The sequence below is a fragment of the Cydia pomonella genome, chromosome 24 (genome assembly GCF_033807575.1).
Source record: "Cydia pomonella isolate Wapato2018A chromosome 24, ilCydPomo1, whole genome shotgun sequence".
NCBI lineage: Eukaryota > Metazoa > Arthropoda > Insecta > Lepidoptera > Tortricidae > Cydia > Cydia pomonella.
This window is the reverse complement of record NC_084726.1, coordinates 1,479,401-2,051,564: the sequence shown is the minus strand read 5'-3', so window position 1 is coordinate 2,051,564 and position 572,164 is coordinate 1,479,401. Positions and strand designations below refer to the sequence as shown.

General features: G+C 38.0%; 8 protein-coding genes across 16 annotated transcripts; 4 read left to right on the top strand and 4 right to left on the bottom strand.

Annotated features, from left to right (window-relative positions):
- Window positions 1-91,175: 91,175 nt before the first annotated feature.
- On the top strand, window positions 91,176-94,785 carry LOC133531134 (uncharacterized). The gene is made up of 2 exons (XM_061869257.1): window positions 91,176-91,402; window positions 94,079-94,785. The coding sequence occupies exons 1-2, from the start codon at window positions 91,385-91,387 to the stop codon at window positions 94,400-94,402; spliced, it is 342 nt and encodes a 113-aa protein (XP_061725241.1). The 5' UTR covers window positions 91,176-91,384; the 3' UTR covers window positions 94,403-94,785.
- A 6,618-nt stretch (window positions 94,786-101,403) lies between these two features.
- Window positions 101,404-115,707, top strand: LOC133530864 (proton-coupled amino acid transporter-like protein pathetic). Its single transcript, XM_061868920.1, has 13 exons — window positions 101,404-101,707; window positions 102,857-102,910; window positions 103,566-103,732; window positions 106,260-106,404; window positions 106,866-106,996; window positions 108,547-108,631; window positions 109,685-109,835; window positions 110,539-110,751; window positions 110,932-111,060; window positions 112,007-112,112; window positions 113,284-113,397; window positions 114,121-114,220; window positions 115,417-115,707. Exons 1-13 carry the CDS (start codon window positions 101,693-101,695, stop codon window positions 115,648-115,650), a joined length of 1,644 nt encoding a protein of 547 aa, XP_061724904.1. The 5' UTR covers window positions 101,404-101,692; the 3' UTR covers window positions 115,651-115,707.
- Window positions 115,708-117,767: 2,060 nt separating this feature from the next.
- Window positions 117,768-570,514, top strand: LOC133531045 (uncharacterized). 2 transcript variants are annotated; one of them, XR_009801437.1, is made up of 3 exons: window positions 117,768-119,565; window positions 120,623-120,840; window positions 570,500-570,514. XR_009801437.1 is itself a non-coding variant. In XM_061869138.1 (2 exons), the coding sequence occupies exons 1-2, from the start codon at window positions 118,441-118,443 to the stop codon at window positions 120,725-120,727; spliced, it is 1,230 nt and encodes a 409-aa protein (XP_061725122.1). In that variant the 5' UTR covers window positions 117,768-118,440; the 3' UTR covers window positions 120,728-123,010. The 2 variants fall into 2 exon arrangements, 1 of the variants encoding a protein (XP_061725122.1); XM_061869138.1 differs by lacking the exon at window positions 570,500-570,514 and having other exon boundaries at window positions 120,623-123,010.
- On the bottom strand, window positions 123,993-336,473 carry LOC133531030 (ryanodine receptor). Of its 5 annotated transcripts, XM_061869105.1 has the most exons (116): window positions 336,268-336,473; window positions 290,035-290,147; window positions 284,885-285,034; window positions 281,346-281,399; window positions 280,330-280,344; window positions 278,489-278,566; window positions 277,290-277,408; window positions 276,227-276,296; window positions 275,905-276,104; window positions 275,279-275,461; window positions 274,728-274,899; window positions 273,889-274,058; window positions 272,967-273,091; window positions 271,947-272,150; window positions 270,586-270,755; window positions 270,027-270,217; window positions 269,138-269,278; window positions 266,712-266,866; window positions 265,430-265,571; window positions 264,292-264,502; window positions 263,725-263,802; window positions 262,852-262,982; window positions 259,619-259,709; window positions 258,371-258,520; window positions 257,126-257,279; window positions 256,105-256,232; window positions 254,874-254,954; window positions 254,084-254,183; window positions 248,665-248,782; window positions 247,783-247,863; window positions 246,589-246,701; window positions 244,871-244,982; window positions 243,928-244,064; window positions 242,363-242,482; window positions 241,173-241,287; window positions 239,829-239,970; window positions 239,081-239,146; window positions 236,697-236,851; window positions 234,458-234,601; window positions 233,363-233,540; window positions 231,620-231,817; window positions 230,837-230,942; window positions 230,425-230,536; window positions 228,965-229,105; window positions 227,709-227,846; window positions 226,506-226,658; window positions 225,459-225,574; window positions 224,872-225,046; window positions 223,851-223,954; window positions 223,215-223,357; window positions 222,373-222,462; window positions 222,153-222,277; window positions 221,437-221,619; window positions 220,732-220,779; window positions 219,494-219,611; window positions 218,057-218,271; window positions 216,859-217,006; window positions 215,988-216,182; window positions 214,586-214,717; window positions 212,721-212,850; window positions 210,516-210,664; window positions 209,124-209,272; window positions 207,817-207,979; window positions 207,013-207,193; window positions 204,753-204,830; window positions 204,178-204,301; window positions 203,687-203,780; window positions 202,630-202,767; window positions 197,636-197,656; window positions 196,156-196,312; window positions 195,103-195,428; window positions 193,305-193,459; window positions 192,387-192,564; window positions 190,861-190,996; window positions 190,003-190,127; window positions 188,891-189,011; window positions 187,892-188,081; window positions 187,092-187,235; window positions 186,140-186,245; window positions 183,706-183,850; window positions 181,226-181,338; window positions 179,116-179,187; window positions 178,822-178,980; window positions 177,697-177,800; window positions 177,070-177,093; window positions 174,712-174,835; window positions 173,632-173,744; window positions 171,693-171,786; window positions 170,857-170,985; window positions 169,872-170,012; window positions 169,087-169,266; window positions 168,580-168,700; window positions 167,445-167,555; window positions 166,425-166,552; window positions 165,275-165,405; window positions 164,315-164,475; window positions 163,695-163,896; window positions 163,327-163,488; window positions 159,168-159,324; window positions 158,343-158,545; window positions 157,297-157,500; window positions 155,470-155,591; window positions 152,991-153,090; window positions 151,635-151,766; window positions 150,277-150,370; window positions 147,140-147,295; window positions 145,092-145,182; window positions 143,418-143,566; window positions 139,538-139,668; window positions 133,136-133,294; window positions 131,544-131,751; window positions 130,245-130,376; window positions 128,906-129,062; window positions 127,270-127,379; window positions 126,199-126,301; window positions 123,993-125,117 (listed from the first exon to the last, which is right to left on the bottom strand). In XM_061869105.1, exons 2-116 carry the CDS (start codon window positions 290,089-290,091, stop codon window positions 125,014-125,016), a joined length of 15,432 nt encoding a protein of 5,143 aa, XP_061725089.1. In that variant the 5' UTR covers window positions 290,092-290,147; window positions 336,268-336,473; the 3' UTR covers window positions 123,993-125,013. The 5 variants fall into 5 exon arrangements, with proteins under 5 accessions (XP_061725089.1, XP_061725090.1, XP_061725091.1 ...); XM_061869106.1 differs by lacking the exons at window positions 239,081-239,146; window positions 254,084-254,183 and adding an exon at window positions 252,313-252,412; XM_061869107.1 differs by lacking the exons at window positions 177,070-177,093; window positions 239,081-239,146; window positions 254,084-254,183 and adding an exon at window positions 252,313-252,412.
- LOC133531200 (sodium-dependent noradrenaline transporter-like) lies at window positions 328,336-331,248 on the top strand. Its single transcript, XM_061869338.1, has one exon. The coding sequence runs from the start codon at window positions 329,306-329,308 to the stop codon at window positions 331,202-331,204; it is 1,899 nt and encodes a 632-aa protein (XP_061725322.1). The 5' UTR covers window positions 328,336-329,305; the 3' UTR covers window positions 331,205-331,248.
- On the bottom strand, window positions 340,956-382,030 carry LOC133531202 (uncharacterized). The gene is made up of 10 exons (XM_061869340.1): window positions 381,111-382,030; window positions 379,964-380,111; window positions 375,362-376,416; window positions 374,674-374,842; window positions 372,316-372,488; window positions 369,495-369,712; window positions 350,008-350,172; window positions 347,604-347,730; window positions 346,209-346,298; window positions 340,956-342,523 (listed from the first exon to the last, which is right to left on the bottom strand). The coding sequence occupies exons 1-10, from the start codon at window positions 381,183-381,185 to the stop codon at window positions 342,011-342,013; spliced, it is 2,733 nt and encodes a 910-aa protein (XP_061725324.1). The 5' UTR covers window positions 381,186-382,030; the 3' UTR covers window positions 340,956-342,010.
- On the bottom strand, window positions 383,475-399,011 carry LOC133530863 (pro-resilin-like). The gene is made up of 7 exons (XM_061868918.1): window positions 398,912-399,011; window positions 397,538-397,599; window positions 396,622-396,723; window positions 388,467-389,095; window positions 387,701-387,807; window positions 385,506-385,640; window positions 383,475-384,277 (listed from the first exon to the last, which is right to left on the bottom strand). The coding sequence occupies exons 1-7, from the start codon at window positions 398,915-398,917 to the stop codon at window positions 384,140-384,142; spliced, it is 1,179 nt and encodes a 392-aa protein (XP_061724902.1). The 5' UTR covers window positions 398,918-399,011; the 3' UTR covers window positions 383,475-384,139.
- LOC133531047 (neural/ectodermal development factor IMP-L2-like) lies at window positions 433,679-528,752 on the bottom strand. 4 transcript variants are annotated; one of them, XM_061869142.1, is made up of 7 exons: window positions 528,481-528,752; window positions 440,600-440,721; window positions 439,453-439,613; window positions 438,482-438,644; window positions 437,829-438,025; window positions 436,331-436,457; window positions 433,679-435,595 (listed from the first exon to the last, which is right to left on the bottom strand). In XM_061869142.1, the coding sequence occupies exons 2-7, from the start codon at window positions 440,703-440,705 to the stop codon at window positions 435,570-435,572; spliced, it is 780 nt and encodes a 259-aa protein (XP_061725126.1). In that variant the 5' UTR covers window positions 440,706-440,721; window positions 528,481-528,752; the 3' UTR covers window positions 433,679-435,569. The 4 variants fall into 4 exon arrangements, with proteins under 4 accessions (XP_061725126.1, XP_061725128.1, XP_061725127.1 ...); XM_061869144.1 differs by lacking the exon at window positions 528,481-528,752 and adding an exon at window positions 479,922-480,005; XM_061869143.1 differs by lacking the exon at window positions 528,481-528,752 and adding an exon at window positions 450,389-450,513.
- Window positions 570,515-572,164: the final 1,650 nt, after the last annotated feature.

Sequence of the window (572,164 nt, the reverse complement as noted above, 5' to 3'; positions counted from 1 at the left end):
GAAAATTTTCACCTGTAAAGGATCGTCAAATAATATCAATAATAAGCAAAGACAATGTCAAATCAGTATGCAATTATAAATTAAACAGTAGACGCTTGAATGTTGTATCGGATGTTTCCGTCCTTATTTCTGCAGGTAACCGCTCATAATAAGACGGACCGATGACACGCGGGTTCTTTGCTGCAAGTGCCATGCGACGTGGAACTGTTCGCAATCGACCTGTAGTTCTAATGTTTATACCAGCTACCTCAACGCGTTTAAACAAAGATAGGTTATTTCTAACATACATAAGGATTTCGAACAAATATAACGAGTAGTGCGTCATTATTTTGTGCGTTACAAAAAGGCCCCTGCATGAATGTCTAGGCTTCGCACCTGCTAGCGTTCTTATTGACTGTTTTTGCATGATAAACACTCGGTTGGCATGCGTAGAGTTTCCCCAAATGAGTACACCATACGTCATTAGTGAGTGGAAGTGAGCGTAGTAAATCGATTTTAATGTAAGATACGAAACAAGGGGTTTCAACTTACGTAACGCAAAGACTGCACTACTCAATCTATTGCATAGCTGGTCAACATTGCACATGGCATGGTCAATAGGGTTGTTTCCATCTACAAATCTTAGGGCAGAATTGTATCCCAATAAATTCTTTTGGATTATAAGAACATGTTAAACTACTTTTAGGGGACCTGTAATTACCATATTTTTGTAAATATTGAATTTAAAATATCTTTTGGCACACGTCGCGTGACCAAACTCGAACGTCTTTGAAGATTCTGATGACATCACAACTCTCGGATTGACACTGTTGACAGTTAGGTGATAAACAACAAATGACAAATATCAGTTGACAGTTCGTATCTTCTACGTGTGTATGAAGTTATGTGTCAAACCGTAAACTGTGACGTCACACAATTTTCAAAGAGCGTTTTGGGCGCGAAAGCATCTGTCAAAATATATTTTGTTAATTTAACATATTTAAAGCCGTTTTTAGTATAAAAGTTGAATTTTAGGGCAACTTTTAGTTAATATAGAACGTAGGTAATACAAGCGTTTCAAAAAATTGGAAACAACCCTATTTGCGTTATAGTAGAACAACATATATTAGGTGACCGTTTTGGCTTGGGCTGGTGAAAAACCTGATATATGAGCACATGTTTATGTTACCGGAAATGTATGTAATCCGTCATTGTATACAATTCCTAGGAAATGTATGTAATTCCTAAAATCGCACGGAAATGTGTAAAACAAATTATATTAGACACATTTCCTAGGAAATTTATACATTTCCTAAATAGCAATCGGAAATGTAAAATAGTTGAGATATCAATGGGTACGCGGGGATAGCGGGGTGAGGGGGGGTTCCAACCGAATTATTGAGAATTTAAAAACATATAATAATAATAATAAGCCCCCAGGGCAGCTTGTGGCGAGCTGAATGGGAAGTGACGTCCCTTGGGTCCCATGCCCCCGAGATTCGGACAGGCCCCTCTCTCCGGCTTGCCTTGATTGGCTGGCTGGAGTGAACACTGAGCAGGGGCCGCAGGCTTGCCTTTGCCGGCCGTCCAGAGTGGGGTGTCAGAGCTATATGCTCGCAGGGTGGAAGTGAAATATGCATAAGACGCGAGTTGGCACAGTGGCTGCTGACAGGCAGCATAAGCTGGCTGCTTTTCATTGTTATGTGCATCGAATGTTGACTGTGCCTCTTTCTGATGAACACTATCGAGCTGAACTGAATAATATTTATCATTTAGCAGTTTCAAATGGTTACGATAAGTCTGTTGTGGATGGAATCATCAGAAAAAAGCGAAATAGTATGGTTAACAATATGTTGTATGCTGCACGATCCTCTGAGCCGATTAAGAAATACAAAGCGAGCATAACTTATGTTGGAAAATACAATATTCGAAATTTTAAAATCTAACGACATTCCTGTGGCTTTTAGGACAAACAACACTTTGCACTCTAAACTTTGCAATGGGAAAGATAAGATCGAGAAAGGAAAAATATCTGGAGTTTATAAGCTTACTTGTGATAATTGCAATATAGTGTATGTGTGGCAAACATGCCGTAATTTCACTACCAGGTTATTATTCTTTTGATGTTTTACATGTTTGCGAGAAAGGATATCGTTTGAGTGTTCTGGAACAGTTGGAAATAATTAGGTACAACAATAGGGGGCTCATTCTTAACGAACAGTTGAATGTTGCGTCATCGCCGTTATTACGATTTTTTCATCTCACTCACACTTGCACAGTAGGTCCTTGCTTCTTTCGCACCAAAAGGGTTTTGGTGAGAAATGCCTTTCCATCCTTCTTCGGGATTTTGGCGGTATCTGGTCGCCGCCCGTGACGATGGGCGGGTCTTTCTTGTGCCCGATTCAAGGGGCGAGGGCTTCTAGGCCATGGTCATGGCTTTGTTGTTTTTATCTCTTCTGTGTCCTCTTTTGGATGGATAGGGGGGTTTGCCGGGGCCATCACGGTTGATGGCGCCGACTCTTCCACCGTGGGCTTCTAGATCGCGGCGTTGGTTTGAGGTCCCGGGCGGAACGGGGCCGAGAAATAAGTTTTCCCGGCTTTCCACGATTTGTAGGCCTTCTTGAACTCCGGGCAGTTTCTGTGGTTTCCAGGGTGGGGCCCCCTGCAGTTTTTGCAGGTGGCCTTCACTGTGCGGGGTCTGGTGCACTGGTCTGCGCGGTGAGGCTCGGCGCAGTGGACACAGGCAACTTCCCGGTGACAGCCATGGGAGGAGTGGCCAAAGCCCTGGCAGCGGTGGCATTGTGCGAGCCCCCTCTTCCCGCGCCATGCCTCCACTTTCACTCCACGGATATAGAGCAACTCTGACACCCCGTAGATGCTCGCGTGGTCCCGGGCGGTCCCCACGAGCTGCACGAAGTAAATTGAGCCCGGGCGTCCCGCTCTCGCGGAGATCTCCTTGGCGTATTCCACGGGGTCTCCCTGCTTCTCCAAGGCGTCCATTAAGTCTGATATTGGGGTCTTCGAGGGGAGGCCGACGGCAATTTTAAGCCGCTTTTACGTCTCCAGCCCGTAGATGTTGAAGAGCGGCTTGATGACGTCTGTGGCCTCCCCTTTCTTCTTAGCTTCTTCGATGGAGGCGATCGCTGCGTCCTCCATCTTCTTCAGGTGGCGTATGATGAGGCGGTATTCCGCCTCAGAGCGGGGTTCAAAGCGGATGCCCTACCTTTCGGCTTAGTGGAGGGCGGCTCCCCGAGCTCCTGCGTTAGGTCCTCCAAGACCTTCGGCCAGCTCGGCAATATGTCGGCAACGATGGCGGGGTATCTGAGTTTTTTCTTGTTTTGTGTACCCACACCATCGTTGCTGCAAGGCTGCGCGCTACTATCGCTCTTTTTAGTAGCTGTATTATTTTTTTGGTTGCTGTTATTATTATTATTTTTTGTTTTTGGCAGCCTTGCTGCCGGAGGCTGCGGAGCTCGGGACTGTTGAGCCCGAGGGGAGGGCTGCGGCGTCCGCGTAGCTGTTGCTAGTGCTGGGTCTAGGTCCTGTGGCCTGCGGGTTTTGCACCGGAGCTTCGGTGTCGGTCGGTCGGTTCGGAGCTGTGGAGTTGTGTCGCTGTCGGTGGCTTTTTTAGGGCCGGGTGCAGGCTGCGGGGCGGCTCCTGGGCGGGCGCGGAGTCGCGGGTCTGTGGGCGGCGAAGCTTTCTGGCAGACCTTCTTCGGGTCTTGCTTGTCGGGTGGGCTGCTCTCCGGCTTCCTCTTCACTACCGAGGGTGATAGGGCAGTCGGGTTCTCCTCCAGGAAGCGGAGGAATGTGGCGTCATCTGGAAGCAGCTCTACGCGTTCTTCCAGGGCGTGCCCTTGCAGCCTGATGTAGGCCGCCATCCACGCCTTCATGCCTGGAGACATGTTACCGACCTGCCCCAGTCGGGCCACTAGGATGCGATCCCGATCCAGTAGCTCGAGAGGGGTAAGTCGGAGCTGAGCTTCCCGTGGGACCGGTGAGAAGGTGCGTCCGGGGGCTGCTTCGGCCGAGTGCCACGGCTTTGGGGAAGCCGTCGGCGGGAGCGGTTGTTGCGGCGTCCGTGATTTCGGCGATGTTGTCGTCGAAATCGGCGTCTGGCTGCGACGTCGTTGGCGTAGGTGGGTGCGAAAACCCGCTTTCCGTACTACCTACCGACCCCGCGCGAGCGGGGGGGTTGGTTTCCGTAGGCGGGTTTCGTGCGGGTGTGTGGAGAAACTCGCGTTTCGAACTACCCACCCTATCCGAGGGGTCGGGGGGGGTCGCGAGTTTCCTGGTTGCGGCTGCGGGTGGGATTGAAAATCCACTTCGTCGAGTACCCGCCCGACCCGGAGGGGGGGGGGGGGGTACCTCGACCCTTCGTGCATCTTCGGTGTCAATCGGGTGTGGAGATCCGCTTGCGACGCATCACCGGCCGTGATCCAAGCTGCAGTTCCTCTCCCGGGGATTCCGTGTTAGCGGGGCCGGGGTCTGGTTCCGCAGTTTGGGCGACCGGTTACAGGCTTCAGTGGGTAGCAGGCTGTCTTCTCCGGCGAGCCGGGCGCATTCCGGCGAACTTTTCACTCAGGAAAAGTGCGTACGAGTTGCAAGAGGGCTGGTGCAGGTGCGTCCGAACAAGGTGGCTCCAGTGGCGCTCCTTGCATAGTAGGGGGACTGGTTAAGGTATAAATATGGCCGACCATTCTAGACAGCTCATTCAGTTGTCGGGTGTCAGACCGTCAACATCTCCAGCATCTCCTGAGGATGCCTCGTAGAGAGGCGATACACGTGTCGAGTTTTGTACTTTTGGTGGTGTGGGTTGTTAGATTTATTTGCGTATTTATTTTTGCGGTGGAAGGGTGGGAACATTAATTGCATGTAAAAATACGCAAGTAAGTATAACGGGCTAGCACTGATTAACTAACACGTTATTTTCTCGCGGATTAGCAAAGTAATATTTCTTGCTTTATTAGCATGGATTTCCGCAAAGTAACGCCCATTCTATTAATTATAAAGACTAATATTGTGACATTTATAATTACTTAAATAACAGACTGATTACTTACCAAACGAAAGTTTCACTTTATAAGAATAATATAAGTCGATTTTGTGATAAATACATTTTAAAAGTTACTAGATAGTTGATTTTCGAAGCTTTCATTAGTAAGATAATATGAAGATTATTATATTATATGATATGATTGTTACCTGAACGTTGTTGTCTCAACGAGTGCTTTAATAAAAATGATTATTCTCATTTTAACAACGTGTTTTATTACAGAAAGCATTATTTTTATACATTTCCTAATCCGATATTGGAATTATATACAATTCCTAGGAATTTTACATATTTCCTAGGACAAGTATGTATTAAATAGTTTTTGAAACCATATTTTATACATTTCCTGAATAGCTTCGGAATTGTATAAATTTCCTAGGATTTGTATACAATTCCTAGATTTCATACATTTCCGGTAACATTTACATCAGTATTTAGTTGTAATTGTTGAAATCTCAACCAAATACACAGAATAATGGCTTTAACTTTAGATTAGATTAGATTAGATTAGATGATTTATTTCATGAAAGACAATTACATAATAAATTTGCATTGATGTCAAAAATATAAGAATTTCTATCATGATCGTCAAAATAAAATAAAAATGAAAATAATAACAGTACTAATGAAATAAAATTATACCTTCAATAAGGATTGTCAATACAATTAGAATAACAGTAAGTAGGTAAATACTTACAAAATCCAAAATATAAATTTACAATGTCAGTAAAAAATATTATTCAACGTTTCTGTGTAACTAACTAAGGAACTTGCCTAGAAATAAACTATGAAAGTTTGGAATACAATTGTAACATGAATTTATTACCTGCGTTCACAATAAACTTTAAAAAAACTTAGTTCACCTACAGTTGGTCACAAGTACATTAAATGAACTAATAATTAACCTAATGCACCTTGGGTGAACAGAGCAAACGAAAAATCTGTTTCAAATTTGACAATGACGTAAAGGTGAATAAAGTGTATTTTAGTTTACTTAACTGACCCAGGTGATTTTAGCTGGGTGAACAAAGTCAACTACAGGGTGGTGTCCAGATATTTTTAAACACGCCAATAGCATAGATATTATTGCAATGAACAGCAAGTTTCTTGCAATATTACGTTTTAGGATGAAGCATCATCACTTACCATCAGGTGAAGTCGTGGCCAAACGCCTGCCTATCCTATATAAAAAAAAAGCTTTTGCTCTGAAAATAGAGTTACAAGCCAATTCGAACGTAACATTAATCATATCAGTTAGCTGTCATTCGCGCGTCCATTTCGCTCTAACTTGTCCGTATTAGTGCGAGCGAGACATAACTGATATGATTCCAATATGATTCAAATATCGGTTTGAACTTTGAAGTCGGGTTTAAGTTCGAATTGGCCTGTTAGATATTTTTGCGCTCAGTCGCGTGAGATATTATTGAAGCCTGTACATAGAACTAATTACTTTGAACAAATTTTAATCTACGCCGTTAATCTACTCCTTTGATCTTGGCGAATTAATTTATATTCCGTGCAAGAGCTTTCTAATAACAACTTAGCTTGTACCCGGCCATGAACTTAAGCACGGTATATTCGGGTAATTAGCTGGGCCTACTAGAACAAAGATTTTTTTTTTAATTAAATAATTTTTTATTGGCATTAAGGTAAGTACATTTTAGTGTTGAAGTCCCTGACTTCTGAGCTAGGTAAAAACCTGTGTTACAGAAGTCAAAATTATTAATTATTCGTATATCGGATAGTTCTGAGAATCGGATAAAAATCACTCAAAATTTTAATAATAAATCAGAATAAAAGTCCCGGGTCCATATTGGGTTGCATACAAGTTTAAGTCATATCTTTGATACGCATAACAACTTGTGTCATAATCATTATTAGGTATACACACGAAAAGTCAAAAGTCAAAATTCAAAATTCAAAAATTTATTCTGCAAGTAGGCCTCAAGGGCTCTTTTACAAGTCAATACAACATTTATAGTAACATCATGTAGTGACATGAAAAATACATAACAACATCTAAAATACAACAGCCAATACCGGGGTAAACATTACATTATAATAATCTTAAAATAAATAATTACTACAATACAATAGAGATGTATAGTCTCTATGGTTAAAATAAAAACACATTAAATCTGGAGTCATATTGTATTGTGTCATACATTTTTAGCCGTAATATTTGATGACATACATACATCAGCTACATACATACACTAACACTGAAAGAAGAGAGTCAGCTCCTGGTAGCGGAAAGAAAGGTGTTACGGAAGATCCTGGGACCTATCAAAAGAGATGACGGCACCTGGAGGATCCGTAAGAATGCCGAAATCGAGGAGTTAGTGGCCGAACCCAATATCATCGGCGAAACGAAATGCCACAGACTTCGCTGGTTCGGCCATTTACTGAGGATGGGTGAGGATCGAGGTGTTAAGAGAGCTTATTTGGGACAACCGACTGGTCGCCGTCCAGTGGGTCGGCCCAGATACCGCTGGAGCGACAGTGTACAGGCGGATCTGTGCCAACTCAAAGCCGATAACTGGCAGGAAGTGGCACAGGATCGGGACAGGTGGCGTTCTCTCGTTTTGGAGGCCAAGACCCTCTTTGGATCACTGCGCCACAATAGTAGTAGTAGTACATACATCAGCAGTTTTCATATATTTTTTGCATACGCACGCTAGTATTCTAATGCATTTCATTACGTAGTATGTAGTTACATGAACCAGGTATTAAGAGGAAACATTAGTGGTAATTTTTCCATACAAACGTCCTCGACATTTTCCTCTCTGGTTTTTGGCCTTAGCTGAATGAGTTCAATATTACCAGTACTTGTGTCTGTATATCTTGCTTTTCTGGTATTCTTGTTATTATAAAAAATATAATTAGTTTACTTTAAAAAGCGCTAAAAACGGCCTCATAAATGCGCCGTAAGCATACAAAAACGGCACATAATTTATTTTTCCTTCCGTTTCCAAAATCTCGTTGAGAAGTTTCGGAGGAGGAAAATGTCGAAAACCTTAATTTCTTAGATTTTTCGCATATACTGCACTGTGTCCTTATCACACTAAATTTAGGAGCCACCCCAGCACGACTGAAATATTCACCTAAAATTCTCAAATCCGAGAAGAAGCTTAGCTGGTTATTCCTCTTAATGTCATTCTCCACAAGTAAACAGGGTGAGGTAACGCACTTTTGCATACCTAGCAACAGGAGCTGTAAAACCAGTGTACATTTGTAATGGAGGCGTTAAAAAGAAGTTTTACGCGTTTTTTACTTTTACTGCGTGGTTTACGTACGTCAGTGCGTTTTTCTGAGTTTAATTATGTCATGTAATGTATTACTGCAATTCATGGAAACACTTCAAAATAAGAATGATAAGATATAGTTAGGCAAACCCAAGGGAAGAATATCTATACACTTAGCGACAGTCAGGCTGCACTCAGAATGCTCACGACGCCCAGAGTGAACTCTAGACTGGTATACAATGATGTCCAAGCTCTGAACAAGCTTGGAAGACAAAACAAAGTGCAACTGGTATGGATCCCAGGGCACGAAGGATTCATAGGCAATGATAATGCAGATGAACTTACCATAGCCAGATCTGTAAGTAACCATATAGGTTCGGAACCATTCGTGGGGCTCTCACATGGAACCATTATAACGGCTATCAAAGACCACACTTAGACCAGACACCAAAAGGAATGGGACAGTCTGACGGGTCGGGATGGGAATACACCAATGTTAGGGATGAATGTTGGTGGACGCAGAGCGGATGGTAGACCCAAAAAACGATGGATGGATTGTGTGAAAGAGGATATGAGAAAGGAAGGAGTGAGTGCTGAGGTGACGAAAGATAGAGGAGAATGGAAGAGAAGAACATGTTGTGCCGAGCCCACATAACGTGGGATAGGGCAGAAAGAAGAGGAAAATTTTATGGAAAAGCTTTGTTACTATAGCAGTTTATGTCACTGCTATTATTCGATTGTATGGGCGCGGGTGTTTCGCAGAGGTTTCGTGTAATTTCAATTAGTACTATAATTTAATTTTAACACTTTTGTACACTCACATATGTCAACCCTTCATTAAAAATTAGTTAAAAATCGTTTTTAGTGCATCAATGTCGTCCTATATAATAAATAAATATTTGGGGACCTTCTTACAGAAATTGAACTAGCCTCAAACTTAGCAAAGCTTGTAAGTACTATGGTTACTAGGCGACGGTATACATACGTATATAGATATTTTTTTATCTTTTGTTCTAATTAAAAAAATATTAACGTCAGAGCATTCCTGAGAAGTAACCCTACGTGGGATTTCAGGGTTTGTCCAATGGCTAAAGTACCCCGTATAATTCTGATATCAGTTATCGAATTGGCCTAAGAGATTGATAAAAGTAATTAGCATATAACACCGAGCTCCATTATCTAAAGATTTCAATCTCAACAAAATGGCGGCACTGAACAATTTGGAAATAGGCTTTTGATAAGACCTGAATAACTGGCGGGAGCTTCGCTTTAATAAATCATTTCTAATGAGATTTAATACTCTTTTTGGTTGAAAACTTTTGAAGCTTTATTATGAAGCTTAAGTATATTCATTTGTTATAAAGAATTGTTATTTTGCTGCTTAAATCTTGGTAATTTCACAACCGGAGTCGCCTTTAAGAGGTTACCCCTCTGTCGAAAACCTCGGCCAATGGTCATATGAAAAGATAAAGTAAGAGAAAAATAGTTTATTATTCAAGTAAGCATATTACAATGCGCTTATGAACGATCCGAGAAGATTTAAATCCCCTCTCAATTGGAGGAGGGTAACCCAATATGGCCGGCAAGAAACTCGGCGGGATACATCTTTTCAAATCATTACATCTTATAATTAACATGCATTAAATAAGAAAAAATACAATTTAGATTACTATAGAAATCATGCAATTACATACAGTAGTAGTTGATAAAAAATATCGAATTCTTATAAAAGGAAAAGAAAATAATATTAATAAAGAATTGAGAATATACATTGCTATGAAATACCTACATAAAATATTTGATGTGCTTTCTGACCTTCCCGCGTAGCCAACGTGCCTATCATTCACGCTCCGTGGTGAACGAAACGCAACTGTCACAGTCGCACTAATATGGAAGAGTGATAGAGAGAGATGACTAAGCTACGGAGCGGTAACGATTGTAACGTTGGCTCAGGGACCGAAACCGGTTACCTTAACCGGGGTTTTTCATAGGGTTATTTAAGAAGTGGTTATAAAAACCCCAACCGTATCGGTAACCTTCTGATACGGTTAATTGTTGATTCGGTTAACCGTATCAGATCGAGTTAACCTGTGTTACCGGTAACCGAAATAAAAACCCAGTTTATTCAGTTAACTCATGACAGGGTTTTGGACCAGTTCAAACGATTGTAATCTTTACGCATGCTTATATTCAACTTATTATTGAATAACCGTAGTTGGTATGGGCTGTCTCTGATGCCTCGACTTCAAACAAGTTTTTTTGCCGGTAACGTCGTTCTTGTCAATTCAAACAATATTGCACTTTAAGTCCTTAGGCTAAAATTGAAAATATTATTGAGCGATTATTGTATTGTTTGGAGCGCAGCCGCAACATGGCCGAACCTTTGTGTATCTTTATACCTGTGTGTTCCTATTGTTTTTGTTAGTTTCGGAGCAATTCTATGTAGTTTAGACTTTTTAGAAAAAGGTTTTGCAAGTAAACAACATTCTATCCTAATCCCGATTTTTTACTTTTTTAGCAATCTTGCTCTTATTTAGGTCATTATTTTTGGCTAGATAGATTATTATTTTACTATTTTCGAGCTCATACTTGGTACCTACAAATTAAAGACTGATGATTTGAACCTACCTGTATTAATTTATCTTCAGGTCTCAGAGATTAGAATGTAATTTAAAAAATCGCTTTCTGATAGAGATACATGCGTTAGCGGATTGTGGACATTGAAGTAGATATTTTACCATTGTAGAAACGAAACATACTAGTTATTATAAGCTTATTTTATAATAAGCAATAAGTTACCGAATGATAAGGTTACCGAATTGATAGGGTTAAGCATAAAGAGCGGTTTTCTTTGCGTTGGCTACGAGGCCTGAGCTGTGTCACCTATCTACACATAATACAATGATTTAATTACTACTTGTTGTATTATATGGACTGATGACGTGCCCCTCCCCTGCCAAAATGGCAGACTAAACGGTGCAGAAAATAACATAAAAAGCGTCTCCAGTTGTTAAATACTCCAAGATCTAAATACAATGGTCGGATGGGCATGGAAATTATAAAATATGGACATTTTTTTAATGTTTTTTTTTTTAATCCTTGAAATAAATTAAATATTTTTGCGTAGGTGGCTTACTATAGCTATAAGAAGTGAAATATAGAATTTCAAGGGATCCAAGAGGCTTTGGTGTTTGATATTTTTTTAGTTTTATATATTTTAATTTTTATTTTATTAATTTGATTGTCTGTTTTTTCCTTATTTTTACAATAGTCTAACATAGTTATTAAGTATAACTAACCATAATATGGAACCTAATGTATTCTTAATTATTTTTATTTCTAGTACCATTATTTTCACAATATATTACGTATAACTGCTTATATACAATTATCGGTATCCTGCCTTTTCGCCGAAATTGTAATGCCGAATTTCACTTGCCAACCAAATTTTTCGCAGACGTTTTAGTTGGCATAATAACTTTTACCAAATATTTTTTTTTATTATGATTTCGCAACCATTTCATTTAAATTAAGTAAAGTTGGGAAATAAAATTCGCCCAAATGAAATTTCGGCGAAAAGTTGGTTGGCAAGTGAAATTCGTCAATATAATTTTCGTCGAAAAGGCAGAGAACCACAATTATCACCTTTGCCACAAAATCTGCTACATAATGTAAAACTTTCTATACCTAGTACTTGTTAAATTGTATTTTTAACATTTTCTAATCAAAGTCAACAAAACAAAAAATAAACAAAACAATACAAAAGGTAATCACGGTCCATATCCCGATCTATTTAAATCACTCAAGTAAAAAATCACTTTAAACTCGCTTATTAATTCAAATAAATTACAAACCACAAGCTGCAGACAGGCCATTTCGTATAAAAAACGCCTCCATTACTTTTACCTATTATTAGAAACCTCTGCATTGAGAGAGCGAGACGGCGATAGTTTCTATACAAGTTAGAAAGAGATGGGAGGCACACATGCCACAGAGTAAATAAATGAGTGCAATGAATTTGTGCGACGGTTTGTCGCGCTTGCAATTATTTTGCAGCGTTGCCATAGATTACATAGCTAGAACAGATACGCCACTCGTGTATGATACACACAGTCATTGAGTTAAAAGCCGTTATCATGTACTTGGCATAAGCATGCATTGTATAATGTTTTTATCTGCAAATAAATACTGATTTATGGGTATTTCCGGACCGATACGACCTTCAAACCTTCAAGAAAAGAGCGTACTCCCATCTTAAAGGCCGGCAACGCACTTACAACACTTGCAGGTGTCCATGGGCGGCGGTAATCGCTTACCATCAGCTGCTCCGTCTGCTCGTTTGCCTCCTCTATCATAAAAAAAAATTGATTGATCGACGAAAAATCTTTTAATTTCGATTTGATTCGTAAAACCGTTTTTTTAACCGATTTTAGACGAACATTTCCGTAATGTTCCATAATCTTAGAACAATAATAGTTTCTTCTTTTATGGGTGTCTTTGTTTACGCAGCACACCACCAGGGTGGATGGCCGTCTCGTCGCTCGTGAAATAAACCGATTTATTTAGGTGATGTTAGGTCTTAAGACTTTCGCATTCTTATGGGGGTTTTGGAGTAAAAGCAAAATAAACCGGTATTTACGGCTATTTTTAAAACCAGTTCCAAACCTTGAACAGAGGCTACGAAAAGTTACGTAACTATTTCCATACTTCAAGGCTCGGTTTATTTCGGTTTTCCTCCGAACTTTTATAAGAACGGGAACGGGTTTATTCGACGAGCGACGAAACGTGCGGCCGGCCTGATGGTGTGCCACGTTAACATAGACCCCGACACAAGAAGAAACCGGTTTTTATTGCTCTAAACCGGTTAATCTAAAAAAACTGTTCGCATAAAAACCGGTTTAAAAATAACGGTTTTTCGAGGCAAATTGAAATTAAAAGGTTTTGCGCCAAGTACATGATAACGGTTTGGAAATTTAACCGAGCCTTGCCATACTTATATTATAAAATAAAATAAATATTATTATGGGACATTAGTACACTAACTGACTACTTAAGTCCCACAGTACGCTCGATAAGGCTTGTGTTGTAGGTACCTAGCTCGTACATAGAAAACACCCATGACTCAGAAACAAATATCCGTGTTCATCACACAAATAGGATATATATATATCACTTACCAGGATTTGAACCCGGGACCATCAGCTTCATAGGCAGGGTCACTACCCATTACGCCAGACCGGTCGTCAGAATTATTCAAGTTTTGTATGGCGTTTTCTATCAACAAGGCCTCCAGCTTAACGATTGTCTACTGATTTCGCGACATAACAAAATTAATAATTGTCAATTTCTTACTTCAATGTATAATCTATGGCATAGCGGATATTTTTAAATAATCACTGACTGCAAATTGCTTTATTTTCGAGGTATATCCTAAAATGTTACTGTATTTTTAAACCTATTTTTGTAACTATTACAAGATTTTGTGTGATTTAAATTCCAAATGCATTTATTTGTATTAATTGAGGGTCCATTTATTTTATTTTTTTGTGAATGTGTATTTTCAGGCCACCCTATTTGTAGTCAGAAGTAAACTGCTATTTTTCATCACTACGTAATTTTAACCGACTTCAAAAAAAGGAGGTTGTAAATTCGTCAGAATCTTTTTGTCTGTTCCCCGATTACTGGAAGACGCCAGAACCGATTTGGATTTTTTGTTCTACTGCTGGGCACAGGCCTCCTCTCATGCGCGAGAGGGCTCGGGCTATAGTCCCCCCGCTAGCCCAATGCGGATTGGGGACTTCACATACACCTTTGAATTTCTTCGCAGATGTATGCAGGTTTCCTCACGATGTTTTCCTTCACCAAAAAGCTAGTGGTAAATATCAAATGACATTTCGTACAAAAGTTCCGAAAAACTCATTGGTACGAGCCAGGATTTGAACCCGCGACCTCCGGATTGAAAGTCGGACGTCATATCCACTCGGCTACCAGCGCTCCAGTATAGTGTTTCAGTTTATAATCTAAAAATAGTATACATCGATTTAATATGAATAAACATACTCCCAATAAATTATTTTTATTTAAATAAAATAAACGCTTTTAAATACAATCAGGAACTAAAGCTACTAACAATTTTAAACTATGTATTTATAATTTACATTACAAATTTATATTTAAATATTTTATATTTTTCGTTAAAGTAGTCTTTCACACTATAGCACTTATTAATAAGGAAGATTTAACTTATTTTGAAATAATTTGAGATTTTCTAAGTTTTTCAGATGATTCCGAAGGTGATTATCTGATTATAAATTTTGATACAACAAGCTTTAATGAGAAATAAACCAATTCTAGTTTGTTTAAATGTCGATTGTGTCTTGTATTGTCTATAGAGGAAACATTAATCCCAGTCAAGCCTAGAATGAACCCTAGAATGTCTAGAATGCCGTGTATCGAGCTAAAAGTAATTAATCTACCCCACATCAATACGTGGCCTTGTCGCGATCTAGTTTTTGTGAGCTGTGCTATTCCCAAGTTCGCAAAGGAACGTTATTATTACTATACGGCCCGATTCGACGAATGAGATACAATAACGATAAGTTCAGCGGCGGTATCATGGTTCCATTTTTATCACTTGTCACTATGCCCGTCACTTTCGCGCTTACATACTTGTTAGAACGTGACAGGCATGGTGACAAATGATAAAGAGCCGACCATCTTAGCCCTACTGGTTTAGATAAGTTCTCATTGAGATATCGTTTGTATGTCGTATAATTGACAAAAGCAGCACAATTCAGGCAACCAATGTCAATTCGACGTTAGAAATATCGTAGATAGATCTTATTGGGCTCTCAGCGGAATCGAAATAAACATAAATTTTGACATGTCGTTCAGTTATCGATCTTTTAAAGATCTTAAACGTGTCTTAATCATTCTTCTAATCGGGCCGATAGATAGCGTGCGCAAGAAATAGGTTCCTAGTCAGAGCTTGTAAAAAATATAATGAAAAATGCATAGATCATGATATAAACCACATGACTCTCCAACAGTTTGTTTCTGCGATAAAAAAAAGTTACAAAAAAAAACAATGTATTTTTTTTAAATGTTGATGGTAAAAATGCGTGTCTTCCAATAGATTTTTTTCTGTAATATAATATAGAATATATTGGTGTTGTAGTAAGCTAATAAATTAAGTATTGTCTAAGCAATCATAAATAATATTAGTCACTGGAAACTGTTTTGGCTGTGTATTATCTAAATTAATTATTTTATTGTAAATACTTAAATACATAGAAAACACCCATGACTCCGGAACAAATATTTGTGCTCACCACACAAATAAATGCCCTTACCGGGATTCAAATCAAACCCGGGACCATCGGCTTCACAGGCAGGGTCACTCCTAGGCCAGATCGGTCTTCAAAAACTAGTTAATTTTTAACTTAATAGAGGTCTGACTTAACTGGTTAGCTCGTGTAGCCTAGGCGTTGTGAATGACCTAGATGACAGGTTATTCTAGTACTTAATGATGTAGGGCTAACGATAGGCTAGAACATGTTTAGTCATGGGCGAATGCCGCCATTTTGTGTAATTTATACTAAATTATTTATAAACTTATTCCCAGGATTTGTAGAAGTTAAAAAAAGTAGTACAGTCACGTCTAATATTATCGATACGAACAAAGTGCCAAAAACGTGTATACACGACCTTATGATCCATATATTAAGGTAGTGTATACATATTTTTGGTACTTCGTTCGTATCGATATTTTGAGACGTGACCGTACATACAGTAACGGATACAACGGACAATAGGGTGTTAGTCCAATAGGGTTGTTGACTGTATACACTGGGTGGCTGTTGACACAATATATACTCGTATATATATATGTTACATCGTGCATGGTTAGCACAAAACTGATTGATAAAAAAAAGTCGTAGTCGCTAATCGTAGTTGTAAAACTATCAGTTTCTACTATTGCCGTACCTACTTCATTTAACTACCATTCCAAATCATTAAAATAATTCTTCTTCTCAGCATATATGCGTCCACTGCTGAACATATGCTTGTTTCGTGGATTTCCATGTTGTTCTGTATGCGGCGGTTCTATGCCAGGTCGGCCCTGCCGTCTTTCTGATATCGTCCGACCATCTGGCTCGTGGTTTTCCATCACCCTTCCTAGTCGAGGTCTCCAGAACAGTGTTACTCGCTGGCCCCATGAGTCATCATCCCTGCAAAATCATTTTCCATAATGTCAATATCCAGGAAGGAAAATGGGGCCTACGTTTGTATGGACAAACGAGCGTCCCCTTACGTATTGAACTTGTAGAACATAATTGTGCCATTGGACTATAGTTTTACGGTATAATATATTATATAAACTGGTACTGCATTGGAAGTACCTGATTACTAGGAGGCCAATTCCGTGTTAACAATTTGATTAGGTTTTCATGTCATGTTGACAAGACTTGTCGTCAGGCATCTCACTCCCACTAATAAGTGCGAGCAGAATATATTATGAGACAACATCAGAGAGCCTATCTAATATGACAATCCTTGATAGAAAATGTCAATTGGAACATAAATACGTGACTTTTTGTACTATCTGTCAACCCGATACATTATCTGGGGGCACGGCCGTACCATCCGTTTCTCGAAGCAGTTCAGGACATTTTTGGCTCCCTATAACTTTGTTGTGGATAAAACTAGATGCCTGAATTTTCAGTAACCAAACAGGCATTGTATAAACACAGTCTATTTCAAATTTCATTCAATTTGAAGCAGTAGTTTAAGAATAACACAAAACACTAGCAAAGTCAAAGTTTTTTTAATTTTGTCACTCACTGACTGACCGATCATCAAAACTGTAAGGCACTTCTATCAGACATAGAAGCTTCATATTTAGAATACAATTAGTGTTTAGTGTATTGATCAAGGAAATACTCAAATATTTTGCAATTTTGGTCCAGTTTTCTAGATACACCAACTGCATAAATAACTTTCAGTTATTCTGTTTATTTAAAATATAAAAGAAATTTTAATATTGATATGGCCACTATGAGATATTGTTAGGTTAGCTAATTACGTTATAACTTTAGACAAGAGGCCCTTACACGGCTACCAAGAGTTGGCATTTAACATTTCGATTTATTCGTCTGGTTTAGTTAGTTAGGTTAATAGTTAGTTATTTAATAATTTTAAGTTTTTTGGTTGGGGACTGAAAATCAGCGGTCTCGCTGAGTCTCATCCATTTTACTGCAAAAATATTTGTAAATTATACCTATGTAGCTCTTTGTATTATACTTGCAATTCATTGTTTTTGTGTTGGTAAATTCGCATTCCCTTTCTATCGCACCAATATGATGTATGTACGAGCGAGATGGACTGCGATCGAGTTTACGTAAACGACAAGTGTCAACGCGTGGTACGGCTACTAATTTCATATCGCAGCGTTAGTTCACGCTTATTGGTGCTCACGGTCAACGTCATATCAAAATGTGATCAAAACCATATCAAACTCTTCCAACAGAATCGATCTCTAGATGATTTTAGTGCTGGAAGGTTTTAAATCAAAATGGCGTAATTACGTAAAAACTTAAATCACTTATAAGGGATAACTGCCGTGAGAATCTGGCTTATTAAATATTCTTTATTAAGCATCATCCGTGTTTCATAATACAGTGTGTCCCTAGCCATTGGACAAAGCCGAATGTACATATGCATTAGGGTATTTAGAACCAGTGTACAAAGTATCATCACAGCCGGTGTAGCGGTTTCGAAGAAATTAACAAATTACCAATTTTTACTTTGGAGCAGCCTGTATGTGTTAGTAGCTCCTAAGGTAATATCCTCAAAGAATAGTATGGGACCTTCTTCAACCTTTTTGATTATCTTTTTTATTTATGACACTAATAAGCTTCTGACTTTTGAAAAATGTCATCATTATCAAATATTTCTAACAAATTGACAAAAACACTGCCAAAGATTAACACAGTGTGTTTCTTTTTGTTGTCGATTATTGCATATAACTTTTATTCGAAAAAAAATTTTTTTTTATCTTTTGTTCTAATTAAAAGAATATTAACGTCAGAGCATTCCTGAGAAGTAACCCTACGTGGGATTTCAGGGTTTGTCCAATGGCTAAGGTCACCCTGTATATTATCTGTAAAGGATAATGAAAGATTTCTTTAGGAATCATGTACTAATATGGATACTAGAAACGGTCATAAACACGGTGTTTTATTGAATTTTGTTACTTCGGCATAGTTATTAAGAAGAAAACTAGATAAATAGGATGGTTATTTTCGTCAGTTTTTTCGTACAAAGTAATTAAGTGCTACATATAGTGTTGTTGTAACGAGGGCATCATATTCATTGAAAACTATGACATATCCATGTTATTTCGAACGTCGTACATATAGGTAGACCGAGATACTCGTAGTACCTACTTGTGTTTTGTACCAAATGTATAAACTTGTACTAAATACTAATCAATTTATAAATAGGCCCTAAGACAAGTGTACACGCTCGTAATACCCGTATCAAATAAAAATAAATTATTGATTATCTTCAAAATAAGTTTGATTAGATACCGGTGTCCTTCAGAAATAAGCTTAATTACAGCTCAAAAACACGGTGTGCATTTATTATACACATATAATTATTAATTAATTACAAAACAGTTTTCTGCTTTATGAAAAGAACCTGAAATCGTTACCAACTTTTAGTTTACATTTTGATTATGTACTAATTTTAGGGGTTGCGCTGGTGGCCTAGCGGTAAGACCGTGCGACTTGCAATACGGAGGGCGCGGGTTCAAACCCCGGCTCGTACCAATGAGTTTTTCGGAACTTATGTACGAAATATCATTTGATATTTACCAGTCGCTTTTCGGTGAAGGAAAGCATCGTGAGGAAACCGAACTAATCCCAACAAGGCCTAGTTTAGAGGGTAAATGGGTTGGAAGGTCAGATGGCCGTCGCTTTCGTAAAATCTAGTGCCTACGCCAAATCTGGGATTAGTTGTCAAGCGGACCCCAGGCTCCCATGAGCCGTGGCAAAATGCCGGGACAATGCGAGGAAGAAGACTAATTTTAGGGGTTATCTTTAATCTTTTTATAAGTGAAATCTCATTAGTTGAAATCATGGCGTTCGGCGCGCCGAAGACATCTGACGCTAAGTGACGCCATGATTTCAACTAATGAGATTTCACTTATAAAAAGATTCGGCGGATCGACGATCTTACTTTCTCGGCAGATGAAGAAGATTTTTTATTTGATTATGTCAGAAGTTTAGGTTTTTACGCCTGTATTACGCTACGCTTGTCGTAATGGCGCCAGAAATCTCATACGCTACGCTACGACGACGCTTCGTGTGCGGACTTGTTTGAAGTTGTTCGTGCTCATAGCGCTCGTGTTCTACGCGCGTATCTTTCGCTTACGCGCGGTGTGCAGAGGGCCTTACGCTCCGTGTGCTGTGGGCCTAAGATTGACCTCAATTTTTTTATGCTTATTTTTCCTAGTGTTGTCTCGGATTTACCAAGAGCCGTGGGTTCCCCTCGATAACCTAAACACTTACATTGGTGCAGTCACTAGTTTTTGTCACGAATTCCATGTGACCTTTCAACTAAGAAGGAAAAGTAGGCCTTGATGGGAGGTATTTTAACCTAATAACTTTAACGAGCAACTGCTAAAAAAACTACTTCTTATAACCCTTACTACTACTTCTTATTTGCAACTAAGTATTTCTAGTGTCTGTAAATTATACTAAGGAAGGGTTCGACCCCAGGCTTTAAAATTATATGCGGTTGTTCAAGTACTAGTATAATATATTTAAGATCGATTTTTGCTTGTTGTGGGTACATGAATAAAGAGAATAGGTACTGTGGCGGGTGAAGTTTAAAACCAGGAATTGTTTAAAGAAACTATGAACTTAAGAACTGGTAACAGTTTTATTGTGCAGGTAGATGAAACTGGTAGAGATCATATCCAGTGAGGTAGTCAACTATTATTTTGTAGGTAGGTACTACTAAATACTATGAAATACTAAGTAAAAAGTCTGGATCCGGGTAGGTACGTCCTTAAATTACGCCCAAAAGAGAGGTATGGACATTGTGAATGTCATCTCGCTTTGTGTGGTAGGGTACAGTACAGCACAGCGGATATCATTCCAGATCTAGAGCAGAGCCCAACTGGGGAAGTGCCTCCTACAGAAAACTGCAGCCAAATAACACTAGAACCTATTCATAGTGTTGTGTTCCTGCCGGTGAGTAAAGTTGCCCCAGAGCTCAACGAGGGTGAGGGAAACAGTCGAGAGCGTTTGTATGGAAAAATCGCAACTAGAAATTCCTCTTAAGTTACTTTGTTTTTTTTTAATAGTTTTTTTTTTAAGTTACTTGAATATTCATGTCAAATTTCATGTTGATTCAGAATATTATTTTAAAATGAGAACGTAACTTAAATTGTATGGCGGCGGCTAAGTTTGTGTTAGTCTTAAAACACATTTGACCTGCAACATGAACCCTTCACCCCTCTGAAATGTCACTTGATACCTTACACGTCACACTCCAGACGTCTGCCCCGTTAGTTATTACTAGATATTTACACATGTTTAATTAATTGGTAAAAAAGTAAGAAAGAAGCGAGTTGTGTCGAAGGTCGGTTGGTTATAGACTGCGAGCCAGGAACAGATTCCCATGACCTCGCCTCCCGGTCGAAAACTCGTGTAGTGGTTAACGGCTAGGTATGATAAACCCTCGTGAACGTCAGCTGCCGCTCCGTTGGTGGGTTGAGGAATGGCAGCCACCGAAACACGTAAAAAAAAATCTGCCTGTTATATCGCGGTTAACATCAGCATAAAATTTTATATTAAGTAACAGATAAGACAGGTCACTTATTTTTCCAGCTGACCTTATAATACAAAATAAGGGTTAAACATTCAAGTGACCCACTTAAAGTAAAACAGGCTAATAATTTAACATTTCGGCTAACAGTCCCGGAATATCTTTTCCCGGCCTGTCCCGCAACGATGAATTATCGTCGACTTGCTAAACTCAACAGCTGTGAGGAATTTAAATTATTTCGTTCGTTGTTCCGATGGTTTCGTGAAACGGATTTGTAACGGAAAGGTTTTTAAATATGGATTACAGTTGAATCAATCTAGTTTTAGAATTAAAATTAAAAAAAAAAACTATATGTAAACTCGAACATAATAAAAATATTTTAAGTAAACGTATTATTAAGTCAAATAAATGCTCGACATGTTACGATCCGCTCTCGATAAAATTTAGTGGATGTATAGATGTTTGTATCATAATATATGTTGCTCGTTGAAGCTCAGTGGCGCCCTCAAAAAATTTCTAGAATTTCTTGTCGGCAGAGATGTGACTTATTTGAAATACTTGTATTTAAAATGCAAATACAAAATGCAAAATACCTATTTTGTATTTTGTATTTAAATACCTTTTAAAGAAAACTATTTTGTATTTTATTTCAAATAGTTTTTGGGACCTATTTTCTATTTTCAAAATACAAAATACTTTTTATTAGGTGAAGTAAGTTGGAGTTACAATCTCTTCTGACGTTACAATCCTTGCAACTCTCTCATTCTTTTATGGCGACCGGTCTGGCCTAGTGGGTAGTGACCCTGCCTATGAAGCCGATGGTCCCGGGTTCAAATCCTGGTAAGGGCATTTATTTGTGTGATGAACACAGATATTTATTCCTAAGTCATGGGTGATTTCTGTTTTTTTTTTGTGTATTTATTCACTATGATTTTTTTGAAACAGGGTTTAACACAATAAGCGACTATTGAAAACCTCTAGGGTTTATGTAATAGTTGGCAAGATCGCGCGGACCGATCCGCGTTTGCTTAATACTATTATTACATACTTAGTTATGTTTTCCTGTCGAAGCTGTTATTTTATCTATCGTTTAAATATCGACCTTATGTATATGTACTTAAGTATTTATAAATATTTATCATTGTCTAGTACCCACAACACAAGCCTTAATGAGCTTATTACTGTGGGACTTAGTCAATTTGTGTAATACTGTCTTATAATATTTATTTATTATTTTAACATGGAACTGGTGAATCTGTTTAGTAACGCCGCAAATGACCACAAGCGTAGCGAGAGATTAAAAATGTTGAATCTTAAGCGTTTCAAGGCACGAGAGGTAAACAAACTTTTCTGCCCTAGTGAAACACAAACGAGACGTTTTCACCAACCAACGAGAGGTATATACTAGCTGTAAAACATTACAAATCTAAATTAATGCTTTTAATAATTGACCGTTAAAAACCATCACTTAAAAGTCCATTCAACCGGTAAACATGAGGAGACACAAAATTTGTACTCTAGGGGATTGATATACACAGTATTTTTAAAGAATAAAGAAAGCCTTTCCTTCCAACTTGCTAATTCCGAGCAATACTAACTTTTTAATTCAGACTAGGTATTCACTATTTAAGAGTATCTTTTATCGCAAAGTATTTGTATTTTAAAAAAGCATTTTGAAAATACCTATTTTGTATTTAGTATTTTAAATACAAAGAAAACTATTTTGTATTTTGCATTTGAAATAGTATATCTCTTCAAGGCTAGAGTAAATAGGTATCTCATAGGCAAGCGTGCTCCACCGTAGACCGCATCATCACTTACCATCAGGTGTGATCGTGGTCAAACGCCTGCCTATCCTCCATAAAAAAAAAAAAAATCAAGGAAGTATTTGTATTTTGTATTTAAATACTTTTTATAAAGTATTTTTCACATCCCTGCTTGTCGGTCTGTATGTTTATGTTTAAATACCGGGTGGGGCCTGTAACACGAATAAATATGTAACTAAAACATAAACTGTACTCCTCCAACGTGAACACTTTTGTTACAAAACATTTAAAAATTATGAAGGTTCTTATTTTTCATTCAAATTTAAAAACCTATTAAAATCTTCAGTGTAGCCATCGTCATTGTAACATAACAAAATTCGCAATACATTGCGTCTTAAAGTGTACTAAAAATAAAACTTTATAACGAAATTAGTTACCTAAAGAGGTTGACAAATGATTAATTATTACGAAAATACTAATTGGAATCATACTCTATGTAGCGTGACGTAATTTTTCTGTTAACGACATGAAATGTACGGGCTCTGCTCATAATGTTTCCATGCAATTATGCATCACTATTTTCTTTATTAATTATATTTCACGGAATAACAGTATTCCAAAGCACTGAAACCAATAGACAATTTCATACACGTAGTACGCATAATTAATATATCACAGAAGAAGGTCGTTCATTCATCGTCTCGCAGAACCTCAAGCATTCATCACATCCAACCATCCACTCGCAAACACATCACAGTTTGGTACTGGGCTATAACCGAAGTTCGTCAATTGCGGGCATTTTTCTCTGTCACTCTCATTACGTCTTAGTGAGAGTATAAGAGAAAGATCCCCGCAATTTACGAGTTTCGGTATCGCGGTAGGCCCCCTAATTCGAGGAGCGAGTTTATCAGACGCAAGGGTTGAACAAGCGGTGATTTTCGGCGGGACACAGTTCGTACTTCGTACTGGTAGCAGCGGTAACAAATGGAGGCAACGCGGTCGAAAAAAAATCTGGATGGTGAGATAACATACCTGTTATCTGTTATACCTTTGTACTTAAATTTAACCCAGATTAGGTACTATACTTAAGTTGAACTTTCCTACGAATTATATACAGTTAACAAATGTGAAGGCTTAAGCCCATTTAACTACCAACCTTATCAAGACACTTAAACTAAAACGATATAACCAACTGCACTAAACGGAGCTCATCTTACACTAGTCTATAAGTAATTTCTTCAGAAACTAGTATATATGGATCTCTATAGTTCAGTTTTATTAGGCCTTAGGACTACCCTGTATTATTCGCCTTCAAGTGCGAACGCCTCATAACAAACCATTACGAGCAAGACCCAGAGATGAATAACCAATACGAATATACGAATAACCCAATTTTAGAGGGAATACCAGCTAGCCCTTTCTCAGATTTGAGAATGTTAGGTAAATCTCCATGGTGCTGACGGCCTAATGGCTCCTCTACACGATAGCCCAGCGCAGGCCAGTCCAAGGGTCGCATTTACGCGTTAGAGGGAGTAAGTGATATTGCTATCTCATTCCACCTCACAGCTACATCCCTTAGACTGGCGTACGCTGGGCCATCGTGTAGAGGAGCCCTAAAACTAGTGCGAGGGGAACTGCAGCTAAGGCGAAAAACCCTGCGTAAAAATCGAGGTTTCGTTCTCAACACTTTCCTCCTCGAAAACTTCAAACTCAATGTAACTAAATTTTGGAAACGGAATGAGAAACAAATTATGTTTCTGAAGAAAAGAAAAAAAGGAAAAGGAAGAAGAAAGGAGGAAAGAGGAAGAAAGTCGAAATTCGAGCAACTTATAAACTACTGATTTGACCACCATGTATGTTTCAGTAAAAATTAATGATTTCAGAGAAACCAGAATGAATAATATGTAAGTACATAATATAGTATTTCTACTACCTGAAGGTTGTCTGGAAGGGATCGCTTTTTGCGATAAGACCGCCTGTTGTTGCTTAGTTTTTTAAGTTAAATTGCTGTATTTAATCATGTTTTCATTGTACACAATAAATAATATTATTATTATTGTAATTACGTTGATAACCATCAAAACAGTTTCTGTCAAGCAAGACTAAATAAAAAATAAAATAACTAGTTTATGTAAGTAGTATAGCCATTATTTTGTTAGGGCATATTCGACTAACATTCATACTTTTTGAAATAATCAAATTATCGGCAAATAATTTCTCCGCAAAACATTTCACTGGCCACACACACACACACTTCGAACACAACGCAACGCAGAGATCTATATATATTGGTTTGTAAACCGTACAAAGGTAACAACTGTAAAAGGTTGCGGTCATTGCACTTTCGCGATAAAACGGACTTTACGGCTGCGTGTTAAGGTATAAAATTGATTGAGATAAGCATAATGGGTGCATACGGAAGTGATAAGGTGCGCCGGGCGATAGAAATGCATATTGGACATTGTATCAAACCTTTTAGTATTAAGCATTTGCACGACACAGGTGGATAGTTATTTATTTAAACATTATGTATTGAACAACACATGAAAGTATCCTCTGCCCCTTCGTTTGACTTTTTTGATTATTATAAGAGTGAGGAGTGAAAAACAAATTCCACCAAAATATCGTGAGTCGAAAAACAGCTTTAAATGTAGGTACAGGTATTGGCTGTTGTATTTATAAATGTTGTTATATATTTTTCATGTCACTAATGATGTTACTATAAATGTTTTATTGACTTGTAAAAGAGCCCTTGAGGCCTACTTTCAGAATAAATTTTTGAATTCTGAATTTGAATACAAACAAGAAGGTACCTATATCCCTAAAAAACATTCCTTTCATAAGTATACTTGCAATTTCATTCGGCACTTGCTACTCCTAATTACGCTCTACAGAACCCCTGTACGGAACCTTTTGTGTTCCGCACGATGCAGACCACTCAATTCAAAAATTCAGCCTATAAGATGCTTCGAGGGTGTCGGTGCGTTGGGGTTAGAGTTCCGTGTTGGTATCCCTTGGCAGTCTCAGAAATATTTATAATTTTAATGTGTGTAGTTGAAATTGAGTCTAAATCCCTGAGCCAATCGGTCTGGCCTAGTGGGTAGTGACCCTGCCTATGAAGCCAATGGTCCTGGGTTCAAATCCCGGTAAGGGCATTTATTTGTGTTACGAATACAGATATTTGTCCCCGATTCATGGGTGTTTTCTATGTACATAAGTATATAATTATCTATATAATTGGACGTAGTTAAAGGAAAAGGATCCAATCCACAAAAATACCAAAACATGAGTTAAGTATACCAGGCAGGCCTTTAATGTGTATATTTTCATTCAGCAAAAAAGCACTGAGCTCACATAGCGTTTTCATATTTTAATCGACATCGGATACCATCCCCCATGTATGAAAGATTAAAAATGATATTCACCAATAAGTATTCAATACTCTTGGTACCTTGTTGTAAAATTAGGTTAGTGACAGGACTGGTTTATATAAATTTCAACAAGAAAAATCCAAACTGCTTGGAATGTTTTTGAGAAAATGCAATGAATACTTTTCGTCCTAAATATATATCAACAAAACTGATCCAACCCATTTGGATCGTTTTTGAGAAACTAATTTGACGATGTGTAAATACTTTAGCTAAACAACAAAAACGATTCAGCAAACTTGGATCACATTTGTGGAATTCTTGTTATTCCAGCATTGGTGTGTCAGTAAACAACAAAAACGATTCATGTTAAATATATTAACTTTACTGTAACCGCCAGAGGACACCCTGGAGTCAGCTCTCAGCGATAACTCAGTTTAATATTTATTTACGGAGCCTGCTGGTTCGGAAATTCAATTCCTCCCACGGTGGGACGTAGTTGGAGCGTCAAACAAACACCACTTAATTAGATTCCTATTTATTTAGCACTAGCACACACTTAGTCTAGACCTTAGGCACCAAACTTAAGCACTAAACACTAACACTATAGGCACTTTCACTATAACGTTATTCTAGTACTTACTAAGGTAAAATAACTAAGCGGTCCACGTAACTAGCACTAAAACCACTATTACCACTAATACTGATCACAACTTTAGGGCACTTTCACTTTTTCCTCAGTTTTCCTTTTTGTTTTCCGATCGCTTGAACTGAACTGAACTGACTGTACTAACTCACTGTCCGCAGGCCGTATCTCGCCTGCTTATATACGGCGAATACGAGGTCTCGAAAGTAACTCCAGATAATTCGAGAACGGCCTCGTTACGTGGACTTCTCTTTCTTGTGCTATCTCTTTCTCGCATTGGGCGTAGAACTTTCCCCGTATTTAACCACCTTTTCGGGTTTATCTCGGGAACCCTGAGGTTTTCAGTGATGAACCGTACCTTTTTAGAAAGCATTTACGAAGATCTACCCTATTATACCAGTTTCAGCTGAAAATATTCATGAATATAAGAATTATCTTCATCGATAGTTCAACTCCATACAAAAATAACTTTAAGTCTTAATATCTCGATAATTCTAGGCCCAATGCTTACAATGCTTGTGTCTACGGATAGCTAACCCTATTTTCTATCTATACAGGTCACTACGATCCCTGGGGAAAGCCTAACTTGGGAGAAATCAGGTGAAATTGGGTCGCCTCGGCCCGAACATATAAATACCGCGCACCGAAGTCCGCGCCGCTCAGTACGCTTCCGGCTTCCGCAGTGATCGCACCGGCCGCTCACCCGCGGTGATGACGTCACGTAACAAGCTGACACAAAACGCTATTTTCATAGCGACCACAATTTTATCCTGTTTCTAGTCAATCGACCGACAAGTCAATCATACAAAGTGTGTTTGTGTCAACTTATTCCTATCCTATAGCTAGGCACCCTATAGCTATTTTATTTAGTTTTACGCGTTAGGCAATTCTTTCCGGCCCGGGTCTGTACCGTCCGAGCATTCGTCTCGGCAGGGGTCCATGCTGTCCGTAACATTTACTTTAGGCTGACTTTATAAATTTAAACAGTTTTATACTTAACCTAAAAGGCAGTTTTACTGCTATGATAGGCTAATTTTGAATTTTTTGCTTTATATGTCGACTTCGATCGTAATTCATAAACAAATGAAATAAATGAGGAAAAATAACAGAAATAATTCAAACTGTTTGAATCATTTTTGCAGGTTTAAATTAACTTGTACTTATATTCAGCGTCAAACATCAAAGTCGATTTAAGTTACTTGGATCTTTTTTGATAATTTACTCCAGGTATAGTTTCAAAGTGGCAAATTAATCAACGGAAAAGATCCAGTTTACATGAATACGTTATAGGGATTTTTTTTATTTCAAATGGCAATACAATGCAAAATTTTAATAACGATCCATGTTAATTATATTGTTCATAAAAAAGTTACTTTTACTATTAATTTTGTTTATACGTTGCTGGTATTAATAATGTTATAGTAATTATAATTTTGAAACTTTAGAACTAAGTACATTGAGAAAAAGGTAAAAGGTAGGCCTCTAGCCATCTCTGAAACTGATTTTTTACTATTGTGGCCTCATCGTCATCACAGGCCTTTGCGTCTATTGCAGACGATTTAAGCATTGCTGTTTAGACAACGGGTTTGGTGACTGTGGAGGCCGATGCGTGAGCGGCACGACCTCCCACATTTTTGGCAGAGAAAGCTCATGCCACCTGAGGTTCCAGTCCCGATTTGCTTTCTGCGACACCTTCTGCTATCTAACGTAGTAAACCAGGTTTGGTCGCATAAAATTCAAAATTCAAAATTCAAAAATTTATTCTGCAAGTAGGCCTCAAGGGCTCTTTTACAAGTCAATACAACATATTTTATAGTAACATCATATAGTGACATGAAAAATACATAACAACATTTATAAATACAACAGCCAATACCTGGGTAAACATTACATAATAATAATCTTAAAATAATCATAGCTTTCTCCCCTCCACAACACGCTTGCGCCATCCATCACGGTCTTCAGCTAAAGTTTCCCAAGCATGGTGGTCGATTTCAAATGCTGACATGTCTCGCTTTACACAGTCTTTAAAGCGCAGCATCGGTCTTCCAACGTTCCTTTTAGCATACGCAACTGCACCAAGCAAGACACGTCGAGGTATTCTAGAGGATTCCATCCGGTGCACATGCCCCAGCCACCGCAAGCGTCTCTGTTTGAGAAGAGCGGCAAGACTGGGCAGCTGCGCTTTTTCAAGAACCCTCTGATTTGTCACTTTGTCCTGCCAAGTTATGCCTAAAATATTGCGTAGACAGCGCATGTGAAATGTGTTGAGCCGTCGCTCCTGTTTTGCATACGTCGTCCAGGTTTCTCCTCCGTACAAGAGTATACTTAGAACGCAAGTCTGGTATACTATCATCTTGGTTCTAGTGGTGGTGTGGTGGTATTGTGGCCTAATGGAAAGGAAATACCTCAAGCAAAGTTGGATGATTTAAGATCGATGTTCGATCTTATCCCAAGGGACTGCCTACCGTTTTACTATTCCCTTCGAGGGAATTCCATGTTTGAAGAAGACATAGAAGGCTATGCAGGGCCTGTTGATTTTGAAACTGAAGATCCTGAAGTAGAATGCATAGTACCTAATATAGATACAGATTAAAATACATATCTCGTGTATAACATTCAGACTGATTTTTTATGTAAACGATTAGTGATTATACGAGGCTTTTATTATCGCTAAAAAGAAGTGATCTCAATTTCGTTAATACTCAATACTTTGATAAGCTATTACATTGTTTTTTAATAAAGTTTTTTATCTTTTCTTGGTGATTTTCTCGTTTTTTTCCAATTTATTACGATGAATCCTTATTGCCTATTTAAAATGAAAAAGGTTACATGGAAAAAGTATTTTCTCAAAATGGATCCAACCCCACATTTAGTTAAATATCTCAAGAAATACGACATTCAACTAAATCGTTTATGTACAGAATCTTAAAACACGTCAAAACTCATGTTTCATCCAAATAAGTATTATGGGAAAAGTGAATCAGTAATGAGGAATACCATTTCTAACTTTAAACCTCCATAACTTTTGCTCATCTCGCTGTGGATTGAATCCTTTTCCTTTAACTACGTCCAATTATGTATATATCGTCGTCTAGTTTGGGCCTAGGTCAATCTGTGTAAGATGTCCCCTAATATTTCTTTATTTATTAGGTGTAAGAAAATGTAATATTTTGTCAGGAATCCTTTAAATTACCTGTAAAAAGAGATACGGTTAGATCGAATAAGAGAAACATTTCTCTAACCCCATATTAACTTATTTGAAAAGGGTTACCCATTTTCCTAAAAAAAATCTGATCTATTAAGATAACAGTGTTTTATGAAAACCTAAAATTAAATCAAAAATGTACGAAGTACCTATTTTACCTTATAAAATTTAGTAAAAGTGTTGCTAACATCAAATGAAAAATACATTATACTTATATTTGACTTTCATCTAAAACTTCAATTAGGGATGTGCATCGTAAAATCTAATTTTAATTAATCTTAATGGCTGAATATAAAGCAAAGGCTCTTATGACACACATGTAATATGTACGTGAAATAATTACTTCGTCCCCAAGACCTCCAAAGAAGGATCAGTATAAAGAAGTACATTATAATATCGTAATACTCGCGCCCGACTGGGACTAATGTAATTAGGTGCCTACAATGAACTAATAGGGATGGGAAAATAAAGAAAATATCGATAAAAAATAAAACATAATATATCATTTACAGTACCTAGTGTAAATTTATTCGATATCGTAACCTGACGTACACGTTTGCGTTAAGTCTCATTTTGTATGGGATTTTGAGTATCTAAAACGTCCCGCTTGGCTCGCTGTTTCTAAATCCCATACGAAATGAGTCTTAACGCAAACGCGTACGTCACGTCACGCTACCGAATAAATTTACACTAGGGGTTCTGAACTACACTGACTATGTTTGTGTATAATGTTGCCAATCGAATAAATAAAACTGGATAGGGTATTACCATATCCAAGTCACAGATGCATATTTTACCCTCTACATACTAAACTAAGTACGTAGGTACCTGCTTTATTTTTTTAATAGCCTACATTGTGTCCCACTGCTGGGCTAAGGCCTCCCCTGTCTTCCGCCACTCGTCACGGCTTTGGGCATGCTCCAACCAGGCTTGTGACTTATATTATTAAAGATAAATTTTGGTGGATATTGGTGTATGGATGGAAGTATTTTTGTTTTTTTCTTTCGCAACAAAGGCAGACTTACAAGAGACTTACTTTTTACACCAGAATTCATTCCCTTTAGTGAAAGAATGAACGATTATACTTAGATGACAATGTATAATTAAATAAACATAAATGCTCCTATCCTAATATTGTTTTTTTTTTTATCTGAATCGGAAACATTAACATGTACATTGACACTTTAAGCCAAAGCAAGTGCTGTCATCTACCGTTCTCGTACGTTTTCTTGTGCATAGTAGGTTTGCCATCTTTTAGGCTACATTGGAAGCATAAGCTTCACATTTACCCTTCGCGCCTAAAATCTGATGTCTCCTGTGCTGCCCCCTACAGTATATGCACGCTCCCTATATCGATATATATTCCTATTTTATTATTTTCCCATCCTTACTTTCGACGCCTCTCACACCCAACACATGAAGTTGGTTAATTTTTTAACACAGAGGTACGCAACCTACCTACGCAAGGTTTATTATATCTTTAGAGGGAAACCGTGTCGCTTTAATGAAAAAAGGTTTATCACGTACGACTGAAGCTAGACTTAATTTTGTTTAAAGACCTTAACGTTGAGGGAGAAATATTATTTTAATGAAAAGAGGTTTTGTAACGTATAAAAGGTACTTATCCTTTCTATATAATTATGAACCATATTTATTACTGACTTGCCACATATTTTGACTAACGTGAAGTTCGAGCTTGTAGAGTTAGAAGCTTGGCTCTACATGAGATCTGTACCCCTAGTGTAAATATTTTCGACAGCGAAACGTGACGTACGCGTTTGCGTTAAGTGTCATTTTGTATGAGATTTTTGACTTTCCAAAACGTCCCGCTTGGCGCGCTGTTTAAAAACCCATACAAAATGAGACTTAACGCAAACGCGTACGTCACGTTTCGCTATCGACTAAATTTACACTAGGGGTACTGATAACTTTCTGACAGTGGTTCGAGCCTTATAGTTTCGTTTTTGATTTTGGTGGGATTTCACTTCTTTTGTAAGTTGCTTATGACATTGTCTTCAATTTCCATACATTTAGGACCGACTTATGTAATGTGACGTCTCATTACAATATCATTTTGATAGAGGCGTTTCAATTGTCGAGTGTACGGAAGGTGGAAGTAAGAAAATAAATCTCCATGTACCAAAAAGTGTCATCAAAAAACCTTAAATAGGTGGCGCTACAATACCTAGAATACTTGAACAAAATAATCAAATCATAGACAGCGCACTTCGCTCCGTCAATAGCGCCTAGGTTCTTAGCTACTCTAGCGCTACTCTGGAGAGATTTGGAACTATTATTTATAGCTGACAGCTGGACACTTTTTCAACAGTTCTACCATAATAGATGTCACTCCTCTTAATTCCACACTCCATAGTCGAGTGCGAGCGTCAGACTTCAACTCTCATTTCTGACCTTTGTGTTGCTTAAATACCATGAGTCCTATTTAAACATTATTGACAAAAAACTGTCAAGTAGCCAATTCAGTATCGATACTGCTTGTCCTTTTCTGAGATCGATACAGTCGCGATGTACAACTTTTTTGTGTTTTGCGTTTTTTGAACGCAGTGACGTAGTATGCCTGTATAAGCCTGTGTTAATAAAACTTTGGAGCTCCCATCGTGAGGAATTGACCCAGTTTTGAGACTAGTCATTATGTCAAAACACGAGTTCCTTTAAACTTGTTAGCGGCAGTTTTGTGGAAACTTTGCTTTCTAGAGAAGACTCGAAAGTTTTGCAACCAATTTCAAGACATTCACACGTGTAGACTGATTTTTATTTTGTTGTCAGTTATTTTCATCATATTTTGATGAAATTTGCTGGATATATTCCCCATTCTATACAATAAAATAGCAACACGATACGATAGCGGATGTCTTTCCTGATCTAGAGCAGAGCCCAACTGGGGAAGTACCTCCACCTTACAGAAAACCGCAGCCAAATAACACTAGACCCTAGTGTTGTGTTCCTGCCGGTGAGTAAAGGTTGCCTGAGCTCAACGAGGGTGCGGAGTGTTAGGGTCGGCAACGCGAATGTAACTCCTCTGGAGTTGCAGGCGTACATAGGCTCCGGACACTGCTTACCATCAGGCGGGCTACGGTTTGTTTGCCACTAACGTTGAGACTCGATTCACTACTCAAAGTTATTTTTTGTTAAATTACATTAATATACTTTCCAGTGTGCCAACTGGGAAATTTCATTCTCATAAAATTATTCATCGAGCGTTTCTGGGGCGGGTATTATCGACATAAAAACAGGTTGCATTAAACATGTACGAACTTAGTACGTGTATTAAGTTAGCGAAAGTTCTACAGGCGGTAAGTTAGGTGGTAAAGGAGAAAACAGCAGTAGGTCCACTTTGGTTTTAAGTTCAAAATTGAATATAAATGTGACGTCCTACGGGTAAAGGTATCTTAAGGCGGTCCGAGCTTACGCTGTTATTAATGACGATCTAATACTAATGCGCTTAATATATTATATATTATAATAACGCTCCGTAAGCGCCAACCGCCATAAGGCCCCTTTTTCCGTGGAACGTCACAAATAGTCTCATCGGAAGATCAGCGCTGGATGATGATCAGCAACACGATGAGATGAGGCCATTTTGTGTCACTTTAAGGCACGTGACACTTTCTTTCTACATTTTCCTTATATGTTAATCGTCTTTTTTGTGTTTTTACTAATATAATTCTAAAAATGTCTGAATAAAATGACCTTTTTGACGTTTCCTGCAGCAATGCCGTGGTGTATTATAGCGCAATATTACTGCCGACTGCCTACTGCCACAAATGCAAGTTGCTTAAGTTAATGCAACTATGGTGATGTAGGTACCATGTAGGCAGGTATCAGAAGGTTCTTGGAGTGAAAGACGTTTTTAGCTATGTACAAGATTGAATGAATTTATTTACAAAAATGCGCGTAATTTATACAAAATTAGAGAAATGTAAGAAAGAGATCTATATACAGGAAAGAGCGTGATAAATAATAGTAGCCGCGCGGGACGCGCGGGGTGAGGTGCGCGGGCGCGAGGTTGCGGCGCGTGGCCGCGGCATTCGCGCGCGCCTATAAAATAAAGCGAGCCAACGTTCCCGTCCTTTTCTCGGCCGGCCTCCGTAGGGTGCACATCGTGTCGTCGGTGCGCCGTGTCCCGCTCCGCTGCTTGATACTCGCTGGTAGAAGACACGAAGAGGATGCTGCAGGCTCCGCATATGCATAAACTGCCCTTGTCAGGGCAACATAAAACTGCTCTTGTTAGAGCAAACGTCACCGTTTCTCTGCTTAACCGCAGAGTGTCAATCGATCGATCTATAAACTGTTCTTATCAGAACAATTTCACTGTTTCTATAACGGACACGACGTCGGTCGATGTATATGTTTAAGTATGTATATATGTCCCCACAGGCTCCCTCTCAAGCGAAGCGTACCGGCAGGCGAATAGTGCGGCCTCGGCGTGTTGTGCTTGTGCTTACTTGAGTGGTCGTGGTTGTGTCGGGTCCGTTTCTTCTTTTCAGGATGCCTTTTTTCTGTTGTTGGTTGTTGTTGTTGTCGTTTTTGGTGTCTTGTGATGTCGGTAAACTCGGTGATAGCGTAGGTTGCGTAGTACTCGATGTTGTCGTAGGTATGTTCGTTGCGCTCGTAGATGTAGGTATATCTTGCTCGGTGTCGGCGATGATAAATGCGGGTTTTAGGCGGTCGATCGAAATGTTCATCTGGCGGTTAGGTAGCTGCAGGGTGAATACTTTATCGTTGCGTTTTAGTACTCGGTAGGGTCCGTCGTAAGGTGCTTGTAACGGCTTCTTTACAGCGTCGACTCGTACGAATACTTGTTCGCAGGTTTGAAGGTCACGGTGGACGAATATAGGCCTCTTGGTGCTATGTGGGATCGTTGATATCGGCGTTAGGCTTTGTAGTGTCGCTCGAAGTTTCTCGACGAATTCGGAGTCCATGGTGACGTCATCGCGCGTAGGTAATAATAGTTCGCCGGGTAATCGTACACTGCAGCCGTAAGTGAGTAGGGCTGGGCTTACACCGGTGTCTGTTCGTAGTGCGGCTCGTAGTCCAAGTAGAACACTAGGTATTGTGTCGATCCATGACTTCTCGCTTTGTAGTCTAGCTTTGAGTGCGGCCTTGAGACTTCTATGGAAACGTTCTATCATAGCGTTCGATTCAGGGTGGTACGGCGTTGAACGGGTTCTTTCGATGCCGAGTAGGCGTGTGAGTGACGCAAATACTCGACTTTCGAATTGCCGTCCTTGATCGGTCGTGATCGTAGCGGGGCAGCCGAAGCGGGAAATCCAGCCTTCGTATAGTGCTTTGGCGACGTCTTCGGCGGTGATCTCGCATAAAGGTATCGCTTCGGGCCATCTAGTTGCGCGATCGATCATTGTGAGTAAGTAGCGATGTCCACTGGCGGCCGTAGGTAGAGGTCCTACAAGGTCGATGTGTATATGTTCGAACCTTGTAGTTGGCGGGAAACTTGAAAGAGGGCTTGAAGTGTGTCGTTGAATCTTGGCGCGTTGGCAGTGTACGCATACTTTTGCCCATTTGCCTACATCGGCATTTAGGCCGGGCCAAAAGTAGCGTTGTGCGACGAGTTTTCGTGACGTTTTGATTCCGGGATGACTGATGTTATGTACTGCGTTGAAAGCGGCACGGCGATACTCTTCTGGTACGTAAGGTCGTAAGTGCGGCGTTGATGTTTCGCAGAATAGTTTGTAGGTAGTTCCGGGAATTTCAACTTGTTTTATTATTAAGTTATCTTGCTGTGCGAGTGTTTTGATTGTGTTGCTATCTCGCTCTTGCGCTTCTGCCAGTAGTTTGTAGTCGATCGGAGATGGACAGGAGATGGCTTCGATGCGAGATAGGGCGTCGGCAGCGGCATTTTGGGTTCCAGGAATGTGTCGTATATCGGTTGTAAATTCACTAATATACAACAGCTGACGAGTGCGGCGCGGTGACTCGTTGTTTGTACTTGTTTTCGTAAATGCGTATGTAAGCGGTTTGTGGTCGGTGAATATGATCAATTCTCTTCCTTCGAACATTTTTCTGAAGTGCTTCGTACTTAGGTAGATAGCGAGTAGCTCACGGTCGCAAGTGCTGTATCCAGTCTGGGCGTCGGAGAATTTCTTGGAAAAATAGCCAAGTGGTTGCCAAGCGTCGTTGACGAATTGGTTTACGGTCGAGTCGAGTAATCTGTCGATACCCCCCGTCAGGGGGGTATGAGGGGCCGCTACCGCACAATGGCTGCGGCGGCTGTCGCGGGTCGCTTCCCCACCGACTGGTGGGGTGGTCGAGTGGCCGTCATTTTGGGGACGGTGTGGGTTGCTGGTGTGGGCCAGCTCTTCGCTACCGATCGTTTATCCAACCCCACGGCCCCTAACCTGGTGATACCGTTTGAGCGGGGCCAGGTTATGGAGCCGCGGAGAAGGCGACCGGCAGCTTAGCTGGCGTGTGTGGCGTGTTGCATCCGAATGTAGTGTGGTGAGCAGTGCTTGTCAGCTACTGCTGGTGTAGAAGGGCTCGGGGCAAGTCCCGAGCCCACCTCTCCGGAGGTCTGGTGTTGTGGTGTGGCGCGATGTCCCGAAGATGGTCCAGGCCGGCGTTGTCCGCGCGGTCAAACATGACCCGCGCGAGACGCTCGACGAACTCCTCCAGGCCGCGCCACTTCAGTGTCTCGGTGAGGGCTGCGTTGCTGACGTACCGCGGGCACTTGAGGATGGTCCTCAGTGTGAGGGTCTCCTGGCGCCTCATCTTCTCCTTGTTTGACCTGGAACAGAAAGAGTACCAGGCAGGTGAAGCATAAGTCAGTCTTGATCGTACGTAAGCTTTGTACAGACCAAGCTTGGTCCGTACAGGGAGCTTACTGCAGAAGACCGGACGCAGACACATGCGAGCGACTTTCGCTCTTCGAACTGTGTCTGCGGCGTGCCGGTCCATGTTGAGCCTCCTGTCTATGGTCACCCCCAGGTATTTCACTGCGGGCGACCATGTGAGCGGCTGACCTAAAAGAGAAGGAGGATTGGGTAGGGCGGTGGCTTGCCCTGTGATGAGAGCTTGCGTTTTGCCCACATTGACTGATAGCCTCCATTTGGAGAGCCAGTCAGGAAGGGCGTCAAGCGTCGGCTGTATCTTGGATACAGCGTGCGGCATCTTAAAAGATGTCGCAAAGTAGGCGGCGTCGTCTGCGAAGAGGGCTAGCTGCGCTTGCCCAACGACAGGAATGTCGTCGGTATAGCACGCATAGCATGCGGGCGACAGGCAGCTCCCCTGCGGGACGCCAGCCTGGATGCGGCGTTCCTGCGACACCGCGCTTTCCACTTGTACGTGGAAGCGGCGGTCTGTCAGGAAGGATGCGATGACTCTCACGATGCGGCGGGGTGCTGTGGACAGAGAAAGTTTGTATATTAGACCATCGTGCCAGACTCGGTCAAAAGCTTTCTCCATGTCTAGGAGAACCGCGACTGTGAACTCCTTCTTGTTGAGCGCCGCGCCCATGTGGTGTAGGACGCGGGTGAGCTGCAGCGTCGTGGAGTGTTGAGACCTGAAACCAAATTGCTCCGGCCTGGGAGTGATGTGTGGTGAGAGGTGCCGGAGCAGCATCCTCTCAAACACCTTAGAGAGGTTGCATAGCAACGTGATTGGCCGGTAGTTCTTCGGGTCTTTTCTGTCCTTCCCTGGTTTGGGAAGGACGATGACCCGCCCGGTCTTCCAGATGTCGGGGAAGTGCCCCGACCGCAGGATCCCGTTGAACAGGCGCGCCACCGCCGCTAAGGTGTTTAGCGGCAGGTGGCGGAGCGCCATGTTTGGGATCTCGTCGGGGCCCGGCGCCTTCCTCGGGTTGCAGTGGCGTTTGATGGACGCCTGGACCTGTGAAGGAGAGAAGTACAGTGGATCATCGTGTGTCTGTACAGGCACGCTGAGATAATCTCGAACGTGCTGAACGATGTCCGCTGTGTGCTGCGGGTCGGTGTCGGGATTGGGCCTGAATTGTTGCTCAAGGCTGCGAGCGAGTATTTCCGCTCTGTCCTTGGCAGTGTACTTCAGGTACCCGTCCGTGTCGTCCAGTAGGGGCCGAATTGGTTCGGGCGCCGTGCTGAGTTGTCTGCATAACCTGTGGATGGACGGAACGTGATCAGTTATGCTGTCAATGTGTGCTTCCCAGCTTGCAGCTCTGTGCTCGCTGAGTTTGTCCCTTAACAGTCGCTCTAGACGATTGAGCTCAGCCTTGACCGACTGAGCCCTAGTCCTTTGCCACTGTTTCCTGTACCAGCGCTTTTTCTCCAAAAGCGCTTGGAGCGGCCTTGGGAGAGGGGTGCGCCGGTCCGTCTGCGGGATCGTGCGGCCTGCCACTGTGAGGGCCGCCTTGATGTCCTCCGTGATTGTTGCTGCTGCTGCGTTGACCTCTTCTGCGGTCGAGATGGGACCTGTACGGGGAGTGTTTACCATGGCTTCTGAGAAAGCCGTCCAGTCGTAGCGGCGTCCAGGTCCTTTGGTGAGTCTCGTCGTCGGCTGGTCTGCGATGGTCAAGAGCACCGGCCTGTGGTCGGATGAGAGATCGTGAAATACCTCGTGCCGCATAAGGGCATTGACTCCGCGTGAAATCGCGAAGTCGATGGTGGTACCTCTGCGGTACACATCGGAGTCGTGGTAGTGGGTGGGCTCGTACGGCCCGGCCGCTACGAGATCCAGGTCCTCCACGATCCGGTAGATGATGTCCCCCGGAGGGGAGTGCGCGGAGGAGTTCCAAGCGGGATGCTCGGCGTTGAAGTCCCCGGCCAGGATGGTCGGCACGGGGGAGTCCACCAGGAGCTGCTGTAGGTCGGCTTGCATCTCTGCTATCCGGCAGTATCCGCAAGGCCTGTAGATAGCAAACAAGCGCAGATTATGCCTTTGCAGTTTGATATCTACCCCTAGAGCAGAGAATGATGTTGGCTGCGGCATGTCCACCAGTTGGTGGATGATAGTCCTCTTTACGAGGACTGCGAGGCCTCTGTAAGGGGCTCCGTCGTCGGGCCTCCTTTGGTCGAAGCGGTACACGATGTAGCCGCTGGCTGTGAGCGTCATTGATGGTTTCAGCTTTGTCTCGCTGATCAGCATGACGTCGATGTCTTGGCTGTGGAGGAAAGTGCGGAGATCATTAATTTTACCATTTAATGTCTGCGCGTTCCAATATACAACTCTTAAATCTTTCTCTTTAAGGCCGTATAGAAGTGCAGCTGGTGAATAACTTGCGTTATTGCTGAGAGAGGAGGGCTAAGTCTGGGTTTTAGCCAGTCTTAGTCAGAGACTTAATAACTACTACCAACTCGTCTAGCGTTGCCTTCAAGGACTCAGTCACCGCGGCTTGCACCGTGGCGACTATGCTCTTGTGCAACGCTTCGGTGTCGAGCGCGGGGGGCGCTGCGGGTGGCGTCGCTCTGGGCTCTGCTTGTGGCTTCCTCTGCTGATGTTGTCGTCGCTGCTGACCCGTCGTCCGGTCCTTCGGCTGGTTGGCTGGCGCCATCAGAGAACCTGTGGAAGATTCTACTACCATGACTGGAGTGTCCGAGGCCCTCGTGTCTGGGCCTCTTTGCGGCTGGCGGCGGGTGGGCGGGCGGCGGGTGTGAGAGCGAGTACCCGCACGCCAATTCCTCAGCTCTGCGAGGTAAGCTGGGCACTGCCTGTGGTTGGCAGGGTGGTCCCCGAAGCAGTTGCAGCACGTGGCTGGCTCCTCCTTCGGTCTCGTGCACTCGTTTGAGTGGTGGTCCAGTGAGCACTTGACGCACCGGACCGCCCTGTGGCACCCGTGGGACGAATGCCTAAACCCCTGGCACCGGTGACATTGCGGTGGCCCGGGCTTACCTCTCCAAGGTTCGACACGAACCTTGGTGGTGATGCCGGCTAGGTCCGTGAGGTCCAGGAAGCCTGGATTCTCGCGTTCCGTTCCGACGAGCTCGACGAAGAACACGCTGCTTCCTCGTCCTCTGCCTGGGGATATAAGTTTAGAATGCGATACGTTATACCCCTTTTCGGCGCAAGCGTCCTTGACGTCTTGCACCGTCGTTGTCGGTGGAAGGCCGCGGATTGCGGCCTTCATTGGCATGGCGGACCTCTCCGCGTGCTCGACGAACTCGAGCTTGTGGTGAAGGTCCCGCTGCTCCACGAGGTACTTCTTGACCCCTATGTATTCTACCCCGGACCTAGGGTAGAAACGGAGGCCTTTTGGGCCTGCGGTCTCGGTTGTGGCCGAGAACCCAAGCCGCTTGTTGATTGCCTGTACGTGACGGCGCCAGTCCGGGAAGTCCTCGACCAGGATCTGGGGTGGCTTGTACTTGGCCGGCTGGCCAGGCCTCTTCTTGTTGCTGGCTGTGGTACCTGCGGATGAAGAGGGGGCGGTATTAGCCTTTTTAGTCTTTGGCGGCGGCGATTTGGCCGCGGCGGCGTATGTGTCAGTGCTAGCTGCCGGCGTAGGCAGCAGCACTTTACGCTTTGGTGGCTGGTGTGATGTTCCGGCGGCTGGTGTCGATGGCTCCGCTGTGTCCATCGGCTGTTGGGAGACCTGTGGGCAGACCGCGGGTTGAGTAGGACCGCGCGACACAGGAGTGATACGGTTGCATTCCCGTTTCTCCTCCTGTGTCGGCGGGCTGTCCTCTTCCCGCTGTCTCTTCTGTTGACGCACCCCAGAGTGCGTCAATAGGGTTGACAGTAGCGCCGCCTCGAGCGGACCGAGGACGCAACTATCTAGCGATCCCCGAGCTACTCTGTCGAGTTTCTCGAAAATCGCCATCCAGGCGTCCCCGGTCATCTCGAGGCCGGGCTGAGGGCGGCAGGGCGACTTGCGGCGGCGTTGCGGCGAGTTGGCCGGCGTGATGAGGTTGCCGGCCGGTTGGGACGGACTTTCGGCACGTGGTGATTTACTACCACGTGGCGATTGGTCAGACCGAGACAAGTCTAGTGGCGACAAGTCGAGGCACGAGAAATCGCCACGTGCCAGACTCCCGACGACTGCTGTCTGCTCCGGCTCCCCGTCCTCGGGCGTCCCCGAATCGCATTGGCCCTCCGCGTTTGAGCCTTCGCTAGTAGCTTCCACGGAGTCAACGACGTCAATGTGCTCTTCCGAGTCACTATTTGACATGGTTGACCCCGTGTAGCTTCCTCGCGCCGGCAAACGCTTTGGTCCTTTACTCTCGGGTTCGTCCTCGGTCTCGGCGAGCAGGAGCAGGCCAGTGTCCGGGAGCTTTATCACCCGTGCCGCCGAAGTCGTCGCTGTGGCTGCGCTTTCCTCCGTTGTGGCCTTTGCCGCCTTGGGAGGCGTCCTCTGAATGAACATTGTGTTGCGTCGCGGGTTGACCTGTAAATTAACACAGGGTAAGCACAAGATAATACAGTAAGCACTATGTTGGGACTGGGCTATGGTGCCCCGTTCGTGGTTTGGGTTGTCACCGTTAGGTATCCACCAACAAACGGCCACTACGAAAGTGGTCTTTCAACACTGGGGGCCACTGCACTTTGCACAAACACTGAAGCTAACACAAGACAACTAGTGAGTTGGATAGGGTGCGTAAGTCTCGAGAGCTAGCTCAAGCGCGTGCGGTCCCTTCAACGTCACAGTCGCGACTTGTCATGTCTGTGGAATTGGTTTAACGAAGCTCCCGCGGCTTTGTCGCTTGCGTCACAGAAGATTGCTAGCGGTGCGTGGTGGGAGGGGTGCGCGAGCAAGGCGGCGTTTTGTATGCTCACTTTGCACGCGTTGAATGCTTCGTCGGCTTCGTTGTCCCAGCTGATTTCTGTCTTGTCGCGCTTCTTCGCATTGTGTAGGTATTTGCAGAGCGGTGCTTGAATCTGTGCGGCGTTTTTGATGTTTTCGCGGTAAAAATTCAACATGCCGAGAAATCTTCGAAGTTCGTCGATGTTTTTCGGCTTAGGGTAGTCGATGATTGTTTGCACTTTTTCGGTAGGCGGTCGTATGCCATCTTTGCTGACTTCGTAGCCCAAGAATTTGACCGATGGCTGACCGAATACGCATTTCGACGGGTTGATTGTTATGCCGTAGTCTTCGAGTCGGCGTAGTACGGCGCGTAGGTGTTGCTCGTGTGTTTTTTCGTCGGCCGATGCAACAAGTAGGTCGTCGACGAATGGGAACACGAAGTCAAGGTCGCGTAGTACTTCGTGAATAAAGCGTTGAAACGTCTGTCCGCAGTTTTTGAGTCCGGGGCACATTCTCGGAAATTCGAATAGGCCGAATGGTGTTATGATGGCGCTCTTCTCGACATCTTGCTCTGCTATTGGTAGTTGCTGGTATGCGCGGTTGAGGTCCAATGTTGAGAATATTTGTTTGCCGGCGAGTTGGTAGGTAAAATCACGTATGCGTGGGATTGGGTAGCGGTCAGGCTTAGTGATTGCGTTAAGCCGTCGGTAATCTCCACACACACGTAATTCGCCGTTCTTCTTAGGTACCACGTGAAGAGGTGATGCCCAAGGGCTTTTGCTTGGTCTGCATAGGCCCTGCTCCATCATGTTGGCAAATTCCTTCTTCACGAGTTCGTAGCGGTGCGGTGCGATTGGACGTGGTCTGCAGTGAAGTGGTGGTCCAGTTGTTTCAATGAAGTGTTCGACGTTGTGTTTCGGGCTGAGTTTCATGGATGTTAGGCGAGTGGTACCAGGGTAGTCGGCAAGAATGTTGTGGTACGACTGTTGCACGTCTATACTGCGCACGGTAGGTATGTTAGCGTCAGTACAGAGCTGTGCGTTAGTGTACAGTAGGGTCTTGCCGTCGATCAATCTTCTCTTGGTGATGTCCACGACGATGTGGTGGTAGTCCAGGAGATCTGCGCCGATGATGGGTTTCGAAACTGCAGCGATGATGAATTTCCACCGGAATGGTCGGCGTAGGTTGAGATCGAGTTCTAGCGTCTTCTCGCCATAGGTAGGAATGACGGTGTTATTAGCGGCGTAGAGTTGAAATGGAAGTGGTTGCGCCTTCGTGCCGGGTGTTCTTGGTAGAACGGAGATGTTCGCGCCGGTGTCTACCAAGAAGACGAGTTTGCTGGTTCGGTCTCGTACGAAGAGGCGGTGGGATTTGGTGGTAACGCCGGTTTCCGCCGCAGCCAGCGTTACATTTAGTTTTCCGACGCTGGTGATGATGGCGGGATCGGCTTGAAGCTGCACGGTTGTGCGCATTTCTGTGCGTCCATGCCGAAACGTCGATGGTAATGGCAGTACGGCAGTGGTGAGTTTCTTGGGCTACGCGGTCTTCGATCTTGCGATTGAGAGTTGTTACGGGTACGTGATGGAAATCGTCTGCTTGAGCGGCTGTAGCGTTGATTGTAGTTTTCACGCGGTCTCGAGCGAAGCTCGGCGACTTCGAGTGAGAGTCTTCTTATTTCGCCGATGAGGTATTGCGTGTCGAGAGCTGACGCAGTTGGTTGAGTTAGTGGCGGTGGTAACGAAGGTGGTATGACGGCGGGAGGAGCGACTGCGGCGATTTGGTTTGATGATGATGGCGTGTGCTCCATCATTTTGTCGGCGAGCAGCGCGAGGTCCTCGAGCGTAGTTTTGATCTGGAACGCTTCGCTGACGGTTAGCACGGAGCGTACGTGTGGCGGAAGATGATCGAGCCACATCATCTGTATCGTTGTCTCGGGAAACTTGTCCTTATTCAACGTCTGCATCCGTCGTAACAGCTGACTGGGCTTCTGCTCCCCGAGCTCGACCTGAGATAGCAGTTTCTTCGTCTGCGCGCTGTTACTCTCCTCGTATACAGAGATGAGTCTGTTTTTTATCGCTGTATAATAATTCTCTTCAGGCGGTGAGTAGATGAGGTCGCTAATGTTCTGTATGTCTTGCTTTTCTAGCTGCGCGATAACCATCTGAGCGAGCTGCACCTGGCTTCTCTTCAGCTCTGCCGTTGCCGCCTCGAAACTGCAAAACCAGAGTACTGGTTGGTCTCGCCAGAACGGTGGGACGCGAAGAGAGAGCGATATCGCCGCCACGTCGTGGGATAAAGTTGCTGCTGCTGAAGATGGGCTGCTCTCTTCTTGCGGAGTAACGTCGTCCTTCGGGTTGGGAGACATCTTCTTGCTTGATTATCATCTGCTCAGTCGGTGGTCACCACTATGGTGATGTAGGTACCATGGAGGCAGGTATCAGAAGGTTCTTGGAGTGAAAGACGTTTTTAGCTATGTACAAGATTGAATGAATTTATTTACAAAAATGCGCGTAATTTATACAAAATTAGAGAAATGTAAGAAAGAGATCTATATACAGGAAAGAGCGTGATAAATAATAGTAGCCGCGCGGGACGCGCGGGGTGAGGTGCGCGGGCGCGAGGTTGCGGCGCGTGGCCGCGGCATTCGCGCGCGCCTATAAAATAAAGCGAGCCAACGTTCCCGTCCTTTTCTCGGCCGGCCTCCGTAGGGTGCACATCGTGTCGTCGGTGCGCCGTGTCCCGCTCCGCTGCTTGATACTCGCTGGTAGAAGACACGAAGAGGATGCTGCAGGCTCCGCATATGCATAAACTGCCCTTGTCAGGGCAACATAAAACTGCTCTTGTTAGAGCAAACGTCACCGTTTCTCTGCTTAACCGCAGAGTGTCAATCGATCGATCTATAAACTGTTCTTATCAGAACAATTTCACTGTTTCTATAACGGACACGACGTCGGTCGATGTATATGTTTAAGTATGTATATATGTCCCCACACAACTTTAGTTTCCAAACCGTTATCATGTACTTGGCACAAAACCTTTTAATTTCGGTTTCGTTCGAAAAACCGGTTTTTAGAAGACCACTTCCATACAGTTCGTGTCAGATTAACTGGTTTAGAACACTAAAAACTATCTTTACAGTACATATGGTGTTACTTTACCGCACTAGTGCGAAAATTAGCATATTACGTTACTGTGTCGAACATTTAAAGGGCCATATGTACTGTAAAACGTTGTACGATACATGTGCGAATAGGTAATTCGCAACTCGTGTCGATTTAAAACACTCCCTTCGGTCGTGTTTTAATTTATCGCCACTCATTTCCAATTTCCTATTTTTCGCACTTGTATCGTAATGTACTATTATCTTATCTTTATCTTTAAAACTGTTCCCGAGGCATGCCATTAAAGCAGAGCCTAGCCTACTCCATCCATCTCCAGTATGCGGTCAGGACGTGTTAAGTTAAATTTATGTTACTTGGAGAATGTATCGGACGGTACGGACCGGAATGAATGATGGTGCGAAACAAAGCAACAGAGATCCAAAATTACTGCTAATGGTACTTTAGACTTGTAGAATGGCTGTGTTTATTTAGGTAAATGAATTTGGAAACTGCGTTAAAACTCTTGTAGGGCGATTTAGAGCGCAACTGGCGCCATCTATTGGCAGTGGTCTTTTACTTATTTGCTCGGGCGCTCGGCTCACGACTGCTCCAAGCAAATATAACATTAAGAGGAAAGGTCATGTCCGCTTCTTCATACAAACGTAGATCCTCATTTCCCTCTCTGGATATAAACATTTTTTTTCCTCTCGTTGTCCCGGCATTTTGCCACGGCTCGTAGGAGCCTGGGGTCCGCTTGACAACTAATCCCAAGATTTGGCGTAGGCACTAGTTTTTACGAAAGTTACTGCCATCTGACCTTCCAACCCAGAGGGTAAACGAGGCCTTGTTGGGATTAGTCCGGACACATTATTTATGAAAAATATTTTCACACAATTCGATGTATATTAACCGTGGTTATGATCCTGCATTTGTCCTTTTTCGTTTTTTTTTTTATTAATATACAACAGTTAGGAGTGAAATGAAAATTCCATACAAATTTTTAAAAGCTTCAACTCATATAAAAATTAAACAGTCGAATGAGGAGTCCTTTTACGTAAGTATTTTTAAGAAAATTTTATTTGTGCGTTAGTTTTATTTTTAGTATTATCATTTAATTTAGTTTTTAATATCTTTAAGTGATGACGACCGGTTTGGCCTAGTGGGTAGTGACCATGCCTACGAAGCTGGTGGTCCCGGGTTCAAATCCTGGTAAGGGCATTTATTCATGCGATGAGCATGGATATTTGTTCCAGAGTCATGGGTGTTTTCTATGTATTTAAGTATTTATAAATATTTATATATTATATATATCGTTGTCTAAGTACCCCCAACACAAGCCTAATTGAGCTTACTATGGGACTTAGTCAGTTTGTGTAATAATGTCCTATAATATTTATTATTATTATTTATTTATTTATTTAAGTATCTCTAACTGTTTATTTTTTTTACAAGTGATTCTCTAGTTTTTTACTCCATCTAACCTTCCTTGTTTATTTACTTAAACTTTATTGCACAACAATACATAATTATATACAAATGGCAGCCTTAAGATGTGCCAAAAGATGTTCTCTATCATTCAACCATTAGGGTCAAACAGAAACACAAAAAGTTAGTGCAAGAAAAATATGCAATTGAGTTGACCCTTCCTCGTTATCTAGTTTTTAATTAGTGACCCTGCCTATGAAGCCGATGGTCCTGGGTTCGAATCCCGGTAAGGGCATTTATTTGTGTGATGACCACAGATATTTGTTCCTGAGTCATGGATGTTTTGTGTTTAAGTATTTGTATATTATACATACCATTGTCTGAGTACCCACAACACAAGCCTTCTTGAGCTTACCGTGGGGCTTAGTCAATTTGTGTAAGAATGTCCCTATAATATTTATTTATTTATATTTAATGCATTCCACGCGAAGCTAAAGTAAAAGTAATCTGCACTGAAAATACCTACGACTAAACTAACAATTTCAATTTCAATTGCAACGTGAACTATGACTGAAATAACAGGCTTCTGAATGGCGCTAGAGCCTCTGAAATTGAATTTCATTCGTGTAAGCGTGTGTAAGCGTGAAAGCCTTAAGATAGAGGACTGGGTGGTATGTTATTAGTTTCAAATAATTCATACCTTTATTATAAATCTGGCAAATTCTTTTTATTTGTTAGTAGAAAAAGGTGCGATATATAAATTTGGCCTATATTTTTTTAAATTTACCGCGTTTTTCTACTGACGGAAATTAGCCAAACTATTGAAGTTTTTTTTTATACTACGTCGGTGGCGAACAAGCATACGGCTCGCCTGATGGTAAGTAGTCTCCGTAGCCTATGTACGCCTGCAACTCCAGATGCGCGTTGCCGACCCTAAACCCTCTCGTTTAGCTCTGGCAATCTTACTCACCGGCAGGAACACAACACTATGAGTAGTATATGGTCTAGTGTTATTAGAGTTATTTGGCTGTGGTTTTCTGTAAGGTGGAGGTACTTCCCCAGTTGGGCTCTGCTCTAGATCTGGAATGACATCCGCTGTGCTGTGCCCAACCACACAAAGCGAGATGACATTCACAATGCCCATACCTCTCTTTTGGACGTAGTTTAAGGACGTACCCGGGTCCGGGGTTTTTTAATTTTGGAGACAACCTTACGCAGAACGACTTAGCCTCAAGCAAAGCTTGTAATATGGTTACTAGGCATCGATATACAAACGTATATAGATAAATACATACTTATATATATAAAATACTCATGATTCAGGAACAAATATCTGTGTTCATTACACAAATGCAGATGATTGCTTCATATGCAGGGTCTCTACCCACAAGGCCAGACCGGTAGTCAATTTAATTTACAATATTCGTGAAGCAGCATGAAGGGCTATTTAAAAATCTGGGCTAGGTTTTGAACGCTACCCCTACCTCTGCCTGAGTATGCAAGATACGCTTGCATGTTGCAGCCGCTTAATTTTTTTTTTCTTTTTTGCTAGCCTACTTTTACTTTTTTACTTTTTTTTTACTGTTTTTGACGACCGGTTTGGCCTAGTGACCCTGCTTACGAAGCTGATGGTCCCGGCTTCAAATCCTGGTAAGGGCATTTATTCGTGTGATGAGCATTGATATTTGTTCCTAAGTCATGGGTGTTTTCTATGTATTTAAGTATTTATAAATATTTATATATTATATATATCGTTGTCTAAGTACCCTCAACACAAGCCTTATTGAGCTTACTGTGGGACTAAGTCAATTTGTGTAATAATGTCCTATAACATTTATTTATTTATTTACTTTGGTGTCCCACTGCTGGGCAAAGGCCTCTCCTCGTTTTCTCCACTCGACCCTGTCATTGGCATTTTCCCACCATTTTGGATAGAATGCATCCAAGTCATCCCACCATCTCCTTTTCTGCTTAATTAGTATTACATATACCTAGTTATTTTCTGTATATATTTTCTGTGCACCTATGAAAGTAGCATCGTTGTCGCTATAATTTTTATCGCTCCGCTTATGACCCACCGCTCCGCTGCATCAGAGCGGGTGACGTATATGCAAGACGCGCTTGCTTGTTGCAACGCCTTGACTAATAATATATTTAGTTATTTTCTTTGCGCCTACGAACATAGCGCCATCGCTGCTATAAAAGTTTCCGCTCCGCTTATGACTTACCGCTCCGCTGCCTCAGAGCGGGTGACGTGTATGCAAAATACGCTGCTTATTGCAGCGGTTTAATTAACATTACATATACCTAGTTATTATCTTTATAAATTTTTTGTGCGTCTAAAAAAGTAGCGCCGTTGTCGCTTTAAAGTTTCCGCTCCGATTACGACCTACCGCTCCGCTGCCTCAGAGCGGTTGACGTGTATGCAAAATACGCTGCTTATTGCAGCGGTTTAATTAATATTACATATACCTAGTTATTATCTGTAAATTTTCTGTACGTCTAAAAAGTAGCGCCGTTGTAAAGTTGTCCGCTATAAAGTTTCCGCTCCGCTTGTGACTTACCGCTCCGCTGCCTCAGAGCGGTTGACGTGTATCCAAGATACGCTTGCATGTTGCAGCGGCTTAATGAATATTACATATACCTAGTTATTATCTGTATAAATTTTCTGTGCGTCTAAAAAAGTAGCGCCGTTGTCGCTATAAAAGCTTCCGCTCCGCTCATGACCTACCGCTCCGCTGCCTCCGAGCGGGTGACGTGTATGCAAGATACGCTTGCTTGTTGCAGCTTATGCAGCAGTGAGATGGATGCGATAACGAATCAAAATGCTAGTGCAGCACTTCGTATATGATTTAGGTTGTACAATCGAAATCAAAGATATGTTTACACTTTTGCACCTTACTCCTTTGTTATACGGCGAAAAATGTAAACATACCTTTAACGTTAACCGAAAAATCTATATATAACATGGCTACACCAATATTTTTTTTTTAAATCTAGAACAACTAGATACACGATGTCGATGACGATAGTTTTTCGCGAAAACGTAAATTGCGTTATCTGCTTATTGCTCTGACATAAGGTATCTAAGCGAACTTCAATATTCTTCTTTAACTTTGATACACAAACGCATATGTTTGAATAGGGAATATTACTGCAATGTTCTGCCGCCAGAGGCACTGGTACAAAGGTAGTGCTGCGTGGGGGACACGCAGTGTCTTGCTTAATATTCCCTATTGAAATGGGAAGATTATTTTAAATTATCCACAATATGCTGCAGTAAAATGTTTGCATCGTACATCGAACGATGTTCTATTACAAAATAAACTTTTTAGGGTTCCGTAGTCAACTAGGAACCCTTATAGTTTCGCCATGTCCGTCTGTCTGTCTGTCTGTCTGTCCGAGGCTTTGCTCCGTGGTCGTTAGTGCTAGAATGCTGAAATTTGGCATGGATATATAAATCAATAAAGCCGACAAAGTCGTACAATAAAATCTAATTTTTTTTTTTAGGGTACCCCCCTACACGTAAAGAGGGGGTTAATAAATTTTTTGCTTCAACCCTACAGTGTGGGATATCGTTGGAAAGGTCTTTCAAAACTAATAGGGGTCTTCAACAAACATTTCTTGATAAAGTGAATATATTCGGAGATAATTGCTCTGAAAGAAAAAAAAATGTGTCCCCCCCCTCTAACTTTTGAACCATAGGTCCAAAAAATATGAAAAAATCTTGGAAGTAGAGCTTAAGAGAGACATTAAATGAAAACTATAGCGGATATGATCAGTTTAGCTGTTTTTGAGTTATCGCAAAAAGTTTCCCCTTCATAGTAAAAAGACGTACACCCACAGTTCATCTCTTGGTTAACAATCTACCATACTTTAAGCTCCAGTTTAGCTTATTGTGACGGAAGAGTAACTACGGAACCCTACTCTAAGCATGGCCCGACATGCTCTTGGCCGGTTTTTTATTATTATTCTGTTTCGTATTAGACTAGTCATTCTGCTACCAAAATCATTGCGTTTTCAAAACTGTCTTTTTAAGTTATGGTCCAACATACAGTTGTTAACTGTGAGCTTAAGAAATAATACGAATTATCATGTTGAGTCGCTACTTGATCATTCGGCGATGATTTAGAGAAACGTTTTATCATAATCCTAAACTCTACTTTCTACTTACAAATGCATTCCTGAATGGTAAATATGAGAGCCTTTCATAATTAGCCACTGAGGGTGAGGGCAAGGGTGCGTGTTGAATTCTTTACGATGATACCTGCTCGTAAATCTCTCAGTCCGACCACGGGCGAGGAATGATATAAGTACACCCTTTACCATGCTTTGTTATAAAGCTTGTTATGACGACCGGTTTGGCCTAGTGGGTAGTGACCCTGCCTACGAAGCTGATGGTCCCGGGTTCAAATCCTGGTAAGGGCATTTATTCGTGTGATGAGCATGGATATTTGTTCCTGAGTCATGGGTGTTTTCTATGTATTTAAGTATTTATAAATATTTATATATTATATATATCGTTGTCTAAGTACCTTCAACAGAAGCCTTATTGAGCTTACTATGGGACTTAGTCAATTTGAGTAATAATGTCCTATAATATTTATTTATTTATGTTTAAGAGAAATCGCGACTTCAAAGTCCACTTGTACCAAAATAGTACATTACGATACAAGTGCGAAAAATAGGAAATTCGAAACGAGTGGCGATAAATTAAAACACGACCGAAGGGAGTGTTTTAAATCGACACGAGTTGCGAATTACCTATTCGCACATGTATCGTACAACGTTTTACAGTACATATGGCCCTTTAAATGTTCGACACAGTAACATAATATGCTACTTCTCGCACTAGTGCTATAAAGTAGCCCCATATGTACTGTAAGTATTATTTTATATTGATCACTTTTTAGTGGAGAAACCACTCCCAATGAGGCCTGGTTTCCCCTTTGGATTGGGAGGTAACATAGCGATTTCTTTCGTAAAAACTAGTACTCGTGCCAATTCTTGGGATTAGATTACTAGTCTGCCCCAACAGCCGTCGGTTATGTCAGTATTGGGGCATAATAATAATAATAACTCCACGGCCGATTCGGCCACGGCGACTGCTATCAACTCCGTTGCTGTCTCTGGTGTGCTCGCAAGTGACTGATGTAGCCGATCTGCAGAGCTAGTGCTCGCAAGTGACTGATGTAGCCGATCTGCAGAGCTAGTGCTCGCAAGTGACTGATGTAGCCGATCTGCAGATGCAGAGTCCGTAGCAAGCTCGGCCGAATTTCACCTTCCCATACAAACGGAGTTTCATTCTCATTTTAATACTTCGTGTTAGACTGTCATACAACTTTGCACATACATTGACATGAGGTATATTTATGCTTGTATAAAGTTTATATAGCTCCAGCTTATAAAACAGACAAGTCATCTTAAGAAACTCTTATCTTTTTCGGTAATATCAACTTTAAATTAAAAATATCCAATAATTGTATTTTTTTTTGAGCAATGGAATTTTGTATTAGCTATAAGAGGAAACTGATTTGGCTTATGTTCTAACTTTATCTTGTGTCTCTCAAATAAATAAAATTAAAATTAAATAACGAACTTACGAAGGATAGCCCAAAAATATGTTGATATTATTTTTACTGCAGCATATTGTTGATTAGTTAAACAAACGTTTGAGTTTGTGTATCAAAGCAAAATGAGAATATTTTTAACCCTTAATCAAACGGACCACTTATTATGAGATTTTTGAAAACTAAGAATGGTTTTTAGGTAATTTGGGTGCGTAGATTACGAAAAAATATATTTTAAAAAATTAAGTGGGGGGAAATGGGGGTTTTGCGGTGGGAAATAATTTCCCGTTATCCGTTACGGAATAGCAAAATTTTGAATGAAGTGGGAAATAATTTCCCATTGTCCGATACGGTTACAAACTTTTTACAAGTTAGTAGCTCCCCCCGGCTTTGCTTGGAATTCAAGTATGATTTTTAGTAACAGTAAAAAAAATTAACATGCAGGCCTAAAATGAAGGATTTATTATCTTATTACAAGAAGTTGGGAATACAAATGAAAGATTATTATTATTATTTATTTATTATCTTATTACAAGAATTTTGGAAGAAAATCTTTGGAATAGTATTAATTAAACAATGCGAAATGATCAATGCAATCAGCTTATCATCTAAAAATATTACAGTGCTTCTTCAGATGAAATAGTATGAAAAGTAGGTGGAGAACAAACATTGGGAAATAATTTCCCACTTGATAAAACCAACATTTTTTTTTAAATCGTTAGTTCAGGAACAGACAATGGGAAATAATTTCCCACTTACTAAAACCTTAAAATCTTGGCTAAATCATATCGTTATCACAATTGTTTTAAAGCAAAACACAGGAAAAATAAGTTTAGTTTATGATAGTAGTCAGTGTATGCACTTACCAGATTTTTTTTTGCACTTAACCTCAAAACACTAAAAAAAACTGTTGTTATTGCAAAAAAATCACGACAACTGACATTGACTTTGACGTATGGTCACAAATGGCGGCCATTACAAAAGTGTTGCCATTTTTCAAATTCAAATTGTTACTAAGATTTTAAATCTGTATGGTTGGTATCGCTGAGTGCTGCCATTAAAAAGATAAAAAATATTTCGTAAATTAGAATGAAGTGGGAAATAATTTCCCGGTATTTGATTAAGGGTTAAGGTATATTTATAAACATACTTATATACATAGAAACAACCCATGATTTAGGAGCAAACATCCGCGCTCACTGCACAAATAAATGCCATTACCTGGATTCGAACCTGGGACCATCGGCTTCATAAACAGGGTTACAACTTACAACCCACTAGTCCAAACAGGTCGTCTATTTGTAATGCATTTAGTTAGTTAAATTATTGAAAGTTTATTTTATAGTTATTTTGTAAAAGACGTGTTTATAAAAAATATATAAGAACGTATTTTGCGCCACCTACACACTCATAAACAGATTCTAAAAATGTCTGCGAAATTGTCTTTCAAAAAAAAAAACATCAGATTTATCTAGCTTTATTTTATCACTAAGAGATTATCAGTAATTCTAGCAAAACTTCATTTTAAATCCTTTTACCCCATAATTGGTATTTAACTACTGTAAAACAAACACATTAAAATTCATTGAAAACCTCCAATTACTTTACAGCCAATAGAAAGTATGATAACAATTGTTTCTACTTGTTTTAGAATTGTTAAAATATTCAATAATGTAGCTGGAAATACATGATGTTTTTTTTTAAATGCCGTTAACTTCGAAGTATGGGTAAGTACATATATGGAAACTGAATGGCATAAGTATTTAATAAAAAAAATAGTTTTTTTTTCCTATATACTCTTTTAGTGCTTCATATAGCGTTGTTAAAACATGAAGATGCTTTTTAACTTAACCAGTAAGATGGTCGGCTCTGTATCATTTGTCACCATGTCTGTCACGTTCTAACAAGTATGTAAGCGTGAAAGTGATGGGCATAGTGACAAGCGATAAAAATGGAACCATGCTCCCACTGCGGGTCAAAATCCATTTCGTTGTCTTGTTTTTGTGTGCCCTAAACGGCGTAGAGCTTTTTGTATGCGATGAAATTTGGTTTTTATTTTTTCTAATCTACAGCTAGAAAGACATGCAATAGTACTAGAATTTATATATTTATTTGATAAATGACAAAAATACAATACAAGCGGACAGAGTACAGAAATATGACAACGAGAATATTTTTGACCCAACCACACAATTGAAAACATCATATCGATATCACTTCGAATTCGAACATCGATCCTCCGAGATTGTACTTGCGTTTAGTAGCAAATGCATAAACTCATACTAAACAGCTTTAAAGCAAGTGTACACGTTCATAGTAGCCTTATTACTCATTTACTCCTCTGGCGCAGCGACCCAAAGTGTGTCTTGGCCTCCAACACGACTGCTCGCCACTGATCCCGTTCCTGTGCAGTTTCTCACCAGTCTTCAACCTGGAGCACATGCAGATCCGTGTCCACCAAATCCGCCCATCGATACCTAGGTCGACCGGCCGGGCGGCATGCTGTCGGTTTTCCCTCAAACGCTCTTTTCACCGCCGGATCGGCTCCCATTCGCTCTAGATGACCGAGCCACAGAAACCCTTGCGCCTTTGTGACACCCATGGTATTTGGCTCAGCTACTATCTGCTCGCAACGTTTTTGCGGATTCTCCAGCTGCCATCGGGTTGCTGCGTTGAGCCGAGGATTTTGCGAAGAATCTTCCTCTCACCCTTATTATATAACCCCCTCCATATTTATTACAATACCGAGACTCTGAGAAAGCAACTTAATTTAAACTCATCTTAAAATTAAAGGAGTTTAAAAAACACCATGTATTGAAATCTAGGCTACGAAATTATTAGAACAAAATTAGGTGCTTATTTCATATTAATGAACATGTTTTCTAGCATTATTTATTAGGCACTATCAAGTGGGATCACTAGGGACAGATGAGGTAACCATAGAGCATTTTTTACTATAATTATTAGTTAAAAAATAATGCTAAAACTGATAAATTCTGATTCAAAGATTGTAAGTACACTGTTGTCAAACACGTTCATATTATTGGGGAATATTTGTCTAATCTAATGTTACCCCACCCGCAATTATGCCACTAGACGGTATTCTAGGTTTTTAAAAGAGTTTAAAAAAATATTTTGAGTAATATTATCCCTCTTGTCTCCAGTTACCCAACGTTTTGTTTACCTCTGTATAGGATATATTTAGCCTAAAGAAAGGCAAATATGAAATTCCAATCCTGTACCTCTGATTGGTCAAAGCTAAAGCGAGCCAGGTATAGTCGCCATCAATTCAGATGTATCGGAGCGGCCAAGACTCTCACAAGTAGCTGAACACGTCTCTTTTGTCAAGGCGCTAGAGTGCGTGTTCAGATATTTTTGAGCACCTTGGCAGCTCCGATATATCTGATGGCGACTGTACCGCTTTCCAACGTAGATTAACTTTAACGCCTGGACATTCTGTTGTAGCAATGTTGTTTTGATCAATTTGCTCTGCGTTTACTGTCAGGCGCACAAATTATAAAGGGTATTAGTTTATTAGTTTGATAAGGTTTATTGCATACAAAATTAAAAATCTGTTTCATTTTGAGAAAGTTTTTACAACCTTTCGACAGAGGGTTAAGCCTTTTAAAACCAACTCCAGTTGTTAAATCGTCCAAGAAGCGCCCAGAATGAAGTAAAATGAAACTTTAAATCAAACGAAATGATAACAAAATTGTCATTTGAAACCGATTCATTCGGATATTATTTTAGTAGCGTTAGTGTTGCTTAGGACTCGAGTCCTTCACGTCCTCTGCTTTGAAGCTCGACTCACACATTAAGTCTACACTCGAGTTCTTTTCAACTTGTTAGAGACTCGAGTCTCTTTTAGGGACTTGAGTTCTTTTCAGAGAACTCTTAATGTTTTGATTGCAAAATTTCGAAATGCTTTGTCTTTAAGTAATAAGTTAGTTGTAGCACACAGACAATCCAATAACGAATAATTTATTTACTTTTAGGTTAAACCTATGAAATTTTTGACGGAGTCTAATAAACTAAAGTCTAATAAATACTCCGTCAATAATTTCATAGGTTTAACCTAAATAAAAGTAAACAAATTGTTCGTTATTGTATTGTTTGTGTGCTATAACTAAGTTATTACTTAAAGATTTTATATATTTATTTATCATATTTATGTATATATTTATATGTTATACATATATTTGTGCTGTTTTATTTTTTTCCTCTGTTCTGGTTCTCCATTTAAATTTGCTACCCTTATAAATATTTCTTCCTTACGGTAATTTCTACTACCTGAAGGTTGTCTGGAAGAGATCGCTTTTTAGCGATAAGACCGCCTGTTGTTGCTTAGTTATTTTATGTTAATTGCTGTATTTATTTAATCATGTTTTCGTTGTGCACAATAAAGAATATTATTATTACTCGTATTATTATTAAAGAGAAAGCATTTCGAAAATTTAACGAATACCGAATAACGGAGGCTCGAGTCTTTTTGAGCTCTCTTAAAAAAGACTCAAGAAATGACTCGCCTCGGGACTAAAAAGACGCAAGAAATGACTCGCCTCGGGACTTAAAAGACTCAAGAAATGACTCGCCTCGAGACTTAAAAGACTCGGAAGTTCTTTAAGCGCCGAGTTTCGTAAAACAAGTCGAGTTCTTCAAATTCAGACTACAATAAATAAGAACACTAAGTAGCGTTCTTATTTAATATAACTATAAGACGACCGGTTTGGCCTAGTGGGTAGTGACCCTGCCTACGACGCTGATGGTCCCGGGTTCAAATCCTGGTAAGGGCATGTATTTGTGTGATGAGCATGGATATTTGTTCCTGAGTCATGGGTGTTTTTCTATGTATCTAAGTATTTATAGATATTTATATATTATATATATCGTTGTCTAAGTACCCTCAACACAAGCCTTATTGAGCTTACTGTGGGACTTAGTCAATTTGTGTAATAATGTCCTATAATATTTATTTTATTTATTTTTTATTAATTTTTATAAGACGTAATAACAGAGTAGGAATGATATTTGATGGAATGACTTGTAGAAACCTAATAACATTACCGCATTCGGCTAAATTAAATGCTCTACCAATTACGTCAAATCACATCTATGTTAAGGGCACCAATCATGGAACATTTAAGAAATATTCCATTTTTATTTACAATAACAATATACATAATGGATATATACAGATGATTACTATAACTAGCTTATATCTTAAATAGGCCCTTGAGGCATTGTTGAGGCGGTATTTCTTCGTTGTATCGCAATACTGATACGTTGTGCGAGGAAGCCGCCAGCTCTTCGGTCACCAGTTACGTCAACTAGACGTTTCGCAATTTCTCCAAAAAACTTGTGCGCACTGGGACCCCATGGACCTAGAGTTTCAACGCCATGACAAACACACACATTACATTCAAGACATTCAAGATTTTTTTTTTTTTCATTGACATTTAAGAGAAAATTTGGATTATTTTTGATATTTCACCGACCTGTATTTCTGCCGCTTTATGCGTATTTAATGATGTAATTGGTTTCAATGATAGTAACAAATTGAAACTATGTTTTTTGCTCCAGCCATACACAATTATTATATTTTACAGGTGTCGGTGATATATCAAAAATACTCCAAATGTTCACTTAAATGTTTTATAATTAATGCCGTTAACAGAAAAATGACGTCACGCTACATAGAGTATGATTCCAATAGGGTTATTTCCATCTACAAATATTAGGGCAGAATTGTATCCCAATAAATTCTTTTGAATTATAAGAACATGTTAAACTACTTTTAGGGGACCTGTAATGGCCATATTTTTGGAAATATTGAATTTAAAATATCTTTTGGCACACGTCACGTGACCAAACTCGAAACGTCTTTGAAGATTCTGATGACGTCACAACTCTCGGATTGACACTGTTGACAGTTAGGCGATAAACAACAAATGACAAATGTCAGTTGACAGCTCGTATCTTCTACGTGTGTATGTAGTTATGTGTCAAACCGTAAACTGTGACGTCACACAACTTTCAAAGAGCGTTTTGGGCGCGAAAGCATCCGCCAAAAAATATTTTGTTAATTTAACATATTTAAAGCCGTTTTTGGTATAAAAATTGAATTTTAGGGCAACTTTTAGTTAATATAGAAAGTAATACAAGCATTTCAAAAAATTGGAAACAACCCTATTAGTATTTTCGTAATAATTAATCATTTGTCAACCTCTTTAGTTAACTCATACATTATAAGTATAAGTGAGACGTTTCTGTACTGTACCCCTAGTGTAAATTTAGTCGATAGCGAAACGTGACGTACGCGTTTGCGTTAAGTCTCATTTTGTATGGGTTTTTGAACAGCGCGCCAAGCGGGACGTTTTGTAAAGTCAAAAAATCTCATACAAAATGACACTTAACGCAAACGCGTACGTCACGTTTCGCTGTCGAAAATATTTACACTAGGGGTACTGATTGTCAAGTGACAATCAGTACAGAAACGTCTCACTGACGGCCCTGCCATTGATGGCCCTGTAGGCATACAAACTTTGCTTTGTTGTTTGCTCCAAATCAACACAGGGGCAAAATAGTTTTGCTTGTTAAACAAATACAGTCAGTAGTAGTAGTAGACAGCAGTAAACACTTTATTGCACAAAACAAGTACATAACACAGAAATAATACATTAAATGTATACAAAGGCGAAGGAGGTTTCACTTACTATTAAAAATTGAGTAAGCGAGTAAATTCCAAAATTTAAGTAATGACTAGCGAATGTCTGTGGATTAATACATTTTGGCATAATTTTGAAGTGGTTGGCCTTTTTTTATACTACGTCGGTGGCAAACAAGCATACGGCCCGCCTGATGGTAAGCAGTCTCCATAGCCTATGTACGCCTGCAACTCCAAAGGAGATACATGCGCATTGCCGACCCTTACCCCTCCCCCTCCCTAATAGACTATGAGTAGGGTCTAGTGTTATTTGGCTGCGGTTTTCTGTAAGGTACTTCCCCAGTTGGGCTCTGCTCTAGATTTGGAATGACATCCGCTGCGCTTTGCCCTACCACACAAAGCGAGATGACATTCACAATGCCCATACCTCTCTTTTGGACGTAGTTTAAGGACGTACCCGGGTCCAAGACCGGTCCGGGCCTACGTTCAGCTCGTAAATAACTTAACATAAAACCATGTATTTGAAGTGGACTGTACCTACACATATTTGACGTGAACTGTACCTACACATGTACAGTGGGTGTGCAAACAACTCAGCAAAACAAGGCGCGTGAATAAACTATCAGTGGCGGCTCTGGAGCGACGAGTGGACAGTTAGACAGAGTGGAATTCTAGATGTTGCTAACAGTAGGAACTGTGGGGATCTTATAAATTATTCAAAAACTTTGCATTGTTGATTTTTTTGTACTACTTGAATTGAATTCATATGTTTTTTTTTAATCTAACTAGAAGAGAGGTTTTTATAATGTTAAACAACAGGTGATCCGTCTGCTCGTTTGCCTCCTCTACCATAAAAAAAAAAGAAAAAAAAAATCCTACCTAATAGTCCCACAATAAACTCTTCCTATTTTTCATACAAATTAAATATTATCTTCAATGTACGCTGTCAGCAGTGAAATTGACATTGCTTTGAATATAATAAAATTCGCAATACATTGTGTCTTAGAAAAACTTTAAAGTGTGCTAAAAATCAAAACACACGTTATTTTTAAAAGTCGTTGAACAAATTGGTTTGAGTAGTTCAGACTACAGTTTAATTTTTTTGCTCCTGTTACAGGCCCACCCGGTATACATATAACAGATATAGATATATATAAATAAGGTATATATCGAATCCTATACCCGATTTTGCCCCTTAGTAAAAATAGCAATGGTTCTCGCCAAGTCATTCAGAATCAGAATCAGAATCAGAATCATTTATTTTGCTAGAACATTACACAGATATTACAATTTGTCATGTCAGTAGATAGGTTACATGAATGCATGTTCTGCCACACTTGACATGCAAAACTTACACTAGGTAATACATTTAGCCTAAGTTTACGATGACATTAAATTTCTATAGCTAATAGTTCGGTAATTCTGAAGCTAAGAAAATTATTACGAGTATTATACAAAGGAGAATGGGCAATTTGTCCCATGGATGTATACTGTTGAGACATATCTCGTTTGAAAGGGTTTACTCTTAGCATTATTTTATTGTATGACACCAACTTTGGATAACGTGCAGGGACTGAGCAATTTAAAAAAAAGAGTGGCGAATATAAACTGTTGTTTTACAAAGTACTTGTTACGTAACCGGTTGTTAGGTGTTTTGTATGAAAGAATATGAGAAATTCTAGATTTCTGTTTACCACTACTTACGTTTAAGTACGTACAGGGCTGGAATTAGTTGATATAACATATGCTTGAATTAAAAATACTGCTATTAAACACTGAAACTTGCTTGTATACTCAAGCCATATATATCATTTAAAAGACATTTTTATAAGGTATTTTAATATATATATACTTGCACTCAAATGCTTGCAGGGGCGGTAATAAAACGAGTTTTTTCGTTAATTAATTGTGGTAAATGCCGCTTTGTTTGTTCTACCTGGCACTAGATGGAGCCTTGGTAGCAGTTTGGGTAATTTTTACTATTGGTATATACAATTGAGTCATATCCTATTTGGAAGGTCTTCAATTAAGCATTAATTACTTATATGACACCAAAGACCGAAAGTGTCCAGGGAAGATGATATTAATAATTTTGATCATGCGCTGCGGCGTAAACTGGAACTAAAAAATGTCATTCATATAGAGTTACTTTTGTAACCATTTACATCACTTTGCATGCCTGAAATATAATGAAAAAGTAATTTATATATTTTTTTAAATTATTATTGCTCAATAAATGGCACTAAACTACTTAATTATGATTTTTCAAATCCTCTCTAGTACTGACATCTTGCGTGCAATAGGAGAACCGAATGAGCGGCAAATGCTGGATCCGTATAGTCGCTTATAAACGCTAAAAATGTCACCGAAGAATAAGTTTGTTTAATTCGGAACTTTGACAATAAAACGAGTGGTTACCTTGAACTAGTAAGTTTCGTCTATTTATCTCTCTTGCTCTTACATATTCGAGTGATAAAGGTAGAAAAAGCATTACATTTTTTAAAGTTCGCGTTATGTCCCGCTAGAAACGTTATATAAACTTATTATTAAACATGAAATAAGATTCCTAAGCAATAAGTAGGTAAGTAAATGTATTTATGGAGTAGTTGGAGTACCATAATTAGCAGCAAGAAAATAAATCTAAGTTTATATGTTACGATAAAATAAATCGTAAAAAGGTACTATGTACATACTTGTTTTGTCTCTCTGCAGGAAAATTGTGTAAAAGTGAAACATTTGAGATTGCGTCGCGGTTCAAAGCAACGTTTCCTTCGTTTGCCATATGAAGCAGGATTAAATTGTGTAGTTTTAAGTTCTCATGTAAGTGAATTGTCAAATTCTTAGTGAGAATAAAGAATCTTAAACCTAAAATTAACGCAGTGAATACAATAAAAGCATCAGCGACTCTTAACTGCTTGCCAAGCTAAGATAGTAGCTGTATTTCGTTCCATTATATATACATATGAAATAAAACTTTTGAATACATTTAACACCTTTATTTCATATAAATTGAAAAATAACTGACGGCATACATTTTCTTCACGGTCGCACAAATATTAGCAGGATGAGTCGACAAGTTAATTTAAAGCAAGCATTGGTGAATAGGTGCATCCAGATCCAGATAAGAGAATGCATGGTTATTGCGCCAATCTCGGACCATTTGCGATTGGTTTGCTAAGGGCACCGCTAGCTGGTGCGGATGCACAGAGCACTTATACATACCTTATTAAATAAAAACTTTTGAATACATTTAACATCTTTATTTCATATAAATTGAAAAATAAGTGACAGCATAGATTTTCTTCACGGTCGCACAAATATTATCAGGACGAGTCGACAAGTTACTTTAAAGCAAGCATTGGTGATTCAGGTGCATCCAGATCCAGATAAGGGAATGCATGGTTATTGCGCCAATCTCGGACCATTTGCGATTAGTTTGCTAGCTGAAGCGGGTTAACGAAAAACAGTAACTGGCGACGCTAGCTGGCGCGGACGCGTGCGACGAATTTTACCTACAAAGGCACCCGCGCACGTGCACCCGCTCCGTGCACTCGCGCCAGCTAGCAAACGCCCTTAACCTTTTGAACGCCAAGAATACCTTAAGGCGTCGTAACTAGCTATGCTCAAAGCGTCATAAATACATTATAGCTGATATAGCCGCTGTCAGAGTAACCTTCACACTTTCAAGTAAGGTTTAGGGCATAGGGCGTCCGCAACGTCGCGCGTGTGCATGGAGCGGGCGTGCGGCTTAGAGCTCGTTCCCACTATGTCGGATGTCGTGGCGATTTTTAATCGTGTGTCGTTGCCGCTGTTCTCACTATGTCGGATGTCGGATCCGGATTTCAATCGGGTGTCGGCGGTACTGTTCCCACTAGTCGTCTGTCGTGCACGATCGCAGCTGGCGTGTATTTTTCGAGTGGGTAGCGAGGCTTAGTACAAGATGAACGTCGACGAAATGTTTGTGGTTTTGTATTATTTGCGAAAGAAACGATTAGAGGCAGTTAAAAAAAGGAGATATTGGGTACACCCAATTCTCAGGGAAAGATTTACCTTATGAATATTTCAGAATTTGATAGCTGAATTAAGAAGCGATCGCAACGACGCGGCAGCGACGCGGCAGCGACGCGCGGGTGTGTGAGGGGATGCCGCGCGGGCGGCGCGGGCGAAATCGTTCCGACATCCGACAAAATGTGAACAGCGCTATATTCACTCGTACGCGAGCGAGACACGACACGATTTTTTTCCGGGCTGGGAGGGCTGGCAAAACGCACGACATTTTATGTCGTATCCGACACAAAATCGTTGTCGGACGAGTGTGAACAGCTTCATATAAAATGTTCTGCCAGTGGAACGTACGATTAAAAATCGCCACGACATCCGACATAGTGGGAACGAGCTCTTACAGTATGAGCAACGCTAACTGGCGCGGACGCGTGCGACTGATTTTACTTACAAAGGCACCTGCGCGTGTTTGCCCGCTCCGTGCACTAGCGCCAGCTAGCAAACGCCCTTAACCTTTTGAACGTCAAGAACACCTAAAGGCGCCGTCACTAGACATGATTTAAGGGCCATGAACACATTAATGATTATAGCTGTTATAATCGCTGTCAAAGTCCCTAATGTAATATTCATGCACTTTCAAGCTCACTTGCGCCCGTGACCTTGGCATGTGAGTAACGTTTTTGTTATGGCGTTCAAAGGGTTCAAAATATCAATGTCGTAATGCGTCGCTAGCGCGTTATTTTCGAATCGCACCCGTGCTCCCGTGTTGGACTGCACACGCGGTGTACACTTCTTGTTATTGTAACCGTTTGTGCGCCTAGATAACACAAGTACACATACACAACTCGCAAAATGCTCGCGTGCTCTTGTTTATATGTAAAGTACGTCTTCTAGGGCCGTGGATTGGACCCACGCGACCGGCGGGGCGGTGAGCGGCATACATTGGTCGCAATGCAAGCTGTAAAGCTAGTGCAGTGCATGAGGGACGCGCGGCTTTCTCTCACCACATCTTTAGGTGTTCTTGCCGTTCAAAAGGCTAAAAGCACCTAATGAGGTGGCTTTACATTAGCTAGATGCCGGCCCACACGCCGATCTGGTGTGCAGGCTAAGGAAATCGCTATGTAGGCCAATTCGAAAGTGCAACTGACATTAAACCAATTTTAGAATAATATTGGAATGATACCAGTTAGCTGTCATTCGTGTGTTCATTTCGCACTTATACGCATGTATTTGTGCGAGCGAGACGCCCGCAACTAACTGATATGATTCCAATATTACTCTAATATCGGTGTGCACGCCCCTTATTATTCATAAGCAAGGTAAGATTGAACCACTATAGAAGGCAGCGAAGAGGCCGGCAATGGAACTGGTAGCGTTTGCTGGAGTCAGTTTTCTGTCAAATGCAAGTTCAAATTGGCCTGACTGTCTCACTCGCACACCGGAGTAGCGTTTCATATAAGCGTACTTTGTTATATCCAATCGACCCGCTCTATTCAGTAGGTTTCATTATCTCGATCCATCAGTTAAGTAACAATCTCTTCAATCTGGTGGATCGAGATGGTGGATCCTACTGGACAGATGGAACCTATGGATAGGAAAACGTTATGCTCAACAATTTGGTAGCAGAAGCGATGTGATTTTTTAAAATCGCGACTGTGTCGTTGACATAATATATCTGAGGACGGGCCTTACGGGCAATAAGAATGGGGCCAGTACAGCGGTGTTACGCACACGAGTTTGAGCCAATCGTGCAGTCTAACGCCACAAGTACCACGACGTGATTGGTTGATGAGTTCGCATTATGCACGCGATTGATCGCATCTAGTTGCGTTAGACAGCACGATTGGCTCGAATTTGTGAATGACACAACTGAACTAGCACTATCGTTATTGCCCCTAAGGTCGGTCCTTAGATATATGGTAAGCGTCAGGATGGCGGTGGACCTCAGCGAATTTCAAAGAAATATTTATAAACATATTGTACCTTCTGTGTACCTCAGTGTACCTTTAATATAAACCAGTGTACCTTTCCCCAAAACGAGATATTTTACAAAACGGTCCACCCGCCAACCTGACGTCAGGATGGCGGGTGGACCTATGAAATCTTGCATTATACCGCACTAAAAGTATGCAGTTATATTGTGCATGAGCTTAGCCTAGCTTGTTTTGGGGAGAGGTACACCGGTTTCTATTTCTATTTACAGAGGTACACTGAAGGTACAGTCACCATCATATATATCGGAGCGGCCAAGGTACCCACGAATATCTGAACATGCCTCTACTGTCAAGAGGTTAGAGTGCGTGTTTAGAGATCTTTGAGCACCTCGGCCACTCCGATATATCTGATGGCGACTGTACCATATAACTGCATACTTTTAGTGCGGTATAATGCAAGATTTCATAGGTCCAACCGCAATCCTGACGTCAGAATGGCGGGTGGACTTTTTCTTAAATATCTCGTTTTGGGTTAGGTACACAGAAGGTACAGTATGTTTATAAATACTTATTTACTGCTATGGCGCAGCGACCCGAAGTGGATCTTGGCCTCCGACACCAAAGACCGCCATGCTTCTCTGTCCAAAACCGTTTCCATCTAGTCGACGGCGCCGAGTTCGCTAAGGTCTTTTTGCATTTCATCTCTCCAGCGGGACCTACCTAGGACGTCTAGACGGTCTTCGGCCATTTGGAACTTCAGAGTACGCCCTCCAGGCTGCACGATCCTCACCCATCTGGACTACGTGCCTGAGTCATCGGAGTCTGGCAGCGCGAAAAATCCTAGGACTCACACGTGGAGAGGATGGAACCTGGAGACTCCACAGGAATCAGGAGATTGAAGATCTGGTGTCCGAGCCGGACGTCATTGGATGTTTATAAATATTTCTTTGAAATTCGCTGAGGTCCACCCGCCATCTAGACGCCAGATGTCAATGCCGAGTGCGACCGCCCTTAAAGCGGTGTATTATCTCTAGTCTCTCCAATATGTTCTCCTGGTGGGTCCACGGGGTTTATTTAGCGGGTCTACGTGTACCTAATTATTTTTACCATGGGGCGACCATGAACACGATTCTATTTTGAAAACGTTGCCCGCGTAGCTACTTCAGTCTTAGGCGGTATATACTCTACACCACGTTCACAAAAGATTGATATTTTAGGTAAAAACTCACATTTCGCTATATTTGTCCATAGTAAATACTAATTCAAAAACTACTGTAGGGCCTAAAATCTTCTGTGATAGTAATGTAGAAATAAATACTGTTGACAGGCGGTCAACGGTATTTAGTACAATAATTACACTGAAACAATTCGTATAGAATACAGAACCTATGAATAATATATATCTAGAGAATCTAACTTTAATGCAATAATATAATTGAACAAAAGAAATACATTAGTACGAGTAGTACGATCAACCTATATGTCTATTTTTAATAGTCTTAATGTTCGTGTATCGGTTCTGTATTCTATGGCCATTAATTATGCTTTATTTTTCAACTTTCTTTGACTACACACAAGTACACATTATATTTGCTTTTTTCTTGAACTTTATCTTGCCCATGTTCGATTCTTCGTATGTCGATGCATCCTCATTATTTCCGTATGGTTTCTGAAAATACAATAACAGTTTTTGTATTGTTTTCTAATACCTATGTTTGAAGTCGGTTTCCTATTTTTAAGAGAAGTTTTTTTTTCATGTAAGTACCGTCAAGTGGGGTAAATTAGAGCAGATGGGATACCTATCGACAATTATGTCAATAAACAGTTTTACGTTCCATCAAGAATTGAGAGGTTGCCTCAATTCCTCATGGAACCCATGATGTAAGCTAGACCTTTACACAAATATTCCTTAAACCTCGTTAAGCAAGTAGCTTCTTTACAAACATAACAAAGAAGACAAATCGTCTAGCGTGAAATACGCATCGTTAAAGAGTTATTTTCTGGTCCTGATCAGAAGTTCCACTTCTTCAAATAGCACTTTTTTGAATGGCAATGCCTGGTCTGTTGATGAAACTAAAAAACGCCTATAAGATTTGGGGAGTTCCCTTAATTCCTCGTGGTTTTGTCAAAAATAGGACCATCTTGGAACTATATACCCACTTTCAAACGATAACTAATTTTCAACATTGGTTCAGAAAGTTTTTGAAGTCGGTTAAAAAGTAGTATCTTTACAATACTTTCCTTTTACTAAGAAGGGATGACTACTACAATTTGCTTACTAAGTAAGTACTTACTTACTATTAGTATCAGATTGGAGTCGACTCGAGAGTCGATAAAATGGGCGTCGCTACCCTTTCCGGGTGGGGGGGATTTCACCGCATGAAAAAGAGACACATATAGTGAGTTCTTACTGTTCTACCAAACTACATATATAAAGTAGTCGTACTTTTTGAGTCAAATTAGTTTAATTCTAAAGGTGCGACGTAATGGCCTGAAGCCCGCTCTTAGCATACCTAGTTATACTATTTGATGGATATTGGTGTCAATTTATAATACGTTTAATTATTCATTGTCTTTACCTTTTGCCGACCGGTTTGGCCTAGTGGGTAGTGACCCTGCCTATGAAGTATGAAGCCGATGGTCCCGAGTTTGAATCGCGTAAGGGCATTTCTTTGTGTGATGAATACAGATATTTGTTCCTAAGGCATGCGTGTTTTCTATGTATATACGTAAATATATATTTATCTAAATAAGTATGTTTAACGTCGCCTAGTACCCATAGTACAAGCTTTGATTAGTTTGGGGCCAATCTGTGTAAGATTGTCCCTACCTATTTATTTATTTATTACCTAACGTAACCTACATTTTATTTTTGTAAGGGTAACAGTTTTGTTGGGATATAAAATGGTTAATGATAAAAACTAATACTTTTACCAGCATTTTAACTTTATATTCATGTATTCGAAACCTATACATTTATGACAATAACTTTTGCAAGACGATAAGATTTTTTATTCACAATAACTTGTCCGTATTCGAACTGTCTGGCTACCCGGCTGGCCGTGGCTGTGTACCCGGATTTTATACTCTGAAACTGGAACTAGTGACAGATAAGAGTTGATTGATGTTTTTTTTAAAGACACTTATACTTAAATAGAATTACTTACCTATGTTTAATTAAAAGAAAGACTACTTATACATAATAATCCTTACAGTTTTAACCTATTTAACCTACCTACCTACCTACTTTTAATAGTAGCAGTTCGGTTCACTTAGTAGAAATACCTGTTCTAAGAATAATGAAAAAGAAAGAAGAGTAATAAAAATAAAGAATCTGGAAGTCGTTGAGGTGTTCCGTTCTTCATCAGCAATTCTACTTCAACAAATGTCACTTTATTGAGTAAAAATGCTTGTAATATTGATGAAAATCCTAAAATGACTATATGTATGCCTATCCTATACAATATGAGAAGCTCCTTCGGTTTCTCGTAGAACCTATCATCAGAACTGGACCTTGACACAAATGTTCCTTAAAAGCCTTACATGCTATAAACGAAATAAAATAAAAAACACGCCTAAGGTAAAATACTTGTCGTTGAAGAGTTCCATTTTGCTCAATATCAGCAGTTTCACTTCATCAAATGTCACTTGTTCAAATAAAAAAAACTTGATATGTTGACGAAAATCGAATCGACGAATTCAAATCGATTTAAAATCCTCAATTCCTCATTGAATCCATCATCATAACTTGTTTAAATAAAAATGCTTGATATGTTGACGAGAATCCAAACATTACTGTATGTATTGTATGCCTATAAGATTTGAGGAATTTCTTCGATTTCTCATGGAACCCTCGATTATTTATGAAACCCATCATCAGAACTGAACATTGATATAAATACACCTTAAAAACGTTACTCGCTACAAGCTTAATAAAGAATACAAAACGCGTGCGTTAAAAAGTTCCGTTCTGGACAACATCAGCAGTTCCACTTGATCAAATATAACTTTTTTTAAATAAAACACCTAGAGATATTGATGAAAAAAAAACTATATGTATTTCTATAAGATTTGAGGTGTCCATCATCAGACCTAGACACTAGACACTGGTGTCTAGCACAGATATTTCTTAAGAACCTTACTTTCTACAAACTTAAAAGTTCCGAGGAATTGTTCGGATTAATCTCTGCCGCCTCTTTCCGTCACCGCTTTACGCTACATCATTTATATCTTCACCACTTAGATGGTTGGCAATCCTCAACTGTGCATTTCTCTAGAAACTTCCTGCCTCATACAGCTAAACTATGAAATGATCTGTCGCATGCGGTATTTCCGGCCCAATACGATCTTTCAAACTTTAAGGAAAGAGCGTGTTCCTATCTTAAATGCCGGCACCGCACTTACAATCCCTATGGTGTAACAGATGTCCATGGCCAGCGGTAATTGCTTACCATCAGTTGATTCGTCTGCTAGTTTGCCTCTTATATCACAACAAACAAAAAAAGAAAAAATCTCACGCGTTGAAGAGTTCCGTTTTAGTCAACATCACTAGTTCCACTTCATCAAATGCCACTAATGTGAATAAAAAAAGCTAAAGATATTGATGAAAATCCAAAATGACTATATGCCTATAAGAATTGAGGAGAATGAGGAGTTCCCTCGCTTTCTCATGAAACACATCATCAGAACTGTACTTCGACAAAAATGTTTCTTGAGAACCTTACTCGCTACAAACTTAACAACGAAGAAAAATTGCGCGCGTTGGAGTTCCGTTTTGGTCAACATCAGTAGTTCCACATCATCAAATGTCACTTTTGTGAATAAGACTTGATAATATGTTGATGAAAATCCAATAAGTACATATATATACCTATAACATTTAAGAAATTCCCTCGATTCTTCATGGGACCCATCATCAGACCTTTACCTTGACACGAATGTTCCTAAAAACCTTAGTACTTAAAACTTACTTGCTACAAACTTAACTAATAAAACAAATCGCGCGCGAGTTGGCGAGTTCCATTCTGGTCAACATCAGCTGTTACACTTAGTCAAATGACAATTTTTAAATTAAAATGCTTGATATGTAAATAAAATCCCAGAAATTATTACATGTATGCCTATAAGATTTTAGGAATTCCCTCGATTCTTCATGAAACCCATCATCAGAACTGTACTTTGACAAAAATGTTTCTTAAGAACCTTACTTGCTACAAACTTAACGAAGAAAAATTGCACGCGTTGGAGTTCCGTTCTGGTCATCATCAGTAGTTCCACATCATCATATGTCACTTTTGTGAATAAAAGTTGATAATATGTTGATGAAAATCCAATAAGTACTACATATATGCCTATAGCATTTAAGAAATTCCCTCGATTCTTCATGGGACCCATCATCAGACCTTTACCTTGACACAAATGTTCCTAGAAACCTTAATACTTAAAACTTACTTGCTACAAACTTAACTAATAAAACAAATCGCGCGCGAGTTGGTGAGTTCCATTCTGGTCAACATCAGCTGTTACTTTTAGTCAAATGACACTTTTTTAATAATAATGCTTGATATGTAAATAAAATCCCAGAAATTATTACATGTATGCCTAAAAGATTTTAGGAATTCCCTCGATTCTTCATGAAACCCATCATCAGAACTGGACATTGATGTATTAAGTACACCTTAAGAACCTTACTCACTACAAGCTTAATAAAGAATACAAAACGTGTGCGTTGAAAAGTTCCGTTCTGGAACATATCAGCAGTTCCACTTGATTAAATGTAGCTTTTTTTTTTAATAAAACGCCCAAAAATATTGATGTAAATCCAAAAAAAACTATATGTATTTCTATAAGGTTTGAGGTATCTATCAGACCTGGATCTAGACACAGATGTTTTTAACAACCTTACTTTCTACAAACTTATCAGGACAAATCTATTACGGCGAGTGTTCCATCGAATTGCTCGGATTAATCCTTGCCGCCTCTTTTCGTCATCGCTCTACGCTACAACATTTTTATTTTCACCACTTAGATGGTTGGCAGTCCTCAACTGTGCATTTCTCTAGAAACTTCCTGCCTCATACAGCTAAACTATGAAATGATCTGTTGCCTGCGGTATTTCCGGACCAATACGACATTTAAAACTTTAAGAAAACAGCGTATTCCAATCTTAAAGGCCAGCACCGAACTTACAACCCCTATGGTTTAGCAGGTGTCCATGGGCGGCGGTAATCGCTTACCATCAGGTGTGACGTCTGCTCGTTTGCCTCTTATATCATAAAAAAAAACAAAGAAGAAAAATCTCGCGCGTTCAAGAGTTCCGTTTTGGTCAACATCAGTAGTTCCACTTCATTAAATGCCACTAGTGGGAATGAAAAAGCTTAAGGTATTGATGAAAATCCAAAATGACTATATGCCTATAAGATTTGAGGTGTTCCCTCGCTTCCTCATGGAACCCATCGTCAGACCTTTACCTTGACACAAAGGTTCCTAAAAACCTTGGTACTTGAAACTTACTCGCTACAAACTTAACAAAGAAGACAAATCACGCGCGTGGAAGAGTTCCGTTTCTGATCAACATCAGCAGTTCCACTTCACCAAATGTACTTACTTACCACCCATTTATTTGAAACAGTACCTAGGTACTCCATTTTGATGCCGCCAGCTTGAAACTTCAATGGCCTCAGTGTCCGATGAACAACTTAAAAATGCTGAAAGTAATAACAATTATAATAAGTTGGGGAGTAGCGACCTTACACACCCGAGTGCTCCTGGGGAGTTCTGTTACCGGACATACAATAATAATAACAATAAATAAATATTATAGGGACATTCTTACACAAATTAACTGAGTCCCACGGCAAGCCGAGAAGGCTTGTTTTGTGGGTACTCATACAACGACATAATAATATATAATATACAAATACTTAAATACATAGAAAACATCCATGACTCAGGAACAAATATCTGTGCTCATCACACAAATAAATGCCCTTACCGGGATTCAAACCCAGGATCATCGACTTACTAGGCCAAACCGGTCGTGAAAAAAAGAGCAAAAAAAAAGAAAAATATGTCAAAAGAAAATGCGATTTGGAAACGTTATTGTCCACTTAATATATATCTGGTTCACAGCATTTATTTGGTGCTGATATAATGCCTGCAATATTACCTACCCGAGTACATTAAAATATGAATAAATTATCATAAATTCAAAAGATGGTCCCTATAACAGTTCATTTTTACATGGAAAAATGGCTTTCATATAAAATGTTTGTCAGACATATTTTTGGAAGTATAGTACAATCATTAACTTAGAAATATAGGTAACATTTCACGAATAAAAATACGGTAACACATATTTTTAATTATTTTTTTAACTTATCCTACGCAAAATAGAATTGGAGAAACTGACATAGGGACTATCATTCGACACGACACGTATAGTAAAGTATGAATCCGCTCTAAGTCCCCTTACATAGACAGTGGGAAGTAAAATAATTCTTGTTCTGAAAACAATAAAATGTAAAATGATTAGGTAGGACAATCCAAACTTCTAAGGTCGCGTAGATCAGAAGTAGATATGAATTTGTTCGACAATACGATAGGAAACTTTTCAGCATTTACATAGGCGCATTTTTTTCTGGAATACTATCTAAATTGCACTTTGTATATATGCTACATTTTTTATATAATTTGGAGCCTTTATTTTCCATGGAGTCGAACGCTATATAGCAGCTATACGAGAAAAAATAATACTTTGATCTTACCTACCCCATGAATAGTGAAGATCATCAAGGAGCATACTCTCTGAGATCAATGGAATGGAGTGCCTTTCGATTGGAGAAAATTATAGCGTATTAGAAATATACTATTTTGTAATTACAATGTTGAATATTTTAAATTGCGTGTTTTGACAATTATTGTTGACAATATTACATTCAGAGTCATCTTGACATAACTTTAGAAATCCATAAACTAGTCTATACTTTTTAAAATGATGGAGTAAGACTGACGAGATTACCGCGATGTATAAATGTTTTACGTCAAGTAGAATTTTGCTTTAGAGCGACATCTGGCGTTGAGTAGAAAAGTTAAGGCGTAATTAACTACAATTAATTAACTCATTAAACGGTTTTATTTTGGTCCCTGCAACGATTTGACCCCAGTTATATTATACGAAAAATAGCTTATAAAAATACTTTTCACATGATATACATGGCATTTGTATACACTCTTATTTCGCTGTGTATCAAGTAATTTTTAGAATAACGATTTTTTAAAACTGTTCATTGTGTCCCTTTAAATACTTTATCATTGGTGTTGATACAAAAAACATAAAGCATTTTTTATATTCTTTCGAATAAAATACGCTAAAACTTTTTATATCCCGCGTATAAGGAAATATAACTGCTTATATGCGCAACTTCTTTTTTTATATAGCTCGGTCCCTGCAAGTGGTCCAAGGTTGGTGCCATACAATAAAATAATACTACGATTAAGAGCTTTAAAACGACATATGTCTCAACAGTATACATCCATGGGACACTCCCCATACAAAAGTGCCCATTGTCATTGTAATAAAATATTATTACTATTCATACAGTTTCTGGAAATATTCCTGCAAGGAGTAATAAGGTCTGTTTATTAAATAACATTTTAGCCTTTTTGTGAATTCATTTAAATTAGTGCACTCTTTTATGTCATTACTTAAAAAATTAAAAATTTTGATTCCATTGTACTCAATACTTCTTTTAAAATGAATATAATTATTTGATTTTGGTAAAATAATATCATTGTTATTTCTTAAGGCATGCAATCTGTTATTGGATTTACACTGGTAATTAGATTTGTTTTTGTAAATAAATATGCTAATTGAGAAGATGTATAATGAAATGACGGTCATTATCTTATGTTTAACAAACAATTCAGATTCCCAACCAGTACGAAAAGACACTTGTACAACACCGGGTACAGTCAGCATCAATAGTAGCGGATGAAACAACGCGCCAAAAGTATCTGATATTCCGGATAACTTTTCGAAATAAAGATAATTCCCTAAAATTTACTTCCAAAAGTATATCTTTTACAGTCTAAATTGTTCTACATATAGAACCACCAACTTAAAAATATCGCTTTTCTGTGTCTATCAGTAAATTTCTAACTGCTGCCATTACTATTATTTCGGTATCAGATGGGTTACATCAGCCCCCCTTTTTCGCACGGGAAGTGCCCTTCTTTTATGTACTTTCGGCAAGTTCCGCCGTGGTAGGTGGCAGACTATTAAATTCAGACTTAGCATCGCTTTTATGGTAACATTGTGCATTTTATCGCGGTATCAAGTCGGTACGAAATTTTGCAGTCGGCTCTTCTACTACAAGTGCCAGTAGGCCATAACCATAACTCGCATACAGTTGTTAACTATAGTTCTATTGCTATTATGCGGCGCTCGTTATGTGGCAGCGTGCGAGCGGGAGGGATGCTGTGCGAGCGAGATGTAAGAAAATGAAAATTATTAAATATAAACCATTCAGTGCTAATCACGTCACGTTGTCGTTTTGCCTCTACGAAGCTTTTCCTCTACATACCGGGAAACCTATGTTATTCGCTACGGCCGTAGCTCAGCGGTGAATGTGTTAATGTTTGTATGGGTCAAATCTTGTAAGTTAAATTTGAACCACTCCCCGATATCCGATGAAGCTGAAAATTTGCATATAAAATAAGTCGGGTGACAATGCAATATTATGGTACCATCGAGCTGATCTGATGATGGAGACAGGAGGTGGCCATAGGAACTTTATGAAGCCCGCGCGTTACATGGTCAACAATTTAAACCAACTTAAAAAAAAATGTTCTTTAAACGTTAATGCTGCTTACTCGCTGCAAGTGGGCCGCTCCCTAAGTATTTGTCGCGGCGAAGAGTATGTAACTTATGTGGTAACTTCGTTTCCGAATGAATCTCGGCTACCGCAGCTCGCTAATAACTCCCACATTGCCTTTGACTAGTTTAAAATATGGTTTAGACTTGCTCGCGTGGATATTTTGTAATTACTATGCAAGGAATATGCAAAGTAGATGTGTTTGAGTTTGGAAATTGCAATAAATACAATATTGGATTATTAACTTAGATATTAACCATTTTCCTCATTTTCGTCCTTGGACTCGGGTACGTCCTTAAACTACGTCCAAAAGAGAGGTATGGGCATTGCGAATGTCATCTCGCTTTGTGTGGTAGGGCACAGCCAGTGGATGTCATTCCAGATCTAGAGCAGAGCCCAACTGGGGAAGTACCTCCACCTTACAGAAAACAGCAGCCAAATAACACTAGACCCTACTCATAGTGTTGTGTTTCTGCCGGTGAGTAAGGTTGCCAGAGCTCAAGGAGGGGGGGGGCGGGTTTAGGGTCGGCAACGCGCATGTAACGCCTCTGGAGTTGCAGGCGTACATAGGCTACGAACACTGCTTACCATCAGGTGGGCCGTATGCTTGATTGCCACCGACGTAGTATAAAAAAAAATTAAAATGCGCGCCTTTCTACAGAGAACCTTACTTACTTGGCTGGCACGATGACCCAAAATTAGTCTTGGCCTCCAACAAAAGAGCACGCTACTTTGCTCGGTCCACAGCGGACTCACACCAGCTTTCGCTGACGCCGAGCTCACGGAGATCTGCCTCCACTCTACCCGCCCAGTGATATTTAGGATGACCAACAGGACGGCGTCCAGTTGGTCGACCCAAATAAGCCCTTTTGACTGCCCGGTCGTCCTTTCGGGGTGACCAAGCCAGCGGAGACGATGTGCTTTAGTATCACCTATTATATTCTCCAGAGAACCTGCTCAAGTTTAAAGTAAGTTAGGTGTTCTGCGCTATTTTAAAGTAGGTAAAAGGTAGGTAGGTAGGTGTTAAAGTAGGTAAGTATATACCGGGTGTTTCCTGTAACAGGAGCAATATATATATATATATATATATATATATATATATATATATATATATATATATATATATATATATATATATATAGTATACTTTAACACAGCTCAGAGGGCATCCTGGATTACTTCATTATTACATAAGAATTAGACGGGCCGCATGTTTGTATGCCACCAACGTAGTATAAAAAAAGATTGACAGCTGTTTGGCAGAGTGAAGAATCACTGTTTAGATATAGCTTAAGATAAATTCGTGCCTTGTATTTGAGAGACAAAAGATATGACGCCACACAGCACCATCTATTTCACCTGTTTACTTACTTCATGGCCTCCGACACCAAAGACCGCCATGCTTCTCTGTCCAAAGCCGTTTCTGACCAGTCGTCGGCGCCGAGTTTGCTGCGGTTTTTCAGACGGTCTTCAGCCATTTGTAACTCCAAAGTACACCCTCCAGACTGCAGGATCTTCACCCGTCCTGCTTGAGCCATTGGAGTCTGGTGGCTTTTGTTTCTCTACACAGAAAAAATAGTTCTCCAGCCATACTTACTAATACTCTTGTGTCAAGACATTTTGTGTTTCCTATATAAGGAAACAGTATAATTCTTGCGTCAAGATATAAAATATTTCAAAGTTTATTATTTAAGCTAAAAAATTCAATTCTCTATCCGAGCTATAAAAAGTTTTTTTTTTAAACTCAATATTCTCACCAAGAGCGTTTTGTTTTAAGTATTGTATTTTTTTAATTGAACCTAAGTGTCTTATTTAGTGCAATACTTAAAGAATTTTTTCGGCTCGGACACCAGAACCCCTAGTGTACAGTCTCATTTTGTATGGGATCAAGGACCGGAAACCCCTCTTTACCCTTAAGCCTATCAATTCGGTAACCCAATCAATTCGGTAACCTTATCATTCGGTAACCGTATCATACTGTTACCTGGTTGTAAATGGGATTTAGAAGCAGCGCGCCACGTGGGACGTTTTGGAAACTCAATATCCCATACGACTTAACGCAACGCGTATGTCACGACACGCTATCGAATAAATTTACACTAGGGGTACAGAACAGAATTCAGCGGTTTAGAGGGGTTTTTTCTTAGAAACAATCAATGAATATTTTCTTTGTAATAAATACATAGATATACCCATTATTTTTCGGTAAGAACCCAACAGGATGCTCTGCAATGGGTTTTCAGAACTATCACTGTCAAGAGCCAGGATTTAAACCCACGGGCATATTTTCTTGAAGACTGCCTCTTAAATATGCTAACATGTATAAATAATAATTCAAGGAAGACACATGGCTTACTGCATAGCTTTATAACACCCGGGGGGATAGAAATAGTGCGTCAGGGTGCATTTTCAGAGTTGCAAGCGCAATAAATGAGATTAACGCTTCAGTTATGAGTTTAGCTGCTTATCTGGTAACGGCAATAGTACATTACGATACAAGTGCGAAAAAAAGGAAATTCGAAATGAGTGGTGATAAATTAAAACACAACCGAAGGGAGTGTTTTAAATTGACACGAGTCGTGAATTACCTATTCGCACATGTATCGTACAACGTTTTACAGTACATATGTCCCTTTAAATGTTCGACACACTCGACACAGTAACGTAATATGCTAATTTTCGCACTAGTGCGGTAAAGTAGCACCATATGTACTGTAATAGTACATTACGATACAAGTGCGAAAAATAGGAAATTCGAAACGAGTGGCGATAAATTAAAACACGACCGAAGGGAGTGTTTTAAATTGACACGAGTTTTGAATTACCTATTCGCACATGTATTGTACAACGTTTTACAGTACATATGGCCCTTTAAATGTTCGACACAGTAACGTAATATGCTAATTTTCGCACTAGTGCGTTAAAGTAGCACCATATGTACTGTAATAGTATATTACATACCCTAAGGCAGTAACAGTAAAGTAAATGTCACTGTCTCGGCTTCGCCTCGGCCTACAATTACATTACATGTATTTATTTATAACACACACATTCATATATGATACATATGTCAAGTGGGCATAATACGCACATAAATCTTACCACTAAAATTAAATTACATTAATGAGAAGACTCTTTATTTACAATAACAATATACATAATGGATATATACAGATGATTACTATAACTAGGTTATATCTAAAATAGGCCCTTGAGGCATTGTACCAAGGATGCTGGCGGCAGTTCCTCGTTGTATCGCAATATTGATACGTGGTGCGTGGAAACCGCCAGGTCACCAGTTACGTCAACCAGACGTTTCGCCATTTCTCCAAAAAAACTTGTGTGCGCTGGGACCCCATGGACCTATAGTTTCAACGCCAAATGGTACATTAATTAAATTACCTTCTTGTACATTTTGCTGCATTTATCACCTTCTTTTCACTCTCTCCTCTCATCTACTCAAAGGTTAACCAGAAGAGAACCCTCAAAGGGATAAGTTCGCCTTTGTACTTCTTACTAATTGTATGTTACTTTTAATATGTATTTTTGTACAATACTGCTACTACTAAATTACCGATTGAGAATGAGATATTTATTAATAAAATTATACCTGGGGCTGTCGGGAATTACCACCCTCGTTTCCAAAATTTCACTTACCCCCCTCGTTACACAACACAATAGAGAGAAATTAGAGGTATAATATTTTTTATTAAAAGGTTTTTACGAGTATTTAGTGAGTTGTGAAAGGGATCAATCCTTAGATTTATTACAATATTTAGATTAGATTTTTGTTACAATCGGCCCGATTCGAAGAATGAAATACAATAACGATAAGTTCTGGGTTAGATAAGTTTTTATTTAGTTATCGTTTGTATATCGTATAACTGACAGAAGCAGCTCGATTCGGGCAACCAATGTCACTTTGACGTTAGAAATATCGTAGATAGATCTTATTGGGATCACAGCGGTATCGAAATAAACGTCAATTTTGACATGTCGTTTAGTTATCGATCTTTTAAAGATCTTTCCAAGATCTTAAACGTGTCCTAATCATTCTTCGGATCGGGCCCAATATTTGGGCAATCGTCTGAAAAACGTAATAAAAACGTAACCGCGTGATATGTGGCTTTTATGATTACTGGCCGAGGTGTCTTCTATTTTTATGCTCGGTGGAGCTGGAAAGCTGCAACTTCATAAAGCGCAGCAGCGGGCCGAAATTTTACGCTTTTTGATTTTTTTTATTTAATAGTTATTCTAATTCTGATAATCGTTAGTGCAATTTAATAAGGCCCACTTGTACCATTCCACTAGGCCGGGGTTAACCGGTTAGACCTGTAGTTACCACGGGTTAACGGGTTAACCGGTTAACCCCGGGTTAGTGGGATGGTGCAAATGGGCCTAACAAAACTTCCATGAAACTATGGAGCGAAACAAGCAATCTTCATCTTAAAAACGTGTGTTTTAATAATATTTAATCACTAAACTCAGTTATCTTTTTTATGAGTGTAATATCCCGTTATAACTTTTTAAACAACTTACGTTAACCATATTAAACATCCAGTATGGCTCCCTGGGGTGTCTATAATACGCTACAAAGCCTTTATAACTACGTACGAACAGATTAGCTACTTTAATAATACTGTAGCAGATACGCCACTAATGAATATTGCTTAGTACTACGCTATAGGGAGTATTACACTGCCATGTTCTGCCGCCAGATTACAGCACTAGCAGCTATCGTAAACCAAGAGTAACTTATACATACTGTGCCTTAAACTGTTTTTTGACAAGTTTTTTACTGATATTAAAATATGACATTGATGCATCAAGGCGGTTTGTTTGAAAAGGGCTTACCGGGAAACGCAAAAATCTAAATGTAGTTATCTGCGTCTTTATCGCTCGAATATGCAAGAGTGATAGAGAGCTTAGATAACGAAATTTCGATTTTCTTGTTTCGCGTGGCGCTCCCTATGCAGAGTTTCGCGTAATATTCCCTATTGGTGCCATCCGTTTTCATCCGCTTTGTTCGCTTTTCGCTTGAGTACAATATTTAGCATCCTTACCACGAGTTTGACACAAAAAACTGACATATTTGCTAGCGACTACATAAACTTATGGCCCGATTCGAACTTAGAGATACGTCAAATATTACGTCTAGATACGATATGGATCGAATATGTCAATGTCAAAAGTGACGCTCCTTCAAACAAAAACGTCACTTTTTACACTGACATATCCGATCCATATCTTATCTAGACCTAATATTTGACGTATCATGTACGAATCGGGCCGTAACTCACAACCCACAATGCATCTCCTCCGTCCTGAGATCAAACATTGGTGCAAGCGAGATGCACCGCGTTTGAGTTGACGCAGTCGCTAGCGTTTGAGGCCACGTACGTTTACCATAAGTTTTGGTGAGGTGTACATACAGATGTGTATTAAACAGGGGTCACCAGTTTCTAGTATTTCTGAAATACGAAGGGTACGGTGACAGGTGTCAATTCCATACAACGTATAACTTTAAAAAGTCTTATGAACCGTTTTTCGACTCTTTTCGAATCGATTTATCAAATCGATGACGATTTACACTTTAAAATTTTACACATTCACTGCCAGCCATACGTTAGACGGGTTCTTTGTTCGTAGGCTCTTTTTGCTATAATAATACATCTACGGCTTTTCCAGTGTTATCAGCTACGAGCTTATTGCGTAGCTAGAATGTTGGCAGTGAATCTGTTAAATACTTGCAAGAGAAAAAATGATAAAACCTTATTATTGAGAGAGTGGCGTGTCTGCCTTAGTATTATGACGTCTGTACCGAGAAAATGTTTGCATAAATGCATGTTGCGGTAAAACAACGGTATCTAAAACAACATGAGACTATACAGGGTGTTTAATCCAAATGGAAAGGACAATTTCAAACTTTGAGACATGAAAGTTTGTCTTTTGAATCAAGTACGCTTTCACAGGATCAACATCAGTCCCGCAGAATATTATCATAGTAGAATAGTACTAGGTACAGAATTGTTAAAGTTTTTGACAGAAAATCCCGTTATTCCTCTCGTACGAGATACATGAATGTTTCTCTTTGCCGTCACCGGTCTGACAGCTGCTTTTGTAGCCTGTATTTTTAATTTTATAAAATTTTGATGTTTGACGATCCTTTTGTGAAATTCTTATTATTAAGTTTACCATATCTATAATAGTTCAATGTTTTTTTTAGAACAATAATAACTGCATCAATAAATTGCTCTGATATTTAGATTAAGATGATAATTGTAAAATTTGACGATTTAAAAGTGCTTGTTGCTAGGCCTATTTGAATAAAGAATATTTTGACTTTGACTTTGACTTTGAGTGTCCCATTACTGGGCAAAGGACTTTCCCCCTGATTTCCACGACTCCCGATCTAGCGCCTCTTCCGGCAAGTTGTAGAGGAAGGTGTCTCTTTAATCTTCCCGTATACAAACGCAGTCGTGACATCCCATTGGTCAATAAACCAATCGTGTTTAGCAGCTAACGAGAACAAAAATCGTAACGTAGAGCTTCTAACTACTGGAGAGTAGATCTCTATATAATCTACACCACACACCAGTCGTCCCGCCATCTCTGTCTGGGCCTGCTGCGTCCGCGCCGTTCTGGCATCCAAATCGTGGCTATCCCACCAAGTTAGTCGTGACAGGTCCCATTCGCCTTTTTTTATGCTACGTCGGTGGCAAACAAGCATACGGCCCGCCTGATGGTAAGCAGTCTCCTCAGCCTATGTACGCCTGCAACTCCAGAGGAGTAACATGCCCGTTGCCGACCCTAACATTCCGCACCCTCGTTGAACTCTGGTAACCTTACTCATCGGCAGGAACACTGTGAGTAGGGTCTAGTGTTATTTGGCTGCGGTTTTCTGTAAGGTGGAGGTACTTGTTGGGTTCTGCTGTAGATCTGGAATGACATCCGCTGGCTGTGCCCTACCACACAGAGCGAGATACATTCACAATGCCCGTACCTCTTTTTTGGACGTAGTTTAAGGACGTACCTGGGTCCAGCAGTCTTCTCGACAACATCAGCAATGCGGATATGATCGCTCCTCTTCACACCTAAAATGCTACGCCCAATAACTTTCAATATTGACAGCCGCCTTATTCTATATTTAAGATTTCGAAACAACTACCTACACGTAAATAATATCCCTAGCCAATCTACCTACACATACGTATCCATTTCATATACATATAAAACAAAAATACAGTTAAGTAAATTATCCTGTACCCCTAGTGTAAATAAATTCGATTTCGAAACGTGACGTAGGTACGCGTTTGCGTTTAGTCTCATTTTGTATTTGATTTAGAAAGAGCGCGCCAAGCGGGACGTTTTGGAAACTCAAAATCCTATACAAAATGAGACTTAACGCAAACGCGTACGTCACGTTTCGCTGTCGAAAATATTTACACTAGGGGTACAGAATAGTAAAATAAATGCCCCACGAATACTATAAATTCCAAAGTTATTTCAACTAACAGGCTCAGGGACTCAAGGACCCGATCTTATCGGGATCCCAGATATTCAGATAAAACATGGCTCGTTCGAAAAACTTCCTCAGCCTTTCTGCTTAAGAGGAAATATTAGTGGACTTTTTCCTCTCTGGAATTCTGCCCTAGATTTTTATATGAGTTCAATTCTTCTTCCTCGCGTTGTCCCGGCATTTTGCCTCGGCTCATGGGAGCCTAGGGTCCGCTTGACAACTAATCCCAAGATTTGGCGTAGGCACTAGTTTTTACGAAAGCGACTGCCATCTGACCTTCCAACCCAGAGGGTAAACTAGGCCTTGTTGGGATTAGTCCGGTTTCCTCACGATGTTTTCCTTCACCGAAAAGCGACTGGCAAATATCAAATGATATTTCGTACATAAGTTCCGAAAAACTCATTGGTACGAGCCGGGGTTTGAACCCGCGACCTCCGGATTGCAAGTGGCACGCTCTTACCGCTAGGCCACCAGCGCTTCATATGAGTTCAATACTATTAGTATTTGTGTCTGTTCAGTATGTTTTGTTTTTTTTTTGTTTTTATAAAACCTAGGTTACTTTAAAAAATAAATCCGCCGTAAACCGACGCATAGCATACAAAATCGGCAAGAATAAACGCAAAAATAAAAACGGTCAGACGCAGATAATTTCTTCCTCATTTTGTTCTCAAAATTTCGTTATGATTGGTTAAGTTTTGGAGACAAATGTCGAAAAAGAAACCTTGATTTCTAGTATTTTCACGCAGGATTTTTCGCCTAAGCTGCAGTTTTCCTTGTCGCACTAATATTAGGAGCCGCCCCCGTCAGTGCGACGGAGATATTATCTCAAATTCAAAAAATCTGAGAAGGGCCTTAGGTGGTATTTCCTATTAACAATAAACCTGTTAAAAGTGAACTATTTGTTTGTATTTTGCCTTCGTGATAGATTTTGTTAACCTTTTGCACGCTTATAAACAGAAACGTCACTGACACGCCAAGGTCCCGGGCGCAAGCGAGCTAATGTAAACCTTACTTGAAAGTGTGAAGGTTACTTTGACCGCGTCCGCCATAACACCTCTATAATAGTTGTCCTTGGCGCTGTGGGCACGATTAGTAACGACGACTTTAGGTGTTCTGGCGTTCAAGAGGTTAATGATATAGGCAATCGAGTAGACGAATGCCTGATAGTAAGTATACCGTTGCCCATGGACACCTGCAACTTCAGTGGAGATGCAAGTGCGTTGCCGACTTTTAGGAGTAGATACGCTCCTACCTCGAAGGTTTGAAGTTGATATCTCTGGCTGGTACAGATGTACATAGATGTGATGACATTACCTCAATTTGTCATTGCAAAAGCCATGCAGCTTTAGCTTGGTGCGACTCTAGTACAGTCACGTCTGAAAATATCGATACGAAAAAAGTGTCAAAAATATGTATACACTACCCTAAATATGGGCAATAAAGTCGTGCTACTACGACTTACTTATGTACGAAATAACATTTGATATTTACCACTAGCTTTTCGGCGATGGAAACATCGTGAGGAAACCTGCATACATCTGCGAAGAAATTCAAAGGTGTATGTGAAGTCCCCAATCCGCATTGGGCTAGCGTGGGGACTATAGCCCGAGCCCTCTCGCCCATGAGAGGAGGCCTGTGCCCAACAGTGAGACGTATTTAGGCTGAATTATTATTATTATTTATACATATTTTTGGCACTTTTTTCGTATCGATATTTTCAGACGTGACCGTACTTATGTTAGAAAGAGCATATTTTATTTTTGGTAATGATTTTATGATCTGAAGGCAGCATTACTTTGGTTCACGGCTCAACCGGGATGAAACGAATAGGAACACAAGGTCACTTCTTAATCTAATCATAGATCTTGCCCTTTCGAGGGACGCGAGAAATCTATGGCGGTTCGTAATCTGTGCTTTTTGAGCGGGAGCATTATCTGGCCAGATCTGAAAGAATGGCGAAAAGATTAAGTAATGTTTTTATTTGCATAAAGTTCTTTTTAATTCCGAAAGTATACAATACGCTACAATAACTTAAAATTAATAATATAAACTGATACGGGTCTTATAATAGGATATATTATGCAAAGCTCTACGTAGGGGGCGTCACTAACGGGCGGGTTAATTTAGTACCTACGAGAACTACAAACAAATGCTTGTATCAAAATACTTTTAAGATATTAAAAGGAATAAGTTTAATTGTTGAATAGGAAAATCTCCATTTTAAATCATTAAATAACTGTCCTAATTAATTATACATATTAGGGAAGTACACCTCGTCCATACAAAAAGAAAACTTTTTGCCACTTCTAATTTTTGTCCATTCTCCATGATTTTCTAGTATATTATTGACACAATGAAAAACTCCGTTTATAGGTTTCCCTTTTTTTCAAAATTTGCAAAACAAAAAGACTGTTATTTTTTTCAAAAACAGCGAAAAATAAACCTATAATATAGTTATGTTAGCAATCGACATCAAAATCAAAGTGATTTGTTAACATTTAGTTAGTGGAACCGTTTTCTCCCGAAAAAAAACGTTATATGTTTTATCAATGTAACACCAAAATAACGTTTTTTTGCGTGATTTTTGTATGAAACAAAGTTTATCTCTCAATTTGGCGCAAACTAATATTCCAAAGTAGATAGTTGTGCACATATTTATGAAGTTATAGTGTGTAATGACTTAATAAAAGGCAATAGCTTTTTGTATGGAAAGCGAACCACCTGATGTTTTATCAATGTAACACCAAAATAACGTTATTTGTGTGATTTTTGTATGAAACAAAGTTTTTCTCTCAATTTAGCGCAAACTAATATTCAAAAGTAGATAGATGCGCACATATTAATGTAGTAATAGTCCGTAATGAACTCATAAAACGCATTTTTTTTGTACGGACGCTCACACGGGTCAATGTACGGTTTTTTTTTGTGCTTAGCGGCCTTACTTCACTTATTATTACTTGTCTCGATAAACTAAAATGTATACTGTAAAAAAGATAAATAACAATAAGGGCCTGTTTCACAATGTCCAAGTAAAGTCCTGAATAAGCTACTTGCCACTTATCTGACGAATAAAGTCATCCGGCCCTATTCGAAGAATGATTAAGACACGTTTAAGATCTTGAAAAGATCGAGAACCAAACGACATTTCAAAATTGACGTTTATTTCGATTCCGCTGTGATCCCAATAAGATCTATCTACGATATTTCTAACGTCTAAGTGACATTGGTTGCCCGAATTGAGCTGTTTCTGTCAATTATACGACATACAAACGATATCTAAATGAGAACTTATCTAAACCAGAACTTATCATTATCGTATCTCATTCTTCGAATCGGGCCGTATTTCAATGTTAATAACTTTACTGTTGATGCCTGTTTCATTTAACATTTACGTCACTCATTGGCATGTCTATTTCATGTCATAGAAATCGACTTCTGTCAATTATAGGTACGATATACAAACGATATCTAAATGAGAACTTACCGTTGTCGCATTTCATTCTTCGAATTGGACCGATCGTTGGCGTTCCATAATCTTCAAATAAACTTAACTGGTAGATAAAGTGCTATGTTTTGTAGGAAGTTTTATCTAACAGTTAGGAGGCGGTCAACACCCAATGTCCTCGAAATTGATGTTACTTAAACAGTTTTTTAAGAAAGACTATTTGTTTTAGTCAAGTAAGAAAAATATATGTTCATATTAATTATATTTCAAAGACCGTGGTTGTACTCGATACACGATTGAACGAAATCGGCTCGATAGAAAATAATTGCAAAGATTGGTCTTAAAATCACAATTAAACGGTTTTATGTCTTTATTGGTTTGACTTATGGGTCTGCAATTAAAATCACAATTTCAAAACATTTATATCTAAACCGTGGTTGAGTAAAATATTACACTAATAATCCACTTTTTTTTATTTAAATATTTTTCTTATTATTCCCTTGCCCAGGCCCAGTAACATGCAACAGTGCTATCTCATTTACTCCGATACAAATAGACAGTGTGCGCGCTTTAGGTATTGACAGCCTCTTAATTTATTTGTTAATTAGCTATCCAATTCTTTACGTGGACATTGTGAAACAGGCCCTAAGAATCGCTGTAATTTTACTTAATAAATAGCTTAAAACAGCTCTCGCGGGAAACCGCCGTGTGACATGATTTGCCTCGCACCGGCGGGTCACAATGCAAAAATGAGGATAATCGGTTTAATGTAAATGCCATTGTTTGTTCTGAATCCCAAATCGGCGAGCATTTTCCGTTCCGATTATTTATTATTTTGAGGATTAACCAGTTATAAATATGTTATACTTATTTATACAAATACCAATTATGTTTATACACCGTGTTTTTTTTGATTTGCTTTAATTTCAAGGGTGCATTCCTGAGCTTAAATGAAGTAACTTTCTCAAAGACACCGGTATTCTAATTAACTCCATTTCGGAGATAATCAATATTTTATTTTTATCTTATAAAGCCCTTACGAGTGTGTACCTACCTACCTTAGGGCCCGTTCACATATTGATTAGTGTTTAGTACGGGTTAATACATTTGCTACTAAACGTAAGTACTATCTCGGACGATCGATGTTCGAAATAATAATAAAATAATAAATAATAAAAATTTTATTGGCATTAAGGTAAGTACATTTTAGTGTTGAAGTCCCTGACTTCTGAGCTAGGTAAAAAATGACATTGACATGTCACAGTTTTCAATTGTTTGATTGAGATAAATGTAATGCCCGTGCAACAACAACGCTATATGCGACATTTAATTACTTTTTATAACAAAAAAATTTAAAAAAAAAACATTAAAAAAATTATTATTTTTTGGAAAATTAACTATGTCATGTAGTTTCCTTAAACGTACTTACCAATACCCCGAAGTTAACGGAATTCAATAAAAACACGGTGTATATGAATTCTCGTTTTTATAAACTTTTTCCTAGGAATATGGATCAAACTATACTATGGATCTAGAGCAGAGCCCAACTGGGGAAGAACCTTCACCTTACAGAAAACCGCAGCCAAATAACACTTGACCCTACTCATAGTGTTGTGTTCCTGCCGGTGAGTAAGGTTGCCAGAGCTCAACGAGGGGGGTGGGGTTAGGGTCGGCAACGCCCATGTAACTCCTCTGGAGTTGCAGGTGTACATAGGCTACGGAGACTGCTTACCATCAGGCAGGCCGTATGCTTGTTTGCCACCCACGTAGTATCAAAAAAAAAACTTTTAATTTAACAGGCCAATTCCAGTTTTAGTTATTTGATCTGTTTCCGATATGATACTGATTTGTCCCTGTCATATCGGACACAGATCGGATGGCTAAAACTCGAAATGGCATGTAATTACTAATACTAACAAATTCATCGCTGAACTACAGGTCGTAGCGCTCCGTCGTATCCGATTACATGGATTTCCCGATATGTAGCGGAAATGCTTTTGAGGCAAAACGACCACATGAATAGGTTGAGTGGTTTTATAATCGACAGACGACCAGTCTGGCCAAGTGGGTAGTGACAGTGACCCTGCCTATGAAGCCGATGGCCCCGGGTTTGAATTCCGGGAAGGGCATATATTTGTGTGATGAACACAGATATTTGTGTATGTATTTTATACGTTTGTATATCGTTGCGTAGTACCCATAGTACAAGATTTGCTTAGTTTGGGGCTAGGTCGACCTGCGTAAGATCGTCCCCAAATATTTATTTAAATAAATAAATAAATATTATAGGACATTACACAAATTGACTAAGTTCCACAGTAAGCTCAATAAGGCTTGTGTTGAGGGTACTTAGACAACGATATATAATTATATAATATATAAATATTCATAAATACTTAAATACATATAAAACACCCATGACTCAGGAACAAATATCCATGCTCATCACACGAATAAATGCCCTTACCAGGATTTGAACCCGGGACCATCGGCTTCGTAGGCAGGGCCACTACCCACTAGGCCAAACTGGTCGTCAATCGTCGATCGTCGTTATTTATTTATATATATAATGTAGGCACTCAATCCTTATTATAAATTTATACCAAAATCAAATTAATACATACCTACACTAAAACGGAAATTACAAAAACCAATAAAATCTAAAATTACACTCGCACGCCAAAACAAAACAAAGTTTAATAATTAAAATTCATTCTACATAATCAGATTTAGTGCAAATTTAATTATTTCCATTCGATCGGTGGTTTCGACTATAGGTAGTCAAACGATTACAGACAGTTGATACCAAAATGTTGAAAGCTGTGTGTTTACTTTTATTTATCGTAAGTTACTTTACTATATTTCATAAAATATAAAACCATAAATCATTTATTTCTTGGTAAAACTTTAATTACATACAGAAGTATCTAAACTCTAGTTATAGTAATCATCTGTATATATCCATTATGTATATTGTTATTATCAATAAATATTTTACTTTAACTCTACTCTAAAAAATCGCAAAGACTAGCAAATTGAAGAGCAAGGGCACTACCTACCTTTGCTCGAAGCACTTCGGCGTTTTTTTGAACCCTCATAACTTGCGTTTGGATATATTATATATATTACAAAGAAAAGATTAAAACATACTGATATTGTTTACCACAAAGTGGGTTCGCTGTTTCACTCATTTCATTTCTTAATTTCTTCGTATGGTTTATTTTGTCTCCAATTTCTCGTAAATTCCAATTTGCCACAACAAAAAACAAGCATGTAAAACATAATAAAAACACTCACCTAAACTAAAAGCTAATATTTAAATAAAATATTTATTATATTATTACGTTTTATATTTTATTTTTGCTGGTTATAGCAACTCTCAGAGCAGACTATTTGACTAATGTATAAATTATGTTAAATCCTTATAAAACTTATTTCATTATTAATATTTATCGGAGGTTTATTGAAAGAAAACATTATTTATCTTTGGTAAATAAAAACATACTAAAAGCTATAATTTAAACCGAAATCATCGGGTAAATACGTTTGTGCTATATACCACTTAAATACATTGGTTTGCCGAATAGCGAAAAGAAGCATATAATTTGGAAATATTGAACTTATTTATTTAGGCACAAATATTTTAGATATAAGCTAGTTATAGTAATCATCTGTATATATCCATTATGTATATTGTTATTGTCAATAAATTTTATTTAATAATATCATACAAATATATTGAATATAGTGGTAATCATGAAATATATGCATTTTTATTATTGCCATATCCGTTTATGAGTAAATGTTAAACGTACAACAAAGTTTTGGATATGTCAAAATTTTTGTGATAATTTTCTGTTAACAGAGTGTAAATTATCCTATAGTAAAATGCGGATATGGCACACAATTTATCAAAAATAAAGTTTACCGATTAGTGTCAATTCTAGCATATTTTTTGTTATTTTAGGAATCATTAAAAAACGATTTTGCTCAATAATGGATATGGCACAAAAAAGTATTTCCAGTCAACAAAATGAGCAACATAAAATCCTGCGTTTTCTCCCTTTTTCGAACTGTCTCAAAATACAAATGAAACTTTTTCTACCGTAAAAATTGGCTACGGACTGTAACTCAAACCAATCTATTCATTCCCCAAGCGTATCAGCCAACCTGAACCCCTGAAAATTCCCACGAAGCTTAGATTTTTCAGTATTTTATAATTTAACACTGTAACATACTGAAACTGTACCCTCACACAGCGCCCGAGGGGCCCATACATTGCCGTCTTGAACTAAACCTGTCTGGCTAAGGAAAACAAGTGACGGCTTTAGATTGTAAAATCTGGTGGAATATATAATGGTAGTATTATGAGAGATTGTATAAAATACTATTCTTTATAATAGCATTTTATACACTCATGATATAATAGAGAGCTTTTCAGTCGAGTACCGTGTTTAGACAACGAAGCTTGCTGAGTTGCCTAAGTAAGGTAGGAAATTGAAAAGCTTGATTATATCACTATTGTATACCTACAATACTTTGTCTACGGGTCATCTAAAAATAATACTTTTTCACTTTAAAACCTATTTCAGTAGACAAAAATATAGTACTAAAGACATCAATTATACCTTTAGAACTAACACTTAGTTAACTTACTAAGATTGATGGCCTTCGTAACCTAGTCGGTAGTGTAGTGACCCTGCCTACAAAGCAGGAGGTCCTGGGTTCAATTCCTGGTAAGGAATTATTTGTATGTTCATCATAGATGTTCCTGAGTTATGAATATTTTCTATGTATTTAATTATTTATCTCTTACTTATTTATCTCAATGTAAAATTAATAGTACAAAGTATTTATCTATATCTATATATTAAATATATCGTCGTATCTCTTTCTTGTGAGGCTAGGTCACACACACAAGGGTCTACAGTATGAGGTTCTTCAAAAAAGGAGTGTACAGATTTTTAAATGGTCGGCAACGCGCATGTAACAACTCTGGAGTTGCAGGCGTCCATAGGCTACGGTGACTGCTTACCATCAGGCGGGCCGTATGCTTGCTTGCCACCGTCGTGGTATAAAAAAAAACACACACACACCCGCACACACACGCTACAAGCACATACGTACATATGGGTTTATATAAAATTTATTCGTTTTTATTTTTAACTTTTTCTGTCACTTTTTCCATTGATCGATCCTTACGTTTACATTATTGGACTAATGCCGTGATTTACTATGTTTTTATATTTTCTTGGATATTTGTGTCACCTAATTCTAGTTTTAATTTTAGTTTTACCAGGCTTCAATTAAAATCAGCGTCGCGTATATAGTTTGTCCTAGCTAGGACTCACTTCGTGGCACTCGTATAGCTGAGTGAAGACCTTTTAGCACAATTTTCTGTTCCTTTATATATTAATCTGTGCATAATGATTTATGTTCTTTTTGTGCTAATACATTCTTCTTATCTTATCTTATTTGTGTAACATTGTCCCATAATATTTATTTATTCAAAAAGGAATACTGTCATAAATAGTTTGTGTTCCAGGGCCTTGCCGCCTCTGAATCATCAATATCCTCCGTCATCTCTCGTCTCCTTGACCAAGCCAAGCGTTCTAAGAGCAACAGCCCTGTCATCCTCGTTATCAACATAGTTTGTCCTAGCTAGGACTCACTTCGTGGCACTCGTATAGCTGAGTGAAGACCTTTTAGCACAATTTTCTGTTCCTTTATATATTAATCTGTGCATAATGATTTATGTTCTTTTTGTGCTAATACATTCTTCTTATCTTATCTTATTTGTGTAACATTGTCCCATAATATTTATTTATTCAAAAAGGAATACTGTCATAAATAGTTTGTGTTCCAGGGCCTTGCCGCCTCTGAATCATCAATATCCTCCGTCATCTCTCGTCTCCTTGACCAAGCCAAGCGTTCTAAGAGCAACAGCCCTGTCATCCTCGTTATCAACAGCAGGGCACTGCAAGAGACTTCGTCAAGTGTGGAGGCCCCCGCCGAACCCGTGTTTAGACAAAGTGGGGAAAGCAATGGGATCTCTTTGATGACGGTCTTGACACAGGTAATGTAACAACTGGCTTTAGATCTTTTAGATGATCGTTAATCTTCTCAACCAAGTCCTAAGAGCCGAAGACCCGTGATCTTGGTCATCAACAGCAGAACACTGCAGGAGTCTTCATCAAGTATGGAGACCCCCGCCGAACCCGTGTTTAGACAAAGTGGGGAAAGCAATGGGATATTGTTGATTGCAGTCTTGACTCAGGTAATGTAATTGGGTTTAGACCTTTAAAATGATCGTCCATGTTCTCAATCAAGTTCGGAGTCCTAAGAGTTGACGACCCGTGATCTTGGTCATCAACAGCAGGGCACTGCAGGATTCTTCTTCAAATGTCGAAGCACCGGTGGAACCCGTGTTCAGACAAAGTGGGGAAAGCAATGGGATCTCTTTGATGACAGTATTGACACAGGTAATGGATTTAGGTATATTCATTCACTGTTCATTTTAATTCACTCATACTTTGATTCGCTTTGTATGGTAGGGCACAGCACAGCGTATTTCATTCCAGAGCAGATCATGTAGAGCAGAGCCCAACTGGGGAAGTACCTCCACCTTACAAAAAACCGCAGCCAAATAACACTAGACCCTACTCATAGTGTTGTGTTCCTGCCGGTGAGTATTGCCAGAGCTCAACGACGGTGCGGAGTGTTACGGTACAGCACTCTGCAGTTGCAAACGTACATAGGCTACAGAGACTGCTTACCATCAGGCGGGCCGTATACTTGTTTAACGACGTAGCACAAAAAAATATGACTTGAAACTTTGACGACCGGTTTGGCCTAGTGGGTAGTGACTGCCTTCGAAGCTAATGGTCCCGGGTTCAAATCCTGGTAAGGGCATGTATTTGTGTGATAAACATGGATATTTGTTCCTGAGTCATGGGTGTTTTCTTTGTATTTAAGTATTTATAAATATTTATATATTATATATATCGTTGTCTAAGTACCCTCAACACAAGCCTTATTGAGCTTACTGTGGGACTCAGTCAATTTGTGTAATAATGTCCTATAATATTTATATTTATATATTATTTATATTAAACTCCGGCAGCTGTTTAAGAAGTGTGTAATACTCTTATGGTAAATGTCGCTAGGCGCCCCCCCCCCCCCCCCCCTTCGCTTGCTGAAAGGTCTCTTGCGTGTATATAAACATCTTCGAGATATTAACATACCATTAATTATATTCCGGCACTGAAATTCTCAATTTCCTTGACGTTCAAAAGGCACATGTAATTTCCATTATAATCAAACCCGGGATATATTATTATGAATGTACATATGTACGTAGACTAGGTACGTTCTAAGCGATATCAATAGCAGACACTTTGGGAATCCATTTCCTTCCAATTATGGATCTTCCATCAGTACAATTCAACTGTTACAGCACTTTGATCCTAGTAGTCGCGCAGTATACATTAAAATAATAGTAAGTTCACAAGGGTGGTCAATTCACTAGTGAAACTCGTAAAGTAACTGCAATTTTATCCTTCTAAGGGCTCATTTACACGGTGCGAGAACTCGCATGCGAGTTTCATTACATTGCGGTATTTGATCGGTCGCCGAATTAGTTGTAACCTCAATAGTCCGCAATGTAACTAAAATCGCATGCGAGTTCGCGTGCCGTTTAAGTCGGCCTTAAAATAGCTAGCTTTATTATGTCTCTCGTGAAGTAAAGTTTTAGGTTATACAAGTAAAGATTATGATTTATGATAATCATAATAATAAATATTATAGGGACATTCTTACACAAATATATGATGTTAAAAAGCTATATATATATATATATATATATATATATATATATATCGCTTAATGCAGAACTTTTCTTTTTCTTCAGGTTATATCATGAGAAACATTATCATGGGCGTATTTAAACTGAAAACTTGAGACATAATTTTTTTGCTCAATGTACACTCAGCATCAAAAGTAGCGGATCAAATAACGCTTCAAAAGTATCTACCATTCTATAACAGTTTAACAAAAAGTGATGGTTCTATATCTAGAACAATTAAGACTGTAAAAGATTTACTTCTAACCGTCAATTTTAGAGATTTTTCCATATTTGGAAAAGTTGTTCGGAATACCAGATACTTTTGGCGCGTTGTTTCATCTGCTGCTATTGATGCTGACTGTACAACAATGTCATGCAAAAGTGATGTCGTACGGAGTCGAATACCGCTAATGGCTAATGTGTTTATTAAAATTGAGTGTACATTGTTGGATTATCCGGATATATTCTGTGTTGTGTAGGCCCCGATTAAACTTCAGCTGCAGGGTCAGCTTTAGGTACCCACGTGATATCCGACATGTTCGTGCCTGCATGTAAACTAATCATACAATCTTGTTGGAGGGTTAAATTCCTCACCTAGTGTTATTAGACACAGGACATAGGCCAGTACGATATTCTCTAGACACTCCTTGGAGAATTAACAAGCCGGAGTCGCCTTTATAAGCTTACCTCTCCGTCGAAAACCTCGCCCAATGGTCATATGTATTGTATGGACTGACTTTTATCTGACATAGCTATTTGTACGTTACGTACAAATAGCTATACATTTGACGTGCCCCTCCCCCTGCAAAAATCGGTTGTACTGTTTTGTACAGAAAATTACAGACAAGGCGTCTCCAGTTGTTAAATCCTACCAAAACGTTTCTTTAACCATAATTATTATCTCCACAGCTCCAAAAAGCTCGCCAAAAGCCCACCGTCTACCGCTCCCGCCCTCGCTACCAGCACGCCCGAAAACCTCAAAAACGACTACCAGTCTACAAGTCCCTCCTAAGCCTCCGGAACAGCCTTCGCTGCGGCGCCCAAGACGAATGCAAGGACGAGTGCTCCGATATTCCTAGACCGCAGGAACAGAAGAAGTGTGACAGAAAATGTGAGCAGAAATACGAATGTGACGAAGAACCTGGATGCAATGAAGACAATTGTGATGATGATACTAGCACCAAAGGACCGCCATCGGATGAAGAGGAACCTAAAAAATGTGCCAGATGTTAATTTCGTTGTTTCTGAATTTTAAACTTTAACACGATATGATATTCTATAAGGACAGAACTGCAATCCGAACGCAAATTCTGAGCGTATTTTTTTAAAGGTTGAAGAGCCATCTATTTTCGAGTTCTTGGACTAAAATGATATCACTGCTTTACCGATCGAGTCAGCAACCTACCGTTGTTTGGGAGAACTTTCAAGAAAAGAAAACCCATCCCATTCCCGCATCCCTAATACCATACGGAAATACGGATTTGTTGGCACTGATACTAAAAACTAGAAATAAAATCATGCATTATTAAATTGGCCAAGACTGAGAAATTATTTCATAGTTTAATCAAAGCATTTAATTATTTAATAAATCCTACAATTCCAGACAGCCTTTAGAATGTTGTTTTATTTTAACTAGCCTCAGTCCGCGACATTGTCTGCGTAGAACTTTTAGGCTGTATTAGGTGTAGTAAGTTATCCTAAAAACATCAACAACATCGCGTACTTTTGTGTAGACCCATGAAAGAGAGAACCCCACCATACACCACGGATTAAGCAGCGTTTTCGGTTAAAGCTCCTAGCCAGCGTGATTTTTTCCGACAACATCGTCATATTTGAACCAGTTCATACAACACCTTAACAAGTTATATATATTCATATTCATATTCTTTATTCACAATATTTATAATATTACATGTCATTTTTACATTAATAGGTTGTATAAGTTATTCGAAATAAGTAATAATAATAAATAAGTAATAATAAAAAAAAAAAAAAAAAACCGCTCTGACAATGACAGACGTCTCGTAAACATTTTATTGCTAAAAATATATTGTTATACGTTTTTTTGTTAACCAATTGTGTATTTTACCAACAAGCGGATAATTCACCTACGCATTATGTGGAACCATGAAAAAAATGTGTCTGAAACATGTAGGACGCAAATTAATACGCACGCCACTGACGTGTCATTTGCATGACATAACGCAACACAATATATATACGGTAAATAACGTATAAAACAATGATAACGAGGAGTCGAGCACGTGCAGCAGATTCGAAAAACGCACGACCACCACCCCCGCCCGCCTCTTCCAGTTCCTCGTCCACATCGTCGTCAGGCGACGAGTTTGCAACGGCGCCTGACACAGACGGGTCCAGTGACGAGAGCGGGCCGCCGCCGCCGCCGCCACGACCACCTGCGCGACGAGGGCGGCCACCGCTGCCGGCACGCTTGGGGCATGCGGGACATCCTGCCCCGCCCACGGCTCCCGCTGCCGGTGGTATAGTGCGTCGCATGAGATGGTCTCCGTCCATTAATGAGAATGTCATGCGCGCCTATTATGGGGCTACAGAGGGGGGAACACAATTATCCGCGTATCGTTCAAGAATACTGCCTCTGTTTCAGGCTCTTGAACCTACCATCACCGTGTCGGAGCAACGACTATCGGATCAGGTGCGCGTCATTCAACGGTTAAAGCGGTTGGACGACGCGACTCTTGACCGGCTTCGCCTGGAGGCTCTCTCTGCTCGCGCGGCCTCCACCTCTGTGCGGGATCTGCCCGCCACGACGCCGGATCCGGTGCCCGCACCCGACCTGGCACCGGGGGCGCCGCGGGTCGATTTCAGTACCGACGAGGGGGACTTTGCGAGTCAGAGCATGAGCACCCCTGCTAATGAGCAACTGAGGAGGACTTTGGATGAGGCAATTAAGCAGTATCGCTCCACAACTCACTCTAGGCCACGATTACCACGTCTGCCTATGAATAGACGCAACCTAGCGCTAGTGGGAGCCCTGAACGCTTTACTAGAGCCACACATACGGACTAGTAAAGATTTAGATGATACGCACTCGATCATGTACTGCGGAGCCATCGCGGCGTGCCGTGTTGCTCGAGTCAAGTTTCCGGACGCTGAACGTGCACCTAGGACCGTCGGAGGTGTGCCTGCATGGCAAGCGCGGATCGAGCGACGTATCACCTCGTTTAGGACTCTCATTGCAAAGCTGACCTGCTTCAGGGGGGGCAACAACCGCCCCCGAGTAATGCGCTTTGTGACCCAGGCGTTCGCGGGGACGGATATCAGGCCCCGCGACTACATGGCCAATGTCACAGAGCGCATCGACTTTCTAAAGCAGAAAGTCTATGCATGGGCAAACCGTATTCGCCGCTACAGAGAGCGTGTGGACCGATTCCAGCAGAATCGTCTTTTTCAAAGTGACCAAAGGAAGGTATACAGAAGGTGGGAGGAAACCGACCCTCATGTGTCCGACGTGCGGCTGCCGGATGCTACTGCCATGACTGATTTCTGGCGTAGCATCTGGTCGGTGCCCGTTGAACACACGGAGGGCGAGTGGATAAACGTTGTCGAACGTGAGTGCGAGAATATCGAACCTATGGGGGCTATCACCATCAGCCCCGATGACGTAAGTTGTGCCATCCGTACGGTCCAGAACTGGAAAAGTCCTGGACCAGACGGATTGCACAACTTCTGGCTAAAATGGTTTCGGTGCTCGCACTCACGGTTGGCAACGCAGTTCCAACAAGCCCTCGAGCTTGGTTCCCTCCCTCCTTCCCTAACAACTGGAGTAACCTTCCTGCTCTACAAGTCCGGTAGTACCACGGAAGCGAAGAACTACAGACCCATCACGTGCTTGCCTACACTTTACAAGCTCCTTACATCCATTTTGAGAGCAAAAATTAACGCGCATATTGTCGCTAATAACATTTTGGCCACTGCTCAAAATGGATGTAGGGTTGGGTCCCGTGGTACTAAAGAGCTCCTCCTCATAGACATGACCATTTGCCAACAAATCCGGCGGAACAAGAGGGCCCTCTCAGCCACTTGGATTGACTACAAGAAGGCCTATGATTCGGTGCCTCACTCATGGCTGGGGAGGGTCTTAGAGCTGTATAAAGTTGATACAGCTTTAAGAACTGCTCAAGCAACTTGCTCTTCTATACGGCCTTGTGGACCGCGAAGTACCGTACTACAAGTACTCACTTGCGCCAGTCCTCGAAAATGGTCGTGCCACGCTCTATTGGGATCGATCTATTATCACTGACAGGACTATTGTAGCCAATAAGCCTGACATCGTGATAATAGATCGATCGCAACGCCGGACCGTGCTCGTCGACATCACCATCCCCCATGATGAGACCTAGACTTGGTTCACGAGATAACCGCCATGTGGGATGTTGATTCGACGATCATTGTCCCGATAGTCGTTTCAGCGAATGGTCTCATAGCGAAGAGTCTCGACCAACACCTTGAGAGACTCTCGCTAGGTGGCTGGATCAAGGGTCAGATGCAGAAGGCGGTGATCTTGGACACGGCGCGGATAGTCCGCCGGTTCCTCTCTCTGCGGCCCTGACCACCGGCAGCTTGGGCCCTGCCCCGCTGCTGGCGGCACCCTAGGTTAGGTTTTTTATAATGTGTTTATATATATTTTGTATTGTTTTGTAAGTGTTTTTATATTTTACTTTTATATTCATATTATAAATGACCTAACCTAAGACCAAAAATAAATAAAGGGAATAATAATTCGTATATAAGTGTACATTCGTAAAAGATCAACAACAAATAACTAACTAAAGCTCAACATTCAAAAATTCGTCATAACTGTAGAATGTGTGTTCGAGAAGCCAAGCCTTCAGTCTAGCCTTAAAACATTGCAGCGACGGTGACGAGGTGACTGTCTCCGGTAACCTGTTGTAAACAGTTGGACCCATTATGTGGGTCACCTTATTAGACCTTGCAAGTCTACGTTTTACGTTTTACCTTTCTCAAATATAACTCTATTGATTGATGAAAGTCGTATGAAAATCCGTTCAGTATTTTTTTAGTTTTTGAGTAGTTTTATAAGATGTAGTGAATATACATTTTCCCCTAGATTTGCGGATACTAGGTTGCGTGACAGTCGTGCACATAGCGATATTAACTCGTGGTAAAGGTCATAGATATAAGGGTATATGTAGTAGGCCGGTAACAATCAAAAGCTAACTATTCTTCTAAAATAACTGTCCAAAAATATAATATATGTATCTATATTTAGAATAGTTAGGAAACTACAAACTAACAAAATTGGCAGATATTATTGCCACATTATTCTCTGCCATCGGTACTCACACTGCAATAATGCCTTTCGAAACCCAAAACCTCCATTCCTCAGTTTTAATAGTAACAAACCGACGCAAAGGCATCCTCGTTGCTAAATGAAAATCTATTTTGACGTAAAACAGGACAAAACGTCCTATGTATATATGAGAGTTAATGTCACTTAAGACCTTTCAGGGAACTGATTTTGCTTATTACTAGTGTTGTACAATAACAAGTATTAATATTTTGTACAACAAAGGGCATAAAATATGTGATATGGCTGTAATGGCTCCTCTACACGATGGTCCATCATACTGGCCCACTAAGATGGACCAGTGTGTAGGGGGTACTGCTGTCGGATGGCTTATGGCCCGACGGGATGGCGATGGGATGGCCACGGTGTGGATTTTTCATCCGCACATCAAACGTAGTTAAAAAAAGCGCTGGTGGCCTAGCGGTAAGAGCGTGTGACTTGCTATCCGGAGGTCGCGGGTTCAAACCCCGGCTCGTACCAATGACTTTTTCGGAACTTATGTACGAAGCATTATTTGATATTCACCAATCGGTTTTCGGTGAAGGAAAACATCGCGAGGAAACCGGGCGGGTTGAAAGGTCAGAAGGCAGTCGCTTTCGTAAAAACTAGTGCCTACGCCAATTCTCGGGATTAGTTTCCAAGCGGACCCCAGGCTCCCATGAGCTGTGGCAAAATGCCGGGACAACGCGAAGAAGAAGAAAAGGACATCAAACGTAGTGGGCCAGCGATGGCAGTACGTATTTATTTACACGTGGCCCATTCCGAAGGTTGAGTGTGGACGTTCGTGCTTTATATCAATTTACAATTTTTTTGCTTAAAAATGACGAGTACGTGGCGTTGCCTCATCATGAAGTTTTTGGAACAATATCAACGAGAAAAATTGCTGCAGCAACTAATGCTTCCACGTCCATCTTGGAAAACTAATACAACACAACTGAATGTCGCCATCGTGTCGTTGCGTTTTAACCCGCGCATGGCCACCGCGCTTGTCCAGCGCTAGAGTACGCGAAGCGCATCGTGAACGCTACGCACACTGTTGGTGCTTAAGAAAGGATACCTAGGCTCTCTGAAACATGTCGTGCGAGTGACTAAAAACACGTAAGTTAAGCCGTAAAATTAGCTTAATATTAGTATATCTCACGACAGTTCAAATTCGAACAAAATACCTGTTTTAACACAGGACCGTGCGCGTTGGAGGGTCTGCCATCTTGTGGCCTGAATCGGAACCATAAACATGCACATGTACCCGTCACGTGTTTTCTTGTGCATAGTAGGTTCTGCCATCTTGTGGGCTACATCGGAACAAAAAACATCACATTTACGCCTCGCGCCAAAAATCTGACGGCTCCTGTGCTGCCTCCTACAGTTCATGCACGCTCCCTATACAACAAGATGATATCCTAACTTTGGTACCGGTAAAAAGCCGGTATTTCTCTCTACATCACTAGATTTCCCTCATTACGAACAGCCATTGATAGGTTATTAATACGAAATTTAATTAAAAGCGAGCTTGCATGCATTTAATTAATTAGAAGATGCACTTTCTGTGAATACTGGTTTCGGGGCAAGGAAAATTACAGCATGCAGAAATCTACAACTACATTTTTTTATACTACGTCGGTGGCAAACAAGCATACGGCCCGCCTGATGGTAAGCAGTATCCGTAGCCTATGTACGCCTGCAACTCCAGAGGAGTTACATGCGCGTTGCCGACCCTAACCCCCTCCCGCCCCTCGTTGATATTTATTTGTACCAGGAATTAGATATAAGATCAATTCGAACGTACTTAAACATAACTTAATTTTTCATATAGTTGCTCAAAAAGTGCTACTTTACGTAGCTGTTTAGCATGCAGAAAGTTGGTTTTCGCGAACTGGTGCTTTTTACTTTTCCTTTTTTTATACTTGTGCCAATTCATGACTACTTATTGATGAATGTTAATGTCTTCAAAAGTCGCAATTAACATACTAACCTGCTGTTAATGTAAGAATAAATATGAATATTTCATATTTTATTACTTACCTCTTCATCATTATACCACGTTTATTTTTTGATATTGAATATTGTTAAATCGAGGGCCTACCGCGAACCACGTTTGACGTGTTGCCTCTCTGTCGCACTTGTAACTTCGCACGTAAATGTATTGTAACAGGGAGGGAACACGTCGAACGTGGTTCGCGGTAGGCCCTCCGTTCTTAATAAGTTGTCTGAATGGAACGGAATAGCTGCCGAAACGCCTGTCAAAGCAGAGGCGTTTATTCTTACTGGAAGCCTGTGTTAAGTTTCCAAAGGCAACATTCGATATTGTTTTTATACAATAACGATACTTAGGTTATAATAGTATAATGTTTTATATTTACAATTGTTTCTGTCTTTTAGAACATGCATAAGAAATACTTGTTGTTTTTCTTATTTTTCGCAACTGTATTAAAAACGTCGTTCGATACACGCCTACGGCACGTGGCAACACATCTCGGTACTCGAGAAGTAATGACATACTTTCCGCACTAGCATCGAAATGTACTATTTTACATTGACATCAGAATAATATCCCTACTCATAGTGTTGTGTTCCTGCCGGTGAGTAAAGTTGCCAGAGCTCAACGAAGGTGCGGAGTTAGGGTCGGCAATGCGCATGTAGCTCCTCCGAAGTTGTAGGTGTCCTTAGGCTACAGAGACTACTTACCATCAGGCGGGACTTTTTAGAAGTAGGCAGAAAGGAAAAGTGGGACTATGACAATGACAAACAATAATAACGCTTTCTCTGCTACTCCTACTGAAAGTTCCATAAGACCATCCCGTTCGGTCAATTCCCCCCCCCCCCCCCTCGATCGTCTAATCGTTAAATACTATATTCTTAAATGTATGCAAGTTTTAATGAGGTTTCATAGTATTTAACTCACCTATTTCTAATCAAATCCAAAACTTATCTATATTACTAAGTTGTCTATGCCCCTTTACTGTCAATATTTCTGTCAAACTCCAGTAGGTTGAGACAAAATAAACAAATAAATAAATTAATAAACCCAAACCCTAAAGTAGGTAATGTATATTCTAACGTTATATGAACTTGAGGGTCCAAAGAAATAAGATCCTCAAACAAGATTATCGGACCTTTGATCGGGATGACCTCCGTTTTTCAAGTGACCCTAGATCGCTGATAATTTTAAGGGAATGAACGGAAAAGAGGTAACTTTACATATATTATTCCCAATCTTCTACATATATAAATCAGTCACGTTATATAACTATATACTCTGACAGACAACTCACAGTCTTTATCACAGGATTAGAATAGAAATACCTCCGCTTAAAATCGATAGATCGTGCGGGACGATGGTAAGCGCCCCGACGGGATGTCGTTGATCCCCTGGAGGATGGGCCGTGCGCTGGTGTGGGACGCTACTTGCGCCGATACGCTGGCAGCTTCCTACTTGCCAGCGACCAGCAGAAACGCCAGGGCGGCGGCTGACGCCCGAGAACGTTTTAAAACTAATAAATATAGCTGTCTCGGCACCAACTATGACTTCGTAGCTTTTGGTGTCGAGACACTTGGTCCGTGGGGCAAAGGTGCGCGTGGGCTCCACAGGGAGCTTGGAAAGCGATTGAGGGAGGCAACGGGAGACCCTCGCGCAGGCAGTTTTCTCGCGCAAAGGCTTGCTGTCGCGATACAGCGCGGGAATGCTGCCTGCGTGATGGGCACCCTGCCAAGAGGCCAGGGTCTGTTTTAGGTATCTTTATTTTTTCTAGGTAGGTTTAGTTTTAGTAGTTTTATTTTATAAGTAGTCATAATTTAATTTTATTCAAAATGTATCCTTTTTCCGCTTAAAGATAATTTGAAGTGTATAAATAGTAAGTCGGTATTTGGTCTAGGAGTGTTCTAGAAATCATTTTTCGCTCATGTCATCTCGGATATGGGTGAATAATTTGATGTCCTCAACATAAATATATGAGATGACACGCTCGAAAATGGTGGTGGCAGTTACTGTGACGTCATAAAGTCGGCAGGACGAAGTTTCATACTTTATTATTTTAAACGTACTATGTGGGGCACCAAATGAAAGGGCTTTATGAGTAGATTCGTATGGAACTTATGAGATAAAATTTTTTATTGATTATCTCCAAAATGGAGTTAATTGGAATACCGATTTGTTTGAGAAAATTACTTAATTTAAGCTCAGGAATGCACCCTTGAAATTACCGGACTTTAAAAAAACACCGTGTATTGAGATTATATCTCTCCTCTTTGCAGTCTGAATTATTATGCTTGAAAAGTGCTTCGACATTCAGGTGATTAGTCTAGTTACCTTGACTAAATCTAACTTATGAATATTTCAGTCATATCGTTCTGGCGAGGTCACCCCTAGTACGAGCCAAGCAACTTCAGATCAGGTAAACCCAAAAACACTAGGATCTGTGAGAATCAGATCTTCAATATATTTTTTAGAAAAAGCTCTTATTTGAAAGGCCATAGTCGGGTTTCCGTAGTAAGTCGGCCCTTAAATCAATTTGACTCACGGATTTTTTTGTGAGTAGGTACCTCTTATGGTGAAGGATATTTATGCTAAGTATCAAAATCCTACTAGTGACAGTTTTTGACTTATTATTTTTTGAAGTTTTTTCTTTAATGTATTATATTTCGAGATGTACTCAAGCGATTTGCTTAAAATTTTTAAATGATGGTTTTGGTTAGATATGCATCGATACTCGAAAAACTAATAGCAGTTGTCATATAAAAAAAAAGAAAAAAATTAGACAAAAAAAATTAAATAAAAAATTGATGTGGCTGTGAAGTAGTATTTTAAGATTTAGTTGGTGGAAAACGTTTTGCGTTTTATTTCGTTAGATTCGAAAAGATATTCTTCCCTCTTAAGAATCAGGCTTGCAATATTAATTTTAGAAAACGCCCAATTATGAAATTCTACCCAATAAAAATACAACTAACATCAAACTTCTCTAGCTACAATTTGGTGTGATGGGTAGCAGGAGGCTAAAGCTGCTGCTCACTACGTAGTAACTACTCGTACTTAATTTTTTTTTCACTCAGAGGTCAGTCAAGTCTTTCGACTTTGAAAACGAAATACGTCAGTACGTCGAACAGGAGGCGAGAGAAGATACGAGAAGAGACAGCCCACCCTCGATCTCCTTGTATCCTGGGACCAGACCTGTTGTGTACGATTATACCAGGGAGCGGCAGAACCCACATCCTGCTAAGTAAATCTTGTCTGTCTTCTTCTTCCTCTTCTTCCTCGCGTTATCCCAGCATTTTGCCACGGCTCATGGGAGCCTGGGGTCCGCTTGACAACTAATCCCAAGATTTGACGTAGGCACTAATTTTTACGAAAGCGACTGCCATCTGCCCTTCCAACCCAGAGGGTAAACTAGGCCTTGTTGGGATTAGACCGGTTTCCTCGCGATGTTTTCCTTCACCGAAAAGCGACTGGTAAATATCAAATGATATTTCGTACATAAGTTCCGAAAAAATCATTGGTACGAGCCAGGGTTTGAACCCGCAACCTCCGGATTGCAAGTCGCACGCTCTTACCGCTAGGCCACCAGCGGCGATCTAAGTAAATCTTGTCTGTAATAAAATAATATTATAGATTAGCTTTTGTATGCGTAGAATTACTTCGTCTGCGTAGAAATTCTACTCAGTAGGGGAGCCTAAGAGGGGATTTTTGTAGTTACCCAAGCGTGTCGATTAAGGCCCTCCGCACACGGCGTCGTAACGTAAGCGTATCGTAAAACGCGTGTAGGGCGAGAGCGGTACGAGCACGTACATGTCCAAACAAGTCCGCACACGAAGCGTTGCTGCAACGAATCGTATGAGATTTCTATCGTCACATGTGTCATAACAATAAATAAATAAATATTATAGGACATTATTACACAAATTGACTAAGTCCCACGGTAAGCTTAATAAGGCTTGTGTTGAGGGTACTTAGACAACGATATATATAATATATAAATATTTATAAATACTTAAATACATAGAAAACACCCATGACTCAGGAACAAATATCCATGCTCATCACACGAATAAATGCCCTTACCAGGATTTGAACCCGGGACCATCAGCTTCGTAGGCAGGGTCACTACCCACTAGGCCAAACCGGTTGTCAAACACAATAGGCGTAGCGTACTGGCGTAAAAAAGCAAGCGAAAAAAACTTTTGACGATAACATTTTCTTTGCAATTAATATAATAATTGATTTTTGTACTTCTAGACACGGGTCAAAAATTGATAGAATTTGTAAAATTTGTTTGAAGCTTTCCTTTGTCTGGGTACAGTCAGCAAAACTATCAGCTCAGCAATTTAGTCAGTTTTGCTGACTGTACATAATCATTCATTTAGTGAATACCTGTGCAAGGAAAGTTGTAACGGATAAAGCTTGGGCGGATACAAATATCATCGAATATGAACTGGACATGTAAGTAATGCGCAATGAGCGGAATTCTTCATAGCAAAAATCAAACTGTCAGAGGGATTGACCTAACTGTTTTATCGATTTATCGATGTTACGGAATAATATCGCATTAGGTATCCATAATCAACTTAAAAGATTATTCTGTAACATTTGACCTCTTTGATAAGCAATTTGCATCTCCGTATTAAAGTAAATCATGTCAGCGTCACATATGTCATTTATGTCACTTGAGTTTTCATGAGTGATTTCCGTGCCGTGTTACTAAAATGGTTAATCCTAAAAGAAAACAATAAAAAAATGGATACAGAAAGATTCTTATTTCAGTTTCAAAGAAGATTCTTCCACAATATATTGCTCTAAATGTTACGTTCATTTACATCATAAAATTTTCTGTTTTATTTTTTACTATTATACCAAAATAAAGTGGCGGTCAGCTAATTAGGGACACCTGTGTTTCGTTAAGTGACAAATATTTATCGATAAGTCGATAAAACAGTTAGGTCAATCCCTCTGACAGTTTGATTTTTGCTATGAAGAATTCCGCTCATTGGTAATGCGATATGATTTTAATATTTTTATAATTATAAAAAAATAATTATATACAATAATGTCACTGCCATGGAAGAGAATTATTAGGTGTCAAAAACCGCGACGATTCGTGTGTAGAACTCTGCGCGTCTCGTACTCGTTGCTTTTTTACGTTTCGGACCCGGGTACGTCCTTAAACTACGTCCATAAGAGAGGTATGGGCATTGTGAATGTCATCTCGCTTTGTGTGGTAGGGCACAGCCAGTGGATGTCATTCCAGATCTATAGAGCAGAGCCCAACTGGGGAAGTACCTCCACCTTACAGAAAACAGCAGCCAAATAACACTAGACCCTACTCATAGTGTTGTGTTCCTGCCGGTGAGTAAGGTTGCCAGAGCTCTATGAGGGGGAGCGGGTTTAGGGTCGGCAACGCGCATGTAACTCCTCTGGAGTTGCAGGCGTACATAGGCTACGGAGACTGCTTACAATCAGGCGGGCCGTATGCTTGTTTGCCACCGACGTAGTATAAAAAAAAACGCTTACACGCCTACGCTTACGATCCATGTGTAGAGGCCCTTAGATATTAGTAATATCTTGCTACCCGTGGAGTCTGTCTAAAAATCAATTTTAGCCATCTATGTGGGCCCGTTGGTCAGTGGGCAATTAAAAAATCGTTTTAAGTAGATTGTGAATTTGGTTAGGTTGGTTTTCTGGGCCTCTGCTGAGAGACCAAGAAACGGTAGGGAGGAATTGGTGAGGTACTTACATGAAAACATTTCATACAGCCTTGTAGAATCCACTGCACACCTCGTGAAAGGCTGCATGGGTGCTGGCATGCTCAGCATGCACGAGGCGTTCATGCGTGGAGGAATATGGACCTCGTTCGCTTGCACGATTGTCATTGGCGTACTGGTGACTTATATCATGTTAGTAAGTAAATTTCTTATATTAAGAGGAAATACCAGCGGAGCCCGTTCCCAGATTTAAGAATTTTAGGTAAGTATCTCCGGCGCTGATGGCGGCGCCTCCTAAAATTTGTGATAAGGACAGCCAGCATAGATGAAAAACCCTGCGTAAAAATCTCAGAAATCGAGGTTTCGTTCTCGATGTTTTCCTTCTCCAACACTCTACCAATCGTAACAAAATATTGAAAACGGAATGAAAACATAATTAAACAAACATAAAAAAAAAACTATGTTGGATCGTTTTGATTTTTGCGTTTATTGTTACCGATTTTGTATGCGATATGATACGATATTTTTTTTCTGAAGAAATCCCGGGGTTTGAAATAAATTTAAAACCTTAAAAATTACAAAAATAAGACTGTCCAATCCGATATAAATAAATTGACAGTCATCATCCGATTTCTCAGCTTTTCCGTTTGTCAACAGATGTTGGTGCGCTCGGTTCACAAAATGTACGCCAGGATACGAGTGTCCCGCCTCTCTTACCCGGATTTGGCTGAGGCTGCGGTCGCCACTGGTCCTGCTAGAGGACTTAGGAAGTTTAGCAAGGCGTTCAGGTAAATGTTACATTACAAAATGAAGTGTGCTAGCTAGTAAAGTCCGCAAACAATATATTATGTAAGCCTAGATAATAGTCAGTCCTAGTCGCTATTTTCAACAGCAGAAAGGTTAAAATTTGAAAGCTAAGGATACAACAATCTGGACTCTCTTATCCTGATTTAGCTATGGTTGTGTCGCTACTGGATCTGCTAGAGGACTTAGGAAGATTAGAAGAGCTTTCAGGTAACGAGCAAGATAAATAAATGGTCATATAGCTAAGGTCTTAGAGAGTTCAGCAGAGCTATAAGTTACCATTTGTGAATTGGACTATAGAAGTATGATATTGAAATAACCCTTGGAGTGGTAGGCGGTCGACTCCCAACTGATCATGTCATTGAAATGTTTCAAATTGATTAATTGAAATAAAATCAAAATTCCAATAACTCAAAAACGACATATATGCCACTTGATTGAAGAGCTATGGAAGTACCAGTTTAGTTTCTCTTGTTTGTTTGAAAATGATCCTGTCTGACGTCGGATTGTTCAGAAAGCGAATGATAGTAACGTACAAAATATGTATGCCAGGATACGTCACGAGTGTCTTGTCTCTCTTATCTGGACTTAGCTGAGGCTGCGGTGGTTACTGGATCTGCTAGAGGGGAGTTTATTAGAGCTTTCAGGAAACGAATAGGATAAATAAGATAAATGCTTCTTCTTCAATGAGTGAACATATACACCGTGGGCCAATCAAACCCGACAGATTTCAAAGGTGTATTCTTGACCGCATTTAGAGACTAAAATGTCATACAATGTTTTCTGAAATCGGTCTTGTTTTAGAGATGATGACAATTTCTGTGAAAATTTGTTTCTTTTATAACTTAGTCAAAAACGCCTTTTTAGCTGTGACGCTGCCACTATGTGACTTGGTTTAGACATACCTACTGACAGATATTAAAGTTTTAAAGTAAACTCGCAAAAACTTTACTTATTCGTTGTAATGTTTTTTTTTTACCAAGGTGTAAAAATAAATAACGTGTCGTGTGCAGACAACGCAAAAGGAATTTTTTTTTCCAACAAAAAAAAAAATTTTTTTTGGCGAATTTGGCCAAAAGTCATATAACATTTTTTGCTCCTTATGACCTCAGGAATGCGTGGTTAAAATCTGTCGGGTTTAATTGGCCCACGGTGTATATATAACATAACAATAGATGGTGATGTAATAACATAACAATAGCTGGTGATGTAATAGACAATCTATCAAATCATGGTATCGCTATGAGCACCCCAATAGATGCCACAGTGTCACATAATTAATTCATTAGAGATATAAAACATCCCACAGACCTTACGGATCCAGCCGCCCGTACACTTCGCGGGGACTGGACCCAAAATTTTAAACGCATAATAAAATAAAAAAAATAGATGCCACAAGCATGGTCAATCATGTTTCATATTCTTTGACAAATTCAACTGTCAGATAACTAATGTGTCCCAGAGCTGCCAGGTCGGCACACCACCGTCATGCACACAGCCAATTTTGTATCGAATGTCATGGTTTTTTTTTCAGGTACACTGTGGACGTGTGTTTATTTACAGAGATGTGTGGAACGTGTTGTATTTTCGAGCTGATCATTGCTCGTACACTAAAACAGGTAAAGTCGAACACCTTTACGTTTAAAATAGGTACAGTCAACCAATTTGATTGCCAGGCCAGGCTGCAGGCTGGTTGTATGCTTTCACCAGGTCGACCTTGGAGAACACCCTGCTGCCGGCCAACTGTTGAGTGAAATCCTGGATGTGCCGTACCGGGTACTTATCTGGGATGGTGCGTGCATTCAAGGCACGGTAATCACCACATGGCCGCCAACCGTCAGTCTTTTTAGGAGCTAGATGAAGCGGAGACGACCACGGACTCTCAGACCTGACTGCAGTACCGTTCTGGAGCATGGCCTCAAACTCTTTCTGAGCGATCTTGAGACGGTCGGGAGGGAGGCGTCGCGGTCTGCTTGACACGGGTGGGCCAGATGTGGTACGTATATGATGCACAGTGTTATGCTTGGGCACTGTTAAGCCATCCAGGTGCCAGGGCTACCACCAGAATGGTGACACAAAGATTTGTTTGGCCAGGAATCAAAAGAGATTGCCGCCAGTGGGCGAAAGAATGCGCAGATTGCCAGAGAAACAAAATCTCGCGCCATAATAGGACCATGTCATAATGAATCAATTTGTTTATACACAACTTTGGGAACAAATTAAATATTGTTATTTGTGTTTTTAAGTAGTCACACTACTCTATATATTATACATTATAAACTGAAATAGATGTCATATATTAAAGAAAAAGTGACGAAGCCCTCCATCGGTGAAGGCCGGATTCGAACCAGCGTCTTTAGCAATCCAGGCAAACACTTCGAACCCCTAAGCCATTCCGCCACGCCCACGAATCTGGCCTTCACCACAGGAGGGCTTCGTCATTAATTCTTTAAGTTTACAATTTATCTTCTAAGACAATGCTTATTGAGTGACGTATGTCATGTATCTTGTAGTTAAAGCGACTAGGTTCTATAGTGGCCTAGGAATCAAATTGATTGACTGTACCTAAATGAAGGTCTTAATTAAATATTTTACAATCGCTTTTAATATTTACAAAATTTGTTTCTGTATAATTGACAAGCTTCTTATGTTTCTGTTACTTTCGTTTACAGGGTTTAGAAGGAGCTATCCCAGAAATGAAAAACCAGAACTTCAGCATCCGCATATACATCCTGATAATAACCATTCCCCTCATCATGCTTTGTATGATCAGGAGTTTGAAGTACTTGGCTCCTGTCGCGTTGGTTGCAAGCTTGTTTGTCAGTAGGTATAAGGACCTCTGTTTTCAATACTAATATGGGATATTGTTCCTATTTTAATCTATACCTCTTTTTCTACCTAGCGATATCCCGGTCTTTGCCAGGGTCCGCTTTCCTGCTTGCTTTCCTCCAATTTGCACGATCCTGGGCGTCCTCCCGTGTGAGCCCGTTTACGCTCATATCCGCTTTCACGACATCGAGCCCTCGCTTTTTTGATCTGCGGTGGGGTCGTGGGGTCTATTTTAACCCTTTACCATATATTTCCCACATACGGCACTTCAAACTTGTGTTCTATTTTCGATGAGTAAGACTGACATTCGATTTTCATTTTTGAACTGTCAGCCTGATAAAGGGTTAATTAAGGGTTAGGGTACCTGTTTGGAATAAATGAGATTATACATTTGGATCGGTTTTTAGATAAATTCAAGGAAAAGATGACTTATGATGGGAACAAACGGGCATACTGTGATTGTCATTATGTTATGTGACGAATAAATGAAATAAAAGGCACTATAAGGTTTTCAAATGCTTGCATGTGGGTAATTCTTCTATTGATAGACTCTGCTTATGCTGAGCTTGAATACCACGTGCTACGTCATGGTAAAGGACGACCATACATTACCAGTGCTTGGTGGGTGCAATCAGCGTCAGGTGGACTCCAGACATAATTTTATTATTTTCCATACAAGTATCCAACCTTTTTCCAGCGTTCATTGCCTGTGCAACAACAATCTACAGCATAACATCCATCGCGGAACTCAACAAGAGACCAGCCTGGAAGGACTATCACGGTTTCTTCAGGTTCCTCGGCACCTGCATCTATAGCGTGCAAGGCGTCACGATAACGTTACCGTTGGAGAACAACATGAGGAGTCCGCACCACTTCGCTACTGTCTCGCAGTTTGGTAAGGATAAGATAAGATAAGATAAAATAACAGCCTGGAAGAACTACGGTTTCTTCAAGTTCCTCGGTACCCGCATCTATACCGTGAAAGGCGTCTCGATAACGTTACCGTTGGAGAACAACATGAGGAGTCCGCACCACTTCGCTACTGTCTCGCAGTTTGGTAAGGATAAGATAAGATAAGATAAATGAACAGCCTGGAAGAGCTACGGTTTCTTCAAGTTCCTTGGTATCCGCATCTATAGCGTGAAAGGCGTCTCGATAACGTTACCGTTGGAGAACAACATGAGGAGTCCGCACCACTTCGCTACTGTCTCGCAGTTTGGTAAGGATAAGATAAGATAAGATAAAACAACGGCTTGGAAGAACTACAGCTTTTCAAGTTCCTCGGTAACCGCATCTATAGCGTGCAAGGCGTCTCGATAACGTTACCGTTGGAGAACAACATGAGGAGTCCGCACCACTTCGCTACTGTCTCGACCGTCTCGACAGTAGCGAAGTGGTGCGCATTCCTCATGTTGTTGTTGTTAACTGCGAGCAGTTTGGTAAGGATAAGATAAGATAAAAAAATGGCCTAGAAGAACTAGGTACGGTTTCTTCAAGCTCCTAGATACCTGCATCTTTAAAACGTGCAGGGCGTCACCATATCGCGATATGATAAGATAAGATAAGATGAAAGAACGGCCTGGAAGAACTACGCGTTCTTCAAGTTCCTCGGTACCTCCATCTATAGCGTGCAGGGGGTCACCATAATTTTACCCTTGGAGAATAACATGAGGAGTCCGCTTTGTTACGATGTCGCATTTTGGTGAGTAAAGATAAGATAAGATAAAAGACCGGCCTGAAAGGACTACCACGGCTTCTTTAGGTTCCTCGATACCTGTATCTACTTATAGCGTGCAGGGAGTCCACTATGCACGGGCATGTAAGTATAATGTCAAAATTTGGTTATGGCAAACTAAACATCAACCAGCTAATCAATATAACTCTTCTGGGATTTTTTTAATTCGTTTTATTCTAACTAATACAGTTACTCAAGATGTATTCCTATGAACGGAATATATTGACAAAGTTATTGGTCAGTTTTTAGAGCCACTATTTCCGGATTAAAAATCGTTAGCTGATACTGCAATATTATTTGAATTACAATGTTTGCCAAAATATTAAATTTTCGTTTTCTGATTGCAAACAAAATTAGCAAAAATTGCCATTTAAATGGTTCTGAAGTCACCAGTTGGATTCTAATAATTATGATTAAGTATGTCTTCCAGGTATGTCGCTAGTGGTGTTGATGGTCGCTGCCATCGGCTTGCTTGGCTACTGGGGGTACGGTGAACAGTGCGAAACCCCCATCACCATACATCTACCACTTTTCATGTAAGAGTCCAATTTTCTTAACCAAAATCTTAATTAAATGCACATAGACAGCACTTGGCTGAATATAATGCAGCATAGAAGCGCTGGTGGCCTAGCTGTAAGAGCGTGCGACTTGCAATCCGGAGGTCGCGGGTTCAAACCTCGGCTCGTACCAATGAGTTTTTCGGAACTTATGTACGAAATATCATTTGATATTTACCAGTCGCTTTTCGGTGAAGGAAAACATCGTGAGGAAACCGGACTAATCCCAACAAGGCTTAGTTTTACCCTTTGGGTTGGAAGGTCAGATGGCAGTCGCTTTCGTAAAAACTAGTGCCTACGCCAAATCTTGGGATTAGTTGTCAAAGCGGACCCCAGGCTCCCTTGAGCCGTGGCAATATGCCGGGACAATGCTAGGAAGAAAGAAAGACAGCACTTGGCTCCAAAACTTTGCGTGATATGACTCTATGATTATTTGTTTCCACAACACTAACTCGTACAGGGTTTATTTTTTATTCTTCATGATGAGAAAGTTGCATTTTATCCACAAGAGTGACAAAGTTATTTGATGAAAATTTTGAGTTATTAGCTGGTTAGTTGGCTACTAAAATTGAATTTTGAGTGATGATTCTAAATAATAAATATTTAATAGCGTCCATTTGAATTTGTTTTGTCGTCTGACTTTCAATCCGGAGGTCGCGGGTTCAAGTCCTGGCTCGTACCAATGAGTTTTTCGGAACTTATGTACGAAATATCATTTGATATTTACCACTAGCTTTTCGGTGAAGGAAAACATCGTGAGGAAACCTGCATACATCTGCGAAGAAATTCAAAGGTGTATGTGAAGTCCACAATCCGCATTGGGCTAGCGTGGGGACTATAGCCCGAGCCCTGAGAGAGGAGGCCTGTGCCCAGCAGTGGGACGTCGTATATAGGCTGAATTATTATTATAATATTATTATTTAATATTTTATAGTTAGAATTTTCCTCGCGCTTGTGTGGTGAAAAAAAATAGTTTTTCACTCGGTAGCAAAGTTTGTTTAACACTCGTGCCTTGAACGCGCAAAGCTCAAGATCCCACTTTTCAAACCACGAGCGTAGCAAGTTTTGAAATATATCGCTTGGGTATCAATATCATCACAAAGAGTTTAACAACCATTTTTCCCCCATGTAAAGCAAATAACTATTTCAGGTCAACAGTGGTTTTGCAGTTTATCCTGGTCATAATGATGTCGGCTATCTTTGCTTTGCATTGCTGGTTATCCTTTAGAATAATCTGGTATTACATTGGAAAAAGACACAGAAGGTGAATATCGACGTTTCACTTATTAAAACCTTTCTCTTATACTTGTACAATCTGCATCAAAAGTAACAGATGGAATGACGTACCAAAAGTATCTGCCACCACATACACAAAAATAGTATCAACAACATTTTCGTCATAAAAAAATAAACAATACAATAAAAAAACCTTCCATTCTGACAATTAAGGCCCGAACTGTTCCCTGTCTGGCCCAAACATCCCAAATATGCTAGCTGCATTGCTGGATATCCAAAGATATTGGACCAAATAAGAGCCAGCCCGGGGGTTGCAGATCCCGTCCCTTAGCCGACGCCCAATCTCCTTAACCAGCTTCTTGGCCCCGGTGCACCATGGCCCAGAGCCGTTTCAACAGCAACCGAAACAAAGTCATACACTGGTCCAAGGTTGGTGTATTTCCCGTGCTTAAACTTAGCAGCAGCCTCAGCCGCTGCACCTGCCTTCTTGCTTGTGTGACTAACATGTGTCACCGTGGAGTACTCCGTATGGGGACATATAGTATCTGTGATAATCTATAGTAGATTTTTAACCAAAGGACAACTACTTAAAAAAAAATCAAGCTAATTTTTTTTGGCGCAATTAACTTAAGCTCATATAAATTGTTTTTCTTTTGACCTCAGGAGTTCGTGGTTAAAATCTTTCGAGTTCCACGTGGTACACGGTATTCAGCAACATTAAGCAATTTTACCTGCCTGCCTTATTTTTCAGGAAACGTGAAGTCTGGGAACGCTTCTACAGAGCCTTAAATGTAGTTCTGATTTCATGTGTATCGCTGGCGTGTCCTGATATTAATCTCACGATGAGCTTTGTAAGTCTGCCTTACATATTTATTCACACCACCTATTCGGAAACGGCTTTTTCTTCGCTGCTAGGAGGGATCAAAGTGACACTTTCTTCCCTGCTAAGAGGGATCAAAGTGGCACTTTTCTTCCCTGCTACGAGGGATCAAATTGGCACTTTTCTTCCGTGCAAAGAATGATCAAAGTGTCACTTTTCTTCCCTGCTAGGATCCCTCCTGAGTACAAAGCTCAAAGTGGTACTTTTCTTTTTTTTGTGATCCCTTCTTTTTTGCATATGATTATTTTAGTTTAAACGTCAAACTTCTATGAAATTATGACGTTTTCTCAACACGTGCACCGTCTGGGCTATCAAAACGCTGCCAACTTAGCTTGGTCTGACTCTATGTGTCGCATGGGTCCCTTCGGTCGTGTTTTAATGTATTGTCACTCGTTGCAAATTTCCTACTTTTCGCACTTGTATCGTAATGTACTATTAATTATAACATAAATACTATATATAGGAATAGTACCTGCCGTTATATTAATAAGGAATAATAAATCTTTCATTTGTAAACCTATTTTTTTTTTCATTTATTTAGAACACAAACAGTCACATATACAAATGGATTTGAAGTACAATGTAGAGTACTTAACATACTTAAGAATCATAGACCTGGAGGTTCATTATTAAGTACATAATGTTAACATACATACTAACAGCATAAAGAAAATGAAATCATGAAATCATGAGCCATACTTAAATTCTATTTACTAGTCTTCAGAGGAGAAAAAAAATACAATAAGTAGTAATACAGTAAGCAGGTTTGACATTACTGTCTGTTTCATTAATTATCGGATATGTTGTTTTTTTTTTTTTTTTTTTACTAATATCTGGTAGGTATTAGGACAACCGGAAAGTTACATTTATACATTGTGTACATTGTATTATATTTAATTATATGAAATAGGTACTTGAACTAAAACAATTTACGTTTAAGTATCATTTTGAGACTAGACAATGAAGTGTGAAAAGGATCAATATCAAGTAGGTACTAATTATAATAACTAGGGACTCGTCTGAAAAAAGTGTGCCGAGAGTAATTCTTGCGGGCAAAGCTGATATAAAATAGAGAAAAATAGAATAGAATAGAATAGAATTTTAAATGTACAATTGCAATACCCAATTTTGTTGTGTTCCTTTATCATCATACCTATTTATTTTTAGCTTGGCGCTGTGATCTGCAGTTGGGTGTGTTTCATTTTCCCTGCACTCATCGACAGTCTGGTCACATGGAGAGATTATCGAAGCTTATCCTTCCTCAATCCACCAACGGATAGACAAATTACGTTGGTACCATTTACATACATACATATAACCACGCCTAATTCCCGAAGGGGTAGGCAGAGACCACAGATTTCCCTTGTTAACATACCTCTTTCGCTTCCTTCACTTTCATAACATTCCTGAGTGTTTAGTATGAGTTTATACATTTACTACTAGGTAACCGGAAGTGTCCATTTCTCGAACGGTTTTAGACTAATATTAGTCCACCGAACTGTCAAGTCGTATGGGTTACCATAGCAACACACTAATATGAAAATGAAAATGAAAAATGAAAAATATTTATTTCGTAAATTATAAGTAAACTTTTTACATCTGTGCCGATGCCTCTTTTTAAGTAATGAATATACTTGTATTAAGAAGCACCGCTCTCCCGTAGTGGTAGCTTACAATTTTGGTGTGTACATTACATATACAGGCCATAAAAATAATATTCTATTAAGTTATATAAGATAAGATTTAAATTAAATTAGTTAGGTACTCACTACAGAGAGTTATTGCTTCTTATAATTAACCTGTAAGTAGATACTCGTATAAATATGCATGAACGCATGTGAGTGAGCGACTGTGTATGTGTGTGTGTGTGTGTGTGTGTGTGTGTGTGTGTGTGTGTGTGTGTGTGTGTGTGTGTGTGTTTGTGTGTTTGTGTGTTTGTGTGTGCACGTATGTTACACGTGTAAGTGTTTGAAACCCGCATGGATTAGGTAGTTAAGTATTTAGCAACAAGTTTTCTATCTCAAAATAGCTTTTTGTTTTCAACCATTTAACAACCTTAATTTAACAGTCGTGGGTAGTGGCAGAGTAGATGTCAATATTTTGGTTTATAGCATTGTACAGATTAGCAGATTGAGCTGACTGCTGTCTCCTTGCAAATACTGTTTTGAAAAAAAAAAATATTACACTAATACCGTTCGAGAAATTGGTCCCAGCTATTCCCCTTGACGGTACGCATAACTTATGATTTACTATAATATTATTTTATTTTTAGGTGGAGCTCGGTTAGAAATATCTGCATCATGGTTTTCGGGGGAGTTATATGCTTAGGAGCTATCGTGTCGTATATATTGTAAAACTATATAATAAATATAATAATAATTCGTATTGTTTTTTTTTATGAAAATGAATGAAAGTAAAGGATTTACTATCCGGTCGTCGGGCACACTCTAAGGGCAACCCGGCTGCAATTTTATGGGAACTGCACGCTGACTGCAACGTCGGCGTGCAGTTCCCATACAAATTGCAGACGGTTTGCAGTCAGTCTGTACCGGCCCTAACATTCGCTATTCTGTGGCACATGTCTCTGTGTATGGAACAATCTCTATGGCCACTGTCTACCGAGAAAACTCAAAATTGAAATTTCATTATCTGCCTCGAATACGAATATAGAAGAGCGATAGATAGGCAGACAACGAAAATTCGATTCTCATTTTTCGCGGCAGGCCCTCTGAATTTCTTCCATGACTAGAGATTCAAACTCTGGATTTATGAAAAAAAACAGCTCGTAATGTGTTTTTCAGTAGAAAATGGCTCGAAATAAAATTTAAGCTCGCCTTTAGTACCGTAAGATTTTTTTTCTTTTGTGCAATATACTTACTCCGTTGGTTCAGCGACCCAAAATGAGACTTGGCCTCCGACACAAGACAGCGCCACTTTTCTCGGTCCTGTGCGACCTCTCGCCAATTGTCGACTCGAAGCTCGCGCAGATCCGCCTCCACCATGTCGCTCCAGCGATACCTGGGGCGTCAGATAGGACGTCCTCCTGCTAGGCGACCCAGGTACGCTCTTTTTACGTTCCGATCTTCGTCCATTCTTTCAAGGTGGCCCAACCAACGGAGTCTGTGGGCTTTACTTTCTCCCATGATGTTAGGTTCAGCCACTAGGTCTTCAATCTCACGGTTCTTAAGGACTGTCCAGCTCCAGCTATGCCCCAAAAGTTTCCAAAATTGCGAAATTTCCGTATGAAACATTTCGTAGTTTTGTATGGGAAACGAAATAAATATTAAATTCTCTATACCTTCCCTGGAGTCTGGGCTGTATGCAATCATAGATGGTAGGATCACATAGATGTGCTATACGCGTGCGCCCGTGACGTGAGGGACAGAACATACGCAATACGCAAAATTAAAAACGTTTTAATATTCCTGACAACATACGTACCAAAAACAATCAACGTAATTTGGTCGGGTTATTTGTTGCCCACCAGCCATACTAAAATTTTGTGGGAAATTAAAAAAAAATAAGACTGACAAACAATCATAGCGCTTTCTCAGCTACTCCTACTGAAAGTTCCATATGAGCATCTCACTCAGTCATCTGCCTGCTCTACCGTTTCATCTCTATACCTACTGTACTTCTAAGTGTGCACTGTACTTTGAAAAAGCGCCATCTATTAGTTATTGCCAGAACGAGTGCGGAGGCTGCCTACATCAAAGAGTAGTATAATATATGCCTACATGTTGTTGCTAAACAATGTACAGTTTTCATATTAGAAATATGACTTTTATTTATTCATTAATAGTTGTTGATAATAATAACCAAGGCTATATAATGGGCATTCATTTTAAAAACATTTATATAAAAAGATCTACAACACCTTAACAAATAAACAACGTATAAAACTTTGTCTTAAATGGCTGAGTACTGCCAACCTAACCAGCTGAATGTCAAAATCACGAGTCCGTGTCCGTGAACGTCAAGTGATTAGATAAAGAAGTAAACAATACAGTTTTTCTGCATTTTGGACTTGATATTGTCTAAATTCAGTTGCTGTACTTAAAATTATATCTTTTCTAAAGTTTTGTAAAGAGAAAGTAGTGAAATCTATCGGAAAATAAAGTGTTTCAGTGGTGAAAACATGCCATAGATTTGGTTAAACAATTTAGTAAAAAATATCCACAAAAATAAGAGATGATCCATATAAATGATCTACCGTTAGAATCTTTTCTTGAAATACTATCTAAAGCAGATGGCTGTACGATTGGAATATGCCGAAGAGTAAGTAAAAGTTGGAAAGAAATAATCGATGGCACAGATTTACTTTGGCAAGAATGTTGCAAGAAAGAATTCAAACACTCCTCTATTATCGCGAGAAGAAAGTCCGGAAAAGATACCAGCTGGTACCATATCTACAAGAACCTAAAAACATGGTCGAATATTTCGAAAATTGAGAGTAAAATGAGGGAGTTTTATAATTTTTCTCTGCACGATAAATGTCACGCATTGGAAATTGACAATGGAATTTTACCATTAAAAGACGCCCGTGGAGTTGTCCTTTACGATATGAATACTATGAAAAACATACCTGTCGTAGTACCTGAGAAAAACTGCCTGAAAGTTGCACATAATGATTGTGCATCCGCAATTTTGATAAAATCTGGACTCTTAATACAGAGATCTGTTTCTAATCCAAACTTCATGTCTGAGGCGTTTTTCAAAGCTGATAACTTTGTTTTAGCTGAGAATGCGATGTATTTCTTTAATAACCGAGACATTTTCAAATGTGATTTAGGTCATGAAAATTTGTCTTCAAAATTGATTCTACATTGCGACTATGATATAAAAGTCATGCAGTATAACAGCAATGTTTTATACATCTTTACCGATTGTGGAAATATAGTAACGATTGTAAATGAACAGCTAGATTCGGTCAAACCAATCGCAGTACCACCAGAATGGCTAAAGCAGGTTAAACATATAACAGCTATCAATGACAAAAACTATGTTTGTTATTCACGGATCTTATTCAAAATAGAAACAGATACATATAAGCATTTGTACATAGAGTTTCCTCCGATAACTGCACTATTCTTTTACGGAGATATAGTTTTGATTGGCACAAAAAACAGTGAGATCTTATTATACCGTCTGTCAAGCCAAAAGTATAAGGTAACACCAATTTTTGAGAGACTCGGAGCACTGCCGGATGGGAAGTATGCGGTACAACTAGATGTTTGCGAGAGGAAATCTGGACCAGTCATTGTTGCTGCTACATTTTTTGAGATATTCATATTTGAATATGACTTCTTTCCTAATGTAAGTATGTTGTGTAACATTTTTTAGGTTTGGTGTTCATTCCACATACTTTGTTTTATTCAAGTTGGTGCAAAATTAGATTAGATGGACTCTACCAACTTTCATTATAAATTTACTATCTTGTTCATAACATTATAATTCCCGGCAATAGGTCTGATTTAATTCAAGTTAAACCATTGTAAATAAATATAAACAGTTGTGGGGCAGTCAACTAAGCAAACCTTGTACTATGGGTAATGTACTAGGTGACAATATCTTTAAATGAGCAATTCTTTTATAAGTATATATTTCAGGGATCTCAGAAACGGCTCTAACGATTTCAATGAAGGTTTTCGGGGGCGAAAAATCGATCTAGCAAGGTCTTATCTCTGGGAAAACGCGTATTTTTGAGTTTCAATATGTTTTTCGAGCAAAACTCGGTCTCCCAGATATTACATGCTTATATAGAGAGATAACATCCATAACTCTGAAACCAATATTTGTAATAAACACCCAACAAAAAATGCCCTTACTGGAATTCGAACCGAGGAGCTCCTGCTTCGTGCAGGGTCACAATTATCACTTCACTTCTACAATGTGAATTCTTGACGATTCATCTTAAATGTTAAGAGTCCACAGCATGCCTGCCGAATTTCACCTTCTTATACAAACGGAGGTTTGTTCTCATTTTAAAACTATGTGTTGGATTGTAATGAAACGGCATATATAAGGACTATGCCTCTAATTAGTTTATATAGCTCCATCTTATAAAACAAATGAAATAGAAAGCAAAAACAAGTTTTGTGTGAAAATTTCTTTTAACTATGGTATCTCTACATTAACTAATTAGAGGAATAGATATACCTTATCCTATTGTAAGTATAAAGTTTCAGAGCAATCTAGCTAGTGGTTTTAAAATGAGAGAGCAATTATGTTTCTATGAAGAAACAAGCTTGCTGCAGACTCTTAATAAACAACAAGGTCTGTTATTATAATTGAATTCTTCTTGCTTAGACATTAAGGGTGATATCACAAATGCTAAACAACAACTACTACATCTAAAATTATAACATTTCAGGACAATGTGGACCGCACGAAGAAGACCTTCACCTCCAACAAGCTGTGCATTTACAAGAGACTTCTCCGACTGAAGGACAGGTTGCAGTGCCAATCATTCATTTAAACCAGCCAAAGATTACTGAGGTGTGGAAAGTAGTGCAAAATACTGTATAGCGCAACACATTGTCTTACATCTTGATATGGTTATCGCCAGGAGAGTTGAGGTGAATGATCACAGCTACACAGAGTGCTTATCGCATAAACAGTAGAAAAGGCCAAACGGGGGCTATTAGCCGGGTCCACACAGAGCGAGCATACGCGCGAGGCAATTTCCTCGGCCGAGGCACGTCTACACTGGCCGGTTTGTGCTTGAGGACGTACGTGCTCGCTCGCTCGCTCTGTGTGGACCCGCCTATTCATTAGTAATTATCATGTACATTACATGCATAAGGGAGTACCTTCCATAGCTTTGGCGTTTGATCTATTAGATCAACGCCACTTTTTTATATTTACCAATTTTAACTCATATCAGTAAAAGAATACGGATCAAAGTCAAATGGCGTTCTAAAAGTTTTAATTGTGTGCCAAAAGATGGCAGTAAATTTAAGTAGCTACAAAGTTTTCTTTGACAATACTTCTCTATTTAAAATTTTCTATAATTCGTTTTTATATTCGTCTATAATTGTGACGTTTTCAAGAAAAAGGTACTACTTTGACGCTTACCATAACGACGAAAGTTACTTGTATCTTTATACGATCAATCTATCAGAGCGTCCTTATGGCAAGCGACATTGACCTATTATATCTATCGCACGCGCATGTTGCTGTCCCGCCGATGTGCTCGCTGTCAATGTCACTACGAATTTTTTTGTGTAACTTTCGATAGGTGTTAGAACGTGTTTAAAGTCTACTCCAGACGGGACAAGCGTGGTCGGTGAAAATCAATTAACTATAGTTCAAATGAGTACCTTCGAGCTACACCGGCTTCCGACTCGTCCGACGGGAGGAGCCTAAACGATATCTTTCTGCCATTTTTTGCGGGGGGAAACGTGCACACAGTCGCACTTCTCACTCACTACATACAAAATCCAATCTGTAAAGATGACATAAATATATAGAAATGGACACATGTCAAAGATAAATCTTGCACACCTCGATCTCTTGTGTACGGGCGAGTCACAACACGCACCGCGCTATGCCCAGTTGGGCATGTGCTTCGGCAGAGGGGAAATAGTGTGAATGCCGACTCCCTTCCCGGTGTTGCTCGAAAGTTGTTAAATTATAGATACATATAGGAAAGTGCCGGAAATTAGTTCTGCAAATACTTATTTACTTATTTCACTGGCTCAGTGACTCAAACAGGATCTTGGCCTCTGACACAAGAGAGCGCCACTCTGCCCTATCCGCACCACTTGGGTATTCCGGGTTGAGTTTTGCAAATAAGACTTAAAAGTCACTGGCCTAGATTTTGACCTAACAGTATTACTGTTGTGTTATTTAATTGTTATAATTAAATTATTTGGTTATTAATTTATTTAGATTTTTAAATATGTATGTGTTCAAAGAAATGCATCTAACGGCCTATGCACACCGCGAATTTTTAAATTCCTTCTACGAATCAGTTTGTTTGCGTTTGTCGCGATACAGACGCGATGTTAACGCGCAGTAAACGCGCGTTTGTGTCGATACAGATGCAGAGGCAGACGATACATGCTGGCGCGTCTGCATTGGTGAAGGTGTGCGAAGGTCTATAAGCTGCGTCTGACTTGCGTGCGGATCGCGTGTTTAATACAAGCGCGCGTCGACGGCGCGTTAAAAATTCGCGGTCTGCATAGGCCCCAAAGGTTAGAGTTTAACCTTTTCGACGCCGTGTCAAACACAAAAGCTGTCACTCGGACGTCACGTCACCGAAGTGTCAAAATTGAAATTAAACTTTATGCATATGCACGCAGGTCTATGTCGCTCTGTGGTCTGTGACGGATTAATCGTCTTTTTTTTTTAAGATTACGCCAGTCCCATCGTACCTCGTTTCGTGCGGTTTATGGCGTTGGACCTACGATGCTGGTATATCCGTCATTGGCGTCCAAAAGGTTAATATACAGGTTGGTCCAAAAAATAGTATTTTTTTACTGCGGCATATTGCTGGTAATTTTAGCCAAGCCAAGGGAGTATATTTCAAGATAGTACTTTTTGTTCTAGTTTAATGATTTTAGTTGTAATTTTTACCTTTTGTAAAAGATGTGAAAAAAATATAGCAAAAAATATTTAGGACTTATTTTTGGGCCAAAATAATCATACCACATTATTATAACTCCACTCTCTATTCTTAGAAATGTGATAGTTTTGTTATTAAATTATGAGTTAGTTATAAGGACTAAGTTGGTATTAAATGTTACCTATTCACTAATCAAGCTTACTTTTCTTATTACAAGCTTTTATTTACTTTCACCTGACCGTTGTCTGCTTGTAATCAAATCTTGCAAGTTAAATTTGACCCACTTCCCGGTTTCCGATGAAGCTGAAAATTTGCATACATTTGTAAGTCGGGTGACAATGCAATATTATGGTACCATCGAGATGATCTGATGATGGAGACAAGAGGTGGACATAGGAACTCTGTGATAAAACAAAAATAATTAATTGTGTTTGGGGTTTTTAGAATTTGCTCGATGAGTATTAGTTGCCTGTGGAAAGAAAAGTACAGTCAGCGATAAAAGCTTGTGCCAAAAATGAAATTTTTGCAAAAAACTTATTTTTAAATAATTTCCTTCGACACTGTCAACAAAAACATCCTGTTATGGAATATAATTCAGGTGTAACAAAAATAATGGGGATCCGGCAGGGCAAGGGCAAGCAACAGGAGATACAATCTTTTTTCTTTTGTAGAATAAAACACACATGGCAATAAATTAATATTTATTTAATTAACAGTTACTTTATATTATCTTACATAAACTATATCGAAATATTTAAAAAATATTACTTGGAAAGGCCACCTTAATATTATTAAATATGGAAGTTAGATAAACTTGATATAAACATATTTCCCATTTATCTATTAGATGGAGGAAATTTTGAACTTTGTTTCAACACTATAAAGAGCAAAGCACTATCTAGATTTCTGGTTTAATTTGAACCAAATAATTATTGATAATAGAAAAAAAAAACATAGAAAGTGCCACTGAGTCTAAATGGCGCTATAACCTTTATGGTAGTAACTTTCAAGGCAAGGGCGTAGCCAGCCAGTGAACTACGGGAGGGGGGGGAGCGCAGAGGGGCATACATTCTATGTACAATTTGAGCTCGAAGGGGGGGGGGGGGGGCTGCCGGTACCTGCCTACGCCCATGTCTCAAGGTCGGTTTATATCTCGTCGGCTGTCAAATTAGTCGTAATTTGTCAAAATTAACGACTAGATTCATAAACGTTGTGCATTAAATTGATTAAATGATTCTCTATTTATATCTCTCGTTAAAAGATAATTTTCTACGTAATTTAATTTTTACACATCATTTTGATATATTGAAGGAGGTAAAGAAATGCACTGATAGACGAAATTTATTAAAGTTTTTGGCGTCAATTTTGAGCAAAAGCTTAAATTGATATTTTAGTAGACGCTTTCATACTGCGCTCTCCATTCTTATACATATTTATACTTAAAGTTTAAAAATATATGCCGCCTGCATGGCGTGACAAAATTGGCTACTGTTTGTAAACCGGTTTTAAGAGATTTTTAATTATTATTGTTTTTACTTCAGTTTTAAACCTAAGGTTACAAAAGTGGCAGAAATATTTAGTAATCCTAGAGACTAAAATTATATGACCAATGCTTTATTTTACTTCTTGACCATTTTATACCAACGTCTTAGGGTCATACCTTTCCCACAATTCATACAAATTAACCGGTAATATACCAAGGTTCTCTTACTAACATCCCGTAAAACCACCCAACTATAGTCCAAAGCTCCCAACTATGGTCCACAAATAAACTCAATTTTTCTCGTTCAGGTGTATTTTACTATATTTTTGTAGTTTTAAGGCAAAGTATGTTTATAAATAGAAGGTAAAACTAGGAGTAAAGCACAAGGAACATTGGTATAGATACTTAATTTCCTTTTGAACTTGTGCACCATAGTTGCAGTATTGGACTATAGATGGGTGGTTTTACGGTCCTGATAAATTTTACTTTTACGTTTTCTACTGTTATTTTATGATTTGTTCTTATAATGGGAACAAAATAAAGTGGTCCTTCGAGCCGGATTTCAGTCTCTAGAATTATAAAATAAATTTATCATTCATTCACTCGGTCATCGTTTCCTTCAGTTTTGTGATGTATTTTCATAATGGGAAAAAATGGTCATTCGAACCGGATATTTTAGTCTAGGATCGTAAAGAGTATTTGAATGAATCATTCACTCGGTCATCTCGGTCTCGTTCTGTTTCCTGAAGCAGTCTCCGACCGGGAAGAAGTCCCAGCAGCGCTGCGTGTACATGTTCCACACGTACGTCTCCTGACCTGTAAGGTAGATTGTATACAATTTGATTTAAGAACATTGAATATAAAAAAAAAATAGCCTTTATTCTACCATAACAAGTTTTTTTTTACATTTCCTTTGCATGCATGATAATAGTTTTTAATAATACATTCCTTTGTATTGTATTTAAAATATACGTATTGTTTAACATAGGTAAGATAGTAGTATTATTCATAAAATATTTGATTTAACATTTTGTTTCAATTGGTTCTTCAACTGAATATAAAATATCAAACATTTATTCAGCAAATAGGCCACAGGGGCACTTTTACGTGTCAAATCTATACAAACAATAAAATAACAAAATATAATTACAAATATGGAATGAATTAATATGTACTTTATTAGAGATGTGTGCAGTCTCTAAATGACGAATTACACAAGAAAAGATACTATGGTAAAAAATACAACAAACAAATACTAAAATTCTTTACAGATGAATAAGTCTCTAAGTGTCAGAGATAAAATATAATTTAAAAAAAAACGTTAAATTATCCGTAGAGATGCAAAGGGTCTCCAAGACTTGAATTCTTATATAAATAATTAAAAGATAAGAAATTAAATCGGACAAACAGACAACTAAAAAAACTGTAGTTTCATCTTATTCCTTTGAATTAAATTAAGTAATGACCACAGGAGAACGGGGAAGAAATAATACTAGTATATGAGTTAAAGCAAAAAAGATTTTGAGATAGGTAATTTAATATATATTTTTTACGAAAAAAAGAAGGAGTCTGACTCTGCGAGTGCGGCGAAGAAGAACAAACCATTGAGCACATATTTCGGCGCTGCCCACTTCACTTCTATCCTGGCCCAGCTGAGGATTTAGATGTCTTGACACCCGACGTAGTTACCTGGCTTAACAACCTCAAAGCTGTTCTCTGATTGCCTAACCACGCATGCCATACGATTAAATAAATAAATAAACGAAAAATAATTTTAACTTATCTTCCTTTTGACCCTTTGGGTACGGATCCCTAAAAACTGTCAAGTAGCCGATTTGATAGACAAGTCAGTGGCAATCAAATTCTATTGATCCCCTCCACTGGTTGTTATACTGACCTGTGTACTCGGTGTCCGGTTTGTTGATGAGATGCATGAGGAAGAACATGTAGTTCGCGAGGTTGTGCTCTCGTTGCACGTGCGTGTCGAACCCGTGCGGTACCTGTAATAAAATAAATACATTTAGATTCACGACCGGTTTGGCCTAGTGGGTAGTGACCCTGCCTACGAAGCTGATGGTCCCGGGTTCAAATCCTGGTAAGGGCATGTATTTGTGTGATGAGCATGGATATTTGTTCCTGTGTTTTCTATGTATTTAAGTATTTATATATTATATATATTGTTGTCTAAGTACCCTCAACACAAGCCTTATTGAGCTTACTGTGGGACTTAGTCAATTTGTGTAATAATGTCCTATAATATTGATTTATTATTTATTTATTCAGGTAGGTACAGGTAGGCTCACGAAGGCTTCTCTTTGGACCCTGAGCTCCGAAGGAATAGAGGGATTCACGAAAACTGGCGTGAGTTTAACATGTGAATTTTGACAGTTCAGAATAAATCTCCTGCTACTTAAGAATCTACATAATAAATAGTATATTAATTTACAATTCCACATAACAAGTTTCGACGTTTGAATTAGATTGTCGTAAAATGACATCAAAGTATAAGTCCGCCTATTGGACCCTTCTATTGGGACTTTTGGACCCAGGTACGTCCTAAAACTACGTCCAAAAGAGAGGTATGGGCATTGTGAATGTCATCTCGCTCTGTGTGGTAGGGCACAGCACAGCGGATGTCATTCCAGATCTAGAGCAGAGCCCAACTGGGGCAGTACCTCCACCTTACAGAAAACCGCAGCCAAATAACACTAGACCCTACTCATAGTGTTGTGTTCCTGCCGGTGAGTAAGGTTGCCAGAGCATGTTACTTCTGGAGTTGCAGGCATACATAGGTTACGGAGATTGTTTACCATCAGGCGGGCCGTATCCTTGTTTGCCACCGAGGTAATATTAAAAAAAAATACAAACATTTTTTACGTTGTTGCTCAGTTATATGTATAGGCCGGAGGCCGTGGCTCACGTCGCCCGCCGAGCGCCGCCGCTGCATATACTAACAAATCTAACTTACCAAATCCAAATAGTCTTTCCCCATGCCGCATATGAAGCAGTTGGACTCCATGTCTTCCTTCACTGACTCCAGCTGGTCACGGAGCTCACCGAAGGCGTCGATGATCAAACCTGAAACACGAAAGATGTTTATTGTTTAGGTATTGGCTACGTGCGAAGTGCATGGTGGGGGTAAGTAAAGCGATCCCAGCGCATAAGGTGGTAAAAATTAGAACTATCTGCGGATAGAGTCTTTAACATTTCGTACAAGTTATATGGCTCGAAATTAAATTTTGATTTACGATTACTCCTAAAATATTCATTTAAATTGTATGGTGTAAGAGACCATTGTAATCTGTATGAAATGCTTAATATAACTAACGTATTTAATTTGATAGTTATTAACATTGTATCCGTGTAAATAGCTTTGTAAATTCCACATATTATGTGATCTTTTTCTAGAAGTTAAGAAAGTTATAGTAAGTTATGCTTAAAAGATAGACATTCAACATCGCGGACTTTTTTGTAGACCCGTGAAAGAGAGACAACCCCACCATACATTGTGTTGTTATAGCTCAAACGGATTAGGCAGCGTTTTCGATGAAAGCTCCTAGCCAGCGTGAATTTTCCGACAACATCGTTATATTTCAACCAATTTACACAAAAAACCTTAACTAGTTATATACCTAAACCTTCCTCAAGAATCACTTTAGTAGTTTTTAATTTTATCAGATGTAGTGAATTGACGTTTTCCCAAACTTGCGGATGCTAGATTGCGTGACAGTTGTGCACATAGCGAATTCGAACCTTCGTGAGTCATATAATATAACTATTATCTGTCGGACGTTCCAATATGAGTCCTATTGGAACGTCCGACAGGTGCATAATTCGTATACTTCTTACTGTAACTTCCACAATAAAGTATTTGCAAAGGCCGAAGGGCGAGTACCGCGTATCGACGGCCGAAGCCCCGACTCTAGTATTCAAACGCGAGTCGGCCTTAACAACTGCGAGTCGGTCTTAACAACTGCGAATCGGTCTTAACAACCGCGAGTCGGACTTAACAACCGCGAGTCGGACTTAACAAACGCGAGTTAGACTTAACAAACGCGAGTCAGACTTAACAACCGCAAGTGGGACTTAACAACCACGAGTCGGACTTAACAAACGCGAGTTGAACTTAACAAAGGCGAGTCGGACTTAACGACCGCGAGTCGGGCTTAACAAACGCGAGTCGGACTTAACAAACGCGAGTTAGACTTAACAAAAATCGGTTAGGCTGTATCAGAGACACAGCCGCAACGGTATTTTCTACTGGAATTAAAATGTCATAAGGGCTTTACGGATTAAAAGCAAAACTCGGATCTACACTGACCACCGGTGAATCTTGTCTGTGATATTTGAATTAATAATATTCAATTAACAGGACACAACATTGTAGTGCGTCGTGTCCAAAGATAGCCATTTGCTTGAAAATAACAAAGTAGCATAATAAAATAGTATATTGCTGCTTGCCTATAACCAACAATGATAGAATAACATTCTTAGTTGAATTATCGTCCTATTAAGTAGGCTCACAAACAATTCGGTGGAGACGTTGGGATTGAAATACCTGATAGCAATTTAATTGTTGCCTGCTTGACTTCTCCGTTACTTACCCTGAATGATAGCGAGCAGGATAATGATGATGAAGAAGAAGAACGACACGTCGAAGATGATGCGCCACACCTCGGAGTCGTCGCCGTCGGGCGGCTCCAGCTCGTCGCCGATGCCGCCGCCCGCGCGCACGCCCTTGTAGATGTTGAACACGAAGCACTGAGAACATAAACATATATTCTATATTTTACCCTCACTAGTAGAATATATAAAGATAAAGGTGTTGTTCGATATACTCCCCAATTAAGCTCTTCTGATGAAGAATGAACAACAATATGTAATGTTAAATTATTTGAAATGTATTATTTCTTAGTTTTAAGTTAACATTAGTTTATATGTTGCTGTGTCCTTACAGGACGTCACTAAAACTAACCACATAACATATGTACCACCTTTATAACTGGTTTGTGATATGTACTGGTTCATTCATTCATTCATTCATTCATTCATTCATTCATGAAGAACTCCAGGATAGTACTGTCGTATTTTTTATTAACTTAATAACTATATACAGTATCGTTGATGTATTTTTGGTAATATATATATTATGTGTAGCCGCTTCAGCTGTACGGTGCAGTCTAATGTAGGTACACGGAGCGGGGAGCCGTGACGTATGTGTGTGACGTCATGTGTCGTCAACCGGTCTTCGTAGGAGTACCTACTTATGTTGCGCCAACAGGTGTCTTGTAGCCAAAATAAAAACAACCTACAACTTTCACTTAGGATATCAATATTTTTACAAGCTTTTTATTTAACTTGCCCTGTTAGTATGTATGGGACAAATCTTGCAAGTCAAATTTGACCCACTTCCCGGTGTCCGATGAAGCTGAAAATGTGCATACATATGTAAGTCGGGTGACAATGCAATATTATGGTACCATCAAGCTAATCTGATGATGGAGACAGGAGGTAGCCATAACAAACTCTGTGGTAAAACAACGCAACCTAATTGTGTTTGGGTTTTTTAGAATTGTCTCGATAAGTATTAATAGTTGCCTGTGGAAAAAAAGTACAGTCAGCGATAAAAGCTTGTACCAAAAATGTTTTTTTTGCCAAAAACTTATTAAATTGAAAGTCTTGTTGTTCAAGAAAAATAATTATATCAAGCAATATAAAATCGATTATCTAAGAGATTATAATACATTTTAACGTTATTTACTGATAAGTAAAATAGTGTTAAGACGTCGTCCCATGTAAGATTTATTTGCGTTCGTGCGTGCAAGCGTGTGTGTATGTGTGTGCGTCGCCATTTAGATTTTTTCGTCGATAATCCAATCGCGTTTGAAACCGATACCCTGTTAAGAGTAGATAAAACGGTAGACTTAGTTTGTGGTCACTTACCGACAACATGTCGTGACAATTCCTGTTGACCTCATCGTCCTCCTCCTGAACGTAAAACTTGCGGAAGAAGTTGAACGCTATCACCGTGTATATGTACACTATGATGGTTAGCAGGATTACAGTCAACACCAACTGAAAATAAAGGTAACATTGGTATTAGAAATAGTGGAATGTAGAATAAAAAACTAGTACGGTCACGTCTCAAAATATCGATACGAAAAAAATGCCAAAAATATGTATACACGACTTTATTACCCATATATTAAGGTAGTGTATACATATTTTTGGCACATTTTTCGCGTCGATATTTTCAGACGTGACTGTACCAGTAGTTTTGATATTCAAATATTAGCTGATATGATTGCGTAGTCAAAATTGGAAAAGATGGCCATTCAGAATCAGAATCAGAAGTGTTTATTTGCTTAGATAAAGTAATGGGATGTTAAATAATATTATTTATAGATGTACTGTGTATCTTGACTGCATGCAAGTGTGCAAATCAAATCAGTTTTAAATCTAATAATAAAAAATAAATAACATAACAATGAAGCTTTATATAAATTAAAAATTAAAATGTCAATTTTGTATAGCTCAAAATATAAGTATGATTAAGTAACAATACATTCAGTTTTAACCTAGAGGTACAAAAATCAGATTCTTAAATTAAAACTGAACTAACTGCGGTCGAGGTACTCCTTAACGCTGTTGGTTTAGAATCCAGTACCCCTAGTGTAATTTTAGTCGATAGCGGAACGTGTCGTACGCGTTTTTGAACAGCGCGCCAAGCGGGACGTTTTGGAAAGTCAAAAATCTCATACAAAATGACACTTAACGCAAACGCGTACGTCACGTTTCGCTGTCGAAAATATTTACACTAGGGGTACAGTTCGTCAGGCAACGCTTAAAAGAATTACCCTCTTTCTGAATGGATAGCGTATCGATTATAAAACTAGATACCGAATGGTCTCAGCTGTTTCTAAGTACGAAGCGTAGTGCCAATTTTAGATTTTTTACAACATTTATAAGCCATTACGTGTCACCGATGTTTAAATTTCTATATCCGAATGGTGTCTAATTTTTCCTTTAAAAGATTGACCAACATTTAGATATTTTTGATAATGTTTGTTTTCATAGAAGTGTTTATCTGAGTTCTATCTGTTTCCGGGTCACGGTCAGGGATATCTAAAGCGAATATTTCCTAATCGAGTCTCTAAAAGTGGTCGCCATTTAGATTTTTTTCGTTTATGGTCCAATCGTGTTCGAAATCGATACCGTAAAAGTAGAGCTATTTCTATTTACCTGTTTCCCGTTATGCGTGACGGACTGCAAGATGGTACGGAGGGTCTTGAAGCCCACAGCAACGTCGAGAAGATGAGCGGCGAAGAAGAAGTTGTTGAAGTTGCCCATGACAGAGAAGCAGAAGTACCACAAGGAGTACAGGAACGAGTTGTCAGTGAATGTTACGCCGGCTTTCCAGAGCTGGTAGCGCCAGTCGAGGTTGATGATGCTGGAATATTATTACAGATTTGTTGTTAAATGTGCACCGCAAATCTTAAGCAGGCAACTCAAAAGTTGAGGTTCAATGCATCATAAATTGCTTAAATAACACATTTTTCGGGATATTGTGTTTTGTATTTACTTAACAATGTTAAACGTTCTTATACAATGTGTTTGTACACGTATAGTGGAGCCGTTAACCACGTATAGTACGATGAATTTTATTCACAAATCATCCCCCATACCTATGGTTTTTTTCAACCATTTTAAAAATGCACCCCTTTAAAGTTTTATGCTGCCAAACATGACTGCCCTTGGTTAATGTACCATTATCTGTCCATTTACCTATGGCGCATTTAAAAAATAATAATCATTCAATAGCTTATGAATTAGGGCATATGTTTCAAACATAAGTCAAGGAGAATTTTCCACAATTATTCAAGAATGAATATCAAAGATAAAAATTGTCTTCAAAAATTTACCACCAGCGCTTCGCTTTTACGAGTAGGTGTGATGAAATAGTACATTACGATACAAGTGCGAAGTAGGAAATTCGAAACGAGTCGCGATAAATTAAAACACGAACGAAGGGAGTGTTTTAAATCGACACGAGTTGCGAATTACCTATTCGCACATGTATCGTACAACGTTTTACAGTACATATGGCCCTTTAAATGTTCGACACAGTAACGTAATATGCTAATTTTCGCACTAGTGCGGTAAAGTAGCACCATATGTAAAAATAAATAAAAATAATAAAATAAAATAAATATTATAGGACATTATTACACAAATTGCCTAAGTCCCACAGTAAGCTCAATAAGGCTTATGTTGAGGGTACTTAAACAACGATATATATAATATATAAATATTTATAAATACTTAAATACATAGAAAACACCCATGACTCAGGAACAGATATCCATGCTCATCACACGAATAAATGCCCTTTTTTTTATACTACGTCGGTGGCAAACAAGCATACGGCCTGCCTGATGGTAAGCAGTATCCGTAGCCTATGTACGCCTGCAACTCCAGAGGAGTTACATGCGCGTTGCCGACCCTAACCCCCTCCCACCCTCGTTGAGCTCTGGCAACCTTACTCACCGGCAGGAACACAATACTATGAGTAAGGTCTAGTGTTATTTGGCTGCGATTTTCTGTAAGGTGGAGGTACTTCCCCAGTTGGGCTCTGCTCTAGATCTGGAATGACATCCACTGTGCTGTGCCCTACCACACAAAGCGAGATGACATTCACAATGCCCATACCTCTCTTGTGGACGTAGTTTAAGGACATACCCGGGTCCAAAAAGACCTGGGCCCTTCCCAGGATGTACTGTAAATAAATATTTTTATGTCTATGTTTAAATCTATAAATCATACAAAGCACTCACTACTGGAAGAAGCCCTTATTGCCAGTCTCCTCGTGCGACGCAAATGATGTCTTCTCCATACCGAGCATGTTGGAGATGCTGTCAAAGTCATACGTCTCGGAGTACTTCGTGCGGACTTTCTTCTTCACGAACTTGTCCCAATAGTTTACGGGGAACGATCTGAAATTAATAGTAAATAGGTTATTACAATGTAACTGACCGAGCGTTAGCAAAGGTCAGGTAAAAATGCTCGGGTAAAAATGCTTTCGTATTTCCAAATGTTCTCCTATACAGGATGTTCTCCTACTAGTTTCTGCGGTTCACAGATGTGTTGCGGCATATGAAGAGAGCTCATATAGAGTCAACAACATGGGAGACTAGCTGGTGACCGTCCACAGTGGAGGCATTCGAGTATTGTGCAGACGCAGGACGAGAATCCGAAAGGAGCGCTGGTGGCCTAGCGGTAAGAGCGTGCGACTTGCAATCCGGAGGTCGCGGGTTCAAACCCCGGCTCGTACCAATGAGTTTTTCGGAACTTATGTACGAAATATCATTTGATATTTACCAGCCGCTTTTCGGTGAAGGAAACATCGTGAGGAAACTGTATTATTCTTGAATAAAACAACGTCTAGAGTCTTCAATGGTGGTGTATTTTATATAAATCCTTTACTTAAAAATATTAACATATTTTAGGAAAGGAGCGAGATGCAGTACGTGTAGCTGTCAATAGCGAAAAGTGTCGGGGTCAATGTCATAGCTGTCAGCGACTATTTTGTTAAGGCGGCGTCACACTCAATATATTAAGGTTGCTTTACACTCTGCTACATCTCCCCCTTTTTTAAAAAAAACAATTTGTAATATCGTAAAATTACACAGAAGTACTTATTTCTAACATAAAATTCTACAATATTCAGTTTAATAATACTACTAATACTTAATCTTTTAGCTATTACAAAATTGTAATAAATTTGTTTCTTCTAATCAAATGAGCACACTTACTAATACAAATTTTACATTTGTTTCTTTCTCCCCCTTTTACAAAAGAAAGAAACCATGGGAGTTGGACCTTCAACCAATAGTGGAGACTGGTGGAACACAAAGCTTCACGCCGGTCGAATATGAAATGATGTTCTTGTATATTCCACATTATTATTATCTACTACGTTGTAAGACCTAAAGCCATTACATTTACAAATTTTTCCTTGTAACCATATTTTTTTATTTGGTTCTTTTTTGAACCACACATGCTGTCCAACATAAAAATCATTTTTACATCTAGCTGTACTATTGTAACACTTCTTATTTCTATGTGATGTTCTTTGGAACTGCTTTTCTACATTATTATTAAGCTTTGGCTCTAGATATTTATAGTTAACAATGGCTTTTGTTTTGATATTTCTGTTCATCATTAACTGACTAGGAGAAAAACTAGTACCAGAGACGGGAGAAGCCCTATACTGTAGCAGTGCTAATCTGAAGTCAGTTTTATCTTCATAACATTTAAGTAAAATTTTTTTAGCTATCTGAACCCCTTTTTCTGCCATTCCGTTTGACTGAGCATATCTTGGGCTAGTATATGTGAATGTGAAACCCCATTCACGAGCAAATTTATGGCACTCTCTGGAGTCGAACGGCACATGGTCTGAAACTACTTCATTAGGGATGCCCCAGTTACAAAAAACATCTGTAAGGCTGTTAATTATACATTTGGCACTTTTACTTGTTAATAACTTAATATCTAACCATTTAGAATAGTAATCATATACTACTAGATAACTTTTTGTTTTAAATTCCATTATATCTGTAGCTATTTTATTAAAAGGCAATTTAGGTACTTCATGAGGCAATAAGGGCTCTTTTACATTATTATTTTGGTAGGTTTGACATACAAAACATCTCCTTACATATGTGTCTAAGTGTTCATCAATTTTTGGCCAATAGTACATATTCCTGGCAGTTTGTTTCATTTTAGTTGTGCCAAGATGCCCTTCATGTAACATTTTCATAATATTTAAGCGTAATGTGGTAGGTATTATGATTCTATGATTTAAAAATACTAGGCCTTCATCTACAGTTATTTCAGATCTAAATTTATAATAATATTGTAAACTATCTGACACATGTTTTTTATCGGGCCATCCATTCTTAGTATATTCAATTAATTTAGAAAGTTCCGTATCATTATTAGATTCTGTAATTAATTCTTGTTTTTGCTCAGGAGTGCACTGTAAGTGACTCGCAAGTCCCACGCAATGGACCATTTCGTTAATGTATGGATCATCTGTTGTATTATCACACTGAATATATGCACGAGATAGTAAATCCGCTATGTACATGTATTTACCTTTTAAATATTTATATTCTATGTCATATTTCAGGAGTCTTAATTTCATTCTTTGAAGCCTAGGGGATGGGACTTCATGAATATGTTTTTTAAGCAACGACTCCAGTGGCTTATGATCATTTATAATTGTACATTTTTGTCCATAAATGTAGTAATGATATTTTTGAGTTGACCAACACACGCTAAGTAATTCTTTTTCGATTTGTGAAAAATTTTGTTCGGACGGAGTTAAACTCCTTGATGCAAAAGCCACCGGCTTTCCTTCTTGCATAAGGCAACAACCCAAACCATCTTTAGATGCATCACATTGTATCACTACTGGCAGTTTATGATTAAAATTTTGTAAGGTTGGAGCTTCTGTTAATTTCTTTTTAATAGTTTCAAAAACATCTTCATGAATTTTCGTCCATAACCAAGTCACATCTTTTTTTAACAATAATTGAAGCGATGATGCAATATTAGCCAGATTAGGAATAAACTTTCTTAAATAGTTTACCATACCAAGGAATATTTGCAGCTCTTTTTTATTAGTAGGGCTTTTCATATTAGTAATGGCATTTACTCTTTCTGGATCAATCTTCATGCCTTCTTCAGAAAAAATATGCCCAAAATATTTTACTTCTTTTAATTTGTACTGAAATTTATTTTTATTAAAACGTACATTGTGCTCTTTGGCCCGTTCAAAAACTTTATTTAATATTGCATCATGCTCTTCTTCAGTATCACCACATATTAATAAATCGTCACAGTACACAATGACACCCGGGATGTCACCAAAGGCAGTTTCACTGTACCTTTGGAAGACCTCCGGGGCTACAGAGATGCCAAAAGGGCACCTTAAAAATTTATAACATCCAAATGGGCTGTTAAAAGTGCACAAATCACTAGAATTTTCGGATAATTTAATATTATAGAACCCATCTGATAAGTCTAAGACTGAAAAGTATGTTTTGTTACACAATTTTGAAACTATTTCATCTAAAGTTGGTATTAGGCAATGTTCTCTAATTAATACTTTGTTTAAGTCTTTGGGATCAAGGCAAATCCTAAGTGAGCCATCTTTTTTTTCAATAATAACAAGGTTGCTTACAAAACTCCTAGGGTGTGCGACTTCGGCTATAACTTTGTGTTCCACCAGGATCCTCAGTTTCTCGGCAAGCCGACCCATCAGTGCATGCGGCACGCGGCGGGGGGGCCGCACTACTGGTTGAACTCCTGGCTGAATTCGCAACTCCAATGGTTCCTTGAATTCCCCGACACCCTGAAAAAGTTCCAAATTTAATTTAATAATGTTATTTTTGTTTGAGCTTAGAGCTTCATTAGTTAATGTATTAATTTCTTCTAATTTTAATAATCCTAATGTTATTAGGGACCTGAAACCTAAAATAGGACGGAGATTTTCTTTAATAATTACAAACTCAACATCAAAACTTTTTTCATCATTTTTAGAATAAGTCTTTAGAGTGATGGTACCTAATGGGAAAATTTTGCCACCATTGTAGACCTCAATTACTGACCTTGTCTCAGACAATCTGCTTTTAATATCATCATTGACAATTAATTTGAGATCTCTTAATGAAAGGACATTAATGCCAGCGCCTGTATCACACTTTAAAGATACCCTTTTGTTTTCGACTCTTAGCTTTTCCGTCCACTCATTCTTAGTAAAGTCTATGGAATAAACTAGTCATAAGTTGTGCACATTATTATTAGTGAAATTTGTATTCATTTCATGAACCTGTCTATTAGGCATACTGCATCCTACACTAAAATGATTATATTTTTTACATTTTGAGCAAATTTTTCCAAAAGCTGGGCAGTTCCTAGGCCCATGTTCTGTTTTACATTTTCTACATAAATAAAAGTTTTTGCTGTATTGATTGTTGCTATTGAAAGTCCTATTGTTATTCTCAAAGTACTTATCTTTCATATCTGAAGGCCGGTGAGATGAGGGCCTTGCTTGTACTGCATGCACCTCCGGGTTCTTCAGCGTCTTCATGTGTTCTTTGCAGAGTTCAGCAGAGCGGCATATGTCCACTGCCTTGTCCAGGGTCAGTTCTTTTACTTCCAGTAACTTCTGCTGTGTCCGCTGGTCCTTAATTCCGATGAGTATTCGATCTCGTAGCATCCTATCCTTCTCCTTGTAGTTGCAGTTTTCAGCAATTTTCCTGATGGCTGTGTAGAATGCATCGAAGGTTTCTCCGTCCTCTTGGTCCCGTTTGTTAAAATTGTAACTGTTAATCACCTCGTTTTGCTTTGGTTTGAAGTGGTCGTCGAACAATTCAATGATTTCGTCCAACTTCGTTTTCTCGTTAGTTTGCAGCACATTAAAATATAGTTCCTGCGCTTGCTGTCCGATGCAATTGAGAAGTATGGCAGCTTTTCTTGTTTCAGCTAGCCTTTCGAAGCCAGCGGCAATTAAAAATATGCGAAATGACTGTTTAAACCTCTGCCATTGCGGCCAACAGTTTCCTATGTCGTCTAGGTTTAAGCCCTGCGGCATTTTGTACTCGACCGCGCATGCCATGCTATCTACTTCGTTAGTTTCGTCATCAGACATTGTCGATTTTTCTTTTATTTTAACACAATTACCTTAATACTGAGATGTACCGGCCGGGGTCCGCAATGTGCCTTCTTAAGTTCTTATTTTAATCTCGTTAAATCTTCGTAATCGTTCTTCTCCGACTGCGCCATGTATTATTCTTGAATAAAACAACGTCTAGAGTCTTCAATGGTGGTGTATTTTATATAAATCCTTTACTTAAAAATATTAACATATTTTAGGAAAGGAGCGAGATGCAGTACGTGTAGCTGTCAATAGCGAAAAGTGTCGGGGTCAATGTCATAGCTGTCAGCGACTATTTTGTTAAGGCGGCGTCACACTCAATATATTAAGGTTGCTTTACACTCTGCTACAGAAACCGGACTAATCCCAACAAGGCCTAGTTTACCCTCTGGGTTGGAAGGGCAGATGGCAGTCGCTTTCGTAAAAATTAGTGCCTACGCCAAATCTTGGGATTAGTTGTCAAGCGGACCCCAGGCTCCCATGAGCCGTGGCAAAATGCCGGGACAACGCGAGGAAGAAGAAGAAGAGCAGGACGAGAATCCGAAGCCAGGCGACGCACAGAACTCGACGCTAAGCGTGACGAGCTCCGGCCAGACCACCTGGACATGACATTTAATGACGTCGGAGGGGTGCTGACCTGCAGTGGCAGCATAAATAAATAAATATTATAGGACATTATTACACAAATTGACTAAGTCCCACAGTAAGCTCAATAAGGCTTGTATTGAGGGTACTTAGACAACGATATATATAATATATAAATATTTATAAATACTTAAATACATAGAAAACACCCATGACTCAGGAACAAATATCCATGCTCATCACACGAATAAATGCCCTTACCAGGATTTGAACCCGGGACCATCAGCTTCGTAGGCAGGGTCACTACCCACTAGGCCAAACCGGTCGTCAAAGTTCCAATTTTATCACCTGACATTATGCCCGTCACTTTCGCACTTACATACTTGTCAGAAAGTGACAGGCATGGTGACAAATGATAAAGAGCCGACCATCTTAGCCCTACTGCAGTGAGTATGGCCGCACATTCAAGAAAATTGCTATTTTAACCGTGAAATATTGCATTTATGTACATAGTTGTCGTAAAGGAATCGAATGGTACCTTTTCTTATTAGAAGTAAAAAATAAATGAGACTTGTATTTTTTTTAAATCTCTATATGTTGTTTTAGATTCCACTTTTTTATAATGGATGGCTCATTTTCTATCCATTTAGCTAAACTCTGTTATAATATTCAACACGTATGAAGTACCCAATTATAGATTATGTTATTATACTTCAAATTATTAAAATTAAATATGTAAGTAACAAACTACCTAAAAAAAATGTATTGTATATTGCTATTATAAGTTAAGAAGTAAATATACCTAAATGTAATCTGAGTGTTAGCATGTAAGGTTTATCTGTTAGTGCTAATATTAAATAAATAAAAAAATTCACAACAACTAAAATTAATTAAATTAAATATATTACGTAGAGTTAAAGAAACTTACTTGGCAGAAATAACAAGTTTGTCCCAATGGCTCTTAATATCATCGTCTTCGGGCTGCTCCGCGATGTATAGACCGTCGAATTCGAGTCGACGCGCTATCTCTTTCTCGCGCTTGAAGATGGCTAGTGGTACCTGACAATGAAAAAAAAATCCAAAATAACTGCCTTGCTCTTTTGTTGAAATGTAGTGTCGAAAACGTTGTACAACGTTATATGGTCGAAGAGAATTAAAAATAGAAGTGGATTGTCAAAGAAAACTTTGTAGCCACGGTCAATTTACTGCCATCTTTCGACACATTATTAACTTTCGAGACGATGCCACCATACCATTGGCCTATGATCTAGTACAGGCATGTCAAACTCAATGTCGTAGGTGGGCCAAATGCATACAGATCGTGGGACCAGTGGGCCGCAAAACTCAGACATTAAGAAATAAAACAAAATGCGATTGAAGTACGAAAAGAAATGAGTATTTTTAATAATAAAATTTAAAACAAGTTACATTACAACTTCTTCCCAGAAATTTGACATCTTTTTTGTTTAGTTAAATTGTCTATTTGAGGAGTAATTTTATCAGCGGAAATCAATTTTAAAACTGAACCCAAGTGTGCATCGGTCAATCGTGATCTTGCGGGAGATTTGTTTCCTTTCATGAGGGAAAATAATTGCTCACACTTGTAGGTGCTTCCAAACATTGATATAATTTTACAAGGAAATTTCCGTATTTCTTGGTACTCAGCAGGTAAGAACTTGTAAAAATCGAGTGCACCAACACTGTCAAATTTTTGTTTTAAATGGGTCTGACACTGAATTTCAACGACTTCCATCTGCAAGTGAACGGGTACTTTTTCGACATCTACAGAGAAAAGTCCTGAAAACAACGAAAATTGGTCTTCTTGCAGTTTAAAGTCTTGAAAGCGCCTTTCAAATTCTTCTTGAAGGCTTTTGATTTTCCCTGTATATTTTTTGTACGAAATAGGATCACTTGTGCTTTCCTTAAAAGCCTTACAAGTCGGAAAATGCGACAAATTATTAACTTCCAACTGTTTTTCCCACAGCATCAACTTGCATTTGAAAGCTTTCACTTGATTATACATATCTGTTATCATTTGAAGTGGTCCTTGTAATTTGTTCTAGTGTGTTGATCTAGTAGATGGCGCGACTTTTAGATATTTAACAAATTTAACACATATCAGTGGAAGAATAAGGATTAAAGTCAAATGGTGTTCTAAAAGTTTTGATCATGTGTCGAAAGATGGCAGTAAATTTACTGTGGCTACAAAATTATCTTTGATATGGTCGAACATACTAGTATATTTACGCTGATTTAAACTTTCACAATTTTCACATATTTTTATTTACTTTAACGGGACTTAATCGTGTTATACTTAAGAGGGAAGTATGTCTCGTTCATACAAAAAGATAAAATGATTTTCAGTTTTAAATATTTTTCCATTCTTCATGCTTTTTTACTGACGCAATGAAAAACTAGGTTTATAGATTAACCTTTTTTTTTATTTGCACATAAAAATTCAAAGCGAAACCTATAAATCTAGAATATATTATGTGCGAAGCGATTGACATCAAATATAATAGAAACAGTTTTCTCGACAAATGGAAATTTCATAGAAAAAGAACCATCATTTCGTTAAGATCTCAATTCCCTCTTAAGATTTTAACATTACCTCCGACGTTTCGAGGACGACTAAAGTAGAGTTTCTATACTCTGTATCTTTAGGTATTTAAATAAAAGTAAACATGGCTCCTTAAGCCAGTTGAGGGTAGATGAAAACATTACATGGTCAAATAATATAGGTTAAAGTCAGGTCGTTCAGTCACAGATTCAGGCGGTTTTGTATTTGGTTGGTTAACCAATAAATGCTAAACTTCCCGAAAATTTAGAATTTGTTTACTTTTATTTAAATACCTAAGGATACAGAGTATATCTACGCGAGTTTTTCGAACTAATTGCACGTGGTCTTGTTTATCAACTTACAGAACCTTTTTATTTATATTTCATCGCTTCATTCTCGATATAATGTTTTAACAGGAATAAACTGAACTGTTAAAACATTATATCTTCGAATGAAGCGACTCATACGCAATAGTGATCGAACTTCACTTTAGGAAAGTCCGTTTAATCATCTAATATATTAGGTATGTGGTGTCGGATCATCACCCATGCCTTTAAGGTCCTTAACCATATCATGTAAATGTTGGCTGCATTGATCCGGTCTTCAAGCAAAGATCGGATCAGTAATCGAGCTGGCGCAAGTGAGGCATCCCGTTCAGTCCTTCATGAGTGAATGATGGCAGTATAAAACGCATGCACGATTCACTCTTTCACAAGCACACACGTCCACAAAATGACGTGGAATGACCTCCCCACATCGCTGGGGGCGCCGGCACAGCCTGACGGCAGACACGCCTCTCATACCTCCCCGCCCCCCGCCGCCTCTCATACCTCCCCGCCCCCCGCCCGCCTCTCATACCTCCCCGCCCCCCGCCCGCCTCTCATACCTCCCCGCCCCCCGCCCGCCTCTCATACCTCCCCGCCCCCCGCCCGCCTCTCATACCTTCCCGCCCCCCGCCCGCCTCTCATACCTCCCTGCCCCGCGCCCGCCTCTCATACCTCCCCGCCTCCCGCCCGCCTCTCTGTTGCTACCTGGTTCTATTTTCCTTTAAAATTCATTTGTAGTTTTAAATGTATGTAAAATGTATAATTGTTGGTGCAATAAAGAATATTTACTTACTTACTTACTTACTCCCGTGAGGGAGGTATCGAACGACATCCACTCCAGTCACGTTCTTTTCCCTGTCATCGCGGTCGAGTACCTACGTATAACCTACGCTTTTATTCTGCCCTGAGAATCGAGTTTTATAACCACGTAAGTCCTGCACGTGTACCGTATCTCTTCATTTTGGTATATGGGATGGAAAAGTTTTTTTTACTACGTCGGTGGCAAACAAGCATACGGCCTGCCTGATGGTAAGCAGTCTCCGTAACCTATGTACACCTGCAACTCTAGAGGAGCAACATGCGCGTTGCCGACCCTAACCCCACCCCCCTCGTTGAGCTCTGGCAACCTTACTCACCGGCAGGAACACAACACTATGAGTAGGGTCTAGTGTTATTTGGCTGCGGTTTTCTGTAAGGTGGAGGTACTTCCCCAGTTGGGCTCTGCTCTAGATCTGGAATGACATCTGCTGTGCTGTGCTCTACCACACAAGGCGAGATGACATTCACATTGCCCATACCTCTCTTTTGGACGTAGTTTAAGAACATACCCGGGTCCCGGGTAAGGTTTAGTTAAGCATTTCTGTCATATGAAAGCGGAGCTTAAGGATCAATGGATGCAGTTTCATGGAGGTTAGGCTATTGGATACATGTGATACAGTTTTCAGATAGCAGCGTATTTATATAATTTCGTACGTGGACTATTATTTGGTAACGTGCGTGTACTGTGCATATATTACCAACTTGTGCTACTATTTTGGACCCGGGTACGTCCTTAAACTACGTCCACAAGTGAGGTATGGGCAATGTGAATGTCATCTCGCTCTGTGTGGTAGGGCACAGCACAGCGGATGTCATTCCAGATCTATAGCAGAGCCCAACTGGGGTAGTACCTCCACCTTACAGAACACCGCAGCCAAATAACACTAGACCCTACTCATAGTGTTGTGTTCCTGCCGGTGAGTAAGATTGCCAGAGCTCAACGAGGGGTGGGAGGGGGTTAGGGTCGGCAACGCGCATGTAACTCCACTGGAGTTGCAGGCGTACATAGGCTACGGATACTGCTTACCATCAGGCGGGCCGTATGCTTGTTTGCCACCGACATAGTATAAAAAAATATATAAAGTCAAGAAGTAATTTCTTACCTTGAGATGATAATAACCTATGAGAATAGCTAATGAGACGATAGAATGCAGAACCGCGGCCGCCTTGATGACGTGCTCCATGTAGAAGAAGTCCTCGTCGATATGAACTATTTCTAGAGGATCCTCATCTTCGCCTGATTCGCCACTGCCTGTAAACAATATTTTTTTTTTTAAATTTAATTTATTTAGAACACAAACAGTCACATATACAAATGAATTTGAAGTACAATGTAGAGTACTTAACATACTTAAGAATCATAGACCTGGAGGTTCATTATTAAGTACATAATGTTAACATACATACTAACAGCATAAAGAAAATGAAATCATGAGCCATACTTAAATTCTATTTACTAGTCTTCAGAGGAGAAAAAAAATACAATAAGTAGTAATACAGTAAGCAGGTTTGACATTACTGTCTGTTTCATTAATTATCGGATCGGATATGATGTATTTTTTAAAGTAATTAATATTTGCTTTTAACAAATTTACGTCTATACTGCAACCAAAAAAAATATTAATAAATTTTTGGCAAAAATTTCATTTTTGGTACAAGCTTTTATCGCTGACTGTACTTTTTTTCCACAAGCAGCTAATACTCATCGAGACAATTCTAAAAACCCCAAACACAATTAGGTTATCTTGTTTTATCACAGAGTTCCTATGTCCACCTCTTGTCTCCATCATCAGATCATCTCGATGGTACCATAATATTGCATGACAATATGTATGCAAATTTTCAGCTTCATCGGAAACCGGGAAGTGGGTCTTTATCTTGCAAGATTTGATTACAAACAGACAACGGTCAGGTGAAAGTAAATAAAAGCTTGTAAAAAGTGCCCTTTAGTATCGCAGCTGAAATACATTGATGGTGCTGTACTGTGCTATATTTTTATGTGGTCAATTTACAAATCAGTTACCGCAGACCGCTGACTTAGATGTTGCTGGAAAATTCTCCAGAGTATTGTGTGTGTTGTCTTGTAATAATTTGAACATAATAGTCAATTTCGACAAATTCTGACAGACAATTCGCCATAGTTTATCTCTAGAAATGCGGTGTCATTATCAGAAAATTCTAACGAGTGTCATTCTTAAGTGACACCCTGATAAATGCGCCTAATTTTGTATCGCAGTGTCAGCGATTCGTCGATCCTGCGGCGGCATCATGGTTCCATTTTTATCACTTGTCATTATGCCCGTCACTTTCGCACTACATCCTTGTTAGAACGGGACAGGTATGGTGACAAATGATAAAGAGCCGACCATCTTAGCCTTACTGAACCACAAAAACGACATATTTTCGTAAGTAAAGTACAGTCAAAGAGAATTGCGTATTGTCAAAGTAAATTTTGTAGTCAACCAAATTTACTGCCATCTTTCGACACAGGAATAAAACTCTTAGAATGACATATGGCTTGACCCATGTTATTTCACTGAAATGTGTTTAATATCAAACGGTGTCGCCATCTACTCGAGTATAAGCCAAAGGTATTTCGCCATTTATTTGAGGATACCTACAATTTTCTTGATTTTTCGAGGCACGTTTTTTTCTGAAACTTTATTTATCTTATAAGGAGTTTTATATATCTTTAGTACAGTCAATATCAAAAGTGCAAAGACTTTTAATAATAATCAAACGCCACAGTATAGAGTATTTGTTGGAATGCTACTTACCATCTCCACTGCCGGAGCCAGCCCCCGAGCCCGAGCCGCTGACGATGTCTCCGAGACCAGAACCCTCGTCGTCACCCTCCAGCGTCGATACCTTACGGACAAAAAAAAATAGTGTAAAAGTTTTTCTTAGTATTACAGCGCCTGAGAACGACGTCGGAGGGATCCCGAAAATCTGTTGTTGTTCTATGGTATCCCAGAGCTTCAGCAGGCGTATTATGGATAGTTTTATCCACGTGACAAAATCATCAGAAATCAGAAATCATAGCATTTATTCGTGATAAACTATGACATACAAAAGTATAACAACATAACAAAAGAAAGAAACATAGAATAAATAAATAGTTTACCACGAAATGGTCCCGCCTCAGCATAAATGTTAACTCAAAAGTCAGCGCTGATCTTCCGGCGCGACCATTTGTGGGTCACGAACGCAGCTGTACGACACGGCATAAAACTGAACGCGGCTTTGCGGCGGCGAAAGGGCGGCGATCAACGCCATCTAGTCTGCTGGTGAGACGTCATTATGAGAAAAGAGGCCATGTCGTACGCGTGCTGGTAGATACAGGGGGCCTACCGCGAAAACCGAAATTCGCAAATTGCGGGGATCTTTCTCTTTTACTCTCACTAACACGTAATTAGAGTGACAGAGAAAAATAACAGTCTCTTTTTAATTACGCGGGATTGAAAGTGATGGACACCGTTTTATCATGCTATCACGAAGACAAGAACGACCATTATATCCGCGCAGAAGGTCATTGTAAATTCGGGCTAAGTCACCCCTTTTTAGGGTTCCGTAGCCAAATGGCATAAAACGGAACCCTTATAGTTTCTTTTTTTTTTTTCTTTATTTAGAAACAAACAGTCTCTTATATTGATAAATTGTTACAATATAGGGTAATAGACTTATAGACCTACAGTTTCCTTAAATATAGTATGAAAACTTTTTTTTTTTTTTTATATAACCTAAATACATATAATTACTAAACTAAACCTGAAATTCTAAGTTGCCAAAACGAAGTTACAAATAATGCTCGTACATCCTAACAAAAATAAAAACAAAGATGAAATACATTGCAATAACAGTAATAACAAACAATAATTGCAATTAAATTAAAGTTAGCTATCTAATTTAAGTCCATTAATACATTTCAATGTAAGTTGTTTGAAACTACCGAACTTTTCACTGAAAATATCTACATTTTGAAACTTATCATCATACATCCTGCATGCTCTTCTAATGAAACCGTTTCTCGCATATGCGGTTCGACTACGAGGAATATAAAAGAGGTTCTTCTTTCTACATGCTCGCTCACAACGCCGGGGTACTCTAAATGAAACAGATTTTAATAACTCAGGGGCGTCGATGATGTTGTTAATGTTTCGCCATGTCCGTCTGTCTGTCTGTCTGTCCGAGGCTTTGCTCCGTGGTCGTTAGTGCTAGAAAGCTGAAATTTGGCATGGATATATAAATCAATAAAGCCGACAAAGACGTACAATAAAATCAAAATTTTTTTTAGGGTTCCTCCCCTACACTTAAAGTGAGGGTGAAATTTTTTTTTCGCTTCAACCCTAGAGTGTGGGGTATCGTTGGATAGGTCTTTCAAAACTAATAGGGGTTTTCAAGAAACATTTTTTGATAAAGTGAATATATTCGGAGATAATCGCCCCGAAAGAAAAAAAATGTGTCCCCCCCCCCTCTAACTTTTGAACCATAGGTCCAAAAATCATGAAAAAAAATCGTGGAAGTAGAGCTTAAGAAAGACATTAAATGAAAACTTTAGCAGACATGATCAGTTTAGCTGTTTTTGAGTTATCGCAAAAAGTTTTCCCTTCATAGTAAAAAGACTTACTTTAATTAGGTACTGATTATGCAAATTTGCCTATTTGTTTAACTCGGGTGAAAGGTACCGTTTCATCCCTTGGTTAACAATTTACTATACTTTAAGCTCCAGTTTAGCTTATTGTGACGGAAGAGTACCTAACTACGGAACCCTACACTGAGCGTGGCCCGACATGCTCTTGGCCGGTTATTTTTATAACTTACTAACCTTATAGAAGAGCAGTACGAAGTTGATACAGAAGGCCAGGATGAGCGCGCAATACTTCAAGTTGTAGAAATTCCTCGCAAGGAAAGAAACAGCTCGCTTGGTGTATTGGGAGATGTCCACTTGAGACACGGCCGACTGGGTCGGCGCTTGTACGGCCTGTAGGGAAAAAGTATTAGCTATTTCAGACACATTATCCATATCATAGGTTAGTAACAATATAACTACACAATAATGTTAGATACTTAAGGCTAAAATAAGGGCTAAAAATAATTTATTATCCGAACTGCGCACTTGCACAGTCTAGATTGCCCGCTGTCACTGGACATGTAAATTCATCTAGTAGTGCTGAAACAGGCAATCTAGCCTGCTGGCTATAAGTTATACCCACAGTATATAATTATATTAATGATTGTTACATTATTAATTTTTATTTAATATTTATTCGTAAATAATTGACATGTAATTTATAAAATTATACAATAAATGATTATGATTTGCACATACAATGACATGAGGTAGATCTAGGGCTGAACTTAGTTTATATTGGACCCGGGTAAGTCCTTAAGGGCGGGTTTAGGGTCGGCAACGCGCATGTAACTCCTCTGGAGTTGCAGGCGTACATAGGCTACGGAGACTGCTTACCATCAGGCGGGCCGTATGCTTGTTTTCCACCAACGTAGTATAAAAAAAATTCCTCCACCTTATAAAACAACCAAAATACAGCAAAAACTAATTTTGTATAAAAATCTTAAATTCGCTATATTTTTTTAACTATACACTATTTTTTTGTATATATAATAAACTAATTACAGTCCTAAATATACCTTATCCTATTGTAAGTACCTACACAGTTTTCGAGAAATCTAGCTAGTCGTTTTAAAATGAGAGCATAACTACGTTTACAGTACACATGGTACATGGTCAGCGTCATATACTTCGTAGCAGTCAAAGTGGCCAAATAGTTCGGTACACCATACTAAATATATGGTGTACCGAACTATTTGGCTACTTTGGTTGCTACAAAGTATTTGACGCTGACTGTACTACTTTACCGCACTAGTGCGAAAGTTAGCATATTACGTTACAGTGTCGAACATTTAAAGGGCCATATGTACTGTTAAACGTTGTACGATACATGTGCGAAAAGGTAATTATCAACTCGTGTCGATTTAAAACACTCCATTCGGCCGTGTTTTAATTTATCGCCACCCGTTTCGAATTTCTTATTTTTCGCACTTGTATCGTAATGTACTATTGTATGGAGAAACGAGCTTAACCCATAATCCACTAATAAAATCTTATATGCGCAAAAAAATCGTCTTGAGCCACTTTTATATCATGCTTTTCACTTTAATTTAACGTTACCTTTCCCGTCTCGCTTTTGCACGTTAAAGTACAAAAAAATATTGACATAATATGCAAAAAAGATTTTCGGAAGCATTACCTTCTTAATACGAAAACATCTTCTCTCAGATCCTGGCTGCATTGAAGCAAATAATAATGTTACTAAACTAAAATCTACTCTAAGACTAAGCTAAAGCGTCATAAACAAATAATAAGTCATACTCATTCAACTGTTTGAAGTTCAATACTTTTCATCACACTTGCCGGATGACATCACATCACACATCTTATTTCATGCAGGTGTGCTGAAGGACAAAGGCCTATTTGTTCCCACGGGAGTTATGGATTGTGAAAAAAAAAGCTATAACTTCCTGGAGTTCTAGCTTTTTTCTTTAATTAGGTCACTTATTTATACAAACCAATTAGCATAAATGAGTTTTACTTTTAAAATACTGACGTTTATTATTTATTTAGTTATTTAATCTTTATTGCACAATACATGAAGGTACAAATGGCGGACTTAATGCCTTAAGGCATTCTCTACCAGTCAACCAATGGGTCAATTTAATATTTTTGTTTATGTTTAAAATTACTTAATTTGATTAATTTAACAGCCGATTAAAATATTTGTACATAATTTTGAATCGTGGCTGAATGCCGAATAGGTCTGTGCCTCGCTGCCTAACCTGTCAAGAAATTACAAAATGGCGGACGAATGTTTGATATGTCACCGTATTTAAGAATTATTTCGCTTAAAATTTAGTTTTTTCGCAAGTGTGATGAAAAACATTGTGTGTAACTCCGGGGGTAAGAATATTGCAAACTCAGGTCTTTACCACCCTCGTATCCAAAATTTCACTTACCACCCTTGTTGCACAATGTACTATAGTTTGTATTTTGTATGAGCCGTTCCACCAACATGAAAAGTCAGAGGTCATAGCTTGATGATGTGTAAAGCGAATTATCATCGCCAATGATGGTGGTGAAATATGAGGCAGCTTTAAATAGATAAATAAAAAAAGAAATATATAGACCCAGAAGTCCATATATGGTTAGTAAAATTAACGTAAAAGCTATTTACAGAGATTATGTCAGTGAGACCTACATGACAGGTCAAAATATATCTGACCTGCTCCATCCAATGCCACATTATGGGGCGGCTAAATCTGTCCGCTATCACCTTCAGAATGATGTTTCGACTTTCCCTTACGCGACCCATTAGCGACGTGATTTTTTTACGCATTATCGCCTGAAAATCATCCATGAGCGCTCGGGCGAACAATGCAATCTTGGGCTTTGCAATGGCCACCTGATAATCATTTTAACTTGAAGAAAACTCATGGACATGTGCATTCTCCCCATCCTCACCTACGGAGCACAGACTTGGTCTTTGACAAAAGTTCAAAAAACCAAACTCAAGGTTTGTCAGCGAGCTATGGAGCGTAGTATTCTGAGCGTGAAGTTAACTGATCCCATTAAAAATACAATACCACGCTCCAAAACTGGAGTAACTGATGTAGCTGAAACTGCCGCTCAGCTCAAATGGGACTGGGCAGGGCACGTCTGCCGTACGCCGGATGACCTGTGGGCCAAAACAGCCACCTGTTGGGTCCCCAGGCTTTTTCTTTTTTTTAATACGGTGCTCCTCCAACATGGGTCCCCAGGTTGTAGGGCGGCACGGTAGACCTCGTCGGAGACGGCGGTACGAACTTGACGCCTTTGACAGAGACTGGTGGGAGACTTCCGAGGATAGGGACAAAAGAAAAAAAAATAAGCTTGTGCAGATGTTGTACCTTTTTGCTCTCAGCTTCGATGGCGGACATAGCGGCTTGTTGCGCGGCTTGAGCTTCCAATCGCTCCTGCGCTTGCTTCTTCGCTTGTTCTCCACTGAAACATCAATTTAAAAATTCTTACTATCGTACGAACAGAAAGTTAGGTAGTTATATTACAATTTGGTGTTAAAACCAGGATATCGATACCATATCATAGTACACACTCGTGCTATAAAAAGTCGGCCAAGAGCATGTCCGGCCATGATCAGTGTAGAGTTTCGTAGTTACCATTCTACCAGAACAGGCCAAACGGGGGCTATTATATTACCATTCTGTCAGAACAGGGCAAACGGGGGCTATTATATTACTATTCTGTCAGAACAGGCCAAACTGGGGCTATTATATTACCATTCTGTCAGAACAGGCCAAACGGGGGCTATTAATTAGTAAGTTTTGCAAGCATAAGGGAGTATCTTCGCAGTATGCTTTGTATATACGTCTTTTTACTAAGAAGAGAAGATTTTTTGCAATAACTCAAAAACGGCTGGACCGATCATGTCCGGTATAGTTTTCATTTAAAGTACCTATTTACTAAGCTTTTGTTTCATGATTTTTTTCATATTTTTGGATCCATGGTTCAGCAGTTAGAGGGAGCGGACACATTTTTTTTCTTTCGGAGTGATTATTTCCGTAAATCTTAACTTTATCAAAAAATATTTTGGAGACTCTTATTCGTAATATCTATGCAGCGATACTATATACTATTGGGTGAAAGCAAAAAAAAAAAAATATCAATTTGTATGAGAGGTACCCAAAAAAACTTTTTTGTATTTTTCATTTTACCGTTCTGTTTCCATGCATGATTTATGTATTCATGCCAAATTGCCGCTTTCTAGCACTAACGATCACGGAGCAAAGCCGCGGACGGACAGATGGCCATGGCGAAATTATAAGGGTTTCGAGGTGATTACGAAACCCTAATTATGGGCTTATAATTACGGGGCGTCACTGCTAAATGGCACCCTTAGCCAGTCGGTGTAAACTTAAAACGTGTTCGAGGGCCACGAAATGCACACTCAGACCGTCCGAGGCGTACGGCGGTACGGTACGGTACCACCCGTGGCTGGGGTATTAGGAACATTATATTTACAAAACAAACTTTTTAAATATATTATTTAGAATTCGATGACATTTAATTGATTTATTTTCCTTTAATTTTTATATCTTTTATTATTATTTTTGTTAATAATCTGACACTGTATGATTAATAATGTATTTTTAATGATTTATTTTACTAATAATGATCGAAAATGTATCACGTGTTAATCTTATCTTTATAATGTGTTGAAATAAATATGAATATGAATATGAATATTTACCCGAGCAGGTCAATCAAAGATGGCGGCTGTTGTTCCTCAGAGTGCTCCACGGCCTCGTCGGGTGAAGCTTCTGCTTCCTCGCCGGAAGATGGCGTCGATGTGGTCGGGGACTCGTGCGGTTTCACTTGGATTCTGGAAAAAAAGTTATTTTAGTACATTGAAGATATAAAAATTGAGAAATTAACAGAAATAAGTGATAAAATAGCTTTTACTAGCGCTAAGCGTCGGTACCGTGACTCAAGAATAGTTGAAATTGTCCAAAGCAAACGCAATATGATTTCAAAGGAATATATAAATCGGGCTAATTAATAGTTTACGAAATTAAAATCTTAACAGCTTCAATAAATAATAAAGTTCCTTACTTCAACCCTTTTCTTAGCATCTTACAAGACTATCCTCTTTTTTTCTTGTCCTATTAGCTGCAAGCGAGGCTAGTACTCACATTATATTTCAATTGAAAAGGGTTAGCTTAAGGCAAACTTACATAAATCAACTTATAAGAATAGTAATCCTATTACCAACAGTTGTATAATATAAAAAAAAACCGCCAATGGAGGGTTCCGTATAAATTTAACAATTTTTTTTTTACAAATTTATAGTTTTTTCAGATTTTACCCTATACTTATAGTGTAAGAGTTGTAAGACGATATTACTTGCCAAATATAATTCTAGGTCAACGGGAAGTACCTTAAGATTATGATGCCCTTGAGAGTGTCGAAATAAACGTTTTTTGCGGCATAAACGGCCGTATCTTTTTTTTACGTTAACGGAGATGTTTGATTTTTTCACAGCTTTAAGGGACTGTATGGTTATAACTTCAACTTGATACCTCTACGCGTTCCCAAGATAAAGGGTCTTGACAGACCGACAGACAGACATACGGACGGAAAACAAAGTGATCCAATAAGGCTTCCTTTTCTTTTGATGACCGGTTTTGGCCTAGTGGGTAGTGACCCTGCCTACGAAGCTGATGGTCCCGGGTTCAAATCCTGGTAAGGGCAGTTGTTCGTGTGATGAGCATGGATATTTGTTCCTGAGTCATGGGTGTTTTCTATGTATTTAAGTATTTATTAATATTTATATATTATATATATCGTTGTCTAAGTACCCTCAACACAAGCCTTATAGAGCTTACTGTGGGACTTAGTCAATTAGTGAAATAATGTCCTATAATATTTATTTATTTATTATTTATTCCTTTCTTTCTTCCTTTGACGACCGGTTTGGCCTAGTGGGTAGACTTTAGTCAATTTGTGTAATAATGTCCTATAATATTTATTTATAAAAAAAGGCTTCCGTTTTTCCTTTTGAGGTATGAAACCATAAAAAAGTATAGTAAAGTTCAAGTATACTCACTGGCCATTGTCTTCTTTAGAAATATCCAAACCGAATGCAGAGACCTGCATTTGGCCCGTGTCATCCGCCGCCGGCAGCGCTGGCAGCAACCTTGATGGACCTGATACGGCAGATGATGTTAACAATATGTACGTGATTGAGTGGAAGAGAGGATGTACTTAGAATCGGTAGAAACTCTTGTACTTATGAGCAGTGATCGGAACTATGGGAGGATCGGAACTATCGGAACTACGGAACTATGAGACTATGGGAGTAAAACTTTAACAAAACTTGTTAAGCGGACGTAAAATAGTGCATACAGCCCTAAAAATATTCATGTCCATAGGGATAGGAATAGTATAGTACTTACAGCCATAAAAATATTTACATTCATAGATATTCGAATATGTTTAAGGCTATAAGCACTTTTTTTACGTCCGCTTGATAAGTTTTGTTAAAGTTTTACTCCCATAGTTCCGATCACTGCTTATGAGTAGGAATGAGAAAAACTTGAGACTTAAGAGAATTTACGCGTAAAATACTTTCGTATCGAGATTTTTTTTTTTGTTTTTTGGAGCATAAATAACTAAAAACCCGAATCCAAAACTCAAAACGATTAAAGACAACTGGTTTTTAAAAGTGTTTCAAATAAAAGTTCCTCCAGAAAGGACTTCAATTTCTTTTGAATCAATTCTATTAAGTACCTATTAGTAGAGTAAGTATTAAAAATGGAGGCATTTTATATGAAGTAGCAAGTCCAAAAACATTCCTAAGTTGTAGGGAAAATTTAATATACTTTACAGTACATATGGTGCTACTTTACCGCATTAGTGCGCAAATTAGCATATTACGTTACTGTGCCAAACATTTAAAGGGCCATATCTACTGTAAAACGTACGATACATGTGCGAATAGATAATTCGCAACTCGTGTCGATTTTAAACACTCCCTTCGGTCGTGTTTTAATTTATCGCCACTCGTTTCGAATTTCCTATTTTTCGCACTTGTATCGTAAAGTACTTATTGGGTGTAATCTTATAAAACAAGTAGTAATTACTTGAACTGAAATTCTTTGTCTTAGGCTCGATAGTGTGACTCGTTTTTTTTTAAATATTACATATGTAATCAAAAATTTGCTTGTATGAATTGGATATTTAAGGGGGATTCTTAATTTTGAAAAAAATATAAGTAATTTTATATTTCATGCAAAAAATTAGAAAGAAGAGGAGAGATAAAATCTTAAGTATTTCCCAATATTTTTAGTTTTATTCGCCAATGAGTTTAGTAGAATCCAAGAAATAATGTAAGTAGTAATTAAAATTATTCCAATTAGCTTCATAACAACAAATAAATAAACAACAACATGTATGTGCAACATCAAAAATACATACGAAATTATTACCTGTTAACGCTCAAAAGCAGATTTATATTGTTACAAAAATATAAACATACTTATTATTTGTTATTAATATTAGACCGAATTATTCAGAATTTAGAAGAAATACCAATTTTGTTAAACTGTTATATCTGCGTTTGGCGATTTAGTACGGTTTTGGAAGACGTTCGATCACTATATAATTTATACATATCTTATATATTCCCATAGATTCTAAGAAATCTTATAATAAAAACTAAAAACATAACATTAACATTTTAGGTTATTGTATTTTAATGTGATATTGTAAACTTGTAATTTGTAATATGGGTACATTGCCTGAAATAAATATTATATTATTATTATTATTATATGTCTTTCCCATCACGGAACAATGGTGTTAAAACATGCTACTAAACTTGACAGTAAAATGCTAAGACATTTCAATATGAAATAATTTTTGTTTTATTTAAATTATTGGTTCAATTTAGAAAATGGCTGTTTCAAATTGTATTCTAAATTCTGTTCGACGATTCAAATGAGATTATTTGGAAAATTAAAATTCGATAATTGTCCACTAAAGTATTTTGTTTTTACCTTACATTATTTTTTTGTAACAAGAACCTAGATAGCGTAATGAAATGTGAATGTATATGTTCTTAATATTAATTTATGTTTCTTAAAAGACATCTGTACAATTTTTTATTCTAAATCTAAACCATTATAACGTCATGTCCAATGTTTTTTTTTTTTTAAGTTTGGCACTTCTAGCGCCTCATGTGCTACGAAAAACTATTGCCTACGCCAATTCCAGGGATTAGTTGCCAAGCGGACCCCAGACTCTAATGAGCCGTGGCAAAATGCCGGGACAACGCGAGGAAGAAGAAGAGGACTTCTAGCGCATCATGTCATATGTATTTTCTGTCATATATGTATGTCACGTCTATTTAAATGATTCATTTTCCATATTATGATTTTAACCAAAATATTTATTCCGATCAACCAAAACTTTAACCAAAGTGTATTTTTTTCAGATCCTGTTTTCCCAAAGTGCCCATCTTGCCCCAACCTCCCCAGTGACCGAACGCAAGCTAAAGCCACCCGTACGTACTGTGCTCCCCTTACTTTGACTCTGCGCGAGTAATCTGTGCCTCAACTGACCAATTTTCTCCTCCTCCGTCGGCTCTGGTGGTACTTCCTCCGTCTGCGGACCTCGCATCAGACCGAGGAGTACGCCAAATATGTACCTGTGGGTAAAAATGGATAAGACATTTGCGATAAAGTGCGGAAAGTTATATATCGTTTTTTTTATTTTGCATAAGGAAAGGGGTAATCACAACAAAAGGTAAGGGTTATCAAGGGTAGGGCGTGTTTTTTTTTTATTGAAAAACACTTTTGAGTAATAAGTTACAACAAATATGTAACAATTATATAGCAAGGATATATCGTCAGGTGACAAGCAAAAGACACTAAGTACCACCACAAGTTTATAGCCATTATGAACCGTATGACTGCTAAAATAAGGTTGATTTTTGTTTAATTTTTTTTTAATTTGTGGTTTTTGCTTGTAACCTGACGATATATTAACATTCTTTTAGGTTTGTAAGTAATAGTTACTATTTTTTAAAGCGTTTTCAATAAAAAGCCTTTGCTAATGCTAAAATAACGAAGTATAGGTATGCTGTATGTATATAAAATCGGGCGACACAGTATCTGGTTTATTATTTAATTACTGTAATTTCGATCCAGCTCTCTTAATAATCTAAATTACTAAAAATACAATAAAAAATCGCATCAGAATTTAAGGGATTCCATCATAAATAATATAATTGTGTAACATATTAATGTTTATAGCATTAATTATTAATTTGTTTGTCGCTGGTTTAATATTGTCAAATAAACAGTTAAATGTAATAAACAAATGTTTCGTACGAGAAAAAATGTGGGTAATCGTGCATTAAAGTAACCGAAGATGTAAGTGATATTAAGGGAAGGTGATGAAGTAAAAGATTAATAAATATAATATTTGTAAGAAACTGAATTCTAAATCGGTACCTACTGTTATCTGTTATCTTATCAATATAAATCAGTACAAAACAGAAAGAAAACCAGACAGCACATTTTGAATTATATTGAATGTTGGATGTGATTTTGCTATAACCAAATGAAAAAATATATATTTTCAATCTATGATTTACTTTTAAAAAAGCACTGAAGGTATTTTTAACATGCCTATAACTTCACCAAAAAAATAAACATCAACTAGTCGTTGATTCCCAAAAAAGTACAAGACAAAGCGCTAAACGAAGGTGCTTCAAGTAAAATCTATAAAATTTGAAAAAAATATGAACAATATGGACATTACAAATATATACAGTTATGAACTCTAAACACGTAACAATGCATTTACCAATGACTGTGCACCAAAACGTAGCGTGAAAACATGACGGTCCATAAATATTTTTGAAAATACATGTCAATCCTTGTTTCCATATACTAAAATGATATTTAGAAATATCAACCTCAAGTATAGTACTAGCTCGTAAGATGATGAATCTTACTTATTTCGCAGTGCAATGTTTTTCTTATCAAAAGAAAAACATTGGACTGTGAAATAAGCAACCGTATTATTTATCTTTAATCGTTTGAGAAATGGAAGTGAAACCCGTTTAATACAATAAATATCATTTTAATATATGGAAACCATAAAAGAGTTTAACATGTCAATGAAAATTTTTAAAAATGTAAAAAAAAAAAACCAAACTGGTTTTAATAGAATTAAAAAATTTTGGTTAATTTGACTCAAAATTATGTGTAGAATGTATTTTGATTACAATAGTTATCTAGAAAAATCTAAGTATCTAAATTAAAATCGACTCTGAAATACCTACCTATAAACCCAAAATTTTCAAATTCTGACAAAAAATAATAAATATATTTACAAAGTTTTACCTGACAACCACTAAGCACGCATAGCCCATGTAATAGAACAAATAGAAGAACATCTTGAAGAAACCAACGGCCAGTTCGGCCGGCGGCATCTGCTGCATGTCTGCGATTTTAGACTTTATGTTCGCTGGGGATAGGGACGAGAATGCGGTGGCAAAACCGTCCTTTATGGATTGAAGACCTCGGCGGAATGGGTCTTTGCCTTTGCTGAAAAAATGTGAGAAAACAAATTACATCAATTTTGTAATATCTACCTAGTTACATAAATGTATACAATGTATACATATATAATTCAACTATAATTTAATAAGAAATAGTACGCAAAACTCTGCGTAAGGGGCGCCACTAGAACATACTGAGGCCTTACCGGGAAACACAAAAATCATAAATAGGTGGCGCTACAATACCTAGAATACTTGAGAAAAAAAATGTAATCATAGATTTGCGTCAAGGTTTGCCTGTCAATACATGAACCATTGCCATATGATACATGTACTGACAGGCAAGCCAATATACTGTATGTAGAAATAGTATGCTATGTCATGTGTTTACTAACCTTAGTTGTAGGAAGACTAATTAATGTAAATGTGTAATTTAATATAGTATAATGTAATTACTAACAAACTATATGGGCCTATTTGACCTGAAATAAATGTATTGAATTGAATTGAATTGAATAGACAGCGCACTTCACTCCGTCAATAACGCCTAGGTTCTTAGCTACTCTAGCGCTACTCTGGAGAGATTTGGAACTATTATTTATAGCTGACAGCTGGACACTTTAGCAACAGTTCTGCTTCTGCCTAAGGAGATTCTGTTCCTTGCCTCTACCTTCCATATTCATTTAGCTTTTTTGACACTGTCGTCTTCATAGCAACCACCATAGCAAATACTGCTTTTTCTAGTCTTCCCAACTTTCTGTACCATTATTAAGTATCTCCGACTCGGCCATCCTGATGCGAGTCAGTCCCCATAAACACAAATTTGCGAAAATTGGATGTATGTCGAAATATGGTGCTTTTTCAACATTTCTTATAAATAGTACTCACTTCTCATCATCGTCATCTCCCAGATACATGTACGCAGCTTCCCTATTCTTCTGCCCTCCGCCCTGTTCCTCCGAGGCAGCCATCAAACCAGACGCGTGCGTCATTTCAAATATGGCGTCCTCGCAGAAGTTGACGAAAGCTTCCAGCTTTTCTTTGTCACCACCCTCTGTTACTATGCTGTAGAAGAAAGCACGTTTAGATTCCTGAAACAAAAAAACATTGTTAAGAAGCTATGAACAAAGAAACATTGTTAAGAAAAAAGTGTCCGCTAATGTTCCAAACATTAGCGGACACTTTTTTCGAATTATACGATTTAAGACGCATTCATCTTCATTCCCATCCCAATTATATTAACCCATTAAATTCAATCGAATTTATCAGCTCAAATGAGCTTGAGGTTTTAGAATTAAAAGTGAATTTTAATTATTGTTACCCACCCGATAGCGTGACCGACTTCCACCACCGGAGGGATTATTGGTTACTTTTTCTTTAGTAAACGACATCTATTGCAGTTTAAAATGGGTTAAACTTGAACTCTGTATCTTTAGGTATTAAAAAAAAAGGTAAACAAAATCTACCCTCATATGGCTCCTTAAGCTAGTTGAGGGTAGATGAAAACATTACATGATCAAATAATGTAGGTTTAAAGGCAGGTCGTTCAGTGGCAGATCCAGGCGGTTTTGTATTTGGTTGGTTAACAAATAAATATTATAATCGTAACTATCCGAAAATTTATAAATTGTTTTTTAACTTTTATTTAAATTATACCTAATGATACAGAGTATAATTAAATACCTAATATATTTTAATTCCCAGTAGAGTTACCTTAATCTGCGGTTTCTCCCACTGCTCGATATTCTCCTCCTTGATCTCGAAGTAAACTCGCTCGATACGTTTGGAGCCGCCCATGATCTCGATGCGGCCCAAGAATGGCTCGAAGTAGTTGAGCACGGAGCCGGCGGTTTCCAGGAATCGGGCCAGTCTGAGGAACGAGAACTTTTCATCACACTTGCTCGAAAAATATCTTATTTCATGCAGGTGTACTGAAGGACAAAGGCCTATATAGATCTCGTGTGTGTTTTAGCTTTTTTTTAATTATGTCACTAATTCATACGGACCAAAAAAAATAGGTATAAATGAGTTTTACTTTTAAAATAGTGACGTTTATATATATTTTTGGGTATGTTTATAAATTTTCAATTTGATAATTTTAATAGCTGTTTAAAATTTTATTACACAATGGCTTAGCCATTGTGAAGGCATAGGCCTTCGATGCCTAGCCTGTCAAAAAATGATAATATGGAGGACGAATGTTTGAAATACCACCGTATTAAGAATTGTTTCGCTTAAAATTTAGTTTTTGCTTCGCAATTGTGATGAAAAACATTGTGTATTACTCCGGGGGTAAGAATATTGCACATTGTAGGTACTATGTATTATTCGACAACAAAGTAAGATTGTTTTCAACACGAAATCACGTCTTCATTCAATCTCCTACACTGACTCGTGGACGCGGTCGCAGAATCCTATGTACCTAGTCCATCTTGCCATCGTGTTATTTCAGTGAGGCTTTATCTCTGCTTAAAGTGTCTTAATGACCCGAGAGATGGCGCTTTCAAGCAGCCGGTATTCTAATTCACCCTATTAAGATTTTGTTACAAATATACGAGATATTCATCGTTTATACGCGTTAAGTACTTTATGTAGATGAAATAGTATTTATTAATACAAACGGGTGGAAAAACAATTAAAAACTTATAAATAAAAAATTTGTCCCAGATCGAGACCGCTTGGCAGGGTGCCCAGAAGGCTGGCTGCATTGCCCCTCTGGATAGCAATGCTTATCCGCTGGGCGAAGTACAGGCCAGCCCTCTGGTCACCCGAAGCCTCTATGAGGCGTTTTGCTAACTCCTTATAGAGGTGGCGCGCGCTAGGCCCCCACGGCCCTAGGGTTTCAACCCCAAACGCCGCAAATATGTAACTACTGCCGAGGTTGACATACTTGCGACGCTTGAGGCTTTCGGCCGAGGATGCGGCCGCACCAGCGTCAACTTTGGTGCCTGGAATATGGGACGGTGCCAGGGTACCTACGCATGTAGCATCCCAGACAAGGGGCCGTCCCATACTCCAAGGCACCAACGTCATTCCATCAGGCCTCTTGCCATCATCCCTGACCAGGCCGTTGGGCTCGAGGACCGCCGGCACCTTGGCACTAACAAAGGCCCTACGGATGACGTCATTGATGCTGGCGTGCCGAGGTATCCTCCCAGCACTTCGGCTGCAAGAGAGGCCGTGGTGGCCTAGGTTGTCTACCATGAAGCCGCATTGGCATCGGTGAGGCATGTTTGTTGATGCTCCTTTTCTAAGGCAAGTGGCCAACCGGAAAGTTGAGTTGTCCAGCAAAGTTCCTATTGTTGGTGATGGAAGTGCCTACAACCACAGACCCGACTCCCACTCCGCTGTCGCAATGAGACGAGCTCGATCTGTTGGACTTAGTGCCGTCTCTAGGAGGCTGTTCCTTGTTAGACGACAGAGAGGCTCGTCCCACTGCCTTTGCGAGCATGGGTTGACAGGTGGGTCTGTGTTGGGGCATGTTAGTGACCATACGTTCTTGGCCTCGGAACAGTGCGCAGCCTCCAGGACCCCAAGAGAAGGGGCTAAAATTTTCCCGATAAGGTTTTGAGCACCGTGTACCGAAGCCAAGAAAGCAGGTAGCGCCACGCTGGAAATTTTGCGGATGCCCAGGCCACCGAACCTAACGGGCAGGCTAGCCTGGGTCCAAGTTCTTTCCCCAAAAGATATGTTGAAGACGGTGGTGAGAGTTTCTAAAATTAAATTGTCCAAATTTGAAATCAAAGTGGGGTGTTTCCAAAAGTGTGATCCGCGAAGTATGTATGTAAATTTTGGAACAAAAAGACAATGTTTCATTATACAATAAGCCGAATGTATGTTAATTTTAGTCAAACGATGTGAAGATGCCTTGAAATTTTGAATTTTTGTATTTATAAAATTTCCAAAAGATTGGTCCAAGATGGGACAGCCAAGAAGATGAAGCGTTTCTTTTGTAATAATTTTGATTCCGGGGGCAAGTTGGTTAAATTGTTCCAATGTGCGTTCTTTGTTTGGGCAGGACTCTGTTACAAAGAGTTCGCATTTCGAGAAGTTGGGGGATAGGCCGATAGCTATGAATTCAGTTCTTAATTTTTCTAAGTCATTTAAAACTGAAATCGCTTCACCGCCAAGGGTCCCATCGTCTAGATACCAAATATTTAATTTTGAATTTAGATTCTTGATTATGGGATGAATAGCGAGGCTGAAAATTGCTGGACCGAGGGGGTCGCCTTGTTGACAACCTACGGAAGATGCCAAAAGGTTAGATTGGTATAATAATTTTGAAGGAGAACTGTAACACTGCCAAAGAAAGTTAAAGGTAGCCGGATTTTTTTCTTTTATTTGAGTCAACAAGGCACCCCTGTCTACTGAATTAAAAGCATTGGAGACATCCACCTTCAGAAGAACCTCTCCCGCTTGGTGCTCGATGTACGTTCGCACGGCATGGACAGCGGCTTCGCAGCCGCTTTTGGAACCAAAACCGAGCTGCACAGGCTGTAGTTCCGAACTAACTTCTGTAAGGATGGAACGACAGGCAATTTTTGCAGCAAGACGGCGCAAGGTAGTGCCAACCGCAATTGGCCGAATACCACCGTCTTTTTTAGTTAAGGCAAGGCACAAAGATTGGCCCCGTACAGCGTGCCAGTAATCTCATGAGGGACTTGACCAGCCAACATGTAGTTTACAAGGGCAGTCAAGTCCCTCAAGAGAATTTCTTTGGTGTCACCACAGCCGCAGTACAGAAGGTCTTTAAGGTGCTGTGGTGACATGCCGTCAAGGCCTCCTGCAGAGCCATTTGGGAATGACATTATGGCACCAAAAACATCCTCGGTGAAGAGTGGGATCGTGAGGTTGTGGGGCGTCAGGAAGGCGGTGGTTCATATCCGAAGGTGGATGTTTAGCATGTAGGGCTGTGAGGGTTTCCGAATTGGCCGGGGCCACTGCATCGTCAGAAAACAATAGGCGGGCGGCACCTTTGACGTCACCATCGGAGATTTTAGATTCGACTTTTTTAAACACATTGTCGCTTAAGTGTCTAAAACCATCCGTGGCGGGGTAAGGCGAAACATCACAGCAGCAGTTATCTTTAATTATTTTTGTGAGTGACTTTGCGCTCTGATCTGGTTTTATGTGAAGTACTCTGAACGAAAAAGTAAGTAAATTCTCCCAGCTGCGAATGGAGTTGGTTGTAATTATAAATTTGATAGTATCACTGAGAAATCTAGCGACGGACACGCGCGCACCACGTGGTATGCGTTTCAGAACCGGGCGTGTATTTTTTAAGTCGCTCAGAATTTTCCAAAATGGTATATTCGGATTAGATACCTGGGAATTAGGGGTCGTTACGGCAATGGGTTGAGATGACGTAGGTGTAGGTTGGCTCTGTCGGTGTTTTTTTGAGATGTGAATGTTGAGGCCTCTAGGGCCTTTAAAAAATCGCGGTTCTGAGCACTCAGGGCAGCGAACATCGTTTTATATATGTGCAAGTAATTTTGTAATTAATTTACCTAGATTCTTTAACTAAACGATATCCGATATCTGTTATCGCGCTGTTAAGATTTACCTTGAAATGTTAACATCATAATATATTTTTAATATACAGTTATTTTATAAAGGACTTACCTAGCTTCTGGTTTGCTTATTGAAGCGATTTACCGAAGACAATATCGTACTTTATTGTCACAATTTCACCATAGATGGCGCTACTGTCTTACACAATACAACTCTACATGACACTATTAAAACTTGCATTTGATTTTTAGTTAATATCTGTTTTTTTTATATATGTTTTGTATTTGTATAGTCTAATTAATCGGTGTATTGGCATATGCTGTAATATCGTGTAAATATATGAAAAAAAAAAATTACTTACCTAGGCTCATTGGGCATGTGCTCCGACAGGTTAGTAAGTAAAATAGCCAAGTTGAAACCAATCTCCTTCGCTGGTTCGTGGAAGCGATCGCAGAATCCTATGTAGTCCATCTTGCCGTCGTGGTTCGTCTCGCAGCAGGCTAGAAGGAACTCTATCTCCTCGCTGTAAAGATGAAAATTGATTTAGGTGAGGTTTCTATAACGTGCATAGTAAGTCTCTGAGTTTTTCACCATTCATGCCAACACCATAACTTTAGAAAATAAAACTTAAAATATTAAGAACAAGGTATTTAACTAAAATTGGTATAAAAAGAATGGAATTATTTAGTAGCGCGCTAAAACGTCCTTAGTGTACAACACTAAACTTACGGAGTATAACTCTTCTGCTGTTCCATCTTCTCCTTGAAGTCCTTGGGCAGCACCCACCCATCATTATTAGCATCTATTTCCAGGAAACTCGCGCTGGAAGTCAAGTCCTTCAGTTTGAGGAACATGTCGAAGTATTTCAGGATCAGTTCGACATTGCCGGCGCTCTCGACCAGGGTGTCCACCATCTGCTTTCCAATTGTACCTGAAGAAAGAAAAATGTCTTTCTTCAATACGCTTTGTTACATACAAATTGATTAAAGGACAATGGCAACTTTAAATCAGAGTTTTCAGTAAGATCTAATTAGAAATGAGGAGAACCAAGGTCGTTGACATAGCTCAGAGAGTTGCTAGACTTAAGTGGCAGTGGTCTCATAGAACCAAAGGTTCCTGGAGCTGAAAGGCTCCAATAAGGCAGACCGACAATCTGGTCAAGATCGCAGGGAATCGTGGGTGAGCAAAAGATAATTAGGAAAATGTCTGAAAAGAATTTAAAGGATTTAGTCCTTGTTTGCAACATCTGCGCCTGATGATGTCAGCAGTTCACCCCGACTCTCTGCAAAGAGTACAACGACAAAGAAGATGTAGTCCTTTTTTATCTGAAATATAAACATAAAGTTTACCGTTAACAACGTTCCCCTCAAGCATAGACAACATCATGGTGATCATGTCTTTCTGCAGGTTGAGGAGTTCCTTCAGAAGGTCCACCTGCGATGAATGCTTCGACAGCTTATCTTGCATGTGCGAGAACAGGAACAGGAAACCGCCTACTGCGTCCCACAATCTGAAAAAGAAACAGAATAATATTTATCGTAGTTGTGGGAACTAAACGCTAGAGAGCTGTGTAAAAAAATGTAGTTTTTTTTTCATAAATTTATTGCAACTTATTCGACTTATGAGCCGAAGCGTCTCTTAAACCCTTAACTCCCATCGAGAAAAGTTACTTTTGCAATTTCATATAAAATATTTAAAAAACTCCTGTAAGATACAAGTTTTTGATATTTTATTTCATTAAATAGATTTTTAAAGGGTCGGCAACGCGCATGTGACACCTCTGGAGTTGCAGGCGTCCATAGGCTGCGGTGCCTGCTTACCATCAGGCGGGCCGTACCGTGCTTGTTTGCCACCGATATGGTATATAAAAAAAAATTAACTAATCCTGAGTCAAAATATTTATATTGAAAAGGACCCAATAAATTTATGTAACCGTGTATTCTATCTTAATTTACACCGCGGTGCGCCGGTTTCGTATGTAGCTTTGGTCAGAACACGTTGTGATGCTTCAGATGTATATTTAAGATTTTAGCAAACCATTATAATTTAAACACAAATTTATTGTTTTTTAAATATTAGATCGAATTAACCTTTTGAACGCTTTATGTCATAAACACAAACATCACTCAAACGCCAAGCTCCCGGGCGCAAGGTAGCTAATGTAAACCTTATTCGAAAGTGTGAAGGTTACTTTGACAGCGTCCGCCACGACACCTATAGGTGTCCTTGGCGCTGCGGGCACGACTAGTAACGACGCCTTTAAGGGTTCTTGGCGTTCAAAGGGTTAACAATATAGAAAATGTATGTACCTGGAATGCGCCAACGCCTGCTGATTCTGCGTGCAAGGTCCCTGAATGACTTCAGTGAGCGTGTTGAATACTTGTGACGCGACGCCGATGGCCTTGAAGAAGTTCGCCTTGCCCGCCGGGTCTATCAGCTCCTGTAAATTATTATAATAATCAGTACTAAAACCAAAATTTACAAATCTATCAATGTTTGTTTTAGACCGATATTAAAATGCTATGGAATATACACGGTATTTTTATTAAATTCCGTTAACTTCAGCGTATGGCAAAATAGATTTAAGGAAACTAAATAGCACAGTTAATTTTCTAAAATTTGTTTTTTTAGTATTATTATCTTTTATAGAAAGATGTTAAATGCTGTTGCTGTATAATGAATAAATAAATATTATAGGACATTATTACACAAATTGACCAAGTCTCACAGTAAGCTCAAGAAGGCTTGTGTTGAGGGTACTTAGACAACGATATATATAATTTATAAATACTTAAATACATAGAAAACACCCATGACTCAGGAACAAATATCCATGCTCATCACACGAATAAATGCCCTTACCAGGATTTGAACCCGGGACCATCGGCTTCGTAGGCAGGGTCACTACCCAATGGGCCAAACTGGTCGTCTGTATATAGCATTGTTATAAGCGCATTATGTTATGTATAACTCTACCAAGCAATTGAAAACCATGACATATCAATGTCATTTCGAACATCAATCGTCCGAGATAGTACTTGGTTTTAGTAGCAATTATGTATAAACTCGTACTAAGCATATCTATATATGTAAACAGGCCCTAAGGCAAGTTTACACGCTCGTAGGGGCCTTATCAGATATAAATAAATTATTAATTATCTCGAAAATTGAGTTAATTGGAATACCGGTGTTTTTGAGAAAGTAACTTTATTTAAGCTCAGGAATGTACTCTTGAAAATAAGGGAGTTAAAAAAAACACAGTGTATATGATAACCTACTAAGTTCAAAAATGACAAGATCATTAGGTATAAGTTAATCCACTATCCAAACATTTCTGGCTATGGAGTTACCCCAAATAAGGATACCTTATGACACAATAGAGTGAACATTAGCGAAGTAAACATGTTACAGAGCTCCACTTTCACATAAAGATTCAGCATTTTCTGTATAGAAACGTACCTTGCTGGAATAATGCCAGTAGAAGTCCATGATGGACTCCTGTAGCCGCAGCAGGTAGTCGACGGTGCAGATGACTACGTTGACCGTAGTCGTGTTACCGGCCTGGGTACGTAGGTAGTTCTGCCATTCTGCGTAATACACAATTATATGAACACTATGCAAATATGTATTATAGAGCTAAGACGAATTCAATGACAGGTCGTGCGTTCCATCCAAGCCGGACTAAAACAAAACCTCTTAAGGTACATTTTTATTAGAATCCATATAACAGGGGACACTAAATGGTTCCGGATGCGGACCGCCGACCTATTTTTTATTATTATTTAATAAACCAAGCAAGTAAACCAACCGTCCATAGGCTACCGTGACTGGTTACCACTAGGCGGGCTGTGTGCCTGTTTGCTACAGACGTAGTATAAAAAAACTCAAGTAGAAACGGACCGCTACTTTTTTTTTGTTGTGTGTGTGTGTGTGTGTGTGTGTGTGTGTGTGTGTGTGTGTGTATGTGTGTGCGTGCGTGCGTGCGTGCGTGTGTGTGTGTGTGTGTGTGTGTGTGTGTGTGTGTGTGTATTCTAGTACTCCGATCTTCTCCGTTTCCTCATAGGTTTCAGTTTTAAGCCATTTAGTGAGATGTAAATTACATTCGTGGTATGATTCTGAGTGAATGTCTAATTCTTTGTTGATTTTAGTATAAAGGTAGGAGGACGACTTTGAGTTAAAAATTATAACATTAAAATACAATGATATGGAAGGCAGTTTTGCTTCTTATTTGGTCTGTCAATCTTTTTAGTTGTAAATATGTAGTCCCAAAGTTTACGAATAGTCGAAAAGTCCTCTGTTATTTAGCAATCGGGTACAATTGAATGTCGATGTAATATTAATTCGACCATTATTTTGACTTTTTGTTTTCCTGTTTATCCATTTTGATACTTTATTTGGCGCCGTCAGTATTTGATTCTAACTATACTTACTTTGTTCGTTAGATGATGAGCCTACTCAAAAATAATTCAATGAGCTTACCCAAGTTGTGTCCTTCACAGGTCAGTTGTATGAATCGGAACAAGGCACATGTGAATTCGGCGTCGTGCATATTCTTTTCACCCGCCGCGCCTTCCAGACCCACGCCGAGACCTGCGAAAGCATGATGTTAATTAACATAATCTAAATTGCAATCTCTGATGCGAAAGCACCTTACTGTACCTTGCTGCATTTATTGTACTTTATTTAATGTGCAATAAAGTTTAAAATAATAATAGTAATAAAGCCAAAAACAGTGATTAAAATCAAGTTCATCATAATATAGTCAAATCGGTATCTTTTTTCCAAACTGTTGAAACGATTTGCCACTATGGAATTTATGTGAAACATGACACAATGACGTCACGGTCAAGTTGCCTACACTTTATAGTTCTGCACGATTAAAAAATAGAAATTGTGTCTAAAAATAACTTCAGTCTACGTTTCTCAATGAATGTTCGGGTGCTTTATTTCATACATGGTGTGAAATAATTCATTTTACAGTACATATGGTGCTACTTTGTGCACTAGTGCGAAAATTAGCACATTACGTTACTATGTCGAACATTTAAAGGGCCATATGTACCTACTGTAAAACGTTGTACAATACAATCATGTGCGAATAGGTAATTCGTAAATAGTGTCGATTTAAAACACTCCCTTCGGTCGTGTTTTAATTTATCGCCACTTGTTTCGAATTTCCTATTTTTCGCACTTGTATCGTAATGTACTATTACAGTACATATGATATTGCTTTACCACACTAGTACGATAATTAGCACATTACGTTACTATGTCGAAAATTTAAAGGACCATATTTACTGCAAAACGTTGTACAATACATGTGCGAATAGGTGATTGGAAACTCGTGTCGATTTAAAACACTCCCTGTTGCGAATTTCCTATTTTCTGCACTTGTACCGTAAATAACTATTAAATACAGTCAACATCCCTATTATCAAATCAGAGATGTTAGAACTCTCTGTCAAAAGAGCGAAACAAAATAACGTTAACATTGTCCATTCCAACTTAGTTTCGGTGTGTCAGTTATCATCTCTTAATTGTGCCAATCAAATAAATTGTCATCCTATATTTTTATTGTCTCTAGATAAAATATTCACTAATAATTATACAGTACCTTCAGCCTTAGTATTCCGCTCGAAAGCATCCAAATCCAGTACGGAGCAAGAGTTCATAAGACCAGCGATAGATGTGAAGAAACCGACGTCTTTCTTGTCTTTCAGGTGATTCAGCATGCCCTAAAACAAAGAAAGAAATCCTTTTAAAACTTATTACCCCATTAAAGATTGAAGCCATGTAGAAGGCGATCGTTAATATGATAGTTGTAACAGTAACACGGGAATGACTCTTACTTAATGATTCTTGCTCTCTTAACTAATATAAACTCGTACAAAGTAGGTGCCAAATTGTAACGTCTTTACAAGGAATACCTTTTGAATCTGGTACGCGTTTACTGTTTTCATTTACACACCTTTTATTTAAGACCACATAAATGACGACCATCATTTACATGCCATTTGTAGCCAGGTAAATGACGATCGTCATTTTTATACTCACTTTCGCCAGGAAGACGCCTACTACTTTGATATCATTTTTAAAGCTAATATTTTAGTCAAATAATTACCATTTGTATGTCAATATTGCCTCCTCGCAGTATAGAGATGCCCAGCTGAAGTGTCTTCATCACCATATCGCTGGGGATGCCCTTGGAGGCCGAGATATGCAGTAGCACCATTTCGGCTACGCCACGGTCTGCGAGACGGGATTGGTGGAAGAGGAGCTTCTGTTTTTCCATCTCTTGCTCCTGGAACATTCAATGTTAAAGCGTTCGTTTTATATATTATAGCATATTGGTTACATATATTTTCATTTTGCGTATGATTGAGCGAGAGTTTCATAGAGGAGCTACCTAACTTAGGTATGTCACAAGTGAATTTAGTTTCACGTCGATTTTTAAATAAAATAAAAAAGCAATATCATCAAGTTGGAAACTATCTCAGATATCTCCTGTATGAAAAGTTAAGACCATGTTATATTTACTATTTCTACAATACATACCATTAAAGCATCCATAGTAGTCAGCTTGAAATTTGATAATAATGTACAAGATTTTTCACAAACAAATCAGAGAAACATAAAATATATTCTTAATCTACCTAAGCCCACACCTTAGTTGGTATTCTTCTGACTAAGACAGATATATAGTAACTGTCATGACATAATTTATGACAGTTACTTCATTCATAGATAATATATATGCTTCGAAAGCTTAAACGAATTTCGAGAAACAGACATTGTAAATACACAAAACAATACTTCGGAGCCACTATTATTTGTAATTAATTAATTTTAACCTACTTGCCATCTCTCTTCTAATTTCTGTGGGAAAAGAAAGCCAAAAAAACTCACATGTATACTGGCTTTGCTCTCTTCCTCCCCGGCAGCTTCCGCCTCCCCACCCCCCTCCTCTTCTTCCCCACCCCCTTCCTCTTCCTCTTCGCCGCAGGACTTCGCTATGATGTGCGCGTAAGACATGTATAGAGGATCCTCCTGGAAATTTAAGATTTGGTGAACAAGGTCGTCTGTACGCTTTAAAATGAATTATTGTATTTTTCCAGGCACATAGTTGGCGGCATCTTTGTTTATAGTTTTAGCGTTAATTTGATTTCTGTACCACTTCCCACATTGACAATAGATAGATAGTAATATAGTATAGCTACAAAAGTAAAAACACCTTAAGCGTGAACTGAATGGTTTTGAGTTTTTTTTTCAAATAAGTCATCTGTGCTATGAGTAACCTAATTTTATTTTTGAAGGAAAAAGTTGCGCCAAATAAAGACCTTTTACCATCACCAATGACAGATGATGATAAAATGATCACCAATGACAGATGATGATAACAAAGAAACATTGTAGTAGTGGTGGTTCAGGTGCTACAGCTATTGCCTACTTTCCAGCTTGGTTTTAGACAAATTTTCCACATTTCCGAACAGTGGCGTGAAAAAACATTTGATTAATGATAGAGACAGACAACAGGCAGGGGGATACTATCAAATCCTTAGCGGCATTCCTAGACTGTAAAAAGTGGCACAGAAATTCAATTCCTTGACTGTACGTTCCACGATTTCTCGAAGACTAACAAGCGTTACCTTGAGCGAGTTGATAAAAAAATGTGTTAAGGGACCAATTATTATTGGGTCGGGATTTGGGTGGGATCTTAGATAAATCGAGGGATATTCATATATTACTTATGGTCACACGTTTATAGCTTTATTAAGAGCTAGCTCGCGCATTTTCTCTCAGCTGGACTGGACCTGCTGAGGAAGACGATAAAATGATAACATACTGTTTTGTCAAGTTACTGTAATACTGTAAACAGTCATTTAATCGTTACCTGTAAAGCGCCAGATCTCTCAGTCATAGCCCCTCTACAGAAAGTGGTGACCAACTGCGTGAGAGGGTCTGGTTTGCCTTCTTCTTCCACCACGTCGCTCTTTTTCAGTTCTGCATCTTCGAACGATTGCTGGAACGTACACTCTATGTCAGTCTATGTTTAGCACCGTTAGGTTCAAAGTATATGCTTAGCATCGTTAGGTTAAATGTCTATTTAAGCATCGTAAGGTTCAATGTCGATGTTTAGCACCGTTAGGTTTAATGTCTATGTTTAGCACCGTTAGGTTCAAAATGACACAAGAATAGAGAGGGAACGTTCCTGGTTCGTTGGTCTTAACATCGATTTGAGGACTGAAAAATCGAAATATCTCTTTTAACTTGGACACAATATGTGTAAATAAGTCTACTTGCTGATGTTATGTATAAAACGAGAAAAAAATTCCTATGATTAATGAACTATGAGTACCTACGTTTTAATATTTTGAATGGAAAACGAGGGCCTAGAACATTTTGTTGAGTTTTAAATTTTATGTAAGTATAAAAGAGAAAGTTATGGCTTTGGGACGAAACTTAATTTAAAGGATGTGTGCGGTATTTTAGTTGTTGAAATAAATACCTTTTCTATTTTTATTTTTTTTGCGCTAATTTTTACAGTACGGATGTCTACCGTCTCTAATTCTCCCTCAATTGTTCAAAGATTAACTGGAAGAGATCCCTTAAAGGCATAAGTTCGCCTTTGTACTAATGATGAGTGTTTTATTTCCTGTTTTGTTTTCATTTCTGTACAATAAAGAGTTTTACTACTTACTACTAAAAGACTACGACAATGAAACTTACAGTTAAATCTTCTATCATGACCTCTTGGCCAATATTTTCTTCTTCCAACCATAGTTCGTAGTAGGTTCTTGCGAATATATTGCACGCTCGATGCCTGTTAATGATAAAATATAAATTTTAGTATACATGTTATATTTTTGATATTTATCTGCATATCTCGTAATGCGGTGGAAAGGTGGTAACATTAATAGCATGTAAAAAGGCGGTAGTGAAAATACTAGCACAGGGGTTGGCAAACTTTTATCCCAGAAGAGTCGACTTCAGACGAAATAGGCAGTTTCAGGAATTTCAAAGAAACAAAACTTTATTTTTTATGTAAAAGTCAGCAAATGAGCACACAGACCGCCTGATGGGAAGCGGTCACCATCGTCCATAAATATAAACAATACAATAATAATTGACGACCGGTTTGGCCTAGTGGGTAGTGACCCTGCCTACGAAGCTGATGGTCCCGGGTTCAAATCCTGGTAAGGGCATTTATTCGTGTGATGAGCATGGATATTTGTTCCTGAGTCATGGTGTTTTCTATGTATTTAAGTATTTATAAATATTTATATATTATATGTATCGTTGTCTAAGTACCCTCAACACAAGCCTTATTGAGCTTACTGTGGGACTTAGTCAATTTGTGTAATAATGCCGTATAATATTTATTTATTATTATTTATTATACCAGGACTTCTTCACTAACCCCACGACGTAGTGCATAGTAAATACCTCAGGAGTTATTCCTGAGGTATTTCCGTTGCTAGATTGCATTCCACATTTTACACGTTCTGGGAAGAAACAAGCTGGATGCCCGTTTAATCTTGGTGTGCCATGTATCTAAGAAGTTTCTCTAAGTGTTCATAGTTTTCGTATATTTAAGAGCCGCAGTTTCAGGTCCAATGAGTGGAGGTTTACCGACCCCTGAACTACGTTATTATTAGATGAAACCCAACACACCGACTCATCTTATAAAGATGCTGTGACCGCAGACAAGCGACGGCGGCGCGCTTCCTTGCCGCACAAAGCAATCTCTTCCAGTTATCACATCGGGGGGCCGGCTTCGTAGCCTGTTAGTTAGTCCAGGCAGCGTGCAAAACCAAGCGCTGTTAGAAACGTTATTTGTTATAGTAATATACACCTGCAGGGAAATAAAAGTTGTTTCTTGTGTGACCGTAAATTTCAGAAATCTATTAGTCGCATGGGGTTGGGCGGTCGAAGTCATAGACAAAACTAAAGACAAGTAAAAGCTATCTATCAAAACAAATTGGTACAAAAGCTGGATGTATGGGTAATAAAATATCAATCTTTTATTACCATTAGATATATAGCCTGTTAAACTACTTTGTCAGTAGAAAAAGGCGCAAAGTTCAAATTTCCTATGGGAAGATAATCCTCGGCACCTACATTTTTTAAATTTGCCGCTTTTTCCATCAGTATGGAATGGCTTGATATTTCTGCTTGTGACTTATGTCTTCATAAACTGATCTCGCCATATTTTTAATTAGGTACAACAGAAAACTACAAATCACTAAAGGAAGAACTCTAAGCACAAAGAAGTTCAGTACATTGACACGCCATTTCCTGACTATCGCACCCGCATAATTATACTGCTATCCCGCTCCTCTAGAGTACGAGTACGAAATTATTTGTGTATAGCGTCCTGACTTATTTAGATTTAGTTTTTGCTTGTATGGAAATAGTACCTTCGTGACATATTTCACAAGATGGCGGAGGGATATTTATCATTATCTTATCTTATATTAGATAGATTAATGTAGGGTAAAACCACTAACAACAAAATACAACACATAGAATTTATAAGTTACTGCACACAATAATCATAGATAGTTAAAGGAACAATGTAGAAACTTTTTTTTTCAGGATCAGTTGGGTTTTAAAGTTAATTCACACGCCACACAAAAATCATCCTTAAAGCTATAGACATAAGGACCTTGTGAGAGAGTGTAAGGACAGACATCTGAAGCAGGCGATGACGGCACGCTTCCGTTGAATAGATACCACAGAGCGGTATACGTTCTTACTCATTTGCTGGGGGTGGTCGATCTAGGGAGGGTAATCGATGCAAAAAAATAAATATATATTAACAAATTCTTAATAAAAAACTAAAAAAAGCAGAATGTTATAATAAATAATTCCAAACTTATTGATGAATTTAGAAAAAGGTACTTTATGGTGTTACCACCGAACAAGATGAGAATTAAGATAGAATACTAAATATTAAACGAAAATAGAAACAGTTTCAGAAAAACAAAATTGACAAAAGACAAAGCCAGAAAACAGGTAGGTAATTCATGATTTCCAGTAATCAGCATCCGGACATAAAAAATAAATAGGTACAAAAACAGTTATTAAAAAATATATAAAAATAGTTTTCATCTTTGATTTCTTATGACACAAACAAACATACTTTTGACAACAATTTTATTCCAAAGTTGTATTTTTTACGCTCTCACTCTAGATGTCGCTTTTTTATTTATCCAAAACACTATAATACTACTTTTTATTGTATAAACGCCGAGCGAAAACCGCATACGGTTTATCTGCCGCCATTGTACATTACATTCGCGTTTCACAGCTATCTAAATACGAGTAACAAGGAAAGAAGGTATCATTTACACTTTAATTTAATGAGTAGGTTTATAAATAATAAATAATAACTAAAAGCGCTGATGGCTTAGCGGTAAGAGCGTGCGACTTGCAATCCGGAGGTCGCGGGTTCAAACCCGGGCTCGTACCAATGAGTTTTTCGGAACTTATGTACGAAATATCATTTGATATTTACCAGTCGCTTTTCGGTGAAGGAAAACATCGTGAGGAAACCGGACTAATCCCAACCAGGCCTAGTATACCCTCTGGGTTGGAAGGTCAGATGGCAATCGCTTTCGTAAAAACTAGTACCTACGCCAAATCTTGGGATTAGTTGTCAAGCGGACCCCAGGCTCCCATGAGCCGTGGCAATATGCCGGGACAACGCGAGGAAGAAGAAGAGTTTATAAATATAATAACTTACCATATGCAATCCGAAGAGTACTTTGCTCATAGCAACTATCCTCTCCACTGTATCATCGATGATCTTGGCTTTCGTCTCCGCTGTGTTATCAGCCACGGCCGCCTTACTCTTCGACCCTAGTTTGCTGAAGAAAAAAAATGAAGTCAATAATCATAGACAGATTTCAAGCTAACATTGGCATTAAAATTATAAATATACTAACACTATAAATGTACTAACACTATATGAGTTTTTAGCTCGAAATAAATGATTTTCATTTCATTTCATTTCATAAATGTCACAAATTGTAAATCTAAACATAAGCATGCATACGCTCACCATATCATAGTTAAATAAGTGTTAATTTCTCATGTAAGTGAATTGTAAATATTCTTATGAAAAAAATAAATTTCCTTAAACCGAAATGTTACAAACGGCCAATCGTAAGATCAGGCAGATCGTAATTTTCCTGCAATGTTTTGACTGTAGCACAGAATAAGTAATAGTACAGTCAAGTGTAAAAATATGGGTGTACACATCTTACTCAAAAATATGTCCCATAGCATCTTATTCCAGTGTAATAAAAGCGTAGTACCATATTTAGGAGACGATTCTCTCGATACATATTTTTGCAGCTGACTGTACTATTGTACAGAAAATAAACTTCCTACAAAACCGAAGTTTGACAGCGATTCAGGGACAAATCGTGTTGTCCCTTTTTAATGCGTGGCACTATCCCTTTCGGATATATAGGGTTGTCAAAGTTCAAGTCATTATCTTATCTGTGGCTGTGCATGCAAAGGGGCGTCAAGTTGTGCCAACCCTAATAATTGCTCGGAGCAATGCTGAGCCGAGAATACCCGAAAGGATCAGTTTCGTCCCCCCTGACAGTAGTAACATTAAAAGCAATAGACAGGTAGGACAGGTTCGTTAGTTTACCTCAGGTGCCCGAACAGCAAACTGTCCAGATATAGGAGCCCTGCTAGCGGACTTCCGTTGACTCAGGTAACGAGACAAAGATTTTCATGTTTCTCGATATGCCTAGTTATTTCACGATCTGCCTGATCTTACGATCGGCCGCCGACATTAATACCGTTAAAATTGGGTAATCATCATGCAAGTGCATTTTTTTATTTCGATAAATCGATGCTGTTGCAGTCAGTGCAGTGTTTTAGCACTTGCAATAGTGCTAAATCATCAGAAAAAACAAAATCGAAGCGAAATCTTTTCTTGGGGAACTGGGGCGGCGCTTGCAGGAAAGGGGTCTCGACCCCCGCTCCGGGTCGTTCCTAGCGCAAAGGTTGTCCATCGCGGTCAACGTGGAAACGCAGCAAGCGTGATGGGCACCTTTGCGTTGGGAGCGACGCGGGGTGGGTTGTTTGACTAGTTTTTTTTTTTTTTTTAGTGGTTAGTTTAGGTTTAGTTTTATTTATAGTTAAGTTTATTTGTTAGTCCTTAAGTATTTTAATGATTGTATCTTTTTATTTAATAAGTCATAAATTAAAATATGAATTTAGAAATCATCAGTAACTCACCAAACAACTAGATAGATGGTAAATACCCTTTTAGATACAATAATTTAATTTATTTTCCTTCTCAAAAATTCCAGCTGAATTAGATTCAAAAGCAAGGCTCGGTAACCGGTTAAATTTCTAAATCGTTTCGTTCGTAAAACCGTTTTTTAAACTGGTCTTTAGGGGAACATTTCCATAAAATTCTTGTCAAAAAAAATTATACTACGTCGGTGGCCGACAAATAACCGGTTTAGAGCAATAAAAAACGGTTATTTTCTATGTCGGTGTCTTGTTTACGCAGCACACCACCAGGCCGGTCGGCCGTCTCGTCGCTCGTCGAATAAGTTTATTTAAGTTACAATAAAGTTCATAAAACGTTTGCGTTCTTATAAAACATCAGAGTAATATCATAATATATCGGCATTTACCGCTATTTTTAAAACCGGTTCCGCGCCTTAGCCAAAAGTATTGTGGTAAAGATCTAGTTAAACGCTAGCGCACAATGTACGGGGTTGCCTTTAACTATCGAAGCGGCTACATTGTTTAACACTAATTTACGCCTAGTATTACAACACCTAAGAAGATAGAAGAAAATTAATAATGAAATTAATTATTTTATCAAAATTTAAAGCTATACATGCAGACCCAATTGTAGAGCAAAATAGCAACATTTACTACGGCATGACATCACTTTTATATCGCCGACGCAAAAATGACAGTTCGAATGCCCCGATTGGTCCAACCGATCTGTCATAAATGATGAGATGGCCATTTGGTAGGCATTTTTATGTATCGGGGATATAAAAACATGGTTATAAGGCGTCTATAACTACAATAACTACAACATCTTTAACTACAGTCTTACTTAGGACCGATTTTATCAAGCCGCCTGAAATGTTAACATACTTTTGTTAAAATCTAACTGTACGAAAATTCTATGGTTTACGGGTTTTTAAGTTTGGTAAATAAATTGACACAACCGAATCCATGGGTCGAAAACCGGTTAAATTTCCGGTACCGGCTTTGGCAATATAATTAATTGAAAAACCGGTACGTCAATTTAAACTGTTAATAAACATCACATATTCTACAAGAAAAATAAGCAGTTTTTATACATTTTTTTTTTTTTATACTACGTCGGTGGCAAACAAGCATACGGCCTGCCTGATGGTAAGCAGTCTCCGTAGCCTATGTACACCTGCAACTCCAGAGGAGTTACATGCGCGTTGCCGACCCTAACCCCACCCCCCTCGTTGAGCTCTGGTTTTATTTTTTTATACTTATAAAGTACTAACACATGACTGAACTGAACATAATTATAGGACCTTATATGTGAAGCACCAGTGGTGGATCAGCGTCAATGGTAATTTTCAAAATATGCTTTAAATCACATTGTCTTTATTTTCCAAAGAGTTCAACTTTTAATATATCTTTAATAACCGGTTCCTTAACCGGCTTTAAAACCGATTTAATGAAAAAAAACAATATTTACCTGTACAAATAGTGTTGCCACGACATCTCGTCCGCAGGATCGATCTTATCAGGCAGGGTGAGCTGGATCTTCGCGAATTCCGCCACGTCTTGTTCTGACATTTTCTGTAAAGGAAATGTAACGTTAGCAAATTTTGTAGACATTTGTATGAATATTGAATGGTACAAAGAGGTCGTGTACAAAAATTAACCGTAGAAGGTCCGATAGCAGTCGTTATAAAAAATAAAGTGCTTGTCAAAAGTTATTAGGTTTATCATTCGTTTCATTCACCCTTTTCGTTGCTCAATTAGGCGCCAGCGATGCTTTATATTGTTATTTATCTCTCAATTTTTATCTACATATACACCGTGTTTTTATTGAATTCCGTTAACTCCGGGGTATGGGTAAGTACGTTTAAAGAAACTAAATGGCATAGTCAATTAAAAAAAAAAGTTTTAAAATATTTTTTATTTTTATAATAAGTAATTAAATGTTGCATATAGCGGTGTTGTAACACGAGCATTACATTTAATTCAACCAAACAATTGAAAACTGTGACATATGAATGTCATTTCGAACATCAATCGTCCGAGATAGCACTTACGTTTAGTAGCAAATGTATACACTCGTACTAAACACTAATCAATATGTAAACAGGCCCTGAGACAAGTGCATACGCTCGTAAGGGCCTTATAAGATAAAAATAAATAATTGATTATCTCCGAAATGTAGTTAATTAGAATACCAGTGTCTCGTAAACTTACTTAATTTTAGCTCAGGAATGCACCCTTGAAATTAACGGAACTAAAAAAAAAACACGGTGTATACAGTGGAACCTCCTTAACTCGAACCTGGATAAGATGAAATCCTCGTTAACACGAAATAAAAAATTAAATTTAAAAAAAAATTAAAAAGAAAATTATAAATGAAAAATTAAAATGAAATTATTAAATGCTATTCCTTTCCCTTCAAAGCTCAAACCTCCATAACTCGAAATATTCCAAATACTGGCAACGATTCCCTTTGTTTGAGACAAGCTTGGACTTCCTTGTCCCTATCACATTACCCAGAGACTACACCATTAGACCAAGAAACCAAGATTCCCTTTGGGTCACTGATCTAGTATGTCTTGCCATTGCTCCTTACCTTGAGGAACCGGTCCTTGCAATGTTGTACCAGCTCCTGTTCTCTTCCCGCGAACAGATTGAGGCCAACCGGGAGGAGACGTTTTAGACAAGCTACCATGAGGGAAGCCTGGACTTCCTTGTCCTTGTCGCGCTTCTTGTCTCGATGCTTCTTCTTTTTCTGCATTTGATTAAAAAGTGGTAATTAAATATCATTATAAAATACCCATGATAAAATAATTAATTATTTTTAAAATTTATTCCAACAACGGAATAAGAAAGGTCCGATGTTTTCATAAAGATGTGAATGCTTTACCTTGCCACCGCCCTGCGGAGCTCCGTCGACAACCGTGGTCACCCTCCTGGTTGCTGTAGGCATGATCAGCACCTGTGTAATTATAATAATATAATAATAATAATAATATAGGACATTATTACACAAATTGACTAAGTCCCACAGTAAGCTCAATAAGGCTTGTGTTGAGGGTACTTAGACAACGATATATATAATATATAAATATTTATAAATACTTAAATACATAGAAAACACCCATGACTCAGGAACAAATATCCATGCTCATCACACGAATAAATGCCCGTACCAGGATTTGAACCCGGAACCATCGGCTTCATAGGCAGGGTCACTACCCACTAGGCCAGATCGGTCGTCATATTTATAATTACGAATAGGTTTTATATTTGATGTATTCTCTAGAACGGTTTGGCACATTTAAATGATCTCGTGTACACCCTTAAGTTTCTTTGCAGTACCAGTAAGATTATTCAAATAATCGACTTTACAAGGGGAAAGTTTAGAACCTTAACTCCACTTACACAATTGCTAGGTTTAAGAAATGCTTAGCTGACATCCTTTTCTCCTCCTTTGTCACTGACTGATGACAATTTGGATTTAAATACGGAAGGTGGACATAAGGAACGAAATCTCCATGTACCAAAAAGTGTCATCAATAAACTTTAAATAGGTGGCGCTACAATACCTAGAGTACTTGAACAAAAAATCAAATCATAGACAGCGCAATTCACTCCGTCAATAACGCCTAGGTTTTTAGCTACTCTAGCGCTACTCTGGAGAGATTTGGAACTATTATTAAAATTTATAGCTGCCAGCTGGACACTTTTGCAAACAGTTCTACCATAAGAGATGCCACTCCTCTTAATTCCACACTCCATAAATTTAAATTTGCAAGGGCCTCAAGCAGAAGATTTTTATTAACTTTTTAGGTACACTAAACAGATATCGTACAATATCATGGCTTAAAAACTTGTACGAGATCCAAAACAAGTGTACACAGCATGCTTTACAAGTAAGCGCAAATGTTATAATAGTACATTACGATACAAGTGCGAAAAATAGGAAATTCGAAACGAGTGGCGATAAATTAAAACACGACCGAAGGGAGTGTTTTAAATCGACACGAGTTGCGAATTATCTATTCGCACATGTATCGTACAACGTTTTACAGTACATATGGCCCTTTAAATGTTTGACACAGTAACGTAATATGCTTATTTGCGCACTAGTGCGCTAAAGTAGCACCATATGTACTGTAAATTAATTTAACACCATAACGTAGCTGTAGTCAATAACATTTGAGGATAAATAACTATCTAAACATTACAATATAAAAGTAATAAACTTTATATTATGAAGATTAAACCTCGCAATTGATCCGTCATTTTGAAGAAAGGGACATTCTGGGGATTTTACACAAAAATAGAACTTGGGTTATTTTACAGCTATACTCTGTATCTTTACGTATTTAAATAAAAATTAACAAAATCTACCCTCAAATGGCTCACAAAACATCACATGATCATATAATGTAGATTAAAGTCAAGTCGTTCAGTGACGGATCCAGGCGGTTTTGTATTTGGTTGGTTAACCAATAAATGTTATAACTACCCTACACTGTAGAAATTGTTTGTTTACTCTTATTTACAGTACATATGTTGCTACTTTACAGCACTAGTGCGAAAATTAGCATATTACGTTACTGTGTCGAACATTTAAAGGGCCATATGTACTGTAAAACGTTGTACGAAACATGTGCGAATAGGTAATTCGCAACTCGTGTCGATTTAAAAGACTCCCTTCGGTCGTGTTTTAATTTATCGCCACTTGTTTCGAATTTCCTATTTCTCGCACTTGTATCGTAATGTACTATTAAATATCTAAAGATACAGAGTACCTATAGGTTTGTGTCCTTAACAATGCATTGATAAAATAAGTAGTTAAACAATACAAATACTCTTTATTGCACACCTCAATACAGAAACAGTACAAATAATACAACACATAAATAAGAGGTAAACAACAAGCGGTCTTATCGCTAAATAGCGATCTCTTCCAGACAACCTTTAGGGAGCGGAATTATTAAAAAAAAAATTATTATTAGATATCTTACCATGTTATCAATTTCGTTGGCGGATATGAAGTTTTGCTCCTCCTTTAGGAAGTACTGGCTCTTGGACCAGATGTTGAATATCTCAGCCACGTGGTTGTACAGCTCTTCAGCCTCTGTTTGAAGACATGAAGATACAATGAGTAACCATCCTAGAACCCAATAGTGATTGACCGAGTGAACCGTTTCAATTTGCTTTTCGTGTGTCTGTCCGGGTTTACTCCTATCAGAGAGAATTTGAAATAGAGGTCGATTGTCAAAGAAAATTTTGTAGCAACAGTAAATTTACTGCCATCTTTCGACACATGATTAAAACTTTTAGAACGCCATTTGACTTAGATCCTTATTCTTTCACTGATATTTGTTAAATATCAAAAATAAACGCCATCTAATAGATCATAGGCCAAAGGTTACCATCGCTCGAAACGACTATCTTTTTACAATTTTCTATGACAAATCATCTCTATTTCAAACTCTCTTTGCTCCTATACAGGTTTTATTTCTCAACCGATTCTCGTAATATTTTGTGCGCAGGTTCGGTAATTACATAAAAAAAGCGCTGGTGGCCTAGCTGTAAGAGCGTGCGACTTGCAATCCGGAGGTCGCGGGTTCAAACCCCGGCTCGTACCAATGAGTTTTTCGGAACTTATGTACGAAATATCATTTGATAATTACCAGCGCTTTTCGGTGAAGGAAAACATCGTGAGGAAACTGGACTAATCCTAACAAGGCCTAGTTTACCCTCTGGGTTGGAAGGTCAGATGGCAGTCGCTTTCGTAAAAACTAGTGCCTACGCCAAATCTTGGGATTAGTTGTCAAGCGGACCCCAGGCTCTCTTGAGCCGTGGCAAAATGCCGGGACAACGCGAGGAAGAAGAAGAAGGTTCGGTAATTACATATTTTTTTTTTGTTGGTTACATTTTTAGAAACTTTTCAAAGGAGCATTGGGGTTTGCTAGGTCTACAGAACAGGTCAAAGAGCCACGTTCGTAATGCATTTAACAGATCACTTAGGTAACCTGGTAGCCCTTATCTCGTTGGAATAAGGCTTATTGATGGTCCATAAAATGTCAACAGTCCAACATTCGAACGTGTAAAAAAACTGAGTTAACTACTTCATTTGGGCTATATGAGTGCGCTAGAATGACTTCTGGGATGCAAAATGTTTCTCAGACGTGCATATGCATATGCCAGGTCTCAGATAACAATAAAATTCTCTCGATACATAATACGCATATCGGGTGACTGTGGCAATGACAGATCTTGTAAATAAATACATTTTTATCCATATCAATTATATATATATATATATATATATATATATATATATATATATATATATATATATATATATAATATAATTCAGCCTATATACGTCCCACTGCTGGGCACAGGCCTCCTCTCATATGCGAGAGGGCTCGGGCTATAGTCCCCACGCTAGCCCAATGCGGATTGGGGACTTCACATACACCTTTGAATTTCTTCGCAGATGTGTATGCAGGTTTCCTCACGATGTTTTCCTTCACCGAAAAGCTAGTGGTAAATATCAAATGATATTTCGTACATAAGTTCCGAAAAACTCATTGGTACGAGCCAGGATTTGAACCCGCGACCTCCGGATTGAAAGTCGGACGTTATATCCACTCGGCCACCACCGCTGTATCAATCACCATATCAATTATTTTAAATAACTACGAATCAGGTTTCCCTAGAAGACAAATAAATAAATTTGTATTCATTTGTCTTGCAGAAAGTCTTCTACTGTATAATAGCATTTTTGTGTTAGGAACGACTTTAACTGTTTCATCAATGTAGTTTCATTTTCTGCCGCTTTAATGATATTAAAAACTTTATTTTCAGGCAACTATGGGCTCATAGATAAATACCTTAAAATTAGCATACATATCAACATACATACATATTGATGTGTAGGTAAGCCTGCTGCAACACATGCTGAGGTTCGCTCCTTTTTAGCATCATAATTTTAAAAGTTTTTTACATCTACATGTAAACATAAATTTGTGCCTAATTAAGTTTCATTTTAAGGCTTGTAATGTTTTGTAGCATTGCCTGTAAACATTTTTTCAATGTTGTTGTTGTTGTTGTCCTAAAGCACCCCAGAGGTGCAAAGGGCCTTCACAAGCTCGCGCCACGCCTTCCTATCTTTAGCTCGTCTTCTGGCCTCGCTCCAGCTCAACCCGACCGCTCGAAACTCTCTTAGGACGGACCGTTGCCAAGAGTGTACAGGACACCCGGAGCCACGGCTTCCATCAGGCGGTTTCCAGGCGAAAGCTATGGTAGCATTATTCGTTATGTGGTGTTAAATAAAAAAATTCTATGTCTATGTCTATGAGTGGTAAATGAAAGAGTTAGCGTCGCTCAGACTTTTTTTCGTTGACCCGCTCACCCGCTCCGTGCAACCGCGCCAGCGAGCGGACGCCCACATATCTCGATTCGGTCGGTACATTTCTAATCTGTCACTTACCGTTAACATTATTCCTGAGCCAGTGGTTCCTCTGCAGGTCCACATACTTGATGAGGAGAGGATAGAACGAGTAGATGTCACGAACTAACAGCTGCCAGTCTTCTTGGATCTGGGACTCCACTTGTGAGGTGTCGTCCGTTGAAGACTGGAAGTAGGTAGATACATTTTAAAGTCTAAGAGAAATATGACGCTAACATAATATAGGATTTCAGTGTTAAAACTAACTATATAGTAAACACCCCTATAATGGAACAGGCACCAAATCGTGTAAAGCAAGAATTTACCATCAGTTTTTAATCGATGGCAACATTTTACCATAAACAAGAGCCAAAGAGCTGCTTTAATTTAATTTTTCATGACTGGAGCAAAAAAAAACATAGTTTTAATAGGTTAATATTAATTATATTGAAACCAATTGCAGTAGATTTCATTAAATACATAGAAAACATAAAGGATGAATTGGACATTCAACTTTTGAATCATAAAGCGGTAGAAATTATACAGATATCGGTGAAATATCAAAAATACTCCAAATTTTCTCTTAAATATCCCATGATTGGTGCCGATAAAATAGTTAGTTTTTTTAGCTAGATAGATCTTGACGTGTCTTTTTATTAAAAAACAGTTTTGAAAAATAAATCACAGCAAATATGTAACAATTATAAATCATATATGATTATTTACATTTTTTTGCTTTCATAAGTAAAATCAAATTTTAAAAAAAGTTTTTTCAATAATTTTCATTAAAAATATACGTCAAAATTGTTTAACTTTTTCTAATGCTAAAAAACGAACTATATGCTATGGAAATCATATTCGAGTTGGTAATGAAATTGCCAAGATAAAATTAAACTACGGTCAACATAGCGAGATAAAGAATAGCATTAAAAACATACAGTACGTGTCACTTCAATTGTCACTGAACTCGACTTTCAAACAGGTTCACAAAATAATAGCTCAAAAGTTTACATTACGGAAGGTGGAGATAAGAAACGAAATCTCCATGTACCAAAAAGTGTCATCAAAAAACTTTAAATAGGTGGCGCTAGAATACCTAGAGTACTTGAACAAAAAAATCAAATCATAGACAGCGCAATTCACTCCGTCAATAACGCCTAGGTTCTTAGCTACTCTAGCGCTACTCTGGAGAGATTTGGAACTATTATTTATAGCTGATAGCTGGACACTTTTGCAACAGTTCTACCATAAGAGATGCCACTCCTCTTAATTCCACACTCTATAGTTTACATTTTCTGTACTGTCATATTCCTTGTCTTTCGTCGCTTTCGTCTACCAACTCGACAGTTGGTCGCAGGTGGTGGTTAGTGGTGGAAAATGTCGACACATTATTGCATAACTCAGTAACAGATGGTTTACATTCTTCCTCGTTTCGTTGACCTTACTTTTCATAATAATTACATACTTAAATACATACATATAATCAAGCCTATTTCCCGAAGGGGTAGGCAGAGACCACGGATTTCCACTTGCTACGATCCTGACATACCTCTTTTGCTTCCTTCACTTTCATGACATTCCTCATACACGCTCGTCGGTTTATGGTGCTTAGTAGATTAGTAGTAATAATAGGGTTGTTTCCATCTACAAATCTCAGGGCAGAATTGTATCCCAATAAATTCTTTTGGATTATAAGAACATGTTAAACTACTTTTAGGGGACCTGTAATGACCATATTTTTGTAAATCTTTATTTCTTCCTAGCGTTGTCCCGGCATATTGCCACGGCTCAAGGGAGCCTGGGGTCCGCTTTGACAACTAATCCCAAGATTTGGCGTAGGCACTAGTTTTTACGAAAGCGACTGCCATCTGACCTTCCAACCCAGAGGGTACTAGGCCTTGTTGGGATTAGTCCGGTTTCCTCACGATGTTTTCCTTCACCGAAAAGCGACTGGTAAATATCAAATAACATTTCGTACATAAGTTCCGAAAAACTCATTGGTACGAGCCGGGGTTTGAACCCGCGACCTCCGGATTACAAGTCGCACGCTCTTACCGCTAGGCCACCAGCGCTTATACCATATTTTTGTAAAATTGAATTTAAAATATCTTTTGGCACACGTCACGTGACCAAACTCGAAACGTCATTGAAGATTCTGATGACGTCACAACTCTCGGATTGACACTGTTGACAGTTAGGCGATAAACAACAAATGACAAATGTCAGTTGACAGTTCGTATCTTCTACGTGTGTATGTAGTTATGTGTCAAACCGTAAACTGTGACGTCACACAATTTTCAAAGAGCGTTTTGGGCGCGAAAGCATCTGTCAAAATATATTTTGTTAATTTAACATATTTAAAGCCGTATTTAGTATAAAAGTTTTTTAGGGCAACTTTTAGTTAATATAGAACGTAATACAAGCGTTTCGAAAAATTGGAAACAACCCTATTAGTAGATTTAAATTAAAATCTAACCTTGATAAATCCTCGCAAACTCTCTTCCTTGTGGAACATGGTGTCAGTGCGTTTTCTGACACGCTCTGCTAGTGGGAGGAATACGTCTCGAAGTAACTCCTCGGAACTGTTGAAATTAAATTAGGTATTAATAAGTTTTTTGCTAAAATTTCATTTTTTGTACAAGTTTTTATCGCTGACTGTACTTTTCTTTCCACAGGCACCTAATACTCATTAAGGCAATTCTAAAAACCCCAAACATAATAAGTTGATATGCTTTAAAGCATTGTTTGGAACTGGTTACGTTACCATTAACATTAACCGGTTTTAATTTCAGGTTCATGGCGGTTTAAGATTTATGTGCATTACAAATAATTGATTTCAAAGATTAACACAACGAAAAATGTGGAGTATGTGAAAAATATTTATAAATATAACCGGTTTCAACCATATAAATAACTCTCAGTTCGCCACAGTAAGCCCGTAAGCGAATAAACAGATACCAAAAGAAATCCTGGAATAACACCGATACAAAAAATATGAAAACTTTTAATTATTTTCATCTTGAGAATTCGGCTCTTAAATAAATGAGACCACTTAGGACATTCAATCTTTAAATAAAAGTTCTGAAAAAAAAATTAAACAGAAGCTAATTTTCTTTTGTAAGGAAATCCAAACGCGCAAATGGCATTGTATTGGGCATATCCTCAGGAAGCCTGACACCCACCTATCCAAAGTGGCCCTGACCTGGAAAATGCCCGGAAAACGGAAACATGGTCGCCCTAAATCTACTTGGCGCCGTTCCGTGGAGCAAGAGTTGGGTGTATTGGGGATGGGGTGGGAGGAGGTTACCCGAGCTGCCCAGGACCGGAGTCAGTGGAGGAAAATGGTTCGAGCCCTACACCCCAGCAGGGGGTAACAGGATGAGAAGATTTTTTTTAAATCACCGATACACATCTAAGGGGAAGCTCACCTGTTGATGATAATCTGCTGGGTGTAAGTAGCTATACGAGTCATCCACGGTGCATTTTCGTTGCCAATGTTCTTCTTGATGAGTTTCAGCACGTTCTTGAGGAGTTGGTTCATATGCTCCGCCGTCACCATGGTTACGTGGTTGCTGAAAACATTTTTTTATTAATTTTGTTTTCTCAAATTTTGGGCACAGTCTTACATGTCATATGTCATATCAATCGGAAACCGAGAGGTAGGTCAAATTTAGCTTCCAAGATTTCATCCACACAAACATATATACTTACATACTAACAGGGCAAGTTAAATAAAAGCTTGTAAAAAAAGTCCTAGAACTGATCCTAATAAAGAGAACATTTCCCTGTGTGAAGGTTATAATGCAAATAGCTTTCGTAGAAGCGCTGGTGGCCTAGCGGTAAGAGCGTGCGACTTGCAATTCGGAGGTCGCGGGTTCAAACCCCTGCTCGTACCAATGAGTTTTTCAGAACTTATGTACGAAATATCATTTGATATTTACCAGTCGCTTTTCGGTGAAGGAAAACATCGTGAGGAAACCGGACTAATCCCAACAAGGCCTAGTTTACCCTCTGGGTTGGAAGGTCAAATGGCACTCGCTTTCGTAAAAACTAGTGCCTTCGCCAAATCTTGGGATTAGTTGTCAAGCGAACCCCAGGCTTCCATGAGCAAAATGCCGGGACAACCCGAGAATTTGTAGAAACCAGTGAATACCCATATTAATGCTAAATAAAAGTGAACCCCTGGCACCTATGCGGTGCAACCGGGAAATGAGTCGAGCAGACTAACCCTTGAGTCGGCGTGACGTTGTCGGGGCCCTGCGCCCACCAGAACGGCAAGTAGGAGCACAGCAGCGGCAACACCACGTCGATGATATGAGGGGCTTCCACGTAGGTCTTGTCAGACTCGACGAATTGGTCGACCTCGCCCAGGATCGTCTCTAATGTGGGCATGAATTGCTCCATCTTGGCCATTATGTCTGCGGGATGAAAAAGTTGTAAATGAAAATATCTTTGTACATACTTATTGTTATTTATTTTTGGTGGTATATATACACAATCTAACAAAATATATGCCACTAAGTTTGACAGCCAAACTTGACGTTGTTTTCGTCAAACTTAATTTTTTATAACCCATGTTATCGTCGTTAGTTTTCAAGCTGGCCCGTAACGGCTCACTCATAGTCTATTGTAAGTAAAGCCGCACGTGCTATAACTACCTGCAGAAAAAAGTTCGGTCGTTGGCGTATAATTCTAATTGGCATCTGAGCGCGGGCTAGTCCAACGAGCTAGTAAAAACTAGTGTAAGTGTACTCACCGATTACGCACCTTTGTTACGCATCTAGTTGACACATTTTAAAATGCTTCTGTAGCGTTCGAATCATCGGCACTCCGTAACCGTAGAGGGACCACACACAGACTCATAAGAGGTTTTTCCATTAGGTCATTTTGAATCTTATTGCAATTTCCACAGGAGCTATTCAATAACAGGTTAAAGTGACTGAACCTTTTTTTATGCAGGTAAGTAGCACGTGCGGTTTTACTTACAATAGACAATGAGTTAGCGGTAAGGGCCAGCTTAAAAACTAACTCCTCCTCAGGTCGCATCTCTCAACAGATTCTCGTAGAAATCTGTAAGCAACTTCTATAATGAAATAGATTTATTTTGTCGATTTACTAAATAGTTTTTTTTTTAATAGTCTTGGGGGGGGGGGAGTTCGTTAGATCTATAGCTTACAGAGCCACTAATATCTATTATTAAAGTAACTTATTAGTGCCTAGATCTTACCTTGCGCCTCGAGGGAATGGTCTGCGATGCGATTCAGCAGCGAGAACTGATTGTGCTTGTTGAGGTGAGGCTCCAAGAACGCCACCGGGAATGTTGAGCTGAAGGCACCGAGGCAGGAACCCTAAAGTCAAAGAACAACGCTATATTCATATTCATTCTTGAACTCAAGGAGGTTACACATAATATAAGTCATGAAAGATTTATTACTATAACTAGCTTAAATCTAAAATAGGAAAAGAAAAATACGTGCGCCTTAGTTTGACATCCAAAATAGATGGCGCTGTACTGCCCCATATGTTTTGCGGTCACTGAATTGTCAAACGTCAACTTTTGACAGTCAAAGTTACCGCAAAATTATGGAAGGTGGAAGTAAGGAAAGAAATCTCCATGTACCAAAAAGTGTCATCAAAAAACCTTAAATAGGTGGCGCTACAATACATAGAATACTTGAAAAAGAAAATCAAATGATAGACAGCGCACTTCACTCCGTCAATAACGCCGAGGTTCTTAGCTACTCTAGCGCTACTCTGGAGAGTTTTGGAACTATTATTTATAACTGACAGCCGGACACTTTTGCAACAGTTCTACCATAAGAGATTTCACTCCTTCTAATTCCACACTCCATACGCAAAACGTCTGAAGCTGTACAGAGCTATCTCGTTTACCAGTCAAATCCGAAGCACTAAATTGTCTTAGTTTTTACACATCTTTTAACCAACCAAGGATGCCAGCGGCATTTCCTCGTTGTATCGCAATGCGAGGAAGCTGCCAGCTGTTCGGTCACCAGTTACGTCAACCAGACGCTTCGCGATTTCTGCAAAAAACTTGTGCGCGCTTGGACCCCGTGGAGCTAGAGTTTCAACTACAGAGACTAAATACATGTCATAAGCCACCTACTTCCACCTACTTTCGAAAGTTTTTTGTACAATCCATGTCCAGTCTGTTTATAATTTTTTTGACCTGGGTAGAACATAATGGCTTGTCAAATCGAATATATTAGGCTACTAGAATGTAAAAAATCTCAGGAACGAATTTAATATTCATAAAGGATCTCGTATTATTGTTAAATATTTAATAGTTTCTTGCGAGCCAAAAAGTAATTAAAAACTTACCAAAGCAGGCTTGTGTCTTTCTATTTCAGTCTTGAGATATTTCCTGTCGTGTGTGAGAGTAGCGTCAGTGCCCAAGGTATATAGAGAGCCGAGGATCTTGTATGATGCCACTTGGATTTCGTCCACTGTGGAATAAAAATAGTACTTATTATATAATATTTTCTTTCTTTTTAGTGGTTAATGGTAGAGCACTGTATATTAATTATCTGTAGACGTCAAAGAAGATTTATTATACAGACCAAGAATTTTGTTTTCACCACGCCAACTGGTAAAGGCCCTATTGATTGTTCAAATACTAATGAGAAAGTTGCATTTTATCCACATGTGAGGCAAAGCCAGCTTTGTAACTGTGTTAACTGGTAGAATTGACTTTTAAATGATGATTTTATTTTTATTTTTCGTAGTTAGTATTTTCTCATTGGTGGTTTCGCATTGGTGTGGTGAAAAATTTTGTTTTTCACTCGGAGGCAAAGTTTTTTTAACCCTCGTGTCTTGAAACCCTGGCAACGCTCAAGATTCTACTTCTGGTGGTTCAATTTTGGTATCTTTCACTTGCTCGGTTATCAATATTAGCACGAGCGGTTAAACAACAACTTTGCCCCCTTGTAAAACAAATAACTATTCTGTCTCCTACTACTAGGTAAACCTTTCATACCCAGTCCTCACCGCATGTGAAGTCTTTGATCTGTGATCATAAACTGTTAAATAGTAAGTTTTACGTCTCGGTAATTATCTCTTTCCCGCTCTATCCCTGGCATGACCATCATCATTATGATTATTAATCTATAAAACTATCATACATTACATTTTGCGCACATCGATTTTTTTTGTATATGTAATACAAACAGTACAACTTACACAGCAGATCAGCGCCATACTCGCAGTTGGCAAGGTGGTCGAACATAGCAGTCAGAACGGGAAGGATCACACCATTGATGTAGCCCAGAGACGTGGACGTCTTCAAGTGCGTACCTCGTAGGTGAGCGTACTTTCCCTGTAGAAAATAAAATTAAAATTAAATTGAAATAAATATCATTTATTTATTTATTTAAAGAAATAAAAATAAATAGTACGATCATTAGAGTTCAGACAAGTATAGTCGTTCGATTTGTAGCTGGCCCCGATTCCGCGTTTGTCTATTGTTAAGTAAAACCGCACGGGCCACTACCTGCATAAAAAGCTGTCCGGTCACTTTAACCCGTTATTGCTTTACAACTCCTATGGAAATTACAATAAGATTCAAAATGAACAAATGGCAAAATAATTTGCAACTTCTTGTGTGGTCCCTCTACAGTTACTGAGTGCAGAGTCGAACGCTACAGAACTAGTCGAACATGTGTCCTCGAGATGTGTAACAAAGGCGCGTTATCGGAGAACGCACCTGCACTGGTTTATTGAGCGTCGGACTACGCCCGCGCTCAGATGCCAATTAGAATTATACGACTCTTTTTTTGCAGGTAGTGGCACGTTCGGTTTTACTTAACAATAGACAAAGGATTAGCCGTTTGGGGCCAACGACAAATACAAACAAAAACAGCTACAAAACGACTATACTCGTTCGTAGATTTCTCGAATAAAGGGGAACATAAACAAAAAGGAAGCAAGTTTTATCGCAATCGGGAACGGGTAATTCTTTTTGGTTATGTCAATAAAAATAAGGGAAGTTGATAACAATAGGGATCGAGTTACATCATTTATCCAATTCCAGTTAGACCGAAAACTTCCAGCCAAACTAGATCAGTACATAGAATACCAACTATGGACATATAGCCTCACTCCTTCTGCACAGAATCCTACTGGCAAGGCTTGGAAACCGGTTAAATTTCCAAAGCGTTATTATGTACTGGGCACCAAAACTTTTAATTTTGGTTTCGTTCGTAAAATCGTTATTTTTAAATCGGTTTTTAGGCGCATATTTCCATTAGCGGTCTTGTCAGATTAACCGGTTTAGAACAATAAAAACCGGTTTCTTCCCATGCGAGTGTCTTTGTTTTGTGCGGCACACCACCAAGCCGGACGGCCGTCTCGTCGCTTGTCAAATAAACCGGTTTATTTAGATTACAATAAGTTCTTAAAACGTTCTTGTTCTTATGAAAGTTTGGAGTAAAACCAAAATAAACCGGTATTTACAGCTATTTTTAAAACCGGCTCCGAGCCTTGCTTATTGAATCTTAAGACTTCTCAATGTGACCTTAGTGTGTCAATGATTTGTGCCCGTTGTGGAATTATATATTTGTGGCTTTCCATCGGAATTTCTGTTGGAATTTCATAATAAAAAGGACCTTATTGCACTTGAAGCATAAGGGTTCTTCTGAGATGGAAAGCCACATTTAGCGTATAGCCTTGTCGACGAAGAATATTAACAATAGTAAAAAGTTACTCACATCCTGCAAGTTAAGTATAGTATGCCCCAAATCATCAGCCACATTGTTGAAGAACGTTAGCATGGAAGTTCTGATGAATTCAGGACAATTTTTAACGAGCGACTTTGCGTCAATGCCCTTCACGAGGACCTGGAGACAGCGGACGGTGATCCTGACATCTGGGCCGAATGCTGCTAGTCTGAATAATGAAAAAAAATGTCATTATTTAGATTTGACCCACCGCCGTTCATTAAGGCCGCCATTTGTACATTTTCTTTATCTGTACAATAATGTTAAAAGTTCGTAACATTTACTAAATTTAACTATGATCTGATCTTTCGGAGTAAATATTAGGTTTACAATGTACTTTACTTATAAGGTACTGGTAAATATTATACTTAATGATATTATGTATTGCTACTTAAATCTGCTTTTGGTGCATTAACACAGCTCAAAAGGCATTTTCGATTACGAATTCGTTTTCGTAAGGGTTTTCAATTTAATTTATTCAACCATGTAGAAGAATATAGTCCAACTAATTAAAAGGATTAATTGTCTCAGGAATGGAAAGAAAAAGATAGATAAAAGTAATTAAAAACACTCAAACGACAAAATTCAGTCAAAAACACAAGCACATATTTTGACCGAGGCATTATTAATTATTAATTTTTAAATGTTTCTGTTTTTATTATTATATTGTGAAATAAGTAATGTATGGGTCTTATTATCCGAAATAAATGATTAAATGAAAATGAAATAAGCGAAAAAATGCTTTCGTTCCGGATGTTCTCCTCTACAGGTCGCCATTCTCAACAGATTCTCGTGAAATGTTGGGAGCAGGTTCGATGATTTAAATAGAATTTATTTGTCAATTCAATTTTTGGATTTATTTCAAAATGGCGAAGTCACTAGTCACAGAGCCACTATCTTAGTGCTTACCTGGAACGAAGCAAGCTGGCTAGCTTACAGAAGAGCGCTGCTACCATTTCCTTCTCCTTCAAACTGGCCGCACCGACATTGTTGGTCGCTGTTGCCACAGCTATGAAGTAGTTGCGATGCGTGGAGAAGTATTTCTCCATGAGGGGCAGGACCACCTGAACGGAGAAATGTTTGCTCTTATAGTTAAACAAATATTATTTGCAATGAATGTAATCTCTAATAGCTCTTAGATACGATAGAGTAATAAAATCATTAGCAACCAACTTTGCTTAAAGTTTACTCGAGATAATCAATCTTGATCCCACTTACTTTGTCTAAAGTTGAATTTCTCAGTTTTCCTGACTTACGAACTTTTCAATTCCAATTCTGTTTAATAAAATAAACTGTTTAATAATAAAAATCCTGAATAGTAAAGTAGAATGGGACCATATTTTTGATAACAGGGGACCAGAAGACCATATTTTTTAGGGCTGTGAGCCGTAACATTTTGGCATCATTGTTGATGTAAAAATGTGAATATTGGTATAAAAAATCATGTAGGGAGGAGTGTTTTGTAACAATGGTGAAACATGCTGTATAGTATACTTACAAGACTCGAAACCGGTTAAATTTCCAAACCGTTATCATGTACTTGACGCAAAGCCTTTTAATTTCGGTTTCATTCGTAAAACCGTTATTAGTAATTAAGAAAACATTTCTATAACATTTCTTTACAAACTTTGAACTGTATAATACAGGACACTGTGTGACATAGGCTCATCAGCTAAATAGCTGCTCGCCTATAATTATATAATAATAATAATAATAATAAAGTTCTTGTCAGATTAACCAGAAAAAAGAACAATAAAAACCGGTTTCTTCCTATGTAGGTGTCATTATTTACGCAGAGTGCCACCAGACCGGACGGCCGTCATCGTCGCTCGCCGAGTAAACCGGTTTATTTAGGTTACAATAAAGTTCTTATAACGTTCGCGTTATTATGAAAGTTCGAAGTAAAACCAAAATAAACCGGTATTTACCGCTATTATTAAAACCAGTTCCAAGCCTTGTATATAGGTGAGTATGTAAAATTAGTGTGTGAATCATGCCAAGTCTGTGTTTCCGCATGAGTACAATCTGGGTCTCTTCAAGGCTAGGGTAAATAGGTATCCCATAGGTAAGCGTGCTCCACCGTAGACAGCATCATCACTTACCATCAGGTGAGATCGTGGTCAAACGCTTGCTTATCGTTATTTAAAAAAAAACCATTAAAGGCACAACTGTACCTTTTTGAAATACTTGTGTTCCATTTTGTTATGCTTGGAAGAAATTTAAAACATATAAACATCACAATCTACAAGTGCATAATAAATAATACATACCAAATATTATTTAGATATATATTTTTAATCTTACTTTTTTACTTTAAGACTCAGTGGACACATGGACAGAAAGCTACAATAGAATAGTGTGCCATAACAAATCTAAAATTTCAGGTGTTAAATAGAATATCAATTGCATTCTAGTCAAAGCATACCAAATACTAAAACGATATTTTAAACCCGTTTTTAAAGGCACACTTAAGTTGTTTTACTGATTGAGTAAATATGATTTAACCCATAATTCGACTACTTCCAAAATAGTAGACAATATTTTAAGTTCTAATCCTCTTTTTTCATTTCTCTAATCACTGATCAAAATTATTACAACTATCAAGCGCCGATATTTAAAAAGTCAACGATCCGTTTTGTGTCGATTTAAGGGTTAACATAAAGAACATTGTGAAATTTCGGTTACTTTCCTACTTTTTTTAACTCACCTTAGAAAAGAACTTAATATCCCTCGTACTCGTCTTAAAACTCGTCCTCCTACTAAACGTAGTCGACGGTTTCAGAAGCTTCATATTAATCGTCGCCCTATCAATATACTGTATCAGTTTCTCCAACAGCGAGTAAGCGAATCTAAGCTCTATTGCTACTCCCGTCGTTGTCTGTTCTGTGTCGCTCTGTTGAGCCTTGCTGGGGCGGTGGAGCTTGTAGCCCTGGTATTGGAGGTATTTGAGGAACTCTTGGGAACGTTCTCGGTCCTTTTTCTTTTCTTTGTCGGTGAGAAGATCGTATGGGACGAGTTGAGGGTGAATGCCGCCTGTGGGAAATAAAAGAATTGTTAGATTGGCGATCTGTAAAGATATATCCTTAATTATATTTTTTTACGCCACAATAAATATTAATGTGGCATATTATTCTCTCTGCACTTTGACACAAGTCCAAAAAGAAACAAGATGTTAAACTATTTTACCTGCTGATCTATCGCATAGCGAAGAGCAGTGTTTCAAACCACACAGAGAAACCATTGAAATCGTTATAGGTCACACACAACTATACATCGTCTGCTTTGCGCTTATATTTAAAGATTATTTCACGTAATAAAAGAGTATTTACACACTGTTGTAAAACAGCTCCTAACATTCTGTCTAAAGCATCAGCGGTTGTATCAACTGGTCAAAATGTGTCATCTTCGTTAGTAGTAAGTTCTTCTTTGTTCTTCTTAGCACAGATGCCATGAGCGTAGTCAGCTAACCTATCAACCATGTTCTACTTTAATCTTGACAGTGTTAAGTTATGAGTGACAAAGTATGGTGATGCCACTATATATTAGATATTTTCTTGGAAATTTGACGTTTACAGTGACACGTTTACACTTTATCACTGCAAAGTGTATGCAGAAGTTTGCATGATACAAGTACAAACTCAGTATGTCTCAATTGATAGTTCTTCGTTTTTATACCAAACGCCCTGTGTGAAAACAGCTCCTAATGTTCTTTCTCCTGCATCAGTAGTCACATCAACCGGTAAAAATTAAAATGTTTTACCTCCGTTAGTAGTAAGTTCTTCCTTCTTCTTTTTAGCCCAAATGTCATGAGCGTTGTCCGCTAACCTCTCAGCCATGTTCTGCATTTCTCTTGACAGAGTCAAATTGGTCATGTCAACGGGGTGCGGGTTGTAGTTGAATGGGGTCGCGGAGTCCGTCTGAAATATATTGTCACGGTTAACTTAGTCCAATAATATATACGCCAACATTTCTACTGAGATTTAAAACCCAGTGGAAATGTAGTATCCAACGCCATATATTTAGTAGAGCTTTTATTATTAAACGATGATAATATTTACAATAGCACCACCACATATATATATATATGCGTGTCAATGTCAGTAAATATACATTTTAGCGGAACAAAATCTGCTTAAATTTAGCTTGATAAATTTAGCCGCATATTTTATCAATTACTGTAGAAAATTAGCGAAACTTTTGATCAAATATGTATAAAACCACCGCAAAAAATTCTCATGTCGGGGGTTAAAAAGATGCCTGAAATACCTATTTCAATTTCACAGATAAGTCTTGAACTTATCAACAAAAGGCAGTCAGAAGGAACTAAATTTATTCTATACGATTGTCTTGTGTTTGTTTTTCTCCATGTGCCGTTGTGTGATTCATTTTTAGTATTTGTTTTCTTTCTTGGATATTTTTTTTAAATAATGCTTTAACGAATCTTTATATGTTATCTGTCGTGGCATCTTTGAACGGGCCCTACGGAAGATCAGCGCTGGCTTCATAGCTTAGCATTATGCTGAGTTGGTAGTTTCGAGATGCACACTTAATGTTATATTTCTCTGCTTTTGATATATGTACATGTTCGTACATGTTTTGTAAATGTCACGAATAAATGCCTTTTTCATTACACTTGCTCAAAAAAGGTCTTATTTCATGCAGGTGTACTGAATGTCACCTGAATGTGGCCTATATTGTTCCCGCGGGAGCTATGGATTGTGAAAAAGAAAAGTTTTATTTTTATTATGTCAATAATTCAGACGAACTAAGTTGGTTTCAAGTAAAATGCTTGTTAAATGTCAAGGTATATATTATGCATTTACGTGAAAAATTGCGGACGTATGTGTGAAGTGCCACAGTATTTAAGAATTATTTCACTTAAAATTTATTTTTTTCTTCGCAAGTGTGATGAAAAATATTGTGTGTAACTCCGGGGGTAAGATTATTGCAAACTCGAGTCTTTAATTCCCTGCACCTTGTGAATTAACACCCTCTTCTTCTTTATATATATATATTCATTGTGTATATATATATTCGCTTCAACTTTTGTTTACTCTGAGAGTACGTCTGAATGTCTGTCAAATTAGACCAGTTTTGTCCTCGCCTTTATCCCGTTAGTGAATTAACACCCTCGTTTGCAAAATTCCTCTTACCTCCCTCGTTGCACAATGTACTATAATATTATCTTGATCTTTATCAAAGTTAGTATACATATACGTTAAGGGTTTAGGTCTACTCACCACAAGGTCTGCCGTGGGACGCTGCGGGCGGTATATGAAAACAACATTTAGGGTTAACACAGGGGCACACCAAGCTTAGGATATATCTTACAAGGATATAATACATTAACTAATAGCAACAGACTTAACTGACCATTGGTGGAACTAACTTACTTAGGTACTTAAAGGTTAGTTGGAAGAGATTTGTACACATTTACTGTGTTCTTTCTGTGTTATGTACTTGTTTTATGCAATTAAGTGTTTACTACTACTACTAGGTACTTATATCAAAGAGAATTTGAAACAGAGGTGGATTGTCAAAGAAAACTTTGTAGCCACAGTAAATTTACTGCAATCTTTCGACACATGATTAAAACTTTTAGAACGCCATTTCACTTTGATCCGTATTCTTTCAGTGATGTGTTAAATATCACAAAGTCTAAAATATCGAATAGATAGAGGGCCAAAAATATCTAAGCGTCGTCGATATTTTAGACCTTGACTGTACCAACGGTCAAATGATTAACAAACGTATATTGAAAATCGCAATGTAACCTTTCTGGTTTTTATTTGTCGGGACCTATTGTAATAATCCTATCGTCCTAGAGTCCATCATACAGAATAGGGAATGCAAATCGGTTATAATTGATTATTTTAACAAAAAATCATAACCGATTATTGAAAACTCGAATAACCGGTTACGGTTATTTTCAGTTATTTATTAACTTAAATTATATGAATTGATCTTCTAATGACAACAAAATCCTGCCTTTTTGGCTGTGACATTTTTTGTTATTAGGCGGGTCCACACAGACCGCGCAGACGCGGGAGGCAATTTCTTCACGCACATACCGGCCAGTGTAGACGTGCCTTGGCCGAGGCGAGGCGGCGCGCTCAGGCGAGGAAAACGCGCGCGCCGCCTCGGCTGAGGCACGTGTACACTAGCCGGTTTGTGCGTGAGGAAATTGCCTCGCGCGTCTGCTCGCTCTGTATGGACCCGCGTATTCGTGTAGTTTTATAACGAAAATATATCAAATTTACTTCCCTCATATTATGAAGTATCTTGATTGAATATTGTATCACGTCCAAGGTCATATTTTGACTTTTACTATATTTCGTGTATTTTATTAAAAAACGAAGACTTATAATCACGTTCTCTAATAATGTATCTTTATTTCGCATTTTTTCAAATTACTTTATTGAAAATTTACAATTTTTTGTCGAAAATAACTGGTACCGATTATAACCGATTATCGGTTATTTTTCGGGCATAACTATAATCGTAATCGATTATGAAGTTTGGCAGGTTATTGCATTCCCTAATACAGGACAAACTGACAAGTGGCAATTGGCAGGAAATATGGTAGAATTTCTTTTGTTTAGTTCGATTTTAAAACGAATGCATTTCTGTTCTATTTGTGAATCATTTAAATCACATTTAGAGGGAAGAATAGCTTTGCAATCCTAACGAAATAACTTTTTCTATTAAATTTCTATTTCGAAAGAAAAGGGTTTCCACTAAATAAATTTTAATAAATCACTTTGATTTTGAGGTCGATCGCTTCTGCATAATATATGCTAGGTTTATAGATTTCGCTTTGAAAAAATTGTAATGCAAAAAAAATAAAAGGAAAACCTATAAACCTAGTTTTTCATTGTGTCAATAACACACTAAAAATCACAGAGAATGGAAAATATTTAGAAAACGAAAAACATTTTCTCTTTTTTTTTATAGACGAGGTCGTGTATAGTACTTACAAAGGGACTGTGGGCTTTAGGAGGTTATTTACAACAAATAGGCACAATTATAAGCCTGATTAACATGCGTGCCGAACTTGCCAAGCATCAGGGACGCAGTTATGCGTTAGAGGGAGAAAGCGATATTGATGTCTCATTCCACAGCATAGCTGCGTCCCTAACTCTTGTCAAGTCTCGGCACGCATGTAAATCAGGTTTTATATAGATACAAATTACAATTTTACATGTCCAAACTATCAAAACTGGTCAAAAGGCTGCTTACCGTTAATATTAATATATATTAATATTATAATAGCGACATTATTTACATAAATTGACTAAGCCCCACCACGGTATGCTCAAGAAGGCTTGTGTTGTGGGTACTCAGACAACGATATAATATAATATACATATACTTAGATAGATAGAAAACATCCATGACTCAGGAACAAAATCTGTGCTAATCACACAAATTAATGCTTATCGGGATTCGACCCAGGACCATCGGCTTCATAAGCAAGGTCACCACCCACCAGGCCAGACCGGTCGTCAAATTGTCCATTGATTAAATTAGGTATTGACAATGATATCAATGTTGCCAGTTTACATCTGTAAAATTGTAATTTGTATTCGATTTGAATTCGTCCTTTTCAAAGGACATTGGGATTAAAGAGGATAAACAAAACGAATTTGAACGGTTATCAATACAAGTGGTAACGAACATGCAAGCTACATGTACTATATACATAATACTTAAAATAAACTAAAATTAAAAGTACCATTTGTTTCTCTTTCTTAGTTTCTTCCTAAGATTAGCAGCAATAATTAAATAAACATCATTATAAATATTTATGTATACACCGTGGGCCAATTAAACCCGACAAATTTTTATCACGCATTCCTTAGGTTATAAGGAGCAAAAAAAGTTAGATGATTTTAAGCCATATTTGGCAAAAAAAAAATTTTTTTTTTGGCGAAAAAATTTTTTTTTATATTCACTGCAGTTGAGACGTTATTTGTTTTTACACCTTTTTAGGGTTCCGTAGTCAAATGGCAAAAAACGGAACACTTATAGATTCGTCATGTCCGTCTGTCTGTCCGATTATGTCACAGCCACTTTTTTTTCATTTACACATAAAAATTGCGAGTTTACTTTAAAACTTTAATGTCTGTCAGTAGGTATGTCTAAACCAAGTCACATGGCAGCTTCACAGCTAAAAAGGCGTTTTTCACTAAGTTATAACAGATTTTTTTTGACAAAAATTATCATTATCTCTAAAACAAGATCGCTTTCAGGAAACTTTGTATTCTAAATGCAGTCAAGAATACACCTTTTAAGCCTGTTGGATTTAATTGACCCACGGTGTAGGTATATACAAGCAATATTTAACTATATTGTTAAGAGGCTGTCAACACCCAATGTCCTTGAAATTGATGTTACTTAAACAGTTTTTTAAGAAAGACTATTTGTTTTAGTCAAGTAAGAAAAATATATGTTTCAAATTATATTTCAAAGACCGTGGTTGTACTCGATACATGATTGAACGAAATCTGCTCGATAGAAAATAATTGCAAAGATTGGTCTTAAAATCACAATTAAACGGTTTTATGTGTTTATTGTTTTGACTTATGGGTCTGCAATTAAAATCACAATTTCAAAACATTTATATCTAAACCGCTGTTGAGTAAAATATTACACTAATAATCCACTATTTTTATTTAAATATTTTTCTTATTATTCCCTTGCCCAGGCCCAGTAACATGCGACAGTGCTATCTCATTTACTCCGATACAAATAGACAGTGTGCGCGCTTTAGGTATTGACAGCCTCTTAACAAATGAAACTAGGATAAGAAAAGATAAAAATAGCATTGGCAGCATCAATAAAATTCACAACTATATCGCTATCGAATACTGTTTTATAAACTAAAATTGTATATATGTACTCAGTTGTATTTCTAACGTAAAATTTACAGTCCTCCTGCCCTTATGTTCTTCAACCAGGAACAAAAACAACCAATAAATGAATTTTTTTTTTTTAAATGTCCTTATTTGAGAACATTGGGCAAAATCCTGATGTCTCTTACAACTTGTTTGCGCAGAACATAAAGAAAAAAAATAACGCGTAATTACCGTTTCTTTGCTTTTATCCATCTCATCCTGACAGCGTGAATAAAATAAACAATACGTAAAGCACAATTATATATTAAACCAGGCGTATACAATATGGATTTATTTTATCCACGTAATAATATAACTGTCACATTTTAACATCAAGCAATTGAAAGAGACGGATACTGTCCTTATCACGCTATAAAGTAGACAGCATACAACCATCATATTCGTACCCACAAACTTGAATGGAGCAATTACGCCGTTAATACAATTATATCATAATGCGTCCATACAATTCATCTCGCCATACAAAGATTTTAAATTTTTTAGTTTGCTTATGAAATTAGTTTTAAGAATTCTTTTGTACGAGTTTGTTTATGAATTAAAAAAAAAAACAAAAAAAAATTGTACCATTTCGCACCTTGTCACAGTTACAATTAATATTTATTTATTTATACTTTATTGCACATAAAATATTAAGTTCAAACGGTGGACTTAATGCCTTAAGACATTCTCTACCAGTCAAGCACTGGGTCAAAAAGAGACGTTTGTTAGGTGCAGGCTTTTTACTTGAGAATTATTAACCGATATCACTACCTACTATTTACAAATTAAATACTTATTAATATAATGTAATGAAATCATAAACTTAAACATATGTTTACTTTGTACGATAGTCAGTCCAGACGCAGTTTATTTATTTAGAATAAATTTTATTTTGACACTTGGAGATACTTTACACCTCCAAATCTTATTAGTATTAGTACTCTGACATTGGGGACCTTTTACATCTCCAGATTTAATGTATTTTTAACCATAGAGACTATATATCTCTATTGTATTGTAGTAATTATTTATTTTAAGATTATTATAATGTAAGGTATTGGCTGTTCTATTTATAAATGTTGTTCTGTATTTTTCATGTCACTATATGATGTTACTATAATGTTTTACTGACTTGTAAAAGAGCCCTTGAGGCCTACTTGCAGAATAAATTTTTGAATTTTGAATTTTGATATACTTAAATATCTAAAACACTACTTACATCCGTCAGATAGATGCTTAAGATGATAAGGTAGGAAATGCTACTGAAATTAAATTCCTTGACCGTACATCTTTATCTCTTGCGAGTCAGCGGTAACGCGACCTTGGTAAATACTTACGCCACCAGACTTGGACTGTCGCCGCATGGAGCTCCTGTTGGTGCTGGGGAGGTCGACTTCGGAATGCTCCACCGACCAGCCGAGCGCTAGTAGCGCTTTTAGGGACTCGCGGACTGGTTCCTTGTAGCGTTCTTTCTCCTATAAAAAAAGGCATAGGTAATGAGAGAGGTAGACTCAGACTTAGCTAATTGGTATGTGTAATGACACAGTGTGGCAATGTCATCATTCATGTTTCTATTAAAATAATACCCTTACCGCATACGAAGCCATATATGGCGGATATGATATTCAACTCTATTGGCAGAGTTTGGTTTAAACAGTACAAAGTGTGGGAGTGTAATTATCCCCTTACTGCATGTAATAACAAATATTTGTTGAAATTTAAACTTTAAGCAGTAAGGGGATAATGACACCTCCACACTTTGTAATGTTTAAAGCAAACTAAAGAACAAGTCTCAACGTCTGACACGGTGTCACGTTAGTTGTTTTAAACCTGCGTCTCCCATCAATTATCATCCTGAAGATGGCACAAGGACACCCGACCAATTAATTGTAACATGATGTGCGTCAAGGTTATAGGAACAAGGGGCAAAGGAATTATTTTAATCTCATAAAGCCCAATGACCTATTTCTAGGATGACTAAATTCAGTTACAGCCTGCTCACAACTTCGAGTTGTTTAAGCAAAACTTAATATTCTTTTGCCCTTATTAGGCACTCTTTATAATTTTCACGATTCAATAATGTTCTATTTCTAAGACATTGGGTCATTTGGCCCCTTACCGCATGTAATCAAAAATATTTGTTGTAATTTGAACTTTTATAGTTGTCAATAGAGTTGAATATCATATCCGCCATACAATATGGCTTCGTATGCGGTCGTAAGTTCATCAACATCAACTTCATCAACTTCATCATCGGTTAATATGTCACAACGTCATCAACTTGGTCATAAAATTACCCCCTGAACCTAATAAAATTGCCCTTCGAAATTCAAAGGTTGTTGTTCTTTAACGACTAAATTAAATAATGATAACTGTAGAGAAAACAAAACTTACATAGTCATTAAGCATGTTGTACGGCTTGAGGCGGGGATGAGACTTCTGGCTGTCCGACCAAGATTCGCCGTACACCCAACCATTTTCGATTTTTCTGATGAATAACACATTAGTAAAAAAATTACGTAAATATAAGTTATGCAAAACGCGCAAAAAAAACTCAATACTGATTTATTACTTGTTGGTTGTTGGTGGTTTTGAGTCTTATTATTATTACGAATAAGGTCGAGATTATCTAGTTTTGCTTTAATAGATTTTGGTGAAACTATCCACATGTATACTTTCAGAACAACCTTGAGTATACTTTCAGAGTTATTAAGGTACGAGTAAAATGTTAAAAGCCATGCAATCGTCAAATCTTCCGTCGCAAGTTTCGCACGGAGCACCATATATTTTGTTACTTTCTAATTTCCTGGCTGTATGCCCTTTCTTTCTTTCTTTCTTAAATAAATAATCTGAATTAAGCATGGTAAACATTATTAAAGCGTTACCTAGAAGCCCATGCATCGTGATAATGCTCAGAGAATTTCTGGACAATGGTGTTGAGATCGTTGTTGAGCGCGACGGATGACGTATTGATCGGCTGAGGGTCGTACTGTGGATTATCTGGACCGCCTGAATAAATAAATAAATGAATTTACCTATTCTACAATAAATTTAAATGTCAAAAAGACTACACATGTTTTTTTTCTGGACACGCTTTGAATACTACAAACTAGCTAGTTAACTAGCAGTTGGGGACCTTTTACATCTCCAGATTTAATGTGTTTTTAACCATAGAGACTATACATCTCTATTGTATTGTAGTAATTATTTATTTTAAGATTATTATAATGTAATATTTACCCAGGTATTGGCTGTTGTATTTATAAATGTTGTTATGTATTTTTCATGTCACTATATGATGTTACTATAAATGTTGTATTGACTTGTAATAGAGCCCTAGAGGCCTACGTGCAGAAAAAAAATCTGAATTTTGAATTTAGCATTTTAAAACTGTTACCTGAGAGGCCTTCGCTCAGCAGTGGGACACTATAACGAGCTAACAAAAATAAAGTGTACATACCCGTGGATTGTTGTTCCTTTCCATAGAACTCGTCGTCATAGTTCTTTACAAGAGAGTAGTCCGGCGGCAGAGCGCAACCTGCAACCAAATAAATTAACTAAGATGGACAACATAATAGTAGTTTTCCTACTCCTCTACTGTTATCTGTCATTTAATGCATTCATTAACACGAATATATAATAAGAACATACATAAAAGGTTTCAAGAAAAGTCTATATTGTCTATTCCTCATAACAGCACTTGTGCTTTTAATCGCTATAACGTTACTGCGATTAATGGCTACCAACCTAACAAAATCAAAACGAATACAGTTTTAACCTAAGTGCATTGCTGCCAACTTACAAAATATTCATTTGTTTGCATAGTAAAAACAATCACTTCATAAGTCAGAAACACGCATGTGACACCCGTAATATAGCAACACCCATACACTACGAAGACCGCTTAGCGTTGCTTGTTAGTCTCCGTAAGCTACAGTGGCCAAAATCGAGAAAAAACTGTCCAAAAATTTAATTTAGCAAGTAGGCCTCATGAGTTACGAGGTGTCGCTGACCGGCCGGCCGCGGCCCGGGGCGGGCCGGGCGCGTAACAAGGTATGCTCGCGCGTCTTGGCTATATACTTTTGCTTTGTTTACCTAAATTAAGATTTATTTTTGTTGACTCGTAGGAAAAGTATTGTATGCAACGTTGTATAAGTAGGTCAAAAAATGCTCGTGGCGTATTCCTTTACAATGTTCGCCTACGCCTTCGGCTCCGGCTCACATTGTAACTCACGCCACTCGCCTTTTTTTACCCTTCTTATACAACTGTTGCATAAAATACTATTATGTAACTGCTGAATAAAAGGCATTAAAATACACGAGTGTTGGAAAGCGAACAAAGTTTTTTTAAGCATGTTACGCATTTGTAGTTTTTTTTTTATTCAGAGACAAACTAGAGTCGGGGGCCTATTTCCGTATCGTTCGATACATACTAACATGCCAGATATGTCAAAATCGTATGCAATTGACATTTCATTTCGAACAAAAAGGCATCTCGACTGATATTAGAATAGAGGTCAAATCGAATTGCTTTTTTTTTTTCAGAGATGTTCCAAATTTGAATGTCATAACCAAATCGATTTTGATATAGTTATAAAGCAATTAAAACATTATCGAAGATAAGAAATTTGTTGTAACAAAACAGTTTATCGTAATGTTGGCCATTATTTACGGATTTTGAAGGCATCATAGAGGGTTTATGATAAGTGTGTAGATAAACACTTTAACCTCATCCTATCCTTCCCTTATCTTCACCCTAAACATAAGAAAACATTTCGTACAAGCTGTAGGCCTAAGATGATCGGCTCTTTATCATTTGTCACCAAGTCTGTCACGTTCTAACAAGTGTGTAAGTGAGAAAGTGATAGAACAGGTGATAAAAATGGAACGCTTAGCACGCGCTTCACACTTGTTTAGTCATAAAAATATGTAATTCAAGTGAAAAAAAATATACAAAAAGTAATATCGGCATACTCGTACGGGGATCGAGCCAGGCTCGTCGCTATTACCACCTGTTTCTAAGCGGCTGTTTGTCATCTGCGCACATATATGATATACGTAAGTCTTTGTAATTAGGCTACTTATTCTCGAGAAATAAACAAAAGAGAGCAGTGTTCTCAATAACGAACAATAATTTTAAGTGGCTCCGGCTCGGAAGTCTAAAACCAAAATGAATGAAATATTTAGGTAAGGTGACCTTGACCTTGAAAATCGTGTACGAAATATTCGTTTGTTCATATTATTCGTCTTTTTTTAAATGTTTGGCACATAAGATAAACATTTCTATTTTAGTAGCTTTTGATTTCTAAAATCCAAAATACTTATAGGAAGATGGTAGCACAATTCAAAATAAGCTAGTTATATGATGACGCCATCTGGCGGCAAATTTACCAATACCGATTAGAATTTTTTTGTCAGTGTGGGAACGCTGTTACACATCGTCCCCCTGGCCTGAGATGGGCCCATTTTGGGGGGTATGTGGGACTCGCACCTCCCGGATTTTTCCATTGAGAAAGAGGGGGAGGAGCCTACCCACTAAACCCACACCGGCCCCACAATACGTCGTTTGGGGAGACGTCCCGGGACCGCGAACTCACCACCTTTCCGAAAACCAATTTAGTTAATAAAATCTACGTCGAATCTTCGCTAGCGCGATGCAGGAATTGAGAACAAGCATACAGCGCCATCTAGCATCAAATTCAAAGAAAGTGAAAGCTTACCAATAGCAATGAGACAAGGCAACGCCTTTCCAAACAGTTCAGGGTCGTAGTCCATCTTGCTGAGGGAGTCGAAGATGTTGCTAAACAGCATCATGGTGAGGCGCTTCTCCTCATCTGAGGAACCGCCGGAGCCAGAGCTGCCGTAGTATTTAGCGCAGCGCTCATAGTGGAGAGTGAGTAACTGTAGATATAAAAAAAAAGAGGTCAATGCCACTACATAATTTTCACTTCAAGGTTAATATTCTGAAATTGATTTGACATCAAGTCACGACCAAGCCGTCCACGTCAGGGTTTTTTCATAATTCAAGTATGCGTCACGTATTTAACCGTCGACTAGTGATATGACTTCAATCCATCGTGGCTTTTAGTAAAGTCCGGCTATCTCTTTACTAAAATTTTACCGAATACCGAATAACGTCATGCTCTACGAGCACACTTAAAAGTAACTACGGAACAACGTCATGCTCTATGAGCACACTTAAAAGTAACTACCGAAGAACATCATGCTCTACGAGCACACTTAAAATTAACTACCGAACAACGTCATGTGCTACGAGCACACTTAAAAGTAACTACCGAACAACGTCATGCTCTACGAGCACACTTAAAATGAACTATCGAACAACGTCATGCTCTACGAGCACACTTAAAATTAACTACCGAACAACGTCATGCTCTACGAGCACACTCATCATAGATTTGATGGTCATATTTTAAAAGAAGAAGCTAAGATAGACTGAAGTGATGCGATACCCTTACGTACATGTACGTACGTAGTATGAGGTAATGAGTGATGATACGTACCCTGAGCGCAACAGTAGTATACTCCGACAGACGAGATACATCCACTGTAAGTTTCCTCAGTAGTTTGAGCAGCATGGACGGTTGCATGGCTGAAGTTAGAGCTACCAAGAAGTCGGACACCGCTTCACGCTGGCCTTTGGTCAGCATTCGGTTCTTGGATAGTCTGTGGAAGGTAAGATACAATATCTCACGTGAAATGCATTTTAACATATTTACGATTTTTTTTATCGCATAAGTTTAATACAAATTTATTTCTCATCCAATAAATACTAGTCACACCAGGTTTGCGCCGCCTTCGCACTCTGTAACAACGTATTTGGCCACGATATAGAGAGCGTGCATGAACCGTGTGAGGCAGCACAGCAGCCGTAAGATTTTTGGCGCGACGGGTAAATGTGATGTTTATTGTTCCGATGTAGCCCACAAGATGGCAGAACCTACTATGCACAAGAAAACACGTGACGTGTAAATGTATATGTTTATGGTTCCGATTTAGGCCTCAAGATGGCAGACCCTCCAACGCGCACGGTTAATCCTATACTCGTACTACACGTCGTGTCGCGTAAAACTTGAAATATTTGTAAGTAACTAAATATTTTTTATCGCACCACAAAGAGAACAAATTTTAAAACAGATTAAAAATATAAATAAAGGTAGCAACAGGCGGTCTAGGTGATATCTTCCAGACGTTAGGGTAGCAGGATATCAACAGTAAGTTTTTATAGCAGGTAGTGCACGAATTAATTAGAGGAATAGGAAATTTTCAATTTATTCCTGTGTTAGAAAGACTATAGCTTTTGATATATATCGGTTTTTGATATTTGAAGAAAACTTCAGATATAGTTTGAGAATTTGTTAAATAAATAAATAAATAAAAATAATTATTATGGGACATTATTACACAAATTGACTAAGGCCCACAGTAAGCTCAATAAGGCTTGTGTTTAGGGTACTTAGACAACGATATATATAATATATAAATATTTATAAATACTTAAATACATAGAAAACACCCATGACTCAGGAACAAATATCCATGCTCATCACACGAATAAATGCCCTTACCAGGATTAAACACGAATAAATCATCCCAGTAAAATGTTATCTCCCTTTTTTTATTCTTTCGCAAAATGAATGAACGCTACCGTTTTTCTGCTCACTTTATTTTACTTTTTTAATGTTTATCATGATTAATCAAAGGTGAAATAAAATTACTGGAATTAATGGATTGTGGTAGTGGCGCCCCCTACCCACTTATGCAGAGGTTCGAATATTATTCCCTATTGAATCTATTCGATAATTCTTACCTATAGACAGTGTGTAGGGTAGCGTCAAGCAAACTGGCATAGTTCTCCGCCTCGTTATAGAAGTTAGCGTGCTTGATGAGTAGGGGCAGGATCGAGTTTCCGATGTAACGGTTCATGGAGAGCGCCATGTCTGACTCGCAGCCGTCGTTCTGTAAAGTCATTTGACCCTATACATCTCTGAGAATAATGTGATTAACTATATAATCATTTTTTTTTTTATACTACGTCGGTGGCAAACAAGCATATGGTAAGCAGTCTCCGTAGCCTATGTACGCCTGCAACTCCAGAGGAGTTACATGCGCGTTGCCGACCCTAAACCCCCCCCCCCCCCCCTCGTTGAGCTCTGGCAACCTTACTCGCCGACAGGAACACAACACTATGAGTAGGGTCTAGTGTTATTTGGCTGCTGTTTTCTGTAAGGTGGAGGTGGTGTAGTTCTGACACTTAAGTGATATTTACATCTCTAAATAATTTTAGATAATTCTTTTTTTGTATCTGTTTGTGTTTTAGGGTTCCGTACCCAGAGGGTCAAACGGGACCCTATTACTGAGACTCCGTTGTCCGTCCGTCTGTCACCAGGCTGTATCTCATGAACCGTGGCAGTTAGCCAGTTGAAATTTCTACAGCTTTTCTGCCGCTATAACAACAATTACTAAAAACAGAATATAATAGATATTTCTTTATAATCACGAAGTTCTCATCCAATCACCGAAGTTAAGCAACGTCGGGCGGGGTCAGTACTTGGATGGGTGACAGTTTTTATAGATAATGGTACGGAACCCTTCCTGTGCGAGTCCGACTCGCACTTGACCGGTTTTATTATTATTATTATTGTATCTCCTTGGATTTCACGGGCCTATAAATCCCGGTCTTTTGATAGGCTTGCGTGGGGATATAGATCCAACACGTAGAGGCCTCTTGGAGAGCTTTAATGTCATGTAGAACGCCTGGTGGAACCCGTTCACGGGCGCAACAATAGACACCCATGAACCGGTCGCAGCAGGCATTGGGACTATTGTAGTAAAGTGAACAGTTGGGTTATTGCAAAGACGTCCGGGCACCTGCCATAACAATGTTTTCACTAGTTATCGAGGCAGGCGGTGACTTATTATTTTTTTTTTTTTTGTAATATGACATTAAGAGACTTTATACATCTCTAAGTAATAATAATACTTTAGTTTGCATTCATATTTTCCGGTAATAGTATTTTATAATTGATGATCTGCTTGTTTTTGCTTGTATGGAAATTCTATGATGACGTGTAAAAGTTGCAGGTGTGCATAGGCTACGGAGACTGCTTACCATCAGGCGGACCGTATGCTTGTTTCCCACCGATATATAATAAAAAGCTCAGGCCAAAACGAAAACAAAACGGTTTAATTTACAACTTACCCTATCCAGCATGGTTGCCGCGCGGAGATCAGGTAAGAAAGCCTCTTCAAGCAGCCGGTAGAACAGTTCTTGGGTCTCTATTCCATACACACGCTCCAAGAAAAGCACTACGCTCTGTTTGTGTCCAGGAATCAGTCCAGATGGCATATCTGTTTACAAACAATAATCCATCTCTCATTATATACTCATTATCGGGTTGGTTCCATAGTAACTGCATAAATTAAGTTCAGTTTCTAACTGAAAAAGTAAATAGATAAGCCCGTGTTAGCTCAAGGCCAGTGGCATAGTACTCTGTATCTTTACGTATTAGATGAAAAGTAAACAAAATCAAATGGCTCCTTAAGCCAATTGAGGGTAGATGAAAACTATGCATGATGAAATAATGTAGGTTATTGTCAGTAGGGCTAATATGGTCGGTGTTTTATCATCTGTCATCATGCCTGTCACGTTCTAACAAGTATGTAAGTGCGAAAGTGACGCATGACATGACAAGTGATAAAAATGCGACCATGATACCACCGCAGGTCGACAAAGCATACGCAATGCGACAAAATTAAAAACACGTTTTAGGATTCCTGACAACATACCAAAAACAACCTACGTAATTTGGTCGGATTATTTGTTGCCCACCATAGACCATACTAAAACGATAGGGAATAAAAAATGTTATACTGTGATAAAGACAAACAATAATAGAGCTTTCTCTGCTAGTCCTACTGAAAGATACCAACCATATGTACCATATATTTCTCTGTTTGACCCAATGGTTGACTGGTAGAGAATGCCTTTTGACATTAAGTCCGCCATTTGTACATTGTTCTTTGTTTGTGCAATAAAGTATAAATAAATAAAAGACACATAAGAGCTCATCCAAAAAATCCAAAATAAAAACAACAAGAAAACTGCTGACGCTATATGTAAAATATTTCGATCCACCATTCAGTCTAGAAGTAGCAAGTCTTATGGTCTTCTTCTTCTTCTCGTGTCGATGGTTACGTATTTATCGTCATATATATATGGTTTTATATTAAGCGGGACCAGAAGGTAGCGACGCTTAACGCCCTGTCTGTTGCGTCCCGTAGATCTTGTTCGGAACATGAGTGCGGGTTTGCTAGGCAGGACAGCATGTGTATCATCGTTTGGGGAGCCGTGCCACATGTGCATTGAGTATCTGAGCCGCGTAGGCTACCACACCTTACCAAATTGTCTTTGCTGCGGCCAACTTGGGAACGCAGTCTATTTAAAGCTTTCCAGATCGGCCATGCACTGAAAAAAATAGATAGCCGAACTGGTTTTGTAACTTTACTAAATAACTAAACTACGGTTATAAGAAAATAAACTTTGCATAAATTTACAAACTTATTTTGTAGTGTATACCCAGTACCTGAACACTGATAGCCAAACACGGTTTTGTAACATATAACACATAGTTCGCAAGTCCCAATTTTTGTGTAAACAGTAACCAAAATTTTGTTACAGTTATGCAAACCATTTCTTTCAGTGTGGTTGTTTATGCCCAGCCGGGAGCGTTTCGGCGGGACGAACGTAGTCATCAGGAGGGGCGCGAGTACTTTGCCATCGTGCCAGCCGGTTCTCGGGTGGTGAGACACTGATAGTCAATGAGCGGAATTCTTCATAGCAAAAATCAAACTGTCAGAGGGATTGACCTAACTGTTTTATCGACTTATCGATAAATATTTGTCACTTAACGAAACACAGGTGTCCCTAATTAGCTGACCGCCACTATATTTTGGTATAATAGTAAAGAATAAAACAGAAAACACTTTTATGATGTAAATGAACGTAACATTTAGAGCAATATATTGTGGAAGAATCTTCTTTGAAACTGAAATAAGAATCTTTCTGTATCCATTTTTTTATTGTTTTCTTTTAGGATTAACCATTTTAGTAACACGGCACGGAAATCACTCATGAAAACTCTAGTGACATAAATGACATATGTGACGCTGACATGATTTACTTTAATACAGAGATGCAAATTGCTTATCAAAGAGGTCAAATGTTACAGAATAATCTTTTAAGTTGATTATGGATACCTAATGCGATATTATTCCGTAACATCGATAAGTCGATAAAACAGTTAGGTCAATCCCTCTGACAGTTTGATTTTTGCTATGAAGAATTCCGCTCATTGGTTATTAGCCACAAAACATCCCATCTCTGAACATGACATTGCGGCCTCACCAGACTTGGGCCTCTCCTCGCCGGCGGCGGGGTTGTGCAGCGTGAAGCGCAGGCTCAGCACGCCCTGCAGGTCCTCGAGCGGCACCAGCGAGCGCAGGATGGCACGCGCTCGGAGCGACTCGTTCTTGCCCTGCCAATTAAATATACACGTCACGATATGTCAGTTATCTTTCTTATAAACATTATTACTTAACTATCTGTTGAACATTTCTGCATATTCATTTTCTCTTTTTGCATACACACACAAACACACACATACACACATACACACACATACACATGTTTAGATTTATAAGTTAAATTTCTCAGTATTAATGATACTAAAGTTTAAGTTATTATAAGTTATTTTAAGTTATTTTAAGTTTATTATGGTTCTGCCCATATGGTCGCAGTTCTACCTAACACTCCTCCTCGCTTCGCTCGTCGTCGCACCTAACGGCGACCAGCTTTGGAGTTGAAAAAGTAGATTGTTGTATAATTTTATAGTTTTATTGATACCAAGTATAGTTTGACGACCGGTTTGGCCTAGTGGGTAGTGACCCTGCCTACGAAGCTGATGGTCCCGGGTTCAAATCCTGGTAAGGGCATGTATTCGTGTGATGAGCATGGATATTTGTTCCTGAGTCATGGGTGTTTTCTATGTATTTATGTATTTATAAATATTTATATATTATATATATCGTTGTCTAAGTACCCTCAACACAAGCCTTATTGAGCTTACTGTGGGACTTAGTCAATTTGTGTAATAATGTCTTATAATATTTATTTATATCATAGAACACTATGTCACCATTCGTTAAAATTTAGTACTATATTTTAATTATTATACGAAATGTATGTTATAACAAGTAAAATTATTCCTAAGGATTGTTATGAAGAATGTTTTTATGATTATAGAGCATTCTGTCATTAAATTAGTATGACTAACAACTTTATATGTTTTGTTTTTATACATAATTTTTATTATGAGTTTCAATAGTAGTTAAATGAAATTATGCTAAAAGTTTGTATTAAAATTGAACGGCACCCCCGCAATAGTACATTACGATACAAGTGCGAAAAATAGGAAATTCGAAACGAGTGGCGATAAATTAAAACACGACCGAAGGGAGTGTTTTAAATCGACACGAGTTGCGAATTACCTATTCGCACATGTATCGTACAACGTTTTACAGTACATATGGCCCTTTAAATGTTCGACACAGTAACATAATATGCTACTTCTCGCACAAGTGCTATAAAGTAGCCCCATATGTACTGTAAAAATATATAACACACTTTTATCGTGCTACCAGCATGTGCCTTACTATTTTTGTAGCCAATATTAAGGGAAAGGGAGGGGTTTTCGACATTTTCGTCTCTGGATTTTGGCCGCTGGATGATTTTTAGGATTCCGTACTAAAAAACGGAACCCTATTACTAAGACTCCGCTGTCCGTCCGTTTGTCTGTCTGTCAGTTAGACAGTTGAAATTTTTACAGATGATGTATTTCTGTCGCCGCTATAACAACATATACTAAAAACATACAACATCCCATGGGGCTCCCATACAACAAGCATGTTTTTTTATAGATAACGGTACGGAACCCTTAGTGCGCCACTTTTTGATATTTAAAAAATTTTACACATTTAATTTAAAAGAATAAGGATCAAAGTCAAATGGCGTTCTAAAAGTTTTTAGTGTCGAAAGATGGCAGTAAATTTACTGTGGCTATAAAATTTTCTTTGACAATCCACCTCTATTCCAAATTGTCTTTGCTACTATTCACCAATAGATCAGTTAAACGCTTGAAAAAAAACCGTCCAACCGGTTGAAATGTCTGGTTGACGGGTTGTTAGCCGACCATCTTTAAGGCCAATAATTACCAAGGCAATGACTCCAGCATCCGGTGCACAGCGTCCCAGCAGGTCCACGAGGGTGCAGTAGAAATTCAAAATGGCGGCGCCGGTGTCTATGTAGTCCTCGTCTTCGTCTGACTCTGGGAGCGGGTGGCTGAACTACAAACAAATAGGATAAATAAGTGCCTTCTGGAACACCTAATGACTTGACATATATTTATTTAACCCTCTACCGCATATGCAACCATATATGGCAGTTATAATATTCAACTCTATTGATAACTGTGAAAGTTCGAATTTAAATGAAATAATTTTTATGACATGCGTACCTTTAGGCAGCGGAATTAACCCCTTAGGTTAATTCCGCTGCCTAAAGGTTGTCTGGAAGAGATCGCTTTTTGGCGATAAGACCGCCTGTTGTTAACCTCTTCTTAATGTGCTATATTATTTGTATTGTTTCTGCATTGAGGTGTGCAATAAAGAGTATTTTGTATTGTATTGTATTGTACCTTATTCTCAAACATTTAATTTTTAACGCAATTTTTTTTTATTTGGTACAAGCTTTTATCGCTGACTGTACTTTTCTTTCCACAAGTAACTAATACTCATCGAGACAATTCTAAAAACCCCAAACACAATTAGGTTGCGTTGTTTTATCACAGAGTAACCAGGGCCACCTCCTGTCTCCATCATCAGATCATCTCGATGGTACCATAATATTGCATTGTCACCCGACTTACATATGTAGAGCAGAGCCCAACTGGGGAAGTAAATGCTACGGGAACATAAAAAGACCTACCGGACCCGGGACCCGGACCCGGGTACGTCCTTAAACTACGTCCACAAGAGGGGTATGGGCATTGTGAATGTCATCTCGCTTTGTGTGGTAGGGCACAGCCAGCGGATGTCATTCCAGATCTAGAGCAGAGCCCAACTGGGGAAGTACCTCCACCTTACAGAAAACCGCAGCCAAATAACACTAGACCCTACTCATAGTGTTGTGTTCCTGCCGGTTAGTAAGGTTGCCAGAGCTCAACGAGGGCGAGGGGGGGTTTGGGTCGGCAACGCGCATGTAACTCCTCTGGAGTTGCAGGTGTACATAGGCTACGGAGACTGCTTACTATCAGGCAGGCCGTATGCTTTTTTGCCACCGACGTAGTATAAAAAAAAATGTATGCAAAATTTCAGCTCAATCGGACATCAGGCAGTGGGTCAAATTTAGCTTCCAAGATTTGACCCACACAAACATAATAATACATACATATATATACATACTAACAGGGCACGTTAAATAAAAGCTTGTAATAAGAATTAAAAAAAGACACAGATGCTGACATTTTCTGGGATCTGTTCTTCGATGGTTTTATTTATTCCCCTGCAACAGCTAAGTAGTAAGTCGATGTTGAGCTGTCTACGAGCTAAAACTTACCGAAGTATCTCCCTCCTGCTCCATCTCCCTCAGCTTCCGTCGATCTGCGATCCTCTCACTCATCTTGTTAGCGTCCACTATCGCCTTCAGTAAGCCTTCGCCTTCGCCTCGTAGCGCGGGGCCGAGGCATTCTGGACGACGGATCAGAAGGCGGATTACTAGGTTGGCGTTTTCTTCTACGCTTTCACCATTCACCTGAAAGGAAAAGAAGTTTATTAATAAGTTGCTGGTATAAATTTCCTTTTTGATACATTTTTTTATAGCAGACTTTAACAGCTATAGTAGTTTGATCTTTACGTGTGACTGGATTTTCACTCCAACACCTGGTACCTTGACATACTTTGACTTGTATGACAACTGTCTCTGTCAGTTTCCTTAAAATTTCGTATATGTTGTTGCCATATTATTATTTAGACAATGAATTTAGTTAATTTAAAATTCTGTAATAATCATAATTATATTTTGGTACTTATGTACGAAATGTCGTTTGATATTTACCACTAGCTTTTCGGTGAAGGAAAACATCGTGAGGAAACCTGCACACATCTGCGAAGAAATTGAACAAAGGTGTATGTGAAGTCCCCAATCCGCATTGGGCTAGCGTGGGGACTATAACCCGAGCCCTCTTGCACATGAGAGGAGGCCTGTGCCCAGCAGTGGGACGTATATAGGCTGAATTATTATTATTATATTAATCATATTTTATTTGTTTCTTTGTTTTTATTCTTTTATTTTTGACATGTTCGACGTATTTCTGTCAATGAACAAACAGCAGGAGCTTAGCTTGACCACATCCCAGCAATCACCCACGTCGGTATTTCTCATTTATAGAAAGGTTATAAACGAGAAATACTCACGCATAGATACTCACCCAAACACAGAACCTCAGGAAGTCCAAGTATCGTTCGCCTTCCACTGGATCCCAGCCCAAGTCTGGATAACCCTTCTCCACCAGCTCAGAGTTGCTCTGAAGACCGCAGCGGGAGAGGTAGATGGCTATCTTCTCGAGGTAGTGCTCTCTAAAGAAAAATAGATGCATTAGTACAAAGACCAGATAGCGATAACTGATATATTATTTCTAGTACTTAAATAAGTAAAATGCTTAAAGTTAAAAAAGGTGCCGTGGGTTCGGAGTTAAGAGTTTTTGAAAAATCGTACCGCAAATTTAGAATACTGTTGCTAAAAATTTAATTAGTAATCTTGAAGATTTTCTCTTTTTTTTATACCACGTCGGTGGCAAACAAGCATACGGCCCGCCTGATGGTCAGCAGTCACCGTAGCCTATAGACGCCTGCAACTCCAGAGGTGTTACATGCGCGTTGCCGCCCCTTTAAAAACCTTAAAATGACTTCATCGATTTGAATCCAGATTTTTTAACTTTCGCTCGATACAAAAAAATCACAAACGTCGTAGGTACATATGTAGGTCTAAAATCACTTTAAAATGTATAATAATTTACGCACGAAAGTTTTGGCGTAGGCACTAGTTTTTACGAAAGCGACTGCCATCAGACCTTCCAACCCAGAGGATAAACTAGGCCTTGTTGGGATTAGTCCGGTTTCCTCACGATGTTTTCCTTCACCGAAAAGCGACTGGTCGAAATATCAAATGATATTTCGTACATAAGTTCCGAAAAACTCATTGGTACGGGTACGAGCCGTAAGCATTGGCTCAAACTGTTTCGGATCCGTTCGGGCCGGTCTTAAGTACACGTTTAAACGGAGATACGTATCTGAGAAACGTTTCTTGGGAACGGTTCTTGGAGACGGATCCGGATCCCGGCGGTTCCGTTTAAACCGTGTTCTTAGCACCGCCGGGCTTAAGAACACGGGTATCCGTTTCGGCGTGTAACACGGATACCGGGAGCCCTAGTTTGAACCCGCGACCTCCGGATTGCAAGTCGCACGCTCTTACCGCTAGGCTACCAGCGCTTCACAATTGTGATGAATTGCAACTAATTACTTAAAATACAAGTCAAAAATTCCTTGGAAGACAATCAGTCCTTTGTCCAGTGATGGTACAAAGTACGAGAATATTAATTTAGATGTGTGTAAAGTGTCTTCCATTACCTTAAAGCTAAAGCAAGTTCAGTGTTTTCCATTAAACTTGAATAAGCCACGTCCAGTGGCGTAGATCCTCGTAGCGAAGGTCTAGAGAGCAGGATATTCGAATTCTCCAGAAGAAAGTCGAAGTGGTCGAACATGGCCTTCTGGTTCTGACGTCCAGTTCGACAGAAGTAGCAGAGGAAACGGCAGCAAGCTACCACCATCTCGTGGGATGTGTCCTGGGGAAGAAATTTTTGATTAATTTATTTCTAAACAAGTTTTGCTTTTGTTTTGCAAACGGATTTGCTATTGTTGACATAATACAATTATGTTAATACCATTTGATATGTTCACAATTGAAGCGACCAGATTTATACAGTATTAATATTATACATTTTAATATTTTCACTGAATTGAAGATCGTTAATCGCCGTCGTAGTCGCCATTTAAGTAAAAAGAAGCGGGCATGAAGGGTTCCGTACCATTTATGACGTATTAAAAAAAACTACTTACTAGATCTCGTTTAAACCAATTTTACATCATATATTCTTTTAAGTTTTATAATTCTCGTATTTTAGAAGTTACAGGGGGAGGGACCCACATTTTACCACTTTTGAAGTGTCTCTCGCGCAAACTATTCAGTTTAGAAAAAAATATATTAGAAAACTCAATATCATTTTTAAATACCTATCCTTTTAGATACCACACCCGTATGGGTTTGATGAAAAAAAAATTGAGTTTCAGTTCTAAGTATAGGGAACCCCCAAAATTTATTGTTTTTTTTTTCTATTTTTGTGTGAAAATCTTAATGCGGTTCACGAAATACATCTACTTACCAAGTTTCAACAGTATAGTTTTTATATTTTCGGAAAAAAGTGGCTGTGACATACGGACGGACAGACAGATATGACGAATCCATAAGGGTTTCGTTTCTTGCCATTTGGCTACGGAACCCTAAAAACGCATTTACACATCGAAGATAGTGTTCAAAAATTTAGGCATACCCTAGAAACGACCAGTGTTTCAGAAAACAGTTTCATGTCCATACACGACTGTTTATCTGGCCGCCCAGCAAAACCTTTATCAGATGAAAATAATGCGAAAAAATCCTTTTTATGGAAGGCACCCTAATTTTTTTTTTTTTTTTATGACCTTTTCGGATTGATTGATTTATATATTTGGCCCCACGTTGGGCGCCAGTATGGCGTTCTGGTAAAGTTCCAACCTCCTAAACGTCTCGTTAAGTATGAGGATTTATAAATGATTTGTTTAGAGTTGTAAATATATTTTTAATTATGTTACATACATTAGCTATTAAGGTCTATTTTATCCATGCCAAATTTCAGCTTTCTAGCACTATCGATCATAGAGCAAAGTCTCGGACAGTCAAGCAATAATTGACTACGGAACCATAAACAAAGAGTCGAATCTTAATGAGCTCCTATGACTCGCTATTCTTACCTTTTCCTTATCTTCAGCAGCAGGAGGGTTGGCGGGCGCGGCGTCGGACTGCGCCTGCGCGCGACGCCCGAGCGTGTTCATCATGACCGCCATCACGTTCTCGTGGACACGTAATACTCTAGACATAGCAGATTATGTATAATGATTTATGTTCTTAAAAAAGATGGTATGGGCACCTATAATTAATAAAAGGGAGGAATATACCTTCGATATTATTTTAATAAATATTTAAAATAAACAAAAACTCACATCAACGACACAACCAATCAAGATAAATATGTAACCTGAAGTAATCAGAATGACAATATATTTTTTTAAGTCAATTTTGAATTTGAATTTATAATAGACAAATAAGAAAAATATGCCTGATGCTGCAAAGAGTCTGCAACATCCTGCCCCTCGTGCAGCTATGCACCAACTAACCTAAGTACATTAATAAACTCTTAAGTAGTAAGTCTAATTATTTTTTTAAGGGATCGGCGTTGCGTACCCCTAGCCATCGCAACGTCCACCACCCTGTTCACGCCATCCTTTCCAGGAAACATATTTCCTTACTTTGGGCCATTCAAATAAGCCTGATGCTGCAAAGAGTGTGCAACAGTTCTTTTTGTGCTAAGTAAGTAAGTAAGTAAGTAAATATTCTTTATTGCACCAACAATTATACATTTTACATACATGTAAAACTACAAATGAATTTTAAAGGAAAATAGAACCAGGTAACAACAGGCGGTCTTATCGCTAAAAAGCGATCTCTTCCAGACAACCTTTAGGCTAATTAATTCTTCTTATCTTATCTTATTATAAAAAAACCTGAAGAAAAAATAATAAAGTATTCGAGATTGTTTTTTTAAAGATAATCAATATAATCATATCAAACGGGTTCCTATACATAGCAACAAGTTATGGAGACTATAAACTATTCTCAAACTCCATAAGATACCTTGTTTTACAATATATAATCATTCGTTGTTTCACGAATGTCTGTGACTTATAATTCTAGTAGAAGTATTTTTATCAGAAAGGCAGATTATTTTGGGCCAAATGGATGGCACGTGTACGCAAGGAAGAGCACCCACGAAATGATCTGATGCTGAGAAGAGGGTGGTTGGCGGCAACATGCAGTGCGTGTCCCATATGGCTAGAAAATACCATGAGGGATCCCAGAACGCAGTAAACCGGAGGAGGAACGTTTTTTCACCATTTTTTATTTAATGTATAGATAATATTTTTCCACTTACCGAATCAAATCTGGATGCTGGAAGAACGTGTGGTTGTTCACCAGTTTCCTGTTAACAAAAATACAGTAATAATTACATAAATATTTAAAATTATATTCAATCATCATTTATCTCGACCAATAAACACAACAAAATAATACATTCTGTTAAACAAATAAATAAATTTAAAAGTTGTGCTTCTTTTTTATGCCATTTCTCATCGCATCGTACAAATTTAAACAAGGAAATTTTGAGTTCGTTATGAGCTTAGTACTTGCCACAATCGCTTCCTAATAAGTTCCTCTTCCTCTTGACTCATTTGCACAGGAAACAAAGCTCGTATCTGGCCCAGTCCCACCCCTAATACCCAGATCTCAGCGATGTCTAGTTTAGTCTTTGCGTTGATGACATAGGTCTTTTAATTTGTTTTACTCTTGATCCACTTACCATACTTCTTTCCTCACGAGCTCACCTTTTTGACTCGTCTTTCTTAAGAAGGTATTTTTCTTGTCTCTTCTTCTTAGCGTTGTCCTGGATTTTGGCTGATGGGAGCCTGGGGTCGACTTGGCACATCAGTTATCCCAATAGGCGAACATTTTTACGAAAAAGTCTGCCATCTGACCACCCAACGGAAGTCTGAGTTGGAGGTCTAAGCTGGGTCTGGATTAGGCCGGTTTATTTTAGTATACCACAAAAATGGTATAGTAATTTTATCTTATTACTTACCATAACCGTTTCCTCATAAGCTCCTCTTCCTCCTGACTCATTTGTACAGGAAGTAAAGCTCGTATCTGGCTGAGTCCCACCCACATTTCAGCGACATCTAGTTTGGTCTTCGCGTTGATCACGTAGGTCTTTTCTAGGGCACGGATTAGCTCGCCGACTGAGTCGTATTGGCGGACTAGGAGGCTAAAAACCAACAATAATGCCCGTTTTACATAAACACTATAATAACTTAGTTAAACCAAATTAAAACGCAAATTTAATTCGAGTTTTGAGCTATTATAGGAATAAAAAACGTTTTAAATTAAAAAAGCGCAAAAGTTGTTCCGTGTTTTACGCAGTTAAAATACCTATACTCTGTTTCTTTAGGTATTTTAATAAAAGTAAAAAAATCTACCCTCAAATGGCTCCTTAAGCCAGTTGAGCGTAGATGAAAGCATTACATGATCAAATGATGTAGGTTAAAGTCAGGTCGTTCAGTGACAGATCCAGGCGGTTTTGTATTTGGTTGGTTAACCAATAAATGTTATAACTACCCGAAAATGCACAAATTATTTGTTTACTTTTATTTAAATACCTAAAGATACAGAGTAGAATGAGACTTTTCGTCCTCGTCACTACCAATTTTACCAAGTTGAGGCTCAATTAGCATTCAATTGTATTCATTGTACTTTATACTAAGGAAATTTAACCAGAAGGATATAATAAATAGGCCTTACCTAAACATCTCTCGAACCAGCTTAGGGGTTTCAATCTGCGCCTCTTCGGCCCATGACACGATAGTTTGAATCAAAACTTTGCGGAACTTCTCCTCTGGAGTCTTACGCGGGGGCTCTTCCACAGGCTACAATAAAAAGTAAAATAGATATTATTCTCATTAAAAAGATAAAACATGACCAAAATGCATTGTATCTATAATATCTTATTATTCTGTCTTACCTTTGGCTCTTCATCTAATTCTTTGACCGTGTTGATAATGTTGTATATCTTGCCAATGGTTCCAGGTTTCACCTCCGGTTCAGTTGATTCCTATAAACAAAGGAAGAAAGTGATTTAACAAAATAAGTCTTAAGTGTAAGTAAAATGTCTTCTCCCTGAGTTTTAACCTCGTAAGACCCATTATACAAAGTTTTCCCACTTTTAATTTGAACCTAGTTCTATAAGTAAATTGGAACGAGTTTCATTTGTTTGATAAACCAATTCAAAACAAATGACACGCTACTTTATTTGATTCAAGAAAGGTTGCAAAGGTTTGCAAATTAGATTGCAATGGATTAAACATCGGCACCATAAATCGCATCGCGACCCGGATCCCTTCCTTTCGCATAATTGTCGAAAGTCATAATGTAATGATAGTAATATTATCATTAACTCTGAAACCGATAACTTTTCAGGAATACCCTTAGGTTAAGTTAGGTTAGGTTTGTTTTATGGCAATCCCAAAAAGTTATGCGTTTCTGAGAAATACCAAATTATGGCTAACGAAAATGCGGACAAACAATACATTATGACTTAAAACTTTATGGGAAACAATAGAGACCCCGTCGCGACCATTTAAGGTAGTCGAGCCGACATGTGGCGTGCCGTGGGTGTCCATATTCTATTATTTGACTTGAAATTTATTGTTTATAGAGACAGAGCCGATTCGATGGACCTTCGAGATAGATCTAACGACTTTTTATTACCGCGTTTTGCGGGGGCTGTTCATGGTAATTGCTATGTTTTCTTAAGTATGCTGATAATTGGATGGGACAAAAGTTGAAACAAAACATTATACTCACTGGCACTTCAGGTTCTTGCAGGGCAGAAAGAGACACGTGTGACATTAGTCCCTCATGGAAGTCGGTCATACGAGCGATCAGGTCCTCGCCGCAAGGAATATTATCCTTTTCGGCTTCTTCTACTAGGTCCATGTGCTTGAAACCTGAAGAAACAATATGATTGACTTAAAAGAAATAAAAGCAACTACATATAAGATAAAGTGCGACAAAAGGACACACTAAAGACAGGATGGCCGAATGAATAATAACACTCGGCCATCCTGACCTCAATCATATCTTTATTGCGCTATCTAAAACAAATAACCAAACGCGTCGGCAGGTCTACCATCTTGTTGCCTAAACCGAAAGCCTAAACTTGACGTTAAATTCACCCCAATAAACAGAGCTGCCGCCAATAGGTAACGGATGCACGCTTTCTTGCGCGTTGGGGAAACTACAAAATATGAAACAAACTTTAAACTGAAGTTTCCAGCCAACAACTGCACAACATGTTTTCGTATACGTGTCCTATTCCTACTGTGCAATAAATATGTATACTCACCAAGAGCATACGTTAAAAACTTCATAGGTGAGCCGGAGCTAACATATTTTTTTTAAACTTAATTAAAATACCGCCACTCCGCCACTGATACTCACTGAGTATGGCATTCATTTGTTCTCGAGGTGGACAACGGAACTCCCTGGTTTTTTTGGCTGCCACCGCGCTCGGCAGATCAGATTGCTTGATCTCGATGTAACGTCTGAAATAAAGAGAAAAAAAACAGTAATAGAGGATCAATGTGTGATGGCTACTCTTACCGAAAGAAAAGGCATCATATACTAATACATAATTATGCTCAGAAATAAAGTAATCCTATAAAGAGTAGCAAACCCATAGACATCTCGATTAGTACCAGTAAAAATGAACTAGATGTCACTTAGAGCACAGCTGGGTTTGAATCGTTATTTATTTGAAATCTATCCAATTATTAACTAAACGTGTATAATCTTTATAACGTGTATTACAACTAAAACCTTTTATAAAATCCATTTCAACATAAGTCGATGTAAAAAAAAACAATGTAATATCGCGTGAATTATTTTAAATCCAGCCATCTATCGCATTGTAAGACAGTTTAACTTCTTACCGGTGTAACACACTAGATACCTCGATTGTTCGAGGATAAACATCACAAACCCTACGTGGCTCAGTATAAACATATTTACATTAATGCTAAGCTTAAGGCTCATGAAGAGACCTCCATAAACCTCGCCGTTTTCTTAATAAAAACGTCATTTTGATTTCCACGACTTAAATGCGTTACTTACATTTATTTATTTGTATTGACGTTTCGAACATAACATAACGTATAATCATAAGGAAAGACACGCTTTTTGTTAAAATAATGTGCATAATCATGAAACTTAATTAAGTTTTATTAGCTAAACCATTTTTAATTAATATGTTATTTATTTATACAAGGAATTCCAACAGCTATAAAAAATACAATAAACTTTTTAGATAGTAATACAGAGCCAATTACAGGAACTCGCAAATAGAAACTGTATATATAATTACAAAGTACACACTAGATACAAAAGCACATGTGACACAAGATATTACAATATGAAATATATCAAAGTTACAGTTAGTTAAGTTAGTTAGTTATTTATTTACCTGAGCTGATCAGTCTGCAAATCTCCAACGAAATCATGAGCGAACGCTATTATGGCTTCGACTCTGTGCCGCAGTTGCACATCGTTCAAATGTTGGAGCAGATAGCACATCTGCAACTTTGCACCCTCTGCCATTTTCATATGAAGGAGGCCCTTGCGATGCTCATCTTTGCCCTCTGCGGAAATTATGAACATTGATAGTTTGGCAAGTGTTTATTATCAGTGGAGCAAATACAGACATTAGTTAAACTGTCTTTCTTTTATGTTAATATAAGTATAGTTTTCTACTGTTGTTACTTACTGATTTTTGATTAAATAGATACGTCTGCTAGCAAATACTACAATGTAAAAAAAAAAAAATGAAAAATTATCCTGGCCTCCATCTTGCGCATAAATAAAGAATATATTAGAACCGTCGCTGTCAACAGGCAAATCTCGGTTGCTCAGTGGTCTCATTTTTGTTACTAATTCCATTACTAATGGTTTGATAAAAACTGATTTAATTCGTAAGTTAAGTTCAAAAGAAATTGCACTTTACACATTGTTGTCTTAAATTCTCATCTCGTACAACCCTGAAAACGAACCTACCTTTGTCAAACGTGGGATCCCAAGTCTCAGGGTTAATCATGATGAGAAGCTTCTCCACGTCTTCATCACGCATCATGCCGACCAGCAGGAGACGGTCCACCAGCTTGATGAGAGGCCTGTGAATATAAATTAACCCTTTACAATATCCACACTTAGACATATAAAACAGTACCCATGTTTCGTATCGCCTCTTTACATGGCGACCATGACGATAGGACTCCCGGATGCTTACGTCATTATTCCACTATTTAAAAAATCAGAAATATAATTCTATCTACTCTAAATCTAGCGTTTACCTACTTCTGTAAAAAGCACTAAAGCTTCCTCTAATGCGTCCTTGAAAAGAGAAGAGACAAAGTTACTCTATATAGCTACTTCTTTATTGAGAGATACACTACTTACTTTTGAATGCCAAAATTATTTACAATCCTGGATTGTACAGTCGCCATCAGATATATCAGAGCGGTTAAGGCACTCATAAACATTTGAACATGCCTCTATTGTCAATGCGTTAGAGTGCGTATTCAGATATTTGTGAAAACCACGGCCGCTCCGATATATCTGATGGCAACTGTACCAAGGGATGACTTAACAAACTCAATCCTAGTGTATGTCGCTTATATTATCTTGTCTGTTATGTATCTTGTCCTGTCGCTTATAGATAAATTCAGGTTATTTATTTGCATCTTTTTCGTAGTAAAATGTGAATTGTCTTAAAATAAGTATCTTTAGTGTAGAAAAGTGGATATTAGTTATATAGTTTACCAACCTATCTTTATATCTAGTTAAGAAAATTACTAACAATCTATGAATTTACATGGTTCGAAATAAAGATTCTATTATCATTATTGTATTATAACTGAAACCCCGAACTATTTGTCAGTGTTCTGTTTTTTTTTAACAAATTTTGCCCGGCAGATATATGTATACCCTATATTTTAAAAACTCGCTTAAAATTCACAAGTCAAGTTAAGTACATGTATTATGTGTTATATAGTTTTGTCTCAAATATAACATTTTTTTAAAAATATTAGTGTGTATACTTACAGGAAGAGATTCTCGTTGCTCCCGCCGACGGGATCCCGGTTGTGCACCTGGTTGGTCTCCACCGCCTCAGCCAGCGCCTGCATCACGAATTCCCGGACCACTTCAAGCGGGAAGTTCGGAGAGTAGAGGTTGCTGATATCTGAGATGTTTTCTCTGTAAATAAATCAATCTACTTGTTAATATGATCATTGTAGGAATTAAATAAATCATACAGATTTGTTTTTAGTTGCTGAGCTAAGGCTTCCGTCATTTTCTCCACATGAAACTACTGGATGATTTTGACCATTCTTTACAGAATATTTCCAAGTTATCCCATCATATAATTTTGGATCTGCTTTTGCCTCGCTGGGGATCGTCTTTTAATTACGTCACACGTTTACGGGGAGAGAGGAGGTCAAGAAAATGTGACATTTTGTGAAGTGACACGAAAATGAGTCCAATTTCATCTGTACCTAACCGGCTTTTATTCGCTAAACGGTTAAAAAACTACTTCTCACTGACACTTGCACGGGGAGTGGTCAAGGTATAAATATGGCCAACCATTCTAGACAGCTCATTCAGTTGTCGGACGTCAGACCGTCGACATCTGAGGATGCCTCGTAGAGGCGCAACATGTGTCGAATTTGTACTTTTGGTGGTGGTTTGTTGTATTTATTTGCATATTTATTTTTGCGATGGGAACAACATACACTGTATATAATACGAGATAAGTAGGTCAGAAAATGAATTAAACTATCAGGCTAACTCGACCATCTGACATCTAAACGATATTTGAATCATATTGAAATCGTATTCGTTAGCTGTCATTTGAATAGGTAGTATTACTGCAATGTTCTGCCGCCAGAGTGCAGCACTAGCACGTATCTTAAACCATAAAGTAACTTATACATTCCGTGCCTTAAACTGTTTTTTGAAAAGTTTTCATAGATAATAAAATATGACATTGATGCATCAAGGCGGTTTGTTTATAAAGGGCCTACCGGAAAACGCGAAAATCGAAATTTAGTTATCTACCTCATTATAGCTCGAATATGCAAGTGATAGAGAGGTGAGATAACGAAATTGGAGTTTCTTGTTCGCGGTAGACTCTCAGATTGTGATGGATTGTGTTAGTGGCGCCCCCTACGCAGAGTTTCGAGTAATATTCCCTATTGGCCTATGTTTCTACATAATATGCATAATATTCCACAAATCAGTACTTACGCAATATCGGTCATTTTCATCTGCGGACGCACGCTCTCACACTGTAGAGAACGGAGGCTGTGCTTCATGTCGGGGTCTTCATATAACGCCTTCAGCTCTGGACCGAGGGGGATCACGAATTCATTCTTCATTGTTTCCCTGCAAAACAAAAGATATTTTTGTAACTATACTAATTTTAATTTCAGAAAAAAATAGCCACAACCGAATACAGAATTTCCTTCTTCTAGAGTTTATAGCTTCGGTTGAGATTCGAATTCGAGGATCTGTAATTTAATTTAATTTATTTATTGAAAACACGTTTACATGACATTACAGTGTATAACTAATGCACACCGAAAGCTAAGTACATAAACAGTATTATGATACATTTATAAGTCTAAATTATAAAAATACAGTTGAATAACTATCATCCATCCTCTCAAAAAACCTGAGACATTCACTGCACACATCCATCCATCGCCACGCAAACATATCACAATCAGTAGCTGATGTGTAAAGAGCGCATTCAACAGTGTGAAAGCACGAAGAAGTGGCGAGTAATCCATTATTCTACCTGTTTCGTGTAATATTTTGTAAAGATGTGTCCCGCCGAGTTTCTTGCCGATCCCATATTAGGATACCCTCCTCTAGTTGAGTTGACTTAAATCTTCTCGGGTCAGAGGTGTAGGGTTAGAGCCGGTATAGCTTTATTTGACGTTCATAAGCGCATTGTAATATGCCTACTTGAAAAATAAAGTATATTTGTCCTTACCAACTGATCTACTAAATTTTACCCGATGTGACGAATATTATTACCCTCATATACCTCATTTTATGCACGTTCCATACACTACTTCTAGTATAATAACCTTTCAAATCAATATAAATTTTGTTTTCAATTAGATTGCTAATAAAATAAAAAAAAGTTTTTGGCAAATATTTAATTTTTGGTACAATCTTTTACCTTTCTTTATGTGTGTTTAACTAATACTCATCGAGGCAATTCAAAAGACCCTTAACACAATTATTTTGCGTCGTTTTATCACAGAGTTTCCATGGCCACCTCCTGTCTCCATCATCAGATCAGCTCCATGTCATCATAAATATCACAATTGAATTCAATTTACATATGCATGCACAATTTCAGCTCAATCGGAAATTTAGCTTCCCAGATTTGAAACACACTCAATACTCACAGGACAAGTTTGTCAAAACTGTTTGACTATGTCAATTTTTTGCAATGCTGCCTACGAAATTCTAAAATAGCTGATACTCACATGGTGGTGGCGTGAGATTCAAGATGCAAAGCTATGAGTAGATCGTAGAAACCTTGCCGAAGTGGACCAGACATATATTGTGACTGGATTGCGTACAGCAGTTGTTTTTGGTCGACGTGTTGGCAGAGAGCGTGGGCAGCCCTGCAATGAACAGAATAACATAACTGAATATTACATTGTCACGGTTACTGTCTAGTTTATTAACTAAAAGAGAAAAATGAATAAACTAGATTCGTGCAAAATAAACAACATTTAATTTAAAATAAAATAAAAAAACAACGATCCGGAATACGCGGGCCACTTAACAAAAAATGGGTCGCAGGTTTTTTTTATAAATTCACACAAAGATCCTATCCATTTTGCGGTTAGGTACTCTCGCCTGGGTTGTGCCGTCGGTGGTGTACGCGGGCGCCGCAATTGTGGACGACTGTACTTGGCTGCCCGAGGCTTGATGAAGTGCTGGCCCTTCTACTGGCGAGAGTAGCGTTGGTGGTAGGTGTGGCTGCGGTGGATCCTCCACCCAATATAGCAGCCCGAACGTTGGACCCCAATTTGGGGATTATTCACACACACGTTATAACATTTAACGTATTTACGACGCTAAACACTTTGAGGAAAGTTAAGAGATGACAACACGAATATTAATTATATCAAATCGGTTACATTTTCCAAAATAGGTACGTATCAGAGACCGATGATCCGTGTGACGTGATTTCTATCTCGAGTGCAGTTCGGGAATGGTGGGAGCGATCCGCTAATGCAACTCCCGATAAGTATATTCGACAAACAAAAGAACTCGTTACCGTGAGCGCTAAAATGTTGCTTACGAAATCTTTCGAAGAGCGCTAAAACGGCGCCGACGAATACTTGTTGCAATTTTATGTTTAAAATTGAAAACATTAGTTTGTAAAATTAGTGGTATTTTCATTTATTTATATAGTTTATTTAAATAATAGTACTTTCATGTAACGTATAACGTTACAACATGCATCAACAATACAATACATAGTGCGTTTTCTTTCGGAGAAGTACAAACCGATTTGCCTCGCAAGGAATTCGCCTTGAGGAGGCGGCTTGCTGTGCGTGAATCGATAGGGCCCGTATGCGGGGTGCGGGATGATTTCCAAAACGCATGCCATTATGAGTTTCACTGGTCGTTATACCAGCATACCGCCTGCGGGGAGTCACCCGCATGCTGTATATTGACCGAGCTATCGACTTATGAGTCGATAGCTCGGTCAATTCACTAGTCGTTATGCCGCCTGCGGGGAGTGCCCGCACGTTTTATATCGATCGAGTTGTCGACCAATAAAACTGAGCCATTATTATTATTTTTGAGTTGTTAGAGGTTGAGTTGGTTAGTAGGAGACGTTGGTATTTTAGAGGGGGAGGTATACCATTTCGAAGATTTATTTGCTAATGACGTCATCAGATGGAGTTGAAACATTGTATTAAATTACCTGTAATTGCTCTGATAGCACAAGGCAGCATACAACGTCAGGGTGTGCGAATGGAAACTAAGAAGCTTGTCCATTTCGATCAACTCCAGAATATCTATGCAGCGGTCCTCCTCTGAAAACAAAATAAGTAATTTTTAATTTTTTTTTAAAACGGATTACTCAGGTAAATTTAAGGCGATTATCATTTTACATGATTTTAACGATGAAGTCTAACGGGAGTTTTTGTATTTTCAATTCATTATCATAAATATTTAAGTAGGCGCGTCATAAATATATTTGTTGTACATAATAATACACAAAAGATGGAAATATGAGTACACAGATAAACAGATAAGTATGGAGGCAAATAAAGCAGACTGATTTCATGTTCTTAGTTAAATATCGAAAATCCAACTATATCAACTAGACATACCAGGTATATGTAAAGCCAGCATAGAGATAGCGTCTTCGCAGAGCATGGACCAACCACGAATATCTGACAATTTGAGTGCGTGTACTTGTAACGACTGATTGGGCACCTGAAAGAAGAAACATAATATATATTACACGCTATTATTTAAACTTTACTTTTTGTAATGTTGCCATATTCTCACAAAGGTCGTTGACACGAAATAAGTTTCTGGCAAAAATTTCATTTTTGGTACAAGCTTTTATTGCTGACTGTACTTTTCTTTTCACAGGCAACTAACTAGCAATTCTGAAAACCCTAAACACAATTAGGTTGCGTTGTTTTATGACAGAGTTCCTATGGCTACCTCCTGTCTCCATCATCAGATCAGCTTGATGGTACCATAATATTGCATTGTCACCCGATTTACATATGTATGCAAATTCTCATCTTCATCGGAAACCGGGAAGTGGGTCAAATTTAACTTGCTAGATTTGTCCCATACATACTAATAGGGTAAGTTAAACAAAAGCTTGTAAAAATACAAGGAATGAGAGAAACTGCAAGCACTCCCGCTTTTTTTAGTCGAAAGCATGTTTCGCTCCATAAAGACCCATTTAATATATTTAAAATGTTTAAATCTCACGAACATTTTGTTCTTAAAACGATGATACGTTGATATGTCCCAGTAATTAATTGATCTTGGCATGAAAAAAATATATATTCGGACAGAAAAGACCTTTTTAACATCGTTTTTTGACATTCTGGATTCATCTCTGGTAAACAGTGGTAAATAGTCTAACTTACCCTCGCCCACTGATGAGGCTTCAAACATTGTATCTTCAGCCTTGGAGGGAACTGGGGCGTCACATGCTTGTCGCTCGTCGGTAGGACGGCGGCGCTGAGTGGTAAACTAGTCAAAGACCGACCGAGCTCGATTTGGAGGATCTCCTTGGAAGTAGCCTCTACGAAGATGGCAGGGAAGAGCTTGATTTCTGGCTCCATCTGTTGACAATGGTGCAAAGTATGATTTAGAAACGGCATTTTTAATACGGCTTAATTATTTGTTTTTTTACACAAACTAGTAAAAATGCCAACGGTTTGGGATTAAGATTACGTACTGTACAAGACTTCGCCTTTTATGCATAAACTTAAATGTCACATAAGATCATGACGTGCCACATAAGTGCTCATAAGATTTTGGATTGGACAAAACACATGATTACTTATGGCGAGAGTAAGAGGTTTTTTAGTGCGCACAAATGTATGTCTCATTATTTCTCAAATTGACTACCTATCGATTTCGTTGCGGTTTTTAATAACAGCAATTTTTAAATTACCAAATGGCACTTTTATAGTCTATTGACATTTTAGTTTTAGTTTAGAGTTACAATCAAAATCATAATGTTTATTGTTTTTTATTACATCAAAATAGTTTGTTACCTATAATGCTATACATTTCCTTCGAAGATGCAAGACACGATGCCAATTGAAATATCTACTGAGCACCCGATAAACATGCCTTGCGAGGCACCTTTGGCATAATGCTGCCTCGGCCATAACTTTTTTTTTGTAAGACTAGATTAAAGTGACCACCAAAGAATATTAATACCTTATACTTGAAGCTAGTATCTTTCCCCTCATAGGTCCACGACACGATGCCAGTAGAAGTATCCACAGAGAATCCGATAAACATGCCATGCCATTCATTTTTATTTTATTATTGTTTTTCAATAAATTCTGACTTGACGATCCTTTTCAGGTGAACATTTCCATTTATTAATTGTTGCTATCTGGATTATGATGTTATTTTTTGTCATTATTAGAATTTATTTTTGACAATCACAATATAGATTCATATAAATTGACATGAATGTAATTTGTAATGCAATCGTATGTTGTGTAATAAATAAATCTAAATCTAAATCTAAAATCATGCGAGAAGCCTTTGGCTCCAGCTGCCTCGGCCATAACTTAGTCGTTATAGAGTTAGAATACATTGAAATAGCCGTTAAAGTGTATTAATACCTTATATTTAAAGCTGGTATCCTTTCCTTCGCAGATCCAGGACACAATGCCAGTAGAAATACCCACAGAGCACCCAATAAATATGCCTTACGAGGCGTCTTTAGCTCCGGCTGCCTCAGATATAACTTTATTATAGACTTAGATTAAAGTGGACATCAAAGAGTATACCCATAGCTTATAATTGAAGCTAGTGTCCTTCCCCTCACATGTTCAGGACATGATACCAGTGGAGGCATCCACGGACCATCGTATGAACATGCCTTGCGAGGCGCTTTTTGCGCCGGCTACCTCGGCCATAAATTTATTCAAGAATTAGATTAATGTGGCCATCAAAATATATAAATACCTTGTACTTGAAGCTAGTGTCCTTCCCCTCACAAGTCCACGACACGATGCCAGTAGAAATATCTACTGAGCACCTGATAAACATACCTTGCGAGGCAGCTTTGGCATGATATGCCACCTCGGCCATAACTATTATTTTTACTTTAGATTAAAGTAGCCATCAATGAGTATTTATACCTTATATTTAAAGCTGGTGTCTTTCCCCTCACAGGTCCATGACACGATGCCAGTGGAGGTATCTACGGAGCACCCAATGAACATGCCTTGCGAGGCGCCTTTGGCTCCAGCTGCTTCGGCCATCACCTCGTTATAGAGTTCATCTGCGCGTACCATGTAGCAGGACTGACGTTCGACACTGTAAATAAAATAGAATTGTTTTTGGTACCTGTAGTTACCAGCCTTTATTATCTAGGCAATTGAATTGAATTTTAAGACATGGAGTTAGTATAATATTTTATATTATAATAAAGGTAATAAGGGCTGGATGAAGTTAGTACTTAATAATAAGTATTATAAAGAAGGTTTCAATCCCGCAGTAGTCAAAATAGATCACAATTCATTTAATGCAAGACATTCTGTATCTAACTTTTACAAAGTTTCCGTCAAAGTTAAATAAACTGATCTACAAGCGATGCGTCTGGAAGCGTTGGTAGCCTAGCGGTAAGGAAAGCGTTGGTAGCCTAGCGGTAAGGAAAGCGTTGGTAGCCTAGCGGAAAGAAAAGCGTTGGTAGCCTAGCGGTAAGGAAAGCGTTGGTAGCCTAGTGGAAAGAAAAGCGTTGGTAGCCTAGCGGTAAGAAAAGCGTTGGTAGTCTAGCGGTAAATAAAGCGTTGGTAGCCGAGCGGTAAGGAAAGCGTTGGTAGCCTAGCGGAAAGAAAAGCGTTGGTAGCCTAGCGGTAAATAAAGCGTTGGTAGCCGAGCGGTAAGGAAAGCGTTCGTAGCCGCTTAAGAGCGTGCAACTTTCAATCCGCATATCGCGGGTTCAAACCCCGGCTCGTACCAATGAGTTTTCAGAACTTATGTACGATATCATTAATATTTACCAGTCGCTTTCGGTGAAGGAAAACATCGTGAGGGAACTGGACTCATCCCAATAAGTCCTAGTTTCCCCTCTACGTTGAAAGGTTAGCTGGCAGTCGCTTTCGTAAAATCTATATCGCACGCGAGGCGTTCGTGCTAAGGAGTAGGGTGTTCCATGAAAAATCTTGATATTATGGATGCGAGACAAGATTTATCTTTTCGAAGTTTAATTAACAATAAAAATAATGGTTTACCTCTCAATAACTCGGTCGTAGTCATCAGTTATGATGACGGATGATTTCATGACCTTGCTCTGGTTGAAGTCCCTGGAGTGGAGGTGGTATTGTGTGGTCACCCAGCCGACGTACAGATGTGTTGGGTCCTGACCTGGGTAAACCCTGAAAAAAAAACGACGGGTTGCACTCCGGGAGTGCCGGCAAAAGTGAAAACTTGAATATTAAGGTTGTGCGTTTTTGATATTTTGGTATGGTTAGGGAATAATTTTGCACGAATTGCTTTAATTATCAGTATAAAAGTACTATCATTTATGTGCTAAAATACAATATTCATTTATTGTGCTATCGTACACAAACATGACTTATATTACATTAAAAATTTAACACTTCAGAACTATTACAATTATTTAACATTAAAAATGCACAACGTTAATCTTCAAGTCGCGCCGGCGGTCTACTGGCTTCAATGACATTGTAACAGTTTTTCGATCAGGTCACGTGTCCGTCATACGAATTTTCAATCCGACGAATTTGTCGATGTGACGTGACCTGTCGCGAGTTTAACATTTTTTCCCCATCACAAAAAGTACACAGCGCCGCTAAAGAAGTCTTCACTTCAAAAAACAAATACTGTTTTTATTGAAACACGTACATTTTAAGGGGGTTCCAAAATATAGTCAGACCAAGATAAATCGGCAGCTATTTTGATAGCCCATACGGTGCAAGTGTTATTTTAAACGTCAAACTTCTATGAAATTATGACGTCTCCTTGATACTTGCTTGCACCGTCTGGACTATCAAAGTTGCTGCCGACTTATCTTGGTCTCAGTTTACAGTAGGCTATTAAGATTTCATGTCAAGAGTTACACTTCTCCGTCTATAGGTATGGGGTTCGTCTGACCAAGGCTAGGAACCGGTCTTTTCTTCATACAAAAATACCGGTATTATTACGTTCTTTTTCGTTCTTTTTTTACTATTTCTTTTTTAATGGGACAATCTAATAATACGAAGTTGTTACCTAAATACATGATTCAGTTCTACGTGAAAAGCATTAAATAATTAAAAATATTGGGTTAAAAAAAACCGGTTCCGACTCCAAGCATGACTTTACATCTTTTGATCCGCGTAAAAGTGTGCAAGCCAATCAGAAATCGCGAGGCTACAGTTTTTACACAGTTAACTGATATACGAAATAACTGTATCTTTGCACTGTATTTTTTTTTATTTTTATATATATACTTTTGTATGTAAATTAAGCTTTACCACGAATAAATGATTTATGATTTGATATGTATATTCGCGGTACATAAGACGTACATATTTCAGCGTCTCTTAAAAAAATGCCATGCCAATTCTTTAGTTTTTTTGTAACTGATATCGGTGCGGTGCTTCCGATAATTTCAGCTATGGCGGAGCTCCACCGTCAGCTGTTGGACCAATAATATTTGTTTGTGTGCGTATATGCAAGGAAAATTGATTGAAATAAAGAGGTGACACACAAAATAGATGGCGCTGTACTGCGCCATATATTATGTTTTGCGGTCACTGCATTGTCAAATGTCAAGTTTTGACAATGAGAGTTACCGCAAAATGTATCGAAGCGCTGGTGGCCTAGCGGTAAGAGCGTGCGACTTGCAATCCGGAGGTCGCGGGTTCAAACCCCGACTCGTACCAATGAGTTTTTCGGAACTTATGTACGAAATGTTATTTGATATTTACCAGTCGCTTTTCGGTGAAGGAAAACATCGTGAGGAAACCGGACTAATCCCAACAAGGCCTAGTACCCTCTGGGTTGGAAGGTCAGATGGCAGTCGCTTTCGTAAAAACTAGTGCCTACGCCAAATCTTGGGATTAGTTGTCAAAGCGGACCCCAGGCTCCCTTGAGCCGTGGCAATATGCCGGGACAACGATAGGAAGAAAAAAAAAAGTTACCGCAAAATGTATGGAGGTGTACAGCGCCATCTCGTTTACCTGTCAAATTCAAAGCACGAAATTGCCTTAGATTTTAGGTACAAATATTAATCAATGCGCTAAATACGGCGCGTCCACGGGCTGACTACGCGGATTTAGGATCTTAAATCAGATATCGGTGAGAACTATGTGAACACGCTCTTACGACGCACTAACACAAAATTCTCCAAACTTTTTGATCAGAAGCCCTGGAATTAGGCATTTCCGCGGATAAAATTGGTAGGTCACAGCTTGGAGATCCCTGCTAGCATACTAAAAAAAATCCTGTCTATATAATAATATTGACCTGACACCGTAGAAGTACTCGTTGATGAGCTTGAGACATTCGGCGTCGAAGATTTCATTTCCGACCATCTCCGTCTGAGCTGCGGCGAGGGTGCTCGTAGTCATTTCCTTTCGACCTTGCTGGGGACTTGGGACTTGAAGGGTGTTGAGGTTTGTCTGTGAATAAAGGATTTTTAGTCTAGACTTAATATTATGCGGTAACTCTCAAAAGTAATAGATCGCGAGCCAGGAACAATTTCCATGACCAATCGACTCCCGGCTGAAAACTCGTGTAGTGGTTAACGGCTAGATATGATGAACCCTCGTGGACGTCAGCTGCCGCTCCGTTGGTGGGTTGCGGAATGGCAGCCACCGAAACACGTAAAAAAAATTGCCATCGCCATACTTTGTCAAATGATAGCACAGACGCTGTTGTTTATTAAAAAAATCGCCAGCCGGTATATCGCGATGGTAAGAACATCAGCTGGTCGTATGAACATAAAATAAGCGCTATACCTTTTATGACAGCAATAACAAATCATGAAACTTTGCATGTAGCATTTCATCAGGCGTATTTATGCAATTTACACATTACGCATACTTTGCCGCACACAAAGTGGTAAGGCGCATATTTTTTACATGTTCATTTTACAGCTTTTTTTTAGTTTAAAACAGCATCTAAACTATTATCTGAGAAAGTATCAGCCGGGAGGCGATGACTGACGAAATATGCTCCTGGCCCGGGGTCTATAAAGTGTTTGACTGCCCTATAACTAAACTGGGTCGAAGTGGCCATCGGCAGGGCCAAATACTAACTTAGTTTTTAAGTCAAAATTGTTACTAACATTCTATGAATCATTGATCTGCAATAATTGCTTTTTTTTTTAAATTACGCAGTACAACACCATGCCGTCTCCATGGCATACATGGGCGCGATTGTTTCTTAATTTTTGGGTGTTTTCTATGTATTTAAGTGTTTATAAATATGTATACTTACCTATATGATATTTGTCGTTGTCTAAGTACCCACAACACAAGCCTTACTGAGCTCACTGTGGGACTTAATCAATTTGTGTAATAATATCCCATTAATATTCTATAATATACCCGCCGACCGGCGGTTGACGACCGGTTTGGCCTAGTGGGTAGTGACCCTGCCTACGAAGCTGATGGTCCCGGGTTCAAATCATGGTAAGGGCATTTATTCGTGTGATGAGCATGGATATTTGTTCCTGAGCCATGGGTGTTTTCTATGTATTTAAGTATTTATAAATATTTTTATATTATATATATCGTTGTCTAAGTACCCTCAACACAAGCCTTATTGAGCTTACTGTGGGACTCAGTCGATTTGTGTAATAATGTCCTATAATATTTATTTATTTATTTATTTAATATATATTTTTAGATGTCTTCTACGATCAATAACTTTTCGATTTCGATATAGGATGTAAAACTTAAACTGTTGTAATATTTCACAAAACAGTTTAAAAGGCCGCTATAATATAATGTACCGGCATAGTGCAACGTTTGAAGATGGCTTAGCCTAAACACGGCTATGCTATGAATGAGTTCTTCATTTCCTTTGATCATTGTAAAATCTTCGCTGGTCTCAGGTGTTGTCGAGGTGATAAATAAGAGTGGACTGTATAATATAGACGCTGGTTTACTTCCAAAATTACAAAATACAAAAGGCGACAAAGTGAATAGTCGTTGGGGGATTGGACAATAACCGTAAGTTTTTAAAAGCTCTGTAAACTGTCAACGTTTTTGAACACCAAATTGCCATATTTAAATTAAAACATAAAGACATTGAGCAACGATTGAATTAAACATTTCATTGAATATTTTAATTAAAAAATATGCAATCTGAATGAAATTAATTATTAGAATATTTGGATACATTAAATTAAATTATATTAAAAATTATTGATTTTTAATTACAAACATTAATGACTTAACCTAACGAATAAAGGATCAAAAATGAGTCCATTTTTGAACGATTCGTAACAATCATTTTATGATCCACACCCACGGGTTAATTTCATTAAATGATGTTCTCCAAAAGCATTTATATGCAATATACATGACATATTCTATAAAAAGCTAAATCACCATAAATAAGTCTATAAAACTTAAACAGTGCCCTTGCTTTTTACCTGGTGACCATAAATCGGAACATCAGTTTTCTAAAAATTCAATATCACACAGTAAAAATATCTCTAAGATCTGAAACTCTCCTTTTTGAAGTTTGATAAAGTAATAAAAGTAAAGAAAAGGCTTCACAGTTAAAAGAAACTAGTCTCTTTACATCTAAAAAAGTAAAATAAAATTCAAAAAAGAATGTTAATTAAAAGAGAAAACACTTATATTAGTCATCACAGTTTACACGCATAGGGAACTTACGTTGACTTGGTCAAACAAGTATGGCTTGCTAGACCGGCCGTGGCTGGCGTCATACCTTGTATTCGCCTTGGGGATAAAACAAAATTAAAAAAAAAAAACTCACACACAACTCAAGGCAAACTCTTGGTGGAAGTTAAACTCTCCGATTTGGTCATTGGTCATCATCAAATAAGAATATTCGTAACTAGTTTTTATTTCCAAAATGATAGGGAAGCTGTTACATTATTTTTAACTAATGTAAACCACTTTCTTGGCTGACTGTACGTATAATATTAGCGAAGAAATCCAAGAAGAATTTAACTACCACCAAATGAAAAAAAGGTTTAATTAAAAAAAACAGTTAATGTGATTTATGTCGTAGCTTTATAAACCCTGACCAGTATATAATCATGCGCCATATTGCGGAATTACATTGAACTAAATTTTTCATACTAAACTGAACTGAACTGAACTGTCACCATATACATGAGAATAACAGCGTTCTCCTGACAATTATCATATATTTCTGGCCGGGCTTTACACCTTGTATGTACTAACACAACGTAGGAAATGTGGAATTATTTTATATACTTGAGATTAAAATTTATTTGATGGATGTTTCGAAATATGACAGATAAGTTTACGTTCAGAGCAAAGTTATAAAATTGATAGGATTCCCACTGAAACTCCAAATTAATCGTTTACGGGATTCAAATTGTCAACATCCACTCAAAACTCAACCTTATCTCTCACAAGTTAAGGTCCATACCTGCGACACACGTATCTGCGGGTTAGGTCGCCTCATGGCGGACCGCTCTGGCGACAGTTCGCCATCGCTGAACGGGTCTGGCGTCTTGGACTTGCGGGACTTGGAGCGGTCACCGCTCTCGCCGCGCTTGCTTTTGAAGAACCTTAAGAAGGAAGAAATAGAGTTCACTATATCATATAAATAAATAAATAAATATTACAGTACATATGGGGCTACTTTATAGCACTAGTGCGAGAAGTAGCATATTACGTTACTGTGTCGAACATTTAAAGGGCCATATGTACTGTAAAACGTTGTACGATACATGTGCGAATAGGTAATTCGCAACACCTGTCGATTTAAAACACTCCCTTCGGTCGTGTTTTAATTTATCGCCACTCGTTTCGAATTTCCTATTTTTCGCACTTGTATCGTAATGTACTATTATAGGACATTATTATACAAATTGACTAAGTCCCACCACACAGTAAAATGTTGTATTTGACAAATACTTATTTACTCATATAATAAGTACATTGTGTATTAACACATTGAGTGCCGGGAACCCGCTCGGCGGGCGCTCTGTTCGTAGGTTTCCTTTACAAAGCGGGAAAACGCTAGGATCGGCTACGCGTGCAGCGCTACGAAAACGTTGGCAGTGAATGCGTTAAGGGCGGCAAACAAAAATTTACGAACAAGTGTTAATTAAGCCCGAAGTCGAAGGCCAGGGCTTAATTAACACGAGTTTGTAATTCTTGTACCGTCCGTGGCATATACAATGTTGCCATCACACTTGTTGGTAAAAGACTAATTTTTTTTAGGCATCGAAGGCACAGATCTATCCGGCATTCAGCCACGATTGAAAATTGTGTAAAAAATATTTTAAACGTCTATTAAATTAATCAAATTAAATATTTTTAAACATAAATAAAAATATTAAATTAAAAAACGTCAATATTTTAAAAGTAAAGCTCATTTATATCTACTTGGTTCGTATGAATTAGTGATACAATAAAAAATATGCCCATGGGTATAATGAAATTAAGTAAAAATTTATTACCGCCCATGGTAATAATATAGCTCATTCCATCTCAGTATGCTGGCATACAATAACACCGTTAACGAGTAAGTGTGATAAAAAAACCGGACAAGTGCGAGTCAGACTCGCCCACCGAGGGTTCCGTTCTTTTTAGGACTTGTTGTTATAGCGGCAACAGAAATACATCATCTGTGATAGCTAGTATCACGGTTCATGAGATACAGCCTGGTGCCAGCAGACGGACAGACAGACGGACGGACAGCGGAGTCTTAGTAATAGGGTCCCGTTTTACGCTTTGGGTACGGAACCCTAAAAACTATACTAACTTGAAAGGCGACCGCCCCCTCTTATCCTTCTTGTCATCCACCACACTTTGAACTCCCAACTCGTACTTGGACATTTCCGCCTCGCTTGTGGTACGGTGCATGCCGTTCACTTGACCTGCAATAATGAGACTTGAGTACTAAGCATAAGGTGCAGATTGCAATGGAGTTACGTGGATATATATGACGTTTTCAATTAAATACCACATTGTCGGTTGTCGGTAAAATTGATTTCAAACTTTATGGAATGTGGTGGGTCCTGGGTACGTCCTTAAACTACGCCCAAAAGAGAGGTATGGGCATTGTGAATGTCATCTCGTGGTAGGGCACAGCACAGCGGATGTCATTCCAGATCTAGAGCAGAGCCCAACTGGGGAAGTACCTCCACCTTACAGAAAACCGCAGCCAAATAACACTAGACCCTACTCATAGTGTTGTGTTCCTGCCGGTTAGTAAGGTTGGCAGAGCTCAACCAGGGTGCGTCGTGTTAGGGTCGGCAACGCGCATGTAACTCCTCTGGAGTGGCAGGCGTACATAGACTACGGAGACTGCTTACCATCAGGCGGGTCGTATGCTTGTTTGCCACCGACGTAGTATAAAAAAATCACAACAATGTATCCTTTTAGTTGAAAACGGCACATATGTGGAAAGTTAGGATAGAAGACAGTTTTTGAAAATGAAATCGCCACATGTCAGTTATAAATAGGTAAATAACAATTTAGTGGTAATTAACAAAAAAAAAAAGATTTTTAATTTAAGTTTGATATTTAAAACTGAATAAAAAAATTAAGATGATGATATGAATAAACAATAGCAGAAACCTCACAGGAGAAAATAGAAAAATGTTTCAAATTAAATCACATAATGTCTGAAAATCAATACCTAACCTGCTGCTACAGCAAATGAAATGTTTTACAACATTTTCTTTGCGATACAGAATAAGACGAGTTAGTTTATAGTGATATTTTGGCATTAAATTTTCCTCATCTGATGACGATGGATTGATAATTACAGGCAAACTCAGTAACCTCAATATTATAGTACAGTCGGCGATTGTATTATGAATATTATAGTTCTCTGTGGAGTTGCATAATGAATACAGTTATAATTATTAAAAAGTATGGCATTACAGTTTGATCTATGAAGGCTTTTAAAGATAATACGACAAAAATGATTTTATTTTCATTATAGACCTGGCTGCAAATTGTAATTCTGTATAGTGACGTTTCGCCCCACAGAGCCTTTGCGGGGAGGGCGGGAAGGCTGCCGCTTCAGGTTCAGTTTGGGCTCGTCGGCTTCGTCGTAGTGGAGACCTTGGGTAGGGTAAAATAGGGTAAATTATAGGGTAGGGAAATAAAAAAATTATATAGACAAATAACTTGGCAGGGCAGGGTAAAAAGGTAAAAACACACGCTCAGATATTAATAGTAAATAAAAATATCTATTTTTTGTGTAATAAAAAGCAAAGGAATATGGACAACTGAATATAAATATAGTACTAAATAAATTGAGTAATTTGTCGATTCAAACTTTGCACAGACTTTGCAGTGATATAGTGTAGCAGTGCCACCATATACGTAATATTCCTATGAAAATATGACGTTTATAGTAATACCTCAAGACTTAGTCTTCGTAAATTCTATAGTTGAAGGCTACCGTAAATAGTAGCAAGTAATGAAAAATGCATAAAAATAGCTACCATCTTCTTTAAGTCACAAGGTTCAAATTCCAATAGCTTCTCATTAAGAAAGGCATATTGCATTTGAAAGTGGTACAACGCCGACGTCTTACCTTATTGCTTAGTACCGCGAAAAACCGAAAATAGCAAAATAAATTCATCAGTAAATTACGGGGATCTTTCTCTTTTACTTTTTTAAAAATACCACGACGGTGGCAAATAAGCATACGGCCCGCCTGATGGTAAGCAGTCACCATAGCCTACAGACGCCTGCAACTCCAGTGGTGTTGATACAAAAATTATATGTTTATTATTTTATTTGGATATTACTTACAATTTACTTGTTTTCAGGTTGACATACGGTCAAGATGTTAACTCATTAAAGTACTTTACAATGTGCGGTCTTCAGGAGGGCTACGAACCTTTCTGCGTGTAAGTACCTACATATCTGATAATCATAGTATATAAGTCAGTGGTGGGCAAAGTACGGCCCTTATCGCCGGATTTTATCCGCCGCCGGTCCTATGAAATAATTAGTATATGGCATTTGCCCACAATAATCGAATATAAACATTCTGCCCCCCCCCCATGAAAAAAGTTTGCCCACCACTGGTATAGGTACATATTTTTTACTATATTTTGGTGACACGTTTTTTTTTAATACCACGACGGTGGCAAACAAGCATACGGCCCGCCTGATGGTAAGCAGTCACCGTAGCCTACGGACGCCTGCAACTCCAGCGGTGTTACATGCGCGTTGCCGACCCTTTACACTCCTTTTTTGAAGAACCTCATACTGTAGACCCTCGTGAAAACCACTAAGACGTAATTAGAGTGACAGAAAAATGCCCGCAATTGACGGACTCCGACTTTCGCGGTTTAAGCCCTGCTTTCAATGTCCAAGTGTCATTATCGAATGTGCTACGTTTGCAATTTCAACCTTGTGACTTAGAGAAGATGGTATCTATTTGTATGCATTTTTTTAGTTGCTATTATTTGTTATTGGCGGTAGCATTCAACTCAAAATATAATCTCTCAAGTGTTAATCAGTCAGTTTAAACAATTTCAACTATAACATACCTTTTATATCGTTCATAGTGAAGCCACTGCGCATGATCTGATCGATGTGCGCCGGCATCTGCGACTCGGCGGCTTCCTTCATCAGCATCTGCTGACGCTCCTTGATCTCCACCCAGCGGCGAGCTTTTTCTTGCTCACTGTATTAATTAAATTCATCAGTAAATTGAATAATTAAAGAGTTGGTGGCCTAGCGATAAGAGCGTGTGACTTGCAATCCGGAGGTCGCCGGTTGAAACCCCGGCTCGTACCAATGAGTTTTTCGGAACTTATGTACGAAATATCATTTGATATTTACCACTCGCTTTTCGGTGAAGGAAAACATCGTGAGGAAACCGGACTAATCCCAACAAGGCCTAGTTTACCCTCGGGGTTGGAAAGTCAGATGGCAGTCGCTTTCGTACTCTACGTCTCAAACTAAGAAAATTGTTCGCAAATGCAGATAGTTATTTGATTAGCATATGATACAATATCCTCGTAATACCCAAGGTCCTACCTTACTACTTATTCAGTTCGATGAAATTTAAAACATATTAAATTGTAACAGACTTGTATTTGTTTTGTTTCGTGAAATTTTCGAACAAAATAAAATCAACCGTATTCCTTGCACTATAAGTTTAAATGTCAGTGGCAACTTCTTATTTTTTTATTTGTATGGCTAAGCCTTAAGATCTACAGTACAATCTATTAGCTGTGAGAGAATCCTGGCTAGCAGTAATATCAAGAGTATCCAAATATTTAAAACGAGTTTTTAATAATTTAAATCTAATATCGGTCGTCATTCTCCATTACCTTAAATTCCCATCAACATCATCTTGTATTCTGTTTTTTTATTCATGTGGTACTAAGAAATGTCATGTCTTACATAATGAAACGTCATTTTAGTCTACGGAATAAAAAAACAGACCTTAGTGTCGTTTATAAATAACATCAAACCAGAACCTACTCGATAAATTGCGCATGACAGATGACAGGCAATGACATCCTCAAGAACTCCCAGTTGGCCTTCTCCATAGTTTCAAACGTGTTGTGCGATATTTTCAAACATGGCGGCGTATCTGAAAAAAAAAACAGTTTAGAATCTATGGCTATTATTTATGATGACCATCTGAATGGACAACAGCCTTAATAGGCGGGCCGACACAGAGCAAGCATGCGCACGAGGCAAACAGGCGTACAAAACGGCCGAGGCACGTCTACACTGGCTTTTGTGCGCGAAGAAATTGCCTCGCGCGTATGCTCGCTCTGTGTGAACCCGCCTCATAACATTTTTGTAAAAGTTATAGAACCCGTTTATACCCACAATAGTTTAGATATTTTTGAAGTGAAAACTTCTTTAGCGGCGCTGTGCACTTTTTGTGATGGGGAATAAATGTTAAACTCGCGACAGGACGTGACCGACAGATTCGACAGATTGAAAATTCGTAAGACGGACACGTGACCTGATCGAAAAACTGTTACAATGTCATTGAAGCCAGTAGACCGCCGGCGCGACTTGAATATTAACGCTGTGCATTTTTAATGTTAAATAATTGTAATAGTTCTGAAGTGTTACATTTTTAATGTAATATAAATTGTCATGTTTTTGTACGAAAGCGCAATAAATGAATATTGTATTTTAGCACATAAATGATAGTACTTTTATACTGATAATTAACGCAATTCGTGCAAAATCATTCCCTAACCATTCCAAAATATCAAAAGTGCACAACGTTAATATTCAAGTTTTCACTTCTGCCGGCACTCCCGGAGTGTAACCCGTTGTTTTTTTTGATCCTGCCTAATCTCCCGCCACCTATCGACATAAAGATCGCGCAAGTCTGATTGGATAACGCTCCAGCATTACTTGGGCCGAATGTGCTTTCGTTCTACTGAAAGATGTTCAAACATTCTTATATCACACCAATGCGGATATCATAGCTTTAGATTTGCTCCCTATCTGAAGACCGTCTTACTCATACTTAATTACGTCATAGCCGAAATTTATAGCGAAGGCGGTGATTATTCTTCTCCCAGATATGAATGTATACTCTGTATCTTTAGGTATTTAAATAAAAGTAAACATACAATTCGTGAATCTTCGGGTAGTTATAACATTTATTGGATAACCAACCAAATACAAAACCGCCTGGGTCGGTCACTGAACGACCTGCCTTTAACCTACATTATTTGATCATGTAATGTTTTCATCTACCCTCAGCTGGCTTAGGGAGCCATTTGAGGGTGGATTTTGTTTACTTTTATTTAAATACCTAAAGATACAGAATATAGGTATATACTTTGTTGTACATAGAAATAAAAACACGACAACACAGTTACAGAGTAAATCAAATCAGTGGGGTGACACTCCTCCTTTCGGCTCCGTTCGGCTCAGCATTGCGAGCAATTATTAGGGTTGGCACAACTTGACGCCCCTTTGCATGCACGACCACAGATAAGATAATCACTTGAATTTTGACAACCCTAAATATCCGAGTAGTCCTATACATTAGAAAGGGATAGCATGATTCGTCCCTGAATCGCTGTCAAACTTCGGTTTTGTAGTGTCATTTCTGTACGATAGTACAATTATTTAGGTATTCTGTGATTAAACACAACAAAGGCGAACTTATCACTGTATGGAATCTCTTATATTTCTTAGGATATTATTGGGTGATTATATACCTGAGCCAGCGGGTATTCTGGTGACGTCGATCCTGGTGTCGATCATCTCATCTGTGTTCTCGAAAATAGGCTGGTCCTTCGTGTACCAGTGGGTGACGTCTCGCTTCATGTTGCTGTAAAAAACAATATTAAAATAAATTGTATGACAACTATACACATAAACGCAATATTTCAGGGTCAAAATGGCAATTTGCTTGATCTTCCATACATTTAGGACCGACTAATGTCATGTGACGTCTTTATCGCACATTATCATTTTGTTAGAGGCGTTTCAATCGTCGAGTGCGAGCGTCAGACTTTAACTCTCATTTCTGACCTTTGTGTTGCTTAAATGCCATGAGTCCTATATAGACATTTGATCCTCGGGAAAAATCAAGATCGTTTGACAGTATTTACAAAAAAACTGTTAAGTAGGTAGCCAATTATCATGGTTAATACATTATTCATTTCATTAATTTAATCCACTGTTTTATCATGTTCATCAGTACATAAATATCTTATTTTTTAAACTTAGTAGGTACATGATACCCTGTTAGGGCATACAATATGGGACATGTTACATAATCCTAAACTTAATAACTAAATAAAGTAAAAATTACAATAATAAAATTATCATGCAACACTAGCACCATTACTAAGTCGTTAACATACCGGGTGCCCAGTAATTAATGGATAACCTTCTAACCACCGACAAGGCACCTTAGGCTGGTCTAGACTCCAGACCAGCCTAAGGTGCTGTCTAGAGAATGCACTTATAAGACTAGTCAAAGTTTCGAGATAGACGAACCTTTGTGTCTTTTTAGGGTTCCGTAGCCAAATGGCAAAAAACGGAACCCTTATAGATTCGTCATGTCCGTCTGTCTGTCCGTTTATGTTACAACCAGTTTTTTCCGAAACTATAAGAGCTATACTGTTCAAACTTGGTAAGTAGATGTATTCTATGAACCGCATTAAGATTTTCACACAAAAATAGAAAAAAAAAAAAAAAAATTTGGGGTTCAGAATGAAAAATCAAAAAAAAAAACATCATCATTGGCCACAGCATCTTGACAGATGATTGTTGCAGCGACAAGATTATTAAGAAGAAGAAGAAGAGGTCCGTGCGCCGTCGGAGATCGGAGGTGCGGCGATAAGGGCCGTACTTTGCCCACCACTGACTTATATACTATGATTATCAGATATGTAGGTACTTACACGCAGAAAGGTTCGTAGCCCTCCTGAAGACCGCACATTGTAAAGTACTTCAATGAGTTAACATCTTGACCGTATGTCAACCTGAAAACAAGTAAATAGTAAGTAATTTTTTTTTTTTGGAGATCCAACAGCTGTGACATTAACATAGTATATACAGGAAGCCAATTATAGGAACTCGCAGGTAGTGACATAATACTAAACTAAGATTACGCACTATTGCAACCACATATGTGAATAAAGCGAATACAAATAATACTTAATAATATACAAATAAAATAATAAACACAATGTCTAACCTGACTAAGTACCTACGGTTTCTTTTCTAAGTTGATACAAAAATTATTAATATAACAATATTTCTTTTAAAATTGTTTAATTTAAAATGAACATCGTTTTTTCTTGAAATCATTTAATCTTTTGAACGCCAAGAACACCGAAAGTCATCGTTTCTAGTCGTGCCCGCAGCGCCAAGGACACCTATAGGTGTTATGGCGGACGCTGTCAAAGTAACCTTGACAATTTCGAGTAAGGTTATTCAATTAGCTCCTTTGCGCCCGGGAGCTTGGCGTTTGATGTTCTTCATGACATAAAGCGTTCAAAGGGTTAATAACTGCCTAAATTTTGTATTGACTGATTGAAAAAAAAAAAAACTTGGCACCACATCTATACCGTTAGAAGACTTAATTAAAACTGTTATTCTAGTATTTTTGCCTAAAACATTAAATAATTGATACGTTGTGCGAGGCCGCCATCATCCTTGATACAATGCCTCAAGGACCTATTTTAGATATAAGCTAGTTATAGTAATCATCTGTACATATCCATTATGTATATTGTTAATGTAAATAAAGTATATTTAAGAATTGATATTTTGGAGTATACCTGGCTTTCTGTCCCACTCCAAGCGTGCAAGCAGGCACGAAGTTATCGCCTTGAACGTCAGCGAATGTAGTTTCCCCACCCAGGGCATCCATCAAAAGCTCACCATTGAGCGAAAAACCTGCGTTAGTATAAATTATTTTTACACACTTTTACACACTTTTATTACACACTTTTACACACTTTTATTTAGCTTCACCGCGTATCTTCTTTGTTTAAATCTACATATATATATATATATATATATATATATATATATATATATATATATATATATGTGCCTCAAATCTTGTAGCATAAATTTGAACCACTTCCTGGTGTCTGTTTGAGCTGGAATTTGGTATACTTCCGTATTTCCGATGACAATGCAATAGTATGCTAACATGGAGCTGATCTGATGATGCAATCGGAAGGTAGCCAAAGGAACTCTTCGATGGAAAAACGCAAACACATTGAATTTAGGCTCATTTGAAAGGTCTCACTTGATAGACGTACAAAAATGAGAAAGTGCAGTCGGCAATAAAAGTGTAGTGTCAAAAATATATTTGTTATATATTTACGTTTTTAGTTGATATAAAGCTTTATCTAATTCTTGAGATAGAATAATTCTATAATTTACATCGTATTTTATGTCATTGCATAATACCTCATAGGTACATGCAAATTAATTTTGTAATAATTAGGTTTTACTTAAATGATTGAACAATAAATACGATATATCTAATTGCAAAAGCAATATAGAATTTTGCTGCCCGTATTTTATTATACATACATGTGTTTAAAATGACTAATAAACTGTCAACATAACGAAAAATTTACAATTAGCAAAGAGAATTTGAAATAGAGGTGTATTGTCAAAGAAAACTTTGTAGCCACGTAAATTTACTGCCATCTTTCGACACATGATTAAAACTTTTAGAACGCCATTTGACTTTGATTCTTATTCTTTCGCTGGTATGTGTTAAATTTTTAAAAATATCAAAAAGTGACGTCATCTTACCGGGCACTACCTAAAGGTTATGGCGCCATCGCTCGAAACGATGTCGCCATACCTTTGGCCTTTCATCTATTCAATGGGGCCACTTTTTGATATTTAACAAATGTAACAGGGATCGGAAACCGGTATTTTTTGTATGGGAACGAAACCGGTATTTTTTCGTTCTTTGTTAATTATTTCATTTCTAATTGGGCAATCTAATAATACGAAGTTGTTATCTAAAAACACAACCGAGTCCTATATTTGGAGTATAAAATAAACCGAAATATATGTTTATTTCAAAGTTTTTCCAAAAAACCGGTTCCGATCCCTGAAATGTAATACATATCAGTGAAAGAATAAGGAAAATGGCGACAAAGTAAAATGGCGTTTTAAAAATTTAATCATTTGTCGAAAGATGGAAATAAAGTGTGTAATGTTTGCTATATTTTTTTTGTATATTTTCATTCGATATAACAACATTTGGTATAATTTTAAACGGTATAATCATTACATATAATTAACATTTAGTATAACAACAAAATATATACACTTATTTCGTATATTCATCATTACGTATAATGTTTATTTCGTATATACTACATTTGATATAACACTTATTTATTATAACAATCATATGGTATAATTAACGTTTAATATACAACTCATATTATATAACGGACTAGCAGTATAAAAAATTAGAGATGGTCAAAAGCCGCGTACAATTTTAACGCCTAAGATTATTTAATCAACAACAAAGAATTAATCAAATACTTGAGCGAAAACGAGAATACAAGGAAGATGATTCTTGGACAATACACCTCTTTAAATTCTCTTTGCAAATAGTCTCAAGTGACTTAATTAAGAAAGCAGTTTCAGTACTGTGTTGAGATAATAAAATTAATAAATTAGTGAGAATCTCAAGCAGGGCGATATAGAATTAAAAGTATTACTTGATTAGCACACGATGATATTAGGTGATTAGTTACAATGTTAAGGGCTGTTACGCTGTATAAGAATATAGAATGTATCAAACCAATAACGATTTTAACAGGTCATAAACGAACCCAAAATAAAATATATAACTACCGAAATTTGTTAATTCCAAAGGAGTACGTTACTAACTTCTACTGCTAGCTAATGACGCAATGAATATATACATTATGTTCATCTAATCTATTTCTACTGAGCACTGCTTTAAAAGAGCTTTTTTGATGACCTCTACTCGTGCTGTGATTTCTACATGACTATGCATAGCTAGCAGTGTTGACCGAATGTTAATTAGAATTGGGTACTTGACACATGTTGAATATTATAACAAAATTTAGTTAAATGGATAGAAAATGAGCCATCCATTAAAACTGGAATTTAAAAAATAAATTGGGATTATAAAAAAATACAAAGGTCTAAAATTTTTAAAGTAAAAAAAAATCTTTCAAAAAAAGAAAAGAAGATGGTACCATTCGATTCCTTACATTTTATTGAAAAATAAATTGACGTATACACGTAAACGCAATATTTCAGGGTCAAAATGGCAATTTCCATGATCTTCCATACATTTAGGACAGACTTATGTGATGTGACGTCACATCACATAATCATTTTGTTAGAGGCGTTTCAATCGTCGAGTGCGAGCGTCAGACTTTTAACTCTCATTTTTGACCTTTGTGTTGCTTGAATGCCATGAGTCCTATATAGACATTTGATCCTCAGGAAAATCAACATCGATAGCATTGACATTATTTACAAAAAAACTGTCAAGTAAGCCAATTGAAAATATTGAAAATGAACCATTACAAATTGAACCGTAAACCGTAACGGACGGTTACAGTTTGCGGTTCAACTTGTAATGGTTATTGGTCAATATTTTCAATTCTAATTAACGTCCGGCCAACACTGACAGCTAGCGTCAAACATATCAGAACATAAAATACACCATAACATTGGCGATTTGTCATTTAAAACGGACATATTTGGTCTAAAATGTAATTTTGTGAAAACTTCTGTTATTTTAAGCAAAGCAATGCGGTGGTTGCCAAAAGCCAATTTAGAAATTAAATTTGGAAGCGAGATTAAGCTGGTGCGTTTACGAAGGTGTTGTGAAAATTGTCTAGATAAAAATCAAAATCAAATAATTAATAAACGAAAATGTTTATGAGCACTTTCCTTGCTGACACTTATGGCAAGGCTAATAAAAGAGTTCCGTTTTGTAAACAATGTTACTATACTCTGTATCTTTAGGTATTTAAATAATAGTAAACAAAATCTACTCCTTAAGCCAGTTGAGGGTAGATGAAAACATTACATGATCAAATAATGTAGGTTAAAGTCAGGTCGTTCAGTGACAGATCCAGGCGGTTTTATATTTGGTTGGGTAACCAATAAATGTTGTAACTATCCTTAAATGTAAAATATTGTTTGTTTACTTTTATTTAAATACCTAAAGATACAGAGTATAATATTATAAATAAACTTATGAATATCGAAGAAGGAAATTACGAATTCTGAAATTTCTAACCATAAATGAAACAAATTTAATGCCATAAACATACAGACATGAGTACCACTGTAAGTATAAATAAAGTATTAAAAATGTTATTTATAAATTACATCTAGAAAATTTTCGCAGCAACTTCGCAAAAACGCAACTTGAAACTTGAATGGCTTTAACGTACTTATCGTCTTATCGATCAGATCAAGGAATACGCCGACTACGTCACCCACCGCCCATTGCTTGCCAAACGATTCCGTACTACCGCTGTACACTTTTTCCTCCTTGAAATAACAAATAATATCAGATATTAGATCAGAGAAATCAGACCTCATGGACTCCGGTATGTCCTTAAACTACGTCTAAAAGAAAGATATGGGCATTGTGATTGTCATCTCGCTTTGTGTGGTAGGGCACAGCACAGCAGATGTCATTCCAAATCTGTAGCAGAGCCCAACTGGGGAAGAACCTCCACTTTACAGAAAACCGCAGCCAAATAACACTAGACGCTACTCATAGTGTTGTGTTCCTACCGGTAAGGTTGCCAGAGATCAAGCGGTGTTAGGGTCGGCAACGCGCATGTAACTCCTCCGGAGTTGCAGGTGTCCATAGGCTACGGAGACTGCTTACCATCAGGCGGGCCGAATGCTTGTTTGCCAAAGACGAAGTATTAAAAAAATATAAGATCTCAATTCTGATACATGGGTAAAAAATTACATAAGCTGAATATGTAGGTACACACGTAAATATACCTCGTATTGAAGGTATAAATTGGAACGAGCTAAATAGTTTTTTGTCACACTAACCAAAAGAAGTAGGTTTAGAAAATAACGATATATTATAACAATATTTCAGCTACACTTCCAAACGGAATGGTATGACTAATCAACAGGTGGGTCTCTATTTTCCCATAAAGTTTTAAGTCATAATGTATTGTTTGTCCGCATTTTCGTTAGTCATAATTTGGTTTTTCTCAGAAACTAGTAGCTTTTCAGGATTGTCATAAAACAGACCTAATCTAATCTAACGTCAGCAAAAAAATTAACGGTTTCAGAATTATGACTAATAATAATCTCACAATAATTACATTATAACTTTCTATAATTATGTCAAACAATCCGTCAACAGTTACACCTATGTTTTTTTTTGTTTTTATCTATAATCAAAAATAATAATAATGAAATGGAAGAACTAACGATTTATAAACGTGTTAACACTTTTATGACAAAATTTTTGCTTTACTGATAATGACCTTGACTGTGCTTTTTTGCATAATTGTTGCAGATACATTGGAAAAGGTAATTATTAAGCCAGGGATATAAAATTTAATTCACATTCCACTGACAAACATCTACTCTATAAGGTTTTAAAAAATAATTACCAACATTGTCATTTTGTAGCTACTATATATAAATATAAATAATTTTCACATAGGATAGAAAACAACACAAAATACATATAAAACAAGAGGGATGTAACATTTTGATTTTATTAACAAGTATTGTTACCACAAGTTACACATTTATTCATAAAAGATGTTTCCCTGATGACAACCTACATGTAACTGTTTTGAATGATTCACTGTTAGTTTCACTAGACTTAAATCGACAGGGATATGTATCGTGATTACCTTTTTTTTTATAGTTTATGAACTCCCGATATATGCGTCGAAATATCGGGAGCTCATAAACAATAAAAAAGGTAATCACGATACATATCCCTGTCGATTTAAGTCTAGTGAAACTAACCGTGAATCATTCAAAACTGTACCTGACTACTGAACCTGCATGTAATTTTCATTATGATGTCAGTTATAAAATGACATCTGAATTCAATTCTTTCCAATAAAGTTTCGGCCTGCCGAAACCGATTTAGGTAAATAGATTCTACTAACAGGTTTTATATGGTTTTAAATTATATCAGAGAAACATCGCTGGCGTCCATAAGCCACTCACTAATGGTTTGGTCGAGAACATCGAGGAAGCAGCCAACGATGTCGCCAACTTTGAACTGTTGTCCAAAACTGTCGTTGGATCCACCGTGCACTTTAACGCACTGCGTTAGACAATCAATATTGTTAAATTTGACAAGTATATGTGATATGTTTCCCTCATTTTATTATTTATTTATTTAATCTTTATTGTACAATACATGAAGGTACAAATGGCGGACTTAATGCCTTAAGGCATTCTCTACCAGTCAACCAACCAACATCATTTATCATTTTGACCATCACAAATTAATAACATTTTCTAGGACTACCGATTTTAAAGTAAAATAGTGTTGATGACATTCTATGTATACCGGGAATTTCAACATCAGGTGTGACATATTTTTTTTAAACTGCGTTTTTAACTGACAATACCTATCCCTAATTCTAATTTTTGTTTATTTATTTATTTCTCGAGAAAAATAACGGAATAAAATTTACTTTTATTAAGGAAATTTCTGAAACCAAAGTGTAACAAATTAAAACCATAATGGAAATAAAGGATATGTAAAGTACATTGTACTTGTCGAAATACTCTGAATATTAATAATAATTTGCATATTTCAAATAACTTTTACCAAATTAAAGATCGTGTCATTCACGAAGACGCGTGACTTCACTCGTATCGTCATGTCATTAAAGGTTAGATTTGATAAATCTGCGCGCCATCGTGGATGACACGAACTATAACATTTGGAATACACGATGTTGTAAATTTATCAATATGTACCATATGAAGGACATCGGAAACTTACATTGTAACCGTCGAAGGCCCAGGAGTTCTCATCTTGACCCAACATCATTCCGGGCGCCATGTCGGCGTGTGCCCAACCAACCTGTTTGAAAATAGTTATGTGTAAGAGAATAGGGTTGTTTTCATCTACAAATCTTAGGGCAGAATTGTATCGCTTATAAACGCTTGTATTACGTTCTATATTAGCTAAAAGTTGCCCTAAAATTCAACTTTTATACTAAAAACGGTTTTGAATATGTTAAATTGACAAAATATATTTTGACAGATGCTTTCGCGCCCAAAACGCTCTTTGAAGATTGAGTGACGTCACAGTTTACGGTTTGACACATAAGTCCATACGCACGTAGAAGATACGAACTGTCAACTGACATTTATCATTTGTTGTTTATCGCCTAACTGTCAACAGTGTCAATCCGAGAGTTGTGACGTTATCAGAATCTTCAAAGACGTTTCGAGTTTGGTCACGTGACGTGTGCCAAAAGATATTTTAAATTCAATATTTACACAAAATATGGTCATTACAGGGCCCCTCAAAGTAGTTTAACATGTTCTTATAATCCAAAAGAATTTATTGGGATACAATTCTGCCCTAAGATTTGTAGATGGAAACAACCCTATTCTAAAAACCCTAAACACAATTAGGTTACGTTGTTTTATCACAGAGTTCCTATGGCCACCTCCTGTCTCCATCATCAGATCATCTCGATGGTACCATAATATTGCATTGTCACCCGACTTACATATGTATGCAAATTTTCAGCTTCATCAGAAACCGGGAAGTGGGTCAAATTTAACTTGCAACATTTGATTACAAACAGACAACGGTCAGGTGAAAGTAAATAAAGGCTTGTAAAAAGCGTGTTAAAAAGGTAAGCATTTGACCACAATCTCTAGTATAGTCTAAGTCTAGAATGAAACATGCTTATACAAATGATGTCTATTAACTCTGGATTTAAAAAAAAAACATCCAAGTTATAGTGGACTGGGAATAGATTTGCAGGAAGTGAATTCCACTCCTTAGTCGTTCGCATAACAAAGCTGGATGCACACCGTCTAGTACGAATCAGTTGGTAGGAACAACCCGCCATATTTTCCACTATGAATGAATTACGAATTATAGTACAGAAAAACACGTCTGAAATTGGCAATTCCATCAGGCAGGTAAACATTTTTTTTGCCACTAACTTGGTATAAAAAAAAAAAACATATTAAGCCTGATTAGAAGGACATACCCTCATGGGTCCAGCAGTAAGTATCTCGAACTCGAAATACCACTTCCCGGATCCGACTGCGTAGTTCTTCTCGGCTCTGTATGTACGGAAGTCAGCTTGCTTTTGTTTCGAAGCCTCCAGCAGTAGAGCTGTTAAATAATAGTATTTTATACAATCGTGGCATAATAGAGAGCTTTTCAGTCGAGTACCGCGTTTAGGCAACGGAGCTTGCTGAGTTGCCTAAGTGAGGTACGATATTGAAATGCTTGATTGATGAATGCGGCGGCACGTGTTTTTTTTATAGTTGACTACAGCGTATCGAAAGAAATTTTATAGTTTCATGAAACGAACGCAATTATAGTTTAGTATACGAAATCTTAATTCAACCATTACAGTCGACGAGTAGATCTAATAGTACATTACGATACAAGTGCGAAAAATACGAAATTAGAAACGAGTGGCGATAAATTAAAACACGACCGAGGGAGTGTTTTAAATCGACACGAGTTGCGAATTATCTATTCGCGCATGTATCGTACAACGTTTTACAGTACATATGGCCCTTTAAATGTTTGACACAGTAACGTAATATGCTAATTTGCGCACTAGTGCGGTAAAGTAGCATCATATGTACTGTAAAAATATTTGTACTGTTTGTTTTTTGTATGAGAAATCGCTTGAAAGTGACAGTAGCTGTTTAACAGTATTGTGGTATAAGTAATAAATATATTTATATATAGTATTAGTTCTGTTTAAAATATTAAAGTTGACGTTTTTATAAATTTATGTCAATCTTCTATCAATAAGTGAAGGAAGTAGGTACCAAATACATTGATGTATTTTCAATGGGTCTCTATTGTTTCCCATAAAGTTTTAAGTCATAATGTTTTGTTTGTCCGCAGTTTCGTTAGTCATAATTTGGTTTTTCTCAGAAACGCGTAACTTTTCAGGATTGCCATAAAACAAACCTAACCTAACCTATTGCCATGACTGTCTTTCTATTAATAGCAGATTAATATAAACTATTACTTTGACGTCGTACCTTCATGCTGTTCACCAGTAGGCGGGTCCAGCATATATCCATACACGAGCAGCGTACGGACGGTCTCCGACGCGGTGTCACGGTTGGCTTTCTTGATGGCGTCGTCGACTTTGGGGTACGGCACCAAGTGCGGAGATCGGTGCATGTCGGGATCCTGCGTGGCATGAAATTATGATGTATTAATTCAATTAAGATTTAAGATACACCTGTTTTTCTCGTTTGGAAACTCTGGTGTAGAATTACGAAAAAATAATAAAACAATATTATTTGCGTGACTGTTTGTTTCATAATAAATTTTAAATAAAAAATGATGTGCTTTAACACTTACACATATACATATACATAGTTTACAGCTTTGACCATCCGTCACTGGAGGGCTTAAGTAAGAAAATATTCTTGATTGCACAACAAAGAAAACAAATTTTAGTAGGTATATGATATCTTCATTTCAGATTTGTTGTTGCTCGGTAAAAAATGAAACAAAATGTTATTTCTAACACATCGGCGTAGTCATTATATTATTTACTAACAAGGTGGTAGTTTATAATGGCAATAACATTTTCAAGTTGCCACTTTCAAAACAAAATGGCATGAAGTACCTACATAACTATTAAGAGAATTTCCAGACTCTTCTTAAAATAAATATGGGTTCGAGTTAGAACACAATCAGCCCAAAAATGTATAAAATTATGATAGCGCCCACGTTAACCTAGAAAAATGTAAATAAACAAACATAAAAAAATGAATCTCCGACAAATCTTCTTTCTTCTATAGTTGATATCCACAAACCCAATGTGCTGTGACCCTCACACCTAGTAGTACTCAATCGATACTAAGTGTGACTGTCCCAGCCACCGAATTTAAGATCATTTTGGCATCTTCTGTCTTCTTGCAGGGGTAAAATGATAACTAAACGTATGACTAAATAAGTGATGTGAGTTAGGTCTTAGACATTTATATACTCGAAAAAAACTTACTAAACTTTTTTAAACTTACTACCAGTTCGTCCATCTTCATAAGGTGACTGATAGTAACCTCATTGAGACCATAAGTCCACCCCTGCTGAATGCGCTCCCTGGCCCAAAGATTGTGGGTGTTTTCGGCCAGTTCCTCCACCTTCATAAGGTGACTGATACTAACCTCATTAAGACCATAAGTCCACCCCTGCTGAATGCGCTCCCTGGCCCAAAGATTGTGGGTGTTTTCGGCCAGTTCCTCCACCTTCATAAGGTGACTGATACTAACCTCATTAAGACCATAAGTCCACCCCTGCTGAATGCGCTCCCTGGCCCAAAGATTGTGGGTGTTTTCGGCCAACTGGTCGACCAGTTCGTCCATCTTCGGTGTCAGGGTGACAGCGCTCAGGTCTAGAGGTGCTGGTTTGTAGCCGTTTGACTTTGGAAATAAAATATATTTAATACCCAATGCATTACAATGAAACTACTTTTTCAATGTTTACAAAAAAAATTAGAGTAAGATCCACAGATTTTTTTGAAAAAGTCAACACATTTTATGATATAATTTGTACTTTTTTTAATGTCACATTATACTAAAATCATAACTTTTTATAGCAAATTCACATTAAGCATGTGTCTCAAAGTAAGGAGTAAGTTAAGTAAAACTTGATGAAAAATGGTTAAGCCCGATAATATTGACGTAGGTACTTAAGAGGCTGTCAATACCTAAAGCGCGCACACTGTCTATTTGTATCGGAGTAAATGAGATAGGACTGTCGCATGTTACTGGGCCTGGGCAAGGGAATAATAAGAAAATTATTTAAATAAAAAAAAGTGGATTATTAGTGTAATAATTTACTCAACAGCGGTTTAGATATAAATATATTGAAATTGTGATTTTAATTGCAGACCCATAAGTCAAAACAATAAAGACATATAACCGTTTAATTGTGATTTTAAGATCTTTGCAATTATTTTCTATAGAGCCGATTTCGTTCAATCATGTATCGAGTACAACCACGGTCTTTAAAATATAATTAATATGAACATATATTTTTCTTACTTGACTAAAACAAATAGTCTTTCTTAAAAAACTGTTTAAGTACCATCAATTTCAAGGACATTGAGTGTTGACAGCCCCTTAAGCACATCTTACAGTAGCCTTATGAGGTCAATTTGTATTAGGTCTCGTTTTTATACTCTCCTAATTCCCAATGTCCTTTTTACTTTTTAACTCTTGAAGGATTAAGGAAAGGAGGAAGGAAAAAATGCCCTAAGACGGACCTGTTTCACAATGTCCAAGTATTGGATAGCTGATTACCAAATAAATTAACTGCCAGATAAATTTTCCTGCAAAACTTAGCACTTTATCTACCAGTTAAGCTTATTTGAAGATTGTGAGACGCCAACAATGACTTTACCAGATAAGTGGCAATTGTAAACAACGATTTTGCCAATAAATAAATAAATCAATTAGTTTATTCAGGACTTGACTTGGACAATGTTAAACAGGCCCTAAATCAAAAATGTTTATTACCTGCATGAAGGGCTCATTGGGCAGCCTGACGTTACGGATGCGCGCCGGCGGCTTGTCCAAGCTGATGTAGTAGCCCAGCGCCAAAATTGTCCTTTATAAATGACATCAGGTCAGTAAAACGAAAAAGGAGCTGTATCCGAAATAATTACCTAAAATTAATCTACACCTATCTTACAATCATACATCAATAAATTATAATGTTGACAATCTTTTTGGCCACATTTTATATTACTTCTAGTAAATGGAAATGTAATTATGTTTCTATAACAATAAACATTTAATTTTTTTAACGTGTCTGACACATCTACCTAAGGGCAATGTGGGGAAAAACGTTTTTACATATATTTCAATAACAACTTCAACTTCAATATTTATTCAACAAATCGGCCACAAGGGCACTTATTACACGTCAACATGGAATTTACAAGCATAAAAAAAACACATCAAAAATTATAAAATACAATTAACTGAAAATATCAATGCAAACTAAAGTATTATTATTACTTAGAGATGTATAAAATCTTTTAATGTCGAATTACAAAAAAAAACGTGAATAATAATATTTAAAAAAACACAAACAGATAAAAAAAGAGATGTAATTTTTTTTTTTTTTTTATTATATTTAATTATATTTAAATGTTTCTAAGTGTCAGGTCAGATGGTCGGTAGTGCAGCAGGAGCGAAAATCTTTCTTTCTGACTGTATCTGAGTTACATACGTAGTTAAATACGACAGTTATTGCCCTATGACGATCTACCTACTCAAAAAAATGCCCGTTTTCTTCACATTAATCTTATTACACAAATTTTAGGGTTCCGTACCCAAGTGGCAAAAAACGGAACCCTTATAGATTCGTCATGTCCGTCTGTCTGTCCGTTTATGTCATAGTGACTTTTTTCCGAAACTATAAGAGCGTATAGCTGTTCAAACTTGACAAAAACATTTTTTTTCATCAAACTCATACGTGTGGGGTATTTATGGATAGGTCTTCAAAAATGTTATTGAGGTTTCTAATATCATTTTTTTCTAAACTGAATAGTTTGCGCGAGAGACACTTCCAAAGTGGTAAAATGTGCCCCCCCCTACCCCCTGTAACTTCTAAAATAACAGAATGATAAACCTAAAAAAAATACATGATGTACATACATTACCATGTAAACTTCCACCGAAAATTGGTTTGAACGAGATCTAGTAAGTAGTTTTTTTTTAATACGTCATAAATGGTACGGAACCCTTCATGGGCGAGTCCGACTCGCACTTGGCCGCTTTGTATTTTAACTTGAAGTGATGTTGCATTACACCATCCCACAATACATGGCGACCCTAACCTAACTTAGAGGTGTACAGTAGGGTGGGTCACTCATGTATGGAGAAAAAAAGTATTAGTACTCCTTCGGGCATAGTTTAATGAGTTACGTAGTGCCAATAAACAGTATTTCAAATTATTTTGCAATCGGAATTCATTTTCTACCTACTCTTTCCTACCATTTCAAAGTTTTCACATAAATCGTACAACGTTTTACAGTACATATGGCCCTTTAAATGTTCGACATAGTAACGTAATATGCTAATTTTCGCACTAGTGCGGTAAAGTAGCACCATATGTACTGTAAAACATCTTACAGTACCCTTATGAGGTCAATTTGTATTGGGTCACGTTTTTATACTCTCCTAATTCCCAATGTCCTTTTTACTTTTTAAATCTTGAAGGATTAAGGAAAGGAGGAAGGAAAAAATGCCCTAAGACGTAGGACCTGTTTCCCAATGTCCAAGTATTGGAGAGCTGATTACCAAATAAATTAACTGCCAGATAAAACTTCCTGCAAAACTTAGCACTTTATCTACCAGTTAAGCTTATTTGAAGATTGTGAAAGGCCAACAATGATTTTACCAGATAAGTGGCAATTGCAAAAAAGTATTAGTACTCCTTCGGGCATAGTTTAATGAGTTACGTAGTGCCAATAAACAGTATTTCAAATTATTTTGCAATCGGAATTCATTTTCTACCTACTCTTTCCTACCATTTCAAAGTTTTCATATAAATATTGTTACATTTGTATGCTCTGTGGAGTATATGGAGTATATCTATGTATTGCCTCATTATTCAAACCTATTTAAAAATATACGCCAATAATACTGCCTCGAAATAGCATGGCAAAGGTTTAGAGCAAATAAATTGAAAAAAAAAAACACTTTTACAATGTCCATACATTTTACGAAAACTGCAACTAAAATCCAGAGGCAGTATAATTAAAGCTAAAGAAAGTAGAAATATAGGCAATAATTAATCACCATATGCCACCTTTTTTTTAACAGTGCCTAATGAAAAAAAAAAAAAAGACCCACCCTAGTGTACAGGTTGACCGCTCACATTTACCTATCTTGGTTTCGGTTTAAAGAGTATTAATTGTCTGAAGAAATTACAAAATTTCACTTATAAGACAACAATTAACTATACATATAATATATTAGCAGTAAGCAAGCATGCAGACTTATTTGATACATTAGTTAAATCTTTAATAATTAGTAAGTACATATGAAAGGTATTCTGTATCAATTTAGAAGTTAGTTGTTTACATACCTATTTAGTTTGCACATGAATAATTAGGTTAAAGGAAGTACTATAGAGTATGCGACGTGATTTTAAATAAGGTACAGATAACTAAAGTGTTATTATTGAATATTGTCTTTTATGTATGTTTTTAATTTCGATTTGAATTTGTTGAAACTTTTTATATCTGTTATGGTTGTCGGTAGACTATTATACAATTTGGCACCATCGTACATTAAGTTACAAGTCCCATATCGGGTTCTGGGAAAACGTAAGGCTAGGCTTTCAGCATTTCTGAGTTTCATCCTTTGGAATTTACTCTTTTTGCTAAATTTAATTTCTGATTGTATTTCGTTGTTTAATATTTTACGTATTAGGATACAGGTTTTATACGAGTATATTTGTTTGAGGTTCATTATTTTTGTTTTTTCGTATAATGTTTTAGTTGGCGTTCGATAGTCATAATGAAAAAGGACCTTAATAATTTTGTTCTGTGCAATTTGAAGATCTTTTATGTTGGACGCTGCTGCATTACCCCATAATTCGGTTTCTTCATTTAAACTCTATGCCAGTATAATTACGGTAAAAAGTAGCTTGAGTGACTGCAATGCAAGCTAACGGAGCCAAGATTGAAGTGTCCCAATATTAGACCCTGTTACATTGAAATAAGATTGAAATTTACTTGAGCGTCTGCACAGCGAGCTGTATGTCGTATCGCTTCTCCGCGGCCGGTAGCCTTTCGAAGGGAACCAGGCAGGGATGGATCTTGTGAAGGTCTTCGCGTTGGTCGCCGTACATCCAGCCGGCTTCGATCTGAAATGAGATTTTTTTCAGACTTAATGTGTGTGTGTGTGTGTGTGTGTTATTGTGTGTGTTGTTCTCATAGTGTTGTGTTCCTGCCGGTAAGTAAGGTTGCCAGAGCTCAACGAGGGGGGGGGGGGGGCGGGTTTAGGGTCGGCAACGCGCATGTGGCTCCTCTGGAGTTGCAGGCGTACATAGGCTGCGGAGACTGCTTACCATCAGGCGGGCCGTATGCTTGTTTGCCACCGACGTAGTATATAAAAAAAAGAATAATAACACAAATTGAAGTTTTTTTGCAGTAGCCTTTTTAATACTAAAATATTTAATATATGCTTAACTATTCAAGAGTGTCGCTTTCAAGAATACGTAGTATATAGTTGTAAGGTGCTCGAATATTTAATAACATTATTGTAATATTGACATGTAATTGAATACTAATAAAATGAATATGAATATATAACTAAATAAAAATAAATATTATAAGGACATTCTTACACAAATTGACTAAGTCCCACGGTAAGCCAAAAAGGCTTGTGTTGTGGGTACTCTGCAGACAACGATATATATAATATACAAATATTTAAATACATAGAAAACATCCATGACTCAGAAACACGTATCCGTACTCATCACACAGATAAATGCCCTTACCGGGATACGAACCCAGGTCCATCGGCTTAGACAAGGTCACTATATATTTCTAAAGACAGAATAAAGCAAAACACAATATTCTAGTTGTGTATAAGAATCTCACCTTGTTCATGGCCCACATCTCGTGGATATTTTCAGCTAATTTATCCCTGATTTGCTCCACGTACGATGGCAATGTGATCTGGAAAACAAATAAGAGAATTTCGAAAAACATCTTAAACTAAGTACACCAATGACCGTGAATTTTTTGAGAACTCTTTAAACATAAATGGTGTACGATGTACTCCCAATTAAGCTCTTCTGATGAAGAATGAATATTAAAATACTCTTGTAAATGTGAACTTAAATTGTTGCTTTCTTTCCGCGAATTCATCAGCTGTTATATGAACTCTTTGCCAAGGTTTCCTCAAGAGACTGATAAGACAGGCTGTACAGGTATTTGATACAATAATTTACTTACCAAGGCTCCAAGCTCAACACTTGTTGAGGATATGTGATTCTACTAGAGGAGAATAATAGCCTTGTGGTGTCCCGTAGAGTAAACAACCTGTGGACCTAGATTGTTGCTTTCCTTCCGCGAATTCATCTGTTATATGAACTCTTTGCCAAGCTTTCCTCGAGCGACAAATAAGAGGGGCTGTACAGGTATATGATACAATAATTTACTTACTAATGTCGTATCTACGGGCGTAGGCACGAAAGCCGTATCATCTTGCAACAAGGGTGGTCCTGCCAAAGCTCGTTTACTCAGATTCCCGAAGTAGAAGCAAGGCTCCAAGCTCAGCACTTGTTGAGGGTTGAGGGATTCTACTAGAGGTGAGTAGCCCTCGGGGGCGGCGTAGCGGAGACGGCCGTGTTCGCCTCCTAGGAGGAAGCGGCAACTGGAAAGATACACGCCATTTTACTCATTGATGTAACGTACATCAATGATTTTACTATTTTTAGTAGGTTGGGTTATATTTGTGAAGCTACTGAAATTTCAATAATTTCCTCGAGGAATTCCTAGTTGCAATTATTCCATACAAACGCTCTAGACTGTTTCCTCCCTGGATTTTAACCTAGAGCAATGATTTTTTCAAATAAGAACAATATCATCAATATTTGTGCCGCTATGTTTTGCTTTTTTGGATCGCCGCGAAAATTGCTGCCAAAAAAGGCGCAGTATACAAATATGACAACAAATATCCAAAAACTCAAAATATAGCGGCATAGATTATTTCTTCCTCTTGCAGTTGCAAAAATTTCATACGGATTGGTTGCGTTTTGGAGGAGCAAACAGTCGATAGCGAACCCTCGATTTTTGAGTTTTTTGCGTGGGAACTTTAGTCCGAGCTGCAGTTGTCTTTATCGCACGCACGCACTCCCGCCTATCGCAGCGCGACAAACACATAGCTTCAAAATTTCGAGATATGAAAAATTGCTTAGCTAGGAATTGCTAAAATGAAAGTTCGGCAAATTTTCCACTGAAAAAAAATATCTTTGGAAGTACAATATGGTAACACAAAAAATAAGATAGATTATGTTTACAAATAGCAAAATAGATAATCATAGATCACAGTGCAGTAAAGACACACAATAACAATTTCATATTGTGTACGAATTGAATAGCTTAGTATTTTTTTTGGACAGTTTAAACTTTCACGATTTTTACACATATTAACTTATAAAAACGTCGAAACGTCGGAGGTAAATTTAAATCTTAATCGCCTAGAAAACCTCAAGTCCCGTTTTCATAAGTTAATATGAGTATTTTATTATCTGTGATTCTCCAAAAAGATAAGATAACATAAAAGAAACGGTTTACTCACCTCAGCTTACTAGAGCAACTGATAACTGGGAAGAACATGCCCTCCAGGTTGAAGTTCGTGAAGGACCCGGTGACCCTTACGCCGTTGAACATAAAGTTGATAATCGGTACGGTCAGATCCAGCGCGCAGCCGATTACGTCACCTGAAACGGACATGTGGTGACAAATATTTTTTGTTAAGAGGAAAGAGGACGGCCGCATCTCCATTCAAATGTAGTCCTCATTTTCCTCTCTGGATATTACATACATACATACATACATAAAATCACGCCTATTTCCCGGAGGGGTAGGCAGAGACCACGGATTTCCACTTGCTACGATCCTGACATACCTCTTTCGCTTCCTTCATTTTCATGACATTCCTCATACACGCTCGTCGGTTTAGGGTGCTCTTAACCTGGCCTTTCTTCAGGATTTCCCCGATTTGATCAGAGAAAGTCCGCTACTTCTCCCTTATACACTCTCTTTGTTAACCTTCTTTCACTCATTCTTTCCACGTGTCCAAACCATCTCAACATACCTTTCTCAATTTTTGTCACTACATCTTCGTTCAGTCCACACTTTTCCCTTATCACACTGTTCCTAATTCTATCTTGTAATTTTACACCACACACACTTCTCAACGCTCTCATTTCCACTGCATTCACTTGACTCTGATGTTCTGGATATTAACATTATAGAATAGTACATTATTGCAGAGGCCGGGAAAAGGCAATTCGTGGATGAGAGTAAGAAGGCGAATCCACGAATTGCTGTTCCTGCCGAGGCATATATAGTGCTTTTCTCCAAACATGCGAGAAAATCAGGAATACTGCTTAATAAAATCAAAGACTATATAACTGTTATATTTTTTTAAGAATCTCATGTGTGCACATACAGCTTATATTGCACAATTATATGGAATGAACGAATATTGAATAGTACTGAATGGCAGAATAAGTTGTGTCTTTAACTTTTTTATAATAATTGAAGAGGGAAATTGTTTTTGACGTTTATGATCTTAAGTTTCGATTTGAGTGCTGGTTGATAATTAAATTATGATTACATATTTTACCTTATTTCCTGGCATGTTTGGATAAAAGCACTATATATGCCTCGGCAGAAACAACAATTCGCGGATTCGTCTTCTTTGATCGAAACTCATCCAGGTGATGCCATTTCCCGGCCTCTGCAATAATGTACTATCTCTAATGAAGGACCTTGAAAGTCCGTCGAATGAACTCAAAAGTACAAGTCACCGCCAATGATGGAACCTGAACCTTGTAAGAAGGACAATAAGGTACCTTTTCGAATGAACGGCTCGGCGGTATAGTTCCTGTTGACAGGAGTCTTCCTGCCGCCAGACCAGAGGTTGGCGCCGTCGAAGCCGAAGGAGTACAGGTCGTCTCCGACTCCATTGCCGCCCCATTTCTCGCCACCACCGGGGTAGGGGACGTAGCTGGAATAATACATTAAATAAATAAATATTATAGGACATTATTACACAAATTGACTAAGTCCCACAGTAAGCGCAATAAGGCTTGTGTTGTAGGTACCTAGACAACGATATATATATCATTATAAATAATTAAATACATAGAAAACACCCATGACTCAGAAACAAATATCCGTCGTGTTCATCACACAAATATATGCTCTTACCAGGATTTGAACCTGGTACCATCGGCTTCATAGGCAGGGTCACTACCCACTAGGCCAGACCGGTCGTCAAAATAATCATGGCATAATAATCAGGCTATGTCTCATAAAGGTTTGCAATAATCTAATTTAAACTGTCTCTAACTGGTTCTATTTTCCTTTAAAATTCATTTGTAGTTTTACACGTATGTAAAATGTATAATTGTTGGTGCAATAAAGAATATTTACTTACTTACTTACTTACTGTCGTGAGACATATTAACATTAAACTAATTTTATCTACACACATATCATAAACCCTCTATGATGCCTTCAAAATCCGTAAATAATGGCCAACATTAAGATAAACTGTTTTGTTTCACAAATTTGTTTTTTTCAATTACGGTTCACACCAGTGTTTTAATGTCTTATAATGGATATATACAGATGATTACTATAACTAGCTTATATCTAAAATAGGCCCTTGAGGCATTGTACCAAGGATGCTGGCGGCATTTCCTCGTTGTAACGCTATACTGATACGTTGTGCGAGGAAGGAAAAAAAGAAATTTCTTATCTGTGAAAATGTTGTAATTGCTTCATTACTACATCAAAATCAATTTGGTAATGACATTCAAATTTCGTACTTCTCTGAACAAAAAGCCATTCAATTCGACCTCAATTTTGAGAAATCTCGCATATTAGTTTGTATCCAACGATACGGAATTAGGCCCTGATACTAGTTTGTCTCTGAATTTAAAAAAAAAACTACAATTGCGTGACATGCGTGAAAAAAGTTTTCATTTGTCGCCATTTGACGTACAGTTTATCTATTAATTAATATTAAGTATAAAATGAGTTTGTTTTGTTGTTTTTAAGTAATAAAAAATAATAGCAAAAGTTTAATTTAAAATGAGCGATAAAGATATTTCGGCGACGCCGCCACATATCCGCGAGTCCCGCCAAAAGAGCAATGAAGCCCCAATGTTGGCTGTAATTTGGGTTAGTGAATATATCATAGAAAGTTTATAATATGTATGTAGATAAAATAGTGTATGTACTCTATATAATTAGGCATTAAAACAGTCGTGTGGTCCTTTTAAGAAACTCACTTCGTTCGTTTCTTAAGCCCACACTTGTGTTTTAATGCCTTTCATTATGTAGCAGTCGCATAAACTATTATTACGATTTACATTCACGTTTTTACGACAGCGCACGACCACCCCTAAACTCCAATCGGTTCTCTAAGCGCGCGCGCAGCGTGCGACGCGGCGCGCAGCAGTACGCGAAGCACGGCCGTCGTGAACGCTGCTCGCACTGTTAGTGCTTGAGAAAGGAGAGTAAGGCTCACCGAAAGATGTCGCGCGAGTGACTAAAAACACGTGAGTGTAAACCGTGAAATTAGTTTAATATTATGTCTCAGAATTTATTGACCGAGCGTTAGCGAAAATATCCGTTTCAGCTTGGTCGTATGTCCGTATGTTCTCCTCTGCAGGTCGCATATTATTACAAGCTTTTATTTAACTTGACGTGTGCTTGGTTTGTATGTATGTCCTGGAATCTTGCAAGTTAAATTTGACCCACTTCCCGGTTTCCGATTAAGCTGAAAATTTGCATACATAAGTAAGTCGGGTGACAATGCAATATTATGGTACCACCGAGCTGATCTGATGATGGAGATAGGAGGTAGTCATAGGAACTCTGTGATAAAACAACGCAACCTAATTGTGTTTGGGGTTTTTAGAATTGTCTCGATGAGTATTAGTTGCCTGTGAAAAAAAAGTACAGTCAGCGATAAAAGCTTGTCCCAAAAATATATTTTTTTGCCAAAAACTTATTTAAACCAATTCTTGTGAATTTGTAAGCAGGTTTGGTTACATATTTTTCTGACGTTTCGTTTTTTTAAAAATGTTTAAAATTGTGGAAATTGGCAGAAAATACTTAACTGTACCTATAGTTGTCCTTGGCGCTTTGGGTATGACTAGTAACGACGACTTTAGGTGTTCTTGGCGTTTGAACGGTTAAAATCCTTTCAGTTTTCACATGAGTAATCCGTTACATATGAAAATGTAATACAATGAGTGATATTTACCCAGCAGTGTTTGCCCATCCTATCCTCAAGTGTGGCATCATATGCGTAGTTTTCTCAATATGGTCCATCGTGACTTCAAAGTACCATTTCTGGTACACTGCTGAACCTTCCACGCGACCCACGAAGATATTTGGACGGACACTGTAAATAAGAAGATATTTACGTTGAGTAACCAACTGTAAGCATTTTAATAGTATTTTAACGTTATCTTCTGAAATAAATCCTCATATTTATTCTCAAATATTGCAAATTTCCATAACTTTTTGTTAATTTCTAACAAACAAGGTCAAAATTACATAAGAGGACAAATTAATTTAACGCAATCATACTGAAATAGGTTTTATGTCCAAATACAGTAGTAAATTCTTCCCCGGCAGCAGTTAATCGCAGATATCGTTTTATGAGGAGCGTACAGCGACGCCATTACCGATCCAAAATTAGCACCATCACTTGCCCAGAGCCAATTTTATTCAACTTTGAACTCTATGCCTTTATTTCAAAGTCGATTAACCTTGACAGATGGTCTACTAGAGCAGTGTGTAATAGTAATTTTCCCCAGAAGCAAATAATCGTAGATATTATTCTGTGAGGAACGTCCAGTGATGCTATTACCGACGCAAAATGTGTATACCTAATCAGTCTAATCACTTTACTAGAGCCACTATCATTCAACTTTGAACTCTAAGTCTTTAGCATAAAGTCGACCTCGACACGTGATCCACCAATGCAGTTTGCAGTATAGTAAATTCTTCCTTGGCAGCAGATAATCGCAGATATTGTTCTACAAGGAACGTACAGGGACGCCATTACCGACGCAAAATTAGCACCACTTGTCCAAAGCCATTATTATTCAACTTTGAACTTTATGCTCTTATCATAAATTCCTTACCTCGACACATGATCCACCAACGCAGTTTGGAGTAGTAAATTCTTCCCCGGCAGCAGATAATCGCAGATATTGTTCTGCGAGGAACGTACAGCGACGCCATTACCGACGCATAGAGAGCACAGCACGTCGAGGACTTTTGGATCGCGCCCGTGCTTTTCGAGGAGGGATATGATTACTTTTATGTGCTCGTCCTATGGAAAAATACGTTATGTATTAATAAGAAGACCTGTCTGTAGTCGGGAGTGTACTGCCTATGAAGCCGATGGTCCTGTTTAATTCCCGGTAAGGTCATTTATTTGTGTGATAATCACGGATATTTTGTTCTAGAGTCATGGATGTTTTCTATGCGCTTAAGTACATATGTACACATTTTAACACGAGACGTTATCAAAATTTTCGTCATCCATTACTCACTCTCATCATATTCAGCGCCTCAAGTGAGACAACCAGCACGAAAAACACGTCCAGCATTCCCATGCCCTAAGCTTGTAAATCATACCACCTAGTATGATACTCTGTTATTAAAGGACACATTAAAAATTTCAAGTCCATTACTCACCCTCATCATATTCAGCGCTTCAGGCGAGTCAATCAGCACGCAATGCAATACGTCCAACATTCCCGTGCCCTCTCCCGAGGCTTGAGATCCGAGACGAGAGAACAGCCAGTTGAGGCGGTTGGAGTTGGCGAACTGCGCGCAGTTGGTGTGGTTGCCCTTAATGATGGCGGCTGTTGAAGAAAAAGTGAGGCTATATTCGTGAAAATCTTAAATTTACACATTAACTTTAAACATAGCATCTTTCCCACCTTTAAGTCATGTCAAAGAAATCGTTTTATAAGCTTATTTGATCAATAAAGAACTGCAATCAAACCAACAAACAAACCATCATGCCTTCTTCGGTCAGCAAGAGTCCGAAGTAATATAGAAAAAGAAGAAGACAATGACAATGAAAATCTTATTAAATTAGCTAATGTATTATAATAAACTCATAAACTTTCTATCACCGCACCGCCCGCCGTCGGCAGGGTGTTCATCCTCACACCCTAGAACCTAAATGGTCACGCACTGTGCGGTTTAAGAGGAACTTCCTCCCGCGCACGCTCCGGTTGTGGAATGAGCTACCTGCCGAGGTTTTCCCGAGGGTCTACAGTATGAGGTTCTTCAAAAAAGGAGTGTACAGATTTTTAAAGGGTCGGCAACGCGCATGTAACACCTCTGGAGTTGCAGGCGTCCATAGGCTACGGTGACTGCTTACCATCAGGCGGGCCGTATGTTTGCTTGCCACCGTCGTGGTATAAAAAAAAAAACCCATTGTCACTTTGACTTTCTAATCAACTGGTGAAGATAAGACTTAAGGTCACCGTTAAAACGTTCCCTATTTTTTTTTGTATGCGAAACTTCTTAGATCAGCCTTCAATTCCAGTTGGTACAAACTGGCCCTTACTAGACAACTATAGAAGGCATAGGGAATCGTTGGGTGCGAGCAGCATATGACCAGTAGTTGTGGGTATCCTCGCGGGGTTGACCAATTTGGTACAGGTATCCAGAGATCATCTCCCAGCTCTGTCCGGACTTGTCTCCAGCGAGGAACCCGGCCAGAAACCCTTGTGATATGATGATGATGACGTTTTCTATGGCTAAGACTTACCAAGCAACTGGTACGGGTATACAGATATCATCTCCCAGCTCTGCCCGGAATCGTCTCCAGCGAGGAACCCAGCCAGAAACCCTTGTGATGTGATGATAATGACGTTTTCTATGGCTAAGACTTACCAAGCAACTGGTACGGGTATCCAGAGATCATCTCCCACCTCGGCCCGGACTCATCTCCAGTAAGGAACCCGGCCAGGAACCCTTGTGACGTGATGACGTTGATCTTGTTTTAGCTACTTGACGGTATTACGTCTGAAGACACTTACCAAGCAACTGGTACAGGTATCCAGAGATCATCTCCCAGCTCTGCCCGGACTCGTCTCCAGCGAGGAACCCGGCCAGGAACCCTTGTGACGTGATGACGTTGATCTTGTCGATAGCTTCGAGGATCAGGTTCAGGATGCCTTCCTCTTGAAACAGGTCTTGACGATTACGGAGGGCTCGGAATTTGTTTTGTTTTTCTTCGTGTTCTGTGAATAGGGAAAATCAGAAATTATAGTTATTTACTTTATTGCCATGAATAGATGGCAAAGCTAATGACATTATTTACCACAGAAATGTGTTGACATATTGTTAGGCTCCAAAAATCTTCTTACGAAAGTTAAGCAGTAAACACGAACGCAGTTAAAAAGTTTCTCAAGAAGTTGGATCTATCTAGTCAAGATCGCAAGTAATCACGACCAATCATTGATATACTTTTGGAAAACCAATGCTCGGAATAGTTTAAAGCTGAGATGAAGATGGTAAACACCAATCGTGTGACTATCCACGATTTATCCATCTGCAAAAAGTCTTCAGGCTTATGAATATCAAACCTAGACCCTACAAAAAAAACTTACAAATTACACTTTTCCAGGTGTAAATTGAACATTAAGGAGATCCAAACGCGCAAATGGCATTGGATTGGGCATATCCTCAGGAAGCCTGACACCCACCTATCCAAGGTGGCCCTGACCTGGAAGATGCCTGGAAAACGGAAACATGGTCGTCCTAAATCTACTTGGCGTCGTTCCGTGGAGCAAGAGTTGGGTGTATTGGGGATGGGGTGGGAGGAGGTTACCCGAGCTGCCCAGGACCGGAGTCAGTGGAAGGAAATGGTTCGAGCCCTACACCCCAGCAGGGGGTAACAGGATGAAAAGAAGAAGAGAAGAAATTGAACATTGATGCGCTTTAGGCTTGGCCAATCATGAGTGGCCTTTTGTTCAATGTTGCCGTTATGAGTAGTAAAATTGTAACTTGTACCTTAAATAATCGAGGCCTGGCATTAGTTCAGGCCAGTCTCTTACCCATCTCCTCGTCGGGCTGCGCGAAGTAGTTGATGAGGTCCTCCAGGCACATCACCATCTCGCCCAGGTTCACCGACGCGAAGAACATCGAGTGCCGACGATTCTCTTGTAGGGTTTCAAGGCCACTGGAAACGGGGTTTTTTTATCAGCATTTTGGTAAAAGATATGCTTTTGAGAAGGTTTTGCAGGTTCTGGGTAATTTAATATTTCTATTTGCACACTTTCCATCAGGTGTGACTATAGGGCCAATCAGTCAGGGTCAGTCAGTTTATAATAAAAAATAAAAATAAAACACAGTAGTGGTGTACTGTCCTGTAATGATTTTTGATTACATTCTGCCACTTAATTTTTCAGATATACATTTATACTTATTTATTTATTTTTGATGCAGGTAGAACACTTAACAGTCTGTCAAGAGAGCACGATATTGATGTGTTTAATATAAATACACAGTCTATACGCCGTACTTTAATGCTTAAATTCTTTGAGTGAGCTTGACCTTTTTCTGTAATGATTTCTGTCTTCAATAGTTTTTACTTTTTAATTCATGTATGTACTTGCCTAGTCTACGGAATTGTAAACTATATATACTTAGTGAAGTTAATGTCTATGAAATTTCTATGTGTGAGAACCTATAATTGGCCTCCGCTTATCGTATATATTGTTAATATGTTTCATGTGCTGTTGGTTTCCCAATAAATAAATAATAATAATACATTGACCATGTAGCTTGCTTATTGTACAGGTAGCTTCGCTCACATTCAATATTTCTTCAAATGTTGTGGCGTAATTATTATTTTTTAAATTATTAATGTAACACTTGTCGAACGTATTCCCCTCCGACCTAGACAAGTATAACCCCTCGTCCATTTTGACTTCTTATTCTAAGCCATAATACTATTGTATTAAGGTTGAAACTCACGTGATAAACTTAGTAAACAGCGACGAACACTTTCTAATGACTCTAGCAGTACGCGACTCCTCTTCTTGCGATCTAGAGAAGTCTAAGCCGTCGTCCATCTTGCCTTCTTCATGAAGTATCGCTTGCTTCTCTTCGACTTTACCGACGCCTTTCTTCTTTGTCTCATAGGACTGAAACGGAATAATGAAAATGATCTCCCCCTTCTAAATATGGGTTATGGGACAGGAACGTTTGGTGGCAAAATTAATATTGAATACAAAAAGTGATTTTTTTCAATAAAAGTGTGCAAGAAAATGATTATAAAGGCATAACTAATACTAATATTCATAAAAAAGTAGTTTCCGATGAAAAAAAACACGAGTAATTTTGGACAAACCTAAATTACTTTCTTCCATTATATTCTATGATTTCTGACGATTTTTTGTGTAGGTACCATCATCAGATTTAAGTTTTAACCTTTTAACCGCCGTGATCTGATATATAGGACATACAATATCCCGCACATTTCGCCGCAGTCTGATAAGACAAAACCTCGTGTAACTTAGTACCAGCGGGGACATGAGCTCGCTCGATGAAAATTCTAAGCGGTTAAAAGGTTAAGAAAAATGAGAGCGGAGACTGATTTGTTTATTACAGATTCTGACTTTTAAACTTAGGCTTTTACTGGACCAGTTTCTGCCAGACAGTTGTTTTCTGTCACCACTTTCTGGTTTGTATTTAATATTAATGTCTGTAATCTGTAATCTCTATTAGCCTCTCTTTCTAGCAATGATATTTGTCAAAAATAACAGGTCTAAGGCCTCATGACTTTTGAAATATCAAGCTGAATATTAAGTTACCTTATAAGACAGCCACAGGCCGGTCTCCGAGTGCTGCACAATGACAGTGGAGTCACCATACTTGATGATGGGCGAACCGATAACCTCAAGGTCCTTGTCTTCAAGCACCACCTTCTGGTCATCTTTCTCTTGACGCAGGTAGAACGCGCAGGATGCTGTTGTGGCTTCATCTCTGTATAAAAAAAGATCACATTAAAATCATCGTTGACACAGTTAACTAAAAATGTGTAGACTTTGCTGCTACGTATGAAGGTTTTCTTAGGTCATTGCCAATAATAATCCGCAACTGCCAAGGAATTGATTGAAAATGACAAGTATAAGGCTTTCTTAAAGCAATACATTCTTTAAAAAAAGATATCCTTATCAAAAATTTCTCCACAATATAATGCTGTATCTAAGTTTCAATACCACAAGCCCATGGTAAGGTATGGTAGTTTAATTAATTAATTGGCACATGGCGATGGATGATTCTAATGATGAGCATTAAGCTATACCTACTGGTGTGGTGCTTTAACGTTTAAGTTTTTACCTATATTGTTATTCTACATTACCTTTGTATAAGATACAGCTCATTCTGATCATTGACTCCAAGATATCTGCCAGTAGTGATGTGTCGTATACGCATAGGATGGAGCCAGTTGATGAAGCCGCCGGCCCACTTAGTGCGAGCGAGCTCGAGACGCCAGAGCGAACGGGCTTGGGACATCACTGAGCCGCCCTCGTATACCACGATGCTGCAATTAATAAAAAAACCGGTTAAGCGCGGGTTCGTTTTACTCGCGCACCGAGGGTTCTAACAAAACTTTGAATTATCTCGTGTAACTGTAAAGGCGACTTTTGATCAGAAGTACCTATACACATTATAATTATGTACAGCGCCATCTATCGGCAAATTGCCTAACTAATTTGTTCGATGTTATGCAAGTATGTTGGTTTTTCGATGACAATTCTCTATCATGTGAAATGATTTCAAAAATTGTTCTTTTATTTGAAAAAAGTGTATATTGCAATCTTCCTTCATATTTTTTTTCTCCACTGCTAAAAAAAAAAAAATACTCTGTAACGTTTATTTTGTAGTGTGCAATAAAGTATTTTATTATTATTCTCTTTATTCATTGAATATCTTATATTCTAAGTCTCAAATATATTTCTTTTTTAATAAAAAATATATACTTACTTTTGCCCACCCTCCGTACTCCAAGTACTCGGTATAGTAAGACACTCATCGCCCCCATGGAAGAAACGAAGTACATCTCCACCAAATACGTATCCGACGTATTTCATACGTGAGATACCGGTGCCGTATGGCTGCACCGACCAGTGCGTCACGTGGAATGAGGCATTTACGATCGATACTTCGTTTTCCTTGGTAGTGTGCTGAAATAAATAAAAATAAATTGTATGTTGTATAAACATTAGTATACATTTATAGTGTACATAAGAGGGTGACTAAGATCCTAGTGACCATATAACTAGTCTAAATATGATTGTAAACTTACCAAATATCTCTCCGTCGCGACCGACACGAGGATAAGGTCGTCACCCACTCGCACCTTCTCACCCTCAGATCTGTATTTAAATAAGGCATTACAAAGTATAATGACAGGAAAAACAAAAAGCAACAAGTGTCATGAAGGTTACCGGGAATATCAACTCTATATTTCATATAATAAGACTCAGATTGGGTGATACAAGTATAGTTTAATTTTGGGAAGAAGAGTTTTTAGCATAACAGTTTGAAAAAGTTTTCAAGATATTATGAGGCATATTTGTTGACATTCTAAGGAGTGTTGATGACAGATGAGATTCTAGTATGTTAACGGCACCAATCATGGAACATTTAAAATAAAATAAAATAAAATAAAATAAAATAAATTGATTTTATTTCAGGCAAGCACCCATAAAATAACGTGATACACAGAATTTACAATTTGAAATGGCAAAAAAGTGTAAAAAGTATAGTAACCGTATAACCATAATATTTTTTTTTATTTAAGAGAAAATTTGGAGTATTTTTGATATTTCACCGACACCTGTAAAATTTCTACCGCTTTACGCTTTAAAAGTGGAATGTCCAATTCGCCCTTTATGTTTTCTATGTATTTAATGAAAGTTACTGCAATTGGTTTCAATATTATTAACCAATTAAAACTGTGGTTTTTTGCTCCAGTCATGGAATGTATGGCGCCATTCATTTTCAAAATAATCAATATAAATAAACAATTAAACTTAAGCAGCTCTTTGGCTCTTGTTTGTGGTAAAATGTTGCCAGCGATTAAAAACTGATGGTAAATTCTTGTTTTACAGCATTTGTCTATACCATTCCATTACTGGTGCCTGTTCCATTATAGGGATGTTTACTATACTTTAAGATTTATAATTTGCACTATGGGTTACTTAAATATACCTAAGTATAGGTAAGTTTAATATGGGCAATATGACTTATCTATTTGATGGGATGGTGGGTCAAAATTCTTTGCGTTGTTTTTTTTATGTCCCCCAAAAATGTGACGGAGTGGACCTTTTTGTTTTGAAGATGAATCGATTAAAACTGAATGTTACCTCTGCTTGCTGGCTGGATGAAGAGTCCACCAGCAGGCCTCGCCTTGGGAGTGCTCTTGGAGACCGACATCAAACGCCAGCTTGTCCTGGGATGACGACGTCGACAGACATGCCAGGTACTAAAATCATATAAGATTATAAATGTAGGTTCTATACTCTGTGTCTTTGGGTATTTAAATAAAAGTAAACAAACAATTTGTAGATTTTAGGTAGTTATAATATTTATTGATTAACTAACCAAATACAAAACCGCCTGGATCGGTCACTGAACGACCTGACTTTAACCTATATTATTTGATTATGTAATGTTTTCATCTACCCTCAACTGGCTTGAGGAGCCGTTTGAGGGTAGATTTTGTTTACTTTTATTTAAATAACTAAAGATACAGAGTATAGTAATAAACCGGTTTTTATTGTTCTAAACCGGTTAATTTGACAAGACCTTTATGGAAATGTTCTCCTAAAAATGGGTTTAAAAATAACGGTTTTACGAACGAAACCGAAATTAAAAGGTTTTGCACAAAGTGCATAATAACGGTTTGAAAATTTTACCGGTTTCCGAGTCTTGGTTAACACTAAATAAACTGAGATTATACACTTGCGCCTATTTTGCGTGGTAGGTTGTGAAGAGAGGAAGCCTCTGCCTAACATTGGGAATATGAGCTAACAAATAATAAAATAAGTTACTTGTGGCTAAGACATAAGACTTATTAATTAAATATACAGTGTCTATTTTTGATATAGCCGCAAACTTAAATTAGACGTAGGTTTAAGTGATATACAACGATACTGAAAGATTTTTTAATTTAGTCTTAATTACCAGAGTATAATTAATTTTTGAATTATTTTTGAGCGGCAAAATATTTCGTACATCATAGTCACTTCTAACAGTTGTGACGTCGCGTCATTGATGCGACGTTTTGAGTTAAAACAAAGTAGTGGTACATTGCTTGCTGAATTATTTAAATGGAAAAATGAATGTTGTCTGTTATTTTTTTAAACTTATGAAAGTGTGTTCATTAAAGCCTAAACTCACCCTTTGCTTAGCGGTCGTATCAAAAATACACACTGTATATATCGTGTCATTCACGAAGACGCGCGCCTTGACTCGCAATGTCATGTTATTAAAGGTTAGATTGGATAAATCTGCGCGTCATCGTGAATGACACGAACTGTAAAATATTAATAAATATACCCACCATGTCACTGTTAAGATGCCTCAGTAGAATAGCATTGCCGTATAGCAAGGTTCTGTGTCCAGAGCCCGTTCCTTTACCCTGAAATGAAGGATACACGTAAATAATTATGTTGTTTATATTCAGATTTTTATACAATTCTTTATTGTAGAAATATCGATTAGAATGGCTGTATTTATTTAATTTAAAAGGTCTATTTTAGGAAGTAAAAAGAAATACAAATATATTTGTTTGAGTAAAATTTTTAAGGAATTAAATTCATGCCAGGATTGTAATTTTTATAAATACAAGAATATATTATAATTAAAAAAAGCAGGTAGTGTTTATGATATTTAAGGATGAAAGTAAATTTAAAATGAAAGGATGTAAGGTAGACAATTGGCGGAATACAATAAGGTACAAAATACAAAATATTATTATAGTAAAAATATTAGTTGGAAATTTTAACCAATAAACAACACAAAAGAAACAGTTAATTCAAGTAAGACATAATAAAAAGTGATGATCGTGGTTATAAACGTACAAACAATTGTTTCGTTAGAGTCAAGTATACTAAAATAAGTTGGTTTCAAACGTTAACACCAAGGCTCTGAACCGGTTTTAAAAATACCGGTAAATACCGGTTTATTTTGGTTTTACTCCGAACTTTCATAAGAACGCGAACGTTTTAAGAACTTCATTAAACTTAAATAAAGCAGTTTATCCGACAAGCGACGAGACGGCAGGCCGGTTTGTTGATGTGCAACGTAAACAAAGACACCCACATATACTCTGTATCTTTAGGTATTTAAATAAAAGTAAACAAACAATTTGTACATTTTCGGGTAGTTATAACATTTACAGGTTAACCAACCAAATACAAAACCACCTGGATCTGTCACTGAACGACCTGACTTTAACCTACATTATTTGATCATGTAATGTTTTCATGTACCCTGAACTAGCTTAAGGAGCCATTTGAAGGTAGATTTTGTTTACTTTTATTTAAATACCTAAAGATACAGAGTATAGTAAGAAACCGGTTTTTATTGTTCTAAACCGGTTAATTTGACAAGAACTTTATGGAAATATTCTCCTAAAAAACGGGTTTAAAAATAACGCTTTTACGAACGAAACCGAAATTAAAAGGTTTTGCACAAAGTAAATAATAACGGTTTGAAAATTTAACCGGTTTCCGAGTCTTGGTTAACACTAAATAAACTGAGATTAAGGACCTTGATGATTGTTTAAATGAGGTTACAGCAGAAATGTTGGTTTAAAAATAACGGTTTTACGAACGAAACCGAAACTAAAAAGGTTTTGCACAAAGTACATAATAACGGTTTGAAAATTTAACCGGTTTCCGAGTCTTGGTTAACACTAAATAAACTGAGATTAAGGACCTTGATCATTGTTTAAATTATTTCTACGTTTAATAAAAAAGTCGTAAAAATGGTATTTTGTCGATGAAAATTGTAGAAATAGGAATCTAAAGAGGACGTAAGCATATAGTATATTGAATTAGGGTTGTAGACAATCTGGAAAAACGGATTTGTGTCATTCTTATGGTAGTTTTAGAAGACAAAGTTATTAAATTAAAAATAAAACTGCTCTAAAGGAAGGCGCGAAGAATAAAAGTATCCAATGAAGTTAAAGCAGCCTTAGTTACGAAGTAGTGAGTTCTACTAGCAATAACATAAGCAAATTTTAAAGATTCATTCAAATCGTTTAAAGATTAATTAGAAAAATGTTTTTAATATTAATAAAATGTAAAATTGAATATTAATAAAAAGTAGAATTCTACTTATGATTCCAATTGGAGATTTTGAATTTTTGGCATGCAGTTTACCGAATGGTGTACTCACTAAGTTTTCTTTGCCCTGGAATCGAAACGGTGGCGATACGTAAAAGATTATTCACAGGAGGTTAAACACAATAATAGATACAGGATGACATGTACTACGGTGCACATTTTTTTTTATCAAGTACTAAGTATCTAGGTTTAATGTGTCAATATTTAATTCATTCAAATGAGAAGTCAGGATACTACTTCAGAATCCATGCCACTCTTCAATTTAGGCATTGTACCAAAATACGGTAAATAACTGAAAAAAGACATAAACGCGCGACTCCTGCCCGCGCCCGTTTAGTATTTTCTATGGGAGCGCGGCGGCATGTGATTAGTAATTTTTTTTTAAGTTGACTACAGAGTATCGAAATTAATCTTATAATTGAGTTCGGAACCCATACATGAAAAGTACCCAATTACAGTTAGGTATACGAAATCTTCATTCAACTATTACAGTTGACGATTAGAAAAATATTTTACTAAATTATTTGCAGGTCTAAGGGCCTCTTTCACAATGTCCAAGTAACCTATTGAATAGCTGATTAACAAATAAATTAACTGCCAGATAAAACTACCTTCAGTTGTAAAGGTCTTTATCTACCATTTGAAGATTGTGAAACGCCAACGATGACTTTCTTCGTCAGGTAAGTGGCAAGTAGCTTATTCAGAACTTTACGTGGACATTATGAAACAGCCCCTAAGTATAGGTACGTAATGTTAACTCTCAATGGGGAATGTTACGAATGTCTAATATTATATATATTTTGGGCATTCTTTTACTACAGCCCAACCCCATAAAATGTGCACCGTATAAAATTTCACCCTGTATATAATCTATGTGCTAAACAATACAATAGATTTGCTATTTAAAATCTTTTAAGGTTAAACAATTTAACATGAGACAAATTAGTTTATTTGAAAATTATTTAAAGGACAGTACTTGAGGAGAACAAGTTATTTCACAGGTTTTTATATAATTGTGACGAATGTACATACAGGGTGGTATAGAGAGATTAGAGAGGGTACACTTACGGTTTCTGAGCCGGCAGCGGTTACCAACTCCTGTAGGGCTCGTACTGATAATGCCTGAAATAAATAAATAAACAATTATATAATTTTTTTTTTTTTTTTTTTTTTTATATAGCCTATATTGTGTCCCACTGCTGGGCAAAGGCCTCCCCTGTTTTCCGCCACTCGTCACGGCTTTGTGCATGCTCCCGCCAGTCGTTACGAAATGAGTCCAGGTCGTCTCGCCATCTCGTTTTTGGCCTTCCTCTGCCTCGGGTGATCTGTGGTGCCCATTCGGTCGCTATTTTGGCCCATCTGTCCGGGTGCATCCTACAGATGTGCCCCGCCCAATCCCATTTGAGCTTGGCGGCCTTCACACCCACATCTGCGATACCTGTTTTGGAGCGCAGCTCTGTGTTCCTTATCCGATCGATTCTACGGACTATATAATAATAACATAAAATACTTTTTTGGAAAAAAAATCATTTTAATTAGAATTACAAGCTTTTATCGCTGACTGTACTTTTTTTTAGACAGGCGACTAATACTCATCGAGCTAACTAATTCTAAAAACCCCAAACACAATTAGGTTGCGTTGTTTTATCACAGAGTTCCTATGGCCACCTTCTGTCTCCATCATCAGATCAGCTCGATGCTACCATAATATTGCATTGTCACCCGACTTACATATGCATGCAAAATTTCAGCTCAATCGGATACCGGGAAGTGGATCAAATTTAACTTGCAAGATTTTTGACGACCGGTTTGGCCTAGTGGGTAGTGCCCTGCCTACGAAGCTGATGGTCCCGGGTTCAAATCCTGGTAAGGGCATTTATTCGTTTGATGAGCATGGATATTTGTTCCTGAGTCATGGGTGTTTTCTATGTATTTAAGTATTTATATATTATGTATATCGTAGTCTAAGTACCCTCAACACAAGCCTTATTGAGCTTACTGTGGGACTTAGTCAATTTGTGTAATAATGTCCTATAATATTTATTTATTTATTTGATTACAGACCGACAGACAGACAATGGGACAGGTGAAACAAAATAAAACCTTGGAAAAAAAAACAATTCTAATATAATAATATAAAAAAACACAAAATGTGATCAACATATACGCAGAACCGGACGCTGGTTGCACCAAATCAACTCTCATCATAAAAAACGTTCGCCGAATTTATGTTTATGGCAGTACCTATGGGAAATTTTATAGGACGTACTCTAAGAAGTACAATTCGCAAGGACTTCCGATTCGAGCGCCATGTTGAGATATTTTGATACATGATTAATTCCATTGTTTTTTGCTCATTAATATTGTTTAAAGTGTAATATCTATAGCTTATTATACAGTAAACTAATGTGATAATTGTGCAGTGAGAATTAATCTTGAGACGCGTTTAGCTACTATGGAGTTTCAGGCATACATAGGCTACGGAGACTGCTTACCATCAGGCGGGCCGTATGCTTGTTTGCCACCGACATAGTATAAATATAAAAAACTACCATTTTGGAGTCAACGGCCGGTAGTCCACGAGCTACTTGTAAAGTCCAGCTATCGATTTTAGTAGCAATCATCGTAAACTGTCTTGAACTAACCGTAATTTTAGTCATAGTTAAAGCTCCTAATAACTTAATATTGGCGAAATAACCCACTGGACTAGCGCCATAATTTTAAAAGAACGAATGAATGAATACCTACAATTCGCAATGGTTCAGATTTTCAAAATTGCACAATTGAAGTTCTAAGTTGAAGTTTTGCATACTTAGCCCGAGTTTTCCTATGACATAAACCATAATTTGCATTAATCAGTTGCAGTTGGAAAAGTTTCGTTTAGTTTCAAAGAATACTTCTCTAACTTTCTAGTTTTGAGACAAATTTGTTGGTAAACTTTTCGTGATATTCTCAAAGAAACGGTGAACATTTTGACATACCTGCCACCCTCATTCTCAAATGTACCTATAGACCGCGGGCCATCATAATTCGTCAGTCATCGCCTCCCGGCTGATACTTTGTCAGATGATAGTCAGCCGGTCGTATCACGGTGGAAAGACCGTCAGCTGTAAAATGAACATGTCAAAAAATACGCGCCTTACCACTTTATGTCCGCCAAGTATGCGTAATGTGTGAATTGCGTAATCCATTTATAGCGTTTCACCTGATGAAATGCTACATGCAAAGTTTCATGATTTGTTTGCTATCATAAAAAGGTAGAGCGCTTATTTTTTACATGTTTATGCGACCAGCTGACGATTTATTAAATTAACAATAGCATCTGAACTATCATCTGACAAAGTATTGAACGGGAGGCGACGACAATTTTTTTTACGTGTTTCGGTGGGTGCCATTACTCAACCTACCAACGGAGCGGCAGCTGACGTCCACGAGGGTTCATCATACGTAGCCGTTAACCACTATACGAGTTTTCGCCCGGGAGGCGATTGGTCATGGAAATCTGTCCCTGGCTCGCGGTCTACTACTTGGTGATGAACTCGTGCTGCGATAGATCACGTAAAACATTTAAGGTGCGACCAGACGGCAACTTAAAAAACGGTCACGATACGGAATCGCAGTGACGCGTCGTATGCGTACCGTTTTTGACGCATGCTCCCCACACCACTGCTTAAAATACGCTGACGTACCGTAAATTGATCTGCGTAAAAATCGCAAAAAAATATTACACGGAGATCTTATGGCAGACACCACACCGGTGACTTAAAAGACGCAACTGTTTTGCGAACAAAAAAGATTCGCGTGAAGCACGTCACTGCGATTCCGTACCGTCACCGTTTTTTAAGCAGCGGTGTGGGGAGCATGCGTCAAAAACGGTACGCATACGACGCGTCACTGCGATTCCGTATCGTGACCGTTTTTTTAAGCTGCGGTCTGGTCGCACCTTTATGCTGACGGCGTTTTAAAACAGTGACGTTTACCGATATATTCAGTACCCCTAGTGTAAATTTGATCGACATCATAACGTGACGAACGCGTTTGCGTTAAGTCTCATTTTGTATGGGTTTTTGAACAGCGCGCCAAGCGGGACGTTTTGGAAAGTCAAAAATCTCATACAAAATGACACTTAACGCAAACGCGTACGTAACGTTTCGCTGTCGAAAATATTTACACTAGGGGTACAGAACAAAACCGAAGCACTCACCTCACGTCTCTGTTTTAAATGGTTTCTACTCCTTCCCAATTTAAACAATGTCTCTCTGATTTGCTGCTTTCATCATTCTTTTGTTTCTCTATCGTAATTATTCACTGGTATTGTCATTTGGCTTCTACCTACTATTTGGGTAACGTTCTCGAGGAAATAATGCCGGTTGCCGAAACCCTCGACAAACTAATCATAAAACCAATGGGGTCAACAAAGTATGTAAAGAGACTCGTTAGGTGGCTGATTCAAAGGTCTGATGCAGAAGGCGGTAGTCTTAGACACAACGTGGATAGTCCGGCGGTTCCTCTCCTTGCCCTGACCACCAGCAGCTTGGGCACTGTCCCCCTGCCAGCGGCACCCTAGGTTAGGTTTTGATGTGTTTTTTGTTGGGATGTTTGCTAACCTGTTCTATGACGAACACACACTGCGACAAGTCAGGTGGTATGTTCTTATCAGCGATGTTCTCTAGAAAACAGTGCCGGTTGCCGAAGCCCTCGGCCGCCAGGCATACGCGTTCGCCGGTGGCCGTGCAGGACAGGCACACCATGTCTTCCTGCAAAGAAAAGGGTTACATATTAAAGAAAAAATAGCTATATGTTTTACAACGCAGAGCACGCAGAGAAGATGGCCGATGGGGTCGAAAAGTGCTCGAGTGGAGACCACGGACTAGCAAGCGCAGCGTAGGACGACCACTCACAAGATGGACAGATGACCTTATTAAGGTTTCCGGAAGACGCTGGATGTGGGTCGCTTCGAACCGGTACATGTAGAGGTCCAAGGAGGAGGCCTATGTTCAGTAGTGGACGTCTTATGGCTGAGATGATGATGATGATGTTTTACAAGGAGGCAAAGTTGTTGTTTAACACCTCAAGCGAGCAAGTGAAAGATTCCAAAATTGAACCAACATCGTAGCAAGTGGTACGAAAAGTAGACCCTTGAGTGTTGTGAGGGTTTCAAGGCACGGGTTTTTAAAACTTTGCTACCTAGTGGAACACATTTTTTTTACCATACTAACACCAAGAAAATACTAATTGTAAAACATTCCAAAACAAATCCAAATTAACGTTATTAAATAAGGCCCCTTACGCATTGGCAGAACAACAGCGTTGCAAGTTGCCTCGTTGGCGAATAGCAACAATATGCTGAGACAGGGTCTTTTCCCCTACTGCACACATTGCTGGACCCAAGTGTGTAATTTTCTGGTTTTAACGTTACATAATTTTATGTTGTTCTTCTTATTGTCTTATTTTTTCATCTTCTTGTCCTATGTACAGCTGTAGTGAACAATCCCATCGTATTTTCACAGAAACACACGAACGTGTCATGCCATTTCCGTCAGTCCCAGTACAAAAGTACTGAGGTTGACTGAAGTAGCAGGACAAATACGAACGTTTCCCAGAAAATACGATGGGAAAAGATTGTTCACTACATCTGTACGTGTGCTTTATGGAATAAATGTATTTTATTTCTTTCAAACATTCATTATTCAAAATCATCACTTAAAATTCAATACAATCATAGAGAAACAACTCAAAATTTGCATCTAACTATAACTTTCGTTCCCACTCTTGTGAGTAAAATACAGAGGCTTAACGTGGAAAAAACTTTAACCTAAAGAAATATTCGTTTATAACTCTATCGTTTTAATAGAGTTACCCTCGCTATTGTGGATAAACGGCAAAATGAAAGCGGCCAGTGAGTGAATGGGACCGGTAATTGGACACCGGCGGCAGGGGTGACACTGATGACTTTTTGTATTTTTGCTGAATAAGGCCAAACCTGGGCGTTAAAATTGAATCCTCTGGGCCTTGTTAATACATATAAAAATAGATTTAAACTTTGTATGAAATGAATATATAAATATTTCACTAAAACATTTTTATATTATTTTTAAATACTTATCGAAAATATTTATTACGTACAAAAAATATTATTACACCAGTTTTTTTTTCTGTAGGTTAAGTTATATTTTAAGATTTGTCAGGTCCATCCTGTACTTTATAATGTTGTTATTATACGTAAACATCTTGTAATGCTATAGTTGGCATTCAATAAATGATAAGATATGTTGTATAAAAAATTATAAACCGTCTTTAGCCCACATCGACATTTTTAAAGTTTTTAACAAGTAATTTTAATAATAATTAAATATTTTCCCGCCAAACATTGCCTGTGAATTTGTGAAAATATAGTTTTGAAAGGTATATGTAATAGGCCACCTCTTTATTTCATATTTGTCTATTGCAAAGTTATCTAGTGACCTATGTATTACTAAAATTTAATAACATAGACAATGTTAGGGAGTCAATCGTCAATTCAGTCAATCAAAAGTCAATAGTCAATTAAGTCACGCGCAGAAAAAGTATTCTTCTATTCCTAAAAGTTTGCCGCCGACACATCAAAACTTACAAAAACTAGTGCAATTTTGATTACTTAGTCAAAAATCTTCTTCTTTGCCACGGTTCATGGGAGCCTGGGGTCCGCTTGACAACTAATCCCAAGATTTGGCGTAGGTACTAGTTTTTACGAAAGCGACTGCCATCTGACCTTCCAACCCAGAGGGTGAACTATGCCTTGTTGGGATTAGTCCGGTTTCCTAACGATGTTTCCTTCACCGAAAAGCGACTAGTAAATCAAATGATATTTCGTACGTAAGTTCCGAAAAACTCATCGGTAAGAGCCGGGGTTTGAATCCGCTACCTCCGGATTGCAAGTCGCACGCTCTTACCGCTAGGCCACCAGCTATGATTAGTCAAAAATAAAGAAGCAAAATACATTGGAATGGGAGACTTTTTTATGGCCTCTGGGCAGCTAGAGTTTACGAGCATCTCAGCCTAATTGTATGGTTGCGACTTACATCGCCTGCCAATGATATCAGCGTAGTTTTCTACTTGGTTAGGTTACCAATTCTTAATTTTAGGGAATATAAAAGAAGATGACAATTTATATCTGCGTAAAGAAAAAACTTTAAAGTTGCCAACCCTATGAATAGAAGAAAATCATCTTTTGAAGTGAAATAGAATTGCGCTCAATCTCAAGTTGCTTTTTGTGTGACTTGCAATTAAGAGGAGCCTTGGACTTTGCCTTCCTTTGAAAATAAGCCTTATTTATAAAAGGGTAAGGTTTACAATCAATTGATTGAATAGTGGTTATTTTCAAAGGGAGTTCTTGTAAGAAAGTTTTTTTAAGCGGTTATAAGTGAACAGTGTACAGTCGACCAAACCAAATTTCGGTATTTTTCTTATAATTTGATTTGTATAGATACATACAAAAATACCTACATCTACGTGAAAATACTTAAGTGTTTCTGAATTTTCATGTCATGGCTTGAAACTTAAGAAGTGCCCTTGTTCTACGAGTATGAAACATTAAAATACAAATACAAAATTCGCCCATTTTTTAAATAGGAGATTATTGTAACACCTCTAACTGCTTACCATCAGGCAGGCAGGGGAGCCTGGGGTCCGCTTGACAACTAATCCCAAGATTTGACGTAGTCACTAGTTTTTACGAAAGCGATTGTCATCTTACCTTCCAACCCAGAGGCCTTGTTGGGATTAGTCCGGTTTCCACACGATGTTTTCCTTCACCGAAAAGCGACTGGTAAATATCAAATGATATTTCGTAAATAAGTTCCGAAAAACTCATTGGTACGGTACGAGCCGGGGTTTGAACCCGCGACCTCCGGATTGCAAATTTGCAAGTCGCACGCTCTTACCGCTAGGCCACCAGTGTTTCAATTTTTATGATTACTTAAATGATTCTTTATTTATTTTTGCAGTAAATATGGTGCTACTTTACCGCACTAGTGCGAAAATGAGCATATTACGTTACTATGTTTTTTTTTTTTTTTTTATAACGATAGGCAAGCGTTTGACCACGATCTCACCTGATGGTAAGTGATGTCGAACATTTAAAGGGCCGTATGTACTGTAAAACGTTGTACGATACATGTGTGAATATGTAATGTACTATTAAGGCAAGTAAGGCTTTATTAGATTTTTTATTAGCAGGCCTAACATTTAATGTATCATTTATTTGACATATTAAAAATAGCTGAGATTTTTGTATATGTATCCCATCTTCCATGTCTTGTTTCCCGGCCTTTTCTACCCCACCGCCGCCGCCGTGTTTTTTTTCTACCCCATTTGGATTTAAATTGTATTAAGTAAGTTTAGTATTTAAAATTATTCATTCATTCACACATTATACAGTGCGTTGGTTTCGACTGTAATGTTGTATATGTGTTGTTTCCAAGCAAAAGGTCTCCATTTATTCGTATAAGATGCAGGCAAACCTCGTCTGCGACAAAGTGGGACCTTTTACTAGAATTCGACGCATATTATGTTTGAAATAAAATAAATATAATTGCAGATCCCAGGGCTTAGGTTTGGAATTTTTAGTACCAGGGGTTCAGATACCTGGCTCGTTCATCTATAGTTAGCTGACATTTCCTGACGAAGTGTGGCAGCATTCTTAACTAAATGTCAGTGTGGCTGCCAAACCCCAGCCGGTTATATATAGTAGCTGACAACAGTACCCCTAGTGTAAATTTAATCGACATCATAACGTGTCGAACGCGTTTGCGTTAAGTCTCATTTTGTATAGGATTTTGAGTTTCCAAAACGTCCCGCTTGGCGCGCTCTTTCTAAATCTAATACAAAATGAGACTAAACGCAAACGCGTACGTCACGTTTCGAAATCGAATTTGTTTACACTAGGGGTACTGATCCGTTGTCAAGGGTTCATTGTTCTTTAGAATTATAATCAGAGGCCAAAATTATTGTGGCATTTTTGAACTGTCATAGGCTTGTCATTTATCGACTATCGATATACATACCTATATCGATACAATGTAGAGCACAACATATTAAAAATTTAATATAGTGAGAAGAACATTTGACTGTAAAAGGAGTAATTTAACCAGTACCCCTAGTGTAAATATTTTCGACAGCGAAACGTGACGTACGCGTTTGCGTTAAGTGTCATTTTGTATGAGATTTTTGACTTTCCAAAACGTCCCGCTTGGCGCGCTGTTCAAAAACCCATACAAAATGAGACTTAACGCAAACGCGTACGTCACGTTTCGCTATCGACTAAATTTACACTAGGGGTACTGATAAAATGAAAAAAATGACTATTTTTTTCAAAAGAAACTAAACCTTCTTTAATATGTTTTGTTCCATGTAATTAGTTTATGTAGCTTTAGATACCACAGTTAAAAAAATACAGCGAATTAAAAAAAATCATACGAAACTTGTTTTTTTGCACTATTTCTTTTAGTTTATAAACTGGAGCTATATAAACTAATTAGGCCTAATTACAGAATACAAAATATCGGTCAGCCCTCTGGTCACCAGTAGCCTCTAGAAAGCGTTTTGGCAGCTCCTTACTTCCTATAGATACGACATGCGCTAGGCCTCCACGACCCCAGGATTACCACCCCAAACGCCGCAAATATGTAGCTACTACCGAGGGTAACATACTTGCCACGTTTTGGACAAAGAGGTTGACATACTTTTGGCCGCCAAAAATTTAAATTGGTGAACTTACCGTACGCAAGAATGAAACATCATCTTGCTCACTTGCTCCTCCCTCCGCTTCCGCCATTTTGTTTATTCACGTTCAACTGTCAGAAATGCTGCAGCATCGCCCACACACCATATCTGAAAAGATACAAACATGTATTAGCCTTTGATTGGGTAAAAATTCTACAGAAAAAATGCTACATGAAAAACTGCTACCTACGAAATATGACGGTGAAAAAAACTCTACGTTAAAAACCGTTAAACCTCAAAAGCGTAGCATGTTACAATGTTAAACACGTCACCATGACTAATTTTGTTTTTTGCTTTTAGCTAGTCAAATAACATGATAAAATAACTTTAGAATAAATAAAAAACATACTAATGTCATTTGTAAGAATTGTGAAAGTTTATAATTTTCTCCTATTTGGTTATGTTTTTTTATTTGTGTTTTTACAACTATTAAACACAAATTTTATTAAGCTGTATTAAAATACCTATAGAAACTTTATTTAAATTGTTACTGACTATAATTAACAAAATAATATGAGGTTTTTTAAATATTATTTCATTGTTTTGTTTTCTGCCTACATTTAACATATTTGCATTACAAAACCATTTGCACTGCGAGTACAAATACTAAAGAAACTAAGAGTACTAAAGAAAAGTGAATACGAAATATGACGGTGAAAAATATCTATGTGAAAAACCGTTAAAAATATTGAACACATCACCAAGGCTAATTTTGTGTTTTGCTTTTAGCTAATCGAATAACATGATAAAATAACTTAAGAATAGAATGGAAATATATATTTACATAATCAATTACAATAGCTAAAAAAAAAAAAAAAAAAAAAATAAGAATAAAAAAAGCATATTAATGTCATTTGTAAGAATTGTGATAAGTTACTAATACAATAAAATACAATACTCTTTATTGCACATCTCACATAGTTGACAATAATTATTGTACAGAAACAAACAAAGACGATTTGGTAGAGGTAACAACAGGCGGTCTTATCGCTTAAGAGCGATCTCTTCCAGACAACCTTTGGGTATCGGAGACAATAAAATTAGAATAAAACGTATTACAGTAGGTGGCACAAAGAAAAACAACAAAAAAATAATAATAATTAAAAGTCGAATAGCATATAACCAAATAACACAAGAAATTGATATGAATAAACATACTTAAATACGTCTAACCATAAACATACATAGACATACATACATAACAAATATTTACTAATTTTTTACTCATTTGGTTATGTTTTTTTATTTGTGCTTTTTCTATTCTCTACAATCAAAACAGATATCGATCCTGAATACAACTATTAAACACAAATTTTATTAAGCTGAATTAAAATACCTACAGAAACTTTTTTTTAAAAGTTACTGACTATAATTAACAAAATAATATGAGGCTTTTAAAATATTATTTCATTGTTTTGTTTTCTGCCTACATTTCACATATTTGCATTACAAAACCATTTGCACTGCGAGTACAAATACAGGCTAAGCCCAAATTCCTTTGTCGTCACGCGAGGCTTGTAAAAGACATGATTTAATTATGAAAATGCCCTTGGTCAGAATGACACGCTTTATTGCCCCCCTGAGAAATAAATAAATATTTGACGACCGGTCTGGCCTAGTGGGTAGTGAGCCTGCCTATGAAGCCGATTTTTCGAGTCCCGGAAAGGGCATTTATTTGTGCGATGAACACAGATATTTGATCCTGAAAAATGGGTTTTTTATATGTATATACGTATGTATATATCGTCGCTCGGTACCCATAGTACAAGCTTTGATGGTTTGGGACTAGGTTGAAGATGTCCCCTAATATTTATTTAAGTATATTTATTTCTTAAAGATAAAGATAGTTTATTATTTAAATAGGCATATAACAAATGCGCTTATGAACGACAAATAATGCTACACCGGCTCTAACCCTACACCTCTGACCCGAGAAGATTTAAATCCCACCTCTTTGTAATATGAATACGGTTGAATAGTAAGTAGTGTTGATTAACCTTAAAACTCAAGTACTTTAAGACTCGACTATGTTTTTGAGACCAATATAATGATACTTGTTAGAGACCCGAGTTTTTTTGTAGAAATTTGAGAGAACTCTTAACTTTTTATGTATGGTACCGGGTATGTCTTTAAACTACGTCCAAAAGAGAGGTATGGGTACTGTGAATGTCATCTCGCTTTGTGTGGTAGGGCACAGCACAGCGGATGTCATTCCATATCTAGAGCAGAGCCCAACCTTACAAAAAACCGCAGCCAAATAACACTAGACCCTACTCATAGTGTCGTGTTCCTGCCGGTGAGTAAGGTTGCGAGCTCAACGAGGGTGCGGAGTGTTAGGGTCGGCAACGCGTATGCAACACCTCTAGAATTGCAGGCTACGGAGACTGCAGTGGCAGCATGGTTCCATTTTTATCGCTTGTCACTATTCCCGTCACTTTCGCACTTACATACTTGTTAGAACGTGACAGGCATGGTGATAAATGACAAAGAGCCGACCATCTTAGCCTTACTGCTTACGATCAGGCAGGCCGTATGCTTTGCCACCGACGTAGTATAAAAAACGAGTTAAGAAAGTTTAAATAAATATATTATGAGGCCATTCTCACCGAACATTTTGAATACTTCTTTCTTTCACAGTACACGGTTTAAGAGCGCCGCCGTGCAGAGACGGCGGCGCGCGCGCAGCTACTGTAAGAACTTAGGACGTGTTTAGACGCCCTAGATCATAAATAATTCTAGCAGGCTTCCGCTAGGGCTGGGCTATTAGTGTGTTGGCCAGGGATCAATCAAATGGTACACAGCTCGTATATTAACTAGGTTCAGTCTGCGATTTCCTCCACGTACAAGTTAGGTAAGGCCCTCAGCACACGTAGCGTAAGCGTAAGAGACGCGTAAGCGTATTGTAATACGCGCGTAGAACAAGAGCACTACGACCACGTACAAGTTCAAAGAAGTCCACACACGACGCGTCGTCGTAGCGTAGCGTATGAGATTTATTTCGTCACTGGCGTAAAAAACAAAACTTCTGACATAATTCACATATCAAACAATAAAAATCTAACAGTTTTTAATGATTCACTGTTAGTTTCACTAGACTTCAATCGACCGGCATATAAAAGGTAAATAATAAACGGGATATATAAGTAAGGTAAACAATATAAAAGGTAATCAATTTATATCCCGGTAGATTTAAGTCGAACAAAAAATCTTCTTCATCTGCCGAGAAAATAAGATCGTCGATACATCCGCCGAAGACATCTGACGCCAGTGACGCCATGATTTCAACGGATGAGATTTCACTTATAAAACGATTACGCTTACGCGACGCGTACGCGACGCGTGGTGCCCAGAACTATACGTGTCTCGTACTCGTTTTTATGATACGCTTACGCTTACTACGCCTCGTATCTTGAGGGCCTTAATTGCCAAAATGGGGTACCATTTAAACTCTTCGTCACTGTGACTAAATTTACACCCAGAATGCACTACCCGTTCAATTGTGTAAATACGAGTACTGTCCTGCTACTCAAGGTTGCCTGGAAGAGATCCCTGTTAAGAATTGCTAACTTAAGCTGCTTTTGAATGATTTAAAATGTTTTACTTATGTATAGTACACACCCCTATAATGGAACAGGCACCAGTAATGGAATGGTATAGACAAATCCTGTAAAACAAGTATTTACCATCAATTTTTAATCGCTGGTAAATTTTACCATAAACAAGAGCCAAATAGCTGCTTAAGTTAAATTTTTCATTGATATTTGTTATTTTGAAAATGAATGGCGCCATATATTCCATGACTGGAGCAAAAAACCAGTTTTAATTGGTTAATAATATTGAAACCAATTGCAGTAGCTTTCTTTAAATATATAGAAAACATAAAGGACGAATTGGACATACAACTTTTAAAGCGTAAAGCGGTAGAAATTTTACAGGTGTCGGTGAAATAACAAAAACTCTCCTATCCTATAAAATTTTATGGCGTATGATTACTTCCCAAAAAAAAATTCCTAAATTCATTTGCTAAAATTATCATATGGAATAACGTTTCGCATAAAATATACTATCGTTTACGTACCTATAGGTAGAAATAATTCACCCAAAAGATGATGGTAACATCATCTTTTTGGCTGAGATGAATACCGTGAAATTTATATCCCGTTTCATCGCTAATGCGTCGCGACTCTTTGAGAGGCGTTTTGACGATTAATATTAAGCGGAGTGTACTTTGACATTAATTATTTGTGTGTCTTTCCCATCACGGTTTAATTGTGGTCCGGACGTTTGGAAGGCGAGCGCGGAGCCGAAGCCAGTACGTAGAGGCCCTTTTGACACTGCCCTTGCCCGTGTCATGGGACGCACGCAGAGGCGGCACCCGCCAAGTAAGGACTATTTATGAGTTGATGGAATTTAAAATAAACTGGGCTATTGGGTGTAAGCGATGGACTAAAAAACACTGGGCTATAGGATAAAAAAAACCCGGTCAAGTGCGAGTTCGTTTTACTCGCGCACCGAGGGTTCCGTACAAACTTTGAATTATCTCGTGTAGGTAACTATAAAGGCGAAAGACTTTTGATCAGAAGTACCTATACTAAGTATAATTGTATACGACGCCATCTATCGGCTAATTTGCGCGATGTATGCACGTATGTTGGTTTTTCGAGGATAATTCTCTATTATGTAAACCGATTTCTTTTATTTGAAAAAGGTGTCTTTAATGTTATCTTATAGCAAATTCCAGTGTAATAAACATATTTATAGCAGAAAAAATGAATTCGGAAATATTTTATGAACCGTGATAGTTAGACAGTTGAAATTTTAGTTGTATTTCTGTTGCCGCTATAATAACAAAGACTAAAAAAATAAACTAAATAGTGGGGCTCCCATACAACAAACGTGATTTTTTGCCGTTTTTCGCGTAATGGTACGGAACCCTTCGTGCGCGAGTCCGTCTCGCACTAGGCCGGGTTTTTAAAACATATTACAATTTAGCTAGGTGTTTATTAGTTTCTGATTTTTCCCTTCCTGACCTAATTGGATTAAACACTGTATAACAGACAGAACACATGCTATGTGGCTTGCGTGTAAAAACTGGGTGTTGGTTGGTCAGATTAGTTTTCTTTACATCTTTGTCTGAATTAATCTAGATCATTAACCTACTTCATATTAAATAGGAGTTCGAGTATCTTTTAGTTTACTTATAAAAACTATTGGAACTAATAGAACGCTTTTCAAACATTTATAAGGAAGGGGTCTTAGGCCGCTCGCCCACGGCAGCATTTTGTAAACGCGCAACAGCTTCGCTACTAACGCGCGTTAGTCGCATTTTCAACGCGTTACAGAAACGATGCCAACGCGCTTCAGCATCGCTACTAACGCGCGTTAGTCGCATTTGCAACGCGCTACAGAAGCGATGCCAACGCGCTACAGCATCGCTACTAAAGCGCGTTAGTCGCATTTGCAACGCGTTACAGAAACGATGCCAACGCGCAACAGCATCGCTACTAACGCGCGATAGTCGCATTTGCAATGCGTTACAGATGCCAACGCGCAACAGCATCGCTACTAACGCGCGTTAGTCGCATTTGCAACGCGCTACAGAAGCGATGCCAACGCGCTACAGCATCGCTACTAACGCGCGTTAGTCGCATTTGCAATGCGTTACAGAAACGATGCCAACGCGCTACAGCATCGCTACTGTATCGATGTAAACGCGCGACCGTGTCGGACGACATCGGGGAGAGAACGGAGGGAGGGTGAACCGTGACTGGAGAACCGAGCATGCTGTTATAGTCGTTCGATTTGAAGCTGGCCCGGAGCGGCTAATCTTTTGTCTATTGTTAACTAAAACCGCGCGTGCCACTACCTGCAAAAAAAGGGTCATATAATTCTAATTGGCACCTGAGCGCGGGCTAGTCCAACTCTCAAAAAACCAGTGTGGGTGCGCTCTCCGATAAAGCGCCTTTGTTCCGCATATCGAGGACACATTTTAGACTGGTTCGGTAGCGATCGACTCGCTGGCACCCAGTAACCGTATAGGGACCACACAAGATATCACAAATTATTTTTCCATTTGTTCATTTTGAATCTTATTTCAATTTCCATAGGAGTTGTAATTATTTACATAACCGGTTAAAGTTACCCGGCCCCTTTTTTGCAAGTAGTGGCACGCGCGGTTTTAGTTAACAATAGACAAAGGATAAGCCGTTGGGGGCCAGCTACAAATCTAACAACTATACTGAATCGCATTTGCATCGCGACAGAAGCTCGACGGTATCGCGTTTGCATCGCGAATGAATCGTGGTTATGTGGGCGAGGGCACCTAGCTAGCGACCGCATCGCAACTGTATCTATGCGAACGCGCGACAGCATCGTTACTGCATCGCTACAAAAACGCCCGTGGGCGAGCGGCCTTAATAGTTCCTAAAATAAAGCTTTTCACACTGCCCGCACCTCCCCTGTCTTAAAATAAATAAAAATACTTTGCAATAGGCATGACGACAATGACATTAATGATGAATTTTGTAACATAATCTCTTTTGTAAAATGAGCTATTTATAACGCTTAAAAATAGTTATATAGCAATGATAAAAAATATATGACCTCAATTTTTTTTTTATAATTCTAAAGAGGAAAAAAATGGTACAATTTCCTTACATTTTATAAAAACAAATTGTAATGCAACTATACATATACATACAAGCAATATATCACCGACAAAATTGCAATTTCCTTGTTTTCCATACTTCAAGACGGCTTCTCAGTAGTGACGTCACGATTGCTTGCCGTTTTGTTTGGAGGGTTTCTCGAGTAAACTACAATTGTCAGACTGATTATAAATAAATAAATAAATAAATATTATAGGACATTGTTACACAAATTGACTAAGTCCCACAGTAAGCTCAATAAGGCTTGTGTTGAAGGTACTTAGACAACGATATATATAATATATAAATATTAATAAATACTTAAATACATATAAAATACCCATGACTCAGGAACAAATATCCATGCTCATCACACGAACAAATGCCCTTACCAGGATTCGAACCCAGGACCTTCGGCTTCATAGGCAGGGTCACTACCCACTAGGCCAAACCGGTCGTCAAATAATATTTATAATTACTGATTTTTGTATTGGTTTAATGCAATGGGTCCCATATATAGACATTTGATCCTAAAAACAAACCTGTTCGAATGTTACCATAAAAAGAAACATTTATTCTGGTAAAAACCCTGCTTTTACAATATTTTTCTTATAAAATTATTATTATTTCCTTTATTTATCTTTTTCTCTCAGATTAGGCTTTTTACAATATGTATATAAAAGTAAAATATAAAAACACTTACAAAACAATACAAAAGATATAAACACATTATAAAAAACCTAACCTAGGGTGCCGCCAGCAGCGGGGCAGGGCCCAAGCTGCCGGTGGTCAGGGCCGCAGGGAGAGGAACCGCCGGACTATCCGCGCCGTGTCCAAGATCACCGCCTTCTGCATCTGACCCTTGATCCAACCACCTAGCGAGAGTCTCTCAAAATTATTATTATTATTATTATTTACAATTTATTATTATTATTTTTAACTGCAAGACAGTTTGTTGGCAGAGGGAACTCCCTTAAAGACAGATGGGTTAGCTTATTGCCTAGTTAATTAATAAGAAGTACAGTACATCTTATTGCTTATTGTGGTTGCTTAATGGCACGTCAGTGGCAAACAAGCATACGGCGCGCCTGATGGTAAGCAGTTACCGTAGCCTATAGACGCATGCTACACCAGCGATAATTACATGCGCGTGGCAGACCAATAAAAAACCTGTACACTCCTATTTTGAAGAACCCCATACTGTAGCCCCTTGGGAAAACCTCGGCAGGAAGCTCATTCCACAGCCGGAGCGTCCGTGGGAGGAAATTTGTCTTAAACCGCACAGTTAGGCGACCATTTAGGGTCAAGGGTGTGAGGATGAACACCTTGCAGACAGACGGCTTATATCTATACCTATTTATTTAAATAGTATGAACTCCACACTCTCTAAGAATAGCCTTATTTGCCGCTCAGTTAATTACCTACCTAAATACCCAGGGATCTCATTACCCCGCGGTGATCCGTTTTAATCAACCTCCAGTGAAAACAAATTAGTTATATGTGTGTAGTACACGTCTTTGAACAACAGAATACAGAATACAGACTTTATTGGTTAATATAAACATAGTACATTTTACACGTCATAAATCTAAAAACTATTGAGTACTTATCTATGTCCTTATCATTATATATAAGTTACAAAACAAGGAAACAGTAACATTTGTAGGTAGGTTAGGTACTAAAAACCTGTTTTCCAAACGCTGCTGGGTCAATTTCGCACCGGCGCACTCATAAAGTCGGCAATACGATAGTATGCCTGATCTATTAGAAGGGACTTAAGCTTCTATTTGAATATCGCATCGCTGGCAGAGTCTTTGATGACATTAGGTACGGAATTGTAGGCAATGGGTCCCATGACGTCAAGCGATCGTCGAGACTTAGCGAGTCGTTGTTTTGGGATTTGCAACCGTGGTCGCCTTCGCGCCGCGGTGTTGCAAAGTTTTGCGCTAGATTTATAATTATGTATATTTGACCTTACATGCATGCACACAGTCAATATGTATATAGACGGTAACGTTAAGATTTTATGTTTTTTAAACAACGACTGAGCAGGATGGTCAAAAGGTTTTCCATCGATTATACGCAGGGCTCGTTTCTGCATTTTAAACACTCTGTCGCGATCTGCCGCTGTGCACCAGAGATCTACATTATCGTGTTTTAATTTATCGCCAAGCGTTGCGAATTACTACTACTTATTACTTATTATTACGAATACTTTGCACTTGTATCGTAATGTACAATTATACCGGGTGTTTCTTGTAACACGGGCAAATAATTAAATATTTATATTGTACCCCTCAAATGATATAACAGTAACAAATTCGCATCGAGTGGTGATACATTAAAACACGACCGAAAGGAGTGTTCTAAATCGACACGAGTTGCGAATTACCTATTCGTGTTACAGTACAAATGACTTTTTAAAGTTTCGACATAATATATGTATGTACGGAAAGCGCTCATTCCCGCACGCGTGCGAGAAAGTAGCACCATATGTTCTATTATTTTCAATGTACGCTGACATCAGTGTGTTTGACGTTGCTTGTCACAATTTAAACATAACAAAATTTGCAACACATTGCGTCTTAGAATTAAATTTAAAGTGTAATAAAAATAAAAACAAGTCGCTGAACAAATGGCGGTCAGTTTAAGGAGTACAGCTAACAGTTTAATTAGGAGCATTAGCTCCTGTTGCAGGAAACAGTATTTATATATTTTTCAGCGCTTATCAGTTACATATGCTAATGAAAGGCTGGCAGGAGGCGGGAACTGTTTGATTGATGAACGAAGTCTTAATCGGGAAGAATGAATGTCATGAACTGAGCGCTGAGCGATATCCGATGACTCGATGGAATTTAGTTTAGACACGTTAGGGGAAAAACAAAGGACGTTATTGACCAATGAATAATTTAGGCAGATGCCTAGACAATAAAATAATTCTGGAATAAGTAAATGCACGTTCTCGCAAAACAAGTACAGTTTAGGTATAGGTTAACTGGAAGAGATCCTTCTTAGGGATAAGTTCGTATTTTTTTAGCGAAAATTATAAACCTAGAATATATTATGCTGAAGTGATCGACATCAAAATCAAAGTGACTTGTTAAGATTTAGTTAGTGAAAAACGTTTTATCCCGAAATGAAATTTTATAGAATACATACCGTTATTTCGCAAAGATATTTTTCCCTTTCTAACGTTTGGATAGTTTGGAATGGCCAGCCTTCAATTTGGAGATTTACTTTTCCAAGATAAAGCTGCAACGATTTAGATAGCACACGCAATACAAGTGTTATTTATACGTTATAATTTCATAGAAGTTGGACTGCGTGTGTTATCAAAATCGTTGCAGACTTACCTTGGTCTGACTTTTTAAATTTTATATTAAACACTCTCTATATTCATAGGTACTGAAAGTTAATAGCGCAACCAGCCAAGAAATAAAGTGACAGGAACCATTAAAAAATCCGTTTAGTGCCAACGAAACATGGCTTTGAAAGTGATTTTTGGCAACCCTGACTGACCGAATTCACGGGTCACTCGTAAAAACCAAGGAAACTAACCCTATTATCAAGCGAGTTTTAACTTTATCTCTGCGTGAAAAGGAACATGTAGAACGCATTGTAAATATGGCAGATGTACCAAGAAATCAAGGCACTAATCAAGCGAAAGACGACTTTATTACTATGGCATAGAGGCTGTATACAATGCATTGATAATGTGGTGGGTATCTCATTATTTTAATTATGTCCAACCCTATTTAAAAGCTGAATTGCGAAGCGATGTTCCGAAAAAAAGTCACAAAGGAATATATTGGTATTTTGAGCTTTAAGATTTAATGAATAAAATTGAAATTGCAATGACACGCATGGATTTAAGGGTCAAAATTACTTCCTTGTAAACGTCAAGTCATATGCAGAATATGCCTGCACGGCACGCTCGCGTCGCACGCTTTCTTTGAATTATTTATGGCTGAATCTAGGACTGGGATTACATTAGGAATAGGATCTAGGTTTATTTTCTTCACTTAGTGCTCATCCAGTTGCATTTTTATGCATGTCCTTTTTTATAAGACAGATGTAAAAAGTTTACTTATAAGTTACGAAATAAATATTTTTCATTTTCATAAGAAGACCAAATGGATACCGACATCGAGTCGCTAACCAAAACTTCTCGTTGTAGGTACTACCCAAGTGTAGCATTAGTACGGTCGCCAAGCCGCTCCGAGGCCAGATTTAATTGACTCAGCTCGGCCTTACCCACAACCGGTATCAATGTGTTCGGACAGTTCTCCTGATCACCGTACATGCGGTAGTAAAGCGGAAAAATGGTGGAGGGGATAGTAATGACGTCACAAAGATGGCGGCCGGACCTATTCTTTTTGGCGGTGTATCTCGAAAACCACTTAACCGATTTTAATCATCGAGGTGTCAAATAATAGCTTATATTATGGAGATTATTTCCTTTTCTACAAACATTTACGTGAAACCTATAGGAAAAAAAATAATCACAAAAAACAGTTTTTTTATAAAATTATTATTTTTTATTTTGTAAAAATCTCCGTAAATATGAGCATTTCGCAAATTTTGTTTCATATAAAACATATTGCTTCATTATCAAGGAATATAATGAGCCTTAAAACATACAGATCGAGTAATAAACAATGAAGCTACACTCATTTATTTGCGCATGGGTAACGATAACTGGCTTTTACCGGTCGAAACTGTGGTGACTGTTACGATACGTATTGAATGGAATTTATAGAGTATCGGTTTTAATTACTGAAATTATAATTAAAATTATAAAAACCAGACACAATAATGTTACCTTACTTCGACGTTTAGTCTCTTTTTTCGTCTTAATCATAGGTAGGTACATATTTCTTTTTACTTAAAATTTTTATACAGGGTGAACTTTTAACCACCAGTCATACTCTGCGCAGCGACTTTATAGGTCATACTTAACAACTTTTACTATGGGACCAATTCCGAAATCGCGAAAAATATTTTGACTGTCCCATATAAAGGTGCGACCAACTTTACCAGACCAACACTTTTCCAAACTGAGCTACAGCTGTCTGATGAAGTTAAGTACTTAGGACTAACTCTCGACAATAAACTCAATTGGAACAACCACATCAACAAACGGATAGACAAGGCGGGAGTTGTCTTCTGGCAGTGCAGAAGGATGATTGGTAAGAGGTGGGGACTCAACCCGAAAATTACCCTCTGGCTCTATAAGACGATAATCCGCCCCTTACTCTGTTACGGTGCTCTGGTTTGGTGGCCAAGAACAAACCTAGGCAACGTACGAGACAAACTACAAAGACTTCAAAGGCTCGCATGCGCGGCCACCACTGGCTGCACGAGGTCTACCCCGACTGCAGCCATGGAGGTCATGCTAAACCTTCCACCGCTGCACCTACACATACAGCAAGAGGCCAGTCTCTCAGCGGTAAGGTTGCGAACCCTCAAGATATGGTCTAACATCACAGGAGCTCTTCACACAAAATGCCTGGAAAAGGTGTATGACGAATTTCCAGTGCTTAGGTCAGGCACGGATCGGATTCACAAACAAGCTATCTTCGATAAAAGGTACAAAATACAGTTATATGAGGACGACAATCATGAAGGACTCAATCCCCGGGAGCTGAGAATCTTCACTGATGGGTCCAAAACAGACAGCGGATCGGGCTCTGGAACCTTCTCAGAAGACCTGAACATGTCGATCACCACTCTGCTAGGAGCCCATAACTCGGTATTCCAAGCTGAGTGCATGGGCATCATAAACGCGGCGGCTGCCATCATGGCAAGGAAGGTAGTAGGATCCTCCATCCGCATACTCTCCGACAGTAGAGCAGTCTTAATGGCTCTAAATAGCCATATAGTTACATCCAAACTTATACACGAATGCCACGAACGACTAATGGAGGTATGTCATAATAACAAGATCACCCTACAATGGATCAAGGGACACAGTGGATCCCGAGGTAACGATGCTGCGGACGAGCTTGCCAGGCAAGGATCGAATGCGGGGGCGATTGGTCCGGAACCGATTCTTCCGATACCATTTAGCAAGGTACGCTCAATGCTGCTGGCACGTACAGGGAAACTACACACAGAACACTGGCTGAACCAGACTGGATGCAGACAGGCAAAAGAAGCCATGCCTGGCATCAACGGAAAACTCACAAGGGCGCTCCTGCAACTAGGGAAGGTCCGACTGAGTACGGTAACCAGTGTCATAACAGGTCATGGACTATTTAACAAACATCTTTTCACAACAGGTGTCACAGACAGTCCCCTGTGCCGAGGTTGCATGGAGGCAGAAGAAACAGCCTCTCACGTGGTGCTGGAATGCAGCGGAGTGACTCCATACAGGGCTAAACATCTCGGATCTCCGAGAGACCTCCCCGAGGTCCTACTCAACATCAAAGGTTTGATAGGATTCCTCGAGGAGCTGGGCTGGCAGGACTAGCCTACCCCCAACATATCACGCAAAATAGGCGCAAGTCGTCGAGTTGCGGAAAAATCGCCCGAATACAATACAATACAAGGTGCGACCAGACCGCAGCTTAAAAAACGGTCACGATACGGAATCGCAGTGACGCGTCGTATGCGTACCGTTTTTGACGCATGCTCCCCACACCGCTGTTTAAAAAACGGTGACGGTACGGAATCGCAGTGACGTGCTTCACGCGAATCTTTTTTGTTCGCAAAACAGTTGCGTCTTTTACGTCACCGGTACGGTGTCTGCCATAAGATCTCCGTGTAATATTTTTAGCGATTTTTACGCAGTTCAATTTACGGTGCGTCAGCTTATTTTAAGCAGCGGTGTGGCGAGCATGCGTCATGGACCCGGGTACGTCCTTAAACTACGTCCAAAAGAGAGGTATGGGCATTGTGAATGTCATCTCGCTTTGTGTGGTAGGGCACAGCCAGTGGGTGTCATTCCAGATCCAAATTTTCTTGCGTGATTCGGCATTGGTCCCATAATAAAAGTTGTTCAGTATGACCTGTAAAGTCACTGCGCAGAGTATGGCTGGTGGTTAAAATTTCATCTTATACCTATATTCGACACAAGTAGTAAGTACTTACAGACCAACTATGATACACATTTTGCCTGTATAGTGATACATAGTTAATAAATTAATACCTGATTTAAAAAATAAAACAAAAATAACAAATAGCATGTTATTTAATTCAGTAATCACTAATCAGTCTTAAACAATGAACATCATACTTTTAGATTAGACAACAAAATGTATATTTATACTGTGTTTCGACTTGAAAGATTTTACTGCTTTAAAACATAAGACAAACCTACCAACCAAATGTATAAAAAAAATGTTTTTTGTGATTATTATTTTCCTATAGGTTTCACGTAAATGTTTGTAAAAAGGAAATAATCTCCATAATATAAGCTATTAGTTGACACCTCGATGAATACAATCGGTTAAGTGGTTTTCGAGATACACCGCCAAAAAGAATAGGTCCGGACGCCATCTTTGTGACGTCATTACTATCCCCTCCCACCATTTTTCCGCTTTACTACCGCATGTACGGTGATCAGGAGAAACGCCCGAACACATTGATACCGGTTGTGGGTAAGGCCGAGCTGAGTCAATTAAATCTGGCCTCGGAGCGGCTTGGGGACTACTAATAGTAAAAGTTGTTCAGTATGACCTATAAAGTCGCTGCGCAGAGTATGACTGGTGGTAAAAAGTTCACCCTGTATAAAATTTTTAAGTAAAAAGAAATATGTACCTACCTATGATTAAGACGAAAAAAGAGACTAAACGTCGAAGTAAGGTAACATTATTGTGTCTGGTTTTTATAATTGTCATTATAATTTCAGTAATTAAAACCGATACTCTATAAATTCCATTCAATACGTATCGTAACAGTCACCACAGTTTCGACCGGTAAAAGCCAGTTATCGTTACCCATGCGCAAATAAATGAGTGTAGCTTCATTGTTTATTACTCGATCTGTATGTTTTAAGGCTCATTATATTCCTTGATAATGAAGCAATATGTTTTATATTAAACAAAATTTGCGAAATGCTAATATTTACGGAGATTTTTACAAAATAAAAAAAAATAATTTTATAAAAAAACTGTTTTTTGTGATTATTTTTTTTCCTATAGGTTTCACGTAAATGTTTGTAGAAAAGGAAATAATCTCCATAATATAAGCTATTATTTGACACCTCGATGATTAAAGTCGGTTAAGTGGTTTTTGAGATACACCGCCAAAAAGAATAGGTCCGGCCGCCATCTTTGTGACGTCATTACTATCCCCTCCACCATTTTTCCGCTTTACTACCGCATGTACGGTGATCAGGAGAACTGTCCGAACACATTGATACCGGTTGTGGGTAAGGCCGAGCCGAGTCAATTAAATCGTGTTTCTAGAGGGCTTTTGAGATTTGGCGACCGTACTACATAATTTCTGGCTTTGATTTACAATGCTGAAAACCGGTTACTATGTTGTTTTTAGCCATATTTTCCGGAAAAAAAGACAAATGACAAAAAGTCATGTATAACACAAAATATTAAAAGAGTAAGAACAATTTCACATCGTCCGACCGATATCGGATTCGGATGACTTGCAAAAAAGGCGCCAGAGAGTGCCCTACGGCGTTAACTCATTTTATTTTTGTATAGACGCTTTATTTTGAATATTAATTATTAATTACACGGATAAATAAATATAAAAAGCACTTGTTAAATGTTATTTCTTTGTGACCGTATTCGACATTCGATATCGAATCTGGCGATGTGAAAAAGCTCTAACTGCTGGCAAACTGGTCCGGCTGAATTTTCAAGTCGCCTTTGAGTTTGGATTGGAACACCTCTCCGCATTAAATCCCAGTTTCCGACGTAGCATGCATTATGCAAATGCATGCACTATTGCTTTCGGATAAAGGCGTGTCCACGGGTTCACAGTTTGCAGCACTTAGGAAGTACATATTATATATAGTCATTCTCATCGTTTTCGATGGCAGCGACCCTAAATAAACATTATGGATGTTGTAGCGTGAGCGCTAATGTGATATGTGGCTGGCCAGGCCGAACTTGCTCTTAAATAATATATTGCACGCGTGACAATAAGAAAGAAAACTATATGTTTGAAGACGAAGTACTACAAAATTCACGGAAATGGAGATGAATATCAAAGCTAGAAACCGATTTTAAAAATAGCGGTAATTACCGATTTATTTTGGTTTTACTCCGAACTTTCATAAGAACGCGAACGGTTTAAGAACTTTATTGTAACCTAAATAAACCGGTTTATCCGACGAGCGACGAGACGGCCAGCTGGTCTGGCGGTATGCTGCGTAAATAGAGACACCCACATAGTAAGAAACCGGTTTTTATTGTTCTAAACCTTATGGAAATGTTCTCCTAAAAATTGGTATAAAAATAACGGTTTTACGAACGAAACCGTAATTAAAAGGTTTTGAGCAAAGTACCGGTTTGGAAATTTAACCGGTTTCCGAGCCTTGATGGTTATATAGAATATTCGGAGAGGAGAAACGAATAACGCAACTAACGCTTACGATTGCAAACCGCCGGACGGAAGTAGTGGCTCCGGGCATCCTGGAGGCCTGCCCAAGGTGACAATTGTATATCGACAAACACCAAACCAATTGAAAAAATTATCCGGGATGACTAATATTAAGAAAAGTCACGTGGCTATTTAATGTTACAATAAAATAAATAAATAAAAAATATTTATTTCACACTCGTAAAAGGCAACAGTAAATAGGTATCTTGTAGGTAAGCGTGCTCCACCGTAGACCGCATCATCACTTACCATCAGGTGAGATCGTCAAACGTCTGCCTATCCTCCATAAAAAAGTTTCACTTAAACTCGGAAATCTCGGAATCCTAATATAAACTAAATATTAGTACAGTTATAACAAAATTAAAAGTATAAATTAAATTATAACAGTTATTCAACCTCACTTATTCTGCACTCCCCGTTATAATGCTGAGATTGGCTCATAGGACGGACAGATAGGACAGTCGAGGCGTCCAGCCCATCCTCAGGATGCTGTTGTTGCTGCCTCTCACTCGTCTCAGCAAAGAGGCTACCCTCGTGCGTATGATGGCATGGAAGCCATCCGTGTGCGCCTCGGCAAATATGCCTGACGCACTGCAATTACGAGGCAATTTATCAACATCCTGAAGAAATTATTGTACTGTGTTCGGAGCGCGTTATAAACATACAATGTACATACGTTATTAAAGTTTCGGTTGGCTTGTCCTATCCATGGCTGACTTGGCTAGGCCCATTGGTCCGCGTTTGGATTGGAACACCTGTCCACATTAAATCGACAGTCCGACGTAGCATGCATTATGCATGCACTATTGCTTCCGGATAAAGGCGTGTACACGGTTCACGTGAAGCTCTCAGTTTCCACTCCATTCACTGAGGGGACGTTACTACCTACTCGGAACTCTTATATATGAAATGCGTCGTACAAACGTTTGCGGCCAAACTGTTGGTCAACCAAAAAAATTTTGCGACTCTGACTTAGGGAGCTGCTAATAGGGAGCGTGCATTAACAGTAGGGGGCGGCACAGAAGACGTTAGATTTTGTGAAGTTGATGCTTCCAATGTACCCTACAAGATGGCAGAACCTACTATGCACAAGAAAACGTACGAGAACGGTAGATGACAGCACTTGCTTTGGCGTGAAGTGTCAATGTACATGTTTATGTTTTCGATTCATGCCGCAAGATAGCAGACACTTCAATGCGCACGGTTCCCATAAACGTCCGCAGGTTCATAAACCATTTCGAGACAAACCTTTTTTTTTTATATACTACGTCGGTGGCAAACAAGCATACGGCCCGCCTGATGGTAAGCAGTCTCCGTAGCCTATGTACGCCTGCAACTCCAGAGGAGTTACATGCGCGTTGCCGACCGTAACCCCGCCCCCCCTCGTTGAGCTCTGGCAACCTTACTCACCGACAGGAACACAACACTATGAGTAGGGTCTAGTGTTATTTGGCTGCTGTTTTCTGTAAGGTGGAGGTACTTCTCCAGTTGGGCTCTGCTCTAGATCTGGAATGACATCCACTGGCTGTGCCCTACCACACAAATCGAGATAAACCTTATCTATTTTGTAAAATATGCCTGAAAGGAGTTCTTTATCAAAACTATTACTATACGAGATTTTTCAATGAGTACATGTATTATTATATATCGATATCAAATCCTTAGAATGTGCCCCGAGTTATCAGAGGTTTGCTTACAAGATAAAAATGATAAAATAAGCCTTACTATAAATGTTGCATGAATGTTCAGGTATTTTTGAAAAACTAGACCGCTGCGATATATCAGGCGACTCGATCTCGTAGTTTTTTTTTAATACTACGTCGGTGGCAAACAAGCATACGGCCCGCCTGATGGTAAGCAGTCTCCGTAGCCTATGTACGCCTGCAACTCCAGAGGAGTTACATGCGCGTTGCCGACCCTAAAGTCCCTAAACCCGCCCCCCCCTCGTTGAGCTCCAACATTTCCACCACCATTACCAACATTTCACTTGAATCCGTACATGAACACGTGATATTCTCTTCACGAAACCCGTAACAGCTTCTCTGTATCTTGATAATTGACCTTATTACTTTAAAATAAGGTTTAAATCCCGTTAACAGTAGTCATTTGGCAGTCGCCCAGACAGGCGACAATCACACCAGATTACCTAAACCTCGTACTCGTATACCCGTGTTTTATTGTAAAATAAACCGTGTACAGTAGAACTTTAAGTTCACTATTCAAGAAACATGTAAACTAGATACGAATTCGTGAAGGTAATAGTCGATTAGCTAAGTTGATAAAGAAAAAGCAACCCTGTTAATATAAGCATAAAGTTCAAAATTAAATGTTAGAGCGAGAAAAGACTTAGTAAAAGTAAGTGATTTACTGTACACTTTGTGTTTATCAAAAGTGGAAAAGTATCCACAAGATGTCCCATTGGGATTGTGGGAATTCGGGATTTTTTGTAACTCCTGAAGGGGTATAAGGGAAAATACCCATTGGCACGCAAAGTAATTGTCTGTCGCTTCTTTTCTATTGCACTATCACCCAGTACATATTTAAAAATTCGACAGTCCAGATGCCTCTTAATATGGAATCCTTATTGTACGCTTGGTAACACACACATACCCTCATTTTATTTAAAGTACATCTGTTGTGACCTGGGTTCCGGCATAAAACCAGTGCTTTACTCGAAAGAATGAAGAGTATCACTGAGTGACCCTTTTGTCCTGCTGCAACGCACATAGTATGTAGGTAGGTACTTTTATTTAATTTAATTTTTCATTAATTAATCCATTTTGTTGTCTCCATTTTCTTTTATACCATTTTTATTTTGTTATTGTAATAATTTGTGTTTTTTAAGATGATTTAAACTTTATATTGTGTGTTTTTGCAGCTGTCAAATAAATGATTTATAGATAAATCATATATATATCAATTTTCTAAACTAACAAATAAACATTTATATCCTATTCTCAAGACTATCTCTACCTAACCAATATGTATTGCGAACTAAATGTTTCATTTCCCAGGAGACCTTCCCAGCTGCCCGCCAAGATTTGTAGCAACGGAATGATATGCCCGAAAGTAGACCTTATTCTAGTGAAATAGGATTTAAATTATCACTTTATATCCTAGTCTAATATACTTCAGTCAATGTGATAGAGTTCAGATGATCACCTCAGTGTTACTAGCGCCTACTAAGCTACTAAATGACAGACATTTAAGGTCAAAAATATCGATTCAAGACATAAATAATGTAAAAATAAAAAACCGATCAAATACGAGTTCGTTTTCCTCGCGCACCGAGGGTTTCGTACTCTTAGCGCGAAAAACAGTCGAGTTCTTCAAATTTAGACGCAAAAGACTCAAGTTCCTAAAACACTAGTTAAGTATGTTGCTATTTGTATCTAACTGCCAAGAACATCGTGCAAACTATCGTTATTCGCTATCCCGCTCAAGTATTAAGTTTACGACTATCCCTCGTTTATCGTTTATCGATACTTTGCAGCTATCTCTTACATACAGGGTTATAGTCCAAATAGCGACTTGTATAATATTGAACCTTTAAGTCTAAGGAGAGAGTTTGCCTCCTTGTTTGCGCTACAGCTTGTACAATGGGGTGTGCTCTGAGGAATTGTTTGACATGATGGCAACGGCCGCTTTCTATCACCGCACCGCTCGCCGTCGGCAAGGTGTTCATCCTCACACACTAGAACCTAAATGGCCGCGTACTGTGCGGTTTAAGAGGAATTTCCTCCCGCGGACGCTTCGGCTGTGGAATGAGCTCCCATGTCGAGGTTTTCTCGAGGGGCTACAGTATGGGGTTCTTCAAAAATTGTACAGGTTTTTAAAGGGTCGGCAACGCGCATGTAATATCTACATATCTGAGGCTACAAATTCAATAAAAAAAATATGTCAATATTTTCATTTTTGATACAAGTTTTTATTGGTGACTGTACTTATCTTTATACATATGCAACTATACTCATCGAGATAATTCTAACTCCAAACACAATTCTGTGGCCCTAGTGAAAAAGGGTACAAGTCTCTGGCAGTTTAGGTGTATAAGGGCATGTGTTACGTGGAACTTACACTCCTTTACACCTGCGCTGCCAGAGACTTGTACCCTTTTTCACTAGGGCCACAGAATTAGGTTGCGTGGTTTTATCACAGAGTTCTTATGGCCACCTCCTGTCTCCATCATCAGATCAGCTCAATGGTACCATAATATTGCATTGTCATCCAATTTACTTACGTATACAAATTTTTAGCTTCACCGGAAATGGGTCAAATTTAACTCAAAAGATTTTTCCCGTGCTAGTTTATACTTAGTCATGTTTGTTTAATACATACGTATTTTATTTCTCTCGTAATCGAAATGAAAAGTAGTGTTTAACTCGGGTGAAAGGCTCACTGCGTTCGAGCGCCATATTACCTTGACAGAAATGAGTGCATTTGACCCCTTGGTTAACAATTTACTATTAAAAACTTTTTTAGCACATCCAATACAAAAAAAGATTTACATATATATACATGATTACTATAGGTACATGATTCGTAAGTAAATAGCCTTGGAAAAATAATCGATTTCACTAGACTTAAATCGACCGGGATATAAACCGTGATTACCTTTTATATTGTTTTTGGAGTCCCGGGTAACTGGAGATCGCAGGTGGGTGTCAAAGTTGTGTAGACCGCGCTCGGTCTACCCTGCTAGTTCGTGCGCAATATAAAGGTCTTCGCATACATATCTTTGTTTCGGATCGCAGTGTCACAAGTTAAGCTGGTTTGAGAGCGTTTAGTCGCCTACCTTAAACACACCAATAGAGATCAGACAGCTATTCTGTTAGAATTCTGTATTAGTTCATAATGAATCTTATTCCGTGCTCAATAGAGTAGTAATTCAATAAACGCTACCTATGCGGCCTCACCATTTTTTCATAGTGGCACGCGCCTTTGCGGTTTTTAAACAATAGATAAGATGATAATCCGTAGAAGCTCACGGAGAAAAATAGAAACTATAATCACGGTTTATATCCCGATCGATTTAAGTCTATTGAAACTAACAGTGAATCATACAAAACTGTTAATAATCGATTTGTTTTCTTAATCATGAACAAGAATAGCTTAATGTGACACTCGATTTAGTTTAGCCACTTCTCTCAATATCTTATTGACCTGTATGAATATGATGGTCGTATTTGTTGATGTGACAGCGTGATAATAACAGTGTTTGTCTGTTTTATTGTCATTATAACGACGCTTAAGCACTGATGGCCTAGCGGTAAGCGCGTCGCGTGCGGCTTTCAATGTCGCGGGTCAAACCCCGGCTCGTACCAATGAGTTTTTCAGAACTTATGTACGAAATATTTGACATTAACCAGTCGCTTTTCGGTGAGATGGAATGAGCTATATTATGTCCACGGGCGTAATGGTTTTTTTTTATTCATTATGCCTATGTCATGCCATTATGCGAATAGTTTTTTATATCATCTACTCAATTTCTACGCAAGGAGTGAGTGAAATGAGTTTTACTTTTAAAATATATACTTTTAGATTATTTTTTGTGTATGTTTATATTTAATTTAATTAATCTAATAGCTGTTTAAAATATTTTTCCACAATGTTCTATCGTGGCTGGATGCCGGATGGATCTGTGCCTTGAATGCCTAAGCTGTCAACAATGACAAATACGACGAATGTTTAAAATGTCAATTTCGTTTTTCGTCAATTTCGCTTAACATTTATTGTTTTCCTCACAAGTGTGATGAAAAACATTGTGCGTGAATTATTACAAATCTAGGGCTCAAACACACAAAACATAAACTCCGTCTTTATTCAAAGCACAAAGGAACCATACAATCAACACTTAACAGCCTAAATATTGTCTCTCTAATATTATGAAAATTAACTTGGAAACTTTGCCGCCTTGGGAAACACTTTCAACTGAACAACAACAAAAATAATCAACTCTAAACGTAGGATACTAGGATTTAAATTGCAATGGCAATTAGTGTTTGCAAATTGAGGAAAGATGGCACAGGCAATTTGGGCACTTAAGTGTAGAGAGGTAGGGTTATTTTTTGAATGAAATATAAATCGAATGAGCGAAATTGACGCAGGATATTATAATGCTCGATAATAATCTTTTAAGAGTCTGCGATGGCAGCATGGTTCCATTTTTATCACCTGTCACTATCCCCGTCACTTTCGCACTCACATACTTGTTAGAACGTGACAGGCATGGTGACAAATGATAAAAAGCCGACCATCTTAGCCCTACTGAAGTCGGTAAAATAAGACTTATTTTTTGGTTTTCTGTTTCTTACTTGTTAAAACGTGACAGGCATGGTGACAAATGGTAAAGAACCGACCATCTTAGCCCTATAGGAAGCTTATAATAAATTTCAATAATTATATTGCATAAATTACGATTATAAATGTTGGTATGACAGGGAGGTTAAAAAAGCATTTTTACACATTTTCATCGTTCAAATTGGTGCGAATGCAACTTATTATTATATAAAAATATTCCCAATGCGGTAGCTAAACGCAGCCGTCAGGCTCGGCTAGTATTAGGAGCCACCAATAGGAGCGCTCCACATATTCTGTATCGCGGCCAATTAGAAGCACCTAAATTTAAACCACCTTTTGTAACTGATCAAATATTGCAAAATCACTCTCTCATCATCTTCCATACTATCAAAATAAAAAAAAATCAAAAAATCAAAAAAGCATTTATTTCGTTAAATAGTATACAACATAACACATTCATGGTTGGGACTTCCTAGTAAGTATGTATAATACCTGTGACAGGAAGCCCCGCTCTTCTACATTTGTCTAGTACATTTGTACACGGTTAACGACAATGAAGTCTAACATTGTGCAAACGGCTATTATTTTAAGCAAAAGAAAATAATAACTTACAAGCAAAAGAAAATAATAGCTTACAATTCGTGTGTGTGTGTGTGTGTGTGTGTGTGTGTGTGTGTGTGTGTGTGTGTATGTGTATGTTTCAGTCATACTATCAACAACCAACACTTTAAAATTATAACACTTCACTAAGAATCGAAGTTTTATTTGAGTCGTCGAGATCCTGACCTGCACGGCGGCTACACAAATGTTCCCAATAGCTCCCACGTGGTCATTCGGTAAAATAAAAATAATTCGTTTGTTGAGAAGTGATTTTCGGCAATGATTTAGAGAACCGTAAGAAGTTTATTAACAGATGTTTATGAATCTGTTCATTAGGTATTTAAACCAATCAAAGATTCAGTCGGCAATAGATAAATCGAGTGCAATGCAATAAACAGACGTTACCGCAGGTGTTTGGCAATTAAACTGAAGATAAAACTCACACGTCACACTAAAAGAAAAATGGCCGCTATTTCTAGAACAACACATTAATAATTCACAAGTAATTGCGTACGTAAACTACACGCCTTACGGAGGTATTAAAATTTCAGGAAGGTATAGCCAAGTGTTGTTGCTACTTGGTTAGGTGTAGACAATACAATGTAATACTGAAAATGTAAATCAAAAAATTATGAAATACATTTTCTTCTTTACTAGAAAATTGTTAGCAGAGTGTGATATTATTAGTACATTGTGCAACGAGTAAGAAAACTATTCGACGCGAGGGTGATAATTTTCATCACACTTGCGAAGTAAAAACTAAATTTTAAGCGAAATAATTCTTAAATACGGTGACATTTCAAACATTCGTCCGCCATATTGTCATTCTTTGACAGGTTAGGCATCGAAGGCACAGCTAGACCTATCCGGCATTCAGCCACGATTGAAAATTGTGTAAAAATATTTGAAACGGCTATTAAATTAATGAAATGAATTAATTAATGAAACTCCCGCGGGAACAAAAATCATATAAACGGGCAAGTGAAGTGAAAGCGTTTAAAAACAGGATTTTGCCACAGCTCAACGAGGGTGCGGAGTTTTAGGGTCGGTCTCTGGAGTTGCAGGCGTCCATAGGCTATAGGGACTGCTTTTTTTATGCTACGTCAGTGGCAAACAAGCATACGGCCCGCCCGATGGTAAGCAGTATCCGTAGCCTATGTACGCCTGCAAGTCCAGAGGAGTTACATGTGCGTGCGTTGTCGACCCTTTTGTTTTCCATCAGGCGGGCCGTATGCTTGTTTGCCACCGACGTAGTATAAAAATAAAAAGTATATTTTTATATTCCTTTGTCTTTATCCTGTATGCAGTATTACAGTGTTCAAGTTTTCACTAACGCGCATGTCCAACCATCCACGTAGTTTTAAACTGACATCATGTAAACCTTATTGCGAAGGCTTAAGGTTCATTAAAGGTTGTTTTAAAATATTGCTGTTTATTAATATTACAGAGAACGCACTAAGGTTGATCCTATAAATCTACCTCGGTGTTTAATAAACTAAAATACTGTTACAATCTAATTTGTACTTTATTTACTAGAGCTTAAGAGTTATATTTGGCGGTTGTGTTTAGGTTAGCCGGCGTTTTGAAGGGAATATGTATATGTATTTGTGTACTTACTGCTCTAATAAATATATATGAGTGTTTCACTATTTCGCTAATAATTTAGGTATTAGGTATATACAGCATAGAGAGAAACCAAAACCAATTAAAAACCAAAAAAACATCAGACGTAGATAAAAATAAGTTAAACTAGCCTAACCCACTACTACCTTACTAGCCTACTACGACCGGTTTGGCCTAGTCGGTAGTGACCCTGCCTACGAAGCTGATGGTCCCGGGTTCAAATCCTGGTAAGGGCATTTATTCGTGTGATGAGCATGGATATTTGTTCCCGAGTCATGGGTGTTTTCTTTGTATTTAAGTATTTATAAATATTTATATATTAAATATATCGTTGTCTAAGTACCCTCAACACAAGCCTTATTGAGCTTACTGTGGGACTTAGTCAATTTGTGTAATAATGTCCTATAATATGTATTTATTTATTTATTTAACCACCGCCCTGAGCACCGAGCGGATAGCTGTGCGTACCTGGGATCGCGAATAAAGATAAAGATTTTTTTATTTGCGAGAATACTTAATTCTAGAGTACAGTGGTGTTGTTTTGTAGTGATAGCGTATGTAGTATTCAGTCGCACAAAACGACATGCAAATACAAAAATATTTTCTACGAATTATTACAATAAATTAAAATAAAATTATAGTCCAGATAATAAAATTCATAACAGATAATAAAATTCATAATAGAAGCACTGGTGGCCTTGCGGTAAGAGCGTGCGACTTGCAATCCGGAGGTCGCGGGTTCAAACCCCGGCTCGTACCAATGAGTTTTTCGGAACTTATGTACGAAATATCATTTGATATTTACCAGTCGCTTTTCGGTGAAGGAAAACATCGTGAGGAAACCGGACTAATCCTAACAAGGCCTATAGTTTACCCTCTGGGTTGGAAGGTCAGATGGCAGTCGCTTTCGTAAAAACTAGTGCCTACGCCAAATCTTGGGATTAGTTGTCAAGCGGACCCCAGGCTCTCATGAGCCGTGGCAAAATGCCGGGACAACGCGAGGTAGAAAAAAATAATAATAAATAAATATTTGCTTTTCCTCAGAAACGCGTAACTTCTCAGTATTGCCATAAAACTTTTTTTTTTTACCTAACCTATCTATAGGATAACCTTACGAAAATCCTGAGAAGTTAACGGTTTCAGAATTATGACTAATGATAATCTGACAATCATTACATTATTACCTTCAATAATTATGTCAAACAAAGGGATCCGCTTAATGACAGATAACACTAGAGTAGAAAAAAACTTTTAAGTTCAACTTGTTAAAAACTGACCACAAACAGTACCCCTAGTGTAAATTTAGTCGATAGCGAAACGTGACGTACGCGTTTGCGTTAAGTCTCATTTTGTATGGGTTTTTGAACAGCGCGCCAAGCGGGACGTTTTGGAAAGTCAAAAATCTCATACAAAATGACACTTAACGCAAACGCGTACGTCACGTTTCGCTGTCGAAAATATTTACACTAGGGGTACGGAACAATAGAACAAAAAACAAACGGCAAAGGAAATGACTTTCTCAACTTTTAACGAGAAACTTACTCATAACGTCAAATGAATGACAGTATAATGAGGTATTCAAAGACATTTGTGTAGTTTGGCTTCTTCGAAAGTAGACTTTATTTGCTATAAGCAAGAGCTGTTTTAGGTTGTAGCTACACTAGTTACTACTATACTATATAACTAAGGTTTCTATAGTAATGTCTAAATGTACTTACTAGGAAGTTATTGACAGCGTCGGAATATAATTACATATATAGTGTGTCCGTAGCCATTGGACAAAGCCGAAATGTACATATGGATTAAGGTATTTAGAACCAGTGTACAAAGTATCATAACAACCGGTGTAGCGGTTTCGAAGAAATTAACAAATTACCATTTTTTACTTTGGAGCAGCCTGTATGTGTTAGTAGCTCCTAAGGTAATATCCTCAAAGAATAGTGTGTAACCTTCTTCGATCTTTTTGATTATCTTTTTTATTTATGACACTAATAAGCTTCAGACTACGGAAGGTGGAGATAAGGAATGGAATCTCCATATACCAAAAAGTATCATCAAAAAACCTTAAATAGGTGGCGCTACAGTACCTAGAATACTTGAAAATAAAATCAAATCATAGACTGCGCACTTCACTCCGTCAATAACGCCTAGGTTCTTAGCTACTCTAGCGCTAATCTGGAGAGATTTGGAACTATTATTTATAGCTACCACTGGACACTTTTGCATAAGTTCTGCCTGTGGAGATTGCGTTCCTTAACTCTACCTTCCATACTTCTGACTTTTGTAAAATGTCATCATTATCAAATGTTACGAACAAATTGTCAAAAACACTGCCAAAAATTAACACACTGTGTTTCTTCTTGTTGTAGATTATTGCATATAACGTTTGTTCGAAAAAATTTTTTATTGCAAATAACTTTTGTTCGAAATTTTTTTTTATCTTTTGTTCTAATTAAAAAAATATTAACGTCAGAGCATTCCTGAGAAGTAAGCCTACGTGGGATTTCAGGGTTTGTGCAATGGCTAAGGTCACCCTGTATAGCCGAAGCTCTTAGTAAAGTGAGCCGATCTTGTTCAACCTTGTTCTCGAGAAGCGACTCACTTTATATTTCGTCAACCTTATCTAACGGCCCGATTCGAAGAATGAGATACGATAAAGATAAGGTAACGATAAGTTCTGGTTTAGATAACTTCTCATTTAGATATCGTTTGTCGTATAATTGTCAGAAGCAGCTCGATTCGGACAACCAATGTCACTTTGACATTAGAAATATCGTAGATAGATCTTATTGGAATCACAGCGGAATCGAAATAAATGTCATTTTTGACATGTCGTTTAGTTATCGATCTTTTAAGAGCGCTATTACAAGAAAAGTTGAAATAATGTAAAATTGATAATATTCCTCGATGAAATTCAGGACTTTACGCTCATTATTATATATATCATACTTAGACGACCGGTTTGGCCTAGTGGGTAGTGACCCTGCCTACGAAGCTGATGGTCCCGGGTTCAAATCCTGGTAAGGGCATTTATTCGTGTGATGAGATATTTTTTCCTGAGTCATGGGTGTTTTCTATGTATTTCAGTATTTATAAATATTTAAAAAATGAATGCAAAAAAAAAAAAAAAATGAAAATGCGTGCGGGAATGAGCACTTTCCGTGCATATGTCGAAACTTTAAATAGCCATATTTACTGTAAAACGATGTACGATACACGTGCGAATAGGTAATTCGCAACTCGTGTCGATTTAAAACACTCCCTTCGGTCGTGTTTTAATTTATCGCCACTCGTTCCGAATTTCCTATTTTCTGCACTTGTATAATAAATAACTATTTCTATTCTCTACTTTTTATTTGCTCAAGGCTTCAATTGCTACGAGCTACGAGCCGTCTACGGCGTAGCACGTAGCGGCGCTACGGAGAATTGAGAGGAAAGTCAAATAGTTACTTTGCATGCATTATGTATTGGTACAATACATTTGCGAGATTAAATTTATGCTACAGTACGGTGCAATACAAAGGGGTCATTTTTCACCTGGACCTACTTTGATTGCCTATGGGCCCGATTCGATGAATGAGATACGATAACGATATGTCCTGGTTTAGATAAGTTCCCATTTAGATATCGTTTGTATGTCGTATAATTGACAGAAGCAGCTCGATTCGGGCAACCAATGTCACTTTGACGTTAGAAATATCGTAGATAGATCTTATTGCGATCACAGTGAAATCGAAATAAACGTCAATTTTGACATGTCGTTTAATTATCGATCTTTTAAACATCTTTCCAAGATCTTAAACGTGTCTTAATCATTTCAGTATAGAATTATACCGTCGGCTGAGAATAATTTTGTGACATATCCATTTTTGAGAAGCATCGTTTTTTAATGATGTCTAAAATAACAAAAAAAATATCCTATAATTGACACTAATCTACGGAAGGTGGAGTAAGGAAATAAATCTCCATGTACCAAAAAGTGTCATCAAAAAACCATAAATAGGTGGCGCTATAATACCTAGAATACTTGAACAAAAAAATCAAATCATAGCGCAATTCACTCCGTCAATAGCGCCTAGGTTCTTAGCTACTCTAGCGCTACTCTGGAGAGATTTGGAACTATTATTTATAGCTGACAGCTGGACACTTTTGCAACAGTTCTACCATAAGAGATGTCACTCCTCTTAATTCCACACTCCATACACTAACCGGTTAAAAAAAATACTTATCAAATATTGTCTGACATATCCGTATTTTACTATAGGATAATTACACTCCGTTAACAGAAAATTATCACATCCAAAACTTTGTGTCTAGTCATTGTACGTTTAACATTTACTCATCAAAAACGGATATGGTAATAGCAAAAATGTTTTTATTTCATGATTACCACTATATTCAAAATATTTGTATGGTACAGTCAGCATCAAAAGTAGCGGATCAAATAACGGCATAACAACTAAGACTGTAAAAGATATACTTTTGAGCGCAAATTTTAGAAATTTATCTATATTTGGAAAAGTTATCCGCAATATCAGATACTTTTAGCGCGTTGTTTCATCCGTTACTTTTGATGCTGACTGTACTACCATATAAAATAGTAAACAATGTGGCTAATTTTTTTTTTTTTTTATAACGATAGGCAGGCGTTTGACCACGATCTCACCTGATGGTGAGTGATGATGCGGTCTACGGTGGAGCACGCTTACCTATGAGATACCTATTTACCCTAGCCTTGAAGGGACCCAGATTGTACTCATGCGGAAACACAGACTCGGGCAGGGCATTCCACTCCTTGGCAGTTCGCATAAAAAATGTTGAAAAAAAAAAAAAAAAAAAATAAGAAATGTATCCTGTAAAAGATCGTTAGGCTGGCAACCTTGCGACGATGCTCCAGACTTTGGAGTCGAGAATTCGTCAGATCGTCATCATTAATGATTCTCTTGGCTCTCCTCTCAACTGACTCGAGCGCCTCAAGCTGGTATTTTGCTGAACCATCCCACAGATGCGAACAGTATTTGTATAGTAAATGATGACATTCACAGTGCCCATACCTCTCTTATGGACGTAGTTTAAGGTTTATTATGGAAATGTTCTGTTCATTTTGAACATGCTTATTCCGTATGGTAATTCACACAAATCTACTATACATTTCTTCCAATAACTACTAACCGCCTTATGTTTTATCCCTTTCTAACAAACACATAAGTCAAAATGACAGATAAAGACATACGATTCATTGTTAATTCAGGCCAGTAACGCGTATATGAATAACGCCATAACACTTTTGTCTAGACGAAACGGTTATTTACACAAGAATATACACCCAAAACCAATAAAAAAGAGTAATTTTGTAAGAAAATATTCATAGAAAGCGACCCGATTTTATTGATATATAGATAAGTTCTCGACGCTAGTCATTTGTTTATGTCGGGATTCTACTTTCGTTTACATTGATTGATGGATAAAACAAATTGGAAGTCTTCATCAGATATATCAGAGCGACCAGCGTGCTCGCAAATATCTGAACAGTGCCCCTGTTATCATGAAGTGATTTTTAGACTTATTTTCTATAAATTAGAAAAAGTTTCCTAGGTTCTGCTATTTAACATTAAGTTTATACTTTTTTATACCACGTCGGTTGCAAATAAGCATACGGCCCGCCTGGTAAGCAGTCACCTAAGCCTTAGTATACACTCCTTTTTTAAGTAACTCTAGGCCCTCGGGAAAACCTCGGCAGGTAGCTCATTCCACAGCCGGAGCGTCCGCGGGAGGAAATTCCTCTTAAACCGCACAGTACGCGACCATACAGGTTCTAGGGTGTGAGGATGAACACCCTGCCGACGAGCGGTGCGGTGATAGAAAGCGGCCGTTGGCATCATGTCAAACAATTCCTCAGAGCACAGCCCATTGTAAAAGCCAAAGGCATAAATGAGTTTTACTTTTTAAACACTGACTTTTGTCATTTAATTTTTCACAACAACTGGTAAATGTCCTCTTGTTCAATAACGAATCAGAAAGTTGCATTTTATCCACATGTGGGGCAAAGTCTGATTGATGAAAATTTTGAGTTGTTTCCTCATGTTAGCTGGTAGAATTGACTTTTAAATGATGAATCCTTTTGGATTTTATTTGTATTTTTTTTTGTATTCCATAGTTAGTATTTTTCTCGCGTTGGTGTGGTGAAAAATGTTGTGTTTCAATCGTAGGCAAAGTTTGTAATCATAATACTTTATTGCAACCATGGTAATACAGATGTTACACAATATTATAAATAGTTTCACATGGGTCCTGTTTGGTGCTTGTTCTTCGTGCCTTGAAACCCTAGCAACGCTCAAGATTCCACTTCTCGAACTACTCGCTACGCTCGGATATCAATATTTGCACGAACGGTTAAACAACAACTTTGCTTTGCCACCTTGTAAAACAAATAACTATGTTATGTATTGTTTATGTTATATATTTAATTTGAATAATTTAGTGGCAGTTTCAAATACTTTTACCCAATTTTCTATCGTGGCTGAATGCCGGTAGGTCTGTGCCTAATTATTCTACTTATAACCAATTTATTCCATGACAGCTTTAACTTTTCCATCTTTAACCCCATTTCACTCGCCACCCTGTATACTTGGCTTTTGCAATATCGATTCTAAATTCAAAGAAAATGCAAGCGCAGGTGTCCAGTATCTCCTAAATCTCACTATATCGTTCGACCGATCTTTTTGGGCCAGTCGGCGGGATAGATACTCGCTCTCCGTTGCTATAGCTAGCGTGCTCTATGGGGAGTAGACTGACCTACTTGGTTAAAAATAAAAAGTTAAAAGCTATTAAAGTGTGCTTAGTGTGAGTTTTGCTGCGTTTTTTTTTTCAGTTCGTATAATAGTTAGTACATTGTGCAACGAGGGGGAGAAATTTTGAAACCGAGTTCCTTAGATTAAAGACTCGAGCTTGCAATTTTCTTATCCCTGAGTTACACAAAATGTTTTTCATCACACTTGAGAACAAAACTAAATTTAAAGTGAAATAATTCTTAAATAACAATTTCAAACAACACTCCCTCTCTCCTTTCATCTACTCAAAGGTTAACTGGAAGAGATCCCTTAAAGAGATAACTTCGCCTTTATACTTAGCTTTTCATAATTGTTATTTACTGTTATTATGTTTTTTGTACAATAAAGAGTTTACTACTTTTGTTACACCTTGTATACTAACCAACGTGAGCTTCGGAATGCTCATGTTCAACATAATTGCAATTATTTGAGTAAGTTATTACTGTTATTACTAACACGACCACACTTCAATACAATTAAGTGATTGACTTCAGACGATTAATGGTGAAATAAATGGATGATGACCGTGATAACTATATTTTTATGATTGATGATCGTGATAAATGTTACTTTCACCTAAACAAATAAATGGGTCACAATAATTGTTTATTTTTTTATTATTCGGATTACGTACCCAAAGGGTATTAACGGGACCCTATTACTAAAAACTCCACTGTCAGTCTGTCTGTCACCATGCTGTGTCTCATAATCCGTGATATCCAGGCAGTTGCAATTTCCACAGATGATGTATTTCTGTTGCCGCTATAACAACAAATACTAAAAACAGGATCTTCTTCTTCCTCGCGTTGTCCCGGCATTTTGCCACGGCTCATGGGAACCTGGGGTCCGCTTGACAACTAATCCCAAGATTTGGCGTAGGCACTAGTTTTTACGAAAGCGACTGCCATCTGACCTTCCAACCCAGAGGGTAAACTAGGCCTTGTCGGGATTAGTCCGGTTTCCTCACGATGTTTTCCTTCACCGAAAAGCGACTGGTAAATATCAAATGATATTTCGTACATAAGTTCTGAAAAACTCATTGGTACGAGCCGGGGTTTGAACCCGCAACCTCCGGATTGCAAGTCGCACGCTCTTACCGCTAGGCCACCAGCGCTTTTTTAAATACAAAAAAAAATACTAAAAACAGGATAAAATAGAAATAGAATTTGTTTATTCGTGCGCGAGTCCGAGTCGCACTCGTTCTTTTATTTAATTGTAACGGAGTTTTTATTTTCTATGAGACAAGGGGTGTATTTATTTTTTCCCGTATTAAATATTCCAATAACACACTTTATTGACAAAGAAAATACTTCGTGTTTTATAACGAAATATAGAATTATCTATGATGATGGTAAATTACACCTATTAAATATTTACCCTGTTACGTTACAACCATAAGTAATAATTACTTGGCTTTAATTAGATATTTTAATTGGATGTATAAATATTAATGACGATGAATTTATATGAATCTTCCTAATTATTAGACACAGAAAGAACCATACTGTTTTAACCAAGATCTTTATTGCTATTATACATCGTTTAGTAATTATAATACTCGTATACAAATAAGCTACGAACAAAGAAACATCGCAATTGCTCACAGGTTAACTAGAAGAAAACCCTTACAGAGATAAGCTCGCCTTTGCCAATCTTCTTAGTTTTTTTATTTAGATTTAACTACAATAAAATATCTAACTATAATATGCATTTACATGCATATAAATATAACCTCAAATAAATCTAGTACGATCCTGCACATTCACCAAACCAACATAAAAACGACCAAAAACTTCCAAATGATATGACAAATTGACAACAAACACGCAAAAACAAACCTTTCTGATATTCCATACACAAAAAACTCTGAACACAAAAACAAAAAAACACTTCACTATCACAAAATCACTAGAATGCGTTCAGTTTAGAATTGTTGACAATACAGTTATAATTCCGTTTAATTTTGAAATTCGAACGATTTTTGAAAATGGAACGCGCGAACGTCACGAGCGTTCGAAATGCCGCAGGCTACTGAAGGGATACTGCTGCAAGGCTATAAAGGCACGGATTACGTGTAATAGCAGATATGTCGCTTTGATAGAGAAACGAAAATGCATTACACTCGTATCCAAAAGTAGACTAAATAGACTTATAAATACACGTCATTTAGTGAGATTACCTCGTTATACCTAATTGCTACGAAGCTTGCTGAGTGGACTTAATGTATGAGATTGAAAAGCTTGATTATACTGGGTGTTTCCTGTAACACGAGTAAATAATTAATCCATATATTGTACTCCTAAAACTATATAACTTTGTTAACAACTTTAAAAAAATATGAAATCTTTAGATTTTAAGTTTTTCATACAAATTTAATATTATTTTCAATGTACGCTGACATCAGTGTGTTTGACGTTGCTTGTCACGCTTTAAACATAACAAAATTCGCAATACATTGCCTCTTACAATTAATTTCAATGTGTAATAAAAATCAAAACCAGTTATTTTTCAAAGTTGTTGAACAAATGTTGGTCAGTTTGAGGAATACAGCCTACATTTTAATTTATTGTTCCTGTTACAGGAAACACCGGGTATGACTATTGTATTATATACATACGTTTTTCTACGAGTCATCAAAAATAGTACTGTAAAATAGATTTTTCGTATAAGTAAACAAACCAAAAGTATACAGTCAAGATACGCGAGCAGCCTTGTGGACACTAACATGAAATGCTAAGCGGTGTTCGTAGTCTATGGATATTTATATTTTCAGGGTGTCACATGCGCGTTTCTGACCTATGAAGCAATTGTGTTTAATTTGTTCTATCGCATTGTTTTGTCCTCTTTGATCACGGCGACACGTGATTGGTCAAATTCATTACAGTTGACTAAAGCATTTGCTTATGAATATTATACTTGAATCGGAAGCCCATACTGAAAAGTATGTAGTTATAGTATTGTATACAATGTCTTAATTCAACCATTAAAGTCGACGAGTTGAAAACTATAATTTACCATACAAGCGCAGAAAATAAGAAATTCGCAACGAGTGGTGATAAATTAAAACACGACCCAAGGGAGTGTTTTAAATGGACAAGAGTTGCGAATTACCTATTCGCACGTGTATCGTACAATGTTTTACAGTACATATGGCTCTTTAAAGTTTCGACGTATGCACGGAAAGTGCTCATTCGCGCACACGTGCGGAAAAGTAGCACCATATGTACCATAAAAAATATTTACTTACTTACTTACTTACCTTACTTCTTATATCTATGATATGTACTGTACAGAAAGTTACGTATCTAATCTCGGCCCTCCATCGATGGTTGGCATCTTTAATACATCTGTTTAATACATAAGTAATCTGTACTTTCGGGTTGCCAGTGGGTAAAAAATACCGGGAATTCCAGGGATTCCCAAAATGGTCGGGCGTTTTATTAAATACATAACTCTGAGAGCTTGAAATATTATAAAAGAAGTTTTTAATATGAAAAGCAACTGACGGGGATCGCTTGTGGACAAGTTTTGATTCAATAAAAGATTAATATTTAACCTTTTACAAAAAGGAAGCATATTTTTTTTTTATACTACGTCGGTGGCAAACAAGCATACGGCCCGCCTGATGGTAAGCAGCCTCCGTAGCCTATGTACGCCTGCAACTCCAGAGGAGTTACATGCGCGTTGCCGACCCTAAACCCGCCCCCCCTCATTGAGCTCTGGCAACCTTACTCACCGGCAGGAACACAACACTATGAGTAGGGTCTAGTGTTATTTGGCTGCTGTTTTCTGTAAGGTGGAGGTGCTTCCCCAGTTGGGCTCTGCTCTAGATCTGGAATGACATTCGCTGGCTGTGCCCTACCACACAAAGCGAGATGACATTCACAATGCCCATACCTCTCTTTTGGACGTAGTTTAAGGACGTACCCGGGTCCAAGCATTTTTTGACGTCGAACGTTTTTTATCCGACTACGGCAAATACAAATCAAAAAAGTTATGATTTTATCAAAAATACTTAGGTATATTATTTATATACAGAGATATATTACTATTAATAACTAGCTTAAATCTAAAAGAGGCCCTTGAGGCCACCAAGGATTTTGACAGCATTTCCTCAATACTGATACGTTGTGCGAGGAAGCCGCCAGCTCTTCGGTCAAAAAAACATGTGCGCGCTGGGCCCCAATCAATGAACGTAGAGTTTCAACGCCAAATGGTACAAAATGCACCAAGGCTCCTTTTTTTTTATACTACGTCGGTGGCAAACAAGCATACGGCCTGCCTGATGGTAAGCAGTCTCCGTTGCCTATGTATACGTGTATGTTGTATGTATGTATGTGTGTCCTTACATTTATTACGTTTTTTGTATGTACATATATACTATATAAATAAATAAATATAATAGGACATTATTACACAAATTGACTAAGTCCCACAGTAAGCTCAATAAGGCTTGTGTTGAGGGTACTTAGACAACGATATATAAATATTTATAAACTCTTAAATACATAGAAAACACAACAACAAATATCCATGCTCATCACAGGAATACATGCCCTTACCAGGATTTGAACCCGGGACCATCAGCTTCGTAGGCCAAACCGGTCGTCAAACCTACCACCATACCATACCATATATACCTACATATATGGGTGTTCGTTCTATGTTCGTGCCGTGTCCACATGGTTCCACCATAGCGTAAATATTTACTACTAAAGCTGATTCACGCGAATACTAAATAAAGACAAGGTTCTAAACAAAATTGTTGTGTTTCGGAAGTAGGTACAGTCAGCGTCAAATACTTTGTAGCAACCAAAGTAGCCAAATAGTTCGGTACACCATATTTTTAGTATGGTGTACCGAACTATTTGGCCACTTTGACTGCTACAAAGTATTTGACGCTGACTGTACAGTCGCCATATATCAGAGCTACCGAGGTGCTCAAAAATATTTGAACACGCAGTCTAACGCTGTAGCCGCCGTGCAGGTCAGGATCTCGACGACTTAAATAAAACTTCGATTTATAATGAAGCGAAGTATAATCTTCCAAAGGGTACTGGTTTACAAGGGTTCTTGTCAAAACGGTTCAATGTAGAAAAGTGGGTGTTGACAGTATGGAGGATGATGAAAGAGTGATTTGCAATATTTGATCAGTACAAAAGGTTTAGATTTAAATGCTTCCAATTGGCCGCGATACAGATTATGTGGAGCGCTCCTATTGGTGCTTTTAAAAAGCCTCCGAATACTAGCCGAGCCCGACGGCTGCGTTTAGCTACTGCATTGATTAGATTAGATTAGATTAGATGATTTATTTCATGAATGACAATTACATAATAAATTTGCATTGATGTCAAAAATATAAGAATTTCTATCATGATCGTCAAAATAAAATAATAAAAATGAAAATAATAACAATACTAATGAAATAAAATTATAGCTCCAATAAGGATTGTCAATACAATTAGAATAAATAAGAGAAACAGTAAGTTGGTAAATACTTACAAAAATCCATTGATTTTTATATAATAATAAGTTGCATTCGCAACAAACGCCATGACAATAGAGGCGTGTTCAGATATTTGTGAGCGCCTTGGCTGCACCGATATATATGATGGCGATTGTACAATAATATGTAACACTTAAGGCTTTGAAAGGCATCGGTAGTCTCAACCAACGCTCATAATGTTTAATTTCTTTCAAATTTTAATTTAAAGTGAGAGGGTTTAAAGTACTAAAAAACTCATAAACAAGGTAACTCAGAAACCATCGAAACAAAGAATTACCACTACAATCAAATTTCAACTTTAAGCACACGTTCTAAAATCCCTTTTCCGATAACACCGCATTATATGAGATCGCTAAAATTACATTACCATTGCTTACATTCAATCAGTTTAAAACGCATCATACTATAGTGTTCAATCTTAATTTCAATCTTAACGCGTTTAAAGCAAAGTCGAGATTTATTATAACACTGTTTGAGCAGATACGACAGTGTGAAAGTTATTGCGAGTATAGTCTGCATACAAAGTGGAATGTATTAATGAAAACCTAATGTTCATTTTCATTATAATTAACTATGTGGATGTTTTCTTTACATTGTGCCGCTTTTTATATGGATCTTGATGTTTAATTGTAAAAGGGTTAACAAGTTAGGATTTCATCTTATTCACACTTAAATTTTTTTATGTATTAAGCAGTAAAGATAAAACTTATGTATAATAAATTAATAGTTTAAAAAACACTAGAAAAACACGCTTTCGTGTTCAAAGTCCTTTGACCTTTCACATAAGTGCAAACACGACTATGATACGATATTCCATCATGGAATGCCAGTGCCTATCTTCCGGCTTCATCATCAGACCTTGAAACCTAATCGTGGTCAAAGTTAATTACAAGACTTTTCTAACAAATCCAAACACAGATATGATACGATGTTTCATCGTGAAGTTCCAGTTCATATCTTCCGGCTCCATCATCAGATCAGTTCGACGGTACCATATTATTGTATTGTCATCAGAACTACATACAGCTGCCAATTTTTATGATGCTATGATCCTTGGAAGATGGTTAAATTAGTTACCTTAGATTCCATTACATAGTTACATACAGGTCGACCCAATTAAAGCGTGTATAATAAAATCTTAAATTGTTCTTAGTTAATTTGATGTACGTGACTCAATATTTTTTAAACACGTTTTTTTTTTCTAATTTCAGTCTATGATATATAGGTCATACTGAACAACTTTACCTACGCGACCAACCACATCGCGAAAAAAAATTTTCTGTTTCATACATTTTGGCTGTCTGACCTTGACATTTTCTGTTGGATTAATTTTTTCTCGCGATTTCCGGATTCGGTCCATTTTTTAATACCACGACGGTGGCAAACAAGCATACGGCCCGTCTGATGGTAAGCAGTCACCGTAGCCTATGGACGCCTGCAACTCCAGAGGTGTTAGGTACATGCGCGTTGCCAACCCTTTAAAAATCTGTACACTCCTTTTTTGAAGAACCTCATACTGTAGACCCTCGAGAAGACCTCGGCAGGGAGCTCATTCCACAGCCGGAGCGTCCGCGGGAGGAAGGTCCTAGAGTGCGCGACCATTTAGGTTCTAGGGTGTGAGGATGAACACCCAGCCGACGGCGAGCGGTGCGGTGATAGAAAGCAGCCGTTGGCATCATGTCAAACAATTCTTCAAAGCACGTCCCATTGTACAAGCGGTAGGACACACATAAGGAGGCAAAGTCTCGCCTTAGACTTAAAAGATCGACAGTAAAAGATGCTCAATGTGACCTATATATTCATCCCGTAAATGTTTGTGGGTGACTAAATAAACATTCTGTAGGTATAATAGTTGTAGTAACACTACTTGTTTTAGTTAATTTAGTAAAAGTTCAAATTGATAACTTAAGTAGTTCTCGAGATATTTAGCGATGCGATAGACGGACGGACAGACGGACAGAGTCGCACCGTAAGGGTTTCTTTTGTGCCTTTTTACGGAACCCTAAAAACGGATTGCATAGGTTTTGTTCCGCAAAAGGGAATTGTCAGAACATTATCAATTTCCCTCAAGCCGGAAATATTGATGTGTATGATGTTTTAGCGGTTTAGGGACATCAAATGTCTGTATCTAGTTGGTCGTGACTGATTATTTTATTTGCCCTGTCAAACTTAAGTGTGAAAATAACAGGTACAATGTTTGCAAGGAGTAAAATCGATTCCTATATGACAAAAAGAGACCAAGGTCAATCAAAATCCAAGTTCTGGAGGAAATATAGCGACTACAGGCTTATTCTATGGGTGTGGATGTTAGGAGACGCCGCGGTGATGTGGGCGCCAGCCGAGCTGGCCCACAACGGATTCTATTTACATGCCACAGTATACTTATTAGCCATCATCATCGTCGCTACACCCTTGCTCTTCTCCGAAATCTGCTTAGCCCAATATACTAACTGTGATATCATCACCATGTGGAATTTTTTCCCCATTTTTCGATGCTTTGGCTACGGTACTATCTATCTGGTGACGATGAAAATCGTATACATGCTCGTGCTGACTTCGTGGTCGCTTGTGTATGCGGTGCACTCGGCTATATCACCGGCGCCCTGGAACACCTGCGATGATTACGATGGAAATTCAACGACGAAAATCTGCATGGTTAAACGGAAGAATACTTCGGTTTTTCAAAACTGTCTCGAAGTTCAAAGCATGTACGGAGGAGATTGTGGTATCAAAACGGCTAGTCGCTGTTTCTTCGAAATTCAAATCGGAAATTACGTGACAACGGTGTGGCCGGAGTGCACTCCGCGCCTTAAAGAATCCATAGCTCTATGGTGCATTGCTTTCGCGTTGTTTGTTTTGACATTGAAGAGAAAGTTCCTGAGAATTGGTGTGAAACTGGCGCTGGGTTACGTTGTAGTGGGCACGTTTGTGCTGGTCTGTATAGCACTGGGGACGGGCGGCACATGGTTCTCGTCGAGTATATTTTTAGGGTGGACAAAATACAGTAAGGAGTCACTGATCGAGGTGCTGCCGAAGGCTTTCCTAGCTGTGGGCGCTGGCTGCGGCATGGCGGGCGGCTGGACGAGCGGCGCGGAATTCCGCAGCCCTGCCTGCATGACGGCCGTGGCCGCGCCACTCCTCGCCGTGCTGGCCTCATTAATGCTTAGCCTCGTAACCTACAGCGGAATCAAGACCATGTCTTTCTACCACGGTGACGAAGAAAACGTCATTGAGCTCGGCAACAACTTCTTTTTTACCCCTTTTGCCTCGATGACAGAAACTCTTAGCTACTTTGACGAATACAACCTTTCAGGGTTTATTTGGTTCTCGATCACTTTTATTTGCATGTTCATGAATACGTGGCTTTTGTTTAGTTATTTAAAGGAATATCTTATAAATAACTTGACCTTCGCACGGAGACACCACAAAAGTAGTTCCATTTCCCTGATGGTGTCGCTGGCGCTGCTGTCGTACCCGTGTTTCTGTTCGGACCTGACTCCTGCATTGCTGGATGCCGCTGATACAGTGCAGATTATTACTAGTTTGATATTCTCAATATCCATTTATTGGATTTACGGCTATTATAATCACAGTGTAGACATTATTTTTATGATCGGAGTAAAGCCTAGTTACTTTTGGAAGTTTTGTTGGCTTTTAAACCCAGTGTTTATTTCTTTTATATTGATCACGAAATGCGGCTTCTTGGCTCTTAGTGAACACGGAGGAAACTCGAGTGATATTGAACCACTCGGAATAACTGCTGATTTCCTGTTATATATAATTTTACTTGGAATTTATGCTCTTATTTTACTTTTCTCATTTCTCGTACAGTTAGTATTGTACTTAGTAAATGGCGATTGTAAAAGTCTGTTTATACCATCTGCCGACTGGGGACCGATGGATGATATTTTGTTCAAAAGTCGAAAAATGTTTGTGCCCGAAATTATGACAACTGAATTTTTGTACCGGCAAGTAAAAAAATATGGATACAGCAAGAGGAAAAATGTTAATGTGATTAAGGAGCGTTCTGTAGAATCTGAGGCGAGCCACAGCCTGCAGCCCACGGAGTGGAGCGTATTGACGTCTAATTAAGCTTGTTTTGTTTTTTAATAAAATTTTATAAATCTTGATTCGTACTTAATTTTTTTTGTCATTTCCACGCCACGAAGAACCGTATCATATGACTAAATATATATGCATATTTAATTAAAATTTGATTTGAACATATTCTAAAAATAGGTACTTGATACATATTATCAAGTACCTATTTTTAGAAAAGAATAGAATAAATAGATTTTGCTTATCCGTAAACACACAAACAGTCAATAGACATACATAAAAAAGAACATAGTGAGAATAAAGTTCACCGAGGGGGAGGCGGGTTCAGGGTCGGCAACGCGCATGTAACTCCTCTGGAGTTGCAGGCGTACATAGGCTACGGAAACTGCTTACCATCAGGCGGGCCGTATGCTTGTTTGCCACCGACGTAGTATAAAAAAAATAATAATAATAAAGTGTCACAAAATGGTCTCATCTCAGCATGTTGCTGGCGACTTCCAGCGCTGATCTTCCGATGAGACCATCAAGAGAGAAACAATCACGTTTTTCTGCTATCAATGCTTATTGTACAGTCACCTGCAATAATATGTAACACAACTAAGGCCGCAAAAATATCTGACACGATCTTATTTGTAGCGCGACAAGAGTGTGTCACATATTTTTGCGGCCTTCGTTGTGTATATATTATTGCAGGTGACTGTATTAAGCTAATTATGTTTCAAATTTTTTTTTCTGAGAATTCTGTTTTTTTCTAATAAAGTAGACAAAGCTAGCTTGACGATAAGTCTTATACATACAAAGGTACAAGTTATTTGCAAATCTCCCATAAAATTAAGAACTAATATAGTTTTGGTTGCTATGGAAATAAATAGTTTTAACAGATGGCACGTACAAAGTCTTTAATTATAGAATTAGCTGTATAATGAACTGTCAGGAACGTTATAAATAAATATTTGTTCGAAGCAACAAGTACGAGTAGCATGCTGTAGTTGCGTGATTCCATTTTTGGGATACGAGTTCCCAGTTTTAAGGGGATACATTAGTGGTAATTTTTCCATAAAAACGTTCTCGACATTTTCCTCTCTGAATTTTGGCCCTGCATGAATATATTTTTATATGATTTCAATATTCAGATACTGGTAAGTACCTATCTGTGTCTGTACGTTTTGCTTTTTTATGATATTCTTGTTTTTATAAGAACGTAGGTTACTTCAAACAGCGCTAAAAACGGGCAAACAAATGCGCCATGAACAGACGCATAGCATAAAAAACCGGCAACAATAAACGCAAAAATCAAAACGGAGACACAGATAGTTTCTTTCTCATTCCGATCCCAAAATTTCATTACAATTGGTTAAGTAGGTATTGGAGGAGTAAAATGTCGAGAACGAAATCTCTATTTCTGAGATTTTTCACCTAACATGAAGTTGTCCTTATCGCACTAATTTTGTGAGCCGTCCCCGTCAGCGCGACGGAGATATTTACCTAAAATTCTCAAATCTAAAAAGGAGCTTCGCTGATATATCCTCTTAACTTCACAGAAAATTTACTACACCTAATAGGTATAGGCCTACAAATCTTATTCATCTTTGTGTACCGCATTTTTATGATTTGAATGTAGATGCCTGACTTTCACAATCGGTTAATGGTAGAAATCACAAGTATCAAGACCATTTAATACTTTTCATTTCTCATGCTGTAAAAGTGGGTCATTGTTGTTCTATAAAGTGTGCAGAAAGTGTTACTTGGTCATGTTTTTTTAAATATACATTTTACTTTCCTCGTACTTATTCGAAATGAAAAATTGTTTAAACACTCTAACTCGGGTAAAAGACGCCATTACAGTCTCGGACTATTGGCGCTCTCACTGCGTTCGGCGCCAAACTACCTTGACATAAATGAATGCCTTTCATCCCTGGTTAACAATCAACATTTTTTTCTATGCTGTTGTCACACAATGATATTCATAATCTTTTTTTTTTATTGATCGCTGCAGAGTTAGCGAAGTCTAACTCTAATAATCTAGATGCTCGTATAGAGACGTATTGGAGCCACCTGCGGCAACTTGTCTAATATTAGGCCCGTTATTAATGCATGACACTAACGACCATGAGGCGACGACGATTTTATTTTGTTATGATTACTTTCGATATTAAGCACTTTATTTATGTACTTTGTTTATTTTGGAATGCTCTAATACGAGGGGGGGGGGGGGGGGTTAAAAACACAATCTCACTATTTACCTACCTACCTACTCACAGTGTTGTGTTCCTGCTGGTGAGTAAGGTTTTAAGAGTTTTTAGGTTCGGCAACGCGCATGTAACTCCTCTGGAGTTCCAGGCGTACATTGGCTACGCAGACTGCTTACCATCAGGCGGGCCGTATGCTTGTTTGCCACCGACGTAGTATGAAAAAAAACTTAGCATCTTAATTTTTAGTGAAGTTTGTCCCTAGCTTTCTAACTTGGAAAAGTCGCAACCATTTTGGACACCGGAGTGTCGCTTACGAACGCTATTATTTTCATACTTCTGAATATGATAGGCAACCGATTTTCGGTCTGAGGATATCTCATGGCTTGCTTGGTTTAACAGAGTCAAACGAAACAACACACACACACACATGGACACGTGCGCACAGAGTAATACTCATTATGATTATTAAGTAAAGTGCAGTATGTATGTTTATAGGTTGTATTTATCTACATGTAAGTTAGTTTAATTAGTTTAATTGACCACCATAACTCATAGTATAATTGAATTAAATTAGAATTGTATTTTATTTACTTTCTTATGTATTATAGCATCACCTAGTTGTTAATTCGTTTTTCTATTACTGTTTCATCAAAGTCCTCACGACACAGGCTTGACCTAATGTGAGGGCTACTGTTAATCTAACTATAATGTATATTATGAACCTACTTTTATCAATCCTGCCCAGAGACATGTCAGTCGCTTCGCTTGACAGACAGATGAAGTGTGCGAAAGGGAAGCCATGACGTATATGAACAAGCCATAAGTGCAAAAGAGGCAGACTACATATGAGAAAACGTAACCAATTTTGAGTTCGAAGGCGGCCGAGGCGGCCAAAATCATATTGCCGTATTTTTTAACGTGAAAAATATAAGCGAATCAAAAAGAAAAATATATATTAAGTAATTTAATGACGATGGTGTCATGTTGTGTGCCGGGTTGTAGTGTTTCAGGGCCAAAAAACCCAGGAAAATACTCATTTCACAGGTAATTATGATATTCCTAGCGAAATTTTCGTAACGATATTTTATCAAATTAACAGCATAAAAAGTGTAAAAAACCAATTATAACAGTTCATTATAAGTTTTTCTTCAATTGTGTGTTAATATTTCATCATATTAGTCAATAATTTAGAATATTTTGTGTAAAAACCTAAACTGTTACTTTACGCTAGGGCTTGACAAAATGTTCATATGACTGTATCGATAACTTGTCGGTATATTAGTAGGTATGGAATTAGTTGTTCACAAGACATCATTAAGATATTACCTTTATAACCGACTTAAAATAATAACGATTGTTATAATACCTTTTTTGAACGTGTACATGTTTAGCGATAAATATAAACTTCACTTTCCAACACAGTACTTACATTTTAACCACTTTTCCACGGCTTTGCCGCCAACACAAGGAAACACAAGACAGCGTATACTTGTACACAGCGTATACACATCCAACCCAAGTTGTCAGCAGGAAAAGGCACGAAATTCAAATTTTCTTTGGTAAGTCAACTCTTTGCGAACACATTTTCAAACAACTTCAACTTTATCATTTTCAACTTTTTCAAACACATTTGAAAAAGTAGTCGATAAAGCAGTTAAACATCGATAGATTATTAATATGTTGTAACATGACATCACTATTTTTGTTCGCACATAGACAATTTACGCACACACTTGCATTTCATTTTTGGTCACACTTTCCAAGTTTGACAGTCGTTCTATACTATCCTATTTCTATGATCCTGCCTGATCTACCTTATTACTAAAGAATTTTTGTATTTGTATTATTTGTACAATTAGAAACACTTAAATTACGGGCAATACTTAAGTGTTTCTACTTTATTACTGCAAATTCGCGAACTCGACAGGTTAAGGATTAAACTCGCGAATGGTAATGCGAATGTTTTTGTTTTCCAAGGCCTGTCGATTTGACACACGTCAAAAGACGCGAACATCGAACCTTCGCGATGCGTTCTACACATTCGTGGAACCATACATCAACTGTCAAAACACTCGCGAATCCACTAGTGCTCCGTATTTTGCTAGTGGTTATGTCAAATATTCGTAAGATTTCCGAATATTGGTACAAATATCAGTGGCCTTGGTAAGAGTTTCATGTGATCGAATATCAACTTGATCCCATCAATTTTTAGCGCGGTCTATTAATACAATCCACACTTAAGTACATCTTCACTTTTAATGGCTCTTAAATAAGTACTTACACTAGAACATTCCATAGGCATTTCGGCATAATTAGATTTGGAAAACATTCAATTTTGTACCTTATAGCATTTGAACAAGGAATACAATTAAATGATATCTCCATGCATATAGAGTGGATATACTGACAACGTTCAAAATTGGCGCCTATAGCCCTGTTTGACGAATATAGCCGACCTTTTTATAGCTAGCCAGTATTTGTACTTGGCACAAAACGCACCATGTTTCAGTTGCAAATTTAAATTATTACCTTGGAAACAAATGGTATTTATGTAGATCGTTATATAACGGTATTACATACATCTTAATAAATGTAAAAAATAAATTATTATTCTATTTCCGTCATTCAATTACTAAACAAAAAATGTTCCTTTATACTATCGAAAGATATTTTAGAACCATATTGTTTAACGGTTTCAATACTTTGACGCAAATACGATTCAAACCCATACTTTTGTCATTACACCTACTATGTATCCATTGGTCCGAATTATATTCCGCGTCAATTCTATCATAACTTTAGCATGGGTACAACCAAAATCAGAGTAGTTTTCGATGCATCTATTAAACTATGAGGAACATGAATATTACAAACTAAATATATGAAAAGATATCAATCACTTACCACATGCGTGAATCACGCATAAAAATCCTTATTATCCTCTAGCGTTGTACACAATGGTCACACATTTTCACTTCACCAGTCCACAATACAAACACAACTTTTTAAAGTTCTAGTGGCCTTTCCAATCGAAAAAATAAAATAATCGATTTCGATTTTCGAAAGTCCGGCCTGCTCGGCCGCCGGACCGTTTGAAATTAGAACAGAAACACGCACGGCTGTTTCTAAATTTAAATTCGCTGGGCGCTCGACGGCCAGTATCTATAGAGCTACGTCTTTAGTGTTAGTTACCGTTAAGTTTGGTTTGGGCGGATGCTTGGTAAAAGCTCAAGTTTTGGCGGTTGGCCGGTACGATTATTTTGACTGAACAAATGCAAAGCGTTCCCGGGGATTAATCTGTTTTAAATTAATTAGTTTTTCGCGATGATTGCTAGAGAATTCGGAGACTGTATAATACACAAAAATTACCCATCTAATCAATTCATTGGATATCGTTTTGGGTACCATTCTAGTGGGGACATTTTCTGAAGCAATCCGCCTGGGAATCCTGCCATTTTTGTCTAACTTTAGCAATATCAATTGTTTAAGTTCTCAACCAGCCACGGCCTTTTTCACCATAATTATGATGCTTAATACTGAACGATTTGAATTATTGAAATGTCAACTTTAGTTCGATAGTTTTTCGTCAAAACGTTAGATTTCAGACTAGTTTGTTAGAAAATTGAGAAGTTGTTGCGTAGTCGGACCAAATGGCATTTGCAATGACAAAGTTCGGCCAATGTCAACAATAATGTAAAATTTCTATGAAAATATGTCTTTAATGACACTCCCTCACTTCGTTCTATTCAAATCAGTATTATAGGGATACTATAAAGTATAATTCTATCACTTAAAACCAAAAATAATGATAGTAACGCAGAATACCATACGTCCACTGACTTTTTAAGTTTTTCTCTAATGGAATTATTAAAAACTATTTCTGAACTGAAATTAATGACATTGGCAGACGGTCAAGGGCACACTAGAAACTAAGTTTTAAAATATTCATACCACCATACGTCATATGCTCTTCAATGCTACAAGAATACTTAATTGTACTTTCGTTCTACAGAAAATAGTTTGTGTATTAGCCCATCATTTTGGGGATAAATAAATAAAATTTAGGAAGTCTATAAGTTATTTGTCTTAAGTATTAAGTTTTTTTATCCAACGTAATTCAAAATCATAAAAAAATATTATTTTTTACACAGTTAACCTAATGCTAACGGGCATGTTCTATGAGTTTTTTAAACAATTTGACTTGTTTTTTTTTTGTTTTTAAGTAATATTTGGATCTGATTCGTTTAAATATAAAACCAACACTTGGGTGTAAATATAGTTCTTCTAGTATTTATTTAAATTACTTATTTAATTGGCTACGGCAGTTTTGAATTATTTTGAACCATTTACATTTACAAAAAATATACACAGAAAAGTAAGTCCCAAGCTCAAAGGCGCTTATAAAAATAAAATAACTGAAACAGGGTATAAATAAATACTTTATTGTAACAAAATGGCAGATTACAGTTTAACGCACAAGAGGAACCTATACATAATATAATAATAATAATAATTTACAACTATCATACAAAACTGAAACACGACAAGCTATACTTCCTTTTTTTTGCATTATAAAAACGTTAAACAATCTTGAAGTGTCTTTATTGAAAAACACTTTTGAAAAATACTTCACAGCGAATTCGTAACAACTATATAGCATATATGTTTATTTACATTCTTGTGTGTTTCTTGTGTTTATAAGTAACAGAGTCAGACCAATCTAAGTTGGCAGTGATTTTGATAGCCCAGCCTGTACAAGTGTTAAGTAAACGTCATAATTTCATAGAAGTTTGACGTTTCAAATAACACTTGTATTGTCTGGGCTGTCAAAATCACTGCCAACTTATCTTGGTCTGACTGTAGAAAAAAAAAATTCAGGCGCTTTTCAATAAAAATACACGTCAAGATTGTTTACCTTTTTTGTAATGTTTAAAATAAACAGGTATAATTTCCATTAAAATTATAATTTCCGTTTTATTATATATCTGGACATTGCACTTATACTTTCGTATTAAATGTACAGTAATCATTAAATAATAGTTTTAATTAGCATTTATGTATTAGTTCGCCCGGAAGATGAAAATTATTTATATGAAGGTTTTTATTATTTATTTTATCATTATTTTATATCATAATTGTTTTTCCAAGTAATGTACTTGAGTTACACTATCGTCCGTTTTTTTTACATTAAAAAGAAGGTAAGCTATCTTAACGTATTTTTTAAATCACTTTTGAAAAATAAGTAACAGCAAATATGTAACAATTATAAATCAATGTAATATTAAGTAAGTAAGTAAATATTCTTTACAGTACATATGGTGCTACTTTATCGCACTAGTGCGAAAATTAGCATATTACGTTACTGTGTCGAACATTTAAAGGGCCATATGTACTGTAAAACGTTGTACGATACAAGTGCGAAAAATAGGAAATTAGAAACGAGTGACACGAGTTGTTGTAATGTACTATTATTGCACCACACTGAAAACAAATTTAAAAACAAAGACGGTTTACATTTTTTATAATACACAAAAAAAAACTATAATTGCAGCAGCGAAGGTGTTATTTGAAAAAAAAAAGAAAAAAATATATAAGGCTTATTCCACAATAGACTTGTCATGTTTCTATTCCTACAGGCACGGAACAATGTATAGTTCGTGCCATCCACGATGACGCGCAGAGTTGTCAAATCTAACCTTCAATAACATGGCAATAAGAGTCATGGCTCGCGTCGTCGTGAAAGACACGATATATAATTACTATCAAATGTTAGTATACAACAGAAATAGGGCTAATATATAACCAAAGTTATTGACATTTTTATAGTGATGAGAAGAATACGTTAACTGTATTTGCAGGGTGATAATGAAACATTTTAATGAGTTGAAATTAGTTAAAATGTGATATTTAAGACAAAAGTGGATCGCGCTAAATTGCCTTGTATACAAACGTAGTCCTCATTTTCCTCTTCACATATTAAAAATATTTTGACACAATTTGTTGTACGTTTGTTTTTAGATTTATAGGGTTCAGTACCTCGAAAGGAAAAAACGGAACCCTTATAGGATCACTTTGTAGTCCGTCCGTCCGTCTGTCTGTCTGTCAAGACCCTTTTTCTCAGGAACGCGTGGAGGTATCAAGCTGGAATTTATATCAAATAATACTTAAGCCAACGCAATCAAAAGATACAGCCGTTTATGCCGCAAATTTTCGACACTCGCAAAGGAATCAAAACCTACAGTGCTTTCCGTGAACTCAGAATCTTGAAATTTGGTACGAAGCAACGTCTAAACGTCGTCAGATAAATGAAAAATTGCGAAAACCGTAAGTCTTTAGTTACATCATATAATAATATATACCTACAGGTTTGTACGGAACCCTCGGTGCACGAGTCCGCCACGCACTTGGCCGGTTTTTTTATTATTATAAGAATTACAAAGCATTAAAAAAAACTTATGAAATCTGTTTTTCGCTCCTAATTTTAAAAATAATCAAAAAAATCTCAAAAAGTCAAACGTAGGAGCATAGCTATGGTTAGTATACATCATATTATATTAAAAAAAACTATAATGTCAATATACAGAGAGGAAAATGGGGACTACGTTTGTATTGAGAAGCGGCCGTCCCCTTTCCTCTTAAGAATAAAACCCATGTTTGTTTATTTAATTTATAAATACCATAATTAATATATACAGCACTTATAGTGACCATCCCAATATCGCCTTAAAATCACAGTTGAAATTAACAAAAATAAAATTACTATGTAATATGCAGAAGCAGTTATTTTACCAAACAAAAAATATATTCCCTATGTAATTTTATCAACAGTAGGTATATTTTCTATTTCCATATTGCGTACAGACTTTATCATAACATAACATATGAAAATATCATCAATAAAATCATTAGTAATGCAGGTAGGTACAATTATTTAGTTTAGTTTTCTTTCATAAGAAAAGCATCAATTTAGTACAGAATAACACACTACTTATAGTAGATTGTGTCACAAGGGAGCAAAATGACATATTTAAGGCGAGGGCGTACATTGAATCCTAAACGAAGTGAATTATTATATAATAGAATCCCGAGAGTAGCGAGGGATTCTAAAATATAATTCTGAGCGTAGTTAGGGATTCAAGCGTGTTACGCCTAAGATGGAAACAATTTTGCTACCTTGTGACACGTACTGCTTTTCACATCACTATGAGGAAATTATTACGTTCCGAAATATTATTTCAGCTAAAAAAATATGCAAAAAAATCGGACTAGTAGTTTTTGAGAAAAATGGCAACATTGGTTTGCACAAACATCCTCTCACCCCAAACGCATATACCGTCTCCGTTCCGTCGTGGGTAAAAAGAAATAAAATCGTCTCCTAGCAGAGAAGAAATGTGCCACTTTGATCCCTTCTGGCAGGGAAGAAAAAGCCCTTTTTCGAATGGGTGATGTGAAAAGCTTTTATTCGTGTGTATCTATATTTTAACAGATTAACCGTCGTATTATATGATGGAATTTACACGTCATTATTCCGAAATGCTTCGTTGGAAAAAAAAAAACTAGGTTTTATTTTCAATTACAAAATCAAGTACCTGATATTCCTCTTGGTTTATATTATAACCAGTGTTAAAATAGACCAGCTTTTCTGTACATTTCTTTCTATTTATTGCAAGACGAATTCAACGACGTAGACCACTCTTTATGTATTTATTTTACAGAGTTCATATGATGACTATACTTAAATTTTCACGACATCAAAATGTAGTATTGTCTCCAACGTACAAATGAGGACATACTTTCAGCTTAATAGGGTTGTTTCCATCTACAAATCTTAGGGCAGAATTGTATCCCAATAAATTCTTTTGGATTATAAGAACATGTTAAACTACCTTTAGGGGACCTGTAATGACCATAATTTTGTAAATATTGAATTTAAAATATCTTTTGGCACACGTCACGTGACCAAACTCGAAACGTCATTGAAGATTCTGATGACGTCACAACTCTCAGATTGACACTGTTGGCAGTTAGGCGATAAACAACGATAAATGACAAATGTCGGTTGACAGTTCGTATCTTCTACGTGTGTATGTAGTTATGTGTCAAACCGTAAACTGTGACGTCACACAATTTTCAAAGAGCGTTTTGGGCGCGAAAGCATCTGTCAAAATATATTTTGTTAATTTGACATATTTAAAGCCGTTTTTAGTATAAAAGTTGAATTTTAGGGCAACTTTTAGTTACTATAGAACGTAATACAAGCGTTTGAAAAAATTGGAAACAACCCTATTAAACACCGAAAGTTGCAGTTTCAACAAATTAAAATCAATATATTTTACAATACATATGGTCGGAATAAGCACTTTCCGTTCGAAAATTTAAACGACCATATGTACTGTAAAACGTTGTACAATACACGTGCAAATAGGTGATTCGCAACTCGTGTCGATTTAAAACTCTTCTTTCGCTCGTGTTTTAATCCAACACCACTCGTTGCGAAAGTTCCTACTTTCCGCAGTTATATCGTAAATAACTATTATATAATATGTTCGTGCGTTCGCTTGAACCACATATGAGAAAACACCTTATAACCATTTAATAGTTCAAATATTTTTACACACACTTCACCACAAGCCATCTATAATACAAATCACTCCTTTACCTCCACATCCGCTTCCTGTCCTGTATCCAAAATGGCTTCCGCACTAGGTATCACGATTACGTCAGTCACTTTGGCACACGATACGTCACACACATCACAATCGTCACACTTCTCACCGACTACACTAACTCTTCTCTCCTCCATATATTTAGCTATATCTATATTCACGTTACCTTCAATATGTTTAACGATATCTAAACCTTCTTCATCTTTGTCACAGAATTGTTTAATTTCCGTGCATATTTTTTTAACATCTTCACCATCATGGTTATTGCTTGATAGTTTGACAAGTCTGTCTGTTTTGATGTCGTTGATGCATTCGTCGCCTAAAGTGAATATTACTTTTTCATTTTCGTTCGTGTGGCGTAGAATTTCGGAATCAGAGTTGTGGGTTTTCATCATTGTTGGTGGTTCTGACGCAACGTGGGTCAGTTTAGTGTTGTAGATGTTTGGTTCGCTTCCCATAATTGACGTTGTTGATTGGTCTAAGGCGGGTGCTTCCTGTGAAAAATAACAAATATTAAATAGTATAACTACTATACCTATAGTTACCAACGCTCTCATTTTAACAAATAAATAAATAATAATAAATATTATAGGACTTTATTACACAAATTGACTAAGTCCCACAGTAAGCTCAATAAGGCTTGTGTTGAGGGTGCTTAGACAACGATATATATAATAAATAAATATTTATAAATACTTAAATACATAGAAAACACCCATGACTCAGGAACAAATATCCATGCACATCACACGAATATATGCCCTTACCAGGATTTGAACCCGGGAAGGGCATATTCATCATGCCTTATAATACTTTTTAATAGATATATTTTCAATTCAGTTTAAGATTTTGACATATTTTTCTACTAGCGAAAAACGAGATGAAAAAAATTAAAAAGAACATGCATTCGATGTTTCTCTAACTACAAAATATAAAAAGAAACTTACGTGCATCAAAAGAAATGCGCACTAAGAAATCCCGTAGGTAGGTAACTTTGTTAATAATTATGAATGAAATTAGCATTTTATGAGTAAATAATGTTAGTAATTTATATTTTGAAAGCCAATAGTAAATCGTGTAATGAAACCAATAACCATTATTCATAATGGTTATTGGTTTTCAAAACATGCACTTTTTGGACATATTTAAGTAATAAAATAAATAAATAAATATTATAGGACATTATTACACAAATTGACTAAGTCCCACAGTAAGCTCAATAAGGCTTGTGTTGAGGGTACTTAGACAACGATATATATAATATATAAATATTTATAAATACTTAAATACATAGAAAACACCCATGACTCAGGAACAAATATCCATGCTCGTCACACGAATAAATGCCCTTACCAGGATTTGAACCCGGGACCATCAGCTTCGTAGGCAGGGTCACTACCCACTGGGCCAAACCGGTCGTCGAATTTAATGTCAATATTAGTGTTTTTTTTCCTGCGGCGGTATATGCGTAGTAAAGTGTAGATGTCTATCTGGTGCATATCTAGACCTATCCTTATGCAAAGTATAGCGGTTGTAGAAAAGTTTTTTAACACAATTGGGGTTTTCATACAACACCATAACATATATAAGAGTTAATGTTCATGTCGCGATGTGCTCTGCAAAAAAACAATCCCCTCTAATAGGATTGTAAAAGCGCCTTTTTGAATCAACTACATACAAGGATATAAACCACACGAGGCAGTAATCAAAATCCATATCCATAAAACGATCTTGATGATTTAAATTGTATTGTATTGTTTGACGACCGGTTTGACCTAGTGGGTAGTGACCCTGCCTACGAAGCTGATGGCCCCGGGTTCAAACCCTGGTAAAGGCATTATTCGTGTGATGAGCATGGATATTTGTTCCTGAGTCATGGGTGTTTTCTATGTATTTAAGTATTTATAAATATTTATATATTATATATATCGTTGTCTAAGTACCCTCAACACAAGCCTTATTGAGCTTACTGTGGGACTTAGTCAATTTGTGTAATAATGTCCTATAAAAAAAAGAAAAAAAAAAGAATAAGGGTCTGTATCAAAATGTCCAATAAAGTCCAAAAAAATATTTTTTTTGTTATACTACGTCGGTGGCAAACAAGCATACGGCCCGCCTGATGGTAAGCAGTCTCCGTAGCCTATGTACGCCTGCAACTCCAGAGGAGTTACATGCGCGTTGCCGACCCTAACCCCACCCCCCTCGTTGAGCTCTGGCAACCTTACTCACCGGCAGGAACACAACACTATGAGTAGGGTCTAGTGTTATTTGGCTGCGGTTTTCTGTAAGGTGGAGGTACTTCCCCAGTTGGGCTCAATTTGTGTAATAATGTCCTATAATATTTATTTTATTTACTCGTATGTATTTATTTTTTGCTGGCATGGTTGCGAAACTTGGGCCTTAATACAAAAGAATAACAAACATGCATGGTCCAAGTCGGAAACTGTAGAAACAAGTAGCAAGTAAAATCATTGTATTATGTGTATATGTAAAGTCATTGTATAGGTGACACAGCTCAGGTAAGAAAACACATCAAATATTTTTTGTAGGTATAGCAATCTGTCAGACTTATATAATGTATATTCTCATTTCTTTATTCATTTTATTTTTCTTTTTCTTTTGTAAGAATTCGATATGTTTTCTGAAAGAGCTACGTATTTGTATGGTTTGATATATATATATATATATATATATATATATATATATATATATATATATATATATATTTATCAAATTTCCATAAAGAAAAGTAGCTACTGTATGTAATTGCATGATTTCTATAGTAATCCAAATTGTATTTTTTTTTCTTATTTGTCGCCACATGTGGGGCAAAGTAATCAGATGCAAATTTTGAGTCGTTTCGTTATGTAAGCTGGTAAAATTGACTTTTAAATGATGATTTTGGATGATAAATTTTTTATTAAGTTCATTCGGATTTGACCTGTTTTGTTTTTTTTTTTTGGTATTTCATAGTTAGTATTTTCCTCGCGTCGGTCTAGTGAAAAATTTTGTGTTTCACTCGGAGGCAAAGTTTGTTTAACCCTCGTGCCTTGAAACCCTCGCAACGCTCAAGATTCTACTTCTCGAACCACTCGCTACGCTCGTGGTTCAATTTTGGAATCTGTCGCTTGCTCGGGTATCAATATTAGCACGAACGGTTAAACAACAACTTTGCCCCCTTGTAAAACAAATAACTATTACAGTACATATGGTGCTACTTTATAGCACTAGTGCGAAAATTAGCATATTACGTTACTGTGTCGAACATTTAAAGGGCCATATGTACTGTAAAACGTTGTACGATACATGTGCGAATAGGCAATTCGCAACTCGTGTCAATTTAAAACACTCCCTTCGGTCGTGTTTTAATTTATCACCACTCGTTTCTAATTTCCTATTTTTCGCACTTGTATCGTAATGTACTATTATAATGTTTAAACGAATTATTTGTCATTTTTAGGGTTCCGTAGTCAACTAAGAACCCTTATAGTTTCGCCATGTCTGTCTGTCTGTCTGTCCGTCCGAGGCTTTGCTCCGTGGTCGTTAGTGCTAGAAAGCTGAAATTTGGCATGGATATATAAATCAATAAAGCCGACAAAGTCGTACAATAAAATCTAATTTTTTTTTTTTTAGGGTACCTCCCCTACGCGTAAAGTGGGGGTGAAATTTTTTTTTCGCTTCAACCCTAGAGTGTGGGGTATCGTTGGAAAGGTCATTCAAAACTAATAGGGGTTTTCAAGAAACATTTTTAGAAGTGAATATATTCGGAGATAATCGCTCCGAAAGATAAAAAAAAATGTGTCTTCCCTTTAACTTTTGAACCATAGGTCCGGTCCATAAAATATGAAAAAAATTGTGGAAGTAGAACTTAAGAAAGACATTGTACGAAAACTATAGCGGACATGATCAGTTTAGCTGTTTTTGAGTTATCGCAAAAAGTTTTCCCTTCATAGTAAAAAGACTTACTTTAATTAGGTACTGATTATGCAAATTTGCCTATTTGTTTAACTCGGGTGAAAGGTACCGTTTCATCCCGTGGTTAACAATTTACTATACTTTAAGCTCCAATTTAGCTTATTGTGACGAAAGAGTAACTACGGAACCCTACACTGAGCGTGGCCCGACATGCTCTTGGCCGGTTATTTATATGTAATATTTTAATATAAGGTAGATAAATACCTGATCGTCGTTGTAGCTGCCTACACTCCTGGAGTGCCGGTGCCGGCGCAGACACATGGCGGCCTGCGGGGACTGCCCGGCCACGGACTCCTGGAAAACAATTATGAATTAGAAACGATAATATATGAAGTTATAAACTTTCCTAAGAAGTGAGTAAAGCATCGTAATATGTATTATTGAAGATATCTGGGAAAAATACGACGTGTTTGGCCTAGTGGGTAGTGACCCTGCCTACGAAGCTGATGGTCCCGGTTTCAAATCCTGGTAAGGGCATTTGTTCTTGTGATGAGCATGGATATTTGTTCCTGAGTCATGGGTGTTTTCTATGTATTTAAGTATTTATATATTATATATATCGTTGTCTAAGTAGCCTCAACACAAGCCTTATTGAGCTTACTGTGGGACTTAGTCAATTTGTGTAATAATGTCCTATAATATTTAGTATTTAATTTAATTTAGTTTAAAATAACTATATTTTATCAATAAAGTTTTGATTGATTGATTGATTGAAAAACGACTTCAACAAGTGTTTTCGTCGTTAATGTATCCTACTCGGCAATAATTCAAGTATTTAATTGAATAAAAATAAATAAATATTATAGGGACAATCTTACACAAATTGGCTAATTGTAAGTCCCACGGTAAACTAAGAAGGCTTGTGTTGTGGGTACTCAGACAACGATATTAATATACAAATACTCGAGTACAAATATCTGTGCTCATCACACAAATAGAATAGAATAGAATAATTTTTATTCGTAAACACAAACAAGACACATAAAACTACATGATATAACAAAAACAAAGGAAGTATAAAGTGCCACGAAATGGCCTCATCTCAGCATGTTGCTGGTGGCTTCCAGCGCTGATCTTCCGATGAGACCATCAAGTGAGAAAAATCACGAAAGGCCCTTTAAATAAATGCCTTTACCCAGATTTGAACCCAGGACCATCATCAATATGAACGTTCAACTTTAAACGAGTTGAATAAATATCTGAGAAAAACTTCTTAAAAAAATGTTTTAATCGTCTATGTAAAATACATAACAATAAATCAAGTTTTGAGTTGAATAAAAGGTAACAATTTAATAAAAAATTAAATAAACAGAGGACAGAAAAATACGGTCCTTTAATATTAAATGCACTTTAGCAATCCATCTTAGGTAACTCTGCCTCGATTTGGCAAGCAATAAAATGTGAACACGCCACCATATACGCCATTTCTATGAAATATACCATTTTGTTGCTGCGAAATAGGTGCAGATTTATTTTAGACGAACTCTATTTCGACCTGAAAAGATCTGTCATTCCTAAAAGTGTATTGATTTTATTACAATTGGCTATTATACTGAAAAGTTTGACGACCGCTGGACTTAGAGAAAAGTCAATAATTACCTTAAATCTGTTGAACTGTCTATATTTCCCTCTATCCGACGCGACAAGGCTTCTCAAACTCTGCGTATGCGAGCATCGGTTGTCCGGCAACCAGCGATACGTGCCGAACAATTTTGCAGTGTCGTTCCTAGAACAAAAGGTTGAAACTAGCTTGGCAATGGTTCTAGCGTTCATGTAAGAAACAATTGCTATGTAAAAGAATATGATTGAAAGAGACAGACATAGTTAAAAAGAAATAGAGAGAGGTTATGATCTTATTAAAATGTAACATTTTTCTGGGGAAAATTTGATATGTAAAATGGTCATTAATAGCAGTTTATGTGACTGATACATAATAAAAGGCATTAAAATACACGAGTGTGGGTTTATGAAGCGAACTAAGTGAGTTTCTTAAAAGGATCACACGAGTGTTTTAATGCCTAACCCCCTTATTCATAAAACTTTACGGGCCTGATTTAGTTCAATTATGTTTTATCCCTTTCTTACAAATACATAAGTCAAAATGACAGATAAAGACAAACGATTCATAGCTAATTCAGGCCAGTAACGCGTTCATGAATAACGCCATAATTATGTACAATTAGTACAATTACATACACTATTTTATCTACACACAAATTATAAACTTTTTATGATATATTCACTAACCTAACTTACAGCCGACGTTGGGGCATCGTTGCTCTCATGGCGGATACAAGCCAACATGCAAGATTTGTCAAAATTTTATGCAATTGACATTTCATTTCGAACAAAAAGGCATCTCGACTGATATTAGAATAGAGGTCAAATCGAATTACTTTTTTTCAGATATGTTCCAAATTTGAATGTCGTTACCACATCGATTTTGATGTAGTAATGAAGCAATTACAACATTATCACAGATAAGAAATTTGTTGTAAAAAAACAGTTTATCGTAATGTTGGCCATTATTTACGGATTTTGAAGGCATCATAGAGGGTTTATGATATGTGTACATAAAATATATAAGTACACGGTAAAATTTTAATATACTCATATATTCTGCGTAATGACTTTATAGATCATACCAAAGAGAACTTGAAATAGAGGTGGACTGTCAAGAAAGCTTTGTAGCCACAGTAAATTTACTGCCATCTTCCGACACATGATTAAAACTTTTAGAACGCCATTTGACTTCGATCCTTATTCTTTCACTGATATGAGTAATTTTTTTTATACTACGTCGGTCCAAACAAGCATACGGCCCGCCTGATGGTAAGCAGTATCCATAGCCTATGTACGCCTGCAACTCCAGAGGAGTTACATGCGCGTTGCCGACCCTAACCCCCTCCCCACCCCTCGTTGAGCTCTGGCAACCTTACTCACCGGCAGGAACACAACACTATGAGTAGGGTCTAGTGTTATTTGGCTGCGGTTTTCTGTAAGGTGGAGGTACTTCCCCAGTTGGGCTCTGCTCTAGATCTGGAATGACATCCACTGGCTGTGCCCTACCACACAGAGCGAGATGACATTCACTATGCCCATACCTCTTTTGTGGACGTAGTTTAAGGACGTACCCGGATCCGGGTTAAATTAGTTAAATGTCAAAAAGTGGCGCCATCTAATAGATCAAAGGCCAAAGTTATGGCGGTATCGTTTCGAGCGATGGCGCCATAACCTTTAGCCGATGTCCGGTAAGATGGCGCCTTTTTTTGACATTTAACAAATTTAACACATATCAGTGAAAGAATAAGGATAATAGTCGAATGGCGTTCTATTTTTTTTTATGTTGATAGTGACATTGTGAATAGCTAAGTCGGATTCTGATTCTGAGTGTATGCGGTGTGGTGTGACCATGGGTGTATGTAAGATTAAGAGTAAAGGCTTCATATCAGTGATAGGGAGGCCCAAAAATTATATAAAACTTTTACTGACAATTATTATGATTATATATTATGAGGTATAATCATCGGTCTCTGTAGATTAGCGACCGTAGGATATAAACTATGTTTTACTTAGGCTTTATCTGAGTTCAGGGAGGCCTATAGAGTTCAATAAATGATTTGATACTTGTGATGTGTTACCATGAGGTAAAATAAGAGTCCTTATATGTGTGGTAGGGAGGCCTAAAGAAATCTACATTACATGAAAATACTCACGATTTATGTGGCCTAATCACAAGTCTCTGTAGATTAGTGGTCTCATATCTGTACCGGGGAGGCCTCTCGCCCATAACAGTTGCGCTATACACTTCTTTAGCAAAAACATGGCATATGTAACATCTCTAAAATACTCACGAATTATGAGGTGTAATCGTCAATCTCTGTAAATTAGCGAGTGTAGGCCTCATATCTGTAACAGGGAGGCCTCTCGCCCACAACAGTTGCACTTTGCATTTGTTTAGCAAAAACATGGTATTTATATGAAACATCTTTAAAATACTCACGGATTATGAGGTGTAATCATCAGTCTCTGTAGATTAGCGAGCGTAGGCCTCATATCGGTGACGGGGAGGCCTCTCGCCCATAATAGTTGCGCTATGCACTTGTTCAGCAAAAACATAGCGTAGCGGAATAGCGTCGAGTCGCCGCCTCGGGCGAAGAGCGGTATGCTGAAATAAATAAAAAAGAAATTGTTATACTTGGCAAATATATTGAATACCTAAGTACGTCTTTTGATTAAATACGTGTTAACGAGGCGATTAAAGAGATGGTATCTTTTATTTGATCAAATCTCTTCCATGGAATAGTTCCAAAAAAATATTTTAATTTCTGCTTATGATTTATATGGGCAAAAATCGCACCCAATATAGTTTTCACGTACATTACATTTATGGCCATTTCATTTCGGAGAACAGAAAACCAGAATATAACCTAAATCTGTCTACGACACTACCACCGACTGCTCTTTTTAAAATGTTTCACCTTACGAATTGTAGAAATTTAATTTGCACAGGACAGGACAAGATCTTAGTAGTCGGGGAGGTCGCGGGTTCAAAACCCGGCTCGTGCATTGGCACCGATAAACTCATTGGAGTTTATCGGAATTTATGTACGAAATATCATTTGATACCAGTCGCTTTTTGGTGAAGGAAAACATCGTAAGGAAAGCGGAGTAATCCTAATAAGGCCTAGGGAATGAAGAGGAAGGTCAGAGTGCAGTAACTTTCGTAAAAACTAGTGTCAACGCCAATTCTCGGGCAAGGCTCGGAACCGGTTTATTCTTCATACAAAAAATACCGGTATTATTAAGTTCTTTTTCGTTCTTTCGTTTATTATTTCATTTTTAATGGGATTATCTAATAATGCGAAGTTGTTGCCTAAAAACATGATCCAGTCCTACGTAAAGAGTATAAAATAATTAAAAATATTGGGCTATTTTGGGATTTAAAAATAAACCGGTTCCGAGCCCTGTTCTCGGGATTAGTTGCCAATCGGACCCCAGGGTCATAAGTCTTGGCAAAAATGCCGGGACAACGCGAGGAAGATGATGAGGATCTCAGTCGTCGAACCAAGCTTCAAGACCACAGCTTATACGATTCACATTGTCGTCTCTTCTAAAAAAAGTTCTCTGCTAATCTGCTAATCTAGTAATCTGCTAAGTATTCAGTTTGGTAATTTTTATTAAACCGTAATAACATATCTTTTGGATCGGTACTCATTCATTTGGTTCATTCGCTTATTAGGTTACTCACTCGGTCACTCACTCAGTCATTCACTCGGTTATTCATTCATTGCTTTTCCATTTTACTCTTTAGAAATAAAATTTACTTAGGATCAGGCAAGTGCGGTGTGATGTCCAATATTTTCGTCGCCGAACCTAGCAACGTGATCTTGTATCGTAACGGTAAATTTGAATTTATTTTTTTGAGATGGCGGCCGTCAGCACAACAACTCGGCCATCCTGAAACCTTAACCTAAGAAACGTCTTTGAAAATCGACTTACTTCGGGTCAGGTAAGTCCGGAGTTATATCCAATATCTTGGTCGCCGAGCCCAGCAAGGTGATCTTGTATCGCAGCGGCAGGTTCAAGATGGCGGCCGTCAGCACAACAACTCGGCCATCCAGAAACCTTAACCTAAGAAACGTCTTTGAAAATCAACTTACTTCGGGTCAGGTAAGTCCGGAGTTATATCCAATATCTTGGTCGCCGAGCCCAGCAAGGTAATCTTGTACCGCAGCGGCAGGTTCAAGATGGCGGCCGTCAGCACAACAAGGCCATCCTGAAACCTAAACCTAAGAAACGTCTTTGAAAATCGACTTACTTCGGGTCAGGTAAGTCCGGAGTTATATCCAATATCTTGGTCGCCGAGCCCAGCAAGGTGATCTTGTATCGTAACGGTAAATTCAAGATGGCGGCCGTCAGCACAACAACTTGGTCATCCTGAAACCTTAACCTAAGAAACGTCTTTGAAAATCGACTTACTTCGGGTCAGGTAAGTCCGGAGTCGCCGAGCCCAGCAAGGTGATCTTGTATCGTAATGGTAAATTCAAGATGGCGGCCGTCAGCACAACAACTCGGCCATCCAGAAACCTTAACCTAAGAAACGTCTTTGAAAATCAACTTACTTCGGGTCAGGTAAGTCCGGAGTTATATCCAATATCTTGGTCGCCGAGCCCAGCAAGGTAATCTTGTACCGCAGCGGCAGGTTCAAGATGGCGGCCGTCAGCACAACAAGGCCATCCTGAAACCTAAACCTAAGAAACGTCTTTGAAAATCGACTTACTTCGGGTCAGGTAAGTCCGGAGTTATATCCAATATCTTGGTCGCCGAGCTCAGCAAGGTGATCTTGTATCGTAACGGTAAATTCAAGATGGCGGCCGTCAGCACAACAACTCGGCCATCCTGAAACCTTAACCTAAGAAACGTCTTTGAAAATCGACTTACTTCGGGTCAGGTAAGTCCGGAGTTATATCCAATATCTTGGTCGCCGAGCCCAGCAAGGTGCTCTTGTATCGCAGCGGCAGGTTCAAGATGGCGGCCGTCAGCACAACAACTCGGCCATCCAGAAACCTTAACCTACGAAACGTCTTTGAAAATCGACTTACTTCGGGTCAGGTAAGTCCGGAGTCGCCGAGCCCAGCAAGGTGATCTTGTATCGTAACGGTAAATTCAAGATGGCGGCCGTCAGCACAACAACTCGGCCATCCTGAAACCTTAACCTAAGAAACGTCTTTGAAAATCGACTTACTTCGGGTCAGGTAAGTCCGGAGTTATATCCAATATCTTGGTCGCCGAGCCCAGCAAGGTGCTCTTGTATCGCAGCGGCAGGTTCAAGATGGCGGCCGTCAGCACAACAACTCGGCCATCCAGAAACCTTAACCTACGAAACGTCTTTGAAAATCGACTTACTTCGGGTCAGGTAAGTCCGGAGTCGCCGAGCCCAGCAAGGGTGATCTTGTATCGTAACGGTAAATTCAAGATGGCGGCCGTCAGCACAACAACTCGGCCATCCTGAAACCTTAACCTAAGAAACGTCTTTGAAAATCGACTTACTTCGGGTCAGGTAAGTCCGGAGTTATATCCAATATCTTGGTCGCCGAGCCCAGCAAGGTGCTCTTGTATCGCAGCGGCAGGTTCAAGATGGCGGCCGTCAGCACAACAACTCGGCCATCCAGAAACCTTAACCTACGAAACGTCTTTGAAAATCGACTTACTTCGGGTCAGGTAAGTCCGGAGTTATATCCAATATCTTGGTCGCCGAGCCCAGCAAGGTAATCTTGTACCGCAGCGGCAGGTTCAAGATGGCGGCCGTCAGCACAACAAGGCCATCCTGAAACCTAAACCTAAGAAACGTCTTTGAAAATCGACTTACTTCGGGTCAGGTAAGTCCGGAGTTATATCCAATATCTTGGTCGCCGAGCCCAACAAGGTGATCTTGTATCGTAACGGTAAATTCAAATTCAAGATGGCGGCCGTCAGCACAACAACTTGGTCATCCTGAAACCTTAACCTAAGAAACGTCTTTGAAAATCGACTTACTTCGGGTCAGGTAAGTCCGGAGTCGCCGAGCCCAGCAAGGTGATCTTGTATCGTAATGGTAAATTCAAGATGGCGGCCGTCAGCACAACAACTCGGCCATCCAGAAACCTTAACCTAAGAAACGTCTTTGAAAATCAACTTACTTCGGGTCAGGTAAGTCCGGAGTTATATCCAATATCTTGGTCGCCGAGCCCAGCAAGGTAATCTTGTACCGCAGCGGCAGGTTCAAGATGGCGGCCGTCAGCACAACAAGGCCATCCTGAAACCTAAACCTAAGAAACGTCTTTGAAAATCGACTTACTTCGGGTCAGGTAAGTCCGGAGTTATATCCAATATCTTGGTCGCCGAGCTCAGCAAGGTGATCTTGTATCGTAACGGTAAATTCAAGATGGCGGCCGTCAGCACAACAACTCGGCCATCCTGAAACCTTAACCTAAGAAACGTCTTTGAAAATCGACTTACTTCGGGTCAGGTAAGTCCGGAGTTATATCCAATATCTTGGTCGCCGAGCCCAGCAAGGTGCTCTTGTATCGCAGCGGCAGGTTCAAGATGGCGGCCGTCAGCACAACAACTCGGCCATCCAGAAACCTTAACCTACGAAACGTCTTTGAAAATCGACTTACTTCGGGTCAGGTAAGTCCGGAGTCGCCGAGCCCAGCAAGGTGATCTTGTATCGTAACGGTAAATTCAAGATGGCGGCCGTCAGCACAACAACTCGGCCATCCTGAAACCTTAACCTAAGAAACGTCTTTGAAAATCGACTTACTTCGGGTCAGGTAAGTCCGGAGTTATATCCAATATCTTGGTCGCCGAGCCCAGCAAGGTGCTCTTGTATCGCAGCGGCAGGTTCAAGATGGCGGCCGTCAGCACAACAACTCGGCCATCCAGAAACCTTAACCTACGAAACGTCTTTGAAAATCGACTTACTTCGGGTCAGGTAAGTCCGGAGTCGCCGAGCCCAGCAAGGTGATCTTGTATCGTAACGGTAAATTCAAGATGGCGGCCGTCAGCACAACAACTCGGCCATCCTGAAACCTTAACCTAAGAAACGTCTTTGAAAATCGACTTACTTCGGGTCAGGTAAGTCCGGAGTTATATCCAATATCTTGGTCGCCGAGCCCAGCAAGGTGCTCTTGTATCGCAGCGGCAGGTTCAAGATGGCGGCCGTCAGCACAACAACTCGGCCATCCAGAAACCTTAACCTACGAAACGTCTTTGAAAATCGACTTACTTCGGGTCAGGTAAGTCCGGAGTTATATCCAATATCTTGGTCGCCGAGCCCAGCAAGGTAATCTTGTACCGCAGCGGCAGGTTCAAGATGGCGGCCGTCAGCACAACAAGGCCATCCTGAAACCTAAACCTAAGAAACGTCTTTGAAAATCGACTTACTTCGGGTCAGGTAAGTCCGGAGTTATATCCAATATCTTGGTCGCCGAGCCCAACAAGGTGATCTTGTATCGTAACGGTAAATTCAAATTCAAGATGGCGGCCGTCAGCACAACAACTTGGTCATCCTGAAACCTTAACCTAAGAAACGTCTTTGAAAATCGACTTACTTCGGGTCAGGTAAGTCCGGAGTTATATCCAATATCTTGGTCGCCGAGCCCAGCAAGGTGATCTTGTATCGCAGCGGCAAGTTCAAGATGGCGGCCGTCAGCACAACAACTCGGCCATCCTGAAACCTTAACCTAAGAAACGTCTTTGAAAATCGACTTACTTCGGGTCAGGTAAGTCCGGAGTTATATCCAATATCTTGGTCGCCGCAGGGACCGGAAAACCCGTTCATTTGGCTTACCCGTTCGAATGGGTAACCCCTTCATATGATAAGCTAATCGTTTGGGTAACCCGTTCAACCGGTTACCCAACAATAATGATTAACCCGTATTATTCAGATTAACCTAATCGTAACAAGTGGTTACCGCTTACAGGAGCTGATTCGGTTTGTGTTTTGCATGTACTAACCGGTAACCTTTCGGTTTAGGGTAAGCCTTACCCCTCTCCCGCGCCTTTCCCCCACCGCTGCGGCACCGCGGCAGAGATGGGCATTACGTAATTGATTGACGATAGTTATATTGTAACTACCGACGTAAAAGTACTTTTCGTTAATGTTGACTTACTATATAGATGCTTATTTGTATCCGGTTTTAGTAAGATGGCGGCCACACACTTTGTCATAAAAATCATCATTTTTAGGTTTTAGGGAGTTCCGATTTCGAAAATGATGACGATTTTGGAATCCAAGATGGCGGCCATGCAGTAAGTCATAAAAGTCGTCATGTAAATCGGTTTTTAGGTTTATGGGAGTGCAGATTTAGAAAAAGATGACCATTTTGGAGTCCAAGATGGTGACCATGTACTATGTCATAAAAATCGTCATGGATGTCGTTATATAGGTTTTAGGGAGTGCAGATTTCGAAAATCATGACTATTTTGGAATCCAAGATGGCGGCCATGCAATTTGTCATAAAAGTCGTCATGGATGGAGTCCAAGATGGTGACCATGTATTATGTCATAAAAATCGTCATGGATGTCGTTTTATAGGTTTTTAGGGAGTGCGGATTTCTAAAATCATGACTATTTTGGAATCCAAGATGGCAGCCATGCAATTTTTCATAAAAGTCGTCATGGATGTCGTTTTATACGTTTTAGGGAGTGCGGATTTCGAAAATGATGACCATTTTGGAGTCCAAGATGGCGGCCATGCAATTTGTCATAAAAGTCTTTATTGATGTCGTTTTATAGGTTTTAGGGGGTGCGGATTTCGAAAATCATGACTATTTTGGAATCCAAGATGGCGGCCACATGCAATTTGTCATAAAAGTCGTCATGGATGTCGTTTTATACGTTTTAGGGAGTGCGGATTTCGAAAATGATGACCATTTCGAAGTCCAAGATGGCGGCCATGCAATTTGTCATAAAAGTCTTTATTGATGTCGTTTTATAGGTTTTAGGGAATGCGGATTTCGAAAATCATGACTATTTTGGAATCCAAGATGGCGGCCATGCAATTTGTCATAAAAGTCGTCATGGATGGAGTCCAAGATGGTGACCATGTACTACGTCATAAAAATCGTCATGGATGTCGTTTTATAGGTTTTAGGGAGTGCGGATTTCGAAAATCATGACTATTTTGGAATCCAAGATGGCGGCCATGCAATTTGTCATAAAAGTCGTCATGGATGTCGTTTTATACGTTTTAGGGAGTGCGGATTTCGAAAATGATGACTATTTTGGAATCCAAGATGGCGGCCATGCAATTTGTCATAAAAATTGTCATGGATGGAGTCCAAGATGGTGACCATGTACTACGTCATACAAATCGTCATGGATGCCGTTTTATAGGTTTTAGGGAGTGCAGATTTCGAAAATCATGACTATTTTGGAATCCAAGATGGCGGCCATGCAATTTGTCATAAAAGTCTTTATTGATGTCGTTTTATAGGTTTTAGGGAATGCGGATTTCGAAAATCATGACTATTTTGGAATCCAAGATGGCGGCCATGCTATTTGTCATAAAAGTTGTCATGGATGTCGTTTTATACGTTTTAGGAAGTGCAGATTTCGAAAAAGATTACCATTTTGGAGGCCAAGATGGTGACCATGTACAATGTCATAAAAATCGTCATGGATGTCATTATATAGGTTTTAGGGAGTGCAGATTTTGAAAATGATGACTATTTTCGAATCCAAGGTGGAGGCCATGCAATTTGTCATAAAAGTCGTCATAGATATCGTTTAATAGGTTTTAGGGAGTGCGGATTTCGAAAATGATGACCATTTTGAAATCAAAGGTAGCGGCCACACATTTTGTCATAAAAGTCATCATGGAAGTCATTTTTTAGGTTTTAGGGAGTGCGGATTTCGAAAATCATGACTATTTTGGAATCCGAGATGGCGGCCTTGTTTTTTGTCATAATAGTCGTCATGGATGTCGTTTTATAGGTTTTAGAGACTGCGGATTTCGAAAAAGATGATCTTTTTGGAATTCATGATGCCGACCATGAAATATGTCAGAAAAATAGTCATGGATGTCGTTGTATAGGTTTTACGGAGTGCGGATTTCGAAAATCATGACTATTTTGGAATCCAAGATGAGGACCATGCAATTTGTCATAAAAGTCGTCATGGATGTCGTTTTATAGGTTTTAGGGAGTGCGGATTTCGAAAGTCATGACTATTTTGGAATCCAAGATGGCGGCCATGCAACTTGTCATAAAAGTTGTCATGGATGTCGTTTTATAGGTTTTAGGGAATGTGGTTTTCAAAAATGATGAACCTCAACCATGTGTATCGTAAAAAACTCGTCATGACATTTAAAATGAGCTTAAACTCGATAGCATTATGGGAAATCATCGATGAGTTCCATTGACAACTTCCGATTTCACTATCAGACCTTCGTCACCATGTGTATCGTAAAGAACTCTTCAAGACATTTTAAATGAGCCCAAACTCAATAGCATTACTAGTAGTTATCGATGAGTTCCAACAACACCTTCCGATTCCACCATCAGACTTTCGCCACCATGTAACTCGATAGCATTATGGGAAATCATCGATGAGTTCCATTGACAACTTCCGATTTCACTATCAGACCTTCGCCACCATGTGTATCGTAAAGAACTCTTCAAGACATTTTAAATGAGCCCAAACTCAATAGCATTACTAGTAGTTATCGATGAGTTCCATCAACACCTTCCGATTCCACCATCAGACCCTCGCCACCATGTGTATCGTAAAGAACTCGTGAACACCTTTAAAATGAGCCCAAACTCGATAGCATTACTTGTAGTTATCGATGAGTTCCATCAACACCTTCCGATTCCACCATCAGACCCTCGCCACCATGTGTATCGTAAAGAACTCGTCAAGATATTTAAAATGAGCCCAAACTCGATAGCATTACTAGTAGTTATCGATGAGTTCCATCAACACCTTCCGATTCCACCATCAGGCCCTCGCCACCATGTGTATCGTAAAGAACTCGTCAAGACCTTTAAAATGAGCCCAAACTCGATAGCATTACTAGTAGTTATCGATGAGTTCCACTGACACCTTCCAATTCCACCATCAGACCCTCGCCACCATGTGTATCGTAAATAACTCGTCAAGATATTTAAAATGAGCCCAAACTCGATAGCATTACTAGTAGTTATCGATGAGTTCCATCTACACCTTCCGATTCCACCATCAGACCCTCTCCCCCATGTGTATCGTAAATAACTCGTCAAGACCTTTAAAATGAGCCCGAACTCAATAAAATTATAAGAAGCCATTGATGAGTTCCACTGATACAGGAGATGTGCACAGACAGCTAACGATAAAGAAAGTGACTATAATAGGAGTAATAGGTACTAAACGAAAATATACCAAAATCAATGCAACGCCTTACCATATTAGGTAATTTGCCTTAAACTTTAGCATGTGTTTTGAAATCTACGTTGTGCGCTACTTGACATAACGTACACTTTTGTTTGAATTAGCAATATTAGGTCGGCAAATTACAAAGCCTTTGACAAATACCGACTGCCGCCGCGCCGCGCCGCGCACTCGCACGTGCACGTAGGGAATGGAACCGCCGTGTTTCGCGTCGGGCGCTACGTTAATAGACCATATGCAGTTCACGTAAAAGTTAAAACAGCTTGTTCGTATTTAATCAGCGCTTGAAGCGGTAACCCTTTCCCGGGTTTTTAATATCGGTAAGCGCTAACCTGAATTAATTCAAATAAAAGGATTAGTTTCTTAACCGGTAAGCCAATCAAAAAGCTTACCGAAATGAAGCGGTTTTTGGAACACAGCTTTACAATAACCCGGGTTTTTGAACGGGTTAGGGTAAGCGGGTCCGGTCCCTGGGTCGCCGAGCCCAGCAAGGTGCTCTTGTATCGCAGCGGCAGGTTCAAGATGGCGGCCGTCAGCACAACAACTCGGCCATCCAGAAACCTTAACCTACGAAACGTCTTTGAAAATCGACTTACTTCGGGTCAGGTAAGTCCGGAGTCGCCGAGCCCAGCAAGGTGATCTTGTATCGTAACGGTAAATTCAAGATGGCGGCCGTCAGCACAACAACTCGGCCATCCTGAAACCTTAACCTAAGAAACGTCTTTGAAAATCGACTTACTTCGGGTCAGGTAAGTCCGGAGTTATATCCAATATCTTGGTCGCCGAGCCCAGCAAGGTGCTCTTGTATCGCAGCGGCAGGTTCAAGATGGCGGCCGTCAGCACAACAACTCGGCCATCCAGAAACCTTAACCTACGAAACGTCTTTGAAAATCGACTTACTTCGGGTCAGGTAAGTCCGGAGTCGCCGAGCCCAGCAAGGTGATCTTGTATCGTAACGGTAAATTCAAGATGGCGGCCGTCAGCACAACAACTCGGCCATCCTGAAACCTTAACCTAAGAAACGTCTTTGAAAATCGACTTACTTCGGGTCAGGTAAGTCCGGAGTTATATCCAATATCTTAGTCGCCGAGCCCAGCAGGGTGATCTTGTATCGCAGCGGCAGGTTCAGGACAGCGGCCGTCAGCACAACAACTCGGCCATCCAGAAACCTTAACCTAAGAAACGTCTTTGAAAATCGACTTACTTCGGGTCAGGTAAGTCCGGAGTTATATCCAATATCTTGGTCGCCGAGCCCAGCAAGGTGATCTTGTATCGTAACGGCAAATTCAAGATGGCGGCCGTCAGCACAACAACTCGGCCATCCTGAAACCTTAACCTAAGAAACGTCTTTGAAAATCGACTTACTTCGGGTCAGGTAAGTCCGGAGTTATATCCAATATCTTAGTCGCCGAGCCCAGCAGGGTGATCTTGTATCGCAGCGGCAGGTTCAGGACGGCGGCCGTCAGCACAACAACTCGGCCATCCAGAAACCTTAACCTACGAAACGTCTTTGAAAATCGACTTACTTCGGGTCAGGTAAGTCCGGAGTCGCCGAGCCCAGCAAGGTGATCTTGTATCGTAACGGTAAATTCAAGATGGCGGCCGTCAGCACAACAACTCGGCCATCCTGAAACCTTAACCCAAGAAACGTCTTTGAAAATCGACTTACTTCGGGTCAAGTAAGTCCGGATTTATATCCAATATCTTGGTCGCCGAGCCCAGCAAGGTGATCTTGTATCGTAACGGTAAATTCAAGATGGCGGCCGTCAGCACAACAACTCGGCCATCCTGAAACCTTAACCTAAGAAACGTCTTTGAAAATCGACTTACTTCGGGTCAGGTAAGTCCGGAGTTATATCCAATATCTTAGTCGCCGAGCCCAGCAGGGTGATCTTGTATCGCAGCGGCAGGTTCAGGACGGCGGCCGTCAGCACAACAACTCGGCCATCCAGAAACCTTAACCTACGAAACGTCTTTGAAAATCGACTTACTTCGGGTCAGGTAAGTCCGGAGTCGCCGAGCCCAGCAAGGTGATCTTGTATCGTAACGGTAAATTCAAGATGGCGGCCGTCAGCACAACAACTCGGCCATCCTGAAACCTTAACCTAAGAAACGTCTTTGAAAATCGACTTACTTCGGGTCAGGTAAGTCCGGAGTTATATCCAATATCTTGGTCGCCGAGCCCAGCAAGGTGATCTTGTATCGTAACGGTAAATTCAAGATGGCGGCCGTCAGCACAACAACTCGGCCATCCTGAAACCTTAACCTAAGAAACGTCTTTGAAAATCGACTTACTTCGGGTCAGGTAAGTCCGGAGTTATATCCAATATCTTAGTCGCCGAGCCCAGCAGGGTGATCTTGTATCGCAGCGGCAGGTTCAGGACGGCGGCCGTCAGCACAACAACTCGGCCATCCAGAAACCTTAACCTACGAAACGTCTTTGAAAATCGACTTACTTCGGGTCAGGTAAGTCCGGAGTCGCCGAGCCCAGCAAGGTGATCTTGTATCGTAACGGTAAATTCAAGATGGCGGCCGTCAGCACAACAACTCGGCCATCCTGAAACCTTAACCTAAGAAACGTCTTTGAAAATCGACTTACTTCGGGTCAGGTAAGTCCGGAGTTATATCCAATATCTTGGTCGCCGAGCCCAGCAAGGTGATCTTGTATCGTAACGGCAAATTCAAGATGGCGGCCGTCAGCACAACAACTCGGCCATCCTGAAACCTTAACCTAAGAAACGTCTTTGAAAATCGACTTACTTCGGGTCAGGTAAGTCCGGAGTTATATCCAATATCTTAGTCGCCGAGCCCAGCAGGGTGATCTTGTATCGCAGCGGCAGGTTCAGGACGGCGGCCGTCAGCACAACAACTCGGCCATCCAGAAACCTTAACCTACGAAACGTCTTTGAAAATCGACTTACTTCGGGTCAGGTAAGTCCGGAGTCGCCGAGCCCAGCAAGGTGATCTTGTATCGTAACGGTAAATTCAAGATGGCGGCCGTCAGCACAACAACTCGGCCATCCTGAAACCTTAACCTAAGAAACGTCTTTGAAAATCGACTTACTTCGGGTCAGGTAAGTCCGGAGTTATATCCAATATCTTGGTCGCCGAGCCCAGCAAGGTGATCTTGTATCGAAACGGCAAATTCAAGATGGCGGCCGTCAGCACAACAACTCGGCCATCCTGAAACCTTAACCTAAGAAACGTCTTTGAAAATCGACTTACTTCGGGTCAGGTAAGTCCGGAGTTATATCCAATATCTTAGTCGCCGAGCCCAGCAGGGTGATCTTGTATCGCAGCGGCAGGTTCAGGACGGCGGCCGTCAGCACAACAACTCGGCCATCCAGAAACCTTAACCTACGAAACGTCTTTGAAAATCGACTTACTTCGGGTCAGGTAAGTCCGGAGTCGCCGAGCCCAGCAAGGTGATCTTGTATCGTAACGGTAAATTCAAGATGGCGGCCGTCAGCACAACAACTCGGCCATCCTGAAACCTTAACCTAAGAAACGTCTTTGAAAATCGACTTACTTCGGGTCAGGTAAGTCCGGAGTTATATCCAATATCTTGGTCGCCGAGCCCAGCAAGGTGATCTTGTATCGTAACGGTAAATTCAAGATGGCGGCCGTCAGCACAACAACTCGGCCATCCTGAAACCTTAACCTAAGAAACGTCTTTGAAAATCGCCTTACTTCGGGTCAGGTAAGTCCGGAGTTATATCCAATATCTTAGTCGCCGAGCCCAGCAGGGTGATCTTGTATCGCAGCGGCAGGTTCAGGACGGCGGCCGTCAGCACAACAACTCGGCCATCCAGAAACCTTAACCTACGAAACGTCTTTGAAAATCGACTTACTTCGGGTCAGGTAAGTCCGGAGTCGCCGAGCCCAGCAAGGTGATCTTGTATCGTAACGGTAAATTCAAGATGGCGGCCGTCAGCACAACAACTCGGCCATCCTGAAACCTTAACCTAAGAAACGTCTTTGAAAATCGACTTACTTCGGGTCAGGTAAGTCCGGATTTATATCCAATATCTTGGTCGCCGAGCCCAGCAAGGTGATCTTGTATCGTAACGGTAAATTCAAGATGGCGGCCGTCAGCACAACAACTCGGCCATCCTGAAACCTTAACCTAAGAAACGTCTTTGAAAATCGACTTACTTCGGGTCAGGTAAGTCCGGAGTTATATCCAATATCTTAGTCGCCGAGCCCAGCAGGGTGATCTTGTATCGCAGCGGCAGGTTCAGGACGGCGGCCGTCAGCACAACAACTCGGCCATCCAGAAACCTTAACCTACGAAACGTCTTTGAAAATCGACTTACTTCGGGTCAGGTAAGTCCGGAGTCGCCGAGCCCAGCAAGGTGATCTTGTATCGTAACGGTAAATTCAAGATGGCGGCCGTCAGCACAACAACTCGGCCATCCTGAAACCTTAACCTAAGAAACGTCTTTGAAAATCGACTTACTTCGGGTCAGGTAAGTCCGGAGTTATATCCAATATCTTGGTCGCCGAGCCCAGCAAGGTGATCTTGTATCGTAACGGTAAATTCAAGATGGCGGCCGTCAGCACAACAACTCGGCCATCCTGAAACCTTAACCTAAGAAACGTCTTTGAAAATCGACTTACTTCGGGTCAGGTAAGTCCGGAGTTATATCCAATATCTTAGTCGCCGAGCCCAGCAGGGTGATCTTGTATCGCAGCGGCAGGTTCAGGACGGCGGCCGTCAGCACAACAACTCGGCCATCCAGAAACCTTAACCTACGAAACGTCTTTGAAAATCGACTTACTTCGGGTCAGGTAAGTCCGGAGTCGCCGAGCCCAGCAAGGTGATCTTGTATCGTAACGGTAAATTCAAGATGGCGGCCGTCAGCACAACAACTCGGCCATCCTGAAACCTTAACCTAAGAAACGTCTTTGAAAATCGACTTACTTCGGGTCAGGTAAGTCCGGAGTTATATCCAATATCTTGGTCGCCGAGCCCAGCAAGGTGATCTTGTATCGTAACGGTAAATTCAAGATGGCGGCCGTCAGCACAACAACTCGGCCATCCTGAAACCTTAACCTAAGAAACGTCTTTGAAAATCGACTTACTTCGGGTCAGGTAAGTCCGGAGTTATATCCAATATCTTAGTCGCCGAGCCCAGCAGGGTGATCTTGTATCGCAGCGGCAGGTTCAGGACGGCGGCCGTCAGCACAACACTCGGCCATCCAGAAACCTTAACCTACGAAACGTCTTTGAAAATCGACTTACTTCGGGTCAGGTAAGTCCGGAGTCGCCGAGCCCAGCAAGGTGATCTTGTATCGTAACGGTAAATTCAAGATGGCGGCCGTCAGCACAACAACTCGGCCATCCTGAAACCTTAACCTAAGAAACGTCTTTGAAAATCGACTTACTTCGGGTCAGGTAAGTCCGGAGTTATATCCAATATCTTGGTCGCCGAGCCCAGCAAGGTGATCTTGTATCGTAACGGTAAATTCAAGATGGCGGCCGTCAGCACAACAACTCGGCCATCCTGAAACCTTAACCTAAGAAACGTCTTTGAAAATCGACTTACTTCGGGTCAGGTAAGTCCGGAGTTATATCCAATATCTTGGTCGCCGAGCCCAGCAAGGTGATCTTGTATCGTAACGGTAAATTCAAGATGGCGGCCGTCAGCACAACAACTCGGCCATCCTGAAACCTTAACCTAAGAAACGTCTTTGAAAATCGACTTACTTCGGGTCAGGTAAGTCCGGAGTTATATCCAATATCTTAGTCGCCGAGCCCAGCAGGGTGATCTTGTATCGCAGCGGCAGGTTCAGGACGGCGGCCGTCAGCACAACAACTCGGCCATCCAGAAACCTTAACCTACGAAACGTCTTTGAAAATCGACTTACTTCGGGTCAGGTAAGTCCGGAGTTATATCCAATATCTTGGTCGCCGAGCCCAGCAACGTGATCTTGTATCGCAGCGGCAGGTTCAGCACGGCGGCCGTCAGCACAACAACTCGGCCATCCTGAAACCTTAACCTAAGAAACGTCTTTGAAAATCGACTTACTTCGGGTCAGGTAAGTCCGGAGTTATATCCAATATCTTGGTCGCCGAGCCCAGCAAGGTGATCTTGTATCGTAACGGTAAATTCAAGATGGCGGCCGTCAGCACAACAACTCGGCCATCCTGAAACCTTAACCTAAGAAACGTCTTTGAAAATCGACTTACTTCGGGTCAGGTAAGTCCGGAGTTATATCCAATATCTTGGTCGCCGAGCCCAGCAAGGTGATCTTGTATCGTAACGGTAAATTCAAGATGGCGGCCGTCAGCACAACAACTCGGCCATCCTGAAACCTTAACCTAAGAAACGTCTTTGAAAATCGACTTACTTCGGGTCAGGTAAGTCCGGAGTTATATCCAATATCTTAGTCGCCGAGCCCAGCAGGGTGATCTTGTATCGCAGCGGCAGGTTCAGGACGGCGGCCGTCAGCACAACAACTCGGCCATCCAGAAACCTTAACCTACGAAACGTCTTTGAAAATCGACTTACTTCGGGTCAGGTAAGTCCGGAGTCGCCGAGCCCAGCAAGGTGATCTTGTATCGTAACGGTAAATTCAAGATGGCGGCCGTCAGCACAACAACTCGGCCATCCTGAAACCTTAACCTAAGAAACGTCTTTGAAAATCGACTTACTTCGGGTCAGGTAAGTCCGGAGTTATATCCAATATCTTGGTCGCCGAGCCCAGCAAGGTGATCTTGTATCGTAACGGCAAATTCAAGATGGCGGCCGTCAGCACAACAACTCGGCCATCCTGAAACCTTAACCTAAGAAACGTCTTTGAAAATCGACTTACTTCGGGTCAGGTAAGTCCGGAGTTATATCCAATATCTTAGTCGCCGAGCCCAGCAGGGTGATCTTGTATCGCAGCGGCAGGTTCAGGACGGCGGCCGTCAGCACAACAACTCGGCCATCCAGAAACCTTAACCTACGAAACGTCTTTGAAAATCGACTTACTTCGGGTCAGGTAAGTCCGGAGTCGCCGAGCCCAGCAAGGTGATCTTGTATCGTAACGGTAAATTCAAGATGGCGGCCGTCAGCACAACAACTCGGCCATCCTGAAACCTTAACCTAAGAAACGTCTTTGAAAATCGACTTACTTCGGGTCAGGTAAGTCCGGAGTTATATCCAATATCTTGGTCGCCGAGCCCAGCAAGGTGATCTTGTATCGTAACGGCAAATTCAAGATGGCGGCCGTCAGCACAACAACTCGGCCATCCTGAAACCTTAACCTAAGAAACGTCTTTGAAAATCGACTTACTTCGGGTCAGGTAAGTCCGGAGTTATATCCAATATCTTAGTCGCCGAGCCCAGCAGGGTGATCTTGTATCGCAGCGGCAGGTTCAGGACGGCGGCCGTCAGCACAACAACTCGGCCATCCAGAAACCTTAACCTACGAAACGTCTTTGAAAATCGACTTACTTCGGGTCAGGTAAGTCCGGAGTCGCCGAGCCCAGCAAGGTGATCTTGTATCGTAACGGTAAATTCAAGATGGCGGCCGTCAGCACAACAACTCGGCCATCCTGAAACCTTAACCTAAGAAACGTCTTTGAAAATCGACTTACTTCGGGTCAGGTAAGTCCGGAGTTATATCCAATATCTTGGTCGCCGAGCCCAGCAAGGTGATCTTGTATCGTAACGGTAAATTCAAGATGGCGGCCGTCAGCACAACAACTCGGCCATCCTGAAACCTTAACCTAAGAAACGTCTTTGAAAATCGCCTTACTTCGGGTCAGGTAAGTCCGGAGTTATATCCAATATCTTAGTCGCCGAGCCCAGCAGGGTGATCTTGTATCGCAGCGGCAGGTTCAGGACGGCGGCCGTCAGCACAACAACTCGGCCATCCAGAAACCTTAACCTACGAAACGTCTTTGAAAATCGACTTACTTCGGGTCAGGTAAGTCCGGAGTCGCCGAGCCCAGCAAGGTGATCTTGTATCGTAACGGTAAATTCAAGATGGCGGCCGTCAGCACAACAACTCGGCCATCCTGAAACCTTAACCTAAGAAACGTCTTTGAAAATCGACTTACTTCGGGTCAGGTAAGTCCGGATTTATATCCAATATCTTGGTCGCCGAGCCCAGCAAGGTGATCTTGTATCGTAACGGTAAATTCAAGATGGCGGCCGTCAGCACAACAACTCGGCCATCCTGAAACCTTAACCTAAGAAACGTCTTTGAAAATCGACTTACTTCGGGTCAGGTAAGTCCGGAGTTATATCCAATATCTTAGTCGCCGAGCCCAGCAGGGTGATCTTGTATCGCAGCGGCAGGTTCAGGACGGCGGCCGTCAGCACAACAACTCGGCCATCCAGAAACCTTAACCTACGAAACGTCTTTGAAAATCGACTTACTTCGGGTCAGGTAAGTCCGGAGTCGCCGAGCCCAGCAAGGTGATCTTGTATCGTAACGGTAAATTCAAGATGGCGGCCGTCAGCACAACAACTCGGCCATCCTGAAACCTTAACCTAAGAAACGTCTTTGAAAATCGACTTACTTCGGGTCAGGTAAGTCCGGAGTTATATCCAATATCTTGGTCGCCGAGCCCAGCAAGGTGATCTTGTATCGTAACGGTAAATTCAAGATGGCGGCCGTCAGCACAACAACTCGGCCATCCTGAAACCTTAACCTAAGAAACGTCTTTGAAAATCGACTTACTTCGGGTCAGGTAAGTCCGGAGTTATATCCAATATCTTAGTCGCCGAGCCCAGCAGGGTGATCTTGTATCGCAGCGGCAGGTTCAGGACGGCGGCCGTCAGCACAACAACTCGGCCATCCAGAAACCTTAACCTACGAAACGTCTTTGAAAATCGACTTACTTCGGGTCAGGTAAGTCCGGAGTCGCCGAGCCCAGCAAGGTGATCTTGTATCGTAACGGTAAATTCAAGATGGCGGCCGTCAGCACAACAACTCGGCCATCCTGAAACCTTAACCTAAGAAACGTCTTTGAAAATCGACTTACTTCGGGTCAGGTAAGTCCGGAGTTATATCCAATATCTTGGTCGCCGAGCCCAGCAAGGTGATCTTGTATCGTAACGGTAAATTCAAGATGGCGGCCGTCAGCACAACAACTCGGCCATCCTGAAACCTTAACCTAAGAAACGTCTTTGAAAATCGACTTACTTCGGGTCAGGTAAGTCCGGAGTTATATCCAATATCTTAGTCGCCGAGCCCAGCAGGGTGATCTTGTATCGCAGCGGCAGGTTCAGGACGGCGGCCGTCAGCACAACACTCGGCCATCCAGAAACCTTAACCTACGAAACGTCTTTGAAAATCGACTTACTTCGGGTCAGGTAAGTCCGGAGTCGCCGAGCCCAGCAAGGTGATCTTGTATCGTAACGGTAAATTCAAGATGGCGGCCGTCAGCACAACAACTCGGCCATCCTGAAACCTTAACCTAAGAAACGTCTTTGAAAATCGACTTACTTCGGGTCAGGTAAGTCCGGAGTTATATCCAATATCTTGGTCGCCGAGCCCAGCAAGGTGATCTTGTATCGTAACGGTAAATTCAAGATGGCGGCCGTCAGCACAACAACTCGGCCATCCTGAAACCTTAACCTAAGAAACGTCTTTGAAAATCGACTTACTTCGGGTCAGGTAAGTCCGGAGTTATATCCAATATCTTGGTCGCCGAGCCCAGCAAGGTGATCTTGTATCGTAACGGTAAATTCAAGATGGCGGCCGTCAGCACAACAACTCGGCCATCCTGAAACCTTAACCTAAGAAACGTCTTTGAAAATCGACTTACTTCGGGTCAGGTAAGTCCGGAGTTATATCCAATATCTTAGTCGCCGAGCCCAGCAGGGTGATCTTGTATCGCAGCGGCAGGTTCAGGACGGCGGCCGTCAGCACAACAACTCGGCCATCCAGAAACCTTAACCTACGAAACGTCTTTGAAAATCGACTTACTTCGGGTCAGGTAAGTCCGGAGTTATATCCAATATCTTGGTCGCCGAGCCCAGCAACGTGATCTTGTATCGCAGCGGCAGGTTCAGCACGGCGGCCGTCAGCACAACAACTCGGCCATCCTGAAACCTTAACCTAAGAAACGTCTTTGAAAATCGACTTACTTCGGGTCAGGTAAGTCCGGAGTTATATCCAATATCTTGGTCGCCGAGCCCAGCAAGGTGATCTTGTATCGTAACGGTAAATTCAAGATGGCGGCCGTCAGCACAACAACTCGGCCATCCTGAAACCTTAACCTAAGAAACGTCTTTGAAAATCGACTTACTTCGGGTCAGGTAAGTCCGGAGTTATATCCAATATCTTGGTCGCCGAGCCCAGCAAGGTGATCTTGTATCGTAACGGTAAATTCAAGATGGCGGCCGTCAGCACAACAACTCGGCCATCCTGAAACCTTAACCTAAGAAACGTCTTTGAAAATCGACTTACTTCGGGTCAGGTAAGTCCGGAGTTATATCCAATATCTTAGTCGCCGAGCCCAGCAGGGTGATCTTGTATCGCAGCGGCAGGTTCAGGACGGCGGCCGTCAGCACAACAACTCGGCCATCCAGAAACCTTAACCTACGAAACGTCTTTGAAAATCGACTTACTTCGGGTCAGGTAAGTCCGGAGTTATATCCAATATCTTGGTCGCCGAGCCCAGCAACGTGATCTTGTATCGCAGCGGCAGGTTCAGGACGGCGGCCGTCAGCACGAGCGCCTGGGCCGCGGCGCCGGCGGCGACGGCGTCGGCGGCCGCGGCCGCGCGCGCGCCGTCCGAGCACACGGGGAGGGGGACGCCACAGATCTTCCACGTGCTCTGGTCTACCTGCAGCCAACAAGGAAAACAATCATAAGTTTATACCGTCAACCGGGGTGAATAGGGACGGCTGGGGTGAATAAAGACAATAGTTCAAATGAGATTTACCTGACAATTTACTAATCTCTACCCACACAAATTGTATCATTCGATTGAAAATAGTAGTAGATTTTGCACGATACAATGTGTGTGAATAGATATTGAGAAATTTTCAGATAAATCTCATTTTAAATTATGTTCCTATTCACCCCAGCTGTCCCTATTTACCCCAGTTGACGGTACGCTACTTTAAGTAGTGGGTCAATTTCAACAGTACTAGTTTTTTGTGTCATTCCGGTGTAATTCTTTATTTACGTTTCTTCGATGTTTCTTTTAATGTCAATCGACACCTCAGACTGTTCTTTGATAAGCCTCTTACAGAGCACTTGATATCTTAAGCCTTTTGAGAATTATCGGAGATTAAAAAATTGACTCGCACGTGAATGATAAGTATACACAGGAATGATATAAGTAACACTCCACCTGAATGACATTTTTCCACCGGAATGAAAAAAATGACTCGCACGTGAATGATAAGTATGCAAGGAACTCCGCCTACTTTTGGTATCATTCCGGTGTTATTTTCATTCTGGTGGGTATTGAGCCATTTTACTACACCGAAATCACCGGAATGAAATTGGTGGAATGATAAACCGAGGTGAAATAAAATTATAAAAAAATAACTAAATCCCACATTCATTAACTATCGCGACATTTAAACTCACAAGTACAAAATACACGATCTGTAAATATTTGAAAAATAACAAATATGAAACAAAAAAGATATAGCAAACTCCGGAATGATATTTTTTTTGTCCCCGTACATCGAAATGACATTACTCACGTGTGTAGCGGATCTATTCGGCATCACATCGACGTCTTCTTGCGGTGAGAGCCGCGGCACAACTGACTCTCAAAGTGCGCAGGAGGCGGGGGGGCGTACGAAGTCAAACTTAGCCAATAAACGTCGATGAAATTTGTCCGCGGTAATAAGGATTATTTTGCCGGACAAATTTCTTTACGCATAATAAGGGGGTTTATTAAAGAGTTAGTAAGCAAGTAATATTTTAAAGGGTTCTTTATTGATATGGTATTATAGTGAACTAAAAACTAATTTGATATCTTGTATAGTTTTAGTTATGCGGCATTAAACAAGAATAACTGGGTTCCGGACAACCCACCTGAATGAAAAATTGGGCCTTTTTTTTTCAATGATTAAATTATTTAATATTTTAATATTAGTTATTGCCCGAAGTCGATAGCTAAGAGATGTTTCCAAAAAAAATAGTACATGACTATTTTGACTTTCTGCACCAGCGTTTTCAGTCTTGCCATCAAATTTTATTGCTTGGGATATTCACCCTAGTGTTGTGTGATATGTTTTATGAATGTTTATTTATTTATTTTTTGTATTTTTTATTACTGAATTTTATCGAGCGACCTAGCCTAGTGTGTAGTGACCCTGCCTATGAAGCCGATGGTCAGTAAGGGCATGTATTTGTGTGATGAGCATAGATATTTGTTCTTAAGTCATGGGTGTTTTCTATATATTTAAGTATTTGTATATTATATATAGCGTTGTCTGAGTGCTCACAACACGAGCCTTTATGAGCTTACCGTGGAACTTAGTCAATTATGTAAGAATGTCCGTAAAAAAAAATAAAAAAAAAAATTACACATCGTCTTTCCGTGTGTTTATAAATAAATAAAAACAAAAACATAAATATGCTATTTAGTAAGGTATAAACCCATTACATTCCAATTTAAAAATTAAAGTTACAATTACAATGTCTTTCCCATCACGGAACAATGGTGTTCCGGACCTTTGGGAGGCGTGCGCGGAGCCGAAGCCAACACGTAGAGGCCCTTTTGACACTTTAATGAAATGTAAGGGGTAATTACAATTATTATTAAGTAATATATTATATTACATTAAACTAAGCTAAGATTAAAAAGGTGTAAGTCAAACCTTACTCCTACAATAGCATGTTTCGTACAGTCTTAACAATACTGTTCGCCGATTCGCTCACTCTCCCGACAAACGACCAATGACTTTTACGCATTATAGCGTAAAAGTCATCTACTCTGTTCTCGACGAACTTACCAGACGCACTACACCGCCACGGTAGCCGTAACATTGCACGAAACGCATTGTTGTACAGAGCCCCTGGTGTAAAATTCGATTTCGAAACGTGACGTACGCGTTTGCGTTAAGTCTCATTTAGTATGGGATTTAGACAGCGCGCCAAGCAGGACGTTTTGGAAACTCAAAATCCCATACAAAATGAGACTTAACGCAAACGCGTACGTCACGTTACGCCATCGAATAATTTTACACTAGGGGTACTGTACTAGCAGTCTATTGAACGAACATATACTTTATGTATAGGTGTTATTTTTTTGTGACTATGTGTCTTTTGTTTTTTTTTTTTTTTTATACTACGTCGGTGGCAAACAAGCATACGGCCCGCCTGATGGTAAGCAGTCTCCGTAGCCTATGTACGCCTGCAACTCCAGAGAGGTCACATGCGCGTTGCCGACCCTTTAAATGTTGTGTGTTGTATAGCCATTACCTGCTCAATATAGAATATCTGCGCCAACTGTTGCAGCAGCGAGTCGCTGTGCGCGGCCAGCTCCCCGTGCGCGCGCGCGGCCAGCTCCCGCAGCGCCGCCGCCGCCCGGCGCCGCTCCCGCAGCCGCTCCGACCGCCGGGACAGGCTGTGGTAACCCTGCATTAGTTCTAGACCTGCAATATATAACAAATACCTGTTTTTTTTAGGGTTCCGTAGCCAAATAGCATAAAACGGAACCCTTATAGTTTCGCCATGTCCGTCTGTCTGTCTGTCTGTCTGTCTGTCTGTCTGTGTGTCCGAGGCTTTGCTCCGTGGTCGTTAGTGCTAGAAAGCTGAAATTTGGCATGGATATATAAATCAATAAAGCCGACAAAGTCGTGCAATAAAATCTAAAAATTAAATTTTTTTTAGGGTACCTCCCCTACACGTAAAGTGGGGGTGATTTTTTTTTTTCGCTTTAACCCTAGAGTGTGGGGTATCGTTGGAAAGGTCTTTCAAAACTAATAGGGGTTTTCAAGAAACTTTTTTTGATAAAGTGAATATATTCGGAGATAATCGCTCCGAAAGAAAAAAAAAGTGTCCCCCCCCTCTAACTTTTGAACCATAGGTCCAAAAAATATGAAAAAAATCGTGAAAGTAGAGCTTAACAAAGACATTAAATGAAAACTATAGCGGACATGATCAGTTTAGCTGTTTTTGAGTTATCGCAAAAAGTTTTCCCTTCATAGTAAAAAGACTTACTTTAATTAGGTACTGATTATGCAAATTCGCCTATTTGTTTAACTCGGGTGAAAGGTACCATTTACTACACTTTAAGCTCCAGTTTAGCTTATTGTGACGGAAGAGTAACTACGGAACCCTACACTGAGCGTGGCCCGACATGCTCTTGGCCGGTTTTTTTTTTGGAGTCAGATATCATTAATTGCAATGTAAAAATACGGAAGTAAATATAATGTTATCTTTTCGCGGATCAGCAAATATTTTTGAAGTAAATACTTCTTTAGCGGCGCTGTGCACTTTTTGTGATGGGGAATAAATGTTGAACTCGCGACAGGTCACGTGACCGACAGATTCGACAGATTGAAAATTCGTAAGACGGACACGTGACCTGATCGAAAACCTGTTACAATGTCATTGAAACCAGTAGTTACATTTTCAATGTAACATAAATTGTCATGTTTGTGTACGATAGCGCAATAAATGAGTATTGTATTTTACCACATAAATGATAGTACTTTTATACTGATAATTAAAGAAATTCGTGCAAAATTATTCCCTAACCATTCCAAAATATCAAAAATGCACAACGTTGTTTTTTTTTTTGTTTTATGTAGTATGGATTTCCGCAAAATAACGCGTGATTCTATTTCTTATTATGTCAGAAATCAGTTATTCCTTTGAACAGCACGTTTTTTGTATTAACGCGCCATCGTGAACCTTATTAGAATACAGGAAGATTAACCTATTGACCGCCACAGTCGGCTCTGGCCGTCATCGGAAAGTCTTGCCAAGGACGCCAACGTCGGCTACAGCCGACAGCTTCGCCAATTGAATAGGAAATTTCGCGGAACTCCATAAAGTTCAGTTTCGCTTAAATAATCGGGTGTGCCTGGCGTCCGGGGCGCGGCATATTCCTTCGCCGTCTGGCGTCCAAGAGGTTAATATTACACTGTAACTGTGCGTCTGTGGCCATCTTTGGCCGTCGGAGGGGTATCGATCAAATATTTGTTCAGCAAATAGACCACAGGGGCACTTCTACATGTCAATTTTTTATAATGAACAAAAATAACAAAATACAATTACAAATATGGAATCAATGAAATATTAGAGATGTATAGCCTCTAAATTTCGAATTACACGAAAAAACTATGATAAAAAAAATAAAAACAGCAAATACTAAAGTTCTTTAGAGATGAATAAGTCTCTAAGTGTCAGAAATAAAATATAATTAAAAAAAAACAATAATTAAATTATCCTCAGACATCCTCTCCAAGACACGAATTCTTATATAAACAATTAAAAGACAAGAAATTAAAACAGACAAATAGACAAGAAACGAATGAAGTGTCTCACGTTAATGCCACTCAAAAGTAAAGTTACATACTTACAACATAACATGTAGATTGTAGACCGAATAAGCTTAAAGAGACCGGCCTCCACAAAAAGCATTCATTGAATATACCTTCTCTAATAGCCAAAATGAATCAACGCCTCATCAATTCAATTATTTATTCATAAAATTTTTATCTTATACGTTATCTATCAGTATCAGTAGTTTCGATGCTACGGAAGAAATCGGAACGAGTAAATGCCATTCCAATGCCGTTTTTTTTTTCATGTTAAACTTGAATAACTCACCTAAATCCTGATTTTCCTCGCACAGCTTCGCATGCGTTTCTTTCAGCCTCCGTATGTTAGCTAGCTTGCTATCTCTTTCATCCGCCAGTAATATTCTCTTGAACCGCAATATTTCTATCTGCTTCGTTAGCCTTACATGCTCTGCCCTTTGGAAAGGCGATGGTTTTGACTGAAATATTTTGTATTTTTTAATAAAGTGTAAGGAATCTATTTTTAATAAAATAACACCATTTGCATTTTCTACTTTTTTTTATTATGAAAATTAAAAAAACTTAAATTTTTAATTTTTGAGGTCTTATTTTGTTGTGGCTTATTTATTGCGATAAATTGCTCAATTTCTAACTATTTAACTAGATTATTTTTTTATATTTATTCAGACAACACATCAATTATTACAAAGAAGATAATACATTAACAACAACAAGAATTAAAAAAAGAAACAGTGGAAGTTGAATAGTACAGAACAGATAAGGATGTGAGGCTGAAATTAAATTTTGTTACTAAATTCAATATATACAGTCAGCGTCAAATACTTCGTAGCAGTCAAAGTGGCCAAATAGTTCGATACACCATACTAAATATATGGTGTACCGAGCTATTTGGCTACTTTGACTGCTACGAAGTATTTGACGCTGACTGTACTATCATCCCTATACCAAAAAGAGAAACTATTTACGCAAATACCAACCTTAAAAGATAGGAGATCATTCAACTTCAACGCCAGCCTCGGTCCATTAGAAACCGGCTTCTCATCCTTAACCTTACCATTCTTCACAATCTTCTCCAAATCTTCATCTGGAGAAAACAAATTCCTCTGGGACCTACTTTTTAATCTCACTTCATCACCAAATTCATCTGTTAAATTACTAGTCAACGCTGAATTTTTGTATATTTTCTCTTTTATATCCTGCACAGCTTCTTGTTTCTTCTTTATTGAATATTGCAATATATGCAACTTCTGTAATTTATCAGAATTATAACTAGGTCTGATTTCTGATTTCAAAAAGCTCAAAGCATGATACCGATACTTTGGTACATCAGATTCGTTCCTTAGATCATAATTTTCAGCGGTCTCACTCAAATCTATTCTATTCTCTGATAAATCTTCTTTTGAAGCGTTCTTAGATAAATTATCACAGTTCACATCACTTCTAAACTCTTTCACATCTTGAGTATCCGGAGAATGTTCATATATTAAATTAGGATCTAATTTCTTTTCTTCACTCCTCTCTTTGAAATCTCTACTACTCTGCCCTATATTTAAACTTACAGAGTTCTTTATTGTAGGAAAATTCTGTTGAAATCCCCTTTCAACTGGACTGTGGCTTTTCGAATACTCTTTATCCGTCCGTCTAGAATATTTACTCGGTGATATTGATCTAGATTTCGCTTTATGATTTTGAATAAATCTAGTTTCCAGTGTTTTTGTTTTACCGGAAGAATCTGAAGATAGCGAACTATGTTCTATCTCGTTCTCCGGTGGTATTATATCAAGTTTGAGACTTTTGTATGAGCAAAAGTATCCGCCGTGCATTTGAAAAACTAGGGTATTGCTTTTGAAGCAGTCTGAAGTGAAATTTAAGGCTAAATTGGCCCCTAAATACCTTAGACCCGTGAAGTATACGCCCCAGGTCTGAATTACGGTGTCTTGTCGGTCTGTTTCTTCGTAATCCTTGTTCGGTGGTAACATATGACACCAGATTCGTATAACGACGTTTGTTGATGACATGCGATGAGTAATTTCTGCAAAAAATTAATTAATAGTTTAAAAAACGCTAGAAAAACACGCTTTTAGCAATTCGCGGCCAAGGTGTTCTTTTTGCTCAGGATATATTTGAGATAAATGAAAAACTTCCAAGTCAATATATAATAGGTTTGTTATAATCTTGAAACCTGATCGTGTTCTAAGTCCATTACGTGACCTTTCTCAGTGCAAACTCGACTATGATACGATATTCCATCATGGAATGCCAGTGCCTATCTTCCGGCTTCATCATCAGACCTTGAAACCTAATCATGGTCAAAGTTTATTCATATTGTTTATTGAGTTTATTGATATTTAAAGGCATCTCTCAGGTCAGATTCAGAGCACGAGTGCGGGCATTTCTATATGGTTTAAGCACATAGAAATGCCTTTTTAAAGTGTTTATATTACGTTTGGTTTCTGAATAAACTAAAAAAAAACTATGCCGAGTTAACTTGGTCTGACTCTGATAGTATAATTTTAGTATAAAATATCTAGTGATATAGCCAAGGGATATGACGATAATTATTAAAATTTTAAACAGAAGTAGATTTTCAGAGTATGTAGAATAATTGATACAAAAGGGCAGCCCGTTTAACGGCCATATCTTCCGTCGCAAATTTCGCCTTTTGTTGCGTAAAAATTCCTAGCACAACTTTTGCACAGAGGAATTCGAGGGGGAGGATAGTCTCAAAATGTATTTTGACATCACTGACAATGACAATCATTTGAATGATGTCATTGTTATTATCATACGTTGTATAATGTATGTTTCGAATGTGGCTGGTGACGCGGCGCTGATTATAATGAGGATGTGACATCTATCCTCTTAAGGCCCATTGTGCATTATAATGTACTTCATATCAACATGATTTAAACTTTGAAAAAACAAATAAGGATTCCTTTTGTTTCAGTGTTGTTTTTAAGAAAATGAACTTTATTTAGAAACAACTATAAATATTTGTTTAATTCAAAATAGGTTTATTTTATGATACATACATTTTACAGTAGGTTCAACAAAAAGTGACATACATTTAGAAACAAATACACACAAAACAATAAATATCAATAAACTACGAGTACAATGCTATGCTAAATAAACTATCTTATTCTAAAAGACCTCCGTGAGCTGCACCGGGTGCAAAGGTGCCCATCACACTTGCCGCGTTACCGCACTGGATAGCGATGGCCAACCTCTGCACCAGGTACGAACCCGCGCGGGCATCAGAGGTCTTCTCCCTAATCCTACGTCCCACTTCCCTTATAAACGCTATGGCGTCAGACCCCCAACACCCCGTTGTCTCGAAGGCGAGAGGTACAAAATAATAATTCAAAATGCATTTTAGTATTAATTCTTTTTCCCACCAGCTTCCCTAATTTTAAGGAATTGAGGACCATAATCCTATGAAGCTGATGGTCCCGGGTTCAAATCCTGGTAAGAGCATATATTTGTGTGATGAACACGGACATTTGTTTCTTAGTCATGGGTGTTTTCTATGTATTTAAGTATTTATAATTATATATTATATATATCGTTGTCTAGGCAGTCTAGGTACCTACAACACAAGCCTTATTGAGCTTACTGTGGGACTTAGTCAATTTGTGTAATAATGTACTATAATATTTATTTATTTATTTGTATTTATACTGGCAAACCTTCAGTTTCGACACCTTATTGAAGAAAAAAGGTCATATAACTTGCCCTACATGTGTGTTTAACGTGGCGCCAGTGCATTATTAAGTACAAAGTTGTAATCCAGAATTCCAGACAGCAAACAAACATTATTTATGTTTGATAAAAACCCGTCAATGACTATAATTATATAAAGAGACATCTCTAACACATTGACCCCGAACAAGACCTCATTAATATTTAATCTCCTTTTAACTGTCGTATAAAACAATAATCCTAACGTTTATACAAAAATTAACTGTAATATACAGTGTTAAGTTTTATATTAGCTAGAACTGTTTAAATTAATTTGCATACTTGTATATCAGCTGACCCATATTTCTAGGATGAGGTTTATCAACATTGGTGATTCATTTAATATGTTTGTTAATTGTGTTCGGTGACGCGCGTGTGACAACCAGAGGCACTAAACAAGCAAAAACTTACTTTTTTACCTGACTGTCTAATGTCTATGTATGTAATATAAGTTAGTTTGTGTTGTGTGGTGTCAATTGCTTTGTTACAAGCTTTTATTTAACTTGCAATGTACCTATGTATATTTGTACGGGTCGAATATTGCAAGTTAAATTTGACCCACTTCCCGGTTTCCGATGAAGCTGAAAATTTGCATACATGTTAAGTTGGGTGACAAGCCAATATTATGGTACCATTGAGCTGATCTGATGATGGAGACAGGAAGTGGCCATAGGAACTCTGTGATAAAACCACGCAACCTAATTGTGTTTGGAGTTTTTAGAATTTTCTCTGTAAGGGTTAGTTGTCTGTGGGAAGAAAAGTACAGTCAGCGATAAAAGCTTGTACCAAAAACTATTTTTTTTTTTTCGTTTTGATATTGAAAGACGAGACATTTTACGAATTTCCAGATTATCGTTCCACCCTGTAGGGAACTTAAGCTTCTTTAGCAGCTTTGTCCAAGAATTTATTAGAAGAGCTGGTGGGCAAGGGCATTTGGCCCTTTTTTGGTGGGTCTCCTAAACGCATTTGTCGTCAGAGTAGACTGCCCACTGATGAGGCGTTGAAGCCAACTGCATGAACCCAACGGCCCAACGCATCATCGAAATAGATTATATTAATTAGTTTTAGGTATTTATTGTTTTGTTTTTGTTTGTTTCAATTAATCTTTCAATCCGAAGGTTGCAAGTTCAAACCCCGTATCTTAACAATCAGTTCTTCGGAACGTATGTATGTATGAAATATCATTTGATATAAATTTACTAGTCGCTTTTCAGTGAAGGAAAACATCGTGAGGAAACCGGACTAATCCCAATAAGGCCTGGTTTACCCACTGGGTTAGAAGGGGATGTTTGGAGAGACTTTACACCTCCAAATCTTATTACAGTATTAGTACTCTGACATTGGGGACCTTTCACATCTCCAAATTTAATATATTATTAACCATATATAGACTATACATCTGACTGACTGACTGACTATAATTTTTACCCAGATATTGGCTGTTGCATTTATAAATGTTGCTATGTATTTTTCATGTCACTATATGATGTTACTATAAATGTTGTATTGACTTGTAAAAGAGCCCTTGAGGCCTACTTGCATAATACATTTTTGAATTTTAAAAAGATGGCATTCGCTTTTGTAACAACTAGAGCCTACACTAATTCTTGGAATTAATTGCCAAGCAGACCCCAGGCCGCGTAGCCAACGTGCAAATCGCTTACGCTCCGTAATGATCGAATCACAATTGTCACTGTCGCACTAATGGAAGAGTGATAGACACTAAGTGTTGTCGTAGCTATAGCAATTGTCACCTTGGCTAAGCCGTCAGGCTCTCATGAGCAGTAAAAAGCCAGGACACTGCAAGGCAGAAGAGAGATCCTCCAAGAATGTATTACCTGAATCAATCTCCTTCCATTTGGGATGCGGAGAGCAGATCCTCTCACTGGTGTAAAATGGAGCAGACATGGTAGTATGATGGAGTGTCAGGTAGAAACTACACTGATACAGGCAGCCTTCAGGCGGCCGGATATTGTAGCCAACAATCTGGAACCCAGCAAGACTAAGTTTTAAATTATATTTCAGTACAATCCCTTTAATCCGACACTAATGCTGACACAAGAGAGCCGTATTAGTGGAAAATTTGGATTATTTCATTTCATTTATTCTTTGCTTTGTGTGTGTACAGCAATTGGTTATTACTGGAAATTAGAGCAAGTCTGCAGGTATTTTGATATATTTTTAAGTATGTGGTATAAATATACCATACTAAAGATAAGATAAAAGAAAATTCAACCATTATCTGATTTTTGGCCACTTTTAAAGAAAAGCCTGTGAGATAATGTAAGTGTAGATAGTAAAATTGGACATAGAATGATCACCTCACCCCCCCAGGCAATTCGCAACTCGTGTCGATTTAAAACACTCCCTTCGGTCGTGTTTTAATTTATCACCACTCGTTTTGAAATTCCTATTTTATGCACTTGTATCGTAATGTACTAATTGTGTTAGCGGCGCTCATCACACAAACATACCTAAGTACATGTATGCCAGGATTCAAACCCGGGATCAAATAACTTTGTAGATGGAGTAACTACCAACTATCCTAAAGTGCATGAAGTACAAAGTCAAGTTTTGATATGTTTAAGTAATTGCTAAATATGAAAAACTAGCAATATGATTTCAATTACATTCAGACTTACTTGTACAATAATAGTAATCTCATCTTACAAGAAAACAAGGCAATAATAACAATGCATTTCATGTGCATTTTATCTTATTATCTAATCTAATGTTTCATAGTTCATTGAGTCGTATTTTTTGGTTACCATTTATAAATAAGAGTAGTTACTAAGCCTAATTACATTTAAAACGGAATTTGGGTGACCAGTTAATCCATTTTATGAACAAAATTCAAGTTATTTCCTTAATTAGAAGCCTCAAAATAACAATACGTTTGATGACAAATCCTGTAGGAGTTTGTTGATAATTGTGGCATTTCCAACAGTTTTTGACCTAAACAGTAATTATGAAGTGCTTAAATACCTGTATAAGACTCCGAAGTCGCAACTGCTGGGTGGCTAGAGGCGTATATTCCCTACATCTTGGTCTTCCAAACATTGTTGAACGATTTCACGACAACAAAACAAAGCTACTCATAAGTTTTCACACTTCAAATGACACTTTGTACAGATTAAATAAGGCGTTGTCTTTATTGAACTATAAAGAACGCGGAAATTTGAGAAAATCTAACACATAAATGCTGATAATAAATAAAAATACACAATTCAGCTGAGCTGACATGAATCACAAGATTGTCATTGTCAATTTAGTTTTTTTTTAATTCGATCCTAATGAACAGGCTAAGACCATACAGCATACTGACTAATTTGAAAAAAAAAAAATATTTTTCTTGTATGCTGCTTGGTTACAGGCTGACGCAAATTTACTAGGAACAAAAAAAGTTTTATATGGAGTTTGTTGCGCAAATCATTAAATTACCAACGAAGAAAAAGAAAACGTACGTTATAATAAATGTTATTCGATATAATTAACATTATAAGAAACAATAATTGTACATAATGTGAATATATCATTATATCAAATGAGCGTTATTGCAACTAATATTATATATATAAAAATTATAGCGGTCGATACGCACCCGTATATCAGTGTTAATAATTAAATAAAATATGTGAAATTTCTTGTGAACTTGCAAAGTGCTACTTTGATCCTTCCTAGTTGTGAAGAAAAAGCCCCTTTCCAACAAGGTGTTGTAAAAAAAAAATCGGGTCCACATTAAGCCCGACCACGGATTATTTAGTCCACTCATAGAACTATCCACTATATAACATACAACTTAAATGTGGACTCGATCCTAACCTGATTTCGAGTACAAAATTTGTAGACAGGAGTCTAAGTTTCAACCCTCCCCATTTTATCGATATCGATAAGAAACGCAAGCGTGTAGCGTAGTACACTATTTAAATCGCTTATGTTGGTACTATGGTTCTTTGACAGTTCTTTGTCGTACATTTTGGTAATGATTTGCGAAACAAACTGATTTCACTCGCTAGCATGGGAGTCTCATCTCTTAAAATGTAGTGATTATAATTATGCTCTTTGCTTGGCCCAGTACCTATATTCTATAAAAAATCAACCATAGATAAATAAGTAGGTAAGCAAGGAGTGCTCACTACATAAATCAGTTTTCTTACCAATAGGCTTATTATTTTCGTATTCGACATCTAGCGTCAAGTAGCGGATTTATCAGTACTGCTACTTGACAATAGATGTCCCTTTTTACAAATATGTAGTTGTTTAGAAAACAGTAACTGTTGCAAAACAATTAAAAAAAAAACAAGATTCGTATAAAATTCGTTTATTTACATTGAGTATTTGATTATAATATTCTAAAGTCTAAATAATGGTAGATAAATAGCATTATATGAATATATAAAAATAAAAATCTTTATTGCGTAAAATAATATAAGATCATACAATAATAATAATAAAAACAAATTGGTTAGACGTGTGCATACATAACAAAAAAGACTAAAACGAGAGGCTAATATATATATTGGTATCCCTTTCTCTCAAGTGATTCCTACACGGCAACCTACACAAATGTTATACTTAGTATCGCAGTGTCACAAGTTAAGCTGGTTTGAGAGCGTTTAGTCGCCTACCTTAGACGCACCAATAGAGATCAGACAGCTATTCTGTTAGAATTCTGTATTAGTTCATAATGATTCTTATTCCGTGCTCAATAGAGTAGTAATTCAATAAACGCTACCTATGCGGCTTGACCATTTTTTCATAGTGGCACGCGCCTTTGCGGTTTTTAAACAATAGATAAGACGATAATCCGTAGAAGCTCACGGAGAAAAATAGAAACTATATCTATATAGTACAATATGGATAAATTTTGTTTCAAAAGAACAAGTTTAGTTAAAAACTACACGTAGTTATATTATTTATATAAACTAAAGCTCGATAACATATGACTGGCGCTGATTCCTTGTGTATTAGATATCACATCACTTATAATATTTACTACACTAAAGCATTTTGTACTTTAATAGTCTCGTAACATGGCTCGTTATCCCTTGACATAGCTTAAGTCGTCGATATTCATTCGAATAAAAATATTAAATAATTACTTTTCTATTTTAACACTACCTGTACTGGTAAAACTAGGGCACGGTGTAACTTTCGAAAGTATTCAATAGAAAAACGTTATTATTGAACTATTCACCCATTCTTATGTCAGACCGAGATAATTTGGCAGCAATTTAATAGCCCAGACGGTGCGAGTGTTATTTTAAACGTCAAAGTTCTATGAAATTATGACTTTTACTTAATACTTGCACCATCTGAGCTATCAAAATCGCTGCCAACTTAGCTTGGTCTCACTGTAACATCACACAAACCCCCTATAACAATTCCTAAAAAGCAAAAAAAGTCAAAAATGTTAATATGAAATAATCTGCGAATCGAAACATCCCAAGATAGTTTCCCATGATTTTTTAAGGTTCAATTCATAGCCACAGAATACTTAATCCCATTTTTTACTTGTACAGAAAGTGCCACTTTTTAAAACACTGTTAAAAACATTAACGCATTCATTTTGATCTAGTTATGATTTATTAGAAAACTGAAAAAAGCAAAATTTGTATCCCCAAGTCAGTTTTGTTACATTACCTACAACATACATCATCAACATGGAAATCAGTCATTCTCAAAAAATATGTCTGCGCTCTTATAGCCGCTACCCATACAAAATGCATGAAAAGAGTCGTGACGATTAGACGCAACCGTAGACGTATTCTCAGAGAATAACCCAAATAACAAACTGACTGAAAATTACTATGTACAAATGAGGACACGTCATGCATTTATACGTTTTTAAATATTATCAAACTGCAATGCTTAATAACCCTAACAGTGTTTTACTACAGGCCGCTAAGAGATGAAAGTTTTAAACGCAATGTCACCTATCCATCTCTATCTTTTACACACAGTAAAAGCCAGATGGATAACTAATATCGCTGAAACTTCATATACCGCATTGCTTAATAGCCGCCATTTTGATTGTAGCCGCCATCTTGTCCGAAAGCTTGCGCGTTGGAGTCGTAGCCAGCGCCAGCACCGGTGTCCTCGTATGAGATCCTGGGCTTGTAACCGTCCTGGTCTGCCTCGTATTCCACGGTCTGGAGTAATAGAAAAAAGGTATCTTTTAGTATTGTAAACTAGCCAATCACTCTGGGCCCCAGGGGCCCCATGACTTGTATTCGTTTGTGGTGAGCGTTCCGACGTTCACAACTTCAACAAGGAGGAGTTTTGGCTGAAGGGTGTCAAGTTTCGGCAGTTCCGAGGCCGGCTCCTTGACACTGCGGAGTAGCGTAATGCATTGCAACCATAATTTATGTTATTGTTTTATTTATTTAATTATATTGTATGAGTTTTTTAAACTTGAAATAAATAATTTATTATTATTATATTATATTATTATAATGTGATTTGTAGGGTTTAGTTTTAAAATATATTGTTATAATATGTATGTTAGTTTTAAGGTATTTATTTATGGGCCACTAGTTGCCTGAAATAAAGATTTTCATTCATTCATAAATTCCCATTTATAGGTAACCATTTTGTGTTACAGATTTCCGCTGGTATAGCAAACACACACAAACACATCAAAGGTTAAGCGTTTACTAGTAGCACTGTCCACTAATGGTGGTAAATAGGTGCAGTGGCAAGGCACTAAAGATCTTGAATGCTACAGTTATTTTTAACAACAACTATGAGGACTGTGATACAGTCAGACCAAGACAAGTCTGCAAAGATTTTGATAGCAGACGCAGCGCAAGTGTTATTTTAAGCGTCAAAATTTGCACTGCGTATGCTATCGACTTATATTGCAGACTTATATTGGTCTAACTCTAGCTTCAAGCTTGTACTGCTGAGTTTACGTTCCTGCGATTTTAAAATAACATTGAGACGATTGAAGGGTGTTGGGTTTACTCTAAATAAGATGATGGTAGACTAGCTTTAGTAGGGATTGGGTTCCTTCTCACAATTGGATTGAAAAAAACAATGGACCCAGCGACGTCCTTAAACTACGTCCAAATAGAGGTATGGGCATTGTGAATGCCATCTCGCTTTGTGTGGTAGGGCACAAGCACAGCGGATGTCATTCCAGATCTAGAACAGAGCCCAACTGGGGAAGTACCTCTACCTTACAGAAAACCGAAGCCAAATAACACTAGACCCTACTCTAGAGGGTGCGGAGTGTTAGGGTAGGGCGCATGTAACTCCTCTGGAGTTGCAGGCGTACATAGGCTACGGAGACTGCTTACCATCAGGCGGGCCGTATGCTTGTTTTCCACCGACGTAGTATAAAAAAGAATCGCTCAGAGTTTATTTTATAAGTTATACCTGTTTCCTGCCATCAGGCAGCAGGACGTAGTAGAGTCCTTCAGCGCGATCACCCATTCTGGACTCGCGGTGCCCAAAATCGTTGCCGGATTGGTCATCTTTTACCATGTACTCGAAGCTGTAGTTTGCTGGCTCCTGGGGGTAGAAGAAGCAGGTTTATATTAAGGACTTTGAATTCCTGTACTAACCTACTTAGGTATTAACCTACTATTATTTTAAGTACCTATTTCTGAAGTATATGGCAACACGAAAATGCGCTCCAGAACTTACGGAAGGTGAAGATAAGAAACGAAATCTCCATGTACCAAAAAGTGTCATCAAAAAACTTTAAATAGGTGGCGCTACAATACCTAGAGTACTTGAACAAAAAAATCAAATCATAGACAGCGCAATTCACTCCGTCAATAACGCCTAGGTTCTTAGCTACTCTAGCGCTACTCTGAAGAGATTTGGAACTATTATTTATAGCTGACAGCTGGACACTCCTGCCACTCCTCTCACCTCTCACTCAGAACTCGAGTCGTAGATGTCATTGTCAAGATGGCTAGTAGTTTAAGTGAACATGTCTGCCGCATGCACCCTGCACGGTGGGCCAAAATGGTTACCGATTGGGACCCACGGAAAACAGGGTCATATTTCATACATTCGTCCGCCATATTTGTCATTACTGACAGGTTAGGCATCGAAGGGATAGATCCATCTGGCATTCAGCCACGACTGAAAATTGTGTAAAAATATTTCATCTGCTATAGGGAGTGTGCATGAACTGTAGGAGGCAGCACAGGAGCCGTCAGATTTTTGGCGCGAGGCGTAAATGTGATGTTTATTGTTCCGATGTAGCCCACAAGATGGCAAAGCCAACTATGCACAAGAAAACACGTGACGTGTAAATGTACATGTTTATGGTTCCGATTCAAGTCACAAGATGGCAAACCCTCCAATGCGCAAGGTCCCTATTCAAATAATTAAAGTAAATGTTTTCAAAAATACAAAAAAAGAAATTTTAAGATATGTTTTAAAAGTAAAACTCGTTTATATCTCCTTGCGTTGAAATTGAGTACCTAGATGATATAAACAACCATTAGGTATGCTCATTACGTCTATGGGCATAATGAAATTTAAAACAAATTATTACGCTCATGGGCATAATATAGCTCATTCCATCTCAGTATGCTGGCAATGGCACCGTTTACGAGCAAGTGTGATGAAAAAGCAATTTTAGATTTTTTTAGATTAACCAGTTTAGGGTACATCCAAGTATCTGTATAGGTACTAGCTCAATCCAAGCTCAAGTTATTCTGAAGGCAAGCTTACAAATCTAACAAAATGCTTATGTGAGTGACGAGCCTATTCACACAAATTGATTTTATTTCGACATTCACAGTGCATCACGCTCGTACATCTATAAGTGCGAGCGAGATGTGCTGCGAGTGATTATGTTGAAATCAATTCGATTCCACCCCGGGACCGCCATCGCACCTTCAGACATGCGCGTATAAAGACACCGATACCTTTAGCATTATATGTAACCTCTAACCCATTTGATTGTGTACCTTATTTTATAGGAACAAGATTCATAATAGAATGAGTTACTATTATAGTTACTACAATATGGTATTTAGTAGCTGTCTAGGATCCACACCTGAATATTTCCCATAGCTTCAAGCCAAAACCTCAGTCGGGCAATACAAGTGGCCCGGACTGGAGGCCACTTGTTTGCATGACTCTAAAAAACTTTGGTTTTTCCTATTTAAGGTGGATTGTTTTATTTCATTATTACTCTGCTCATTTTGTATATTAATTATTTACATACTAAGTTCTGCCCGCGACGTTCGCGACGCGACGCGAGTTCGTGTGCGTAGAATTAGTACGTCATTTCGTATATCTCACAGTTCATTTTAACCCTATTTCACCATCTTATGGAATGATTTCCGTAACAAACAGTTACTTTGGTATTTTTATAAAATTTGTAGGTAAAGATTATTCTCTGAAAACTATTTCATCAAAAACATTTTCATGTAAAATATTGCCAAGACGAAACCATGAAGTTCGCACTGTCAAAAAGTAATCAGATCTCTTGTACAGCCAAGCTTCTTACTCTACAAGCCTTAACTTCACAGATTCTACACCTTAGTCAAAACACTGAATGAAAAACCGATTACATCTACTAGGTATATATTATATGTAATACTTACCCCATTACTGCCATCGTCGTCACCACCATATCCTCCTCTGGCGCCGGGAGGAAGGTACTGCCTGCTCTGAGCATCTCCAAAGCTGCCACCTTGGTTATATTCCTGACCTGAAGAACAGAATTGTTGGTTAGACCAGTTACGGAATTTCAGGCTGAACTGAGATGTTTACAGTCGTTGACAAAAGCACTTTCTGTAACAAACAGTGTCAGGGATATAACGGTATTAAATTTAACAGTCGCTTTTCGGTGATGGAAAACATCAAAAGGAAACAGTCCTACATAAGGCTTATGTTGTGGGTAATCATTGGGCCCCTTTAGACAACGATATATATAATATATAAATATTTCTAAATATTTAAATACATGGGAAACATCCATGACTCAGGAACAAATATCTGTGCTCATCACACAAATGAATACCCGTACCAGGATTTTAACCCGGGACTTCGGATTTCATAGGCAGGGTCACTACCCAAAAGGCAAGATAGGTCATCGAAAGAGGGCAGTCGCTTTCTTAAAATCGAATCCCTGTATTAATTCTTGGGATTAGAAGCTAATTGAACTATGTCATCATGCTTGGACAACACTTAGAAGATGATGAGTGTCAGAAACTGTAAAAAAATATCATCTTATCTTTACCAATCGATCAACGCTCCCATCACTAATGAAACATAAAAGGTGTTATTAGATCTGTCCTTTCACCGGATTCTTTCTGCTATCCTGCTGCTAGGCTATAGGGAAGGGCATAAGTAAAAGCCCCTAAATCTAAAACGGTAGGCACTTACCACTATTGGGCGCTCCATACTCTTGAGAAGGTGTCCCAAATCCAGGTGCTCCATATTCAGTCGAAGGTTGCCCAGCATTCTGGTTAGGAGGCAGGTACTGGTTTGATGGAGATCTGCCCTGGCCAGAGTATTGGTTCTGTCTGGCATTTTGGCCGAATGCAGGAGCACCGTATTGGCTTGAAGGTTGAGATCTGAATTGGTTATCTTGATTGGGAGGTCTATATTGATTGGAAGGCTGCTGAGATCGAGATTGAGGAGGGCCGTATTGATTGGAAGGTGCTTGGGCCCTGGATTGAGGAGGTCCGTATTGGTTAGAGGGTTGACCTCTGGCTTGCGGAGGTCCGTATTGGTTTGAGGGTTGCTGGGCCCTGCTTGATGGAGGACCATATTGATTTGACGGTTGCTGAGCCCTGCCTTGAGGAGCGCCATATTGATTGGACGGTTGCTGAGCTCTGCTTTGAGGAGGTCCGTACTGGTTAGAGGGTTGCTGAGCCCTGCCTTGGGGAGGTAGGTATTGGCTGGATGGCTGTCTTCCTTGCGGAGGTCCATATTGGTTGGAAGGTCGAGAGGAACGGGAGTTGGGAGCACCGTAGGTTGATGACGGACGTTGTCTGAAAAAGATGATAAAGATTAAGTTAGAGATGTCACGCTAGACCGGGCCGGGACCGGTCCGGAGTTTCCAGCGCTTCGTTTTCTATGGAAAGCACCACGTGATCACCGATCAGCCGTCATAGAACCGGGCCCAGACCGGTCTAGCTTGAGTCAACCTTTAAAAGTTTTAATATCATATAATATCAAAAGCATTATTGAGTTTGGAGATAACTACTAAACAAACCAAATTGAAGTAGGTGAGTATCTAAATAACACGGTGGTAAATAATTTTCCAATTTACGAATAAGTATAATGGCTAAATTAAGCTAGCCAATTTATCCAGTAGCGGCGGAAAGCGCCCAAATTTTGATACGTAATAAATATAAGAGTCTCGGTAGAGAGTACCATTTTGTACCATTTTTTGACGTTGAAACTCTAGGTACATGGGGTCCCAGCGCGCACAAGTTTTTTGGAGAAATCGCGAAACGTCTGGTTGACGTAACTGGCGACCGAAGAGCTGTCGGCTTCCTCGAACAACGTATCACTATTGCGATACAACGAGGAAATGCCGCCAGCATCCTTGGTACAATGCCTCAAGGGCCTATTTTAGATATAAGCTAGTTACAGTAATCATCTGTATATATCCATTTTGTATATTGTTATTGTAAATAAATAATAATAAAGCTAGCCAATTATAAGTAAACGTGTTTTCAAAATAGTTAAATTTAAAATTAAAGAAATAATAATGTTAGCTAATAGAGTTAGACCAAGCTAAGTTTACAGCGATTTTGACAGTGTTATATATACGTTATAATTTCATAAACGTTTGACGTTTAAAATAAAACTCCCACTGCGTGTGTTATTAAAGTCGTTGCAGATTTGTTTTGGTTTGGCTCTAATAGAGTTAGACCAAGCTAAGTTGGCAGCGATTATAATTATTTTAAACGTCAAATTTCTATAAAATTAGGACGTTTAAATAATACTTGCGCAGTCAGTGCTATCAAAGTCGCTGCAAACTAATCTTGGTCTGACTCTATAACGTAGTATTTTAGAAAAAAAATCCTTTACCTAATAAAATTTCAAGAGGAATTTCCTCCCGCGGACGCTCCGGCTGTGGAATGAGCTCCCTTCCGAGGTTTTTCCGAGGGTCTAGGAGTGTACAGGTTTTTAAAGGGTCGGCAACGCGCATGTAACACCTCTGGAGTTGCAGGCGTCCATAGGCTATCAGGCGGGCCGTATGCTTGTTTGCCACCGTCGTGGTATAAAAAAAAATACAAACAAAATTTGATAAATCAAGAGTAACATCAATACCTAAACAATAGGTAGTTTTATTAACATATGGCAACAAAAGCTTTGAAGAGTTCAACTCGCACTTGACCGATTTTCGAGCGCATATTATACTTGATCAATATCATTATAGTAAGCGATAGATCGTGATCATCGTGATACAGTTACGAGCATCAGACACGGTATAGTCGAGGACGAAAGTCTTAACGAAAGTCCTATCCTACTATCCTATCGCGACGACCGGTCTGGCCTAGTGGGTATAGTGACCCTGCCTATGAAGCCGATGGTCCCGGGTTCAAATCCTGGTAAGGGCATTTATTCGTGTGATGAGCATGGATATTTGTTCCTGAGTTATGGGTGTTTTCTATGTATTTAAGTATTTATAAATATTTATATATTATATATATCGTTGTCTAAGTACCCTCAACACAAGCCTTATTGAGCTTACTGTGGGACTTAGTCAATTTGTGTAATAATGTCGTATAATTTATTTATTTAATTGGTTTTAATACGACATTGACGAGCTGTTCAAGTTCAAAAAAAAAAATTCACTGAAAATTGTATTTACCTCCCAAAGAAAATTACTAAATTGATAATAAATTGCCACAGCACTTGTGGTTTTAACTGTACAATACATCAAAGTCAAGGATCAAATTTGGTTGCATAATTATCGAATTGACCTCGAAACCATTAGTTCAAACGATCAAGACTATTTAATATTTTTTTTTTTTTTTTTTAATATTATAGGACATTATATTACACAAATTGACTAAGTCCCACAGTAAGCTCAATAAGGCTTGTGTTGAGGGTACTTAGACAACGATATATATAATATATAAATATTTATAAATACTTAAATACATAGAAAACACCCATGACTCAGGAACAAATATCCATGCTTATCACACGAATACATGCCCTTACCAGGATTTGAACCCGGGACCATCAGCTTCGTAGGCAGGGTCACTACCCACTAGGCCAAACCGGTCGTCAAACCAAATTCCCATTCAGAACACGATTTCATTCATTCTTTCTTTATGTAACAGGCGTATTTTAATTTTAATAGATTGTCTGTTTCACAATGTCCAGGTAAAGTCCCGAAGAAGCTACTTGCCACTAATCTGATGAATAAAGTCATCGTTGGCGTTTCACAATCTTCAAATAAGCTTAACTGGTAGATAAGGGCTTCTGCACAAATCAAGCGAAGTTTTTTCGGCTACTTTTTGACCCCCCCTACCCCTTGGTATTTTTGGTTATTGGATAAACCCCCCTCCCCCCTCCCCCACATAACCTCATGTGTATTCATCGTCCTCGTGATCTGTCGTGATTTTTTCGTGACTCCTCCCCCCTATCGAACCGAAGGTGCTAAGTTTCGCAGGAAGTTTTATCTGGCAGTTAATTTATTTGTTAATTAGCTATCCAATAATTTACTCAGACTTTGTGAAACAGACCCTTAGGGCCTACGCTAGCTGGCGCGGGTGCACGGCGCGGACGAGCGGGTTAACGAAAAATAGTATGAGCAACGCTAACTGAAGCGGACGCGTGCGGCGGATTTCACCTACAAATAGCACCCGCGTGCGTGCGCATGTGGCGGGCGTCCGCGTCAGCTAGCGTAGGCCCTTAGAATTCGATCCATATCCAGATCTAATTCTTATGATGCGGTAGTTTAAGAAAACGGACTTTAAAAAAAGTCGTTGCACTTTTTTTTAGCACAATACGGCTGCCATTTTAATTAACAATCTTGAGGACTGTATCGATTGAAGCGCTGGTGTCCTAGCGGTAAGAGCATGTGACTTTTAATCCGGAGGTCGCGAGTTCAATTCCGGCTCGTACCAATAAGTTTTTCGGAACTTATGTACGAAATATCATTTGATATTTACCAGTCGCTTTTCGGTGAAGGAAAACATCGTGAGGAAACCGGACTAATCCCTCCTCCTAGTTTACCCTGTGGGTTGGAAGGTCAGATGGCAGTCGCTTTCGTAAAAACTAGTTAGAGCCAGAGCCAGAGAGTTTGGTGTAACTTGGGATTAGTTGTCAAGCGGATCCCAGGCTCCCGAAATACCGGGAAAACGCGAGGAAGGAGAGAAGAAGAAAGACAATTAAACATAAGTGACCCCAGTCTGATGTTGTATCGTCTATTGTGAACTCGATCGATTCCATATGCGAAAATCATTGTATTAAAGCTACATTTGTAGTCGATTAAGTCAACGCGTATGTCCACGTTTATGTCGGCGGCCGATCGTAAGATCAGTCAGATCGTGAAATTTCTAGGCATATCGTGAAACGTGAAAATCCTAGGATCGGCCGACGACATTTATAATGACGACCAGAGCCCGTACATTTCATGCCGTTGACAGAAAAATGACGTCACGCTACATAGAGAATGATTCCAATTAGTATTTTCGTAATAATTAATCATTTGTCAACCTCTTTAGGTACATATACTTGACAATCAGTATAGAAACGTCTAACTGACTTTCATTTTATTGTCACACAAATAAATAATAGATTATTAATTTATGAAATAATACATATTTTTGGTTTTTAACAGCGTAACAAGCTTTTATTCACGTAACAAGTATTTATTATGATACCCATCAATAAGTTAGTTATCTAAATTTGTAGTAACTCCCTGTATGTTAAATTACGTCATTTTTGCGTCAACGGCATGAAAAGTACGGGCCCTGATGACGACATTCACAAAAAAGAATTGAGTATCTTTCGGAATTTATAAAGATTTCTAGCATCCTTGAACTCACATTGTGGTAATTTAAATTCAAAATTTGGACATTAAATGGTACAAAAGGTTCCCAGTATTCTTAATGACATCACAAAAAGAGCATTATTTTTGGATTGTTGTAAAGATTTCATATTACCTTGAACTCACTTTGCAACTGTCGCGGAGTCCCCGCATGGTATTAGCAATAACAAAGTGTGGAGCTGTCATCATTGATGTAAAATTTCTATGAAAATATGACGTTTATAATAACACTGCCTCACTTCGTTCTATTCAAGTCTATACAATGTTAGCTAAGTAGGACTCTAGATTAATTTAAACTCTGAACATTTATCGAACGAAGCGAAGTTCTTACATTTAACTGAGACACAGGACCGGCTAGGGGCTAGTGGCACGTCCCGGCATTTCGTTGTCTTTAAGATGAGCTATCAGAGGATAGTTTGATGGACAATAACTTAAGTACATCTGTTCTAATTTAAATGAAATTGGGTAAACCTGTAGTTGAAGGTATTATATTTTAGTCATTAAATTATGAGCAGGCTGGATCAAGGGGTTATGAAGCTAGAACTGCTAGAAGAGCCTAGAAGGCCAAAAAGCTATTTGTGAGGGGCCTTGCTATTCTGGTCATTATTAGCCAGAAAGTATGGTCGAGTTTGGTATCAAATGAAAGTGCTCGGTGTACACGTTTATAATATTGTTTTTTAATTTACGATTCTGAAATAATTTGCAAGATAGAAACGAAATAAAATAAACATAATATAGGTATTTGACATTTATCAAGAAAGATTACGGTTTACCACGAACGGGAAGCTCACAAGCGCGCTCCTTTAACTAGGGAAGGCCCGACTGAGTATGGTAACCAGTGTCATAACAGGTCATGGACTATTTAACAAACATCTTTTCATAACAGGTGTCACAGACAGTCCTCTATGCCGAGGATGCATGGAGACAGAGAAACAGCCTCTGACGTGGTGCTGGAATGCAGCGGAGTGGCCCCATATAGGGCAAAACATCTCAGATCCCCGAGAGACCTCCCTGAGGTCCTACTCAACATCAAAGGTTTGATAGGATTCCTCGAGGAGTTGGGCTGGCAAGAGTAGCCAACCCTCCACCCCCCCTTGTCACGCAAAATAGGCGCCAGTCGTCGAGTTGCGGAAAATCGCCCCTACTACAATACAATACGGTTTACCACAATACAGTTTATTTTATCTCTGTGGTGACTTTTAAGGGCTCCACAGACCCTGCAATAAATAGCACGCGGTTTCGATCCTTTGCCGAGTCAATTCATTAAATTGTTTTATCTTTTTGGCGAACCGCGAGTTCTCAGTTCGGGGCGAACTACTAGTTATATACCAACTACATAGTCCTGTAGGTACAGTGACGTCTAAAAATATTGATACGAATATAGTGCCAAAAATATGTAAACACGACCTTATTGCCCATATATTAAGGTAGTGTATACATATTTTTGGCACTTTATCCGTATCGATATTACACGTGACCGTAGATACATATGAATACTTGTGGGATTTTGAAAAGATTCTAACTTTGGCCGGAAAAATGCCGAGATCGAAGAGTTGGTGGCTGAGCCCAATATCATAGGCGTAACTAAATCCCACAGACTTCGCTGGCTCGGTCACCTACTCAGAATGGGGGAGGATCGCGTAGTCAAGGAAGCGTACTTGGGGCGACCAACCGGCCGTCGACTGATCGGGCGCCCCAGGTACCGCTGGTGTGATGTCGTGGAGGCGGACCTGCATCGGCTGAATGCCAATTCATGGCAGGAAACCGCGCTGGATCGGGGCAGGTGGCGTTCTCTCGTTTCGGAGGCCAAGATTCTTTTTGGATCGCTGAGCCAAAGCAGTTAGTTAGTTAGTCTAACTTTGGCCTCATAGCAAGTATAAGTAACTGTTAGATTTCAAAATGGAGCTATTAGCCCAGTCAAATTGGAGCACCCGAGGAATTAGCGGTTTGGTCCGCAATTATGTACGTCATACAGACGTGGGGGGTCACGACTTGTAGTCCAGTCAGCGGGGACCGCTATGAACTACATTGAAGGCTCGGGAAAACATTCATCATTTTGAAAACATAGTTTTGAATTTTGACGACCGGTTTGGCCTAGTGGGTAGACCCTGCGAAGCTGATGGTCCCGGGTTCAAATCCTGGTAAGGGCATTTATTCGGGTGATGAGCATGGATATTTGTACCTGCGTCATGGGTGTTTTCTATGTATTTAAGTATTTATAAATATTTATATATTACATATATCGTTGTCTGAGTACCCACAACACAAGCCTTCTTGGCTTACCGTGGGACTTAGTCAATTTGTGTAAGAATTTCATACAATATTTATTTATTTATGACCCTGTTCCGTACAACAGAGACTTCCTTATACCAATCTTAACGATTAAATATGCCCTAATGACGTCCGTAGACTTTAAACGAACATTTTCGACTCATAAATGGGTCCTAAATGATGGTTGTTTACAAAATAACGGGCGTTTTTCCGAGCCCTGGTTATATTGTTACACTTGGGGCCACAGGTATAGCGTCCCTCTAACTTTTGCAAAGGCTGGACGTAAACCTTTGAAAAATGGGCAGATATTTAGCACTGCGCCATGCCATCGCGCGTGTGATGGAGATGCAAAACGTTCAGAGACGACAGGCTAATTTTATTCCACTATGAATTGTTTTGATTACGCGCTGTTATTTAAATATAAATATAACAACTAACAACTGAGTAACATAATAATAAAAATCTGAGACGACTACTTTAATTTATGAACGTTCTAGCTATTACAACCGCATATTAAATATGTTAAAAAGGGTCACTCACGTATTGGGGCACCCACGCCGAGTCATCGGGCGCGAAGGGCTGCGGCCCGCAGTCTGCGGCGGTCCGTCAACGCAAGCTCCTGACGACGCTTCTCGGTACGGAGTGAAATATGTCGAGCGTTTTCCACGTAAAATACGTGAGTGACCCGTTTCTCACGGAAGTTTTTTTATTAATGTTAAAACCTCGTTGATCGGTTTATCAGCCTATGTTATAGGTTTGGTATAATTTGGTTCATGGTATAATTCACATTTAATCATATACAGCTTTGTTATGCTACATACTCAAGTAAGCTGATGACTCACTCAGAAAATTACACCTTAGCGACAGAGCCATGCCGGAAAATATTGCCAAATATTACCATGTTTTACATCTATAGAAATTAAATATAGAAACACTTTATAAACATTAAAAAAATGCAGTGCAAGAATGATACTTGTGGTTAGATTGCAGAGCGGAGCGCTGTCTCCCTGTGAGCCGTGGCGAAAATTATGCGACAGTTACAGCCAGCAAATAATGAAGATGTTTTCTCGAAATTAATTTTAACAATATTTCAGCGGGAGAATTTGGTTATTATGTGTCCCCAATATAAATATTTTGACAATATTTCCGCGGGGGAATCTAGTTATTATGTGTCCCCAATATATTTTGGCAATATTTCCGCGGGGGATAATTTTACGAGAGACTTACCCAAAAACGGCATCCGTTTGCCTGGGTGCGCCACTAGGAGCGCCATAGCTTTGCGACGGGGGTGAAAAGCCACCATTGAAGTCCTGCTGAGGTGGTAGGTATCTGGAAGTGAAGATAAGGATCAGTATCGAATTCAAACTGTCGTGAGTCCTCATTAAGCTAAATTTACGGTTTATGAGTCCGCAGCAAGCTCGGCCGAATTTCACCTTCCCATACAAACGGAGATTCGTTATTCTCATTTTAAATCTACGTCTTGGATTGTAATTAAACTTTGTACATATAATGATATGAGGTATATCTATATGCCTGTAATTAGTTTATATGGACAAGTTAAAAAAATATTTGTATGAAAAACTTGGTTAAAAATTGTATTTTTTTAACTATGGTATCTGAAGCTATATAAACTAATTACAGGCATAGATATACCTTGTCCTATGTAAGTACAAAGTTTCAGAGCAATCTAGTTAGTCGGACTTCGACCCAACTCACGTATATTTAGTCTTTTGAGCGATATGATTTGGAGAGCCTAACACCCTTATTCATAAAACTTGGCAACCTCTTAGAAACCTCTGTTATATTTTATCTCTTTCTAACAAACTGAAATGTCAAAATGATGGATAAAGACAATCGGTTTGTTAGATTTGACAAATACGTGAGTCAAACCGAAGAATAGCTTATATAACACCTATCTTCAAGTATCATTCAGGTATCATTTGCAGCGTTTTTTTTTAAATATTTTTTTATTAAGTTGTACCTGATGATTACAATATGGGTCTTTTAGATTTTTCTAAATATTCTGTTAATATTTTGGTGATGTGATTTGTCATTTGAGTCGCGTGAGAGCTAGCCAAATATTTACAAAATACTTAATCATTTAAATATTTTCCTATACAAATAAAAATATAAAAAAACTAACCTGTTGTCTACAGGAGGTTCGGCTAATGCTGACACCGCCAACAACGTACACGCTAGGAATATCTGAAATAAAGGGAAGAAACATAAGAAAAATAATTTGTTTATTGTTTACCATGCCAAACGAGATGTTATGACGTAAGTGGAGGACCTCCTTTTCCTCTCCGGATATTAGCATTATTGAAAATATTTTGACACAATTTGTTGTATATTATTGTTAAAAGGTTTTTCGCTCCAAATTTTTACAATAATCAAAAAATAGAAAATGGTTAAACGTAATGGTATAGCTATGGTTAATATACATCAAATTATGTAAAAAAAAAACATAATGTCAATGTACAGAGAGGAGAATTAAACTTTCCTTTTAATAGTTATATAGAAAATGAGGATATTAAAAATTATGTATACAGGGTGACCTTAGCCATTGGACAAACCCTGAAATCTCACGTAAGGTTACTTCTCAGGAATGCTCTGACATTAAATACCCTAATGCATATGTACATTTCGGCTTTGTCCAATGGCTAGGGACACACTGTATATTAGAAAATAAAAATACTACCCCAAATTCTAAATTATAAAAAGACAATGTTTAAATTGACGGTAAGCAAATGGTAAATATCATGCACTTCACCATAACACGAATGGTAAGTGCATGAAGGCATATTTTGCGGAATAGAATAGACATCTATATTAATAATAATAATAAAAACCGGCCAAGAGCATGTCGGGCCACGCTCAGTGTAGGGTTCCGTAGTTACTCTTCCGTCACAATAAGCTAAACTGGAGCTTAAAGTATAGTAAATTGTTAACCAAGGGATGAAACGGTACCTTTCACGCGAGTTAAACAAATAGGCAAATTTGCATAATCAGTACCTAATTAGGTAAAGTAGTCTTTTTACTATGAAGGGGGAACTTTTTGCGATAACTCAAAAACAGCTAAACTGATCATGTTCGCTATAGTTTACATTTAATGTCTTTCTTAAGCTCTACTTCCACGATTTTTTTCATAATTTTTGGACCTATGGTTCAAAAGTTAGAGGGGGGGGGACACAATTTTTTTTTCTTTCGGAGCGATTATCTCCGAATATATTCACTTTATCAAAAAATGTTTGTTGAAGACCCCTATTAGTTTATAAATAATCAAATGTATAGTAAATATAAGACAGGAAGTAATAGGCGCCCACTCTGTCCGTGCTTATTACACAAATTAGGAAGGAATCGAACCTAGGACCATCAGCTTTGTAAGCGTGACTTCCAGATAAGTAGCTGGAGACAGTAAGCATAATATTATTTAATAATCAATACCTATACTTTACTGAAGAAGTAAGAACATTTATTTTATAGAATTAGTAAATATACAAATATCAACAAGACTCACCCTCATATTTGGTATTTTGCTGCACTTCCTTCAATCTGTCAACGAAACACAATATTTTATATTAACGTGAATGAGTTTAAGCGGTTAAATTAATACATTAAAATAGCCTAGAATATGTAAACTAGATGAAAATCGGGGAATATAAGCGCTGGTGGCCTAGCGGTAAGAGCGTGCGACTTGCAATCCGGAGGTCGCGGGTTCAAACCCCGGCTCGTACCAATGAGTTTTTCGGAACTTATGTACGAAATATCATTTGATATTTACCAGTCGCTTTTCGGTGAAGGAAAACATCGTGAGGAAACCGGACTAATCCCAACAAGGCCTAGTTTACCCTCTGGGTTGGAAGGGCAGACGGCAGTCGCTTTCGTAAAAATTAGTGCCTACGCCAAATCTTGGGATTAGTTGTCAAGCGGACCCGAGGCTCCCATGAGCCGTGGCAAAATGCCGGGACAACACGAGGAAGAAGAAGATTTGAAAAAAATCGTTACTCATAGTGCCATCGCAATTCTTGGAACAAATGCTAGTGACGGAAATTATTTGTTAGTACGACAATGATACACGGGGCTTCATTGATTCTGATTCTCACAAATTTAATAATAATGAGATGCAGGTTATGGGTAAGAAATATTACACTAAAATGGATTATAAACTGAACACAAATCTAAATAGCTTCATTAAATAATTTGCAGTACTATGGAAGTTACAGGTACTGAATGAAAATTGTTATGAAATTAAAACTATTCCTTTCTAATTTAGGACTGAAACCTGAAGATCAAATGATCTGAAATTTGGATACTACATTCAGCATCAACCATTTGGCTGTAACTTTTTGTTTTAATTGAGAAATTTATATCAAATAAAAAGAGAAGATTAAGGAACTAAAAATATGACTAGTTTATTTTCCTAAATGCCATAATGTATGTCTTAAATTTAATCCTAATTTAAATTGATCAAAACTAATCTAATTCTAATTTATTTATAATGAAAGTAAGTAGACTAACCAAACTTAAGCGGATGAGCGAATGATGCCCATCACAGGGTCCTCAGCTTATATACGATTTGTGCACTATTACCACTCCATATTCCAAAAAGTTGCGTACGCGCAATTAGACTAAATTCCTGATGAACCAGTCTAATTTGAACTCAAGGTCACGAACAAATGTGAGCGATTTGAAAGCGCTTTTAGGCTGGTTTGTTTGAACGTTAGGGTAATACTTGCTTGGTGAGCTATGGAATACAGTAAGGAGATTGGCGCATCTGCTTCCAGCGGTTTGAATGGATGCGTACTCTACTAGAAAAATAATTGTATTTCGTACTCAAAATGAAAAATAGAGTTTTAACTCTCGTAAAAAAAAAAACATTCTGACTCGAATTAAAGTATCTCGTTTGTTAACAACCTACAATATTGTTGAATGTATTAGTCGGCAATATTTCCTACTATGGCAATATTGCCGACATAATTTGATGAAAGACAGAAAGAAAGGAAATACATTTATTTAAAGCCACATCACAATACATTTGGGAAAAGAAGACATACAGAGAAAAAAACATGCGTTAAAATAGGATCCCCACTCAGCGTAATGCCGCGGCAATCCGTGGCGCTGGTTTTCAGTGGGGACCTGACTTAAGACTATCGGCCCGATTCGAAGAATGAGATACGATAACGATAAGTTCTGGTTTAGATAAGTCCTCATTAAGATATCGTTTGTATGTCTTATAATTGACAGAAGCAGATCGATTCTCCCTTCGGTCGTGTTTTAATTTATCGCCACTCGTTTCGAATTTCCTATTTTTCGCACTAGTATCGTAATGTACTATTATCTTATCTTTATCTTTATACGAAAACGCGTGGAGCATACTATCGTTCAAGCGCACTCGCTCCAGTTCCGATCGTGACGTGTTACAGGTGCAGCAAGTAGACAGTCGAGCAGTCCTTCAATCAATATTGATACAATTTTACGAAAAGGTACTTATATAATTTGAATTTTATGGCTTTGTGGTATCGGTTTATTTCCCAAAATTTGACAGAAATCGCCGACAGTCAATAAGATGGTTCATTGTAACGTCCGTCAAAGTTAAGTGTGCATTGACTCTAAACAAAGTCATATCATTTTTATTGACAAATTTATCTGTCAAAGAAGTTCAAAAAAGTTAGACAATAAAGATGATATTGTCACACTTTATCATTGTACCATTGTTGTTGAAGTATATCTTGGGAAGGAAAGCCCTGAACTTAAATTATCTCCATACCAAATTCCATCTAAATTAGTTCAGACAGAGTAATTGGTAGAAAGGGGTAATCCCATCAAAAACATTTTCATGTAAAATGTAGCCAAGACGAGACCATAAGGCTCGCACTGACAAAAAGTTATCAGATCTCTTGTAGAGCCAAGCTTCTAACTCTACAAGCCCTAACTTCACAAACTCTACGCCTTAGTCAACATATATCGCTGGGCCGTTTCGCTACCGTCACATGGGGTAAGGTGAAAATTTTATTCACTATTCATTATTTTTATTATATAATACTTCTTGTAGTAACAAACCAAAAGCGACTGGTAAATATCAAATGATATTTAGTACATAAACTCCGAAAAACTCATTGGTAAAAGCCGGGGTTTGAACCCACGACCTCCGGATTGCAAGTCGCATGCTCATACCGCTAGGCCGCCATCGCCAGCGCTTCTAAACCAGTCCAATCAAATACAAAAGACTATCATGGATTTGAATAGAAAATAATGTAAGTACTTACTTCAAGTTCAAGGCAATCTAGTAAACAAGGCTACAGGCTAAACGTAGCATTGACCCATATCCTCTACCGGCCCACCGGACAAGAAAAGTTGGCAGTCAAATTTGTATCAATGGATTTAGAAAATAGAGTTGATTTTGTTTTGTATTGCAATCGAACGAATTTAATCAAAATAAATTAAATTAAAATAAACCAAATTAAATTAAATCGGTTCCATTTAATTCCGATTGATTTTTTTGCAGTTTTTATTTGTACAGTCAGCATCAATAGTAGCGGATGAAACAACGCGCCAAAAGTATCTGATATTCCGGAAAACTTTTCCAGATATAGATAAATCTCTCAAATTTACGTTCAAAAGTATATCATTTATAGTCTTAATTGTTCTACATATACAACTATCACTTTTTGTTAAGCTGTTACAGAATGGTAGATACTTTTGAAACCTTGTTTGATCCGCTACTTTTGATGCTGACTGTACATATATGTAATTTTTACTAATATTAGAACGATAAGACGATAGAGCAGGGGTCATTACTTTCTTCAGGGATCCAGTTCTTAATAGTACATTACGATACAAGTGCGAAAAATAGGAAATTCAAAACGAGTGGCGATAAATTAAAACACGACCGAAGGGAGTGTTTTAAATCGACACGAGTTGCGAATTACCTATTCGCACATGTATCGTACAACGTCCATATGGCCCTTTAAATGTTTGACACAGTAACGTAATATGCTAATTTGCACACTAGTGCGGTAAAGTAGCATCATATGTACTGTAAAAGTATATTATTCTGTCCGCCATTTGGTGATCCCTGCGATAGAGGATACGAGTAGGAAAGGAAGAACGCTATTCGATATGATATTTTAGAACAGGGGTGGCCAACTTGATTAGACCCAAGATCTCCTGTTTACTAACGAAACCCTGTGCGATCTACCAATTACATACTTCTTGAAACCTTAAATGAAACTGGTCTACGTATTTATATTTTTTGCCTTGCCACGATCGACTGGACTAACAGTCGCGATCGACCGGTCGATCACGATCGACCTGTTGGCTACCCCTGTTTTAGAAGATACTCTTAGTTACATCAGCATCACCAACGTACGAAGTACTAATTTCTTTTGAATATACAGGCGTTATTTTTTTTTGTATGTATGTATGTATATGCTCTAATTTCTATTCTCTCGATTCAGAAGGTTAGCAAAAGTCTTCAATTTTTGTTCAAGTTGACAAGCTGTCTGGCCTAGTGCGTAGTGACCCTGCCTATGGTCCCGGGTTCAAATCCTGGTAAGGGCATTCATTCGTGTGATGAGCATGGATATTTGTTCCTGATTCATGGATGTTTTCTATGTATTTAAGTATTTATAAATATGTATGTAATATATAAAATATCATATCGAATTTCTAATATGTATATTGTTATTGTTATTTATTTTAAGGTTTTTGTTTTCAGTTGACATTCTTTTTTATTTTCTACTTGACATTGTTTGAATAGGTATCATATTTAACTTATTCATTGATAGGTACTCTGTAGTATCATGGTACAATTTCAGTTTTTTTTTCTTTATTCCTATTAATTATTTTTGACATTTTGATATGGCAAATATTATATGATAGATTTATATACCATTGTATATAACTACCTCTATAACATTATATTGTATTGTAATAATATTAAATTTCACATTGTATCCGACGATCACTATACGATAAGTAATTGCTTATGTATCCTTTTACACTAACTTTGAACATTGTATTGAGAGATAAATAAACTAAACTAAACTAAACTATACTTATTGAGCTTACGGCGGTGGGACTTAGTCAATTTGTGTGATTTCCTATAATATTTATCATTTATTTATTTTATTTATGCAAATCATTTTATTGATCATTTAAATTGTATTGTCAAAAGATTCAATTCAATTCAATTTACCCATTCGGTTTTTCCGATCTCAATAAAAATAAAAAGGTATTTTATATGTTTGACGACCAGTTTGGCCTAGTGGGTAGTGACCCTGCCTACGAAGCCGATGGTCCCAGGTACAAATCCTGGTAAGGGCATTTATTCGTGTGATGAGCATGGATATTTGTTCCTGAGTCATGGGTGTTTTCTATGTATTTAAGTATTTATAAATATTTATATATTATATATATCGTTGTCTAAGTACCCTCAACACAAGCCTTATTGAGCTTACTGTGGGTCTTAGTCAATTTGTGTGTACTATGTCCTATAATATTTATTTATTTATTTATTTATATGTGAACATTTCAACTGGAGTATCAATTCAATATTAGCACGAGGGGTTGAACAACTATGCTCTTGTGAAAAAAATAACTATTACAGTACGTATGGTGCTACTTTCCCGCACGTGTGCGGGAATGAGGACTTTCCGTGCATATGTCGAAACTTTGAAGCCATATGTACTGTAAAACGTTGTACGATACACGTGTGAATAGTTAATTCGCAACTCGTGTCGATTTAAAACGCTTCCTTGCGTCGAGTTATAATTTAGGTATCACAACTCGTTGCGAATTTCCTGTTTTCTGCACTTGTATAATAAATAACTATTTCATTTCTCATGGTCTGAAAGTGGGTCGTTGTTCTAAAAAGTGTGTTGAAAATGATACGTTTGCTAGAGCCTTTGACTTTCCTAGTAAGTTTTTATCGTTTATATTACCATAAGCAATTAAAATTTGATTTTAAATGGATTTGTTGTACAATTTTCATTCTAATATTCAATTCCTAATTTATAAATCACGATAATTTTACCTTAATTGTTAATTATAAAATACTGTACAAGTTTATACTTAGTTATGTTTTTACAAGCTTTTAACTTGTCATGTTAGTATATATGGGACAAATCTTGCAAGTTAAATTTGACCCACTTCCCGGTTTCCGATGAAGCTGAAAATTTGCATACATATGTAAGTCGGGTGACAATGCAATATTATGGTACCATCGAGCTGATCTGATGATGGACACAGAAGGTAGCCATAGGAACTCTGTGATAAAACAACGCAACCTAATTGTGTTTCGGGTTTTTTGAATTGTCTATTAGTTGCCTGTGGAAAAAAGTACAGTCAGCAATAAAAGCTTATACTAAAAATGATACTTTTGCCAAAAACTTATTCAAAATACACATGTATCTTACTTTCCTCGTATTCGAAATGAAACCTAAAGTGTTTACCTCGGGTGAAAGACACCATTTCAATTTTGGTTAACAATTACTATTTCGAACAGCTAATACAATACGGCTTTTATGCCAGGTGAGCTAATTGCAACTTAAATTAAAGCGATGTGGTAAAATAAAGTTGAACTAGAAATTTCAGGAAGTTGCCGGGATTCGAACTGACGACAGACTCTTGCGACTAGACCACAAGGCCACGATCTTGAGCGCAATTCCGTGTTGAATTTTGACAGCTCATGACATAATTCGTAACATAGTGATTTCAATATGGAAGGTAGAGTTAAGGAATATACGGAAGGTGGAGATAAGGAACGAAATCTCCATGTACCAAAAAGTGTCATCAAAAAACTTTAAATAGGTGGCGCTACAATACCTAGAGTACTTGAACCAAATAATCAAATCATAGACAGCGCAATTCACTCCGTCAATAACGCCTAGGTTCTTAGCTACTCTAGCGCTACTCTGGAGAGATTTGGAACTATTATTTATAGCTGCCAGCTGGACACTTTTGCAACAGTTCTGCCATAAGAGATACCACTCCTCTTAATTTCACACTCCATAAAGGAATAGAATCTCCATATACAAAAAAGTGTCTGACAAAAAACCATAAATAGGTGGCGCTACAATACGTAGAATACTTGAGGAAAAAATCTAATCATAGACAGCGCTTCACTCCGTCAATAACGCCTAGGTTCTTAGCTACTCTATCGCTACTCTGGAGAGATTTGGAACTATTATTTAGAGCTGACAGCAACTTTTGCAAACAGTTCTGGCTATGGAGATTCTGTTGCCTCTATCTTCCATAGATTTCAATTTTAAAAGCCATAGAATTTACAACACAATACAAATCCTCTTTATTGCACAACCTCAGAATAAATGAACATGGAAACACTATAGTAAATGAAGATAGAGGTAAACAACAGGCGGCCTTATCGCTACAGAAGTTTTTTTAATCATTTTAATAGTACATTACGATACAAGTGCGAAAAAAAAAAATGCGAATTACCTATTCGCACGTGTATCGTACAACATTTTACAGTGCATATGGCCCTTTAAATGTTCGACATAGTAACGTAATATGCTCATTTTCGCACTAGTGCGGTAAAGTAGCACCAACTAAAAAATCTTAAAAAATGTGTACTCATTCGAACGCATAGGGAGTGATACCCGATAAAAATCCCTGAGGAATACAGAAAAATGAGAAAATTAATTCATATTTCCATAAAATGACCATTATACAATACAGTATACCTTTAACTTATATTACATCATTTAAATAATTCGTTTATTAATATTTAAGGAACTCATTAATGGAATAAAAACACATGTCAAGTATTCAAGTAACGAATCAATCATTTTTTTCTGAAAATTATTTATATCTAGTGATTTTATGTCATTTCGAATCTTATTATACAATTTAATTGCCATGATAAATAATTTTTTCCTAAATATGTTCACTATTATCTATGTTATCTTGGTGTTTTCTGATAAAGTTAGCAACCGCATATATATAAGCAGGGCAGGGGAAGAATTTTTAGGGTTCCGTACCCAAAGGTTCAAACGGGACCCTATTACTGAGACTCCGTTGTCCGTCTGTCCGTCCGTCTGTCACCAGGCTGTATCTCATGAACACACAGTTTTTAGCTTCTTAGTTAGTTTTAATTAGACATTATAAATTTAACTCGATAAAAAAAATAGGAAATCAACCATGCGTTTTCTTATCATTTTTTCTTTTTTTCTTTTTCAATACTTAAAATTCCATATAGGTAATAATTAATTTATTTGTATTACCAAATTTGACATATACCATAGTATACATATATTGACAACACTTTGATTGTAACAAACAATACATATATTGTGCCAATTGTTTACCCTATTGATATTACACCGCCTGGGACGGAGATAAGGAAAAACGCAGGGATGCCCAGCACCTGCGCCACCCTCTCGACCTCACTGGCCGGACCCACAGGAAAGGCAAGCCAATACGTGTGGAGCCAGGTTGGCTGCAGGAGTCTACCGCAGATTTCAGGTTGGACCCTACTCACGCCTAACGGGGACTCCGTCCCGGGTTTGATTTTGCAGTTTTCCTTCTCCTAGATAAGTTGCAACCCAATGCTTAGAGGCTTATCTCCCCTGTGACGAAGCGTGAGATGATGGCTTCCTTCGTGAACTTAGTCGCCTCTTACGGCACCCTCGTTCTTGGGTTGGTGCTATTCTTAAGCCGGACACCACACGGTCATCACATATTGATATAGGTACATTACGAGTGCGGTATATTTGTGAATATAATCGCCTACTATCACCTTAATTAGTACCTAAATAACTAAACTAAAACTATATCACGACTATTACTCAAAGCTCCAATTTAAACCATCTAAAATCAAAATATCATATAAACAATACTTAAGCGGATACATACGTCCTTTTGGTATGCGTCTGTCTTGCGTATACGCATCGGGTCATTTCGTGAGGTTCACGCGCTACTGCAACTGTACCTACGTTAAATGTTATTAGAGATCCTTTTTAATTAATTTCTAATACGGAAGGTGGATAAAGGAAATAAATGTACCAAAATGTGTCATCAAAAAAACTTAAATAGGTGGCGCTACAATACCCAGAATACTTGAACAAAAAAATCAAATCATAGACAGTGCACTTCACTCCTTCGATAGCGCCTAGGTTCTTAGCTACTCTAGCGCTACTCTGGAGACATTTGGAACTATTATTTATAGGTAACAGCTGGACACTTGCAACAGTTCTACCATAAGAGATGTCACTCCTCTTAATTCCACACTCCATCATTTCTAAAATATATGAAGATTCAGAACACACACTAATAAAATAGACAATTGGCTACAATAAAATTATAGAATTGTAAACTTATAAAGTTTGTATTACCGCTATAAGGTGTCCACGAGGAACCCGAGAGGTTTTTTTTAATATTTATTTGTAACTTTTTCTTCTTCCTCGCGTTGTTGCGGCATATTGCCAAGGCTCATGGGAGCCTGGGGTCCGCTTGACAACCAATCCCAAGATTTGGCGTAGGCACTAGTCTTTATGAAAGTGACTGCCATCTGAACTCCTAATCCAGAGGGTAAAACTAAGGCCTTGTGGGGATTAGTCCGGTTTCCTCACACTGTTTTCCGTCACGGAAAACGACTGGTAAATATCAAATGATATTTCGTACATAAGTTCCGAAAAACTCATTGGTACGAGCCGGGCCGGAACTCGCGACCTGCTGATTGCAAGACGCTTGATTTTACCGCTAGGCCACCAGCGCTTTCTTTTATTTGTACATAAAATGTAAACGCTATTTGTAAAACTGTAACTCAAAAAGAATTTGTACTTTTTTTTTGTAAAACCTATTTTTTGCAAAGTTCTTGTAATTTTTTGACATAGGTCCCATAGTGGCAACATTGCCATCAAAAAGGCGTTTTGCACTAAGATGCTTTTTTTTTGTAAGTGGCTTTAACTCTGGAATTAGGCGAATTCCAAAAGTTTATAGGACATTTTTTGACTTTTAATATGATTAGGGATATACTGTTAATATCTCTAATATCTGGGAAACCGTACTTTGCTCGGAAAACATATAAAAACTCAGAAATGCGCGTTTTCCCTGAGATAAGACCTAGCTAGATCGATTTTTCCGCCCCGAAAACCTTCATATAGAATATTTCATCGAAATCGTTAGAGCCGTTTCCGTGATCCCCGAAATATATATATAAATATACAAGAAATGCTCGTTTAAAGGTATAAGATATATATCTCTATATATGTACTAGAGATAGCGACCCACCCCTACTTCGCACGAGTTACACAAAACCTTAACAAATTATACGCTTAAACCTTCCTCAAGTATCACTCTATTGTTAGTCGAAAACCGCATGAAAATCCGTTCTGTAATTTTTGAGTTTATCGAGACCATACATACACAGACAGACGCGGCGGCGGACTTGTTTTATAAGGTGTAGTGATATATTTATGCTGTGACATAATCCGTCGATCTCTTGCCACCATCAATGTGCCTGCTCTTCTTGAGCCGACTGGCATTATCAGGAATGATGGCGAGAGGCCTGATGGGGTGTCCTTGGTTCCTTGGAGCTTGGGACGGATGTTAGTGTGGGATGCTACCTGCTTAGACACACTGGCACCGTCCCGCCTCCAACGAACTAAGGTTAAAGCGGGTGCAGCGGCGGAAAGCGCCGAAATTTTGAAACGTAATAAATATAAGAGCCTCGGTAGAGAGTACCATTTTGTACCGTTTGGCGTTGAAACTCTAGGTCCATGGGGTCCCAGAACGCACAAGTTTTTTGGAGAAATCGCGAAACGTCTGGTTGACGTAACTGGTGACCGAAGAGCACGCGGCTTCCTCGAACAACGTATCAGTATTGCGATACAACGAGGAAATGCCGCCAGCATCCTTGGTACAATGCTTTTAGATATAACCTAGTTATAGTAATCATCTGTATATATCCATTATGTATATTGTTATTGTAAATAAATACTTATATATTTTATGCTGTATATATAAGTAATGTTATAATGTTGTACATTTCATATTTATAAATATTTTCTATCGAATGAAAATATAATGTTATCTACATAAAAGGTATGATTAAGTTGAAATTAAAATTTGAAATGTGACACAAGGAGATAAATGTAAAAATGGCAATTTCCTTGATCATCCATACATTTAGGACAGACTTGACAAGTTAATAAAAAAAAAATATATAAGTAATACAATTAACTAAACTAAAACTACTATATAAAACTAAAAATCTAAATCTAAAATGGGCCCCCGTGGCAAGGTACCGAGGATGCTGGCAGCATTTCCTCGCTGGATCGCTATGCTCAAGCGTTGGGCGAGGAAGCTGCCAGCTCTCTTATCCCCGGTCCCATCCACCAGCCGTATTATGTAGTTGCTAATTTAGTATTTTGCACCTCCGAGGAATTCGAGGTGATGACCAGACCAAGGAGATACCTTTACCTTTGGCTTAAGCAGTCCACTTTGAGCGTCCTCCTTGGGCCAGCCAGTACCTCAACCGTAGGTGACCAAGCCACGGCTAATAAGTCCCTCCACCACGACAAGGTGGGCAACCCGCGGGGGAAACACCCCGCACCCTCGTTGAGCTCTGGCATCCTTACTCGCCGGCAGTGTTATTTGTCGCTAGTCGTAGGATTTTAAGGTAAAACTTTTGCTGGCGCCATCCCATTGAATATCATGTAGGTAAGGTAAATCAATAAGTTTCACTAATGTTTAATTAGATAATTACTATTGCTTGCATTTTCAATGGATACATTAACATGCTATTTGCAATCTCACTAATTACTCGATAAATATTAGATTCAATTACATTAAATGGATAGTTGAAATGTGAACGAGTTAGTTTGATTTACATAATTCTGACATAGGCAAGGCAAACGTGCGAGCGAAACGTGGAGAGTGACTAAAGGCCTAACTAATAAACTTCAGTACCCCTAGTGTAAATAAATTCGATTTTGAAACGTGACGTACGCGTTTGCGTTTAGTCTCATTTTGTATTGGATTTAGAAAGAGCGCGCCAAGCGGGACGTTTTGGAAACTCAAAATCCTATACAAAATGAGACTTAACGCAAACGCGTTCGTCACGTTATGATGTCGATAAAATTTACACTAGGGGTACAGGTCTTCGTCAACAAGTCCCTCTGGTCGATCCTTCGCGTTTTCTGGCCAAAAACCATTCGAAATGAAGACCTATGGAGTATACCGGCAAACACCCATTGACGAAGAAATTGCGACACGGAAATGGAGATGGATAGGACATACTATTCGAAGAGGGGAAACGAATAATGCTACCATAGCTTTCGCGAGGAAACCGCCGGACGGAAGCCGTGGCTCCGGGCTTCCTATATACTCTTGGCAACGGTCCGTCCTAAGAGAGTTACGAGCGGTCGGGTTGAGCTGGAGCGAGGCCAGAAGACGAGCTGAAGATAGGAAGGCGTGGCGCGAGCTTGTGAAGGCCCTGTGCACCTCTGGGGTGCTCTAGGACAATAAAATTCAAAATACATTTGAATTAACTGCCTTTCTAAGCCAGTGAAGTCATTACTGCCATTCGGCGCGATATGTATAATTAAAATCCTACGTGAGTTACTTAATTCGTAAAGGTTTACCCTTTAGGGTAAATATAGATAAATTTATATTACATTTAAATACATTTCAAGTTTTTCTAGCCTAATTAATTCGTTTAAAGCGATAGCTACTACTATGTATATATGTAGTATGTGTTGTGTAGTATGTGTTGCGCGCACGCACTTACAATAATTACGTACGAGGTGTCGGCCATTAGGTATAGAAAACGACGGAGGTGATAGCCCTGGATATTTATTTATTTATTTACTATTTTATGCCCACGACTTCGTCTGCGTGTGATGATGATGATGACAATAAAAACTATCCTATTATCCTTCCTCAAATTTCTAAGAAATTATAACGTTTAAAACAATACTTGCACACTATGTGCTATCATGCAGAGCAGTGTTAGCTTAGCCTGACTCTATCTATTACATATATAGTATCTTCCTTATAAAAAAAAAAAAATTGAATCCCATCTCAAAAAATGCCAACATGCATGTAGATGTCGGTTACGGTAACGAAAACAGTGTCGCGAGTTCAATGGTTTTTTCCCATCTCAAAAAATGCCCAACGCGCCTAAAGAAGTTTTTACGACGACCGGTTTGGCCTAGTGGGTAGTGACCCTGCCTACGAAGCTGATGGTCCCGGGTTCAAATCCTGGTAAGGGCATTTATTCGTGTGATGAGCATGGATATTTGTTCCTGAGTCATGGGTATTTTCTATGTATTTAAGTATTTATAAATATTTATATATTATATATATCATTGTCTAAGTACCCTCAACACAAGCCTTATTGAGCTTACTGTGGGACTTAGTCAATTTGTGTAATAATGTCCTATAATATTTATTTATTTACTTCAAAAAAAACTCGGTATAAAGCTTTGATTCTCTAAAACCAATGTTTTCAGATTCTACAAATATAGACACTGTCCCGGCTATACATGATTATGACGCACATTATTGTCATGACTGTAAGCAGTTTGTAGTGAAATGAAACAGGGCCAAAAAAGTTGTTACGCTTTATAATCTTTCGATTTGTAGCTGGCCCCGAACAGCTATTGTTAAATAAAACCGCATGTGCCACTACCTGCAAAAAATGGTCGTATAATTCTAATAAGCGTCCGAGCGCGGGCTAGTCCAACGCTCAAAAACCCAATGTAGGTGCGCTCTCCGATAACGCGGGTTTGTTACGCATCTCGAGGACACAATTTTAGACTGGTTTCGTGGCGTTCGACTCGCCGGCACTCAGTAACTGTAGAGGGACCACACAAGAAATCGCAAATTATTTTTCCACTTCTTCATTTTGAATCTTATTGCAATTTCCATAGGAGTTGTAATTCAATAACCAGTTAAAGTAAATAATATAATTATAATATTTGTACGTATATTTATACGAATAACCTGTAAAGGCGTCCGTATGGCAAGCGACTAAGTGTGACGTTTTACCGGTTTCGGTCACAAATAATATGTAAGTATCTTTTATATAACGATGGCGTTTGACCACGATCTCACCTGATGGTAAGTGATGATGCGGTCTACGGTGGAGCACGCTTACCTATGAGATACCTATTTACCCTAGCCTTGAAGAGACCCCAGATTGTAATGCGGAAGCCATGCGGAAACACAGACTCGGGCAGGGCATTCCACTCCTTGGCAGTTCGTATATGAAATGTTGAAGCAAAACGCTTCGTACGTATTTGTGGAATACCTACCATGAAGCGATGCCGGGGTGCCGATTGTCTGGTAGTCCGATGGTGAAATGGGGACGGAGGAATAAGGTTGTGCAGTTCCTCGGCACACTCTCCGAAATCAAACTCAATTGGACAGGAAGCCACTCCATCGTCTTCATTACTGCGAATACCTACGTGTAGGCATTATTCAGGCATTCAACCTTGGCCCGGCGCCGAGATAGAACCATCACACTTGGCAGCTTTGATGACACCGATCGTCGGTAATTTAGAATTCTAGACCAATCGGAGACCATTTTGCATACTTTTAGATGGGATATTTTTTTCAATATAAAAACACTGTGAGAACTTGTGAAGATTAGGTGATTCTCGGCTCGATTCGAAGAATGAAATACGATAACGATAAGTTCTGGTTTAGATAAGTTCTCGTTTGTATGTCGTATAAGACAGAAGCAGCTCGATTCGGGCAACCAATGTCACTTTGACGTTAGAAATATGGTAGATAGATTTTATTAGGATCACAGCGGAATCGAAATAAACGTCAATTTTGATATGTCGTTTAGTTATCGATCTTTTAAAGATCTTAAACGTGTCTTAATCATTCTTCGAATCGGGCCGTCTGAATACTAAATCTTAGGTGATGGTGATGTCACGATTACTGAATGAAGCCGTCTTGAAGTTTGGATAACAAGAATTTGATGTTGAAATAATATTGCGTTTATGTAATTGCTATAGGTACCATTTTTTTTTAAATATGCTGTATAATGTTTACTAGGGGACGAAGTGCAAAATCGCAAGAAAAGTTGGTATATAGGTAGGGCACTTTGTCGCTGTCAGGTTTCTATGTAGCGCGGCTCCTTAGTTCGACTTAGCCCCCATATATGGTCCCATCTGGCAGAAAGCTCGAAGCTGTTTCACAGTTCAAGTTCAGTCAATATGGCGCGTGATCAAATATAGTACTGGTCAGGCCTTCTATTTATTCTGTTACAGTGATAGGTACAATAACAAAACTTGTAAACTATTACTAAAATTAAGTGTGAACTAAATAAACTAAAATAAAATAAAATTATAATTAAAACTTTATATTATACCCACCTATTCTTATCAACAACAACGGAACGGAACACAAACGGATACATGGTCGCCCTAAATTTACGCGCCATTCCGTGGAGCAAGAGTTGGGTGTATTGGGGATGGGTGGGAGGCAGTTACCCAAGCTGCCCAGGACCGGAGTCAGTGGAAGGAAATGGTTCTAGCTCTACACTCCAGTAGGGAGTAACTGGATAGAAAGAAGAAGAAGAGTCTTATGAACGTAAAAGCTATGCATGCCAAGTTTCGTGCTTTCTGCCCTAAAGCATTATGCTCTACGTTTCTGCTGGATGGGACCATAGTTGAGGGTAAGGAGCACTAATGAGAAAGCCAATGTCTTTTCAACAGAATATATATGTATTTAGTTGTATATGTATACACGGTGTTTTTTTTTCAGTTAATTTCAAGGGTGCATTCCTGAGGTTAAATTAAGTAACTTTCTCAAAGAAACCGGTATTCTAACTCCATTTCGGAGATATCAATTAAAAAAAAATCCTAAAAGGCCCTTACGAGCGTATACACTTGCGGTAGGGCCTGTTTACATATTTATTAGTGTTTAGTACGAGTGTATACATTTGCTACTAAACTCAAGTACTATCTCTGACGATTGATGTTCGAAATGACATTGATATGTCACAGTTTTCAATTATTTGGTTGAATTAAATGTAATGCCTGTGTTACAACAACGCTATACGCAACATTAAATAACTTTTTATAAAAAAAAGTTTTTTTTTTAATTTACTAAGCTATTTAGTTTCCTTAATTAAACGTACTTACCCATACCGCAGAGTTAACGGAATTCAATTAAAACACGGTGTATATTTGTTGTAGGTCATACACCATTGCATATATATTGTAGGATATAATTTATAAGTAAACTTCCTAAAGTAGTAGTAAGTTCCTAAAGTAAACCTTTTCAGTTTTTTTTGCGCCACTTTGTACAATGCGGAAAGAGATCCTTTAAAGGGATATGTTTCCGCCGAAAGCTGCCGAGTTCTTCTTTTTGCCATCAGATATTGGTACTTGGGTAACGTTGAAATGACACTCCAACACATTAGATTTTTTCCATATGTATTAAAATGGTTACATCGTAAAAATTACAAATATCGAACAATCGATAGCAAAACATGCGCGTGAGCGCGATGAAGATCGTAGGGTCTCTGCCGGGCAGCGCCGCGGCGGTGAGAGGGGAGGGCGGCTGCGCCTGCCGGGGCCCGTTCCCCGCGCGTCTCCTCCCGTGCGTCAACGCTTTATGTATTGGCGTTAACATCCTCCGGGGCCTTGAAACCTCCTGGTTTCAAGATCGTTGCTTGGTCATCGTCTTCTTGGTTAGAAGGTAGGGGACAGAGCTTAGAGACAGCTCGTCGAACTAGCCCTTTTCCTGTTCGGACGTCTACAACTCTCGTGACGCCGTCGGATCCTGGGTGCAGAGTTTCGACGCGGCCAAGACTCCACTTCAATGGCGGTAAGTTGTCGTCTTTGAGAATAACTAGGTCCCCAAGATTGACCCCTTGTCCTGTGGCTCTCCATTTCACACGCTGTTGAAGATCAGAAAGGAACTCCCGAGTCCATCGCTTCCAGAAGTGTTGTCTAAGGGCTTCAAGATGATGGTAGCGGTTGAGGTTCATCTTCTGTGTAGGCGGAGATGGCAATGAAGCCAATGGCCGCCCGATCAGGAAGTGACCAGGTGTAAGCGGTGAGAGATCGGATGGGTCGGAAGACATAGGTGTCAACGGCCGCGAATTCAATATAGCTTCTACTTGAGTGAACAGTGTGGTTAACTCCTCAAAGGTTAAGTTAGAAGATCCTACTACACGTTTAAGGTGAAATTTCGCGGCTTTAACTCCCGCCTCCCATAAACCCCCGAAATTGGGAGAATATGCCGGACTGAATTTAAAATCTATGCCGTTGCTGGATGCGAACCCATTGACGGGCTCCTGGCTTGCCTTAAGCATACGTTGGAGCTCGCTGTTTGCGCTAACGAAATTGGTACCGTTGTCGCAATACATAGTTTTCGGTTTTCCGCGTCGCGATATAAATCTGCGTAGGCTTAAAATAAAAGAATTTGTGCTCAGGTCGCTAACGACTTCTAAATGAACCGCCTTTGTGAAAAAACAAACAAACAGGCACAAATAGCATTTTGATACTTTCGCGCCTCGACCCTTTTTGTTCAAAATGGAAAAGGGCCCAGCGAAATCGACGCCGCAGGTCTCAAATGGTGGAGCAGGAACTACACGCGATTTAGGAAGGTTACCCATAATAGGTTGCATGGTTTTAGCCTTTAATCTTTTACACGTGAGGCAGTTGTGCACAGTGCTTCTAGCCAAAACTCTACCCTTAGTTGGCCAAAAATGTTCCCGAACTCCACTGAGGAGTAGCTGCGGACCACAATGAAGTAAACGCAGATGTTCACTTTTAAAAATTAATCTAGCGAGCGGATGTTTGCCATCTAATAGCATTGAATGCCTTTGATCGTATGAACACTGAGCATCATGCAAACGTCCACCAACTCTTAGTACACCGTTATCGTCTAAGAACGGGTTAAGAGATAAAATGCTAGATCTAGCTTTTAATTTCTTATTTTGTCTCAAAGAATTTATTTCATGAGTGAAAGAAACCGCTTGTGACAATTTCGTCAACAGTTGTAAGGAAGTGTTTAACTCTTGTACGGTAAGTGAACCCTTTACATGTTTATTTTTACATGCATTTATGAAGCGTAATACGTACGCGAACATATTTATTAAAGTGCTTAATTTAGAATATTTGTTAAAATCTACCACCGTAGGGGAATGATTAACTTTTATATTTAAGTTTGTTTTTGTTTCAGGTATGTCATCTTCAATGGACGTCATTTCCGGCCATGCATTATCTCCTTGAAGAAGAAAGGCAGGCCCAGTCCACCAGAGAGTATTCCCATTTAATTCCTGACACTTGATACCCCTTGATGCTAGATACGCCGGATTGTGGTCGGTAGGTACGTGTCTCCATGCATGTTTATCTGTTAAATCGCGAATTTCCTGTATGCGGTTGCAAACGACAGTCTTAGGCTGAGCTCTGATCACTGCATAATGAGGAAGAACGTAGCCAAAGTCCGGTCGTGGGACCCTGGTTAAATGCCCCAGCTGTTCATACTCATGAATGAAATCCATGTACATTTGTTTAATATAAGGCTTACTTTGTAATTTTCTTTCTAAATTAAAGAAACGTCTTTTTGCGATACAGTGAGAATCACCAAGACTTTGCTCTGGTGACGCCTTGAGTGGCATTTTCACGGAAAATCTGCCATCGGGAAGCCGAGTAACATCATTATTAAATTGATCTTCGCAGAATTGTTCATCGCTAGACAAGAGTTTGTTTTTTGTGGGTATCTCTTCGAGTTCCCAGAACATGGAAAGCCTATCTTTTATTTCTCGAGTGAAATTACATTTTATATTTTTACTGGTTTTATGGGTGCGATCACCGATCGGTCCGGCAACTAACCAACCCAAGTGAGATTTTACTAATGTAGGTTTATTTTTTCCTAACTTGACGAGGGTTTCTTCCACTAAGTCGTAGAACACGTCACCTCCGAGAAGCAAGTCAACATTAGAGGGACGGAAAAATTCTGGGTCTGCAAGTTCTATATTTTCAGGCAAATTGAGTTTAGTATAGTCTACAGGCGCGTTCGGGAGAGTGCCCGTAAGTTTAGGTATAACCAGACATGACACCGATGTATTAAATGAATTAAGTCTTGACTTGACACTTATCTCACAATGACGTTGAGGAATATCAAAGTCGTTGTCATTGATTCCACAAATGGTAATGTAATCTTCATCAGATGCCGGTAGATTTAACATGTTTTTTAACTTTTCCGTGATAAACGATGACTGACTACAATTGTCCAAAACAGCACGCGCGCGGATTGTATTATATGGACCAACTATATCTACGATTGCCGTGCACAACAATACTTCCCCGCACAAAGCAGCATTAACACGCACACAAGGATTAGGTAATTTCGGCTGCTCGCTGGTTTGCCCATCATTGCGAGGCGTATCTACCTTATCTACAGAATTGTCCTGACGATTATCACAATTATTGTTACTATTTTCTTCATTGTTGTTGCTACTGTTATGCTGTATATGTACTAATGCATTGTGTTTTCTGTTACCGATGGTGCACGGACCCCTGCGGCAACGAGACTGGTGATGACCCGGCCGGAAGCAGTTAACACACAATTTCAACCGCCTCACAGTACTTAACCTTGACTCTGGGTTCATTACTTTAAAATTAGGACAGTACTCAAGCCTGTGGTCTTGCTGACATAAAGGACATTCAACTTTATTACCATTCGTTGACGCAACATGAAGCAATTTTGTTTGTTTACCTGACGAATTTTTATTAATTGTGGGACGCTTGCTACGATCTGCATCAACTTTACTATATTGTATTGTTTCTAGCACATCTGCTCGATCGCGCAAAAACTGATAGAACTCCTTTAAAGTTACTAAGTCTGACAAGGTACTTCTATGTTCCTCCCATTTGCGACCTGTGGCGGCGTCCAATTTTGAGGACATGTTGAATATTATCAGTGTGTCCCAGTGCTCAGTAGGCTCACCTAAGCTACTTAATGCACGCAAGTTTTTTTAAACGTGGTCAATCATGAGCCTCAATGAAGTATGCGATTCCTTTGTAAATGCTTCTAAATTGTACAAAGATTTTAAGTGATTATTTATCAGAATTCTTTTATTATTAAACCTCTCACATAACAGTTCCCATGCTAAATTGTAGTTATTTGCCGTAAAATCAATTGACTTTATTGCGACAGCAGCGCCACCTTCGAGGGAAGAGCGTAAGTAATGAAACTTATTCATGGGAGGAATATGATCATTGTCGTGGATTAGCGATTCGAACATATCCCGAAATTCCAGCCATTTTAGATGATCTCCGTCGAAGGTAGGTAGCTTGATTGTTGGTAATTTTATTTGTTGGTAATGACCAAACGCAGCACCATCATTAGACCTGACAGATAAATGAGAGGAAGCCGCGTCATTATTTTCTACGGGGTTCAATATGATCCCGGAGGTAGCAATTAAATTACAAATCTTACTTTCGATTCGTTCGCGTTCCTCAATTTCACCTTCAAGCTCTGAAGGCATTACAAATACTTCGATTTGTGACTGAATGTCATCAAACTTTGTTGACAGTTCTTCAAATTTAGTTAATCTAATCTGAAATTCACGGGTTTGTAACGTTGTTGCATTTTCTGATTTAAAACTAGACACGTAATTTTCATACTTTGTTATTTGCCCTTTGATGCTGCTGCGCTTTTGTCTCAAAACAGCTAATTTTTGTTCCGACTCAGTCATTGTCACTTTATTATAAACGCAAACAACGAGTTTAAAACCAACGTAAACTTAAATAAAATAAAAGTGCAAGATCTGACCAGCTAGTCCTTCAATGGGCACAGCATCTAGGGGAGGTGATCTGTGACGCGTCCCCAGCCGCCAAGATACTCGTAGGTACTTGGCGCACGTACTTGCGGGACTCGCGACGATCCCGTGGAACACGAAACGTAGGAAACCTGGAATTTGCGTTTTAGCGAAGTAGTTTATGTTTACAGCAAAAGCAATAAGTACCTGCAGAGATAGTTATTGTTTTTTCCTCAAAAAATAGGTTAAGATTATTGCAATTAACCAAATTTTACCAATAAGTGCTTTTAAGAACTTAAAATACGTGCATTTATGCAAAAAGCCTTCACACAGGTGCGGGAATGTTATAAATAAGATATAAATGCACAAGAATAGCTTTATTTTAAATCGAAGTAACTTATTTACGTTAATTAGCACTAAAGAAAGTTATTTATTGTAAACTTTTGTAGATTTACTTGAGAGACCTTTTGTTTATATTAGTAGGCAAGCTGATTCTTTTGGAAAATGAAAAAAAGTGATTTTAAATTTGTATAGAAACCGAAATAGACGAAATCAAAAATAGCCCCACAAAATAGGTAAGTAGTAATGCAGCTTTTGTTGCCTATCGACAACCAAAAACACGTAATACGCAACTCACTGTTCACTCAAATAGAAAAAAGCGGTACAAGCTGTACTTACGTTTTTATTACTGCATATACTTTACACCAACTTAAACCTGGTACACTTTCGTCACAAACAACCACCAACAACGAATACCTATCTTAAAATATTTCGTTGCTCAGGTTTGAACTTTCAATTCAACCGCTCGGTGTCTGTGACCACAAGTTTCGATGAGTGGCGTCGTCGAAGTTTCTAGATAAATCACGTCGGGGTCACCAAAATGTTTCCGCCGAAAGCTGCCGAGTTCTTCTTTTTGCCATCAGATATTGGTACTTGGGTAACGTTGAAATGACACTCCAACACATTAGATTTTTTCCATATGTATTAAAATGGTTACATCGTAAAAATTACAAATATCGAACAATCGATAGCAAAACATGCGCGTGAGCGCGATGAAGATCGTAGGGTCTCTGCCGGGCAGCGCCGCGGCGGTGAGAGGGGAGGGCGGCTGCGCCTGCCGGGGCCCGTTCCCCGCGCGTCTCCTCCCGTGCGTCAACGCTTTATGTATTGGCGTTAACAGATAAGTTCGCCTTTGTACTAAAGATGAGTATTTTTTTTGTTTTAATTTCATTTTATTACTTTTTCGTGATTTTATAACATTATAATAAAAATAATAAAAACTTTTGGCGGAGTTTTTACAGTTGCCGTTTCTTACTTTTTTCACCAAGACGATTCTAATGAGCCCAATAACGCCAATTCAGTGAGATGGCGTTGTTTCAAAATTAGTTTTTATAATAATTTCACAAAAACATTATCGTTTGAAATAATTAAGTGCGTGATGTATCTATTACTAATTAATACCACACTAAATATTCCTCTGATCAGACTTATAAATCATAGTAGTAAATCTAATAAGCATTACATACTTCATTCAAAAAATTTCGAAACCAAATCGTGATTTACTTGTGAAATATGCGCGCATCCCATTCACCTGCGTATGCGCAGCCTTAGTTTCAAAATGGCGTAAGTCACAGTTTGGCACTAAGTGACCGTAAGTGTGTAAGCTTTTAGAGGAAACTGAAAATTCGGTGGAAGCTTAGGAGTTTATACAATACAATACAATACAATACAATACAATACAATACAGTGCTCTTAATTGAAAGAAAGAGAAAAATGACATTTATTCCATAAAGCACATATGTATACACAGGACAGGAAGATAAAAGAAATAATATATAAAGAATAAAAACAAAAAACAACATATAAAATGATGTACATATTAAGAGGCTGTCAATACCTAAAGCGCGCACACTGTCTATTTGTATCGGAGTAAATGAGATAGCACTGTCGCATGTTACTGGGCCTGGGCAAGGGAATAATAAGAAAAATATTTAAATAAAAAAGAGTGGATTATTAGTGTAATATTTTACTCAACAGCGGTTTAGGTATAAATGTTTTGAAATTGTGATTTTAATTGCAGACCCATAAGTCAAAACAATAAAGACATAGAACCGTTTAATTGTGATTTTAAGACCAATCTTTGCAATTATTTTCTATCGAGCCGATTTCGTTCAATCATGTATCGAGTACAACCACGGTCTTTGAAATATAATTAATATGAACATATATTTTTCTTACTTGACTACAACAAATAGTCTTTCTTAAAAAAGTGTTTAAGTAACATCAATTTCAAGGACATTGGGTGTTAACAGCCTCTTAAATACGGGATAATACACACTTGAGTCCAGCAATGTGTGCAGGTAAGGGAAAGACCGTTTCAGCGTATTGTTGCTATTCGCCAAGGGCGCAAATTGCAACGCTGTTGACGTTGTTGTTGTTGGTTGTTATGGTCAATGTGTTCTATGGAATGAATAGATTTTTTTTCATGATTTAAGTTCGCCACCATAGAATATATATATTAAAAAAAAAAAAAAAAAAATTAAAAATTATTTATTTCCATTTTGCGCTGCAGCCACAGGATATTCCTTTTACAGTAAAGGTTTAAAATCTTAATGTTAAAGCCTAAGATTAACGATGGTTCCCACACTATACATATATATATATATATATATATATATATATATATATATATATATATATTTTAATTTATTATAACATTAAAATATAAAATATGTGTACCACAAAACAAAATATTCGCCAAACTGCGAGACAGTTTGTTGGCGATGAGCTCGCGCGTTATACTTATAAAAAGGTACATAATTTTGCACTGTCCTACCGTCCCGGCATGGCCAATTTTTATGTAGGTATTACAATTATGAAGAATAGAATATCTCAACATGACCTTCATATTCACCATTCAAAGTATGGTCTAACATAATACCTATATACACCCTACTGAATCACCTTTTCACCTAAGTGGTTAACATTAAGCTTTCGTTTTCTACGTACGTCACTTACGTTTTTTCGCAACCACGACATGTACTAACCTTGCTCGGTATGAATCTGAACGCGATGATCAGATTCCACCGATTATGATATTCGATTGCTCGATTATCGCTGGATCCGATTAGTGTAATTGTGCGTTAGAGTTGGGACATTATCGATGTTTGTAACGATTATTTTTCGATGATTGGGGCCATCAGGACATCCGATTATCCTGTACAAATACCAATTGTAATACTCGACGTGACCGCGGCCAGCAAAACGTCCCACTTTGTCGCTTGCCATAAGGACTCCTTGACAGGTTATTCGTATACAGTTACAAGCAAATCTCGTTCTTATGGCAAGCGACAAAGTGGGACGTTTTGCCTGCCGCGGTAACATATAGGTACACATGTACATTCCTTGTATTCAAAATGAACAGTGAACTATTTATAATATTATTTAATTTTTCATATTTTTATTAATATTTTTTTATTGGATCTTTACCTATTCCTTATGTACAAAATAAAGGGCACCGTTTCTTCAATAATACGTCATAATTTTATGAAGTCGATGGTTCTATTTTCAAATCCCGGTAATTTATTTGTGTGATGAGCACGGATATCTGTTCCCGAGTCGGGTGTTTTCTATGTATTTAAATATTTATTTGTAGGCGCATTCCAAAGCATCTTGGCGACACCAAATTCAGAAGAGGCAAAGGAGGTATATTTATTTATCTATAATTCTATTAGTCAGTATACTGTCAGGCCGTGATTGATGAGTGATTGTAATTTACATAGTTTAAGGTACGATGGGACTGGCATAATCTTTAGATTAAAAGTCCCTAAATAAATAAAAGAATTAAAAAAAAAAAAAAATTATTTATTATATAGTTGTATTTTATGTTGATGTGTTTTTTACTAAATTCCATGTTGATGTCTAAAAGTGCCCTAGTGGCCTGCTGAATGAATGTTGAAGTTTGAAGTTTATATATATCGTTGTCTGAGTACCCACAACACAAGCCTTCGTGAGCTTACTATGGGGCTTAGTCAATTTGTGTAATAATTTATATGGCGGTGTGCAAACGGGACATCGGTATATAGTGTGCATAGTGCTTTCTCGCTCACACAGTGGGTCCGCGTCCGTGTGACCGAAGCCAGAGGTATAATAGCATTTTATACAATCTACTAATTACTTAAAAAAACTTATACAATCTATTAATAAAATCAAAATATTTATATATTATATATATCGTTGTCTAAGTACCCTCAACACAAGCCTTATTGAGCTTACTGTGGGACTTAGTCAATTTGTATAATAATGTCCTATAATATTTATTTATTTATTATTATTTATTAATGTAAAAATTACATGTAATATTATAAAAATTGTGAATAAAGAATATGAATATACAATCGTTATATAATAGAGAGCTTATCAGTGGAGTACTGTGCTTAGGCAACGAAGCTTGCTGAGTTGCCTAAGTAAGGTATGAGATTGAAAAGCTTGATTATATCACTATTTTATACAATACTTTTTCTACGAGTTATGTAAAATAATACTTTTATTACTATAAAACCTAAATATATAAGAAATCTTAATCCAACCATTACGATATGAATTTAGAAACTGATATCGATAATTTTCTCATCACTGGGCCATAAAAATAATTGTTTCAAACGCGACCTTGTTTCTAATTTAAACGATATTGTTTAGTGCTGTGAAAGAATCGCGTGTGAATTTTCTAATGCGAATTTAATGTAAGATGTTTATCACATAATCGTGTGTATAAGCTTTTGAAATCTTTAATTTCTTAAAAGGTTTCAAAAGCTGCCAATGCCAATGAGGTTTTTTTTTCATAATTATTACCTTATTCATTTTTTTTTACTTTTTTCGAACTTACAATAGAACTACAGAGCCAATTACAGGTTCCCACTTATAGAAATATCATAAATTATAAAAGTTTTTGCCCAACTTAATTTACACATACAAGTCCCTACAGCAAAAGAACAGATTAAAAAAATATATACATATTTATTTTCGTAAAATATGCAGGTTGTTTTTTCGGAACTTGTGTACGAAATATCATTTGATATTTACCATTCATGTTTCGGTGAAGAAAATATCGTGAGGAAACCGGACCATAGAATGAAAATAAAAATCGTCGGAACACTATTTTATCCTCTTAAGATAAAAAGAGCTCGTGATTTTAAGCAGATATAACAAATATTACCAAATCTAAAAAAAAATAGTTAAACTTCTTTATTTATAGTAACAATTACAATGGATATACAGAGGATTGCTATGACTAGCTTAAATCTAAAATAGGCCCTTGAGGCATTGTACCAAGGATGACGCAATACTGATACATTGTGCGAGGAAGCCGCCAGCTCTTCGGTCACCAGTTACGTTAACCACACCCTTCGCGATTTCTGCAAATACTTGTGCGCGCTTGGACCCCATGGACCTAGAGTTTCAACGCCAAGTTAAATAAAATGACCCAAATTTATATTTTCTATTTCTGACAAGGAAGGGTACCCAATAGGGTTCAGAACCGGGAAATCCCGGTCTCGAAAGTACCGGGAATTCCCGGTTCTTTTGTCAGTAAAATGGAACCGGGAAACCAAATTTGATTCCCGGTTCTTTCGGTACTTTCGGGAATTTTATTTTTATTAAGCGATTCACACTACTATTTACTTATATACTCTTACTTTAATTTTCCACACTTTCTACTATTCAAACATTCAAAACTAACGTGAATAATTCAGCGTTAAAATAAATAACGCGCGAAATTAATGGTGCGCTCGATATTACCAATAACTACCTACACTCGCTCGCTGTTGCTAGGAAGGAAAGTAAGTATATAGTAAGTCAAGAATAGGTAGGTACTCGGAAAGAGATATTATTTTTAAATATTTTTTGGTAAAAAAGTTTAATTTTGTTTTCTTTGAAAAATGTTTAAGATATTTATAAATATTTAAGGAATCTCAGGTGACTGGCTAATTTTTACCATTTTATTGACAGTTAACACTTACTTAAGAACCTAACAAAAACACTGTGATTGATTATAGTCTGGTTTATATATAATAACTTACTACTAGGTGTCCGACCATGTGGCCGGCACAATTTGGATAATTGGATAAGCTGGTTCACTGGTGGATAACTCTTCAATAAAACGTTGGATTTAACACAATAGTCTTTTATTTGGACTTTCACATTTTTGAAGCACAATATTTGTGCACTAAAACTAATTTTATTATTTTTAACACAGAGTTATGGCCTTACGCGTGCAGCCATTTTTGATAGAGAGAGCGAGAGCGATGAAACAATTGACACTATCTATGGGCGTGTGGCGCCGTTTGAGATACCAAAAAAAAACTATGTTGACAATAAATCGCAATTACTTATAACGCTTAAACACTAGGTATGAGAATAGAAAATAGTTTAATTTTGTTGCTTTTGAAAAATGTTTAAGATAATTCTAAATGTTTAAGGAATTTAAAATGACTACCTAATTTTGACCATTTTATTGACAGTAAATATTTAAGATCCTAAGAATAACACTGTGATTGACAATAGTCTGATTTATATATAATTACTTACTACTAGGTATGAGAATAGAAAATAGTTTAATTTTGTTTTCTTTAAAAATGTTTAAGATAATTCTAAATGTTAAGGAATCTAAGATGATTGCCTTATTTTTACCCTTTAATTGACAGTAAATACTTACTTTATTACCTAACAATAACATAACACTATGATTAATTATAGTCTGATTTATATATAATTACCTACTACTAGGTATGAGAACAGAAAATAGAAGAAAAAATTTCGAATTAAAGTTACTTGAATACAGAATTTTAGTTTACTTTTGAAGCATAACCCTTGTTTTCTATGACAAAAACTAGCAAGAACCGAAAAAACCGAAAAAACCGGGAAATCCCGGTTCCGTAATACAAAAGTACCGAAATTCCCGGTTCTCAAAAAGAATACCGGTTCCGAAAACACTAGTACCCAACCAAGGAAGGGTATAACAAAACACGTGCTCATTATTTTTTTCTGCTTTCAAACATATACTCAAACCAGCCATTAACTAGCAAGTTGCTTGAGCATCACATTCTATAGGAGTTAGAAGATTTAGTAACTTTTTAGTACTTTGGAGGACAATTTCTCCCAATAGGTTGAGTTAGGGCAGCTAAAAAAAAATACGTGTCCGTTATTTTAGACTATTCTATAACATATATCAAAATGAATCAAATCGGAGTCGGACAGTTGGGTACCCTTAATTGTGAGTACTTCCCCAATGCGTTATGTAAGCTTATTCCTAAGTATACAGGGTAGTGTAGTCAGTACAGGATGCGCAGTCAGTCAGTAAGAGATGCTCATTTCTCTAGCCGGTTGGGCAACGCATCGTGCGTCTGATGTATCGATTAGTTATCTTGGACGGAGTCGCAAATAACAAGCTGAGGCGAAATCTACGTGTATCACATAAGTATATGTAGTAAGGTTATATCGTATATTTATTAGTGTATTAGGTATTGTTCTAATAGTTATATAAGTAGTATGTATGTGTTTGTGTTTAATAGTCGCCATTTTTAGCTCCTTGCACTACCTGTTGACTTTTGTATGAGTTCTACATTTCCTGCTACCTAAAGTTTGTCTGGAATAGATCGTTTTTTAGCTATAAGGCCGCCTGTTGTTACCTGGTTCTATTTTCCTTTAAAATTTATTTGTAATTTTACATGTAGGTAAAATGTATAATTGTTGGGCCAATAAAGAATATTTGCTTACTACTTTTAGTGGGTAATGTTTACGAAAACACCACTATCAGAGCGTTCTTACATCTTTTTTTTTTAATGTTAGTATTCATGGTTCGCCAACACAAACATCACGCGGTATGACCGCTCTGCTCGCCGGTCTAACATCCACTGACTGTAACTGTCAGTGACGTCACCATGACGTAAGCGCTCGAGGCGTCTATAAATAAATAAATAAATATTATAGGACATTATTACACAAATTGACTAAGTCAATAAGGCTTGTGTTGAGGGTACTTAGACAACGATATATATAATATATAAATATTTATAAATACACTACAAGCTTAGATAGGGAGTATTACTTCCATGTTCTGCCGCCAGAGGGCAGCACTAGCACCTTTCCTAAACTATAGAGTAACTTATACATACTTCGCCTTAAACTGTTTTTTGACAAGTCTTCACAGATAATAAAATATTACTTTGATGCATCAACGCGGTTTGTTAACAAAGGGCCTGCTGGGAAAAGCGAAAATCGAAATTTAATTATCTGCCTTTCCATCGCTCGAATATGCAAGAGTGATAGAGAGGTTAGATAATGAAATTTCGATTTTCTTGTTTCAGCGGTAGACCCTCAGATTATGATGGATTGTGGTAGTGGCGCCCCCTTACGCAGAGTTTCGCGTAATATTCCCTATTAATCGTGAATCAAGCAGAAATGTCTACGAACGTATCTCTGATGTGTTTCGCTTTACACTTGGACTACGTGTGCAGTCTCGCAGGCAATTTGACGTGCGCACGAGAGCCCCATCATCATGTCATACTGCAATGATCCGAAGAATTAACATTTTTGCAATTCGATCTGTTACGGATTGGCTACCTGATTATTATTACAAATATGGGCACATTACCTACATAATTATTTAACTAGTAGTTCGCCCCGAACTGAGAACTCGCGGTTCGTCAAAAATATTAAATTGAATGCAGCTACTTAGTCGGCAAAGGATCGAAAACCGCGTGCGATTTATTGCAATGTCTGTGGAGCCCTTAAAAGTCACCATAGTGATTAAAATAAACTGTATCTGTGGTAAGCCGTAATCTTTCTTGTCAATTGTCAAATATTATGTTTATCTTATTTCGTTTTTATCTTGTTAATTATTATAAAATCGTAAATTAATAAAACAATATAAATGTGTAAACCGAACACTTTCAGACGTACTCTCAGAGTAAACAAAGGTTGAAGCGTATACAATGATTTGATACGAAACTCGACCATACTTTCTTGCATTTATGATGACCAAAATAGCAAGACCCCTCACAAATTGCTTTTAGTTTTTCTAGCCTCTTCTAACTCCATAACCCCTTGATTGAGCCTGCTCATAATTTAATGACTAAAATTTAATGCCCTTAACTACATGTTAACCTAATTTCATTAAAATTAGAACACATTTACTGAAGTTATTGTAGGTACATCAAACTGTCCTCTGATAGTTCAGCTTAAAAACATCGCAATGCCGGGACGTGCTCCCAGCCAGCACTGTCTTCCAAGTTGAATGTAAGAGCTTCAGTTCGCTTTGCTCGCTCGTTCGATAATAATCGCAAAATACGGTATGTTTATTAATTAAAACAATTTATTACCAGGAATGCTTAGTTAAAATATCTCGCAATGCTTATGGGCACCTTCTATATTCATTCTAGAATACCCCAAGGACTCATGAACTCTAATAAACATTTTAGGTTACTATGATGAAGCCACATTCTATCAATGTCGCAGATGCCCAATCTCTAATGTTGTAATCAAAGCGCATGTTTCCCCGTGCGCCCATTACGGATCAGCCGGAACGACAAACTGCAGGCTTGTTTAGGTGTCACGAGACGGATGCGACACGATCAAGATCGGCGAGTTCTTACAATTTGACTGCGGCGGTGGCGTAAAGCGACATCTACCGAAAGACTTCCATCTTTTCAGGATCTTTCGGTAGATGTTGCTACGCGAGCGATGCACAGATTGCAGATGTCGCGGGTTGAAGTTCTGCATATTTTTTTTCCATTTTCTCCTTTAATATAAAAAATATAGTATCGCTCGCAGACGTATCTGCTTGATTAAAAAAAATATGACATTGCCACAGCTTGTCATTGCCTTCATTCTCGATAGATCCAGTCCATAGATCCAAAATGGATCTAGTGAGAAATGTTTTTCTTGTTAGATCCAAATATTTATGTTGACAGTTAAAACTGGATCTATAGGGAAAATTCTTTATATCATTAGATCCATTAAATTATACTATTATCAAAATGGATCTAAAGAGAATTTTTTAATCTCAATAGATCCAACATGCAATACACACAATATGTTTTTTGATTTACTTAATAGATATGTTTCTAGTATTTTATGTACGTAGTTGGTATTTATGTATATTATTTACTCGTGGACAATATGTTGGTTTATTTTTAAACTGTTAGGTATTGTAGGTACATTCTTTTAGCTTGTGTGTAAGAGAATATTTATTACAATAAATAAATTCAAATATATATATTTGAATTTTTATTTATTGTAAAAGTAACAGATATGCGGTCTGTCAGAGTGCTTAAGGATTTACGTAACATTTATTTTAACTGTTAGTAGTTAATAGTATTGTTAGCAGATCTATAACTTAGATAAGCTTTGAGTTGTATAATATTTTTTTTTGTATTTTTTAAATTGTTAAGTCGTGATAGCATTGTGTGAACTTGCGCGCAAAGTGTGTTATATTGTTATTCCATTTCTATCTGTATGTATTGTTACCTAAATCTGCATAATGTTTTTATAGCTGTTGGTCCTCCTATAAATAAATAAATAAATAATAAATAAATAAATAACGCAAATACGGTTGGACCGATAATGTTGGATATAGTTTTCATGGAAAGTATTGATTAAGCTTTTGATTCACGATTTTTTTTATTTATGGACCCATGGTTCAAAAGTTGGAGGGTGGAGGCCCATGTTTTTTTCTTTCGGAGCGATTATTTCCGAAAATATTAACTGTATCAAAAATGGTTATTGGTGACCCTTAAATAAAAATTCAACATATTTATTTGTATAACATGCACTGTGCACTGGGTATACAGGTGTGTCAAATCCTCCTTTTAAGCTAATAACGAAATAGCTTAGTTAGTTGGTACCAAAGAGAATTTAAAATAGACGTGGGTTTTTAAAGTAAACTTTAGAGGGAAGAATAGCTTTGCGATTCTAACGAAATAACGATACTTTTTCTATGAAATTCCAGAAAACAGTTTACACTAAATAAACTTTGATTTTGATGTCGATCGCTTCCGCATAATATATTCTAGGTTTATAGGTTACGATTTTTGAAACATTTAATACTAAAAAATCATGGAGAATGGAAAATATTTAGAAGTGGACAAACGTTTTCTCTTTTTGTATGGACGACACGTGCTATACTTCACTCTTAAAGCCACAGTAAGGGACTAAATTTATGAAATATCCAAAAGTGGCGCCATCTGTTCGAAGATAGGCCAAAGGTATGGCATCTTTTAAGCCGTCCATCGCGCCAATGTAGCGACAATCGACCTCTATTTCAAATTGTCTTCGGTTGGTACGGTCACGTCTGAAAATATCGATACAAAAAGTATCAAAAATATGTATACACGACTTTATTGCCCATATATTAAGATAGTGCATAGAGAAATAAGAAGTAATAGAGTGCTCACTCCATACATCAGTTTTGGTACCAAAATGCTTATTATTTTCGCAGTCGACATCTAGCATCGAGTAGCGGAACTCTCAGTACTGCTACTCGACAATAGATATCGTGGCAAACAAATAGTCTAATGCTCAACTACTTTCGGCTAATATTATAACCAGAGTAAGCGTAGGAGTTGAAAATATTGTTCCGATACGACTCTAGATCGAAAGCAAATGTCGTCGTCGTATCGTCTCGTCGACGTACGATTCGTGCCGAGCGTGCATCACGAGTAAACGTTCTCGAGATTGCGAGAAATTGATCGCTCGGGATTCTGATGCTGGGCCGATATTGAACACATTATCAAATATTTGTAAATCTAATACGCTCTGAGCACGACAGTGGCGCCGTCTGAGTTAGATAGACCAATTAGAAATAACATTTTCGTCACACTTGCTCGAAAAGGATCTTATTTCATGCAGCTATACTGAAAGACAAAGAATCCCTGGGCGGCACCTGCACCACCAGAGGGGTTGCAAGTGCGTTGCCGGCATTTAAGATGGGAGTACGCTCTTTTCTTGAAGGTTTGAAGGTCGTATCGGTCCGGAAATACCGCAGGCGACAGTTCATTCCACAGTTGAGCTGTGCGAGGTAGGTAGTTTCTGGAGAAACGCACAGTTGAGGACTGCCAACATCTAAGTGGTAGAATAGCACTGGTTATGTTAAAATAGCGCCATATCGTTATAAGAGAAATAGCTGTGATTTCATATGATTTTTCAGTTTCACTAATTTTAAATTTACCATGGGGCATGGGAACACATTACATGGGATAATCCCAATTGTATTGTATGGGTACAATACTTTTCGAGTCATCTAAAATAATACTTTTTCTACTATAAAACCTAAATAAGTAAACAAAATTAGGTAAGTATCTCAGTTGTACAATAGACATCAACGCGTGCATAATATATGAATATTACTTATGAAATAGTAGCGCGTTGGTGTCTATTCCACTGGACCGCGGCGCCACGTCATTAGTGAATTTCATTATAGTGGCGTTTACTTATGAATATTATAGTTGAGTTGGCAGCCCATACATGGTATACGAAATCTTAATTCAACCATTACAGTCGACGATTAGAAAAATATGTTTGAGGATTCGACCGGTCAATATGTACCGTGATCCTCGCCTTAAAGTAATCACTCACATATTCGTGACGTTGCAGGCGAAACTTGGTAAGTAATCATGCATCGATAATTACTTGTGTAAATCGATTTCTTATGTACCCTACATGCTAAACCTATTTGATTTGGCACAAGGTCTAATTTTACAAGCCTTAGGCATTTAATATAATATAATCCATCGGTCTCTCGCCACAATCAATGTGCCTGCTCTTCTTGAGCCGATTGGAATTTTCAGGAATGATGGCAAGAGGCCTGATGGGGTGTCCTTGGTTCCTTGGAGCCTGGGACGGATGTTAGTGTATGATGCTACCTGCGCAGACACACGGGCACCGTCCCACCTTCAACGGACTAATGTAAAAGCGGGCTCAGCGGCGGAAAGCGCCGAAATTTTGAAACGTAATACTTAAATATAAAAGCCTCGGTAGAGAGTACCATTTGGCGTCGAAACACTCGAAACTCTAGGTGAATGGGGTCCAAGCGCACACAAGTTTTTTGCAGAAATCGTGAAGCGTCTGGTTGACGTGACTGGTGACCGAAGAGCTGACGGCTTCCTCGCACAACGTATAGATATTGCGATACATCCTTGGTACAATGCCTCAAGGGCCTATTTTAGATTTAAGGATGACTCATGCTAAGCCGGGCCGGGGCCGGGCCGGATCTTCCGGCGCTTCGTTTTCTATGGAAAGCACCACGTGATCATCGATCAACCGTCATAGAAAATGACGTGTCGTACGCCCTGGCTCGGTCTATCGCGAGTCATCCTTTAAGCTAGTTACAATAATCCTCAGTATATATCCATTATGTATATTGTTATTGTAAAATAAAATATAATTTGAGGTAGCAGGTAAGGAAATTCGTGGTGGCCGAATTTCGGAGGTCGCGGGTTCAAATCCTGCAGTGGCAGCATGGTTCCATTTTTATCGCTTGTCACTATGCCCGTCACTTTCCTTACATACTTGTTAGAACGTTACAGGCATGGTGATAAATGATAAAGAGCCGACCATCTTAGCCCTACTGGCTTGTGCACTGAGTTTCTTGGAACTTCTGTAGGGAATATGATTTGATATTTACTAGCGGCGAATGAAAACATCGTGAGGAAGTCATCGTATCTACGAAGATATTCAAAGGTGAAAAAAATGTAGCCCTCAGGCCGGATTGGGTCAGCGTGGGAATAAAAATTTTTGGTACAAGCTTTTATCGCTGACTGTACTATTCTTTCCTCAAGCAACTAATACTCAACGAGACAATTCTAACAATTCCAAAAACAATTAGTTTGCATTGTTTTATCACAGAGTTCCCAGTTGGGAAATAAATAAATAATTTTTAGTGTTATTTGGCTGCGGTTTTCTGTAAGGTGGAGGTACTTGAATTAAAATGTTTTTTTTTGTCTAAGTACCCTCAACACAAGCCTTATTGAGCTTACTGTGGGACTTAGTCAATTTGTGTAATAATTTCCTATAATATTTATTTATTTATTTTTATCGTAGACTGCATCGGTGCTTACCATCAGGTGATATCGTGGTCAAATTGGACCCGGGTACATCCTTAATCTACGACCAAAAGAGAGGTATGGGCATTGTGAATGTCATCTCGCTTTTTGTGGGAGGGCACAGCCAGTGGATGTCATTCCAGATCTAGAGCAAAGCCCAACTGGGGAAGTACCTCCACCTTACAGAAAACCGCAGCCAAATAACACTAGACCCTAATCATAGTGTTGTGTTCCTGCCGGTGAGTAAGGTTGCCAGACCTCAAAGAGGGTGCGGAGTGTTAGGGTCGGCAACGCTCATGTAACTCCTCTGGAGTTGCAGGCGTACATAGGCTACGGAGACTGCTTACTATCAGGCGGGCTGTATGCATGTTTATTACCGACGTAGTATAAAAAAATACCTTTATCAACAAAAAACATTATAGAAATAAAAATCTTCTGTAAGTTGATCGTTATTTTATTTATATCCATCTATTTTCATCACAGTTTTATTATAATAGTTTATAATCATAATTAAATAATACAGTAACACACTATTACACAATAATGGTTTATTTATTAAGATTTTTATTTTTATTTAACACCTCTTGTTCACGACATTATTTACATTAAAAACAATTCAAATTTGTTTATTCCTGCCATCTAGTGACACGTAGAAGGAAACAAACTTCTCAGTTTTTTGCTACTCCACGACAGATGGCGCTAGTATATACATTCGAGACGAATAAAATCAAAGAATTGTGCAAATCTATCTTTAAAAGATAGAAGCACTTTCTTGATTTTTTACATAATATGGTATTAAAAGTACTTTCTTCGCCAATTGTTATAACAATATCGTTAATAAAGGCAAAATTAAGATGCAATAACAATATACATTAAACTGAGAAAAAAAACATGAAAAACAATTGAAGTTGCATTAACGTTTAATGCTTTAAACTGTTCGATATGAGCTTATCGAACAAAACAGTAAATTTTACTGTTCCGAAAAGACAGTAAATTTTACTGTTCCGAAAGAGAGTAAATTTTACTGTATTCAGTAGCTAAAATAGTAGTGACTGTTCGTTTTTTTTTCAATACTTAGAAATGCTTAAACAGTTAACGTTCCTGTTTTGTATTTTACTGTTTTACCAACATTAGTTGATATTGTATGATAGTTAATCTTAATGAAAATCACTTTAACGTATGCTCGATAGATCATATTTTTTTCAGTGAACTTATAAAGTAAATCGCGTAAACAAAAGGCTTCTTTAAATACAACAATTAAGAAAAAATAGGCAGATTCGATTTTAAAAATACGCGAGCGATCTAATAATTGGTATATTACGGTCCAGCCGTCATTATACGTTTATAGAATTCTCTGTATAATTTGATTTGTACAGAGCTTACCGTGAACACCGAACTTCGCAGACGGGCATTATCTCTTTTATAGGGACCGTGCGCGTTGGAGGGTCTGCCATCTTGTGGCCTGAATCGGAACCATAAACATGTACATTTACACGTCACGTGTTTTCTTGTGCATAGTAGGTTCTGCCATCTTGTGGGCTACATCGGAACAATAAACATCACATTTACGCCTCGCGCCAAAAATCTGACGGCTCCTGTGCTGCCTCCTACAGTTCATGCACGCTCCCTATAGTATGTGTCATCCACGTGGACGCGCAGATATGTCAAATCTGACCTTAATAACATGGCAATACGATTCAAGCCATGCGTCTTCGTGAATGACACGATCTATACTCCAATTAAAGCGTAATCAGAGTGACAGAGATAGTTGCTCGAAATTTACAATCTCAGCGATAATAGCCCACATCTTTAAAGACGATCATTATTTCCTTAAATATAATGATACGCTTAAATATTAAATAGAAATATAAACACGAGCAGGTTTTTTAATGGCAGTTAGGAAAACTCAACTCTACCACAATTTAATTGCTCGCAAAATACACCTAGTTTAAATTATAAATAATTTTAGGAAGAATATAAATAATTTCATTCTTTGAAAATTTAAATGGTTTAAACCTTTAACGTTTGGAGTTTAATATTGATTTCGTGCATTCCAGAGTGATAAAGTCAGACCAAGCTAAGTTGCCAGCGATTTTGATAGGCCAGTCTGTGCAAGTGTTAAGTAAACGTCATAATTTCATAGAACTTTGACCTTTAAAATATTATCTTAGTCTGACTCTAATATTGATGATGGCACGTTATTTTATTGTGGAATTCAAAGGGGTGAAATGAAGGTCCGTTTAGTCCGCTCGCGTACTAAGAAAACAAGTACTTAACTACAGGAACATCACGTTAAGTATACGACGCTTCGTTTGTTTGTTTGTCTACTGCTTTACTTTATTCACCCTACCTGTAACAAATAAAAAAATTGTGAATTTTACCATCAAATTAATAAAACTAGTTATCGATGGAGGAACATAAGAAAATAACAGTCAAAAGGCTACAATATACATATTTGTATATATATATATATATATATATATATATATATATATATATATATATATATATATATTATGCTATGTATTTAATGTATGTATAGTGATATAGTATTTGGATAGTGACTTTTATCTCTCTGTACTGATTTTCTTTTCCGTACCAATTGTAAGTTTATGTTTATCCAATGGCTGACTGGTACAGAATGCCTTAATGCAATAAGTCCGCCATTTGTACTTTCTTGTATTGTACAATAATTTTAAATATATAATTAAGAAAGTAAACTAATATAATGAATAATTGGACGTAAATTAACGAAAAGGATTTATACCCAAATGTTTGCCTTTCAAAAGTTTAAATTTTACATAAAAAAATTGTGAGTTGAATCTTATTCCCTAAATTACGTCAAATTATAATTTGCTGACTCTGCACTTTAGATAACAATAACAAAGTATGGTTTGCAACACTATAATAGTCATATTTTTTTTTTGAAATATGACCTATATTGGCGCTCCCACCCTCAGTTAGGTAGCTAAGTCAATGCATAGTTAGCTCAAATGAACTTTTAAGTAAATTTCCACCAATCTACCAAAGACAATATTTACTAACTTAACTTTTATAACTTGCTTTAAAAAACTTTTTAACTTACTGACACTCGCAGGGTACACGAAAGTAGTAGTGAGCTGGCTCCCGAAGGCGTTTGACGCGTGGCAAGTGAACTCGCCCATGTCGCTCCACAAGAGAGGCGAGATTACTAGCTCGCCTGAACGAAGCACCTGCAAGTAAAACAATGATTTAAGTAAGTCAAAGTCATGCATAATTGCATATTATCAGGGGTCGGACAAAAAGTGCGGATGACGTAAAAATGACGTAATCTTGCACACAGGATGATGTTTGAGTTTGTATTTAAACTTCCGTGTGACATGTAGTAACAAAGTAGTATTAATGAAGTAACAAAATAATCGTAAATAAATCCATGGAATTAATAATACATTTATGCATTTTTTTATGAAATTACGGAAGTTTTCATTTTGTAGTTGCACCCAGGGTATGTTTGCTGCTATCATAAAATTTGTAAGGTTCATATTAAATTCACTTTGCCCTTTTTTTCTACGTTTCCGACATGTTTGGTTGTCTCCAAATGTCTTTTAATATTGCTTACCTTCGTTGGTATATCTTGATTACAGCAGTATACGTGTTTGTCACGTACCTCCAAAAACGGAAAATTGCCACAATATTCGAGTAAAGATGACATTTTAGAGCGTTTTCTTATACATTAGTAAATATAAATTTTAGCTAAATATAATCGTGAAGATACAATAGCTAAACAATAACGAAGTCAATTTATTGTTCATCTGATTGACAATGTGTCAGTCAAAAACGTACCTACTCATTTCAAGTGGCGATATCGTTTAATAAAGAGGTTGATAAATGATAAGTGATAATTGTTTACGAAAATCAAAAATACTATTTGAAATCATCCTATAAGTGGTTTGACGTCATGCGCACTTTTTGTCCGACCCCTGCATATTATACTTGTGATATTATTACCTATTACTTTATTACTTTTCGTCAAGCCCCAAAAACTACAAAAGTCTTGAAAGTCCTCCTAAACAAATATTATTGCTAATTTAAAACCCTCTTCGCAAGGTGGTTAAAAATTATATTAGTCTTTCACCAGTCCTCAGCAAATGTTTTACTAAAATGACTGTGAACCCATTCCAAAGAATTTGAAATAGAGGTGTATTGTCAATGTTTCGACACATGACATGATTAAAATTTTTAGAATGCTATTTGACTTTGATCCTTATTCTTTCACTGATATGTGTTAAATTTGTGAAATATCAAAAAGTGGCGCCATCTTACCGGGCACAATCTAAAGGCTATGGCGCCATCGCTCGAAATGATGGCAACATGCCTTTGGCCTTTGATCTATTAGATGGCGCCACTTTTTGATATTTAACAAATTTAACACATATAGTCAAATGGCGTTCTAAAAGTTTTAATCATGTGTCGAACGAAAGATGGCAGTAAATTTACTGTGCCTACAAAGTTTTCTTTGACAATCCACCTCTATTTCAGATTCTCATTCTGCTTGCCTATGAAATTAACTTTCACGCCATCTACCTCCAAGTAGCAGAACTAACCTTCATCCTCGGGTCCGACTTGACCGTCGCGCCCCGGCTGTTCACCCACGTGACGCGCGGCCGCGGGTGCCCCTTCGCGTGGCACGGGAGCACCACGTTGTTGCCGATGAGGTCCATGAACACCTTGTATGAGACGAGGATTTGTGGGGCGAGTGGTATGAGTCGCGCCCGGTCTGGTATTAAGTCGGTGCTGCCATCTGTGGGTCAGTAGAAAAAGTTTTGTTATTAAATTAATCTTTACACGCATTTGTAAGCATTTAAGTTCGATGTCGATTTTATATTGAAGTTAATATTGAACCATAGATATGGTATGGTATTTTAAAATACCTAGTATATTGAAAATAATGAAGATCAAAAACGATAATGTTGGTGCGCGGGCGCCTGGAACGCCCATATTTGAGAAATTGAGCAAAGCTTTGGCTTACACCAATAATAAGAAGGCCGAAGCCTCGCGCGCTCCTGTGCCGGGCACCTGTGGGGCTCTCCTTTGTAAAGAGTACATATATACAGTGCCCGGCGTCTGCAAGCCCGACAAAAGGAGCGCGGGGTCGGGCACCTGCGGCACGCTCACGCTAAGAGTCGGGTGAAACCCAACGTACAGTGCCTGGCACCATCGGCCCCCTTATACTAACAAAGCGACCTAACAAAATTACCTGTGCTATAAACGACGCTGTGGACTCTCTCCGTCTTAGCGCCGGCCGCCGCGACGCAGGTGTACTCGTCGCGGCCCGCGGTCCGGGACACCAGCAGTGTAGATGAGACCCGGGCCAGTGAGGTGGGGTTCGTGTCGAAAATCTCATTGGATTCTTGGTCGTACTGGAAAGAAGGAAAGTTTGTTTTAACATATATTCTGACTAGCATGAGTTGGACAGATGGTAAATATCAAATACCTTTTTTTTTTATATAATACGTCGGTGGCAAACAAGCATACGGCCCGCCTAATGGTAAGCAGTCACCGTAGCCTATGTAAGCCTGCAACTCCAGAGGAGTTACATGCGCGTTGCCGACCCTAAACCCGCCCCCCCTCGTTGAGCTCTGGCAACCTTACTCACCGGCAGGAACACAACACTATGAATAGGGTCTAGTGTTATTTGGCTGCTGTTTTCTGTAAGGTGGAGGTACTTCCCCAGTTGGGCTCTGCTCTAGGTCTGGAATGACATCCACTGGCTGTGCCCTACCACACAAAGCGAGATGACATTCACAATGCCCATACCTCTCTTTTGGACGCAGTTTAAGGACGTACCCGGGTCCAAAAAGACATTTACCTATGGAGACACTCAAAGTAACAAATGATAGATGTTGCAACACATCTTTTTACCAATTGAATCAGGATCTGTTTGGCCGATATGTTTGGCCACATTGGCTGTCACTGTCTAGCTTATAATAGTTATAATGCATGCAAGTCTGATGACTGCATGAGAATTGTTGTTCCAACCAGCGTATCGTGGGTGCGGGTGCCACGAATGCTTCACATAATAAAAACACGGTGGTACTCCCTTGGTGCCCCGTTACCTGCTGGGGCCTTGGTTAAGGCGAGTATAGGTACTACGAAGGGCACAAAGGGGTAATACTTACTTTGCTTTAAAACAGTCATACCTAATAATGATGACAGATAGATAGCTACCTCATAAACCGGCTGATTGTTCTTGAACCAGCGTATTGTAGGTGCGGGCGCCCCGAATGCCTCACATAATAAAGACACGGTGGTACCCGCTTGGTGCCCCGTTACTGCGGCTGGTACCTTGGTAATGGCGAGGAATCTGCGAGGCGCGCGGAGCGGTAATACTGAAACAATACGGGACATTCATAAGTAACTATGTAAAATGACTTTCGCTGCGTTATGGGGAAGCATTTGGCCATATTTGGCTTTCCACCGGTGAGGTAGCTGGCTGCATGTTTCTCTTACCACCGTCGCAGGTTTTTCGATGTGCCCGTGTAAGTAAGAAAAAGATAATTATACTCCAAATATTCTTGCTTCAAGTTTATTTTATACCACGTCGGTGGCAAACAAGCATACGGCCCGTCTAATGTAACCAGTCACCGTAGCCTATGGATGCCTGCAACACCAGGTATATTACATGAGCGTTGCCGACACTTAAAATATCAAGAATTATCAGTTGCGTAGGTACAGCGAACTGCATAAGTGCATACCAACTTTATGGGTTGACATTCGCGGTCCGACGATTAGGAGGAGGATATTAGGAAAGTGTGCATCTTGCAATAGTGAACTTTACACCACTTACAATTAGGATCAATGTTGTTGTCCAGCTCTGTGAGCAACCTTATGTGTTTGTTGATATTCGTAGGCCGGCAGCCGGCTACGAGAGCGAATATTAGAGCGTACATCGTGCAATAGTGAACTTTTAAACACTTACAATTAGGATCAATGTTGTTGTCCAGCTCTGTGAACAACCTCATGTGTTTGTTGATATTCGTAGCTCGGCAGCCGGCTACGAGAGCGAATATTAGAGCGTACATCGTGCAATAGTGAACTTTTAAACACTTACAATTAGGATCAATGTTGTTGTCCAGCTCTGTGAACAACCTCATGTGTTTGTTGATATTCGTAGCTCGGCAGCCGGCTACGAGAGCGAATATTCGAGGGTACATCGTGCAATAGTGAAATTTTAAACACTTATAATTAGGATCAATGTTGTTGTTCAGCTCTGTGAGCAACCTCATGTGTTTGTTGATATTCGTAGCCCAGCAGCCCGCAACGAGAGCGAATATTAGAGCGTACATCGTGCAATAGTGAATTTTAAAACACTTACAATTAGGATCAATGTTGTTGTCCAGCTCTGTGAGCAATCTCATATGTTTGTTGACATTAGCGGCCCGGCAGCCCGCTACGAGAGCGAATATTAGGAGAGCATACATCTTGGAGATTCGAGACCTGGAGACAAAAGAAATGTCTTTAGTATTATGAGAATCAGTGTTACGAGTAGCTAGATAGGCCCCCAACCACGATAACCGAAATTCGGAAATTGCGGGGATCTTTTTTACTCCAATGAAGGCGTAATTAGAGTGACAGAGAGAGATGCCCGCAATTTGCGATTTTCGCAGTTATAGCCCAGGATCTCAACGACTCAAATAAAAATAAATTAAAATTGTAAATTTTGTACGGGGTGGGATCGTTACTGGCGCCTGGCCCGTGATCTAAATAAGATCATTAGTGCAAGGTGCTTTGTGGGTTCGAACCCTAGTAAAGGCAATTAGATAGATAGATAGAATACTCTTTATTGGTACACCTCAGTAAAAAGATACAAGAATAATAAAGAATTATTAAATGTAGAGGCAGACAGCAGGCGGTCTTATCGCTAAAAAGCAATTGTGTGATGAACACAAATATTTCTCCCTGAGTATGTGTTTTCTATGTATCATCATCATATCAGCCTTTTATCGCCCACTGCCGAGCATAGGCCTCTCTTCCAGTACGCCACTTGTCCCGATCCTGAGATAATCGCATCCAGAAGTGTCCCGCAATTTTCCGAATGTCGTCCACCCAACGAGCCAACGGACCCCAGGGGCTTCTTTCATCCGAAAGCGGCCACCATTCCGTTAACATTTTAGTCCACCTGCCATCACTCTGCCTAGCAACATGTCCCGCCCAACTCCATTTTAGGTTGGTAATGACGCAACCCACGTCTAGCACCTTGGTGCGACGACGGATCTCGACATTCCTCACTCGATCTTGAAGCTTGATTCTATGTATATAAGTATGTATTTATCTATATACGTATGTATAACGTCGCCTAGTACTCATAGTACAAGCTTCGCTTAGTTTTGGGCTCGTAATGTAAAATTCCCTCAAATATTTATTTATTTTTACTAGTATTTGATATAAATAAAAGATTCAAGTTTATAAACTGTTGATAAAATACGAAGAAATGAAGGTTTTATTTGTTTACATTATCTGCAATTTCTATTGAATTCCACTTTAAGTCAAACTATATCAAATCAATATCAATTTTTTAAAGTCCGAATACCACCTCAGCAATCAATAGATTTCTAAGAATGTTAACTAAGAGTTCTACATACTTAGTCTACGTAATGATAATGTTTGCGTAGAACGTTGCGTTTTATAAAATTACACCCATTACTTGAATGAAGAAAGCTGACTTACAATGTAAAATATCCACGGATAAAGGGAAGGCAGGGAAGTCATATAGCATTTTAATAATAACTAGTAAAAACATTTTTATGGCTGGCGTCTGGCTGTTGTGTTGGTAGCTGTTGGGGAGTAACGACCCCACGGACCAGGGTACCCCCGAGAGTCGGTCAGGGTCTCGCGTCTCCGGCGTATCTTCGTCGGTTGGAGTGGACCCCAAGGACCCGCAGGAATCTCAACTCTGGCTTGCCATCATTTGCCGTCCAGAGAGGATTCGTTAAAGCTATATGCTCCGGGGGTGGAAGTGAAACATGAATAAGACGTTAGTTTTTTTTTTTTTTTTTAATACTACGTCGGTGGCAAACAAGCATACGGCCTGCCTGATGGTAAGCAGTCTCCGTAGCCTATGTACACCTGCAACTCCAGAGGAGTTACATGCGCGTTGCCGACCCTAACCCCACCCCCCTCGTTGAGCTCTGGCAACCTTACTCACCGGCAGGAACACAACACTATGAGTAGTGTCAAGTGTTATTTGGCTGCGGTTTTCTGTAAGGTGGAGGTACTTCCCCAGTTGGGCTCTGCTCTAGATCTGGAATGACATCTGCTGTGCTGTGCCCTACCATACAAGGCGAGATGACATTCACATTGCCCATACCTCTCTTTTGGACGTAGTTTAAGGACATACCCGGGTCCAAGTTAGTTGGCACAGTGGCTGTTATCAGCCACCAGGTAGAAAACGGCGTACACCTCTCGACACCCCTGAGCCGCTCACACCGGTGTTGCTCCTGGTCGTCTTCACGACGGCAGTTTCAGGGGCCCATCTAGTGGGCGGTGAGTCCCCGCCTGCCTCGATAACTAGTGAAAACATTGTTATGACAGGTGCCCGGATGTCTTTGCAATAACCCTTCCAAACTTGTTGTCCTCCCAAACTTCGATACATAGACAGTTATTTTATTTTATTTTATTTATTTTATTTTATTTATTTGGAGATCCAACAGCTGTGACATTAACATAGAAAAATATAGTAGATACAGGAAGCCAATTATAGGAACTCACAGGTAGGGACATAATACTAAACTAAGATTACGCACTATTGCAACCACATATGTGAACAAAGCGAATACAAATGATACTTAATAAGGATAATGTGGGAGTTCAAAATACTAATTAACTTAGTAACATAATGAGGTCTAAGGTAAAAGTATAAATAGTAAATACGTAATTATAGGTATTCAAGAAGGCGACAACACGCTCACTCAAAAGACTCAAAGTATTTCTGCACTAAATTACGTCTCAAGCTAGGAATGCCACAGTTGAATATATCCATATCCAATTCTTTAGATAGCTCATTTAGGTTACGACTGGCGCGTGGTAAAAAACTATTCTGTCTGTATTTGGAAGATGCATTGCTGATTGCTATTGGGGGATGATACCTTTTAGAACGAATGGGGGTTTTGAAACATAGTTTACTTAGCAACTCAGAGCAATCGATTACACCATTGGTTATACTTAGGAGATATGTAATATACTGTTCACTTTTTCTACAATAGTTCCATTGTCTGCTGTGACTGGTTCATGGGTGTCTGGCGACCTAAACGCGTAAGTACCATGAATTTTACGGTGCTTACGACGTTTTCGTCGCGTGGTACAGGTTCCAAGTGCGACAATTTCACTGTTCTGGCTTCTCTAACTCAATGGATGGAAGATACTTCATTAATAGTATTTATCTTTCCCAGCTATTGTTACTAAGCACAATTTCTTTCACCTATTTTTAATAACTTGTTTCAAAAGCGTCCTTTTGAAATGTTTACCTAGAAAAGGTTATTTATCCTGACGTTCTTTGATTAAAAATGTATTTTACATTTCACTGTAAAATTAAAGGTTTTTTGATCTCAAAGCTTTGTTCGTGTATTTAGTTAAATATAAATTAATGTTGAATAACACTTGTAATGGACGACTGGCCAAGTGGGTAGTGACCCTGCCTATGAAGCCGATGGTCTCGGGTTCGAATCCCAGGGTATTTATTTGTGTGATGAGCACGGATATTTGTTCGTGAGTCATGGGTGTTTTCTATGTACTTATATAAGTATTTATCTATTTAAGTATGTATATCGTCGTCTAGAACCCGTCCCTTCGGCCGCGTACGCAACCAGGGCTTCGTAACCAGATGCGATCGAAAACTATTTCTGCCTTGTACGAAACCGGTTGCGATCAAAAACTAATTCTGTCTTACTAGTTATCAGTTACGATCGAACACTTTTCTTTGTTGTACGAAACCTTTCGACCGTTGATAAAGTCAGCTAAGATTATATTTATACACCTTGTTATACAGTATAAGTACTGTACACGTTATATATCTAGTCAAAAATCAGAACACAAAAATTGTAACAGTTCTCCTCTTCTTGTCGTAATAAAATCAATTTCAGCGTTTATATCATTCATTTCTATTACAGAGTACATAGATTATTTGCAGACATGCGAATAATAACTAATGACAGCTAACAATATAATGACATTATCTAGAGTAATCAGATTAGAACTCACTTGAAGTAATGTTTAAGTGGCCAGTGATTTGTTATATTACCCACTGTAAAGGTTTCATGTAAGATCTAAATATGTTATATTGAGTTTTGTTAAATCAATAGTTTCCAAAAAATGCACAGGATAAGAAATTATCATGAGTATCATGACAAAATATTTGAAAAAAAAAACCTATAGCTAGATGGCCCAGACATTGGTTTCGTGTAAGAACGAGAAGTGTTCGATCGTAACTGGTTACGGGTAAGACGAAATTAGTTTTTGATCGCAACCGGTTTCGTACAAGGCAGAAATAGTTTTCGATTACATCTGGTTACGAAGCTCTGGTTGCGTACGCGGCCGAAGGGGAACCCGTAGTACAAGGTTTGCTTAGTTTGGGGCTAGGTCGATCGATCTGTGTAAGAATGTCCTAAAATATTTATTTATTAAAAAAAAATCGGAACTTGTACGTACTTATTACGAAATATCATTTGATATTTACCAATCGCTTTTTGGTGAAGGAAAACATAAGAAGGAAACCGGACTAATCCCAACCTAGTTTTCCCTCGGGGTTAGAAGCTCAGATGGCAGTTGCTGTCGTAAAAACGAGTGCCTATGTCAATTTATAGGTAAGGAAAAACCACTTTTTTCTGATCAGAACTTGATACCGAATATGCCCTTAAACAGATTCCCACTATTTTGGTTACATCCTGTATAGTAGAAAATCCTACTTAGGGCTTGTGCATAAATCACGTGAGGTTTTTTCGACTACTTTTTTAATTGCATGTGAGCACGCAAGTATAACGGGTTAGAACTGATTTGAACGGGTTTGAACGTTATCTTATCGCGGATTAGCAAAGTAATATATTTGTTTTAATTAATATGGATTTCCGCAGAGTAACGCCTGATTCTATTCGCAAAGCTAATTTTCCCTCTTGACATTTTCGGCCCGATTCGAAGAATGATTAAGACACGTTTAAGATCTTGGAAAGATCGATAGCTAAACGACATCAAAATTGACGTTTATTTCGATTCCGCTGTGATCCCAATAAGATCTGTCTACGATATTTCTAACGTCAAAGTGACATTGGTTGCCCGAATCGAGGTGCTTCTGTCAATTATACGACATACGAACGATATCTAAATGAGAACTTATTTAAACCAGAACTTATCGTTATCGTATCTCATTCTTCGAATCAGGCCGTTTCAGTCTGTGTTATCAAAATTGCTGCCAACTTAACCTGGTCTGACTCTAAGAGCATCTTTTTTTAAGTAATGTTTTGCCGTTATTAACTTTCTATTTTTAGGCAATAATATCCACTGTTATTAAAATAAATGTTGTATATTTTTATGGACGGTAACAGACTAGCGTTTTACACGCGCGTATAAGCTCGTTTTTTGAAGCGCGTGTATAGGCGATCCTTTTGCGCGTAAGTAGCACGTATGCCGAAACGACCGCGTACGACCAGAAACAAAACGCTAATGTAAAACTGCTCATTGAGATGTAAAAATATATTTCATCTATTTTGTATCAGTTTAATTTACACGCACGTTTTTTGAAACGCGTATAGACGCGTGTGTAGAGGCGCCTTTTATCAAATGTAGCGAAATTTAGCGCGCGAAACGACCGTGTATTCGCAGAAAAAAAAAGTGAATTAATTTGGAACCAAGGAAGAATGAGGAATAATTTTGTTTATCTTTTTACTTTAGGTTTCAACTTTATTTCTATCATATACTTTTTTAATTTCACTTGGTACAATATTTATTCGTCAAGTACAAAAATATGCCGATAAATAGGTTATTTTTAGCAGCTAATTTTCTTTTATACGTTTTTTATATATTCGTATTCATAATAAAGTCACAATGAGCCATTATAACGGCGTAAGCTGGCGTTTTCCACGTTATGGTATAAAAATACTTTTTATGAAATCAAATTAACTTTATCAAATATACTATTAATAAATTTAAAAAAAACAAGACTTCTTTTACTTATTGGATAACAAATATTATTGCCTCAAAGATTTTCTCTCCGAAAACATCCAGGAGTAAAATAAAATTGATGATTAAAATTGTTATTCAATAGTAATTAAAATTTAAATTGTGTAAAGTTTTTGCATCATCATTTGGAGCCTGTCGTGTCCTACTGCTGGGCAAAGGCCTCCCCCCAATCTCTCCACTGATCTCTGTCGAGTGCTATGTCTGGCCACTCCTTCAAGAAGGAGTCCAGTTCATCCCGCCATCGCCGGTGAGATCTGCCAGATCCCCGATTCAAGTTTTCGGGCTCCCACTCTGTAGTGACTTTGCCCCACAACTCAATCGGCATTCGGCAGACGTTTTTGCATGCTAATATTATTATATACATATAGAAGAATAAGCAACAAATTGTCAAAATTACACATGTACTTATTCTATGCAAATAAAGTTATTCTACTCTATTCTATGAGATTGCTGTATTCCTATGCATTGATATTTTTGCATGAATGTGCCTGAATATGTTTATTTTCTAATTCAAATATACGGCCCGACCCGAAGAATGAGATACGATAAGTTTTGGTTTAGATAAGTTCTCATTTAGATTTCGTTTGTATGTCGTATAATTGACAGAGGCAGCTCGAATCGGGTAACCAATGTCACTTTGACGTTAAAAATATCGTAGATAGATCTTATTGGGATCACAGCGGAATCGAAATCACCTTGAATTTTCTTGCTCAGTGTGGAAACCTTTTTACAAAGTACACATCGACAGAATTGAGCGACTTCAAAAAATATTTATTAAATCACTGTGCTTCAGGACTGGACTAGCTTATACTGCTGACTATACCGATACCTGTAAACGTTTAAATATTCAAACTCTTAGTGACCGTCGAGATTCCACTGATTCCGTTTTGCTTTTTAAGATTTTCCATTCACAATTAGAAGCCCCTACTCTTTTACATAAAATCTGTTTCAGAGTTCCGCGAAGACGTGAGCGCTGTTGTCGTAAAAGAAACTTATTTTTTATTCCATTCAGCAGGACTGGTTACGGTGGGAATGTATTTATCAAACGCGCATGTAAACTTTTTAATGAGAATCAAAAACTTAATGATTTAGACATTTTTAACTGTTCACTAACACAACTTAAGAATGCATTTAAATATTGATTATAACTGGAATTTGTTATTTGCTTAAATTTAATGTACTACGAGACTACGATGTATATGTAACTTATTTTCTGCAGACTTATCAAATCACTGATTTACATATTTCAAGTATTTGTTATTATAAAATACAGATTTAAGTATTTTTGTTTTTTGTAATAGCCACGGACCTGTTTATATTTTATTTCTACATATGAAACTATAGGTCTATTTTTTGTCTATAAGTTTTGATCAAAAATTGTGTATGACTGTTTGTTTCTAAATAAATAGAAAAAAAAAAAAAAAAAAAAGAAATAAACGCCAATTTTTTCATGTCGTTTAGTTATCGATCTTTTAAAGATCTTTAAAAGATCGATACGAAAACGTGTCTTAATCATTCTTCGAATCGGGTCGTAAGGGTCTGTTTCACAAAAACTGAACAGTGAAATATTAAAGAGCTAATTACAAAACAACAAATAAATTAACTGTCAGATAATACTACATTACGATACAAGTGCGAAAAATAGGAAATTCGAAACCAGTGGCGATAAATTAAAACACGACCGAAGGGAGTGTTTTAAATCGACACGAGTTGCGAATTATCTATTCGCACATGCATCGTACAACGTTTTACAGTACATATGGACCTTTAAATGTTCGACATAGTAACGTAATATGCTCATTTTCGCACTAGTGCGGTAAATTAGCACCATATGTACTGTAAAACTACCTTAAGTTATGAAGGTATTTATCTACCAGTTAAGCTTATTTGAAGATTGTGATACGCCAACGATGACTTTATTCGTCAGATAAGTGGCAAGTAGCTTTTAATATTGTGTTATTATTTAATTTTATTATCTATATTTTAGACATGTTTTTAAAATACTTTAATTAACTGTGTATTAACAATAAAGATATTGAATATTTGGACCCGGGTATGTCCTTAAACTAATACGTCCTAAAGAGAGGTATGGGCAATGTGAATGTCATCTCGCCTTGTGTGGTAGGGCACAGCACAGCAGATGTCATTCCAGATCTAGAGCAGAGCCCAACTGGGGAAGTACCTCCACCTTACAGAAAACCGCAGCCAAATAACACTTGACCCTACTCATAGTGTTGTGTTTCTGCCGGTGAGTAAGGTTGCCAGAGCTCAACGAGGGGGGTGGGGTTAGGGTCGGCAACGCGCATGTAGCTCCTCTGGAGTTGCAGGTGTACATAGGCTACGGAGACTGCTTACCATCAGGCAGGCCGTATGCTTGTTTGCCACCGACGTAGTATAAAAAAAAAATATTCAGGACTTTACTTGGACATTTTGATACAGACCCTTATTCTTTTTTTTTCTTTTTTTTTATAGGACATTATTACACAAATTGACTAAGTCCCACAGTAAGCTCAATAAGGCTTGTGTTGAGGGTACTTAGACAACGATATATATAATATATAAATATTTATAAATACTTAAATACATAGAAAACACCCATGACTCAGGAACAAATATCCATGCTCATCACACGAATATATGCCCTTACCAGGATTTGAACCCGGGACGATCAGCTTCATAGGGGGTTTATTGTTTTAGACGATCAAACAAGTTAGTCAGTAGAAGAAGGCGCGAAATTCAGATTTACTATGGGACGATAACTCTTCGCGCCTACGTTTTTAGGGTTCCGTACCTCGAAGGAAAAAACGGAACCCTTATAGGATTACTTTGTTGTCCGTCCGTCCGTCTGTCTGTCTGTCAAAACCCTTTTTCTCAGGAACGCGTGGAGGTATCAAGCTGCAATTTATATCAAATACTCAAGTCTACTGTCCCTTGGAGCTGTGAAAAAATCAAACTTCTAAGCCGACGAAATCAAGAGATACAGCCGTTTCTGCCGCAAATTTCCGCAAAATTTCGATACTCGCAAGGGAATCAAAACTTACAGGATACTTCCCGTGAACTCAGAATCTTGAAATTTGGTACGAAGCAACGTCTTATAGCACACATAAAGGATTTTTTTTTAGTTACATCATATAATAAAAATATTTTTAATAATTGATATGACTCGATTGTCGTGATGGGTGAACTTTATTTATATACCTACAGGTTTGTACGGAACCCTCGGTACGCGAGTCCGACTCGCACTTGGCCGGTTTTTTTTAATTTTTCATTCTTTTTTATTGACGGAAATGGCTTGACATAGTATAGTTTAGTTACTATCTAATTCCAGTTATTCTTTTTTTTTCATAACCACGCAGGAAGGCTACTGAAGTTATTGTGTATCTGACCTAAAATATACTGTACTAATTAATAAAAATAAAATGTCTTTTTAGTTTTAAAGCTCTAAATTTCTATTCAAGTAAATATTCTGATATATTATTATGATTATTAAATTTAAGTAACAACACCAGTTGCAAAATGGTCATATTTTTTCTAGTAATTATTATGTAATTATTCATTTTTTTATGCCTATTAATGTTATCAGTGTGTGTAATTCTCACGTATTTTAATGACACATGCCGTACCTATTTATTTATGATATAATATTTACTAAGTAATATTAAGCCACTTCAATCAATCACGTCTCTATGATTCATTTATTTCTTTTTTCCATTAAACGTGTAAGAATGTTTATATATTATGTAATTAGTATATCAGTCAATTTGGAAAATAGCCAGTACACTTGACTAAGATTTGCAATTGAAAACATTTTATTTTGTTAAAAATTAGACAATTAACACTAAAAAGTTTCATAAAACAAAACAGTAATTTACACGAAACGGAAACCCAAAAAAAAATTAAAAACTCAATTTAAAACCAAACACAAAAGCTCACGTACCTTTTAAAAAGCGCGCGAAACACAAATCGAACACTGCACAATTTCAAAAATGGAACGTTAACTTTTTTAATGTTTGACTTGAGCACTTGGATGGTAGGCACGGAATGGGCCGGTCCATATCCGATCTCTATTTATATGCTTTCGTGCGTGGTTCGAAATTTAAATCTCATAACGCACGCGCTCCAATTGCATTTCAACTGCATTTTTCAACGGTTTGCGATCAACCCTTAAAATTCTGCGTAAGTAAAATGAATCGTCAGTTTTTGGAATAAGTACTACCTACTTTAAAAGTTGAATTCATATTTATGATAAAAACAAAATTTTATTGAGTTTTAAAAAGGCAATGTATGTGTGGGATGCATTAAAAATAAAGGAATTGATTTAATTAATATTGTTAGGTAATGCCACCTGTTTCTTTGTCGTTTATATTTCCCATACAAATCCACTAATACATACGTCTGTTCCAATAATCCGGCAAAGGGGAAAAAATCGGGTGCCGGATTACGGAGCGCCTATTGTACTTGGTATTAACATTAACAGGACCAATCATGGGACATTTAAGAAAAAAATTGGAGTATTTTTCCGACCGCTTTACGCTTTAGAAGCTGAATTTCCAATTCGTCCTTTATGTTTTCTATATACTTAATGAAAGCTACTGCAATTAGTTTCAATATTATTAACCAATTAAAACTGTGTTTTTTGCTCCAGTATGGCGCCATTCATTTTCAAACTAACAAATATCAATGAAAAATTAAACTTAAGCAGCTCTTTGGCTCTTGTTTATGGTAAAATGTTGCTAGCGATTAAGAACTGATGGTAAATACTTGTTTTACAGGATTTGTCTATACCGTCCCATTACTGGTGCATGTTCCATTATAGGGATGTTTACTATATCAGCCGTAAAAGTGCATGGCAAATTTATCAATGAATTCATTCATAATTTCTCCATACAATTTATCAGCTATGCATGAAGCACTTTAAGCTTATTCATTTCTCTATAGTACTATGAAATTATCGGACAGATCCCACATCCCACGGTGTAGTAGACCCATATTATCTAATCTTATCTTTGTGGGAGGGGGTGTTACAAATCACGTGTTTTATGAAATGAAATGAAATGAAAATGAAATGAAATGAAATGAAATCGTTTATTTCGGACATAATTATCCATAGTTTTGCTTAAATATAATGAATAATTTATAATCTAATAATTTACTTAATATAAATAAAATCTACATTAAAATAATTAATTAAATAACTTAAATTAAATTAAATCAAATCAAATACCTTATCTAACCTTATCTTTATGGGAGGGAGTGTTCCAAATCACGTGTTTTATACCTTATCTAATCTTATCTTTATGGGAGGGAGTGTTCCAAATCACGTGTTTTATACCTTATCTAATCTTATCTTTATGGGAGGGAGTGTTCCAAATCACGTGTTTTATACCTTATCTAATCTTATCTTTATGGGAGGGGGTGTTCCAAACCACGTGTTTTCGAATAGGATCAACTGTCCGAAATAATCAAATCAGTGTGATAGTGATTTTGGTTGCATGTTAATCGAATTCGACTGTCGTTAGTCAAATTAAATTAATTTTCATTTCTCATGCTGAAAGTTGGTCTTTGTTGTTCTAAAAATTGTGCAGAAAATGATACGTTTCTGCTCTAGAGCACTGTATTTTCTAAGTACGTTTTTTTATACGAAAATCAATTAAATTTCTGGTTTTAAATGGATTTGTTGTACAATTTCCATTCTGATAGTTTATTCCCCATTCCATAAATAACGATATTTTTATCTAAATTGTTAATTGAAAGTGGGTGCTTTCAATACCTACTATAAAAGTACTTTAGACACGTTTTTTCCAACACATGTATTTTATATTCCTCGTATTCGAAATGAAAAGTAGAGTGTTTAACTCAGGTGAAAGGCATCATCATTTCAGCCTCGGCCTATTGGCGCTCTAACTGCGTTCGAGCACCAAACTAATACCTCGACAGAAATGAGTACCTTTCATCCCTTGGTTAACAATATACTATTGTTTCCTTCTGGTTTCCTGATTTTACGCCCCCTCTTCATTTAGTAATAATTTAATACAAATAAATAAGAATTTATGAACTCTATAAATTGTAGATCGAGATTATTACAAAAAAAAAAATAGTACTTTTGCGCACATGTATTGTACAATAATTTACAGTACAGTACATAATTATGGCCCTTTAAATTTTCGACATAGTTACGTAATGTGCTAATTATTGCACTAGTCCAGTAAATTAGCACCATGTAATGTAAAAAAAAAAGTTTATTACACTTCAGCGGCCGCTCGGAGTCGGACAAAGTCCCAAGGAGCTGTTGCCGCTGCCACGCACGCGCTTTAGCAGAAACGCTATTATTTTACGCCTAATGGCGTAAAAGTCATCTATCTACTATTACTCTAAAGCGTTATGGGACCTTCATACGCCCCTCGCCCCCCAGCTCTAGGGCTACAACCGGGGACTTTTTACACGACTGCCCAAAAAAGGAGTGTATAGTTTTGATATGTTCACCTAACTAGACTAAAGTCAGCCGTGTGGTGCCGGCGTCAGAATAGCACCACCCCATCTCGTCCCGTGGGTGTCGTAAAAGGCGACTAAGGGAAACCGACGTATGGGCAGCAGCGTCCGTCGAGTATTGTCATCAACATCTACCAACCAACTTACAATTCAAAAACAAACCCTATCTAAAAATCAAACCCCCATCATCTCAAACTCGCCGTGTGGTGCCGGCGTTAGAATAGCACCACCCCATCTCGTCCCGTGGGTGTCGTAAAAGGCGACTAAGGGAATACCGACGGACGGGCAGCAGCGTCCGTTGTGTGCATCTATTAATGTCTACTGCGGTCCCTCCAACCAAACCAATTATAACCTAAAAATCAAAAACTACTAACTAAATCAAAAACTACTAACTGAAACAAAAACTACCAACTAAATCAATAATAAAATAACAACAACAAATCTCAACCTTACCATAATAAAACCACAACTAAAACTTTACAAATCTCAACCTGGGCCCATGGTCGCCCGTACTCAATGCGAGGACCATGGGTCCAACAACAAAGCTCAATCACAAAAATAAAGCCGGGTCTCTAAACTGAGCATCACCATTGTTTTTGACTGATGGTGATGCCGGACCCGGCATCGCATAAATCAAAAAAGCATTTCGCAAATGTCATCACGGACACAGGGTCGCCCGTATCATTAGCGAGGGCCCTGTGTCTTCAATTGACACTATCAACCTATTAAAAAAAAAAAAAAAAACTAGACTATAGTTATGGAGTCAACAATTGTGTGCCAAGCATCTCCCTGTATTCTATACCTTCTTGTTGCTTGGTCTATTAGTTATTGCTCTAAAGCGTACTGTAAAGAAATACGGTCTATCTGAGTTGGGGAATGTAAACGCTCCAGGTAGATTCCGATAGTATTTATATATTTTTCTTCAAACTAATAACAGAAATATCGACTAACGCAGATGCTGGCCTCTTTCAGAACGAATCGCCTGCAGATATTTATTACTTCCAGACGACCGGTTTGGCCTACGAAGCTGATGGTCCCGGGTTCAAATCCTGGTAAGGGCATTTATTCGTGTGATGAGCATGGATATTTGTTTCTGAGTCATGGGTGTTTTCTATGTATTTAATTATTTATAAATATTGATATATAATATATATCGTTGTCTAAGAACCCTCAACACAAGCCTTATTGAGCTTACTGTGGGACTTAGTCAATTTGTGTAATGATGTCCTATAATATTTATTTATTTATTTATTCCTTCAGCACAGGGCGACATTTCTGAATTCAAATAATCGTTGCCAGTTATATACCACGAGACGTGAAGGTTTCCAACCTTTACAGTACTGTACTATTCCATTATGTCAAATTAAAGCTTGTCCTAAAAGTGCGAGAAACTTACAAAGAAAACGCCCTTTTAAATCACTTCCCACATCTGACACGCATAAAAATCTTGAATACCTAATTTCAACCCCTAATCTAATCGTTTATGGTTGTATTTTAAACGCAAGTACCTCACACTTACGGCCTTATATTACTAGAATGTGAGTCACAATTTTCAGTAATTTCGAAAACGTCTTATCTCTATACGATGTCCCTAATAAGACACGACATCTGCTTATTAAGTATTTAACGTGTGAAGTAATTTTCACAACGTCTTATCTCTACGCGATTTACATAATGAAATACGACCTCTCGTTAAGATCATGTTCTGGAACACCCAACCCCGGGGCCCGTGTTTCTACATTCAGAATCACAAATCGCTGGTTAATCGATTCCATAATAAATCGAGACTTTATCCTTGTAGTTTTTTGAAAAGAAACATTCTAGTAATATTATTGTTAAAAAAACCCGGTCAAGCATAAGTTCGTTTAACTCGCGCACCGAGGGTTCCGTATAAAATTTTGAATTATCTCGTGTAACTCTAAAGGCGAAAGACTTTTGATTAGAAGAACCCTATACTAATTATATTTGTACAGCACCATCTATCGGCAAATTGTCTCATTAATTTGCGCGATGTTATGCACGTATGCTGGTTTTTCGAGGATAATTCTCTATCATGTGAACCGATTTCAAAACATAATTCGGAAATGTTTTTTGTTAATTAAAAAAAACAAGATAGAGATCTGATTATATTTTTCCTGTAAAACGTATATGTTATGTAGTAATGTTAATAATATGTAAAAAAACATAATTTTTCTTTGCTAAAATTCGGAGATAAGCAGGAGAGGGGGAGGAATGGTATTTTTTTTTCACATTTTCCTTCATAAATATTTTTTTTGCACTACTAAAAATAATACTAAAAATCTTTGGAATGGTAATTTTGAGCTCTTTCAAATGATACCCCACTTGACCTAGTCACTAGACTTTGAAATTTTGCCCCCTCTTCATATTGGGCATTTCCCATAGTATAAAAAAAATACTTTCAATGTGTCTGGGTTAGCGTTGTTCATAACTATTAAAAATTTCACATCGATAGCGTAAGTGGTTCTCGAGATATTTAGCGTGACAGACAGATAAACGAACGGACAGAGTCGCACCATAAGGGTTCTTTTTGTACCTTTTTGGTACGAAACCCTAAAAAAGGTGCCTACACAATCTACACATAGATATTTGTTTACTGGCTTTGTCTCGTTTTTCTAGTAACTTTAGTAGTAAAATATTTTTTAGAATAAATCGGTTTTCAATCATAGTTACGGTCAACAAATACGATTTTATGCCATTTTGTACCTTGACCCCCCTGAACGCATTTGCCAGAATGACCTCCAACCGCGGAAAATGCCGAGAAATCGTACGACAAGCAACATCTGCGCCTGTTGTCAGCACCAGCAGAAGACCACGACGCTCTGCAAATAATACAACGAGAAACAAGAAGATCTTGTCTGATACTGATACTTGGGGCAACTCCAGCCAGCAGATCCTGAAAGAACTAGGAAGGGGAGACTGCAAGGGGAAGGTGATGTTGATATGAAATAGCACTGTAAGCTCGCATGACTCTGCTGATTCAACCTAAGAGGCAGCGAGTCGGTGGAGTATGTCAACGTCACATCACACCGGCTAAGCATCAAACGCAAACTCAAACAAAGTACGCTCGCACACCGGCTCATTACGCGACAACCTCTGCCACCCCGGGCACCCGTAGCCTGCCCGAGACACAGGAGCACCCAGTAGATAGGGCTGGAGTGTAAGATTTTTTTTTACTTTATTGGGTACAATTAACAAAAATCGTATATATCATGAAACATACAATTGCATATCATGGCTTGGAATCTAGCACGAGATCCAAAACAAGTGTACACAGCATGCTTTACAAGTAACAAATGAATTTAACACCATATCAACAAATAAAATAACTATCTGAACATTACACTATAACAGAGTAATATACTTTAAACTTTAAATCGCGAAACGTCTGGTTGACGTAACTGGTGACCGAAGAGCTGGCGGCTTCCTCGCACAACGTATCAGTATTGCGATACAACGAGGAAATGCCGCCAGCATCGTTGGTACAATGCCTCAAGGGCCTATTTTAGATATAAGCTAATTATAGTAATCATCTGTATATATCCATTATGTATATTGTTATTGTCTTTAAACTTTACATTATTAAGATTTAACATCGCAAATAAGACAAACCCAAGTCAAAGCTGATGTCATCTGTCAGTGAGAGAGGAGGAGAAAAGTATGTCAGCCAAGCATTTTTTAAACTAGCAATGTGGGGGTCAAAAATATCATTAATAATATATAAATATTTATAAATACTTAAATACATAGAAAACACCCATGACTCAGGAACAAATATCCATGCTCATCACACGAATAAATGCCCTTACCAGGATTTGAACCCGGGATCATCGGCTTCGTAGGCAGGGTCACTACCCACTAGGCCAAACTGGTCGTAAAATATATCTATCTATACACCTTATAACACAAAGTCCCCCGCCGCGTATGTCTGTATGTATGTTCGCGATAAACTCAAAAACGACTGAACAGATTTTCATGCGGTTTTCACCTTTCAATAGAGTGATTCTTGAGGAAGGTTAAGATGTATAATTTGTTAAGCGTTAGTGCTAAGCTAGTGCGGGTCGCTGGTAATGTATAACAAATAAGTACCTGTTTTTTTTTACATTAAATACTTACTATTTACTATTTACTATACGATTTTGGCAGATTGGGAGGCTTCAGTTTGGGGCAAACTACTATATTATTGCAAGACCCCAGACATAAATGTCAACGAAAAAAATAATAGAAATTTAAATGAGTCAATGTTACGCAATGTGACTCTAATTTTTTGCGAAAACGTGTTTTGTGCATAAACTATCGCTTTTTGTAATGGTTGTTTAAATCTTTGACCGAGGTTAAATCATCAATCATTTTACAGTACATATGGTGCTACTTTTTCGTACTAGTGCGTAAATTAGCACATTATGTAACTATTTCGAAAATTTAACACGTTCACTGCGGGTTGAGTCAAATCCGCCTCAATCTTGACTTTACGCTGGTGCGGGGCTAAAAGTTCGTGTTATCTCTCTCGTGCGGGAACTTCTGCCGTTTAACTACAAGGCGTACGACGGAGTCAAATATACATTTCTTTATGTTTTCCAAAGCCGGACTCGTTGGTACAAAAAAAACGTTTGAGGTCTTAATAAGCCTCAACCGCACTAGATATATTTTATTTTCACTCAGTGCGGGTTGAGGTTTATTAATGTCTCAAGAAAGTGACCTCAAGGCCGCACTGAGCGTGACGCGGGCGGCGCGGGAGTTGACCGCTTCACGTTAGTGCGGCCATAGTTATCGATATTGAACCACGCGTGTTTTACGTAAATAATAGGTATAACCTAAAAACGACAACGATCGTGACCGTTGGATAGGTTAAAATAACGTACATTTGTACACACGTAACCGAGACATTCATTTAATTTAAATACTAAAATTTAGTCTTAAATTTAATCCTAGACTTTGTTAACTTTCTAACAAAATTTTAATACAATTTGAGAGATTGCAGAAAACTGAAATAATTTGACGATGGTAAGAGTAGGTATAATACATTTTATGGCCCGCATAGCATGTAGAAAGAAGTGGTTTACTTATTTGCACAGGCTTGCAGTCTGTATGTTTGATAGTTCAGAAGTTGTTTGTAAAAATGTGTGAATTCCCTCCTTATAGTGTCATCCACTGGGCCGCTAACCTTACTGGGATTCGAACTCGAAATAATAAATACAGGGTGTAACAAAAATGGTGGGGATCCGTTTAAGGGCATATTCGGTATCGTGTTCTGATCAGGAAAAAGTAGAAAAAAAAAATTTTTGACGCGAAAAATTTTTGGAGTTTGCATGAAGGGTTGGCCGACTCGGACGACCTGCCCCATAGAAAAAAAAATTTATGCCCTTAAACGGATCCCCACTATTTTTGTTACACTCTGTATAGCATAAATGCATTAGATTAACTTAAAATGGCGTCTGAAATATTGTATCGAAGATGGTCGATGAGATGATGATCATCGATAGTTTAGCGATAACTGCCATTCCCTTCACTAGACTTAGATAAAATTTAGTGCGTTTTGAGGCCTAAAAGACCTTAAAGATTCTTTAGGTATTTTTTCTTTAACCAAAGGTCAGAACCAAAGGCGAAGCTAAGGGTATTTTAAGCATTTAGTGACGAATGTATAGCACATAACAAAAAACACCTATTCCGAGTACAGGCAAAGTTATGAAGAATTTAATTACCTACTGAAATTCGAGGTCGATTAGGCCTCACCCGCACTGAAAAAGAGCTTAGGTTTGGGCTGATTCGATCTCAACCGCACCAGTTGAAAGTTCTTTAAGATTTGTCCCGCAGTGAACGTGTTAAAGGGTCATATGTACTGTAATTCGCAACACCTGTCGATTTAAAACACTCCCTTCGGTCGTGTTTTAATTTATCGCCACTCGTTACGAATTTCCTATTTTCGCACTTGTATCGTAACTTATTTGATATATGATCAAAGAGAATGTAAGTGTTTTATACAAAAACATCTTATACGTATTTGAAATCATATCTGAAAATATTTTGAATACGTTAAATTTAATTAATAGGTATTTAGGGTTCCGTACCCAAAGGGGTGTACAGTCACGTGTGAAAACATCGACACGATCGAAGTGCCAAACATATGTATACACGACCTTATAGCCCATATATCAGGGTAGTGTATACATATTTTTGGCACTTTGTCCGTATCGATATTTTCAGACGTGATCGTACCGATGCGATACTGATTTTGGTTGAAGTAATGTCATTTTTGACACTGACAGATCGGTATTGTATCGGTGCGATATCTTACAAGCATTGTTCGAATAGGGTCGATTGACTTAAAATAATAATTAAAATTCAATTGTGAATAACAAATCCGGCATGACAATACAATTAGAATTAGCATTGAACTTTTTTTTTCTTTCCGCGAGTTTTAGATACTTATAAAACTACACGTGCCTTATAATACTATATATAGGGACCGTGCGCGTTGGAGGGTCTGCCATCTTTTGGCCTGAATCGGAACCAAAAACATGTACATTTACACTTCACGTGTTTTCTTGTGCATAGTAGGTTCTGCCATCTTGTGGGCTACATTGGAACAATAAACATCATGTTTACGTCTCGCGCCAAAAATCTGACGGCTCCTGTGCTGCCTCCTACAGTTCATGCACGCTCCCTATAGTATTTGCCACCAAAATTGCATGATTGTCAATTCGGAATGACATCATAACTCGTTTGAAAAAAAAGAGGTTAATGTAATACAGGACCGTTTAAATAAATCATCTTATTTCTTTGTTGTCGTATTATTACTAGTTATTATACTCTAAAATCTCTTGATTTTGTATACACCTAAGATAAAATGTAAAATAAATATTATGTATATGGAAGTAGTTTTCTCTTAAACATACCTTAATACTGTAGCTTAAGGTAATGAATAAAAATATTTGTGTTTTTATTTTTAAATTAAACTGAGCTTATAAAATTTCCTTCTGGAAACACTGGGAGGGAGTACATATGGGATCCAGAGGCTTAGTGTATAAATTATTATGAGCTAGTATAGTAGTTAACTAACATAGGATTAAGGGAATGTATACTAACACTATGGACATGGTCCGAAATAAAAATAAATTGAATTGAATTGAATTGAATTGAATTGAAAAATAAATACTCCAGGGCTCTGAGCCGTTTAAGGGCAGTCAGTCAAAATTATGTTTTCTTTTTTAAATAATATTTGTCAGTATCAAAACTAGCTACGAAAAATGACAAAAAAATATTCAAATACAATGAATTGAAAGGTATTTTATATGCGGGTTAAGGTTTTTTCTGAGCGGTGAGAAAATAATAAATAAGTATTATAGAACATTATTGCACAATTTGACTAAGTTCCACAGTAAGCTCAATAAGGCTTGTGTTGAGGGTACTTAGCTACTTACAAAACGACATATATAATATATAAATACTTAAATAAATAGAACATAAAATATAAAATTTATTGCACGATATAAAATTGTACAAATGGCGAACTTAATGCCTTAAGGCATTCTCTACCAGTCAACCACTGGGTCAAACAGAAACTTGCAGTTAGTGCAGGATTGTACACAACGAGAGGGAATATGAAACACAAATCAAGTTATTAGAAACAATATAACAATATTCTATTTATACACTTATAAAAATAATAGCAATATATACACAACATACATACATATATATATAAATAAATTCGTGCTCATCACACAAATAAACCCTTACCAGGATTTGAACCCCGAAACCATCGGCTTCATAGGCAGGGTCAGACCACTACATTCCAGACAGGTCGTTAAAATCGGTTTATGTAGAAAGCCAAAATGATGTTATTTTTCATATTTTTTTTGTCTCTTTGCGTTATTTCTAGACTTCTCACCCACACTCATAATTATTCCCGTTAAAATATTCCCAAAACCATTATATCTTCATCAATTAGAGTGAAAGCTAAACATTAAACAACTTCGATCGATCGCAGAAATCTTTCGACGGATCTAAACTATTTTCTCTATCGAAAAAATAAACAGAAGTATTATAAATCGGGAGTTTGTTTGAATCTTGTTGAATTTGTGTGGGGGAATAGTGGGGGGGTCATTCAACTTGTATATTTGTCCGTACTGGGTGATTTTGGAGTCGTCATTCCTAATGTCGTGGCTTCATACCCCGGCTTGTACCAATGAGTTTTTCGGAACTTATGTACAGACATGATGCTGTACTCCTGAACATAGGCCTCGGTTGCTACAAAGCAAGTCGTATGCAGATCGCAATTTTGAGTTTGAGTTCGTCCATTTTTTGATTATAGGCAGCAAACGAGTAGACGAGTCGCCTGATGGTAAGCAATGACCGTCGTCTATGGACACCAGAGGGGTTGCCGTCCCCCTTTCTGAGAGTGTGAGAAGACCATTTCAGGGCGAGGCCCTTCAATTAAGAGCGGTCGCAAGCGCGGTGCCGGCCTTTAGGTTCTGGTATGACGTGACCAAGAGGGGGTGGGGGTCTACAAAATTCTATGCTAGTTACAGGGGGGAGAAGGGTCTTATGTTTCGTCATGTAGTCAATATTAACTAGAGTACGGGTGTCACCGAGGGACACCTCCCGAGGGGGGCTTAAAGATTGTGAAAAATGGTCACACTAAAAAGATACAAGAAAGAAAAGGAACGATTGATTAAGAGTAACGGCCCGATTCGAAGAATGATTAAGACACGTAAGTTTAAGTTCTTGGAAAGATCTTTAAAAGATCGATAACTAAACGACATGTCTAAATTGACGTTTATTTCGATTCCGCTGTGATCCCAATAAGATCTATCTACGATATTTCTAACGTCAAGGTGACATTGGTTGCCCGAATCGAGCTGCTTCTGTCAATTATACGACATACAAACGATATCTAAATGAGAACTTATCGTTATCGTATCTCAATCTTCGAATCGGGCCGTATATGTGTTAATACACGTTGCAATGGTTGGTAAAACCATTCATTGAAATATATGACATCGTGTTATATAGGCTCTAAGTAATACTACTGTTATCTAGTTTGCGTTGGAAACAACGACATCTCTGAGGTGATTTGAACAACAAACTAAACATATTTCATATCGGCTCGAACACAATGTCTCCTCGATTCCCATCAAAATACCGACGTGTCGACTCACAGTTATATTCGATCAGAATTCCCATTAAACGAGATGTTTTCAAACAATTTAACATACCTCAGATTTCTAGAAGCTATGCGAGTTGGTACACGGACAAACAGCCTATTTATAATTAGTTAATTTTACTCGGTAATAGTAAGAGTAGCGTAATATCCTGTTTTTAAGTTAATTTCGTAGTAATCGTGAAATCACTCATGAGTAGTGAAAAGAGGTAACTATGTATGAAATTTAAATCCAGGAACCATCTTTGATAGGGTTGACAATTGTCAAAATTTTGTATAAAAGGCGCCTGTTCGTGTCCGTACTTACGTACTGTACACGTAGAGTACTTTCATACAAATATGTTTACCAAATGTCACGCGAGATGGCGCTGTACCAGGAACGGCGATTTCTACATCGCGCTATTGAAATGTTTATAGGGATTTTATGTAATGGTTTGCGATTATTTCTAAAACGTTGGCAACATTAGCGGCCGGTCGTTTATTCGCATAGTTAGGACTAAGTCCCCGTGAGTACATACAGCGCCCGCGCAATAGGCTTTTTCTGTGCGATTCGGCTTAAAGGGACGTAATTATTTGGCTAGCCCTCCTATAAGCATTATATGGCTGAAGGTAAATAAATAGTAGATCAGGTAGGTAGGAACGAAAGGGCACTCTTTTCTGATGAGATATATTATTAAACGACAAATCCATTTTGAACCGAATTATCGTTACTAATTTTAAAAAAATACTTGAAATTCGGACCTTAGGTCTACTTTTACCTCATAAAACGAGCCATTTTTAAAGGCTGAGAAATAAAAAAAATACTTTTTACAACACTAAAACTAATAACAATCTTGCATTTTACTAAAACCACCAGTGTGGCAAAGTAATTTGATGCACATTTTGAGTTGTTTCCTGCCTGGGGAATTTGATTTTTAAGTGAAGATTTAAAATGATAAATATTTAATAGCATTCATTTGTTTTTGATTTGTAATGTTTTACGTTTAGAATTTTACTCACGTTGGTGTATTGAAAATTTTATGTTTCAGTCTTTTGCAAAGTTTTTTTAACCCCATGAAACCCTCGCAACGCTCTAGACTTCGATTTTCAAGTTTGGAATGTTTTGCTTGCTCTGATATCATCAATATTAGCATTAACTGGCAGATGCTGAATTAACGTAACTGGTGACGTGGTGACCGAAGAGCTGGCGGCTTCCTCGCACAACGTATCAGGTTTGCGATACAAAAAGTAAATGCCGCCAGCATCCTTGGTACAATGCCTCAATTTTAGATATAAGCTAGTTATAGTAATCATCTGTATATATCCATTATGTATATTGTTATTGTAAATAAAGAATCATTAACTTTATATTAGCATTTGAAGTTGAACACGAAAATAAATGATTCGACGAAATAATATAAATTATTGACGAAATAATAAATGATTGATTGAACAATAACTTTGTCTCCTCGTAAAACAAATAACTATTGTAAAGTCTCGGTAAAAACTGCAATACATCAGGGTGCAAAGTCGAACTTAATCCAGCATCTCCCAGTTAACCTAAGGGCAATTGCATGTGCATTGTGCACCACATGCAATTTGCACCCGAGTCGAATGACACATAAATTTGAACCAATCGAACTTGGGAACTGAAGTATGTGTAGTTTAAAGATGGCATATGCGACAATGGGGTTGGCAACTGTCAAAGGTTTGCATAGATGGCGCCATCATACCTTGCCTCTGTCTCTAGTTTTGTTCTATGAGATTTGGCTTAAAGTACTGGAATCCAGGTCACAAAATTCCAAAAAAAAACAAGAATTTGACACAATTCTAGGGATTGACAGGGCAAGCTATGATGGCGCCATCTGTTTAATACTTCGACCGGCCAACCCCATTGTACCGACTTGTCGCGGGCTGATATTAAAAATAATGACATTTCTACGATATATGACGACCGGTTTGGCCTAGTGGATAGTGACCCTGCCTACAAAGCTGATGGTCCCGGGTTCAAATCCTGGTAAGGGCATATATTCGTGTGATGAGCATGAATATTTGTTCCTGAGTCATGGGTGTTTTCTATGTATTTAAGTATTTATAAATATTTATATATTATATATATCGTTCTCTAAGTACCCTCAACACAAGCCTTATTGAGCTTACTGTGGGACTTAGTCAATTTGTGTAATAATGTCCTATAATATTTATTTATTATTTATTTATCATTTGATATTTACCAGCTTTTCGGTGAAGGAAAACATCGAGAGAAAACTGGACTAATCCCAATAAGACCTACTTTATCCTTTGGGTTGAAGGCACAGATGGCAGTCGCTTTCGTAAAAACTAGTTCCGTTTCGTAAAAAAAACCGGCCAAGTGCGAGTCGGACTCGCACAGGAAGGGTTCCGTACCATTATCTATAAACACGGTCACCCATCCAAGTACTGACCCCGCCCGACGTTGCTTAGCTTCGGTGATTGGATGAGAACCTCGAGATTGGAAAGAAATATTTATTTTATTCTGTTTTTAGTATTTGTTGTTATAGCGGCACCTGAAATACATAATCTGTAGAAATTTCAACTGGCTAACTATCACGGTTCATGAGATACAACCTGGAAACAGACGGACGGATGGACGGACAGCAATTCATTTGTACCAATTTAAAGGGCGGTTACGCCATTTTGAAAAACTGATGTAATATCACAACTACGTGACTTTGTACACGGATAGACAGACCGACGACATGCCAATTAACATACATTGTAATGCTACAAGCTAAAAACAACCATACCTTTAAGTTTTAAGATTCAAAACTGACTGAACTCAAAACTATCATTCACCATTTTATCGCGCAGTTGAAAATGAGCTTTAAGAAGTTAATATAAGGTTGGTTTTTCAATGATTTAAGATATGAACATCGAAGGCAACTAGATGTTTTTGTAGATTTTCGATTTTAAACTGTATTTCAAGTGAGTTAAGGTTGGATTTTCTTCGGAGATGGTTATAGCGGGATTTTTCCCTATTGGGTCTAGTAATAGGCCAGTTTTTAAGATAATTATCATTTACGTGGAATTATGGGAGTTATAGACGTGAGAGTTTCCTGTTGGGAGCTTTTGTACTTAATTCTTACTTAATAGTTTTTTTTCATGCTAACAAAAAATGATTTTTATAGCAAATGTTCTTCTTTGGGCTCTTTATAACATAATTGGTGATGAACGCTGAGTCGGTAAAGTTTCCTCTTTTTGACCGAACGCAAGTAAAGGTCTCTGTTTCAGCTTGGGCGAAAAGTCTTTCGTACCTATGTCCGGATTGTTAAAATTAGGAGTTAAAAACAGATTTCATACAAATTTCTAAATGCTCCTAACTTTTACAGTAATTAAAATTTGGAATGAAATCAAACGTAGGGGCATAATAAATTGTGTTAAAATATTTTTAATAATGTTAATATTCAGAGAGGAAAATGAGGTCTGTGTATGTATGAAAAGGCGATAACGCGCGAGTTTTCCTTCGTCTTAAGGGCCCGACTTACCGCTTTTTTACTAAATATTGCGTCATAATAGACCCTATTATATTTTGTAACAATGCCGTATGCTTGTTTGCTACCGACGTGGTAAAAAAAAAATGCACCCCATTTCAATCCCATATGACGTCAGAATAGACGCAGTTGCAGGGCAGGGTGCGTAGCCAACATGCCAATCGTTTACGTTCCGTAGCGAATGAATGAAAATAGTACAGAATCACATAATCATGCCATTAAATAACCGTAAAATAGTATTTTATGCAATCATGAATTCATGATATAATAGAGAGCTTTTCAGTCGAGTACCCTGTTTAGGCAACAAAGCTTGCTGAGTTGCCTAAGTAAGGTACGAAATTGAAAAGCTTAATTTTATCATTATTGTATACAATATTTTTTTACGAGTCATCAAAAATAATACTTATTTTACTATAAAATCTAAATAAGTAATGAAAATTGGTGAGTAATACAAAATACCCCCGTCTGGGGGATCTATGGGAGCGCGGCGGTACGTGATCGGTAATTATTTTTATAGTTGACTACAGCGTATCGAAACGAGTATTATAGTTGAGTTGGGAGCCCGTACATAAAAAGTACGCAATTATAGTTTGGTATACGAAATCTTAATTCAACCATTACAGGCGACAAGTAGAAATAAAAATTACAGTACACACAGTATTTAAATCTAAAATTAACTACCACATACGAGCAGGTCTTAGGGTTCACCATTTTGAAAGGCTAAGGGCCCGATTTACCGCTTTTTTTTTTTTTTTAATACTACGTCGGTGGCAAACAAGCATACGGCCTGCCTGATGGTAAGCAGTCTCCGTAGCCTATGTACGCCTGCAACTCCACTACTACTTTGCTTTTTTACTAACTATTGCATCATACTAATATATCCTATTATATTTTGTAACAAAACACCCCATTTCAACCCCGGGATGACGTAAAAATGGACGCAGTTGCAGGCACTGTGCGTAACCAACATGCCAATCGTTTACGCTGCGTAGCGAACGAAACGCAACTATCACTGTCACACTAATAAGGAAGAGTAATAGAGATGACTACGAATAACAGAAACAAATTTTCACAAACACTTTCATTCGGCCCGATTCGAAGAATGATTAAGACACGTTTAAGATCTTGGAAGGATGTTTAAATAACTAAACGACATGACAAAATTGACGTTTATTTCGATTCCTACGATATTTCTATCGTCAAAGTGACATTGGTTGCCCGAATCGATCTGCTTCTGTCAATCATACGACATACAAACAATATCTTAATGAGAACATAATATCTAACCTAGAACTTATCGTTATCGTATCTCATTCTTCGAATCGGGCCGATTATCTCTAAAACAAGATTGATTTAAGGAAACTTTGTATGACATTTTAATCTCTAAATGCGGTCAAGAATACACCTTTAAAGTCTATCAGGGTTATTTGGCTCACGGTGTATACTGCTAGACGCAACGTTGGCGCCACTGCGCAGCGACGCCATTTTCAATAGCGTTGACTACACACACACACGCACACACACACACACACACACACACACACACACACACACACACACACACACACACACACACACACACACACACACACACACACACACACACACATGCGCGATGAGGGTCTACTTGCCATAAATGTAGGCGGTTATGCCGTTCAGGAATCGGCTTATATAGCCACGAGCGACGCTGTCGCTAGATCATAGATGCTGCTTAAATCATCTATAAATATGTACATCATCATCAGGCCTTGTACGAGGCCTGATGATGATGATGACTAGACGCCGACGCTCAAACGGCCCGGCCACGCCTTTGCGCGGCGGCGACAGCGGCGAGCGGCGTCCATAAGTGGGAACGAAAGGTCGGATCGCTGTGTCTCGCTCCAACCTATGCTCGCCGCTCGCCGCTGCCGTCGCCGCGCGATCTCGTGGCCGGGGCGAAAAGACGCTTGTATGACTGTGTGTGGTGGCCCTAATGCTGCCGACTGCATCATTTTCTATGACGGGTGACCGGTGATTAAGTTCTTTACAAGCATGAGGCATGTGTCATAATAATTATGACTTTACTATTCCGCTTAATATAATTAATAATTCAGCCTATATACGTCTCACTGCTGGGCACAGGCCTCCTCTCATGCGAGAGGGCTCGGGCTATAGTCCCCACGCTAGCCCAATGCAGATTGGGGACTTCTTGACCTTTGAATTTCTTCGCAGATGTATGCAGGTTTCCTCATGATGTTTTCCTTCACCGAAAAGCTAGTGGTAAATATCAAACGATATTTCGTAAAACTCATTGGTAGCCAGGATTTGAACCCGCGAACTCCGGATTAAAAGTCGGACGTCATATCCACTCAGTCATTGATTAAGTCCCACAGTAAGCTCAATAAGGCTTGTGTTATGGCTACTTAGACAACGATATATATAATATATAATTATAAATACTTAAATACATAGAAAACACCCATGACTCAGAAACAAATATCCGTGTTCATCATACAAATAAATGCCCTTACCAGGATTTGAACCTGTAGTGTGCATTTTGTTGGAAACTCGCACAAGGCCGAAACAGCTTGCAATTACAAAGAATATTATGATCACGTCAAGCAGTATTCAGTATTCAGTCATTTATTGTCTTCATAGGTACTTATTAAGGTGATACATAAGAATTCTGATCAGTATATTAGTCGTGGACAGGTGCGTTTTTGATTTGTTCAACTCCGGCTGTGGTGCTGCCGCCACTAGCGGTTTGGGCGATAACCACTTCATCTTTTGATGTACTCGAACCCATTTCCAAGTTTTAGTGCCATAGGATCCGAAAAAAAACGGTATTCGGAAACCTTTAAGTCCTCGACTACACTCACTCGCGTCTCGCGCTCACCACAATCACGACTGGCCAGGTGTGGGAGACGTGTAACGGAACACACGTTGTTCAATATACCACATTAAAAGATGTTATTGCGGCCGCCAAAGACGAGGAGTTGTCCTCGACGAGAGGTGAGAATGGGTCTATCCTGTTCGGAAACCTACGACAAGTTACGTTTGACAGATTTTTTACCGCACGCGGTGGCATTCAGCGTGGAACATCCACACTACAAACCCGGGACCATCAACTTCATAGCCAGGGTACTACCCACTAGGCCAGACCGGTAGTCGGTTAATAAATCAATAAAATAATTAACGGAATATTACAGCAGCAATATTATTAATCACTATTGACTTCCGCAAAGTAACGACCGATTGAATAATCATAATTAGTACAAAAACTTGTCTTCACCGAATGGACCGTTTTTTACCCGACCGCCTCCGAAGGGAGGGTAATGTTTTTTGCCGGTTGCGTCATATCGATAATGGACACGTGCTTCCTGTGGTTAGGGTGACAATGCTTAATGAGTTTGCGGGACTGTCCTGAAATATTTTTAGAAATGCATGCCATATAAAATTATTTGTTTTATTTGAATGAATAATATTTGACGACCTGTCTGGCCTAGTGGCCTATGAAGCTGATGGTCCCGGGTTCAAATCCTGGGGACCTACCGCGAAAACTGAAATTCGCAAATTGCGGAGATCTTTCTCTTTTACACTCAATAAGAGGCAATTAGAGTGACAGAGAAAAATGCCCACAATGGGGTTGGCAACTGTCAAAGGTTTGCATAGATGGCGCCATCATAGCTTTCCCCTGTCTCTAGTTTTGTTCTATGAGATTTGGCTTAAAGTACTGGAATCCAGGTCACAAAATTAAAAAAAAAAAAAACAAGAATTTGACACAATTCTAGGGATTGACAGGGCAAGTTATGATGGCGCCATCTGTTTAATACTTCGACCGGCCAACCCCATTGACGAACTTCGATTTTCGAGGTTATAGTCCTGGTAAGGGAAATTTATTCATGTGAAGAGCACGGATATTTGTTCCTGAGTCATGGGTGTTTTTCTGTGTATTTATACATATTTATATATTATACACATACTAAACACAGGTAAAATAGATGCCACGAAATATTCCTGTCTATAATGTTTGAACGAAATTAAATTTCAACTATAATTTAAAAAAAGATAATTTGGTAAATAGATAAAATATGCATACTAAAACGTCATTAATGAGGACGAGGTTGATCTTGGCTTTGAACCATCTTGACGATTGACACCTAACATGGGAAATTGCTGTTTTCTAGTTCGGTAAGTAGCGCGTCAATATTTAGTAGTAGTAGTAGTAGTCGTATTAGTAAACTCTTTATTGTGCAAAAAGACATAATAAAAGTAACTTACAATTAGGAAAAGCCAAGTACAGTCAGCATCAAAAGTAACGGATGAAACAACGCGCCAAAAGTATCTGATATTCCGGATAACTTTTCCAAATAAAGATACATTTCTAAAATTCGCGCTCAAAAGTATATCTTTTACAGTCTTAGTTGTTCTATATTAAAGACATCACTTTTTGTTAAGCCGTAACGGAATGGTAGATACTTATGAAACGTTATTTGATCCGCTACTTATGATGCTGACTGTACAAAGGCGAACTTATCCCTTCAAGGGATCTCTTCCAGTTAACCTTTGAGTGGATGAGAGGAGATATTGAGAATTTGTTACCCAAATGCAGCAACATGTACAACAAGGTACCAGGAATTAGAGGATATACATACAAACATGATAGGATAAACATACATATATTTTACAAAAAAGGAATAGGGAAATTAAGCCAGGGATCGGAACCGGTTTTTTGGAAAAACTTTGAAATAAACATATATGTCGGTTTATTTTATACTCCAAATATAGGACTCGGTTGTGTTTTTATTAGATTATTAGAAGACTAGATTGCCCAATTAGAAATGAAATAATTAACATAGAACGAAAAAATACCGTTTTCGTTCCCATACAAAAAATACCGGTTACCGATCCCTGAACTAACTAAAAAAAGAGAATAAAAAAACTGAAAAATAATTAATAATTCGACACTAGGAACACTAGAAAAGGAAAATTATTGAGCAGTCAGATAACCACAGCTTCTTCAACCTAACCTTGAGCTAACCTTGAGCGACGCAGCCGATTGTGCTTGTCCGAGCGGAATAGGCAGCTCATTCCACAGTTTGACTGCACGCACTGCGAAAGATTGGTCGCATCCACGATTCTTATGGGGATCGGTTTTTTTTGGGGGGGATTTTTATGTTTACTTGTTGGACCAGAGGGCCTACTGCGAACCACGTTCGACGTGTTGCCTCCCTGTCACACATACGAATTTACAAGTGCGAGAGACAACACGTCGAACGTGGTTCGCGGTAGGCCCTCTGAATCGAGCTTCTAGTCAAAACTCGAATCTGGCACGAGGCACCAGCACACGTGCATGTGTTATACTATAATATGTTAGTTTTGCAATAAGCAACGCTCAAGCGAAGCATAATACTTAAGAGTCGGCAGCAAGCTCGGTTCTCCATACAAACAGTAAAAAATATATATATCTGTTTATTTTTTCTCTTCTTCCTCGCGTTGTCCCGGCATTTTGCCACGGCTCATGGGAGCCTGGGGTCCGCTTGACAACTAATCCCAAGATTTGGCGTAGGCACCAATTTTTACGAAAGCGACTGCCATCTGCCCTTCCAACCCAGAGGGTAAATTAGGCCTTGTTGGGATTAGTCCGGTTTCCTCACGATGTTTTCCTTCACCGAAAAGCGACTGGTAAATATCAAATGATATTTCGTACATAAGTTCCGAAAAACTCATTGGTACGAGCCGGGGTTTGAACCCGTGACCTCCGGATTGCAAGTCGCACGCCTTACCGCTAGGCCACCAGCGCTTATATAATTATATCTGTTTATTTTCATATCAGTGTTTTTAGTTACGCTCTCATTTTAAAACTACTAGCTAGATTACTCTAAAACTTTGTACTTACTACAGGATAAGTTATATCTATGCCCATAAATAGTTTATGTAGTTTTAGATACCGTAGTTAAACAAATACAGCAAGTTAAATAAACGAAGCATTCCATACAACACTTATTTTTGCTCTATTTTGTAGATTAAAAATAAGGACGAATAACTGTTTGTATGGGAAGGTGAAATTGGACCGAGTTTGCTGTGGACTCTTAGAATGAGACATCAACTATCGTATCGATAAGTGCGTAGTTTATGAATGAAAAACAGGAGCAAAACCGGTCCATCTTGTTTGAGAGTCAAGTTCACAAAAAAGTGCAAAAAATCTCGAAACACGAAAAAGTACTACGCAGTTCATAATTACTTGGGTTGGGTATAAAGATTGACATATTAAATGTTATATAACATGTGTATCTGGTTTATTTAGATTAGAATAATAAGATTAAAAAGCGGCCAAGTGCGAGTCGGACTCGCGCATGAAGGGTTCCGTACCATTTATGACGTATTAATAAAATCTACTTACTAGATCTCGTTCAACATTTTACCACTTAGGACACACATTTTACCACTTTGGAAGTGTCTCTCGCGCAAACTATTAAGTTTAGAAAAAAATGATATTAGAAACCTCAATATTATTTTTGAAGACCTATCCGTAGATACCCCACACGTATGAGTTTGATGAAAAAAAAAATATTTTTTATTTTATGACTTATTAAAAAAACTACTTACTAGATCTCGCTCAAACCAATTTTCGGTGGAAGTTTGCATGGTAATGTATATGATATATTTTTTTAGATTTTTCATTCTGTTAATTTAGAAGTTACGGGGGGGGGGGGGGGACACACACTTTTTACCACTTTGGAAGTGTCTCTCGCGCAAACTATTCAGTTTAGAAAAAAATTATATTAGAAACCTCAATATCATTTTTAAAGACCTATCCATAGATACCCCACACGTATGGGTTTGATGAAAAAAGAATTTTTGAGTTTCAGTTATAAGTATGGGGAACCCCCAAAATTTATTGTTTTTTTTTTCTATTTTTGTGTAAACATCATAATGCGGTTCATAGAATACATCTACTTACCAAGTTTGAACAGTATAGCTTTAATAGTTTCGGAAAAAAGTGGCTGTGACAGAATCGGACAGACAGACGGACATGACGAATCTATAAGGGTTCCGTTTTTTGCCATTTGGCTACGGAACCCTAAAAAGATTAGGGTATTGATATCACAAACGAAGATACTTTGAGTAATTTATACATACTAATAAGAAATTAAGTAGCTTAGGAATGCGTAGTTAAAATCTGTAGGGTGTTACCAGCCCATGGTGTATAATTTAGTTTTAGCTCCAAAACTCGGCTACTTTCTGCGATAAAATAACCGTTGTAAAGAAGCGGAGACCAACCTCTTTAAGTAAGTGGTACACTAAAATTAAATACTGTGTGTAATACAGCACACATGATACTCACTGATAATTATGTATGTATTCTTCGTGATACGAGTACTACCGTTTCACGCTACTATGATTATTATCTGTTAATATTAATAATACTGTCATGTTCTTATCAATAATGGCGGTTACAGCCTTTTAAACGATAATTAAATTATATTTACAGTACATATGACGCTAATTTATCGCCCTAGTGTGTTAACTAGCACTATAATAATTAATTTCATTTATGAAATATGGATCAAAATAACAGGTATATGCACAACATATAGACTATATAAAACCGACAACAATCGTTACCAATAAAGATTTTCATTTTCATTTTCTATACGTGCGTATGTTGAAAATTTAAAGGGCCATATGCACTGTCAAACGTTGTACAATACACGTAAACAAGGTAATTCGCAACGAGCGGCGATAAACTAAAACACGACCGAAGGGAGTGTTTTAAATTGACACAAGTTCCTACTTTTCACACTTGTATCGTAATGTACTAATGAAACATAAGGGCTTAAGCGCCAATACAGTAAGAGTCAGTTTTGAAGCATCGAACAGACAATGAAAATGTCACATTATGCGATAAAATGCTTTGTGTGATAATCAAATAGGTAGGTAATGTAACATTTACTCTTATCATAGGCTCTCTAAACTGCTACTACAATATAGATAATAATCATTTGCGTAGAAATAAATTTATTTAAACATTTGCAGTGGTATCTAATAAGTGGTTTATCTTGGATTCAGTTGATCAAGGCCGCGTCTGATAAGACTAATCCTACAACTGTTGTACTTATTTTATAATCAGATAAAAAAACGTTTATTCACGAATCATGCGTACATCTAATTACATATATTATACTGCCAAACCACAGAGTTTGTTGGCGGACGAGGCTCCTATAAGTTTATGTAAGCTAGGTAGTTAATATGTGTAACTTAAGAGGACGGCCGCTCCTCCGTACCTACAAAAGTAGTCCCTATTTTTCTCTCTGTATATTGATATTATAGAAAATACTTTTTATTATTTGATGTATATTAACCATAGCTGCGTTTGACTTTTTTATTGGTTATTGTAAAAATTAGAAGAAGTTTTGGAAAGAAGCTGCGCTTTATGTTTTTCGCCCATGTGGCTAGGCGAAACTTCTGTTCTTCAACTGTACAATATTCAGCAATATCTTTAAAAAACTGCGTAAAAAGAATAATGACATACAAGCTGGGATCCGTAAGAATACCTAACTTTTCAAATGATTCTTTAAATGCAAGTAGAAGAAGATTAGAAGAAGGATTTCTTCAAATCATATTCATTATTTATAACAGGGGTAGCCAACTTGATTAGACCCAAGATCTTCTGTTTACTAACGAAACCCTGTGCGATCTACCAATTACATACTTCTTGAAATCTTAAATGAAACTGGTCTACGTATTTATATTTCTTGCCTTGCCACGATCGACTGGACTAACAGTCGCGATCGACCTGTTGTGTTGGCCACCCATGATTTATAATCATAAGTTTTAGGATTTTTTTATAGGTAATAGGATCTGTGGGCAGTAAAGACGAAGATAATAGATAGATATATACATAAACACTTATTTACACAGAAAATATTCATAACTCTTGATCAAATATCTGTAATAACACGTAGAAATAAATACCCGCGAATTATGCTGATATTTCGATATTTTTGCCAATGCTGGAAATTTATATAATAGTGTTTCTACTTTAAAAAAACACAAGTTATTTTATTTCCTTAAAAATAATTTACTTTGTTTCCTCTAGTACTGATATTTAGGTTTTTTTTTTACTGTATTATCTGGTAAGTAAGAAGTAAGTAAACATAATAACCTAAATACATCTGTATGTACAAAACGTCACTACGCCTGATTTTACGTTTAAACAAACCTCCAATAAAATCCCAAAATAATTCACAGCCATAAAAAAATCCCACCTCTCTCGTCGCATGGTCACCCCAGCCCATTCATAAGACTAGGAATGTTGCGCGACTACCAAGAATCGTGGGCACCACGCCACTAGATAAGATAGTAACCATACATTCTTGCGGCGGTGAGACATTTTTTTACGCTTATTTTGTGATACCAGCGGGCTCAGCATGGTCGCATTTTTATCATCTGTCTCGTTCTCACAAGTATGTAAGTGCGAAAGTGACAGGAATAGTGACATGTGACAAAAATGCGATCATGTTGAGCCTACAGGAAGCCATTTTGGACTTTGGACTTTATTTAGTATGGGATTCTAATCTTCGTGTTAAAATGCTATTGACCGAGTTTCGTATGAATTTGGTTCGAGATAATATTTAAATTATTAGGCCAATGCAAAGTTTATGGCCTAATTATGTAAGTGTTTATTCTTACATTAAAAAGTAAAATACTTATTTCTACATGAAATTTAATACAAAATAATAAAGTTAAGTAACAAAGTTATGTACAGAACACTAAATGGATGTGGAGATACAATTATCCAAGTCAACAGGTACAACAGTACAACAGATTGTTGTGGGGTACTAAACCCCTAGTGTAAATTTATTCGATAGCGAAACGTGACGTACGCGTTTGCGTTAAGTGTCATTTTGTATGAGATTTTTGACTTTCCAAAACGTCCCGTTACGATATCGAATAAATTTACACTAGGGGTTTAGTACCTATGCCTGTTGACTACAAAACCACTACCTAAAAGTACCTCATCAATCGTCTGAGTTAAGTAGGGTTGTACTAATCAACCTCCCACAGCATCCTACGGATACAGTTAACGTAATAAGCCGTCCTACGTTGCATAAGGCCCTGTCCGGTCTTGAACCCGCGACCTCTGACGTCAAACCAGGGCCTTGAAGGTTTAATGACCTCATACATGTATTTTTTCGTAGTGCGTATGTTTGCATGCCACTTATCGTACATAAACAGGGCCTAGCCAAGATGTCATTTTTTAGCAAACTCGTTCGCGTCCTTTCTGTAGACATCGCAAAGGGAACCTTACGTTATTTTTTACGCGGCGCCTATACAGGCGGGATACAATTTACAATTTAAAAATTTAAATTTATTAAAATATTTTTACACAATTTGTTGTATAACAACCACAGCTATGCCCCACGTTTTTCGAATTTTCAATCATTACAAGAGCTAAGAGCATATAAAAAATGTATGATTTTTTTTCTCATAATTTCTTAAATAATCAAACAAACGAAAAAAGTCAAACGTAAGGGCATAGCTATGGTTAATATACATCAAATTATATAAATATATTTTCCAAAATGTCAATATCGAGATAGGAAAACGAGGACTAAGACTTAGTCTTCCACTTTCCTCTTCAATAATGTATGGAAATATGGAGTGTGGAATAGGAGTGACATTAGAATTTTCTGTTTATTTATTATATACCGTGTTTTTTTTTGATTTGCGATTTTCGAGGGTGCATTCCTGAGCTTAAATTAAGTAACTTTCTCAAAGACACCGATATTCTAATTAACTCCATTTCGGAGATAATCAATCATTAATTTTTATCTTATAAGGCCCTTACGAGCGTGTACAATTGCCTTAGGGTCTGTTTACTTATTGATTAGTATTTAGTGCGAGTTCATACATTTGCTACTAAACGTAAGTTGTACTATCTCGGACGATCGGCGTTCGACGAAATGACATTGATATGTCACAGTTTTCAATTGTTTGGTTGAGTTAAATGTAATGCCCGTGTTACAACAACGCTATATGCAACATTTAGTTACTTTTTATAAAAATAAAAATAGTAAAAAAAAACAAATTTTTTTATTTTTGAAAAATAACTATGCCATTTAGTTTCCTTAAACGTACTTACCGATACCCCGAAGTTAACGAAATTCAATAAAAACACGGTGTATATATTATACTGATACTGTAGTGCTTCTGGCATGTTTGCGGACGCACATGTAGATGATTTTTATGCTATTATGCGAAAAAATAATGCATCAGTGGTGCACCGTATACGCGGGAGCACCAACGGGATCCTGAAAATGATAGCCGAGCGGTTAGATTCCGGTATTTTGGGACGATTTATCGAATTGCATGTTCACAAACGTGCGGTTCGGTAAATCGGCCAAGATAATCAGCAATCTAAAGTTACCTAATTTAATTTACGTAATTTATTGTGCGGAAGGTAACATAACATAGGTTGTAAGTTGATACTAACAAATATGGACTGTATTAATTGTCTGAGAATAAATAATTTTTATTTTTATTTTATTTTTATTATTATTTCTTAAATTTAATTTTACGTTATGTTATGTTTTATAAGTATTTTATAAGAATTGTTTGTGGATATTAGATAAGAAAATTTATATGTAAATTAATTTCAAACACAATGTAAATTGTTTATGAATAAATATGACTATGACTGTTGTAAGTGTCCAGGTGTCAGCTCTAAATAATAGTTCCAAATCTCTCCAGAGTAGCGCTAGAGTAGCTAAGAACCTAGGCGTTATTGACGGAGTGAAGTGCGCTGTCTATGATTTGCTTTTTTTTGGTCAAGTATTCTAGGTATTGTAGCGCCACCTATTTAAGGTTTTTTGATGACACTTTTTGGTACATGGAGATTTATTTCCTATCCTCCACCTTCCGTAGTATGGAAACATCAGTCACGTGACTTTTCGTGCAGAATCACGATACTACGGAAGGTGGAGATAAGGAACGAAATCTCCATGTACCAAAAAGTGTCATCAAAAAACTTTAAATAGGTGGCGCTACAATACCTAGAGTACTTGAACAAAAAAATCAAATCATAGACAGCGCAATTCACTCCGTCAATAACGCCTAGGTTCTTAGCTACTCTAGCGCTACTCTGGAGAGATTTGGAACTATTATTTATAGCTGACAGCTGGACACTTTTGCAACAGTTCTACCATAAGAGATGCCACTCCTCTTAATTCCACACTCCATACACGATACATTTTTTTTGACATTTGTCATAATTGTCATCTCAAGTTAAGAAACAAAACAGTAAATTATACAAAGCCGTTGATAAATGAGAAGAGCTATTTTTTAACGATGAGAAGCAAACTTACATGTGAAATAAGTTTTAGGCAAAATTTTCATTTTTGGTACAAGCTTTTATCGCTGACTGTACTTTTTTTTCCACATTCCATTAATACTCATCGAGACAATTCTAAAAACTCCAAACACAATTAGGTTGCGTTGTTTTATCACAGAGTTCCTATGGCTACCTCCTATCTCCATTATCAGATCAGCTTGATGGTACCATTATATTGCATTATCACCCGACTTACATATGTATGCAAATTTTCAGCTTCATCGGAAACCGGGAAGTGGGTCAAATTTAACTTGCAAGATTTGTCCCATACATACTAACAGGGCAAGTTACATAAAAGCTTGTAAAAAACGAGTAAAAATGTTGAAAATCATGACATTATTTGTTTAGGTATATTATAGCGTTCCGTACCTCAAAAGGAAAAACGGAACCCTTATACGATCACTTTGTTGTCCATCCGTCCGTCCGTCTGTCAAGAATCTGTATCTCGGAAACGTGTAGAGGTATCGAGTTGAAATTAAAACCATATACTCAAGTCTAAATTTCTTTGAAGCTGAAAAAAATTGTAAGTTTACTTAAAAAAAGATAAGGCCACAAAAAATATATTTTGAAAATGTAAAGGGAATCAAAATGTAATAAGGTACTTCCCGTTGACCTACATTGGCAGCATGGTTCCATTTTTAGGGTTCCGTAGTCAACTAGGAAACCTTATAGTTTCGCCATGTCCGTCTGTCTGTCTGTGTGTCTGTTTGTCTGTCTGTCTGTCTGTCTGTCCGAGGCTTTTCTCCGTGGTCGTTAGTGCTAGAAAGCTGAAATTCGGCATGGATATATAAATCAATAAAGCCGACAAAGTCGTACAATAAAATCTAAAAATTTAATGTTAACTAATTAGGACGTGCAAAAAAACAAAATAGCAGTATAGAAAATACCTTTAAAATAAGTCTACAACAATAAGACAATACTTCTAATATACGCAATAATTATTTCAATCATGATAATAAATACCTAGGTGAATGCTAGACGTAATTTCTCCTCAGGAATCTAGCGAGTCTAGGTCACAGCAATTATGACTTAGGTTGTCTGCATTGCATCAGACGTCATTGCACTCATATCACGGCCATGTGATAAGAGAAGGGTTTAGACTATTCTCCTGATGCAATTTTATATTGATTTACGTTGCTGGTGACATGGCAATGTCAACGTTACAAAACGTTCTAAAGATTTCCGCAATTTCTGGGAACTTTTAGGAGAAAATTTCTCAGGCAAGTTTCCACTTAGTAATAAATATCTGGGAGACCGACCTTTGCTCGGAAAACATAAAAACTAAAATGCACGTTTTTTCGAAGAGAACCCAGCTAGATCGATTTTTCGCCCCATATAGCAAATTTCACCGGGATCCCCGAAAAAAGAAAAAAATAAAAAATAAAAAATAAATATATATATATATATATATATATATATATATATATATATATATATAAGAATTGCTCGTTAAAGGTAATAAATAATTAATTTTAGATCATGTTGCTCCATAGTTTGTTAGTTGTACGGCCCGATTCGAAGAATGAAATACGATAACGATAAGTTTTGGTTTAGATAAGTTATCATTTAGATATCATTTGTATGTCGTATAATTGATAGTAGCAGCTCGATTCGGGCAACCAATATGTCACTTTGACGTTAGAAATATCGTAGATAGATCTTATTGGGATCACAGCGGAATCGAAATAAACGTCAATTTTATTTTTGACACGTCGTTTAGTTATCGATCTTTTAAAGGTCTTTCCAAGATCTTAAACGTGTCTTAATCATTCTTCGAATCGGGCCGTTAGTCGAGATAACATTTTATTCGAAATAAAGAGTAAACAATTTTGACAAATCAGGGCAGTCGGCCTCTAGTTTGTCTCTGATAAAAACAAAGTACGGATACGTGACACGACACATAAACTACTATTACCTTTTTATTGTCAGCTACACATAAACCACATCACTGCACTTGCGATAAAGGTCGTCACACACCGCCGCATATGTACGGAGCACATACTGGCGTGATTAGGGCAAAGAAATGGTTTTTATACATTCCCACTGGCATGAGTCATGCGGCGGTTCTCAAACTGCAACCGGTTTTGCGGTTAAGTTTGGGAAGCGGTTCTTTAAAGTTGGTAGAATATTTAGAAAATATAAGATAAGGGGCAATATTCATACAGCGTAAATAAATAACAAAATGATGCCAACCCAGTGGCATGTGGCAGTCGGCCCGATTCGAATTTTAAGATACGTGAAGTAGAAATGTCAGTGTCAGGTTTATTCAAACAAAAACGTCACTTTTGACGCTGACAACAGTATTCCTTTATTAACAATAACAATATACGTAATGGGTGTATACAGAGGATTACTATAACTAGCTTATATCTAAAATAGACCTTTGAGGCATTGTACCAAGGATGCTGGCGGAATTTCCTAGTTGTATCGCAATACTGATACGTTGTGCGAGGAAGCCGCCAGCTCTTCGGTCACCAGTTACGTCAACCAGACGTTTCGCGATTTCTGCAAACTTGTGCGCGCTGGGACCCCATGGACCTAGTTTCAACGCCAAATGGTACAAAATGGTACTCTCTACCGAGGCTCTTATATTTATTACGTTTCAAAATTTCGGCGCTTTCCGCCGCTGCGCCCGCTTTTACATTAGGCCGTTCGAGGTGGGACGATGCCAGTGTGTCTACGCAGGTAGGATCCCACACTGACATATCCAACCCATATCGTATCTTTAGCAAATGTTTGACGTATCTTTAAGGTTCGAATCGGGCTGAGTGACTACGCCAAGTCAGACGACTCAAAATACAGGCTGAAATTTTTATGTTTGACCATACGCCGAGGGGTGAATATTTGGGTCATACTGAATAACTTTTTCACCTCAGCAGCTCGAACAAGCCTACTTTCGTCACTCCGGGGAGGGACGAAAGTGCGACTTTCCTCACTCCAGGTAGTGAGACAAGCTTTCGTCATAATGACGATGCCTTTCATTCATGAATATAAATAAATGTGGTTAACTTTACTTGATGTTGAATTTTTTTAACCTTTAATATGTTCTCACTACTGAGGTGAAAAGTTGTATGTGTCACACGAGAGCAAAAAGTTATTTTACATCTCCTGTTTTTGAGTCCCTCGCTAAGCTCTAGACTTCAATTATAGAATCTTTCGCTTACTCAGGACTCAAAATCAACACTCGCAAGAAACACCAACTTTCCTCTCTTGTTGCACAAATAACTATTACTATGGGGCGAACCTTGAAATCACGAAAAAAATCTGCTGTTCCATAACATTGACATGTGATTCACCAAAATGTATGAGACGTACGGATTTGACGAAGAAATTGCGACTTGGAAATGGAGATGCATAGGACATACTATTCGAAGAGGGAAAACCAAGCGGACCCCAGGCTCCCATGACCTGTCGCAAAATGCGGGGACAACGCGAGGAAGAAGAAGAATTCGAAAAGGGAAACCAATATCACTACCATAGCTTTCACTTGGAAACCGCCGGACGGAAGCCGTGGCTCTGGGCGCCCTGTACACTCCTGGCAACAGTCATAAGTGAGCTACGAGCGGTCGGTGCGACACGGAAATGGAGATGGATAGGACATACTATTCGAAGAGGGGAAACGAATAATGCTACCATAGCTTTCGCTTGGAAACCGCCGGACGGAAGCCGTGGCTCCGGGCGCCCTGTACACTCTTGGCAACGGCCCGTCATAAGTAAGCTACGAACGAGTTGAGCTGGAGCCAGGCCAGAAGGCGAGCTGAAGATAGCATTTCTTTGTGTGATGAACACAGATATTTGTTCCTGAGTCATGGGTGTTTTTGTGTATATAAGTATGTATTTATCTATATACGTATGTATATCGTCGCCTAGTACCCATAGTACAAGCTTTGCTTAGTTTGGGGCTATGTCGATCTGTGTAAAATTGTCCCCAAGTATTTATTTATTTATATGTTATTTATAAGCAGACCTCGGATTTTTTGAGGGCGATATTTTTTTTTTTTTATCTTTATTTAACGAGCTTAGTCTAAAAGACGATGCCGCTCAGTAGTACACATCGAGAAGTGTTCTTACACTAAAACATTTAAAACCTAAACAGATCATTATTTTCGTCTTTGGATGCCCACCATCACCATACAGAACAGAGCTCTAGCCTCCCTTGATTGAGGGAAAGCTAAAATCCTGTTACAGCCGTCCAACTCCTTAATATTAATGCCTTATATTAAAAGACATTAGTTCCTATATTAGATCATTTTTCCTTATAATGACCGCTTCCAGCTTTTTTGGAAGTTTTGAAAGCCTTTTTTGGATGAAAAATTAATCATTTTTTGGAAGTTTTTTTTAAGCCTTTTTGGAGGCTATGATAATGTACGTTACTTACACAAAGCATTTATACTTCATTTTTTAGTTCCCAATAAAACGTGTGTTATAATAATGATGTACCGTAAAACGGGTTGAATAGGGATGGCTGGGGTGAATAGGGACGGCTGGGCTGAATAGGGACGGCTGGGGTGAATAGAGACAAAACTTAAAATGAGATTTATCTGCCAATTTCTTAATATTTTCCCACAGAAATTATATCATACAAAATCTACTATTATTTTCAATCGAATGATAGAATTATCAAAAACAAAAACACACTTAAATAATAACAAACGTAATTAAAACTACCTAAAAACTAAAATTGATGATAACATTTGTTTGGGTAGATTTTAAGAAATTGACAGGTAAATTTCATTTTAAGTTTTGTCCCTATTCATCCCAGCCTTCCCTATTCACCCCAGCCGTCCCTATTCACCCCAGCCGTCCCTATTCACCCCGGTTGACGGTATTTACAATGTATTTATACCTATTAAATTAAACGTCACGGCTTATTTTATTTTAACCGATTTGTCACAGACTTTTCTTCCTCCATTAGAGAGCGTAAATAATTTTATCCAAATCAAATTGAGAATTTTGATTTACTATATTTGAAGTAAGAAGTAAAGTAGAAATAGGGCCCAATTCGAACAATGCTTATAAGATATAACAGCGATACGATACCGATCTGTCAGTGTCAAAAGTGACATTTCTCACTCAATGAATATAATCAGGCGTTACTTTGCGGAAATCCATACTAATTAAAACAAAAAAGTATGACTTTGCTAATCCGCGAAAAAACCAATTTCGCGGACTAACAAATTAATATTTTTTGTTTTAATTTCTTATTCACTTCACTTTTGACAATGAAAGATCGGTATCGTATCGCTGTGATATCTTATAAGCATTGTTCGAATTGGGCCGTTTTACATTGTAAGTTGAAGTAAATGTTACATCATCCTGAAGAGAAGGAACAAATGCATATGCCTTCAATATTCAAGTATACCACCTAAAGGTTGTCTGGAAGAGATCGCTCTGTAGCGATAAGGCTGCCTGTTGTTTACCTCCATCTTCATTGTGGTTGTGCAATAAAGAGGATTTGTATTGTATAGCACTACGTGGTCGTCCATACAAAAGAAGAAAACGTTTTCACGTCAGCAGCTGGAACAAGAGTAATTTGCTGCTTAAAAACAGTGAGCAAAATCGCATTTTGCTCACTAAGTGAGACAAAATAACATTCAAGTGACCTTTATATTCGAATGTCATTTCAACGCGCGGGGCCTAATATAAGTACGAATATTAGGATTCTATTGTCTTTGTCCCTTTCACGTCATTAGCAAAAAGAAAGAGACACAAAAGTTCTTACGTAATAGGGCTGAGGGCCTACCGGGAACCACGTTCGACGTGTTGCATCTCTGTCGCACTTGTACATTTGTACGTAAGTGTGACAGGGAGGCAACATGTCGAACGTGGTTCGCAGTAGGCCCTCTGTTTCCATCTACAAATCTTAGGGCAGAATTGTATCCCAGTAAATTCTTTTGGATTATAAGAACAGGTTAAACTACTTTTAGGGGACCTGTAATGACCATATTTCAGTAAACATTGAATTTAAAGTATCTTTTGGCACACGTCACGTGACCAAACTCGAAACGTCATTGAAGATTCTGATGACGTCACAACTCTCGGATTGACACTGTGGACAGTTGGGCGATAAACAACAAATGACAAATGTCAGTTGACAGTTCGTATCTTCTACGTGTGTATGTAGTTATGTGTCAAACCGTAAACTGTCACGTCACACAATTTTCAAAGAGCGTTTTGGGCGCGAAAGCATCTGTCAAAATATATTTTGTTAATTTAACATATTTTGATATTGTAAATAAAATGTAATTCTATTGAATAAAAAAAAACAATAAAAGCTAGTAAACAAGGGACACCCTAGTGTGGACAGACTGATGACTATGACGTCATCTTTCCTATTGTCCTAAGGAACCAAGCCATTACGCGTACAAGTTCAGGGTTACCAGTAACTAAATCATCCGGTAATTATTGTACGGCAATAATATGTATACAGAATACGCCTTATTGCGAGGGAATAAGGTTTAGGTTTGTGTAGATATTTTTGGAGGGCAATACACGTGTAGGGAGTTATTTTAGCGAACACGTGGATATGTTTTGAAATAGCATTGTAGATGTCAGGATATCCATGCCAGGATGTCAAGAGTTACGTCTGAAAATATGGATACGAAAAAGTGCCAAAAATATGTATACACAACTTTATTGCCCATATATTAAGGTGGTGTATACATATTTTTGACACTGTTCGCGTCCATACTTTTGTCAAGTTCTTTAATATAAACTGTTACCAAATATCCCGTGAGATGGCGCTGTACCGGGAGCGGTGATTTCTACATCACGCTATCGAAATGTTTAAAGGGATTGTATATAGGGGTTTGTGATTTTCAATATATTGGTCATGTTTGACCGCGCGGACAACGCCGGCCACGACCATCCTCGGGACATCGCGCCGCACCACAACACCAGACCTCCGGAGAGGTGGGCTCGGGACTTGCCCCGATCCCTCCTACACCAGTAGCAGAGCAAGCATTACACACTTCGGACACAGCCTCACCAGCACGCCGCACACGCCAGCTAAGCTACCGGTCGCCTTCACCCTGGCCCCGCTCAAACGGTATCACCAGGTTTAGGGGTCGCGGTCGTGGGGTTGGATAACGATCGGTAGCGAAGAGCTGGCCCACACCAGCCACACACACCGTCCCCCAAAGGCATTTTTGGCATAAAACGTAGGTTTAAAAAAAAAATCAGTTTAAATTTAATAGTCAGGTACTTATATGCTAAGTATGGGTGCTTATCAATTTCAGTAAATAACATCTATGGAAGGTAGAGGCAAGGAACAGAATCTCCATATACCAAAAAGTTTCCGACAAAAACTATAAATAGGTGGCGCTACAATACCTAGAATACTTGAGAAAAAAATCTAATCATAGACAGCGCACTTCACTCCGTCAATAACGCCGAGGTTCTTAGCTACTCTAGCACTACTCTGGAAAGATTTGGAACTATTATTTATAGCTGACAGCTGAACGCTTTTGCAACAGTTCTGCCTATGGAGATTCTGTTCCTTGCCTCTACCTTCCATAATAACATCTTTTACTTATACCATATTTTGTCGCACGTATTTCACATTTTGTCGAACATATTTTGTCGTAACTATGGCAGTTACGATAAAATATGTTCAACTGACTACCCTACACACACACTGATGGACACTAAAACTAAAAATAAATAAATCAGATCGAATTAAACTAAACCTGCAAACTTTGGCAAGCGCTGCCAAAAAAATCAAAATTTAACACAGGTGTCCGGTCTTGACTTTGCCCTTACTTTTTTTTTTTGCAAAATTAAAAAAAAAAACGAGCACGCTCTTAAATCACTGACATGACGAGCTGCCATTAAATAATAAAGTTACAAATACCACTTCAAAACACAAGATAATACTTAAGTCATACGGCATACGGTTCAAATTTGGACTGTTTATTATTTTTAGGCCGCAAATTTAAATTTGTAGTATCGCTATCCATGCATAAATGACGTAATTTATGATCTCATCGCTTTTAAAGCAAATTAAACCTTATAAAAGGCGTCATAGGTATGATTTCGGCTTGCATGAGGATTACTTGATAATAATTTATAGCTTAATTCGGGTAATCGCAACTATAGAATTAGGTACGAAACTTCAAAATAACTGGGTGAGTAATTGTGATCAAATTTTCAATTTAAATTCTAGGGTAGTGATGGGACGTTCTTATTTTATCGATAATACCTTACTCATAGTGTTGTGTTCCTGCCGGTGAGTAAGGTTGCCAGAGCTCAAAGAGGGTGCGGAATGTTAGGGTCGACAACGCGCATTTAATACCTCTGAAGTTGCAGTCGTCCATAGGCTACGGTAACCGCTTACCATCAGGCGAGCTGTATGCTTGTTTGCCACCGACGTAGTATAAAATAATAATAATAAGGGCTTTAGGCCGAGCGTTAGTGAAAGTCTTCCTTTCAGCTTGGACAAAAATGATTTCGTATGTCCGGATGTTCTCCTGTCCTGTAGGTACAGATCGGATTTCTCAACAGGGTGCATAGACAAGATGCCAAGCGTTAACGCTCCATAGCGAACGAAACGCACCTGTCTCTGTCGCACTAATATGGAAGAGTGATAGAGAGAGATAACTATGCTACGCTACGGAGCGTGAACGATTGGCATCTTGTCTACGCACCCTGATTCTCGTGAAATTTTGTGAGCAGGTTCGTTAGTTAAATATAATTTATTGTCATCTAACATTAGAAAAAAAACATTTGTAAGCGATACACAGGGGAAATGGCCGTTTTGTAGTAAACGCTACTTTACACATATAAAATAAATATTTAAATAAAAACAATTCCCATAAGTAAAGTCTACAAAAATATAAATAATTTAAAAAAATTAAGAATTGAATGAAAAATGGCGCCACTTATGAATCATACTTATTTATAAAACAATTGTTGAAATAATATTGTATAATAAATGTTTGCACAGTTGGCTAAGAGACACATGAACTTTTAAAATAACTCTTTTGGAATTCGCAAACGCAAATTAATCGTGAGTCAGAATTGCAATTTTATTTATTTTCACCGAGTTTATAGAAGGTTTACTTAAATTTTGGTATTTATTATTTATGTAAGTACATGATTATTGAATTTATTAAGAGTCCGCAGCAAACTTGGTTCTCCATACAAACGTAGTTACGCTCTAATTTTAAAACGACTAGCTAGATGGCTCTGAAACTTTATACTTACAATAGCATACGGCAGTGGTGGGCAATGTACGACCCGCGAAAGGATTTTATCCATACATTTTGTCTGCAATTCTGGTTCTCCTCTTAAATTTCTTAAACTTTCTTGCCCTTATGAAGAAAGTTTGCCCACCACTGGGATAAAGTATATATAATGCCTGTAATTGTATACATAGCTAGCTAGGTAGCTCCAGCTCTTCTGGAAGAAAACAAATCTACAGCATAAAGTGAATTATTTAGTTCAGCTTTTCAATTTTTTATAGTAACTCATCAGCGCGTGTAATTGAGCATTGATAGGTATGTGTCAAATGGCAGTTAAATATACATAATAACTTATTTTAATTCTAATTTGTTTCGGTTAAAAAGTTATCCATACTTATAGAGCATTCAGATGAATGCATGTAAAAATGAATAAACTTTATAGGATATTATTACACAAATTAACTAAACCCCACAGTAAGCTTAATAAGGCTTGTGTTATGGGCACTCAAACAACGATATAATATATATAGTACATTGTGCAATGAGGGGGGTAAGTGAAATTTTTGATACGAGGGAATTAAAGACCCGAGTTTGCAATATTCTTACCCCCAGAGTTACACACAATGTTTTTCATCACACTTGTGAAGAAAAAACTAAATTTTAAGCGAAATAATTCTTAAATACGGTGACATATCAAACATTCGTCCGCCATTTTGGAATTTCTTGGCAGGTGAGGCATCGAAGGCACAGACCTATTCGGCATTCAGCCACGATTGAAAATTATGTAATAATATATTCAGCAGCTGTTGAATTAATCAAATTAAATAATTTTAAACATAAACAAAAATATTAAATTATAAATGTCAGTATATTAAAAGTAAAACTCACTTATGCTACTTGGTTTGTATGAATAAGTAACATAATATAAAAAAGCTATTTTTTTATAGCTTTTTTTTTCACAATCCATAACTCCCGCGGGAACAAAATAGGCATTTGTCCTTCAGCACACTTGCATGGAATAAGATCTTTTTCGAGCAAGTGTGATGAAAAATACTTTAATACATAGAAGACACCCATGACTCAGGAACAAATATTTGTGGTCATCACATAAATAAATGCCCTTACCGGAATTCGAACCCAGAACCATCGAATTCATAGGCAGGGTTACCCTCTAGGTCAGACCGGTAAAATGGTATTAAAAAGCACTAATCAATATAATAATACAGAAAATAAACAGTTTTTTTTTATTCATCGATATCGATAAACCTATCGACATGTTTCGTCAATCCCTACACTAGTTCTGTTGCTAGGCAATTACTAAATTGCTAACTTGAAAAGCAAATTACTCTTCGATAAAGCTTAGTTTTTACTTTACGTATTTACGGTCTTTATTTCGTTTTCAAGAAATAGCGGATTATATTTTGAATGCGTTTTAATCTAGGTATAATAATATAACTGAATGTAATTAGTATGTATTTAGAATATACATTGCACTATGAGGGAGTACATTGTGCAACGAGGTTAGTTAAATTTCGGAAGCGAGGGTGGTAATGCCAGACAGCCGCAGGCTGGAGGGAATTAAAGACCCGAGCTTGCAATATTCTTACCCCCGGAGTTACATACAATATTTTTCATAACACTTGCGAAGAAAAAACTAAATTTAAAGCGGAATTATTCTTAAATACGGTGACATAGCAAACATTCATCCGCCATATTGTCCTTCGTTAACAGGTTAGGCATCGACGGCACAGACCTATTCGGCATTCAGCCATGATTAAAAATGATGTAAAAATATTTTAAACAGCTAGTAAATTAATCAAATTAAATATTTTTAAACATAAACATAAAACTCATTTACGCTACTTGGTTTGTATGAATTAGTGATATAATAAAAAAATAAGTTATGGCTCCCTAGGGAGTTATAGCTTTGTTTCCACACTCGGGAACAATATAGGCCTTTGTCCTTCAGTACACCAGCATGAATCAGCTTTTTCGAGCAAGCGTCTACAGTATGGGGTTCTTCAAAAAAGGAGCGTACAAGTTTTTAAAGGGTCGGCAACGCGCATGTAATACCTCTGGAGTTGCAGGCATCCATTGGCTGCGGTGACTGCTTACCGTTAGTCGGGCCGTATGCTTGTATGCCACCGTCGGTTTGGTATTAAAAAAAAAGTGTGATAAAAAATCAACATACTTGACACATTTTGAATTACAAAAAAGTGGAATTTAAAAAGACATTGAGATTATAAAAAAATATATGGCTCCAAAATCTGAAAACAAAATGTTTTTTTTTTACTTTAAAAAGTAAAAAGTAAAAGTAAAAAGAAGAAACCATTCGATTCCTTGCAATTTATTGAAAAATAAATTGTATTATAACTACTCGTATATGACATAAACGTAACATTTCAGGGTCAAAATAGCAATTCTCTTGATCTTCCATACATTAAGGACAGACTAATGTAATGACGTCACATTACATTATCATTTTGTTAGAGGCGTTTCAATCGTCGAGTGCGAGCGTCAGACTTTAACTCTCATTTCTGACCTTTATGTTGCTTAAATGCCATGAGTCCTATATAGACATTTGATCCTCAGGAAAATCAAGATCGATTGACAATTTACAAAAAATTGTCAAGTAGCCAATTGTACAACATACTGATGTCAATCACAATGGAAAAATTAACAATATTCGCATTCACTGCCAGGGGGCGTGGCCTAGGAATAAAACTTGTATGACGGTGAACGCATATATGCGTCGGTGGCAGTGAATGCGCTAGTGACTAGTGACGTGGTACGCGGTCACACGTCACAGTTGCAATGATTAATTTTGCGGTGAATGACGGATTGTTAACTGGCACAATTAGTAATGCGTTGGACGAGCAACCGATTGTTGCGGTTGACATCTGCATGTACAGTCAGCATCAAAAGTAGCGGATCAAACAAGGTTTCAAAAGTATCTACCATTCTGTAACAGCTTAACAAAATGTGATGGTTCTATATGTAGAACAATTAAGATGGTAAAAGATATACTTTTGAATGTAAATTTTAGAGGTTTATCTATATTTGGAATAGTTATCTGGAATATCAGATACTTTTGGCGCGTTGTTTCATCCGCTACTATTGATGCTGACTGTACAATCAATAGATTGTAACCACAATAAAAAAGGAAATTAAAATATTAACACGAGGGAACGTATTAAGAGGCTGTCAACACCCAATGTCCTTGAAATTGATGTTACTTAAACAGTTTTTTAAGAAAAACTATTTGTTTTAGTCAAGTAAGAAAAATATATGTTCATATTAATTATATTTCAAAGACCGTGGTTGTACTCGATACATGATTAAACGAAATCGGCTCGATAGAAAATAATTGCAAAGATTGGTCTTAAAATCACAATTAAACGGTTCTATGTCTTTATTGTTTTGACTTATGGGTCTGCAATTAAAATCACAATTTCAAAACATTTATATCTAAACCGCTATTGAGTAAAATATTACACTAATAATCCACTTTTTTTTATTTAAATATTTTTCTTATTATTCCCTTACCCAGGCCCAGTAACATGCGACAGTGCTATCTCATTTACTCCGATACAAATAGACAGTGTGCGCGCTTTAGGTATTGACAGCCTCTTAAGGGAATAGAGTTAGACCAAGACAAGTCTGCAACAATGTTGATAGCACATGCAATGCAAGTGTTATTAATACGTCATAATTTTATAAAAACACCCGTACACAAGGATATCCAAACGCGCAAATGGCATTGAATTGGGCATTTCCTCAGGAAGCCTGACACCCACCTATCCAAAGTGGCCCTGACCTGGAAGATGCCCGGACAACGGAAACATGGTCGCCCTAAATTCACTTGGCGCCGTTCCGTGGAGCAAGAGTTGGGTGTATTGGGGATGGGGTGGGAGGAGGTTACCCAAGCTGCCCAGGACCGGAGTCAGTGGAAGAAAATGGTTCGAGCCCTACACCCCAGCAGGGGGTACCAGGATGGAAAGAAGAAGAATTTCATAAAAGTTTGACGTTTTATATAACACTTGCACTGCGTGTGCTATCAGAATCGTTGCAGACTTGTCTTGGTCTGACTCTATAAATATAATCAGTTTTTTTGACAGGTTTGAAAAAGAAATGGCAAGTTTCAAGAGCTCATTCTGAGCGGAATTTAATCACGAAAACCTAATTAGGGACAAAAAATAATAATCTTCCGTTGATTTTTCGTTACTCAGCTGAAATCCAAAAAATCATTTAAACATAGTTTTAAAAAGATTCTCCTCGATAAACAAACCGCTGGTATTCCATACGGCTTTTTGGTCGCAGATTTCAGAATCTAACATGGTGGAGATGGCAGGCAGACACACTGTTCACACCCTTGCCGACTTATTTATTATCACATACGACTTATATATTATAAACATGTAACACACACATACCCTCATTTTATACATCTGCTGTGACCTGGGTTCCGGCAGAAAACCAGTGCTTTACTCGAAAGAGTGAAGAGTATCACTGAGCCGTGACCCTTTTGTCCTGCTGCAACGCACACAGTATGTAGGTAGGTACTTTTATTTTATTTTATTGTTTATTAATTATGCCTATTTTGTTGTCTCAATTTTCTTTTGTGCTATTTTTATTTTGTTCCTGTAATAATTTGTGTTCTTTATGATGATTTAAACTTTATTTTGTGTGTTTTTGCAGCTGCCAAATAAATGATTTATCTATCTATCTATCTATTTTAGCACATACAAGTATACGAGTAACTGCTTGAAATTTATTTTTCCTCATTGTTAAATGTTACTTAGATTCATACATGTAATATTTTGGATTACGGGGATGGCTTAGCGTAAAGCTAAAACTCACAGATTAAATAAATGAAAAAAAAAAAAGAGTACTACCGTTAAATTGCGCTAATGTATTTATTCACCAAATATCAAAGTCAGAGGAAATAAAAATACTGCAACCAAACAAACCAACCAAAATCGGTCCAAACAACCGTATAAAAATAAAAGATGACAGTCAATGAGTTTAAAAGGCTTAAACATATTCACACATTGACGAGAACAAATGTATTCAAACCCAAAACCTTTTATTAACAAAGCAATCATAAATAAATTACAAAAAGCTATATATGACAGCTCGAAAACGATTAAAAAAGATAAAGATTACGCAACGCTTCAAGAAAGTTGTGAGTCACTCGCAAAAAATGGCGGGCAAATAAGTAAAAAAGTGGAGTTGAGGCGAGAGGCGGGAGGGTCCCGTAGCTTCTTTAAATATTGGCTCTTTGAGTTGTAGACCTTGAGAAACCCCATGGCTAGCGCTAACGACTTAAGAGGAAAGGCCAGCAGAGCCCTTTCTCAGATTTGAAAATTATAGGTGATTATCTCCGTCGCATTTAGGGGGCGGCCTAAACGTAGTCCGATAAGGACAACTGCTGCAGCTTCGGCAAAAAATTTCGAAAATCTAGGTTTTTTTCTCGACATTTTCTTACCCAAAACTTAACCAATCGTAATAAAATTTTGGGAACGAATGAGAAAGAATGTATCTGTGTCTGACCGTTTTGATTTTTGAGTTTATTGTTGCCAATTTTGTATGCTATGTGTCTGTTTACGGCGCATTTATTTGGCTGTTTTTAGCGGTGTTTGAATTGACCAGAAAACCGCAGCAAAATAACACTAGAAACTACTCATAGTGTTGTGTTCCTGCCGGTGAGTAAGGTTGCCAGAGCTCAACGAGGGGGGGGGGGGGGGGGGGGGGGGGGGGGGGGGGGGGGGGATGCTAGGGTCGGCAACGCGCATGTGACTCCTCTGGACTTGCAGGCGTACATAGTCTACGGAGACTGCTTACCATCAGGCGGGCCGTATGCTTGTTTGCCACCGACGTAGTATTTAAAAAAAAGACCTAGTTCTTACAAAAACAAGGATATCAAAAAGGCAAAAGTTACATACACAGGTACTAATAATATTGAACTCATACTCTTTTTTTATGATAGAGGAGGCAAACGAGCAGACGGTAATCACCTATTGGTAAGCGATTATCGCCACTCATGGACACCTGCAACACTAGAGGGGTTGTAAGTGCGTTGCCGGCCTTTAAGATGGGAGTACGCTCTTTTTTTGAAGGTTTGAAGGTCGTATCGGTCCGGAAATACCGCAAGCGACAGTTAATAATAGAATTGAAAACGAGTGGTCACTAAATTCTCAATATCTATCGCTCGTACTCCATTCATAGCATTTCGCCGTTTTCCAAAGATTATTGAGTAACGAAATCGAGCGCACGAAATTGAAAAATCGGCTCATATCTTTTACGAATTCATCGTAATTCTTTTTGCTCGTCTTTTCCTTATTGAGGGACGTGACCACATTCTTTTGTGCACCAAGCCATACACCTGTGAGGTGTAAGAGAAAATAATGACGAAAGGGTTTTTTTTATTCGCAAATGAACCCTAAAACCGGGCAGGTGCGCGCGCGCTGAAGGCCGACGATGAAAGTAGACGCTTTATTAGCTTTAGGGTTCCGCGGGCAGTAGGTGCAGTAATTTATTTACGCAGTTACGTGCTTTATGATCGCTAACATAAGTATACAGTCTTCTAAACAGCTCCATCCAACTGACTTTACTACTTAGATGGTTGGATGGTTAGCACCTTCAAAAGCCCGTACTCCCATCATAAAGGCTGGTGACGCACTTGCATTGCCACAAGAAACTGTATTTGTAAATAAATGGGGTTTATAGTTTATACCATGTTATTTAAATAAACAAATATTATAGGACATTATTACAAGAATTGATTAAGGGGCTCCCCGCGGTTTTCATCGATATTTAAATATAAATAAATATTATAGGACTTAATTACACAAATTGACTAAGTCCCACAGTAAGCTCAATAAGGCTTGTATTGAGGGTACTTAGACAATGATAAATATAATATATAAATATTTATAAATACTTAAATACATAGAAAACACCCATGAATCAGGAACAAATGTCCATGCTCATCACACGAATAAATGCCCTTACCAAAATTTGAACACTACCCACTAGACCAAACCGGTCGTCATTTGAGCCTTTACTCCTACATTTGAACTACGATAGAAGTATAAGACAAACGGCTATCGGTTCTTCAATCTTTTATCTTCATTCTGGTCTGCCGGATTTCGAAAGGAATGAATACTTATTTTTTATGATTTTTTTAAACATTGTCTTAAAAACACTTTTTTCGATAGGATCTTATACTTACACACGAAAACTTTATATTTGGGTTCGTCTTTGACGTTTCTAAAAACTGGTCAGAGTCTTTAAGGTTAAACCAATAAACACAAAAGTTATGGCCACATAACCAGGTTTTTGGCCTGAAATTGTTCAACTTTGATGCCAAATATCTGGAAGACAATAAACTTTGAAGTTAATATGGGATAATATATTGCTTAAAAAAGTTTCCTAACGGAAAAGATAAGCTACAAAAAACATTAGAAAACTAAGGAACTCGGACTCAGATCGAAGGTCATTGGCGCCAGGGAGCCCTTTAAGACTTACAGTAAGCTCAATAAGGCTTGTGTTGTGGGTACTTAGACAACAATATTTATATAATTATTTATAAATACTTAAATACATAGAAAACACCAATGACTCAAGAACAAATATCCGTGTATATCACACAAATAAATACCCTTACCAGTAGAAACAGCGCGCCAAGCGGGACGTTTTGGAAACTCTAAATCCCATACAAAATGACACTTAACGCAAACGCGTACGTCACGTTTCTCTATCGAATAAATTTACACTAGGGGCTCAGGATTATTATAATGTAATGTTTACCCAGGTATTGGCTGTTGTATTTATAAATGTTGTTATGTATTTTTCATGTCACTATATGATGTTACTATAAATGTTGTATTGACTTGTAAAAGAGCCCTTGAGGCCTACTTGCAGAATAAATTTTTGAATTTTGAATTTTTGAATTTTAGGACTTGAACCCGTGGCCATCGGCCCAGTCTGGCTTCGTCGTCAAAATAAAATTCTAAAATTATATTTATAATTAATTTAACCATTCATAATTTATTTATACTAACAACAAAACTGAAGTTCAATAGAAATTGAAAATAATGTAACCAAACCAATTTTTCCATACTTCAAGACGGCTTCTAAAGTTCTCAGCAATAGTGACGTCATAATTGCTTGCCATTTTGTTTCGTGGGATAAGTATTCTTGTCAGAGTTTGAGTATAATTTCTAACTTTTCTATTGCTTTAATGCAATTGGTCCAATATAAATCGATACTGATCGACTAGTGACCCTGCCTATGAAGCCGATGGTCCTGGGTTCGAATCCCGGTAAGGGCATGTATTTGTGTAGGTATAGTTATTTGTTCCCGAGTCATGGATGTTTTCTATGTATTTAAATATTTGTATATTATATATATCGTTGTCTGAGTACCCTCAACACAAGTCTTCTTGAGTTAGTCAATCAAGTCAAGTCAGTCAATTTGTTTAACAATAAATAAATATTTGGGGACAATCCGACACAATGTCACTATAATATTTATTGATTTATTATTATTTATTTATTTAAATATTCAATTATCTGGCCTATTGTTACTATCATTGACGGAACCATAACACCTAACCGCGAACTAACATTGAAACCGCAAATTGAACAAAAAAGCATTTCTTCTGAAGAGCGAACAAAAAACCATAGAAAAAGCTGCGGTATGACGTAAGCTTGCAAGTGGCCCTGACCTTGGGCCGTAGATTACTTACCTCCTAGATGGAGCAAGTAAGATCGCACTAGCGTCTTTTGAGCGTCGGCATCTAGTCAGCGCTATGGAAAATGGCGTCGCTGCGCAGTTGCGCCACCGTTGCATCGAGCAGCAGTCATAGAGTGGGAGACGCTAGAGTGGGGTGGATGATACACCCCACCGTGGATCTAAGACACTGACAATAAGCTCGTGTAAATGTATTTTCATCACACCAACTGATACAGGCCCTATTGATTGTCCAAAAACTAATAAGAATGTTGCATTTTATCCACATGGCTGGTAAAATTGACTTTTAAATGATGATTTTGAATGATACAATTTATATTACGTTCATTTGGATTTGATTTAGTTAGATTTTTTTGTTATTTCATAGTTAGTTTAGTTTTTTCCTCGCGTTGTTGTGGTGAAAATTTTTGTGTTTTACTCGGTGGCCAAGTTTGGTTAACTATCGTGCCTTGAAACCTTGAATGGAATCTTGAGCGTTGCGAGAGATTCCACTTCTCGTGTGGTGAAAATTTGTTTTCTAGTATGTCGGATGGATATATTTTAATTAGATTCATATTTATAAACTGAAATCAATCCTATCGCTGGCCACTGGAGGCTTGGTTATTTTTGGCTATTTGATATCTAGTGGAATTTTAACAATATTTGTAATGGATACCTCCTGGTAAGTATAGCAACACTTGTGTTAGGAGGTACCGCTTTGATCATTACGTCATTCAATAATGCGGTTTAAATTTAAATTAAAAGAATCATACCACAATTTCTACATTAAAATAAAAAAATAAAAAAATTATAACAATAAAATGTGTTTGGGAGCTTCGATACCACACACAGATACACAGACAGACACTTTAAACTTATAACACCCATCTCTTCTTGCGTCGGGGATTAAAAATAGTTTAAAAGGGTGCGGCCTTCAACTTCATCATGCGGGTTCTATTGGTGGTAGTCCACACTTTGGGCGTTTAATGGGAAGCTTGGAGCTTTTATCACGAGACAAGTTATAATTAACAGTAATTAGTTAGTCATAAAGGATGCTATTTGATACGGGGGACGACATTAATCATTACTCATTAGTCATGGTATCCTTCGTTCCATAGGAAACAATCATCAGACGTTTGACAAAATTTTGGTCAAAATATAGTAAATACTTCTAAATATTTTCCATTTCTTTGTATGTTACTGACACAATGAAAAACTACTTTTTCAAAATTTGCAAAAAAAAAAGGTTTTTTTTAGACGAAATCTACAAATCTGGAATATATTATGCTGAAGCGATCGACATCAAAATCAAAGTGATTTGTTAAGATGTAGTGGAAAACGTTTTCACCCGAAATGGAATTTCATAGAAAAAATACCGTTATTTCCTCTTAAGTATCAGAAATCATCGCATTTATTCGTAATAAATTATAACATACAAAAGTGTAGCATACCAAAAAAAAACCCAAAAGCCAGAGCTGATCTTCTGGCTAGACCAGTGGGGGGCAAACTTTATTCAAGAGGGGCTAGAAAGTTCAAAACATTTCAGAGAAGCGCCAGAAAGTTGAGGACATTTCAGAGGAGGGCCAGAATTGCAGCAAAAATGCATTTTTATTATTTCACGGATCATATATATTTAGTTAATAAGGTTAACTTGCTATACCCTACTCAGGGTCCATGTTGTGACAATTTGATTTAAGATAACATCTGTATGTACCATGGAATGCAATTAATAAATGAAATGAAATATATTATTTCGAAGGACCGGAGGCGGGCCGGACAAAATCCTGTTGCGGGCCGGATAAAATCCTATCGCGGCCCGGATAAAATCCTATAGCGGGCCGGATGGAATTCTATCGCGGGCCGGAGCTGGCCCACGAGCCGTAATTTGCCCACCACTGGGCTAGACCATTAATTAAGTCAAACAAGATTTTTGTTTGACTTAATTAATGGTCATCATTGGTGAGACAGCAATACAAGACATAACAAAAATAGTGGGGATTCTTTTAAGGGCATATTCGCTATCTTATTTTAATTAGCAAAAAAGTTAAATATTTTTTTTTTACCGCAAAAAAACATCTTTTCCAGGTCGTCCAAGTTGGCTAACCCTCCATATAAAGGCCAAAACATTTTCGCTACAAAAAAAAAATTCTTCTGCTTTTTCCTAATTAGAACAGCTTCATAATATATTCTAGGTTTATAGGGTTCGCTTTAAAAAAAATTGCAAATTTAGAAAAAAAGAAAACCTATAAACCATGTTTTTCATTGTGTCAATAACGTACAAAAAAAAATTTATGGAGAATGGAATATATTTACTCGTAGAAGTGGAAAAACGTTTTAACCTCAGCAGCTCGAACAAGCCTACTTTCGTCACTCCAGGAAGTGTCGAAAGTGCGACTTTCCTCACTCCAGGGAGTGAGACAAAGTAGCTTTTTAATTTAGTGAAGGCCATGAATACAGGAATAAAAACTTTACTTGATGTTGAATTTTTTTAACCTTTATCATGTCTTATTAAATAAAATAAATAAATAATATTGTATTTGTGTTTGCGTGAGTAAGGTTGCCTGAACTCAACGAGGGTGCGGAGTGTTAGGTTCAACAACGCGCATATAACTCCCCTGGAGTTGCATACGTCCATAGGCTACAGAGACTGCTTAACATCAGACGGGCCGTATGCTTGTTTGCCACCGACGTAGCATAATTTTTTTTTTAAATAGATTTAAAAATCTTAAAAGTGATTGAGCCTTAAGTTAGGGCCGGTTATATAGACCTTGAATCTACTGCGCCTGTGGATAGACTATACGTTTTATATGCACTGCAATGCACCTGTGACCTTGGTCGACAAAGCTATTTAGGTCTTAAAGACGCATAAAGACTTAAAAAAAGGATAAGCGGTCCTATAACTTGAATCGTTTGTTTTTTTAATTAACAATGTAAACATTACTATTAGGAAAGAAATCAATTTTTTTTTTTTAGTATATGGAAAACCAACATCGCTACATATATTTAGAACTGACTATAACATTACAGAGCGAATTACAGGTTCTTACTTATACACCGTGTTTTTTTTTATGTCCGCTAATTTCAAGGGTGCATCCCTGAGCTTAAATTAAGTAACTTTCTCAAAGACACCGGTATTCTAATTAACTCCATTTCGGAGATAATCAATAATTATTTTTTATCTTATAAGACCCTTACGACCGTGTACACTTGCCTTAGGGCCTGTTTACATATTGATTAGTGTTTAGTACGAGTTCATACATTTGCTACTGAATGTAAGTACTATCTCGGACGATCGGTGTTCGAAATGACGTTGATATGTCAGAGTTTTCAATTGTTTAGTTGAGGTAAATGTAATATCCGTGTAATAACAACGCTATATGTAACATTTAATTACTTTTTATAAAAATAAAAATAACAAAAAACCGACCGATACCCCGAAGTTAACGGAATTCAATAGAAACACGGTGTATATACACGGTGTAACATGTGGAAACCGAAAGATTTTAACAGTGTATTCCTGATCACATTTAGAAACTAAAATATCATATAAACTTTTCTGGACTTCGCCTAGTTTCAGAGTTAATACCAATTTAAAAAAAAAATCTTATTGTAACTTGGTGGAAAACGCCTTTTTGATGGCGGGGGACATTCTTTTTTTTTTTATATACTACGTCGGTGGCAAACAAACATACGGCCTGCCTGATGGTAAGCAGTATCCGTAGCCTATGTACGCCTGCAACTCCAGAGGAGTTACATGCGCGTTGCCGACCCTAACCCCCTCCCACCCTCGTTGAGCTCTGGCAACCTTACTCACTGGCAGGAACACAACACTGTGAGTAGGGTCTAGTGTTATTTGGCTGCGATTTTCTGTAAGGTGGAGGTACTTCCCCAGTTGGGCTCTGCTCTAGATCTGGAATGACATCCGCTGTGCTGTGCCCTACCACACAGAGCGAGATGACATTCACAATGCCCATACCTCTCTTGTGGACGTAGTTTAAGGACATACCCGGGTCCAAAAACAATTACACAAATTTACTAAGTCCCACGGTAAGCCAGGAAGGCTTCTGTTGTGGGTACTCAGACAACGATATATTTAATATACAAATACTTAAATACATAGAAAACACCCATGACTCAGGAACAAATATCTGTGCTCATCACACAAATAAATGCCCTTACCGGGATTCAAACCCAGGTCGGCTTCATAGGCAGGGTCACTACCCACTAGGCCAGACCGGTCGTCAAATATTTCGATTAGATATTTTAAATAAATAACTTCATTATGCATCAATTAGCCCCCCCCCCCCCCTACCCCCCTCCCTCGAATCCCTCTGTCGAAAACCTCGGCCAATGGTCATATTGTATTGTATGGACTGACGTTTATCTTTTGACTTGTCTACATCTCCCCCAAAAGATATATATTTTGCTAAGATAAAAGATGTATATTATAATGTAATATACCTATACCTACTTACTAACCAGTTTTAGTCCTTTGCACTGCCCTTTTTTAGTAAGTACGTTTATTTGGATTTCATTTAGTTTGATTTTTTTGATATTTCATAGTTAGTATTTTCCTCGCGTTGGTGCGGTGAACATCTTTGTGCCGAGGCGGTTTGTAACTCGCTACGAGTACGTTCGTGGTTTAGTTTTGAAATCTTTCGCTTGCTCGGATATCAATATTAGCACAAGCGGTCAAACAACAACTTTGCACCCTTGTAAAACAAACTATTATCACGGAACCTTACTAACCAAGCGTAGACTGATCCCAAACCATCATACAGATATATAGGTCACCTGACGACTATATTTTCATGCACATACATGCACATTTGCATGTACGTCATATGACACGTGCATCGTATAATTGTGGCGCTTAAACTATGGAGCTTGGATTCTAGATTTTAGGTAGCTCGGTTCTAGATACTAGGTAGCTTAGATCTAGGTATTTTACAGGTTTTTACCATCTCCCCCCCACGCCTCATTTTAAGAAGTAATTTTCATATTATGCTCAGCTTTTACATACAATACTGTATTGGTAATTAAAATAAAGAATTGAAATTGAATTGAATTTTGTGCAATTTTTTTATATCTTTTTAGAGTGCAGTTTAGACCTATGTTCGTGATTTTTTTTTCTATCACAAAAGTTTAAACTCAGGATTCGAATCGCTGAAGTCCCCAGCGAAACGCCTCAAGATTTCTAATTAAATTTATGGCTGCCGTATTGAGATCCAAAAACCAATTGTTTAACAATGGGTACTTGACACATGTTGAATAATATAACAAAATTTAGTTAAATGGATAGAAAATGAGCCATGGATTATAAAAAAGTGGAATTAAAAAAATTATATTGAGATTATAAAAAATTACAAGCCTCCAAAATCTCAAAAAAAAATTTTTTTTTGTCTTTCTAAAATAGAAAAGAAAATGGTACCATTCGATTTCTTACATTTTATTGAAAAATAAATTGTATGACAATTATACACATAAACGCAATATTTCAGGCTCAAAATGGCAATTTCCTTGATCTTCCATACATTTAGGACAGACTTATGTGATGTGACGTCACATCACACTATCATTTTGTTAGAGGCGTTTCAATCGTCGAGTGCGAGCGTCAGACTTTAACTCTCATTTCTGACCTTTGCATTGCTTAAATGCCATGAGTCCTATATAGACATTTGATCCTCAGGAAAATCAAGATCGTTTGACATTATTTACAAAAAACTGTCAAGTAGCCAATTGCTTTACGAGCTCTGGTCTTCAAAGCCAGCGTGTGGTCAAATAATAACACAAAAGGATCAAGACTGGACAGTTACATGTCACGACGCCGCAAAAAAAAATTGCCGGGTATCTTTTGTTCTCACTACTTGTATTGTTTACGCCTTATGGCCGTCTCAAGTGGAATGGAGTGGAATGAAGTGGTTGACGACCAGTTTGGCCTAGTGGGTAGTGACCCCGCCTACGAAGCCGATGGTCCCGGGTTCAAATCCTGGTAAAGGCATTTATTCGTGTGATGTGCATGGATATTTGTTCCTGAGTCATGGGTGTTTTCTATGTATTTAAGTATTTATAAATATTTATATATTATATATATCGTTGCCTAAGTACCCTCAACACAAGCCTTATTGAGCTTACTGTGGGACTTAGTCAATTTGTGTAATAATGTCCTATAATATTTATTTATTTATCCCGCCATGGTAAATTTAATAGGGTATACTAGAAGAGGGGCCTATGGTCAGCAGTGGGCGATAAAGGGCTGATATGATGATGATCTATTAGAAAGCAAAATGCCAATAAAACAAGTAGGTAGTCGAGTACTCAGCTCCGAATTGTAAGTACTCGAATATCATTGACACGGCCCGTTACGATATTATCATCTGATTTAGACATTATTGCCGACAGGTGCATGTGATGTGATAACGGACATTATTTTATTTGCAAATGTTTCTATATGATCATGTAAAAAAGCTAGTTTTCTATAGTTTCTTTTCACAGCAGGTATAATAATCAATCTAAAAAAAACGCTCAATAATGTTTTTTTTTTTCTTTAAAAAAAATATTTTTAAATTTCCTCTTTATTTATTTTTTATTGTTTACTTTTTTAATAACTTTTAGATTGTATTGTAATTGTTTTAAGTTGTATTGTGTTCTTGATCTCATTAAAAATATAAGACAGAAAAATAAATTATAATATGATAAAGCGAAAAAAAAACTTTAAAAATAAATATTATGGGCCATTTTTTTTTACACATCGACCTAGTCCCACGGTAACCTCAATAAGGCTTGTGCTGTGGGTACTAGACTACGATATATATAATATATAAGTATATATATTTATTTTAAGTCGCTTTTCGGTGAAGGAAAACATCGTGAGGAAACCGGACTAATCCCAACAAGGCTTAGTTTACCCTCTGGGTTGGGAGGTCAGATGGCAGTCGCTTTCGTAAAAACTAGTGCCTACGCCAAATCTTGGGATTAGTTGTCAAGCGGACCCCAGGCTCCCTTGAGCCGTGGCAAAATGCCGGGACAACGCGAGGAAGAAGAAGAAGAGATATTTATTTTAAGTATTTACTTATATAAATAGAAAACATCCATAACCCTTACCAGGATTTGAACCCGGGACCTTCTGCTTTGTAGGCAGAGCCACTACCAGCCGTAAATACCAGCGGAACCCGTCTCCGTCGCGCTGACGGGGGCGGCTCCTAAAATAAGTGTGATAAGGACAACTGAAAAATCTCAATTTTGGGAATGGAATGAAATTTTTTTTATCTGACCGTTTTTTTTTTTTGGGTTTATTGTTGCCGATTTTTTATTCTAGGCGTTTATTTAAGGTGCATTTTTATATGGCCGTTTTTTAGCAAGAAGAAGAATATTAACCCTACTCATAGTGTTGTGTTCCTGCCGGTGAGTAAGGTTGCCAGAGCTCAACGAGGGGCGGGAGGGGGTTAGGGTCGGCTACGCGCATGTAACTCCTCTGGAGTTGCAGGCGTACATAGGCTACGGAGACTGCTTACCATCAGGCGGGCCGTATGCTTGTTTGCCACCGACGTAGTATAAAAAAAAATATTAAGCGTTAGTCCTGTTAGCCAGAGTCCGCTGCAGCACCAACCGGATCCTGAGCGCGTTCGCAGACTGCTGGGATTCTGCGTTGATGCGTCAATGGACACAGCTTCATGTCTCTCGCTCCACGTAGGTAAATTATAAGTTTTTTATTTGTAGATTTATTTATTATTATTTATTATTATGATTTTAAAATTACTAACATTAGCTTATAAGTATCTTGATTATTTATCTTACTAACCATGCTTTGGAACGTACAAGTGTTATGAAAATAAATTGAATTGAATTGAATTAAAAAAAAGTACAGACACAGGTACTGGTAATATTGAACTCATATAAAAAAATGTTAAAAAAAAATTCGAATTACGAAATTGGCTTAAATTTTACACATATTACTCAATCAATGTATATTTGCCACAGCACCAAATTACACTTGACCCTACTCATAGTGTTGTGTTCCTGCCGGTGAGTAAGGTTGCCAGAGCTCAACGAGGGGGGTGGGGTTAGGGTCGGCAACGTGCATGTAACTCCTCTGGAGTTGCAGGCGTACATAGGCTACGGAGACTGCTTCCCATCAGGCAGGCCGTATGCTTGTTTGCCACCGACGTAGTACAGCCAATTTAGCCTAGCAACAAACTCAATGAACAGTGCACTTAGCAACAGCATGTAAATCATTCTCAATAAAGCCATTGAAGGTTATTGGCTGGACAATTGCAATTTATATAACACGTGCGTCGCGTGGTGTGGTCGCGGAGATCCGCATACTTAGAAAAGTCAATCGGTTCAGTAGTTTTAAAGCAAGTTGGCTATAATATAATATATTTTACAGTACATATGGGGCTACTTTATAGCACTAGTGCGAGAAGTAGCATATTACGTTACTGTGTCGAACATTTAAAGGGCCATATGTACTGTAAAACGTTGTACGATACATGTGCGAATAGGTAATTCGCAACTCGTGTCGATTTAAAACACTCCCTTCGGTCGTGTTTTAATTTATCGCCACTCGTTTCGAATTTCCTATTTTTCGCACTTGTATCGTAATGTACTAATATTATATAGGAACAGATTAGTATTAATTAATTTATATATATATATATATATTTTTAAATAGGTATTTTTTCTTCCGTACAAAGCAAGACAGTTAAGAATTGTTTTTTTGTATGTGATGCTAAAGCCCTGTCCGAAGCGACTATAATATAACAATAAAAGTATTTTTTTTTTGTATACAATTGACGATCTTTTTGTGAATTTCTGCTATTTTCATAGAAAATAACATGTAAAGTTCCAATGAAAAATAAATATTATCTATCTATCTATCTATCTATGACAGACGGACAGACAGACAGGTACTCGAAAATTCGTGAGAGTCAGAATGGCGGGTGTACCTAAATAAATGTACCTTAATATTGTACCTTAGCGTTTTTTCTTAAAAATGAAATCGATTATTTAAAAATTTATTACACCTGCAAAATATAAAATGAGTAAAACTTAGAAACCACAAATAAAATGACTCGTATTATAACTGAATTTGAAGGTACAAAAAATTGGCTTTTATAGAATTTATCAATAACCACGGGAACATAGCGTAATAAAGTACACCCGCCATTCTGACTGTCAGGATGGCGGGTGACCTGTACCCCTAGTGTAAATAAATTCGATTTCGAAACGTGACGTACGCGTTTGCGTTTAGTCTCATTTTGTATTGGATTTAGAAGGAGCGCGCCAAGCGGGACGTTTTGGAAAGTCAAAAATCTCATACAAAATGACACTTAACGCAAACGCGTACGTAACGTTTCGCTGTCGAAAATATTTACACTAGGGGTACTGTATTTTGGTGATAACTTTAAGTACAGTGAGGTACAATTTTTTTTAAAGGAGGTACTAAATAGTACAAATTAGGTACAAAAATATGGTATACTTTTCAATTATTTTTATTTAGGTACACCCGCCATTCTGACTTTCAGGAAAATTCCTTGTGTTTTTTTAAATATATATATCATATACTTAGTATTTATTTATTTAAAAATGTTATATATGTTTTATTTTACAAGATTATTTAGTATGAATTTTATTTACTCGTGGACAACGTGTTACTTTATTTTTAAACTGTAATAATATATTCCGTAACTTGTTTATCTTACTTGAATTTTCCTCTCATCTACTCTAAGGTTGGCTGAAAGAGATCACTTATAGGGATAAGTTCGCCTTTGTACGTATTTTTCTGTTAATTTTATGTGACGCTGAGTTGTGTTCGTAATACAATAAAATGATAAACTACTCAGTACTTTTACAATTCTAAAACACATCAAGATTTATATAAAAATATGTTTCTTCTTCTTCTTCCTCGCGTTGTCCCGGCATTTTGCCACGGCTCATGGGAGCCTGGGGTCCGCTTGACAACTAATCCCAAGATTTGGCGTAGGCACTAGTTTTTACGAAAGCGACTGCCATCTGACCTTCCAACCCAGAGGGTAAACTAGGCTTTATTGGCATTAGTCCGGTTTCCTCACGATGTTTTCCTTCACCGAAAAGCGACTGGCAAATATCAAATGATATTTCGTACATAAGTTCCGAAAAACTCATTGGTACGAGCCGGGGTTCGAACCCGCGACCTCCGGATTGCAAGTCGCACGCTCTTACCGCTAGGCCACCAGCGCTTTTTAAAAATTGATTTTGCTTACCTAAAACTTTTTATCTTAGAACTTCTTCTTCAGAAACTTTAAATGAATTCATTCATAATGCGTTCACGCAATTTTGCAGCTCGCTTTATACGAGTAGGTAAGGCGTAATTTCATTTCAAGTGGGGTAAGTAAAATATTAGAAACGAGGGTGTTAATTACCGGGAGCCACAGGGTTCAAGACCCGAATTTGCAATTTTCTTACCACACATGTTTTTTATCACACTTGCGAAGAAAAAACTAAATTTTAAGCGAAATAATTCTTAAAGACGGTGACATTTCAAACATTCGTCCGCCATATTGTCATTTTTTGACAGGTTAGGCACTCACTCGTGACTTACAGCTTATTTTCAGAATCCATAACTCCCACTCCCACGGGATCAATGCCCATTGTCCTTCAGTACACCTACATGAAATAAGATCTTTTTCGAGCAAGTGTGATGAAAATTATACATTATATATATGCTTTCCACTAACGAAAATGGGGGTTCATGGCGGTCAGAAACCATTATTTTTACATTAATTAGGAGCAGAGCGTGAAAAACGACACCCTTGTAATAGTTATGTTATGGCGTTGTTTCGCTAATTATTGGCCAAATAAAGCAGATCCGTTTGCTTAAATTAACCCAACCCAAATAAATCTTCTGTTCTGTTTTTATAAAGGCCTATTTTATTTTCTATAAACTTTTTGGATAAATTGAATACTTTTGGAAAAAAAACTCGTTTCTAAAGGCCGAAATAATTATCCATCTTTAACTTTCAAGCCAAAGTTCAAAAAAAAACATGAAAAAATATCGCGAGATTAGCCGTAGAATAGAGAAATAAAAAAAACTTTGAACATGATCAGTTGAGCCATTTTTGAGTTTTCTTAAAAAAAACTCTTAATAAAAGGTCATAAGTTTTGCGCAACATGCAGTTATCTAGAACATCGATAGAACTTAAGTCCCATATTTTCAAATAAATACCTTCTTATTAAAACAAAATTGTTAACTACGCATTATCACAAATTGTCTCTGATGATTACCCTTTTTTATTCAAAAAATAAGCGTCCTATATGCTTTTTATTATGTAAATATTGTTAATATACGTTAACACTCTTCTTCCTCGCGTTGTCCCGGTATATTGCCACGGCTCACGAGGAGCCTGGGGTCCGCTTGACAACTAATCCCAAGATTTGGCGTAGGTACTAGTTTTTACGAAAGCGACTGCCATCTGACCTTCCAACCCAGAGGGTAAACTAGGCCTGGTTGAGATTAGTCCGGTTTCCTCACGATGTTTTCCTTCACCGAAAAGCGACTGGTAAATATCAAATGATATTTCGTACATAAGTTCCGAAAAACTCATTGGTACGAGCCCGGCCTCACCTAAATGAGTAAATACGAGTACTTATCGGGTGCTTTGAGTATATCATACTGAGTAAATACTCAGTATTTACTATTTACTCACCCCTACCCATCTCTAGCCATGCAACATCAGTCGATATTACATCATGTGTATTAATGCAATTGCAACCAATCAACCGCTGAGACTGCGTGGAGACTGCAATCCGAATCCGAACTTGGAATTTGCTTTCTCTTGGACATACAGGACGCAAATTCTAAGTTCAACATGATCTGTTATTGATATGATATGAACTTGACAAGATTGATATACTATAAGAACAAATAAAATTACTTGCTATTATTTCTACGATCTCCCGTAGCCCTCACCGCTTGACAGTTGGTAGCCTTAACTTGGGCGCACCATCTAGTTGGAAGGCCATTGGTGCCTGCGGTATACTATTAAATTTATTTTAAACTATAAACGAAATAAATGTCACATACAAAAAAAAACCAAGGCCTCCAGTGCCCAGCTGGATGAAGATGAACAACCTCATGGAGAAACAACCATACAAACTAGACGGAAGAAATTTTATTCCAGTAAGCACTTATACATATTTTTTTCAAGGTTTTTGACATGTTGTATAATATTAATGATTGTTGTAAATATATTTTTCTGATTATTTTTAAGTTTTTTTGTAATGTCAAGTAATGTGTATATTGATTATTGATTGATTGTATAATTATGTTTCAATACACACTTAATGGTGTTACTGAATAAATAACTGAACTGAACTAATGCTTAAATGATCTTATAAATTCTTCCTCCAACAATATTTGGTTTCCGCCGGATTCTCAAATAACTTTCAGTCTTGTTTCCACAGATCACCAGCCACTAGATGGAGCAAGTGCAACGTTTGTATTATGCTAGATTGCCCTAGGCTGTTTGAATTTTAATGATTTAATTTTTAAGGCATTTGATCGTTGACCACAGATTGACTGTTTTATGTGCTTAGATACTAAAGAAGAAGCTGAAATCTAGTCATCTGCCCGCGAAGTTTATTTCAAAAATCACTTTTCAACTATTTTCAATATATTGTTCACTATTTTCTCTTTCTCCTCTCAAAAAATTCTTTTCTTGTAGAACACTACGATATTTACAGAATATGAATTTCAAATATGAATTTCTTACTGAACTGTTTAGATTGTGAATCTAATACCTAAGGGACCCTTGCACCATCCACGATTAGTCACTAACTCGATGTTATCCGTTAACACAGGGTTACATTGTACTGGTAACTCCGGGTTTAACCGGTTAACCTCGAGTTACTAGTTATCCCTGGATGGCGCAAGTGGCCCTTAGCAGTACTTGCACCATCCCACTAACCCGGGGTTATCCAGTTAAACCTGGAATTACCATGGTTACCAGTACAATTTGACACTGGGTTAACGGTTTATTGAGATGGAACAAGTGGCCCTTAATGATGAAAGTGGGATAAGTACAACTGAATGAACTAAACAGTGCCACTTTGAATTGGACCAACCCACAAAAATATGTCAATAAAATTTAAACTCTCTCTCTCTCAAACAGAAAAGTTATACATTTAAATGTAATTTTTTTGAGTATGGATCCTTTTCACTAAACTACGTCTAATTGTAACCCATTTTGTGGCATTTAGGTAAATTATTTGTGTATTTTTCATCTATTTTATTCTGTTCTGTGGCGTCACAAACAAATTAATTTAATTTAAATGCAGTATATTTCAGAAGCAATCCCTTTTTCCTACGCAATTGTCAGTCAGTGCGTGTCAGTTCACTCAGACTGATTGTGACAAGTAGCCAATTGAGCGAGGGATGTACCGTTTTGAATTGTAGACCATTTAGTGGCATTTAATAGTTATTTGTTTAAGGGGGCAAAGTTCTTGTTTAACCTCTCGTGCTAATATTGATATCCGAGTAAGAGCGTAGCGAGTGGATCGAAAAATGGAATCGTGAGTGTTGCGAGGGGTTCATGGCATGAGGGTTAAACAAATTTTGCCACCAAGTGAAACACAACATTTTTACCACACTACCCCAATGAAAATACTAACTGTAATATATCAAACAAAATCACACTAAATCAATTCAAAACGAATGTTATTAAATATTTATTATTTAAAATCATCATTTTCAAGTCAATTTTCTCAGCCAAAGTAAGGAAACAACTTTAATTTTGCATTTGATTACTTTGCCACACATGTTTTTGAACAAACAAGAGGGCCTTTACCAACTAGTGTGGTGAATATTCATTGTTTGTGTGCCTTTATCCTGTTGTATTTAATGTTGTTTCACAAATAAATAAATTGAAATTAAATGCAGTCTCTTGCGGAAGCAGTCTCTTGTTCCTAAGGAACTATCAGTCAGTGCTAGTCAGTTTAAACTGATCATGTCAAGCAACCAATTGAGCAAGGGATGTCCCGTTTTGATTTTATCGCGTGATCTCCGGCGAATAAGTAGCTGTTTAACTTATAAATCTTGTAATGCGTGCGGTGATGAGCTGATGAGGACTATAATATATAGGTTCTTACTGAAAAAATACTTAGGGTCTGTTTCACAATGTCCAAGTAAAGTCCTGAATAAGCTACTTGCTACTTATCTGACGAATAATGAGATACGATAACTATAAGTTCTGGTTTAGATAAGTTCTCATTAAGATATCGTTTGTATAATAATAAATAATAAATAATAATAAAACTAGCATGAGATATTTTCCTAAGTTTCCAGAAATGCGGAAATTTTGAGAATGTCCTACAACTTGCACACTACCGCTACCTGCAATAATTCCACTTGGGCACAATTTTGTTTATAAATAATTTATTCAAGCTATGATTAAAAGCGTTTAGTGACAGTAAAATGTGAATAAAAGTACAATACAAACTTAAACTAATTAAATACTAAAAATATATATCTAAAGAGGGCCCCTGGGGCATAGTGCCAAAGATACTGGCAGCATTTCCTCGCTGAATCGCAACGCTTATTCGTTGAGCGAGGAAGCTGCCAGCTCTTTTGTCCCCTGTAACGTCAACCAGCCGTTTGGCCAAATCATTAAAAATGCTCTGAGCTCCCGGGCCCCACGGACCGAGGGTCTCGACACCGAAAGGAGCTGGCAGCTTCCTCGCACAACGAATAAGCGTTGCGATTCAGCGAGGAAATGCTGCCAGTATCTTTGGCACTATGCCCCAGGGGCCCTCTTTAGATATAGATTTCTAGTATTTAATTTTGTTTTCATTTTATTATTTATTAGAATATTTATTTAATTATAATTTCATGGCTTTACTCCCTTCGTCATTGCTATATACCTATATGACCCTGAGACACTATGAATATATTTCGATTAAAAACTTTGTACATTAATTTAACTTAATACTTTAAAACAGGGAACTTGTCCTATCCAATATGCATTTTGCATAATCTTATCCACGATGCATATCGCGTATGCTTCAAGATTGCTTCGCGCCGGAACTTATAAGATAAAATAAGGGGGTACATACTTCGAGCAACACCGGGAAGGGGGTCGGCAATCACACTATTTCCCCCCTGTCGAAGCACATGCCCAACTGGGCATAGCGCGGTGCATGTTTTCAAGGCTCGAAACCAGTTTATAAAATACCGGGAAATACCGGTTTATTTCGGTTTTCCTTCGAACTTTTATAAGAACGCGAACGCTTTAAGAACTATTGTAACCTAAAAAACAGGTTTATTCGACGAGTGACGAAACGGCCAGCCCGGTCACGTAAACATAGACACCGACATAGGAAGAAACCGGTTTTTATTGCTCGAAACCGGTTAATTTGACAAGAACTGTTCTCATAGACACTGGTTTAAAAATAACGGTATTCGAGTGAAACCGAAATTAAAAGGTTTTGCGCTAAGTAAGTAAGTCAGTCGAAACCATCTTGATAAAGGTTTCGAAATTTAACCGGTTTCCGAGCCTTGCGTGTTATGACCTTATGACTCGTCCGTACACAAAAAGAGATTGAGGAGTGCAAGATTTGTCTTTAAGAATAGAATAAGAAGAATAAGAAACCATTTACTGCCACACAATTAAAAAATACAGATAGGTCACAAAGTACAAAGATTAAATTAAAAAAAATTGGCATGCGCGGCAAAAGGAACGGGCTCAGCATATGCTGCGTCAGCCATTTCATTACAAATTGACTGCGAAGCGCTGATTTCCAGCCCGTCTTTTATGTCGTTATAAAAACACATTTAAATGTAAATATGTCATCTATATTTAAGATAATTCAACATCTCTATTCCATCGGCAATACTTTGACCATAACGACGTGGTTAAAAAAATTCTGTTTATTGAAACCTACATTGTATATTTGACCTATATATTAAACACCAAATTGACAAATTGGAACTCATAAATATAGCAATTACTTTATTAAGAGTCCGTAGCAAGGTCGGTCGAATTTCACCTTCCCATACAAACGGAGTTTCGTTCTCATTTTCGATCTTCGTGTTGGGATGTAATGAAACTTTACACATACAACGACATGAGTTATATGACGACCGGTTTGGCCTAGTGGGTAGTGACCCTGCCTACGAAGCTGATGGTCCCGGGTTCAAATCCTGATAAGGGCATTTATTCGTGTGATGAGCATGGATATTTGTTCCTGAGTCATGGGTGTTTTCGATGTATTTAAGTATTTATAAATATTTATATATTATATATATCGTTGTCTAAGTACCCTCAACACAAGCCTTATTGAGCTTACTGTGGGACGTAGTCAATTTGTGTAATAATGTCCTATAATATTTATTTATATTTATTTATATCTGTAATCCTGCTTCTAAAACAAACGAAATAGACCAAAAACAAGTTTTGCATGAAAAACTTCAATTCGCTGTACTTTTTAACTATGTAATCTGAAGCTACATAAACTTGATTATATGCATAGATATACCTTATCCTATTGTAAGTACAAAGTTTCAGAGCAATCTAGCTAGCCGTTTTAAAATGAGAGCGTAACTGTTTGTATGAAGAACCGAGCTTGCTGCGGACTGTTAAGATATTGCGTAGCTTACGTCGGATGTAATGATTGTAAATTTGTTTACTATAAGGAACTACGCACTTCGCATCCATCCTGCTTACTCTGTAACATGATTGTGAGAGGGAAATAGGTCAATTCTTCCCATTCATGTTGCGTATTGCTTTGTATACAAGCGTGGGAAGGGACCCAACAGGAAGGAACGAAGATTTGATGATGATGGTAAGGAAACGTCATTGGAGAATTTCCACTTTGCTTTTCGAAAATCCTGGAAAGGGCATTCGTGGCTTCATGTGCAATTGAAAATAAAAGATTTATTCGTGACGATCACACAACATGTACGAACATGTACAGACAACAAAAGCAAGAAGAGAGGAAATCATAAAGTGTGTGAAATGAACCCATCTCAGCATAATCTCAGCAACTCAGCTGTTATACTGATAACTTGTTTGAAATAAACAAATAAGTAAATTAAATAATGCTAGCTATAAAGCCAGCGCTGGTCTTCCGTAGAGCCCATTTGGTGATGTCACAACCGATAACACGTAAAGTTACATATTAAAATATCACAAAAAAACAAGTTGAATTGAAATAAAATACAAAATTTATAAAAAAAAATTAAATACAATTAAATGTTTGAAGATCTTATTGTGAAATGCTTATTATTAAGTTTGTCATCTTTTAAATTATTCAGTTTTTAAGAACAATAATAAGTACACCAATAAATTTGTTCTGATATTTATATTAAGAATTGAATTGTGAACTGTAAATGGTTTAAAAGTCCCGGTAATGTAACGGTTTTAAGGACCCTCAGCCCCCTTCTACACAGTCACACACGCACGCACACACACGCGCACACACACACACACGCACACACACGCACGCACCCACGCACGCACGCACGCACGCACACACACACACAAACACACACGCACACACAAGTCCGCCATTTATACATTGTTTTATATATTTTGTGGAATACAGTTTAAATAATTATAATAATAGAAGGCCGTAATCGTCTTAACTGCATCATCAGATCTTCACATTGCATTGACAACAAGATTACGGAAGAATACCAAATTTTAGCTCAATCCGACACCGGGAAGCTACTAATTTGAATCATTCGTCTGTCATCGACAATTCGACAATAACATCGTTAGATCGGTATGCGAGACGCGGAATTCAAAGTTTAAAATCTGAACTTGATTTGATCGTAAACGAACAGACAAATGGCTTGATGGCAAACAATAAAATTATATTTTTATGCCGTCTATGGCAAGGTTCGGAAACCGGTTAAAGTTCCAAGGCGTTCTCATGTTAGCGCAAAACCTTTTAATTTCGGTTCTGCTTGAAAAACCGGTTTCTTACAGCAATAAGACTCTGAACCGGTTTATAAAATACCGGTTTATTTTGGTTTTCCTCGGAACTTTTAAAAGAACGCGAACATTTTAGAGAAGTATATTTAGTAGAACTTTATTGAAACCTAAAAAAACTGATTTATTATTCGACGAGTGACAAAGCGGCCGACCGGCCTAGTGGCGTGCCACTTAAGAATAGACACCGAGATAGGAGGAAACCGGTTTTTATTGCTCTAAACTGGTTAATTTGACAAGAACTCTTCTCATTCATGATTCATTTCATTCATTTTTTCATTTTTGCTTTATTTTGGAGCGCACTGTCCACAGTTTGGCGAAAAAATATGTTTACCTACCACTTAAGTTTTTTCTTGAAATAAATAAATAAATAAAAAATAAAAAATAGAAACTGGTTTAAAAATAACGGTTCTTCGAAAAAACCGAAATTAAAAGGTTATGCGCTAAGTACATGATAACGGTTTGGAAATTTAACCGGTTTCCTAGCCTTGACCCCACGCAGACCAAGTTGCGGGCAAATGTACTAAGATAAATTACATGACTCAAGAATGTTCTATATTGACAATTATGATATCCATCTCAACATTGACAGGGTCAAATCTATCCTAGACTTTTCCTTATGTTAGAATACCTAGAACTGCTTCATTTCCGAGTTTTGCAACTACGCGGAAGGAATTATATATCATTCAGATATAATATGTCCGTTGTGTCGTATATGATACGTTCGTTGGTCGTCAATAATGGCTGTAAAGGCAAACATACAAATGTAACAAGATAGGATGGACGCAATGGACAAAATATGTGGACAAGATAGGCAAGTGATGATATTGTTGACGAATCAGAACAGCCTACTAAATATATGGGAATAACTACTATTAATGTCGGTATGTTTGTACGGTTGTACAAATTGATTACTTTGCCTTCTTATAAGAAGTTTATGACTTATTCTCTTTTTCCGTTTTTAGGGTTCCGTAGCCAAATGGCAGAAAACGGAACCCTTAAAGATTCGTCATGTCCGTCTGTCTGTCCAAGGGCGGATCCACCGTTGTGGGCACGATGGGCATGCCCACAACCCTAATAGAGTGCCCTATTGATTCGCCGAGCAAAATTACGCCGATTTTTGTTTCGCAGACGCTTTGGCAGAATTTCACTACGCAGTGTAGTCAGTTGGCAACTTGGCATAACATTGATAAGCAGATTTACTTTTCGTAGAATAATTGTTTGGTAACCGTCACAATTACCCGAGAAACCTTTGGTCAAAACACGATAGGTAGAGTGTTTTTTGTATTAATTAGAAATAAGCAATAGAAGTTTTTTTAGCGTAGTTATAGGTATGTATCTAAACATGGACTGCAATAATTCGCTTGCGATTTTCAATACATTACCTTTTACGCCATAATACTCGTATGTGTATGTATGTAGTATAATAAAGAGGCCCACTGATTACCAGTTCGCCGGACGATAAAAACTGACAATCGCAAAATAACTGACAGGCTGATATCGTCCGGCGAACTGGTAATCAGTGGGCAATGAAGTACCGCAATTGCTAAATTACTAACTAAACTATTTTTATTATTAATTTGACTGTCACTTTCTTCGAAATTAAATGTAAAAAAATAATGTGTTTATATATTATTGTATTGTATTTATTTTTATTTTTAATGAGTAAATGCCTGCGGTAATGATTTCCCAACTCAACAAATAGCATAACAATGTTTTTTTGCAAACCAATCTTTAGACATTTCCGTATTCCAAAAAATATATACATATATCAAATAAACATTTTTTTCATCGAATTATTTAGTTGCTAAGTTTATAGGTAAGTAAATCAAATCATTACAAGCCTAACATTTGACAAATAAATAATTTATTTAGTCATTTTTAATAGATTGCTATCTTTGTTTGATATAAAGCAAAAAGATTTATCTTTAACTTCAATTAAATAGTAACTTAACCTGACCAAACAGTCTATTTAGACAACAGTTCGTTTTTGTGGGGGTCGCAGCTCGCAGCTCTAACCTAACCCGCTTTTCCGGCAACAGTTTGTCTTTGTGGGGGTCGCAGTTCTAATAACCTAACCTGCTTTTCTGGCAACAGTTCGTTTTTGCGGGGGTCGTAGTTCTAAACCTCACCTATCCAGTTTTTCTGGCAACGATTTGTCTCTCTGGGGTTGCAGATGTAACCAAACCTGCTCGAGTTCGAACCTTATCTGCTTTTCTAGCAAGAGTTCATTATTACGCGGGTCGCAGTTCTAACTTCACTTTCACTTTTTTGGAAACAATTCGTTTTTATAATTATAAATAAATAAATAAATAAATATTATACATTATTACACAAATTGACTAAGTCCCACAGTAAGCTCAATAAGGCTTGTGTTGAGGGTACTTAGACAACGATATATATAATATATAAATATTTATAAAGACTTAAATACATAGAAAACACCCATGACTCAGGAACAAATATCCATACTCATCACACGAATAAATGCCCTTACCGGGATTTGAACCCGGGACCATCAGCTTCGTAGGCAGGGTCACTACCCACTAGGCCAAACCGGTCGTCAGATAATTATTGTTGTTAAAAATAAATATACTTATAAATAAAAATAGACTAAACATTACTATGAAAAAAACATCGTTTGTAAAGTTACAAGTTTGACAAACTAAAAATTGTTAAATATTTTGAAACCAGGTGAAGTGGTGAAACATTTTGGTCTAATGAATGTTGTTGAATTATTGTTAAGAAAATGATAATAAGTATTGGGTAAAATTGGATTGAAAAATGTACGGTTGGAAAATATTTGTTGGGAAATGAAATTTGGTTAAAAATATTTTGGTAAAATAGCAATATCCCACAATTCTTCCAAGAATGTATTCTGTTAATTTACACAAAAGCTAATTGAACGGTATGTGAACCAAGACTAATACCTATCTGTTTTGTGACCAAACGTTAGTCGACAAAAAGTTACATATAGGTACGAATAAATTCCTCTGCGAAACAATGTTCGGCGAAACTTTGTGAGGGAATCGATAATCTACTAAAAATTGGTCGGGGAATCATTAGGCTATAGACTTGTGACGTTACACTTTCACGGTCTATCGAGATCGATAGGCTGATGATCGTTCATGAGGGAGTTCGCACTCCGACTCGCACTTCGCCGATTTTCGGGTAGCTGTGACCACAACCTTTCTTGAGGGCTGGATCCGCGCCTGTGTCTGTCCGATTATTTTAATATTTCTGATGTGTTAATTCCTTGTCTAAATTAAAGCGTCCGTCAACTTTTGTCTAAAATAACGCTTTGGAAAAGGGTTTCAAGTCATGTAATCTGATAGATTGATCAAATAACTAGTTTAGGCAGTTGCATTTAATCATCATTTTAATACATTCAAATTCTGGGTTCAAAATGAAAGTCTGAATGATATTTAACTAAAAATTGGAAGCGCCGTTACATGAACATGTTACATGTTTTTTTTATTATAGGACATTATTACACAAATTGACTAAGTCCCACAGTAAGCACAATAAGGCTTGTGTTGAGGGTACTTAGACAACGATATATATAATAAATAAATATTTATAAATACTTAAATACATAGAAAACACCCATGACTCAGGAACAAATATCCATGCTCATCACACGAATAAATGCCCTTACCAGGATTTGAACCCGGGACCCTCGGCTTCGTAGGCAGGGTCACTACCCACTAAGCCAAACCGGTCGTCAAGTTATGTTATAACCCCCTTATTCATAAACGTCTACTAAAGTTGACAAGCCGCTAATAATCGTTTGTCCCTTTCCGACGTATTGGTATGATGGAAAGGGCAAATGATTTTTAGATTTGATTATTTAATTTTTTTAACTTTAGTAGTCGTTTATGAATAAGGGGGTAAGTATGAAACTTTACTTTTGAGTGACATTAACGTAAGACACTTCATTCGGTTCTTGTTTGTTTATTAGTTTTATGTCTTTTAATGATTTAGATAAGAATTCAAGTCTTGGAGGCCCTTTATATCTCTAAGGATATTTTAATGATCGTTTTTAGGGTTCCGTAGCCAAAAGGCATAAAACGGAACCCTAATAGTTTCGCCATGTCCGTCTGTCTGTCTGTCTGTCTGTCCGAGGCTTTGCTCCGTGGTCGTTAGTGCTAGAAAGCTGAAATTTGGCATGGATATATAAATCAATAAAGCCGACAAAGTCGTACAATAAAATATAAAAAATTAATTTTTTTTAGGGTACCTCCCCTACACGTAAAGTGGGGGTGAATTTTTTTTTTCGCTTCAACCCTAGAGTGTGGTGTATCGTTGGAAAGGTCTTTCAAAACTAATAGGGGTTTTCAAGAAACATTTTTGATAAAGTGAATATATTCGGAGATAATCGCTCCGAAAGAAAAAAAAAATGTGTCCCCCCCCCCCCTCTAACTTTTGAACCATAGGTCCAAAAAATATGAAAAAAATCGTGGAAGTAGAGCTTAGAAAGACATTAAATGAAAACTATAGCGGACATGATCAGTTTAGCTGTTTTTGAGTTATCGCAAAAAGTTTTCCCTTCATAGTAAAAAGACTTACTTTAATTAGGTACTGATTATGCAAATTTGCCTATTTGTTTAACTCGGGTGAAAGGTACCGTGTCATCCCTTGGTTAACAATTTACTATACTTTAAGCTCCAGTTTAGCTTATTGTGACGGAAGAGTAACTACGGAACCCTACACTGAGCGTGGCCCGACATGCTTTTGGCCGGTTATTATTTATATTATATTTTATCTCTGACTCTAAAAATTTCAGTATTTGTTGTTTGTATTTTTTTATCATAGTTGTTTTGTGTAATTAGACATTTAGAGACTGTATACATCTCTAATAAAGTATCTAATATTTAATTGATTCCATATTTTTTATTGTATTTTGCGATTGTAAACATTTTAAATGTTAAAGTGCCGCTGTGGCCTATTTGCTGAATAAATGTTTGTTTGTTTGTTTGCCATCTACGTTAAGTTCTCGCCCTATAATCTTTTTGATGCATCAATGTAAAAAAAAAAGTTTTATAACAGCGCCATCTGTATTAAGCTTTGCGGTAACCTCATTGAGGCGCCAATACGTCAAAGCAGCTAATTTAACTGTCAAGCATCACACCACCTCTTGACATACATTTGATGGGAAATGTTTATTGTCTGTCTTCCTTGGATGACATTCCAAACGCCAGAGTTGGTAGCATAGTCCAACTAGTAAAAGCGACTGGTAAATATCAAATGATATTTCGTACATAAGTTCCGAAAAACTCATTGGTACGAGCCGGGGTTTGAACCCGCGACCTTCGGATTGCAAGTCGCACGCTCTTACCGCTAGGCCACCAGCGCTTTTTTTCCCGTATACAGTATACGGGAAAAATTAACGCCGTGGGAACCTAGCCTTAGATTACCACACGAATCGATCGATGGCATTGATCGACGTCGACATGGGACAGTCGACGTCGATCGATAGTTTCTACCTAGACAAATCGATCGATTGACGTCGACTGTTCGGTGTTCCATGTCGACATCGATCGATTGGTGTTACACCCTAACTCGACTCATCGATGCTGGCGCCCGTGCGTCTCGAACGGCATGATCAGGCGATAACTATGTAGTTAGGGTCAGGATATGATTATTTGACGTGATTTTTGTCGGTACCGAGTCATGGCCGAGTAAATGCAAGGTCATATTAAATTTGTCGGTCAAACGCATGTCCACGTGTAAAATAACCTTAAATTACACAATCATGCAACAAGCAATTTGGCAAAACATTATTGTTGAAAAAATGCGATTACCGTAAGATCGTTAAAATATATAATGCTAATTAATAGTTAAAAAAAAAAACAGCTCTTCAAATCCTGCTTTATTTATTTATTTAAACTTTATTGCAAAATACATGAATAGTACAAATGGCGGACTTAATGCCAGAAGGCATTCTCTACCAGTCAACCATGAGCTAAAGCTAATGCCTGCTTTGCGTAATTAAAAAAAAGTCGTACATTCTACACAAAAGTATTCTAACTTTTTTTGAACCTCTTTAATTTTGCGTATATTTTAGTTGGCACTTTTTCAAACCACTAACATTTATTAAACTACATGTAATATTTACCATGAATAGTCAAAAATATTTTTTTTACCGCAATTATGAAAGGGAAGCGAAAATTCGCTTCAAGAACACAATGCCATTTTGAAAGACCTCCGTCTACACTAGCGCCCCTTGGGTCCGTTAGCGGCGAAATTAAACACGTTAGCATTCATTGACGATCTTATATAGATTTTTAGTATTCGATTTTTTACTGACGAATTTTTAGTATCCGATTTTTTACTGACGAATTTTTAATATTCGATTTTTTACTAATGAATTTTTTATATTCGATTTTTTACTGACGAATTTTTAGTATTCCATTTTTTACTGACGAATTTTTAGTATTCCATTTTTTTCTGACGAATTTTTAGTACTTATTCGATTTTTTACTGACAAATTAGTTTATTACTGCTTGCGACTACGCGGGGTAGACTATAAGTTCGTGTTATCTAAGATGACGCGCAGATTATCAAATATAAACTTTAATAATATGACCATACGAGTCAAGGCGTCCGTCGTCATGAATGACACGATCTATATTCACAAGTTTTTGTTTTGAGGATCAAATATCTCAATGGAACCCATTGCATTAAATAATAGGTACAAAATTTTATATACATTGAATTATTATTATAAAACTAGCATAGAGAACCAGTATTTTGCATGTCTGTGAAGTTGGCATATCAAAGTCTAGCAGATCAAGTTTTTATTGGAGTTCTATTAGCATGCACCATAGTTCTAGAGTTCCTGATACTTTATATCAATAGTTCTGGCGTTTTTATCATAAAAACCAATAGGTACTATGGATTTTTACCAAATGATATGCTAACTTCACACACTAGCATATCATTTAGTTACAAATGGAATAAAAAAATATATATATATATTTATAAAAATATATATTTTGCGCCATGAATTGTTTTGACGGTATCAGCGTCGCTCGTCTCATTATTTTTGGGTTCCGTAGCTCGAAAGAAAAAAACGGAATCCTTGTAGGACCACTTTGTTGTCCGTCCGTCTGTCTGTCTTTCATGATCCTTTTTCTCAGGAACGCGTAGAAGTATCAAGCTGGAATTTATATCAAATACTCAGGTCTACTGTTTCTTGGAGCTGTCAAAAAATGAAACTCCTAAGCCAACGCGATCAAAAGATTTTATTATTAATAGGCCACCACATCTATAGCAGATGATTGTTGCAGCGTCGGGTAAAATCAGGTGTTGCGGGGAGGTTGATTGCAACGTCTGCGATGACTGAAGGGTCCAATACCAGAGCGGCATCTTCTGCCACAGCAATCACAAACATGACGAGAGTCCAAGGGAGGAGGTCTAGCAGCGCGGACTCTTTTCTGCCTAAGGTTCTCTAACCAGTCCTTGTCATGCTTGTCTACACCCGCTTTGAGATCTCGACGCCACTCTGGCCTCATTTCAGCCTGAGATTCCCAATTGTGAGGATGAATATCGAAGCAGATCAAGTCCCTCTCGCAGCAGTCCTTGAATCTAAGCTTAGGGCGTCCAACCGGCCTCCTAGCGTTTGCGATTTGGCCCAACAGCCCGTGAACTCAGAATCTTGAAATTGGGTATGAAGCAACGTCTTATAGCACAGATAAAGGGAAAATTGCGAAAACCGTAAATATTTAGTTACATCATATAATAATATATACCTACAGGTTTGTACGGAACCCTCGGTGCGCGAGTCCGACTCACACTTGGCCGGTTTTTCCGCCATTCTCCAAATTTGTGCCTGCGTCTATTGTAGTCTAAACTCCATCAAACCATACTAAATGTATTAAAAGTTTGACGGAGTTGAACCTGACCGCTTTTGGCCGGTTTTTTTCATTTATTTCGTATCATTTTGTATCAGGATCATTCTCTAGATTTGTGCCTGCGTCTAAACTCCGTCAATCCATACTAAATGTATGAAAAGTTTGACGGAGTTGAGTCTGACCGCAGTCGGGTCATTCTCCAAATTTGTAACTGCGTCTAAACTCGGTAAATGTCTACTAAAGTGACGAAGCCGATAATAATGGTTTGTCCCTTTCCATCATACCAATACGTCGGAAAGTTACAAACGATTATTAGCGGCATCGTAACTTTAGTAGACGTTTATGAATAAGGGGGTAAATGTATGAAAAGTTTAAAGGCCGCCATACACGGACTGCTTTGAGCAGTCAGTGCCAACAGCTTCAAGCGGTCGCCGTTGGGTGATCTACAGTTCCAATACAAAATCGTCTTTCGCAATACACGAACCGCCCGAAGCAGTTGCAACACTTGCAACTGCTTCGGGCGGTTGGCTGCGCGGTGAAATATCATTATGCGGCCAAGCTGCAAAAGCAGTCCGTGTATGTTGATCACTGGGTTACCGCTCGAGCAGTCCGAGTATGGCGGCTCTAACGGAGTTGAGTCTGACCGCAGTCATAATTTGAGAACGACCCATTTATTCATTGTTTTTATTCAGTTAAGGAATATATGAACATGTCATATTAGCATATAGGGATTAGAATAAGTAGATTATAAGTATATTTTAATATTTGCATGCTGTTTCGGCTGAATATTACTGTGACAATATTTAATGTAACACCTTGTACCTACGTATTCTTGCAAATAAACGCTTCTATTCTATTCTATTCTATTCTTTATTTATTTAACCTTTATTGCACAATACAAAAAAGTACAAATGGCGGATTTAATGCCTTAAGGCATTCTCTACCAGTCAACCATTGGGCCAAACAGAACCCATTAGCCATTATTAGCGATTGTCACCTTGGCTAGACCGGCTGCACATACAGTAGGTGTCGCAAGAGTGACCTTGAACTGATTCTCGGCCGCTCGTTCATTGACACCGGTAGGTAACTCCGGTTACATTGCATACTCATGTATCTGTAGCCGTGGCAACCGTCCATCAACCTCTCGGTAAATAAAATGACAGGGAAAACTTTTTTTCTACCCGTCGACTGTAACGGTTGAATTAGTTTGTATACCAAACTATAATTGCGTACTTTTCATGTATGGGCTCCCAACTTAACTATAATAGTACATTTCGATGCTAGTACGGAAAGTATGTCATTACTCCACGAGTACCGAGATATCTTGGCAAGACTCGGAACGAGTGAAGAATGACATTTCCGCACGTGTATCGAAGGACGTTTTTTCGGGTTCCGTACAGTTTCGAAAAAATAAGAAAAACAACATGTACTTTTTTATGCATGTTCTATAAGGCAGAAATAATTGTAAATATAAAATATTATACTATTATTACCTAAGTATCGTTATTTACGATTATTTGTGTATCGTATATTTAAATTGTATGAAAACAAAATCGAATGTTGCCTTTGGAAACTTAAAACATTCTTGCAGTAAGAAAAAACGCCTCTGCTTTGACAGGCGTTTCAGCAGCTATTCCGTTCCGTTCATCAGACAACTTATTAAGAACGGTTTTTCAATATTAATGATTAAAAAATAAACGTGTTATAATGAGAGGTAAGTAATAAAATATGAAATATGCTTATATTTATTATTTTTACATTAACAGTAGGTTTTTAAAGGAAAAGGACTTTTAAAGGAAACTAACATTAACACTCATCAATAAGTAGTCATGAATTGGAACAAGTGGAAAAGTAAAAAGCACTAGTTCGCGAAATCCAACTTTCCGCACGCTAAACAGCTACGGAAAGTAGCACTTTTTGAGCAACTGTATTAAAAAAATTCTTTCGATACGATGTAGTCAACTATTAAAAAAAAACATTAATCACCAGCCGCCGAACTAGGTAAGCAAACAGCGTTAAAAATCGCCAAAAAATCCACCTTGCACACAAAATCGGCAACAATAAACGCAAAAATCAAAACGGCCAGACACAGATCATCTCTTTCTCATTCCGTATCCGAAATTTTCGAGGAGAAAAATGTCGAGAACGAAACCTCGATTTCTGAGATCTTCACGCAGAGGTTTTTTTCACCTAAGTTGATGCAGTTGTCCTTATCGCACTGATTTTAGAAGCCGCCCCCGTCAGCGCGACGGAGATATTTGCCTAAAATTCTCAAATCTAAGAAGGGGGGAGCTGTTATTTCCTCTTAATAATCTAAAATTTCTGGAAAATATATAGTCCTCCTCCCCGTATGCGACGACGGGGCGACTCCTCCGACTGTTTTTAATTGGAAACATGGAACGCTCTAATATGACTTGCAAAGCCAAATTTGGTTTTGAAAATGAGATGGCAGTGCCCTTCACTAGGCTCCATAAAATTAAGAAATCATTCATGGGTTATTGTGTAAGATTTTACATTAAACTTCCTAATATTATAACTGAATTGTCTGTTAGTAAATTTAAAAATTATGTAAAACGTAAGCTTATCTCTAAAGCCTATTATAGCACACAAGACTACATGAATGATGAAACACCGTGGGATTAAGTGTGATTGTAAAGAATGAATTATTTATTGTTATGTTAATAATGCTGAAATTGATAATTACCGTATTTTTTGACATTTAGATTTTATTCTAGAAAGTTTCTAGACTAGTATTTTATACAATTTTGATGTTTGACGATCCTTTTGTGAAATTCTTATTATTAAGTTTACCATATCTATAATAATTCAATGTTTTTTTTTTAGAACAATAATAACTGCATCAATAAATTGCTCTGATATTTAGATTAAGATGATATTTGTAAAATTTGACGATTTAAAAGTGCTTGTTGCTAGGCCTATTTGAATAAAGAATATTTTGACTTTGACTAGACTATATGGTGCGCAATGACGCTGGCCAGCTGGGTAGGTATAGGTATACGAGGGCATCGGTCGCGTCTTACGAAGATGGTGCTTAGCATCCAGGTCTTCCCAGCGCCGCTGCTCGTAATATCGCATCGCAAGTTACTCCCTGTTTTCGGTATATCGCAAGTGGAGTGGTGACACTTGAGGACGTCTTTATGGCGCAAGTACTGACCCCCCTGTTTCCTTTTTCTGCTACAGAGTTCTGAGTAAGATAGTGATTTGGGTAATCTGTTATTACCCATGCGCATGACGTGGCCACCCACCTCAGTTGGCGCTTGATGATAAGTGCGTCGATACCCAGGCAAATAGAAATAAAAATCGGTCAAGAGCATGTCGGGCCATGCTCAGAGTAGGGTTCCGTTGGTTACTTTTCCGTCACAATAAGCTAAAATGGAGCTTAAAGTATAGTAGATTGTTAACCAAAGGGATGAACTGTGGATGTACGTCTTTTTACTATGATGGGTCAACTTTTTGTATTAACTCAAAAACAGCTAAACAGATCATGTCCGCTACAGTTTTCATATACCTAATGTCTTTCTTACACTAAGGCCTGTGTGGACGCTTGAAGCGGAGCGTTCGGCGGGGCATGCAGCGTGGCGTCGGGCTCTGAAATGATTTGAACAGCGTGCACAAAGGCCGCTCTTATACGTTTGCATTTAACATGCACGCCACACGCCCCTCCCCGCTGCACGCCCAACTTGAGCGTCCACTCAGGCCTTACACTTAAGCTCTACTTCCACGATTTTTTTCATATTTTTTGGACCTATGGTTCAAAAGTTAGAGGGAGGGGGACACATTTTTTTTCTTTCGGAGCGATTATCTCCGAACATATTCATTTTATAAAAAAATGTTTGTTGAAGACCCCTATTCGTTTTGAAAAACCTTTCCAACGACACCCCACACTGTAATGCTGAAGCAAAAAAAATCACGTTTACGTAAAGGGGAGGTACCCTAAAAAAAATATTTTTTTAGATTTTATTGTACGACCGGCTTTATTGATGTATATATCCATGCCAAATTTCAGCTTTCTAGCACTAACGACCACTGAGCAATGCCTCGGACAGACAGACAGACAGACAGACAGACATACAGACAGACGGACATGGCGAAACTATAAAGGTTCCTAGTTGACTACGGAACCCTAAAAAGAATACGCGAACACACGCACACATTTTTGAGTGCGAAAGAGTCCGACTACAAATGAAAAAACCTGACCACTTTCGAGTATCACTGGCGGCCGCTAGCGGCCGCTTGAATGCCCCATAACGTAAGGACTGGAAAATACGAGAACCCATGTTCAGAAGATACGGTGAGCTGTTATATCTTGGAATAATAAAAAAACGCCCATATTCTAGAGACACTATAAATGATCATGTCTAATGTAATCTATTAATCTACATAATTTATTTTAATTTACAACAGATCTACTATTTAAGGAAGTAATCTGTACGCCACGTGTAAACTTTTAATATGTATCTACGTAAGCTACGCCAGGTGATCACCGATTACATAGACACCGCAGCTGGCGCGTTTGCAGTTATTATTTTATGCAACTATCAAAATGGTATTTTATACGATCGTGATATAATAGAGAGCTTTTCAGTCGAGTACCGTGTATAGGCAACGAAGCTTGCTGAGTTGCCTAAGTGAGGTATGCGTCATTAAAAATATATATTTTTTACTAAAATAAGTTGTCTGGAACCCTGGTTGTAACCAAGGTTGTCTGTAGCGATAAGACCGCCCGTTGTCTACCATAGTTTAAGTTGTGTGTTTAATTTGTTTTGTTTTTGTTTTGTTGTGTGTTGTTTCAGTTGTTGTTGTTGTTTTGACGACCGGTTTGGCCTAGTGGGTAGTGACCCTGCCTATGAAGCTGATGGTCCCGGGTTCAAATCCTGGTAAGGGCATTACTCGTGTGATGAGCATGGATATTTGTTCCTGAGTTATGGGTGTTTTCTATGTATTTAAGTATTTATAAATATTTATATAGTGTATATATCGTTGTCTAAGTACCCTCAACACAAGCCTTATTGAGCTTACTGTGGGACTTAGTCAGTTTGTGTAATAATGTCCTATAATATTTATTTATTTATTTTATTTATTTTAGTTGTCGGGTGTCAGACCGTCAACATCTCCAGCATCTCCTGAGGATGCCTCGTAGAGAGGCGAAACACGTGCCGAGTTTTGTACTTTCGGTGCAGGGTTGTTATATTTATTTGCGTATTTATTTTTGCGGTGGGAGGGTGGGAACATTAATTGCATGTAAAAATACGCAAGTAAGTATAACGGGTTAGCACTAACACGTTATTTTCTCGCGGATTAGCAAAGTAATATTTCTTGCTTTAATTTTCATTATGTCCTTTTCATATTGGTGAGCAATAAGGAATATTTGTATTGTATTGTAAGTAATGCAAATTGGCAAGCATCTTCTTCTTCCTCGCGTTGTCCCGGCATTTTGCCACGGCTCATAGGAGCCTGGGGTCCGCTTGACAACTAATCCCAAGATTTGGCGTAGGCACTAGTTTTTACGAAAGCGACTGCCATCTGACCTTCCAACCCAGAGGATAAACTAGGCCTTGTTGGGATTAGTCCGGTTTCCTCACGATGTTTTCCTTCACCGAAAAGCGACTGGTAAATATCAAATGATATTTCGTACATGAGTTCCGAAAAACTCATTGGTACGAGCCGGGGTTTGAACCCGCGACCTCCGGATTGCAACTCGCACGCTCTTACAGCTAGGCCACCAGCGCTTCCGCTAGCGCTTACACAAAAACACATAACCACGCGAGCCCTGGCCCGCCCGTCCCCGGTTCTATGGGAGCGCGGCCGGCGCTAGTTCTTATAAAAACCAGAATATTAAAAAAAAGCAAAACGTACAGACACAGATAATAGTCATATTGAACCCATATAAAAAATATTCGTCTAGTGCCAAAATCCAGAGGAAAATGTCGAGAAGAGTTTGTATAGGATTTTTTTTAATACTACGTCGGTGGCAAACAAGCATACGGCCCGCCTGATGGTAAGCAGTCTCCGTAGCCCATGTAATGTATAATTGTTGGTGCAATAAAGAATATTTACTTACTTACTTACTTACATCTGCAACTCCAGAGGAGTTACATGCGCGTTCCCTAGTTGGGCTCTGCTCTAGATCCGGAATGACAGCCACTGGCTGTGCCCTACCACACAAAGCGAGGTGACATTCACAATGCCCATACCTCTCTTTTGGACGTAGTTTAAGGACACCCGCGTCCGTGAGTGACCACGAATGCTTCCTCTTCATGCAGAACCAAGAGCAATTGACTTGAACCCAACGTTTCTTCAAACAAAAACTTTACTTTAGACACTGATATATCCGATTCATATTTTTAATACTTTATTGTTAAATATCAAGGCACGCGCCTTCGTGAATGACATGATGTATACATTGCAGTCCGTCAAACGATTTTTTTTTAATTTTTTTTATTTTTTTTTTTTTTTTCATTACAACATTAAAATATAAAATATGTGTACCACAAAACAAAATATTCGCCAAACTGCGAGACAGTTGGCGATGAGCTCGCTCGTTATACTTATAAAAAGGTACATAATTTTGCACTGTCCTACCGTCCCGGCATGGCTACGGCTACGGCTGTAAGTACATTCCTACATAATCCCTCTTGGGCCGTCGGCTAAAAAAAAAAACCTTTAAAAGTAAACAGAAAAATAAGAAAAAAGTATAAAAGACGACTTACCTGTATAACTTCTAGAAACCGCAACAAACTCGTTTATAACACAAACTACTTTATAGCGAAATACAAAAAATGCTCTGTCTTTTGAAAAACATTTATCATTTTGTTCATAAACTCACGCACACATCGGCCGGCAACTGTCAAGTTCAAATTTCGAAAAAGGAACGCGCGCCAAAAACAGTGATGCGCCGAACAGTTATCGATAACGTTTAACGGTTATTCGGTTTAAACGCGACACGTCGTTTTGTAGCGAGTGCGCGGTGGGCAATGAGTCGATATCAGTGAGGTGACGTTGAGGTGGTTATGTCAACATTATTGCCGGTAGTGTTGTTGTGAGCAAATTATCGAAAAGTTTTTTGCGAAAACTGCATAACTATTTATTTTGGTCATTCAAAAAAAACGTTAAAAAATTACACTTTTTGTATGAGATGCTATAAAACTTTAATGGGCATTAAACTGGATTTTTTTGGAAAAAAACAATACACGTGTCTGAGTAGAATATAAAACTAAGCATAGTGCTAAACAACTAAATGAAAAATGCGCATGGAAATAAATCAAAACTAGTTGCCAAGGTTAGATACTCAACTTGCCAGAATTATATAGCAATTATGTTGTTATCTCGTGAGAATCCCGACAAAATGTCTCGAGACTATCCAATCGCTAGTTTTAGATAGATAGTGTTGGTTAACTACGTACGTAAGTAAGTTATGGTAAATGATTAGCCTCAACTGCGTTTTTTCTGAAACTTCTTCCCTCGCACAGCTAAATTCTAGAATATGAACTGTCGCCTGTGGTATTACCGGACCGAGACGACCTTGAAACCTTCAAGAAAAGAGCGTACTCCCCTCTTAATAGCAGGCAACGCACATACAACCCCTCTGATGTTGCAAGTGTCCATGTACGACGGTAATGGCTTACGATCAGGCGATTTGTCTACTCGTTTGCTTCCTATATCACAAACAATGTGTATTAAGGGCGATAAACAAGAATTTACGAACTAGTGTGAATTAACACGAGTTCGTTACTCCTGTACCACCCGTGACGCACACAGTTGTTTTTCATTTAACTTGTCAGATAAAAAGGGGAAAAAATAGAACTTCTGACTAATTTCAGACGTACATTACAGCCATTATGGACCGCATTGCCTTGCAAGTGTAATGAAAAAAAATACATTACAGTATAGCCCTAGGTCGAAATTTATGATTTACGGACCGCATTGCCTGCGTGTAATAACCCGTGTGACTAAAAAATAAAAGAAAATAAATACAAGAACAGATTTAAAATGTAAATAAAGAGAAAGATGTAGCGTTTGGGTTAAAAAAAGAAACTATCACTTGATCTTAATTGTTTGTGTCAATCCCATCATCCACTAGATTAAAAAGCACCCTAAATAACACAAACCCACACGTTGGATATTTGTTGGACGTTGGATGTTGGATATTTTATGTATTCAATTTACACACCTACATGTCGCTGTGTTACCTATTAAATGTCTGTATTGTCTACTTAATAGTTTCGGTCCTGTGGAGTTAATTGTCCTGTCGCAACTAGTGATGCAATTTAGTTACAAAGCATATTGCCAAGGAAAGTTAGGGATGTAAACTAAAGAGTTTATTAGTTAATACCTAGCTTAGAAATAAATCTACAAGTATACTTTCTTAGATATAATAAAGTGACCTAGAAAGTTACCGCAGCAGTGAAAACTGACCACAGCCTCGCCGCTTTGGATGGTACAATTATTATGACCGTCGCATCTGGCTTTTTAAAGTTTCGTATCACTTTGGTAGTATTCGTTCGTTTGTCCGACTGTAACCTAGCTCAGAGTTCATTAGAACTAAAAATAATAAAGTTTGAAACCCTCGCAAGCGAGGTCACGAGCATCTAACATAATATAAGTACTACCAAGGACGCATAATATTATCAATGTTCTTGAGTACTATATGATCACAAGCATCTATAGGCAGCGCTGCCCGCTTATCATCAAACAATCCATACGCTTGTTTCCTACCGTTATGGTAATAATGCAGGTATAAAATGCCATATCTAACCTACTGTACTAACATAAAAAAATATGCATGTGTCGAGTGTTCTATTAATAAAAAGAGATACCTAGATAGTATTTGTCACGTGATAAATTCATGTTCTTATTTGAAATTTACATAGAATACTCGTATATAAGTAGGTACTCGTACGTTCTCAATAAATTATAAAACGTAACTAAACTCGATCTGGGACAATACACTTAAAATGTAAATAATCGGTGAAGATCACATACGCACGCAAATACAAACGTCAGCACATAACTATACAAAACTATAACACAAGCGATTTGGAAGCTTATATTAATGTCGTAAATACTATTCATAGTAAATTGGTTTAACGAATTTGCTTAACGTAATTTTACATTCACGAAAAAGTAAAAAGCCTAAATAGCTTAGAAATGTCAATGTAGAAAAGCAAAATTTTATTTGCTGCTGTGAAACTACACATTACGTAATCATTGTTGGACGACATTGACGATATAACGGTAAAAAAAGTGTGTGCTATCGTCATCGAAATAGAATTGAATTAAAATGAGGTGATCGTCATACGACGCTTGGATGAATGAAATGTAAGCATTACTACACTGAGTTGCGTATTTCATCATTTTGTTTGCATTGTAATGCGTAAATGTATTGTTCTCAATGATTGATAATATTGATACAATAAAATGTGACGTTATCTTAATTATGTCCAATTGATTTTGCCTCCCATTGATATCCCGACATTTTGCCTGGATACTCACAATGGAAACTCCTTTGCCGTGTTTGGTTTGGTCAACGAGGTGATTTTTAATGATAAAATTATAGTAGGCAAACGAGCAGAATAATCGCTGATGGTAAGCTATTACCATCGCCTAAGGACACCTGCAACACCGCCTGAAGATACGAAATATCACCACTTTTTAACGTGGAATACTTTTACTCAATTAAATTATCTGGATAAAGTTACGAGTATAATCAAATACTACCCAAGTCAAAAAACATTTATACATTACAAATATAATTTGCACGGATTCGCCAAACATGTTGTTACAGAGATCGTTATTTTATTTCAACATCGTTATTTAAATAAATAAGAAAAGATGACTTACTATTTAGTGTAACAGATCAATACGAGAATGCCTCATACTACCCGTTCGCTCCAAGTTTGTCGTCGGCTACCGTTACATGATAATGTCACAAGTACAATTATTAGTACTATCGACAAAAAATAATTTCGTATTTTATTTTTTAATGCTCACTTCATGTCAGTTTTTATTTATTTATTTATTTATTGTTCGGAGAACCAACAGCTATAAATTGCACAATAGTTATATATATATAAATAACACTGAATGATGATGGCTGAAGCACTGGGTGCAGCTACATGCCCCTTTATGTAGGAATTTGTAGTAATATCTTGTCATACTAACCCTAGATTTAAGTATTTGTATGTTACTAACACAATATGGACATTGTTCGAAATAAATTCTTATTGATTGATTGATTGATTGATAACAAAGAAACAATTATAGGTTCCCACCACCGGTAGCAACAGGTTAACAGATAATTGGTGGTTAGCACTAGATTTTGTTTTTCTTTTTTTTTTTACAACGTATTACCACTAATATTTTTAAATATTAATACTTATTATATTATATACGTAACAAAGAAACCAAAACTTATTAGTAAAATTAATACGTTAATCGATACAATAATATGCCAACGCATACGACTCGCTCAAGTAATTTGTCTGTTAGAATCCGTCTTATAGTTATGATTGTAATTAATGTAAATAAAATAAAAAAATGATTATAAAACTGTGATAAGTAAGTAAATAATAGCCGAGTCGATAACCGAGGAGCCGAGTGGATAAGGCGTCAGAGGGAGTGATGCGGCTAAGCGGGCCGGTAGGTAACGGCCAACTTGAAACGACCGGGTAGTATCATGAAATCTGCCTTTTGTGCTAGTAGAATATCCACACATATTTATTTGTGAAACTTCTGCCTGGGACCTCGTTTGCGTGGAATGATGATGAAATTTCATTTAAATCGGTTCAGCGGTTTAAGGTCTCTGCCCACTACACCGTGTTATGACCTTAATAGGAAAGCTGAAATTATTTAACCAACCGGAGTCGCCTTTAAGAGCAGCTTACCCCTCTGTCGATGGTCATACTCATGTCATGTCATACTTATTGTATGGACTGACGTTTATCAGACATGGCTATTTGTACGTAACGTACATTATACATACATTTGACGTGGCCCTCCCCCGCAAAAAACGGCACACTGTTATGTACAGAAAATTACAATAAAGGCGTCTCCAGGTGTTTTCTAAGTAGGAACGTGTCAGGCAAAAAAATATTATTTGTATTGAAAAGTATGAGTTTTTTTCGAGCGACCGACCAACACCGTCGCGTACCATGCACGAAACGTCATAATTTATTAAACGATAAGAGTTATCAGACGTAGAAACAGACAGAACTACTTTCCCATTTAAAGCATCAGTAGGGATTAAGTATAATAAAAAATAAAAATATCGATATCGATACAATGTGGACAGTAACATCCCTAGTAACATGTTATCTGTGGGTGTGTCCCACAATAATGCACTTGAAGTGTTATCAACTCAGTCTTATTGATAGAGCTAGGTTAGGATTAAGATTCAGGGGGGACTAGCTAAGTAACAATTGCATGTATGTAAACACTTTATTGTACATTAGATACCCGACGTCCAAATGAGAGGTACTTATGGGCACTGTGAATGTCATCTCGCTTTGTGTGGTAGGGCACAGCACAGCGGATGTCATTCCAGATCTAGAGCAGAGCCCAACTGGAGAAGTACCTCCACCTTACAGAAACCGCAGACAAATAACACTAGACCCTACTCATAGTGAACTCCTGCCGGTCAGTAGGATTGCCAGTGCTCAACGAGGATGCAAAGTATTAGCATCGGCAACGCTTAGTGAAACACCTTCGTAGTCCATAGGCTACGGAGACTGCTTACCATCAGGCGGGCCGTATGGTTGTTTGCTACCGACGTAGTATAAAAAAGATAATCTGGTTTAGATCGTGTCATTCACGAAGACGCGTGCCTTAACTCGTATTGCCATGTCATTAAAGGTTAGATTTGACAAATCTGCGCGTCAACGTGGATGACACGAACTATGTATACAGCCGTAAAGGCACAAAGTTCGCTCAGTACAAAGTGCCATTTTCGCCGCACGCACACGGACATGACATTTACGCACACGGACGTGACATTTACGCACACAGACGTTACATTTACAGGCGTTCTCGGGCACTCTCGGGCAGAGCTTAGTCGGGCTGTGAGCGCGTTGCACTACCAACAGGTTGCAGCTGCCCACCTCCTAGAGAACAAAATTTCTAACTATAACTATGACCTTCCCCCTCTCCTTGGCCATCGGCCATGCTATCTGCCCAACGAAAGCAGGGAGGGCCCTAGCCCATCAACTGGCGACGACCTTAACGCGGGCGCATCTGTCAATTTCCTTGATAAATTACGTACCATTTATCAAGGAAATTGATAAATTATGTGTTTTCTATGTATTTAAGTAGTTTATAATTATTTATATATTATATATATCGATGTCTAAGTACCTACAACACAAGCCTTATTGAGCTTACTGTGGACTGTGGGACTTAAGAGGAAATACTCCCTCTGGAGTATCCAGTGGAGTGGAGTATAGTCTTGCAATCCGGAGGTCGCGGGTTCAAACCCGGCTCGTACCAATGAGTTTTTCGGAACTTATGTACGAAATATTATTTGATATTTACCAGTCGCTTTTCGGTGAAGGAAAACATCGTGAGGAAACCGGACTAATCCCAACAAGGCTTAGTTTACCCTCTGGGTTGGGAGGTCAGATGGCAGTCGCTTTCGTAAAAACTAGTGCCTACGCCAAATCTTGGGATTAGTTTTCAAGCGGACCCCATGCAGGCTCCCTTGAGCCGTGGCAAAATGCCGGGACAACGCGAGGAAGAAGACTCCCTCTGGAGTATGTTTTCCATGAAACACTATTTTTAAATTTTTTCTGGCACTGTTTATTAATACACCGTTTATGTTATTAACGATTAAATCTATAACTCGTTTAATTTTTATGTTTAGGTTCACATATTTTAATGAAGGAAACTGTAAGTCTACAATATAAGTAACTACTATTAAAATAACAATACAAGATTTTTAAAGGGTCGGCAACGCGCATGTAACACCTCTGGAGTTGCAGGCGTCCATAGGCTACGGTGACTGCTTACCATCAGGCGGGCCGTATGCTTGCTTGCCACCGTCGTGGTATAAAAAAAAATTGTTTCTGAATTAAAAAAAGTACCAGTACCCCTTCTCAGCTTTGTCAATTTTAGATAAATATCTCCGTCGCACTGACAGGGGCGGCGGCTCCTAAATTAGTGCGATAAGGACAACTGCAGCTTAGGCGAAAAAACCAGCGTATAAAATCTCAAAAATCGAGGTTTCGTTCCCGACATTTTCCTCCTCGAAAACTTAACCAATCGTAACGAAATTTTAGGAACGGAGTGAGGAAGACATTATCTGTGTCTGACCGTTTTTATTTTTGCGTTTATTGTTGCCGATTTTGTATGCTAGGCGTCTGTTTACTGCGCATTTATTTGACCGTTTTTAGCGCTTTTCAAAGTACCTAATGTACCAAAAAGTGTCATCAAAAAACCCTAAATAGGTGGCGCTACAATACCTAGAATACTTGAACAAAAAATCAAATCATAGACAGCGCACTTCACTCCGTTAATAGCGCCTAGGTTCTTAGCTACTCTAGCGCTACTCTGGAGAGATTTGGAACTATTATTTATAGCTAACAGCTGGACACTTTTGCAACAGTTCTACCATAAGAGATGTCACTCCTCTTAATTCCACACTCCATAGTTTGCATGGAAATAAATTTCACCAATGTCTCCTCTGAAAAAAGATAACGTGTTAAATTATTTATTTCTAATGCCTGAATAGAGTCTAGACGTCTATAACACAATAAAATTCTTCAACAATTGCTCACGTAGTATCAAATTCAATAAAATTCTGCCCAGAGATATCTCCTAAATACTAACCAAGCAAGTGAGTACTTGATACGGTGTGAAATCGAATTTAAAAGGCATTTGTGTTCATATATTTTTAATCCAACTCACAAGTACTAGCTCTTGCCCGGGACTTCATCTGCTGGGAATTTTTATTTATTTACACGGCAATACACTACAAATAAAAAAACTATAAATTGAAATTGAAATTGAATACACTGAGAAACTAAATTTTAACAAATTAACAAAGCTAAAGTACATATAGCAAAACATTAAAACATAACATTATAAATAAAAATAAATCAATATTATAGGACATTATTACACAAATTGACTAAGTCCCACAGTAAGCTCAATAAGGCTTGTTTAGTTTAGTTTAGTTTATTTATCTCTCAATACAATGTTCAAAGTTAATGTAAAAGGATACATAAGCAATTACTTATCGTATAGTGATCGTCGGATACATGTGAAATTTAATATTATTACAATACAATTATAATGTTATAGAGGTAGAGGTAGTTATATACAATGGTATATAAATCTATCATATAATATTTGCCATATCAAAATGTCAAAAATAATCAATAGGAATAAAGAAGAAAACTGAAATTGTACCATGATACTACAGAGTACCTATCAATGAATAAGTTACATATGATATTCAAACAATGTCAAGTAGAAAATAAAAAAGAATGTCAACTGAAAACAAAAACTTTAAAATGAATAACAATAACAATATACATATTAGAAATTACAATCTACATGTAGTTGGTCAGATTCAGTTTATTTTGAAAGATATTCCTTAACTGAGTAGAGGGATTTCTTTAGTAAAAAAAATCTTAGTTTGCGCCTGAATGTTGCATCACATGTCTCATTTTTTATTTGATTAGGCAGGTGCTCGTAGAAAGTCGGACCTATTACTCGCGGGTTTTTTGCATGCAATACTGTGCGGCGCGGAACTGTCCGAAGTTTTCCCGTGCTCCGGAGGCATTTGCCCACGACCTCCACTCGCTTAAATTGAGACAGGTGTTTACGCGTGAACATGATGACCTCAAAAATGTACTCCGAATAGTGGGTCATAATCTGATGCTCAGCAAATAACGCTTTACAGGACTGCCTCTGCTGTAGACCGAGTATAGTCCTCAGCGCCCTTTTTTGCATAAGCAACACCCTGTTGGCGTCGGTCGAGTTACCCCACAAGATCACGCCGTAGACCATAAGCGAGTGGAAGTATGCGTAGTACGCCTGCCTTAACGCAGCACTTGAAACCAATGGCTTCACTTTGCGCAGTGCAAAGATCGCACCACCCAGCCTATCACACAGTGTGTTTATGTGTTCCTTCCAGCTTAAGGTGGGATCCATTGTAAATCCTAGAAACCTGCACGTATCGTTTGTGGGGATAGGACACTGAATGTTCGCGTTAGGGACGCGCCTACCCGAGTATAGCATGACGTTTGATTTGTTGACATTCAGAATCAATCCGTTAGCCGAAAACCATTTGTTAAGCTGGTCGCATACAGTATTGACCTTGCAATTAAGCTGTTCATATGTTGGAGCACTGACAACCACTGTTGTGTCATCGGCAAACAAAATGATTTGGCCGTCTTTAATAGCAGTTGGCAGGTCATTTATGAATGCGAGAAATAGGGTATTTCCCAGAGCCGAACCTTGCGGAATTCCTACCGTCACGTTGCCAGTCTCTGATCGCATTCTTTTTCCTCCCGCCATCACTTCTACTGTCTGTGTTCGGTTTTTTAAAAAAGATTTCAGTAGATTACCTTGCAGCCCATAACATGAGAGCTTTTTAATAAGTAGGTCGTGGTTTATGACATCGAATGCTTTGGACAGGTCACAAAAAATGCCAGCTACTTTGTGCCTGTCATCAATAGCGGTAGTGATGCTATCGATCATGTTATACGCTGCAGAAGTAGTTGACATGTTCTTACGGTAAGCAAATTGTCTGTCAGTCAGTAAGTCATTTTCAAAATGTTTCATTAATTGTTGGGATAGGAAGGACTCGATTATTTTTGATATGGTGGGTACTATTGAGATCGGCCTATAGTTGTCAACGGATGTTTTATCACCCTTACTTTTGTAGACGGGGCACACTCGGGTGCTCTTGAGTATGTCGGGGTAAACACCTTCCTTAAACATCTCGTTGATGAGGGCAACCAAAGTATCCGAAAGTAATGGCCAAATCGATAGTAGAACGTTGACTGATATATCATATATGTCAAGTGTGTTGCGACTTTTTAACATTGTTTTGAGGGTGCGATCGAGATCAGCACGTGTGACAAGGGGTATCTCAAAGGTGTGAACATCAGCGGTCCGTAGGTAGTCATTCATAGAATGCATTGCGAGTTGTTCATTTACTCCTATGTTGTAGTTGGACGCGACACTCAAAAAGTGACAGTTAAGGTGGTCAGGGACGTCTATAGTAGGAACAGGAATTGAGTTACTTTTTTTTTAAAGTGATGTCCTTTCTCTCCTGTGATGGTGAGGTTTCATCCTTAATTATTTTCCAGATTTCCTTTGTGGGATTACGGCTGTCCTTCAACCTTTTTGTGGTGTAGTCTTGCCTGGCTATTAAAACTTTACGTTTAATCAGGTCTGAGTAGTACTGGATACTTGTTGATATACTAATGTCATCCGGATATTGTTGTCGAAAGTGAGAAAGGTCATTTAAATATTGAATATATTTTAAGATATCATCAGTCATCCATGGAAGATTTGGTTTATTTTTTATTCGTATACGTTTCATGGGGAAATGAATATCAATATAATATGTCAATACACGCATTAATTTGCTAAACTTATTATTAATGTCAATATTAGTATCTAATATAAAATTCCAATCATAATTCTCAATGTCACAGTAAAATAAATAAATTGATTCATCATTAATTAGCCTACGTTCTAGAAAGATATTGGTTTCCTCGCGGTACAGATGCTCCACCGTTAGCGTAAATAGCTGTGCGTTATGGTCACTTATAGGTGTATCTATAGGTGAAGCGGTGACGTCACAGGTGTTGTTTACTATGCCGCAGTCAATGGAGGTGGAACTCTATATGGGACTTAGTCAATTTGTGTAATAATGTCCTATAATATTTATTTATTTATTTATTAAGAGGGAAGAATATATTTGCCATCCCAACGAAATAACGGTACCTCGGTACCTACTTTTTCTATGAAATTTCGGGAGAAAACGTTTTCCACTAACTAAATCTTAACAAATCACTTATATTTTGCTGTCGATCGATTCAGCATAATACATTCTAGGTTTATAGGTTACGCTTTAAAAAAAAGCAAATAAAAAAAAACCTATAAACCTAGTTTTTCATTGTACCAATAACTTACTAAAAAAATCATGGAAAATAGAGAATACTTAAAAGTTGAAAAACGTTTTCTCTTTTTGTGTAGGTGATCACTTGCTTATTTTTTTTTTGCTTATTTAATAAACTCGAGTTGAAATTGACCTCGATGATCATTTTACTTTAACAACTCGACCCTTGGAGAAACTAACTGGTGACCCCTGAGCTAGCCTATCATCCATCTCACAATACTACAAGCAATCACGGTATGCCCATCAAGACGCAAACAATCACACTGGGGTGCGACCATCAGGCATTCCTGATGGTGCACAGCAGCGGCATAATGAGCGCATTTTTATCACATGTCATGTCATGCGTCACTTTCGCACTTACATACTTGTTAGAACGTGACAGGCATGGTGACAAATGATTAAGAGTCGACCATCTTAGCTCTACTGACTTACTTATATATGTATCCAAATGGCGGACCGCGGTCCGGATCCGAACTGCTGCTGGATTTTTTTTGCTCATTTAATAAACTAAGTAGAAACGGACCGCGATGGTCATTTTATTTTAAGAACTGGATCCCTGAAGAAACTAATTGGTGACCCCTGAGCTAGCCTCCAATATCCATCTCACAATAAACAGGAGAAGTGCGAGTCGGATTCCCCCACCGAGGGTTCCGTACTTTTGAGTATTTGTTGTCATAGCGGCAACAGAAATGCATCATCTGTGAAAATTTCAACTGTTTAGCTATCACGGTTCATGAGATACAGCCTGGTGACAGACGGACAGAAGGATGGACAGCGGAGTCTTAGTAATAGGGTCCCGTTTTACCCTTTGGCTACGGAACCCTAAAAAGGACCTAAGGTCCTAAGGTTTATAGCTCACGCTAGACCGGGCCGGGCCCGGGCCGGAGCTTCCGGGGCTTCGTTTTCTACGGAAAGCACCACGTGATCACCGATCAGCCGTCAAAGAAAAGCCGCTCTAGCGTGACTCATCCGTTACAAACACTTTTCGTAACTCAGTCCAAAGGGTTTTTCGACTCCTTTTCTGTTGCATTACACATTTATAACAACTTATAAATATGTCCGCGGTCGCCTCATGGGATACATCTCATTTGAGGAAATGTAAATAGAAAGATTCTCACATAAATACAGTTTCTGGAATATATGAGCGGGGTTCTATTCGACTCGCGCTAAGTTATCTTCTAGGGATAGACGTGAGGACATCTTGACTAATTTTTAACAACCAGTACCCCTAGTGTAAATAAATTCGATTTCCAAACGTGACGTACGCGTTTGCGTTTAGTCTCATTTTGTATTGAATTTCGAAAGAGCGCGCCAAGCGGGACGTTTTGGAAACTCAAAATCCTATACAAAATGACACTTAACGCAAACGCGTTCGTCACGTTATGATGTCGACCAAAGTTACACTAGGGGTACTGATATATTAACTCTTCAAGTGGCATATGTCGTTTTTGAGTTGTTGGAATTTAGATTTTATTTCAATTAATCAAATTAGAAATTTAAATGGCATAATCGGTCGGGAGTCGACGGCCAACCACTCCAAGGGTTTATTTATTTATTTATTTAATCTTTATTGCACAATACATGAAGGTACAAAGGGGGACTTAATGCCTTAAGGCATTCTCTACCAGTCAACCAATGGGTTAAACTAGAAAGATTAAGTACTCGTAGGTGCAGTGTCTTTTAAAGTAAATTAATTTATAACCGAGACTATATATGAATATAAATAAATAAATAAATATTATAGGACATTATTACACAAATTGACTAAGTCCCACAGTAAGCTCAATAAGGCTTGTGTTGAGGGTACCTAGACAACGATATATATAATATATAAATATTTATAAATACTTAAATACATAAAAAACACCCATGACTCCATATAAATATAAACCACACAAACTATATAAACTATATATTGATAAACTTACACATATACTTAATACAAATAAACAAACATATATTAATACATACTTAAATATACCAAGTGTGAATCATTAAGTTGATGAAGAAATAAGTTAATACAAATTTATATATTAAAGGAGAATTAGAAAATTCACCGCTTCGGGTAAGACTTGAACTTACCTTCAACCGATATTATAAATAAGATGCCACAGCGATACGATACCGACCGACTGACGGTTTTGGTTGAAGAAATGTCACTTTTGACACTGACAGATCTGTATCGTATCGCTGTGATCTTATAAGCATTGTTCGAATACGGCCGTAAACTTGTATTCATATAATATTGATAATTATACTAACATATTGGTAATGGTAAATTCAAAGTGGTCATAAAGAGTTGAGCAAATATCCGTCTGGTCATTTGTAGCAGAATAAAGTCACATGTTACTATGTGAGACAATATATTATTTTAATTTTTAAGAGTCAGTTATTTTTTGTACAGTTTTAAGAAATATCGTTATGGAGCAGACATGTATAATATACAAAGTGTAAGCGTAAGCGTCTGGTTGACGTAACTGGTGACCCAAGAGCTGGCGGCTTCCTCGCACAACGTACCAGTATTGCGATACAACGAGGAAATGCCGCCAGCATCCATTTGATACAATGCCTCAAGGCCCTATTTTAGATTTAAGCTAGTTATAGTAAACAGAGTTACTTATAAAGTGAAGTACATAAACACACACACACACACACACACACACACACACACACACACACGCACGCGCGCGCACACGCATACGCACACGCACACGCCCACGCACACGCACACACACGCACCCGCGCGCACGCACGCACGCACGCGCGCACATACACACACACCTACAAACAGTATACTTTTGATAATAAACTACAAGAAATGTTTTAACTAAAATAACAATTGCTTAAGTTATATGAATATGATATACCTACATTAAGGAAGAGCTAGTTCTCCTGTTCACAGGTATACTTACAAGGAGGACTTAGATCCAATTGTTGTCAAATCGTATAATGTTTAATAAACTTTTTTCTTTTCTATTTACATTTTTCATATCCATTATGTATATTCTTTTTGTAATTAAAATGCTATCTATATAGAAAGCCCGGTTTTTCGGGGGCAACAACGTACCAGTGCTATAGATTAATTAAATATTGACAGAAGTTTTATCGATATCGATAGCAAGCAAATTGACTGAGCCCCACAGTAAGCTTAATAAGGCTTGTGTTTTGGGTACTTAAACAAAAATAATCAGCCTATATACGTCCCACTGCTGGGCACAGGCCTCCTCTCATGTGCAAGAGGGTTCGGGCTATAGTCCCCACGCTAACCCAATGCGGATTGGGGACTTCACATACACCTTTGAATTTCTTCGCAGATGTGTGCAGGTTTCCTCACGATGTTTTCCTTCACCGAAAAGCTACTTAAACAAGAATATATATAATATATAAATACTTATATAAAAAAAAGCGCTGGTGGCCTAGCGGTAAGAGCGTGCGACTTGCAATCCGGAGGTCGCGGGTTCAAACCCCGGCTTGTACCAATGAGTTTTTCGGAACTTATGTACGAAATATCATTTGATATTTACCAGTCGCTTTTCGGTGAAGGAAAACTTCGTGAGGAAACCGGACTAATCTCAACAAGGCCTAGTTTACCCTCTGGGTTGGAAGGTCAGATGGCAGTCGCTTTCGTAAAAACTAGTGCCTACGCCAATTCTCGGGATTAGTTGCCAAGCGGACCCCAGGCTCCCATGAGCCGTGGCAAAATGCCGGGACAACGCGAGGAAGAAGGACTTATATACAAAAATCACCAAATCACTCAGGAACAAATATCCATGCTTCTTACACGAATAAATGCCCTTACCGGGATTTGAACCCAGGACCATCGGCTTCATAGACAAGGTCACCCACTAGACCAGACAGGTAACTACATAATTATCACGACAAGTTAAATAAAATTGTAATAAAAAGCAAGACTATTCTTCGAAATAAAGAGTGGTGAGTTCAGTTTCCCACGGTTGGCTATAATGATCACAGTGAAATGAGTTGCTCTCGAGATGTTAAGTCAGACGCGATTGCAAAAATATCCCGAAGGTTCCATGGATTATGAGGTTATGAGATTCAAGCATACCACTTTTAATTAAGACCTTAGTAGTTGATACGAATTCTAGCTCTTATCTGCAATCTCTAGCAATAAGGGCCAACCAGAAACACTAAACGCTGGTGCTAGGGAAGATTCAAAGAATTCATTTGCACAGAATACACGTATATACCTAGACCTACATATACATATACAGATCATATAGGTAAAAAACGAAATTTCAGTGTATTCAGTCTACGTGCAGACATGCAAACATTACAGAGGAACACGTTCTAACAGCACATCGTAAAGCAATACAAACATGAATAAAGAATAATGTAATAATTAGTAAACAAATATGAAAATGTAAAGGAAAAATAATATGTATGTAAAATAAAATTAATCTAAAAGGAATAGTAAAATAAAAGGAAAAGTAAAGACAATTTACAAATACGTAAAATATGGTTGAGCATCCCCTCGGGAAGGCATATATTTTTTTGTAGTTTCCCAGCTGTTATATGCACTTGAACCAAACAGATAATGTGGTAAAATTGCTTGTTATTTCTGTCTTCTATTCCAACTGAGCCGTCCGTTCAACAGCCGATTGTGCTACGTACCTAAAAAAAGAACGGCCAGAAGGTCAAGGTGGTTTTTTGGTTTGGTTTTGTCCCATGTCAAAAAATTCCCAAAGCGCCTAAAGAAGTTTTCCCTTCAAAAAAATCATGGGTAACAACATTTAAACCTAAGTACATACAAGTAAGGGCTTTTCATACTTTTATCTACCTACTTAACTTTCATTTCATCGTACGTGGCTAAACAACCACGGAACTCTAATGATATAGATAAAGAAACTCATTTGCAATCGCAGACCTTAAAAATGTAATGCATGCAGCTTGCAAGTAATGAGATGTACTCAACTCATACTCAATATAAACGGGTGTTTTTTTATTACCGGCAATATTTTGTGATGTTTTTTGATGACGTACGAGTAATTACAGTGACAGAGAAAAATGCCCGCGATTGACGAACTTCAATTTTCGCGGTTATAGCCCAGGTATCTGCTTCAGCTTCGCGTCAGTAACTGGTACGGGACAGGTGACACGCTTTTGTTTCAGAGGCCAAGATTCGTTTTGGGTCACTGAGCCAAAATTAAGGAAAGCTCCCGGGAGTGAGTTTGTATAGTGAGAACCGGGAATTCCCGGGAATATAGAAAACTAGTAGCCAAAATGGTTAGTTAAGAGGCGACAGGAGAGGTCATTTCTCCATACAAACGTACTCGATTGTGTCTTCCGTGGTTTTTGAAGCTAGAGCAATGTTTTTTCAACACAGATTATTATTATTAATATCTATGTCGGACTGTTTTGCTTTTTTTGATATTTATTTTTCTTAAGGCGCTAGAGTACTTCAAATATTCGCAAAAACGGCCTAATTTACTAGGCCTCAAAGAGAAGCATGGTATTTAAAACAGACATTTGGTTCGTTACATTTGGTTTAGTTTGTGAGGTGGAAACAGTCGAGTACGAAACATCGTTTTTTGAGATTTTTGTAACCTGGCGTTGTCCTTATCGCACTAGTTTTAGGGGCCGTTTCCGTTAGCGAGACGGATATATTCACCTAAAATATTTAAATCTCAGCTCCTGTATCCTCTTAAGTTCTATTGATTTCTCCGAAATATCTCACGATGCTATAGGTACTAGTATTAAAACATCACAAGTTTACATATACTGAGAAATGACAAATCCCAAACTGATTCTAATCGTCTTGTACCATTCCTTTGAATATACGTAATATTATTAAAGGAGTTTGGTTAGCAACAGGGACTAGCGAATACAGAAGACTGACAACCTACACACAACACCGCGTGCCACATCTATGTTGTAGGTGGCGCTATAATTATTATTTCTATAAGTAAGAACCTGTAATTGGCTCGGTAATTCTATTGGAAGTTCTAGATATATATAGCGCTGTTGGTTTTCCATATACTAAAATAAAATAAATAATCTTTTTCAAACTCGATGCGTAGGCTGACACATGTCAGAAAGCAATTATAGGGTTGTGTTAAAGCAAATTAGAAACGATTTTTTCCGATTCTCGATTAAATATGCAAAGGATATATAATAGATCCTATTGTGACGATTTTTAAGTACTTAATCATAACTTCACAATTGGGTACTTGAAACATGTTGAATATTATAACAAAATTTAGTTAAATGGATAAAAAATGAGCCATCCATTATAAAAAATAGGAATTTAATTTTTTTTATTGAGATTATAAAAAAATACAAGGCTCCGAAATCTAAAAAAAATTTTTTTATGTCTTTCAAAAATAGAAAAGAAAATGGTACCATTCGATTCCTTACATTTTATTGAAAAATAAATTTTAAAACAACTATACACATAAACGCAATATTTCAGGGTCAAAATGGCAATTTACTTGATCTTCCATACATTATCATTTTGTTAGAGGCGTTTCAATCGTCGAGTGCGAGCGTCAGACTTTAACTCTCATTTCTGGTCTTTGTGTTGCTTAAATGCCATGAGTCCCATATAGACATTTGATCCTCAGGAAAATCAAGATCGTTTGACATTATTTACACAAAACAGTCAAGTAGCCAATTGGATGCGACTGAAATAAGTAGATAATTAGAGTGAAACTCGATTGCAATTGAGTTCCGTTTCATGTAATGAAACTCAACGATATCAACATTTTTATAACATAATAATATGTAATAGTATATTTTGGTGATTTGCGTCTATTATAATGAGATATATTACGCTACGAAGATATGTATTTTTTATCCTCTTGGGATTCAAGTTAATTAAAAAAAAAGGATTGGTCTGAAACGTTAATGGCATGGAATGAAAAAAAAACAAATGTCACCCTACCCTTCGAGTATGAAAAAGGCTATAGAGGTTCATAAGAACAATTGCTTTAGTAAAACGGTAGAACTAAAATACAATAACAGTACAACATCTTCATCAATGACAATTTTCGTCACGTTAAATTAAATATCAAATATATTTATATCACGAAAATAACAAATACACAAAAAACAATACAGTAATCTCCACGGATACCTAAAAATATGAATAAGAATAAGAATTTTTTATTGCTACATATTACAGGTGCAGTAAACAAAATAATAAAGAAGAAAAAATAAAAAATAATTTATACAGATAAACTTCGTAGAAATATTGGGCAAAGGGTACCAGTCTTCTCTATTAACTAGCCTCTGACAGTAAGTAAAGTCAGAGTAATCCGCACAACCTCGTAATCCGAGCCTCATTAGCGTTAATGACGACCTAATGAAAGCCTTCCCTTGGTTAAACTGGTGCTATATATAGAAAATATTAGTCTTGTTACTGTGAAGCCCTTTTGACCTCCAGAGAAAACAATGGTATCGGCTCAATATAATGACGACCGGTTTGGCCTAGTGGGTAGTGACCCTGCCTATGAAGCTGATGGTCCCGGGTTCAAATCCTGGTAAGGGCATTTATTCGTGTGATGAGCATGGATATTTGTTTCTGAGTCATGGGTGTTTTCTATGTATTTAAGTATTTATAAATATTTATATATTATATATATCGTTGTCTAGGTACCCTCAACACAAGCCTTATTGAGCTTACTGTGGGACTTAGTCAATTTGTGTAATAATGACCTATAATATTTATTTATTATTTATTTATTTATAATAGACTAAGAACAGGAGCGGCGAGTCCTACACACCGTGCATAAATGCATTCCCACTCCGTCAAGAAAAAAAAGGGACACGGCCGATGTAACTATTTTTGCACCCCCATCTGTGCAAAAATAGTTACATCGGCCGTGCCCCTTTTTTTCTTGACGGAGGGGGAGGGGGGGGGGACTCAGCTCGGTGTGATTGCGGCGAAGAGGACCGGACCATAGAACACATTATCCAGCGCTACCCCCTGTATTACTACCAGGGGCCACCACAGGATCTGCTGCATCTCTTTGGATAAGCACCCTGAATGTTAACGTTTAAAATACTAACGAATAGTTTTAATGTAATTAATTGCCTATTTTTGTAATTATGCTATACGATTTAATAAAAAGGGCCTTTTTCACAATGTCCACGTAAAGTCCTGAATAAGCTATGAATAACCTAAGCCTGCTTTCGACACGGGTATGTCCTTAAACTACGTCCAAAAGAGAGGTATGGACATTGTGAATGTCATCTCGCTTAGTGTGGTAGGGCACAGCACAGCGGATGTCATTCCAGATCTAGAGCAGAGCCCAACTGGAGAAGTACCTCCACCTTACAGAAAACTGCAGCCAAATAACACTAGACTCTACTCAGTGTTGTGTTCCTGCGTGTGAGTAAAGTTACCAGAGAGCCTACCGCGAACCACGTTCGACGTGTTGCCACTCTGTCGCACTTGTTAGTTCTTTCTTAAGTGTGACAGGGAGGCAACACGTCGAACGTGGTTCGCGGTAGGCCCTCAGAGCTCAACGAAGGTGCGGGGTGCTAGGGTCGGCAACGCGCATGTATAATAATCAAATATGTTTAATTGGTAGAGAAAGTGCTAAGTTTTGCAGGAAGTTTTATCTGGCAGTTAATTTATTTGTTAATTAGCTATCAAATACTTAGACATTGTGAAACAGGTCCTTAGTGGTTATACAGGGTGTCCTGCTGCAGATTTCCGAGTTCAAAATTTGATTTATAAACTTAAATATATAAACTCAAACTGGGTATTTATTTTTATAAAAAGGTTATGAATAAACACACAAATTTTTGAAAATCGATCGGATCGATTTTATCAATTATCATTATTTCACGCAAAACTAAATGGGCCCACTGATTACCAGTTCGCCGGACGATATCGGCCTGTCAGTTATTCGCGTCAGCTTTTACGAATAACTGACAGGCCGATATCGTCCGGCGAACTGCTAACCAGTGGGCCCCTTAAGTTGCGGGCAGAAGTTAAACGGTTTTGAGAATCTAAATAAAGCAGTAGGTAAATATGTAGGCAGATGACATTATAATATATGAAAAACAAATTTCTCAGAAAAAAATGTAGTATTGAAGACGTGTCTGTTTGATAAACAATATGAAAAACATCCGAAAAACAGGACTACACGTGGATTATCATAAAAAAATGTTGCTAAGCAAACATTCATTTTCAAAAGCTCAAACTAATTTATCAATTTGATTTAAATGTGAGTGTGTCGTTTTTTCACTCACATATTTCAGCAATTGCGAATATTGCGATTCAAATCAAATTGACATGATATTTTACGTTTTCGAACACACCTTTATGTCACGCGTAATGCGTAGTACCTATCAGAGACTAGTGAATATTCACGACGGACAACCTCCATACAACAACGCGTTCCTCGCTTACGCGGTTTTACTATTTTTCTACTCCTCTACTGTTATCTGTAATTTATACATTCATGAACACTAATATAAGAACATACATAATAGACTACTTCACAAGTCTATATTTTCTATTCCTCATAACAAGTATTTGTCCTTTAAAATCGCTAAAACGATACTGCCACCTAACAAAATCAGTTAATACCGCTCCCAACTTACAAAAACTATTTTTTAAATGTCTAATGAACGTCAATTAAAAACAAATTTCCTAGGGAGTATTTTTTGCATGAAATAAGATTTTTTTCGAGCAAGTGTGATGAAAAATAATATTCACTTCTGTCAACATTACAATACAATACTAACATTACAAGTAATGTTAGGTACTTAAAATAGGTGTAATGTTTAACTAGCTTAATAAGTCGATTTTGCATGTATAACTAGCCTTGAAATTTATAGTATTTGTTCAATATTTCTGTGTGAATATATTTTTCCATACCTATCGCTGCCATAATTTGCCTTTATTTATGATTGTATAATATATGTATGTATTTATTATAGGGTGGTATTTAACTGACACCAGATATAGTACAATTTATTATTTAAAAAAAATTACCACCAAAAATAGTAAATTATCACCAAAATTAAATTTCAATTTTAATGTGAACATCTTACCAAATTAATATGTTCATTTTCTGCGTATTTTTAACTGTACGGTAAACAAAAAACAATATTTACACATAGTTACAAAAAAAATAAACCCTTTCTACTAAAACTGATATTTTGTTACTTATACAAAGCATCACGTTATCACCGGTCACCTGTCATAGAAAATGTAGTGTCGGTTGCCTCAGCCTGGACCCGGGCCGTTCTAGCGTGAGTCATCCTTAACTGCTGTCAGGTAATTTGAAATAGCATTTCAAATAAAAAATTCCAAATTACGAGCTTTTGGATGGCAGTTATCATAAGCAAGTAACTAAAATGTAAAATAGTACATTATACAACGAAGGGGGAAAGCGAAATTTTGCAAACGAGGTCCTTAGATACTATTAGAATACTTACTAGAACAAATTCAATTATTTTCACAAAATATTATATATGAGGTACTTGATGCACGACAGCCGCAGGCTGGAGTGGATTAAAGACTCGAGCTTGCAATATTCTTACACCTGAAGTTCATCATACTTGCGAAGAAAAAACTAAATTTAATGCGAAATAATTCTTAAATACGGTGACATTTCAAACTTTCGTCCGCCATATTTAACAGGTTAGACATCGAAAGCAGGACCTATCCGACGTTCAGCCGCGATTGAAAATTCTGTAAAAATATTTTAAGCGCCTGTTAAATTAATCTAATTAAACATTTTTTAACATAATAAACAATAAAAATAAATTATAAACATCAGTATTTTAAAAGTAAAACTTATTTGTACCTATTTGTACAAAAAATAAAACTTATTTATAGCTACAACTCCCTCCTTTTTTTACAATCCATAACTCCTGCGGGAACATTACACGCCTTTGTCCTTCCGTATACCTGCATGAAATAAGATTTTTTTCGAGCAAGTGTAATGAAAAAAAAAACTTACGAATCTTGCTGCGTTGTATGAGCACTGTCAGTCTTCTTTATTTACTAGACTCCGGTAGAATCAAAAACAAGAAAAATACTATTTTTACAATTGTAATTCCAGGTCCCAAATGTAGTCTGACATATTGTGGACATATCCTAGACGACTGGGACAAATAACATCAGAATTTCAAATGAATTGAATACTAAGTAACTGACAGATGTTGAGATCTTCCTTATTCTATATGCGCAGACGCAACAGTAAATCGGGTTATATTTTAAATGAAGACAAAACGCGTGGCTATGGGAAAATCAGTTTTTGTTTGGGAATATTATGCAGAATGACGGCCTAATTCGAAACAATGCTTATAAGATGTCGCAAAGATACGATACAGATGCAGTACTATCGTGGAAGTGTGCAGCTAATGAAAAACTAATCTTGAAACGCGTTTTAACCATGTTTTAATCAACACCCGGCAATCCATCGTGGCTTTTAGTAAAGTCCAGCTATCTCTTTACTAAAAGCAACTACCGAACAACGTCATGTTCTACGAACACACTTAAAACTTACAACGAAACTTAACATTGGCAAAACATCATAGATTTGATGGAAGCCATATTTAAAAAAAATATATATTATAGGACATTATTACACAAATTGATTAAGTCCCACAGTAAGCTCAATAAGGCTTGTGTTGAGGGTACTTAGGCAACGATATATATAATATATAAATATTTATAAATACTTAAATACATAGAAAGCACCCATGACTCAGGAACAAATATCCATGCTCATCACACAAATAAATGCCCTTACCAGGATTTGAACCCGAGACCATCAGCTTCGTAGGCAGGGTCACTACCCACTAGGCCAAACCGGTCGTCAAAAGATGAAGAAGAAGATCTATCAGTGTCAAAAGTGACGTTTTTGGTGGAAGAATATTTATTATTGTTTTACTAAGAGTATTCTATCCATCTATTATATTTATTTAATCCGAAAATATAGTATGTATATTATAAATAAATAAATATTACTCGTAACGGACATCCTTACACAAATTGATTAAGCCTCACAGTAAGTTCAAGAAGGCTTGTGTTGTGGGTACTTAAACACCGATGTACAAAATATACATAATACTTAAATCCATAGAAAATACCCACTAAGGAAGAAATATCTGTGCTCTTCACATAAATAAATGCCCCGATCTTTATTCTTTAGGATATATTTATAACAAAGACCAATGATTTCAACCACGTGTAATTTTTTCTCAGTAATTGTGTTATATCGCTAATTATCTAAAAACTGACGCATTTTGCCCCTCAATTGAGATAATTTCTCCCCGCTGAGCCTGCAGACGGGTAATTGTCCCCACAGGGGGCGAATGGGATCAACACAGTGTTATCAGTTAATTGATAGGCGTAGGCAGTGGACCCGAAAAATCTATAGTTATCGGTAAATGTCCTTGGTCCGTCTTTGAAATACGCTTCCTTTAACGATTAAAGCAATTCCCAAGCAAGTTGTTGAATTTCGAGCGCTCGATTTCGTCACTCAAAAATCTTTGGAGAACGGCGTAATGCTAATAGAAATTGGAATGTAGTGGTATTTGACCTGTTATTGAATCCAGTTATGTCCTTAAATTACGTCCATAAGAGAGGTATGGGCATTGTGAATGTTATCTCGCTTTGTGTGCTAGGGCACAGAATAGCGGATGTCATTTCAAATCTAGAACAGAGCCCAACTGGGGAAGTACTTCAACCTTACAGAAAACCGCAGCCAAATAACACTAGACCTTACTTATAGTGTTGTGTTCCTGCCGGTGAGTAAGGTCGCCAGAGCTCAACGGGTGTGGTATTAGGATCGGCCTCCGGAGTTGCAGGTGTCCATAGGCTACGGAGACAGACGGGCCGTAGGCTTGTTTGCCACCACGTATTAAAAAATAAAGCCTATTAATGGAAATATAATTAAACGGAGAACACAGTGACTTACTTTCTCCATGCCAGTATAATAAATAAATATCAATGTAATTTGCAATATGGCGAAGGCCATGGGAGCGTGCATGAACTGTAGGGGGCAGCACAAGAGCCCTCTGTTTATTGGCACGAATTTAAATGTCAAGTTTAAGTGAATAGTACCTAGGCGACTGGGTTATAACTATTTATTGTAATATGGTGGTGTATAGGTGATAATCTTAACTAAATTTTTTTACTAAATTAAATTTGTCTAAAACAATAAAAATTAAAAAAAATATATAAACTTGAACATATATATAAAAAAAAAAAAGTTGGTCACCGGGCGAGATTCGAACCCGTAACACTCGTTTCTAGCCGTCTGCGTCTTAACCCGCTGGGCCAGACGGACAGTGGCCGGCGACACGAAATTAGCGACCATATTCTGCATCGAAAGAAAAACGCATGAAAACTCTAAAAAACGCGTTTTCCCAAACATAAGACTAATCTAGATCGATTATATACCCCCATATACCAAATTTCAGCGAAATCGTTAGAGCCGTTACCGAGATCACAGAAATATAAGATTTACGCCACAAGATAGCAGAATCTACAACGCGCAAGCTCGCCTGCGTGAACTGTAGGGGGCAGCACCTACTTTAACGTGAAGTATCAATCTATCAATGTCAAGTATCGGCACGGTTCGAAGAATTAAATACGATAACGATAAGTTCTGGTTTAGATAAGTTCTAATTTAGATATCGTTTGTATGTCTTATAATTGATAGAAGCAGCTCGATTCGAGCAACCAATTCAATTCAAATATACTTTATTCATGTAGGCCTAGCAACAAGCACTTATGAATAGTAAGACAGTATTACATATAATTATCTTAATCTAATTATCAGAGCAATTTATTGATGTTGTAAATATTATTCCATATATAATACTAATGAATATAATTCATAGATAAAATTTAGATTAAAAAAAAATAAAAAAAAATAAAAAAAAACATTATTAAATAAACAACCAATGTTACTTTGACGTTAGAAATATCGTCGATAGATCTTATTGGAATAACAGCGGAATCGAAATAAATAGTCAATTATGACACGTCGTTTAGTTATCGATCTTGTAAAGATCTTAAACGTGTCTTAATCATTCTTCAAATTGAGCCGTTTATGTTTACGATTAAGGCCACATGAGGGCGACGACGATTGTATTGTATGATGCGAGCGACATAGGCTATATTTTGACCGAGTACAAACTCTCTGACAACGGTTTACGAGGCTACTAATTTTCTACACATTGCGTACCGGGAACCCGCTTGGCGGGTTCTCTGTTCGTAGTCGCTTTCCTCTACAAAGCGGGAAAACGCTCGGACCGCTACGAGCGTAGCGCTACGAAAACGTTAGTAGCGAATGTGTTAAGAAAATACTCCTTGAAAGTGTAAAGCGCTAAATCTGAGTTCAGCAAGTATTTTCTATAACAAAATGTATTTATTCCGCAAAGATATCTGGGACTTTCATGTAGAATTTAATAAGCTTTAATGTTGCTTTAAATAGACAAATCCTATCCAGAATAGTTGAAATAAAAGGTAAAAGCCCGCGGGACGACCATATCTTTCGTCGCACGTTTAGCGTAGCGCGCTATATATTTTATACTCTGCTAAATTCCTGGCTGACCCCCTCTTAAGAGGGAAGTATACCACAAAAAGAGAAAATGTTTTTCCACTTCTAAATATTTTCCATTTTCCATATTATTTTAGTATATTATTGACGCAACGAAACACTAGGTTTATAGGTTTTCCATTTTTCAAAATTTGCAATCCAAAAATGTATAATTTTTTTTTTAAGCGATACCTATTAACATAGAATATATTACGCTAAAGCGATAGACATCAAAATCAAAGTGATTTGTTAAGATTTAGTTAGTGAATGGAATTTTTATATTTTTATAGAAATAGTTTTTATCAAAAAAGTACTGTTATTTCGTTAGGATAGCAAAGCTATTCTTCCCTCTTAAGAGACAATTCCATTATAGGATTCGCGTTAAAAAAAAAAAAAACGCAAATTTTGAAAAGAAAAATGAAACCTATAAACCTAGTTTTTAATTGTGTCAAAATCATAAAGAATGGAAAATATTTAGCTGTGTAAAAAAGTTTTCTCTTTTCGTATGGACAAGCACGTATACTTCCCTCTTAAATGCAGCAGATTTTCCCACAAGTCATGCACAAAAAACTCCAAGCGTTTTCAGTAAATCGTACATCATCCTGCTAAGATTTTAAGCTATAAATCTTTAACCCTTCAACAAAAACAACATCCAGTTGGCATAAGGCAAAGGTTTGGTCTGCCAAGTAACTGTCATAAGTCCAGGGGTTAACACTACTCTGAAATTTGAATTTGTAAATGCAAGGCCATTGTTGATTCTTAAGAATGTGCGAGATTAGTATTGAACGACTGTCGTCAAGCTCACCATACTTATTAACCTATCGAATGAGCTAATGCTTTTACGTATACTGGAAAGCGATATGTAAATGTACTACATACCTATACGAGGCCTGGATGTTAGTGAGATGACGATATGAGTTGTGCTGGTGTCCGACTTTATTACCTACATATAACATGAGTATCACATGATTATCCACCTGGTTTCTTGAGCTTAATAGTCGCCTCCAAACCTCCCCTTATAGTGACCCCATTCCTCACACAAAGTTTACCTTAAGTTCATATTAGCCTCCCTGGATCACTGTTCACTCTGAGTACTGATAACGTTGGTCACAATATACCAGAGACACATCATTATTCTAATAACACCATAAGAACGTTCTTGACTTGATCTAAAAGCAAATATCACTGCCGCGTCGATTTGTTCGCACACAACCTCCTTTTTCCTACTGTCGTTCTCATCTACCCTCTCAACTTCCGTCAAAAAATCCCAATAACCTAGAAGCGGTTACTTAACTTAAACGTGACTACTAGCGCCATCTACTCCATGACGTTGGCAAATATTAGCTGGTTCGCAATACGTTCGCGACAACGACGAAGGACTAGCCAAATTCTTCTAAATTCAAAAAATGATTCTGCTAGTCGGCCTAGAGGGCTCTTTTACAAGTCAATACATTTACTATAATATCATATAGTGACATGAAAAACACATAGCAATATTTATAAATACAACAGCCTAATAATAATACGTATAATAGCGGTAAGGACATTTATATGTGTGATGAGCACAGATACTTATTCCTGAGTCATAGATGTTTTCTATGTACGTAAGTATTTGTATATTATATATATCGTTGTAGGACGTCCTCCTGCTAGGCGACCCAGGTACGCTCTTTTTACGTTCCGATCTTCGTCCATTCTCTCGAGGTGGCCCAACCAACGGAGTCTGTGGGCCCTAGGTATCGCTGGAGCGACATGGTGGAGGCGGATCTGCGCGAGCTTCGAGTCGGCAATTGGCGACAGGTCGCACAGGTCCGAGAAAAGTGTCTTGTGTCGGAGGTCAAGTCTCATTTTGGGTCGCTGAGCCAACGGAGTAGTAGTACGAATATATATCGTTGTACCAGCAACACAAGCCTTCATGGCTTACCGTGGGACTTTTCAATTTGTGTTAGAATGTCTCTATAATATTTATATTTTTTTATATGAAATACTTGGATAATCATTACATTATACACTTAAATACTTTTTTTAACATTTAATATTTATTTATTAACAATAACAATATACATCATGGATAAATACTTAAGTATTCATAAATATGTTAACGGCACCAATCATGGGACATTTAAGAAAAAACTTGGAGGTTTTTTGATATTTCACCCACGCCTGTAAAATTTCTACTGCTTTATGCATTAAAAGTTTTATGTCCTATTCATCCTTTATGTTTTCTATGTATTTAATGAAAGCTACTGCAATTGGTTTCAATATTATTAACAAATTAAAACTAGGGTTTTTGCTCCCGTCATGGTATGTATGGCGCCATTAATTTTCAAACTAACAAATACCAATGAAAAATTAAACAGCAGCTCTTTGGCTCTTGTTTATGGTAAAATGTTGCCAGCATTTAAAAACTGATGGTAAATACTTGTTTTACAGGATTTGTCTACACCATTCCATTACTGGTGCCAGTCTCATCATAGGGGCGTTTACTATATGTACCCACAACACCAGCCTATTGAGCTTACTGTGAGACTTAGTCAATTTGTGTAATAATGTCCTATGATATTTATGAGTATGATGCAATTCAGAGATGCAAAGGGGAACTACGTTTCCCCTTCCTCTTTCCTCTTAAATGTATATCGCTCCACACACGGTTGCATTGCGAAGTATCAACGTGTGAATCGCCTTTTTTATGACCTTAATCTCTTCTACACTCATACGAAGTAAAAATAGGGATTTTTTTCATAACACTTCTGTCTGTGTTAACTTATCACACATCGTCACACGTCCCTGCATTTTGCCACGGCTCATGAGAGCCTGGGGTCTGCTTTGGCAACTTGTCCTTAAAATTAAATCTGCCATCTGACCTTCCAACCCAGAGGGTAAACTAGGCTTTATTGGGATTAGTCAGGTTTCCTCACGATGTTTTCCTTCACCGAAAAGCGATTGGTGAATATCAAATGATACCTCGTACGAAGTCCAGCGCTTCTGTGTTCATTTACCACTAAGAAAATTATATCTTGTAAATTATACAGCATGGTACGGTTTATTACCACAAATCCCTAAACCAGAAATGCGTCCGTGTACATCACGTTTTTCCAGATTATACCATTCTTTACCGTCTTTCCATAAACAAGGCAATTAGAGCCTTAAAACTGAGCACATAGGATCTATATTATATTGTTATGATTGTATATAAGCATAAACCACGAGAATTGGGTCGAATCACACGGCGTTTATTATGTAACGTTGCAAACTCTGCAGAGTATAAGATTACTATTACATTTCAATTTTCTGAGTAACTTATTTGGGTCATATCATATACATATTTTAATTCTATAAAATGTCATAATTTACTTTGGTGTAAGTAGGTTTTATCATTGTATGGCGGTTAACTAACTAGTCAAAAAGTTATAGCGTAATAGTACATTACTAAAGAGGCCGGGAAAGAAAGGGTTGTAGGCCAAGTAGATATAGACATAGACGGCCGAGCGTCGCGTGGTCGCATGGGGATACGCGGCCGGTAGCCCCGTTTCTCGCCAAGATTTCTATAGTGCTTCTCTCTAACTTACAATGAAATAAATAAATATAAAAAATTTAGTCAATTTGTGTTATTCGTAGGTTTGTGTTGTTGTCCTAAAGCACCCCAGAGGTGCAAAGGGCCTTCACAAGCTCGCGCCACGCCTTCCTATCTTCAGCTCGTCCTCTGGCCTCGCTCCAGCTCAACTCGACCGCTCGTAACTCTCTTCGTAGGTTACTTCGTAATTCGTAGGTTTACTACCTAAAAAAAATTACGAATCGACTACTATTTGATAATTGAATGCCAAAACGTTGTGTCACAATTTGACGTTTAATAACAAAAGAAGGTTGCTTTATAGGCCTAGGTGTGTAAGGCTGTATGAAATTCCGTTACATATTTTCACCCATCGCACCGTAAACCTAGTATTTGCGGACCTAATTTTAAGTAAGTCATGTCAACATTTCATTGCAAGTTTGAGAAAAATTTATGAACAGTACCCCTAGTGTAAATTTACCCGATAGCGAAACGTGACGTACGCGTTTGCGTTAAATCTCATTTTGCATGGGATTTAGAAACAGCGCACCAAACGGGACGTTTTGGAAACTCAAAATCTCATATAAAATGAGACTTAACGCAAACGCGTACGTCACGTTTCGCTATCGAATAAATTTACACTAGGGGTACAGGCTGTAACAAAAATAGTGGAGATCTGTTTAAGGGCATATTTAGCATCATGTTTTGACTAGGAAGAAAGAGAAGAAAAATGTTTTGTCGCGAAAATTTTTTGGCGTTTGTATGGAGGGTTGAACGACTTGGACGACCTGCCGCATCAAAACAAAAAAAGTTTCAATTTTTTTTTTCTTCTAGATATTTTTCGGCTAGAATTTTTTTTTATACTACTTCGGTGGCAAAACAAGCATACGGCCCGCCTGATGGTAAGCAGTCTCCGTAACCTGTGAACGCCTGCAACTCCAGAGGAGTTACATGCGCATTGCCAAACCTAAACCGCCCCCTCTCGTTGAGCTCAGGCAACCTTACTCACCGGCAGGAACACAACACTATGAGTAGGGTCTAGTGTTATTTGGCTGCTGTTTTCTGTAAGGTGGAGGTACTTCTCCAGTTGGACTCTGCTCTTGATCTGGAATGATATCCACTGGCTGTGCCCTACCATACAAAGCGAAATGACCTTCACAATGCCCATACCTCTCTTTTGGACGTAGTTTAAGGACGTACCCGGGTCCAAAAAGCATAATAGTGTGAGCGAGATATATAGAAAGTAAGTTACGCAAAAGTTAGCAAATATGTCAGATTGACACTGCTAAGACAGTCCTAGTAAGGCCAGTTCTCAAATTATCTTCCAGAATGACAAATGTTTTAGACATTTCATAAAAATAAAGATAGTTTATTTTTCAAGTAGGCATTTTCAATGTGCTTATGAACGTCGAATAAAGCTACGCCTGCTCTAACCCTACAGCCTCTGACCCGAGAAGATTTAAATTCCTCCTAAATTATAAAAGGGTATCCCAATATGGGACCGGCAAGAAATTCGGCGGGACACATGTTTTAAAAACATTTCATCTTAAAACTAACATGCATTAAATAAAAAAATACAATGTAAATTAACATGGAATTAAAAAGTACACAAAATTTGAAGTATTTGAAATTTGATGCACTAAATTGCTAATGCAGGACGTCTATAATAAAAAGTAAATGGTTTGACCATACCATATTGTTGCTAGGCCACTAATAACCAGAGATCGGACAAATTAGCGTCATTGCTCGCAATAATGTGGACATAACTCCAAAATTGATTAAATAAATAATCTTTTTTTTTTCAATTCGAACTGTTTTATGTTTATTTCTGTACAATTAATGGATGTATTTATTAATCTAGTAACATAGTATATAATTAAAAAAACGAACAAAATAAATAAACTAATCATTAATATTAAAACTAAAATATAATAGAACTTAAAATAAACTTATAAATAAAAAATGCTCCCCAGGTCACCTTCATGCATTATGGTACCCTTTCTGGCAGCGTTTATTTAATTTCTTACCTAAAATTTCATTTGATTCCTAGTCAATAAATAATACAAAGATTTCTTATAATGGAGATTTATAAAAAAAAATAATCAGTAATTTTTCTAAATTTTCTGATAATTAAATGATTAATTTTTTAATCACTTTTGAGTCATATCCACATTATTGCGAGCAATAACGCTAATTTGTCCAATCTCTGCTAATAACCTAAGTCCAAGTCCAATTTCGGTCACTGACTGGCTAAAATTACAAATACCACAGACAAAAGACTAAAATACAAAAGGGTTGACGTAAAGCCCTTAATATAAGGTGAAATATAATGTGTTAATATAATATCACGTTACATGGCGCTGACAAATAACATCAGTGAGATTTAGGTGTTATTAGGGAAAAATATGGGAAAATGTTTTTGACTGATTACAAAAACAAAGTTCCTGTTTATTTTCTTCGTCTTTCCATCCTGTTATTTCCTGCTGGAGTGTAGGGCTCGAACCATTTTCTTCCACTGACTCCGGTCCAGGCCGCGTAGCCAACGTGCATATCGTTCACGCTCCGTGGCGAATGAAACGCAACTGTCACAGTCGCACTAATATGAAAGAGTGATAGAGAGAGATAGCTACGATACGCTTCGGAGCGTGAACGATTGTAACGTTGGCTACGCGGCCTGGGCAGCTTGGGTAACCTCCTCCCACCCCATCTCCAATACACCCAACTCTTGCTCCACGGAACGGCGCCAAGTAGATTTAGGGCGCCTATGTTTTCGTTTTCCGGGCATCTTCCAGGTCAGGGCCACTTTGGATAAGGTTTTTTGGTATTTTTTTGGATATTTATCTTAAAACTTATAAATCTCCATAGTTCCAGAAGTAATTGCTTTATTCCACACTTTGCCAGATTTTATACCAGGATGCTGACGGCATTTCCTCGTTGTATCGCAATGCTGATACGTTGTGCGAGGAAGCCGCTCTTCGGTCACCAGTTACGTCACCCAGACGCTTTGCGATTTCTGCAAAAAATATTATGTATATAAAAAATAAATCTTATATTTAAAATATTTTTATTTCGAATAATACAATTCATATTAGTGTTAGTACATAGCACAGTAAAACTTATAAATCTACGTTAGTGATATAAAGAACAATAAAGAAGTCTATTAGTTTTGAAACAACCACCCCACAACACTGTCCCTCAGAAATAGTTTAAAATTAGCACCTTTTCGGTATTCGGCTACTTGGTGTAAGACAAATCGTTGAAATGTTCTGTAAACCGTTCGGATCTAGCACAAAAATACACAAACATATAACTTATTTTTAAAATTGCATTTTTTTTATTATATATGGGAAATTTAAGCTTATTTTGCAAGCAATTTTTGGGGTACTGTCTTTTTGATAGACTTACGATAATTTTTTCAAAGTTACGATAATTTTGACACTCAAATCCGATAATTCTCTTCCGCGCACCTGGCAACACTGTTGCGTTGTATGTTAAATTGTCCCACAAACACAGGTACAGGAGAGCCGATTCCAATTTAACAATTTATGGTTTTAAATTGGTTTTGATACGACATTTACGATCGTCATGGTGATTGGGGTGTCTCACGCATGACTTCCAGTTCATTTCGCATGCACTAGCATAAGATAAAAAACCGGATAAGTGCGAGTCGGACTCGCCAACCGAGGGTTCCGTACTTTTGAGTATAGTATTTGTTGTTATAGCGGAAATAGAAATACATCATCTGTGAAATTTTCAACTGTGGTGACAGACGGACAGACGGACGGACAGCGGAGTCTTAGTAATAGAGTCCCGTTTTATGGTCTCGTGATGGGGACATTTGAGCCAGGTACGATTCGTGACGATTATTAAATTTAATTTAAATTGTTATTTAAACAAAACTAACTTACTGCATATTGAAAAAAATTTTTTTAATAAATGGTAACTTTTCAAATGTATAAATATTGTTTCACAATTTCTGGCATATTTTTTGGACGCATAGTTCAAAAGTTAGAGGGGATTATTTCCGAAAATATTCACCTTTTCAAAAAATGTTCGATGGGCACCCCTATTATTTTAAAATACCAATCCAAAGACATCCACACACTAAAGGATCAAAACGATTTTTTTATTATAAAAAGAAACTTTTTGTACATAGGGGAAGTACCTTTTTTTTGTACTTTTTATTTTACTATTTGTCGCCATGATTGTTTTATGTGTCCATGCCAAATTGCAGCTTTTTAGCACTAACGATGACGGGGCAAAGCCGTGAACAGACAGACATGGCGAAACTATGGGTTCCTAGTTGACTACGGAACCCTAAAATCTTAATATTTATTTAAATCTGAATCGGGGTCACGGTACCTTTTTCCTGTAACGTCATATTTGTAGATTTAAACCAACATAACTTCCACGTGATCGGCCAAGGATATTCGCATATTTCCACGCGATTTCGCAAAACCGACTTTTGTGCAAAATGTTTTCCTCACGGGAAACTTAGAGGAAAACCGGGACTAGGTCAAGTGGGGTTAAATGACTGTCATTGGGGTTTCTACTATAAATTAATCTTTGATGATAATTGAGATAACGGTTACAACTACTAATCATCTTTAATTTAAATATCTTGTAATTAGATTTGTGACACATATTCGCGAATACGTTTTGCAAACATCTTTCGTCTATTGCAAAAGATTAAAAATGATGTAATCTATGAAGCTGATGGTCCCGGGTTCAAATCCTGGTAAGAGCATTTTTTGTATGATGAGCACGTATATTTGTTCCTGCTTTATGGGTTTTTTCTATGTATTTATACATTACAATCCCATATACATATACATATAATCACGCCTATTTCCCGAAGGGGTAGGCAGAGACCACGGATTTCCACTTGCTACGATCCTGACATACCTCTTTCGCTTCCTTCACTTTCATGACATTCCTCATACACGCTCGTCGGTTTAGGGTGCTCTTGACCTGGCCTTTCTTCAGGATTTCCCCGATTTGATCAGAGAAAGTCCGCCGAGGTCTACCCCTTCCAGCTCCCTCTTCTACTTCTCCCTTATACACTCTCTTTGTTAACCTTCTTTCACTCATTCTTTCCACGTGTCCAAACCATCTCAACATACCTTTCTCAATTTTTGTCACTACATCTTCGTTCAGTCCACACTTTTCCCTTATCACACTGTTCCTAATTCTATCTTGTAATTTTACAGCACACACACTTCTCAACGCTCTCATTTCCACTGCATTCACTTGACTCTGATGTTTCTTCTGCCATACCCAACTTTCGCTACCATACATAAGTGTAGGCACCAACACCCCTCTATGCACAGCCAACCGTGCTTTTTGCGACACCTTCTGGCTGCTCATAAAAGCGTTGAGTGCCCCATTCACACGATTTCCAGCATTCACTCTCCTTTCAATGTCTTCATCATGTTTACCGTCCCTAGTGAACAAGGATTGTTACATAAGTTGATCCATCCCAGCAGATAAGAAAAAGCCCATTTCCGAGTAGGTGATGTGAAAATGAAATTTTAAATCTGTACCCCTAGTGTAAATTTATTTGATGGTGTAACGTGACGTACGCGTTTGCGTTAAGTCTCATTTTGTATGAGATTTTCAGTTTCCAAAACGTTCCGCTTGGCGCGCTGTTTCTAAATCCCATACAAAATGAGACTTAACCCAAATGCGTACTTCACGTATCGCTATCGAATAAATGTACACTAGCGATACTGGAATCTAGATGTATATTTGTTGTTTAACTTGTCAACACTTTATTCTAGTTCGCTGCACAATTTATAATTATTGTAAGACCAAACGACCTTAAATCACAATATCTTTGTTCTTTTTTTATGCAGAATTTTTAGGCTGTAATCATGTTTTTTTTTAATCCATATAGCAAGTATCCACAGGCTGCAGTGGCGCCTTATTCAGTCCTGGTATTTAAAAATTGCGTGAGTGGCGTAGAACACTCAGTTGTAACGATGTTAAGAAAGGCTCAGACCCGGGTATGTCATTAAACTACGACCAAAAGAGAGGTATGTGCACTGTGAATGTCATCTCGCTTTGTGTGGTAGGGCACAGCACAGCGGATGTCATTCCAGATCTAGAGCGGAGCCCAACTGGGGAAGTACCTCTACCTTACAAAAAGCATCAGCCAAATAACACTAGACCCTACTCAAAGTGGTGTGTTCCTGCCGGTGAGTAAAGGTTGCCAGAGCTCAACGAGGGTGCGGAGTGTTAGGGTCGGTAATGCGCATATAACACCTCTGGAGTGGAAATCCGGTTCGAACACAATTATGTCGAATAAATGACTAGCATAAACCGTGACTCACCTGCGATGTGGTCTGTGGTAAATATTTTTGCTACCATGTAACACATACTACTTTTCACATAACATGTTCAAGTTCATTTTCATGTTCATGTTCTTGTTTATGGAACACTACGTTGGAACGAAGTTAAGAAATGGTCATGACGGAAACTCGTGACGGAAAATTCTTACACTTTTCTTCGCCTAGCCTTCATCCCTAAACCCGTACCCGTGCGATAAGGAACTTCATTCCAAAAATACTCTCGACCCGATTCGAAGAATGAAATACAATAGCGATAAGTTCTGGTTTAGATAAGTTCTCATTTAGATATCGTTTGTATGTCGTATAATTGACAGAAACGGCTCGATTCGGGCAACCAATGTTTGACGTTAGAAATATCGTAGATAGATCTTATTGGGATCACAGCGGAATCGAAATAAACGTCAATTTTAACATGTCCTTTAGGTATTGATCTACCGATATATCAAAAAACCTTAAATAGGTGACGCTACAATACCTAGAATACTTGAACAAAAAAATCAAATCATAGACAGCGCACTTCACTCCGTCAATAGCGCCTAGGTTCTGTTCGGTCTGTGTATGATTTGATTTTTTTGTTCAAGTACTCTAGGTATTGTAGCGCCACCTATTTAAAGTTTTTTGATGACTTTTTTGGTATATGGAGATTTCGTGCCTTATCTCCACCTTCCGTAGCCTAGGTTCTTAGCTACTCTAGCGCTGCTCTGGAGAGATTTAGAACTATTATTTATAGCTGACAGCTGGACACTTTTGCAACAGTTCTACCATAAGAGATGTCACTCCTCTTAGTTCCACACTCCATATATCGATCTTTTAAAGATTTTAAAGATCGTACCTACTTAAACGTGTCTTAATCATTCTTCGAATCGGGCTGTCTCTCTAAACTATTGTCATCTATTAAAACTTTTCCAAGTATCCCGCTACAACTCTTTTCTGCCACAATGTGTTATTTTCAGATCTTTTACAATGTCCACTGGTTAAAAGCTTTTAAAGCGTGGGCATTACAACCCGCTACAATTAGTATGCCGGGTAAATCCTCCACCCACGGACTTTGGGCTTTCGTCAAACTATCAGATTTCTTTTTTAAAAGTTTGATCCATAGGGTGACCAGGGGGTGTGTGGTTTGCACTATTAAGTACGCCGGACAACTCCCCCACCTTACGGGCTTTGGGCTGTTGTCAAACAAAGTTTCATCGAATCTAGTTTCAAAAGTCTGTAGGGCTAAGATGGTCGGCTGTTTATCATTTCTCACCATGGCTGTCACGTTCTAACAAGTATGCAAGCGCGAAAGTGACGGGCATAGTGACAAGTGATAAAAATGGAACCATGCTTCCACCGCTGGCCCATATAGGGTGACCACCAGCGATATCATGGTCGCATTTTTAACCGACTTCAAAAAAGAAGGAGGTTCTCAATTCGACTGTCTTTTTTTGTATGTATGTTACTCGATATCTCCGAGAATCGTGAACCGATTTTCAAATGTTTTTTTTGATCGAACGGGTATAACCCCGAGATGGTCCCGTTGGCACCAAGTCGGGGTCTGATGATGGGATCTTGGAGAAATCGAGGAAATTCTTCAAATGTTATAGGTACATGTATGGCGCTTTTGGTAATATTTGAAGTCGGTTTTATTTTTTGTTAAAAAGTTTTATTGTCACTCAATACCTACTTGTCAAAACGTGACAGGCATAATAACAAATTATAAAGAGTCGACCATCTTAGCCCTACAGATGTACAGAAGTGTTCGGGACAACCCGATTTTTAGCCATGATTGGGTTAAGTTTGCTGGGAAAATATTGCTACTAGAAAACTCAATAAAATTGTTTAGCTTGAAAAACAGTACCCATTCTTTAGGATCTATAATTATGATTGTGTCTAGTGTCAATTCAAGAAACATAATATTTGAATGGGTCAATATTTGGAAACAGAACAAAATCGTCAAGGAGTCCGGAACACTTGCTCAGCGAGACCAACCAGGCGGAGATGGCGGGATGACTTGGACGCATATCAACATGGCTGGCCGGAGATTGCTCAGCGAGATGGATGGATATCGAGGGCATGCCTCCCATTTGCCCAGCAGTGGGACATCATATAGGCTAGTAATAATAATAATCATTATTATTTGTATGTCTTTCCCATCATGGGACAATGGTGTTCCGGACCTTTGGGAGGCGTGCGCGGAGCCAACACGTAGAGACCCTTTGGACACTTTAATGAAATGTGCACTACACTAAGCGGATGCTGGCCTTGCCCGTGTCATGGGACGCACGCAGAGGCAGCACCCGCCAGGGTGTAAGGACTATTTGAGAGTTGATGGATTCTAAAATGAACTGGGCTATTGGGTGAAAGCGATGGACTAAATACTGGGCTATGCTTTGTCTATTTCGGTACTGTGGGTCTATTTCGGTACCGCAATAATTTCGCTTTGCTTTGGCATTCCACAATCATGTACAGCTCGGAAATAAGTGACATACCAGAATTACTCTATTTTTGGACCTCGGACGTATTTGAGCTGTTTTAAAATAGGCCATGACGTTGCCAAATTTGTTTTATAGTGTTGGACCAAACTACTCTACATGGCATATGCAAAGATAATATATGTGGCAATGTCATCATTAACGTGAAATTTCTATAAAATATAACGTTTATAATACCACTCCCTCACTTTGTTTTTTCAGAAGTTTTAGAAGAACTCAAACGTTAAGTTACACTTTATAACATAACCTACTATCAAACAAGCTATTAGTATTTTTTATACTACGTCGGTGCAAACAAGCATACGGCCCGCCTGATGGAATGCAGTCACCGTAGACTATGAACGCCTGCAACTCCAGGGGAGTTACATCTGCGTTGTCGACCCTAACACGCCACACCCTTGTTGAGCTCTGGCAACCTTACTCACCGGCAGGAACACAACACTATGAGTAGGGTCTAGTACCGATAGAGATAGGATAGGGTAGCGATCACTATAAGTAGGATCTAGTGATAGGACCAAGCTAAGTTGGCCACGATTTTGATAACCAAGCCTGTGAAAGTGTTATTTCTTAGATGTTTGACATATGAAATATGTTAAAACGGGTCACTCACGTATTTTAAGTTAAAAACGCTCGTCATGTTTCACTCCGTACCGAGGAGTGTCGTCAGGAGCTTGCTTTGACGGTTTGGCGCAGACTTCGACTTAAAATACGTGAGTGACCCGTTTTAACATATTTTACAGTATATATGGTGCTTCTTTACCGCACTAGTGCGAAAATTAGCATATTACGTTACTGTGTCGAACAGTTAAAGGGCCATATGTACTGTAAAACGTTGTACGATACATGTGCGAATATGTAATTCGCAACTCGTGTTTTAATTTATCGCCACTCGTTTCGAATTTCCTATTCTTCGCACTTGTATCGTAATGTACTATTACAGTACATATGATGCTACTTTATAGCACTAGTGCGAAAATTAGCATATTACGCTACTGTGTCGAACATTTAAAATGCCATATGTACTGTAAAACGTTGTACGATACATGTGCGAATAGGTAATTCGCAACTCGTGTTTTAATTTATCGCACTTGTATCGTAATGTACTAATAATGTTCAAATAATGTTTTGATTCTATACTTCTTATTCAGCGCACAATAAACATTAATCGAAACACACATAGGTACAGATATTTAGAGGAACACTATTTTGGCGAAAATACGTGTGACTCGGACTAACACAAAAACATGTAATGACGGGTACTTTAAGAGCGATGTTGGAGCAGGAACGCAGCGTAGCGAGTGAGAGGGACAGCGCGAACTTGTTTTTTAAATACTATATCTCTAAAATGTGTGACTTGGACTGCACGATAACGTGTACTGCTGCTAGTAAATTATATTTGTTGTCTTGGATTTGGATAGAAAGTATAATATCTCTGTGTCTCATAGATGCTTGACTTTTAAAATAACACTCACACTGTCTGGGCTGTCAAAATTTCTGCCAACTTGGACTACGAAACCCTATAATAAAATAAAAAAAAACATGATATGAGTAAGAGAAGATCATGAGTCCACGGGGCCTAAAATTAAAAATTAACGAAGTGGCGGGCGTAGTTTAAGTTGGTATATTTTGTATCTTAAGCCGATAGTCTGATTATCCAATAATGCGCGCCAACTTGAAGGATCAATTAATAATTCTTTATTGCGATGGTACCTAATTATAATACTCTTGTAAACAAAATATTATAAATAGTTCCACATGGCCATGAGCCTAGGGCATTGCAAGGATAATGTTTGTTTGTTTTTGTTTTTACATTAATATTTTATAATTTACTGCAATCTTAAGCTAGCTATAGTAGCTATTTATACACATTCTAATTATTTTATATCAAAACAAAAACAAAAGAAAGAAAGACCCTCGCTAGAACGGTCCGGGCCGTGGGGTTCTTTTGTTCTAAGATACGTTGTAAGGAATATAAATAAATATTATAGGGACATTCTTACACAAATTGACTAAGTCCCACGGTACGCCACGAAGGCTTGTGTTGTGGGTACTCAGACAACGATTTACATAATATATAAAAATACTTTAATACATAGAAAACATCCATGACTCAGGAATAGACATCTGTGCTCATCACAAAAATAAATGCCCTTACCGGGATTCGAACCCAGGACCATCGGCTTCATAGGCAGTCACCCACTATGTCAGATCAGTCGTTAACCCTCATATCTACTCTCATCTGTTATTTCTTTGTGATAAATAAATTATAGATAATATACATATTGACACATTGCAAATAAGTTGCCTAGTTACATTGCGTACGGACAGAAAAATATTTATTTATTTATTTCTTTTTTGTTATTTAATTGTAAATACCCACGACATTGACGTCCTGTCTGGCTTAGTGAGTAGGACCCTGCCTATGAAGCCGATGGTCCCAGGTTCAAATCCTGGTAAGGGCATTTATTCGTGTGATGAGCACGGATATTTGTTGCCGAGTCATGGGTGTTTTCTATGTATTTAAGTATTTATAAATATTTATATATTATATATATCGTTGTCTAAGTACCCTCAACACAAGCCTTATTGAGCTTACTGTGGGACTTAGTCAATTTGCGTAATAATGTCCTATTATATTTCTTTATTACGAGTATATATTTATATCGTCATCTAGAACCCATAGAACAAGCTTTACCCAAATAAATATTTTATATTCATTTATTATTATTTGTAAATTAGATGACGATAGGTATATACAAGTATAAATATATAATAGGTATGTAGACAGAAAATGTTCATACCTCAACAAAAAAATTGGCAATAAACAAACTAATAAAAGCCCTTGCCAGAGTTTAAACTCAGAACCCCAAGCTTCGTAAGCAGGGTTAGTTTTGAGGGCTAGTTAAAAATATAAATTATTTAGAATTTCCTCGTATTTGAGACATTTGTGGCCTTGATTTCAAAGAAATTTCGCTTCCATAAATGACATCATCTGGATAACATTAGATACAACGTTGATACACACTAGGCGATTATTATTTTGTTTTTATTTGAATTTAACAGGAAACGATTATAATAATATTTGTATAAATAATAAATATGTCTTGCCCATCACAGAACAATAGTATTCCGGACCTTTGGGAGGCGTACGCGGAGCTGAAGCCAACACGTAGAGGCCCTTTTGATACTTAAATGAAATGTAAGGGGTACAGGGAGCGGATGCTGCCGTTGCCCGTGGGGCACACGCAGAGGCAGTACCCGCCAGGGTGTAAGGACTATTGAGAGTTGATGAAATCTAACATGTACAAGGTTATTGAGTGAAAGCGATGGATTAAGTATTGAGTTATGGAATAAAAACCGGACGCCTGCCTAATAAAACGGTAGGTAGCTGTGCAATGTTATTTCCAGCAGACGGCCTATAAATATGTCATATTTAGTATCCCAGTAGTAGATAGATGTTATCTATGTATTTAAGTTTTTACCAATATGTTATATGATAGGTACATATCGTCTGGTACCCACAACACTAGCCTTATTAAGCTTACTGGGTCGATATATGAAAGATTGTTCCATATAAATATTTATTTATTCAAACGTATAAAGTGATCTGAATTAAGGTCGATGTTTGTTTTACGTCGTTTGTATAGGTACACATTTTAATATTCAATAAAATATTTATGTATTTATTGAAATATAATTAAGTTTTATAATTAATCAAGTTTTTTATTGCTTTTTGTGAGTCCCAAAAGGTGCTTAGTAACAAAATGTATGTTAGTTTTATAATGTTCTCATGTAAGTGAATTTGTGATTCTTATGAGAATAAAGAATCTTTAACCAAATATTGATAAAAAACCGTTATATCTAACGGCCCTACCAATTGATTCAAGTAATTAAAATTACGTGTTTATTGGAATGGTATTTAACAGCCATTAAAGACCTGGCCGGTATCGAATTGAGTAGATGCGTCATGGTCGTCTTTAATATCGAAACAGCCGTTATTAAATACTTACCTTATTTCAATCATTTAACACTTGACCTTATTTCACATTTACTTATTTTTTTGTATTGTACGCGTACCAATCTACTAATTTTGGCAGTGGTAGTCTTTTCAGTAGTTAAACTTTTGTTTTCCCAGTTGATGTAAAGTATGTACACCTCTCTCTTAATATTTAAACAATAAACGGTAAGTAAGTAAGTAATATTTTATTTGTGAAACACAGGTTATATACAGATAACAGTGGTCTAGATTTATTTTGATTTTAATAGGGTGAATTTTGTAGTTTTGCAAACAGAAACCCACCCCACAAACAAGAATTAATATAAAGTAAAGGTAAAGGTTCCTGTTTGCAGGATTGTTTAAGAGCATGAAAAATAATATAAATATTACTTTTATTACTGATGATACAAAGGAAATTTATTATCAAAAAATCTAAATCTATATATCAACAATATACAAAATTAAATGTAAATTGAATATAAGTTGAAAATAAATAGATAAACTTCGTAAAATAAATAAAATCTGACAACCTAAAATATTATCACTTTGATTTGGTTCACTTTGACTCTTTTATGTGCAATATTTAAAAAAAAAACTAACTAAATATTTATCACAACATTTTATTATTGTTAAATCCCCAATTTTTGTTGAAAATATATTTCATTAAATAAAGCCATATCAGCATACATTGAATAGGCTATCGCAAAAACAAATACGGTAATAGAAAATGGTGCAAACTTTTGGATATTTGTGGTGGTTGTAACAATAAATATTATTTCTAAATTTATAAAAAAAACACTGTACATATACTATAAAACATGTTGTTCTATTTTCGAGTAAGCAATGGTTTTGCGATGATCTGTGTGGGCAATGGTAATCAGGGTCTTATGTCATTTTTTTTCCCTATGCATAGTTCGTGAATGGATATGGTGGTTTCCCAGAACTTCCTATAACACACAAAAAACGTTGGGTCTATGACGTACACGATTTATCAAGTAATAGTACGTGATAAGATTACATATATCAAGTTCAAATCACAACTGATGCTACTGTATATGCTTAGCATAAGCCTTATCTTTTTATCCTGGCGCCAGCGACTCATAATTCTACGAATTAAAAAAATCTATACAAAATTACTGAGAAGAATGCACAATACAAGTTACAATAAATTGGGTGTAAGACTCCATTACAAAAGTACGAGAGCACTTATTTTCACTAATTATTGTATAACTATTTAGCAGAATAGCAATATTTATTAATTATAATTGTTTATGAAATTGCTCCATGTACTGTTGCCATTGACTTAATACAATACGAGTAACCCGATGAATAAAAAGTGTAAACATTTTTATTTATTTTAATATTTTTTTTGTTCTAATTCACTTTATTTAATAATTTTTGGGATATTTGTGTTAATAGTTTTAAGTGTTTAACATGATATATTTTAATTTACCATATACTTTTTTGTCATAAATTATTATTCAATCCAACGATTCGAACGGAAGCTATACGTGACCACCGAAACGTAATCTTCGTCTAGTCGATACAATGGACCGGTCAACGACTTAATCTTTAGGCAAATCTCGCTGTAATCGTAAATCTTTTCTTAGTTATTTGACAGTTCTTTTATAGTTAAGCATACGTGATTAAACTAACGTATCGCGTAGTAACGTAAAGGATCGTAACGGTTTGAAAACCTTAGGTAGGTACAGTGTTTCATAAAATCTGTGTACATTTTATTTCCATAAAATAATGGCCATCCAAAGAGGTTCCTGCCAGCCCCCTGGGTACCATTACTCATGAAGGTGACCTGAGGAGCATATTTTGTTTGTTAGCTTTTTTTAAATTTCATTTTAAGTTTTAATTATTAGTTAGATTATTGTAGTTATGTTTCATTTATATTGATATTTTGGGTCTGTCTACTTTTTAATTCAACATGTAGGTAGGTATTATGCGTTGGTTTATAAAACGAAAGCATTCTCAGTAAATAAAAACAAAAAATACCAAATACTTTTTGCCACACCCGCGAGCTTCTTTTTTGGCTATTGTTTATCCTTACTCTTACCTTGACAAAATTAAAATAAAAGTTGAAGCTTCGCTTGCTTTTACAAGGTCAAAAATAATTATAATAATATAATAATAATTCCACCTACATACGTCCCACTGCTGGGCACAGGCCTCCTCTCATGTGCAAAAATAATTATCTACTAAAAAATACAAAGAGAATGCATACAATTTGGTGTCTTGTGAGACACGCTGCGAAGATAAAGTACTTAAGTTAGACGAATATTTGCATCCAGCTTTCCATAATGGTTAAAAAGATAGACAAAAGGCGCAAAACAAATCATCCACATTGCCGAC

Coding starts and splice junctions, on each gene's coding strand:
- LOC133530864 (XM_061868920.1), top strand. Junction 111,061..112,006: donor CGCTACTGTCTCGCAGTTTG/GTAAGGATAAGA, acceptor TATGTCTTCCAG/GTATGTCGCTAGTGGTGTTG. Junction 113,398..114,120: donor ATTGGAAAAAGACACAGAAG/GTGAATATCGAC, acceptor CTTATTTTTCAG/GAAACGTGAAGTCTGGGAAC.
- LOC133531045 (XM_061869138.1), top strand. CDS start 118,441: ATGATCCATATAAATGATCTACCGTTAGAATCTTTTCTTGAAATACTA. Junction 119,566..120,622: donor AATATGACTTCTTTCCTAAT/GTAAGTATGTTG, acceptor ATAACATTTCAG/GACAATGTGGACCGCACGAA.
- LOC133531030 (XM_061869105.1), bottom strand. CDS start 290,091: ATGGCGGAAGCGGAGGGAGGAGCAAGTGAGCAAGATGATGTTTCATTC. Junction 262,983..263,724: donor AGATGTGGGCCATGAACAAG/GTGAGATTCTTA, acceptor ATCTCATTTCAG/ATCGAAGCCGGCTGGATGTA. Junction 151,767..152,990: donor TCTAAAGAAGACAATGGCCA/GTGAGTATACTT, acceptor CTTTTTTTCCAG/AATCCAAGTGAAACCGCACG.
- LOC133531200 (XM_061869338.1), top strand. CDS start 329,306: ATGTTTGCAAGGAGTAAAATCGATTCCTATATGACAAAAAGAGACCAA.
- LOC133531202 (XM_061869340.1), bottom strand. CDS start 381,185: ATGTTTGGAAGACCAAGATGTAGGGAATATACGCCTCTAGCCACCCAG. Junction 372,489..374,673: donor CGAGGAAAATCAGGATTTAG/GTGAGTTATTCA, acceptor TATATATTGCAG/GTCTAGAACTAATGCAGGGT. Junction 350,173..369,494: donor CCGGACTTACCTGACCCGAA/GTAAGTCGATTT, acceptor TATTTATTTCAG/CATACCGCTCTTCGCCCGAG.
- LOC133530863 (XM_061868918.1), bottom strand. Junction 385,641..387,700: donor ACGACGATGGCAGTAATGGG/GTAAGTATTACA, acceptor TTCTACCCCCAG/GAGCCAGCAAACTACAGCTT. Junction 384,278..385,505: donor TGCCTGATGGCAGGAAACAG/GTATAACTTATA, acceptor CTATTACTCCAG/ACCGTGGAATACGAGGCAGA.
- LOC133531047 (XM_061869141.1), bottom strand. CDS start 440,306: ATGTACGCTCTAATATTCGCTCTCGTAGCCGGCTGCCGAGCTACGAAT. Junction 439,614..440,071: donor CAACAACATTGATCCTAATT/GTAAGTGGTGTA, acceptor GTATTGTTTCAG/TATTACCGCTCCGCGCGCCT. Junction 438,026..438,481: donor CAGCGTCGTTTATAGCACAG/GTAATTTTGTTA, acceptor ACTGACCCACAG/ATGGCAGCACCGACTTAATA.